The 558,912-nt window shown below is 59.8% G+C and overlaps 7 protein-coding genes, 1 long non-coding RNA gene and 1 other non-coding gene across 9 annotated transcripts; 3 read left to right on the top strand and 6 right to left on the bottom strand.

Moving 5' to 3' along the window:
- Positions 1 to 24,957: 24,957 nt before the first annotated feature.
- Positions 24,958 to 26,109, bottom strand: UTF1 (undifferentiated embryonic cell transcription factor 1). The gene is made up of 2 exons (XM_052660840.1): positions 25,554 to 26,109; positions 24,958 to 25,442 (listed from the first exon to the last, which is right to left on the bottom strand). The coding sequence occupies exons 1-2, from the start codon at positions 26,107 to 26,109 to the stop codon at positions 24,958 to 24,960; spliced, it is 1,041 nt and encodes a 346-aa protein (XP_052516800.1).
- A 5,022-nt stretch (positions 26,110 to 31,131) lies between these two features.
- LOC128067782 (FAU ubiquitin-like and ribosomal protein S30) lies at positions 31,132 to 31,554 on the top strand. Its single transcript, XM_052660839.1, has one exon. The coding sequence runs from the start codon at positions 31,132 to 31,134 to the stop codon at positions 31,552 to 31,554; it is 423 nt and encodes a 140-aa protein (XP_052516799.1).
- Positions 31,555 to 37,794: 6,240 nt separating this feature from the next.
- Positions 37,795 to 89,552, bottom strand: KNDC1 (kinase non-catalytic C-lobe domain containing 1). The gene is made up of 30 exons (XM_052660974.1): positions 89,460 to 89,552; positions 84,445 to 84,643; positions 84,122 to 84,180; positions 74,550 to 74,696; positions 74,136 to 74,253; positions 72,356 to 73,035; positions 69,444 to 69,558; positions 68,749 to 68,820; positions 68,599 to 68,660; positions 59,037 to 59,195; positions 58,493 to 58,570; positions 57,905 to 57,998; positions 57,127 to 57,289; positions 56,394 to 57,058; positions 56,069 to 56,213; positions 55,186 to 55,301; positions 54,288 to 54,631; positions 50,672 to 50,765; positions 50,491 to 50,588; positions 50,134 to 50,354; positions 47,600 to 47,713; positions 46,948 to 47,095; positions 46,700 to 46,879; positions 46,040 to 46,246; positions 45,690 to 45,772; positions 45,329 to 45,479; positions 40,922 to 41,044; positions 40,793 to 40,852; positions 40,057 to 40,214; positions 37,795 to 38,026 (listed from the first exon to the last, which is right to left on the bottom strand). The coding sequence occupies exons 1-30, from the start codon at positions 89,550 to 89,552 to the stop codon at positions 37,795 to 37,797; spliced, it is 5,178 nt and encodes a 1,725-aa protein (XP_052516934.1).
- Positions 89,553 to 105,162: 15,610 nt separating this feature from the next.
- ADGRA1 (adhesion G protein-coupled receptor A1) lies at positions 105,163 to 141,892 on the bottom strand. Its single transcript, XM_052661131.1, has 6 exons — positions 141,758 to 141,892; positions 134,661 to 134,788; positions 133,512 to 133,635; positions 128,968 to 129,113; positions 107,131 to 107,229; positions 105,163 to 106,372 (listed from the first exon to the last, which is right to left on the bottom strand). Exons 1-6 carry the CDS (start codon positions 141,758 to 141,760, stop codon positions 105,163 to 105,165), a joined length of 1,710 nt encoding a protein of 569 aa, XP_052517091.1. The 5' UTR covers positions 141,761 to 141,892.
- Positions 141,893 to 181,409: 39,517 nt separating this feature from the next.
- On the bottom strand, positions 181,410 to 182,981 carry LOC128067851 (uncharacterized). The gene is made up of 2 exons (XR_008201432.1): positions 182,544 to 182,981; positions 181,410 to 182,233 (listed from the first exon to the last, which is right to left on the bottom strand). It is a non-coding gene; the product is annotated as an uncharacterized LOC128067851 (long non-coding RNA).
- A 55,363-nt stretch (positions 182,982 to 238,344) lies between these two features.
- On the top strand, positions 238,345 to 335,127 carry CFAP46 (cilia and flagella associated protein 46). Its single transcript, XM_052661027.1, has 59 exons — positions 238,345 to 238,393; positions 238,965 to 239,089; positions 239,238 to 239,369; positions 239,853 to 239,917; positions 240,754 to 240,918; positions 241,907 to 242,030; positions 242,459 to 242,553; positions 243,421 to 243,531; positions 245,410 to 245,509; positions 252,421 to 252,519; positions 254,260 to 254,450; positions 261,328 to 261,556; positions 261,730 to 261,850; positions 262,459 to 262,582; positions 262,706 to 262,836; positions 263,348 to 263,475; positions 264,322 to 264,455; positions 265,520 to 265,732; positions 266,616 to 266,781; positions 268,285 to 268,434; positions 269,664 to 269,771; positions 272,952 to 273,118; positions 281,109 to 281,240; positions 281,568 to 281,730; positions 285,137 to 285,221; positions 288,562 to 288,700; positions 289,338 to 289,521; positions 292,638 to 292,827; positions 293,614 to 293,813; positions 295,067 to 295,234; positions 295,833 to 295,982; positions 299,094 to 299,242; positions 300,067 to 300,165; positions 300,905 to 301,037; positions 301,694 to 301,840; positions 303,367 to 303,567; positions 303,651 to 303,757; positions 304,845 to 305,021; positions 305,713 to 305,848; positions 312,862 to 313,050; positions 313,726 to 313,914; positions 315,228 to 315,359; positions 315,432 to 315,611; positions 316,032 to 316,202; positions 321,192 to 321,289; positions 321,701 to 321,777; positions 322,408 to 322,538; positions 322,725 to 322,849; positions 323,580 to 323,659; positions 324,217 to 324,378; positions 330,788 to 330,858; positions 330,980 to 331,040; positions 331,110 to 331,145; positions 331,591 to 331,693; positions 332,156 to 332,268; positions 332,968 to 333,049; positions 333,580 to 333,716; positions 333,815 to 333,895; positions 334,717 to 335,127. The coding sequence occupies exons 1-59, from the start codon at positions 238,345 to 238,347 to the stop codon at positions 334,839 to 334,841; spliced, it is 7,830 nt and encodes a 2,609-aa protein (XP_052516987.1). The 3' UTR covers positions 334,842 to 335,127.
- Positions 279,985 to 280,091, bottom strand: LOC128068119 (U6 spliceosomal RNA). Its single transcript, XR_008201465.1, has one exon. It is a non-coding gene; the product is annotated as a U6 spliceosomal RNA (small nuclear RNA).
- A 17,634-nt stretch (positions 335,128 to 352,761) lies between the features above and the next one.
- NKX6-2 (NK6 homeobox 2) lies at positions 352,762 to 353,915 on the top strand. The gene is made up of 3 exons (XM_052661171.1): positions 352,762 to 353,167; positions 353,255 to 353,427; positions 353,658 to 353,915. The coding sequence occupies exons 1-3, from the start codon at positions 352,762 to 352,764 to the stop codon at positions 353,913 to 353,915; spliced, it is 837 nt and encodes a 278-aa protein (XP_052517131.1).
- A 1,788-nt stretch (positions 353,916 to 355,703) lies between these two features.
- INPP5A (inositol polyphosphate-5-phosphatase A) lies at positions 355,704 to 507,125 on the bottom strand. Its single transcript, XM_052660644.1, has 16 exons — positions 507,010 to 507,125; positions 452,245 to 452,286; positions 433,097 to 433,197; positions 430,038 to 430,125; positions 404,699 to 404,762; positions 396,072 to 396,175; positions 391,413 to 391,465; positions 390,099 to 390,218; positions 381,531 to 381,615; positions 371,620 to 371,715; positions 371,312 to 371,386; positions 366,629 to 366,702; positions 360,405 to 360,516; positions 357,948 to 358,016; positions 357,150 to 357,237; positions 355,704 to 357,062 (listed from the first exon to the last, which is right to left on the bottom strand). The coding sequence occupies exons 1-15, from the start codon at positions 507,082 to 507,084 to the stop codon at positions 357,157 to 357,159; spliced, it is 1,239 nt and encodes a 412-aa protein (XP_052516604.1). The 5' UTR covers positions 507,085 to 507,125; the 3' UTR covers positions 355,704 to 357,062; positions 357,150 to 357,156.
- Positions 507,126 to 558,912: the final 51,787 nt, after the last annotated feature.

Raw genomic sequence — 558,912 nt, 5'->3', positions numbered from 1 at the left:
CTGGACGGCAGGCTCGAGGGCCCTGGGGCCCAGGCAGGGAGCAGGCGGCAGCTCCCCGAGACGCAAGCCTGGCTCTGGGGGTGCATGCCTGCCCCCTCTCGCCGAGGGTCTCCAGCACTCCCGGGTTCAGGAGATGCTCGGGTCCCGTCACTGCCATTCAGCAACCCCCACGTGCTCTGTTGGGCGTCCAGGCTGCATGTCTGGACCCGAGACAGTGGGGGTGGGGCGTGCAGGCCGCACAGCCTCGGGTTTGGAGGAGCTGTAGAAATGGTGATGACAAAGGGGTTCCTGCTGGTTCCGCGATTGACGCAGTTTTTTTTGAGGAAGCAGGAAGGTGGCGTCATCCTGTGGTTTGCATCTGCTGGACGGCAGGGAGGAAGCCCTGTCTCAGCAAGGCCCTTTGCTGCCCTCACGCCCGCCGGCTCTGGGCCCTGTGCTGACACGGAGGCACGGCCCCCGTGGGCGGCAGAACAGCACGGTTTGAACCGCATGGTGTTCACTAGATGGGCACGACGCTGTGGTCTGCACTGCAGCCGCGACAGACCGTCTGCCAGTTTTGACTTGGGGGAGGGGTTGGTGCCCCCCCCCCACACCACCAGATTGATCAAGGGCCAACTGCATTTGATTTTTGAAACCCAGAGGGCAAGACAGCTCACCTGCTGTTTGGTGGTGACACAGTTGAGTTCCGGTCCCATGACTGTCACTGACATCAGATAAAACAGATGCGGGCGGGGGCAGGGGGCGCCGAGGGGCAGCATCCTGGGGCTGACAGGGTTGGGGAGGGATGCCGGGGTCCCAGCCTCCAGCGTCAGCTGGAACAAGGCAGCGCCCAGCTTCGGGACGCCCCTGCCCTTCACGCTCACCGCCGAGGGGCAGTGCGGCTAGCCATGGTGTGCTGGCGCTCAGGGCCCTCGGAGGGTCGGTCTGCTGAGACGCCGGCCCCCTGCCTCAGCCAGCGGGAGCCCTCTGTCCTCTGGACACGTGTTCAGGGGCAGACGAACTTTCAGATCTGTTCACTCTTACTGCTGGGGCATGGCAGGCGCTCTCCTTCCAGGAGGGGAGTTTACGCCCTGGCCTTGATTGGGAGAGGCTGGGGGGCAGCAGCTGTGCATGAGGACAGCTGAGCAGGAGCCCCGGGTGGGCGGTCCTCGACCATCTGTCTGCACGGGGACGTGTTCTCAGCCGTTTCCCTTCAGAAGTGACCCCTGCATGTGAGGCTGTCCCCTTGGCAGGCTTGCTCCGAGGACCTGCCCGGCCCGGCTGAGCCGCTGGGCAGGGCTGCAAAGGGAACCGGCCAGGAGGCTCCTTGGGTCTCGGGCAGCCCCTCCCTCTCCTGGCCTGCCCTCTATCACCTGGGGTCTCAGGCTCATTTCAGGGGCCCACGTTTCTGCCCAGAGTGGCCTGCTTGAGGGCCTTTGGTCTGATCGCTGATGGTGTGGCCTTGCAGGGGGGCTGGCTGGACATTCAGCCTGGGGCTGAAGCTGCCCACCATGGGAGTGTGGACAGGCGTCCCTCGGGTGTGTGTTCCTGCAGGTTCTGCAGATGAAGGTGGCCAGGCTGGAGCACCTGGTGAAACTGAAGGGCCAGCAGATCGGAGCACTCACGCAACAGGGGGACCAGCCCCCTGGCAGGGGTACCCCGGGACCAGAAGGGCCCCTTCCCCTGTCCACCAGACTCCAACCTCGAGCCCACTTGGAACTCCCCTAGGCTGGGTGTTTCTGGGTGTGGCCACACACTGTCCATGGAGTGGAGAACCATGGATGGCCTGAGCCAGCTTGTCCACAAGCAGAGGCCTGGCCCATCCCAGCTGCCCAGCCGATGTGGCCCGAGGTTCCCCTGCTGCCCCCCGCCCCCCCCCGCCTCCTCCCCCCAAGAAGACCAGTTTGGACATAAATATGGGTCTGGTTCCCTGGAGCCCCTGAGCTGTCCCGGCATCACTGTGAGCGTGGAGCGTCTGTGGGCAGTTGTGGGGTGGGGGCAGCGTCGCGAGTCAGCCAGCCTGCCGTCCCAGGAGCCCTGGGGAAACAGCTTGCAGGAGGTTGTGCTCCCTGAAGGGCGCCTGTGGGGACCTCACGGTGGCCACCCGACACGGCCAGTCACCCCTCCTTGCTCTGGAAGTTTTGGGGGTCAGAGCGGAGCCAGGACCTGCAAGACGGGCTCCCCCCAGTGTATGTGGGGCCCTGGCCCTGGGTGGGGGCCAGGGAGTCCTGAGATGGCGAGGTTGGGGGGGCAGGGGGCTGTGTCCTGTCCGTCCTGTGTCCTGGCACTTGTGCCTTCCTGCTCCAGCATCCTGGGTACTCACCCACCCCACCCCCTGCCCCCAATAACTGACTCACTGACCCTCCTCCCCGAATACACTCACACGCCCCGGGCCCCTGCAGGGTTTCAGGAAGCAGCGTCAGAGCAGAAACCTCCGTTGGTTTCGGAGCTGCTCTGAGTCAGCCCACGTCCTCCCTGAGTCAGACGTGCAACCCTGACCCCACTGCATGGGTCCAGCCCCCAGGCTTGGAAGGACCCGGGGTTTGAGGCGGAGAGTCTGCTTCCCCCTCCACGGATGGCCCGTGGAGGCTGGTTGCGGGGGGTCGCCCAGGAGGGGCCATCTCAGATTTCTCCTGGGCACACCCTCGCCCCTGGAGAGGAGCCCCAGGATGTGTCTAGGGGCAGGTCCGGGCTGCAAGCAGCTCCTGCCGCTCCAGCGTCAGGAGCCGCAGAGGGAGATGGGCTCCGCAGCCCAGCACGCAGTGTCTCGGGGCTGGGGGCAGGAGTGGGCTCACCAGGGCACAAGGCGGGGGGGGGGGGGCCTCTGGAGGACCATGCCCCCCACCCTACCAGCTGAAGGCTCTGCGCCACCTGCAGGGGCAGGAACACAGAGGAGCAGCCAGGCTGGGGGTCGGGCACAGGGCACACTGATGCAGCCTGGCCAGTGGCCAGGTGGCTGTGTGCTGGGCGGTGGGTTTTGGGCAGAGCTGGCCAGGCCTGGGCCCTGGGGAGACGCAGAGGCAGGCTGTCCCTGGAAGAGCATGAGGTGGGGCTGCTCCGTGGCCGCCCGCTGGCCCGAGCTGCCCGTGCCTCCCGCTCAGTGCTGCTAGCCAGGGGCAGCAGTCTGCTGTTAGAGGCCTGGGCCACTGTGAGTTCACCCCAGCTTTCCCCTCGAACCGTGGGTGCGGAGACAGCCCCTGGGGGCTAGTGACGTTAAAGTCAGGCTGCCCACGCCCTGCAGCCAGGACGCAGACACTAAGGCCTGTTAGGTGTCCGCCTCCACAGGCGCGGGTGGACACCGGGGGGCCTGGCGTGTCATCGGGCAGATCTTTTTGCACGTGTGATTTCACGATTTTAAACACATTTTTAAGGGGAGACCCTTGGAGGTGCAGAGATGTGCGTGGCATCCTTCAGGCCCACAGGGACCCCGCCTGCCCAGGGTGGGCAGAGGCAGCTTGCCCCCGGACCTCCCCAGTGTCCTCCGCGGAATGGCCAAGGTAGAGGTGCTGGGGAGGACACGCCCTCACTACCCCGGAGCCCTCCAGGCTGGTCCAAGGACGGCCCCGTGTGGCCAGGGCAGGAATCACGCCCTCCTGACCCTCCTTAAAAGCGACGAGAGGCTGTGATGAGGGGCCCCTGGTGGCCTTCCTGGCCGCGGAGGAGTGCAGGGCTCTGTGTCAGCCAGAAGCCCTCCAGGCCTTCACCCACCTGAACGCAGGTGAGCGGTGTGCACTGGGCCACGGCGCCCCCAGTGTAGACAGAAGCGCCAGTGGCCTCCAGGCCTGTGGGAGCTCCTGGCCTCCCCCCGCTGCCCACATGACACCCTCCCCAGCTTGGCACGTCTGTTTCCGTGATTTCTGAAGCAACTGATCTGGCTTTTCCTTCCCAGATGGGTTTCGAGTGAGCGCCACCGACGTGGGGGAGATGCTGGCCACGACGAGCTGGACGTGCTGCTGTGGACGCGGCTCGGGGGCGGGGGGCGCCCACGGGGCTGCTACGCAGGAAGGTCCTCCGGACGGGGTGGTTGGTGCTGGGGCCGCGACCTGCCCGGAAACCCCACCCTCCCCACGTGGCACGCCGCAGTCCAGCGGGAAGTGGGGCCTGGGGGGAGGGACGGGCCACGCTCCTAAAACAGAGCTGGGAGCGGGGATGAGAACAGGCGGACGTGTGGGAGGAGGGGACTTGGGCGCCCAGCAGGGCTGACTTCTGAGCAAAGGCGTGAAGAAAGCGAGGGGCTGCAGCTCAGACGCGGGGCAGAGGCCCAGCACGGGCGGCGCATGGGGCGTCGGGGGTGGAGGCTGTGCGAGGCTGAGGCTGCGAAGACCCGGGCTGCAGCGCCTCTGGGGCCGCCCGACCTCATGGGCGTTGCTGATGCCGCACGGCGAGGGCTCCAGAAGGCAGGGGCGCGGGTGCTTGACCACAGGACCACAGCGCCATCCTGGAGGGTGGGGTGGGGTGAACCCCGGGCTTCCCGCTCCCGGGCTTCAAGGCTGAGAGTGGGCCAGGCCGCGTGTCTGCTCCAGAAGGTGCAGCAGCTGGCCTGGTGCTGCGGATGTGTTGAGTGCTCTCTGACACGTGAGAAACACCTTTCCAGGGGAAAAACACCCTAGCTGCACAAAATGTGTGAGAAGTGAACTAGTGACAGCTTCCTTGAAACCATGGCAATATTGTAATTATTCTCCAAATAAAAAGTATATTAAAAAACTGGCCTAGAGGTTCACCCAGAACATAAAGTTTGTTTAGCTCAAAAAGTGGAAGTGTTAGTCGCTGAGTCCTACTCTTTGCAACCTCATGGACTGTAGCCCGCCAGGCTTCTCTGTCCATGGAATTCTCCACGTGAGGATACTGGAGTGGGTTGCCGTTCCTTTCTTCAGGGATATTCCAGATCCAGGGATCAAACCTGAGTCTTCTGCATTGCAGGCAGATTCTTTACTGTCTGAGCCACCAGGGAAGTCCTGTTTAGCTCAAAGCTTTGATTAAATTCAGGTAGTAAATTAGCACAAATTCAATGGCACCCCACTCCAGTACTCTTGCCTGGAAAATCCCACGGACAGAGGAGCCTGGTGGGCTGCAGTCCATGGGGTCGCTAAGAGTTGGACACGACTGGGCAACTTAACTTTCACTTTTCTCTTTCATGCATTGGAGAAAGAAACGGCACCCCACTCTAGTATTCTTGCCTGGAGAATCCTAGGGACGGGGGAGCCTGGTGGGCTGCTGTCTATGGGGTCGCACAGAGTTGGACACGACTGAAGCGACTTAGCAGCAGCAGCAGCAGCAGCAATTGACAGAGATTAGAAATGAAAGCCCAGAGAAAAGGCAGGAAAGAACAGCAACTGGCTGCTGTCCCAAGGCGGGTTGGGCCCTCGGTGCCCCAGGGGGCAGCTCCAGCGCTCCGGGGGCCCACCACTGCCGCCGGGCGGGGCTGCCCTGGAAGGGACATGCTGACTTGCCGAAAGTGGTGGGAAGCTGCCTGGAGAACAGGCTGGCAGAAGCCCATCGGTTCACAGCGATGGCTCTTGGGCAGGAGAACGGTTACTTCCGTGTTGCTGACAGTTCCCATCAGAGCAATGTGTGCTACAATCAGGAAAACGTGAGAATAATGCTTTTGGCAAGCTCACCTGAGAGTCCTTCTGGGTCACACACTGGACATCTGTCCCGTCCCTCCTTGTTCAAAGAGAGACCCTCCTTCAGAGAACCAGCCAACGCGGCAGCTGAAGGCATGATCCACCTCTTGCCTTTCAGCGAGAGCAGAGCCACGGCGTGTCCAGCGGGGTGCTGTGGGGACTTGGAGGGCCCGAGCATCCCTGGCCACACCCCAGGGGAGGTGAGAGGACCCCAGGCGCAGCCCCCTCTGCCCCACCGCATGTTCTGCGGGGTCTCAGTCCCCACAGTGTAACAGGCCACACGGGGTGAAATGCCCCCGACTCCACCCTCAAGTCAGCTGAGTGGCTGTCCAGACAGAGGGCAGACACAGAGGCCGAGGAGGTGGGCAGGGGCAACGCAGGGCTGGGGGTGGGAGGTGGCATGTCTGGACGCCCCCGCAGCGGCAGTCACCTGGACTGACGGCCCCCAGCCCCCCAGCCTGGGGGCACTGTGCTTCCCACCGCTCCCCGCATGCAGCCACACCGGGCAGCTGGCTGGTGGGTGCTGAGCCTTCTCTGGGTGCCCAGAGGAAAGCCCACCCACCAGGCTGGGCCCCAGGAGAGACCAAGCATTTGTTGCTGGCCCCTCGGACCCCCTTCAACACTGCAAGGTCACAGGTCCTCACACATGTGCAGACATGCTCACAGTCAGGCCCCAGGCCTCCCCTTTTTTCCCACCACCTGTGGGCCCTGGCTCTGACCCACCAGGCTGGATGTTTAGGGCTCTAGCGGGCCTTCTTCCCTGTGACCCGAGGCTGCTTGCAGCAGGGTCTCAGGACTCCTGCTGCGTTCCCAGCACAGCCCCTTTCCCAGATCCAAGGTCCTCCCAGCCCCCACCTGGGTCCGGGGCAAGGAGTCAAGGGGTGCTCCACTGAGAGCTCCCAGGGGGATAGCGCCCCCACCCCATGCCCCCACCCGACCAGCTAGGCCGGGGGCTTCTCTGTCCACCAGGGGATGGGGAGGGTTCCCTGGGAAATGCCTGGGGCCAGGAGGAGGTTGGCTGGGGCTTCACAGGCCCTCGTCCTTGGCAAGCTTGGCTCACTGGCTGCTCTTGGCCTGCTTCCTCTGCACGGCGGTGGCGACTGCTGGTGGAGGCAGGCGGGACCCATCTCGGGCTCTGTGCCCACCCCCAGCGTCCCCAGCACCTAACTGACCCCCAAGCCTCTACAAAGGGGCTTTTGGTGTTTGTGGAGACCCCAAGGGGCCTCGGATCAGGGACACTGAACTTCAGGAGGGGCATCTGCCTGTGGCGATCAGTCTGGCGAAGACCGGGGGGAGGCCCAGGGGCTGTAGAGGCCGAGGACCCAGGGAGGCTCATGGCTGTAGAGGCCGAGGACCCAGGGAGGCTCATGGCTGTAGAGGCCGCGGGCCCAGGGGAGGCCCAGGGGCTGTAGAGGCCAAGGACTCGGGGAGGCCCAGGGTCTATAGAGGCCGAGGACCCGGGGGAGGCCCAGGGGCCGTGGAGGAACGGGGCCGTGGAGGCTGTAGCTGCTGAGGGGGAGGCCTGAAGGAGACAGATCCTTCCCCAAACCTGGGGGCCCAGCCCCTCAGTGAGAAAAGAGACCCTGGCTTCTGGGTTACGGACAGTAGTGATTGCTGGGCCAGCCCTGTGTGCACGGGCGTGTGGTGTGTGCACACATGTGTGCAGGCCCAGTGGTCCAGGTGCTCAGAGGGGCTCCCCGTGCCCGGGGTGGGGGCAGCTGGGTCAGCCCTGCGGACAAAAGGGGCCATATTCTCCCTCTGGCTGGGGATCGGGAAGGCCAAGGTGCCCCGGGAGGCCGCCCGCGCTGTGGCCTTGAGCGGAGGCAAGTTCCCATGGCCCGGCTAGCATCCCAATCTGCCCGGGAGGGAGAGGATTATCTCCCAGCAAGGGAGTCACACAGACTCAGCCTTGAAACCCCGCCGCAGAGGCAGGGGGGCTCCGGGCCCAGCCTTAACCCCTTGTCTCCCCACCTGGCCCACATGCAGGTCCTGCCAGGGGACCCAGTGTGCACAGGTGCCGCCCATGGGCACCCCAGGCCATGGGGGCTGCTCACCATGCTCACGCTGCCTACAGCCGGGGTCAGGCTCGCAGCCGGACACCCCAGCCCAGGAGGCCCCGGGAGCCTCCGGGGGCTCGGCCCAGTTTGCCGTCAGCCCTCCAGGCCCCTGTCCTCTGACAGGTGTGGGGACACCCGTTCTGGCAACAAACCTTGGACGGCCAGGCGAAGGCAGGTTCAGAGCAACCGCACAGGGATCGCTGCAGCCGCATGCCCCTGGCTCCCGAGTGCTCCACCCCGTGGGCCTCGGGCCGCAGGCCTCCCTCCCCTGCTCTTCAAGGGCCCTCGGGGGGTCTCCAGTCTGAGGACGCTGCTGTCTGCTCTGTCGGGGGCAGCTCCTCTCGGGTGGACAGACCTCGCGGGCAGACACCCTTCGGCCTGCTGCGCCTGAGGGCTTCGCCAAATTCAGTGTCTCCCTCATGGCAGGAAGCTGAACCGGGGGCGGGAAGCTGAACCACTCAAGGGCAGGCCCCTAACCCGGCCTCGGGGTGGCGAGTGCCTGCAGTTACTAAGCCGGGGAACCACGTGTTGGGGTGCAGGGCCAGCGGGGAGAGGGCGCGGCCTCACTGTCTGGGAACCCGCCAGGAGTTGACGCAGCCGCCTCCGGGGCTGGGAGCTGCCCAAGCTGAGCAGACAGCTGTGGGGACAGCCCCCCGCCGCCGGGAGTGCAGGCAGGGAGGGAGTGAGCGGCCGTGAAGGACGCCCCTTATCGCGGGCCCGCTGTGTGCCAAGCACGTCCTTCAGGGCCAGCAGAGATACTTTCTGTCCTGTGGGCAGAGGGCGAGCCCAGCCCAGCACGTTCTGCATTCCGGGGGCCACTTGTGGGGGCCCCGCCCGCAGCAACAGGGCCCAGGACCCTGCGTGGGCCTGTGTGGACGCCACAGAGTCGGGGAGCATGGAGTGTCCCGGCCTGGGTGCATGCTGGCAGCCGCAAGAGTGCGGGGCAGGACCCTGCCTGAGCTTAGCCCGGTCCCTGGCCGGCCTCCCTGGAAGCCAGCCATTGTGCCTGCCTCTGGGGATCATCCTCACTGCCTGGGGAGGGGGCTGGAGGCGGCGGTGCCTGCTCCACTCGGCTCCTGTTAAAGTCTGATGGTGCAGGGACACTGGGAGCAGGCTGCGCAGCCAGAGTGAGGGGAGGGGCCGGGCTCCCCGCCCTGAGCTTGGGGTCCACTCCAGGCCCCGAGGGGCTGCGCAGCACCTGGCAGCAGAGTGGTGCTTGGGTGCACCCGTCAGGCAGGGAGCCGCCCTAGCATCCCGTGGCTGGCCTTTCTGCCTGCGGCCACTCCAGGTGGAAGCCAGCTCTGCGTCCATCCCTTCATCCCCAGAGTCCACAGAGCAAGGCTTCCAGGGGCTGAGACTCCAGGGGCTAGGGTCTCCCGGGGCCACAGCCAGGTGGGCTGGCTGGGACTAAGCTCCTCGTGGGGGGCCCAGCCTGCAGCCTCCTTCTCCCTCGGACTAGCTCTGCCTGACAGCCCGAGGGAGGCTTCCACACACAGACTCTGCCGGGTCAGCACCTGCCTCCCAGGGGCCTTGGGGGAAAAACAGACAGTGGGCCTGGCCCCCTGCTCCCCACCAGCCACCCACCAGGCTCCCCAGGCTCTAGCTGGTAGGGGGCCAGCCACTCCGGCGTCTGGGCCAGCAGGGTCCACACACCTGAGGCCCGGAGCCGGTGCCCCCTCCCCCCCCGCATCTCCTCTCTGAGCCTCTCTGGTTCCCCACGTGGTTTATAATCAGCAGGCACTGATGTTACAATCAGGTCAGCAGGATGACCAGGAGGGCCTCGGAGGGCTCCGGGGGGTGGGCCTCGCACCCTGGACTCCGTGCCTGCCTCCTGCCGCCTCCCTCCTGCAGGCCTGCTGCTGCCCGCCTGAGGAGCCAGGGTCAGGGTCAGGGGTGTCTCCCAAAAGCCGAAGGAGGCAGCTGTGAAGGGGAGGGCTGGTGGCGGTGGGGGCTCAGGGCAGGAGGCCCCAGGGGTGGGGGGACCCCGAGTGGTTTTGGGGAATGGGGGACCCACGGAGATGGCCCCAGGGCTGCCGCCTGAGTTGGGGCTGCACCCCTCAGCCTGGCACTCAGCAGGTGGCCCCCTCGAGCCTCTGAGCTCCCTGGGAGGGGGGTTTCCTCTTCCACCAAAGGTTCCCCCTCCCCAGCAGAGGCAGGGGTCTGACACCCCCTCTGTGGCCCCCTCTAGCCCAGAGATTGGCCCCTCCCAACGGCCCGGGAGACCCCTGAGCACCTGACCGTCCACTGGCGTCTGCAGGCCCCGGCAATCCCTCGCCAGGCTGCAAGGCTCCCAGGGGCCCGAGTGGGGCTGCGCACAGGCTCCTGGCAGGGGCTCTGGCCCCCTCTATCCAGCCCGGCGTCTGCAGATTCTCAGCTACACCCCCGGCCCCGAGGGGTCCGGGCCCTGGTGGGGGTGTCAGCGAGGTCTGGGCCAGGGTGGTGGAAGCCCTGCCACGTTCACGGTGGGTGCTGGCTCACCTGGCCTCCCTTGTACGGCTGCCTGTACCCTCGGCTTGCCTTTGCATCCAGGAGCCCGGCCCTCAGCCCCCAGGCCCACCAGTCGGGTGAGCGTGAGGGGCTGCTGCACACGGACACACAAACAACACACACACGCCAGGCACATACAGACACAGAGACACACACCAGGCACACAGACACAGACACACATGCCAGGCACATATACACATACCAGGCACACACACACACACCAGGCACACAGACACACACAGACACGATGTACACACAGACACAGACACACATGCCAGGCACACAGACAGTCACACACACCAGGCTCACACACACACACACACACACACACACACCAGGCACACAGACACACATACAGACACGAGGCACACACAGACACAGGCACACAGACAGTCACACACACCAGGCTCACACACACACACACACACATCAGGCTCACACACACACACACACACACACCAGGCTCACACACATACCAGGCACACAGACACGAGGCACACACAGACACAGGCACACACAGACACAGAGACACATGCCAGGCACACACACACACACCAGGCTCACACATACACACACCAGGCACACAAACACATGCACACCAGGCACACACAGACACAGGCACAGAGGCACACACACGGACACACAGGCGCACACACACCAGAGACACCTCAGAGCAAAGGCAGGGCGGGGCGGGGCGGGGCCATCCTGGGTCCAGGGGTCGCAGGCCACCCCAGGGCCGATGGGGCAGAGGGCGCGAGGGCTGCACAGCAGGACCCTGGCACTCAGGACGGGGCGGGGGGGGGGGTGGGGACACCCAGTGGCCAGTCTGTGTCAGGCTCAGATCACCCCTGTCATCCCCCAGGGGGGGAAATGTCTGTGAACAGGGCGGTGGGCATCCGTCCACAGAGACCAGCTGCGCCCCCGCCAGAGGGTACTGACTGGCAGCCCCATCCACGGGCAGGAGCTGAGCCCTCCTGGGCCCTGGGCCTGGAGGCACGGTGTGCGTTGTGAGTGAGTGGCAGGGGGTCTTCGGTCAGCCGTCCCGGGACTCCCTCATTTGTCCCCGCGTGTCCCCCCAAGACTGCAGGGGCCCTGCCCTTCTTCAGACCCCCGGGGCCCTGGGGAAGAGCTGAGCACGAGGTGGCCTGCGGGTCCTCTGGGCTCCCGGGGGTGGGTCCGGGGCTCAGTGCCCGGGCAGGAGGGGAGATGCCGTTCCTGAAGGCTGCCCCCGCGTGCGTGTTCCGGGCCGTGACGCAGGCCGCGCACAGGAAGATAAGGCCCGGAGGAGGCTGCGGGCCAGGCCTGGCCCCGTCCCAGGTCTGCAGGGGCCCGCCCGCTAGGGCTGGGCCCTCTGCTCAGAGCAGGTCTTTGTGCCCCAATCTCCCAGGTGCGGGGGCGGCCGGGGTCCTTGGCACAGCGCGGCCCGTGACCGCACGTGACGGCTGCCCCACCAAGGTCTCCGCCTGGCATAAAAAGGCGCCGGGCGGCCAGAGCCTCAGAGCCGCAGTCCTCACGCAGCTCTCCGCCACGCTGCCCTGCTCGCCTGCCGCCAGGACCCCAGACAGAGCCTGACTGCGACCAGGTAAGGCCCGTGGGCCTCCCGGTCTCCCCCGCAGCCCGCCGGCCGCACAGCTTGCTCGCACCCGGACCCCTGCAGCCACGACCGCAGCTCGTTCAGACCGACCCGAGCCGGCACGGACCCCGGACCTGCAGCCACACCACTCGCTGTTCCTTTTTCCTATGCATATACTTCTTTGAGGGTCTGGCCTAAAGAGGTGTAGGGCATGGGAAAATGGGGCCCCGAGGTTCCCCTGCACCAGAGCCTGCTCCCCGCCGGGCACCCGCCTCGAGACCTCCACGCTCCGCACGCCGGGTCGGGGCTCCTGACCTCTGCTTTGGGTTGAGGCGGGGGCGGCGGGCGTCACGGGTCGTGGGACGGGATGGGGTGGGGGGGTCACAGGTCGTGGGACGGGATGGGGCGATCTTCACTCCCGTGGGTGTGGTCCAGGCACCGTCCCTGGTGGGGACGCGGCCTTGGGGACAGAAGGTGCGGGAACAGGAGATGGAGGGCCCGCCTGGAGCTACGGGGCGCGTCAGAGGTGGGGGGTGTCAGCGGGGGTGGCCACGGGGCTGCTTCTCCACCCTCGTCGCGCCGTGATGACTGCCATTCAAATAAAGATGACTCCGCGTAAAGTTCAGTGTGAAGAGTGTTGATACGGTGTGTTTAAAACAAAGCCCCCTCATCGTGTGGTTTTTTCCTCATCCAAGCTGGTGGCGGGGGGTGGGGGACACATCAGTAAGAGTGGTCTTGGGGGAACTTATTAAAAAAAAAGAAAAACACGAGGGAGTGAGAAGACTCCTAGACATGTCAGCTGAGAGGGCGGTGGGTGGGGAGCTTTCTGAGGACCTTTCTAACAACCAGGGTCATGGGGACAGGGCCCTCTCAAGTGATGGGGCGGGTGGGCCAGGACTCCCAAGGCTGCAGTGGAGACAGTCCACCCCAGCACTGCCCGGGGCACCTGCCGGGTGGTGGGAGCTCCCTGGCAAGGGCGCCTGGAAAAGGGGTCAAGGGGGGTCCAATGAATGGGGGGTGTAAGCAGTGACTGTCGGGCTTACTGGCTGATTGACCCACCAAGCACAGCTTTATCAGTCGTCGTCCCAGGCTCAGCTGTAGGACGGTCCTGCGGGGGGTAGGAGAAGGGGACAGGCCGCAGCTCCTGGAGGCACCCAGGCTCAGGCAGACGCCCACCCCCCGCGTGTGCTCCCTTCTGTCCATCCTCACCAGAGCACTGGGGCTCAGCTCCCCTGGGACCCTTGAGTGTTGAGGAAAGCAGGTGTGACACCCTCAGTGCACGAGGGCCAGCGGCACTGAGCCAGACGCCTGTTTCCTGCGATGGGGAGAGAGGTGGGCCGCGGGCAGGGCTGGATCCAGGCTGTCAGCTGCTCCAGGGAATGGCTCCTGAGCAGAGGGAGGGAAATCCCTCAGACCCACCACGGCCTGCCAGGCATGCCCTCCCCCTGGGTTCTGGACTTGTCCCAGCTGCGGGGGGGCATCCCTCGTGGGCAGCTCCCTGGGCACAAACACAGGCCTGGGAATGTCCACCAGGAGGTGGAGCAGGGCAGGCCAGCGTGTCCTGTATCCGCTGAGTCCAGCAGGAGGGCATGGAGACGCAGCCAGGGCCGGGCCTGGGGCTGGGAGGCCTTCGGGAAAGCCAGGTGATGCCAGACAGGCTGTCAGTCGTGGGGGGCTTTGTCCTGTGAAAGGTGGGGTGGGGGAATGGCCCTCCCCCACAAACCTCAGGGTGGCTTCCCTGGGGAGGTTTCCCTCCACCTGCCGCCTGGCCACTTGCAGTCACCGCCAGGGCTGGGAATGTGGGTCTCACTGGCCTGCGGAGGCGGTGACACGCAGCCCTCCAGCTGCAGAGGCCAGGAGCCCAGAGGTCCTGACCCCTGGAAAACGATGGTTCGGGACGGCAGGTCCTCTGCCACCAGCTGTCGCTGAAACTGGAGGACGGAGAATCTGTCATGGCCTGTCCATCACTGCAGAGCAGGGCTGGCCTGAGGGCACCCCCACACCCCAAGAGGGCTTGGTGGGGCTGCCTCTGCTCCGCAGGCCCATTCTTTCTACTTGACGTGGGGGTGGCCTGGCCGGGCATGCCCGTCCCTGAGCCACAGCTGGAGGCACGGCCTGGGATGAGAATGGGAAGGAGACAGGGAACGGGCTGGCAGGGGGTGGGCAGGGTGATCACTTGCACTTGGTGCCCGTCAGAGTCCTGCACAACGGCCACGCTGGGGGCCTTCCTTTGGGCTGCCTGCTACCTGTCTCCTGTCCTGCAGGCAAGGGAAACCGGGGCGGGTCGCGGGCAGGTATGGATCCTGGCTCCTAAGCTTTTCCCCATGATGGGGGACCAGGGTCGGAAGACACAGCCCCCGGAGGCTCCGCCCCCACCGCAGCAGGGCAGGCACCTCTAGGCCTTTCCGGTGTCCAGCTCTGAGGTCACCGTTAAGGTGGATTCAAACGCAGGGTGACAAACACCTTCACTTCCTCCTAATCCTGTTGGTTCTCACATTCGTGCACGAAGCGCGGAGCACCCAGCACAAGAAGCCACCTTTACTCCGACTGGAAGGCCAGCTTCCAGCACCTTCTGTCAGATAAGCTGTCCCTGACTGTGAGGGCCCAGCACAGCCCCGTCTTCCTTGGCCTTTGGTGGCTCGCTGACCGTCCCCTCCTACACAATCCTGTGGCTGTTTTCAGGGAGGCAGCAGCTCTAAAACTTCAACTGTAAACTGTCCACAGTCCTGAGGCCAAGAGGGCCCAGTCCCAGCAGCAAGGGAGGTCGAGGGTGCAAGCCCTCCAGGCACCGCGGTCTCTGAAGGTGGACACCAGGCGTGGCCCCGCACACCCCGGGTGTCTGGCCGGCCTCAGCTGCGGGCTTCCGGGCGCACACTCTCCCTTACAAGGCGCCCTCGTCTCGGGTGGGGCCCAGAGGCCCCGGGCGCCCCAGGACAAGGCCAGCTCGGTGGGCACCCCGGTCCTGGCATCTGGGAGGCAACACGCTGGGGGCTGCCCGCCGCACGAGGCCCGCGCCGAAGCTGGGGGCTGGCTCCGCTCGGAAGGAGCCCGGAGGCTGAGCCAGAGCAGGGGGCTCAGGCAGCGGCCCGGGGGAGCGGCGGCGGCGGCGGCGGCGCGGGTCGCGCGCTCAGCCGAGAGCCCTGCAGGGGGCGCCGCTGTCTCACACGGCGAATCGGGACGAGGTTTCGGTTTGCGGGGAAGAGGGTGGAGCCGCAGAGGATGTCCCCGCCCACCGGGGTAAGCCCCACCCCTGGCCCCGCCCCCTCCCGCGGGCCCGGGCGGGGGGCGCTCCGGGGCGCCGCGTCCCTGGGCGCTGTTTCCCGGTCCGGCCCCGCGGGAGGGCGGGGGCACCACGCCCGCGCGGCCGAAGCGCCGCCCAGGAGAGGCCAGGGCCTCGGGAAAGCCGCCCGCCCGCCCGCCGGCCTCCCACTGGGTCGAGGCGGCGCTGCCCCGCGCCCTCGACCGGCCTCCGGAGCGCGGACGCCGGGGGGGGGACAGAGTGGACGCGGCGGCTCTCGCACCGCCCCCAGCGCGCAGGCGCCCCTTCCGGGAGCAGTTTCTGTCGCCGGTAGACGAGCTCTGACCCACGGGGCTCCACCCCGGAGCCCACCCAGGCCAAGCCTGCCCCCCGCCCGGTCCTCGGGCGCCCCGGCTCCGTGGCCGCCGCGGCGTATCCGGAGGGTCGGTTCCGAGCTGTAGGGAGGGGACGGGGCAGCGCCGAGCTCCCCCGTGAGGTGAACACACCTCCACGTCCTTCATCTAAGCTTCTTAAAGTGGAAACACACAGTCAGCACCAGCTCCTCTTCCGGCCACGCAGGACCTGACATGGAAGCGCAGCGGTGACGCCACAGAAATGGAGCCGAACTCTGAGTCTCCTCCGCTGCGGACAGAGGCTCCTCGGGCTTCGGGAGCCATGGGATGTTCACGGGGACAGAGTCCAGACGGCACCGCGCCGCGGCCGCCCCTGCCGGTCGCCAGGTGGCCAGCGAGCTAGCCGTCTGGAGGCCGAAAGAAGGCGCCCGGCACCGCGGAGTGGCCCCGGTGACCTCGCCAAACTGAGCGGGCTTCGTGAGGCGCAAGACGGGCTAACTTTTGACCCTCTTGCGGAAGTGGGCACCAAGCGTCTGGTCGCGGCTCATATGGAGGATGGGGGCAGCTCCTGGCGGGAGGGAGGAGTCCCAAGGGCCTGAGCAGGGAAGACTCCTACGGGAGGGGAAGCCCCAGGCCTGGGAGGAACGCCCCACCTGCCAAAGGAGTACACGGATGGATGGCTCTCCTCCCAGACCCGCCCCGACTCCCAACCCAGCCTGGGGAAGGAGGGCCCCCTGCACACGCACCAGGTGTGGGCAGCCCCGGGGCACACACTCCTGGGGACTTCAGCGGCCCCGTGCCCACGGTCTCGGGGGGCTCCCCTGCTCTACACCTGGAGACCTCAGCGGGCCTGGCTGTGCCTGCTCGCCCCGCGCAGCTGCTCCAGGGAAGCCAGTCCACTGGGCCGAAGCTGCCGCAAAGGATGGAGGCGGGAGGCAGCCCCACTCACAACCCGGCCCCGGACAGATGGTAGGGCCGGGGACTGGGCCCAGCTAGCTGGGTGGGACCAGCCGAACACAGGGTTCTGCAGGGCTGGGCTGCACATACAAGCTCAGGAGGTGGGTTTACCTGGATGACCCAAATCCCCCTCCCCAGATAAACAGCACCTGCTGCTGTTGCTGCTGCTGAGTCGCTTCAGTCGTGTCTGACTCTGTGCGACTCCATAGACGGCAGCCCACCAGGCTCCCCGGTCCCCAGGATTCTCCAGGCAAGAACACTGGAGTGGGTTGCCATTTCCCTCCCCAATGTGTGAAAGTGAAAAGTGAAAGGGAAGTCGCTCAGTGGTGTCTGACTCCTAGCGACCCCTTGGACTGCAGCCCACCAGGCTCCTCCATCCATGGGATTCTCCAGGCACCTAATTGCTTTCAATTCAGAGGCACAAAGGAGGCCATTTGCACCTCCTCCAGCTCTGTGAGGTCTGATCGAGGGAAAGGGCTACGGCCAAGAAGGCAGAGGCGGGCAACTGAGGACTTGCTACGTGGTCTCTGCTGCCCCCGCCCCGCCGGCCGGGGCTGCTGGAGGGTGAGGACAGCCCCTCCCCCCAGCACCCGCTGTTGAACCTGCACGGGAGTCTGCCCGCTGGCGGGAGCCCAGCGTCCGCAGTCGCTCCCGGGACAGGTGGCTCAGCCAGCGTCTGCGCTGCAGGCTGTCCCGTTCTGGCAGGGTCGACTGGGCTGGTCCGCGAGGGCCCCTTGGGCCCGCCCACACGCCCTGCAGGGGCTCCCTCTGGTCGCAGGAGCTGCTCCCAGATTTGAGTGGCAGGAAGGAAGGGGTCTGCTGGCACAGGGCAAGGACACGTCTGTGCCCGGCTCCTGGCAAGGGCCGGGAGGAAGGACAGCGTCTCCTGAGCTGCTCTGCTGGGCCGCTGCCCCGCGTCCCCTGCCCCCGCCTCCCAGTCCTCCGGATAGCCAGGCGGGTGCAGGGGCTGCTCTACAAGCCCTCGGTCCTCGTCCCGGTGCCTGCAGCGCTTCACCCCTCCCTGGATGTGGCCGCATCCCTGGTGCGAAGCTGGCCTCAGGGAAGTGGGTGGTGAGATCTGGGGGTCGGTGCTCCGTGGGGAGGCTGCCAGTCAGCCAGCCCTCTGTCTCCCCCAAACCTGGCCGGCCTGAGTCTTCCCCCTCCACGCCACCGGGAGACAGATACGTGGCGCGTCCTAGTTGGCCTGCAGGGCACTGCTGCAGGAACCCATCCAGGGAGCCGCACCCTCAGGCAGACAAGGCCCCCACTGGCGGCTGGATCCAGCCCCCAGCCCTGAAGGCTTTGGAACGGACAGGGTGAGTCTGCGGCCTGGGCTTCTGAGGGTGCTGGCCTGGGCTGGGAACCAAGGCCGCCGCCCCCCCCCCGCCCCCCCCCCCGCCGCCCACGTCAGCCCGCCTGGCTGCCTCGCTTCAAGATTAACACCCCAATCCCACCCTCGAGCACTCTTGGGCTTAGCAGGGAGCAGGGGCCGGCCAGCGTGGTCCTTGACCTGGTGGGGTGAGGGTTGGAATTTAAATCCTTAGCCATGTCAGGTGGGGTGTCTCCTGAGATGACTGCAGGATGTCCTGTGAGTCGTATGTGCCCAGGGTGCCCCCAGGATGCTCGTGGACAGGCTCCTGAGCGCAGCTGTGGACGTGGGTGTCCCGCCACCATGAGAGCAGCCGAGCTGTGGGTGCTCGGAGTCCCTGGGCCGGCCGCGGTGCCTCCCCAGCCTGGTCTAGGGAGTGAGCCGCAGCTCCTGACTGCTCCAGGCGCACAGAACCTGCGGGACAGGCACCCGCTAGGTCATAGAGCCTCAATCCCCAGCCCGTGGGCCAGTACCGGTGCCGCCCGTTAGAACTGGGTGGTACAGCAGGAGATGAGCGGCAGCTGGACGCGGGCAAAGCTCACCTGCCGCTCCCCATCCCTCACGGTACTGCCCGAATCAGCCTCCTCTGTGCAAAATGTGTCTTCCCCAGAACTGGTTCTGCGTCCAAAAAGGGTGGGGATCACTGGCTTAGATGAAGGGAAATGTTTGTTGGGAATCACTGCTGCTGCTGCTGCTCAGTCGATTCAGTCGTGTCCGACTCTGTGCGACCCCACAGACAGCAGCCCACCAGGCTCCCCTGTCCCTGGGATTCTCCAGGCAAGAACACTGGAGTGGGTTCCCATTTCCTTCTCCAATGCGTGAAAGTGAAGAGTGAACGTGAAGTCGCTCAGTGGTGTCTGACTCTTAGCGACCCCATGGACTGCAGCCTACCAGGCTCCTCTGCCCATGGGATTTTCCAGGCAAAAGTGCTGGAGTGGGGAATCACTGCATTGAGTAATGTCGGGCATTAACATGCACCACGCCTTTCAAAACCGCTTCAGCATCTCTTCACTTCTGATCTTTCAGGGGCAGTCCACTGGCCTTTGGCCCCACAGGGGCACCATCTGCCGCAACCCCACCCCAGGTCTGCTGGGTGACCCCTTCTCTTAGGGGACCCATCTCTTACGGACACCCTTCCCGGCCCCTACCCCGACCTCTCCTCTCGGGGCAGCCGGCCCCTCCCTGCAGCGCGTGTGGACTCTCCTCACCTGGCTCTTGTCCCCTGGGGTCTCCCCTCCCCTCCGTCTACCCCGGGCTGCTCCGAGACAGCTGTCGCCCTGTGGGGCCTCGGCTTCCTTACGCCTCCTCGGGGTCCAGGTGACCGGGTGCGGGTGTGGCAGTGGCTCTGGGCCACTGGCCCCCAAGCCCCGGTGGCAGCCGACCTCCCACTGCAGCGGCAGGGGCCGGTGGGGCGAGCGGGGGCTGGTCACCCGCGACCTGCAGCTGTCTACACTCCAGGGCCCTGAGGCTGTGACTCAGCCCTCCCTCGACCAGTCAGCTCCCCACAGCAGCCCAGCTGTCTGAATTCTTGGACCCGCTGGGCCCTCACCATCACCAACAGGCCGTGACTAGTGCCGGCGAGTGAGGCCCCCTCCCCTGCCCACGCCCCCCGAGGCCGGGAGGTCCCGTGTGGCTCCGGCGCGGGCCGGTCCCGGCTCTCCTGTGCCCCGAGGGGCTCAGTCAGGGCTTTGGCCACCACGCCTCTCGCCCCCCTCGTGGGAGCCAAGAGGGCGGATCTGTGCCTCTAGTGGGGAGAACAGAGGTCGTGCCTCGGGGCACAGTGGCCACGTCCCACCCAAGCAGGGCGGTGGTCTGGGGGCGCCGTCAGTTCCCGGGCTGCAGGTGTGGAGCCAGGGAATGGGCTGCCCCTGGGGACTGGCTCACGTCTGTCTGGGCCTCCCTGTCAGCCGGGTGGGCGCCTCCCCCAGGCCCCGTCCTTCCTAGGGGGTCATGTCAGAGAGCTCCCTGCTGCTGTGCCAGGGGCCCCAGTCCCGGGCCGGCCCCTCCATCCCACCCACAGAGGCGGCAGCAGGGCAAGCCAAGGGGACAGGCTGGGGGGGCGGACTCCCCCTCCCCCCTCCTCTCACCGTCCCTGCTCCAGTCAGCAGCTCAGAAGCGAGTCCCGTGCCTGGGGACCCCCACGGCATCTCCTTGGCAGGTGGGGGCCCCGCCACCCTCCAGCCTCGTGAAGACCTCTGGTTGGAAGGGCTGGGCCAGGCGGGGGCGCATGGTGAGGCCCTCAGACGGACAGACAGACTAGAAGGCATCACCCACAGCCAGGCCCTGCGGCCTTGCAGCGGTCCCCCCAAGACAGAACGAGAGTGATGAAGGGGTGGGTCCCCCGTCAGTCTGAGGGACTCCGAAAGGGACCCCGGGTGACCCTGGAGGGAACCTTGATGAAGGTCTAACTCCAGGCTCTGGTCTTCGGTGAAACAGGTTCTGAAGCTAGGAAGCTGGAATCAACGGCACTGAAACAGAGTTTCATGTGAGGCTGAACGTGGAGCTCCGAGCACATTAAGTTGGATAATTCGGTGTCCCAGTCGCACAGGCCACGTGAGGCTGGTGGCGGCCGGGCTGGACATTCTAGAACGTTCCTGTCACCCCAGAGGGCTTTTGCTTGGTGCTGTCCTTAGAAACAATGAGCAAAGTGAAGTCAGATGAGCACCTCCTCACGAACATGAAGGGACAGTGACCCCTGAGGTCTTCACGAAGGGGCCTTCGGCAGGCCAGCAGGGTCCTCGCAGGATTAGGTCAGCGCCCAAAACTCAGAATACAGAGGAAGAGGGAGTGCCCGCAGGTGTCCCGAAGGTGAGGCAAACAGATGAGACCCCCGAGGAGCAGAGAAACCACCCAAGACGCACAGAGGCGCTCACGCAGATAAACGGCCAAAGGCGATGGGCCTCGGACACTTCCGCTGACCCCGGCCGAGGACGGGTGGGGCTGCACCCGCTGTGAGATTCGGGAAGCGGAGCTGGACTGGCCACCCTCAGGGTCCACGCCAGGGACTCAGCAGGTCCTGGGGCTGGGCCAGGTGAGCGGTGTGAGACGCAGGCCCGAGTAGCTGCTCCCAATCCTCAGCGACCAAGCTCTGGGAGAGGCCGGCACCTCGGCACCTGCTGGAGATGCTGCCGGCACCCGCTCAGGGTCCCATCTGTCTTGCTGCGGGGATGCCAGGCCGGGGGCTGCAGGGCGGATGCCGGCTGCTTCCTTGCCAGGGCCTCCTGAGCGGGGAGCCGAGTCAGGGGCGCTAAGCCCAGCTATGAGGCCTCACCCTCACAGCCTGTCGCCTCCCAGGGGCCCTCCTGATGGCACCACCCTGGGCTTGGGGTCTCAACATGGAATCAGGGGGACGCGTTCGCTCCGTAACACTCAGCCCTGTGGTTTCTGGCAGACAAGTTGGTCTAGCGCAGAACAGGGGAGGGAGGAAGGCAGCGCTATTGTGCCTCTTGGCACACCCCCTCCCGCTCTGCGCCCCCACAACGTGGGGAAGAGACTGCAGACGCGGCGGGGGTTGTGAAGAGAGTGGCGAGCCGCACAGACCGGGAGGCCCTGGTGAGGGTGCCGAGGAAACGCTGGCGGCAGCCGTGCTGGCCTGAGCACGGACGCGGCTGCCCACGGGCCCCATCCGCATGGCCTGAAAAGGTGCAGGCTCACAGCCCGCCCGAGTCCAAGCGCCCCTCGAGTCCCCACGGAGGAGACTGTTCACACGTCCAGCTGTGCCCCGGCAGAGCCCGGTACGGACAGTGTGGTCAGAGGAGCAGGTGCAGAAGAGACGGGGTCTGGAAGATGAGCAGTGAGAATCAGGACGGGCACTTCTGAACACTCCTGAAACACGAGGTGTACAGGAAGCTCGCTTCAGCTAAATTCAGGGACCGTCTGGACACCAAGGGCGCGCAGGCAGAGCTAACCAGGTGGACTGGAGCCTATCCCGGGGCGCGGGAGGCCCTGCACTGAGAGGGCCAAGTGCCTCTTTGGGGAAAATGCATCCGGTATGAGGTTGTCCCGTGTTATTGGAATACTGGTCTTCTAGGGCTCAACAGCACTGACCCTTGATGGGTGAATGTGCTGTGATAACCGCTCTCTCTGGCCCCAGGCCCGGAGGGACAGGAACTGGTGTGGCAGGCCGAGAGTGCTGAATGAGGTGGGAGCTGGCTTCCAGCTCCTGGCGGCCCACACGGAAACAAACCGGGCTCAGGGGCGAGCCGGGTGCAGCCCTGCGTTCCGGGGCGGACGAGGCTGAGGGCCCAGGGCAGTCCTCCTCACACACAACAGGAGCACCAGCCGGCTGTGTGGTGAAGGGGAAGGGCAAAGCCAGCCCCAGAGCCCTGCAGCCGCCGGGGTGGGGCGGGGCAAGGCCCGAGGTCATGGCTGTTGATTGTCCAGGCCAGCGAGGCCACAGGCCGCTGTGCTCAGCGCCACAGCAGGCGTGCCGGTGAGCTCACACGTGCGGACAAGCGGCAGCTGGACGGGTCCCCGAGCGCCAGGGTGGGAGGGCACCGGCAGGGCACCGGCCACACTGCTGACCGGTCACTGCAACACCAGTGGTTAAAGGTACGAACCTCACACTCCCTAGGATGGCTGAGGTTAAAAAAAAACAGTAACACAAGTGTGGTTGAGGATGTGGGGAAATTGGAACCCTCATTCAGTGTTGGTGGGAATATAAAATGGGGCAGCGGCTGGAAGACAGTATGGAGGTTCCTCAAAAAATTAAAAATGGAATTACCACATGACCCATTAATTCCACTTACACACCCAAAGGAACTGAACACAGGGTCTTGAAAGATATTCACACCTCCGTGTTCACAGCATCATTGTTCACAGTAGCTGAAAAGTGGAAGCAGCCCAAATGTCCACCAAGTCAATGGACAAGCAAAACGTGGTCCATCCACGCAGTGGGCTATCATCCCGTCTTTAAAAAGAAAGAAAACCCGCAGTGTGCTGTGTGTGTTACTCACAGCTTGGAGGACATTATTCTGGGTGAAATAAACCAGATACAAAAAGACAAATACTGTCTGATCCTAGTTTTGAGGTCCCCAGTGGCTCAGATGGTAAAGAATCTGCCTGCAACGCGGGAGACCTGGGTTAGATCCCTGGGTTGGGAAGAGGGCACGGCAACCCACTCCAGTATCCTCACCTGGAGAATTCCACGGACAGAGGAGCCTGGCAGGCTGCAGTTCATGGGGTGGCAAAGAGTCAGACACGACACACATGAGCATCCCGCTGGGGGCGGGAGGGGGGCTGCAGAGTGAGTGTCCAGTGATTCTGTTTGGGAAGAGCAAGTTCTGGGCTGATGGGGGTGACCGCTGCACAACGTGAACATCCCTGCACACTTGAAACAGGCAAGACGGGAGACTTGGTGCTCGGTGTATTTCACCAGAGTGAAGGAGAAGGGGTGAGCCTGCTGGCTGAGGGGCCCCTGATGACCCGAGGATGGCGCTGGAGGCCGGCTGGGCCGATGCCCACACGGGCACAGGAAAAGGTGTGCTCAGGGCAGGACGCAAAGGGAGGTGCGCTGCACACGTGCTGAGTCAAACCCGGATGGCCGGCATGAGACCCACCTCCCCCCACAGCCCCAGGCGCAGCCCCCCCCACCGCCTCAGCAAGAACACTGCTGAGGCGGGTCTCTGGGGAGGGTGGGGAGACGGGATCTGAGCGTTTCCACGTCAGGAATGGCTTAAGTCACAAATAAAGCCCCTAGCCGAGGCGCTGGAGTGAGACAGGCTCGCGCCTCCGCAGACTGGAAGACCTTTGCGAGGCTGGGGAAAGGGTGTACAGGGTCATCAGGCCTTGAGCAGGAGGGCCTGGACATGGCCCCCAGCCCGCCAGGCAGCATGGGCAGGAAGGCAGACAGGTTCTCCTTCGTGCACCCCAATACCTTGGTCCCCAAAGACTCGGAGGCTTCCATGGATCTCAAGCCCCCAAACAGCCCTTTCCCGGAGCAGGGTCCCGGTGACATCGCGCCCCCTGCCCCCGGGGGCTTCGGGGACTTGCTGGGAAGCGGCCCAAGGCTGTCTCAGACCCCCCACCCTTGGCTCTTACCTTTGGGAGCGTGTAGGGTGTGCGGGTGTTTACAAACGCGAAGGATCCCCCTGCAGGTTTCTGCCCTCCGGTGGGCAGAACGGGGCAGGCACCGTCTCTCACAGCAGAGGCCAGCGTGTCCTCGAGGATTCGGGATCTTTCATACACAGCCCCTAGTCCTGCCGAACGGTGGGTGCACCCTTGTTCTGGCGGGTCCCTGCGGCTGGGGGCCCAACTGGGGCCTCTTAGAAGACATTTCCAGGACAGGGCTGGGGGAGGGGCTGAGTGCTCGGCCGCCTGGAACCTCCGGAGGGCGAGAACTGCAGGGCGGTTGGAGACAGGCTTCCCGCTTACCTCGCCGACCAGAGCAACCACTTAACTCTCTGAAAGATCCCCTAGCTGCTGAAAAGCCGCCGGGCATTCAGCCCGGAGGCGTATTGTTATGCGGGCCCGCGCCTCCGGCTGCTTCCTCCTCCCACCCGGCTGGGAGCACGTCCGGCCACGCCCAGTCCCCGCCGGGTCTGAGCCCCAGCGCAGGGTGGGGCCCTCAGTCAAGACTCGGAAAAGGCTCCTGGGGCGATTTCGATAAAATCCTTTTCAAGCTGCACGAACCCTGGCCTCCGCCTAGGTGGAAAAGCTCAGGGCCGCGCTTCCTGCCCCGGGCCCACCCAGCCCACGCACCTCCGTGAACGGGAGGGGACCCCTCCCCGGGAGCGCGTTATCCTGGGAACCTCCTTCCTGGACGAAGCTCGGCCCAAGGCCGCGGGCTCTTCCCTGGACGGCCCGCGGGGGGCGGCCGGATACCGCTTACACCTCCCCCACCGGTTCCGGCTGAACCCGGCCCCCGCCGGTTCCCCGGGCCCTCCCCGTGGCGCCCGGCCTCCTCCCAGCTCGCAGGGGCTCGCCCACCGCGGCCGGTCTGCGCTGGTGGGAAGTCGGGGCAAGCAGGGTCTCGAGACCTGGACAAGGCTGGTATGCGATGCGGGCCCCGAGCTCGGGTTCCACGTGCCCACAGCCCTCTTCCGACGGGAGATGGGCCTCCTAGGCCTGGTGGGGCCGGGCAGAATCCCAGCTGGGTCCCTCCCAGGGGTCCCGAGGCCATTTTAACCTCCCAGTTATCTCCAGCCCTACGTTCCTACCCAGAGCGCAACCTGCACACAGGATTGAGTCAGAAAAAGCAGTCTTTTTATTGAACACACCTAGGTTTGGTTGGGGGGGGGAGGGGAGGGGAGGGGAGGGCAGCAGGCAGGGTCAGGGCTGAAGGGGCGGCCCTCCGGCGCGGGGACCGCGGAGGGACAGGCCTCACGGGCGCGGGTCGGCTAGGACACCTCGCTCGGCCGCGGCGCTGCCCAGGATGAAGCCCACGGCCAGGGACACGGTCTGGTCGAAGGAGCCGCGCAGCTGCTCCACGTGCTGGTTCAGCGTCAGCAGCTGGTCACGCAGCGGGCCCAGGATGGACACGATGTCGCCGAGGTGCCCCAGGGTCTGCAGGAGGGCGGCGTTCAGCGACGGCGGCGCGGGCTGCTGGGGCGCGTGGTCCTCCGGGCGGCCGGGCGGCGAGTCGGGGTCTTCCCGGGCGGGGCCCGGGGACGGCGGTGGCGGGGAGCCGGGGGCGCGGAAGGACTCGGGCTCTTCGGGGCGGCCAGGCGCAGGCGTGAAGGTGCAGGGGGCCGTCGGGGAGCCGGGGGCGTGCGGCGCGTCCGCAGACTTGGGCGGGGACGGGCTGAACCTGAGCGTCCACGCGGGATCCGAGTCGAGCTCTCGGGACGCGGGCAGCGGCGCGGCGCCTGGAACGCGGAGCCGCCGGTTGCCGGGGGCGCGCCCCCCCTCCCCACAGCCCGCTTCCCCCCCGCACTCCTCCGTCTGGGGCGCGCCCTCCCCCACCCCGGCCCACCTACCCGGCTCGGCGGGCGCGGCGGAGGCAGGCCGGCGGCCGCGCGGGGGTCGTCCGGGCCCAGGGGAGCGGCGGCGTCCGCGCCTGCGCCCGTTGTCGCCGAGGAGGCCCATAAGCTGGCGGATCTGCGCGTCGAAGGGCCCGGGCGGCTGGCCGTGCGCGTCGCGGACCTTGTCCTTGAGGAACTTGTAGCGGCGGCGGCACTGCGCGGGGGTGCGCCGCACCTGCTGGCGGGCCAGCGCGGCCGACACGCGGCGGTAGGTGGGCAGCGCCCGGCGGCGGTCCAGCAGGAGCGCGCGCCACACGGCGGGCTGCAGCAGCGTGCCGAGCAGCAGCTCCGTCTCGCGCGCACTCCAGGGCGTGCGCTGAGCCGAGCCCGGCGACACGGGCGAGCCGGGGGACGCGGGCGAGCCGGGGGGCGCGGGGGGCGCCAGCGCGCCGGGTGAGGCGGCTCTCCGGGGCGGCGTCGCCGGGGCGCCCCCCGCCAGCCGCGGCTCGGGGTCCGGGCTGGCGGGCGATGGCGGCTCGGGCGGGGGCGGCCGCCGCGGCCGCAGTAGCATCCCGGGGCCGGCGGGGTCGAGGCCGAGGCCCGGGGGGAGCCGTCAGGTCGCGCTCGGGAGACCCTGCGCGCGCGCCCTGCTCGCAGCCGGCGCCGAAGCCCCGCCGGGTCTACGCGGCCCTCCCCCCGCCCCGCCCCGCCCCGCCCCGCGCGCCAAGTTCACCCCGACCGCGGCAACGCCTGGTCTCCGGGCCAGGCTTCGGGGTCGCGGGCCTAGGGCTCCTGGAGGAAGGCTCTGCCCCCGCCCGCCTACCGCGAAAGCGCCCGCCCAGCCCCCTTGTCTGTGCTTCCTAAACCGCGCGATCAAGGCCGAACGAACACGGCATCGCGTGTCGGGCGCGCGAGGTTCCGGCCGGGGTTACGCATGTGCGGTGCCCTTTCACCGCTGCGTAGAGGAAGCCATGGAACGTTCTGGCTCCCAAGCCCCGTTTTTCCTCTGGTGCACCCCAGATATCCCTGAATGTAATCGTGTTCTGGTTCCACCAGCCACCCAGACCCCCGGCCCCTCTGCGGTTTTCGTTTGCGGAGGCGGTAGCGCTCACCGCTATCTGCGGGACCTGATGGAGAGCGCTAGGCCCGTGGGCAGACTTAGGGTCGGAATGCACATACACCGCACGCAAGGGGCCTGTCTTATTCTGATGAAGAACGGCCACCGCCAACATTGTGTTTACTAGAGTGTCAAGCCTTACCCCCTGAGATACTAAGGGTAAGAGAAAGGTGCCCAAAGTTACAGTTTCTGCTCAGTTCAGTTCAGTTCAGTCGCCCAGTCGTGTCCGACTCTTTGCGACCCCATGAATCGCAGCACGCCAGGCCTCCCTGTCCATCACCAACTCCGGGAGTTCATTCAGACTCACGTCCATCGAGTCGGTGATGCCATCCAGCCGTCTCATCCTCTGTCGTCCCCTTCTCCTCCTGCCCCCAACCCCTCCCAGCATCAGGGTCTTTTCCAATGAGTCAACTCATCGCATGAGGTGGCCAAAGTACTGGAGCTTCAGCTTTAGCATCATTCCTTCCAAAGAAATCCCAGGGCTGAGCTCCTTCAGAATGGACTGGTTGGATCTCCTTGCAGTCCAAGGGACTCTCAAGAGTCGTCTCCAACACCACAGTTCAAAAGCATCAATTCTTCGGTGCTCAGCTTTCTTCACAGTCCAACTCACATCCATATATGACCACAGGAAAAACCATAGCCCTGACTAGATGGACCTTAGTCGGCAAAGTAATGTCTCTGCTTTTGAATATGCTGTCTAGGTTGGTCATAACTTTTCTTCCAAGGAGTAAGCATCTTTTAATTTCATGGCTGCAGTCACCATCTGCAGTGATTTTGGAGCCCCCCAAAATAAAGTCCTACACTGTTTCCACTGTTTCCCCATCTATTTCCCATGAAGTGATGGGACTGGATGCCATGATCTTGATTTTCTGAATGTTGAGCTTTAAGCCAACTTTTTCACTCTCCTCTTTCACTTTGATCAAGAGGCTTTTTAGTTCCTCTTCACTTTCTGCCATAAGGGTGGTGTCATCTGCATATCTGAGGTTAGTGATATTTCTCCTGGCAATCTTGATTCCAGCTTGCGTTTCTTCCAGTCCAGGGTTTCTCATGATGTACTCTGCATATAAGTTAAATAAGCAGGGTGACAATATACAGCCTTGATGTACTCCTTTTCCTATTTGGAACCAGTCTGTTGTTCCATGTTCAGTTCTAACTGTTGCTTCCTGACCTGCAGACAGATTTCTCAAGAGGCAGGTCAGGTGGTCTGGTATTCCCATCTCTCTCAGAATTTTCCAGTTTATTGTGATCCACACAGTCAAAGGCTTTGGCATAGTCAATAAAGCAGAAATAGATGTTTTTCTGAAACTCTCTTGCTTTCTCCATGATCCAGCGGATGTTGGCAATTTGATCTCTGGTTCCTCTGCCTTTTCTAAAACCAGCTTGAACATCAGGAACTTCACGGTTCACATTTTGTTGAAGCCTGGCTTGGAGAATTTTGAGCATTACTTTACTAGCGTGTGAGATGAGTGCAATTGTGCGGTAGTTTGAGCATTCTTTGGCATTGCCTTTCTTTGGAATTGGAATGAAAACTGACCTTTTCCAGTCCTGTGGCCACTGCTGAGTTTTCCAAATTTGCTGGCATATTGAGTACAGCACTTTCACAGCATCATCTTTCAGGATTTGAAATAGCTCCACTGGAATTCCAACACCTCCACTAGCTTTGTTTGTAGTGATGCTTTCTAAGGCCCACTTGACTTCACATTCCAGGATATCTGGCTCTAGGTGAGTGATCACACCATCGTGATTATCCTGGTCGTGAAGATCCTTTTTGTACAGTTCTTCTGTGTATCCTTGCCACCTCTTCTTAATATCTTCTGTTAGGTCCATACCATTTCTGTCCTTTATCGAGCCCATCTTTGCATGAAATGTTCCCTTGGTATCTCTACTTTTCTTGAAGAGATCGCTAGTCTTTCCCATTCTGTTGTTTTCCTCTATTTCTTTGCGTTAATCGCTGAAGAAGGCTTTCTTATCTCTTCTTGCTATTCTCTGGAACTCTGCATTCAGATGCTTATATCTTTCCATTTCTGCTTTGCTTTTCGCGTCTCTTCTTTTCACAGCTATTTGTAAGGCCTTCCCAGACAGCCGTTTTGCTTTTTTGCATTTCTTATCCATGGGGATGGTCTTGATCCCTGTCTCCTGTACAATGTCACGAACCTCATTCCATAGTTCATCAGGCACTCTATCTATCAGATCTAGGCCCTTAAATCTATTTCTCACTTCCACTGTATAATCATAAGGGATTCGATTTAGGTCATACCTGAATGGTCTAGCGGTTTTCCCTACTTTCTTCAATTTAAGTCTGAATTTGGCAATAAGGAGTTCATGATCTGAGCCACAGTCAGCTCCCGGTCTTGTTTTTGTTGACTGTATAGAGCTTCTCCATCTTTGGCTGCAAAGAATATAATCAATCTGATTTCGGTGTTGACCACCTGGTGATGTCCATGTATAGAGTCTTCTCTTGTGTTGTTGGAAGAGGGTGTTTGCTATGACCAGTGCATTTTCTTGGCAGAACTCTTAGTCTTTGCCCTGCTTCATTCCGCATTCCAAGGCCAAATTTGCCTGTTAGGAAGTCGTATTTCTTGACTTCCTACTTTAGCATTCTAGTCCCCTATAATGAAAAGGATATCTTTTTTGGCTGTTAGTTCTAAAAGGTCTTGTAGGTCTTCATAGAACCGTTCAACTTCAGCTTCTTCAGCGTTACTGATTGGGGCATGGACTTGGATTACGGTAATATTGAATGGTTTGCCTTGGAAACGAACAGAGATCATTCTGTCGTTTTTGAGATTGCATCCAAGTACTGTATTTCGGACTCTTTTGTTGACCATGATGGCTACTCCATTTCTTCTGAGGGATTCCTGCCCGCAGTAGTAGATATAATGGTCATCTGAGTTAAATTCACCCATTCCAGTCCATTTTAGTTCGCTGATTCCTAGAATGTCGACGTTCACTCTTGCCATCTCTTGTTTGACCACTTCCAGTTTGCCTTGATTCACGGACCTGACATTCCAGGTTCCAGTCACATCCACAGCTGGGTGTTGTTTTTGCTTTGGCTCCATCCCTTCATTCTTTCTGGAGTTATTTCCCCACTGATCTCCAGTAGCATATTGGGCACCTACCGACGTGGGGAGTTCCTCTTTCAGTGTCCTATCATTTTGCCTTTTCATACTGTTCATGGGGTTCTCAAGGCAAGAATACTGAAGTGGTTCAGCCTTCTAGAAATCCTAGCCAGAGAATAAACCAACAAAAAGGTGTGGAAAGTATGGAGATAGCCAAGGAAGAAGTGATACAGTGCTCCTTGCACGTAATATGGTGGTGCACGTGGAAAGTGCAAAATCTTCAGCCACAGTCAGAAGCAGTGAGCTTTGCAAGGTCATTGAATACAAAATTGAGCAAAAGTCAATTGTATTTCTGTATACTAACTACAGTAGCTTTATGAAACTCCTTGTTGTTGTTCAGTTGCTAAGTCATGTGCCACTCTTTGAGACTCCATGCACTGCAATACACCAGGCCTCCCTGTTCTTCACTATCTTCCGGAGCTTGCTCAAATTCCTGTCCATTGAGTCCATGATGCCTCCAACATCTCATCCTCTGTCCTCCCCTTCTCCTGCCCTCAGTCTTTCCCAGCATCAGGGTCTTTTCCAGTGAATTGGCTCTTCACATCAGGTGGCCAAAGTATTGCAGCTTCACCTTCAGCATTAGTCCTTCCAATGAATATTCAGGATTGATTTCTTTTCAGATTGACTGGTTTGATCTCTCTGCCATCCACGGGATTCTCAAGACTTTTCCAGTACCACGGTTTGAAAGCATCAGTTGTTAGATGCTCAGCCTTCTTTATGGTCCAACTCTCACATCCTTACCTGACTACTGGGAAATCGATAGCTTTGACTAGGCAAACCTTTGTTGGCAATGCGATGTCTCTGCTTTTTAATATGCTGTCTAGGTTTGTCAAAGCTCTTCTCCCAAGGAACAAGCATTTTTAAATTTCATGGCTGCAGTCACCATCTGCAGTGATTTTGGAGCCCAAGAGATTAAAAGCTGCAACTGTTTCCACTTTTCCTCCATCTATTAACCATGAGGCGATGGGACCGGACGCTGTGAAAGAGGAGAGTGAAAAAGCTGGTCTAAATCTCAGCATTAAAAAAACTAAGATCACATCATCTGCATGTCCAAAGTCGACACTTCTCCCAGCAGTCTTGATTCCAGCTTGTGATCCATCCAGCTGGGCATTTCCCATGATGTGTTCTGCACAAAAGTTCAGTAAGCAGGTGACGTAAGTATGCAGCCTTGATGTGCTTCTTTCCCAATCTGGAACCAGTCCGGTGTCCTATGCCTGGTTCTAACTGTTGCTTCTTGACCTGCACACAGGTTTCTCGGGAGGCAGAGTAGTCTAGGATTCCCATCTCTTTAAGAATTTCGCAGCTCTCTCGACTCCATCTTGGCAGTAACGGCAGTGGTGTCTGTGATCTAGTTGCCAACATGCAGCTCTCTGCACCCAGGAGCTACACACTCCAGGTGACAGACCAGGAGACCGTTGCCCAGATCACGGCTCAGGTAGCCTCATTGGAGGGCATCCCTCCAGAAAATCAAGTTCTGCTCGTGGCAGGCACACCCCCAGAGGATGAGACTACCCCGGGCCAGTTTAGGGTGGAGGCTCTGAGCACTCTGGAAGTAGTTGGCTGCATGCTTGGAGGTAAAGCCCATGGTTCCCGCCAGGCCCATGCTAGGAAAGCCAGAGGTCACACTCCCAAGGTGGCCAAACAGGAGAAGAAGAAGAAGACAGGCCGGATCGAGAGGCACATGCCGTACAACCAGCGCTTTGCCAGTGTGGTGCCCGCCTGTGGCAAGGAGAAGGGCCCCAGTGCCAGCTCTCCATTCCTTTGTAATCTTGACTTTCTCTAATAAAGCCGCTTAGTCCAATCCAAAAAATAAAATTTCCACAGTTTGTTGTGATCCACACAGTCAGAGGCTTTTGGGTAGTCAGTGAGGCAGAAGTAGATATTTTTCAGAGATTCTCTTGCTTTTTCTTTGATCTGGTGGATGTTGGCTTTTTGATCTCTGGTTTCTCTGCCTTTTCTAAATCCAGCTTGTACATCTGGAAGTTCCTAGCTCATGTTCTGTTGAAGCCTACCTTGAAGGATTCTGAGCATTGCCTTGCTAGCCTGTGAAATGACTGCAATTGTACAGTAGTTTGAACATTCTTTGGCATTGCCCTCTTTGGGATTGGAATGAAAAGCGACCCTTTCCAGTCCTGTGGCCATTGCTGAGTTTTCCAAATTTGCTGGCATATTGAGTGCAGCATTTTGACAGCATCATCTTTCAGGATTTGAAACAGCTCAGCTCGAATTCCACCACCTCCACTAGCTTTGTTTGCAGTGACACTTCCTAGGGCCCGCTTGACTTCACACCCACGATGCCTGGCTCTAGATGAGTGATCACACCATCACGGTTTTCCAGGTCATTAAGACCTTTCTTGTACAGATTTTTGGTGTGTTCTTGCCACCTCTTCTTAGTATCCTCTGCTTCTGTTAGGTCCTTGCTGTTTCTGTCCTTTCTTGAGCCCATCTTTGCATGAAGTGTTCCCTTGGTATCCTCAGTTTTCTTGAAGAGATCTCTAGTCATTCCCATTCTATTGTTTTCCTCTATTTCTTTGCATTGATCACTGAGGAAGGCTTTCTTATCTCTCCTTGCTATTCTCTGGAAATCTGCATTCAGTTGGCTATATCTTTCCCTTTTTCTTCTTTGCCTTTCACTTCTCTTTGTAAAGCCTCCTGGACAACCACTTTCCTTCTTGCATTTCTTTCTCTTGGGAGTGGTTTTGGTCACCGCCTTCGGTACAGTGTTACGAACCTCTGTCCATAGTTCCTCAGGCACTCTGCCTACACCAGATCCAATCCCTCGGATCTGTCACCTCCGCTGCATAATCATGAGGGATTTGATTCAGGTCACAGCTAAATGGTCTAGTAGTTTCCCCTGCTTTCTTCAATTTAAAACTGATTTTGGCAATAAACAGCGCCTGATCTGAGCCACAGTCAGCTCCAAATCTTGTTTTTGCTGAGCCTCTCCGTCTTCAGCGGCAAAGAACAGAGTCAGTCTGGTTTCAGTGCTGCCCATCTGGAGACGTCCGTGCGTAGCATCGTCTCTCGTGTTGCTGAAAGAGGGTGTCCGCTGTGCCCGTGTGTTCTGGGCAGAACTCAGCTGCCCTGCTTCACTGTGTGCTCCAAGGCCAACCGTGCCTGTCGCTGCAGATCCTCTTGACTCGCTGCGTTTGCACTCTAATCCCCCGTGGTGGAAAGGACACGTTCGTTTGGTGTTAGTTCGAGGAGGTCCTGTAGGTCTTCATGGAACTGCTCGACTTCAGCTTCAGCATTAGTGGTCGGGGCACAGACCTGGATCACTGGGATACCGAATGGTTTGCTTGGAAACAAACCGAGATCATTCTGTCGTTCTTGAGACTGCACCCGAGCACTGCATTTTGGACTCTTAATTGACTCTGAAGGCTACTCCATTTCTTCTAAGGGATTCTTCTCACAGTAAATATAATGGTCATCTGAATTAAATTCTCCCTTTGGTGTCCATTTTGATTCTTAGACTCCTTCAGTTCAGTTCAGTCGCTCAGTCATGTCCGAGTCTTTGTGACCCCATGGGTCGCAGCACGCCAGGCCTCCCTGTCCATCACCAACTCCCGGAGTTCACTCAGACTCACATCCATCAAGTCGGTGATGCCATCCAGCCATCTCATCCTCTGTTGTCCCCTTCTCCTCCTGCCCCCAGTCCCTCCCAGCATCAGGGTCTTTTCCAGTGAGTCAGCTCTTCGCATGAGGTGGCCAAAGTACTGGAGTTTCAGCTTCAGCATCAGTCCCTCCAGTGAACACCCAGGACTGATCTCCTGTAGGATGGACTGGTTGGATCTCCTCGCAGTCCAAGGGACTCTCAAGAGTCTTCTCCAACACCACAGTTCAAAAGCATCAATTCTTTGGCACTCAGCCTTCACAGTCCAACTCTCACATCCATACATGACCACTGGAAAAACCATAGCCTTGACTAGATGGACCTTTGTTGGCAAAGTAATATCTCTGCTTTTCAATATGTTATCAAGGTTGGTCATAACTTTCCTTCCAAGCAGTAAGCGTCTTTTAATTTCATGGCTGCAGTCACCATCTGCAGTGATTCTGGAGCCCAAAAAAATAAAGTCTGACACTGTTTCTACTGTTTCCCCATCATTCTGCCATGAAGTGATGGGACCAGGTGCCATGATCTTAGTTTTCTGAATGTTGAGCTTTAAGCCAACTTTTTCACTCTCCTCTTTCACTTTCATCAAGAGGCTTTTTAGTTCCTCTTCACTTTCTGCCATAAGGGTGGTGTCATCTGCATATCTGAGGTTACTGATATTTCTCCTGGCAATCTTGATTCCAGCTTGGGCTTCTTCCAGCCCAGCATTTCCCATGATGTACTCTGCATAGAAGTTAAATAAGCAGGGTGACAATATACAGCCTTGACGTACTCTTTTTCCTATTTGGAAACAGTCTGTTGTTCCATGTCCAGTTCTAACTGTTGCTTCCTGACCTGCATATAGGTTTCTCAAGAGGCAGGTCAGGTGGTCTGGTATTCCCATCTCTTTCAGAATTTTCCACAGTTTATTGTGGTCTACACAGTCAAAGACTTTGGCATAGTCAATAAAGCAGCAATAGATGTTTTTCTGGACCTCTCTTGCTTTTTTGATGATCCAGTGGATGTTGGCAATTTGATCTCTGGTTTGTCTGCCTTTTCTAAAACCAGCTTGAACATCTGGAAGTTCACAGTTCACGTACTGCTAAAGCCTGGCTTGCAGAATTTTGAGCATTACTTTACTAATGTGTGAGATGAGTGCAATTGTGCGGTAGTTTGAGCATACTTTGGCACTGCCTTTCTTAGACTCCTTGGTGTGGGATAATTCTAAATCTCCACCCGGGTTATACAGACGGCAAAGAGTGCCTGCTATCTTTCTTGGCCCTGGAACTTGGGCAACGCTGAGAAGTCGGTGGCTGCACAGCCCTGCTGACTAGACTGCGGTGCAGCAGGCCCCCTGCTCGCGGCCCTCGAGTGCTCACAGGAGCCCCTCCGCTCGCGGCCCTCAGCCCTCGTGTGCTCACAGCAGCCCTCAGCCCTCGTGTGCTCACAGCAGCCCTCAGCCCTCGTGTGCTCACAGCAGCCCTCAGCCCTCGTGTGCTCACAGCAGCCCTCAGCCCTCGTGTGCTCACAGCAGCCCTCAGCCCTCGTGTGCTCACAGCAGCCCTCAGCCCTCGTGTGCTCACAGCAGCCCTCAGCCCTCGTGTGCTCACAGCAGCCCTCAGCCCTCGTGTGCTCACAGCAGCCCTCAGCCCTCGTGTGCTCACAGCAGCCCTCAGCCCTCGTGTGCTCACAGCAGCCCTCAGCCCTCGTGTGCTCACAGCAGCCCTCAGCCCTCGTGTGCTCACAGCAGCCCTCAGCCCTCGTGTGCTCACAGCAGCCCTCAGCCCTCGTGGGCTCCAGCTGTGTTTGGTTACCCTGTGCTCTCAGTCTGCCCCCGTGGTCCTCTCTAGACCTTTCTGCCCATGTACTCGACACTCTGGGGAGACTGGCGGGCATTCTGAGGCTTGCCCCCCAGTTTGGGTTTGTCTAGTGTCTTCTCACGATTAGACCGGGGCTCGAGGGCCTGGGACGAGACCCCAGAAGTGACGTGCCATCTGCTTAGTGTGACCCTCCTCTGCAGTTAGGGTGAAGCCTGCATCTCCCCACTGTGAGGGCACCCTCGCGGGGGCCAGTCGCCAGGTGCCCCCAACACCAGCTGCCCCTCCCGGGGCAACACCAGCTGCCCCTCCCGGGAGCCCGTTCGGGTTCCCCCTGGGATTCCTGTTGCTCATTCAGCTGTCTGCTGACGCCGGTAAGGGCTGACTTGGACCCTCCTCCTGGCCCACAGCCCGTCGCTGCCACGCGTGGGGCGCACGTGGTCGGCTCTGGCTGTGGGAGCAGCTCTCCCCTCTTGTCCTGTGTCCCTCGGACGCGATCTGCCTCTGTCCCCTTCCTCCCTGTAGCTCCTGACTCGTGTGCTGTGCTTTCCCCACCCCAGCCCTGGAATCGGCCGTTCAGCTGTTTCCTTGTTCTTTCTGGAGACCTGAATGTTATCTGGAAACCAAGATTTGGGGTGTCAGTGCTTTAGGGGCTGTGGTGTGGGGGCAGCTGTGAGGAGGAGGAGCGATGCTGCTGGCATCTGGAGGGCGGAGCCCAGAGATGCCAAGAAGACCCCCAGGCTCGGGCGGCCCCACAGCAGAGAGACCACCGCCCTGCGGTGCCTGCCAGGCCTGAACCGCAGCAGCACGACCCTTGCTGGTGGTGACAGGCCCGGGCACCCCTCAGTCCCCCCCGAGGACAAGCTGGCCGTCCAACCTGTGGGCTGTGGGCGAGGTCTGGGTGGCCGGGCCCTGGGATGGTAGGGTTTGTGGTGGGCAGGGCGGGGCTGTGGTGTCCGGAGGCCTCCGCGGGCGGCGACTGTGGGAGGCCGGCCGTCTCCTCCGGAGGCAGCTTGCAGGCCCCGGGGTGTGGGGCGAGGTCCTGGGGCCGCCTTGCCCCTGGCTTGTCACCCAAGATCATTGCCGCCCGCCCTCACGAGCAGCCCTGGAGACATCATCGTGGCTGTGGGGAGCCCCCCGTGACCTGCGGGGCGGACAAAGTGCGGGAGCCGTGGGCAGCCGTCTCGGTAGAAACGGCTTTATTAGAAACTGGAGTGCGTGAGCATGACATGCAGACGGGCGCGCGGGGGCCGAGGCGGCCGCTCCCGGGGCAGCCGCTCCCGGGGCAGAGCCGGTCTGGCTGGAGTGCGTGTTCACGCGGCCGCTGAGCTTTTGAGTTCAGTGCTGAAAACCCAGGAGTTCATCTGCAGAACCAAATTCTCACATGAAAGCCACGTCAGGGCCAGGCGTGCTGCACACCTGTCGCATTTCACATATGCAGGAGCTAGGTGTCGGGAATGAATATACATGGGAAAACACCCTGACGTTAGAAGTTCAGCGTTTTATCAGGTAATGGTTTTCCTTGTAATACTACTAGCTGGTTGCGCCAAAGAATCACTAATCCTAAAACTCAGAAGAATCTTGGGTCTCGCGGCGATTTGCAACGTAAGGATGCTGGTGCCTGGGACGGTCCGGGGCGCTGGCCTCCCTGCCGCGGGTGTGTGAGGCCCAGCCCTGGTCCCCAAGCCACTGGCCGAGCACGTCCTGCCTGCGCTGGGCAAGGCGACACCAGCAGGCCGGTGGAAACAGCCCTGGGGAGCGCTCAGTGCCCCCGAGGCAGCAGGCGCCTCTCCTCTCCGGAAGCACAGTGGCAGCCAGCCACGGGAGGCGGGCACGGGTGTGCGTGTCGCATGCACGGGTGCTGAAGGCGTCCGGGACCACCCCCAGGCGCCCCCCACCCAGCGGGGTCGCAGAGGGGCCGCTGAGGCCATCTTGGCTTTGGAGCTACCGTCTGAGTCCTGCGCCCTTGAACGCGGGGCCTCAGCACAGGGGAACCGGCCCCACGGGGCAGTGCTCTCAGTGGCGAGCAGCGGGCACCGGGGCCATGGGGCATGGGGAGCGGCCGGTGGGAGCTGCGAGCCACTGGCGGGCAGCAGGGGGTGGCCGGGTGAAGGCTGCGAGGCTCGGGCACCCCCACCCCCAGGGCAGGGCGAGCAGCCAGCGCTTGGGGCAGAGAGCGGGATGTCTGGCGGGGGAACTGTGAGCCCAGGGCTGGGCTGTGGCCCCTGGAAGCCTCAGGGCTTCACACGGAAGGTTCCAGAACCCTTGGAATCTGTCGTTAGCAGGGGGACCAGGGGTCCGTCTTGGCCCTCCGTCATGGCAGACACCGGCAGACTCACGCAAACACTGCTCGGGGGCACCCGGGTTACAGTCCGAGGGGTGCGGGGCTCTGGGGGCAGGCTGGGCGGAAGCTGTTCGTCTAAGAAACATAATGAGCGTCCGGGGGTCGGCTCCTGGGAGCCTACTCACCCCGGTCTGGTTTACATCTCACATCTTTAAATTGTACAGTCAGCCTCCCGGCGCCATCTCCGGGTCGGTGTCTGAGCCTGCACTCCAGTCCGACGGCCCTCCTGGGCCGCGGGGGGTCCCAGTCCACCCCGGGCTGCCGCCTCCGCTACTGGAACGTGGCTCTCATCCTCCGCAGCTTGTCCTGAATCTTCCGGGAGTGCTTCTCGCTGGCCGCCTGCCGGGGGCCCGCCCCGCTGTCCGCCGCCAGCACAGTGATGTCGGCCCCGCTGAAGCGGGCGATTCTCTGCTTGAGCTGAGACTGCAACTTGGGGTCGGGGGCGAACGTGTAGGGGTTCTCCTGGAACGCGTGGACCTGGCTCGCCACCCTGGCGATGTTTCTGTGTCGGGAAGAAATGGGACGTAAGTTTGCGCACGTCTCGGGGGCGGTGTTGCAGCTGGTGGGCACTGGCCAGTCCCAGCCTGGCCGCATCAGAGTTCAGACCGCGAGGGGCCAGTCTGCTGTTCATTCACAGGCCAGACCTCATTTCAGGGCCCAGGCGTGTTTGTCCACCTGCCCTGCGTCTGTCCATCCCTCCCTCCCTCCGTCTGTCCGTCCACCTTTCATTCCACAAACGCTGACTGGAGATGTGCTGTGTGAGGCCCGGTCAGTGCTGAAATCCCCACGATAAGGAAGCGTGAGGCAGCCCGAGGCGGCAGACGAGTGCACGCCGGTTAGTCCATCCGGGCGGGTTTGGTGCTCTGCGCTTTGGCCCGGCCCCGTTCAATGACGTGGCGCCCAGGGAACCAGGGAACCGTCCACGTGGGGAGCAAGCCTTTGCCTTCCAGAGCTGGGCGGCAGGCGGCAGCTGACACTCCACTGGGCGTCATCCGGAGAACGGGGGCCTCTGGGCTGCAGACGCTCTGCCCGGGGAGGCTGTGGGCCCCAGACACATGTGCCCACCCTGGTTTTGGGTGAAGACGTGGTGTGTTCCACTCGAAGGCCTCCGTTGTTAATGAGACAGGTGTGCAAACACACGCGCCCGTGAGCCGCGTCAGGAGGAGCACACGTGAGCAGAGCCTGGCCAGGCCCTTTCTGGACTGTGGCCTTCCCTCAGTGCCCGCTTCCCCGTTGATCGCCATGGACCTCTTGCAGTTAAGTATGCCTTGTGGATAATAGTGTTATCTCTAAACTACTGTTTTCAGGGACTGAAAGGGTCTCGCAGGCACAGGTGGAAATGTTGAGCTCCGTGCCCCCTGGGCCCTGCTCACAAAGCAAGGCTGCTGTCCTTGACCCCGAGGAGGCTGGACCAGCCTCCACCTGACTGCAGTGTGAACGGGCAGGCAGGGCAGGGCGGGGAGGATGGAGCTGTGGGAGGGGGCGCTCCTTGCAGACCGGCTGGCCCTGAGCTGGGGGCATCGTGGGCCTGGGGCGCTGTGGAGGGGTGATGTGGCCGGGAGCCCCTGGAGAGGTGGCCTGGGCCTGGATGCTGAGGGGACTGGTGCCGCACAGGCTGAAGTGGGCAGTGACCCTCTTCGGGGGTGTCTGAGTCGCTGGTGGGGTCACGGTGAGGGTGGTCGCAAACAGCGCCCAGTCTGTGCCTCCTGGTGGGTCCCCAGGGGTGCCAGCAGCTGAAGGGGCGGGGGCCTGACCAGGGGTCCAACAGGAGAGCAGAAGCGGGACAGAGGGAAGAGGCGGCTTCTGGGGGCTGGGGGGCGGCTGCACAGAGTTGGGGTTCAGGGTGTGCCTGCTCTCCCAACAGGAAGGGAGGTTGCAACGACCTTCGACCTTGGGGCGGTGTTTGGGGCCACGGATGCCAGCAGTATGGGAAATGTTTACCCCGCACTTGTGGAGGAGGAGGCAGCTGGGGGTCACCTGGAGGGAGCGTGTGGCAGCCTGGGCCAGGGTGAGGGCTAGGTGGGGGCATTCTGGTCCAGGCCTCAGAGGAATAGGAGGGAGGGGGAGACCCCTCACCTGGCTGGCTCACCTGTGGGCCCCTCACCTGGCTGGCTCACCTGTGGGCCCCTCACCTGAGCTGGCTCACCTGTGGGCCCCTCACCTGAGCTGGCTCACCTGTGGGCCCCTCACCTGAGCTTGCTCACCTGTGGGCCCCTCACCTGAGCTTGCTCACCTGTGGGCCCCTCACCTGCTGGCTCACCTGTGGGCTTCTCACCTGAGCTTGCTCCACCTGTGGGCCCCTCACCTGAGCTTGCTCACCTGTGGGCCCCTCACCTGCTGGCTCACCTGTGGGCTTCTCACCTGAGCTTGCTCCACCTGTGGGCCCCTCACCTGGCTGGCTCACCTGTGGGCCCCTCACCTGAGCTTGCTCACCTGTGGGCCCCTCACCTGAGCTTGCTCACCTGTGGGCCCCTCACCTGGCTTGCTCACCTGTGGGCCCCTCACCTGCTGGCTCACCTGTGGGCTTCTCACCTGAGCTTGCTCCACCTGTGGGCCCCGTTGGTCATGGTGAAGCCTCCCGTCTCCAGCTGCTGTATGTGCATGGCCAGCAGGTGGGCTGAGGGCAGGGTGGGCTGGGCCCTGAGGCGCCGTCCTTCCATCAGACACAGGCTGTCGCTCTTCAGGAAGACCTGGGACCCAGACGGGCATGGGGTGAGCAGGGGCAAGGGGGCATCCCTGGTGCCCAGCAGGGCTGGCCAGTGCCATTTGGTGCATGGGGCACCACACCCCAATTTGCCATCCAATTCAAAATGCCCCTTGGCTCCCGGGCTGGGGGTCCAGGCTCTGCAGCGTGTGGGCACAGGAGGAACACTGACTCCCCAGAAAGACATGCGCTTCCTGCTGCTGAGGTGCTGGTTCCAGAAGCGCGATGAGGAACCCCCACCCTAACGAGACAGCAGCAGGCCCCCAGCTGCTGTCAGCCGATGACACACGGGAGCCGTCCTACTGGCGGAGCTGGGCCTGGGCTGGACGCAGGCTGCCCCTGGCGCCTCGGCCCGTCAGCCAGAGGCTGTGTCCTCGCCGACCGTCTCTCTCTCGAGGGGCAGTCAGGAGGCGGTGGGCTTGGATACCTGCACCCCCAGTGGGAGTCAGACCCATAAGGCACAGTCGGCAGGCAGGGCTCCTGGAGCGCTCCTGCCTCTGCCCGTCCCGCCACCCACCGCCCCTGGGGGGACGTGAGCTCCCGGGAGCTCACGCACACCGGTACCTCCACAGCTTTCAGCTCCTCCATCACTTCTGCTATCTTCGCGGGCAGAATTCTCCAGGCCTAGAGTAAAAGCGCGGGTGAAACCCCGGCCCCGCGGGGCCTCCCTGCCCGGCCGCGTGGGGGACCCACCGCGCACTGGCGCACGGCCGCGTGCTCCAGGCCGCCCAGAATCTGCATGGCCGTGGCGAAGTTCCTCCGCTCGTAGCAAAACTTCGCGATCAGCAGAAACTTGGAGAGCAGGGTCACCTGCAGCTGAAACCAGAGAACGAGACACTCGTATCCTGAGCTCTGAGGGGTGCAGGGCAGGGTCGGCGTCGGGGTGGGTGGAGCAGGCGGCCCACAGGGATGGGCACAGAGGCAGGCCCGGTGCTCCCTGTCCCCTGGACAAACCTTGGCTCAGGACAGACGGGGGCAGCGGGGCACGCCCGGGAGCGGGAGAGGGGCCCCACAGGGGCCCAGCGTCTCCTCTGCCCGGCTGGCGGGACAGGGTTGTGCTGCCTGCTTCCACAGGGTCGCTGGTCCACAGGGCAGAGCGCTGGGTCGGCTGGGAACCCCCAGCACCACCCCCCACCCCCGAGGGAGTCTCTGCCCACAGCCCAGTGCAAGGCCCCTCAGTCAGTGCTTGGATTTCACACGATTGCGGTGACTTGGAAGATTCTGGAGGATTCAGCTGACCCTCATTTCAGCCGCACCCCGTGGACCGTCGCCACGGCCAGCACCATCCTTCGGGGGGGACACCACCTGCGACCCCACCGCACACCCTTCTGTGCGCTTGGCCAGTGCCTGGGTCCCGGGATGGCCCAGGGGTCACTCAGCACGTGGCCGCCCCCTGCCTGGCGTGAGAACAGTTACACGCCTGCTTCTCCCGTTGACGTCTTTTTCTTCGCAGGTCTGGACAGAGGCAAAGCAGGAGCCCCCAGCCACTGCAGGCAGAGCTGCCCCACACGGGGGCCAGCCTCGGATACTGGGGTCTTGTGGTGGTCTCCTCGGGCGGCCAGCCTCTCTCCCCCCCCACCGGGCTCAGCACCGTGGCCTGTGTCCCCGGCTGTCCCCACGTGGGGCTGAGTGACAGGCCCTGGCATGGGCAGTGGGGTGCATGGTCGGTCCATTGGCTGTTGGTGGACACGGGGTGGCCTCCTCATCGCAGCTGCTGTGTCCCGTGACTTCTGCGCCCACCGCTGAAGCCGGAGGCCTCGTTTCCCTTTGTTCCCACCGTCACTCGTCTAAAACATGGGGCTTGCCTGGTGGCTCTGCTGGTGAAGAATCCGCCTGTGATGCAGGAGACCTGGGCTCAATTCCTGGGTTGGGAAGATCCCCTGGAGAAGGGAAAGGCTGCCCACCCCAGCGTTCTGGCCTGGAGGATTCCATGGGCTGTGCAGCCCCTGGGGTTGCAGAGAGGCGGGCGCGACCGAGCGGCTCCCACTGTCAGACGCGCCACACTGCTTCCCTTTCTCTGTGCCCCTGTGCTCCCGCGTCCCCAGGGATGGGATCCGAATGGGGTGTGCTGCCACCTCTGAGGGCTTCTCTTCAGCTCAGTTCAGTCGCTCAGTCGTGTCCTCTTTGCCACCCCATGGACCACAGCACGGGCCTCCCTGTCCATCACCAACTCCTGCAGCTTGCACAAACTCACGTCCATCCAGTGGGTGATGCCATCCAGCCATCTCATCCTCTGTCGTCCCCCTCTCCTCCTGCCCCCAATCCCTCCCAGCATCAGGGTCTTTTCCAATGAGTCAGCTCTTTGCATCAGGTGGCCAAAGTACTAGAGTTTCAGCTTCAACATCAGTCCTTCCAATGAACACCCAGGACTGATCCCCTGTAGGATGGACTGGTTGAATCCAAGAGTCTTCTGCAACACCACAGTTCAAAAGCATCAATTCTTCAGCGCTCAGCTTTCTTTAGAGTCCAACTCTCACATCCATACATGACTGCTGGAAAAACCGTAGCCTTGACTAGACAGACTTTGTTGACAAAGTAATGCCTCTGCTTTTTAATATGTTGTCTAGGTTGATCATAACTTTCCTTCCGAGGAGTAAATGTCTTAATTTCATGGCTGCAGTCACCATCTGCAGTGATTTGGGAGCCCAAAAAATAAAGTCGGACACTGTTTCCACTGTTTCCCCATCTATTTCCCATGAAGTGATGGGACCGGATGCCATGATCTTTGTTTTCTGAATGTTGAGCTTCAAGCCAACTTTTTCACTCTCCTCTTTCACTTTCATCAAGAGGCTCTTTAGTTCCTCTTCGCTTCCTGCCATAAGGGTGGTGTCATCTGCATACCTGAGGTTATTGATATTTCTCCCGGCAAACTGGATTCTAGCTTGTGCTTCCTCCAGCCCAGGGTTTCTCATGATGTTCTCTGCATATAAGTTAAATAAGCAGGGTGACAATATACAGCCTTGATGTACTCCTTTTCCTATTTGGAACCAGTCTGTTCCATGTCCAGTTCTAACTGTTGCTTCCTGGCCTGCATACAGATTTCTCAAGAGGCAGGTGAGGTGTTCTGGTATTCCCATCTCTTTCACAATTTTCCACAGTTTATTGTGATCCACACAGTCAAAGGCTTTGGCATAGTCAATAAAGCAGCAATAGATGTTTTTCTGGAACTCTCTTGCTTTTTTGATGATCCAGCGGATGTTGGCAATTTGATCTCTGGTTCCTCTGCCTTTACTAAATCCAGCTTGAACATCTGGACGTTCACATTTCACGTACTGTTGAAGGCTGGCTTGGAGAATTTTGAGCACTCCTTTGCTAGTGTGTGATGAATGCAATTATGCGGTAGTTTGAGCATTCTTTGGCATTGCCTTCAAGATTGGAATGAACACTGACCTCTTTCCTGTGGCCACTGCTGAGATTTCCAAATTTGCTGGCATATTGAGTGCAGCACTTTCACAGCATCGTCTTTCAGGATTTGAAACAGCTCAACTGGAATTCCATCACCTCCACTAGCTTTGTTCATAGTGATGCTTCCTAAGGCCCACTTGACTTCACATTCCAGGATGTCTGGCTCTAGGTGAGTGATCTCACCATCGTGATTATCTGTGTCATGAAGATCTTTTTTTTTGTTTTTGTATAGTTCTGTGTATTCTTGCCACCTCTTCTTAATATCTTCTGCTTCTGTTAGGTCCCTACCATTTCTTTCCTTTATTGAGCCCATCTTTGCATGAAATGGTCCCTTGGTATCTCTAATTTTCTTGAAGAGATCTCTAGTCTTTCCCATTCTATTGTTTTCCTCTATTTCTTTGCACTGATTGCTGAGGAAGGCTTTCTTATCTCTCCTGGCTATTCTTTGGAACTCTGCATTCAGATGGATATATCTTTCCTTTATTCCATTGCTTTTCGCTTCTCTTCTTTTCACAGCTATTTGAAGGCCTCCCCAGACAGCCATTTTGCTTTTTTGCATTTCTTTTCCATGGGGATGGTCTTGATTCCTGTCTCCTGTACAATGTCATGAACCTCATTCCATAGTTCATCAGGCACTCTATCTATGAGATCTAGGCCCTTAAATCTGTTTCTCACTTCCACTGTAGAATCATAAGGGATTTGATTCAGGTCATACCTGAGTGGTCTAGTGGTTTTCCCTACTTTCTTCAATTTAAGTCTGAATTTGGCGATAAGGAGTGCATGATCCGAGCCACAGTCAGCTCCCGGTCTTGTTTTTGCTGACTGTATAGAGCTTCTCCATCTTTGGCTGCAAGGAATATAGTCTGATTTCGGTGCTGACCACCTGGTGTCTGTGTGTGGTCTTCCTGTTACGTCCTCTGGCTCAGCTTTTGAGTTCTGACCGTTTTCTGAAAGCAGAGTTTACGTGTCGAAATCCGTCTCCGGTTGTTTTGACGGCATAGCGGGCCACATGCAGCGTGGGGACCGTGTGTGTTTCAGGCTCGGTCAGCACGTCCGCCCAGGGCGCGCTCTCCCTCATCCCTGCCCCGTGCTGTCCCTGCAGACCTCACACCACCCCGCGAACAGCCCTCCCTGCATCCTCTGCTCACAGTGACACTGGCGCGGTCCCCTGGCTGCCGCCCCGGGTGGGGCTGGAGATGGCTCTGGCCTGTGCCCGGGGCACCGGTGCCCCCCCAAGGCACCAATGCCCCCCCACTTCCCCCCAAAGCACTTGGAGGCCCGTGTGATGCCCTTGATGGGGTGAGCGGAAAGTTGCAGGTTGGTGTCGCTCAGGAAGACATCAAGGATTGGAGCAGATGGGGGCGAGGGCAGGGTCCCGGTGCCCACGTCCTGGCACAAATGAGGAGGGGTCAGTCTTTCAGCTAATAAACCTCTGAAGTTGGAAGATTCTCCCTGAAAGGGGAAAGACTGGGGAACTCTGCGTGTGTTGGTGGGCCTTAGGGCTTTGCCAGGGGTTGGGGGTGGAGGCCGGGGAACTGCGGGGGCCCTGCCTTGAGGGCCCCTAGTGCTCGCCTGCCCCAGGGGCTTCAGCTTGGGACGCTTCCGTGCACCCCCAGCAGAGGGGCTCGCCCAGGGAGGTGCCCTCACCGCTGGCACCCCCAACCCTGTGCTGGGGCTGGAGCCTCAGGCACCGACCTTGGAGGTGTGGCTGGTCACGATCTCGGCGGCAACCCAGGTGCTGACGTCATCAGCGCTTCTTAAAAGCTGTAACAGGTATTTGTCCTGGACGTAGTTGGGCAGAAATAAGCTGCAGGTTTTGGCTGACAGAGACTCAGAAGAGCTGGCCCTACAAGAGAGGCAGGCACGGGTCCAGCTTGTCCCAGCCGGGACACAGCAGTGCTTGGGACCCTGAGGAGGGGGGTGGTGCCCAGCCCGGAACCCCGAGGCACTGCCCATTAGCCAGTGTCTGGAAAGGCATTTATACCCGGCGGAAATGGCTGGGTGGAGCCCTCGACCCCCTTGGCCACCGCAGCGCCCCCAGCTCCACGACACTCACTTGGGGACCGCTGCACTTTTGTCCGTGACGCCCAGGGCCCTCGAGTTTAGGAAGTGGACGGGATGGCACTTCTGAAACAGCTCCTGCCAGGATGAGGACACAGGGCAAGCAGCACCCTGTCTCAGGGCCGGGGCTCTGGGGGGCTCCCCACGTCCACCCGGCGGCGGCAGGGGGTGGGCGGCCGCTGCGTCCCTGTTCCTGCCATCGCCTGCCGGGTGGCAGGGCCTGGGTCGGCGGGGGCTCGGGAGGGGCACCTAGGGGCTGACCGCCCGCCCAGTTCTAGCAGGAAGGGCCCTGTGCAGGGCAGGGCAGGGCGCCCCCCACAGGCCGTGTGGGCCTGGCGCCCCCACCTGCTGGAGCAGCGTCAGCTGGCTGAAGAGCTGCTGGGTGCTGTACTCGGTCAGGAAGTAGGGCCCCTTCTCGCCGGCCTTGGTGTAGGGCCCGTAGAAGTCCTCCAGGAAGCAGGGCTTGGGCAGGGCCGACGCGATACTGTACTGGCGCCCCTTGTGGTGGGGCAGCGCCAACCCGTTGCCCCGGGAGAGCCGCCAGGGGAAGCTCTGCAGGGTGGGTCCTTCGGGTCAGGGCGGCTGGCGGCCAGGGGCCCCCAGCTTGGCTCAGATAGAGCCGCGGGGCAGAGCCCTGCCTCCCGTCCCCGGCCGCCCTGACCCCGGGATTTCAGCGGCTCCCCTGTGGACGGAGCCGTGGTGCTGGCCTGCACACATCATGGTGAGGCCCCCCGAGACCCTGCCCCATCCCGGCCACATCCCACCCTGCCCTTGGCCCAGGGTCAGGGCGGTGGGGTGGTCTGAGCCCCTGGCCGGCCCTCTCGTCCTTGTCCGGGGCTGTGACAGGAAGTGCCCGCCTCACCGGGCTGCTGCCCCGGAGCTGCAAGACGGAGTGCACGCGCGCCTCTGCCCGTCTGCTGCGTATACAGGCATGCACGTGTGTCTTTGTGGGTGTCGCCGCGCCATGTGCGGGACTGGTGCCCATCTTCCCGGGAAAGGCCGCACCTTCCGGGAGACGGCGTCCTCCGAGAGCCTCTTACACAGGGCGTTGAGGGGCCTGGTGTCCTCCTCCACCTCCTTGGGGTCCTCCAGGTCCATACCACGCAGGGTGCCCTCGGCCCGCCGCTCACTGCCCACCTCCAGCAGGCCCAGCAGGTGCTCCGCGGAGCCGTCCAGGGGCAGAATCTGGGCAGAAGCACGTGGGGTCACCTACCGCCTCCCGGGGGGTGCGTCCCCCCCGCCCCCCGCCTCACCTGGGAGGAGAGGTAATCCTGGAGCCTCCCCAGGAGCCCGGCATTCCTCACGAAGTCCACGGCGTAGCAGTCCTCCAGCCAGGCCTGCAGCAGGCAGAAGCTCCGCCTGTAGACCTTGGTGAAGGTGGAGGTGGGCTCCTGGTGGGCCCTGGAGGCAGAGGAGGCCTGAGCCGGGCAGGGCCCCCGCGCCGTCCCCAGATGGGACGGGGTGGGGGAGCGTGGCTCTGTCTTTAGAGGACACCTAGGTCTCGCCCCATGCCGCCCGCCCGCCTGGGCACAAGAGGGGCTGCTGCAGCCACCGCCCCCTGCAGCCTGCCCCGAAGTTGGGAAGGTGTCCGGAGCAGTGGGGTGGGCAGGGCCTCTGCGAGTCCCCTCCCGGGGTGCCCAGCCTGAGCTTGTGCGGGCGTCTGGGGGCAAGGACAGGCCAGCTCAGAGAGGGCGAGAACACGTCCAACACCGCCCACCACGCCCTCCTGTGCTGACCCTGCCTGCTGGCTGAGGCCCTTGGGATCCCCCATACATCCTCCAGTCCATGGGGGTCCCACCTTCCTTGCCCCCACCCTGCTTCTCCCCTCTGGGGGCATCAGTGGCCGCTCCTGGCCCGTCTGCACCCCACTCTCCGCCGCTGTCCTTGGCCTGGACCCTGGGGTACCTGGACAGGGTGCTGCTGATGCGGTCCAGCAGGAAGTGCAGGAAGTCGTGGGGGCTGCAGAAGTAGCGGAAGGTGTACAGGAACTGCTGCACGTAGCCCTCCAGGAAGGCGCCGCTGTGGGGGGCGGGCGTCAGAGTGGGCCGGCCGGCACCCGGTCCTGGGGTGTGTGCAGGTGTGCGTATGGGTGTGAGTGTGTGGCTGTGTGCACAGATGAATGCACAGGGGTGTGTGTATGGGTGTGCGTGTGCAGGTGTGTGTGCAGAGGTGTGCGTGTGCTGAGTGGACGTGCGGGTGTGTGCATGGGTGTGAGTGCAGGGGTGTGCATGTGCTGAGTGGACGTGCGGGTGTGTGCATGGGTGTGAGTGCAGGGGTGTGCGTGTGCAGATGAGTGCATGTGTGGGTGTGTGCATGGGTGTGAGTGCAGGGGTGTGCGTGTGCAGATGAGTGCATGTGTGGGTGTGTGTATGGATGTGAGTGTGCAGGGGTGTGCGTGTGCAGATGAGTGCATGTGTGGGTGTGTGTATGGGTGTGAGTGCGGCTGGGTGCAGATGTGAGTGCAGCTGTGTGCACTTGTGCATGAGTGCAGGTGTGGGGCTGTGTGCAGAGGTGAGTGCACAGGGGTGTGGGTGTGAGTGCAGGTGTACACAGGTGTGTGGCTGTGTGTATGTGTGTGTATGGGCGTTGGTGTGAGTGTGCGGGTGTGTTTGAGTGCTTAGATGTGGACACGAGAGTTCTGTGCTGGAAGCACTGGCTGGACCACTACTCAGAACCAATGAGCCGGGGGTGTGGGGTACTGATCACATTAGAAATTCCTCAACATTTTCAGTCTGAAGACTTTTAAATTTCATTTTTTTAAAGGATTTTTTTGCCCGCGTGACGCGGCATGCGAGCCTGCGCCCCCTGCATTGGAAGCTTGGGGTCTCTACCACTGGACACCGGGGAGGCCCCTGAAGACTTTCTTAATCTCCGTTTTTCAGGCTCTCCTGTCTCCTTGTAGAAACCGCTAATTCAGAAAGCTGAGCAGGTGCAGGGGCCCTTCCCCAGCTGCAAATCACTGTCAGGAAAAAAGCAGGGGGGGCTTGTGGGTCCTCGGCCTCAGGCAGGGCCCCCTCGGGGTGCCCCCGGAACCAGGAGAGCAAAAAGGAGGTGGGGGTCCAGGAGTGAGGCCCCGCGGGCCGCTGGTCCCTTGCTGGACCCAGCCAGATGCAGGCAGGACTGGGCAGCTGGGGTCCAGCTCCCCGCAGAGGGGATGCCCTCTTGGGGGTGCTGTGCTCATGCGTAACACGCACACCCCGTGACACACACACGATGTCTCCTGGAACAGTTTGGAGGGTTGTGGTGCTGAGTGACACCCCATCCCGCAGGGGAGGGGGATGAGGAGGCCTGAGTTTGAGGGGCAGCCCGGAGCGCCCCCCAGCAGGAGGCCCCCGGCAGCCCACTTAGGGAGGGCGACTTGGGGGGGACAGAGACAGCTGCTCCTGGAGGGCCCTGTCCCCCACTGGCTATCAACAGCCTCCAGCCCAGAGAAGACCCGAGGGGCTCCGGAGCAGCGTGCTGAGCCCCTAGGAGCCACCCTGGGGTGACGCTCCCACCATCGCGTGGGAGGAGGTCTGTGTCCAACCTGCTTGGGGCTGAGAGGGATGGGCCCTTAAGGAGGCTGCCCAGAGCCTGAGCCCCATGTGGGGCTCGGGGGTGCACCAAGGGATGGGGGGTCAGGGGTGCCTGGGGGCCCCGGGAGTGAGCAGCCTGGCCCCTCCCTGCTGCAGGCGAGCCCTTGCGCCCGTGTTATTAGTTGGGGTCCCATGAGCCTAAGGGGCCTCCCCGGTGGCTCAGCAGTAAAGAACCTGCCGCAGTGCAGGAACCATAGGAGGCCCGGGTTCGATCCCTGGGTCAGGAGGATCCCCGGAGGAGGGCATGGCAACCCACTCCAGTCTTCTTGCCTGGAGAGTCCCGTGGACAGAGGAGCCCAGTGGGCTACAGTCCCTGGGGTCGCGTCGGGTTGTTGTGACTCAAGTGACTTAGCATGCGTGCACAACTCAAGTGACATAGCACGCGTGCACATGAGCCTAACCCTGCTCACGCCCAGTAGCGCTGTGTGGAGAGCTGGCTGGGTGCAAGCTGCCCTCAGCTCTGGAACCCCATGTTAGTTACTGGGCATCCGACCTAGGAAGCTGGGCGCAGTCACGGTGCCTCGGGGGGGGCCCAGCTGTGTGGAGTCAGGAGACCGCCAGGCTGTCAGTCATGGTGGCCGGGTTCCCAGGGGTCTCCTTCAAAGTGCCCCCTGCACACCTGACCCAGACCCCCAGACCCACGCGTGTGGGTCTGGGCCCCTCAGCCAGGAGCCTGGCCAAGGAGGCCAGTGGGCACCGACACAAACTTAGGTTTCTGACGGGAACTCCACACAGGTAGCATGCAGCCCCGCCTCAGGGGCGCAGGGAGACGCCCGCCTCCTCCACCCGACCCTGGGCCTGTGCCCCCCTGGTCTACAGGAGCCTGGGGGGCACAGGGGTCCCAGCGTCCCCCCCGGGCTGCACCTGGAGTACAGGTAGGCCATGAGCCCCAGCGGGGTGCCAGCCTGCAGGACGCGCGCCTTGGGCTGCCGGCCGCCGCGCGGGTGCTTGCTGACATTGTAGAAGATGAGGGAGGAGGACTCGTCCAGGGGGCTGAAGTCCAGCGTGTCGCAGTGGGCGGCCGCGATGTTCACGATCACGGGCAGCGCACAGGGCTCCAGGCCCCACTGCTCCGCGTACACGACCTGGGGCGCGAGTCAGCGCTATCTGCCTGCCCGGCCGCCCGCCCGCTCCGCGCCTGAGCTGGGGCGGCCGCTCAGAGGCGGGCGTGTTCCAGGGGTTTGGCGGGAGGAGCCTCTGGACGGGGGGCGGGGGCCTTGCCTGGAGGTACTTCTTGGCCAGCCCGAGGAACTGCACCTTGGCCCGCATCTCCTCCAGCTGCCCCTTCAGTTTGGACAGCATGGTCTTCACCTCGGAGCCTGGGGGTGCACGCGGTCAGCGCGAGGCGCCCGAGCCTCTCGGGCCGCCTGCCCCCAGCCCGGCCCTGGCCCAGCGAGGCTACCTCTGCTCCTCTTCTCCTTCTGTAGGAGCTTCTGGTAGAACTTCAGGGTCTTTCGGAAGTTCCTCTTCTCCATCGTGAGCTGCTGCTCCAGCTCCTGGGGAGGAAAGAGCTGTGAGCCCCGGGCGCCCGCCCTCAGGTTCAGGGGAGGCAGGCTCGCCCACAGGGCCAAGGGGGCCCTTCGGGACGTCCGCGTCGGCTCAGTGGAACTGGGAGACGTCTCAGTGGCGTGGAAAGAACCAGATTCGACGGACTTGCTCAAAACAAGGCAGCCAAACGTGCGGGGTCGGTGACCACCAGGCCGCCCGGCCTCCCCGCAGCCACCCAGGAGGAAAGGCGGGCAGAGCAGGGTGGGCGCGTCCAGTGCCCTCTGGTCAGAGGGGTTGCCTCCCGGAGAGAACCCCAGGCGCCACGTCCCTGGCTGGGGGGACCTGGGCCCACGCCTCTCGTGGTTTCCTTGGTCTCAGGGATCAGCCGTGAGTGAGGGTCCGCGGGCACCTGTGGTTCCATGAGGCCCCTCTGTGGCCCCAGACCTACCCACTGAGGCCCCCCACCACACATACCACTCCTCAGGACCCCTGTGTGATGTGGGCTGGGCCCCCCATGTGCTCAGCCGCCTTGCTTGGGCACGAAGCTTGGACACAGCCAGCAGTACAGACCCCGAAGCCCACCAAGCCAGCCCTGGAGCCACGCGCAGCCCCCTGGAGCCCAGCCCTGGGCTTCTGTGCAGAGCCCCAAGGCAGCAGGGGCGTCAGCCAGGCCAAGACCTTGAGGATAAACGTGTGAAGGAAGATTCGCAGGGCGGTTGGTGTGAGCGGGCGTCAGCCCCGTGGGCACAGCCTGGCAGGCACACCGGCGGGCTTGCCCCAGGCGGGCTCGGGTGGTGGGTCTGCATGGAATACTGACGGTTACTTCCGCCCGCCCTCACCCGACCAAGGGTTCTCACAGAATTAAAGGAGCATGCGCTCATTAGACCAATAAACGGGGATGGCCTGAGGTACAGTTTAGGCCCACTGGCCACTGGATTTACGTGGACCTGAGGTAGACAATAAATAAAACAGGACTCACAAGCTGGAAAGCCCAGAAAGTGTGGACAAAGAGAAGACGGAGGTGAACGTCGATCGGTGCCTCCCACCTAAACGCTCGGAGCAAAGCCTTGTTAGGACAGCAAGCTGAGCAGAGACACGCGCAACCGCAGGCCGCGGTGCAGCGGGCGGACGGCGCCCCCGCGTGGTCAGCGGCGGGAGGTGACCGCGCTCCCTCCGGCGGCCCCGCCCACCCAGGCCTCACACACGAGCGCCTTCTGGGAGCAGATGTGAAATGTGTCCACGGGATTTTTATGCCTTTTGTGTTTTTTCAAGGCCCCTGTTTGAAACAGACACGGTGGGTCTCCGAGTGTGGAGCTGGGGTCAGGGTCACCCGGGGCAAGAGCAGAAGTCTTGACCCACCTGCCTGCACTCAGGTTCCAGGGCATACGCCTTCCAGGGGCAGGAACAAGGGAGAGACACCAGTCTCCCGCCCGGCGTTCCCCCGCCCACTGTGCCCCTCGGGACCGTCCCCCGAGTGCACCGCCTGCAGAGCCGCTGTGGGACCCGGCGTGGGAGCCTCCTCCTGGCCGTGGGGTTGCGAGCGAGCAAGCCACAGATAGCAGCCCAGCGCGTCTGGGACCCGAGCTGGTCTCCCGTATACCTTTAAGGACCACCCTCGTGGGACGCGGGGCAGCCAGGCTCATCCATGGCCCAGTCTCCCTCCAGGAGCGGCCATGCCAGGAGAGCCCGGGATTGAGGACAAGGGCCCCGACGACCCCACCAGGCACCCGCCCAGGAGGCCACAGGCAGCACCCTCCCCAGCCCCGAGCACAGCGCAGGCTGGAAACGGGCTGCCTGTCCTCAGGGGCCCACACTGACATAATGCCACCAGCAATCGTGACCTGTGACATCCAAGGCTGTGACTTGTGGTGTCAAACGTCATGACACGTAATATACGAGGACATGACCTGTGGTGTCAGAAGTCATGACCTGTGACATCCAAGGACATGACCTGTGGTGTCAGAGGTCATGACCTGTGACACTGGAGCGTGTCACCCATGCCATCAGAGGACCCCCAGGCCAGCCCGCCGGCCTGCCCAGCACTGTTGAGTGGGGGCTGCTGGCAGGTCCGCGAGGAGCTGCCTCTGACCGGGCCATGTCCTCCTGGCCCCACCGCCCAGTGGCCCTCGTCTGGGGTCCCGTCTCTTGGTCCAGCTGAGGTCAGCGTGACAGCAGTGTTGGTGGGATGCTGTGGGTGCCTGGGCTCAGAGTTGAGGGGTGCCGGGGAAGCCCACAGGGTTTGGGGACCCCCACCCCAGGGTCTCTATTAGATTCAGTTACAGTGCGTGTGGGGTTTCCCAGGTGGCACAGCGGCAAAGAGCCCGCCCGTCAGTGCACGAGGCGGGTGTCCCTGGGGGGGGAGACCCCTGGGGGAGGGCGTGGCAGCCCACTCCAGTGTTCCTGCCTGGAGAGTCCCATGGACAGAGGGGCCTGGCAGCCCACAGTCCCTGGGGTCGCAGAGCCGGGCACGACTCAGCACACACACGGTGCGTGGCTGCCGAGAGCACGGAAGGCTGCTGGCTCTCCGGGACTGAGGCCTGCCGTGCTCTTCCTCTCCTGGCACTGCGTAGCCAGGTGCGGACACTCAGGAAGGCGTGGCTGGACGGTGCTGAGGCTCGCGGCGCGGGGCTACAGGGGGTGGGGGGCGGGAGTGGGGTGCCCGGCTGCTGGCCGCTTCCTCCTGTCTGCCCCCCAGGGCCCACCCTGCGTGGCTGTGGCCCAGGTGGGAGCCTGGTCACTCAGGAGGGGTCTGCAGTCCAGGTCAGAGCTCCTGGTCGTGGAGGGGCAGACCCACAGTGACTGGGCAGAGACCTGGGGTTCGGAGCTCTGTGGGGCTGCCCTGCACGTGGGCTGGCCAGGCCTGAACGCTCTTATCCAGGACCTGCCGTCACCCTGCTGACCTGGGAGGAGCCGGGGCTGCGCCTGACCCGGAGGGGCATGCAGAGTGTGCTGCCCACCAGGGAAGCGGCCCTGGGGCCTGGCCGAGCCGACCCGAGCTGACCGCCACGGGCCAGGTGGTTCTCACCTGTCATGCTGACCCTGCAGCCCAAACCCAGCTGTGGTCCCCAGGGCAAGGTGACCTCCTGCCAGCCGGCCCCTGGTGGCCAAGAGCCCAAAAGAGAGAAGCTGCTTCCTGCCCCCGAGATGGGGGATGCACGCACATGAACACAAGCCCCCTTGGAGGACACACAGTGGGGGCCCTGCCCAGCATGGTGGCCGCGGGAGCAGGTGGGAACCGGGAGCCCTGGCTCGGACACCTCCTCCTTGCCCGCAGCGCGCGGGGGCCGAGCCCTGACCCCGCCCCCAAGCCGAGACAGGCGCTGGGCTGAGCCCCGCCCCCCCCCGCCCCCCAACAAGCGGAGACAAGCGCGGGGCCGAGCACCCTCCCCCCGCTCAAGCCGAGACAAGCGCCGGGCCGAGCACCGTCCTCCAAGCCTGGACAAGCGCGGGGCGGAGCCCCGCCACCCCCAAGCCGAGAGAAGCGCGGGGCGGGGCCGAGCACCCTCCCCCCCAGCGGACGCAGGGCTCACCGGACTCTGGGCGTTGGCCGCAGGGTCCCCGGAAGCCTTCTGTCCAGCCAGCTCCTGCACGTAGCTGTGCACGTCGGGGCCGAAGCAGTCGGCCTCATAGAAGGCACTGCACCAGCCGGGGCTGCAGCTCAGCGCGCCCGGTGGGGCGGGGCTCACCGCCAGGCCACGCTCAGGGGGCTGGGGGGGCCGGGACTCGGCCTCGCCACCCCCCGCCAGGCCCCCGCCCTGCAGCTGGGCCTCCGGCTGCCGCTCCCTCCCGGCTTTGACGGACTGTTGAGGCCGGAACCCCACTTCGAAGTTGCCCCGAGAGAGCTCATCTGAGTCCACACCCGGCTTCTCCTTCCCTGGACAGAGGAGAGGGGGTCACAGTGACGACGTGGGTTCCGGGAAACAGTCCAGCCCTGACTGTTGGGAGAAGCGTCAGGTCCCGAGGAGGGGCTGGGAGGGTCCTCGGGGTCCCCTTCCCAGTGGGCCGCTGTGCAGGGCGGAGTCAGGACAGAGATCCCAGGGAACCTGGGCCTGTTCTCAGACGAGGCAGAGGGACCTGGGAACCCGGGGTCCCCGCGAGCAGCGGGCTGTTCTCGGGCACCTCCACTGGCGCACGGTGCCCGAGCGTGCGTGCTGTCCGGGGGCCATCCTGCGCGTGAGCACAGCCGCAACTGCCTGGCCCCTAGGGCTGGGACCCGTCCGATGGGCTTTGGGGCGTCATCAGGAGCCTGGGGCTCCAGCTTCAGGAAGCACCTCGATGTCTTAAATGGCTCGTGTCCAGCAAGGATGCCATTGTCACCCCGTCACCACACTGCTGCCCCAGCCCTCGCCCTTGCCACCCACTGAATGCCTGGGGAGCACTCCCCCCACCCTCCCCCCACAGAACAGACCCCCTGGAGGAAGGTCTCACCCCAGATGCTGGTCTCCCCCGGCCCGAGGCACGAGGCCCTCCTGCTGGACGGCGAGCAGCTGCTCGGAGCACAGGCCCCGCTCCCCTCGAGCTGCGACCCAGTCTCTTCGGAAGCACTGCCATCAGGACGGAGGACCCTGCAGGAGCCCCTGGGATCCCCCCCCCGAGTCTGACCGGAGGTGCCCCTGGGTGGAAGGTGGGGACCTCGGGACGGAGGCCCTGCCCGCACCTCTGGGACAGCCTGGCCGCAAACATGGTGGACACAAGCCCTTGGACAGAGGACCTTCTGGGCACCTGTCTCCCCTCGAGGCCCCTCCCGCAGTGCTGTGAAAACAGGGCTCGGCTGGGGTGGAAGGCAGGTGTGCGTGGCCCTCAGTGTGGGGTGCTGGGGGCCCAGGAGGACTGAGGCTGAGACGGGGCTTGGGCTGGCCTGGGAGTCAGTGCGCCCTGCCCTTCCAGGCAGAAGCCTGCCAGGTCCCCTGCCCACATCGCGCTCTGTGGCCCCCCAGGAGGGGTTGGGCCACAGTCACCGGGCCTGTCCTGTGAAGAGGGGGCCAGGAGCGCTGGGGAGGGGAGCCCACCGGCCCTGACTCCTGCAGCTGCCACCTCCCCTCCGACTCAGGAGGGAGCTGGGCAGCTGGGGGGGATGATGTCCCTGCAGGGGCACTCGCCCACGCCCCAGGGGGCCGGCCCAGGGAGGGGAGGCGCCCCCTTCCCACCAGAGGAGCGGCTGCACAGGCAGCGCTTCGGCCAGAAGGGGGGCCGTGGTGGCTGCTCTGGGGAGGGCGCCCAGCTGGGCTCCGGCAGGAGGCGAGCCCCCGGGGCAGGCGGGGGTAGGGGCCCAGGCGGAGGAGCTGGGGGTCCGCGCCAGGAGGGGTCTTACTTCCCGGAAGGCGGCGTCCGTCCGTTCACCACGTTGAAGAGGCTCTGCAGCAGCCTCTCGCCCCAGTAGAGGTCGCAGAACTTTTCTGATATGGCCCCGCAGAACGTGGCGTAGGTGAGGTCTTTCAGGGCGTAAATGTACTCCCCTGCGTTGGCGGGGGGAAGAGTCAGGATGCGGTGAGCAATTTTCCGGGTCCGGGGGCTGGTGGGTCAGGGACCCTCCTCCTGTTCCACCCGTGCTGGGCCGCATCATGGCGTTGGGCTCCACGGTGATCTCCCCCATCCCTGCGTGCCCGCCCCTGCTCCTGGGCCGTGACCCTTGGTACCCATGATTAGAGCCTCCAGCCCGCGGTCCAGGTAGCCGTCGAAGGCAAACTCCTCCTGGATGAGGCGCGTGGCCTCTTGCAGTGACGCGCAGGCTGCCCCCTCCGGGAGGGGCGGGGCGTCCACGCTGGATGGACAGAGCTTGCGGTCTGCTGGCTGGGGCGCCTCGGGCTGGCCTCCTGGGGTGGCCCCAGGGCTGTCTGGATTCCCTGTGGCCAGGGAAGGGCCCTGTGCGGCTAATGGGGGCCTCTCAGGCTCCTGGCCTGCCTCCTGGGTGGTCCTGCTTCTAGGTGGCTCAGCTGGGGGGCGAGGGCTGGCGGGCGCTGTGGGGGGCCCAAGCCCATCAGAAGATGCTCGAATTGGGATGGGCTCCTTGGCCCCTCGATCCTCAGAGAACTCCTGTTTCTCCAGGGGCGGGGCTGGGGCTGGAGATTGTGGTGTTGGCATTGACGGCCCCTCTGGTGGGCTGGCGGGGGTCCAGGGGCACCCCTGGGCTGAGCCTCTTGGTGCTGACTCCCTGAGGGGCCCTTGGGGGCTGGGCGCCAGCTTCACAGCTGTCTCTGGGCTAGGGGCCGTGACGGCCTGCTTCCCATCGCCCTGTGGGTCCAGCCGGCCTCCTGTGGCTTCTGGGCTCTCCGCTGGCCCTGAGGTCAGGGCGGGCCTGTCCCTGTGAGTGGAGCAGATGACGCTCAGGGGGCGCCTGGGACCCCTCCAGCTCCCAGGAGCGGCACTCACCTGGAGACAGCTGCATCTGCAGTAAGGACGATGGGCCTGCAGTGACTGTCTGGAGAGGTGAGCGCCTCTGGGAGCAGCACGGCCCCTTGGAGGCCAGAGGGCTGACCCGGCACTGGGCCCTGCTCGGCCACAAGCCTGCTGTCGTCAGCGATCCGCATGAGGTCTGGGGACAAACACGGGGTGACCGGGGTGGGCGAGGGCCTTCGTGGGGGCCGGCTATCGGGAGTGCTGGCCATAGCGAGTGTGGGCCATCGGGAGTGCGGGCCTTAGTGGGTGAGGGCCTTTGTGGACACTGCCTTCATGGGGGCCGGCCATAGGGAGTGCGGGCCTTCATGGGCACTGCCTGGACGGGCTCAGCAAGCCCAGGGCCACTGCGAGGGAAAATCCAAGGAGAGAGGCTGAGGGAGGTGCGTCCAGGGCTGCCCCGAGCTGGCAGGGAGGGCGCAGTACTTGGCTGCGTGGCTGGAAGGCTGGAAGAGGTCAGTGGCCCGGCCGCAGATGGGAGGCTCTGTGGGCCGTGTGCTGGCGGGGTGCACTGGGAGACACAGGCCGTGAGGCAGAGGCAAGTCGCCCGCTCTGGCCGCTGGACACAGGGAGGCCTGAATGCAGGGTCAGAGGAGCCGGGGGGTGTGAGGCAGGGTGGCTGGGGGCCAGCTCTGGACACGCCGTCTGGGGTCCTTGGCCACATCCAGCGTCCACGCGGGGCTGGACTCCTGGAGGCAGGGGCGATGACAGGCCCGGGGCAGGGGAGGCAGAGAGGGCCAGTCCCAAGGCCCACCTGAGTTAGGCCTGGGTGCGGCTGCCAGGCTGGGGTCCACCTCAACCACCGAGAAAGCGCGCTGCAGACCAACGGTCTCCTCTTCCTGGTAAACCTGGGGCAGAAGGACGCGGCCAGCTCCGCAGGATGAACGTGAGGCCCCGGAGGCGTGGCCTCTGCAGCCTGAGCCCCCTCAGCGCCCACGGGCCTGGCTTCTGTCTCTCTGGAGCGGGAGCCCCGGGGCACATGGGCTTCTGGGAGCAGCGGGTTCTGCTGGTTCCTGGGGTGGGGGCCGGTCAGGCCTGGGGCAGCCAGGCCTCACGTGGATGAGGGTAGCGAGTGCACGTCGCATCCAAGGGACGGTGTCGCCACCGTCAGCACGCCCGGAAGCTGAGGGTCACTCTGCGACCCCCAGGGCGTGCCAGGGGTTCAGCAGAGACCAGGGCGGGGGCCTGGCCCCCCGACAGCGGCACAGTCAGGCCAGCGGATGGGGAGTGACCTGCTGCCCTGGCCCGGGGTCTTCTCCTCCTTGAGCAGGAAGAGCGGGAGCCTCTCCCGACAGCCCGGTGTAGCGCAGAGGCTCTGCGGGGTCTGCCGTGCCCAGCTTACCTGGCAGGTCCGCGCCCTCAGGTGGGCCAGGATCTTGCGGCTGTCCATGCCCCGCTGCAGGAGGTAACCACTACAGGTCTGAAAGCAAGCACAGCCCAGCATCCAGACACACGGCCGCGCTGTGCACTCTCAGGGTGAAGCCGGTCGGAGTATGGGGTGGCAGCCGGAGGCCTGGGGGCTTCTCGGCAGGAAGACCCCACAGCACCCCTTCGTGGGGAGAGCCTGGGGGCTGGGCTGCGATTCAGAGTCCCCGGCTGTCCTGGCTGTGGTCAGCTGGGACGCCACGGATCGAGGGGCTACACCCAGCCTGGTGGACCCGTGGGGGAGTATGGGGAAGTTGGGCATGTGGGGTCCGTGCTCGGCCCAGGCTACCCCTTTCCACCCGGCCGGTGGATGCACTGGAGACCGGGACAGGCTGGGAAGGTCGTGAGATGAGCAGCAGGGGCCCCTGGCCCCCCAACCACAAATGAACCCACGTGGTCCCCGTCCAACCCTGACCTCCCCCCGAGACGAGAGCCTGTCCGGCCCCCCACAGTGCAGGTACCTCGATGGCCTCCGAGGCAGAAGGCCGCTCCTGGGCGCTGCGTCTGGCCATGTGCAGGAGGAGCGTCTTGAGCCTGCGTGGCAGGGCCAGCTTGCGGTCTTGGGGGACACTGAACTTGGCGGCCGTCCACAGGACCGCGGCCACACAATATACAGAGGCCTGGGTGGGGAGAAGGGTGGGCCGCGGGCTCAGAACTGCCCACGAGCGGGGGCTGTCCTCAGAGCCTGGAGGCCCCACCACAGACCCTGAGCTACACGCCAGGCTCTGGCCTGGGGCTCTGACCAGTACCCACAGGCGTCAGAGCCTCAGCATGAGCAGGAAGACCTGGGCCCCGGCCACACCTTCCAGCTTGCTCTCCACGAAGGGACGGTGGCCCCGCGGGGGCCTGAGGCCCAGAGTCCACCAAAATCCTACCGTGCTGCTAAATGCTGACAACAGGCTCCCTGAACAGAAGCACATCCTCCCGGTGCCCACAGAGGTCTGTTCTAGGATGTGCTGACACGAGGGGCGTGGCACACACACTGGAGTGTGTCACGGAAGGGCCGATGCTCCTCCCTGCAAGCTCGTGCAGTCGGCCGCTTCTCCCCGAGGACCCCCCTGATTTCCATCTGACTCTTGTATCTGCAGCCGACCTGTGACCAACACGAGCTTCCGACCTGCTTGGGGCCAATACCTTTGTTTCTCTCAAAAAGTGAAAGCGAAGCCAGAGACACAGCGCCCTTCTGTGCCGAGTCCGGTGCCCGTGGCCGAACCCCGCGGGGTCGTCCGGGACCCGACGCACTCTGGTTCAACCTTGTCATATTCGTCCAGGACAGCTGTCATTAAGTCCAGCCAGCTGGCAAGACGAGGAATCAAGCCCTGAGTTCAGCGCTGGTGGATGTCCATGGTGTGAAGACTCAGCGTGGCCGGGTCCCAGCCGTTGGTGCAGTGGAGCCCGGGGGTGGGGGACACGGGGGCCCTTCCTACGGGGCTCCCGCCCGGAAGCACAGACACAGCCGACTATACCAACTCATTGTCCAGTCGCTCAGTCGTGTCCGACTCTGCGACCCCATGAATCGCAGCACTCCAGGCCTCCCTGTCCATCACCAACTCCCGGAGTTCACTCAAACTCATGTCCATTGAGTCAGTGATGCCATCCAACCATCCCATCCTCTGTCGTCCCCTTCTCCTCCTGCCCTCAACCTTTCCCAGCATCAGGGTCTTTTCCAATGAGTCAGCTCTTGGCATCAGGTGGCCAAAGTACTGGAGTTTTAGCTTCAACATTAGTCCTTCCTATGAATATTCAGAGTTGACTTCCTTTAGGATGGACTGGTTGGATCTCCTTGCAGTCCAAGGGACTCTCAAGAGTCTTCTCCAGCACCACAGTTCAAAAGCATCAATTCTTCAGTGCTCAGCTTTCTTTATAGTCCAACTCTCACATCCATACATGACCACTGGGAAAACCATAGCCTTGACTAGACGGACCTTTGTTGGCAAAGTAACATCTCTGCTTTTCAATATGCTGTCTAGGTTGGTCATAGCTTTTCTTCCAAGGAGCAAGCGTCTTTTAAATTCATGGCTGCGGTTACCGTCTGCAGTGATTTTGGAGCCTGTAGAGTCTGACACTTGGTCCCCTTCCCCACCTGTCACGTGGCCGGACGCCCTGATGCTAGGGTTTGGGTTGAGTTTTAAGGCAGCTTCCCCACTCCTCATCACCCTCCAGAGGCTCTTTAGCCCCTAATTTAGTTCAGGTCGGTAGGAAGTTGTTAGTTTTGAGTATTTATCAACTTCCTTCTAATTTTGAGGTAACTGTAGATTCACACAGCTGCAGGGGATGACCCAGGGAGGCCCAGGTGCCCTCCCCCAGCCCCGGCGGGGACGCCCTGCAAGGCTGGGCACAGTGCCACAGCCAGGCCCCTGGTGTGGACCCCACGCAATGGGAGCTCTGCTGTCACCAGGATCCAACCTGTCCCCTCCAGCCTTAGTTGCTGGCGACGATTCCTCTGTTCCCCAGTTCTTAATTTTGTCATTTCACATGAATGGACCTCCCGCTACACAGCCCTCGGGGCTGACGCTTCTCTCTCGGCTCCATCACCGCCGCCACTCTGTGGGCTGCCCTGCGCCCGCTGAAGACATCTGAGCCGAAAGACCTCCAGGCTTGGGGCTGTGGCCGGCAAAGCCGTGAACAGTCGTGTGCAGGACTTCATGCGAACACAAGCTTCATGCCTCTAAGAAAGACGTCCGGGTTGTCCGGGTCCCCGTGGCAACGGATGGGCGTCCCCACTGCTCCTCGCCCTTGCGGGCCTTTGCTGTTGTCAGTGTTTGACTTTAGCCTCTCTGCTGAGTGTGTGGTGGGAACTCACTGCTCTACTTGGCATCCCGAGTGCTGGACAGAGTGCGACATCTTTCACGTGCTTGCTTGCCATACGATACCTTCTTTGGTGAGGTGTCTGTTCAAAATTATTGTGACAATATACAGCCTTGATGTACTCCTTTCCCAATTTTGAGCCAGTCTGTTGTTCCATGTCAAGTTCTAACTGTTGCTTCTTGACCCCTATATAGGTTTCTCAAGGAGCAGGTAAGGTGGTCTGGTATACCCATCTCTTTTAAGGATTTTTGTTGTGATCCACAGTCACGTAATCAAAGGCATTAGTGTAGTCAGGGAAGCAGAATAGATGTTTTTCTGGAATTCTCTTGCTTTTTCAGTGATCCAATGGTTGTTGGCAATTTGATCTCTGGTTCCTCTGCCTTTTCTAAATCCAGCTTGTACATCTGGGCGTTCTTGGTTCACATCCTCTCGAAGCCTAGCTTAGAGATTTTGAGCATGTCCTTGCTAGAAATGTGAGATGAGTGCAATTGTGTGGTAGTTTGAGCATTCTTTGGTATTGCCCTTCTTTGGGACTGGAATGAAAACTGATCTTTTCCAGGCCTGTGGTCACTGCTGAGTTTTCCAAATTTGCTGGCATATTGAGTGCAGCACTTTAACAGCATCATCTTTTAGGATTTGAAACAGCTCAACTGGAATTCCATCACCTCCACTAGCTTTGTCTGTAGTGATGCTTCTTAAGGCCCACTTGACGTTGCACTCCTCGATGTCTGAATCTAGGTGAGCGATCACACTATCGTGGTTATCTGGGTCATTAAACCCATTTTTGTACAGTTCTTCTGTGTATTCTTGCCACCTGTTAATATCCTCTGCATGTTAGGCCATACCGTTTCTGTCCTTCATTGAGCCCATCTGTGCATGAAATGTTCCCTTGGTATCTCTAGTTTTCTTGAAGAGATCTCTAGTCTTTCCCATTGTATCGTTTTCCTCTATCTCTTTGCACTGATCGCTGAGGAAGGCTTATCTCTCCTTGCTACTCTCTGGAACTCTGCATTGAAACGGGTGTATCTTTCCTTGTCTCCTTCGTCTTTCGCTTCTCTTCTTTTCTCAGCTATTTGTAAGGCCTCCTCAGACAGCCATTTTGCCTTTTTGCATTTCTTTTTCTTGGGGATGGTCTGGATCACTGCCTTCTGTACAATTTTACGAGCCTCCATCCCTAGGTCTTCAGGCATTCTGTTGTAGACTTTTAAGAGTTCTTGGCGTAGCTGGGATACAAGTCCTTGGTCAGATACGGGTTTTGCTCCCGTCTGTGGCCTGACTCCTCACTCTCCTAACTGCATCTTTTATGGAGCAGAAGCATCTAATTTTACTGGAGTCCAACATCCACTAACTTGGCTTTGTACCTACATTTTTGCCTAGATTCTCTCCTCCATCATCTTCCAGGAGTTCTACAGCTCTGAGGGCTGTGGCCCATTTCGAGTCAGTTTTATGAAAAGCGCCAGGTCTGCGTGAGGATCCCGTTACATGTGGATGTCCTGTTGTCCTAGCACCGCCTGTTGAGAAGACTGTCGCTTCTCCCAGGATGGCCTTCGCTGCTTTGCCGAAGACCCGTTGACTGTGTTTGCGTGGGTGTTTCCGGGCAGTCTTGTTCTTTTTATTTGTTCCGTTATTATTTGCCTTTCCTTTTGCCAAAGCCACACTTGATTACCGTCGCTTACAATCAGTTTTAGAACTGGGTGGAGAAGGAAATGGCACCCCACTCCAGTGTTCTTGCCTGGAGAATCCCAGGGACGGGGGAGCCTGGCGGGCTGCCGTCTATGGGGTTGCACAGAGTCAGACACGACTGAAGCGACTTAGCAGCAGCAACAGCGGCGCCAGGCCTCTGACTTTGTTCTTCAATTCTGTGTCTGCTATTCCGAGTCTCCTGCCTCTTCACATAAACCTTAGAATCGGTTCATCGGTAGCCACAAAATAACTTGCTGGAATTTTCACTGGAATTGCATTGAATCTATAGATCAAGTTGGGAAGAACTGACATGGTACTAACATTGAGCCTTTCAATCTATGAACAAGGACTGCCTTCCCACTTTCTTAGCTTTTCGGTTTCTTTCGTATTAGCTTTGTTAGTTTTCCTTATATGTGTCTTACACACACGTGTGCATGCTAAGTCACCGCAGTCGTGTCTGACTCTTTGCGGCCCCCTGGTCTGAGCCCTCCAGGCTCCTCTGTCCATGGGATTCTCTAGGTAAGAATACTGGAGTGGGCTGCCAGGCCCTCCTCCAGGGGTTTTCCCCACTCAGCGACTGAACCCGTGTCTTTTACGTCTCCTGCACGGGCAGGCAAGGTCTTTACGACTAGTCTCACACACATCTTGTCACATTTACACATGAGTGATTTTTTTGGTGCTACCATAAACGGTATTGTTTTTTAAATTTCAGATCTTAATTGTTTGTTGCTGGTAAACAGGAAAGCGAGTGACATTTGTATCTTCCCTCTTTTACCTGTGATCTTCCTATAACTGCTCTGTTCCAGATTCCTGTGAATTCTTCGGGATTCTGACACGATTTCAATCATCTCAGCTGTAAGCAAAGAGAGTCTTCTTTTTTCTTTCTCAATCGACACACGTTCCCTTTTCTTGTCCTGTTGCTGCGTTACCTGAGCTAATACAGATCTGCACACGTGTAGGTGTACACGTCCGTGCACGTGGAAAGATGCTCTGCTTCACATGGCATTTGGGGGATGCAAATTAAAACAATGAGTTACCACCACACGCTCAGTAGAAAGGCTAAAATCAATGTAGCATATTGAGGAATGATGAGAAGGGACATTCTCGCCTTTTTCCCAGTCTTAGGGGTAAATTATCTAGCTTCTCACTGTTAATTATCTGTTGGCTATTTTTGTAGATATTCTTTACCAAGTTGAGGAAATTTCCTTCTGTTGCTAGTTTGCTGGGAATTTCTATTATGAGTGAGTGCTGAATTCTGTCATAAGCTTAGTATCTCCTGATACAAACAGATGCCTTCTCTTCTTTAGTTCACGTGATGTGTTACGCTGACTTCCAGCGGTTGAGTCAGCCTTCCACACACGGAGTAAATGTCATTTTGCCAATTTTAAATTCTGATGAAAAGTTCAATTTACCCATTCTTCCTTCTATGGAGAAATTTAAGGATAGTGCTTCTAGTGCCAAGTCTAACAACTCCACCTAGCCCTCCATCCCAAAATTTTTCTTTTTTTTATCAGCATTTTGTGGCGTTCAGCATACAAAGTCTGTACATTCTCTGTTTGATTTACATCTAAGTATTTCACTTTTTTGAGTGATTAAAATGTGTGGCGTTTTTAATTTTAGTGTCCACATGCTCACTGCTAGTACACAGAAATAGTACAGTTGATTTTTGAATGTTTATCTTATAGGCTGTGACCTTTCAGAACTTACTTCTAAGTTGTGGGAGGCTTTTCTTTTCTGTGGATTCTTTGGAATGCCTTTGGGTTTTCTATGGACAGTCATGTCATCTGCACACTGCATTATTCCTTCCTTCCTGGACTCGTGCTTTCTTGTGTCACTGCAGTGGCTGGAACTTCCAGTACAACGCTGAGTGGGGTGGAGTCAGCGGGCATCCTCCCCTTGTTCTGGGCCGCACCCTTTCCACTAAGTATGGTGCTAACTGTATGGTTCTTCTGGTCGATGCTCTTTGAGGAAGTTTCTTCTATTCCTATTTTTCGTTGTTTTTTTTTTTTTTTAAATAAATAGATGTTAAATTTTGCCAAATTAGAGTTCCAAAGAATAGCAAGAAGAGATAAGAAAGCCTTCTTCAGCGATCAATGCAAGGAAATAGAGGAAAAGAACAGAATGGGAAAGATTAGAGATCTCTTCAAGAAAATTAGAGATACCAAGGGAACATTTCATGCAAAGATGGGCTCGATAAAGGACAGAAATGGTATGGACCTAACAGAAGCAGAAGATATTAAGAAGAGGTGGCAAGAATACACAGAAGAACTATACAAAAAAGATCTTCACGACCCGGATAATCACGATGGTGTGATCACTCACCTAGAGCCAGACATCCTGGAATGTGAAGTCATGTGGGCCTTAGAAAGCATCACTACGAACAAAGCTAGTGGAGGTGATGGAATTCCAGGTGAGCTGTTTCAAATCCTGAAAGATGATGCTGTGAAAGTGCTGTACTCAATATGCCAGCAAATTTGGAAAACTCAGCAGTGGCCACAGGACTGGAAAAGGTCAGTTTTCATTCCAACTCCAAAGAAAGGCAATGCCAAAGAATGCTCAAACTACTGCACAATTGCACTCATCTCACATGCTAGTAAAGTAATGCTCAAAATCCTCCAAGCCAGGCTTCAGCAGTACGTGAACCGTGAACTTCCTGATGTTCAAGCTGGTTTTAGAAAAGGCAGAGGAACCAGAGATCAAATTGCCAACATCCACTGGATCATTGAAAAAGCAAGAGAGTTCCAGAAAAACATCTATTTCTGCTTTATTGACTATGCCAAAGCCTTTGACTGTGTGGATCACAATAAACTGTGGAAAATTCTGAAAGAGATGGGAATACCAGACCACCTGACCTGCCTCTTGAGAAATCTGTCTGCAGGTCAGGAAGCAACAGTTAGAACTGGACATGGAACAACAGACTGGTTCCAAATAGGAAAAGGAGCACGTCAAGGCTGTATATTGTCACCCTGCTTATTTAACTTCTATGCAGAGAACATCATGAGAAACGCTGGACTGGAAGAAACACAAGCTGGAATCAAGATTGCTGGGAGAAACATCAATAACCTCAGATATGCAGATGATACCACCCTTATGGCAGAAAGTGAAGAGGAGCTAAAGAGCCTCTTGATGAAAGTGAAGGAGGAGAGTGAAAAAGTTGGCTTAAAGCTCAACATTCAGAAAACGAAGATCATGGCATCTGGTCCCATCACTTCATGGGAAATAGATGGGGAAACAGTAGAAATAGTGTCAGACTTTATTTTTTTGGGCTTCAGAATCACTGCAGATGGTGACTGAAGCCATGAAATTAAAAGACGCTTACTCCTTGGAAGAAAAGTTATGACCAACCTAGATAGTATATTCAAAAGCAGAGACATTACTTTGCTGACTAAGGTCCATCTAGTCAAGGCTATGGTTTTTCCTGTGGTCATGTATGGATGTGAGAGTTGGACTGTGAAGAAGGCTGAGCGCTGAAGAATTGATGCTTTTGAACTGTGGTGTTGGAGAAGACTCTTGAGAGTCCCTTGGACTGCAAGGAGATCCAACCAGTCCATTCTGAAGATCAGCCCTGGGATTTCTTTGGAAGGAATGATGCTAAAGCTGAAACTCCAGTACTTTGGCCACCTCATGTGAAGAGTTGACTCATTGGAAAAGACCCTGATGCTGGGAGGGATTGGGGGCAGGGGGAGAAGGGGACGACAGAGGATGAGATGGCTGGATGGCATCACTGACTCGATGGACGTGAGTCTGAGTGAACTCCAGGAGTTGGTGATGGACAGGGAGGCCTGGCGTGCTGCGGTTCATGGGGTCCAAAGAGTCGGACACGACTGAGTGACTGAACTGAACTGGATTGGACTGGATGTGATCATGGGGTTCTTCTTTAGCTGGTTCGTATGTTGGACTGCACTGAGTGGTTTTCAAGTACTGAACCATGCATCCCTGAACTCACATCCCTGGAATACTCCTACTTGGTGTATAACTGTTTCTACACGTCAGTGAATGCTGTTTGCATCTGTTTGTTAAGGGCTTTTGCCTTTATCCTCATGAGGAACTATAGGCATATTTGTTGCAGTATCTTTGGTTTGGGCATCAGGGTAGTAACAGCTTCATAAAATGGTTTGGGCAGTGTTCACTTCTGTGCTTGGAACCGACCGTGTGGACCTGGCATTAGTCCCTCTTTACATGCTGAGCAGAGCTCCCATGCAGCACCGTCGGGGCCTGGGGATTCAGAGAGTAAACTCGCCGGTTCAACCACCTCAACAGTGACGGGGCTAGTCGAGGTCTATTCATCTTGGTGAGCTGAGGCAGCTGATGTCTTTGAAGAACTGGCCCGCTCCGTCTGAGTCATCGCCTGTCAGGGGTCATCTGTGGTGTGCCACCTCCCTTTCGGTGCCTGCAGGGTCTGCGGGCGCGCCCCGTCCTTCCTGACCGTAGCTCGTGCCTCCCTGCGCGTTCTGCTCGTCAGCGAGTTTCTCAGTTTCCCTGGTCTCTCCGAGAGCCGGTCCGTTTCGCGCTGGTTTCCTTCACGCTTTTCCGTTTGCACTTCGTTGACTTCCGCTCTCCACTTCCCTGCTTCTTTCTTTCCGCTTTGGGTCTGTTTCGCCCTCCATCTCCTTGGTGCTTGAGGTGCGAGGTTAGATCACTGCGTTGAGACGTCACTTCGTTTCAAGTTTTCAGCACACAAGTCCTGTACACGCTTTGTTAGACTTACAACTATTTCATTTTTTAGTGATTGTTGGAGGGAAAGTGACAATGGCAAAGTCCCAACTCTTCCTGAGGCCTCCTTGGGCACTGCCCCTGCGGGGGGAGGGGCACTTCTCGATGCCGGGAGCTCGGGGGTCACAGGCTGGCTGCTCAGCCTTCTCCGCCAGCACCTGGAGGGGCAGGCTGCCTACCCCTTGTCCTGCCACTCTAGCTCCAAAGTATGGGCCTCCCCTGGGCCTGAGCAGATGCCCTTCATCCTCCACGTGTGAGGCAAGCGCCCCTGGGCTCTCGGGACCACTGCTCCCGGCCAAGCCTCCCCGCACACCCCCCCCCACCTGCCTGCCACCCACTCCCGCTTTACAAACCGTGTGCTTGGGGGGCCGGTTAGTGGTCCTCACACCGGGCCCGTCCTCTGCCCTTTCCCCACCAGGCTCTCTGGACAAGGTGTGGGCACCATGGGGAGGGGAGTGCGGGAGGTCAGGGGAGGTGTGCGGGAGGTCAGGGGAGAGGGTGCGGGAGGGCACAGGAAGGGGCTGCACGCGCCCCAGGGAGGGGCTGCGGGAGGTCAGGGGAGGGGGTGCAGGAGGCCATGGGAGGGGTGCATGAGGTCAGGGGAGGGGTGCGGGAGGTCAGGGGAGAGGGTGCGGGAGGGCACAGGAAGGGGCTGCGGGCGCCCCAGGGAGGGGCTGCGGGAGGTCAGGGGAGGGGGTGCAGGAGGCTATGGGAGGGGTGCATGAGGTCAGGGGAGAGGGTGCGGGAGGGCACAGGAAGGGGCTGCGGGCACCCTGGGAGGGGTGGGAAGAGGCGAGGAGGGTGGAAGAGCCCTGGTACCTTTTCAGTCATCAGCTTCTGCTCTTCGACCTCGGGAGCCAGGAAGAACGCGTTGTAAGCGCCTGAGAGAGAAGACCCCAAACCCTGCTGAGCCTACTTCAGCGCGGCTGTGGGTGCTGCCGCAGCCCCCAGGCAAGCCCGCTCACGCACCGTTGACAGGAGGCGGCCCGAAAAGCACGGCCCCGTCCTCGGCCACCAGCACGGAGTCCAGACACAGGCAGGCTGCGGAGGAGGCACGGGTCAGGGCCCCCGAGGGCTGGCCGAGCCAGGGGCAGGGCAGGGTGGCTGTCAGGGCGCAGGTGCTGCGGGAGGAGGGGGGCAGAGGAACGGGGCCCGCGCGCTGAGTGCTGCCCGGGAGGGTCCTCGAGCGAGGCCGGCCCTCTCTACCCACAGCCGAGGCTCACGGGGCCTGGGGGTGGCCACACCGCAGCGCCTGCCCCGTCTGTCATGTGCCAGAGCCATGGTGGGGCCAGAGACATCTCTCTGCCTGGCAGGGCGGAGCTTCGGGGGCCACAGAGCATCACAGCACCCAAGACCACCCCCACCCGCCAGAGGGGACAGCGTCACCCCTGCTGAGAGGACGTGGGCTGAGCCCCCCACGCGGCTCCGGCTCCACTGCAGGGTCCCCGCTCTAAGGCCCACACATTTTAAGCTGCACTCTGACCCCCTTGGTCCTGATACCAGAGCCGACACCCCAGGCTGCCCCCGGCTCACAGGGTGGACACGGCTGCCCAACCCCAGGCTGTGCACACAGCACACGGGTGAGGGAGTCCACTCAGCCCCCAGGTCCTGGGCCAGATGTGCTGGGGTGGGTGGGCTGGGGGAGGACCCGCGGGGGGCGTCACCTGGGTGCTGGCCGAGCGTCCGCAGGGTGCTGAGGCACGCGTGGGACAGAGCCCAGAGCTCGTACTCCTTGAAGGGCCGGCCCAGCTTGGTCAGGAGGTCCTGCAGGGAGACGCCCTGGGGGTGGGGGAGTCGCATTCAGGGTGCAGGCAACGGGGAGGGGTTTACAGGGCAGGGACCGCCTCCAACACGGTGTGTGTGCTCCTCCCCCCGCACGACAGGCTGGCGGAGTCCCGGCATCCACACAACAGGCACTGGGGGCGAGTGGACCGTCCAGATCCCTGTGCACGGCCAGCGGAAACGTAAAACGTGCAACAGTGTGGAAACCGCACGGAGGCCCCTCAGAGAGGCAGGTGCGGAATTACCGTCCACTCCAGCAACCCCGCTTAAAAGCGAGGTCTTGAGGATGTAGTTGTACACCCACGCTCAAAACAGCGTGATGCACAAGAGCAGAGAAGTGGAAGAGCCCAGGTGCCTTTGGGCGATGGACGGACAAGCATGATTGGTCCATCCACTCGAGGGACATCGCTGAGCCCTAACGAGAGGGGAATTCGGACACAGCAACAATGCAGATAAAGCCTGGTCAGCGACACGCCGGCCACAGAGGGATGCTGATTCCTCCCACATCACAGACTGAGGGGTCACAGCCAGAGGCAGGAAGCAGATGGGAGGGTGTCAGGGCTGGGGGAGGGGAGGAGGGGTCCATGCTCAAAGCGGGCGAGTTTCAGTTTGGGAAGATGAGAAAGTTCTGGAGGCGGTGGTGGTGATGTTCGCACAGCAGTGTGAGTACCTGCTGCCACCCACCTGCATACATGAAATGGTTAAGACTGATTTCATGTTACGTATCCCCTTTCCTTGTGACCCCTATCCCATAAAAGTCCCAGAATCAGAAGACTGACTTTAGCTGGGAGGGAGTTCTCTGATTTGGGGCCACAGGGGGAGCTAGGCCAAGCCGCCACCCTCGGACACAGACGTGCGTGTTTACAGGAAGGTTCGGAGGTGGTGGCTTCACTGCTCCCAGGCTCCACTCTACTCCAGGGTGCAGCCGCCCTGGTCCTGTGGCTCCCCTCCCCGGTCTCACCCAGGCTGTGCCTGGCCAGTGGCCTGGATTTAGGGGCACAGGGCTCCCCAAGTCTCCTGCTATACGTGGGGTTGGAGCAGCCAACTTTGCAACCAGGACCTGCTCTCCAGAGATCTGGGTCCCTGACCACCTGACGAGCTGTGGCCTGTGTGGGGGCCTAGTCATCAGAGGTCTTTGGGGCAGGAAAGCTGGTGGCTGAGACCATGGCTGGGCTCCCCATCAGCCATGGGCTCTGCCTCCAGACACCACCCACCCTCTGCAGGGTGGTCCCAAGCCTCAGTTCACCCATCTGGGACGTGGGCTGTCGTGAGGCTGTTGGGCATTTGAAGGTGAGTGGGGACCCTGGCTCAGGCCTGAGGTTTCTCACCCCGGAGCCTGGCTCTATGTACACAAGTGCGGCTGTGTGGGTGGACACGGTGGGGCGGGGCGGTGGGCCAGTGTGGGTGGGGTGGACAGCGTGTGGGCCTTGAGCACGTGTCAGTGCGTGCTGGGGTCTCCAGGAGGGATTTCCATTTTAAAGTAACCATATTTTTCATGTAAATTACCCTCAGGTGCTTGTCAGGGTATGAATACAAATGTAACTCAGTCAGCCCTCCCCTTGAACCTCTGGGTCAGCAGTGAAGTTCCTCAGCCGTGTCTGACTCAGGGACCCCATGGACTGTAGCCTGCCAGGCTCCTCTGTCCATGGGATTTTCCAGGCCAGAATACTGGAGTGGGTTGCCATTTCCTTCTCCAGGGGATCCTCCTGACCCAGGGACTGAACCCGGGTCTCCACACTGCAGGCAGACTCTTACCATGTGGCCCACCAGAGAAGCCTGGGTCACAGAGGGGGGTGGGATGAGGCTGGGGAACAGCACTGCCCCACATACACCCGTATTTGGGCCACAGACCCCCAGGCGGCTTTGTCCCGAGATGCTCACGGGGACCCACCTGGGGGGAGTGACTTGCTGGGGCCAAGACTTCCGCCCACAAGAGGGCTGAGGGCTGCTGCAGGCCACTCAGATCACCCGCGGTCACGCTAAAAACACACAAACCTCCTGGACGCTGGCTCTACAGGCGTTCTCTGTCCTTCCCAGCTTGCAAAGAGACAGCGCCAGGACAGAGGAGCCTGGTGGGCTACGTTGGTAGGGTCACAATGACTCGGACACGGCTGAAGGGACGCACGCCGGGTCTGGAAGATCACCGCCCCACCCGCCACCCACCCGCCACCCGCCCTCCACCCGGAAGACCCCACCTCCTTGGGGAGACCCCACCCCCTGGTCACGGTGGCTGCTCAGAACTCTGTAGGAGGAGAACGCTGCTCAGGCCCCATGGTAGAAAATCCGCCTGCAGCGCAGGAAACCAGGGTTTGATCCCTGGGTCAGGAAGATTCCCTGGAGGAGGGCATGGCAACCCACTCCAGTATTCTAGCCTGGAGAATCCCATGGACAGAGGAGCCTGGTGGGCTGCAGTCCATAGGATCGTACAGAGTCGGACAAGACTGAGCGACTATCACCTTTCCAACCAAGCTTGACAGGTAAGCAACCTCAACCCACATTTTTAATTAATTTCTAACTTAAAGACGCCCCTGAGCACCAGGGCTGGCGAAGCAGAGCGGAGACAGCCCTTGGGCCTCCTCCTGGAAAGGCTGTTCCCTGCGCCTCTTTGAGAGAAAAACTAACCCAGCAAAGGCATGCCTGGTTCCCCGTCTTAAAGCTTGGAAACTGAGCCCAAGTGAAGCTGAAGCTGCCCTCCTTCCTTGGGGTAAATGACCAGCACTTGGAGGGCACCCGTGAGCGTGCGCAGGCCCCACACGGCGTGCGGGACCCGGTCACCCGGGACCCGGTCACCCACCTGCTCGGCGGCCGCCCTGTCCGGCTCCCCGGCTCCATCCGCAGTTCCCTTGTCAGGCTCCGAAGTCCCTGGGTCTCCACCTGCGTCTCGAGGGCCCTCGGAACCAGGCGGCGGACTTTCCCGAGCGGGGCTGCCGCTGCCCACCCTCTTGTCCCCTCGGTGACGGAGCTCGAGCTCTCGCTCCAGCCACAGTCTGGATCCAGGCTGTGCCTGGAAGCTGGAAAAGCCATGTTTCCCCTCTGGAAAGGCCTTCTTGGGGTCTGGAGAGAATTCCGATGCGGGCAGAGGGGTTTTCACGCTGGTCAGAGACAGGCAGAGGGCGCCGGACTCGAGGCCATCGGGCTGGAGCCGGGGGAGCGTCCGCACCTTTCTCAGGCGGCTCTTGTCCGAGAAGCCTCTGTCTTGGTCAGCCACAGGCCGCTGGGCGTCCAGGAGGAGGCAGGCCAGCCTCTCGGGGGCCAGCTCCTCCTGACCCGGGCTCTCTCCGTTCTTCACAGGGGAAGACAGCAGAGCCTTGGAGGGCGGGGTCCCGGGGTGCTCCAGGCCTTCTCTGGTGGGGCTCAGGGGCCAGCCCTCCGGGGCAGGCAGGGCCTCGGGGTCAGCAGAACAGTCCCCCAGCTGCCTTTTGGGCCCTGCACCTCTAGGGGCCAGTCGCCCCCTCCAGGTGATGTCGCTGACATCTGGCGGAGAGCAGGGCATGGTCACTGCGGAGGGCAGCAGCCTGGATGGGCCTCTCCCTGCCTCCCCTGCTCACGGCCACCAGTGAATGCACTGCTGCAGGACCCCTGGCCACACACAGCACCCCCCCACCCCCGGACTGGTCCAGAGACGCCCTGGCCTGTCTCCTTAATCGCACCATCCTGGCTAATTAATGAGCCTCCAAGGCTCCGGTGCCCCACCCCCACCTCCACCAGGGATGAGTTTCCCGCAGGGGAAACGTTTCCTAAGGCCTGTCTAATCACCTCATCCAAAAAGCACATCGTTTTGCTATTATAATTACACGAGCGATCCTCCCCAAAGGAATAAATTAAACCTGGCTGCAGTCCCGCCTCATCTTGATGCACAACCTTCCCCGCACACGTCTCTGTGTGAACAGCTCTGTGTGCTCCTACTCCTGCAGCCTCCCGCCCTGGAGCCTCCCCGCTGTTAGGACCGCCAGCAGGCCCGGTGCCCCTGCAGCGCCACGAACGCCGACTTGGCGGGAAAAGCTGCTGCTTGGCTGGGAGAGGGGCCCTGCCGCCCCCAGAGGCTCTGCCTCCCCCAGGTTCCTCTCGGGCTCCGTGCTTCGAGCACAGCTCACAGCAGACGCTGGCACTAGTTCAAAGTGCCACTCGAGAGTACACCCCAGAGCCGTGAAAGTCCCAGATGCTTCAGCAACAGCATGTGTGGCAGGAGCTCGGTGGCCGCCAGAGGATGGTGCTGGGTCCATGGCCCCAAGGCCCACAGAGCAGGACAGAGGTGAGGGGGTGTGAGCACCCACTTCCCAGATGCCCTGCCGCTCACCTCTGACTGGGTGTGCGTGGGTGCGCGTGTGGGAGCTGTGGGCGTGCGCTGTGTGTACCTGCTGAGTGGTCTAAATAGGTGTGTCCGAGTTTGCACATGTATGTTTCTGTGTGTGCTGGGGGGGCACATGTGATCTGTTCGGATACACGTGCATGTAAGTGTGGGCGCTTCCACGGTGTGAGGATGCTGGTGCTGACGTGCACACACTCACACGTGCACGGCTGCATGCGCGGTAGTGCCTGGGCACGTGTGCTGGCCCGCTGGCGGGTGTGCTTACCTTGGAACGCCCCAAAGGACTCGATGGAGAGCACTCTCCTCCCGGCGGCCGACAGGCTCCGGCACAGGCGGCAGGACGACGTGAGCTGCATCTTCTCCTCGCACAGGGCGATGATGCTCTGCGGCGGGCGGTGCTCAGCCCGCGCCCTCGCCCCGGGGCGGCCCCCACCCCCGCCCGCTAAGCCTTCCAGGCTCTGGGGTCACGGGCCGGGGCTGGGGGAGCTTACGGATTCTGTCCCGCCCATGACCATTACAAGGTGCACCCTTAATCGCCGAAGTGGAGTAAAAAAGTCAGGAGCCCGGATGGCCAGGTGGTGGGGGCGCTGCATGCTTACTGGGTGTGCGAGTGCGGGCCGGGGGCGCACAGGGTTCAGGGTATTTCCTGGGGTGAGGCGGGGCAGGCCTGCGAGCTTACCTGGAGGTCGGGCCGGTCCCTGGGGTCCTCCGCCTGCATCTGGCCCAGCAGCGCCTCCAGCTCCTGGCTCAGCCTGGGCTGGGGCTCAGGCTCTGGCACGTAGTCGAGGGCTGCCTTCAGCGTGGCCCCCAGAGAGTAGATGTGAGCCTGCAGCATCAAAGACCCGCTGGGGCCGGGGGCGGGGCCGTGTGGGCCATGGGCGGGGCATGGGGCGTGGGCGGGGCCGTGCGGGCCATGGGCGGGGTCATGGAGGCGGGGCCGTGTGGGCCATGGGTGGGCGTGGGTAGAGTCGTGGGGCGGTGGCCATGGGGCGGACCTGGGGCTGGCCCGTGGGGCGGGCGCGTGGTGGTGCGGGGCCGTGGCGTCATGGGCGGGGCCGTGTGCGCACAGCCACCGGTCGCACGCAGTGTTGCTCTTCCGGGCCAGGAGCCCCCCTGATCTTTCCAGGGCAGCTCCCCGCCTCACCCCCACCCGCAGGACATCTCTGCTCCTGCCCTGACTGCTCCCTTTTAGGCCACTCGCGGACTTCGCTACTTCTCGGCTGAGCTGTTGCCGTTTGGGGTGCATTCCTGGTGGCTCAGATGGTAAAGAATCTGCCTCCCAATGCATGAGACACAAAAGACGTGTGTTTGATCCCTGGGTCAGGACGATCCCCTGGTGAAGGACATGGCAACCCACGCCAGTATCCTTGCCTGGAGAATCCCATGGACAGAGGTGCCCGGCGGGCTGTGGTCCACTGGGTCGCACAGAGCCGGACACCAGTGAGGAACACCTTCCCTCCTCCCGTGAAGGGGCTGGTCTTGGGCTCTGCGCCACATGGATGTCCTGCCACAGCTTTTCACTTTGTTCATGTGTCTCTGACATTAAAAAATTCTGCTGTTTCATTGGTGAGATCTGCTGCTGTGACCATCCTCGCGTGGACGTCTTCATGCAACCACGCACATTCACGAAGGCTCAGGCCTACAAGTGGGGCTGCCGTTCGGGGTCATGGCCAGCTGCTAAGGAGCTTCGCTCATGAGTGAGATCATTCTTTTTTATTGGCTTCCTTGGAGGGCCTTCCCTAGCCCAGGACAATAAAAACTGCTTACTTCTCTGCTTTTCCAGTACTTTTGTAGTTGTGAAGCATCGAGCTCTCGCCCATCTGGGATATGTCTTTTTGCTGGGCACTGCAGGGATGGGGGTTTGTCTCCTGGTGGAGAGCGAAGAGCCCGCCGTCTGCCGGCCTGGACCTCGTCCCGCGCCCCTGCTCCCCAGGGCCTGCGCTCTGGCCTGCCCCCTCTCACTCTGGCTCTCCTTCCGTCCAGACTGTGCTCTTTCAACCACGGTAGCTTCCGAGCACACCTTCACACCTGGAGGACAAGCTGCTCTCCCATCTCCCCCGCCCCCCGGAGAGATTATTCTCACATTGGTCAAGTTTATAAGTAAAGTCCCACCATTCCCATTTTCTAAAAGAGCCAGAATGGTTGGGATTTTGGTGTAACAGCACTGATGCTGCAGAATCTGGGAGGGCCACCGTCACACAAGATAAAGCACGTGGATACCGGCAGGACGGCTGTCTCTAGGTCGCACCGTCAGCAGCACGCTGATCCATCTGTGGACAGAAGCTCCCCTGTGGGAACTGTGGGATCCGGCAACATTTGCCAAGGGACCTGGCAGGGGTCGCGCCCACCTGTTCCTCAGGTGAGAGGCAGACATGCCTCTGGACCCCTTAGCTAGACTGACTAGGGAAACAAGAGAGGACTCAAGTGAAAGCAGAAATGAGAGAGGAGATTTTACAACTGATGCCAGAGAAACAAAGGATCATAAGAGACCCCTATGCATACACCAAATTGGATAACCTAGAAAAAAAGGATACATTCCTAGAAACACAGAGTACTGAGACTGCATTCTGAAGAAATAAACTGAACTGTTACTAATAAGGAGATCAAACCAGAAATCAAAAACCTCACGACAGAGAGAAGCCCAGGATGAGACGACTTCACTGGTGACTTTTTACCAAACATTCATTTAGAGGAGAATTAACGCCAGTCCTTCTCAGATTCTTCCAAAAGTCAAAAGAGAGGGAACACTCCCAAACTCATTTTATGAGGCCAGCATTACCCTGGCATCAAAGTTAGATAAGGCAATACAAGAGAACTACAGACCAACATCCCTGATGAATACAGATGTAAAAATCCTTAACAAAAATTAGCAAACTAAATTCAAAAGCACATTAAAAAATCATATGCCATGGTCAACTGGAATTTGTCCCTGGGATGCAAAGATGGTTCAACATAAGCAAATCAATAAATGTAATTCACCATATTAATAGAATGAAAGTTAAAATAATATGATCATCTCAATGCTACTGCTGCTGCTAAGTCGCTTCAGTCGTGTCTGACTCTGCGTGACCCCATAGATGCCAGCCTACCAGGCTCCGCCGTCCCTGGGATTCTCCAGGCAAGAACACTGGAGTGGGTTGCCGTTTCCTTCTCCAATGCGTGAAAGTGAAGTCGCTCAGTCATGTCCAACTTTATGCGACCCCATAGACTGCAGCCCACCAGGCTCCTCCATCCATGGGATTTTCCAGGCAAGAGTACTGGAGTGGGTTGCCACTGCCTTCTCCAAAAAACCATAGCTTTGACTAGATGGACCTCTGTCTGCAAAGAAATATTTCTGCTTTTTAATATGCTTTCTTCTACCCATCAGCACACTGAATTCTCTCAGTGACTCTGCTAGGCTGGCAGTTATGCTCCCCATTTTACAGGCGGGGAGACTGAGGCTCAGGGGAAAGCACCAAGTCTCTAGTGGTGAGGCGTGAGTTTAGACAAAGCTGGATCTAAGACGCTGCTATGACTGCTGCCCTGTGGACAGACGATGGCCCTGGGGGACGTGGCTGCCCCCCAACATGCTTACTCTGTTTCTCTGCAAGCTAGAGGGCAGGTTGAGAGCTGGATAAAGAAGTGCTACCTTTACCCAAGTATGTGAGTCTTGAGAAAGTCATGGTCCCTGAAATATGGGCATAATATCATCATCTCAATAGAAGCAGAAAAAGCATTTGGAAAAATTCACCATTTTCATGATAAGAACTCGCGATAAGTTGGGTATGGTAGGGATGTGCTTCACCATAACAAAGGTCACATACGACAAGCTCACAACTAACATCATCCCCAATGGTGAAGTGCTGAACTCTAAGTTTAGAACAAGACAAGGATGCCCATTCTCACAATTCCTCTCCAACACACTGGAAGTTGTTGATGGCCAGGGCGACTAGGCAAGAAAACGAAACAAAAGGCCTCCAGGCTAGAAGGGGAGATAATCTTGTCTCTGCGCACGATGTGGTCTCGCATGCGGAAAACCTTAGCTTCCATCAAAAGCTTTTAGAAGTAATCAACAAATGCTGTAAAATTTCAGGATACAAAATCAGCACACACAAATCAGCTACATTTTTATACATTAACAATGAAATATCTAAACAAGAAATAAGGCAATCAGGAGCTTCCCTGACGGTGCAGCGGCTAAAGAATCTGCCTCGTGATGTAAGGGACGTGGGCTTGATCCCCGGCCGTAACACTTAGAAGTGAATGATACTGAAAATGCTATGAGGCAAAATTCATGTTTGGACGGGAAGTCTTAGCTTTAGGCGTTGACCCTAATGTTAGGAAAGAAGGAAAGCTCAGACTAATGGGCTGAGTGTCCAACTCAAGTTAGGAAGACTCGTTAACTTGAAACGAGCACACAGAGGATGAAGCGGAGGCGCAGACTCGATGGAGAAGCCGCCATGCGGGGCAGGACCCGGCCCAGGGCCCAGGTGGGCTCCCTGCAGAGCCGGCGGAGAAGCCGCCACGCGGGGCAGTCGCTCTGGCCCAGATGAGACTTGGCTGACCTGAGAAGCCTGTGTTTTTAAACAACTTATTTGACTGAAGCACAGTTGATCAGCAACCTGTCAGCTTCTGCTGCACAGCAAAGTGACTCATTCATGCACATCCTTTCAGGAGTCCTTCTCATCATGGTCTATCACAGGATGCTGAACGCGGTTCCCTGCGCTATGCAGCAGGACCTTGCTGTTCACCGTCTCACGTGTAACGGATTTGCTCCCACTAACCCCCAGCTGCGATCTTTCCCTCCCTGTGGTAACCATGGTAACCACAATCTGGGCTGCGTGGCTGTGAGTCTGTTTCGTGCCATATTTCATCTTCCACATGTAAGTGCCACCATATGGTATTTCTCTTTCTCTGTCTGACTGACTTCACTCTGATGGTCATCTCTGCGTCCATTCGTGTTCCTGCAAAGGACGTTATTCCATCCTTCTTCATGACTGAGTCGTATTCTATTGTGTATACGCACCACGTCACTTTCTCCTCTTTTTTGGCCACGCCATGAGGCTGGCTGGGTCTCAGTTCCCAAACCAGGGGTGAACCCAGGCCGCAGCAGGGAAAGTGCTGAGCCCTAACCACTGGACCACAGGGACATCCCTACGTCTTTGCTATCCATTCATCTACAGCAGCTTGCTTTATGGCCTGTTGAACACACATTGTATGACTGCTTTAGCCATTAGAGAAGAGGATGGCTTTAAAATCAGAACAGAGTTGCTGCGGCTCAGGCATCCACAGAGGATCCAGGTGGCTGAGGGTTCAGCCACGTTCCTGCATCCCCGAGAACTTGGATTTCGGGATGCTGCTATCAGACTCAGGGACACCACCAGCCGTTCTCAAAACAGTATCTGCCAGCAGCTGCCAACTGCAGCCTTACGTCTCAAGCCTCCCCGTGACTATGCAGGCATTTTAGACCCCAACAAATCCTGCTTAACCAGCACCCTTCCTTCTTGCAGCTCCAACCCTAATTCTTGACAGACAACTTAAGTAACTTTGTGGGTTTTGCCTTTAAAGCCTCCACATTTTGGACCCTGGTGACACAACGCAGTGCTTCCTGACCGTGTCTTTCAGGCCGCAGTCCTCTGTCTGGCTCAAACAGCAGCCTCTGCATTTCTATCGGATTTCTCTGCATTTCTTTGGATTTCTCTTATGGATTGTTATTATTTCTGTTGACAAAACTAACAAAATAAAGGGTATAGAAAGGATGTACTCCTTCCTGCAAGACTAGCAAGAGAAGGCACAAATAAATCGAAGGGGGTACCTACAGTGAAAGCATCGATTAAGAAAGGATGTCCCCTGCAACTCTACAAACACAGGTAGAAATGGGTAAATTTTCAGAAATATGTGGTTTATCAAAAGCTGAGTCAATAAGAAATTCAAAACAGGTAAGTCCTATAATTATTAAAAATAGAGCAGCAATTAACTCTTTGCTCCAAGGAAACAGATGGCTTCCTAAGTAGGTCTGACCAGACTTTCAAGGACCAGAGTATTCCATTCTTTCCTTTACACAGCAAAGGAAGCGGGGGCGTTTGCACACGAGAAAGATACTCCTGATAGCAACACATTCAGAAACATCAACAGAATGGAAAACCACCAGCCACTCATGGAAATACGCAGAGATGCAAAGCAGGCATCGGTTGATCAAATGCAACGGCGTAAAGAAAACACAGGACGCTGCCCGTTTAGGTATTTCTAAGTGGGAAAGGCTGACTTAATGTTAGAAAATAAATTCGGAGATACTGACATCTTAATAATCATTTCAAAAGCTGCAGAAGCATTGCACAATAGAACCTGATGCCTCTGCACAGCAGGGGCCTGAGCCAGAAGTCCTGCTGGGAAGGTGGGAGGAGCTCTCAGGATGGCGGAGAATCACTGACCTGCTCACCCCTGCTCCAGCCCACACGGGACAAGTTGCGCGGCACCAAAGCTTTGGACAGCAACACAGCCTGCCCTCTTCTGCTGGTGACTTGATCAGCTGCAGGCAGATTTTTTACCACTGAGCCACCTGGGAAGCTTCCCTGGTGGCTCAGACTGTGAAGAATCGACCTACAATGCAGGAGACACAGCCTCAATCCCTGGATCAGGAAGATCCCCTGGAGAAGGGAACGGCTACCCACTCCAGTATTCCTGCCTGGAGAGTCCCGTGGAGAGAGGAGCCTGGTGTGCTGTGGTCCATTGGGTTGCAAAGAGTCGGACACGACTGAGCGACTAACACTTTGATCAGTTAAATAGAAAGTTATCAGAAATAATCAAATAATTTACCACAAGGGCTGAGACAAGATTAAGCTGTTACAGTGAACTGCATTTCTGTAGACTTGACACAAAAAGCAGGAAAATGCGATTCCAAAGATGACGATCCGTTCACACAGAGTCAGAAGCATCCCGTGCCTGAGAGTGACCTACTAAAGGGCACTCAGGTAAGACACAGGAGAGGCTTTAAACCGCTGCTGAGACAGTAAATCAGAGCTAAACAAATGAAGAGGAATAATGAGTTTCTAGAGGAGACCACATTTATAATAAGGGTGTGAGTTCTCCCCAGACTGAGGTGCAGATTCAGAGCCATTCTAGTCAAAATGCCAACAGAGCTTTTCATGGAACTTGACACTAAATCCAAGCCTTCTGTGGAAGAAGAAAGACTTCAGAACAGCCGGGGTGCTTCTGAAAGGGACAGGGAGTGAGTCTTTCCCTGTGAGACACTGGGCTCCTTGCGGAGCTGGGGTTGCTAAGAAATGCAGGGTGCAGAGCCCCCTGGACTAGAGCAGAGGTCTGGGAAGTAGACCCACTTTTGTCTGGACTGGGGTGTGTGTGGCTTCGCTGGAGTAAGCCCAAGGCGAGCCGATAAGCAGCTGGAAAGACCCTTTTCTACACAGAAAAGGGTGAACTTGGATCCTTGCCTCACTACATAAAAAAAGTGCACTTCGGGTGGATTAAATGTGAACAACAAAACCTTTAAAACTCTTGGTAGAAAATGCCAAGTATCTGTTGGACCTTGAGATTGGGAAGGTTTCTTAAGGCAAAAAACAAACCACTAACAGTGAGAGAAAACACTGTCACCTACAAACTGGCCCCTGCAGTCCACCTCTACAAGGGTTAAATCAGGCGCTGCTGCAGCTGCTGATCCTCAACACTCCTGAAAGGAGCTCAGGGTGGAGAGCAGGAGTGAGGCCCTCCGCTCCGGGGAAGGTGGCGGGAGAGGTCTTCCGACAGATGCCGTCGGGACCCAATTGTATGAGCCCAGTTTCTGCATCTCATTTCCAGAAAAGCACTGAAACCCTTCATGGTGACGTCTGCTCCCTGTGACTAGCAGACCTTCTGCAAGGATACGTGCGTGGGCTTCCCTGGTGGCTCAGCGGTGAAGAACCTGCCCGCTGATGCAGGAAACACAAATTCAACCCCTGGTTCAAGAGCGCGCAGGCGGTGGAGCAACGAACCCCGTGAGCCACGACTACGGGGCCTGTGCACTGGAGCCTGGGGGCTGCAACTGCTGAGCCCGCCGTCCTAGAGCTCACGCTCCGCAGCGAGAGAAGACCCAGCAGTGAGGAGCCCGCAGAGCGCCACGGGACAGCAGCTCCTGCCACAGCTGGTGAAAGGCCCGCAGACCCGATGAGCGCATGAATAAATAACAACATCTACGAAATGAAAAAAGAAGGAACAGGAGCTTGGCCGCACACAGGTGGCACAGTGGTAAAGGATCCGCCTGCCACTGCGGGAAACGCACGAGACATGGGTTCCATCCCTGGGTCGGGAAGATCCCCTGGAGGAGGAAATGACTGCCCGCTCTGGTACGCCTGCCTGGAGAATCCCACGGACAGAGGAGCCTGGGGGCCCCCGGCCCATGGGGTCACAGAGTTGGACACCACTGAACAATTGAGCGCCCACCCACGCCACTTCCCCTTCACCAAATCGCACATAAGCTGGCCTCCCCGCCCTCTGGAGCAGTTTCTCAGACGTGCCTCAAACGCTGTCTCCTGGGCTGTCGTCTCATTTTGCCCCAAATAAAACTTAACCTGCAGCTCTCACATTGAGCGTTTTTTTAAAGTCAACACCAATAATTTGACTGTTTTATAAATGACAGGGCTCCCTCGGTGGTACAGTGGCTAAGAATCCACCTGCCAACGTAGGGGACATGGGTTTGACCCCTGGGCTGGGGAGACTCCATGTGCCGAAAAGCGACTAAGCCCGTGCACCGCCACTACTGAGCTCGCGCTGAGCCTGCGCTCCCCCGGGCCGCCAGCCACAGCGACTGCACTCCCCCAGGCCTGCAAGCCGCAGCTGCTGAGCCTGCACTGCCCTGGGCCCGCCAGCTGTGGCGACTGAGCCCGCGCCGCCGCCGGGAGCCTGTGAGCAGGATGAGAGAAGGCGCTGCAGTGAGAAGCCTGCGCACCTAGAGGAAGCCCACACAAAGCGACGAAGACTTGCGCAATGAATTAATCAATCTAGGAAAGTTTCTAAACAGGAAGGGCTGATAAACTTTTTTGTCATCAGAGGATGCCTTCAGGCAGCTTTTCTCAAAGCATGGTTCCAGAGGCCACACAGCTTCACAGCGGAAGGCTGCGCGGGCTCCCTGGGCCGTGGGCTGAGCGCGGGCATGGCAGACTGACCGCAGACGCCGCGGTGAGAGCCGGGCCTCCGCCAAGCCTTCGGGAGGTTTACAAACACGGAAAACAGCGCCACTGCCCTCACTGTTTTGGTGGGGGAGAACACTGTCACTTTTCATGAACACACGTCGTGCGTGTTGGCAGGGAATGGGTTTATGATCGTGATTATTAAATGAGTTAGCAGGTGGACTTTTTCTGCATTTCTCCATTTTATCTGTAACACAGTGAGTCCTGGCAGGTGTGACTCACACAAAGCTCTTTGGATACATGATTTCTAGGACTATAAGGGTTCCAAGAACCAGAGTTTGAGAACTGCTGCCTCAAGGAAGTGAGACGCCACATTCCACAGTGAACACGACATCTGCAATCCTGACAAAACGGAGGAAAATACGGGAAGAAAAGCGGAACAACTGGAGAGAGATGGGCCTGTCAGGCCCCACCCCACCCACAGGACCATCGTCCGGGGCCACCCCGGGGAGGCAGGCCTGTGGAGATGCTGGTCTCTCCAAGCGGGGGGAGCGTGCCCCTGGGCCCTCCCGGCTCTGCAGTGACCGGGCTGGGAGCTCGTGCTGGACACCCCGAGGCCGCGCAGAGCAGCACGGACCCCAGCAGTCCTGCCCCCCCCACCCCTGCCCGACGAAGGATGTGATGCCCAGTGCAGGAAAGAAAGTTCCAGGGGCTGAGAGGCAGCGAGAGGCTCTTTTCAGGAAGCTGAACTGGCACAGGTGGGCCCTCCCCTCTCTAGGTCTCTGCCCAGGGGGTCCCTTGCTGGGGCAGGGCCTGGCGGCCTCGGTGACCTTGGCCCGAGTGTCCTTGGCGTGGCCGCGGCTCACACTCGTGGGGGATTCTCTGGGCCACAAGCCTCCCACAAGCGGCCCCGTCAGTCCTTCAGAGGAGCTGTACCCCCGCCAGCCACCACTGGAAATTTTAGGCGCTTTTAACATCTTAAATGTAGTCACTTCACACTCAGACAGCATGCCAGGCGCGCGGTGAGGAGCCAGCAGCCAGACGTGTGCTGTCGCCGGAGCCCAGCAGCAGGGTGAGTGCCCCACGCAGCCCCTCGGGGGGACCCCAGCGCTCGCGGAGGGGGCCAGGTGCTGGCCTCCTTGCTGCCACTTACCTCAAAGGTGTTCCCCGTCACATCAAACTCTGGGGGCACAAAAGCTCCCTCAGGGTCATCTGGGGGGGGAAGAGAAGATGCCGTTCACATGGTGACCCCCCAACACACGTCAGGTGAGACAGGCCGCCAGGCTCTTCCCAGGTGGGGGGCTACGTGCACCTGGGGCCCAGCCAGGACCACCCCCCAGTGGGGCCCAGCCCCCGGCCTCCCCTCACCCAGGCCCAGGCAGGTTGCCGTGGAAACTCAGCTCCAGACCACGGCGCCCGGGGCGGGGCCGCATCCTCGCGGGCCCCTCTGTGCTCACATCACTGTGCGGGCCTCACCGCTGAGCTGTTCCATGAAGCACACGTTCCCGCTGGTGTTGAAGGCCAGCGTGTCGGGTGTGATGCACAGGGTCTGGAAGATGGCTGAGTGGGCGACGCTGCGCATTGCCAGGCTGCACTCCAGGCACACGGCCCAGGCCTCCTGCTCATTCAGGCCGCTGTCCCGCAGGGAAAGGATGTCGGCCAGGGACACGTTCTCCTGCCGAGACAGCCTGGGCTGAGCCCTGGGCGCCTGTGGAGGGGCAGGGGGCCGGGGGACGAGACCCTGCAGCCGCCCTCACATCTGGATCTGACTCAGCTGTGGTCCTGCACCCACTTGTGTGCACACAACACACTAACACAGTCGTGTGTGTGCACGCACACCCACCTGCTGTCCCCATACACGCACACAACTCTCACACATTAGCTATCAGAGGCACAGGCACGCAGAACCCGCGCGTCCACACACGGAGCCCACGCGCCCACACAAGGCACGCCTGCACGAGCACATTCACCACAGGCGCACACGCCGGACACCCTGTGCCTCGCCGCCCTTTCCCAGGCCATGTTTGATGCGCTGGTCAGCCCCGGGTGTCTGTGTGTTCACACACCACCCACCTAAAGAAGGGACGGGACACAGAGGGAGCCAGACCGGGAGCTGAGCGGGAAGCATGCGGGCAGTGGTCAGGAAAGGGCCTGGACGCCCAGCCTCAGAGTGGGAGTGGAGAGTGGGGTGAGCGGGGCTGGAGAGTAGGGGTGAGGGGGGTGAGCAGGGCTGGAGAGTAGGGGTGAGCGGGGTTGGAGAGCAGGGGTGAGCAGGGTTGGAGAGGTGGGGTGAGGGGGGTGAGTGGGGTTGGAGAGTAGGGGTGAGCGGGGTGAGCAGGGCTGGAGAGTAGGGGTGAGCGGGGTGAGCAGGGCTGGAGAGTAGGGGTGAGCAGGGCGGGAGAGTAGGGGTGAGCAGGGTTGGAGAGGTGGGGTGAGGGGGGTGAGTGGGGTTGGAGAGTAGGGGTGAGCGGGGTGAGCAGGGCGGGAGAGTAGGGGTGAGTAGGGTGGTACAGAAGAGAGGGCCCCAGCTTCCTGTCCCTACCAAGCTTCTGCCTGCAGCCTCCACTGCCCCCACCCCCCCCTCCCCGGCAGCGTGCAGGGTGCTCTCAGGTGTAGCCGAGCCCAGGTCCTGAAAGGAGCCTCCGCCTGTAAACTTCTACCCTTCCCTGCTCGGGTCCCCAGAGCCACAGCTGAAGAGGTGGAGAGCTTGCAGGGGCGCAGCAGGCTGGGAGGCGGTGTGTGCACGCGGTGCTGGGGGACGGAGGCGGACGGGGCAGGTCTGCTTGGGTGCCTTGGTTTGCCCCACAGTCCACGGCCTTCTCAGCTCAGGGAGGGCCTCGGTGCCACCCTCCTGGGCCTGCCCTGCTCTCTCTGTTAGGCATGGCGTTAGGATGGGTGGGGATAGGGCAACCCAGGGCTCGTGGCTCCTAGAGCCAGTGGGGGGTGGGCCCGCGCCAAGCTCCGGCAGTGTGCGGACCCTGCGGAGGGTGGATGGGCGTCTTAAAAGGAGAATCCTGAGCAAAGAGCAGAGCGTGCGGTCAGGCTGGGGCAGCAGACAGTGACCCCGCACCCGCCGGCTGCGTCTGGTTCTCTCGTAAGAGGTCGTCCACATTCACCTCGCGCAGGGCCTGTCTGTCCCCCAGGACCCTGAGGACTCAGAGCCTGAGGCGCCTGGGGGCGCCGTGGGGCCTGGTTAGAGAGGTGCCGGGCACCGAGTGTGCACGGACGCATGCCCACACACCAAGAGGCCCATGCACACGCACCCAGACACGCACAGACGAGCCCGAGGACCCCGTGGGCTTGGCGGTAAGGAGGACGTGTCTGAGCCGGTGCCACTGCAGGGGCCTCGCTGACTCTCCCCGGCTGTGGCCACGCGGGAGCCTTGTGCCAAGCAGGCCCCCGTCCACACCCAAGGCGACGGGGCTTGGAGGCTGGCAGGGGCTTCATGGCGGAGGCAGACGTTTGTGGGTGGTGGGGGTGGGGGGCAGTGACATGTTAGGAACAGACACGCTGGTGAGTCTCTGGCCGACGGCTGTGTTCCCTCCGTCTCCAGGCGCTTGGGACCCACCAGGGCTGTGGCAGGCGGGGGCACTTCCGTCCTGCCACTGCCCACATGGCTGGACCCAGACACCGCGGCCAGTAGTCACTGGTTCCAAGTCCTGGGTATAGACCCAGCCTTCTGGGCAGGTCCAGAAGGTTCTCCAGAACCCAGCCGGGGCCCGTGCCCCACCCCTCAGCACTGCCCAGCAGGACGCTGCCTGGTGGGCCATGGGCTACATCTGTGGGTGGGCCTCCCAGGGCAGTTAGAGCGGGCCCCTGGCAGTCGTATGGGCAGAGGCTCAGTGTCTGACCTGGCTGGGAGGAGAGCAGGGGAAGTGGGGGACGCAGCCTTCCCGGGCAGCCCCCTGCTGTCACGCTGGGTCCCAGACGGGGGTCTCCTGCCACCGGCCGGGCACAGTGAGGTGCTGGCCAGCAGGAGCGTCTGTCCCTCTGGGGCGAGCCGTGGGCCAGGCTGCCTGGGCCACGGGACCCCTCCACGGGCCATTCTGCACGTTTCAAACGCTGCCTCTGCCTGCAGACTCCCTGGCCCAGCCCAGCTCCCGGCCCACAGACGCTGGGGAGACAGATGTCCCACTGGTCTTCGGGGGCAGTAAGAACACTCCCTCAGGGGAGCCTCGGGACCGGGAGACCCTGCCCCCCGAAGGCCCCTGAACACCAGGGCCGCCTGCAGCCTGGTGGCGGACGTCTGCCCCTCCCGGACGGCTCTGCCTCTCTGCTCTGGCCTTTGCGGGTGCCGGAGCGAGGATGCTGCTTGCTGGTGGCCCGGGGCCGGGGGGCCAGGACCCTGCTGGGTGGTGCCGGCCTTGAGTTCTCATGCCCATCTGTCGCCCATGTGTCCCCAAGGCAGGTGCCCAGAGTGAAGTTGCTGGAACAGGGGGAGGGGCACCCACACCCCACTACCGGACCCCTAACTGTTTTCCAAGGAGGTCGGTCTGCTCCACGGCCCCCACCTCGCAGGGCGGGCGGCCTGGTTCGCGCCAACCTGGCGCTGGCGGGAGGGTAGTCACGGCCCTCTATCTTGTGTTCCCTGAGTGTAATGAAGTCGAATGTTTTCTCACATGTTCACCAGCAATTTGAATTTTGTCCGCAGTCACAGTGAGGGAGGGACTGTCCAGAGGCTCCGGCTGGAGTCTCTGGCTCGCGGGACTCAGTTATACAGTGAGCTGTGTAAGCTGCGAACACCCGCGTCTCCTGCGCTGGGTACGGTCCCCGCCGGAAGCTGCTCACGTCCCCGCCCGTGGTCCCCCAGGGGCTCCTGCAGCCCAGCCCTCCGTCCTCTCACATGGGACAGCCTTGGGGAATCAACCTGACGGCAAAGTGCTGTCACAGGCAGGCCCACGTCCCTGGCGGGGACTTAAAGCCTTTAATACTGACCACACCCACTGTGTGCAAGCACCAGAATCTGGAGCAGGGGCAGGACCTCGGCTGGAGCCCCAGGACAGGCCTCTGGGTTCAGAACACACCCAGGGCAGTGCCTCGCATCAGGAGAGGCTGCGGCAAGAGGGGCCGGTTGCCCGGATCTCCTTGCTGGACAGACCACCACCGCAGCCTCCCACGACACCTGGAGGTCACGGCCACGGACGGCAGGGGCCCCAGCCCCACGCACTGGGCTCAGCGGGGGCTACTCCATCCCCAGGGCGCTGCGACGGCTACCAGAGAGCATCAGGGCTCCGTAGAGGGACAGACTGCAGGCTCTGGGTGGAGCCTTTGGGTCCAAACCCTGCTCTGCCTGCCCGTTTACTGAGCAGCCATCACAGCTCAGGGTCTCGGGCACAGAGGAGGCCCTGGAGGCGTGGGGCAGTCGGTGCAGAGAGGCCGTCTGGAGAACCACGTTCTGCGACTGCCTCGGAGGGTGGTTTGGGGGACGTGAGGTTTCCAGCAGACGCTTTAGGAACCTGCCCTCCGAGAGCATCTGCAGGCTGTGCGCCGGGAGCGCCCTTCACTCTGCCATAAAGCCGGGGAGACACCCACAGAGTTATTTATTCCCTTGTGTCTGCTGCCCTCTCTGTCACCAAATCCAGGCCACGGCGGGTGGGGATGGGGTGGGGAGGCAGCACCCCCCACCCTCCCCCTCGGGCACTGCCCCCTCCGCAGACTCTGAAGGCCTGTTTCTAGGGCATGAGCCCCTCGGTCCTTAGAACCAGCTCGGCTAAGGATGTGAGCAGGGGCCAGCTGGGGGCAAGGGCCCCAGGGCCTGCAGCGCCGGTTTCTGTGACCCTCCAGTTCAGGAGGGCAGGTGGGTCTGTCTTGTAGACCCCACAGACGGGCGTGTGCTGGGACGGGGGCTCTGCAAAGACCCCAAAGCCCGGGGAGCAGCTGAGCCGTCCAGCGACCACCTCTGCTGTGGCCGGGACTGGCCTGTTCAAGAGCCATGGGGTCTCCATCCAACCCCGACCTACAGAGCTACCTGACGAACCCAGGGGCAGCTTGTCCGACGGGGTTGCAGGCAAACTGGCTCTCGAGGTGCTTGGCCTGGTTAGCGGCCAGAAGCCCCACGGGATAGAGCCTCCCGCCCTGGCAACCCCAGACGGGGGCTCAGGACTTGGCCTCCTGACTGAAGGCCCGGAGTCGGTCGTCAGTCACAGAGACCCCAGCCCCCACACCACCAGCTCCTGGAACAGGCCTGACTGGGCTCTCTGCCGGGAGAGAGCCAACTAGGACCGCGGCCGGCGAGGGGGATCACCGGGCTGGGCCTGGGGCCAAAGCGCCGGCGCTCATCCCCCCAACATCTGTAACCCCGGGCCTCCCCTGCAGGACGCCGACATCCGCACCAACGGCCCACAGCTGCTGTCCTGAGGGGAGGGGACGGTGAGAACAGCTGCAGGGTTCCCTGCGGCCGGGACCTGGCCCGCGGGGACCGGGGCCTGGGGGTCTCTCTGCGAACCCCTCGGTGGGGGCGGTGGGAGTCCCGCCGTGGGGCGGGGGCTCACCTCGTCTTCTGGCAGAGTGGGGAGCGGCTCGAAGTCGTAGAAGTCCAGGTCCTTGCCGTCCTCCTCATAAAAAGCCGCCGCGCCCCGGTCCATGGTCTGCGTCCTTGGGCGCGCCGCCGCCGGAGCCGCCGCGTCCTCGCCGCGCGAGGTCCGCGCGGCCGGCGCCCCTCCCAGCCTGGCCTCGCCGCCCGCGGCCCCGGCTCCCCGGCCGCCGGCTCTGCTCCGGGGCTGGTTGTGCGCTCCGGGCCGGCTCCGCGCGCCGGGCTGGCCCTGCGCTCCGGGCCGGCTCCGCTCGGGGGCTGGTTGTGCGCTCCGGGGCTGGCCCTGCGCGCCGGGCCGGCTCCGCGCGCCGGGCTGGTTCTGCGCTCCGGGCCGGCTCTGCTCGGGGGCTGGTTGTGCGCTCCGGGCCGGCTCCGCTCGGGGGCTGGTTGTGCGCTCCGGGGCTGGCCCTGCGCTCCGGGCCGGCTCCGCGCTCCGGGCCGGCTCCGCGCGCCGGGCTGGTTCTGCGCTCCGGGCCGGCTCTGCTCGGGGGCTGGTTCTGCGCTCCGGGCCGGCTCCGCGCTCCGGGCCGGCTACGCGCGCCGGGCCTCCATGGCAACGCGCCCGCGTCCCCCGCGCCCCCGCCCCGCGCCCCCGGCGCCCCGCCCGCGCGCTGCCGCAGTGTCTCCCGAGCAGGGCGGGGGTGGGGACACCCGGGCGCCGGGCTAGGGCACTCGGAGGGCCGCACTCACTTTGGCGGGCAGCTGGGGGCGCCTGGAGCCTCTAGCGGCCTTCTGGGGATTTTGTCCTTCGGGGATGGTGGCCGTTTCCGGGGGCTGCGCTGGGGGCGCTGGAGGTCTGTGCGCGGCGGGCGCCGTTCGGGGGCGGGGCGGGTGTTCCTGAGCGGTGCGTCGCAGGCTGCTGCGGGGTCTGCGCCCACCTGGGCACACGGAGCGGGGGCCGTGGTCCACCGCAAGGAGGCTGGCAAGCGGGCATCCCACCTTCCGCCCGTACCCCGCTCCCGCCCCCACCGGCCGAGGGCGGGGCTGCCGCAGTCCCCGCGGGGGCTGGGTTGGCGGCTGCAGAGGCTCCCGGGGGTGGGTGGGGGGAGCCCGGGGAGAGGGGCGCCGGGGAGGGGGGACAGCCGGAGCGCGGGTCGGGTGGAGACCAGGAGGGGACCCGTGTAAGCAGCTGCGCTCTGGCCGGCGGCTTCTTCAGGTAGTCTGGTGGGTGACAGGTAGGACCAGCACTTAGAGCTCCATCCCAGCTTTGCCAGCAGGCTGTGGAAAGGAAACCAGACCCTCAACCTGGTGGCTTCAGGGCTGACCCTTCACCGCCCCCTCAGGCTCTGTTAGCCAGTTTCCTCCGCACCAGGGCCAGCCTTTCCCCAAGCTGGGACCTGTGGCTGGGCAAAGAGCAGGACACCCCGACCCCAGCCCGGCAAAGATCCAGGGTGCTCCTCTTCCTGGGTAGTGAAGATCCAGGCCCCCACCACTGCCCACCGCCTGCAGAGATTCAAACTGCACAGCACCTCCCTTTTCCACAGGAGGGGCGTGGTGGTCTCACCAGCCTGTGTGGCATGGCTGGTTCCCTCCCCCCAGGGGGAGCGGTGGACCAGAGCTCCCACAGGAAAGTGGGCACTGCGGCCAGGCTGCCAGCTACACCCTCGCAGCCTGGCCGGGCACACAGCAGTCGCTCTGTAAACACGGCTGCGTGAAGAAGTGGACTTGTGGTAAGCCCTGCGGAGCCCCAGGATGCGGGGGACAGATTCCATCCTGGCTCAGGGCTTGGGGCCTCTGGGCCTGTGATGTGACCCCAGGGGGGCACTCAGGTCAGAGGAGAGACCGGGGATAGTGAGGCCTCAGGCTGGTGGCCGGGGCTCCGGGCAGCCTCACCTTGTGCAGTGTACCCCCGGCACCTGAAGCAGAAAGGGCTCCGGCTGTCTGGGCGCTGAGAGCTGGGCTCTCAGACTCGGTGTGTCTGGGCTGTGGGTGGGCACTGCCTGGTGTCTCAGAAGGACGGGCCCTGCTCCAGGGCTCCAGCTGCGGCCTGGCCCGGACCCTGTGTCTGCAGAGCTGGGCGCCCTGGCTTCAGGGTCCCCGTGCTGCGTGGCTGGGGGCTGCTGCCTCCCTGTCCAGGGCTGGTGTCGAAGCGCTGCTGAAGCCTGTGGCCTTGACACCCTGGCCCACCACCTGGCCTCTGCGCCCTCTGGGGCCTCGGGCTGTGTACCACCTCTGTCACCTGGTTCTTGGGTCTCCGAGCTGCCAGGCCCAGGGTCTGGGGGCAAAGATCACCCCCTAACTGAAGGAGCGGCCTCACTGTGGGTGCTTCTGGGTCTAATGGCATCGTCTGCTTCGGGAAGAGGGGCATCCGATTTGGGTAACATGCCGAGCACGTGGGCGCAGATGCTGGCTGAGTCAGCTCTGGCTGTTGCAGCCTACAGGTGCCCAGTGGACATCACCCATCTCCGTGGTCAGGCGGGGACCAGGGCCCTGGGCCAGTGGGGAGGGGCCGGGGCCCTGGGCCAGGTGCTCCTGGCAGGGCCCACGCTGCCCTTCCCTCGTCTCCTGGAGACTTGTGGCCGCCAGGCCTCGCTGCTCGGGGCAGTGGCCGGACGCCTGTGGGGCGTGTTCTGTGAGTCCCACTGTGTGTTTGCACACTTGCCGTGCTTACAGCAGGCTTTGCTCCCAGGAAGGGTGTGGCCCCTGTGCCCTGCCGTGGTGGGTGCTTGTCAGTGTGCCTAAGTGACCGTGACGTTGCGCTTGAGAGAGAGGGCTTCCAGATTGGGCCTCTCGGCCTCCCCAGAGCCGATGGGATGGCACAGGTGGGACAAGGACCTCCAGGCAGAGCTGGGCCCACGCAGAGTTAATGTCAGCCCCAGACAGGCACGAGCCCTCACCAGCAGACTGCAGGAAGGGCCGCTTTGCCCTGGCCGAGGCGTCTCCGGACTCGTCTGGTGAGCTAGCCCACTTCCTGTGGGCCCTTGGTGCCGCCAGAATTCTGCAGAGGCTTCCAGCTGACCCCGGCTCCAGCTGCAGCCGTCAGCTCCCCGGCTGAGGCCACGGCCTGGAGGGTCTCGCCTCCTCGTCCCTCTGACCCCCAGACTTGCTCTGGTGCACTCTCTTCTCCTCCAAGCCCCTCCGTTGGCCTCCAAGCAGGCCCTGGACTGAGCACCCTCCCCAGATGCCCAGCCTTTGGCCTCACCCGGCTCCCTCCAGCTCAGTGACCAGGAAGACTGTGCTCCACGCAAGGCTTGGCCCTCGTCATGCGTGGATCCCGCCTGTTCTTCAGAGCCTGTCTCTCCTGGCTTCCGAGTGAGGTTCCTCTGAGTGCAGGGTTGGGGTTGGGAGGGGCACTGAGGGTGGGTTTTCAAAGCCTTGGCTCCTGTTTTCCCAGAAAGAATCTTGAAAAGCTGTCACGCCGCTTGTACATTTTGAAATTGACATACATGGCTTTGAAAAAATAAATGTAAATCATTGCAAAGAATGTAATTTCTGTTGTGGTATAAATATTGACATTTGGCAATAAAGCTGTTAGTCATTCTTGTAAATGTGCCCAAGGAGCTAAAAACCAGAGTGGTTTTGATACCCGCTATCAATCAGTTAGAAAAAAAATGTAAAAAACCACATAAACATGTTTTTCTTCAATAATCAGGCATCTCCGCCATAGCATTTTCCTCAGACTCATTACAGGCATCTAACTTCGGCCAGAATTTCATCCTACCGTGGCATATTTTTACGCTTGAAAATTTCTGTAGATTCTCCATAATACGTTGCAACAAAATGCATGTAAGTTTTGTTAAGTTGAATACTTCTTAGATAAAAAATTTTAAAACATTTTTGTTTTCAGTGACTGTAAGACTCCTTTTACAGTATCAAAATTCTGACCACACTTCTCCCGAGAGAGACGTGCACTGAGGACCTGGACGGCCAACCGGCTCTGCTCGGGGGGCCTGAGCTGGGCTGTGGCTCGGTGGCCGTCACTCCATGCCTGTCGCTTTCCCTGTGCTTCTGGCCTCCGTGGGGTGGGTGAGGGCCTGGCCAGCAGGAGGAGGCCCCCTCCACTGCTCTTCCGTGGGGCAGGGCTGGTCCTGATTCCAGCTCCCCCAGGACTCCAGCCCCACGGCGCCCTCCTCAGAGGTCTGCGCCCCCGCCCCCCAGCCCCCCGCGGGGAAGCCCCTCCTGCAGATTCTGTCCACGGGGACCTGTGCCTGGCTCCTTCCAGCCCTGGTTCCCTGCACGTGGACTCTATTGATGTTACCGGGGTGGCGGACCCCGCAGGGACCCAAGCCACTTCCTTTCACTCACGGGTGGCGTATGCCGTTGCAGTCACATAGCGTGCATCACGCTTCCCAGGAGATGGCGTGGCCAGGCTCGAGGGCGCGCACCTCAGAGCGTACGGCCTGCGGCCGAGTGCCTTGCCTTCCCAGAGGCCACGTGCCAGTGCTGGGGGACAGGATGAGGTCTCTGTCCACAAAGTTCCCCATCTAGCTGAGCCAAGCTGGAACATTCCAGATGGGAAGCATTCGAAGACCCCAGATGCGACTTCTCACAGCTAGGGAGCTTGCGGGAGCCTGGGGTCCCCTTATGGATGGAGCCGGCAGGATGCCTGCTAGAGGTGGGCAGACTGGCAGGGAATCCTGGTCAGAAAACTGTGTCTCTAACACACTCTTTCCTCCCCAAAGCTGTGAGCTTCTGACGCTAAATCAGCCATCCCTTTAAATCTGACCATGGATGTCCCCTGACCCTCTCGCTGTGGGTCTTTGCTGCCCCCGTGAACATCCAGGGGAAGTCTTGGCCCCAGAGCTCAGAGCTGGGCTGGAGTGCTGGGGGCCCACCTCAGAGCCCCTTGGTTCTTGCGCGCACACATGCCCAGCACCAGGTGTCGGCAGTGAGCCTGCCTTCTACTGGGACACAGATGAAGGCGCCAGCGTGCTGTGGGGGAGCAGGTCCCGTGCAAGAGGGAGCCACAGCCCGCGGAGGGCACGTCCTGGGGCACTGGAGAAGGGGCTGCAGGAAAGCGCACGGTCACGGGCTGAGGGGTCCCCCGCGGTGAATCAGGAGGAACAGCAGCGACACCCTCATCCCCGCCCACCCCGTCCCGCCTTGCAGAGGGGTTTCCTGCGCTCTTTTCAGAGTTTCACAGTAAGCATATGTTGTTAAACACATAATTTAGTTTTGCTCTTTTTTTTTTCTTTTTTGGTAATTTGTGTGAGTGGAATCACACTGCACATTTTCTTTTTTTGTCTGGATTCTCTCCCTTAGAGTTATTCTGGGAACAGGAATCTCGTTGTTACTGAATTGTGCTAAATACATGAAACCACCGCTGACGGACATCTGAGCCGTCCTAGGTCGGGGGTGTCAGCTGGGACACATGCTGCTTGAACTGTGCAAGCAACGTGCACGCGTTCTGGCCAGGTCAGCCATGACGCTGGTGCTCGAGTCCTTGCGCGTGCCCAGCCTCCTTCTGCGGGAAACACTCTGAGTGTGCACATGTGTGAGTCTGCGTCCAGCGGTCTGCGGTCAGCCTGGCAGAAGCGCCTGTGGGAAGTCCCCACGCTCTGACTCCGCCCCCACCCCTCCTTTTCCTCCTGAGCGTCTCAGCGTCCTGGCCCGTGAGAGTGGCTCCCGGCCGAGCCGTCCTGGTGGGGTCTGGGTGCAGTCTGCACGCCCCCAGGCCTGAGGGGCAGCAGATGTCCCAGCCCCCGACGTGGGCACCTCCCTGTAGAATCAGGCTCCCTTCTCGTCTCTCATTTATATTCTGTAGTTTTCAGGGGAGGACTGGCGTTTCTTCTACTGGATTCATCATGAATATCGGATGTACTCTGGTTCTGCTGTAAATTGTTATCTTTGTAGAAATTCTGTTTCCTGTTTAGCGCTGGCCTATGGGGGTCAGACTGGCTCTTGCCCACGACCTTGTGTCCAGCAGAGTGCTAACCCTACCGAGTAGTTCTGATCGGAACCGACCTGGGCTTCCAGTGGCGATCACACTCCCTGGGAGTCAGCTCAGCTTCTCGGTTTCCCATCCTCACCACGCCTTCCACCTGAGGACCGTGGGACCCAGCACAGCCTCGAGCAGGCTTGGCGAGATGGTCCCCTGCGCTGAGCTCCCAAGGTGAGCCGGGGGCCTTCACTTCATCACGGTCCAGGATACTCTTGCTGTCGATTTTGATAGGTCAGTGACGTTCGCTTTTACTGCTAATTTCGCAAAAGCTCTTTTTTGTTTGTTTGTTTGAAAGGGGCTTCCGAGGTGGCCCTAGTGGTAAAGAGCCCTCCTGCCAATTCAGAAGGTGTAAGAGATGCGGGTACGATTCCTGGGCCTGGGAGGTCCCTGGAGGAGGGCATGGCAACCCACTCCAGCACTCTTGCCTGGAGAATCCCACAGACAGAGGAGCCTGGCGGGCTATAGTCCATGGGGTTGCAAAGAGTCAGGCATGACTGAAGCGACTTAACACACACACTTATTATTATTATTTTTTAAAGGAAACACTTTTTGGCTGAGTCTCCACTGCAGTGGGCGGGCTCCTCACTGCAGCTCGGGGGCTTAGTTGTCTGGCAGCAGGTGGGATCTTAGTTCCCTCACCAGGGACTGAACCCACGTCCCCTGCATTAGAAGCTGGATTCCTAACCACTAGACCACCAGGCAAGTCCCCGCCAAATCTTAACATCACAAGCGGATGTTGAATTTTATCGAGTGTGTTTTCTGCGTCTGTGACGGTGACGGTTCAACCCCCTTTATTCTGTTAGTGCCCATGTCTCAGTCAGACTGGTCCCGTGCTCGGGAAGCAGGCCCACCCGCCTCTGACACCTCCCATCTTGCAGGTGTCCCTCATCTCTTTTGTGGGGATTTTTGCGTCTACTGTCACTGGCCATAGATTTGTTTTTCCCATGATGCCCTTACATCAAGGTTATGCGCACCTCATGAAACAATTGAGATGTGTTTCTTCTTTTTCTATTTTCTGGAAGGTTTTTGTAAAATTCACACGATTCCTTCCTTAAATGTTTAGTGGAATTCTCTGTGAAGCCATCCAACTGTCTGGACCTGAGGCTTTTCTTTAATGGGAAAGTTTTAAATGATAGATTCGATTCTTTAATGGTTCAGTTCAGTTCAGTTCAGTTCAGTCGCTCAGTCATGTCTGACTCTTTGCGACCCCATGGATGGCAGCACGCTAGGCCTCCCTGTCCATCACCAACTCCTGGGGTTCACTCAAACTCATGTCCATTGAGTCGGTGATGCCATCCAACTATCTCATCCTCTGTTGTCCCCTTCTCCTCCTGCCTTCAATCTTTTCCAGCCTCCAGGTCTTTTCAGATGAGTCAGCTCTCCGCATCAGGTGGCCAAAATATTGGAGTTTCAGCTTCAACATCAGTCCTTCCAATGAAACCCAGGACTGATCTCCTTTAGGATGGACTGGTTGGATCTCCTTGCATTCCAAGGGACTCTCAAGAGTCTTCTCCAACACCACAGTTCAAAAGCATCAATTCTTTGGTGATCAGCTTTCTTTATAGTCCAACTCTCACATCCATACATGAACACAGGAAAAACCATGGCTTCAACTAGATGGACCTTTGTTGCCAAAGTGTCTCTGCTTTTTAATATGCTGTCTCGGTTGGTCATAATTTTCTTCCAAGGAGTAAGCGTCTTTTAATTTCATGGCTGCAGTCACCATCTGCAGTGATTTTGGAGCCCCCCAAAATAAAGTCTGACACTGTTTCCACTGTTTCCCCATCTACTTCCCATGAAGTGATGGGATCAGATGCCATGATCTTCGTTTTCTGAATGTTGAACTTTAAGCCACCTTTTTCACTCTCCTCTTTCACTTTCATCAAGAGGCTCTTTAGTTCCTCTTCACTTTCTGCCATAAGGGTGGTGTCATCTGCATATCTGAGGTGATTGATATTTCTCCTGGCAATCTTGATTCCAGCTTGTGTTTCTTCCAGTCCAGCGTTTCTCATGATGTTCTCTGCATATAAGTTAAAAAAGCAGGGTAACAATATACAGCCTTGACGTGCTCCTTTTCCTATTTGGAACCAGTCTGTTGTTCCATGTCCAGTTCTAACTGTTGCTTCCTGACCTGCAGACAGATTTCTCAAGAGGCAGGTCAGGTGGTCTGGTATTCCCATCTCTTTCAGAATTTTCCACAGTTTATTGTGATCCACACAATCAAAGGCTTTGGCATAGTCAGTAAAGCAGAAATAGATGTTTTTCTGGAACTCTCTTGCTTTTTCAATGATCCAGTGGATGTTGGCAATTTGATCTCTGGTTCCTCTGCTTTTTCTAAATCCAGCTTGAACATCTGGAAGTTCATGGTTCACATATTGCTGAAGCCTGGCTTGGAGGATTTTGAGCATTACTTTACTAACGTGTGAGACAAGTCCAATTGTGGGGTAGTCTGAGCATTCTTTGGCATTGCATTTTTGGCGGATTGGATTGAACACTGACCTTTTCCAGTCCTGTAGCCATTGTTGAGGTTTCCAAGTTTGCTGGCATATTGAGTGCAGCACTTTCACAGCATCATCTTTTAGGATTTGAAATAGCTCAACTGGAATTCCATCACCTCCACTAGCTTTGTTCATAGTGATGCTTCCTAAGGCCCACTTGACTTCACATTCCAAGATATCTGGCTCTAGATGAGTGATCACATCATCGTGGTTATCTGGGTCTTTAAGATCTTTTTTGTACAGTTCTTCTGTGTATTTTTGCCACCTCTTCTTAATATCTTCTGCTTCATTAGGTCCATACCATTAGTATCCTTTATCGAGCCCATCTTGGCATGAGGTGTTCCCTTGGTATCTTTAATTTTCTTGAAGAGATCTCTAGTCTTTCCCATTCTGTTTTCTTCTATTTCTTTGCACTGATCACTGGGGATGGCTTTCTTATCTTTACTTTGCAACTATTCTTTGGAACTCTGCATTCAGATGGGTATATCTTTCCTTTTGTCCTTTGCTTTTCCCTTTTCTTCTTTTCACAGCTATTTGTAAGGCCTCCTCAGACAGCCATTTTGCTTTTTTGCATTTCTTTGAGTTTCTTTTTCTTTAATGGTTGCACAAGTCCTAAAGCTGCTCCTGCGTCTTCATGGGCCAGTCTTGGTGAGCGGTGCTTTCCTAGGGCTTTGTCTGTCTCCTCTCGGGTCTCAGGCTCGCTGGCTCTGTGCTGCGTGCAACCCCCCCTTATCTTTCAGGGTCTCTGGGATCTGTCATAACGCCTCCCTTAGTTCTTGGCGTTTGCTGCTTTATTTTGTCTTGATAAGATTTGCCAGGGCAGTGTTGATCACACTAAGTTTATTAAAGAATGTATATTTGATCAACTTTTATTTTCATTATTTCATTTAATTTACTTGGGGGAAAGTTCTAATTACTATTATTTTTCGAAATTCTTGAGATGGATGTGTGACTCACCAGTTTCCAGCCTTTTCCTATGCTGTTTTGAAAATCGTGTTGATTTTGGCTGCTCAGGTCTTTGTTGCCGCCTGGGCTTCCTCTGTTGCCGAGAGCGGGGGTGCTCTCTGGTCGTGCCAAGGGCTCTCCCTGCGGGGGCTTCTCCGGTTTCGGAGCACGGGCGTCAGGAGTTGAGGCTCCAGGCTCTAGAGTGCAGGCTCAGTAGCTGTGGTGCCCGGGCTTAGCTTCCCGGGCCAGGGAGCAAACCTGTCTCCTGCCCTGGCGGGCGGATTCTTCACCACTGAGCCACCAGGAAGTCCAGCCTTTCCCTCTTCTATAGTTTATTTAGAGCTATAACTTTTCTCTAAACACAGTTTCAGCAAGACAAGGTTTAAATTGTTTTAACTGAGGTAGTTACCTATAACGTCATGTGAGTTTCGGGTGTGCAGTATGGTTACTTTATATTTGAATGTTGCAAAATGATCAGCACAGTAAGTCTGTCACCTCACGCAGTTACAGCTTTTGGGGAGGACTTTTAAGGTCTAATGACGAGGCCTTCCCTGACGTGCAGCCTTCTTGATTGCTGATCGGGCCGCGTGTCTGTGTTTCCGTTGGCGCTGCTGCAGAAAGCAGCCTTCCCCCTGTTGTGACCACCTGCTGCAGGGCCCAGCCCCAGGGACATCTGTGCCCCCAGGCTGGGGGCTCGTGAGGGTCCTGATTGTGCCCCTGCTAGACAGAGATGGTGTTCTCACTGGGTGGCCAGGTAGATCTTCCCACTGGTTCACGGGACAGGCCCGGGTGTTGGGGGCCTCCAGCCCGCCTTCCCGCAAGCCCTCCCACGCTGGGCGGCTGCTGCCCTGACTGAGGGTTGAATGACTGGGACCTGCTGTGCCTCCTTTCAGGCTGTGAGTGGCTCCTGCCGAGGACAGCAGAGGCCTGGCACTCACGGTCGGGCTCCACTGCTTTCCTCCTGGCCAGTGGCCAGTGGCCCGGGGCCTCTCACTGGCCGGAACCGGGACCCTTCAAGTGCAGAGTCAGCCTGCCACCCGTGGGTGGGGCATCTTCCCACTCTACCACCTCCATCCCCCCACGCCCACCCCGCACTGCTCTGGATTCTCTGCAGGCTTTCTGCTTCTTTGCCTAAGCCTAACCCCTTTGTGTTAATAACAGGAAGGGGGTCCCTTCATCCCACAGGCTCCACGGGCAGGCCCAGCTGAGATTTTCTTTGCCCCTAGACTAACACTGATCCATCATAAGCAAATTTTGATCATTAAAAACAAAATTACAGAATAAACTCAGTTAAACCCAGTTTAAACAAGACGTTGCCAAGACACAGAGCTTGTTGGCTCTTTTCCCCACATGAGACACAGCACTGACTTTATGCCGTGGGTCCCTGTGAGCAAGACGCTGGAATACCACCGTCTTTCCTGGATGGGTGTTGATGTCTCACGTTTCTTGAAAAATAGCAGAGGCTCCATTTCTTTTACTTCAATGTGGTACATTTCTCAAAAAAAAAAAAAAAAGCCGAGGCTCAGATTCATAGGAATGTTTCTCCTCTTTTGTCTGTTTCTGCACGTACTGAACGCAACAGCCTCAGGGCCGTGGTGTGAAGCAGGACCCAGGAACCGTCTGGGGTCTGTCTCCACTTTGCTCCAAACTCCACCCACGTTCCTGCCTTTGGGGGCCGCCCTGTCTGCTCTCAGCTTCCCCTCCCCCGGGTCTCCACAGGGCACGGCTGTGGAGGCTCCCACGCGGCCAGGGACCTGGGCGGGGCTCCCGGGCCAGCTCAGGGGTCCCCGCCACTGGTCAGTGCTTCCCACCATCCGGCTCTTGCGCTGGCTTTTCCCGTTTTCCCGGGGGTTCAGTTCCATCATTTTCACTCAAACCCTGGTCGGGTCCTCCCCAGGTGGGGCCTGCTCGGCCTGCTGGCCGTGACCCTCCTCTCGTGATGCATCTCTGGTGGGGGGTCGCCCTCCCCTGGAACCTGAGGCCGACGTTTCCTGTGCAGGATGTTTCCTTGCAGCTCGTGGAGAGAATTCCACGTTAGTGAACATTCCAAAAGGTGCACCTTCCGGGCATTTGTACTCACTGCCTCAGTTTCTGGAGCCTTTGTAGGAAACGAGAAGACTGCTTCCTGCCTGTCGGCTTCATCCCAGGAGCTCTGTCTGAGGCCTTGAAGAAGTCCTCACTTGGAAATCCCCACCCATCCATCGATGCCACTTCCCTGGTCCAGGAGGCGCCCTGTGACATCCTCCCGTGAACGTGGCCCCCAGGCCCCTGTCCTGCCCTTCCGGGTTCCCAGGCCACGTGGAGATTACTGGGGTCCCACAGCCCCCCACCCACTTTGAAGCTCCGAGGACATGGACCAAGCAGGAAACAGCCGTGGACCGTGGGCCACAGGCAGTGAGCCGAGCCTGCAGCAGGCTTGCCGTGTGAAGACGGAGGGTCTCTGGTGGGGCCAGGCAAGCATGCTGTCTGAGCTGATGCCCTGGGGCCTCTGGGACAGTGGGTGGCAGATGCTGTGAGATGCTGGAAGTCACTTGACTTCTCTGAGCCTGCTCCCTGGGCTTGATGCGGGCATTTGACAGGTGACGCGTGAAGGGCTCTTGGCCCACGCGTTGGGTTTGGCAGAGTGGGGAGGACAGTTGGGGCGTGGAGTCTGTGGGTGGAGATGGGGTGGGCCCTGGAGGAGGTGGGAAGTGGTCCCCTGTGAACCCTGGGGGCGTGCTTCCTCCGGTGGGTCCTGAGTGGAGGCGGGGGGAGGATGAAGGGAGGAAAGGGAGTCCCTGACCCATCCTGAGGGTGGGGTGGGAGGGCCACTGTCCTCCGTGAAGCCCATGTCTCCTGCACGTGCGGGGCTTGCTGGGACCCCGAGCTGAGGGGTTGGAAGGGGCTGCACACCCGTGTGGGCCCCCTCCTCCCCCAGGGCGCCCCCCTGCCCTTTATAAACTGTGGAGTGCAGTGCACACTTCTGGCCCCTCGCCCAGCCACGGGCTGCCTCTGCTCTGCAGGTTGATTCTGGCATGTCCACCACATTCTGTCCGCTGTGCCTGGCTTGGTTCGTCTCTCTGTCGGCTCCGGGTGGGTCCGTCTCTCTGTTGGTTCCGGGTGGTTCTGTCCCTCTCCCTGTGGCCGCGTCGGTCACTGTCTGGGGAGACCCTGGTGGATGCCGGCGTGGACTGTCCTCTGAGCAGCATGTCAGCAAGGCTTTCCCGACGCCCACACTGGGACCCCCGGGGCCCACCAGCAACACTGATTCTGGCTCCTTTAAGATTTTGATGCTGGTCATCATGAATTTTTGCATCATTTTTTTTTTTCAAACATTGTATCACAACCTTACTCGTCTTGATTACTGAGTGTGGGGGCCTCTGAAATGTTGCCCCGGGCATCTGCTCACCCAGCCCCCCAGGAGCTGGCTGCTTCTGGCCTGTGCTCCTCACTGGCCCCGCCCTCTCGGCCCCCCCGGACCCCCCCGCGCCCCGGTCTTGCCCCCGGGGCTCTGGGCTCCTGGCCCCACTGGCCCCTCAAGCTCTGCCCGCTGCTTTGGTCCCCAGGCCTCCCCACCCTCTGCTGACGTTCCCTCGTGCTCCCCAGGGGAGGTCTCGGCATCTGACCAGCCATGAGAGTTCTCTTGCCTTTGCGGGCCCCCCAGTGCTCGTCCAGGATCCGGTGGTGACTGTGTAGACAGGCCACACGGAGCCCACTGGCTGTGCCGACGCCAGCAGACCCCGAGGTGCTCCAGGGGCTGGAACGTTCAGAGGTGGCTCAGGGGCTTCTGGAGAAGTCGGGGGGTCAGCAGGGATCTCTTACTGAGCGCCAGCGCTCCCTGCAGCTGGGCTAAGGCTTCCCGGGCCCCCGGCAGCTGGCTCCCCAACAGCGGACACTCGGGACAGACCTTGATGCTGGGGGTGGACTGCGATGCTGGGGAGAGGGCAGCTGAGGCACCCTGAGGCCCCACCGGCTGACGCTGTCAGAGCTGCCCTGAGGGGCTGTTAGACAGCGGCCAGGCCAGGGCAAGGGTGCTGCACATGCCCTCTGTGACGGGCATGTACTTGCACACACACTCCCACATACACGTGTACTCTTCTGCGCTCACATGTACAACACAGCGCTCTCCATGTATACACGATTCACACACATGCACACGCATACACTCACAAGTACGCACACATTCACACATGCATATCTGCACACGTTCACTACTGTGCTCTCACGCATACACTACACACTCAGACATGCACACACCCACCCAGCTCTCAACAGCACATTCAGAAGCATGTGTTCTCACAGTGTACACACACGTGACATGCACAGACACACGTGACATGCACAGACACACATGTGCGCACAGCAGTTTGAACAATGCACAGATGCACTCAGCACACAGGCACACTCGTGCGTGCTCTCACACGCATGCAGGAGGCACACTCTGGCTCCAGCCCTGCCTGTATGCCCTCACACAGCACTAAGAAGTGGTGACCCAGGGTTAGACCTCAGACAGCGGTCTGCAGCTTTGACCTCTGACTTCGCATCCTCTGGGGGGATCGTCCATGTGGGGTGCCCCCGGATGTGGTTGTGTCATGGATTTTTATTCCTGGAGAACTTCACTATGGACTGTGTCACCACACTGCCCAGTGGGCTCGGGAGGCTGGCGCAGCCCCGGGACCCACGAGGTTCACTGGCTGCCATCCAGTCTCTTTGGTCTCAGGGATGAGCCGCTCTCTGCTCTGCCGGGGGCGGCAGGGCAGAAGGGGGGGGATGCCTTCTGGAGGGGCTGGGGGCAGCTTCATGGCTCCCTGGCCTGCCCTGAGCCGGGCACTGGGGGGCCTGCCCCTCAAGGGACAGAGAGGCTTGCAGATCTATGAACCAGCCACACAAAGCACCAACGAGGGCGGCACAGAGCTTCGTCCACGGCTCTGCGTCCACAGTGAGTGCTCGGCGCTGCCCCGGGGCGCTGGTCACGGGGGCCACAGGCAGGCACCAGGCTGGGGGTGGAGACGAGAGCCACCCCGCGGCGGTCATCGGTAGCTTGTCTGGTTGTCTTGTGAGGATGCAGGTACTAGACACCAGGGTCTATTACAAGGTCACTGTTAGGTTTACAAGAACCCCGGGAGTCGAGGCCCCCGTGCTGATATACTGGGCAACCTGCCTGGGACCCTGGGCACGCCTGCCCCTCCCCGCCCAGCAGGTGTGGGGAAAGAGCTGGTCCTCCTGGAGCCCCCGTCCCCACGCAGATGCTAACAAGCCTGGTGATGAGGCTGCGCAGGGCAAGGAAAGCCTGGCGCTCGGGGGGCTGGAAAACACGCGTGTGCGCGGCTGTGCAGCAACAAGTGCACGTGGGTGGTGTATGTGATGCACGCTGTGTGAAGGGCGTGTAACGTGCACACCGCATGTGTGCACCCATGGTGTACCGTGCACACGTGTGGCGTGCGTGCATGCGGCAGTGCACACGTGTGCAGTGCACCCACACACGTGGGTGTGGGTGTGGGTGTGGGTGCACACATGCACAGACCCGGCGGGGGGGGGAGTCCAGGCTGCGCACACGCTCTCCCCTCGGGCTGTCCAGGCTTCTGCCTCTGCAGGGACCCGGAGCCCCTCCTGTGGGACACGCGGCTGCCGTCACAGAAGGACTTCGGTCATTGACATGTGTCCTCTGAGTTGGACTTTGCGCCCACATGTTCATGGAAATGCCAGACCCTCTCTCTCTGTGGCAGGGACTTTATTGTTCCCAAACGCCATGGTGGGCAGGCCCCGGTCCCGACAGTGCCCAGCTTCAGAAGTCAAGTGGACATCAGAGGGTGTGTGGTGGGCGTTTCCAGGGCACAGACCCCTCAGAGGCCCTGCCGGCCCCGGGGGAGGCTGAGGGTCCCCGGAGTGAGGCAGCTGCCCGGGGGCCTGTGATGCTCTCCGGCCCGGGGTGAACAGAGAGCCAGCCTGGGCTGAGGAGCGGGCTGAGTCCTCTGACGCTCCAGACCGACAGGCAGGCTGCCTGCCTCTAAGAACAAACCTTAACGGAACGCACACGTCAGGTACTGGGAGGCGGTGGCGGTGCCTCCTGCCGCAGCCAGGGCCATTGAGGCAGCAGGGGTCAGACGGGTGCACGCAGGCACGTAGGGCGGGTCCTCCACCTGGCTGCCGGGACGCGGCGCTGTGGGCTGGAAGCAGGTGACTGTGGGCAGCTGGTGCTCCTGAGTGCGGGCTCCGTGGAGGCAACCGCAGCCCAGAGCACCTTCCCGCTCATGTCCTTCCCGGGCAGGGGTGAGTGGGGGGTCTGCCAAGGCTGGGTCGAGAGGCGACCCCCACCCACCCCAGGGGCAGAGGGCTCTGCTTTGGGGCAGTCCCGGCCGCTACACCGTTGTCTCGTTCCTCCAGGGGCCCGTGCGGATGTTGCCTGTGCTGTCCGAGCCGAAGGGGGCAGCATCCCGCACGTCGCCCTTGAGCAGCCCGTTCTGGCCGGGGCCACCAAAGGGCAGCGACTGTGTCCGGCGGAGCATCTCCAGGGGCGCCGGGCCGCGGGCCGCCTCCCTGCCGGGCCGAGGTGGACAGCTGTACAGCATGGGGCTGGGGGCGCCGCCCTCGGGCTGGCTGACCAGGGGGAAGGGGTCGCCCTGGGCACAGCAGGCCAGCGCGTGAGGGCCCACGGGGCCCTCTAGTGAGCTGGGCGGGCTTTCCGAGCGCGAGCTGTGTGGGCTGCCGTCCAGGCTGGACGGGATGTGGTAGGCGTACTCCTGCTCGGCCGCGGCCGCCCGGTGCCGGCGGAAGCAGTGCGGCTTAGTTCTGCCCTGGACACACGTGTGCAGGTGTGTGTCGTGCTCGAAGGCGTCCCCCGGGTGCACGTGGGCTGCTTCCTCCGTGAGCTGCTCGCAGTGCATCTGGGCACAGCAGGGCGGGGCTGGCGACAGGCAGCTGACGTGGCCTTGGCTGGCCTGCAGGTTGGTCATCTTGCAGTGGCTGGCGGATGGGTGGCTGAAGCCCAACGCCTTGCCAGGACAAGGCGAGTCCTGCAGGCAGGCCACGTGGCCCAGCGCGTCCCCGTTGGCGTCGAGGGCAGGGCGGGCGCTGAGCTTCGCAGGGTGGGGGTCCCGGCGGGTGGGGCAGCAAGACCACCAGCAGTGCCACACGTCATCGCGCTTGGCACAGTGGTGGATGAGCACGAAGAGCCCCAGGGTCACGCAGAAGGCGCCGTACAGGCAGCTGAAGACCATGTCCAGGAAGTGGCCCTGCGACACGGCCAGCGCCCCGAAGGCCCATGTGGCCGCGAACAGGAAGAGCGTGAAGGCGGCGGCCCGCAGCTGGGCCCGGAATGAGTGCTCATTCTGCAGCAGCGAGGCGGCCCGGCCATCGGGGGCGGGCGGCGCACCCCCCGGGGTCCCAGGGCCACCCTCGGGGCCTGCCAGCCGCTGCTGCTCCTCCGTCCGCTCCCTGAGCTCGTACCTGCGCTCCGGGTGGCGCCGGAGCTGGACGTAGGTGCCAAGGAAGTACACGCAGGTGACGAGGGCGATGAAGGCCACCGGCCCATAGAAGGCGCCCAGGCTGGGCTCCCAGGCCATCCAGCAGCTGCGGGGGAGAGGGGGTCAGCAAGGGGGCGCTCCGGGCAGCCTGCTGGGTTGGAGCAGGGCTCACAGCCTCCCCGCGGTCACGTGATAAGGAGACACCAGCATGGCTGGGCCGGGGCGGGGGCGCAGGCGGGACACAGCGGGGCCCCAGGGAGGGCCCAGGAGGCGCTGGGCCCCCTGAGAACAGGACGTGGGGCTTCGCCCCCCAGGGCAGCTGTGGGAGGAGCGCGGGGTCGGGCGGCTTTCTGGCCCCCCCAGGAGGCTCTGCTGAGGAGGGCGGAGGGACCGCTGGGGCAGCCCAGGGGAGCAGCCCCACAGCCCTCGACCCACAGAGGTCACCGCCGGGGTGGAGCTGACAGGCGGCCCCACCCTGCAGGGCCATCGGGGCGAAGGGCCCCACCCCGCCCGCCGGCCAGAAGGGCCTCGGGCAGGCCGGGAGCGCTGGAGGCTTAGGGTTACGGTCAGGGTTAGGGCGGGAGCGGGGAGGGCGCGGGGCTGGGGCGGGAGCGGGGAGGGGCAGACGGCCGCGCGGCCGACGGCGCTGTCGGCCGTCTGGGCCCCGCACGCGGCTGGGGCCGCTCAGCCGTCCTGGGCCGTCCTTCGCACCCCCCACCAGGCCTGCCCTGTGCGGCCAAACCAGCCCGTGGAGCGGGCGGGGTTGTGGCGGCGCCCGAGCCGGGGGAGGCGGCTCTGGGCCCCCGGGAGGCGCGCGGGGGCCTGCGGCCCGTCCTGCGGCCCCGCGGGGCGCCCGGTACTCACTACGCCGCATCCTCGGCCTCCATCCCGTAGTTCCTGATATCCGTGGCGGCCGTGACGCCGCAGATGACCAGAGGGGCCCCGCCGCCGACGAGGTAGAACCTGCGGGGAGGGGGCGCTCACTGCCCTCGCGGCCCCCGCACCCCAGGGCAGCCGCGCTCCCTGCGCCGCCCGCGGGCCAGGCAGGGGGAGGCCCTGCTCTCCGCTGTCCACGCGGCAGCAGCCCGGCTTGACTGAAGAGCGCTGCCGCTGTCCTGCCGGACCTGGCCTCCCCCGCGCCGCAGCCCCCACACCCCCTCCCCACGGCCCTCCCCCACCGCCATGCCCCTCCCCCATGTCCCGCGTGTCCCCTCCCCCACCGCCATGCCCCTCCCCCATGTCCCGCGTGTCCCCTCCCCCACCGCCATGCCCCTCCCCCATGTCCCGCGTGTCCCCTCCCCCATGCCCTCCATGCCCCGCGCCCCTCCCCCACCGCCATGCCCCTCCCTCGTGTCCCCCGTGCCGCCTCTGCTCCCACACACCCCGTCCACGTGTCCTCCCTTCGCCTCTCTGCCCGCACAGAGATGACCCTAGCCGGGCCCAGCGCGTGTGTCTGGGGGCGGGCGGCGCCCTAGTTCAGCAAGAAGAACAGAAGGACGTGAAGGCCCTGGGCGGCGGTGGGCCGCGGTGGATGGGGCGGGGCCGCGCACCCCGGCGGACGGCCTGGCGCTGCGGTGGGTGCTTGCTCAGGTGCCCCCTTGGGCGTAGGTGTCGCTGGGCAGCGCTGGACGCTCTCAGCGCCTGCCCGCCGAGTCGCCCTCCGCCGGGGTCCAGGCCACACCTGTCGGCAGGGTCAGTGACCCACGGGTGCGTGCGCTGGCCGGACGCCTCGGGAGGAAGCGCTCGGAGCCGCAGTTCCTCAAGCCTGGCAGCCGAGTCTTCTGCGGCCTGGGGCAGGTTCTGGCGTGTGACCCTTCCAGAGGTGCAGGGACTCATCCGGGTAGGTCCTACCTTCGGGGCCTTGGCCAACAGCTCCTCCCAAGGATGCTGCCCCACGTGGGATCCTGGGGGTGTGAGCGTGGGTGCTTGGCCATAAGTATGTGGCTGTCACACACGCGCAGAGGGCAGCCTTGGGGAAGCCCGGGGGACAGAGCGGGACGACCCCCACAAGAGATGCCATTCTCAGGATGCCACAAGCACCCACATCACTTCGACGGCACCAGGCCCCCAGTGACAGGAACAACTCCGGGTCCACGGAGGAGAGCCGGGAGACCTGCACGCAGTTACCCGGTGATGGCCGGGCCTCTGCGCCCCCAGAAAGTCTGCTCCAGAAGAAAGGGCAAAGGAAAACACGTCCCAGACAGAGACGAAGCCCGGAAGGGTCCTTGTCAGCTGACCTACACTTCAGGAAATGCCAGATGAAAGCTTCCAGGCTGGAGGCGCACTGCACAAATAGGGGCTTGGAGGAACGGAGACCGCAGGAAGCACTGAGTATTTGGGTGAAGAGAAAACATCCTGTTTCCTCCTAGCTTCTCTAACATATGTATTACTGATGAAAGAAAGACCTTAACACTGCCTGTGGAGTTTGCAGGACTTCCTGATGATGGCTCAGAGGGTGAAGCGTCTGCTTACAATGCTGGAGACCCGGGTTCAATCCCTGGGTGGGGAAGATCCCCTGGAGGAGGAAATGGCAACCCACTCCAGTATTCTTGCCTGGAAAATCCCATGGACAGGAGCCTGGCAGGACATGACTGAGCAACTTCACTTTCACTTTCACTTGTGGAGTTTACAGTGTATGTGGGGCAACACTGATGATGTCTGTAGCGGAAAGAGTGGGGGGCACAGGGTCGCAAAGTTTCTAATTCTCATGGTTTTTACGTGGAATAGTGTGACTTTCAAACTATAGAGATGTGAAAAGGTCGTGGTCACCCCTAAAGCAGCCATGAAAAGTAATAAGCAAAAAACTAATAGATAAAATGAAATATTAAAAATAACTCAAAAGAAAAAATAAAAAAGGAAAGGAGGAACAGAAAAAAAAGAGAAAAAGTAAAAACAGAAAACAGAGAAATGGAGACAAAATCAAAATGCCACTAAATTTTAATGGATTAAACATTTCAGTTCAAAGGCAGCGATCATCAGAATACATCAATACCAGCAAAAAACCAAGACCCTGTTATATGCTGTCTACAATAGGAGAAAACATTTTAAATAAAAAGATATACAGTGGCTGAAAATTAACGGATGGATAAAGCTATCCGCACGAACTGACTCTAAGAGGCCAGAGTGGCTGCGTTAATACAGGACAAAATAAACTTTAAGAAAAGACAGAAAGGACGGCATTTCATAATGACATCCATGTTGATTCATAGGAAGACATTTAAACTGTAAATGTGGGGGGCCAGAGGGAAGATTCAAAATATGCGAAGCAAAAATGGACAGAAATAAAGGGAGAAATAATTCCAAAATCACAGCTGGTGTTTTGAACTCCCCTCTCTTAGCAACTGATGGGACAAGCAGGCAAAAAGTTAATAAATACAAGTAACATTAATCATGTTTCCCTAATGTTCATTCTTTCTAGAAAATCATATCCAAAAATTGCACAGCACGAATTCTTTTCAAGTGCACACCATCTATTAATCATTGCAGATGATATGATGCTTCATAAAGCAAGTGCTGATAAGTTTAAAAGCATTTAAATCATACAGAGTATATTCTCTGAGATCAAAATGAGACTAAATTAAAAATTAATAGCAATAAGGTAACTAGGAAAACCACACATATCTGAAAAATGAGATGTTATACTGCTAAATAATTCATGGATGAAAGAAGAAATTATAAGGAAATCTGGAAAATATTTTACCAAAGTGAGAAAGAAAGCTCAGTATAATATTTCTGGGATGCAGCTAAAGCTGGGCTTAGAGGGTCACTCACAGCTGTGAATGCTCCCGTGAGAAAAAAAGGAAGATTTGAAGTCCAGCGACTAAAGATCCCACCTCAACAGGGCAGAAAAATAAAAGAGCAAAGTGAACTCAGAGTAACCAGGAGGAAGGAGATGATAAAAACAGGGGCAGAAATAAATGAAAAAAGAAAACAAAACCAAAGTCCAACAAGAGCCTACTGCAAAGCACAGGGAAGCCCGCTCAGCGCGACGCGGCAGCCTGGGCGGGAGGAGGGTGGGGGAGGACGGACGCCTGTGTGTGTGGTCAGGGTCAAACGTCAGGGTCAGCTGGACGCGGGCAGGAGAAGGGTGGGGGAGGACGGACACCTGTGTGTGCGGCCAGGGTCAAACATCAGGGTCAGCTGGATGCGGGCAGGAGGAGGGTGGGGGAGGACGGACGCCTGTGTGTGTGGTCAGGGTCAAACATCAGGGTCAGCTGGACGCGGTCGGGAGAGGAGTGTGGGGGAGGGCAGACACCTGTGTGTGCGGCCAGTGTCAAACGTCAGGGTCAGCTGGACACGGGCGGGAGGAGGGTGGGGGAGGACGGACGCCTGTGTGTGTGGTCAGGGTCAGCTGGACGTGGGCAGGAGGAGGGTGGGGGAGGACGGACGCCTGTGTGTGCGGCCAGGGTCAAACGTCAGGGTCAGCTGGACGCGGGTGGGAGGAGGTGCCATGAGTGATGTCGACCTTTTAGGGGTCAGTGAGCTAAGTGGACGAGAGTGGGTGAATCTAACTCAGATGACCGCTCCTGTGGGAATTCCCAGGTGGCACTAGTGGTAAAGACCTGCCTGTCAGTGCAGGGGATGCACGAGATGTGGGTTTCAGCCCTGGGTGGGGAGGATCTGGAGTAGGAAAGGGCAACCCACTCCAGTACTCTTGCCTGGAGAATCTCATGGCCAGAGGAACCTAGGGGCTACAGTCCATAGGGTCACAAAGAGTCAGACACACTGAAGTGACTTAGCATGCTCTGTGGGCAAGAATCCCTTAGATGAAATGGAATAGCCCTCATAGTCAACAAAAGGGTCCAAAATACAATACTTTGGTGCAGTCTCAAAAACAACAGAATGATCTCTGTTCATTTCCAAGGCAAACCATTCAACATCACAGTAATCCAAGTCTATGCCCCACCCACTAATGCCGAAGAAGCTGACGTTGAATGGTTCTATGAAGACCTACAAGACCTAGACCTAACACGAAAAAAAAAAAAAAAAAAAAAAAAGATGTCATTTTCATCATAGTAGGTTGGAATGCAAAAGTAGGAAGTCAAGAAACACCTGGAGTAACAGGCAAATTTGGCCTTGGAATGCGGAATGAAGCAGGGCAAAGACTAATAGAGTTTTGCCAAGAAAATGCACTGGTCATAGAAAACACCCTCTTCCAACAACACAAGAGAAGACTCTACACATGGGCGTCACCAGATGGTCAACACCGAAATCAGACTATATTCTTTGCAGCCAAAGATGGAGAAGCTCTATACAGTCAGTAGAAACAAGACTGGGAGCTGACTGTGGCTCAGATCATGCACTCCTTATTGCCAAATTCAGACTCAAATTGAAGAAAGTAGGGAAAACCACTAGACCATTCAGGTATGACCTAAATCATATCCCTTATGATTATACATGCTTATACAGTGAAGGTGACAAATAGGTTCAAGGGATTAGATCTGGTGTAGACAAAGTGCCTGAAGAACTGTGGACAGAGGTTTGTAATACTGTACAGCAGACAGTGACCAAAACCACCCCAAAGAAAAAGAAATTCAAGAAGGTAAAGTGGTTGTCTGAGGGGACCTTATAAATGCCTGAGAAAAGAAGAGAAGTGAAAGGCAAGGGAGAAAGGGAAAGATATATCCAACTGAGCGCAGAGTTCCAGAGAACAGCAGGGAGAGACAAGAAAGCCTTCTTAAGTGAACAATGCAAAGAAATAGAGGAAAACAACAGAATGGGAAAGACTAGAGATCTCTTCAAGAAAATTAGAGATAGCAAGGGAACATTTCATGCAAAGATGGGCTCGATAAAGGACAGAAATGGTAGGGACCTAACAGAAGCAGCAAATACTAAGAGGTGGCAAGAATACACAGAAGAACTGTACAAGAAAGGTCTTAATGACCCAGATAACCGCGATGGTGTAATCACTCATCTAGAGCCAGACATCTTGGAGTGAGAAGTCATGTGGGCCTTAGGAAGCATCACTATAAACAAAGCTAGTGGAGGTGATGGAATTCCAGCTGAGCTATCTCAAATCCTAAAAGATGCTGCTGTTAAAGTGCTGCACTCAATATGCCAGCAAATTTGGAAAACTCAGCAGTGGCCACAGGACTGGAAAAGGTGTTTTCATCCCAATCCCAAAGAAAGGCAATGCCAAAGAATGCTCAAAGTGAAAGTGAAGTCGCTCAGTCGTGTCTGACTCTTTGCGACCCCATGGACTATAGCCTACGAGGCTCCTCCATCCATGAAATTTTCTAGGCAAGAGTACTGGAGTGAGTTGCCATTCCCTTCTCCAAAAGGATGTTCAAACTACTGTACAATTGCACTCATTCCATATGTTAGCAAGATTACGCTCAAAATCCTTCAAGCTAGGCTTCAACAGTACATGAACTGAGAACTTTCTGATGTACAAGCTGCATTTAGAAAAGGAACCTGTATGCAGGTCAAGAAACAACAGTTAGAACTGGACAGGGAACAAAGCACTGGTTCAAACTTTGGAAACCAGTATGTCAGAGCCATACACTGTCACCCTGCTAATTTAGCTTACATGCAGCGCACGTTATGCGAAACGCTGGGCTGGAGGCAGCGCAAGCTGGAATCAAGACTGCAGGGAGAAATGCCAACAGCCTGAGACGTGCAGATGGCGCCCCTCTAATGGCAGAAAGTGAAGAGGAGCTGAAGAGCCTCTTGATGAGGGTGAAAGAAGAGGGTGAAAAAGTTGGCTTAAAGCTCAACACAAAAAACTACGATCATGGCATCCAGTCCCAACTGCGGTGCTGGAGAAGATTCTTGAGAGTCCCTTGGACTGCAGGGAGGTCCAACCAGTCCATCCCAAAGGAAATCAACCCTGAATATTCATTGGAAGGACTGGTACTAAAGCTGAAGCTCCAATACTTTGGCCACCTGATTCGAAGAACTGACTCATTGGAAAAGACCCTGATGCTGGGAAAGATTGAAGGCGGGAGGAGAAGAGGGCGACAGAAGATGAGATGGTTGGATGGCATCACCGACTCGACGGACACATTGCTGTCAGTCCCCCAGTCCCGTCTGACTCTCCGCAGCCTCTCGGACTGCTGCACCCCAGGCTGACCTGCCCTTCACCGTCCTTGACCGTCCTTCACTGCCCTTCACTGTCCTTCACCACCCTTCACTGTCCTTCACCATCTCCTGGGGTTTGCTCAGACAATGGACACGAGTTTGAGCAAACTCTGGGCTTTCCTGGTGGCTCAGATGGTGAAGAATCTGTGTGCAATGAGGGAGACCCAGGTTCGATCCCTGGGTCAGGAAGATCCCCTGGAGAAGGGCATAACTACCTACTCCCGTATTCTTGCCTGGAGAATCCCATGGACAGAGGAGCCTGGCAGGCGACAGTCCACGGGGTCGAGGAGTCAGACGCGACTCAGTGACTGAACAACAAGAAGCCAGTCTGTCCCTGGACGGTGAAGGGGTGAAGGTCCCCCAGGGTCAGGCAGGGGCAAGGTGACCGTGCCTCTGGGCCTCTGAGCATCTCCTGGATGCCGGCACGTGACGAGGCAGCAGAGGAACAAAGGTGCCAGTGAGAATGCTGTCGATGCCCTTCCGTCCGCAGGCGCCCCGACCGGCTCCCCGAAAACCGCTGCGGCGGCTCCAAGACAACAGCTTGGAATCAGGGGCGAGTCTAGACGGCTGCCAGCCTATCGCACAGAGACCAGTCACCAGCTTATAAAGATCAGCCACCAGCTTATCACAGAAACCAGTCACCAGCTTATCACAGACATCAGTCACCAGCTTAGCAGAGACCAGTCACCAGCTTATAAAGATCAGTCACCAGCTTATCAGAGACCGGTCACCAGCTTATCACAGAGATCGGTCACCAGCTTATCACAGACATCAGTCACCAGCTTATCAGAGACCAGTCACCAGCTTATAAAGATCAGTCACCAGCTTATCAGAGACCGGTCACCAGCTTATCGCAGACATCAGTCACCAGCTTATCGCAGAGACCCGCCACCAGCTTATCGCAGACATCAGTCACCAGCTTATCAGAGACCAGTCACCAGCTTATCACAGAGATCGGTCACCAGCTTATCACAGACATCAGTCACCAGCTTATCAGAGACCAGTCACCAGCTTATAAAGATCAGTCACCAGCTTATCAGAGACCGGTCACCAGCTTATCGCAGACATCAGTCACCAGCTTATCGCAGAGACCCGCCACCAGCTTATCGCAGACATCAGTCACCAGCTTATCGCAGAGACCCGCCACCAGCTTATAAAGATCAGTCACCAGCTTATCAGAGACCGGTCACCAGCTTATCACAGAGATCGGTCACCAGCTTATCACAGACATCAGTCACCAGCTTATCAGAGACCAGTCACCAGCTTATAAAGATCAGTCACCAGCTTATCAGAGACCGGTCACCAGCTTATCACAGAGATCGGTCACCAGCTTATCACAGACATCAGTCACCAGCTTATCAGAGACCAGTCACCAGCTTATAAAGATCAGTCACCAGCTTATCGCAGAGACCCGCCACCAGCTTATAAAGATCAGTCACCAGCTTATCAGAGACCGGTCACCAGCTTATCACAGAGATCGGTCACCAGCTTATCACAGACATCAGTCACCAGCTTATCAGAGACCAGTCACCAGCTTATAAAGATCAGTCACCAGCTTATCGCAGAGACCCGTCACCAGCTTATAAAGATCAGTCACCAGCTTATCGCAGAGACCCGTCACCAGCTTATAAAGATCAGTCACCAGCTTATCGCAGAGACCCGCCACCAGCTTATCGCAGAGATCAGTCACCAGCTTATCAGAGACCAGTCACCAGCTTATCACAGAGATCGGTCACCAGCTTATCACAGACATCAGTCACCAGCTTATCAGAGACCAGTCACCAGCTTATAAAGATCAGTCACCAGCTTATCGCAGAGACCCGTCACCAGCTTATTGCACAGACCAGTCACCAGCTTATCAGAGAGACCGGTCACCAGCTTATAAAGATCAGTCACCAGCTTATCGCAGAGATCAGCCACCAGCTTATCACAGAGATTGGTCACCAGCTTATCACAGAGACCAGTCACCAGCTTATCACAGACATCAGTCACCAGCTTAGCAGAGACCAGTCACCAGCTTATAAAGATCAGTCACCAGCTTATCACAGAGACCCGTCACCAGCTTATCACAGACATCAGTCACCAGCTTATCAGAGACCAGTCACCAGCTTATCACAGAGATCGGTCACCAGCTTATCACAGAGACCAGTCACCAGCTTATCACAGACATCAGTCACCAGCTTATTAGAGACCAGTCACCAGCTTATAAAGATCAGTCACCAGCTTATCACAGACATCAGTCACCAGCTTATCAGAGACCAGTCACCAGCTTATTGCACAGACCAGTCACCAGCTTATCAGAGAGACCAGTCACCAGCTTATCGCACAGACCAGTCACCAGCTTATCGCACAGACCAGTCACCAGCTTATCACAGAGACCCGTCACCAGCTTATCACAGAGATCAGTCACCAGCTTATCAGAGACCAGTCACCAGCTTATCACAGACATCAGTCACCAGCTTATCAGAGACCAGTCACCAGCTTATCACAGACATCAGTCACCAGCTTATCAGAGACCAGTCACCAGCTTATCGCACAGACCAGTCACCAGCTTATCACAGAGATCAGTGACCAGCTTATCACAAAGATCAGTCACAGAGATTGTTCACCAGCTTATCACAGAGACCAGTCACCAGCTTATCAGAGAGATCAGTCTCCAGCTTATCACAGAGATAGGTCACCAGTTTATGGCAGAGACCAGTCACCAGCTTATCAGAGAGACCAGTCACCAGCTTATCACAGAGACCAGTCACCAGCTTATCACAGACATCAGTCACCAGCTTATCAGAGATCAGTCACCAGCTAACTACAGAGACCAGTCACCAGCATATCGCAGAGACCAGGCACCAGCTTATCGCAGTCACAGGGGAGACAAAAGTGCTGTTTGCAGTGACATCAGGTCAAAGCCTTTGACTGTGTGGATCACAATAAACTGGAAAATTCTGAAAGAGATGGGAATACCGGACCACCTAACCTGCCTCTTGAGAAATCTGTATGCAGGTCAGGAAGCAACAGTTAGAACTGGACATGGAACAACAGACTGGTTCCAAATAGGAAAAGGAGTACATCAAGGCTGTATATTGTCACCCTGCTTATTTAACTTATTTGCAGAGTACATCATAAATGCTGGACTGGAAGAAACACAAGCTGGAATCCAGATTGCCAGAAGAAATATCAATCACCTCAGATATGCAGATGACACCACCCTTATGGCAGAAAGTGAAGAGGAGCTAAAAAGCCTCTTGATGAAAGTGAAAGAGGAGAGTGAAAAAGTTGGCTTAAAGCTCAACATTCAGAAAACGAAGATCATGGCATCTGGTCCCATCACTTCATGGGAAATAGATGGGGAAACAGTGGAAACAGTGTCAGACTTTATTTTTTGGGCTCCAAAATCATTGCAGATGGTGACTGCAGCCATGAAATTAAAAGAAGCTTACTCCTTGGAAGGAAAGTTATGACCAACCTAGATAGCATATTCAAAAGCAGAGACATTACTTTGCCAACTAAGGTCCATCTAGTCAAGGCTATGGTTTTTTCTGTGGTCATGTATGGATGTGAGAGTTGGACTGTGAAGAAGGCTGAGTGCCAAAGAATTGATGCTTTTGAACTGTGGTGTTGGAGAAGACTCTTGAGAGTCCCTTGGACTGCAAGGAGATCCAACCAGTCCATTCTGAAGGAGATCAGTCCTGGGTGTTCATTGGAAGGAATGATGCTAAAGCTGAAACTCCAGTACTTGGGCCACTTCATGCGAAGAGTTGACTCATTGGAAAAGACTCTGATGCTGGGAGGGATTGGGGGCAGGAGGAGAAGGGGACGACTGAGGATGAGATGGCTGGATGGCATCACTGACTCGATGGACGTGAGTCTGAGTGAACTCTGGGAGATGGTGATGAACAGGGAGGCCTGGCGTGCTGCGATTCATGGGGTCGCAAGGAGTCGGACACAACTGAGCGACTGAACTGAGCTCAGGTCAAAACCCTGGAGGCTCTTTTTTCTAAATTGAAAATTTATATGGGGGCTTCCCCGGTGGTCTAGTGGGTAAGAGTCTGCCTGTCAATGCAGGGGACACGTGTTCAGTCCCTTATCTGGGATGATCCCGTGTGCTTCGGAGCAAAGAAGCCTCCGCACGGTGGCTGAGCGCACCCGCCTGGAGCCCACGCCCCACAAGAGGCCATTGCACCACACCTAAGGAGCAGCCCCGCCCACCACAGCTAAGGAAAGGCTGTGTGCACAGCGGTGAAGACCCACTGGAGCCAAAAATAGGATAAAATAAAAAATAAATTAATTAAAAAAATAACTTATATGGAAATATTAAGGGCTCGGGCTATCTGAAAAGCAGGCAGCGTGCCACACCCCTGACTGCAGGGACGGACCCTGACGCCCAGCATCGGGACCAGAAGGAAGGCTGACAGCAGGCAGGGCTGCTCAGCTCTGCCCCATCAGGCTGGCGAGGGGTCTCCCGTGGAGACAGCAGCTAAGCACGGCCCCTCTGCTGGGAGCCTCCCTTCCTGGGGCGAGGCTGGGGCTCCTCACAGGAAGACAGACCACCTGGCAGGGGCCTGTGGAGGCGGCACTTTCAGCCTGGTGACAAGCAGTGACGGGAGATAAGCCCCCCAGCCCCGGCCTGGGCCGGGCCCCCCGTCGCTGCCTGTAGCCCCTCCGGGCCTGCTCCCACCTGGACGTCCCGCTGTCCCTCTCCTGAGCATGGTCCCTCCCATTGCTCTGTCGCCTGCAGCTCCAGGTCCAGCCTTACCCCCTCTCGCTGTAGCTCGGTGCCTGCCTCACCATCGTGTGATGCCCCCAAACCGCTGCCCGCCTGGCATGACTGTCTGCACACGGTCTGTGCTGCTGCAGGGCAGCCGCCGTCTGCAGGTGAAGGTGCCATGGTGGGGCAGGGCCCACTCTGGCCCAAGCTCCTCCGGCCATGAGCTCTGAGGGCCTCCTCTTGGGCCCTGGGTGTGAGCACGGGCCACGAGACCAGCCTGGAGGGAAGGAAAAGGGCAGCGACGGGCCCTGAACAGGCCGGATTCGCAGGGTCTGCTGCAGGCCAGCGGGGCCCGGCCGACCGAGGCTGGAGCTGCCCCCACCAGGCAGGGATGCACAAAGCAGGGGCCTCTGCAGACCCCTCGGGTGCAGGGAACAGCCCCCAGGGCTCCAGCTCAGTGCCCACAGGGGCCACGCCAGGCCAGACGGAGCTCCAGGGACAACAGCCGGGCGGCCTCAGGGCGTGGGGAGGCCTCAGGGGAGCCAGTTCTGCTCTGGGCGCACAGCAAAGGGCCTGCCGGACCCCCCCCCCCCCCACGTCCCCCAATGCTGCACTGGGCCCAGCATGCCGACAGGTCCACGGAGGAAGCCCTGGGTTTCGATGAAGAGGCTCCTTCAGCACGTGGTGAGGTGACGTTGCAAGCGTGCAAGGGGCCTCTGCTCAAGTGTGCAACCCACAGCGGGCCCAGGGCTCAGAGCCCCTCAGAGGACTCCAGCCACCCAGGGACAGCTCACCAGGAGACCCCGCTGCCGGCCTCACCTTGGGCCACACTCCTCTCCCTTACCCGGCACTGCCCATGGGTCCAGATGGGTCCCCCAGCTCGCCCAGGAGGAGACCCAACCCAGCAGGGGTCCGGAACGCTGGGCGGGCTTGGCCCGCCTTCCCCCAAGGTGGACAGTACCCCCAGCCCCCTGGGAGGGGCTGCCGCCTGGGCCAGACTGTGCCCTCGCCCTGGGGTCCTGCAGGTGGGCTCTCACAGCCTCTCCACCGCCCCTGGTCGGGCCCCTGCAGCCCGCCGCCACCCCCTCTGCGGGGAGCCTCGCCCTTCTCCGGTGGTTCGGCTCCGCGTCCAGCACCTGCGGGACGGCGGCCGGCAGAGGGCGCTGGAGGCCCGGGGCGCTGTCCTCGCGGCAGCCGCCTGGCGCCCGGGCCGGTGCGAGGCCCTGCCCTGCCCCCGCCGCCCCCGTCCCCAGTGGACCCCCGCCCCCAGTGGACCCCCGCCCGGCCGCTCCAGTGAGGGCGTGACCCCAGGGCCGGGGCGGCCGCTGCAAGAAGCGGGAGCGTGGAAGCTCGGGTCAACCCTGGGGGCTCCGGGAGGGCCCGGCCCACGCGCCTGGGTTAGCCCGCTGGCTGGTTTCGGATTCCAGCGCCTGGACTGCGTGTGATACATTTGCCTGCTGCTAACTGTCCGACCGACCGTCGTGTCGGACTCTTTGCGACCCCACCGACTGCAGCCCGCAAGGCTCCTCTGTCCATGGGATTCTCGAGGCAAGAATGCTGGGGTGGGTTGCCACGCTCTCCTCTGGGGGATCTTCCTGACCAGGGGCAGACCCGGGTTTCTTACTTCTCCTGTGTTGGTAATGGGGTTCTTAACCACCAGTGCCACCTGGGAGGCCCCGATGATAAATTCATGGCGTTTCAACTTGTTCCAATAGGAGCAGGAAACTAACCTGGTCCCCAAGCTCACACTACCCAGAAAGTCATGTCCCAGCAGAAAGCACAGAATTGTAAGTGGAATCACAGGGCAGAACCTGCGAGGCACGTCACCGAGAAGGGTGGGTTTGTAGGGGTGCAGTGTTGGCGCCCAGGCTCCTACTTCCGGCTGGGGGAGTCGGAAGGACACCCGTGACAGGTGATGCGGGGACCTGCCTACCTAGTCCTACAGCAGCGGAAGGACGGACTGATGGACAGACGGCCCTGAGGGGGACGGGAGGAGGCTGGGTGCTCAGCGGGGAGTGCAGATGGGACCCCAGAGCCCCTGCTCCCAGGAAAGATGAGCAAAACCTGGGGGGATGGTGGGGTCACAGACACCCCCCCTCCCACCAGGAGCAGCGTGCCTACAGCACCTGGCCACTTATCCGCACCACGCAGCCAGATGGTGACACAGTTTCAGACACGGGTCTGGAAAGCACGCTGGGCAGTGAAATAAACCTGATAAAAATATAAAATGAGCGAGTCCATGTGTATACGGCCCCAAATCAGTGCAGACAAATTTGGGTAAAACTATAAAAAAAGGCGATAGAAGTCATGAGTCAGGACGGGGGTGGGGCATGGCCGAGTTTCCTGCAGAGGAGGCTTCTGTTTCTTCCTTTGAAGGGCACAGGACTGTTTCATAAACCTGCATTGATGTTTTAGGCTTTTGGGGGGGTATAAATGTTCTATTTCTCAAAAAAAAAGTGTTTTTAAAAAGAGGAAGGACCAGCCCTCCCCACCCCGAGCCTGGGGTGGAGGGTGAAGGTCCGGCAGCTCTGCCCACCCGCCCAGGCCCCTGCCCGCCCCCTGTTCTGTCTTCAGGGCCTGGGGCCTGCTCTGCGTGCTCCCCTGGCTGCTGACCGGAGCCCACGTGCAGTCAGGGTGCTCCCTGGACAGGGAGCCCTGGTCGGTGGGCGCAAGGCCCAGGTGGAGGGTGCTGTCCCTGCTGAGGCCCCTGCGCCCTGTGTGGGCATGCGTGGTGCCCGCCGGGAGTCCCTGTGGGTGTCGGCCAGCTCCACGAGCCCCAGCCGCCCTGGAGGCCTCACAGAGGGGGCTCCAGCGACCTCTGGGTGCTGGGATTTTCTGACTCTGACCCACGGGCCCTGTCTGCTCCGGCTTCAGTGTTCAAGTGGGGCATCTGTTTACTGACCTCGCGTCCTGAGTTTAGGGCCCCTGGGAAACTTGACTTTGAAATCCCAGCAACCGCCCCCGGTGCCTGTCTTGTGTCAGCTGAGCGGGGCAGGCCCTCTTTCCAGGTCACGGAGCCCATGCTTCCCTGACTGTCCGAGGGGCCACAGGAGAGGACAGAGGACTGCAGAGGCCAGATCCTCCCGCCACGGCTCAGCGACCGGAAGGGACCAGCAGGGGAAGATGCCCACAGCAAGAACCCGGGAGGAGAAGCCGCGTCAGGCTGTGAGGAAGGACCCGAGGGCCTGCTGGCCGCTCTGTCCACTGTCCAGGCCAGGCAGGCCCGCCCCCAGGATGGCCTGAGGAGCTGCCATCAGCTGGCCGACGCCGGCTGGTCCATGCCCTTGTGGAGCCTGGGTCTCTGTGGATGAGATCCGCTGACATAAACGGAGGGGTTGCTGCTCCTGGGCCCCCATATCCTCGAGGAAGGGGGGCTTCACTTGGAGGAGGGGTGGGCTGGAGACCTGGAGCAGCCCAGGGCAGCCGGCAGCAGCTGGAGGCCGGATGAGGATGAGCTATGGACCTGCCCGGGCGCAGGCCTTCAGCCCCGGAGTCTGACCCGGAGGGCACTTCCCCTCTGGGCCCAGTTAGTGCTCCTAGTGTCGGTCAGGACTTCGAAACCCGAGAGATCAGGTCAGTGATTTCAGCTCGGGTGAAAGAGCCATCCATGTCCATCACCCGAGTATGCGGCTTCGAGAGCCACCGACGTGCCTCTGAGATGCAGACCCTCACGTCCAGCTCGCACCGGCCGGCAGTGGGCAGAGGAGGGTGAAACCCTCAGGAACTTGACGCCTGGAGAAGAGCTGGTGGACGAAGGCCTGGGCCGTGTGAGGTGCAGAGGACGCCTGCCTGAGCCCCGACCAGCCGTGACGGCGCTCCAGGACAGGCCGTGACGGCGCTCCAGGACAGGCCGTGACAGTGCTCCAGGACAGGCTCCTGTTCAGAACGTGGTGCTGATTCAGTCACTCAGTTGTGTCCGACTGACTCTTGGGAGTGTAGCCCGCAGGCTCCTCTGTCCGTGGGACTTCCCAGGCAAGAACACTGGGGTGTGAATACTGGAGTGGTCTCCTACAGAGACCAGGAGGCGTGGAAACCCAGCAGCATGATGTGTCCTGATTCTCGGGGGTAGGTCCCCACACGCGAGGCCGTCCGCTCGCGTTTAGCTGGCAAAAGCCCCCGTGTTCCTGGGCCGGGCCTGTGAGCTGGGCCGGGGTCCCAGATGCGGCCTCACAGGGTTCTGCTCGGCCCTGAGCCCTGAGCCCTCTGCTCCCAAGGCCACACGTGGGGCCGTGTGGCTCCACCCGGCCCAGCGCTGGGACAAGCACGTCCCAGGCCCCCAGCCAGCTTCAGCTTCTGCCCTGAGAGGGGGCCCCGGGCAGAGGGAGCCCCGGGGACGCCTCCCTCCCCCAGGCAGGGCGGTCCAGAGTCGGGGCCAACTGCCTGTGGACCACAGACGAACCAGGCTGTGGGCACCACCAAGTGGGCTTTTCAGGCCTTGAGACAGGAAACTACTCGGGGCCGCTCTGTCGGGAAGGCAGGGCAGGCTGCAGCATCAGGACCCGGCGGCACGCGGCTGAATCAACCCAGACGCCAGCAGCCGCAGCCAGAGCTGTTTGACGCTGACGTTTCGGTGGAGTCCCTGGGCCTGAGTTCCCCTGTTGAACTCTCCCCCAAGCCGAGATGGCCGTCTCGGGAGGGGGTCTTGTTGTAGGGTGGAGCCATCGGGAAGCACTTTTCCAGAGACAGCAGAGAGCCTCCTCGCCCCTGGCCTGGCACTGTGTGAGGACACAGCGGGAGATGGGCCCCAAGGCCAGGAGGCTGGTCCCAGCTCCGTGTGCTGCTGGTTCCCGCCGCTCGGTTGCTGTCAGATCAAGTTTCCAAAGTCCCTTGCGTGATGCCCTCGAGTGCGCCCCTGCCCCGCCAGGCCCCTGCATGCAGGCCAAGCCCTGGGCCGTGTCCGTGTCCCCACACGGCCCCCTTGTGAGCACGTCTGCATTTCCTCCCGGGCTGTGCCGACCACTCACCCGGCATCTGCACTCCTGGGAGCCCCTCCCCTCCTTGCGAGCCTGCACAGACTGTCCCAGACTCAGCCTGAGGGTCTCCTCCCCCCTGCAGCCCCTGGAGGTCCTCCTGCAGAGCCAGCCACCACCTCCTCGCTGAGCACTGGGATGGGGCGGGGGGGTTATCCTAAGGATCTCGTGATGACAGCTGAGCCTTGGGTCTACAGCCACACAGCCATCATCTCTGTGCTGAGCACTGGGGTGGGGGGGCCTCTGGGGGTCCCGTGATGATGGCTCAGCCTCTGGGCCTCACGTCAGAACACAGAGTTAGTCAGCCTGCTTTCCGCCAACAGCAGCTCAGATCAGCATGGACGTTGCACACACCAGGCCCAATTAAACAGTATTTACTGACTTGGCGTCATCTCTCGATCGTGGTTTCCACGTTTAATGAAAAGGAGCTGTGAGCCCAGGTCTGAGGATACAGGGGCAGGGCAGCCCCCCAGGTCCCGCGGGAGGACGCAGTGAAGCCTCCCTTGGATGAGCTGCGGAGGCTGCTGACAGTGTCCCCCAGGTGGGAGAGCAGGGAACCCCTCCCGCAGGAGCACAGGGAAGGCCCGACCCGCAAGGCTGAGGGGTGGCACCCCTGCATCCCAGGTAGTGATGCCCCAAAGGAAAGCCCTGGGCTGGGACTGACAGGCCAGGAACCCAACTCAGACTCAGGTCACAGCCGTCAGGGACCCACGAAGGCCTCGACTCTGCCTGGTGACCCCTGGGAGGCCCATGGCCCGAATTGAGATGCTTCTTGGAGGCCCCCGGGGCCACGCCCACCTACCCTGCTGCCCGTCCCCCACAGAGAAAGCAGATGCTGACTTGGTCCCGCGCCCACAGCAGAGCCCGCAGGGCCGCCTACCCCAGCCCGGACCCTCGCTGAGCCCCAGCCTTGCCCTCGGAGCTTTCTAAACACGGGAGGGATGAAGTGACTCCTTCCCACCCCTGGGATCAGGGTCCCACCCTCAGCCACGTGGCCCTCCACTCACGCAGAGCTTCCCCGTCTCTAAGGGTCTCAGCATGGCTCTAGAGCAGACATCCCCTCCCTCCACCGCCTCCTGCCGAAAGCCTGATGATCTGGGGGACACAGCACGGTCACAAACAGTAAGCGGGTGGAAGGAAAGACCTCACGATGAGTGAAGTAAGCCCATAGCACGCAAACCTCTGGGTCAGCAACAGCAGTGCCCAGGGGGAAAGTCACGCCATAGGTTCTACAGTCAGAACAGACAGATCTCAAATTGGGAATCTGACTTGATACTGTAAAGAACCGGGAAAGAGGAAGAGTGAACTGAATTCAAACCAGCAGAAGGAAGGGAGTAATAGAGACTCCAAGCAGAGATGAATGCGACAAGGCGATCATTAGTCGGCTGCTGACGTGTGCGCTGGGGCAGCTCTGAGATCTCTTTGTGCCCACGTGTCCTTATTTTGTAAAACAGAAAGTCATCTTCCCTCTGAAATGTGTGAAAGCACTTTGTAAACTATGAGATCTTATTAAACTTACTTTATGTCAGACACATTTTCTGTTCTAAACAAAGTGCCAAATAGCTGTAAAGCCCATACCAGCACTTGGGCAGAGAGCTTGACAGAGTATGTGCTCAATAAGTCCCCGATTTCAAAAAAGAAAAAAAAAAAAAAAAGAAAGAAAGTCAATGAAATCAAAGTTAGTCCTTTAAAAAGCATAACAGAATTGGCCAACTGTTGGCCAGACTAAGAGAAAAAGAGAAAGGGCTAACACAGTCCTGCAAGTCCTCACCAGCGCAACGAGGCAAGAAGAGAAAGGAGGATGTCCAGGCTGAACACGAAGCAATGAAACCCCCGACGTGAAGAGGAAACCATGTGTGTGTGTGTGGTCCCAAAGGGCCCCCTGAGAGTCCCTGGGGCTAGCAAGCAACGTGAGCCGCCTCCAGGACACACACCAGCAAACAAGGTCAGCTGCGTTTCTGCACACAAGCGGGCTTCTCTGGGGGCTCAGATGGTAAAACAATCTGTCTGCAGTGCAGGAGACCCAGGTTCAATCCCTGGCCAGGAAGGTCCCCTGGAGGAGGGCATGGCAGCCCACTCCAGTCTTCTTGCCTGGAGAACCCCATGGACAGAGGAATCTGGTGGGCCACAGTCCACGGGGTCGCACAGAGTCAGACACAACTGAGTCACTAACACACGTACGTAAGCAATGAACAGCCTGAATATGAGATTAAAGAAACAATCCCATTTACAACAGCATGAAAATACGAAGAAAATAATTTAACCACGAAGCACAAGATGTGCGCGGTGAAAACTGTAAACATTCCCAGGAGGAATGAAAGCCCTTCATGAATGAGCGACATCCTGTGCTTATGGACTGAAGACTGTTCGTAACGTTAAAATCCGCTGGATCACAGAAGAAGCTAAAGAACTCCAGAAAAACCTCTACTTCTGCTTTATTGACTATGCCAAAGCCTTTGACTGTGTGGATCACAACAAACTGTGGAAAATTCTTCAAGAGATGGAAATACCGGACCACCTGACCTGCCTCCTGAGAAATCTGTATGCAGGTCAGGAAGCAACAGTAAGAACCGGATATGGAATAACAGACTGGTTTCAAATAGGGAAAGGACTATCTCAAGGCTGTATATTGTCACCTGCTTATTTAACTTATATGCAGAGTACATCATGTGAAATGTTGGGTTGGATGAAGCACAATCTGGAATTAAGATTGCCGGGAAAAATATCAATAACCTCAGATACATAGATGATACCACCCTAAGGGCAGAAAGTGAAGAACTAAACCTCTTGATGAAAGTGAAAGAGGAGAGTGAAAAAATCTGACTTAAAACTCAACATTCAAAAAACTAAGATCATGGCATCTGGTCCCATCACTTCATGGCAAATAGATGGGGAAACAATAGCAACAGTGACAGACTTTATTTTTCTGGGCTCCAAAATCACTGCAGATGGTGACTGCAGATATGAAATTCAAAGATGTTTGCTCCTTGGAAGAAAAGCTATGACCAACCTACACAGCACATTCAAAAGCAGAAACAGTACTTTGCCAACAAAGGTCCATCTAGTCAAGGCTATGTTTTTTTCAGTGGTCATGTATGGATGTGAGAGTTGGACTATAAAGAAAGCTGAGTGCCAAAGAACTGATGCTTTTGAACTGTGGTGTTGGAGAAGATTCTTGAGAGTCACTTGGACTGCAAGGAGATCCAGCCAGTCCATCCTAAAGGAAGTCAATCCTGAATATTCATTGGAAGGACTGATGCTGAAGCTGAAGTTCCTATCCTTTGTCCACCTGATGGGAAGAACTGACTCATTGGAAAAGACCCTTGATGCTGGGAAAGATTGAAGGCGGGAGGAGAAGGGGACGACAGAGGATGAGATGGTTGGATGGCATCACCGACTCAATGGACATAAGTTTGAATAAACTCTGGGAGCTGGTGATGGACAGGGAGGCCTGGCGTGCTGCAGTCCATGGGGTCACAAAGAGCTGGACGTGACTGAGCGACTGAACTGAACTGAATAATGTGAAAACGCTGACACTTCTCAACGTGCTCTCCAGATTCAGTGCAGTCTCTGCCCAGAGTCCAGTGGCCGTTTGTGCAGAAATGCAGAAAACTATTTTAATGTTAGTGTGAACCAGTGAAGTTGCTCAGTCGTGTCTGACTCTTTGCAATCCCATGGACTGTAGCCCCCCCAGGCTCCTCTGTCCATGGAATTTTCCAGGCCAGAATACTGGAGTGGGTAGCCATTTCCTTCTCCAGGGGACCTTCCCAACCTAGGAATCGAACCCAGGTCTCCCACACTGCAGGCAGACGCTTTACCGTCTGAGCCACCAGGGAAGCATAATGTTAGTGTGGGATTTCACAGATGTTTTTAGTTCTCATCAGAAAGCCTCGGAACTGAGTTGGGAGAACTCAGGGCTCTGCCCAGCGCGGGGCCTTCCCCAAGGCCCAGCAGGATGTGGCGTGCTCTGCCCGCAAGGGGCCCCGCAGCACGCTCCTCCCAGGAGGTCCCAGGAGCTAAATCCTTGCTGCAGTTGGTGAAGCACAGTTGACTTTCCCGTCCTGGGGGTTCAGGATGCAGTGAAGCGATGCCCCCGGCGGCCCAGCGGGGAAAGCCCCCTGACAAGGATGCTTCTGGGTGGAGGAGAGCAGGACGGAGGCTCCAGGGCAGAGTTCAAGCCCCAGCGGCCCTGGAGGGAGTGCCTCCAGCCCCTGACAGTTCCTCCTGGTCTTTGGGGTCCCCGTCGTCAGCCTCTGTCCTCTGGAGAAGGTCCAGGCCCATGGCACCTGCTGCCAGCCCCAGGCCAGGCTGGGCCAGAGAGAGCAGCTGGGCAGGGGGCAGGTAAGTCTGAAGCAGATGCCTCCCCCTCTGACAGCCACACCCGTGGGGGTGCATGCCAATGACCGAGGGACCCTCGGGGCCACCGCACTGGGTAGGCGGCCTTCAGCACCAGGCTTCTTGTCCCAGGGGCAGCAGACGTAGGCGGGTGGGCGGCAGTGGTCCCCAGGAGGCACTGGGGGGAGTGAGCTGCGGGTGTGACCGTGCAGCTGGGCTGGGCCCCTGCCCCCATGACACAGAGCCACAGGGCCAGCCGGGTTACGCGCATTCGAAGCCACCGCATAAAACCACAGCTTGCTCCACCCCATTCTTCAAACCACCAGGCAGCTCTGCAATCAGTTTCAGCTCCGGAAACGGAAACACATTTTGAGAGTGATTTTTAAACCCGGGGGCCTCCCTGGCAGGAGATAAGATGAAGAAATCTCGCCTCCCTGGCCCAAGCTGCAGCAGAAGCCACCAGCCCTGGTTGCCACGTGGCAACGTGTCTGCTCCACGTGAAAACCAGACAGTGTTGGGAACGGGGGTGGGGGCTGGGAGTCACGATACTCACTTAAACAACAGCGTTTTTATCTGCCTCACCGGACGCCTCTGCGGGGTGGGCGCTCACGAGGACAGGCCAGTGGCCCCTCAGGTGCGGAGCCCGCTCCGGGGGCGCTGGGCCCCACGTACCCCCCACCCCCGCCCTGCACAGGCCACGACCCCAGGAGCCGCTGCCCCTCACGGGACCACCTGGGTGCGGCCATGCCCAGGATCCCAGGCCAGGGCCCCAGACACCCAGCACCATCCCACTCAGGAGCTCGGGCAGCCCCTGGCGGCCTGAGCGCCTCACGGCGGTCACCAGGGCGTCCAAGGCCCTCTGAGCTCAGGTGATGGCCTGGAGACGGGCCAGGTGATGGCGCTGGGCAGTGGGCACCCAGGATCTGGCCACACAGGCCGATCTGGGCCTGGCTCCTGCCAACGGCCGATTTGGATTCAGTCTTGGTTCAGGAAATTGGAGGGCAGAGGCCAGCAAAACATGGATTGCTGTGAACCGCTGCCTGGGTGGGGCGGGCCCGTCCTTGCCTTAAGGGGCTGAGCTGCGCTGCAGTCTCCCGAGAGGTGCTCCTGTGGCGGCCCAGACAGGACGCTCCCGGGGCGCCCCAGGCCGCGTTCTGGGAGGATGTCTGGGGGTCCCACTGGCCCCAGGCCTGGTCCCACCACGTCCACCCCAAACTCTCCCAGTCTGAGGAGGAAACAGGGATGACCAGCTGGAGCAGGGGCCCCGTTCAAATCCTCGTCCAGCCGCGCGGTCACCTTGAGGTCAGGTTCCCCCCTGCTCACCGAGACCCGTGAATAAACCGAAGCCGAGACCAGGACCTTGGCCCAGCGCAGAGCCGTGTCCACCTGCCCACCCACGGCGGGCGCCGGGGGCCTCCCCGCACTGACTCGGCAGCACCAGAGGGCAGGAACCCCGCACCTGGGCGTCGACCCCATCCCGGCTCCCCCGCCCTGGCCCCCCCAGCCCCGGGCACCTGGGCCTTCCATCACCCCTGGGCCCAGGCTTCCCCATGGCCAGCTTGCTGAGAACCCCCAGGAAGCCCAGGGCTGGGGGTCAGACGCGCTCGGTACCTGAGCAGGGGCTGCTTGGGGATTGGCGGCTGGCCTGCCCCCGGGCACAGCGGGGCCTTCCTGGTCACCTGCTTGTAGATGTTCCTGGCAGTCACCCCGATCCACAGCAAAGTAGACAGTGTGGAGTAGTGCAGCACAATGCCCACCTGGGGGAAGAGCCAGTGAGAGCCCGCCCGCCTGCCAGCGCCGCCGCCCCGAGTCTGAGCCCCGACCTTCACCCTCTCCCCCAGAGCCCCTGCCCTGAGTCTGAGCCCCCCAACCCCTATCCCGTCCCCCAGCGCCCCCGCCCCGAATCTGAGCCCCGACCTTCACCCTTTCCCCCAGTGCCCCTTCCCCGAGTCTGAGCCCCGCACCCTGTCCTGCTACCCCCTCCCGCACCCTCAGGAAACAGCTCAACAGCGACAGGAAGTGGGCCTGGCAGGGGCCCTGGGGTCCTGGGGCAGACACCGGGCTTCACAGGGACTCAGAGCTCAGGGAAGATGCGTGGGTGGCCGGGACCCTGAGCCAGCTTGGCCTCCCGCAGGGAGCTGTGGGCACGCCCCCTCCTCCTGCCCGCCCTGCCCCCCCCACCCCCAACGCCTGGTCCTAGCGGGGAGACTCCTCCTGCACGGGGGGGGGAGGGGGGGAGGGGGGTGGGTGCCATGTGATCAGCGCGGCTCAGCTCCCCCGGACCCCGCAAGAAGGGAGGGGCGGAGGCGCGGGGGGTCTCCCGGTTGCTGTGCCTCGGTGATCAGAAGCTGAAGTTCACTCCTTGCCTGTCGGAGTCGCTCGTTATTATGGAAAGAGCCCCGACGCCCCTGGCGGCTCTGCTTTAGCTAATTGGGCGTTCATTCCACACCCCATCATCGCCATCCAATTCTGTAGAATGAGGCTACCTTTGAAGTAATGACCTGACGCGTTTTGCGATGACAGGTAAAATATGGTTGTGATTGTAAGGATGTCAGTGTTTAAGGAATACAGAGATTCTCTAAACAAAGGTAACATCGCACCGTTGTAAGGATTTATCGCATGCAGAGTTCAGCTTCAACTTATGAGAAAGCCCCGTAAGGACGGGTGGGACTGTTGTGAGAACGCTGGACTGCGTTTCGGTCGCTGCCCGCGCGCGGAAGCGTCCAGGCCTTCTCTCTGCCCGGCCTGGGCCTCCTGCCTGGGCGCCGGAGCCCGCGACCCCCGCCTCTGGCCGAGGGAGGGGGCGGACCTGAGCCGCGTCCTCGGGGTGGGGCCTGGGCCGGCCCCGCCCCGCCCGTCTTCCCCGAGCGCCCGGGACGCGCCAGCCTGTGGGTGACGGGGAGGCCGAAACAGCAGGACCTCCCAGACGCCAGCCTCAGGTGGACACGTGCAGAGGTCGCCGCAGGGCCGTCACGCCGGCGTCCACACGGCCCTTGAGCCGCCCCGGCCGTGCCGGGCTTCCGCGGGGCCATGGAGCCCCCGGCGCGCGTGGTGTCGCAGCCTCCGCGCGGCGCGCGCGGCTCTGGTCCCATAACGACCACCTCTCCTCTCCAGCCCCCAGCTCTGGGCCCGAGCGCCCATCACGGCCCTGGGGCGCGTTTCCCTGAGACGCCCGCCGGGGTGGGGGCGCCGCTGGCTGTGGGGGCCGCTGTTGAGCCCAGGTGGTGGTGAGCTGGGGTTGGGCACGGTGGGCCAGGCTGGCTGCCGGCCGGGGCAAAACCGCCCTGGGGCTGATGAATCGTCCCCCGTGGCGGGGGCAGCGGGGCGCCCGGAGTCTGCAGCCCGCAGGACGGCCAGCTGTGCGGGTTCAGTCTGAGCGGGTCTGGAGGCGGGAGGTCCCAGCCCAGGACACTCACGGCTCTCCCTGCTCAGACGTCTGTCCGTCCGGTGCACGCTCTTGGGGACCGACGAGGCTGACGTTGGGAGGACAGTCCGCTCTCCTTGGGCCGCCGCTTGAACGTTCATTTCACACGGAAGCACCCTCACAGACGCCCTAGAGGGATGTTTGACCGAATGTCTGGGCACCAGGGCCAGTCAGCTTGACACTGGACAGAGCGTCACACCTTCCAGCCGACCCGGCTTTGAGCTGTGCCCCGGGGTCCCTCTCCTCCGGTGAGTGTGGGGCCCACGGTCACGGCCTCCTAGCCCTGCACCTGTCCTCTCTCCTGACTGTCCCTCCCGGTGAGCCTGGCCTGGGGGCCACGGGCCCTCTGCTGGAATCTTGCCCTCTCTGCCCCGCACCAGAGCCGACATTCATCTTCAAGTGAGCGAGTGGAGCCGCAGTTCCTTCTGGAAACGTGGACTCGGAGCTGAGGGGGGGCTGTCACCACGAGGTGACCAGCAGGACTTCTGAGGCCCTCCAGGCATGTCTGCCCCTGCCCGTGACACACTCAGGGGTCCAGCCTGCTGGCCTAGCCTGGCCGAGGCTGCCACAGGGATGCCTGGCCCCCTAACCTCCGTCTGGGCAGAAGGCTTGGGGACAGTTCCTGGGTTGGGGGCCCCCGGCCGGGCTCTTGGGACTGTAGGGGTCGTGGTGCACCTCACACCGGAGGTGCTGAGGGGTGGCGGCCCCAGGTCCCAGGGCTCCCCTCGCAGGGAAGCGTGGACATACGGGGAACAGTCCATTCTGCTGCTTCCAGACGGCTCCACGTCTCAGCAGGTGTCCAGAGGCGGACGGCAAATTCGATTTCCCGGGGCTCCCCCGGGGGTGTTTCTGCAATATCGGGAGACTTCCAGGAGCGTGTCTGCCCTGCGTGCGGTGCAGGGGTGTGCTGGTGAGTTTTCGGCCAGGCACCAGGGACAGGTGCAGAGTCGGCCTCCCGGTCGGACGGTTGGCATCCACACACGTTTGTGTAAAGCTGACCTCTCTTCTGTACTCAGGAGCCTGGGGACGCTGGAAACTGGGCCCTTACATCCTGCCGCATGGGCCTGGCACCTTGTTTGCAGGGGGAGCGTGTAGGGGCAGGAGCTCACAGACAGTTCCCCCCGAGGCAGCCCTGCCCAGTGGGAGCAGACTCTTGCCCTCTGACACCCAGGAGTTGCCAGCAGCTGCCTTTGGCGCAGAAGGACAGGTCAGTTCGTGTGGACAGAGGAGCTGAGGTCAGCAGGCACACACGGGGGCTGAGGTCAGCAGGCACACACGGGAGCCGAGGTCAGCAGGCACACACGGGAGCCGAGGTCAGCAGGCACACACGGGAGCCGAGGTCAGCAGGCACACACGGGAGCCGAGGTCAGCAGGCACACACGGGAGCCAGGGAGTTGAGCTGAAGCAGCCTCCACGGCTGTCGCCATGCTCTTGTTGAATTCACACAACCAAGGCCACAAGGGGGGGCCTGTGAGCTCGTGTGCTGGCCAGGACACTTTCTCCATGTGGTCCTGGCAGATGGACACCCACTAAATGAGTCCTTGATGAGATGCCCTGTGGTCCATGGGGAAGCCCCCACCTGGCCCCTGATGAGTGCTGGAGGTGTCTGCCCGCCGGGAGGGGACTGTACCCCCGGAGGGGACTGTCCTCCTGGAGGTGTCTTCCTGCAGGAGGGGACTGTCCCCCTGGAGGGGACTGTCCACCTGGAGGGGACTGTGCCCCTGGAGGTGTCTTCCTGCAGGAGGGGACTGTCCCCCTGGAGGGGACTGTCCACCTGGAGGGGACTGTGCCCCTGGAGGTGTCTGCCCACCAGGAAGGGACTGTGCCCCTGGAGGGGACTGTCCGCCAGGCTGAGCCGAGGCCAGGTGTAGGTGGGCTGTTGAAAGGCTGGGGGGAGAGAGCAGAGGGGCCTCGATGTCCAGCTGCACGGACCCTGGGCCTTTGTCCTTGACTCGTGGCTGACGGAGGGGCCTCTCTGGCTCTGTCAGGACCAGGGGGTACCTCATACGCGCCCTTTCTTTTTTGGCTTCGCTGCGAGGTTTGTGGGATCATTTCCCAACCAGGGATCAAACCCACAAGCTCTGCAGTGGAAGCTTTAGAGTCCTACCCACTGGACCACCAGGGAAACCCCTTTCCCCTCTTTCTAAGAAAGGCCAGGCGGAGCCACGGGGTGGGAAGAAGACCCCCCCAGGACTTCTCCCAAAGGCCCCTTATCACCCAAGAGGGCCAGACCTTCCAGTCAGTGTGAGAGCACTGGGTGCCTCGTGGGGTGGGCACCCCCAGCCCCTGGTGACCCGGCAGTGAGGGCGGGGTCTCCCTGGTGAGGAGCTGAGACCTCTGGGCCAGGACTCTCACCTGGGCTGAGGGAGCAGGCCCCGCCCCTGAACTCCTGCCCACCCATTTGCAGGAGAGGCAGGTCAAGTCCCTACTTCTGCGATCAGCCAGTTTGTTGGAAACTGACTGTCTCGTTAACATGTCACCAGGGGCTTGGAGAAAACTAGTCCAATTGGAAAATAAACTAACGTGATCAGGCGCTGAGCAGATCGGTCAGACTCACACAGGGGAGGAACTGTGATACAGACGCACTGGGTGCTAGAGTGCCCGGCAGGAGAAGCCCCTGGACAAACGCTCGTATGTCGTTTCACATTCAGGACGATCATCACAAATCTCCCCCTTGGTTGGAAAGTCGATGAACACTTCAGACCTGGCAGCAAATGAAGACAGCACTCACCGCCTGGCACAGGGTCGGGAATCTGGTGCGGTTGATGCCGCCCGCGAAGGCGGAGAAGGTCAGGGCCGCGTGGAGACAGAAGTTCAGGAGGGTGTGCCGGCCCAGGCGGCTGATCCGGATGGCGCTGCGGGGCGAGACCGCGGTTAGCAGCGTCTCCCGGGGCGGGGCGCGGGGCGGGGCGCGGGGCGGGGCGCGGGGCGGGGCGCCCTCTGCTGCACAGGCCGCGCTCTGTCCTGCCGGGACCGGGACCGGGACCGGGCTGGAGGCCTCGGGTGGACGGGGATCGGCTGGGAACAGCACGCTAGGAAGACCAGGCCGGGGGCAGATGGACAGACTTGCTGTCCACTCTAGTTTGTGGCCTCGGGTGCTTGGTGTAAAGTCACCCTGGGATGCTGGGCCTGGACGTCTCCAGTCGTCATATAAACGAGGACCTAGAGGCCCTGGGACCTCACAACTTGTCCGAGGTCCCCGGGGAAGGTGCGGGGTGGGGAGGGGAAGCCGGTCTGGCTTCCTCATTCCCCGGGTGGGGTTCTTTGCATCTGATTGAGTCTGCACCTTGGGAGAAGGCTGTGGCTGACTGACGACCCCACAGCCGTGACTGCCGCAGAGGACACTGCTTGGGGTGGTTCATGCCCAGGGCCAGCCCGGCAGGGCCCACACTAGGCTTCTCAGTCTGTGCCTGCAGCCGTGACTGCAACCACAGCTTCCCTGCAGCCTCGGTCACGCTCAGGCCTCCACCTGTGGCCCCGGCCCGCGACGTGCCCAAGCTTCTCCCCTGACCACAGTTATGCCCGTGGGCCAGGCTCTGCCCACGGCTCTGCCCATGGTCTGGCCCCTGATGGTGGCCAGGACTCCTCCTCGATTTTCCCACATCATCTTTGAGGGACGTAAAGAAACCACTGGACTCCCCTGTGGCCGGCCAGCCCAGAGCAGGGCTGCTCTGAGGGTTGTGCGGCTACTCGGACCTCCTCGGGGCTCGGGCTGTCGGGGCCCTTGGAGGAAGAGCGCGTGTCACCTGACGGGATGAGAACGTGAGGCCTGGGACGTCCGTCCCCCAGCACTCAGCCACCTGCGGCCGCCAGGGCCACCCGGGCCTGTGAGGCACCTGCCCGGGACTCCTTTCTACATGAGGACGGAGAGGGGGCTCACCTTTGGTGGACGACGTAGGTGGCGGCGGAGGCCAGCAGACACAGCAGCATGACGGCCGTGCAGGCATACACCACGGGGTGCAGGAGCTCCCCTGGGGATGGGGGCAGGGAGAGGACCGTCCTCAGATCCTGGAAAGGACATGGAGCGCACCGCGTGACTGGCGTGGCCGGGCTCTCCCAGGACCAGCGTCCGCCCTGCAAGCTCCTGGAGGCCATTCCTGCACCAGCAGACGTGCTGGGAACGTCTAGGGCAGGGGCAGGGCCCCTAACCCGGGGAGCGCTCAGGGCCGAGGTGCCCAGCACTTGGCTCAGCCGCCGGTGTCCCCGTGGGCTCTGACGGCCGCCTCCCCAGGGACAGCACCCTGCTGGGCTGGGGGTCGGCCCGCCAGGCTCCCTCCGTCCCAGGGGCGCGGGTCGCCCGGAGCCCGCTGCCGTCAGAGTCACCTGTGTGACGGCACTGCCCTGGGAGGCTCCTGTCGGGTTGCCCCCAGGTCTTTCTGTGGGCCGCACACCCACTGATGCACTGCTGGGAAGGTCTCCCAGGAGAGTCTGTGCCCAGTCTCAGTGGTCCTGCTGGGTGTGAAGCTGCCCCAGACCCTTGTGGCGCCCTGCCTCCACTGCGCATCACACGAGAGCCCTGCCATGGGCAGCAGCCCCACAGTCCAGGGGCGCTGGGCTTCAGGGACCCGGCTCAGGTCAGACACAGTCCTGGGGTGGCCCTGACCCGAAGGGGCCAGGGCCTTTGTGAGAAGGAGGATCAGCAGGAGAGGCCACAGCGGCATGGAGGGGGGGCGTCTACACGGCAGGGAGCAGCCCCGGGACGCCAGCCTCCTGGGGAGGAGGAGGAGGCGCTGTCTACACGGCAAGTAGCGGCCCCGGGATGCCAGCCTCCTGGGGAGGAGGAGGAGGCGCTGTCTACACGGCAAGTAGTGGCCCCGGGACGCCAGCCTCCTGGGGAGGAGGAGGCGCTGTCTACATGGCAGGGAGCGGCCCTGGGATGCCAGCCTCCTGGGGAGGAGGAGGAGGCGCTGTCTACATGGCAGGGAGCGGCCCCGGGACGCCAGCCTCCTAGGGAGGAGGAGGAGGCGCTGTCTACACGGCAAGTAGTGGCCCCGGGACGCCAGCCTCCTGGGCTGTGGTTTGAGCCTCCTGCTCTTGGGGCTTTGCTACAGCCCTCCGGGGAGAGCCTCTGCCCGTGGAGTGGGCGCTCTGGTGCCCACTGCCCAGGTCAAGGGCGGGGTCCGTGCTCCATGCTCTGAACCTGCTGCTCTGCTGGCACAGCTCCAGGGGATGTGCTGGGCTCTGGAGGGCACACTGGGGGCCAGGCTGAGCCTGTGGAGTACGGTCCGGCGGCCCCGTGAGACAGCCTGAGCTGCCCTGGCTGTGCCCGCAGGGCTGGTGCTCAGGGTTGGGCTCTGCCCTGCTCCCCAGACCGCAGAGTGTCCATGCTGAGGTGCCTGCCCCGGCCGAGTGGGCAGCAGAGGTGGCTGATGGAGCCTCCAGGATGCAGTGGTGGGGGACGGAGGGGCACCCCGAGAAGGCCTGGGCCTGTCCACAGTGGGAGGTAAGAAAACTGCTGTCCTCAGGCTCAGGCTGCTTGTCTCCCAATGGACATTTCTCAGCCCAGAGCACACGAGGCCTGGCCGGCCAGGGGCGAGCTCAGAGATGCCACTCTGCTCCCTGACTTTGCTCTGATGCAGACTTGGGTGAGAAGGTTTCTGTCACCGTGGCAACGGTGGATGGAATTCAGTCCCCTGGGAACAGGCACTGCATGACCTGGATGCCAAGGGGTCCTGGGCGTCTGGCTGCCCAGGGGCCCCGTGGACGAGTCAGGCAGGAACAGCGCCCGTTCCAGAGTGAGTGGGAGGCCAGGAAGGCGCCGTGCTGCTTGCAGACCCCAGGCCGGACACGCGCTGTCCACCAGCCCCAGTCCTGACCATCCACAGGCCCCGAGGGCCCCTGTCTGACGTGCACGGGCTCAGGGGAGAGGCAGGTGGGGGACACGGGCCTCAGGACGACTGGGGAGTTGGCTGTGTGTCCCAGGGACCCTGCTCCAGCACCGGGAAGGTGGTGCCCCGAGGGGCTGCGGTTAGACCCTGGCAGGACTCAGGCCGCATCCCGAGGAGCTCCTTCCGAAGGCATGGAGGCCGTTGGGCCCGTCCTGCGGCCAAGAGTCTGCACCCCGGTGACGGGGCCTCCCAACAAGGGCAGGATGGGCTCCTGGTGGAGAGCGGATGCCTCACGAGGGGTCAGCGGGGCGGATGCCAGCGCTGGGGTCTTGCTTTCGGGGTGTTGGGCTACCGCAGCCCAACCCCAGGGCCCCGCGCATCCCGAACTCTGAGTGTCTCCGCCGGGCAAGGGCGGGAAGGGGTCTGGTGCCCAGGAGTCCCGTGGTGTTTCTGCACCTGCCAGGCTCCATGGGCGCTGGCCTCCTGCCAGACACAGCTCACAGCGAATGTCGAGGAGAGACAGGTCTTCTCAGTCAAGTCCTGATACCAAAGGGTCTTTTCTTCCCGGAGTCCTCGGCTGTGACGGTTTGGCTTCAGGTCTGACGGGGCTCTGGGGGCGTCCCCAGGCCTGTGCATGAGGTTCCTCTCACGGGAGACGACGGTTTGGCTCTCCGGGGACAACCTCACCGGCTGAGGCTGCCTGACTCACCGTGGAGGCACGCTGGGGCCTGTGTTTCTGGTTTACATCCACGTGCAAGGGCCACTGCAGGTCCGGCCTGGCCCGTTCTCCCAGGGACCCAGTTGGGACCCACACCCTCACATCTCACCTGGAGCTGAAGGGCCAAGGGGGGCCAGCCTCCCCGGGGGCTCACAAGTCCCTTCCCCACCTTCTCCGGGCACCGTCACTACCCCTCAAGACTGAGGTCAGACCTCCGACTCTTGTCTAGCGGGGCAGGGACGCGGGAGTGGGGGTGGTTGAGCAAAGCAAGCCCGTGCTTCCGGGTGCAGTGTCCGCCTGACGACTGCGTCTGTGGAACGCTGGCCCAGCAGGGCTGCGATGGGGGAGCCTGTGCAGGGCCTGGACCTGTGGCGGAGAGCTCTCCTCCAGCGCACGCAAGCTGCCAGGTTCTGTCCACACAGGGAGACCCCTTTCCGCTGCGCCGAGGAAGAGCTGGGAGTGCCTCTTCCGCAGCAGGAAACTAGCTGGGAGCGTCGGTTCTGGACACAAAGGCGCTTCCTGGGCCTGACGCCCACGCGACCTTGGAGCGTGCGGGGTCACCCCACCTTCGCACCCCCTCCTTTCCATCCTCGGGCCCACTTTTGAGGCTCCATGTGGTGGTGTGGGGTCTTTGACCGCCAGCAGCAGCACCCACAGTATATGCTTCGGGAGAGACAGAGATCGGATTCCACTCGGCCTCCTGTTTCCGTTTCCTTCTCCAAATCAGACTTGTCAACAGCGCTTTCTACATTTTTAGAGGTGACATTTAAAATTCAAACTAGGTAATGCAAACGGCGATGCATTCCATATTTTAAAGTTCGCACATGTACAAGTGCCTCAGAAGAATCCACTCTGCAAACATTCCACCAGCAAAACCCTTCTGACGGTCCAGGACCTGGTCAGATGGCACCCACTGAATAAGGCCCGTGGAGGCTGTGGGGCCAGCCGTGCGCTGGGACCGGGGACCGCGGATGGAACATGGGCCTCCGGACCGAGAGGCATCCAGAGAGCCCAGGGAGGAAGGGAGGCGAAGCAACCCCGGCCTTCTTGCGAACGAGGCAGCCCACGAACTGCTGAGAGCCGCGGGCCTGCCCCAGCTCCGGGGCTAGGGCTAATGATCCCACTCACGTCTTTGCTCACAGGACAGCCAGTTGAGACCACAGTGGGGTGTGTCGAGGCCGCGGTGGGGGGTGTACAGGCAGCGTCGGGGTGTGTCAAGGCCACGGTGGGGTGTGTACAGGCCACGGCAGGGTGTGTCTTGTCCTGAGGACCTGGGCTTCGCCGCCCCGTGGCGCCCGCAGGCTGTGAGCGGCGGTCCCGGGGCAGCGGTCTGGCTCGAGTTTCCCCTTCATTTGCGTCTTATTGTGATTTTCTTGGATGTGTCCTCTCTGTTATGTTCTGCAACCACGTCAGGATGTGGAGAAAGACAAGAAGATAGGAGGATGCCGTCAGGTCAGGCATCGCCTGTCTGATCACATGAGGCGAAGTGGCCTCTCCGGGCTGTGGGTCAGACTGTCTCTGGGCGTCCATCCTGTGCGCTCAGACATCCAGGCTGGGCCCGTGGGCAGCTGGAGGCAGGCAGGACAGGCCCTTCCGCCCGAGGTCATCCTGACCCAGAGGCTCCCGGGGGCCCCTCATCTGCCAACCTGTCCCTCCTCCCCGAGGGAGTCCGGGAGCGCAGATGCACAGGGCAGGAGTCTGCCCGATCGGGGCACACGCCGTCCTGACAGGGGGATGCTCAGGGGTGTGCGGCGTCAGCTTTTGAGGGTGTGCGAGCTGGCTGCACAACGAGGAACTCTGAAGAAAATACATTGAGAACTACCACGGGCTTCCTTCCAGACCAAGGGTCACGTGTGAGAAATGGTCCCCGTGAAATGGTCCCCACCAAGGGGAACCAGCAGGGGGCGACACGCTCTGAGAGACGCAGGCAGGTGCCTCAGCTGTTGGAAGGTGAAGTACTGGCCCGAAGGGGACGGGACATGGCAGGCGGGAGGGACCCACTGGTGCTCCGGGGAGCTGCAGGCGTGGCGGGCAGCTCAGGTCAGCTGAGCCAGGGCCTGAGCCCCTCAGGTCTGGCCAAGTCTCCCCAGCCTGGATGGAGCCCCTGGATGCCCTGCGGGCCCCCTACCTCCCGCTGCCCCTCGGCTCCGGCTTCCTGGCCCCCGCCCTGCTGGTCTCTCTGGGGTTTTACTTCCATCCTTCTCGGGGGAACGTGGGTGCTCCTGTGTGGACTGGGGCCCCCGCGTGGGGTCTGGCCTTGAGGGGGCCTCTCACCCTGTCCTGGCCCCTGAGGACTGAGCAAAGGTCAACCCCGCTCAGACCCAGCGGGGCTCCACTGAGCTCCCCTTGGGCCGGGCCGGGCCAGGCGCCACCGCTGAGCGGTCCCCGAGGTGCTCGGGCCCCAGGGTCAGTGAGCTCAGCCTCCGGGCCATGCTCAAGGCCACAGGGCTGTGGGAAGCACACGTGCTAGCCCTGCCGCCCAGCCAGTCCCCAGAGACAGGTGTGCCCCGACAGCCATGCCTACAGGACCGCCGGACGCCGCACGCAGGAAGGACAGAGCACCTGGCCAGGACGGTTTTCACTCCCTTCCAGGCCTGTCACTGTGTTCCCTGGGAGACCTCGTTCTCTGCGGTTTTGGTGAGGATCACGGGGCTGCTCGAGGGGAGTGTGGACGGGGCTGTCGCAGCAGCAGCGGTGCAGGTGGCCGCTGTCAGCCTCGGCACGAGGGTCAGGGCCCTGAGGGCTGGCGATGGGGCCCGACTTGGCCCGAGGAGGCCGGGCTGTTAGGTGCAGGCCCCCTGCCCCCAGGGGTGTCCGCCGTCCCGAGGGCGCACAGGAAGCTTGCTCAGAAGGCAGCGCGGGCTCCAGCAGGCCTGCCCGAAGATGCTTAGGGCTCCGCAAGGTTCAGACGTGGCCGCGGCCTCACTCAGGGCCCAGAGTCGGGGCAGCCGACTGCCAGGGCCAGGGCCAAGCAGGTGGCTGGAGGGGGCAGCCTGGGCGCGGGGCCAGAGCCACTGGCGGCCGGCTTTCCTCCCCACAGCCCCCAGGGCCCTCGAGCAGCTGCCCCGCGGGCTCCCAGACACGTGCAGGAACATGCTCTCGCCAGACCCGGAGGCTTGGGCTTGGGTGCAGCCGCTCCTTTCAGAAACGCTCCCCAATGTGAATGTGACTTCTTAGGACTGGAACCAGTGAGCCACTAGGTCCAAGCTCTCTGGACAAGGGCGCCCCAGCTCTTTCCTCCCGTCCTAGACGCCCGCGTGGCATGGGTGGGAGCTGGGGGCAGGATGTGGATGGACTCGCCGCGAGGAAGGCGCTTGACAGGTCGGAGAGGGCCAGAGACGAAGGTGAAGACGGGCCTGATGCTGGGGCACCTGGACCGGCAGCTGTGGGGCCCCAGGGCCCACCCCCAGGCAGCTCCATCCAGCCTTTGCCGACGACGGGACCCAGATTGCAAATGAGGATCTAAACTGGAGGAGGCAGAGCTTCAAACACAGCCAGACTGAAGTCCTGACCGTGTTGGGGTGCACCCACGGGGCAACAGGTGCCTGGCTCAGAGCTGGGGGCCCGGCCGGGGGCCCCGGGACACACACCGCTGGACGCTTAAGAGGCAGGTGCCACCCGCTCCCTGCCTCTGAGCCCTCGAGATGACGCTAACCTTCAGCAAAAGGCATCGCTCTCGTTTGGACATTTCAGATCCAACCGGAAGGGAACCAACAAGAAGCTTGGACGGCCCCTGCTTGTGGAGGCTCGGGTCTGCATCTTCAGCCCAGACTTGGCGTCCGAGCCCTGGCCGTGGGGGTGCCATCCTCGGCCATCGGCATTCTCTGCACGTGCCGGCCGTTGCCCGTCACAAGCGGGCACAGTGTGTCCTTTATTGGAATCCAAACCGGCTGCGAACGCAGGGAAGGGCCCCGGGCCTGCAGGCCGAGCCCCCGCACGTCGGCCGTGCCCCCACACGCCAGGCGCGCCCCCTGTGTTGGAGAGGGGCCTCCATGCCCACTGCGTGTGCCGCTGAAGCCCACCCACGTCCCCTGCCTTGCGTTCGCCAACTTTCCGATGGGAAGGGCTGCAGTGGGAGGGAGGGCCGTGCGCAGGGCCTGGGGCCAGGAGAGGGCGGGACCCCAGCGCCCCCCCGGGGGCCCCCAAGCCTGGGGTCCAAGAGGTTTGCACAGGGGGAGGGCGAGGCCGGGGCAGGCCGCCGCCTCCCCTGACTCAGTGATTCAACATTGCAGCACGCCGCTAATTAGTATGATCTCCGCGAGCCGCCGCTGAAGAGCCGCCGCGGAGCAGCAGCCCGCGGCCCCCTCACGGCCCCGCCCCCCGGGCGCCTCGCCGCAGGACCCGGCGCCCCCCGCCCAGCGGAGCACACGGCAGCTCGCGTGCCTGCGTGTGGGGCGGGCGGGGGCCTGAGCCCCGCCGCCGTGTACTCACCATGGGCACAGCGAAGTTACTGAAGTGTGAGCAGGGGTGGAACGGCCCGGCCGCCTATGTCGCTCCCTGCTCCCCGCCAGCCTCCATGGCCGTCCGGAAGGTCAAGCTATCCCGCAGGGGCCGCGGGGCCGAGCCCTGGGCGACCGCGGCGATGGGGTGGGTGCAGGGGGGAGAGGCCGCCCCCATCTGTGAAGGCAGGGAAGGCCAGGTGGTGGGGGTCCTCCGCGCATCTCGCAACCCCTCTCCCCCCGCACCGTCCCCGGGCAGCCCCGCCTCCCGCGCAGCAGCAGCAGCGCCCCCCACAGTCTGCCCCGCTCTGGGCTTCTCTCGCCCCAGCCAGCCTGTTGGAGTGTCCGGCTCCAGGCGTCTGGGTCAGGCAGAGGCTCGGGGACGACCCGGGGCCTCAGGGGCCTTGGAGGGATGGTGCCCCCGGGAGCGCTTCCTTCTCCATATTTAAAAATCGGCCTCCGCTTGCCATCCAGCGCAGGACTCTCAGCCCAGTCTCAGGCTGCAGGAGTCACGTAGAGCATGTCTGTCAGCTCAGCCAAGAGGCTCCAACGATCCCCCACGAGCAGCCAGACCCGGGCGGGTGAAGCTTCTGCTGCCTGGATGCGGCCAGACCCTACGGGCCGGCCTCTCCCCACACAGCTCGGTTTCCCCGGTGGATGGGTTCCGTCAGCAGAACCCAAAGTTGTTCATAATCTGCGTTTGCAAGAGCAGGCACAGCCGGCCCCTGGCAGGCGCTGATGCCCCGGGGGGCGGCCTGGGGAGCGGACACTGCGGCCGGAGGGCTCCGACCTGCACCCCTCCCCAGCCATGTCCTGCTGCCTCCCGGGGGGGGGGGGGGCACCTGCGTGCAGACCCTGGAGAAACGCAGCCCAACTTCTCACCTATTTTGGCGAAACGAGCTGGAGTGGCCGCAGTCCTGTGCTTCCCGCTGGCGGAAAGGTGGGGCGCGTTCCCGGGTCTGGGGAGCCGTTGTCCATCCAGGGGCAGCGCGCCGGCTGGAGAGTGGAGTTATCAACAGATTGCAAGCCCGCAGCCCGGCCAGCCCGGCCTGCCGGGGGTGAGCCGGAGCCAGGAGCGCACGCTGGTCCCCGTTCTCAGCGGGCGGCTTCCCGAACTCCGTGCGAGGATCGCCGGCGGCCGCTGCGCCTGCCCCCGCGGGCGGGCGACGGCCGGGGACGGGCCGGTCGGAGGCAGAGCCGTAACCATGGGGACGGGGGAGGCGCTGACGCGCACGCGGCGGCTCCCTGCGGCAGCGGCGATGGTTCTTCCCAGCCAGCCCGCCGGCCCAGGCTCCGCAGAGCCGATTTAAAGAGACAACCGGCGGTTTCGTCTTCGTTGCCAACAGAAGCGGACAGCTCCCATCAAAACACCCCCGGGGGGAGGCGGGGAGCGGGGTGGGAGCTCTGTGTGTTATTCTGGCAGGAAGCCCCTGTCCCCCTAGGGCTCTGGGAACACAGATAGGAACAAGGAAATTGATTTCGGAGGAGTTTTCACAGTTCTTGTCTTAAAATATTCTCAGATCCAAAGATGGCCACAGTGAGGTCAGCCCACAGCGCATCCCAGCGTGAGTCAGCAGGTGGTCCTGCCCTGTCGGTGGGCTTCAGCTGTGCAGAAAGAGCCCCCGACCCCGACCCCAGACCCCTACCCAGTCCAGAGTCCTGGACCCTGCCCAGGGCTAGAGCTGGTGACAAGCTCCCAGAAGAAAGCTGAGCAGGTGAGGGGAGGATCACAGGGGTCCTGCCTGCAGGGTGTGGGGTGGGGGTGCCGCTGGCCAGAGGGTCTCTGAATGGGGTATTCCTACCCTCCTGTCCTTGGTCCCACCAACATCCCCAATGCTTCTGTCCCCAGGGGCCCACTGTTCCTGTTGCCCCTCCGTAACGGGTCCTGAGCTTCAGCCGAGGGACAGAGACCCCCGAGGGGTGAGGGGTCATCCGGCCGCCCAGTGGGTGCTGTCAGTGCTGACTGGAGACCCTCCTGCCCATGCCTGCCCACCTAGCATCCTGGGGTGGCTCCCTCAGGTGCTGGCGGGCACAGCGGAGGTCCCCAGGCCAGGATGATGGTCCGGGACAAGGAGGGCAGGGGGTGGCGGGAGGACCATTCTGGACTGGGGGGATGTTCTGCTCAGACTCCCCAGGGCTGAGGTGGACCCCATGGGGCGTGTGTCCACCTGCAGCTCCATCCACAGACTGTGCCGGGAAGGGGCTGATGGACACAGGTCAGCTCACTACCGCCCCTGGGCCCCCAGCCCCGAGATGACAGAAAGGTCTTGGGGCCAGGCGTCCAGGAGGCCGCCGGGGCACCGGGAGGAGGCCCGGGGCTGACCCTCTGTCCCTGGGCCCTGGCCACAGCATGGAGACCCACCCCGGCCTCGGAGCAGGGGGAGCGGAAGCAGAGCTTGCTTCCAGGCGATGCTGAAGGGACACAGAGGGTGGGGGCCGGCCTGGAGGAGCCCCTCCAAGCCCAGGCCTCAGCCCCACCCTGGGGCCCGTGGGCTTCAAGGCAAAGGCTGGTCGAGCCCAGACTCCCCAGGGGTGCAGGTGGGTGCACGGAGTGCTCTGGGGGCTCTTTGGGCAGACGGGCCTGGCTGGCTGCTAACATCCTGACCCTGCACTTGCGGCTGGACGCAGTGCAGCCGGCTCTGAACCCCAGCGTCGGCCTGGGTGAGGGCCCGGGGCTCCTCCGGATGAGGCCACCCTGGGAGCCGCGTCTGTGGGCTTTGGGCTGGGGAGCTGGGCCCCCCACTGCTGCCCCACCGTCCCTCCTCGGGATTGGGCTACCAGTGCCCTGGCACCCAAGCTGCCCACGGAGGGTCACGAGGCAGCGACGCCCCCTACCCAGCGGCCAGGCTCTGTGCTGGCCCAGGTCAGAGCGGAAGGAGAGCCAGTGCCGTGCCCACAGCAGCCACGGGCGCCTCAGGCCCTCTCCCTGACACAGTGGCCTCCGCTCAGAGGACCCAGAGGGCCCCCTGACGATGGGTCATGAGCGCGAGCTTTGTGACGGGACCTCAGGCAGCTGGGCTAGGGCTGCCTCGGGCCCCCTCGGTGCCCTGAGCGTCTCTGCCGTCCGTGAGCAGAGCCGAGGCTTCCTGGAGTTTGCAGCTGACCGTGCGTCAGGCTTGGTGGACTCTTGGGCCCTTCCAGCTTCTAATGCACCAAGACTGTCTTCTGAGCAGACACGCATCTGCTCAGGCCTCCTGCAGGCGCTGGGAGCTCACTCCTGAAACCTGCGTGGCTTCGCAGGAAAGCAAGGGTCTCTGGCAGGGCGGGCTCTGGGCTGCCTCACAGCACTGCGTGTTTGCCTCCCTTCGCGAAGGCGCGTGTCTGGCACATTCTGTGAGCTCAGGACTCCCCAGCAGGAAGATCTTCCAGTTGCCAGCAGAGCGGGCAGCCCCGACCTCCTTCCAGCAGCCCCTCAGCCCTTTATCTGGCCCCCCTGGAGAGAAAGTCACTTTTGATGAAGGGGTGACCACAGCTCTCTGTGGGGGGATAGGATGGGGTGGGAGCAGGCAGGGAGGGGAACCGAGGTGGAGGGCAGGCAGGCGGGAGGGCTGGGGCCCTGGCCCCCACGGCCAGAGGATGTCAGGAACCTGCTTATGTGAAGCCAGGAGGCAGCCTGCTGCTGCTGCTGCTCCAGACAGCCGCAGAATGGACGGGGTCACAGGTCAGCGGGGGTAGGGGTCAGCTTGAGACGGCGCCCCACCCCACCTCCCTGGGCCTGAGTTGGGCCTAGGGCCAAGGAGTCTCAGGCTGGACCTGCCTCCGGGGTGAGCGCTGAAGGGAGCCTCAGGCTGCCGGCTTCCTGGACACGGCGGTGTGGGGGCCACGTGTGGGACGGGGGTGGCGTTGGTGGCTTTTCCGGGCTGGCCCCTGAGGCTGGACGCATGGCCGACTATGTGCTCAAATCCACTGAGCCGAGTGAAAACCATGCTCCAGTTGCCGTGGCAACCAGCAATCTCCCCCAGCAGCGTCAGTTTGAATTTGTGCAGAACATTTCTAACAAAGATTTACGTCAACAAACTCACTCTGCCCTGAGGTCAAGCTGAGTCTGAGAATAAAAGCAAACGCAGTGTTCCTGTGGCTGCCCTTCCTCCCCCAAGGCTCTCAGAGCCCCCGGAGAGCCAGGCCACGCCCGGGGCGACCTCCTGCTGGCCACCAGTGACCCCGGGCAGCCTTGGGGGTTTCACGCTGAGAGCCTTGTGGGGTCCGTGTCCACGCATGCACACCCCTACAGGGCTTCGATGCGTCCAGGGATACAGGACGCCCCCCCTTCAGGGCTTTGGTGCATCAAGGGATAAAGACCCCCCCTACAGGGCTTCGGTGCGTCCAGGGATACAGGACCCCCCTCCCCCAGCAGGGCTTCAGTGCATCCAGGGATACAGGCCCCCCCCACCACGGGGCTTCAGTGCTTCCAGGGATAAAGGGCCCCCCTACAGGGCTTCGGTGAGGCCAGGGATACAGGGACCCCCTACAGGGCTTCGGTGAGGCCAGGGATACAGGGTCCCCACGGCCCGCCTGAGCCGGTCCACCTCAGGCCCCACAGGCTGCGGCCAGCGGCCCGCCTCTCTGAGCACCCCTGCTGGCAGCGAGGCCAGTCCTCCCCACCCTGAGCTCTCAGCCCCTCACCTGCCTGCGTCCTTCAGGCCCATCAGAAGGGCCCCTGAGAAGACGCCTGAAGGAAGCGGAAGGGTGAGTGGCGGTCGCTCAGTGCCGCCGATGCAGCCCGTCTCTGCTTTCCTTTCTGGCAATCCCTAGCTCACCCCATTTTTCATTTCCTTCCGCCTCTCAAATCACATCTGCTTTCCTCCTTCACAGCTTCAGACCCTCCCGGAGCCCAGACCCTCCCTCCTTCAGGAGCAGGTCCTGGAGCCTCCGTGGGGTGCTGGGTGGGGAGTGAGCTCAGCCCCCGCCGTGCTGGGGGCTCCCAAGGCGCCGTTTGCCTGGAGGATGTTCTTGGAGGAAGAACACTTCAGAGGCTGCTGGGGGCCAGGAGGCAGCTAGAGCCTGAGGATCCCCTGCTGGTTCTGCCGCACGCGGGTGGGGGGTGGTCCAGGCTGGTGTCAGGGAAGCAGCGGGCAGATTGGGCTTGCCCTTCGCTTCACAGTGAGGCTGGATGAACTGCTACTGCCCTGGGGCTCCTGGGGTCAGCCTCCCCGTCTCAGTCTGCCTCTCCTGATCCCCACTTCCTCCTGAGGCCACAGCCCCCTCGTCCAGGACGCAGCCGTTTTCCCGGTCTTGGGTTAGCCCTTCAACGGGACAGCCGTGGTGACCAGGCTCTCAGCAACACGGGAGGGGTGTGGGAGCACTGCTTGAGCACGGCCATGTGGGAAGGCCCCTCTGGAAGGTCCACGCCCTGCACTGCACCCCAGAGGCCGTGAGGACCTGCAGTTCCACCCCAGGTTGTTTGAGCTTCCCTTGCAAATTGTGAAAACAGATTTGCTAGAGACAGTCTGGAGGCAAGAACACACACCTGCCCTCTGCCCTCCAGATGCAGTCTGGGACCCACAACTCCGAGCTGTAAACCAGCCTGCGTCCACCGTCCCCTTGGGGGCCTAGGCTGGACACCCACATGATGGCCCCGGAGACACCTGGTCCCTCTACATGGGGTCGGGGTTCAACAGACACAGGGGCTCCCCCGCAATGCCTGGTGGGGAGCAGACACCAGCACGCGTTCGGGCAAGGCGGCATCCTGACCCCCCTTCCGTGGAGGCCGGCAGGGCTGACCACAGGCAGGGCAGCCAAGGGTCCACCGGGGGCACAGCTGAGCCCAGCCCTGAGCCAGCTCTGCAGGCGTGAGGAGCAGGGCAGAGGCTGTGCTCTCAGGAGGAACCTGGGTCTAGGCTCCTCTGCTCACCCCTCCTCCGGAGGGCGTCAGGGCCGCCCACGCTGACCTCAGACCCAGGGTCAGGACAGATGCAGGAGCCGCCGGCGGTCGAACAGCTTCATGCCTGAGGCCGAGTCGGGTTTCCAGACCTCGGTCACCAACCACACTTGGTCACCAACCACACTTACTGTTTCACGGGAACCTTTGGCCTCCTTCTGGGGCCAGTGTCTGGGGCGCCTGAGGGTCTCTGCAGGGCTGAATTTGCCTGTGGGGTCCCTGCAGGGTGGGAGGGTCTTGGGGAAACCCCTTCAGGGAGGTTCTGTCCCTGCTGTGCCCCTGCAGCCTCTGATCCTGGGGCTGTGGACTGGCATGGGGGTGTGGCAGGGCGGCAGCTAGGCCGTCCTGGGTGCCAGTCTGGCCTGGCCTGCCACCCTCACCCGCCCCTGGAATGTGCCTTCCTCCCTGCTGGAGCCCCTGTCCCCTCTGACCCTCCCGTCCCGCACGCCCGGCTCTGACCAGCCTCCCTGGCCTCCACTCTCCTCCCCGGGTACCCACTGCCTTCTGCCCAGTCCCTGCTCCTGCCACTGGGGCCAAAGCAATTTTATCAAATTAGAGGTGGTCAAACTTGACAATTTTGCTAAAATAATGATTTGTTTGAGAGTTAATCTTCCCCAGCCTCCGATTTTCTGCTTTGGTGCCTGGCAAGACAGATCCCAGTTGCCTGTGTCTTGAAACATTTCTCCTCCTTTCAAAACATCCCTAAAAGAACTCCTTACATTTTGATATCTAGTCACTTCCAGCCAGTTAACCTTGCTTTGAGCTTCTGGAACAACAGACATCTGCAACAGTCTGAGAGTCTGATGGGCTGGGCTGGAGTAACTGACACCTGCCGGCTGGTGGCTGGTCGGCGGGCCTTGGAGAGGAGTCCTGCAGATGCTTTCGAAGCCGCTGTTCACAGACGTGTGACCGGACGCCTGTGATGGCATGAGTGCCCGCCTGTGCGCTGGAGCCATCTGGGGGCCCGGGGGTGGTGTTGGTGCCCGCAGCTCGGCAGGATGGTGACCGCTGGTCAGCCTACTCTTCTGTATCCCTCTTTCAGATGTGGCTTCCTTGACCATGCGTGGCTTTTTTTTTTTTGGTAAAGAAAAACCCCAATAAAATCAGTTTAAACAATAAAAATGTGAACCATTACGAGTAGTGACTTTGAAGTCTGTGATTGACTCCTTGGCTGTAGCCGTTTAGTTTGCTCCACGGTTTGCTTACATTACAAAGCAGGCCAAGCGAAATAACTGAAATCAGGTGCAAGTGAAAAAAAATCAAGAAATGAGGGAAAAGCAAGCATTATGACAAAGAGAAACAGAAGTTCAGTATCCTTGAATTTTGAAAAAGTATCACAGTTTGTGAATATGAGAAAACATTTTCAAATTTCCCCTTTACCCAAGCTGGGATCTTGTGGAAATAGCGGGCAGATGTCCTAGGGTGTGCACCTGTTGTGGGGCAGGGACGCTGTGACTATGAGGCCCGCAGGGCCGGGTGTGTGGGGGCAGGCATCTGCAGGGTCGGGTGTGGGGTGGGAGGAGGCTCCCAGGCCCCGGGTCACGTGACAGCCCCCCATCAGATTGGGGCGCCCTGGGCCCCACCACGCCTGCAGGACAGCAGTCCGCTCCACCAGGGGCTGACCTCCTCAGCTCCGGTCCTTTTCTCCAAAGTTTATAAGAGATCCTCGTTATTTCAAAACAGGGCTCATAGACCTAACCGTCCACCTGCATCACAAACTCTGTCTGCAGGAGCGGCAGGGGCTGGGCGGGGCGAGAGGAGGGGCTTGTGGGCAGCGGGCAGAGGGCCGGCGGAGCCCAGCTGGGAGTCTGCCAGGCAGGCCCGCCCTGTCCTGCTGGCCCAGCCTGCCACCTGGAGGCTGGTCCGGGGCCCAGGGGAGCAGACCCTCCTGGCTCCCGCCCGGCCCCCAAGAGGCCAGCACCCCTTCTCCCCTCTCCAGAGCTTGCACTTCCTCTGGGGACTGAGGTCCCACTGGCTGCAGGGTCCTCCCCTCCTCCACCTGTGCCCTGGGGCCCTGCCTGGCACCCTAGGCACCCGAGGGCTCGCACCTCCTCTCCCAGCCCAGACTTCCTGGAGCTGCCTAGAGACCACAGTGGTGGGCAGAGGTTCTCGGCCCCGGGGGCAGCCCCGTGGGCCTTGCTGGCGACCATGTGGGCTGTCAGCTCCTCTCTGCTCACCTCCTTCCAGGCAGGCAGAAGTTGTCCCTGTGGTGGGCTCCAGCCTGAACACCGGCTTCATCCCTGTTCCCCGCACGAGCCCTCTGCAAGCGGGTCCTGGTGGGAAGAAGGGGCGTGTGCTCCTCCCTTGGGACAGCCCCTGGCACCCCCTTGCTGCAGCCTCAGCTGGGCACCCCAGCTCCCGGGGCTTGTGGGGGCAGCTGCGGAGACCAACTAGGGGGCTGGCCTGGGGTCGGGGTGGGCGGCAGCGATCGAACCAGAACCCAGGAGGGCGGGTCAGGGCCGGGGCCCCCGTAGTCGGAGCGGCGTCTCCCTGGGCCTAAGTGAGCCCGCCTGGTGCCTCTAATTAGAGAGACAGGGACAGGGACGGGCTGCTCAGGGATAGACCTGGGCCGAGCTGGGCTTGGAGCACACTGACACTGAGGCCAGACTGGACCTCTGTCTGCTCATCACCCCGCAGGCCCCTAGAGACGCGACCAGCGGGGACAGCGTGCAAGAAGACCCTGTTTCCACAGAGAACCCCTTGGCTCTGCGTCTCAATCCGAGTCCCTCCTAAACCACTGACAAGATTCCAGGTGAAGAGTGCAGTCCGGACACAGCCGGATCCACGCTTCCACGCACTCCTGCGAATGTCTGCTCCCTTCTCCTCCCCGGAGGAGCCAGCGGCTCCGATGCTGCAGTGGGCTCGCCAGTGGCCTGTGTGGCAGGGAGGAAGCCAACTCCGCCTCCACTCAGAACCGTTTCTATGACTTGCTTTTTGTTGCTTTTGTTATTATAATCATACAGAACGGTTGGCCCTGGAGAATCCTGCCCCTCTCTCTGCCTGACTGCTAAACCACAGGCCTTCGTTCAGAACCCTGTCTGCCCCGTGGATGGCAGGAAGGAAGACATGAACACACACCCTGCCTGAGGGTTGCCCTTCTAGATGTTTGCAAGGTTAACGGTCTGTTTACTTGGCCTCCTCACCTCCCCTCATCTCTGATCTGTAAGACGACCTGGCACCGGACGGGGCTGGCCTGCCGTCTCCTCAGTCTGCCGCCTCCCCAGTACGCCTCTTCCTTGCCTCAACACCTCGTCTCTGGGGCTCTTTGGCCTATCGCGTGGCGAGCAGAGCGAGCTCGGACACAGTGACACCTGCCCCCATGGGCCCAGGACTGGGGGTCTAGTGTGTGCCGAGCCAGGAGGATGAGCTGGCCCAGGCCAGTCCCCTGGGTACCCTGCAGGCTGTGTCTCGGGACAGACCCTGAAGAGCTGAGGTCTGGGCCAGGGGGAGGGGCTTGCTCTTGGGGGTCGCCTGGGGGCCCCCTGTTCTCAGCCCTGCCTGTGCCTGCGGTCAGGTCCCAGGACAGCACTGTGCCCCCCGCTCCCCTGCGAGGCCCCTGTGCTGTGTGCACAGGGGGCGTGGGCTCGGGGTGCTGGGGGTGGCAGGCCCAGTGCCTGCACCTCGGCAACCAGGCCCCTGGCTGCGGACCTGCAGTCCCCCTGCCCCCGCTGAGCTTCAGCATACACCCTGGAGGCCCGTAGCCTCCTGAGGGATGGCTCTGGACGGGCCGCAGGGGCCTACCCACAGGTGAACCGCGTTCTCACGGAGCTCAGACGGAGCCGTAGACACAGGTCGCTGGAAGCGTCTGCCCTGGGAGGCCTCGGTGTGACTGGTGGCCACCTGGCAGCCTGGGCCTCGGCAGCCAGGCCGGGCGCTGGTCCCTCCAGAGCGTCTGGGGAGCCGTGGCCAGTGAGCCCTGGTCTCCCCGTTCCGGGGCTGCCCTCTAGCAGGGTCTCGGGGGCATCTGCCTGGTAGTGCCTGCCTTGTGGCCTTCAGCTGCTCTGCACCCCAGAGGAGGCGGGCAGTGCCCCCGCTGTGTGAATGGGCCCGCCTGCTGATCACTGCCCGGACACCCTCGCCCCCCTGATGGCCCCCAGGCCTCAGGGCCTGACGTCCCGTGATGGCCAAGGGCTACATCTCCCTCTGGGCCTCCTCAGGGTGGGGAGGCGGGTGGGGTACAGGTTGGGGACGCCCACAGCCTCTCCCAGTTCAGGGGAGGCTGGGAGGCCCCCGCAGAGGGGCTGAGAGCTTCGGCAGGCTGAGTGGGGCTCCTGCTCAGGTCACAGGTCAGTACAGGACATGTCAGTCATGACTGGAGAATTCCAAGGGACAAACACATGATTTCAAAAATGTGTCCATAAAGGGGGGCTCCCGCCCTGCCTTCCTGTGAGTGTGCACTGGGGAGGCCACGGAGACAGTGGGCTTGAGGACGCCCTTAGGGAGCTTCCAGGCTAAAGGAGGGACAGGGACCGATGTGTCCTGCAGCCCCGGGACCCGGGTGATGTAGGCACGACCTTCACAGGGCGGGCAGCTGTGCACTCCCAGCCGCCTGGCGTCGGGAGTGTCACCTGCAGACACACAAGTGCGCCGGGCTCCACCGCGAGGCCAGACGCAGAAACAAAGGAGCTCGTCTCCACAAAAGCGAGCGAAGAGAGAGAGACGCAGACAGTCACAGGTCGGGGACCTCGGACCCGACCTAAAGAGAAGCTCGAGATTCACGATGGTCTGGAAGATGGGAACACGGGCTCTGATCGCAACCCGGGCTTTTCTCCGTTTTACAGGGGCTGGTGGAGGCCTTCCTGGGGGAGGAGGATGATCTGGGCTTTGCCCCTGGCTGCCCTTGCCTGGTGGGGTCAGAGCTGCAGCAACCTCACTGTCGTCTTGGGGGCTAAGGGACCGCCCTTCACCCTGGCCCACACAGTGGGGTGTGTGCGTGTGTTTACAAAGAGCCGCCATCTATCTGGACCCCAGCTCTGTGAGCGGGCCCCTCTGAGACCTGGGCTTTGACCTCCACATCTCCTCGAATCTGCGTGGCCCTTTGCCACCTGCTGGGATGGCCGGGCGAAGCCTCTGGTGCTGTCTGTCCCACAGTCTGCAGCTGGACCAGCCTCTGGCCACTGACCTCTGCTCAGCAGCCGCAGCCCTGGCCCCAGACACGCCCCTGCGTCCCCGTGGCCTCGGGTCGGCCCCAGGCCTCACTTAGTGATTGGTGTGCCTGTGTGCGGGGTGTGCGGGGTGTGCGGGCAGGGATGCAGCGAGATGGATCCAAGACAGAAGTAAAAATAACGCTGTTCCCAGAATCAGTCTCCGCAAGTGAGTCTGCAGCCCCGGTTATCTGTTGCCGAGGAGATTCAGGGAAACAAAGACGCCTGTGTCTGAACAGCTGCGTTTCCGCATGCAGGGCCGCGCGCTGCCGCACAGCAACAGCCGTGTCCTGGCCGCGTGTGTTCGGGGTGGGCGCCAAGCTGGCCGCGCCTGAGACTGCGCTGGGAGAAGCACGCTGGGTGGATGACGTGAAGCCAGAGTGAAGGTGAAAAGCTTGACACACTGTGCTTGTAAATGGGGTCTTTGTGGTTCTTAATTCTCAGTGAGGTATGAAAATGTACATCAGTTCGATGCTCGCATAGACGCCCGGGCAGCTCCTTGCGGACAGCAGCGGGGAGCCCTGGCGCCCCGAGCTTCTCCCCCGAGGAGGCTCCCTCTGTGTCATGGGTCCCAGCCTGTGGCCGGCGGCCCGTGATCACCATCATCCCTGGGGCCAGGGCCCAGCTTGCCCCGCACCGTACAGGGAGACAGGGACGTAGAGGTCAGCGACCCCACTGTCCCTGGAAGGGCAGTGCGTGGCCCTGGGGGGCCTCCCAGGAGGAAACCCTGGGCTGGGTGGTGGAGGGAGCTGTGGGGAAGGCCCATGAAGCCCGAGTCTGCACTGACCCCCACCCGTCCTGTCAGCCGCTGCCCACGTCCACGCGCAGTTAGACCTCCGAAGGCCTGGGTGCTCAGGCCCCTGCACTTGGCCTCCCAGAAACGTTTGCCCCGGGGGAGCTGAGGTCGCTGCCCCGGGCTGGGAGGGCCTCAGGCTGCGTGGGCTGCGTGTGTGTTCCTGCACTCCCAGCATCCAGGAAACCACTGAGCCATGGGCCCTCAGGGTCATGAACCCCCGTGCGACCTCTGCTTGGCGGTGACAGATGCCGCTGTAAGTGGTTTCCATGGTGACGCATCCATCCTGGCAGGGGCCTCTCTTTTTGAAAGGGCCGGTTCCCCGTGGAGACTGGGGAGGGGGGTGGCCTCCTCTTGGATCTGCAGAGCTGATGCCGGACGCTTTTCTCCTAAGCTGCTCTGGGGGCCGCACTGTCCTCCTGCTGGGCCTGGAGTCCCACCCAGTGCCTGCAACAGGCCCCACTGAGGATGTAGAGCCCTGCCTCTGGGGGAGAGACAGGGTGGACAAGACTGCCGTCTGAGGCGGGATAGGGGTGAGCCTGGGCACAGGGCTGCCCATTCTGATGGGGAGGAGCAAGCCGGGAGGGCTTCCAGGAGGGGGCGACCAGCAGCCTTGGAGCTGAGCCTGAAAGGTGATGGGGAGCTCACTGCGTGGGAGACTGTGGGGTCAGGGCACGGAGCAGGCAGGGCTGGGGTCTCTGCACACGAGCCTGGCCCGCTTGGGCTGTGAGCATGTCATGGCTGAGGGCAGGCCGGCTCCCCGGACGCCTAGGAGGCCAGCGGGAAGGGAATCTCCTAGGGGCAAACGAAGCTGCCTGACACCCCAGGTGCAGGAGCCGCCGTCAGAGCTGGTCAACAGCAGACGGCCCGAGGCCGGGACTGGCGTGAGGGAGACACGGCTGGGTGGCCAGCAGCCCTGCCTGGAGCCCTGTGGGGGTCGTGGGCCTGGAGGGGGCCCTGAGGCTCTGACAGCTCTGGCTCCGACTCGGAGATAAGCCCTCCCCAAGCCTCCTTCCCTCCACACCTCTGCACGCCTTCCCGGGCTGCACCCCCTAACCCCCAATGCACCCCAACCCCCTCAACTCCCCTTAACCCCCCTCAACCCCCAACCCCGCAACCCCTCTCAAGCCCCCCTTAACCCCTCAACGCCCTCTCAATCCCCCTCTATCTCTACCCTCAACCCCCCAACCCCCTAACCCCCCCAACCCCCTAACCCCCCTCAACCCCACTCAACCCCCATCAACTCCCAACCTCAACCCCCACCCTCAACACCCCCTCAAATTCCCCTCAACTCCCCCAGCCCCACCACTCCCACAGCCCAGGCCTGCGTCCCTGACGCTGGGTGACCCCAGCCCAGAGGCGCCCCAACCGGCAGCAAGAGCCGCCAAGAGGTGGGCCCTCCATGGTGGCCAGGACATGGCCAGGCGGCCTGTCTGCACAGGGTCTCCGGGCGCACGGCCAGCCACCCACAGAGCTGGGAGCCTCCTGGCGGCCTTCCTGGAAGGCTCTCCAGCGGGCCCTGGGGGCAGGCTGCCTCCCTCCCTCTCCTGGGTCCCCGGGATGAGGCCCCGGGCCTGGACGGTCCCCGGGGTGGGGGGCGGGCAGGGCCGCAGAGGGTCTGGACGCTCGAGACCACAGTCCTGGCTGCTGGGCCTGGACCCACCAGGCAGGCTTCCCTACGTTGCTTCGGGGAGATTTCAATAGCCCTTGGCAAATGCAATTAAAATAATCAGGTACGTTTCTCACAGTTGTAGGAAAACCTCAGACCTGTTTCCAGCCCTCTCATGCTCAGCAGGTGTCTGTTGACGGTGCTTTTGGTCGATGTGGGACACGTCAGAGTCCGCCCTCAGACCCCCAAGGTTGGCCGACTGGTGAGATGTCTGCCCTGCTCCCCGGCCGCAAGGGCAGCCGCGGGGCCCAGAGTTGTCTCGGGCCTGGTGGAGGTCACCTTCTCCGCTCCAGGCAGCGGCCCTGCCCGGCTCTGGTGCTGAAGGACAGTTGGAGCCTCTCAAGACCCCGGGGCTTCTGGCCGCTTCACTCAGACGTAGACGGACGAGTTTATCGGTTCCTGTCAGAAGCAGGCAAGAAGCACCCTGGGGTTCTGCAGTAATTAAACACCAGTGGTGCTGGCTGCCGGTGTGACGGAGAGGAAACATCTCTTCCACCTCCCGATGGGCCCCAGGCCTCTTTTCAGAAAAGAGCCAGGAGGGTTGCCGTTGGCACGACAATGAAAAGAAGAGTGCCCGGAGTTCGGGGCGTCTGGGAACCCAGGGGACGGGCAGGTCGGGGGTGAGTGCCACGCCACGCCTCAGGAGGACGGCTCCTCTGAGCATCTGAGCCTGCAGGGCTGTGTGTTGGGGGTGACCTGGGGCCAGGAGGTCACCTCGCGGGAGGCCCAGGTGGTCCCAGACCCCACGCAGGGTCCAAGGTCACCTGCATTTCCCCAAGGAGCACACCATGACCTCCAACCTCTGCGGTCAGCTCTCCTTCACGTCCTGAGCTGGAGCTCATAGGGGCCGAGTGTGTAAAGCAGATCTGAAGGCCGTGAGGTGCCCCGGTGGGGCCTTCAAGGTCTGGAGCTGGACACGAGTGGATGGCCAGCTCTCCAGTGACCCTGAGAAAGGCCACACTTATCCCCTCTGGGTCTTGCAGGGGGAAGCTACCCCTGAGCAGTGAGGGGGGCTGGAGGCCCACCCCCAGGGGGACACCGGGCCCATGGCCATGCCCCTGGTCAGAGGCACAGGCTGGAGCTGAGCCCAGCCTGAGCACGAGGACCCCCTGACCGTTTCCTAGCTGACCCTCGCTAAGAGCCCCAGCCCCTCACAGGGGTGGGGAGTGATGTCCTGGAAGGCCTGGCTGCCAGGCGGGCCCCTCCTACTGTGGGGGCCTGTTGGAACGGGGCAGTGTGCACGAGGGGCTCAGGGTTGGGGGTGATGGCGTGCCCACGGTGCCCTCCTTGTGGCCTTTTGGGCCCGCAGGCTCCTGAGCCCTTCAGAGGAACCACTGCCCGGGACCGCCTGACCCACATGGTGCCTGCTCTTGGGGCTCAATGTCTGTCAGGACAGCAGGGTGGGCTCGGGGCTGCCGCAGCCCTCCTCCACACCGCCCTCCCACCCCAGGCATTGCTGCCGCGCCACCAGGGACAGGTGGGGGACATGGTGGGGGGGCCCCATCCCCCGAGTCCGAGGGACCCTCCATCCTAGGAGGCGGGGGCTTGGCCACCCCACGGCAAGGGGCTGGCATGGTGGGCAGAGGAGGAGGGTCTGGGGGGCAGGGGCTTGGGGGGATGAGGGGAGACGGGGGTGGCGGGCCCACGTGGCTGTGAGGGCAGACGCGGGGGCTGGACTCTCACCCAGAGTCAGGGGTCCAGCCCGTCAGCACCAGCTCTCTGGAGCCGCCTCCAACCAGAAGGCCAAGTGCTGGGCACACCTCCTCCCCAAGGAGCTCGAGGCACGTGGTCCGCAGGGCAAGGCCGTGACCAGCTGAGCTCTGCCCTGCCTGCCGCGGTCACTGCAGGCCCAGCCTGGAGGGCAGAAACCCGCGGTGGGAGGGCCCGGGGGTGGGAGGGCTGACGCGCATCCTGAGGGGTGAGGGCTGGGGGGTGAGGGAGTAAGTGGGTGCCCTCCCCGCCGCGCCCCCCGCTGGCCGGCACCTGCTGCTGTGCTGTGACGGCCGTGCGCCCCGGCCCACCGCGAGGACCGTCCCGTGTGTCTGCGGGGACCGCCTCTCACGCACACCGCCTGCGACCAGCCCCGGCCCTGGAGCCCGCCCTCCTCCACCCGTCGGCCCGTCTGCGTCTGCGTCCAGACCGTTTTCAGAACCAGCACGGAGCCTGTAATTTCTCTGTGTAAAGCCGGAGCAGTTTCCATACGGTGGCTGAGGAACCCCAGAACACGCATGCTTCTGTACAGTTAGTTTCTATGTTTGGACACTTGGTGTTGCTCGAGAAAGGCTTCCCGATGCCACGCTGTCTGCTGCACACCGGGCCTCAAGCCACCCTCTCCCAGTGGCTTCCATGGAGGACGTGCTCCTCGTGTTCCCGAGTCTGCGAGGCAGACGCTGCCCCCAACCCGCAGCCCCTTGGAAAACTGCTTCTCCGCAGTCAGATTCAGCGTCTGGCTGAGAGGAGGGTGTAAGCGATACTTTTATGTCCTGAAATTTATCATTGCTCAGGAGCCACTCTTTTTCTGTCGGGGTTTGAAACATGATTTCTCTTCATTATATTTCACCCAATATTTGAATTTTTAAAGGACAGTTTCCCTGTGAAGCGGATCGATAAATGCCCTCCCCTGTGTTGCCAGTGCCCACAAAGCTGTAATAAATCCCAGGAGGTGGCTGGCTCACGCGGAGATGATGGTCTCTGGAGAAGGCCCCTCTGCTGGAAGGTGAAGCCTCCTGGGCTCCTGGCCGCGGCCACGGGGTCCTTGCTCCATCCTCTCTTGTCCAGCCCCGCCTTGCACCCCACCCCGCGCATCCACCTCCTTGTCTGTGTGCCCACGTCCTCCTCACCCACCTATTCGCCCGTTTACGCGTGCTGCAGTGTCCCAGGGCCGCCGAGCTGCAGGTCACGGTTGTGGGCCCGGCTCCTGGTTCCTGACGCCCTGGGTGCCAAGAGGCCCTGGGGCCTGAGGCCGGGTGCCTCCCGCTCTGTCCTGGGGTCTAGCCTCCCACAGGGGCTGAGGCGGGGCCACCAGCTCTCAGGAGCCGCCCTGGAGCCTTGTTGGGGCCCTCTTGACCTGACCAGCTTGCTTGCTCTGCAGGTCATGTGACCAGCTGCTTAACAGCAGGAGATTAAAGCAAACCAGTGTAAATGAGACAGGCCTCCTGAAGATGTGTGAACTGGCGGAGCGGACTCCAAAGGAGAGCTGCTCCTCCTTCGGCGTGAGATCAGCTGTGGAGCTCACCTCAGTCGGCTCCCATTCCAGCCTCAGCCTCCGCGCAGAGCCGGCCCCTCCCAGGACAGGGAGAGCAGGACCTGTTGGGCTGAGTCAGCACAGCCGCCCCCTCCCTGTGCTGAGACAGGCCTTGCAAGGGCCACAGGTGTGCAGGAGGGGAGTGGAAGTCACAGGTGTATGTATCAGGTTCATGGAGGTCACAGGTATGTGTGTGTGAGGGGCTTGGAGGTCACAGGTGTGTGTGTGTGAGGGGCTTGGAGGTCACAGGTGTGTGTGCCCAGGGGTGCAGAGATCAGAGGGGTGTCCCCGGTGGCTGTGCCTATGTCTCTCCTTGTCTGTGACTGAGCAGGTAACACAGTCCCAGCCAGGCTCTGCACACCTCCCCGACCTCCTGTGAGGATCACACCTGTCCTGACCTCCCCCCGTGACCACACCTGTCCTGACCTCCCCTGTGATCACACCTGTCCTGATGACTCACTGTGAGAATCACACCTGTCCTGACCTCCCCCGTGATCACACCTGTCTTGACCTCCCCCGTGAGGACCTGCACTTGGGACCTTGAGGAGGGAGCCAGATGCCTTCTGTCTGGAGTGAAAGCCCCCTCTCCCACCGCCCACGCTGGTGGGATGGCGGGGCCCCATCGTGCCGACCTCCACCCATGAGAAGGGGGCCGCCTGCCATCCTGTCCCAAGACCCGGGCTGTCAGCAGCCCGTCCTTGCGGTGGGCTCCTCATCAAGCCCGGGGTCCGCTCGGGTCCTCACTCCTGCTCCCACCCACACCCGATCGTACCTGTGCCTGGACCGGAAGCCCCGCTCCCTCAGCTCAGCGGGCCTGGGTCTGCACGCCCACCCCTGCAACCAGCTCCATGTGGGGCCGCGGACCCTCAGCGCCACCAGCAGGCCCCAGGTTGACAGGGCCGGGTGGCCGAGCGGGCAGAGGGCTGCTCCCGGCAGGACTGCAGTCTGAGGGGCACCCACCCGTTCCGGGTCTCCCAGGGCCCAGCGACAGGCCCCGGGAGGGAAGGCATTTCAGACAAGGCTTTGGCCGAGGTCGACGTGTTCATTAGATCCGCTCTAAATCGGCTGTCGGCCGGAGGCTCTGGGAGGATGCCCGGGACTCGGCCGGCATGGGCGCGTCGGCATTGCCTGTCCCCCCCCTGCCCCCAGGGCCTCTGCTCCATCGCAGACCAGGTGGCGGGGGGCGGGGGGCGCACCCGACCCCCGTGCGGACAGCATGTCCCCTGACCTTGGCCCCCAGGCCTGTGTCCTCAACCACTGCCCACCCCCAGCTCCTAGACGGCTCTCCAGGTCTGCAGGGCCATCTGATGGACTGGGCTCGGCGTGAGCGGCCTTTGCTCTCAGACTCGGAGGAGGCTGGGCGGGACACAGCTCACTGGTCAGCCCGCGGGTGGGCGCCCAAGGCCAAGGCCAAGGCCAAGGCCAAGACCGGGCCGCCCGGCTCCTGACCTCTCCCAGGGCTCCTCACCCCCATAGGAGTCCGTGTTTGACCCCAGCCTGAGGCCCTGCAGGTCAGGAAGGCCTGGACACAAGCCCCCCTCGCCCCCGGGTAGGGTAGCCCTCCCACACCTTGGGCGGCCAGGTCACCGCCTGCGCTGACCCTGCGGAGAGCAAGCGCCCGCCTGCCCAGTGGCACCAGCCCTGGGCTGACCCGCTGCTCCTGGTGCTGGCTTCCCAGGCCCGCCTTGGCCTCCTGGCAGGCCCAGGCACGGCCGTGGCCAAGGGCACACCACCACTTCTCAGCCATTACAGGCACCCCCGTGGCCACCACCCTGGCCTCATCTGCAGCCACCCCTGCCCTGTCCGGCCCACACCTCTGCAGCGGGAGCGCTGACCTTGGCGGCACTGCCTGGCTCCCTCCTGCCCCCTGCTGGTGGGCACGGGCACTCTGGCCGCTGGTCCTGGGGCGCAGGAGGGCGGGGAGACGGTGCATGTAGACAGACAGGACTGCTGGCTCCATCACAGGCTGGCCGGGCGGCCTGCAGAGTGAGCGCCCGGTCACAGGGCGCAGGCCCTGTCACCCAGAACCAGGCAGAGGGGAGCCTGACCCCTGCTCTCCCCACCTTGAGCCCCCCTAGAAACCCAGCACGTCTGAGACCGTGATCCAGACAGCTCGGCCAGCCACTGCAGGCCCCAGGCCCTCCATTGTCTGAAGGACAGTCCAGCCCATCCATCTCGGAGGCAGGAAGCCCGGCTCCTCCAGGATGTGGAGCCCAGGGCTGTCTGAGGGCTGGTCTGCAGGAGCCCCACGGCCTCTGACGGCAGGAGCTCGTGGAAGCCTCGGCCCCGGGTGGGAGTGGAGGCCCAATCTGCAGCGAGACCACGTGCGGGGGCTGCAGCCCCCGAGCCAGCCTCCGTCCGTGAGCCTGCGGCCGCCGGTGCCTGCCCCAGGCCCGCTCCCAGGGCCCACGGTGGGCAGGGGCAGGGGTGCCCAGCTCAGCCGGGAGCCTCAGCTCAGTGTCTCCAGGACTGGCCGCCTGTCCCGTCCACGCCCCACCTGCGCCTGAACTGCACACCCCGTCGCGGGCCCTCGCGGTGCACTGCTTCAGTGGCGGGGCGGCCGTTTGTCGCAGGAGCAGCAGGCAGACTCGGGGGTCTTGCTGCGCTTCAGCCACGAGTCCAGCGTCCTGCAGCCTGCTGCAGGGCCGGCTGGGGTGCTCCTCCGCTCCCTTCGGAGACCAGGGTGGCTGCAGTGCCTCCCAAGTAACTGGGAATAATTCTGCTATCAATCAGTGTACTCACAGACACTGGCAAAGTCTTAAGAGGAAAATAACTTGGCTCCCCTCCCCAAACCTGCACTTGAATGGAGACACACCTCCCCCTGCCCCAGGGCTGCAGTCAGCACTCAGGCAGAGCTGGGTGAGCCAGGCCGCAGTCTCCACGCTCACCCACCTCCTCGGAGGAGACACGTCTGCCTCTGGCCCTGCCTCTGTGCCCACCAGGGTCGTGTGAAGATAGAAGGCACCGTGTGACCTCCAGTGACACGGGAGGAACTCCTTGTAAAAGGGCTGGGTGCTCCAGGGCGCGGCCCGGGCGCTCCCCACCCCAGCCATGGAGCCGCGGAGCCCAGGCCAGGGTGCCCAGGGACCCAGGGACACACGGAGCCGCGGAGCCCAGGCCAGGGCGCCCAGGGACCCACGGACACAGGATGCTGTGAAACCAACCAGGCCACCGGAGATCTCCTGGCGTCAGGACACCGGCGCTGCCCCACCCCTCAGCAGCAGTGGTCAGGGCTTCCAGACGGGCAGGTGGGGGACCCGGCTGGGTTTGGGGCACCGACCGTGTGACGCTGTCCATGTGGGGCTGGGCTGGGAATGTGGGGGTGATCCTTCCCCCCCACGAGCACTTCCCACGGTGATCCCCAGAGTCTCCTGAACCCTCTCCCTAGAAGGACCCTTGCCTGCGGGCAAGGGCAGGGTTTGCACCAAGCCCTTGCTGATGACCAACCTAGAAAGCAGAGATGTTACCTTGCCAATGAAGGTCCGTCTAGTCAAAGCTATGGTTTTTCCAGTAGTCATGTATGGATGTGAGAGTTGGACTGAAAGAAAGCTGAGTACTGAAGAATTGATGCTTTTGGACTGGGCTGTTGGACAAGACTCTAGAGAGTCCCTTGGACTGCAAGGAGATCCAACCAGTCCATCCCAAAGGAAGTCAGTCCTGAATATTCATTAGAAGGACTGATGTTGAAGCTGAAACTCTAATACTTTGGCCACCTGGTGTGAAGAACTGACTCATTGGAAAAGACTCTGATGCTGGGGAAGATTGAAGGCAGGAGGAGAAGGGGATGCCAGAGGATGAGATGGTTGGATGGCATTACCTACTTGACAGACATGAGTTTGAACAAGCTCTGGGAGCTGGTAATGGACAGGGAGGCCTGGCATGCTGCAGTCCATGGGGTCCCAAAGAGTCGGACACGACTGAGCGACCGAACTGAACTTGCTGGTACCCTCCCACCCACAGCCCTTGTCCCACTCCTTCTGCCTTTCAGTCGGACATGGGGGCTGGGGGTGAGACTGGTAAGCCTCCTAAGCAGGGCTGTGAGTTGGAGGATGGGGTCTCTTCCAGCCCACGGCAGCATGGTCCTCAGGGGTGAGGGGGTGGCCCCGAGCTAAGGGGGCCCTTGTGGGCCTTGTCCTGACTGGGGCTCAGCCTCCTGTGGTGCCAGCCCCTCCCTGTGAGGCCTCAGGTGACCCATGAGTGACCTGGGCAGTGACCTGTCAGCGTCCCCCATGCTTGGCACCCAACAGCCAGACAGAGGCTCCCCCACCCCGCCCCCGGCCCTGAGCCCGACTTCAAGGTGTCTACAGAGGACGAAGGGTGGGCCTGGACTCTCCCTGGGCTCTTCTGAGAGGAGTCACCTGGACAGGGGGGTTGGGGGCTGGTACTCCCGCCCCAGCCCTGAGGTGGGAGGCGGCTGAGTCCCAGCAGCTCGGAGGGGTGGGCGGGACTCGACAGCTCCTCTTGCAAATGGCGAGCTGAGGGAACCACTGGCCCTGGTGCTGGGGCTGCAGACACGGCCACGCTGCTGTCCAGCCCGTGAGGAGCACCGGGAGGTGGCCGCTGATCTGACGGTGTCGCCTGAGGGCATCGCAGGGCTGTGGGTGGTGGACGCCTCCGGGCCCACAGTCCAGCCCCGCAGTGGTGCCGGCTCTGTGCTGTCCCTGGGGCGGGGGGGGTGGGGTGCCAGGCCTTCCGGCCTCTCGCGGGGGGCAGGTGCCCTCAGGAAAACTAGGGCGAGCATGCCCTCCCCGCTCCGGGCTCTGTCCTCACAAACCCTTGTTCTCCGGAGACTCAGACCAGACGTAGAAGGGATGCCGGTCGCTCTCCTCCATCCACAAGTCACGGCCCCGGCTGGCAGGAACTGAGGCAACTGGTCGTGGGTGCGCTTTCTCATTTCTCACGCGGAGTCGCCTGGCCTGGCCCTGGGCAACCTGATGAGGCTGAGCCGAGGGGTGTTCACAGGCACAGCCTCTGAGGGCCTGGAGGAGCCTCGGGCCCCGAGGCCAGAGTTACGCTGCCTGGAGGCTCATCCTGTCGGTCCACGTGAGGGCTGCACCCTGCAAGCCCCATCTCGTCCTCCACCTGCTTCTGCCAGCTGCTCTTTGGCCAAGGACCTGGGAGAAGTGGGAATGTTGTCTTTCTGTTGTGGCGTCCTTGGTGGGGGAGTGCCCATGGGCAGGGTTTCTGGGTGGAACACCTGGAGGAGACGCCTGGAGGGGGCACCTGGAGGGCATGACTGGAGGGCACACCTGGAGGGCATGCCTGGAGGGAGACACCTGGAGGGCGCACCTGAAGGGCACACTTGGAGGATGGACCTGGAGGGCACACCTGGAAGGGGCACCTGGAGGGCGTGCCTGGACGGGGCACCTGGAAGGGGCACCTGGAGGGCACACCTGGAGGACACACCTGGAGGGCACGCCTGGAGGGAGACACCTGGAGAGGGACACCTGGAGGGCGCGCCTGGAGGGCATGCCTGGAGGACACGCCTGGAGGGCACACCTGGTGGGTGCACCTGGAAGGAGACTTCGGGGGGTGACCTGCTACTCCCCAAGCACAGCCCCGCTCTGCCCTGAGGGCCTGGGTCACTCTCTGAAGTGACTTCCTCCTGAGAAAACCAGCCCTGAGTGTCTGGCATAGACCTCTGGCCTCTGCTGAGAGCCTGACCAGGTTCCACTTCGCCTCCCCGAGCCGGCCGACCCCCCTCCCACCAGGAGCACCGATCAGAGTCCTGAGGACACGGCTGCAATCCCATTAGTCTGGGCATCGAACAGGAACACACAGATGACATAAGGAAAATTAATTTCCAGTTTTCTTCCTTGATTTGGATTCAATTTGCTAAGACCATTTTCATTTGAAGAGGCTCTCTTCTCATCAGAAAAGCAAAACCAAGGGAAAAAAAGGCTAAATTTGTCTGTGTGCTGTGAGTACCTCTGTGAAGCAGGCAGTGTGCCCAGCTGGTGAGGTGGTGGTGGGGGGCGTGCGGCACGGTGCCTGCGGCCGGGGCCCCGGGGCCAGAGTGGAGTCTCCACAGTGGGGTCTTTGCAGCCACACAGTTTTGATTCACTTCAGTTTCAGAGCAGACTCACTTCACTGCCCACCGCAGTCCTGTGGCGTCTCCCTGCCTGGCAGGATGACCCATAGCAGTGGGTAAGGGAGCACTTCCTTCTGCCGGGCCCGGGACGGCCGGGCACAGAGCCGTGATCAGGGTCGGGCGTGCCGGCCGACAGGTGGTGGTGCGTGCACGCAGCCTGGTGTGCGCACACCCACGGGCCCAGGACTGCGTACAGCACATGGTGGGCAGACAGCACGGGCGACCCGGCCATGCAGTGCGCCCACACTCCCTACCCTCTCGACACCTCTGGCTCGGCGCGCCAGGCGGCCAAGGAGTGGGTGTGGGGCCAGCCGTGGCCCCGAGGCTGAGTCCGGCAGTCCTGTCGTCTCGACACCTGCAAGGCCCCCAGTTTGGGGAAAACGTGGTGAGGTTTTTCCAGTCATCAGAGAAGAGCGAATCCCTTCTGCTCAGGAATGGTGATCCTGACTCTGGGCCACAAAAGGGGTGATGTTGCCTGGGGACCAGCTGTGGGAGCCGCTGGGCCCGGTGGAGACGCCTCCTCAGCCGCTCGGAGCAGGAAGTTGGAGCCAGTTTCACTCCCTGAGGGATGCAGTAGAGAGGGACCCCACGTAGACCACCTGGATGGGGCTCGGAAGACAGACGACCCCCGTCAACCACAGCACCACAGACAGGACGGCCTCATGTCCAGATGCGCGGGGCCGCCTGCCAGGCACTGGTGGACACGCGGGTGGACGATGTGCCCCCCCCCGCCCCGAGAGTGTGATCGTTTCATCATTTTTGATCCAGCCCTCCATGAGCTTGTGGGGGGTCTGGGGGAAGACACCCTGACCACCAGGGCGCAGAGACCCATCGGACCTGTGCCCTGGATGGCGGTGGGCTGGGGTCACGGCTGGGGCCCCGATCTGGTTACCGTGGAGACCAAGGGCTGAGCCCGTGGGAGGCTTGCGGGGACACCTCTGAGCTCACCTGGCTCCCATCTGGTCAAGGTGACCCTGCCCAGGTCACAGCCTTCTGCTGAGGGACGAGTCTGCCACACCGTACAGCAGTCACTGAGGCTGCAGGCCGGCCTAATGGGGGCCATCATGCAGCAGTGGACGTGTCACAACATGGGGAGGGGGTGGGGGAGGGGAGGGGGAGGGGAGGGGGTGGGGGAGGGGAGGGGAGGGGAGGGGAGGGGGAGGGGAGGGGAGGGGGAGGGGAGGGGAGGGGAGGGGAGGGGAGGGGGAGGGGAGGGGAGGGGGAGGGGAGGGGAGGGGAGGGGAGGGAGAGGGGAGGGGAGGGGAGGGGGTGGGGGAGGGGGGAGGGGAGGGGAGGGGAGGGGAGGGGAGGGGGTGGGGGAGGGGGGAGGGGAGGGGGAGCCTGGGGGAGGGGCCCCTGGGACAGGCGTCCTGGGGTGCTCTACCATCTCCAGGAACCCTCCGTTTCAGGGGCCCCCTGGGCATCTCTATGGCACCCCTGTGGACCCTCTGCTCTCCGCACATACCCCAGCCCTGCCCGCCCCTTAACCAGGGGCTTCATCGTCTCTCTCCCCTCCATCCAGAGACCTTGAGGGCAGGCCCGGACCCTGCCTGCACCCAGCAGAACCTCAGCGAATCTTTGTGAGGGAAGGAAGCCCTCCTCCCACCATGGGTCACCCGCGGAGCCCAATGGCACCAAGGCCTCCCAAGGGCTGCAGGACCCCCACCAGAGCCCCCACACTGCCTGGTGGCCCCCACACACCAGCTGCTCTCTGCAAGCTGGAGCCCTCCCCGAAGCCGCCCGCAGGGTGGGGGCAGCGTCCAGGCCCCTCAGCGCTGACCTGTGCTCTGGGGCTCCTTGGTGGAGGCCGGATGGAAGTGTCACTTCAGTACCCAGGGCTCCTGGTGACCGCGTGGGTGGGGCCTCCCCGAGAGGCACTGGGCCTAAGCAGCAGCTGCAGAAACGAGTCCACTGCCGCGTCCAGCCCCCTGCCGCCGCCCGGGATGAGCAGAGCCAGTGTCCCGAAGCCTCCTGAAGAGTGAGCCGGCGCCAGCCTAGAAGCTTAGCGCCAGTGACGCGCAGGGAGACGAGGCTGCGTCCCAGGAACCCGCAGTGTTCGCGTTGCTCCTTTCCCCTGACTTCTGGCTTCCCTGCTCCTCTGGCCCCTGGCGACTCCCCACCTTCTCTCAGCACCTGCTTCCCATGCCCACCCCCGGAACGCTGCCCCGACGGAGACTGGAGCCTCACCCAGGACCTCTGCTCCGGCCCCGTCTCTGCAGACTGCCTGGGGGGCACCGAGACCCCACAGGGGGGGCACCCTGCACTCACCCAGGTGGGAAGGCCCTGCGGCTCCGCATCTGAAACGCACCCTGGCCCCGGGGGAGCTGACCCGCCAGGCGTCCTGGGCCAGGTGGGGTGACGTTCTGTCCCACCGCCTGGATCCATCCACCCGGACTCCTGCGGCCACCACCGCTGTCTCCACACCCTGAGTCCCTGACCCCAGCCGCCAGGACCCTGCCCAGGGTCCCCATGGAAGTCTGGGGACACTGACTCGAGTTCCCCTGGAGGACACGTCCCAGGACCACAGGCGCGCCCACTGTGGGGAAGTGATGGCAAACCCTCCAGTGGGTGCACTTAACCCCCGACCCCCAAGCTCCATCCCAGGCCTGCAGGGGGCTGCACCTTGGATGAGGGTCTTGAAACCCGGCCCAGGCTCCCCGCACCCACTCTGACGCGCTGTGTCTGTGGTTGGGGCCTTCCTGAGCCGGCTCTCCACGCGGCAGGGCTGGCGCCTCACTCCCCCCGTCCCCATGGGTGGCCTCAGTCCCATGCCAGCAGGGTCAGCAGCGCAGGGTCGGCGCTCAAAGCTGGACATGACCCCAGGCTGCCCCTGCCCAGGAGGGCAGACTGCCAGCTGCCACCTGGCCAGAGTCACCTAGAGCAGGCCTGTGTCTCTGGGTCCCAAGTCCTTCTCCAGAGACGCCTGGTGGTAGCTGGACTGAGTCTGGAGGCTGCGCCAGGCTGGGGGCAGGAAGAGAGTCTGGTCCCAAACCCGGAGCTCTCTGCCCAGTTAAGGTCAGCAGCGGGATCCCCGTGAGCCCCTGCGGTCATCAAGGCGGCTTTCTCCCGAGAGGCGTGGGCGTGCTGGGCTGGAGAGACGGCAGAGGACGGTCAGAGGCTTTGTTTACTGGCGGTGCTCTCTGGACGCCGCCTGAGGCCTGCGAAGGCTCCACCCCTGGACATGGGGCGTCCGGCCGCTCACCACAGACCCAGGGTGGCTTGGCCTGCCCCGACCTATCCTGTCAGCAGGGACGTCCAGGGGCTCGTGGTGCGGTGGGGTTCTGTCTTCCCTGTGCATCCACTGTGTCCCTAAGCCTCAGGCCAGCAGCCTCCCCGGTGGGGTTGATGCATGGGGGTGGGTTTGCCTCCTGAGAGCCCTGGGCTGGGAGGGGGCACAGCCCCAGACCCAGACCCCACCTCCAGCTCCAACCCCAGGGGTGGCTGATTAATCACAATATGCAAATTACCCATTTAAAAAATCAATCACACCAGGACGTTTGATTCATTATTCAGGACCTGAGTTGTGTGCACAGAATTCCTAACGACCCTGGAAATCAAGGATCAGGATGGTTGTTTCGGGTAAATGCCCGGCTTGCTGGCCGCCTGGCCCCTCCTCCTTGGGCTTGCTTTCAGGGACAGGACTTTCTGGGCACCAGGGCAGAAGGGCCAGACGGCCTCCACCCACGAGCCCAACCCAGCACCCCATCCTGGGGGGCCCTCTGCACCCAGCCCGGCCTGGCCCCAGGGGGCGCCCCACAGTGCCTGCCTGCCGAGGGCATCTCTGCCCCGCAGACACTCTACAGACCCAGGACTTACTGTCCCCGCAGATTTCCCCTGGAGGGAGGAACATGACCTTGTCGGGGAACAGGGGCCAGGACAGCAGGTCACCACGGACCAGCCCTGCAGCCCTGCCCTGCCCGGGGTCCCGTCCTGTCACGGCCTGTGGGTGGGTGTCAGCTGCCCTGGGCTCGGAGGGGGCTGGGGGCCTGGGGGGGGGCAACACCCCCTCCCCGGATTCCTCCTCGGCCAGAGCCCCTCCAGGCCGTGCTGCGTCGCCAAGCTTTCCGTGCGCCTAGCGTTCTGGAGACGTCAGGCCTCCTCCTGAGCACTCAGCATCCTCTGCACCCCGCTGAGGACCACGCTGAGGACCACGCTGAGGACCACGCTGAGCCTGGGTGGAGGCCTGGGGCGGACCCCACACTCCTGGGTCGTTGTGACCACGGGGAGCTGGGGAAGGGCCCCCCAACTCAGGAAACAGGCGAATCTGCCCCAAATACCAGCACGGGTCTCCCGTTCCCATGAATGGCTGGGTCAGTGTTTCTGGCATAAAATCATCCATCACATCCTCACTGTTTATTTGGATCTTGTTTTGAATCTGAGGATTTGATGTATTTCTTGGAAAAAGAAAATGCTCCTTTTTAGTTAAAGTTACTCCAAATTTTCCTGCTTACTTTCTCATGCTTGGAACTGGGGTGTGCAGATGAAATTCGACAATGCAACGTCATCGTTTTATACTAAATATAATTTTAAATGTTATACAGCGGCAGAAATGGAACGTTTATCATAAAAGGTTCTCCTAAAATATTTTGAAACTGCATTTACTTGAAACTAAACTGATTAAAGATTCATTAGCTTTATTTGAAACCCTTAAATCTTAAAGCCCTCTTAGACGGGGCAGGAGACTTTCCCTACCTCGACTCCATTAAAAAAGAAAAAATTAATGTGCTTCTTAAAACAGTAAGTTCTCTCTACAAAACAGAAATGTGTTTAGTCTGTTAAAAATGTACATCCTAAATAATTTGTAAAGTCTCCCGGGGTGCTGGTTGGGTGTCCTTCCCCGTGAACTTCAAGGTGTGTTGACTTAATGTGTTCACTTCAGGGAGAATTGACTGGCTGCCGCTGAGCTGCCAGGAATATCTGACAGCTGTTTACGCTCTCTCCATCTCTTTTACAAACATCAGCATCTCATTTGAGTTAAAAAAAAAAAAGAAAGAACCCTGGGCAGGGGAAGGCAGGTGTTAGCAGTTGCCTTCGCTCTGGGGGAGGAAGGGGCTGGGCTGCTCAGGGCCTGGGGTGATGGGGTGAGGACCCCTCAGCTGCACCCACTCCCCCAGGGATGGCACAACCTCATCCCTCTCACCTGACCACAGGGATGGCACAGCCCCAGGCTCCTCACCTGACCACAGGGATGGCACAGCCTCATCCCTCTCACCTGACCACAGGGATGGCACAGCCCAGGCCCCCCTCACCTGACCACAGGGATGGCACAGCCTCATCCCTCTCACCTGACCACAGGGATGGCACAGCCCAGGCCCCCCTCACCTGACCACAGGGATGGCACAGCCTCATCCCTCTCACCTGACCACAGGGATGGCACAGCCCAGGCCCCCCTCACCTGACCACAGGGATGGCACAGCCTCATCCCTCTCACCTGACCGCAGGGATGGCACAGCCCAGGCCCCACCTGACCACAGGGATGGCACAGCCCCAGGCTCCTCACCTGACCACAGGGATGGCACAGCCTCATCCCCTGACCACAGGGATGGCACAGCCTCATCCCTCTCACCTGACCACAGGGATGGCACAGCCCCAGGCTCCTCACCTGACCACAGGGATGGCACAACCCAGGCCCCACCTGACCACAGGGATGGCACAGCCCAGGCCCCCCTCACCTGACCACAGAGTTTTATCCACAGGACATTTGCTCTGCTTTTCTTGATCATCTTGTTCCATAGTATGTTTCATTATAATGATTTAGGTGTTTTTGTAAACTATGATTAATTCCTTATTAAGAAAAAAATCAAGCTACACAGAAAACCCCCAAGAGAGTGAAAACATAGCATTGGTCAGTTGCTCAGCTGTGTCTGACCCTTTCCGACCCTTTGGACTCTAGCCCACCAGGCTCCTCAGTCCATGGCTTTTCCATAGGATTTCCCAGGCAAGAACACTGGAGGAGGCTGCCAGGCCGTCCTCCAGGGGGTCTCCCCAACCCGGGGCTCAAACTCGTCCTCCAGGGGATCTCCCCGACCTGGGGATGAAACTCGCATCTCCTTTGTCTCCTGCGTGGCAGGCAGACTCTTCACCCGCTGAGCCATCAGGGAAGCTCAGGAAGAAAAACCTACCCCCGAATCCAACAGTCAGTGTAGACTCCTCTGCACGCATTTATAGCTGAAAGATAGAGTTGCATTCTGATAATTGGGCTGATACGCATGTGGTATTGTAACAAAACATTCTTGATCACTTTTACTTGAAACTCACCGAAGTCTGCTGAAGTGAACCTGATGGAGCCGCACATGGGATAAAGCGAGCTTCCCCCAGGGTCCCCATCCCACCCTGGGAGCCACGGGGCCCACCGGCGCTCCGGCTGAGCCCCCAGAGTCTTGCTTTCCTGGCCAGGCGGGCGGGGGCTTTAACAGCAACTTTCACAGCCAGCAGTGATTTCAACAAGAAGCCGAGGTGAGACGGTGCCTCCTCAGTGGTTCAGCGGTAAAGAGTCCGCGTGCAGCGCAGGGGGCCCGGGTTAGATCCCTGGATAGGGGAGATCCCCTGGAGAAGAGAGTGAAAACCCGCTCCAGTGACTTGCCTGGAGAATCCCATGGACAGAGGAGCCTGGTGGGCTACCGTCCATGGGGTCACGAAGAGTCAGACACGACAGAGTGAGCGTGCGCACAGAGAGTCACACGCGACTGAGCGAGTGAGCGTGGGCACAGTGTGAGACCAACCGCCCTGAGGAGAAACGCTGAGTGGCCGCCCTTGGGCCACCCCCACCTCCCACTTGTTCTAAGACCCTGCGCGCTGGGCTCCTGGCCCCCCGTCCTTCACCCTCGGCTTCTGAGTTACCATCACTGCTTTACCTGCGAGGTGGGGAGGCGGGGAGGGCCCATGGGCCGCATCCCTGCTGGGGCCACGTCTCAGGCAGTGAAGAGCATAGGCCTGTGGGGCGTCACCGGGGGGGCGGGGTGCTGATGGGGGCCGTGGCCCCACTCTCGTCTCTTGTCTGAGTCCTGGACCCCGAGTTCCTGCTGCTGGAACCGCCCCGGGGAGGGCAGGCTGGGCGAGGCCCTTCATTCCCAGGAGCCGAGTGCGGGAGTGACCTTGTCCCAGGAGGGGGAGGCTGCCAGACGTGGGTGCACAGGAGCCCGTCCAAGCCCCATCCTCAGAGGCCCTGAGTCTCATCACCCGGGAGCTGGGGCTGCTCAGAGGAGGCAGCGGGTGTGGGGGACCCCGGCCGTTAGCCTCCCAGTGTCTAACTCACGCTGCGCTGGGCCGGCGGGGCCTTGCCTCCTGTATCCACACTCTCCACTCGCCCCGTCTGCCCCCACTTGCTGGGGCGGCGGACCTCAGGACCCCTGACCACAGGCTGGCCCGCAGATGTGCCCTCAGGAGCGGCTTCTGGGGGAGGGCCTCGTGGTCTCGTGGTCCAGACGCCGGGCCTTCGGCAGTCAGAGGACGCAGGGAGTGTCCACAGGCGGCGCGGGCTGAAGCGGCCCCGAGGCAAGGTCCACAGCGAGGGCCAGACGCTCCTCTCCTGTTGACGGCCGCACGGTGAGAGCACGTCCTTGGCCTCCGTGAGGGGCTGCAGCATCTGGAACAAACCATTTGGTGCTGAAGCCAAGGCGAGTCCTGGCTGGCCCCTGGGCTCACGTGCAGGCGCCTTGCCCTCGCTACCACTCGGGTGCTGGGCTTCAGAGTTGTATTTTAGCTAGAACATCAGTGCCTGAGCCTGGGGGCTGGGTGAGGGACAGGGACCCCAGGGAGACATGCTGGCGTTGGAACCACGGGCTCCAGAGTCCAGCCTCGGCTGCCTCTGCCTGCGTGGCCTAGCCCGCCCATCGCTGGGGTTGCGTCTGGGGCTGGGGGTGCCATCTCCATGGAAACCAACTACAGACATCCCAGCACTCGGGCCTGGGGGCCTGCTGATCCGGGGGGGCTGCTGATCCGGGGGACGGCCGCACACAGGCCGGACAGCAGCCTTGGAGGAAGCTCGCGGGCTCTGTTATAGGAACTGGGATGTTGGAAGCCTCAGGTGAGAGGTGAGGGACTCTCTGGGTGACCCACTGGGGAGTGGGGACACGGGCCCCCACATCTCCGTGAGAACCCTCAGTGTAGGTGGCTGACACCCCGCGTGTCTCCGAGAAGCGACCCCCAGCCCTGTGCCACCCCTGTGCTCCGCCAGCTCTCTGCCAGCTCAGGGCCGGGTAAGTGCCCAGGGGTCTGGCCAGCCTGCAGCCTTCAGGGCAGAGGCGAGGGGAGGCTGGCGCCAGACCGAGTGCCGCCCCTGCGTTCATTGCCTGACGCAGCAACGGGCCACACTGTGCGCAGCTCCGCATTCTCACTGCAGAGAAGAAGCAAGGCTGGTCTGCGGGTCCATCTCGCATGTTTTATTGAGGAAGCTTAATTATTCACCAGGCCCAGGCGGGCCCCCTGCGGCTGGCCTGCCACCTGCCACCAGGCCTGCGTGCCCCCCTGTGCGGCACCTTGTTCGGAGATGCGCCCTGTGTTGCTCAGACTGCTCTGGGAAGCACAGCGTCTTCAAGAAACTCAGAGGCTCCCCTGCCTCCGCCCCCATGCCCTGGCCCTGCCTGGTCAGGGGCAGAGTGGGGCTGGGGGCCTGGCTGGGGTCAGGCTGCTGGGGCCTGGCTCAGAATCACACGCGTTAACGTGATTTTCTGTGCTGTAAGGCGGCGTTGACCGTCCTGTGGAGCAGTGTTGCTAATACGGCCTGTCCTTAAGCCCTGACGGAAGCGGGGGCGGGGGACACAGCCCTGGTGCCTGGAGAGGTCGGGACTGGCTACCAGGTGCTTTCCCGTTAAGGTCCACACGGTCAGATGCCCTTGAGAGCAGCCCTGATGGGGGCCCGGTGGGCCATGTCTGTCCTGCGGAGGAAGCAGGATTTTGAGACTGAAGTGTCCATGTGACCTGCCTTTGGCCCTCGAGGTGACAGCCTTTGGCAAATTTCTTGCCAAGCAGCCCCGAGCCTCAGCAGATTCCTCCTAAATGTCGTTGTCCCCATGACTCGGGAGAGGGGGCTAGTCTTCTGACAATGCCTGATTATTTGATTAGACGCCAGTGGGAATTGGGAGGAGAGGAACTCCCCAACCCGTACTCAGAGCTGACGGCCTAATGGATTGTTCACAGAAATCATTCTCAAGCTCAGAGTCCAGATATTTTTAGCTGCCAGAAGCCCAAGGTCACCCAAGTGACAATCAAGCGTCTGGATCTGATAGACAATAATTCAAAACCCGCTTCTGCAGCAGTGGTTTGAGCCCATTCCTGCTCTCAGCTCTGCACCCACAGCTGTGGTGTTTAGAACCGGAATTCTGAGAGGAGTTTAAATGTCCATCCACACTCTCCTTGACCGGCATACGTGATTCAGAAGCTTCCAGGCTCACTGACACTACCTTTGAAGGGCTACAGAGAAACATGTTTACCGAGAAATGCTCCTAATTCACAGGATGATGCAGGCCTGGTGTGGGGGCCATAAGTCTCTCTGCAGCCTGATGGGGACAGAGCGAGCCTTCCCTTAGGACACTGTTCCTGGCCTTGGAGCCAGGCGTGAGCCAGGCGTGGGCCAAGATGAGCCAAGTGTGAACGGGGTGTGAGCCAGGCGTGAACCGAGGTCAGCCAGGCGTCAGCCTGTGCATGTCCAAGCGTCAGAACCATCTCCTGGTGCAGAGAGGGATTGGAGCAGGTGGACATTTTCCAGGTGGTGCTCACAGGGTTGGTCTCAAGAGGCAGTGCACCCTGTGGTCCCCCAGCCACCATGTGGAGGGAAGGGTGACGCTCCACCCTCCGTCCAGGCTGCCCCCGCAGAGCCCACACCAGAGCTGGGTCTTGGCTCCCAGGGGGCATCTGGGTCAGTGTTCCCTCTGGAAACGTTTCTGTTCGTGGCTGCGTCGTTGTGTGGACACATCCGAAGAGGATCAGAACCTAAATCCGGGTGGATGATCTGAGGCATGGTCTGGGCGGGAGAGAACCGCTGTGTGGCAACCTGAGCGGGACCGACCGGGACAGGGCCCAGCTCCAGCCCCGCCCCTGACCTGTGGCCTTGGCTGCGGCGGCCTGCTCCCGGGGCCCATCCTTGCACCCGTGCGGCGGGCGCCTCCTCGGTGTCCTCACCTGTGTCTGAGGACCCATCCAGCTTGCTCAGCACCCCTGCATCAAGCCCGCACCCTGTGCCAGCCGTGGGCGGGCCTGCTTCCTCTTGGATCACCGGGAGGCAGTGAGCTCCTGCAGCCTCCCTGGCCCCCACCGCAGCCTGTCCCCGCCCAGCATCGCGTCCCGGCAGAGGGTGCAGTCAATTACTCGGCCAGTGGAGGGTCCTGGCTGGCCACTTGCCTGACGGCATTCAGACCCGAGCTTTGGAGCCTGGACGCTGCAGGGGAGGATTGGGGTTGGGGGATGGCGCACATTTACACAACATGAAAAGAGAAAACGTTTCAGACTCAAACAGCATCACTTTTTATCTCAATCTGTAAAGATGTATCTTTTCATTTGTTCAGAAAGAGCATCTTGCTGGGGCAGCCTCAGCTGACTTTAGACATTAAACTGTCAGAACGAAGCTCCAGCCTCCTGGCTCAATAAAATGCACGGAACAAGGAATCACAGGGCTCCTCTGCCGACTTTACAAAAGCAAAATGATACTTTTTAAGGGTAGAAAATCCTTTCATTGAAAAAATCCCACCCTGGATAAAACCATAGAGTTAAAATCAGATCATCAGTCTGGGCTGCAGCAGGGAAGGGTGTACACCAGGTCAAGAAATCCTTTTCTCCCCACACAGGAGCTGCTGCAGCAGAGTCCTGAGGACACTGCCGGGCACCCCTGCGGGGCCCCCTCCCTGCTCACCTGCCTGTCTGCCCTCTGGCGCCGGCCGCCGGATGAGCAGACTCTGGGATGAGCTGCCCCGAGGTTTCAGCTGAGAAACTCCAGCTAGGAGGGTTGGCGCTGGTAGCAAACGAGTCCAGAGGACTCCCGGGGATGGCGTGCACGTGGGTGAGTGTGAATGTGTGCAGGTGTGCACCAAGGTGTGCATGCGTGTGCGTGGGGGCGTCGGTGCGTGTGCGTGTGGCTGTGCACATGTGTGCGTGTGCAATGCATGCGCCTGTGCCCCGCGCCCTGTGAAGGCCCGCTTGTCTCTGACATTTGGAGCAGACAGCATCTCCCAGGGACTCTGGGCCTCACCCGGTCGAGCCCGTCAGCCGTGTGTGGCTGCAGGGGAGCGGCAGGGCCGTGCGGGCCGCCGGGCACAGAGCTTGGCTCTCCGGAGGGGACCCAGCTGGGAGGTGCTGCTCCAGGTCGGGGGGCGGGGAACACACCGGGTGTCAGGCCATCATGGGGGGTGAGGGGTCCTGCACGGCGACTCCCAAGTGGCATTCAGGCACGGAAGTGGCTGCCCTGGCCTGGGACGGTGCCAGGCACTAGGAGGGGATTGGCCGGAACGGGCAGCCCTGCCTGGGGCCTTGGGGATCACCTCCTCGGCCTGGGGACTGCGCTGTCTGGTCCGGGAGACACACACACAGGGCAGGTAGGGCCCTGGTGAGGACGCAGCGCTTCCCCATCCTGCAGGGCTGAGCACTGGGCCTGGGACCAGCACCCCCAGGGCCGGGCCCCCAAGCCTGCTTCCACCTGGCCCCCCAACCCCCCAGGAGGACCCTCCCCTCTACAGTCCATGGTCCTCAGGGCTTGGCAGTGTCCTTGATTCTGAACTGAAACCTGCCATGAAGACCCCGCAGGTCGGCGCTGGTGCTTCGTCCCCCGGCCGCTCCTCTCGTGGTTCCCCCTCAGCCCTCACTGCACAGGACACCCCCCGGGGCTGATGGGTCTGCTCCCCATCCCCTGGGGCATCGCCTCTCCCCGGGTGGGTCCTGGGAACGATGTCCTGGGACCCGGGTCAGCTCCTCCACCGCCCACTGGGGACCCTCAAGGGAGACCTGACAACTGTGCGGACTTCACAACGCCCGCCGGGGGAGAGCCCGCCCGCCCGCTGGGGGAGAGCCCGCCTGGGAGGCTGTCTCTACAGCGCTCAGACACAGGCCTCCGGGAAAGCTCTGCGCTCGCCGTCTCATGGCCGTCAGCCCAGACCTGAGCCGAGCAGCGCCCTAGTGTGTGCGGAGGTCTTGGGGTCGATGCTCACAGGACCCAACTGTGTGGGAGCCAGGCCTCGGGGGCTCACCCAGCATGGGGCCCCTGCATGGCGACCAGAGTCTCTCCTCGGGACCCAACCCTGGTTCTGGTCTCTCAGGCCAGGTCCTGGGCGGACCCCAAGGCTGCACCAGTGCAGGTGGCCTCCCTCACTGGGGGCTCCTCGAAAGGCAGGGGGGTTGTGCCTCTCAGACCACACAGGTTGCAGAGAGCAGGCTAGGAGGGGCCTCCTCAGGCGGCTGAGAGCCCAGGCCGCCCTCCCCCGGAGCAGCAGGATGGGGTGGGGTAGGGGGTGCCTGGAGAGGCGGGGGTGAAACCCTGAAGTGCAGGATGGACGCACACGCTTCCCAAAGGCGCCGCAAGCAGAAGGCTGCCAGGTGTGCTGGAGTCTGGCCTGTGGAGACGACCTCGGCAGAGCCCCGCTCCCTGCCAGGCAGGACGGCCACTCCCCTCCTGGTCCAGCGAGGACAGAGTGCCCAGGACCACCCTGCCAGCTTGCTCTGACCACCTTTACAGAGGATTGTCACCCGCCCAGGCCCCAACCCAAAGGGCTTCTCACAGTCTCATCGCAAATGTCCCGGGGGGCGGGTGGAGGGGGCACGGGCTATTCCCGGACCTGTCACGGTGCGGGGACGAGGCTGACAGTGCGGGGAAGCGGGGGTGATAGGGCGGGGGTGACGGGGTGGGGGGCGCGGGCGTGACGGGGTGGGGGACGGGGGTGACGGGGCGGGGGATGGGGGTGACGGGGGTGACGGGGCGGGGTGTGGGGTGACGGTGCAGGGGTTGGGGGTGACGGGGGTGATGGGGCGGGGTGTGGGGGTACGGGGTGTGGAGGGCAGGGTGACGGGATGAGGGGCGGGGGTGATGGGGCAGGGGGCGGGTGACACTTTCTCAGAAGCTCTTCTGCAGCCGTGGCCCCCGAGCAGCTCATGCTGTCCCTCCGTCCACTGCAGGAGGGATGACGTTTTCCGCCCAGCTCTGGGCCGGAGCCGACAGAGGGCCCTCTGCTCCTCGACGCCGGGCCCCGGCCTGTGGCCGCCGCCGGTCTGAGCCAGGTCCTGGGCCCTCAGGCTGCACCCCAGTCTCCACTCTCTGGTTTTGCGTCTACAAACACGGGGCAGCTGCCGCCTGCTACCTGGGACTGTGGCCAGCAGCTGCCAGATTCAGCAACCAAGAGGAGGGTGCCCAGGGGAGCTTGAATTTCAGATGAACATTGTCTCGGTGTGAGCACGTCCCGATGCCACAACAGACGAGCTGGAAAGAGTGGCTCTTGTGCCTCTGAAGTTCGGATCCGACGGCCGCTTGGTCTCCCGCCGCTATCTGCGTGCGCGGATGAGCCCAGCCCCTGCCCCGAGGCTCTGTGGGCAGCGCTGAGGTGTGGACACTGGGTTCTAGCCCCTTGGTCACTCTTGGGGGCTCTTTGCTGGAAACACACAGCAAAGAAGCTCCCTCGCTGAGCTAATACACTGTCTGTATGGACACGCACTCCTGGGTCTTTAAGATCCATGTGGCCCGAGGCGCGGTCTCCTGGCGGTGCAGAGGGGCCAAGGCACCTGCCCCTTCCCTCCCCACAAAGGCGGCCAGGGCACCGGAGGACAGGGCGGCCGATCCGGGAGATGGCAGCGGCCTCTGGGTCCCCCCTGGGATGAGAGCCTGCCCCCGAGGGACCCTCACAGAGGCGGTTCTCTGGGACAAAGAGGTGTCCACAAGGCGGCATCAGGTGGTCAGGGCCCCCAAGGCTGAGCTGAAAGTGGGCAACTCAGGACATGGCTGCAGCCTGGAGTCTGCCCACCCCGATTGGCCCACACTCTCCAGGACCTGCAGCAACCAGAGAGGGGGCAGCGCCCAGTTGGGGCCGAGGGCGCCTCCCAGAGTTGCCGTGACCTGTCTCCTCCTAGCGCCCAGCATGCAGACCGCCAGGTCCCTGAGAAAAGACAGGCTGGCCGCACGGCCCGCCCCCACTGACATCCGTGCTGAGTCCGCATGAGGCAGAGGAAGGCCCTCCGGCTTCTCACTGGAGTCGGCGGGGGAGGCTGTTTCACAGTTTAGAGCTTGTTTCAGGATGTTTCCGGGTGGATGTTTCCTCGCACCCTCTGAGCAGGGGTGGAGGGCGGGGGCGGGGGCTGGGGGTGGAGCTGGAGGAGGGCTGGTGGAGGTTTTCATGGTGACTCCTTGTCCTGGTCTGATGTTTTCCTGGCCGCACAAGCCCGGCAGTCCCGACGTGTGCCGTCCTGGTGTCCAGGCCCAGAGGGAGACGCCGGCGAGCTTGAGGCTCCTGGGCCCCGTCGTGGCCCCTTCCCTGCACGGTCGAGGCATCTGTGGGCTTCTAGGCATGATGAGATGCCCCCTCAGGTGGCTCCCGGCTCCATGGGAAGAGACGGTCCCGGGCATGGCAGCCAGCATGCCCCATCCTGACGTGCCAGTGTGCGCTTCCACCAGCCGGGTGTCCAGAAACGCAGTCCTGGGGACCTGACCCCACCGTCACCCAGAACTGACCTCCGCAGTGAGCGCTGCCCGGGTCAGGGGGCCACGGTGGGGCACCCGGGGCGCCTCCAGCCACACTGGTGGGCTCCAGGGCGGCCGAGACTCGACAGTTAAAGGCGGCTGCGGCCGGGTGACCAGAGTCCACCAAGAATAGAAAGTGGTCACGTTTCAGCAGCGGCTGCACCACTGACTGGACGATGCGCTCTTTTCATTAAATATAAAAGCCCAGATTCAAAAAAGTACCCGTGCTCCAGACACAAGGACGTTTCCTACAATCTGGCGGCAGCGGGACCTCTCACAGAAACGCGCCGTCCTGGCCCCAGCGTCTCTGCGGGGGCTGCCTTTCACCCTCCCCGCCCGCTTCTCTCCCCCAGGCTTCACAGTCGTCTGAGTCCGCGCGTTCCTCTGGATGGTTCACAGGGTGGGAGCAGGGGGCTCCCGGCCTCTGCTCTCCCCCCGCTCCTTTGGGTCGCTCTCCCTGAGGGGGGTGAGGAGGGCGGGGGCGGCGGGTGGCGAGGCGCTCGCAGCGGCCGCGTGGGGAGGTCCCCCGGGTGGGGCCCAGGCCGCTCTGAGGCCCCCGGCTGCGTGTGCAGAGGCGCTCCCCGCTTCTTGTAAGCTGTCAGATTCCTTTAAACACAGCAAGCCAGTGTCCGCAACACGACCATGACGTCACAGAGGAACTGAGCGCTGGAGGCTGGTGGGGGCGGCGCGGGGGCGGCACAGGGCCGGCGGGGCCGGGGGCCACCTGGGGTGACCGTGGTCCGTCGCGCCCAAGGGCGGGCCTGGCCCGTGTGCACACGTGTGCGCCGATACACAGACGGAGCCAGGCTCCCGAGTGACCGCTGAGGCAAGGCCCCTCGACTGGCCTGGGCGGGATGTGAGTGAGAAGTAAACTGTGCTGAGAGCCGGATGTTTGTTACAGCGGCTGGGACGGATGAATACGCTCTAGGAAGCTGAGTCGCAAGCCCTCCTGTCCTCACAGTCTCCGCTTTAAATGTCCAGACAAGAAGGCCAGGAGGGCGGGGGACCGTGCGGGTAGGGGCAGCCTCCGCTCCATCCCGGCCCAGCCGGCTCGTTTCCCCATCCAGGCAGAGACCTTGGCTGGTCCGGGGACACCGGGCAGGCCTGGGCCAGGCCGCGGGTGATCTTCTGGCCGCTATCCTGCTGAGGCCTCGGTGGTGTTCACACCAGGGCGGTCGGCACCACCCCTGCAAACACATGGGTGCTTCCTGCGGGCTCAGGGGGTGGGTTTTTCAGGAAACCTCAGGGTTCACCCCTGGGAGGGCCTGAAACTCAACAGAGCATGGGAAAATTCTAGTGTACCAAATAACTCACTTTCTTGAGAGAAAGCCTTGCAGGAAAGGTGAGGGAACTTGGTCGAGGTAACCATGGTGACAACCTTGGCAGAGGTGATGGGGGCCCACAGGGCACCCCTGCCCCCTCTAGGCTGCTGCCCCTGCCTGGGGGCTGCCAGCGCAGGAACCCTGGGGCCAGTCAGAGGCTGGTGACCCCCTTGCTGGTGGGAGCCACCCCGCCCCGACTCTGGGTGTGAAGGCCAAGGGTTGGCGAGAGGCGCCCCTGAACTCCAGACACAGCTGACAGTAGACGCTACCTCTGGGGCCCCTGCGGGCAGGGCCGGCTCTGGGGGTTGTGGCCCCCCGAGGGATTTGGGTCAGGCTATCCAGTGGACGGTGCCTGCCCCCAGGGTGAAGGTGAAGGGCAGGCGCCAGCACCCTAGGGGCTCTCGCAGCACCTGAGGCTCAGGGGAGGGGCGCCCTGTCCATCCACTCATGGACTGGGGCTCAGGGGAGGGGTGGCCTGTCCATCCACCCATGGACTGGGGCTCAGGGGAGGGGCGCCCTGTCCATCCACTCATGGACTGGGGCCCAGGGAAGGGGGCTTGTTTGTCCACCCCAGGACGAGGGCCAGAGCCCTCCCACCGGCTGTCAGGGCCTCAGGACACTGCTGCTGGACTTGGGTACAGGCAGAGCTGGGGTCCTGGCTCCAGGGAGGGCGCATGAGCCTGGGGGAGGGGGAGCGCGTGCACACCAGCCCGGCTGCCTCCCTCACCCGCTGGCTCTGGGAAACGTCCAGGTTGTCATGGCAGCTTTTCACATATAGATAGTTTAGACCTAATTGTCAAAAATGCTTCCTACATCTAGGCTGTTAAAATCCATTAGCCACAGAAAATCCTCAGTGTTCAGCCAGACATCTGTTTTATTGGCACTTTTTAACAGGAGGTTTCTTTGTTTTCTCTCCGAGGCAAAAACGATCCTTTATAAACCTCCCTTAAAAGTGTTTTGAAAGTAAAGTATACAAAATGGGAATTTAGAGAAAACCACAAATAAAGCAGAAATAAAGGCGAGGCGGAATCCATCCAGCACCCTGCTCCCTTCCAGGAGAACCTGTGTTGTTCCTGCCGGTGACGGTCCAGCCCCGGGGAGGAGGTCAGCAGGAACACAGCCACAGCGCAATTCCAGCAGCACCGGTCCTCACACACACTGCAGCTCTGAGCCCCAGCAAGGCCTGGGGTACCCGGGCTGGGCCAGTTATCCCTGCGGTCGCTGGAGGCGAGAGGAGTGACCGAGGGGACCCCTCCCCAGGGACACACTGGAACACCCACCACCCATCTCAGGGCTTGAGACTGGAGGTTCACCCACGAGACACACTGAAGTCTTTAAAACCATGGACAGGTGGGGTAAGGTATCTTCATATGTGTTTAGTATTGTGGGGAAATTCCTTTCCATAAATCAGCCTGGACACGCTCATCAAGCCAGGCTGGAAGCATACCCGTGGCTTCAGTTTGGAGGGTTAGAGGCTGGTGGCAGGCATGCCCTCTCGCAGGCTGCTTTGACGAGGGTGCGTCCATGTGCGTCCCCGAGGGCCCAGGACATCTGGGCCTGAGCTCGGGTCCCTGCCCTGGTCCTGGCTGGTGCTCCGCTCTGCCGTCGCTTGGGTCCTGGCCCAGGGCTCTAGGCAGGGATGACGCTTTGTCTGGGGGGCGAGTCCCAACTGGCCTTGGTCTGGAAGGGGAGGCCAGGGGGCACTAGTGGTAAAGAGCCCACCGGCCAGAGACGCAGGAGAGGCGGGTTCCATCCCTGGGTGGGGAAGATCCCCTGGAGGAGGGCATGGCAACCCACCCCAGGAGGAGTTGGGATGGAGGAGCCTGGTGGGCTATAGTCCATGGGTCAGACAGGACTGAAGTGACTTCACACACACACAGGGGCTTCCATGCGGCATGTGGTTTGAGGTTGTTTACAGAGAAAATTCAAGCCCACCTGTCCTGCCCAGCCCTTCCATGAGACAACCCAGGCGTACCCCTTGGCCAGTTACCTGGGTGGCCCAACTCTCTGGAAGTTCAGCTCCCTGAGTGCCCTCGCTGGGGGACATCAGACGCTGTGACCGAGCCCCGAGCACGCAGCCAGACCCCGGCCTGCTGACCTGCAGAAGCCCCTTTCTCACCACAGGGCCAACACCTTGAGCATCGCAGCCCTGGACCCCCAGGCCCTGATGGGGGCTCAGGTGGGGGATGGCGAGAAGCTCGGGAAGGTTCTGACACTGACAGCTGGAAGCAGCAGCTGCAGAGGCTGAAACCCGGACCCACTGCGTAGACAGCAAAGGCCTCGGAGAGGACAAGTAATCTCGAAGAAGAACAAAGTAAGTTTAGAAATGGACTGCAAGGCCACAGCCATCAAGACTGTCGGCACAAGGACAGAGCTCGGAGCAGTGGGACAGAATCCAGAGTCCAGAAATAAACCATCACACTCACCGTCAGCTGATTTCCCACAAAGGCACAGACGGAACTCTCTGGGGAAAGGTCAGCCTTCTCCACACGTGATGATGCTGGGAAGTCAGCACCCACAGGTGGGAAGGATTTAAAAAAAAAGACGCATTTGATCAAAATGAATCAAAGACCTAAAAGAAAAACTACAATTATAAAACTCTCCACAACAACATAGGAGTAAGACCTCATGACCCTGGGTTAGGCAAAGAGTTTTTGCATACAACACGGAAAGCACAACAATTCAAAAAAAGTGAGACTGGATTTCAAAAGACATGAAAACGAAAAGCCACAGGGTGAAGGAAATCACTGAAACCATGCATCTGGCGAAGAACTTGCATCCAGAATGTATAAAGAGCTCCTATAACTCAGTAATGACCCGAAGAGACAGTAGGCAAAATGCTTGAACACATATCCCACTAGAGAAGGCACAGAGATGGCCAACACATGCCCTAAAGGCGCCCAGCGTCATCGGTCGCTAAATCGGGTCAAAACCACAGTGACTGGGAAATGCGGGAAGATGGGCACCGGCTGGTATTGGCGAGGTTGGCACCCCCACCCCCACTCCATGCCAAGCCTGGGAGACGAGGTGTGGGGCCCCGTACACACCGGGCCTGGCGTGCACACAGGAGTTGTCCAGGGATGTGGGTTTGAGATGCAATTGCTGCCTAGAACCACGTCCCAGGCACCACAAGCAGGGGCCCACTGCCCAGACCAGAGGTCACGGACAAGCACAGTCCAGGATTCGGGTGGATGCTGGCAGAGCTGAGTCTGAGGAAGAGCTCTGCTCAGCGGGGCAGAGTGTCCCCCTCGAAGTCAGAGTGTCCCCTGAAGGCAGGGCCCCCTCAGTGCCCACCAGGCAAGGAGCCCCATCAGGTCCAGGGTGTTGGCCCCACTGGGCTCACGGAGCTGCCTTCTCATGCCCAGCCCATTGAAGGGCTCAGGCTGTGTCTAGACAGGGCCCAGGGCCATCGCTCACCTCTGAGAGGCTGGGCTGGGAGGAGCTGCCTGCTCCCGTCCAGCCCATCGAGGGGCTCAGGCTGCGTGCAGACCAGGGCTTCCGCTCTGGGCCCCAACCTGAGTGCAAAGGCATGACTTCCCTCTGGCTCCTCTGGAGCCTCAGGGAGGCCTGGCCTGATGCTGAGCTGGCTGCTTGAAAGTAGGGGGTCCCCACCACTCACGACACCCTCCCATCACAGCCCCGGGGCACCCCTTCCTCCACATCACCGTGGAGAGTTCTCTCTGCGGAGAAAAGTGTTCCCAGGTGGCAGCCATCCTGGGCTCGGTCCCAACGCCTGGTAGACCATGGCCCTCAGGATGGGGTCTCGGGGACGCGCTGTCCAGGCCACAGTCGTCCGAGCAGGGTTGAGAGGACAGAGCCTCAGCAGCTGCGGGGCTCGACACCTGCGGGTCAGAGCAGAGGCTAGCACAGCCCCGTGCGCGCTGGGAAGTCCGGGTGAGGGTGGCCGGCGAGACCAGAGGGTCCCCAGCGTAGCACAGCTCAAGGGCAGCGTCTAGGCGAGAGGCTCCGCCCCCCCGACCCTGCTGGGTTTTTCCATTCTTCCCAGTTCTCTGGTGCCAAGGGCTAAGTTGCCAGTCTCTCTCCTCAGGGCCTTATTTTGGGAAACTTATCCACAGCTGCATGATTGCGAACAATCCGTCCTGATTACAGTCTGCCCAGCTGGGTCCCCGTCTGCGGGCCGGGCGGGAGGGGCGGGCGGGGAGGCTCTGGGGGTGGGCCGTCCAGTCTGACCCCGTGACAGAGAGTCGCCCGTGTCTGCACAAGGAGAGAGGCAGAAGGGTTTCGGGGGTCCCACGCGTGTCCTCCTGGATCCCGGCCAGCACGTGTGTGTGAAGACCACCGAGGCTGGGGGCGGGCCAGAGAGAAGCTTAGAGCGAGGCTCCCTCTCGCTGGATTAGAGAACCTCGCGACCCCTGGGCCCTGGGTAGATCCTTGGAAGGTTTCCCTGGTGGAAAATAGGGACCTTGGAAAAAACACGACCCTGGTCCCACCTCACAAATCTTAAGAAGCCAGATCCACAAGGATTAAGAAATTTAACAGAATCCTAGAACAAAACCCAGAATATGCACAGGATCACAGAAATATCCAGCACCTGCCAACGTAAAATCCACAGTCTGTGTGGTTCAAAGACCGCAGGCCTGCCCAGCAGCAGGGAAATCAGAGCAAGGCCGCAGCCTGAGCAGGCGGTGGGCTCCAGGGCAGCTGGCGGCCCTCACGGCCTCACCTCAGGGCATCGCTGGAGGTGAATCCCTGGGAGGACGGGTGCCCTTCTCTGCGAGGCGGCGCGTGCTCTGCCATGACCCCACAGGGCCAGGGACGCTCTGGCGAGGGCGGGAGGAGCATGGAGACTCCCAGTCCTTCCTAGTCTGTGAGCACGGCTGCACAGAGCCCCTCTCCCAGGACCCCGCTCCTGGAGCCTGCAAGGCCGGGCCCTGTGGGTGGACCTGGGCCCCTGACGGTGCTGGCCATCTCGCCAGGGGCTCTGCTCCCCACAAGGCGGATCACCCGGCCTTCGTACGCCCGGCGCCTGGCCTGCATCCATCCCCGTCTCCGGGTGTCAGGAACCTGTTCGGGGTCCTAGGTGTGGGGAGAAGGGAGCAGGCCAGGTGAGGGCCACGGCCAGTGGCTCTCTTCCTCTGGGGGCCTGGAAAGTGGGCGGGGGAGGGCGAGAGGGCAGCCCCAGGTCTGGACAGTGACCACAAGGGGTGAGGAGGGCAGGGGAGGGGGGCCTGGAGGAGACAGCCAGGGTCGGAGCTCAGTGCAGGGGCGGGGAGGGGGTGCAGGGCCGGGGAGGGTGTGCGCCCTCATTCGACCACATGGCTGCAGCTGAAGGGCCAGGCCTGGGGGCAGTGGCTGAGCTAAATCGAGACACCGTGGGCAGGTCGGTAGGGCGGGTGGCTGTTGGCGTTCCTGTTCCTCAGAAACCTCTGCTGAGCTTCGCACAAACACTCTGATGCAGAATCAGACGCTCAGGGCCGCTGGCCGGCGGGGTGGTCACAGCCTGAGCCTCGGGGCTGTGCTGACGGCCCCGGGCTCTGTGGGATCAGACCCCACCCCCACCGCGTGGCCCAGTTCACGGTTTTTGAAGCCGATCTTAGTCACGGCTTGTAGTCGGGGAATGAGGTGTTCTCAGGGCTTGTCCTGGGCCTCGGGGGATGGGGAGAGCGAACATGAGGGCGCGCTGGCGCTTCTGGAAGCACCCACCAGAGTGAGCTCAGCAGAGAGAGGCCAGCCGGGCCGCTCCCCCCCCGCCCCGGTCAGCCATTGTCACCGGAACCCCGGCAGAGGGTCCAAGCCCCACTCAGCTCTCCTAGCGACAGCGAAGCGCCTTCTGAGACCAGCCTCCTGGGCCTCAGCACAAAGGTCAAGGTGCGGGGTCGCCAGGTGCCTCCTGAGGGGAGAGGGGCCCTGGGGCTCCAGGCCGACCCGGGGACACAGACCTGGGAGACTCGCACAGACGGCGCTGGCAGGGCCGCTCGCTGCCTCCCCTCGCACACTCCGGGCCCCTAGAGACGCCACCGGCCTGCAGAGACCTGTCCCAGCACAGCAGGGTCCCCTTGACTGCTCATGGCCCCACCTCCTGTCCCAGCACACAGAGCCAGCTCCCCGAAGCGGGACAAGCTGGCGGTCAGCCCGCCTCGAGGCCTGGACCAGACGGCGCCTGCGCCCCAGGCTCCTAGGGGCCCTCGGTGCCCCACACACTCACAGGGTGGGCGCCGGCCTGGGGAGGGGCTTCCTGCCCCCCCTCTCCTGGGGGGTCACCCCACAAGTGAGGGGGCTGCCCCCGGGAGCCAGCATGGAGCCCCCAGAGAGGGGAGGCCCCGCCCCCGCCCGCAGGCCCGCTGCGCCTCTTGTGTGTGTGTGTGAGTCTGTGTATGTGTGAGTCTGTGTGTGTGTGAGTCTGTGTGTATGTGAGTCTGTGTATGTGGGGGTGTGTGTGTGAGTCTGTATGCGTCTGTGTGTGAGTCTGTGTGTGTCTGTGTTTGTGTGTGTGTGAGTCTGTGTGTGTGTGAGTGTGTGTGTGAGTGTGTGTGTGAGTCTGTGTGTGTGAGTCTGTGTGTGTGAGTCTGTGTGTGTGAGTCTGTGTGTGCGCAGCGGGCCAGCTGGGCTCCCCCACGGCTGGACACTGCCCAGCTCAGCCAGGCTTTGCCAGAAACATGAGCTGTGGCGGGGGCGTCTGGAGAGACACTGCCCCCGGACGGGGGTCCACAGCACCCCTCCATCTGTGGGGGGTCAGACAGGGTGGGGCCAGCGCCAGGCCAACCCCCAAACACACACCGGACGGGAGAGGCTCACAGGAGGCGGTGGACAGCGGGGGTCATGGCGGTACCTGGAGTCTGCCCACCACCCTCCCCCAAACTGAGACCCCAGGAATCTCTGCTTGCAGCCTTTTCAGGACGGAAGGATGGGAGACCCGCATACACAGACACACACACACAGACACACATACACACAGACACACACACAGAGACTCACACACACACAGACTCACACACACACAGACTCACACACACGGACTCACACACAGACTCACACACAGACTCACACACACACAAACACAGACACACACAGACTCACACACAGACGCATACAGACTCACACACACACCCCCACATACACAGACTCACACACACACAGACTCACACACACACAGACTCACACACACACAGACTCACACATACACAGACTCACACACACACACAGACTCACACACACAGACTCACACACAGACTCACACACACACAGACTCACACACAGACTCACACACACACACACAGACACACACAGACTCACACACAGACGCACACAGACTCACACACACACACACATACACAGACTCACACACACACAGACTCATACACACATACTCATACACACATACACACACACTCACACACACCCACATACACAGATACACACACAGACTCAGACACACACACACAGACTCACAGACTCACACACACAACAGACACACACACACATACATAGACTCACACACACCCACTCACACACACACTCACACACACACACACACACTCACACACAGACTCACACACACACACATACACACAGACTCACACACACAGACTTATACACACATGCACACATACATACAGATAGACTCACACACACACAGACTCACACACAGACTCACACACACAAACTCACACGCACCCCCATACACAGACAGACACACACAGACTCACACACACACACACACACACACACAGCCTTCGTGTGCCTGGGCTAACCCACGGGTGGATGGACAATTCAGAAACCACAGACGAGCACGGTGGTGGGAGGTGCAGGTGCGGGGCCGGGAGCTGGAGGGGCTGCCCTCCTGCAGGGCCCTGGGGCTGCACGCGGACCCGCTGAAGGCAGCAAGGCTCTATTCTCCACGACCTGCAGCCCCTGCCCTTTCATCCTCCCCTCTCTCAGGCGAGAAGGACCTTAGGTTTGGTGACGGCTTTTTAGATACAGCACCAACAGCACAGTCCGAGAAAGAAATAATTGATAAGCTGGACTTCATTAAAATTAAAGACTTCAGCTCTGCTAACGACCAGGTGAAAAACTGAGAAAAAAGCTGCAGGCTGCGGGAAAAGATTTGCAAAGGACACAGCTGATAAAGGACTGTGCTCCAAGTACACAAAGGAGCCCTTAAACCTCAACAAGAAGAAAACAACCAGTTACAAAATGGGCAAAAGCCCTTAGCAGACGCCTCAGCAAATAGGACACACAGACGGTAAAGGGCTCTGCTCCACATGCCATCCGAAGAAGGTAGATGAACACACGATGCCACTGCACACCTGTCAGGACGGTCAGAGCCCCAGAGCACTGACCCCCGGGGCTAGAGGGGTGGGGAGCGGCGGGAGCTCTCCTCTCTCCGGGGGGGATGCAGACAGTGGGCACTCTGGGGACAATCTGACGGTTTCTGAAAAAAGTCACTGTCTTCTTCCCATGTGATCAGTCCAGCTTGTGTTCCTTGACGTTTACCCAAAGGAGCTGAGAACGTGCATCCACAGAGAAACCTGTGCACAGATGTTTATAGCAGCTTTATCATTACTGCCCAAACTTGGGAGCAACCACGAAGCCCTTCTGCAGGTGAACGGATTAATAAACTGTGATCCATCCAGCCATATTACTCAGGGCACAAAGAGATGAGCCACCGAGCTGCGAAAGACAGGGAAGAACTTCGGGTGCTCATCACAGAGTGAAGGGAGCCACTCTGAACGGGCGGCTTACTGTGCGACCAGCTCTGTGGCACTCTGGGAAAAGAAACCCATGGAGACTGTGGAAGGGGCCGTGGTTGCCAGCGGGGGACAGAGAGCGCTGCAGGGTGGAGCCCAGAGGGCGTTTAAGGCAGTGAAATCACTCTGTGTGACACTGAGGATGGACACGTGTCGCCACACACTTGTCCAAGCCCACAGGGTGCACAGAAGCACCAGCAGTGGACGGTGGTGGTCATGTGCCAGCAGAGGCAGGTCACTTGTAACAAAACCCCTCTGAAAAGTGGGGTTCACCAGGGGAGGCTGCACGTGGGGTGTGAGGTGGACGGGAGACCTCCGGACCCTCCACTCAACTCTGCTGTGAGCCTTAGAATGCTCTAATGAAATAAAACCGATTTAGAAAAATGTGCGATAGCATCGAAGCATGACATGTGTAGGAAAAGGCAACAGAACGTGTGTAAGCCCCATGCGCTGAACATCGCTTATTCCTGAGGGAAAGTGAAGAATATTCATGTGAGACAGAGGTCACATTTATGATTCAGGAGACTCGGTGTTGCTAAGATATCATTTCCTCCAAACTGAAGCATAGATATAATGCAGCCCCATTAATCTGAAGAAATGGACAAAGCCATTCTAACACTGATGTGAAAAGGCAAAACTAGAGGCGGGGAAACCAGTGTCGGGGAAAAAAGCCAGAAGGACGCGTGCTGCCCGGCGCCAGCGTCTCCTGTGAGCTGCGGTCACTGGGCAGGCGGGATGCACATAAGGAGAGCCGGCAGTAAAGGCAGCGGAGTCCAGACGCCCACCCGCAGTCGTACGGGCCACGCACTTTTGAGAAAGGTGCCGAGATCGTTCACTGGGGGAGGGATAATTCTTTCAACAAATGCTGCTGAAACAACCGGATGTCTCTGCGGACGGAAAAAAGAACTCTAACCCCTACCTCACACCAAGCACACACATTAACTCAGATGGGACAGAGGCCTCCCTGAAAATCTGCTCCCTGTGAGCGTTCTAGACAAAAACACAGGAGAAAGATCCCCACGCCTCTGAAATAGGTAACACTTCCTAAACACTTAGAAATCATTTAAAAAAAAAAAGAAAACTTGCGAATTTGGACTTCACCCAAACAGAAAAGTTCTCCCCGTTTGAGAGACAGTGCTGACAACACAGAGAGGCAAGTCACAGTCCGGAGAGAGCCGGCCAGGCTGGGGTAGAGGAGCGGCGCTCACAGGACGCGAGAGCCCGGCCACAGAAAGGCCAGCAGCCCAAGGACGGCACGGGCAGAGTAGCTGACCCGGGACCGTACAAAGCAAGACGCACAGTGGCCGAGGCAGCAGTGTTGGTCACCGGAAATCAAAGCAGCAGCTGCACCCTATTCTTCCTGCTCTTCAGTCACTAGGTCGCGTCCGGCTCTGCGACCCCATCAGCTGCAGCTGTCCTCCACTGTCTCCCAGAGTCTGCTCAAATTCACGTCCATTGAGTCGGAGATGCCGCCCAACATCTCACCCTCTGTCGCAACTTCTCCTCTGCCTTTATTTCCCAGCATCAGGGTCTTTTCCAGTGAGTCGGCTCTTTGCCTCAGGTTGGTGGCCCAAGTATTAGAACTTCAGCTTCAGCATCAGTCCCTCCAGTGAATGTTCAGGGTTGATTTCCTTTAGGATGGACTGGTTTGATCTCCCTGCTGTCCAAGTCACTCTCTAGAGTCTTCTCCAGCATCGCAACTGGAAAGCACCTCTTAGAGCAGCTAAAACTTGGAAGACTGGCCACACTGGCCACGCTGGGTGTTGGTGGTGGGGAGGGGACACTGGGCAGTTTGGGAAGATGCTAAGCAGCCTTTGCACTGACCACCAAGGAAGGCTCTCTCACCTCTCCTCGCTGTTCTCTGGAACTCTGCATTCAGACTTCTTTTCCTCCTTTCCCTTGACCTTCTCTTCTTTTTGCAGCTATTTGTGAGGCCTCCTCAGACAACCATTTTGCCTCTTTGCATTTCTTTTTCTTGGGGATGGTCTTGATCACCACCTCCTGTACGATGTCATGAACCTCCGTCCACAGTTCTTCAGGCACTCCGTCTATCAGATCTAATCCTTTGAATCTATTTGTCACTTCCACTGTATCACCGTAAGGGATTTGATTTAGGTCACACCTGAGTGGTCTAGTGGTTTTCTCTACTTTCTTTAATTTAAGCTGAATTTTGCAATAAGGAGTTCATGATCCGAGCCACAGTCACCTCCTGGTCTTGTTTTTGCTGACTGTATAGAGCTTCTCCCATCTTTGGCTGCAAAGAATATAATCAATCTGATTTTGGTGTTAACCATCTGGTGATGTCCATGTGTAGAGTCTTCTCTTGTGTTGTTGGAAGAAGGTGTTTGCTATGACCAGTGTGTTCTCTTGCAAAACTCTGTTAGCATTTGTTAGATCTGATTCCAAATCAGGAAAGGAGTATGTCAAGGCTGTTTATTAACTTATATGCAGTGTACATCATGTGAAATGCCGAGCTGGATGAAGCAAAAGCTGGAATCAAGATTGCCGGGAGAAATATCAATCACCTCAGATACGCAGATGACACCACCCTTATGGCAGAAAGCGAAGAAGAACTAAAGAGCCTCTTGATGAAAGTGAAAGAGGAGAGTGGGAAAGCTGGCTTAAGGCTCAACATTCAGAAAACGAAGATCATGGCGTCCGGTCCCATCACTTCATGGGAAATAGATGGGAAAACAATGGAAACAGTGAGAGACTTTATTGTTTTGCTCCAAAATCACTGCAGATGGTGACTGCAGCCATGAGATGAAGACCTTGCTCCTTGGAAGAAAAGTTATGACCAACCTAGGCAGCATATTAAAAAACAGAGATGTTTCTTTGCCAACAAAGGTCTAGTCAAAGCTATGGTTTTCCCAGTGGTCATGGATGGATGTGAGAGGACTATAAAGAAAGCTGAGCACTGAAGAATTGATGCTTTTGAGCTGTGGTGTTGGAGAAGACTCTTGAGAGTCCGTTGGACTGCAAGGAGATCCAACCAGTCCATCCTAAAGGAAATCAGTCCTGAATACTCATAGGGAGGACTGATGCTGAAGCTGAAACTCAAGTACTTTGGCCACCTGATGCGAAGAACTGACTCATTGGAAAAGACCCTGATGCTGGGAAAGATTGAAGGCAGGAGAAGAAGGGGATGACAGAGGATGAGATGGTTGGATGGCATCGCTGACTCGATGGACGTGAGTTTGAATAAACTCTGGGAGCTGGTGATGGACAGGGAGGCCTGGCGTGCTGCAGTCCATGGAGTCACAAAGAGTCGGACACGACTGAGTGACTGAACTGAACTGACCTGAAGCAGTCTTACCTTGTGACTGAGAAGTTCTACTCTGAGGGATCTAGTTGCGAGCAATGAACTCACACATCACACACCGACCTCTGGACAAATGCTCCTGGCAGCTTTAGTCATAAAACCTCAAACTAGAAGCAACCCAGATGCCCGTCAGCAGTCAAATGAATGTAAGAAATTACAGCCCACCCAATGGGACACTGGTGCTAAGTCACTTTAGTCATGTCCGACTCTGTGCGACCCCATAGATGGCAGCCCACCAGGCTCCCCCGTCCCTGGGATTCTCCAGGCAAGAACACTGGAGTGGGTTGCCATTTCCTTCTCCAATGCATGAAAGTGAAAAGTGAAAACGAAGTTGCTCAGTTGCGTCCAACTCATAGCGACCACATGGACTGCAGCCTTCCAGGCTCCTCCATCCATGGGATTTCCTAGGCAAGAGTGCTGGAGTCGGGTGCCATTGCCTTCTCCGAATGGGACACTAGTCGGCAATAAAAAAGAATGGCCCCCTGCTGCACACACACTGTGGGTGAATCTCACAGGCCCAGTGGGGACACGCTGTGAGCAGGAGGGCTGGTCGGCATGGTGCCACGCCTGGCCTCTAGCAGTCAGAGTCGCCCGCAGTCTGATGGAATGCCCCCTCCGTGGCTTTGGAGTGCGGAGGCTTGGTCTTTATCCTCAACACGAATCTGTATGCTCAGAGCACAGCTCCTGCTTCCAAAAGATCAAAATCTTGTTTCCCAAACTGTGTCTTCACCCCATTGCCAGGGAGTGAACCTGGAAACTCCAAGGATGCATATGAGTTTCCAGCACACCGGAAGTGCTGGGACAAACCGCATTTAACCCCAACCTGCCTGCAGAGAGCTCACCTGTGGGGAAGAGTGCCAACCAGGCCTTGAAGGCTGAATCTGTACTGACCTCCTTTAAATAACTTTATTTTGTATTGGTGCTGGAGACGACTCCTGAGAGTCCCTTGGACAGCAAGGAGGTCAAGCCAGTCAAGCCTAAAGGAAATCAACTCGGAATATTCACTGGAAGGGCTGATGCTGAAGCTGAAGCTCCAATACTTTGGCCACCTGATGAGAACAGCCGACTCACTGGAAAAGACCCTGATGCTGGGAAAGATTGAAGGCAGGAGGAGAAGGGGGTGACAGAGGATGAGGTGGTTGGCATCACCGACTCAGTAGACATGACTGTGGACAAACTGCAGGAGATGGTGAGGGACAGGGAAGCCTGCTGAGCTGCAGTCCCTGAGTGACGAGCTGTTGGACACGACTTGGTGAGAGGACAACAGCAACAACTCACTGATCAGCAATGTTGCGTTAGTTCCAAGAGAACCTCAGAGTGATTCAGTTATACATACGCATGTGTCTATTTTTTCACATTCTTTTCCCACTTAAGTTGTTACTAGAATGAGCACAGGTTCCTAGGCTATAAGTGCAGATGCTTTTAAGTGAAAAGTCTACAAAGTGGTCAAGAGGCTGGAAGGGCCACTGCTCACAGCCACCAGCTGCTTCCGTCACTTACCAAAGACGCTCGCGGACCAGACCAGACAGACCAGGCCCAGCGCCTGCTTCCCTGACCACAGGACTGAAGGCAGCACAGGCCGGTGACACCCGGTCAGTGGCAGCCCTGACTCCTGGGCCTGCCCCAGAGACAGAGGTGCCCAGGCCACGGCTGGGCGGAATCCAAGGGCCTCAGGCCAGGAGCCCACTCTGGACTTCTGTCCCACCTGGGGTGCTGGAGTCATTACTGAACCAAGCTTGGATCTGCCCACCGTAAAGCCAGCCTACTGCCCGGTTTGTGGGGAAGGAAAGTGCAATGGTTACTGCAGGTGCCAAGCAGGGAGTCCAGGCAGCTAGTGCTCAGAAGACCTGAACTCCCTGAAGGCTTCAGGGGAGAGGCTTTTAAAGACGGTGGGAGGAGGGGTTGCGGGTGTGGTCAGCTCATAGACCCTCTTCTGATTGGCTGGAGGTGAGGTCACCGGGAGTCACCATCATCAACCTTCTGGCTCCAACTGGTCTGGAGTCTACTGCTGGTGGGCAGCATGCAGTCAGCTTCTCCCACGCGGTGGGGGCTTCAGTATCTGCAAAGCCGCTCACAGGACGCGGCTCAGAATGTTGTCTATAGCCCTTGAGGGAGAGGCAAAGGCGCTGGGCTTTATTTCACGGCTGAACGCGTCCTCCGTCCTGCCTGGCCGCTGTCCTTTTTTTCTGCATTTTCTCATTGCTCTGATTGAACTTATTCTTTGGGACTCGGGGAAAACCGAGGAGACTGGATTTTTCGACAGACAAGACGCAGGCAGGGGACAGGGAAGGTCTGTACTGGGAGGCCCCAAACCTGCTCGGTTACACCTTTTCACTCCTGCGCAGTTTCTTGTGGACAAAGAAGTGTCAATCAGGTGTATAAATACCTAGGAGTGTGACTGCTGGAAGACGCAACGAGACTGTGTTTAGACTCAGAGAAACGTTCAGACTGTCTCCCCCAGCAGCTGCAGCGCTTGGATTCCCACCAGGGGCAGGCTTCCCGTTGCTCTGACTCCTCTCCAGACCCTGGTGTTGGCAGGTCTGCGTGTGAGCTACTCTGATCGGTGTGCAGAGGTCTCGTCTTCCCGTTTTCGCTTGTGTTTCCCTAACATCCCATGATGTGGAGCTTCTTTCCCTGTGCTGTCTTGCCCCCATAGCCCATTTCGGTGGCGTCTGTTCAGACCTTCCCCCAGTTTCAGGTTGTGAGGCTTGCTTCCTCGTCGTTGGCCTTTAGAATCGTGTGCATGTTCTTGGGCTGAACCCCTGATTAGCTGTGGTTTTGCAAATATTTTCTCCTAGTTACTGGCTTGTATCTTCACTATAACAGTGTCTTTCATAGAGTGGGAATTTCCAGTTTTAATAAAGTCCAACTCATCCTTTTCTCTGAATGGATCATGAATTTAGACCATGTCGTATCTAAAACTCCATCGGCAAATCCCAGGTCATATAGATTTTCCTTTCTAGGAGTTTTACAATTTTGCATTTTACTTTCGGGTCTGTGACCCATTTTGAGTGAGTCTCGAGCTTACTCTCTGCATGTCGGGTGGGCCCAGCTCCAGCCGTTGGAAAGCTCGCCCCCTCTACTGAATTGCTCATGTGTCTCTGTCAGAATCAGTGACTTCATTCACGCAGGTCTATTTCAGGGCTCAGTTCTGTTCTGTTGACACACGTGTCTGCCCTTTCATGAGCAATCTTGATCACTGCAGTGTTACAGGGACTCGTGAAACCAGGGAGTGAGTCCTCCAAGCCTGAGTCTGCTCCGTGACTGAGGACCAGAAGTGCTGGCCGGTGGCCTCCCCTGGACCTTCTGCCTCTGCTCCCCGAGCGGGGCGGGGCCTCCTTGGGACCCAGGGAGCCACGGCGGCGTCCTGAGTCAGCGGCAAGGGAATCGCGGAGAAGGGATGGGATGACACACCTGCCCCTTCCATCCTGGAGGGGCGACTTCAGACTCAGAGCTCCAGAAACCCCCCCGGACAGGCGGCCAGCACCGAGCTGCCCTCAGGACCCCACGCGCCAGACCCCTGGCCCAGGATGGAGCCCGGCCAAATGGTGGAGTCACAGGCTTGGGACCCAAGCCCCAAGACTGCACAGGCTCTGAGTTATGGCCGCAGGATTCGTGAGGCCCTTCCCTGGGTGTGGGCCTGGAAGATATTTAGATGCAAAAGGTTGAAAAGCATTTGCTCACTCTCATTATAAAAATTCTGGCACTTTCTGGTCTAAGGGATGCTGACTTGTCCTTTCAATTACGGCTTTAATAGCATCGCCAGTAAAACCCCAACAGGGCCCGAGGGACCTGCCAACAGCAGACCCCCTGCCCCCGCCCCCGTCCTTTCCTGGATGACGACCTTAACCCCCACTGAACTGCGGCCCCACCGGCAGCACGGGCCCGTCTCCCAGGATCCTCTGCGACTGTGTCACACGCTAACTCTTCTCAGGCCTTTTCCAAACATGACGCAACTCTCCACGTGGTAATGATGGTGATTTACTGTACTGCTGGGAGGTTCAAGTGATTGATTTAATATTGCTTTAAGTGATTTACTGTGAGGCTGAGGGGAGGCTCCCTGTTTATAACTGAGAGCACAGCTGTAAATCTGTCTCCACAGGTCTGAGCAGCAGGCATGCCCACTCTGGAGGGGGGTGGACAGGGAGAGATGGAGCCAGTTTCCCGGGCCCCCAGGAGGCTAACAAGGAACCACAGGTGCTGGCTAAGCCAGGGAGTGCCTCCCCAGCCCGGCCACCTGTGGCTGGTGAGCCTGGGTCCTGGGGTGGTGCTTGATGAAGCTGGCGCTGTGATCAGCGGGGGCAGGGTGAAGGATCTGGTCCCCTCGCTCTTGGCCGAGGGCCACCCTGGGAGCTCAGCTGCCTCCAGACCAGCAGCATCTCTAAGGAGGGGCTCGGGGGATACTCAGCCCATTGTGCCCTCTGAAGGCACTGATCAGAGCCCACCCTCTTGGGAGGGCCCTTGTCATTCTTCCTCCTAACTCCTCGCCTTGAACCAGCCCATCCTGAAGCTGGAACTCTGCTTTCTCTTCACAGTCCAGCCTGGGGAAGCCACTCCGAGGGCACCTGGGCCCCCCCAGGGCTTCTCTGCCAGGACAGGCCGTGTAGCGGGTGGGTGGTAACAGCCGCACGGGACTCTGTTCTAATGGATGTGGGGGCGTGACTGGCACCCCCCCGGCCCGGCAGCATCCTCGACCTTTCCTCGAGTGCCCTCAGTCGTGTCTCAGAAAGGTGTGCTCCGCTGGACCGCGACTCAGTGCGTCTGCACACGCCCGTCCCGTCGGCAGGCCACCCTGATCAGCCGGGAAGGGCTCTTCCTTGCAGAAGCCGTGGCGTCTTGCCGGCATGTGTGCTCAGATCCTTCCTGAGTTTAGAAGGCGGCCCTGGGACATCAAACGGTGGAGCCCCTCCGGACGCCCGGCCGGTGCCATGGGTCTGCTCACCCTTCCTCTGAGGTATGGAGTTGGCCCGTTATCTGGGTAATTAACCATATCCCCAGTTTTTTTTTTTTTTAAATCATAAACATGGCTTCTTGATCCAGAACCTCAATCCTTCCAAATTCGTCCAAAGCCGATGGCGGGTTACCCAGATATGGGCTGGGAAGCCAGACAGGCAGGGACTCGCGGGCCTGTGCCTGCCCCCTTCCCGGGCCTGGGTGGAGCGTGGGGGCCGCCCCACCAGGTGGCCCTCGTGTCTAAGGGTTGCACTACACCCAGGAACTTTGCGGCATCAGAGAACCTAGGAAGGGGGCCAGCAGGGCAGGCTCCCTGGAAAGGGGGCTGGGACTCCAGTGGGAGGTCAGGGCCGAGGTGGGGGTGGCCACTGAACGGAGGTGTCAGTCTCCAAGGGTCCGCTCTGGGCAGGCCCCACCTCCTGGTTCTGCAGCCCCGGCCGAGCATAGGCACGTTCCGCTCAGACACAGACTCGGGGAGGGGCAGCCTGGGGGTCCCGGAAACGCCCCGGGAGAGCACCCCGGACAGAGCCGAGCCTGCGTCCTGCGTCCGTCCTCCCGGAGGAGGAAGCGGGGAGTGTGGCCTCGTGCTCCCGCCCCTTCCCCGCCGATGGCGGCTTCCGCGATCACGCTCCCCTCCTGTCCGCCTGTGGTCCCGGCGCCTGGGCTCGGGGGGCACACGGAGGGCAGAGCACAGGTGCCCCACTTCAGAGTCACCTGGGAGCGCCCACGGGCCCCACCGCCTGCCAGACCCCAGGGCGCTTCACCGGAGCGTCAGCAAGAGGCAGCGAGGCTCCCGCCACCCCGAGCCTGCGGCCCCCTCGCTCAGACCCACTGTCCGGGGCAGCCCCCGCACGGACTTCCCCCAGCTGCCCACCCTTCCCCGGCGAGGCCAGGCCAGACCCTCCCCCGGGCCAGACAAGAGGCTGCATGTCCCACCTCCTGTCAGCCCACAGATCCCGACCCCAGCTAAAGCCCAGTCAGGTCCCCGAAGCCTGTGTGCTGGGCTGCCGCTCTGTCCTGAGAGCGAGGCCCTGGGGGAGTCCCCAGCTGTGCCCCCTGCAGGGCGAGGGGCACTGAGTCCTGCCTGGGCAGACGACCTCTCCAGGGGTGAAGGTCCCGGGGCCTCGTGGCGAGTCCCTGCCTCTTCCAGTGGGGACCGAGGCCAGCGACAGAACCACTGACCTTCACGGCATCAGGCTGACCTTTGAACATAACCACTGACCTTTAAGGACATAAACAGTGACCCCCAGGATGTCAGCTGACCTTTGAGGACATAACTGCTTACCTTTGAGGATGTAACCGCTGACCTTGGGGCCTGGTGGGAGCCCCATCCCCTTGAGAGGGCCCTGCTGGCCCCTGTGGGAGGGCCCATTCACCCCACCTGCTCCATCTGCTCCCCTGAGGGAAGGAGGTGGGAGGGTGGACAGGCCTGGGCCTACAGCAGGGGCTGGAAGACCCCACGGGGGCCCTCACCCTCCAGACTCCCAGCACGACCCCTCTGACCTCGGACCCTTCCCTGTGGTCGCAGCCACCGCTTGCCCCGCTTGCCCCTCCCAGAGCCGAGGTCGCCACAGACTGAGGGCAGGGCCTGGACCCATCTTCCTGCAGCCTCTCTGGCTTAACCTGCAGGCGTGCAAGAGCCTTTATTTCTCTCTTCCAGGTGAGAGTGGAGCGTGGTCTGCTGCTGGGGGAGCCGTCTTTCTCACAGCCTGTTTCGGGCCTCTGAACGCAGGGCTCTGGGTGCGACCTCAGGCCCCGGCAGGCGCTCACCTGCAGCAGGAGGCCCCAGGAACTGGACTCCCGCCGGGCTCCCCTGCCAGCCCTTCCCCCAGGGGGGCTCAGCCTCCTCGGAGTGTGCACGGGCTTCACCTCCCCTAGACTCCCACAGCGAAAACTTATAAAAGGGAGAACAGAATAAACCTAAAGCAAACAGAAGAAGGGAACACTAAAGAGCAGAAATCAGTAAAACTGGAAACACAGTGAGGCTGGAAGTGCGTGGAGTGAAGGGCTTCCCTGGAGGCTCAGATGGTAGAGGGTCTGCCCGCCATGCAGGAGACCTGGGCTCATCCCTGGGTCTGAGAAGATCCCCTGCAGAAGGAAATAGCAACTCACTCGAGTATTCCTGCCTGGAGAATGCCAAGGACACAGGACCCTGGTGAGCTACAGTCCACAGGGTTGCAGAGTCAGACACGAATGAGTGGCTCACACACACACACACACACACACACACACACACACACGCACACACACTGGAGTAAATCAATGAAAGAGATGGTTCTTGGAAAATAGAAATGAAATTGACATATCTATCAAGACTGATTAAAAAGAAAATTCAAATGACTTGCAGACATAAGGCAGGCTCATGACTTACTAAAAAGATAATAAGGGGAGAAACCTGTGTGCAGATCAAGAAGCAACAGTTAGAACTGATCATAGAACGACAGACTGATTCCAAATAGGAAAAGGAGGGCGTCGAGGCTGTATATTGTCACCTGCTTATTTGACTCATATGCAGAGCACATCATGCAAGGTGCTGGAGTGGGTGAAGCACAAGCTGGAGCCAAGATTGCCGGGAGAAATATCAATGACCTCAGACAAGCAGATGACACCACACTTACGGCAGAAAGCAAGAGCCTTTTGATGAAAGTGAAAGAGGAGAGTGAAAAAGTTGGCTTAAAACTCAACATTCAGAAAACAAAGATCAGGGCATCTGGTCCCATCACTTCATGGCAAATAGATGGGGAAACAGTGGAAACAGTGACAGATTTTATTTCTTGGGCTCCAAAATCACTGCAGATGGTGACTGCAGCCATGAAATTAAAGATGCTTGCTCCTTGAAAGAAAATTATGACCAACCTAGATAGCATATTAAAAAGCAGAGACATTACTTTGCCAACAAAGGTCCGTCTAGTCAAAGCTATGGTTTTCCAGTAGTCGTATATGGATGTGAGAGTTGGTCTATAAACAAAGCTGAGCACCGAAGAATTCATGCTTTTGAACTGTGGTGTTGGAGAAGACTCTTGAGAGTCCCTAGGACAGCAAGGAGATCAAACCAGTCAATCCTAAAGGAAGTCAGTCCTGAATATTCACTGGAAGGACTGACGCTGAAGCTGGAACTCTAATACTTTGGCCAGCTGACGCGAAGAACTAATTCATTTGAAAAGACCCTGATGCTGGGAAAGATTGAGGGCAGGAGGAGAAGGGGATAAGAGAGGATGAGATGGTTGGATGGCATCACTGAATCAATGGTCATGAGTTTGAGTGAACTCCAGCAGTTGGTGATGGACAGGGAGGCCTGGCGTGCTGCAGTCCATGGGGTCACAAAGAGTCGTACATGACTGAGCAACTGAACTGAACTGAACTGAAAGGGAGAGATACTACAAATAACATTAAACACATAAATTTGACAGCTTCGGTGAAATGGACCAGGGTTTTACATAGCATAAACTACCACAAACACACTGAATATGAATAAGTCATTTGAATAGCCCTATAACTATGAATACAGTTGAATTTATAATTAAAAGATTCTCCCCAAATTAATCTCCAGGCCCTGATGGTTTCCTTGGAGACCATTGAAACATTTAAAGATAAATTAACACCAATTCTACACAGACTCTTCCAGAAAATAAGAGGAGGGGAGACTTCCTAATTCCTTCTGTGAAGCTGGTATCACCCTGATACCCAAACGGTGTGAGACGAGAACCACAGACCCCCATCCCTCATAAACACGGACACATTCTTACAGAGCATCAGTAGACAGAGTTCAGCAACACCTAGAAAGAATGAAAGTGCAGTTCCCAGGGATGAAAGGCCAGTTCAACTTTTGAAAATGTATCAGTGTAACCTACCATACGAAGAAGTTAAAGAAGGAAAAAAATCAGGTGTTCATATTGATTGATGCAGAAAAAGTGTTTGAAAAAATCAAAACACATTCATGATAAAAATTCTCAGAAATGTCAGAATAGAGAAAAACCTTCAACTTGATGAAGACTATAAAAAAAGAACCCACTCTAACTTTGTACTTAATGGAGAAAAGCTAAATATTTTCCTCCTCAAAAAAGGCACAAGGTAAGGATGTCCACTCCATAACTTATTCTTACTGTGCTGAGAGTTCCACTCAATGTTAAAAAACAAGAAGAGGAATTAAAAGGCATACAGTCCAGAAAGGAAGAGATGAAACTGCCCAGGTTAACAGATGGCATGACTGTCTATGTAGAAAAATTCCAATGACTGAAAAAAAGCCAAAAAACTACACAAAACAAAAAGAAAAAGAAAAGGAAACAAACAAAAAACCCTCCTAGAACTAATAGCAAGGTTTCAGAATACAAGATCAACAAAAATCAGTTATACTTCTATACAGTGGCAATAAACACATGGAAATAAAAATCAAAGATAAAATGACTTGCAAATCACAAAAGGAAGGAAGAAATGAAGACAAGGAAGGGGAAGGGGAGAAAGACTTGTAATAAATCTACCAAAACATGTGCAGAACTTTTATGTAGAAAGTACAAAATGATGATGAGAGAATCAGCGGAAGGCACTGCTAAGCTGCTGAGTCGCTTCAGTCGTGCCCGACTGTGCGGCCCCGCCAGGCTCCCCCGTCCCTGGGACTCTCCCAGCAGGAACACTGGAGTGGGTTGCCATTTCCTTCTGCAGTCCATGAAAGAGAAAGTGGAGTCGGTCAGTCGTGTCCGACTCTTCAAGACCCCATGGACTGCAGCCCACCAGACTCCTCCGTCCATGGGATTTTCCAGGCAAGAGTGCTGGAGTGGGGTGCCATTGCCCTCCCCAGCGAAAGGCACTAATTCTCTCCAAACTGATATGCAGGCTCAAGACCACTCATCAACATTCAAAGATTATGCTTGTTTTATACACATAGGCAGGGCTATTCTAAAATTTATATGGCAAAGCAAAGGAAAAAAAAGAGAAAAGAAAAGAGAAAATGGAGGGACCTGTCTGTCTCAGCTCAAGACTTTTTAGGAAGACTGGGTGGGGTCTGCAGAGGGATAGACACAAGGATCGGTGGGACAGAAAGGGAGCCCAGACACAAAGGCACACAAATGTGCCCGACCGACTCACAAAGACACAGAAGCAGTTCGGAGAAGGAAACGCACTTTTTCACAAATGGCACTAGAGGAAGGGGACACCCACACAGGAAAATAAGCCTTGATTGAAACTCACACCTTGTATGAAAACTGACTCAAAATGGGCCATGGACGTCGACGTGAAAGATAAGAGAGGAAAGCTTTCAGAAAAAGTGTATGAGAAAATGCTCACTGTCTTTAAATATCTGGGGCTAAGCAGAGTTCTTGGGCTCCCCAGGTGGCACGAATGGTGAAGGACCTGCCCGTCAGTGCAGGTGGACCTAAGAGACAGGGGTCGGTCCTGAGTCAGGACGATTTCCTGGAGGAGGGCACTGCAGTCCACTCCAGGACTCTTGTCTGGAGAATCCCACGGACAGAGGAGCCTGGTGGGCTGCAGTCCATGGGGTCATGAAGAGTCGGGTACAACTGAGTGACATAGCATGCAAGCATGCAGGCAGAGTTCTCAGTCTTGACATCAAAGGTACAGTTCATAAATGGATAAACAGATAGATTGGACTTTATAAAAATAAAAAACTTTTGTTCTATGTAAGACCTAGTTGAGCGCATGAGAAGATAAGCTATAAACTTGGAGAAAAAAAATCTACAAACCCCAGTAGAAAAAAATCTACCAGTCCGGCATCTGATAGGGGACTGGTATCTAAAACATAAAAGAACTCTCAAAACTCAACAGTTACATATTAAAAGCAGAACAAATAATCCAATTATAAAATGAGGGAAAGTCACCATGGGCGTTCCACCAAGAGGATCTACAGACGGCAAATTAGCACATGAAAAGATGTTCAACATCATTAGCATTAGGAAAACGCAAATTAAAACCACAATGAGGTATCACTACCGGTTATTCAGAATGGCTAAAATAAAAAAACCCCAATCCGGCAGGAGGCAGAGAGATTGGATTTGCAGATGTGGCAGCTGGGAAAAGTAAAACAGAGGGCCCTCTGGACCCCACTTGGCAGCCTGAAAAACAACAGCTAAACGCGCAATTACTATATGACCCAGCAACTGCACCCCTGGGCATTTATCCCAGAGAAATGAACAGTTTTCTTCACACACAAACCTGTGCGTGAATGGCATAACAGATTCATTTATAGGAACCAAAGTGCAGGAGCAGCCCCAGATGTTCTTCAGCAACAAGGCAGCTGAGACACGCCCAGACCACGGACCGCTGCTCAGCCCCAGCAGCGAGGGGGCCGCCGGGTGAGCACCCAGGGGCCTGTGCTCAGTGAGAAACCCGGTCCCAGGGTTGCACATGGTGTGAGTCCATTTCTACGACATTCCAGAAGTGCAAGACTTGCAGAAATGGGCAAGAGGTTAGAATTTCCCAGGGTTGGGAGGTGTGGAGTGAGGGCACATGTCTGCATGTGGGTAGGTGTGCAGGTGAGTGTGCCTTGTGTGCACAGGTGTGCACCGTTGTCTGTGGGGGGGCGTCTGAGTGTACGTGTGTGCACACAGGTGTGCCCAGGTGTGAGTGTGCATGCACGGTGTGTATACAGAACGGCACAGATATTCACCCCTGTGCCACCTGTCCACCCCACTCCTGGCACCTGGCCCAAGGTGGGTGACTCCTCTGTTTCCTGGACCCAAGTGCTTTCTGGTAAAAACCATGTTTGAAATGGCTCTGGGAATGGGGTGGTGGACTCAACTTGGAGAGTGTTCAGTTTATACAGCATCTCTGTAGAGACTTTGTCAGTCACTTGTGGAAGCCTGTTCCTGGATTTAAGGAAACATAAAGTGAGCTCACACCTCCTGCATCAGCTCCCGCATCACCTCCTGCCTCTGTTCCTGCATCACCACCTGCCTCAGCTCCCGCATCATTACCTGCATCAAGGGTCAACATGCCTTTTAAACAGAGGACTCTTCTGTGCACTGTATTTAGAATATACCTTGATTAACTGAAAATTGTGTTTTGTACGACTTGTCAGAACAACAGTGATCAGCCGAGCAGAGCCCACGGTCACCAGCTCAAACAGCCGGGCTCCCCGCCCCCCACATCTGCTGGACAAGCTGCCGCTTGTATTCCGGAAATGAGGAGGTAGGAAGGACGGCGTCCCCTGCCACGTCAGAACGGGACTGTCTCGAGTCTCCCCTTCATGCTTCTGAAAACCAGTGGAGACACACCCTTCACAATCAGAGGGCCGACTCATGCCAACCCAGGCAAAGAAGACCCAGGAGGTCTTCTCACAGAGGGTCCCCAGAGCAGCACCCATCGTGCTCTGTTGTCCGCGGTGAGCTCTGAGTGGGGCCGTGCCCAGTGCCAAGTCCACTCGGTGTCCACACGGGCCGGGAGCCACATCCCACACCTACCTCCCCTGCAGGGAGAGCGGGGCTGGGACGGCCCACAGGGGCCCTGCCTGGGGGAGGGCGTCCCCTGGCTGCCGGGGCCCAGCCGGCCCTGGGCTGACGCTGACGAGACAGCTGGCTACAGCACCCGGGGGACCGCAGCTCAGCCAGCCGTGAGCAGAGTGGGAGGGACAGGGCCAGGGTTTTCAAGGAAAGCTGGGGGGTGCTGTTTAAAATCTGAGAGTGAAGCACGCAGCGACAGAGCGAGCTCTGCAAGCTTTGGTCAGAGGCCGGGCCAGCACAGCACTGACGTGTCGGCGCGCAGAGGCCCGCAGCTCACTCCTGACCCTGGCCTGATGCGGGCTGGGCTTCTCCAGGGTGGGGGCCTTCCTGTGGAAGCAGGGGGTGGGCCTGGCCTGGCTCATCAGTGGTACTGAGGGAACCTGCCCTGCAGAGTGGGTCCCGGAGAAGCGTCCACGCTGCTCCCGCACGGTCAGAGGGCAGGGCCAGGCCCTGGGGCTGGGGGCAGGTGGTCACTCCTCGTGAGGACGGAAGCTGGCCCGTGTGAGCTCGTCCCTCCACTGTCCACTGACCCTCACCTCCCGTCCAGCCCAGGTGGGCACTGGGCTGGGCCAGGGCTGAAGAGAACGCGGAGGCGTGCAGTGGGTACCCATCAGCATTTTGACAGACATGATCCTTGGTTTCTCGTCCGCGTGGTGAAGCTGGAGAACTGGTGATCGGCTACTCGGGCTTCATCAGTGCTGACAGACAGGTTACATCACTGCGCTGAGCGCGACTCAGCTAGGAGCTGGGCCGGGGCTCCTCGAGGCGAGACGTGCTCCAAGTAACGAGCTGTCATGGCTGCTCACGTTTGTTTGATTCTTGACGTCACCCTGGACTGATTTCCTGCAGAGACAGGCCTGCAAGGCTGGGACGGTGGGAGACGCCCCACGAGTCAGGGAGTCAGATGCCTCCCTGCAGAGCTGGCTGCAGGCGAGCGAGCGGGGGGCCAGCTCCTCAGGCACGGGCTGGAGCCCGGCCGCTCCCAGGCCTCGGGGGTTTCTTTCCATCCCCGGGAAAGTCAGGAATTCTGACAGCGCTTCTAAAGATGGCTCCTAAAGATGGCTCATCATACAGAAAGTGAACACCTAACGTAGCATAACCCATCATGGCCAGAGCATGTGGACCCGGCCTCAGGTCAAAAGTGCAAAATCACTGCCACCCCCTCCTCCGGCGCCGTCACTGTGTGGTGAGGTGGGGTCCCAAGTAAAGAGGAGCCAGGCCCACCCCACCCCTGTCCGTCCACACAGGCTGGACACCGCGTTCCTCCACTGGCACTCTGCCCTGGCCCGGAGGCCCCCTCCTGACATGAGCTCACATCTGGCCGGTTTAGGGATCAGTCCCCAAAGGCCGCCTGCTGGCTGGGCGAGACCCCCGTGGGGACTGCAGACTCAGCGGCTGCGGGAGCAGCGGGCGGACTCCAGCTGCTGCTGGCCCGGGTGGCTCGGCTGGACGGGCCACAGGCTCCGCCCTGGTCTCCCGGGACTGTCCTCTTCTGCCCCGGGCCCCATGCACCAGGAGACGGACACACTGCCCATAGGGCTAAGGTCCAAGGCCACAGTCAGAGAGCATGTCTCTGTGGGGGTCTGAGTTCCTTCTCCCGAGGAGATATGCACAGGAAAAGCTCAGCCAGCTATGGAAGAAGCACAGTGCATAATTCCATTCTCCAAGCTGTTATTAATTAAGACCCCAGGAGCCGTGTCCAGCTGGACGCAGCAGTGGCCGGACCTGCAGCCTCGGTTCCACACGGCTTCCACTCCAGCAGCCCCTGGGGAATTTCTGCTGCAAAGATGACAATCTTCCCTCAAGTTGTGCTGGTTTATTTTTATACCCAAAAGTGCTCTGAAAGAGGACGTTTTATTGTTTTGAAGATCTCACCTAATTGTGCTCATCTCAGTGATAATGTTTCTTAAGGTTTTTAATTTAAAAAGCCATGCAACTCATTTATTTTATAAATACAAAACCACTCAAGCCCCAGATGTATTTAAATGAAGAAGAATCAGCTTCCCTGATTGGCCTCATAATTCAGCACAGCTTAGAAAGTTTCAAACGCTGTGAATTTTCACATCAGAAGGACAGTGGGTAAACAGGTAACAGGCTGTTTGACGCCGAGCTCTGCGGAAGCTCGTTTTAAACACGAGGCAGCGCGTGACCCGACTTGCGTCGGCCGCGGGCTCATGGGCTCCGTGCCTCGTGCCGACACCTCGGTGCACAGCCACCTTCCATTGCAAGAGAGAGTCCCTCAAAAAGTTAAACCTAGAATTACCATGCGGCCCAGACGGGCCGCTTGATCCACAGGGGCCAAGAGTCAGGAAAAGCACTGATGCTCGTTAACGGAGGAGAAGGAACAGGCAAGAGGCGGCCCACCCACCCCGGGATGCCACTCAGCCGTGAGGCGCAGTGAAGCCCTGAGCCTCATACGACACTGATGGACGCTGGAAACGCTGTGCTCCGTGGAGCAGACCAGCCAGGGCAACGGATTACGTGAGTCCTTGCTACACAGAGCGTCCAGAAGAGGTAAATTCAAAGAGACAGAAAGCAGGTTCCTGTCGTCGGGCTTGGGGAGCAGGGAGGGGAGCTGCCTCGGGCCGGGGCCACCTCCAGGGATCAGAGGCTCCAGGAGGCCGGCCACACACAGTGAACGCGCAGTGCTGACCGGAACTGCCCCCAGAGCCCGCCGGCCAGGGGTAGGGGAGCTGGAACAGAAATCCCGTCAGAGGGGAGGGGAGTGTCTTCAGGGCACTCCACTCCGACCCAGAGGGAGGCTTGCCCCAGGAAGCAGGCTTTGAACAGGCCAGGAAAGCAGATATGCGTGAGCCCTGGGACAGCCCAGCCAACTCACCTCTCCAGGGTGGCCTGTTGAAGGGGTGGGGAAGGTGGAGAGGGGTGGGGGGCAGGGGCAGGGGGAGGGGAAGGTGGAGAGGGGTGGGGGGTCAGTGGGGGGAAGGTGGGGAGGGGCGGGGGGGAGGCCGCTTCCCTCCGACCAAGGTGCTGTCTGGGCCCTTCCGCACCATGAGGGACAACACAGAGAGCTCCCTGTCTCATCTGCACCAAGGAGATGGCAGCCTTTCAAGGGTTGCCCGTAATCAGCCATCACACTGAAGCTGAGCCAGGAGAGCTGGGAACGCTCCGATCCTTTCAGCTGGGAGTACCCCAATCTCTCCTTGAGAAGCCCAGGTATTTTACTGCAGAGGTTACCTTGAGGACTGAAAGTTAACACGGCGCCTGGATTCTGACGGAAAGAGACGAAGATGCGATGGCCGTTGGCAGCAGGCATGCTGCCCGGGGGAGGAAGCAGGCAGCCCCGCCAGGCCGGGCCCACCTCTCGGCCGCGTTCCCCAAGGGACGTGCTGACCTGGTAATGACGCTGCGGCTCTTCCGCTCAAAGCCCCCACGGCTCAGCCCTGACTTGGACAGGCAGGAGCGCCAAGGGCTGGGGCTCAGGCAGCCCCTCGCCCAGAGTCAGGCGAGGCCCCCAGGGGAGACCCTCCCCCTCCTCGGTCCTCAAGAGCGGGTGCTGGGCTGCGGGGGGACCTGGCGGGAGCAGGGGCTGTGGGCCAACAGACCCCAGGGACCCCAGGCAGAGCCCTTCCCGTCACTCGGGCCACGGGCACTGCAGGGGCTGAGCGCCCGGGGGAGGGTCCTGGAGCCCAAGGCGGCCCTGGGCCCTCTGCACCCAGTGACCGCCCAGGGCAAAGGGAGACGCCAGCCACACGGCCTGAGTCCTCTGGTTTTAGGCCTTGACGAGGGTCTCCTTGGGTTGTTCAGGCCGCTGGTTCTGCGAGCTGGGCTACACGATGCCCCTGGTGAGGATGCGTGAGCTTCGTGGGTGAGGACGTGGGGCCTGTGAGCCCAGCGGGGTGGTAGTTAATGGGGCGGAGCCTGGCAGCAGGTGGCCATTGGCAGGGCGCAGGGATCCCAAGGACCTGAGCCCTGTCCGGGACGCGCCCCTACCTGCGGCGTCCGCAACCCCAACCGGCTGTCTCCAGCCCTGTGTGCCCAGCCCCTGGGAGGCCTCGGGCAGCCCCGAACACACCCCTGGCTCTCCCCTCCAAGCTCCCCACCCTGTTCCTCCTGGAGCCCCTGGGGCTGGCGGGACCCTCCCCAGCTCTGTGTCCAGAGATGCAGCCGACGCTGAGCAGAGCCTTGGAGCTCCCTGTGGACCCGTGAGAGCCCGTTTTCTGCCTGTCGGCTCCTCCCAGAGCTGAAGACCCATCCAGTCTCTGCAGGGCCGGCCCAGCTGGCTCCTCAGGACATGAAGCTGGTGTGGGTTCCCCTGCCCAGATGCGTCTCCTGGAACTGAGCCCTTCCAGCTCCGTGTGTGATCTTTGGAGCGTCAGAGGGGCGGGCTGTAAAAGTGCCCCAGCTTCACCTCTGAGGAAGAGAGCAGGGCGGCTGAGACCCCAGGGGACTTGGCCCTTCACACCTGAACACTAGCACCCTGTCCAGATCCTCTGGGGTCACCAGGCCCCACCGCAGGAGCTGTGCTTTCCCCAGAGTCAGGGGAGGGGCAGGCATGGACCCTGGAACTGAGAGTGAGGGACCCAGTGGGCAGGGGCGATCCTGGGATCCAGAGGAGCCGCTGGGCTGCAGAGCCCGCCAGGACCAGGCATCTGCCTGCAGCACCGTCTCCTCCCAGACTGTCCCAGAGGGGCCTGTGCTGTCCACTCTGCTCGGCAAGCACGACCCCCGTCACTGCCCAGCAGACGAAGAAGGTTCCCGAGAGCCTCCAGCGCCAGACTCCAGCAGCCTCGCCTGCAGACCAGCTTCGCTGAGCAGTCCAGCCCATGTCATCACCACTGAAGCAGTGAAGGACCCCCTGGACAGCCTGGGCGCCCACGGGACCCAGGAGGCCATCTGCCCGGGAGTACCAGCCGTGCCTCGGGAGCCTGGGCACTAGCCGGCAGGAGGGCCCACAGCCGCCAGCAGAGCCCCGGCTTCCTGGGGGCCCACCCCCGACCTCCACCCGGAGCTGTGGCCAAACCCAGCCCAGCCGGGCCAGGGACCCTGTGCCCAGAGAGTGGTCCTCCCGCCAACAGGACGGGCTTCCGGCCTCAGACCCATCCCAGGCGTCCCTCACAAGAGCCACGCAGCTCCCCTGCGGACCCTCGAGAGCCACACAGACGGCCAGCCCGTGTCCGTGAGGGCGGATTACGAGCTGGGAAGAAATCCCTTCCTTTGATGAGGACGCGGGGCCGCCCTCCGCCCTCCACAGCAGGGAGGCTCCCGATGAGAGACCCTCCCCCACCGCCGGACCTCCTCTGAATCGCCCTGCGCCGTGGTCTCCGGGGGCCAGGAACCCTTCACAGGCTGCGCGGGACCGAGGGAACGCAGCCCGAGGCGCCTTCCCAGCTAGTTTAACCTGGACGGCGGTGCTTTCTACGGAAGGAGCAGGGGCTGGCTCCTCTCTTGCTCCATGGTTTCCGCCACTGATGGTGAAATCCGTCTTCAAAAATCTAATGAAACCCAGTAATAAAGCTTTGGTAGATTACATATTTATAGCGTTCTGGGTTGGAACTCTTCAGAAGCTGGCTGGCGGGTTGGGTTTGTTACCATCTATCTACACAGTAGCCTTTACGAGGCGCCCGTCACAGGAAGGGGCCAGGTTCTCACACCGCGGGCTGGACGCACCAAGCCCTCCTGACACCCGCTGTCTGTGGGGCTCACTTTAACCCCACGCGTTACTCAGACACACCTGCAGCCCTGAGTGCACTCCAGCGCCTCGGTGCAACCTCGAGGGCCCGGGGGTCTCGCAGGCCCGGGGAGGGGTCTCGCGGGCCCGGGGGAGGGGTCTCGCGGGCCGGGGAGGGGTCTGGCGGGCCGGGGAGGGGTCGCGGGTCGGGGGAGGGGTCTCGCGGCCCGGGGAGGGGTCTCGCGGGCCGGGGAGGGGTCTCGCGGCCCGGGGAGGGGTCTGACGGGCCGGGGAGGGGTCGCGGGACCAGGGTGGGGTCTCGCGGGTCGGGGGAGGGGTCTCGCGGGCCGGGGAGGGGTCTGGCAGGCCCGGGGGAGGAGTCTCGCAGGCCTTGGGGTCTGTGGGCACTTGTGCTGAACGGGGCCGGCCAGCGCTGGAGTGGCTTCCTCAGGAGGCTAGACTGGTCCCTGAGAGTCTCCAGCTGCCTGCCCTCCCTGGGGTCCCCCGGACGACCCCCCTGGCCTGACAGCATCAGCAGGCCAGGCGATGGGAGGCAGGTCCAGAATCAGCTCACGGCCACACTCGCCCCGCCAGGGGACACACGGACGTTTGCGGGAAGGAGGCAGTCAGCCTGGCGCCCTCTGGGGCTGCGGGGCAGCTCAGGACAGGGGCACGCTCACCTACAGGCATGGGGGTCCAGGTGGTGCCGGGGATGGGCAGTCCTGCTTCCCCCGCCTGTTCTCCCAGCAGGGCTCCCCGGCCCAGGGTCCTCGGCGGGGGCTCCCGCAGGCTCACAGGACGCCTGGGCCTGTTCCTCAGCGCTCGCAGCTCAGCGCTCTTCCTGCTGGCTCTCTGAGGCCCCGATGCCCATTCTGTCCCCCCCGGCTTCCTGCCGGGCACTGGGAGCCGGCCGAGCCCACGCACCCTTGGCCAGAGACCAGCAATGGACCGCTATTTCCAGAAATCTTAGATAGTCACACCGTGCAACAGGAGTGAGGGCCTCCCGAAACCCCCTGGAGTTGCTCCTGACGGGGGTGACAGGCACCATCAGAAAGAAAGGCCTACACCCCCAAACCCAGTCCCGCAACAGCTTTTCAGAATCCTGCAAGAAGGACTGGACGATCTGGAGACGATCGCGCTGTTGAAGAGAACCTGGGCCCGGCTGGGCGAGGGCGGGGGACAGTCTGATCCCAAGAGACGACAGTGAGGCTCCTTTGGCGTTTCGCCTGTCAGAGCACCTGGGCCTCTCAGGCAGGGGGAACCGGCTCCCCCGCGGCAGGCAGCCGGGAGGACCTGACCTGGGGCTGCTCCGGGGCTGCTCAGGGAGCCCTCGCCCCCGCGCCCCCAGCTGCCTCGTGTTCATCTCCTCACCGAAGTGCTGAGGCCTTAGATGTCAACAGCAGGACGATAGCGACAAGACTAGGGAAGAGACCTTCCCAGGGGACGGCTGTGGAACCAGCTTCATCTTCTCGTCTCCGCCCCACGGGGAGGACCAGTCGCGTGGAGACCGAGCCTGGCTCCCCGAGGTGTGGGAAGCCTTCAGGGGTTCCCACAGAGGAACCCTGAAGCGGGCAAAGTCTGGTTTAAAGTGACTTTTGATTCATCACGAAGACTTTTCAGATTCTGTTTTGGAAGGCTGGGCCCCAGGGGACCACAGCTGCTAAGACTTGGATTCACATCATCTGATTGACGCTCCAGAGGCACCCCCAACCACAGCAGTGCTTGCCCTCATCCTGCCGCTGCCTCATCCACCCACATCCACCCGGATCCTGGTCTACACTGCCTCATCCACCCACGTCCACCCGGATCCTGGTCTACACTGCCTCATCCACCCACGTCCACCCGGATCCTGGTCTACACTGCCTCATCCACCCACGTCCACCCGGATCCTGGTCTACACTGCCTCATCCACCCACGTCCACCCGGATCCTGGTCTACACTGCCTCATCTACCCACATCCACCCGGATCCTGGTCTACACTGCCTCATCCACCCCAGGTCCACCCGCATCCTGGTCTACACTGCCTCATTCACCCACGTCCACCCGGATCCTGGTCTACACTGCCTCATCCACCCACATCCACCCGGATCCTGGTCTACACTGCCTCGTCCACCCCAGGTCCACCCGGATCCTGGTCTACACTGCCTCATCCACCCACATCCACCCGGATCCTGGTCTGCTCTTCCTGGTCCACCCCAGGTCCACCTGGATCCTGGTCTGCACTGCTCGTGGTCGGGCGGGGAGGAGGTGTCTGGGGAGCCCTGTCTCCAGCCACACGTGGGGCAGGTGTGGGAAGTGGGAGGCTGTTCTGTACAGTTGGGGCTGAATTGATTGAGCCCAGACAGCCTGGGACACGGGGAGAGGCTCTGACCCTGTGAGCCTGTGACACGGGCGCCTCTGGCTGATGCCGACTTCTCGGGGTTCTCTACGTCAGGGCTCTGCCTGAAAGTCGTGAGTCAGCAGCTTCCTCTGCAGGAGGTGTACAGCCCACCCGTCACCGTGGGGGGCACCAGCTGGTGCCTCAGCTCTGGCCATGCGCACACGTGGCTGCAGACCCCACACGGCGCACAGGTCGGGGGTCTGAGCTGCTGTGACGGGCGCCATCCTTGTCTCCTTTGATCGTCGCTGGCGCCGGCCGCCCCAGCCCGCCCTCAGCCTCAGGGAGCTCCTATTGCTCTCAGAGCCCGTGCCCTCTGCCCTGGGCCACACCTGTGCCCCCTCCCATTCCCACCACAACGCTGGGGCTCGAGTCCCTTTGGAGGAATTTAGACAGTGAGGCTCTGTGTGTGTGGTGTGTAAGCTGTGAGTGTGATATGTAAGTGTGATGTGTGGTCTATGAGTGTGTAGGGTGTGAGTGTGGTGTGTGTGACATGTGGTGTATGAGTGTGTAAAGTGTAAGTGTGGTGTGTGAATGTGAACTGTGTGGTGTGTGAGTATGTAGGGCATAGGTGTGATGTGTGAGTGTGTAAGGTATGAGTGTGTATGGAGTGAGTGTGGTGTGAGTGTGCAAGGCACGAGTGTGGTGTGTAGGGCGTGCCTATGTGAGGTGTGAGCATGGTGTGTGAGTGTGAAACATGGTGTGTGAGTGTAAGATTTGGGAGGGAGGTGTGTGTGGTGTGTGTGTGTAAGGTGTGTGTGGTGTGAATGTGAAGTGGTGTGAGTGTGTAAGGTATGGGTGTGTATGGTGTGAGTGTGGTGTGTAAGGTGTATGTGAGGCATGAGTGTGTAAAGTGTAAGGCGTGAGTGTGTGAGGTGTGTGTAATGTGTGAGCATGTTGTGTGAGTGTGAAGCATGGTGTGTGAATGTGTAAGGTGTGAGTGTGGTGCATGAATGTGTGGTGTGTGTGAGGTGTGAGTGTGTGAGGTGTGAGCATGTAAGGTTTAGTGTGTAAGGTTTGGGTGTGTTTGGTGTGACTATGAGGTGTGTAAGGTGTAACTGGTGGGTGTGTGAGGTGTGGGTGTGTGAGGTGTGGGTGTAGTGTGTGTAAGGCGTGTGTGAGGTGTGAGCATCGTATGTGGGTGTGTAATGTATGAGTGTAGTGTGTGTGTGAGCTGTGTGTGTAAGATTGAGTGTGTAAGCTGTGAGCGTGGCATGTGAATGTGGAGTGAGGTGCATGAGTGTGTAAGGTGTGAGTGTGGTGCGTAAGATGTGAGCATGGTGTGTGAAGTATGGTGTATGTGGGGCGTAAGTCATGTGTGTATGGTTGAGTGTGTAAGGTGTGAACGTGGTGTGAGTGTGAACCGTGCTGTGTGAGTGTGTAAGGCGTGAGTGTGTGAGGTGTGGGTGTGACACGAGTGTGTAAGGTGTGAGTGTGTACGGTTGTGTGTAAGCTGTGAGCATGGTGTGTGAGTGTGAAGTGAGGTGTGTGTGTAACGTGTGAGCGTGGGCACACGCAGACAGAAGCTCCCGTCCACGTGGCCCCCAGCCCCGCCGGCCTCCCTGGGCTCGGGCTCCCTGTGGCGCCACCAAGGCGCTGGCCGCTGGATCTCACCGCCTCGGCCCGGCCGCTGCGAGCGGTCGCAGAGGCGTCAGTGAGCCCGACCTCCACGGAAGGGGAGGAAGAGGAGCCCCGGGTCTAGCCCGGAGCTCAGTCCCAGCCCCCCGGTCGACCAAACCGACCCCGTGACCCGGCGCCGGGCCCCCGCTGGTCCCTGTTCCTGCCCGGCTTGGCGGGAACTGTGCCCTTGGAGCCCGAAGTGCCTGTGGACGAGTTACAGCGGCCACGGGCGCTCTGCAGGCCAGCGGGCCATGTGGCGGCTTCTTCAGAACCTTTTACTACAACCTCCTGAGAAGGTGCGTTTGACCAGCCGGCCCTGGCCTGGGTGGAGAGGCGGGGGTCCTGCAGCACTGCCCCCCACGGCGGCCCCGGGGCCTGCCGGGCAGCATGGGGGCTTCCAGCCGGGACCCTCGCTCACGGCCACGTGGTCCCGCATGGCACTGCCCTGTCCACGGGCACGCGGGTGAGGCCGTGTTCAGAGGCCGAGGACTGGCTCTTCCAGCCCTGCCCCCACGGCATCCTGGCCCATGACGCCCACCCTTGCTGCTCAGCCAGTGCCCACTCGTGGCCTCCCTGAGCCAGGGCCCCTCACCCAGCCCTGCTCAGCAGGCTCGGCCCCCGGGGGTCTTTCTGAAGAGAGGGGTCCGGGAAGGCTCCTTCCTGGGGCAGGTGACACCCTGTTCCACGGCTGGGGGAGAGGCTCAGAGAAGAACCTGCGTGACCTCCGACCCTTCCTCCTCCCAGTCGCTGCCCACTCCCAGGCCACCTGGCCCTGCCAAGCTCCCCTGAGTCCGGAAAGGGGGCCTGATCCCGTGCAGCTCCAGGTCCCCCGTGCAGCTGACGTCCGGGTTACAGGGGCTGGTTTTCTGTCCGAGGGGGTGTTCAAAAGCAACGCCCCCTCACAGACTCTGCAGGACTGACACCCACCGGTAATGGACTTTTTCCGAATTTCTCCTTCCTGCAGAAATAAAATGAATTCCATATGCAGAATAAAATATTCATGCACAGCTTTTTATTAGGTTGAGAGCCCGCAAGATGAAGGATGACACTGTGCCCGAAGGCAGTGCTGTGGAGACCGTGTCCCGGGGGCTGTGCCTGGGTCCCGGGGCTGCCTGAGGACGTTGGCAGGCAGCCAGGATGGTGTCCGCCAGAGCTGGGCATCTTCACGGCCCAGCGGCTCAAACACAGCGACCCCTGAAATCCGCAGAAAGTCGGCTCCTGCCCTCGTGAAGTCCCGGCACGTCCAGAGCCGGCTGGAGCCCCCGGTGCACCCAGTGCCTGTGGCGTCGCTGTGGGTCACGCGCTCCCACCACGTGGGACCTGCCAGCGCAGCCCTAAGCCCCCTGCTCTGGGCCTCCGGCTGCCCCCAGCTCACCAGCTACCCTAGGTGCGAGCCTGGCCCCCTGCGGTGTGCTCCCCTGGTGAGGGGAGTGCTCCATCCAGCGGGATCAGGACCCAGGGGTCAGGAACCCCGCCTGGGCCCTCAGACCCCGGGCCCAGCCGTGGCTGTGACAGCCGCTCCTCCCTGAGCCTACACCCCATGAGGAACGTGCCTGGTACCCTTGGAGGCCTGAGGAATGAGGGCACTTGAGGGGCATCCGTCTGAGGTCACGGGTCCTGAGATCTGCAGGCAGGCTGGGTGTTCACATCTCCTCCCCAGGGCAGGGTAGCAGGGCAGCAGGCCTCCATGGGGTGCCAGCGGCCAAAGCAGCCAGTGCAGGCGCCCAGCGGAGGGAAGGGCCCAGGCTCCCCATCAGGCAGAGCCTGCCGCGCCGACCTGCAGCAGGTCCCGTGGGAGAATCGCCCGGCCACGGGACCCTAGGGAGCATCAGGACAGAGTCCTGGCTTGAGTGGAGCTCAGGAACATTCCAGTCATTTACAAAGGCCAATCGTTTCCTTCTGCAGGCGGCCCAGACTTGCTCAGGGCCTGGGGGGCACCTGGGGAGGCCAGGTGACTTCAGGGGACCCTTCCACCTGAGGGCCATCTGCATAGGATCAGCGCAGCCCTGGGGTGTGGGGGCCTTCCCTGCTGCAGGGCCAGGCTGGGCTCCACCCGCAGAGTCTCAGAGCGTCGGGACCACAGACTCCCGCTCACACTGTGGGCGGGGCAGCGGGGGCCGGGACGAGGGCCCCATCTTCCTGCACACACAGGCTCTGCAAGGCCCCCGGCCCCCAAGACCCCCTTTAGAGCATCGGCCTCACCTGCATCTGGGGCCTTGCTGGACCCAGCCGGCTCCCTGACCTTTCCGGCCCGGGTCTTGTGCCCACAACTCCCTGCCCCCGATGCCCCGATTCACTGCATCTTCAGCAGGAGGTTTCACCTGCGGCTGGTGCTCCCACCACCGCCCCTTCCCCAGAGGCTGAGGACAGAGGGAGGCGGGGGAGCCAGCGGCCAGGGATCCTATCCTTCCCAGAGAGGCCCGCTCACAGCCCAGGTGGCTTTAAGGGGCTGAGACTAGGCAACTCATGGAGCGTAACAACACCTGACAAGCCTTATGTCTAAATGTGTCCACTCAGGCTGCAAAAGGGCCTTATGTAACCCAGGCCGGTGTGCTTACTAAATTATGGTGAAGCTTAGAGAGGAGAGGGAGGCGGGCAGGGGAGAGACAGGGAGTGAGGAGGGGAGAGACAGGGAGAGACAGAGAGACAGAGAGACAGAGAGAGACAGGGAGAGACAGGCAGATAGCGAGCGAGGGAGGCGCCTCACAGGCCCTTGGCCACCTGTCAACAGTGTCGCCCGGGGGTGGGGTCACCCTGCTGGCGAGAGTCAGGGTCCCCCAGGGGTGGGGTCACCCTGCTGGCGAGAGTCAGGGTCCCCCAGGGGTGGGGTCCCCTCTGCCTGTGGCGCCCCTGCCTCATGGGGAGGGCTCTGTCCCAGCCAGCTGGGCTCGCCCGCTCCCGGGGCCGGGGGAGCCTGTGAGTGGAGCCGGGCGATTCTGGTGGGGCCGCTTCTCTGCCTGAAGTTGGGGAAAGCCTCCGGCACCAGTGGGCCTCTGGTCATCGGTACCCCAGCTGGTGCGGCCCCTCTGAGGCGACAGCCTGCAAGTGGCTGGGCCTCTGTCCCTGATGGAGGAGCTGGGCGTCCAGACACCTGAAGGTGTCACAGGCAGCAGACCCCCAGGTCTCGGTCAGCGCCCCTTCAGGGCTGGGATGGATGGGCAGGGCTTGCACCCTGGTGCTTCAGCTGGAGTCTTGGCCCCAGATGGCAGCTGAAACCGGCCACGAACGCCCCACAGAATGGGCTTGGTCACCTCCGAGACCTGGTGCCCCTGAGTCCAGCCCAGCCCACAGCCTTGTGTGCCCAGCTCCCCCAAAACACATGTCACTGGAGCAATAGAAATCACTCAACCTAAAAATAAAGAGAAAATGATTTTCATCAATGAGCAGAGCATAACTACATCAAGCGGCTTAACATACAGCTTATTGGAGCCTCATAAGTCGAGCAGAAAGACACTGGGGCAGAAAAAACTTGAAGACACAAAGGCCAAATTTCTTAAACTTGATGAAAAACATAAATTTACAAACCCAAGAAACCTGGCAGGGTAATACCAAGGCCATGCTCCATAGGCCCCAAATTAACCAATTATTGTAATCAATCAACCGAATAATTAACTATGCTAATTGTTTAAATTATGGCAAGATTCAGGTTTGACTTTTCCAAGCCAAGTAACTGGAGTTCTATATTTCCTGAGCTGTTGACACAGACACGTGATGAAGTAACATGTACTCTTTCCCGTTTGGCTACTGAACCGTCCGAGGCTGCCCCCTTGGCTAATACCTCTGGCTGCAGAGTTTATAGATTTTCACTGTAATTGCAGAGTTTGCAGTGGTCAAGTCCCTTCCAACAAAGTTCAAGTACAGTTTTTCTTGATGTTTCCTCCAGTAAAGGAAGTCTCCGGCTTCTGCTCTATGGGGCCCCTGGTCTTCTGCAGGGCGCAGGGGCACAGAGGTTTGGGAGCCTGGGGGGAAGAGGCTTTGAATCCTGCGTCCGTGCCTGACAGCTGGACTGCAGTCGTGATCACTCAGGACAAAGTCCGGCGGGGCGTCCCCCTCGGGAGGCAGGGAGGCGGCTGAGAAGCGGCGCCTCTGTCTGGCATCAGACATCCAGGGCCTGATGAGAGCTTTTCTTTTCTTCTGTGGAAACAGAGGAGCAAAGCTCAGCCCTGGAGCAGATCACAAACCCGGTTTCCGGGTCTGCGAGCGGCTGGCCAACCTCCTGCGTCTGAGCTCGATGCCCCACTCGAAGGCGGGATGGACGCAGCCCTCGGCGGGTCCTCCTGCTGCAGAGCGCCGTCTCCGACAGCGTCACCACCATCACGGGGTCCTGCACCCTGAGAGGCCCGCCCACAGCAGGTGAGAGGCTTACCACGCATCAGCTCCCACGTGTGGAGAGGGGCGGTCAGATTCTCAGCGACTCCAAGCCGGAAACGTGGAAGGGAAGCTGTGAACACTGGTTTGGAGAGCCACGGGCAGACATTTGGGGAAACATTTGGGATTCGGGGTTCGGTCCAGTTTGCAGGGAGATGACGAAACCTCGGAGACGGCCAGTGGACTGGGTCTGATAACGGGCATACAATCGTTTTCTACTGAAACACAGATTTCAGGAAACCCAGAACACATCTTCACCAAGGATAATCACAGTGAGACTGATTTGTTTGCAAAATAGGTCTCGTCTCATCGCACTTGGCCCAGTTATTGGCTCAAGCACAGCAAGAACAGTGGTTCTCTGCAAAACCTCGAGCCGACATGAGCTTCAGCAGCTCCAAGGAGCGCTACTGGGTCTGTGAAGGCAGTGATGAGAAATCTCAGGTCAGACAGTGAAAGGCCTCTCCAGGGACTTCCCTGGCGGTCCAGGGCTTAAGACTCCTTGCTTCCACTGCGGGTGGTACCCATTCCAGCCCTGGGTGGGGAACTGAAGATCCTTCATGTCACGAGGTGCAGCCGGAAAAATAAAAACCTGTCCAGCTTAGGAAGCCAAGGACTCACCCAGGTGTGTCCTCTTATAAGTAGAACAAATTTTTATTTAATTTATATAAATCCCTATATTGCCATGAACATAATATTCAGTAAGAGTTTCTGAATTCTGGAGGGATCAGGCCGGGAGGGGTTCTCCTGGTGGCTCGGTGGTAGAGAAGCTGCCTGCCAACGCAGGATCCATCCCCGGGTTGGGAAGGTCCCCTGGAGGAGGAAATGACAACCCGCTCCAGTATTCTTGCCTGGAGAACCCCATGGACATCGGAGCCTGGCGATCTACAGTCCATGGGGCAGCAAAGACTCAGACACAACCGAGAGACTGCGCATGCAGGCAGGGAGACAGGGAAACGTTTCATTTCTTTTCATACAAAAGCACGCTTTACCAAATTGCTGCAAGTTACAGAAGAAAAAAAAAAGAGAGAGAAAAGAGATTTTGCAGATCTGGAGTACTAAACATCAAAGACCCAACAGCATGTCAGAGAAAAAGTTGTAAGAAGTATAATCGTCCTCATCAGGTCATGCAACTAATTCTTTCTTAAAAACTGTCTACTTATTGGGCCGCACCGGGTCTTCATTGCGGCAGGCGGGTGCTTTATTCGAGGCGCGCGTGCTCCTAGCTGTGGTGTGGGCAATCTAGTTCCCGGACCAGGGATCGAACACGCTGCCCCCGACACCCGCCTCCCACCCCCCGCCCCGTGGGAGCATGAAGTCTCAGCTCCTGCACCACCAGGGAAGTTCCAGGTAATTAATTGTTGTTTTGCTCAATTTGAGGTTGGCAGTTTCATGAATCAATTTCCCCTTAAGAGTTTTAGCAATTCTTTCTAAGTTCAATGGTATGACCTGTAAAGTTACCAGACGCCTGTATTCTACAGTACTTGTTAGAATTCTTTCTGTGAAGAGCCTTGCGGATGAAGCACTGTTTTCTGCTGCTGATTAGAAACGCTTTCAGAAAACAAACAAACAAATGTAAAATAGTAACTGTGAACAACAAAAGCTGTAAAAACAGCCATGGCTAAGAATCTAGTGAGAGTTCACGGTAAAGAAAATGATGTGATTGGCAAGTAAATTTGGTTATTTCTGTGACATACTTAATATTTTAAAATAATAATTGGAAATATGACGGATTATATGGACAATAAGGACATTAACAGGTTTTTAGAAATTCTGTATGTTCTTTCAGAATATTAGCAACAGTGGCTCAGATGGTGAATAACCTGCCTGCACCGCAGGAGACCCAGGTTCGATCACTGGGTCAGCAAGATCCCCTAGAGAAGGAAATAACCACCCACTCCAGTTTTCCTGCCTGGAAAATCCCATGGAGAGAGGAGCCTGGTGGGCTACAGGCCATGGGGCTGCAAAAGAGTCGGACACCCCTGAGGGCTGAGCACACATCCCACTTAAAGTTTTCTTTGGGAATTTCGTCGCTCTTTCATGTGAGGCTTATTCCTGGGCATCCGATCTCTGTTATTGCTGTTACTGTGATTGCTGTAAAGTGGGCCATTTCCCCCTTTTCTCCTAACTGGCCGTTTTCTAATGGGCACTCTGTGGATTGTTACAATCCACTCTGCAGCTGGCCTTCTGGAATTTTCTTATTTGTAACAGTGTCCTGGCGTGTGCAGGTATGGAACGACACCACCCTGAAATAGCAGTGGTTTTTACCTCTTTCCTCATTTTGACACCTCTTATTCCTTCCCTTTGTCAAATGACATCAAGGTGGTGAGGAACACTCCAGTATAGTCCAGTCTCCTAGAGAATCGCATGGACAGAGGAGCCTGGCAGGCTGCAGTCCCTGGGGTTGCACAGAGTCGGACGTGAGTGAGTGACCAGCGCTTTCATTTCACTTTTTCGCTCCACACCAATAGGACCTAAAGACGGTTATTAACCATTGTTTCTACTGGACAGCGGAGAAGGCGATGACACCCCACTCCAGTACTCTTGCCTGGAAAATCCCATGGACCAAGGAGCCTGGCAGGCTGCAGCCCGTGGGGTCGCACAGAGTCGGACGTGAGTGAGTGACCGGCGCTTTCATTTCACTTTTTCGCTCCACGCCGATAGGACCTAAAGACGGTTATTAACCGTTGTTTCTACTGGACAGTGTCCTCCTTGTCATTTAACAGATCAAATCAGCCTGATTAGTCCACCATCCTCTCTATAAGGAGAGAGAACGAGTCTGAGATTCCCCACACTCTGGAAAATCCCAAAGATAATTCGAGGCCAAAGAGACTCCATTTAGAACTTGATTTGGGGAAGTTTGTTGAAAATGTTAGTTGCCTACTCATCCAGCTCTTTGCAACTCATGGACTGTAGCCTGCCCGGCCCCTCTGTCCATGGAATTTTCCAGGCAAGGAGGCTGGAGCGGGTTGCCATTTCCTCCTCCAGGGGTCTTCCCGACCCAGGAATCGAACGGGGGTCTCCTACACTGCAGGCAGACTCTTCGCCATGGGAGCCACCTTGGCGTGGAAACACGGATGGTAAACTGGTGCGGCCTCTGTGGAAACAGTGCGGAAATCCCTCAACAAGCTGGAAGGAGGGTGCGTGTGGCCCAGCGAGCCTGCTTCCAGGAGTTTATGCTGATTTTATGTGGCGAGGTGACTCTGGGAAGGTGCCCGAGGCTGGGGGCCGGATTCCCAGGGAACCCACCGGGAGCGGAGATGGACGTCAGGATACCCACAGTGCCTGGCGGGGATGCGAGCCCCCCACTCCTCACACAGTGAATCCTTGCAGGTTTGTGATCGCTTTTACTAAAATCCTGAAATGAACTTGAACTAGGACTTCAGTGGGTTGAATGTTGTCCCAGGGAAGGAGTGTCTGCGTCCTGGCCTCTGGTCCCCGTGGACGTGACTTTATGGACGTGACAAGTGCAATTCAGGGCCTGAGATAAGATCGTCCTGGGTTTAGGGTGGACCCTAAATCCAGCCACTGGCGTCCTCCTGAGAGGAAGGGGAGGGGTATCTGAGACAGAGACGTGACGGGGCAGGAGTCCTGTGACGACGGGGCAGAGGCAGGAGGGATGTGGTCACCAGCCGGGGACGCTTGGGGCCCTAGGAGCTGGGGGAGGCGGGAAGGAGCCTCCTGGAGCCTCAGTGGGGTCAGGGCCTCGTGCACACTTTGCCCCAGGAGGCTGTCAGCTTGTGCTGGTCTGCGGGGTGGCCTCAGGAGGCCGATGCGTGGACGCCTGTCCCCCCGGCCCACCTCCCTTCTGACCTGAGGCTCTGGGGGTGTTCCTGGAATCACCGCACCTGGGCAGGTGTTGGGGGGCCTTGGGGCTGCGTCCATTCAGAGGCGACTTTGTGCCCAGGAAGTGAAACCCAGCCTCCTCCCTGCTCCCAACCCCGTGAGCACACGGGACACCCCCCACAGGGCAGAGGGAAGGACGGACCACTTGAACAGGCCTCTGCAGAAGCCAGTGGGGCTCAGAGTCACTCGGGAGAGTGGCCTGAACAGAACTGACACACACAGAACGGGCAACAAAAAGCCCTTATATTTTTCACTTTCAGCCGTTGGCACTCACAAGCACTTCATTCCGTCTGCACTTCGGGGGGGAGGTCTTTAAATTTTAATTCCAGTCTCAGGACAGAGGGCCGCTGCTCTACTTTTTTCCTTGGAAAAGATTGGGAGCGTCTCACCAAGAGAAAAGCCATGCTCTTCATCAATAATGGAATGCAGACAAGCCACTGAGGCTGAATTTTTCAAGCTTCCATGAGTATTTCCATGAATAATGAGAGATCCTCAGATGGCCACGTCCGGGCCAGTGGGGCCGGGCTGCCCTCTCCCTGACTCTCCTGATGCCGTTTGTTTAAAACTAATGCCAGTGGTTTCATCCCCCAATTCACTGAAGACAGACATGGGTGAAGGTGACACCAGAGAGCCGTCTGTCATGAGCTCACATCGACCGTCCTCAGAAGACAGGGTGATGAGGCGGGCCTCGGGCTGGTGCAGCTGCGGGGCGTGGGCCACAGCTTCCTTCTCCTGAGTGCTCAGAGGGGCCTGGTGGAAGCTGGCGCCTCCCGCCTCCCCCGGGCAGGCCGCCGTCCTGCACGCAAGTCCGTACACCGTCCCCAGCCCTGCTGTCAAGAGTCAACCGTATGTTTCCACAGTAAAGCTGAGTGGACTAGGCCAGCTCTTACCCACACCCACCGCCCCCCCGCCCCGCCCCGCCTACTGGTATTATTGTTGGAGTTACCAATGACGCACAGCCTAATTTATCAGTTTGCGCTTGTTCAGTCACTCAGTCATGTCCAACTCTTTGCGACCCCATGGTCCGCCAGGCTCCTCTGTCCATAGCATTTCCCAGGCAAGAACACTGGAGTGGGTTGCCATTTCCTACCCCAGGGGATCCTCCCGACCCAGGGATGGCAGGTGGATTCGTTACCGTCTAAGCCACCTGGAAGCCCTTCAGTTACATCAGGGAGGATTGGCATCTTTGTAATACTGGGTCTTTCCATCCAAGAATACGGCAGTCCTTAGTTTCTTCCAGCCTTCTTTCTGGATCTTCAGTGGCATTTAAGGGCTTCCTCAGCGGTCCCAGGGAAGCGTTAGTTGCCCAGTCGTGTCCGACTCTTTGCGACCCCATGGACTGTAGCCCACCAGGCTCCTCCGTCCTTAGACTTCTCCAGGGAAGAACACTGGAGCGGGTGCCCGTTCCCTTCCCCGGGTGGAAGCCCATCCCCTTCCCGACCCAGGTGGTAAAGAATCCGCCTGCCAATGCCAGAGACAGAGAAGGGCTCGACCCCTGGGCCGGGAGATTCCCTCCTGGAGGAAGAAATGACAGTCTTCCTGTCTGGAGGACCCCCACGGACAGAGGAGCCTGGCGGGCCACAGTCCACGGGGCCACAAAGAGTCAGACACGACTGAGGGTCTGAGCACACACAGCATTTAAAGTTTTCTTTGGGGACTTCTTCCCTCTTTCATCTATCTAAAGCAGCATAGATGTAAGTGTATAGAATCTAACACAGAAAACGTTCGATCTATGTCATTGCTGTTATTGTGGTTACCGTAAACCGGCCATTGCCCCCTTTTCTCCTAACTGGCCATTTTCTAACAGGAAGTCTGCGGATTGTTACAACCCACTCTGCAGCTGGCCTTGTGGAGTCCTTCTATCTGTAACCATGTCCCTGGAGTGTGCAGGTATGGAACCACACCACTCGGAAATAGCAGTGATTTTCACCTTTTTTCTCACTTTGGCCTCTTATCCTTTCGCCAAATTATGTCCAGGTGGTGAGAGCTCTGTCGTGTTCCAGCTCAGTGGCTGACATATCCCCCATGCAGGATGCTTCCCTCATAGGTCAGTTGGTAAAGAACCCGCCCACAATGCGGGAGATCCGCGTTCGATCCCCGGGTTGGGAAGATCTGCTGGAGAAGGGAGAGGCCGCCCACTCCAGTGCTCTGGCCTGGAGAGTGGACGGTACAGTCCTTGGGGTCGCAAGGAGTCGGGCACGACGGAGTGACTTTCACTCACCTATCAAGCAGGATCTTGGAAAATGCTCATTTCTACATAATTGATTTAGGGATGCCTTCTACACATCTGGAGAAGGCAATGGCAACCCACTCGGAAATAGTTATGTTTTTTTCTGTTTGAGCTGGTAACGTGCTGGTTGAGAAGAATAGACTCCCCAGTGTTAAACCGTCACTGAGTCCCCAGGATGATCCTGCCAGCTCACGCTCAGCCTTCTTTACGTGGTACTGCCCTTCTACTACTGTTTTATTTGAGGTTTTCACACTGACATTCACAAATAAGACTCGCTTGTAGCTCTTAGGTTCGTTCTCGCTTTGTCGAAATTGGGTGTCAATATTGTTCTGCCTTCATAGTACTGTCTGTAAGCTTTCCTTCTATACTCTGAAACTGTTTAAATAGCATTAATTATTGATTCTGTTTAAGGAGTTAGCATCTTTGTAATAGTGAATCTTTCTATCCAAAAATATGGCAGTTTCTTCTCTTTTTTTCCAGTCTTCTGGAAGCAGTGACAGTTATGTTTTCCTAGAAGATTTTGCGCACTGTCCCTGTGAAATTGGCTAATTTTAGGGGTGGCTAGTTCTTAACTTGTCCATTGAGACATCTTCTCTCTTCTGGGGTAGATTGTACACTTTACATTTTTCTAGAAAAGCATCCATAGAGCAAAGTACTCTCTTAGGATTTTAAATTTTAAGTCTCCATGTGGTTTCGCCATCATCTATTATTTTGTGTATTTGTGCTTTCTCAATTTTTCTTACTAGTGACAGGCTAACCATGTGTTGCCAACAAAGTCCGTCTAGTCAAGGCTATGGTTTTTCCAGCGGTCAAGTATGGATGTGAGAGTTGGACTGTGAAGAAAGCTGAGTGCCGAAGAATTGATGCTTTTGAACTGTGGTGTTGGAGAAGACTCTTGAGAGTTCCTTGGACTGCAAGGAGATCCAACCAGTCCATCCTAAAGGAGATCATTGGAAGTGATCTGGGTGTTCATTGGAAGGAATGATGCTAAAGCTGAAACTCCAGTCCTTTGGCCACCTCATGAGAAGAGTTGACTTATTGGAAAAGACCCTGATGCTGGGAGGGATTGGGGGTAGGAGGAGAAGGGGACGACCGAGGATGAGATGGCTGGATGGCATCACCGACTCAATGGACATGAGTTTGAGTGAACTCTGGGAGCTGGTGATGGACAGGGAGACCTGGCGTGCTGCGATTCATGGGGTCGCAGAGTCGGACACGACTGAGCGACTGGACTGAACTGAACTGAACTGTGTTGATTTATCGCTGCTTTGGTTCTCCTGTTTTCTAATTATTGTCTATTATTTTCTTAATTATTTCCTTGCATTTTTCTTAGGTTAAGTTAATTCTATTCTAAAACTCGGGTTGGAAGGCTAATATTAGGCTTGGTTTATAATCACAAGCATTTATTTTATTTTCAAGCACTGTCTTTGGCAAGAAGGTACACGCCCTCCCCTCTGGTTATTTTGAAATACTCTATTTAATAGATTTAAGTTTTGATTTCTTCTTGAATCTGAGAGTTGTTTAAAATATTCGTGCACGCTAAGTCGCTTCAGTCGTGTCTGACTCTTTGAGACCCCATGGACTCCCAGGTTCCTCTGTCCATGGGATTCCCAGGCAAGAACACTGGAGTGGGTGGCCATTTCCTTCTCCAGGGGGTCTTCCCGACCCGGGGGGTGGAGCCTGCGTCTCTCGTCTCCTGCTTTGGCAGGCGGGCTCTTTGCCACCAGCACCGCCTGGGAAGGCCCTAGAGTGGCCACCGGCACCGCCTGGGCCCCCTAGAGTGGCCACCGGCACCGCCTGGGCCCCCTAGAGTGGTCACCGGCGCCGCCTGGGCTGCCCTAGGATGGCTGGGTTCTAGATGCGCTTTGTCTTATGATCAGACAGGTATCTCTGCTGCTTCTACTTTGGGAGACTATACTGAGGGATTGTTGGGAACCCAATTCATGATCAAATAATTGAATGTTCCCTGGGTACTTGAAAAAAAGTTTGTTCTCTATTTTCAGCAGGATATATATATTATAGCTGGATATCTGAGTCTGAGGACTCATTAATATATAAAATCTTACATTTGTCTGCTGGATCCGTCCTTAACTGAGGCAGAATTAAAGTTTCCCATATGAATGTCTCTCTTCTGTCTCGACTGGGCTTTTCAGGTTTGATGCTGACCTTGCCCGACCCCGGATGCTGCCTCAGCTTCCTCCTCCCTTCCCCTTCTGCGGCCCCTGTCTCCTGTTTTCTGTTCGAGCTTCCAGGTCCCTTAATCGTGAGCTTCTTTCAACAGCGAGCAACCATGTTTTTTCTGTGCTCCGATTTTGGGGGAGGGGAGACATGGGGGACAGAGAGGGGAGAGGGCAGAGGGGAAGGGGAGACAAAGGGGGAGGGGGAAGAGAGGGGAGGGAGGAGGGAGGGGGAAGAGAGGGGAGGGAGGAGGGAGGGGGAAGAGAGGGGAGGGAGGAGGGAGGGGGAGGGGCAGAGGGGAGGGGCAGAGGGGGAGGGGCAGAGGGGGAGGGCTGGGCTCTGGAAAGGAGGGGTCAGGCCTCACGGGCAGCAGAGGTCCCCCTGGGCAGCGGGGCTCCATGTCCGGCCTGGCCACATGGTTCGTTCTCGGGAGAAGATGCTGCCAAGGGCTCTGGCCCAAGACTGCAAGCAGCTGGCTGGCCAGGGGGCAGGTCAGGGGTGAGGACTGCCCTGCGGGACCACTGAGGGCCGGGCTCAGCCAGAAGCAAAGGGCATGTGATTTCCTGGAGGTGCTGCTGGATCAGGGTGCCAAGCATGTGAACAGGAGCCCCAGGCCCCTCCGATCTGAGGGCAGGAATCTCCGGCGGGGGGGGCCAGGAACTGTGGGGCCAGATTTATAACAAACCTCGGTCAGATCACACCTGAAGCTCAGCTCTGACCCACAACCTCAGCGTCCAGACCAAACCCGCCAGGACTGCCACCTTCCCCCACGCAGCTCTAACCCACCAGGAAGGCCTCGGGCTCCTCAGCTCATCTCGAGGACGCAGCCTCCCGGGGCCCCGAGCCCCTCCCACTGGGAGGCCTTTCACCCCTGGGCTTGTCTTTGGGACTCCACCAAACCCCGGAGACCTGAACCCCGCTCCAGCGCACCCTGGGGATCTGCCTTCTGCGCCCGCCTGGGGTCTCTGGGGATGTCCATGTCTAGGGGCGCAGAGAAAGGAGCCGCCTGTGCCCCCCTGGTTCCTGGGCTGAGGCTGCCTGGGCCCCACTGGCTGGCAATGGGTGCCCAGACCGGAGTGACCACTCTCGGGGGCACAAGTGGGCACGGGTGTGAGCGGTGTAAGCACAGCTGGCCGGAGCAGCACGTAGAGGGCCTGGCCCTGTCCCCCACCCGGACACCAGCCTCTTCCCTCTGATGAAGCTCCTGGTGGGCTGGGGTCTGCGCAGGGCCCACGGGACCTGCTGGGCCAGTGCTGTCCCACCCTTCTTGTTTTTTTTTTTTAAAGCAAAATAATAACAACAATGAAATCTCTAAACCAACTGATAATTGAATCAAGGAAAGAATCAAAGGAAAAGTCAACTTACAAAATTAGCTCTGGGAGCGGAGGTTAACCTGGGAGGCGAGGCTGGCCTGGGAGGCGAGGCTGGCCTGGGAGGGGAGGCTGACCTGGGAGGGGAGGCTGGCCTGGGAGGCGAGGCTGACCTAGGAGGGGAGGCTGACCTAGGAAGGGAGGCTGACCTGGGAGGCGAGGCTGACTGCAGCTGCAGGAAATCACGGCTCGACTGTGTCAGCAGTTCTGTGCTAATGACCCGAAAGCCAGGATGCAAGCAGCAGTTCTCGAGGAAGCCAAGGTGACCGGACACTTCACACAGGAAGACATACAAAGGCCCAGAAGCACAGGAAGCGTGGTCCACGTCATTCATCACTAAGGAAACGCAAGCTCAAACCACGATGCAATGCCATTTCACACCTGCGAGAACAGGTAAAACCACAGACAGTGACACCGACGGTCACCCGATATGCAGGGAGTTCAGGGCCAGGCATCCTCCAGCCTTGGTGGATGTGAAAAGTGGTGCAGTCTTTTGGGAAAGAGTTTGCGGTTTTTGTGAAGCATGTGTATGGCTGCTCTGGACCTCGGCCTTCTGCTGCTCAGCTTTTGCCCCAGAGAGAAGAAAACACTCGTCCAAGGACACCAGCAGCGAGCTCGTGGTGACCTTGTTTATAACACCCGGGGCCTATACCACAACGTCCTGCAGCGGTGGTGCAACCACGCGTGCTCAAGTGAGCACCTCGGGGCCGCGTCAAGGAGGCTGCACTCCACGAAAAGATGGAGCCAGACGAGAGGTGATGACCCACGGTGCAGAGAGCAGGCCAGTAACACCCACACGCACGAGGTGCAGGACCAGTGGCAGCGAAGGCAGAGAAGCCCCCGGGGCGGGGGGGGGTCCGTGTTCTCAAAGGGGAGGCTGCAGCGACGCTACTAGGCTAGCTGACACGTGTTCAGGCTGACGTGTCTGGCGCCGCATGGCTGTCTCAAGGACGGGTGTGCACCTGTGCCGGAAGGAGCCTGGGGAAATGCAGGGCAGGTGCCGCCCGCCCAGTGCTCTCTGCCCACAGAGGAGCTAAAGCTGCTGCTGCTGCTGCTGAGCTGCGTCAGTCGTGTCCGGCTCTGTGCGACCCCATAGGCGGCAGCCCACCAGGCTCCGCCGTCCCTGGGATTCTCCAGGCAAGAACGCTGGAGTGGGTTGCCATGTCCTTCTCCGATGCATGAAAGTGAAAAGTGAAAGTGAAGTCGCTCAGTTGTGTCCGACTCTTCGCGACCCCTTGGGCTGCAGCCCACCAGGCTCCTCCGTCCACGGGATTCTCCAGGCAAGAATGCTGGAGTGGGTTGCCATGTCCTTCTCCGATGCATGAAAGTGAAAAGTGACAGTGAAGTCGCTCAGTCGTGTCCGACTCTTAGCGACCCCTTGGGCTGCAGCCCACCAGGCTCCTCCGTCCACGGGGTTTTCCAGGCGAGAGCACTGGAGTGGGCGCCACGGCCTCCTCCGGGAGCTAAAGCAGCAGCAGGCAAACAGCTTCTAACTCTCACAATAAACTACTGAGCTGAAGAAGACTCCTTCAGGACAGATGGTCCAGGAGGCAATCCCGGGAGACCTCACCGCTTGAGAAAATGCACCCAACTTGCGAGAGGAGGCGGCTGAGGGCTCCGACTCAACACCCGGCTCTGCCCTCACCTGCGGAGCGGGAGGGGCAGCTCCGGGGGCTCAGAGCTGGGAGGTCAGGGCTCACCCTGTGGAAAGGCGACGGCGGGCGGGCAGAGAAGTGACCTCAGGCGCTGCTGTCACCCATGTGACGCGCACCAGCTGCAGATCTGAGCTCTCAGCGGGATCCCAGGTCCTCCAGCCTCAGACCTCATGGGCATCCACCAGTCTCCTCAGCAACAGGCCAACGGGCACCCTACCCCCCACCAGCTATTAGAGAACCAAGCTTCTACATGACACGTCAGCAATCATGCGTTAGAGCTAATAGAGTGCCCAGATGAAAATTCACCCTTTTTAACTTACATTAATAAGAAAAGGTGAAAATAATCAATCTTGCACTGAATTCAACAACTAAAAATACAGCTAAGTTAAGCAGACAGAAGGCTAAGAACTAAAGAAGAAGTGACTTAAAAAATAGAAAATGATCGGACCAATTAATAAATCCAAAAGCTGGTTCTTTAAAGAAGGAAAAGAATAAAGTAAAAAATAAGTTAGCTAACAATCAAGAAAAAGAGAGACACGCAACATTAGGAAATCAGAAGCAGTCAGGAGGAGCCAGGTGCCACAAATGAGAGTGTTGTCAAAACCCTACCACACCCTCATGTGAGCGCCCATATACATACACACACACATCCATAGACGCCTGAACATATATGCAGACGTATGCACCCACACAAACCACACACACACAGGCACATATACGCACATCACTCAGCAGCTCCAAACAAGAAAGAAAATGTTCTGTTTCACAAGCTCTAGAGAACCTTTAAGAAACACATAATTACAATGTGATGAAACCAGTTCAAGAGTACGGGGTGGGGGGCGGGGAGGGAAGGAAAAAGGGAAGTTTCTAAATTATTTGTTTGGGAAGAAAGCACAGAACAACCTTACGCTCCAGGGTGAGGCACAGAGGGCAGGTCAGATGTTCCCAGGAGCAGGGCCTTTCCTCCCTCAGCAGCTGGAGCTCTGGCTGCGACCAGATCCTCCCCTCCCCACCCTCCTCCACTCCTCACCTCTCTCCCTCCTCCCCCATCCCCTCCCCTCCCCCTCCTCCACCCTTCCCCCTCCCCTCCCCTTCCCCCGGGCCCTGTGTTACCCTCGCCCACCCTTGCCATCAATGCAGTGGACCTCTGTGCCACCCACAGTGACCTGATGCCGCTCTGATGTACCGGCTGGTGCCCAGGGGCGTGCTGCTCCTGGTGGGCGCAGGCGCACAGGGGAGTCTGAGGCGAGGAGAGGCCCGCGGGACCCCCCTGGGCAGACGCCGGGCCCTTCTGTCCAGGCTCTTCTGTCCAGGCTCCTCCAGGCCCCCCGCGTTTGGAGGGAGGGGAGGAGAATTACAGGGGTGAATGCCTGGTGACCCACAATTTCCAACTAGATTTTTGGGCAAATAAAGCAAAGAGCAAGGCTGACCTGAAATGCCTTTGCTAAATGACACACCGTCCTGCAAAAATAACTTTGCTTTCCAGTCTTCTTAATGTTTAAGGCAGCTGCAAACCTGGAAACACAAGTTTTAATATTTAATACTCTAGGACTCTGGAAATCTCTTACTACACAATGTCTGTGAGACACTTCCTTGGTGGCAATAAATATTTTATAACTACTGCGCACACGGTGCCTGATGTCTTTATGAATAAACAAAGCCTCAGTTGAGAACCATCTGTGAGGACTAATCGCTGGCTAATTCGGCAGGGACTTGAGCCTTCTCCCTTCAAGGTGGTGCACCGCTCTGCACCCAGGGAAGAATGGTATTTAGGTTTCAAAGTGAAATCCAGAGGGAGCATTTGTCACCCGTGGACCTGAGTATCCATATTTTATCAAGCACTGGGCTCTACACTTTACCTAATAAAACTGTGTCAGAAAGCATGCCAGATGTCTGCCCCTTCCTCCCACTGCCCTTTAGTTCAGTTCAGTTCAGTTGCTCAGTGGTGTCTGACTCTTTGTGACCCCATGGACTGCAGCACGCCAGGCCTCCCTGTCCATCACCAACTCCCAGAGCTTACTGAAATTCATGTCCATGGAGTTGGTGATGCCATCCAACCATCTCATCCTCTGTCATCCCCTTCTCCTCCCGCCTTCAATCTTTCCCAGCATCAGGGTCTTTTCAAATGAGTCAGTTCTTCTCATCAGGTGGCCAAAGTATTGGAGCTTGAGCTTGAGCTTCAGCATCAATCCTTCCAATCTCCAGGACTGATCTCCTTTAGGATGGACTGGTTGGATCTCCTTGCTGTCCAGGGGACTCTCAAGAGTCTTCTCCAATACCACTTTTCAGAAGCATCAGTTCTTCGGTGCTCAGCTTTCTTCATGGTCCAACTCTCATATCCATACAAGACCATTGGAAAAACCAAAACTTTGACTAGACAGATCTTTTTTGGCAAAGTAATGTCTCTGTTTTTTAATATGGCATCTAGGTTGGTCATAAATTTTCTTCCAAGGAGCAAGCATCTTTTAATTTTGTGGCTGCAGTCACCATCTGTGGAGATTTTGGAGCCCCCCAAAATAAAGTCTGTCACTGTTTCCACTGTTTCCCCATCTATTTGCCATGAAGTGATGGGACCAGATGCCCTGATCTTAGTTTTCTGAATGTTGAGTTTTAAGCCGGCTTTTTCACTCTCCTCTTTCATTTTCATCAAGAGGCTCTTTAGTTCTTCTTCACTTTCTGCCATAAGGGTGGTGTCATCTGAATATCTGAGGTTATTGATATTTCTCCCGGCAATCTTGATTCCAGCTTGTGTTTCTTCCAGCTCAGTGTTTCTCATGATGTACTCTGTATAGAAGTTAAACAAGCAGGGTGACAATATACATCCTTGATGTACTCCTTTTCCTATTTGGGACCAGTCTGTTGTTCCACGTCCAGTTCTATCTGTTGCTTCTTAACCTGCATACAGATTTCTCAAGAGGGAGGTCAGGTGGTCTGGTATTCCCATCTCTTAAGAATTTTCCACAGTTTATTGTGATCCACACAGTCAAACATAGTCAATAAAGCAGAAATAGATGTTTTTCTGGAACTTTCTTGCTTTTCCCATGATCCAACAGCTGTTAGCAATTTGATCTCTGGTTCCTCTGCCTTTTCTAAAATCAGCTTGAACATCTGGAATTTCATGGTTCATGTACTGTTGAAGCCTGGCTTGGAGAATTTAAGCATTACTTTACTAGTGTGTGAGATGAGTGCAACTGTGCGGTAGTTTGAGCATTCTTTGGCATTGCCTTTCTTTGGGATTGGACTGAACACTGAGTTTTTCCAGTCCTGTGGCCACTGCTGAGTTTTCCAAATTTGCTGGCATATTGACTGCAGCACTTTCACAGCATCATCTTTTAGGATTTGAAACAGCTCAACTGGAATTCCATCACCTCCACTAGCTTTGTTTGTAGTGATGTTTCCTAAGGCCCACTTGACTTCGCATTCCAGGATGTCTGGTTCTAGGTGATTGATCACACCATTGTGGTTATCTGAATCACGAAGATCTTTTTTTGTATAGTTCTTCTGTGTATTCTTGCCACCTCTTCTTAATATCTTCTGCTTCTGTTAGGTCCATACCATTTCTGTCCTTTATCGAGCCCATCTTTGCATGAATTGTTCCCATGGTATCTCTAATTTTCTTGAAGAGATCTCTAGTCTTTCCCATTCTGTTGTTTCCCTCTATTTCTTTGCATTGATCAATGAGGAAGGCTTTCTTACTCTCCTTGCTATTCTTTGGAACTCTGCATACAAATAAGTATCTTTCCTTTTCTCCTTTGCTTTTAGCTTCTCTTCTTTTCCCAGCTATTTGTAAGGCCACGTCAGACAACCATTTCACTTTTTGCATTTCTTTTTCTTGGGGAGGGTCTCGATCCCTGCCTCCTGTACGATGTCATGAACCTCTGTCCATAGTTCATCAGGCGCTCTGTCTGTCAGATCTAGTCCCTTGAATCTATTTCTCACGTTCACTGTATTAAGGGATTTGATTTAGGTCATTCCTGAATGGTCTAGTGGTTTTCCCTACTTTCTTCAACTTAACTCTGAATTTGTCAGTAAGGAGTTCATGATCTGAGCCACAGTCAGCTCCTGGTCTTGTTTTTGTTGACTGTATAGAGCTTCTCCATCTTTGGCTGCAAAGAATATAATCAGTCTGATTTCAGTGTTGACCATCTGATGATGTCCATGTGTAGAGTCTTCTCTTTTTGTTTGAAGAGGGTGTTTGCTATGACCAGAGCGTTCTTTTGGCAAAACTCTATTAGTCTTTGCCCTGCTTCATTCCATATTCCAAGGCCAAACTTGCCTGTTACTCCAGGTGTTTCTTGACTTCCTACTTTTGCATTCGTCCCCTAGAATGAAAAGGACATCTTTTGGGTGTTAGTTCTAAAAGGTCTTGTAGGTCTTCATAGAACTGTTCAACTTCAGCTTCTTCAGCATTACTGGTTGGGGCATAGACTTGGATTCCTGTGATACTGAATGCTTTGCCTTGGGAACGAACAGAGATCATTCTGTCGTTTTTGAGACTGCATCCAGGTACTGCATTTCGGACTCTTTTGTTGACCATGATGGCTACTCCATTTCTGAGGGATTCCTGCCTGCAGTAGTAGATATAATGGTCATCTGAGTTAAATTCACCCATTCCAGTCCATCTTAGTTCACTGATTCCTAATATGTTGATGTTCACTCTTGCCATCTGGTTTGACCACTTCCAATTTGCCTTGATTCATGGACCTAACATTCCAGGCCCCTGTGCAATATTGCTCTTTACAGCATCGGACTTTACTTCCATCTCCCGTCACATCTACAACTGGGTGTTGTTTTTGCTTTGGCTCCGTCTCTTCATTCTTTCTGGAGTTATTTCTCCACTGATCTCCAGTAGCGTGTTGGGCACCTACCGCCCTGGGGAGTTCCTCTTTCAGTGTCCTGTCGTTTTTGCCTTTTCACACTGTTCATGGGGCTCTCAAGGCAAGAACACTGAAGTGGTTTGCCATTCCCTTCTCCAGTGGCCCACTGGCCCACTGCCCTGGGGCCTACATCTGGGCCCTACCCTTCACCCACAGGCACAGCTACAGCCCTGGTGATGGTGTCAGCTGGGCGTCTCAGGAAACGCAGGGGCCGTAGGGTCAGCGAGGGGGAAGTCTGCTCCCCGCTGCTGTGAGGGCCCCTGACTGAGCAGCCACCTGCATGGGTCACTGGGCTCCTTCCCCCAGCACAAGGCCTCCTTCTCACGGCACAAAACGGCTGCTCAAGCCCTGGTCTTCACAGCCAGCCCCCAGCAGCAGTCTAAAGGAAGGGCCAAAGAAAGGCACTCTCCCTGTGAGGACACTCCCCTGAGGCCACGGCACAGTGACCAGAACACTGCTCACGACGGAGGTGGGTAGCAGGACCATCCCGTGCCTGCCCAAACCAGGGCTGACTCCTGAGTTCGAGAGGAGGAGAGAGAAGACCTCCCCGAAGGCAGGAGGATGAGTGAGGGAGAGCCGCTCCGCTGCCCCTCAGCCACCGTCAAAGGGCCCACGACACTCTCCTCCTCCCAGGCGGGCCTGCCGGGCTCCTCTGGCCACGTCTCCAGGGCCCAGCCCTGCCTCTGCCTGCCGGCCCTCCCTCCTGCTCTCCTCGGTCCAGCATTCACAGCCCCTCACCTGCCCCTTCAGCCTCCCACCTCCTGGGCCCCAGGGGACCTTCTCTAGCCCTGGATGTGATTAGCTGGGTCCTGCGGGAGACTCAAGGGGAGAGTACCACCTGGGGTTCACAGCCCCCAACCCAGGTCCCACAGGGGCCTCTTTTCAGCCAGCCCCCACCCTCCTCCACACCCAGCACCCCTCCCCAGACCACGTGGTCTCCCTCAGCTTCCCAGGCAAGGTGCCCACTGGCTGACCGCTGGTCCTCTCCCCTCTCCCCTCTCCTGGCGAAGTATTTTGTTTTACTCAAGGAGCTGTACCCACTTACATTTTTCTTTCAAAGTCTATCTGTGGCCCAGCTCAAATTAGCTCTGTCCACGGTATGATGTGGGTCCCTGGCCACTCCCTGCCCAGCTGTCCTGGCATCCTTGTTGCCAAGACTTGCCTTTCCCTCTTGAAATAGCACGTCTGGCAAGTGCATGCGGCTCAGTTCCAAACTGTTCGTCCTGCCGTCTATTCACCAACATAATACTGTTCGAAACACCCCGGCTTTAGAGTAAGTCTCCGAATCCAGGAGTGCGCGTCCCCCACCTTTGTTCTTCTTCCTCAAGGTGATCTTGGCCATTCCAGGCCCTTTGTGTTTCCATGTAAACTTCAGAATCACTGTCGATTTCCAAGAGGCGCTGCTGGGACTCTGAGATTGTGCCAAGAGGAAAGATCAGGCCGGAAAGAAGGATGGGTCACAGGTCAGGCTTGGTTCACGAGCTCGGGGTCCACGGGGAGCTTCTAGTTTTCCCTGGATCAGTACTGACACATCTGGTCAACTTTATTCCGCAGGAGTTGGTCTGACGCTGCCCTCCTCTGGGCTGTCAGGACACACAGCTGCCATCCACCGTGGCGCTGGTCCCGACGCCACAGGATGTTTAACTTCCATCACTTTGTTTATGGATAAAAGCCCATCAACTTGAAAGGTGCTCAGTTGTCATAAACCTTTAAAAGACCGCTCTCCAGACCCCAAAGGCCCCACGCCACCTTCCCAGTCTCTTTCTTCCCCATTAGGAGCCGGACTTCTGGACAGACTTCTGGACAGAATTACGGATCCGAGTCTTTACCTCCCGCTCCGCCCCATGCTCACTCTCCCCCCCCCCGCCCTCCCCCGCCCCTCCCCCACAGTCCTATTAGACACGCCATTCCTGAGCCTCCCCCTGGGTGCTGTTAAACCCACAGGACTTCTCAGAGCTGACCTCACCGCTGTCTGGGCCTCATGTGACTGGCTGACCCTTCCCTGCCGCTTCCTCTGGCTCCCGGACCCAGCCCTGCCCGGCATCCGGACCAGCTCTCCAGTCTCCCTTCTGTATCCCTGATGCTCTACCTGCTGCCTGAGGCCCAGGGGTCTCCAGGGCTACCTCGGGACCCTGCTCCCTCTCTGGGATCTCACCCGCACCCCATCCCCTCTGCGCACCCCCTACAGGCCTGCACCTCCAGCCCTGACCTCCCCTCCCACAAACGTCGGCCCTGCTCCACCTGTCCCAGACAGAAGGCCTGCCACCCTCCAACATCCGCCCTTTCCCAGAGCGTGCCAGGGCAACCCCATGCCCCGTCCACCTCCTGGGTGTGCAGTCTCCGTGCTGTGGGCCCCCGGCCCTTCCCAGCCCCACAGCCATCACCAACCACTCTCTGTTCCTGCATTCACCCTGTGCGCCTGCCGGTGGAGGACACTCCTCGCCTGCGCCCTCTCGTCAGTCTTTCCCTGGCGCCAGCACCCCGCTTCAGGCTGTAGGAAAGGGAGCCCTCCCTCCAGACCTCGGCAGAGGCTACTCCCTTGGCGTCCTCACCGCTCCTTTGTCCAGCACTGTCCACTCTTTCAGACCTCAGCTCAACTGCCCTGAGCTTGGGGCGTTCCCCCAGCGCCCTTCCAGGGCCGTGCCTTCTCTACCAAGGGCCAGGCTCCCCGCTTCCCCTGCAGGGCGGGGCACACAGAGACTCGGTGAGGGGTCGTGTCCTTCCCGCCCGCAGGCCCGGATCAGCCCCTGCGAGCGGCGGGGGCACAGAACTATTTGCAGGGTAAGAGAGTGAACACGCTGAGGAACAGGGCCGCTTTCTGGGGGGCTGGGAGGGGCTCAGGCGAGGGCCAGGGCCGGAAGCTGAGGCATCTTGGACCAGCAACACCCAACCGGGACCCCCAGAATCCAGCGCGGACCGGGTGCAGCTGCGGTCTGCAGCCCGGCCAGGGGCGCGGGCAGAGGCAGGGCTGCGGACCTGCCGGCGAGGGTGCGGCCCCAGCCCCGGCCCCGGCCCGGGCTCCTCCCCAGGCCCCTCCCCAGGCCCTCTCCGCGGGGCTGGTGGGCGCCGGCGCGGTTCGCCTCGGGACAAGTTTGGTCCCGCCGCCGACCCGTAGTCTCGCGTCCATCCCCGTCGCTAGGCAACCTCGAGGCCCCAGCAGAGAGAAAACCAACAGATCTCGGGGCAGTGGGCACCTCGGACGCCGGCGCCATGGACCTGGTCATAACGCAGGAGCTGGCCCGCGCCGAGAGCCAGCAGGGTGGGCGGGGGAGGTCGAGACCCCCTGACCCCCACCCCCGGGAGGACTCGGGGACCTGCTGGATCCCAGCCCCTGGGGACACCCCGGGACCCAGGGATCCCTGCCCCCGGGAGACCCCAGAACCCGCCCACCACCTGCCCCCAGGGAGGCCCGGGGCCTCGCTGAATCCCAGCCCCTGGGGAGACCCCGGGGCCTACCAGGACGCCCTCCCCACCTTGATGACCCCCGCCCTACCTGATCCAGTGACCCCTTGAAGCCAGCACTTCGAGGATGTGTCTGACCTGGGCAAACTGAGGTGCCTTTTTAAAGGAAAGCTTTCGTTTTTCCTAACTGTTCCTCAGAATCACTCACGTCGCAGGCTCCCGAAGCCTGAGCCGCAGGGCTGCCGCGGGGTTCTCGGGGCTGGGCTCGGGGCACCTTGCCCCTGGGCTCCTCCCTGGAGAGGAGCGCACCAGTGGGGCCCAGCCTGCCCGAGTCCAGCCCGGTCCTCGGCCTCCCGACCGCCCCCACTGCTGCTCTGCGGGGCGGTGGCTGCTTGATGACCGCCTCTTCCTCACTCCTGTCCTGGTAGACGCTGACTCTCTGAAGAGGGCTTACCAGTTGATTAAGTCCGCCAACCTGGGCAAGTCCGAGTTCGACCCCACAGAAAGCTTCAGCCCCGACCTGTTTGTTTTATGTGCAGAGCAGGCCCTGAAGGTGATCAGTCCCAGGGCTCCTAGGGAGGCAGCTTCAGGGGACCCCGATCTCCTGGTTTACACCGGAATCGGGAAGCGGGGGGCCCCTGGTGGGTGGTCCAAGGGCTGCTCAATCTCCCAGCCTCCCCCGGGGCTCTGTGCTCACGCAGATGGGGCAGCGGGAGGTGAGTGAAGACTGTATCCAGATGTACTTCAAGGTGAAGGGGCCGGTCACCCAGTTTCTGGGCCGGGCGCACCTGTGCAGGGCCCAGCTGTGTGCCCCCAAGTCCACGGAAAACATGGTGAGAGGGGGCCCTGAGCCCGGCGGGCTGATTCCTCCTGATTCCCGTCCTTCTGAGTGAGGGAGCCCTGGGGTACACCACCTCGAGTCTGCTGGCACGGCGAAGTGTGCCCGCAGCTCGCTTGCCATTGTGCTGAATTCTGCAGCTCGCTTGCCATCCTGCCCTGAATTCCTTATTGCTGGCGCTGCTGTGTCTCCCCTGCATTCCTCTGATTCTCGGAATCCCACATCTCGCCCCGCAGCAGCTCCCCCACCTCCAGCGTGGTTTTGCTGGGAGTTGGGTGACCGGGTTCATCTTCAGTGACTGCGATGCTGCGTTTCCATCTGTGCTTTTCCCTAAGCCCCGGGGTCTGGCTTGTGTCCTTTTGACCTCTGACCTTTGCGCCCTAGTGCGTGGGCATGCCTGCTCACAGAGGGGTGTAGGGGGAGCAGGGGGTGGGCTTTCAGGGAGGGGGCTCACTGTGCAGTCTTTATTTTGTTTTAGGAGGAATTTGAAAATTGTGTGACTCAGTATATGAAGGCGATCAGCTTTGCAAAAGGAGAACCGAGGTGGGCACGACGGGGCGGCCGTTCCTAGTTGGAGGGTCTGGAGCCGGAGTTTGCCAGGTGGCTCTGCGCAGGCGACAGGCTTTGTCTTCTTTTGCTCGTGCTTTCCTGCAGCTCTGGCGTGCGCGCCCATCTCCTGACGCTGGAGCCACGCGCACGCCCGCCTGCCCTGGCTGCACCCTCTCCTGTGCAAAGCCTGTGACCTGCAGACGGCCTTTGTCTGCTGTCCCTGTGGGAGCCTCACCCTTGGCCAGTCCCTAGGAGTCTCCTTTTCGGTCCTTTCTGGGGGACTGGCACTGGGCCCCCTCCCTGCCCTCCCCCACAGTCCTGTACACCCCCTGGCCTAAGGCCTTGTGTCTGGAGGGGTGAATCTCCTGAAACTCCTGCAGTTTTCCGCTTAGTTAATATTCATCAAAAAGAAGTATTACTGAAATTGTTAAATCTGCGTACAAACTGGTGTTGACACAGCGAATCTGAGATGGACACACTCAGCCCTAGGAGCTGCGTGTCAGGCCTGGGATTATTTGTCCCCCCTCCCTGCGTCTGCTGTGGACGGCCTCCTCTGCGCAGGACCTCGGCAGGGATGTCTGGGGGCGAGGCCTGACCCTGAGCCGAAGCTCTGAGGACAGTGGGTGTTTCTGGAGCCTCGGAGCCCGAGGGGTGGGCGCCCTCGGGAAGGGGCCTGGTCAGTGCCGTGCCCCTCCGTCGCGGCGGGGTCTGAGCTGGAGCGGGGAGCATGGCTGCTCCGGGTGGGGCTGCCGCACTGCTGAACACGAGCCGGTTCCCTCGGGCAGGCCCGGGCGGCTCCGGGGCCTCACTGTCCCCTCTTGGTGCCGCAGGTATTACTTCCTGGTATACAACGCGTCGGTGCTTTACTGGCAGATGGTGAGGCCATTTCTCAAGCCTGGCTACCGCCACTACCTGGTCCCCAGCCTGGCCCAGATGGTGAGCGCGCTCAGCCAGACGGAGGAGGAGGACAAGGAGTGGCAGGCAGAGCTGATGTTGTGAGTCCCCCGCCCCCGCCGGCCCCTCCGCTCTCTGGTCTGAACTGGGAACCAGGTTTGGGGTGCCCTGTCCGCAGAAGTTTCTCAACTCTGCCCAAGGCGCCACGGTGTCCCGAGCAGACGGGCGTTATTGCAGGAAGCGTGCTTCTACTCAAAACCCAGGAACTGAAGAAACCGGGAAAGTAGACATTCTAGCAACAGGCAGCCCAGCCGGAACGCGCGCCCCACCCAGGGAAGCTCGCCCCCCGCGCGCCAGGCTGGCCGGATGGCCCTGTGGGGCCACAGCGAGTGGCTCAGCAGCTGGTCCCAGCGAGCAGGCGGCCGGGTGGGCAGGCTGAAAGGCACTTGGTGACGCTCTCCTGTATCTGGGGGACGCTGTGTGTGGCCAGCAACTGCGCGGGTGCCAGAAAGGCCCAGAGGGCCGGCCGTGAAGTTGGAACCCAGAGTCTGCAGGTGTTTCTCACCTTTTATGCAGTTTGGGGAAGCTTTAACAGAAAATCAGTAAAGCCATGCCTTTTCTCTGAAGGCTGTTGTTTGAGGTACACAGAATCACTGCTGGACAGGCCCTGGCCCCTTTGCGAGTTGGGGCCCAGCCCTCTAGGTCTGGGCCAGTCAGGTGAGCCCCAGACCATGCATGGGGTGAGGAGCGGTCCAATTTCTGCATCTTTCTGAAGTTTGTAAAACATAAAATTAATAAAACATGATAACCCAGGCTGTGCTAGTCGTAAAGAACCTGCTGCAGGAGACCTAAGAGACGCGGGTCGATTCCTGGGTCAGGAAGCTTCCCTGGAGGAGGGCATGGCAACCCACTCCAGTATTCTTGCCTGGAGAGTCCCATGGACCGAGGAGGCTGGTGGGGTACAGTCCACACAGTCTCAAAGAGTTGGACACGACTGAAGTGACTTAACACGCATGTTGCAATCTGGTCATTAGGCCTTAGTGGCAGCAGATGCGACTGTCCAGGCCTGACTGCTCCTGTGTCATCCAGGGAGCTCCTGGAGTGCTATCTGCAGGCTGGGGAAAGCGGCGAGGCCGCGAAGTTTTGTGCCACCGCAGCGCCGTTCATCAAGGCTCATGTGCCGCAGAAATACCGGCAAATATTTGCCCTGATGGTGAGTCGGAATATTCACATCTGCAGAAAGAAGTCATTTTGTCTGAAAACAGCCGAGACCATCCGTTGGGATATAGACACACACACAGGCGTGCAAGCCTAAACAGGACAAAACACCATCTTTCCCTCCTCGTGGCTGAACGTTCCCTTTTTAACCACACTGAGTTTTTTTAAAAAATTAGCAGAAACTTCATAAAATAGTTACTGCGACAGTGTGTGTAAAGAGCGCTCATCACCTATTCATTTTATGTATAAAATTCAACTGGATTATCTGTGCAGCACTAAGCATAAAGCATATGAAACGAGAAAGTACTTGTCAGTTACAAACGCCGTTTTAAAGGAACAATATCTGCAAAATAATAGCTAAACACAGTGCCTGGCCGCTCCCTGACTGTTTAAATCGCGATATTCTGTTCCATCTTATGACAGGTCCAGCACGAGCTCATGGACGAGCCTCAGTTGAAGGAAGAGAGGAGAAGCTCTATCAGCCTGTCTGTCACTTTCCACATTAATATGCTGAAAGCGTAGGTGTTGTGGGGCGGGGACAGACGCCCAGGAGGCTCTGTGCCCCGGGCGGGGGCGTGTGTGCAGTGGCGGCCAGGTTGGAGGGCAGGCCCGACCTTGCCTCCATCTGCTGAGAGGCTCCGGAGAGGCGGCCAGAGTGAGTGCGCTCCTCAGGCAGCACGGTGGGTGGCGTTTAGGGAGCGGGGACAGCGGCCATGTCAGATGCCTCTGACGGCCCTGCCGGAGGAGGCCTGAGACTTGACCGTGAGCCTGACAGAATGATGGTGGTCTGTGCGCGAGAGCCTGACGGGACGGGTGAGGGTGCAGGGGAGAGACTGTACCAGGCAGAGGCCTGCTGCTGGGGCGAGTGGGGAACAGGGTGGTGGAGACGTCGGTGTGTGCGGTGAGGAGATCCGAGTGTGTGAGTGGGGAGGTCCCGGTGTGCGAGTGAGTGGGGAGGTCCCACCGTGTGAGTGGGGAGATCCCGGTGCGTGTGAGTGAGTGGGGAGGTCCCGGTGTGCGAGTGAGTGGGGGGGACAGCTGTCCAGAGGGAGGCAGCGGCTGTCTGGGCTGGACGCAGCCGGTGGGAAGGACCCCGCCTCCCTCCCGGGTGGGCTGCAGGCGTGGGGCTGGATCTGGGTGTGCGGCTTGTGCACGCTTCCTCAGGGCTCGTTCTTAGTGGCAGAGCAAGACAGAGGCTGGACTGGGGGTGGGCAGAAGAGCTGTGAGGTCACCAGGAGCCCGGCGGAGAGAAAGCAGCAGCTGTTACCTAGGCCTTCTGTTCGTGGAGGACACAAGTTCATAGATAAATTAGTTTTAGAATAATTACTTAAAGAAATATGATCTTTTGGTTATTTAATATTTGATTAAATTAATCTACATTCTAGAAAACTGGATCAAAATGATTTGCCTGAAGACGTCAACAAAATTCTGAAGGACACCTACAAACTCTTAAGTCAGTACAATCACCAGCGCTTGCCTTCAGTCAGAGAGGAAAAGTAAGTGTGTGTCTTTCCAGCTTCCCGTCTGTGTACAGCATTTGGTAACTACAGGAAAACATGAAAGAAAAGCGAAAACAACACCGTAACCATAATTCCGCAAGCAAGCGTCAGCCGTGTGGAGGCTCTGGGGCCTCTCTCTCTAGTCTTTTTTGTCCTGAAGTTGCACTGTTTGGCAGCGCTTGGGATATGAAACTTCATATTGGACTTTCAGAAGTCCAGTTGCCTCCCATCACAAGTGCTTTTCCAGTCATCGCACCATCTCACACCTTCTGAAGAGTCATCCCAGCGGCCGAAGAACAACCCCCCCACCCCAGGTTTCCATCATCAGTTCTCTGCTCGAGTGCTGGGGGGCTGCTCAGAGCTCCGTCCCGGGCGGAGTTCCCAGAGCTGCTGGCTGAGCGGGAGGCTGAAAGAGAGGTCTGGGTGCGCCCAGCGCAGCTCTTTGACCAGGCTCGCGCTCTAACTCAGAGCAGGTCCAGCTGGTCCCTGGGCACGGCCTCCCCGAGGTTTCGGGGGGTGGGGGCTCTGGGGACAGAGTGGACCCAGCAACCAGGACGCCCGCCCGCCTCCTGGGGCCGCGCCCCTCCAGGCAGGCCTGCTGCTGCTGACCGAGTGGAACGGCCATTCATGTATCTGCGAACCCTTTTCCTTCTGTTAATTTTCCAGTCCTTTCCTCTCCCCAGCTTTTATAGAGTAGGTTGTGAATCATCTTACTGGAGACTTGCAGCCTCTGCTGTCTCGGGATTTGAGCGCTCCTGCTCCAGCGCACTTACCAGCTGTTCCACTCTGTTTACTCTTTCGGGCTTTTCAGATAATTTTTGATGTCCAGATGGGTTTTATTTAAGATAAGAATTGTTTGAGCTGATGTTCACCCCCCACCAGTGCTGGGCCAGACACGTTTAAGGCCGTCAGGGAGTCCCCGAGGTCCCAGCCCAGCAGCCAACTCAGTGGGCGGTGACCTGGGTCCCCGGCCCCGGTCCTGACCCTCTGCACCTGCCCCCACTCTGTGCCCACCCCCCGCCCTCCCGTGCGTCTGTGGTGCCCCTGCGGCCAGTCTCTGGGTTGTGGCCAGGAGGACACGGCGTCTTCTGCTGTGGTTCCAGTGTGTTCGGCTCCGTCACTGCTGCCGCACCTGGAAGGCACGTGTTCCCTGCTGGCCCGGGTCCCGGGCTTAGCCGCTCGCAGTGGCTGTCTGTGAGGTCAGGCCCTCCCCCAGCCCCAGTCAGGCATCGATGCTGCCTCAGGAAGAGCAGGGATGCCAGCTTGTTCCCAGGGGATGCTGGCATGTCTGGGAACACTGCTCACCAACCACCCCGTGCAGGCCAGGTCCCCACCCAGCAGAGAACCACCACGTCCAGACGTGAGGGGGTCAGGCTGGGAAGCCTGGCCCGTCTCCCCCACCCAGAACACTGCCCTGATTCCGCTAGTTCTTTGTTAAGCCTTAAATTCAGGGGGCTCCTCCTCCCGCTTTGTTCTTTTCGGAGTTGCTCACGCTCCTCCAGGGTCTTTGCATCTCTGCACACGTTAGCCCCAGCCTGTTGGTTTCTGCAGAGACCTGATCGGCCACTACGACCGCTCTGGTCACCTGGTCAAGGCGTAGGAGGAGTCCGCCTCGAGGACATGTCCTCCCTCGCTGCTCCCCGCCCCGGGGCTGCGGTGCGGACGCGCGGGGCTCACAGCTGCGCCTGCACCTGCCCTGAGACAGCGGCGCTCCCTCCAAATCCCCTGTCAGGGCCGCGGCAGCTGGGCTGTGGGACTCCTTTTCTCTCCCGTTTTGTCCGTGCGCCAGAGTGAAGGCTGAAGGCTTATCCCACCGCCGGCAGACGTGTCTTGTTGCCTCCTGTTGACCTAAGGATGTTTCATTTCTGTTTCCAGAATGATTTTGCTTTTTGAATTAGCCCATCTTTCTCTGACCTTGAAATGCTGGGAGATGGCCTCTGATTGCCTCGCAGACCTGAAGAAGATGGACAGCAAAGTAAGTAGTCACGGCCGGAAGCCCTGCTCCCGCCCACTGTGATCCAGACGCCAAGGGCCAAAAGCAGGCACGGGATTCAGAAGCCCCTCGCCAGGGGGCCTGAAGTGTTGCGTTGTTGCTAAATTCCCTTCTAGCCTTTTTAAAGTGCGTTTCGCATGGTTGAAATGGTGTGGTTTTTGCACCAGTAGGAGATTAGTGGAAACTGGATCAGTGCATTGACGAGAACACAGCCGCCGTCCACGCGTGCGCTCCCAGCGCTGGAGCGCCTGCCTACACCACGCAGACGCCAGCAATCCTGAGAGCAGAGACAGGCAGCGTCACAGCAGCAGCGGGGTCTGTCATGGCCCACTGTCAGCGTGGATGGGTCGCCCAGACAGAAGAGCAATATGGATGTTTTGGGATTGAGCAGAGCGAGCCTGATGGGCACCTCGGAAGGAGGAGAGCGCTCACTCTTCAGGGCAGATCATGTTAGATCACAAAACAAGTCTTAACCAATTTAAGATGACAGGAACCATGCTAAGTGTCTTTTTGGGCTGAAATGGGGTGAAACTAGAAATCGGCAACAGGAGGTAAAAGCTAGGATTTCACAAAAGTGTGGAAGTCAGATAGCATACTCCCGAACAACCAACGGGTCAGAAAAGAAGCGAGAAGGAAAAGAAGATTTAGAAACATAGGACAACAGAAACACGCCTCACCAAAACCTATGGGCCGCAGCACAGCCGTCCTCAGAGGGGCGTTCGGTAGACATGCCTGCAACAAGGAAAAAGGACACCTGAAAGTGAACCGCCACATGCACGCCTCACCAAAACCTATGGGCCACAGCACAGCCATCCTCAGGGACGTTTAGCAGACACGCCTGCCGCGAGAAAAGAGAATGCCTGAAAGCACACCACCATATGTATGCCTCAGCTAAGCTCAGCTCAGTCGCTCAGTTGGGTCAGACCCTTTGTGACCCCACGGACTGCAGCACGCCAGGCCTCCCTGTCCATCACCAACTCCTGGAGCTTGCTCAAACTCATGTCCATCGGGTGGGTGACGCCATCCAACTATCCCATCCCCGGTCGTCCCCTTCTCCTCCCGCCTTCAGTCTTTCCAACCATCCCATCCTCTGTCATCCCCTTCTCCTCCCACCTTCAATTTATGCCTCAATAAACTAGGGAAAAAACAACAACAACAACAAAAAGAACAGAACAAAGCCTGCAGTTGGTGGAAGGAAGGAAATGGTGAAGATCAGAGCGAAAGCAAAGGAAACAGAGATGAGAAAACCAGTAGAGAAGGTCAGTGGAGCCAACAGCGGGTTTTTTGAAGAAACAACACTGCAAACATTAGCTAGACCAGGAAAAATAGAAGATCAAAATCGGAGACGAAAGAGGAGCTTCACGACTGATAACACAGAAACAAAAAGGATCTTAAGAGACCAGTATGACATGTGCCAGGAGGATGGGCAACCTATACGAAACTGGTAAATTCCTGGAAACATACAACCCTCCAAAACCGACTCGTGGGGAAACAGAAAGCCTGAATAGACCAGTGAGTAAGCAGGTTGTATTAGTGATCAAAAAATCTCCAAGTAAAGAAACACCCAGTGACCCAACAATCCCACTTCTGGGCATGTACGCAGAGAAAATGTGATTTTAAAAGACGCACGTATCCCAGTGCCCACTGCAGCCATGAAGGCAGCCTAAAGGTCAGCAGAGAAGTGGATAGAGAAGGTGTGGGGTACACGTACACAGTGCAACGTTCAGGTCAGTTCAGTCGCTCAGTGTGTCCGACTCTTTGCGACCCCATGAACCTCAGCACGCCAGGCCTCCCTGTCCATCACCAACTCCCAGAGTCCAGCAAATCCATGTCCATTGAGTCAGTGATGCCATCCAACCATCTATCGTCCCCTTCTCCTCCTGCCCTCAATCTTTCCCAGCATCAGGGTCTTTTCCAATGAGTCAGCTCTTCGAATCAGGTGGCCAAAGGACTGGAGTTTCAGCTTCAGCATCAGTCCTTCCAATGAACACTGCGGACTGATCTCCTTTAGAATGGACTGGTTGGACCTCCTTGCAGTCCAAAGGACTCTCAAGAGTCTTCTCTAACACCACAGTTCAAAAGCATCAATTCTTCGGTGCTCAGCTTTCTTTATAGTCCAACTCTCACAATGGAATATTACTTGGCCATAAAAAGGAATGAAATTGGGTCATTTTTAGAGATATGGATGGACCCGGAGACACTCATACAGAGTGAAGTAAGTCAGAAAGAGAAAAATGAATATATTAGTGCATATATGTGGAATCTAGAAAAATGATATATTAAACTTATCTCCTGTGTATTTTGAGGACTCCCTGGTGGCTCAGATGGTAAAGCATCTGCCTGTGATGTGGGAGACCCGGGTTCGATCCCTGGGTCAGGAAGATCCCCTGGAGGAGGAAATGGCAACCCATTCCAGTACTCTTGCCTAGAAAATTCCATGGATGGAGGAGCGTGGTGGGCTATAGTCCATGGGGTCGAAAAGAGTTGGACACGACTGAGCGACTTCACTCACTGACTCACCCAAACTTATCTGCGAAAGAGAAACAGAGGCGCAGACGCAGAGAGCAAGCATGTGGATCCCAAGGGGGAAGGCGGGGTGGGGTGAGCTGGGAGACGGATTGACGGACACACACCCTGGATGTCACTATAAGAGGCAACTAGTGAGAACCTGTGGTGCCACACAGGGAACTCTACTCGGTGCTCTGCGAGGAAACCCAGAAAGGGAGGGATGTGCACACACAGCCGAGTCACTTTGCTCTGCAGTACAACTAACCCAACAGTGTAAAGCAACTGTGGCCCAAAATAATCAAGAAAAAAATAGAAACACACACTCAGGATGAGATGACTTCACTGGTGAATTCTACCAAACATTTAGAGAAGAGTTAATGGTGATCCTTCAAAATTCTTCCAAAAAGTTGAAGACAAAGGAATACTCCAACTTGGTTTACAAAGCGAGCATCACCCTGGTACCAAACCCGACAAAGTAACTACGAGAAAATAGGACGCAGGAAGGAAATCCAGAAAGAAAATAACCCAGGAAAACAGGGGTGCAAAAATCCTCAGCGGAATACCAGCAAACTGAATTCAGCAGCATATCGTAAAGATCAAACACCATGACCAGTGGGATTTATTCTGAAGTCGCAAGGGTGATTTAACGTAGTCAAATCAATAAATGTGATACGTAACATTAAAAGAATGAAGGATAAAGGTACAATCATCTCAATAGATGCAAGAAAAGCATTTAACAAAATTCAACATCCTGTCATGTTAAAAACTCTCAACAAAAAGTGTGTGGAAGGAAAATACCTCCACATGATAAAGACCACATGTGACGAGCCCACAGCTAACATTATACTCAGTGGTGAAAGGCTGAAAGCTTATCTTCTAATGTCAAGAACAAGAAGACGCTGCCTCCTCCTGCCACTTCTGTTTAACACAGTGCTAGAAGTTCTAGCCACAATAATCAGACAAGAAACAGAAATAAAAGGCATCCAAATCATAAAGGAAGAAATAAGTCTGTCCCTGTTTACATGTGACATGACCTGTTTATACAGAGAAAACTCTAAAGACGCCATCAAAAACTATTAGAACTAATGAGCAAATTCAGTAAAGCTGAAGGATTCAAAATCATCATCAAAAAAGCAGTTGTGTTTCTGTACACTAAAAAGGAAATACCTGAAAGAGAAAATAAAACAGTTTACAATAGCATCAAAAACAATACAATACCTAAGAATAAATTTAACCAAAGAATGGAAAAACTTGTACACTGAAGGCTAGAAGACATCAATGAGATAAATGAACGAAGACGCAGAATGGGAACATAGCCCGCATTCTTGGACTGGAAGAATGAAAACTATTAAAATGTCGACACTACCCCAAACTACCTACAGATTCAATGAAAGCCGTATCAGTTCCAGCGGCGAGTCTCACGGGAACAGAAAACAAGGGCGATTTGTATGGAATCACAGAAGAGCCAAAGCTCTCGAGAAAGGAGAAAACTGGCGGCGGCGTGAGCCGCAGTCACAGCCGCAGTGGCCGAAGCAGCGCGGTCCTGGCGTGAAAGCAGATGCGGAGAGCGACGGGGCGGAATCGAGAGCCCGGAAACGAGGCTGCACCGCCGCCAGCTCAGGCTGACAAGGCACCAAAACACCACGGGGGAAGTGTAGCCTCTTCAGTAAGCGACGCCGGGAAAGCTGAATGGCCCCGTGGGGACGGACGGAACCGGGCTCCTGCGTCACGCCTCCCACAAACGTTGGCTTGAAATGGGTTACAGATTTTAAGGCCTGCGGCTGTAAAACTCCTTTAAGAACTCACAGGGGAAAAATCCTACCGACTTTGGTCCGGGCCATGATTGTGTGAATACGACGACAAGAGCGAAGTAAACGAGGGTTACATCTCTCGAAGAACCGTCTGCACAGCAAAGGGAACAGCGACACGGCGGAAAGGCGGCCTGTGCCCCCCGAGAAAAGTAGCTGCAAACCACACATCTGATAAGGCTTCAGTAGCTGTAGAGGAGCTCATGCCTCAGCAGGAAATCACCGTTATTAGCATCACCTCCATTCTCCAATGGGAAGCAATGGGCCAAGGGCCTAATAGACACTTCTCTAAAGAAAGTATTCAAGCGGTGCACGAAGAGGCGTTCAGCACCGCTAATCATCAGGAGATAAAGTCAGAACCTCAGTGAGCCTCACCCCACACCTGCTGGGAGGGCCGCTGTCCAGAGACGAGAGACAGCAAATGTTGGTGAAGATGTGAAGGAAAGGAAGCCCTGGTGCTCCGTTGGTGGAAATGTAAACTGGCAACAGCCTCTGTGGAAATCAGTAAAGCTCCTTAAAATTTCTTTTAAAAAGCTGCTATGCGATCCAGCAACCCCACTGCTGTGAGCCCAAAGGGACTGAAGTCAGATCTTGAAGAGGTGTCTGACCCGTGTTCACTGCAGCGTTATTCTCAAAGGCCAGGTGTGCGGACGGCCTAAGTGTCTGTCCCTGGGTGAAGGGATAAAGAAAATGCGTGTGTGTGTGATGCAGTGTTATTTGGCCGTGAGCGTTCAAGCAAACCGATGTGCATGTAATCGGGGTCCCTGAAGGAGCGGAGGTTAAGTGGGGAGCAGAAAAAATGTTAGGGAATAAAGGCACAGAATTCTAAATTTGATGGTCTGTGAAGAGGGAGAGATTATGTACTGAGGAACAGAGAATGTCAGCAGAGGTCTGCCCTGGTGGCCCGGGGGCTGAGACTTCCCACTCCCGAAGCAGGGGCAGCTCTGATCCCTGACTGGGCGCCAGAGCTCACGTGCCACTGCCAAGAATTCACATGGGGCAGCTAAGAGTGAAGTCAAACAAATGAAAATAAAATTTGTCAAAAGAATGGCAGCAGACTTTTTGCTGGAAACAGTATGAGCTAAAAGATCAACATCCAAATAGTAAAGTGGAAAAAGCGGAACTGGTGGGACTTCCCTGCCGGTTCAGACTGAGACTGCACTTTCAGTGCAGAGGGCACAGGTTCAGCCCTCGGCTGGGGAACTAAGATCCCACAGGCCTCATGGTGCAGCCAAAAAAAAAAAAAAAAAAATTGTCAACCTAAAAAATTCGCATTCGGAGAAAATATCTTTGAAAATCAGAAGCAAAGTAAATATTTATTAAAATATACAAAATCTGAAAGAGCCTGACTTTCACTGCAGGAAAGTTTCAAGAGCTTTTTCAAGAAGGAGGATGATGGCAGCAGCAATCTGGATCTGCACAGACAGTGAGGAGGACCAGTAAGGGGGCCACGCGAGTCAGAGAGAGCCTGGGCACGTAAAGCGCTGGGAAAGGTACTTGCTGTCTAAAGCAGAGATAATAATATGGGTCAGAAGCCTCAGCATTAGTGCGATGTCAGTTCTCCCCAGACAGAGCAGTGGATTCAGTGTGATTCAATCAAAGTCTTGACGGGAGTGTTTCAGAAACTGATGGAGTGAGCGTGAACTGGTGGGGAGATGCGGAGGCCCTACAGTAGCCCAGAGCAGCTCTGGGAACCGCGGCAGCGCCAGCAGGCGGGCACGGCCTCAGGCGCAGGCCTGGCGTAGGGCCACCGCGGTTCAGCACGGGCGGCCTGGACGTGGAGACGCCCACGGACGGACAGCCAGGACGGGGTCCAGAGAGAGACCTGCACACTCGGGGCCTCAGCCTGGACCAGGTGCAGAGGCTTCTGCTGGAGACAAAGCATCTCGTCCAGAAAACAGCGCCGGACAGGGGAGGGAGGGTGAGCACCGGCCGCCTTTCATCCCATGGACAGGAATCAACTCAACATGCACCCTAAACCAAAAATGTGAGAGCTCAAATGATAAACCTTCTGGGGGAAAAAAAACAGAGGAAAAAACAAGAGGAATCCCTGTGACCTGTTACCTCACAACCACTCACCCGGTTGGTGGCTCACCTGGAGGCTGACCAGCCCACATGGGCCGGGGAGGGGTGGGAAATGGACCCCTTTGGAAACAGGTTAGCAGCTTTGTGTACCTGTCTGCCCAGCCACCCAGGAAACCCCAGGCCCATGCTGCCCTGCCTCCTGCAGCATGACCCCTGTCCTGACCCCAGCGGGGGTTAAGTGAAAGGAATTGTCCAGATTTCATAACAGAGCATTTGTCTGAAGTTGGTGTAGTTATTTAAAAGTTCTATGTCCAGTGAAATTAACTGTGAAAAGTAAAAACAAAAAATTTTTTTCTAGCTTTCTCATTTAAATCTTTGCATCTTTTGGAAACATTTTAAGTTTTTCATATATATATATGTATTTATATTACCTATTTTTTTTTGTTGAATTTCTACCAAGTCTGTGAATTGTATTTTGAAATGTTTTCTGACATTAGTGAATGTGATTGCTTTCATTAAAACTCTCCATCTACACAACTACTGTGCCCACAGGACCCTGCGAGGCTGATTGAAGTTGAGTGCCTGGAGTATGAACTGGAGGCTGTAAGACTGGAAAATAAAATTAAAACCTACACTCGAGAGGCTGTGGAGGTAAGTTGTGGACCAGGATCCGGAGCAGACGCTGAGCCCTTGTGCAGGTCCCTGGGCCTTGTGCGTGGACTTGGCACCAGGTTTGAGGAGGGGCCCTGATGGGCACGGGCCAGCCTCCTGTGCCCGTCTCCCCTGTGAGCGTGGCCTCTCTGGGAGGAAGTCTGGGGGGCCGGGCGGCCCCTTCCTTGCGGAGGCCGGCTGACATCCTCCCGCCTGGCCCCAGCCCCGCAGCTGCCGGGCCTCCCATGTCTGGCGGGCCTGTGGGTTCCTCCCTGCCGAGGCCGGCTGGCACCCTCTCACCTGGCCCCGGCCCCGCAGCTGCTGGGCCCACCCTGTCTGGCGGGCCTGTGGGCTCACACAGCCTGTTCTCGGGGCTGGGGCTGGGGGCTGGGATGGGATGGGCCTCCAGCAGGCCCTCGTGTGGCCTGTGTGGAGCAGCCCGCCCCCAGCGCGCTGAGAACACGTGCCCTTGGCGAACACCGAGTCCCCCGAGGGCTTCTGCGAGCCTGACTCAGGTCCAGGCAAACGGGCATGCCCCTGCCCTAGCGCAGGGCCTGAGGGGCTCCGGGGAAGTGGTGAGGTCATCTCAGGCACGGGGAGGTGGGGCCCCCTGCGGTGGGTAAGGGGAGACCCCTGGGAGGCTGGCGGGAGGGTGGGAAGGGAGGAGAAGAGGGGGCCCCGAGGCCTGGCAGCAGCAGGTTCAGAGGACCCTGGTGAGCGTTGCCCCCTTGGTGCCCACCTTGGAGACCGTGGGCTTGTCTAGAATGTTCCGCTGGGGGTTGTGAGGCGGGGGGCTGGTGAGCGCGATGGCAACGTCACAGCGTGAGCTCCGCAACCTGCCTGCCCAGTGCAGTGGGGTGTGGTCCGGCCGCCGCCGAGAAGGAGCCCAGCGATCGCTGTGTCTGATAGAATCCTGCCGTCGAGAAAGGGACCAAAATGCATTGCAACAGGATGAGGCGGCTGCTGTTGCTCTGGGGCCCTGGGGCCCACTCCCTGGACCGGCTCCCGTGAGCCCTGCCCCGGCCCCGCCCGGCCCGGCCCTGGAGGAGCTCTGCCAGCGGACGAGCAGCCCAGCGGGGGCTCCGGGCCTGTTCACGTGCTCTCTCGGGACCTGGGCTGTCCCCGCCGGCACTGCCCTTCTCGAGGGAGGTCGTGGCTGGCTGCTGGCTGCCTGCAGGTGCCGGCAGGCGGTGCCGTGGGACTGCAGGGCTGTGTCTTCTGCCTCTGCCGGCCGAGGGCTCTTCAGGGGCACCAACCGGTTCACGAGGCTTTGATGGACGCGTCTTTGCAGCCAGGAAGCCCGCGGTCTGAACCCAATGCCTGCTCTAAACCCCAAGACCTGGGAGCAGCACAGGGCAGGCCCCCTGGAGCCAGAAGCCAGGCCCCCAGACACGGCTGAGTGCAGGAGCCCGCAGCCCCGGAGGGCACTGAGGGAGGCCTGCTGAGGCCGTTGCACAGGCTGAGGCCAGCCGGCCCCTGTCTGCTGGGCAGGGCCATGGGCTCTGTGAATACGTGGAACTGGGAGGCAAGCAGCCTCGCCCAGAGGGGCTCACAGAGCAGACGCTGCCACAGCACGCAGTGCCTGTGCGGGGACAGGGCCTTCTCCAGGAGATCACGTAGGCAACTTCCACCCCGCAGACTCAGACCGGGGGCCCGGCCCGCCTGCGCCATCCGGGGCTCGGGGGTGGGCTGAGGCTGCCCGGGCCAGCCGGCCTCACCGGGCCGCTGTGCTGCGTGCAGGCCCAGCTGGACGTAGTGCGGAGACTGGACGTCACGCTGCAGCGGGCCGCGCGCCTGGGCGAGCCCCGGCTCGTGCACACGGTGTGCGCCACCCAGTGGAACGCGTGCCTCCCGCTGCTGCAGCACAACCTGCGCCACCACCTGCGGAAGCCGCTGACCAGCATCGCAGACGTCCTGGAGAAGGCGGACAGGTGGGGGACGGGGAGCAGAGGCTCGGGGCAGGGATGAAACCCAACTCATCTGCCCAGAGAGAGGGCAGGAGCCCACGGCGTCCCCCAAAGGGGGCGGCTCCAGAGGCCGCAGGCCGTGGGGGAGGTGCCCTGGGCTCAGGGGCAGGGCCCCGCGGGGCAGACAGGGACACCCAGGTGGCGCCCACCTGAGCTCCAGAGGGGCCGAGGGGAAAGGGCTGGGCTGCCGGGCGGGCGTCGGCGGTGGGCACAGGGGCTGTGGGCGCAGGCGCGGGAGGGGAGGGGTGGGAGGGGCGAGCAGGGAGGGCCTTGGCGTTTCTCCTCCCCTGCCCCGGGCGGGGGCTCCCGGGGGCAACTGTGCTGCAGGACGGTCCCTGGCGGACACGGGCCGCGAGATGGGGGCTCGGCAGGGGAGAGGTGTGGAGGGCCCCCTGGGAGGGCGTCCAGCCGCAGGGAGGGGCCGTGGGGGGCTGCCCCGCCCCCGTCTGCTTCGGAGATTAACTGTGCTGTGTGCGGAGTTGCCCAGTCGTGTCCGACTCTGTGCGACCCCGTGGACTGCAGCCCGCCAGGCTCCACTGTCCGTGGGGATTCTCCAGGCAAGAACACTGGAGTGGGTTGCTATCCCCTCCTCCAGGGGATCTTCCCGCCAGGGATCGAACTCAGGTCTCCCGCACCAGGGAAGCCCTGAGATTAATCAGGGGTGAATTTTGTCGCCATCGTGAGCCCTCCCTTGGAGCAGGGTTCCCAGCAGGGGGGCCAGGGACCTGATCATCAATCAGCCTGTGGTCTGGCGAGGTTGGGGCCGGTGGCCCTCAGTACCAGCACCATTCATTTCCTGCAGGCATGTGGGGATCTCGTCTGTGACTAGTTACATCTCTTCAAATCTGGGATTTTTCCTCATTTAAAAATAGTTTCTCCTTACGGAATCCCACGGGGCTGTATGACAGCTCCTAGCCCAGGCTCCCGGTCTCCCTGCGAAACTTCTGCGTTCGCAGCCCCACCCCCTCAAGGGACTCCCACCGAACTCTGAAGATTTCATGCAGCCGTTAGTTCTCTTTTATTCTGCAAATTCTCTGATTTTTCTTCCTCTTTAGCGAGTATTTTTAAATTTTAGTGACGTCTTCTTCCAAAAATATCTTTTTATTTTCTATTTGTTTGTTTGCTTTAAATAAGGTCTAGTGGCCCTCCTTTTTTCCCTCGGACAGTTCTTTTTCTGATTAACTTTACTGCGATATGATTGCCTACGGCCGAAGGAACGCATCGTGAATGACCACTTGCCGTGCTGTCTCTTAGCCACGGACGGGTGTGCAGTGCTGCTGAACGCCTCTTTCCCTATTGAAAGGAGCTCTGACTTTTCTCTTTTGTTTACTGTGGTGAATTATGGTGACTGGGTCTTGAGTAGTGAACCAACCTTGCCTTCTCCTCCTGGTCTCGACAAACGTGCTTTTTTCTATATAGCCAGGTTTGATGTTCCTTTAGTGTGCTTAAGGGTTTTTGCGTGTATATTCATGAGGATGTTGGCCTGTGATTTTCTTGTTTTGTAACGCCTTTGCCATGCCGACTTCATTAAATGATTTGGGAAGGGGGGAAGGATTCTTTCTGCTTTGCTTTCTGAGGGGGTTTGTACAATATTGGTGTTTTCTTCCTTAAATGGTGGGCAGAATCCAGTGAGACTATCTGGGCCCATCTGAGGTGTTTCTCTTTCCATCCTTTGGACTCTCATGCTGTGGACCTTTCGACTTAAAGTGTGGAACACAGCTCTTAACACTCCTGTCAATAGCGTGTAGCTCGGGCTTCTTCTGAAGTCGAGTTCGGTGGTCTCTGCCTTGTAGCTGGGTTGTTGAGTCGCTTTGGGCTCAGTGTAGCTTCCAACTTGTCTCCAGCCCCATCGTTTGTGTCCGCCTGCCCCCGTGCTCTGCTGCTGTCTCCCGCCTCCTCTGAGGCTCCCTGAGTTTCTGCCGCTGTGTTTGTTTCTTTGGTTGGCTCGTTTGTCCCCAGACCCCTGGGCGGGAGGGCGGCGCTGGAGGGCTAGCGGCGCGCGTCCCCCTTAGCCGGGTCAGTGGGGGGTCAGTGCTTCCCGCGCAGCAGGGGAAGCCCCTCGGCCTGCCCTCGTCCGCCCCGCTGTGTGCTTGCTGCCTTGTCTTTTGTGGTGCTGTATTGCTCTTAGCAGCTGGTGGTGTTGTTTTTAAAGAAAATTACAGAAAAAACAATCTCGTATACTTGCCGCTTCCTCTGCGATCCCGCAGGCTCTCCCTTCCTGCTCACGCTCAGATCCAGGTTTCTGCCTGCGGGCATTTCAGCCCGAGCAACTTCCTTTATTTCTGCTTGTAGCGCGTAGCTGGTGAGGAATTCTCTTGGCTTTTGTTGGCCTGAAACTGGCTTTCCCTGAGCATCACCTCTGAAGGTTATTTTCACCAGTTGCTGGGTTCTGGGTTTGCAGACTTTTTCTCTTTAAATGCTTGGAAGAGGTCGTTTTATTTTCTTCTGGGCTTCATGGTTTCTGATAAGAACCCAGGAGTTATTTTAAGCCCGGTTCTCCTGTATGTTAGGTGTCTCCCCCCTTCTGTTCTCAGATTTGTATCTCTTAGTTTTTGCTTCCTGCATTCTGCATATTACTTTGCTGACAAAGGTCTGTCTAGTCAAAGCTACGGGTTTTCCAGTGGTCATGTACGGATGCGGAGAAGGCAATGGCAACCCACTCCAGTACTCCTGCCTGGAAAATCCCATGGGTGGAGGAGCCTGGTGGGCTGCCATCTATGGGGTCGCACAGAGAGCTGGACACGACTGAAGTGACTCGGCAGCAGCAGCAGCAGCAGCACGTGTGGATGTGAGAGCTGGACTGTGAAGAAGACTGATCGCTGAAGAACTGATGCTTTTGAATTGTGGTGCTGGAGAAGACTCTTGAGAGTCCCTTGGACTAGACTGCAAGGAGATCCAACCAGTCCATTTTGAAGGAAATCAGTCCTGAATATTCATTGGAAGGACTGATGCTAAAGCTGAAACTCCAATACTTTGGCCACCTGATGCGAAAAACTGATTCATTTGAAAAGACCCTGATGCTGGGAAAGATTGAAGGCGGGAGGAGAAGGGGACAACAGAGGATGAGATGGTGGGATGTCATCACTGACTCAATGGACATGAATCTGAGTGAACTCCGGGAGTTGGTGATGGACAGGGAGGCCTGGCGTGCTGCAGTCCATGAGTCAGTCACAAAGAGTCAGACACGACTGAGTGACTGAACGGAACTGATTCCTTAGAGACTTAAAAAAAAAGTCTTTCTTGGGGTTTGATGATATACTCAAATATGTAAGATGATATTTTCATCAAATTTGGGAAATTACTGGCTATTATTTTTTAAGTATATTTCTGCCTCATTCTTGCTCTTTTGGGGGAGTATGAGTTACAACATTGAATACTGTCTTAACTGGTTTCTAAGGCTCTGTTCATTTTCTTCTGAGAGTTTTTTTGTGTGGACCATTTTTAGAAACCTTTTGAATTCGTTACAGTGTTGTTTCTGTTTTATGTTGTGGCTTTTCCACTCTCAGGCTTCTTGGATTCTTAGCTCCTCAACCAGGGATCAAAACCACATCTCCCACTTTGGAAGGTGAAGTCTTAGCCACTGGACTGCCTGGGAAGTCTTGGTTCTGTTCATTTCTCAGAACATCTGTTTCAATGCATTCTTCTGGTGGGATAATCTCTATTGATCTGACTTCAGGTTCGCTGACACTTTTTCTGCTCTCCAATCTGCTGTTGGGCTCAAGCAAGAATTTTCCATGTCAGTGATCGCAGATTCTTTGCTGTACTATTTCCTTTTATTCTCTACAGAAATTCCCTTTCTGTTTTCCTTCAACTTTTTGTGCATTTTTATTTTTGTATTATAATGTCTGCATTAAGGATTTACTGCTAAACCCAGCATCTGGCCCATCTTGCATCCTGACTGTGGGTCACCGTTTCCTGTTTCCTGGCATATCCTGTGGTGTTTTATTGTGTTCTGAACGTTGTGGTTGCTGCACTGTGGAGTCTGTGGACTCTGTGATCTTTTTAGGAAAGTGATGATTTCTGCTTGCTTTCGTGGGCACTCCAGTTACTGGCTGAGAGGTGGCTGAGAGGTGTTTCCTCGGCTGTGTCTCTGGAAGGTCATGGTGTCTTCCAGCCTGCACCGTGTTCTCTGCGGGCTCTGACGGTACGTTCTCTTTGGGTGGGTCAAGAGCGCTCTCCCTGGGCCTGCGCTCCTGGGGAGAAGCCCCGTGCAGTCTCGGCTGACGTCAGGTCAGAGAGCAACACCCAGCTCTCTCCTTTCTGGTGGGCAGGCCGGCAGCGGCTGGTCCGGTTCCAGGTCCAGTTCCACTTCTCCAGCCCCGAGCAGAGGCCCCCCTCTGGACTCCTCTGCCCCAGCTCCATGGGTCCACTCTGCCCTGGCTCTGGGCCGCACCCTGCCCGTCGTGCCTCAGGACACTGTCTCCAGAGGCCGCAAGCATGGGCTCCTTCCTGAATTTCCTGGTCCAGGGCCCCAGGCTTGCGCTGCCCAGACCTGGGGCTGTTGGGTCCAGCTTCATGCGTGGCAGAGACCCAATCACCGCTGGAAGCAGCGTGACTCTGAAAACTACTCCTTCCGAGTCCTTTTCGTCTGACCCCGTCCATCCCGTCTTGGCAGGCCCGGGTTCTCGCGTCTGAGTCTGCTGTCTGCTCGCCCTCATCCCCGCGGCCTCCTTGAGCCAGTGGTCGGCTAGTGTGTTCCTGGAAGGACTGTCCTGCTGTGTCGGTGTTGAGGCACTGTCTTGTCAGATTCCTTGTGGCCCCGTGGACCGCAGCACGCCAGGCCTCCCTGTCCTTCAGCATCTCCCGCAGCTTGCCCAAACTCATGTCCATTGAGTCGATGATGCCATCCAACCATCTCATCCTGTGTCGTCCCCTTCTCCTGTTCTCAGTCTTCCCCAGCATCAGGGTTTTTTCCAATAAGTTGGCTCTTCACATCAGCTGGTCAAAGTGCTGGAGCTTCAGCTTCGGCATCAGTCCTTCCAGTGAACGTCAGAGTTGATTTCCTTCAGGACTGACTGGCTTGACCTCCTTGCCGTCCAGGGGCCTCTCAGTCGGCTTGCCTCGGCTGGCTCTTCGGGTGGTTCAGCCAGGGACGAGTCTCACATTGTGGATTCAGGGTCAGGCGCCCTGAGCACACCCCGTGGCCCTGGGCCAGCTCCCTTCTGCAGGCCTCCTCTCTCCCTGCCCCAGAGGGAAGGGACCCGTCACTGGCCACCATCCAGGCTTCCAGGCAGAGACTGTGGACCCAGTTCCCTGACGGGGGCTCAGAGCTCACCCTTGGCCTCAACCGGATGCCCTATCCTGCCCACGACTCCCAGGTGCCCTGACCTCTGCCTCCTCGTCCCCAAGGCTACAGGCCTAGCCTGTGATGCTCTCACCTCGTTTTGGAGGAGGGTCGGCACGTGAGTCCCATCGAACTTTAACTAGATCCAAGTTATCGGCCTTGTTGACGCTCCTGCGCAGGACACAGACTGTGCCGGGGGCTGCAGGTGCTGTTGATGCAAAGGCTTCGGGGAGACTGTGGTTATTGTTTTAGACACAGGCGGCTCCAGCAGGGACACAGCAGGAACAAAGGCCAGGCAGGGCCCACAGCCCGCAGACCCATGGCTGTTCTGAGCCGGGATGTGTGTGCCACAGCAGATGAGATGGAGAGACAGAGCAGAGCAGAGAGGGCTCGCCCTCCAAGGCAAAGCCTGGGTCTCAGTTCAGTTCAGTCGCTCAGTCGAGTCTGACTCTTTGCGACCCCATGGACTGCAGCACGCCAGGCTTCCCTGTCCATCACCAACTCCCAGAGCTTGCTCAAACTCGTGTCCATTGAGTCGGTGATGCTATCTAACCATCTCATCCTCTGTTGGCCCCTTCTCCTCCTGCCTTCAATCTTTCCCAGCATCAGGGTCTTTTCCAATGAGTCAGTTTTTCTCATCAGGTGGCCGAAGTATTAGAGTTTCAGCTTCAGCATCAACCCTTCCAATGAACACCCAGGGCTGATCTCCTTTAGGATAGACTGGTTGGATCTCCTTGCAGTCCAAGGGACTCTTAAGAGTCTTCTCCAACACCACAGTTCAAAAGCATCAATTCTTCAGCACTCAGCTTTCTTTACAGTCCAACTCTCACATCCGTAGATGACTACTAGAAAAACCATAGTTTTGTCTAGATGGACATTCGTAGGCAAAGTAATGTCTCTGCTTTTTAACATGCTGTCTAGGTTGGTCATAACTTTCCTTCCAAGGAGTAAGTGTCTTTTAATTTCATGGCTGCAATCACCATCTGCAGTGATTTTGGAGCTCCCAAAATAAAATCTGACACTGTTTCTACTGTTTTCCCATCTATTTGCCATGAAGTGATGGGACCAGATGCCATGATCTTTGTTTTCTGAATGTTGAGCTTTAAGCCAACTTTTTCACTCTCTTTCACTTCCATCAAGAGGCTCTTTAGTTCCTCTTCACTTTCTGCCATGAGGGTGGTGTCATCTGCATATCTGAGGTTATTGATAATTCTCCCGGCAATCTTGATTCCAGCGTGTGCTTCCTCCAGCCCAGCGTTTCTCATGGTGTGCTCTGCACAGAAGTTAAACAAGCAGGTGACATATACGGCCTTGGCCTCGGGCTGCACTAGCTCACTTGCTGGTGCCGCTGCCAGCGCCCGCGGTGCCGCCCGCCATGACACCGTCCGCCCGCAGCCTCGAGGCGCACCAGTGGTCTCTGAGACCTCCCGGGGTCCGCAGGGCCCTCCTCCTCGTCCCTTGTGTGGGTCCTGGCAGCAAGGCAGGCGGCAAGCAGGGCCAGCAAGCGGGCGCCGGGAGGCCCGCAGCGCCGCCTGCCATGATGCCGTCCACCCGCAGCCTCGCGGTGCAGCTCCGCTGCCAGGTGCACGTGGAGCTGGCGCACATTGAGGAGGACGCGGACCGGCTGGAGCCCGCCATGGAGCACCTGAGGAAGGCCGCACTGCTGGACGGCCTGGGCGTCTACCAGGACAGGATCAGGAGGGCCCTCAACCGCCTGCAGCTGTGCACCACGCTGTACCAGGCGCCCACGCGCAACGAGGACAGGGCCACCATGGCCATCGAGCAGGTGCCGCGGGCGCAGCTCCAGGGGCGGGCAGCCGGCAGTTCCCGGGGGGCGGGCGCTGCTCCTGGCACGGGGCCCGGCAGTTCCCGGGGGGCGGGTGCTGCTCCCGGGGCGGGCGGCCGGCAGGCCCCGAGGGGCAGGCGGGAGCCGCTCACCACGCCGGCGCCCCTCTGCAGGCGAAGAAAGCGATGCCCAAGGACAGCGTGCGCAAGAAGCGGGCGCTGCTGGTGAACGCGGGGCTGGCCCTGGCCCCCGACACCTTCCAGATCGTGCTCGACAGTGAGAACGAGGCCAAAGGTGCGCGGGTGCTCTCAGTGGGAGCGCCTGGGGCAGCCCCCGGCCCACGGGAATCTGCGCCCGCCCACCTGGACCTCTGCCTACGCGGGCCTCCGTGCCCGTGTGCAGCCGCCTGCCCCTACTTGTGGAGGGGCGTGGGGGAGCCTCTCTCCTGGGCCTGCATGCCCCGCCCAGCGGGAGGCAGTGCCACCTGTTTCCTTCATGTCCTGCCAGGTGTGAGGGCCTCGGGCCCTGAAGGGTAGGCGCCCCAGACACACGGGGCTTGGTGCAATGCACCCAGCGAGGGCTCTGGCAGGAGAAGCGGGCTGACGGGCAAGGGGCTTCAGCAGGGTCTGCGCCAGCCAGCTCCTGAAGACCTGGGCATGGGTGGCGGGCGTTGGGGGCCAGCCTGGTGGCTACAGATGGCAGTCATTCTGCCCACCAGCTGCTCTTGGTGCCTGGAATCCCTTCCCGGACAAGGCACATTTAGGGAGACCTAACTTTCATGAAAAGATCAAAAATCGCCCATGGGAGGCTCCGCCCCAGCCTGTCCCTATTCCCGTGCGGGCTGGTTTTGGGAGTGTTCCCCGGCCTGCCGTGTCAGCAGCCCGTCCTGCCGGCCCCTGCAGTTTCCATCGGGAAAACCCGGGGCCGCTTCACTTACCTGTTTGCCAAGGCACGGCACCACACACTCAGCGTGGACAAGGCCGTGGGCCACCTGCGGCGCCTGGGGGGCCAGAACGACAAGGAGCGGTGAGCAGCCTGGGGGGTGCAGGGCCTCGGGTCTGGGGGGTGAAGCGCCGGCCCACCCTCCTGCCCCGCCCGGGTGGCCCCTGGCCGGCTCCCCGAGCGAGGTGTGGCCGCACACCTGTGCAGGATACACATCTGGGCGGAGCTGGCCAAGGTGGCCCGGAAGCAGAACGTGTGGGACGTGTGCCGGACCGCCAGCCGCTTCTGCCTCCTGTACGACAGCGTCAAGGTGAAGAAGCTGGCCAAGTTCAAGCGAGGTGGGTCCCTCCAGCCACATATGGGCACCTGTGCTGGCGGGCTCTTCCCAGGCACTGGGGGGTCACTGTGGGGTCCACCAGAGCTCAGGAAGGGGTCATGGGGCTGGAGCCTGCAGGCAGAGGCTGGGTGGGGGTGGCCCTCCACCGTGAGCCCTGGGTCCGGCGGAGTCCAGCCTGCTGGTCTCTGGAAGCGGTGGTCTTGGGGATGGTGAGGACATGGGGGCATGCCAGGGGTCCCAGGGGGCAGAGACGTGGGTGTTGTGGGAGCGATGGGGGCTTCTTGAGGGGCAGAACAGCACACACAAAACCAAGAGCTGAGCTATCTGTCGGGGAACCAGCTGGAGGTTCGCTGCGGCCAGGCTGGCTGGGGAGCCCTCGCCGCCCCCAGGGCCCTGCACCTGGGAGGTCAGCCTCCCAGAGAAGCCACTCCTCACCCTGCCCCCCTTCCTGGGGACCGTGCCATCCCTGAGAAGCACTTCAGGCTCTGACGGGCAGCGCTCTGGTGTTGCAGGCAAGAAGAAGAAGGGCTGGGATGGCCTGGGGCAGGACTCCTGGGGCCACTCCGAAGCCACCCTGCAGAAGCAGGCATCCCCCACCCTGCTGCGCAAGTTCGCAGAGGTGGGCTTCATCAGCGCTGAGGTGCGTCCCCCGTATGTGCACAGACACGACCCTCAGCATCCAGCCCTGCTCCCCAAGTGGCCTGTTGCTTACGAAAGTTTTCCTGCATTCTTGGGAGGTTTTCTGGAAGAAAAATATGTCAAAATGTATTGTGAGGAGTGTTGATGTTAATTGTACTTTGAAGGAGTGTCTGAACTGTGAGTCCCCAGTGATGTGGGTCCCAGGGGCTGGTTTGTACTGGACCTGGTTCTGTCCTGGCCCGCGAGTAGCTTCAGTAGCACTTTGAGCCAGGTGTGAAAGAGAAACCTGGCTTCTGATGTCGTCTCGGAGGCTGCTGAAGCTGCTGGGGCCCAGCCCCCACAGCGAGCCCGGCCCCCTCCGTGAGCATGGAGAGACCCCAGGCCAGCTGGGTGGTGGAGCGGGGACCTGCAGGTCACACAGCGGTGAGGCCGCTTGGGGTGGTTTGTTTTGGGGGTCGAGGGAGCAACCCGGCATAACCCAGACACAACGCTCCCGGGGCTTGTTCAGTGAGGGTCTGCTGGGCACCTCCTGAGGGCCGGGCCAGTGCTGCGAGTGGGGGCAGGTGAGCGGGCCCGGGGCGCCAGGCAAGGCACCCACCCCCATCCTCAGTCCAATCACCCTGCCCCGTGGCCTCGGCCACCTCTGGGGCGTTGGTGCGTGGCCGCAGAGGACAGAGGCTGGGACTCGGTGGCCCCTGCAGCGTGGGGGGCACGTTTGTCCTGGGGCTGCATCTCTGAGATGCAGGTGTGGGGGGAGGAGACATCACCTGGGGCAGGGAGGGCCCGGGGTTGGGAAGGCCTGCGGGCACCGTGCCGGCCCCTGCTCAGGGACCACCGGCCTCCGCAGGCCACCGTCCACCTGCTGCAGTCTGAAGGCGTGCAGCTGAACGACCAGCCCATGCCCCCCGAGGACGTGAGCCAGCACCCGATGGGCTACATACCCGAGTGCCCGGAGGACAACGCCGAGTGGATCGTGTACCGGTGGGGGCTGGGGGCGCGAGGCGGGGGCTGGGCTGAGCTCAGTGCTGTGAGGCAGGGGCCGCTGCCCGGCGCGTCGCCTGGCTCACACCGGCGCCCATGTGGCCAGTCTTTCCTGTTACTAGTGGGAACAGGATGTGAGGGGGGTGGTGGCCACGGGGGAAGCTGTCCCGGGAAGTCTGTGATCGGGATGAGGGTCCTCAGGAGACCCGCAGAAGCCTCGTCCACGTGAGAGGCAAGTGCCGTTCAATCAGGAGAGCGAGGTGCTGTCGTAGTAATGGCGTGTTGCTGTTTTCATCTGGCGTGAAGTGTAAAGGGAACGTGGCAGAGAGTGGCCGTCCCTGGGGCCGTCACAGGAGCCGAGGTCCTAGCTGCCCGCTGGCTGCCCCGGTGGCTGGGCCCTCATATGTGCCCACTGTGGGGCCCTGCATGCCCACTGCCCAGGAGGGGCTCAGGGAAGGACCCCGACTTTGTGCAGACAGCGTTTGTCTGGAGGTTTCAGAGCACAGCCTGGGGCTAGGGCTGGGCTCTCCACGCCTGCAAGAGGGCCAGGCCGCATCTGACCCACAGTTTTTGTACAGCCCACAGTGGTTTTGACATTTTTTAGTTTGTGAATCTCAATAGCAAAAAAGACACAACAGAGAAGGGACTGTGTAGCTGTCAAACCCCAGGGTACCTGCTGTCCAGCCCTTTACAGTAAAGGTCCGCCAAGCCTTGGTCTGAGGCGAGCAGGTCCCGTGTCCACGTGGACCGAGGAGGGCGGCCTGTGTGTGGCCAGGGCCGCAGGCCCTGGGAGGCCGGGGAGGCCAGGGAGACCGGCAGGCAGGTGCAGAGGTGGGCGGGCAGCTTGCAGGCCTTGGCCGGGGGTTCAGCCTCAGACAGGGATGGGCAGGGAGATGGGAGGCCCAGGGCAGCCAGGCAGGTCCTGTCCTTCAGCGAGAACAACGGGCAGCCTCTGACAGGGCAGCCTTCTGAGCCCCGGCTCCAGGGACGGCTTCTGGCTGGCATCTAAGTGCCAGCTCGGGCAGAGTCTGGCTCCCGGAGAGCCTGACGCACGCCTCTCACAGGAGCTGGGTAGAGGGCCTCTCGCAGTACGCCATGAACTGCTGGCTGCGCTCCGCCGACATCGGGCAGGAGATCCAGGAGCCGTGGATCGTGCAGAACGCCGTGGTCTATGTGCTGAACCACAACCACCACCTCATCAAGGCCGGGCGGCAGCGGGAGCTCCTGGACGCCTTGTACCACCTGCTGGGCATCATGAAGGCCGTGGGCCACAGTGGGTGCGTGAGGCTGCCCAGGCTCTGTCCTGCCACTGCCAGAGACCCTGGGCTTCAGGCTGCGAGCCGGGGGGCAGGCATGTGTCCCCTCAGGGGAGGGGCGTGCGGGGCCACCGGCACCCAGCAGGGATGGGGCTTCTGTCTTACTGGCTGTGTGCCCCAGGCAGGACACGCACCCTCTCTGAGCCACAGGGCAGCATCGGGGGATCGCTCGGGCACCCTCGTGCCCACACGCGGATTCCCAGCCTGTCCCAGTCTGTTCCAAGCAGACAGATTGTGGGAAAGGTTGGCAGAGGCCAGGGTCTCACAGAGACAGGAGACTGACCTGGGTGCCTGTGTTTCTTTATCCAGGGGAGAAACGTGAAAAGCATCAAGTCAGGTCAAAGGTCAAAGCTTTCCCTCACAAAGAGCTTTTGAAGCCTTCCTTGTGTTTTTCTGGTGGTTTGGCTTTTAGCCTAAACGCTCAGATTTAAAGAGTTTTGACCGATGGTGAAATAGGAAGGCTGGAGTGAACCCGGACCCAGAGACGTCTGTACAGGAGCACACAGCCGGAGTGGGCCATGGGGCAGGGGCCGGCCTGGTGCCCTCAGCTCTCCTCTGGGCCCCAGACCCAGCAGGGTCCCCGGGACCGTGGGTGCTGGGGGGGGCGGCGTGTCTCTCCTTCTCAGGCGGTCGTCCACGTCTGTGCTCATGTGGATCAGACATGTTTGCCAGTTCTGACGGTTCTGGCACTGAGACGTTTCAAAGAGAAGCAGGGAGGTTCTGGGCCCGCGGACTCCCTGGGGGTCCCGCCCACGCAGCACGGAGGTCACCCTGTGGCCGGCCCGTCACAGCGCCACCGCAGCTCCCCCTGGGGCGGCCTGGCCTGGACGTGCTTGTCTTGCAGGGACTCGCTGCTGCTGGTGACGCTGTGCAGTGCGCTGGCGCGAGGCCTGATTATCCGCTGGATCCCAGCCCTGGTGCCGGAGAAGGCCAGGAAGCAGGCGCGCTCCAACCCGCTCCACACGCCGCTGGACCCCGAGGCTGCCTCCGAAGTCAGGGCCGCCGTGGAGGTACCGCCCGGCAGGTGGGGCGGTGTGGGGAGGGCAGCTGAGGAAGTGAGGCTGGGGGCTTCTCAACTGCCCGGATATGGGGCTGGGGGCAGGGGGCTGGGCGGGCCGTGCTTTCTCTAAAAATGAGGACTCTGTAGGATCAGAGACATCCCTGCATGGCCCAGCCCGTAGAAAAATATGACGTGAGGCTGGAAAGCAGGGCCAGTGCTGGTCAGAGCAGGACACTGCAGAACCGAACACAAAATGCGGACCCCGGACACCGTCGGTCCCACAGAGACCGGGGCGGGGGGCGCTTATCCCCTGACTTTAGCTCCCGGTGGCGGGAGGGAGCAAGGAGGATGGGTATCGATGGCACTGATCAACACCCGGTGACCACCAGCTCACCCGAGTCCCCGTGAGGGAGAGCAAGTCCCCGCCCGAGTCAGCATGGGGGAGAATGAGTTCCCTTGGCTGCCCTAAGTCTGGGCCCAGAGCAGCACCTCCTGTGGGGGTACAAAGACCACCTCTGCCCCCTGCTGCAAGCCCGGCCATGACACAGGACGGGGAGAAAGGACAAAGGAGCTGCCGTGTCAGGCTGCGGGGGCTCCTGGGGCCTGGGCAAGCCGGGCTGGCTGCGCTGTCTGGGAGGGATGGCGGAGCTGGGCGGAGAGGGTGAGGGCTCAGGCAGAGGGCAGAAGGGAGCGACTTGTGAGGCTCCAGGGATCCCACCAAACGGAAGGGTGAGCCTGGACTGCCCTTGCTGGTGTCTGATGGCTTCCAGACTGTCCAGGAGCGTAGGGCACGAGACATGACTGTCCTGTGGCTGGGTCTCCAGCAGAAAGAGCCAGGCCAGCGTGCCCAGGGAGGGCAGGTGACTGGATCTGGGATCAACCATGCCCTCCGCTGTGGGGTCTGATGGGAAGGGGTCTTCCCAGGCTAGTCCAGGAAGTGGGTGTCCTTAGCCAGGCTGCTCAGAGGAACAGCAGGGGTGGGCCCGTCAGCCCCCTGGGTTTCTGAGCTGCAAGGTCCTGAGCAGTTCACGAAAGACAGGTGTTCATGTTACACTTCAGGGGAAAAATGAAACCTCAGAAAACGTGGAGCACAGTGGGGCCCATGGTGAGTGCGCGGCCTAGTGGCTGCAGGGGCAAAGCCTGTGGCAGGTGATGGGGTTCCACCCCCAGTGACAGATAGGGAACCGCGGCCTCGGTCACGGCAGGCGGGGCAGGGGGCGCAGTCCTCGCTGTGCGGCCCCCAGAGCCAACATCAGCCACTGGGTCGCAGTCCGTGGGGACCAGTGGTGCTGTGGGGACCTAATGGCAACACCAGGGGCCGGGCTCGCCACGGGGTGAGGGCACGAGAGGGCGTGGCCGCAGCCGCCGCGCCTCATCGCCTCAGGACTGGGCCTGTGTGGACCACTTTGCTGGCTGGACCGAGAGCCAGGTCCGCTTGTTTTTGCAGATGGGGTCTTGGCCCAGGTTCCCTGTTCGGATTCAGGTGTCCTGAACAGCAGCCCCTCCATTTCAGATCTGCGAGTTTGCCCTGAACCTGACCAATGGGATGGAGCCCGAGGAGGTGGTGCCCGTGAGTGCCCGGCAGCAGCTCATTGCAACGTGGGTGAAGGGCAAGCAGCTCCTGCAGCAGCAGATCGGTCCCCGGCTGGGCACGGAGGAGCAGGTGATGCGAGCGGCCTGGGGGCGGGGCCGTGCTGGGGGCGGGGCCGTGCTGGGGCGGGGCCGTACTGGGGCGGGGCCGTGCTGGGAGGCTTCCCAGCCGGAGGCTCCGTCCTGGCTGTGGCTGCCACCCCTAGGAATGGGGCAGAAGGCTTTCTCGAGCTGCCTGGCCGCAGCCTCCCCTCCTTCCTCCAGCCGATAGCCATGGTTCTAACTGTCCACCAAGAGTACGGGGCTTCTGGGGCACTGTCCACCCGCTGTGACACCTCACTTCGGCTTATCTCGAGGCGCCTCCAGGCCAGAGGGGGTGCCCCCTTGGCAGGACCCTGCAGCCCCTGAACTGTAAGCCGAAGACCACGGGAGTGAGGGGTGGGGAGCCGCTGGGGACCCAGCAGACGGGGCCGGGACACGGATGGAGCCCACGGGAGGCTCCATCAGCCCAGCTGGACCAGGACACACTGGTTCAGGTGGGAAGTGAGGCTGGCGAGAGTGTGGCCCTCAGGGAGGGGCGTCTAAGCTCGGCAGGAGCGAGCATGGACTGGAGCCGGTTCAAAGGGGTGGCCACCCACTGTGCCTGGCCAGTTGCCCCCCACACCTGGCTGGGTCAGCTAGCTGCCCGACCACCTTAGGGGCTGCAGTGCCTGTTCCCGTTTCTCATGAAAAGATAACTTGGAGACAGGAAGGAAGGAAGGGAAAGCAAAGTCGCTCAGTCATATCCGACTCTTTGCGACCCCAGGGACTACACAGTAGATGGAATTCTCCAGCCCAGAATACTGGAGTAGGTAGCCTTTCCCTTCTCCAGGGGAGCTTCCCAACCTGGAGACCGAACCCAGGTTTCCCACAGTGCAGGCGGGTTCTTTACCAGCTGAGCCACAAGTCCTTGTGGCTTCCCTCATTGCCAAGTCTTGCTTCCCTCATAGCTCAGTCGGTAAGGAATCCGCCTGCAGTGCAGGAGACCTGGTTTGGTTCCTGGGTTGGGAAGATCCCCTGGAGGAGGAAATGGCAACCCACTCCAGTATTCTGGCCTGGAGAATCCCATGGACAGAGGAGCCTGGTGGGCTCGGGGTCACAAGAGCCTGGCGCAACTTAGCGACTAAAGCATCTTGGAGACAGACTTTCCCAGCGATCGCTCCTACTGTCGCTGAAGAGCCGCTGTGTCACAGGGCTCACATCCTGAGTATTCCAGGTTCTCCAGCCCCGGGCCTCACGGCCTCTGTGACTTCCTCCCATCAGAGCACCAACGAGGACATCAACTGCATGACCAGAGTTCTTGTCGCTCTGGAGATGTACTCCTGCAACGGGCTGGGCCTCATGGACTTCACTGTGCCCCCCTTGGCCCAGGTAGGCGTCTCCCCACCCTAGAGGTGTCACCTCCTCCCACAGATGTCACCTCCCGCCACAGGCGTCCCCTCCCCCACAGGCGTCCCCTCCCCCACAGATGTCACCTCTCCCACAGGTGTCACCTCATACCCCACAGGTGTCCCCTCTCCCACAGGTGTCACTTCCCCTAACAGCTGTCACCTCATATCCCACAGGTGTCCCCTCCCCCACAGGCGTCCCCTCCCCCACAGGTGTCACCTCTCCCACAGGTGTCCCCTCCCCCACAGGTGTCACTTCCCCTAACAGCTGTCACCTCATATCCCACAGGTGTCCCCTCCCCCACAGCTGTCACCTCTCCCACAGATGTCACTTCCCCTCACAGGTGTCCCCTCCCCCACAGGTGTCCCCTCCCCCACAGATGTCACCTCATATCCCACAGGTGTCCCCTCCCCCACAGGCATCCCCTCCCCCACAGGCGTCCCCTCCCCCACAGGCATCCCCTCCCCCACAGGCATCCCCTCCCCCACAGATGTCACCTCCCCCACAGGTGTCCCTTCCCCCACAGATGTCACCTCTCCCACAGGTGTCCCTTCCCCCACAGGTGTCACCTCATATCCCACAGGTGTCCCCTCCCCCACAGGTGTCCCTTCCCCCACAGGTGTCACCTCATACACCACAGGTGTCCCCTCTCCCACAGGTGTCACTTCCCCTAACAGGTGTCCCCTCCCCCACAGGTGTCACCTCATATCCCACAGGTGTCCCCTCCCCCACAGGTGTCCCCTCATACCCCACAGGTGTCACCTCATATCCCTCAGGCGTCCCCTCCCCCACAGGTGTCCCCTCCCCCACAGGTGTCACTTCCCCTCACAGGTGTCCCCTCCCTCCAGGTGTCACTTTCCTCCCCCTAGCCCAGGTCGGTGTCACTAGGTGTCTGGTGGGCATATCCAGGGATTGTGCCCTGACAAACCTACCCGACTCCGGGTGCTTATTTGAATCCTGTTGTTGAGACAAGGAACACGGTAGAGGGCCGAGCCCTGTGGCCGGAGCCCCACCCATGTCCTCAGCACAGCTCTCATCCGCCTCCGGCAGCGCTGAGCTTCCCTCAGGGCCCCCGAGTCTGGTTTCCTGAGGGCTCAGTTCAGTTCAGTTCAGTTCAGTTCAGTCGCTCAGTCGTGTCCGACTCTTTGCGACCCCATGAATCGCAGCACACCAGGCCTCCCTGTCCATCACCAACTCCTGGAGTTCACTCAGACTCACCATCGAGTCGGTGATGCCATCCAGCCATCTCATCCTCGGTCGTCCCCTTCTCCTCCTGCCCCCAATCCCTCCCAGCATCAGAGTCTTTTCCAATGAGTCAACTTTTCGCATGAGGTGGCCAAAGTACTGGAGTTTCAGCTTCAGCATCATTCCTTCCAAAGAAATCCCAGGGTTGATCTCCTTCAGAATGGACTGGTTGGATCTCCTTGCAGTCCAAGGGACTCTCAAGAGTCTTCTCCAACACCACAGTTCAAAAGCATCAATTCTTCGGCGCTCAGCCTTCTTCACAGTCCAATTCTCACATCCATACATGACCACAGGAAAAACCATAGCCTTGACTAGACGGACCTTAGTCGGTAAAGTAATGTCTCTGCTTTTGAATATGCTATCAGGTTGGTCATAACTTTTCTTCCAAGGAGTAAGTGTCTTTTAATTTCATGGCTGCAGTCACCATCTGCAGTGATTGTGGAGCCCAAAAAAATAAAGTCTGACACTTTTTCCACTGTTTCCCCATCTATTTCCCATGAAGTGATGGGACCAGATGCCATGATCTTCGTTTTCTGAATGTTGAGCTTTAAGCCAACTTTTTCACTCTCCTCCTTCACTTTCATCAAGAGGCTTTTTAGCTCCTCTTCACTTTCTGCCATAAGGGTGGTGTCATCTGCATATGTGAGGTTATTGATGTTTCTCCCGGCAATCTGGATTCCAACTTGTGTTTCTTCCAGTCCAGCGTTTCTCATGATGTACTCTGCATATAAGTTAAATAAGCAGGGTGACAATATACAGCCTTGACGTACTTCTTTTCCTATTTGGAACCAGTCTGTTGTTCCATGTCCAGTTCTAACTGTTGCTTCCTGACCTGCATACAGATTCCTCAAGAGGCAGGTCAGGTGGTCTGGTATTCCCATCTCTTTCAGAATTTTCCACAGTTTATTGTGATCCACACAGTCAAAGGCTTTGGCATAGTCAGTAAAGCAGAAATAGATGTTTTTCTGGAACTCTCTTGCTTTTTCCATGATCCAGCGGATGTTGGCAATTTGATCTCTGGTTCCTCTGCCTTTTCTAAAACCAGCTTGAACATCAGGGAGTTCATGGTTCACGTATTGCTGAAGTCTGGCTTGGAGAATTTTGAGCATTACTTTATTAGCGTGTGAGATGAGTGCAGTTGTGCGGTAGTTTGAGCATTCTTTGGCATTGCCTTTCTTTGGGATTGGAATGAACACTGACCTTTTCCAGTCCTGTGGCCATTGCTGGGTTTTCCAAACTTGCTGGCATATTGAGTGCAGCACTTTCACAGCATCATCTTTCAGGATTTGAAATAGCTCAACTGGCATTCCATCACCTCCACTAGCTTTGTTCGTAGTGATGCTTTCTAAGGCCCACTTGACTTCACATTCCAAGATGTCTGGCTCTAGATTAGTGATCACATCATCATGATTATCTGGGTCGTGAAGATCTTTTTTGTACAGTTCTTCTGTGTATTCTTGCCACCTCTTCTTAATATCTTCTGCTTCTGTTAGGTCCAGACCATTTCTGTCCTTTATCGAGCCCATCTTTGCATGAAATGTTCCCTTGGTATCTCTAATTTTCTTGAAGAGATCTCTAGTCTTTCCCATTCTGTTGTTTTCCTCTATTTCTTTGACTTGATCGCTGAAGAAGGCTTTCTCATCTCCTCTTGCTGTTCTCTGGAACTCTCTGTCTGTGCTTCTCCACACTCCGCCCAGGGAAGGGCCGCCCATGTAGCAGGAAGGCAGTGTGGACCCTGGGACACTTGGCCCCGAGCTACCAGCCCACCCGGGCTTGGCTGAGGTTGGCAGCTAGTGCTTCACCCTCCTGGGTGGCTCAGCCAAGACCAAGTGACCAGTGGACCCGGGGGAGGTCAGCCTGCATGCTAGCAGCAGAGACATCCCCCACTCACAGACACCCCCTCCTCCATGCGGGCAGCTGGTGAAGATGGCCTCAGAGTGCACCTGGTCCGACCTCCTGGTGGAGTTGCAGACCCTGATGCGGCTGACCCACTTCACCTACATGGCCCGGGACCATGAGGCCACCATGGCCTGCTCACAGAAGGCCATCCAGATGGGCATCAAGTACCTTCGGACCTTCAATCCGTGAGTCACCCCGGGCCTGACCCGTGCCCCCGGGATGAGGCACCTCCACCAGGGCTCAGCCCCCACCAGACAGGCCCCACAGCCGCCCCACCCCTCCCAGCCCCATGTCTGCCAGGGCGACACCTCATCCGGGGGCCCTGGGAAGCCATGCTCAGCAGCATCCTGGGGGCAGAGATGTGGAAAGGGTCTCACAGCTCAACCCACGGCTCCAGAGAGAAGCTTTGTTTAAAGTGGTTTTGAGCCAGTGACTTAGGAGGCCAAGTAAATTCAGAAGTAACTAAATGGTGATTACAGTGAAAGGAAAATGTCCCCCATCCCCAACCTGGCTCCTCTCTACCTGAGTGCTGCCCGCAGCCGGCTCTCCAGGCCCCGTGCCGTCCGGACGCTCCCTCGAAGCCTCGTCTGTGGCCCTGTGCCCCAGGCTCCCTTCAGCTCATAGGTAGTCAGGGCACTCAAGTCTTCCTTCTCTGCTGTCATGAGTATTTCTGCTGTGAAGACTGTTTCCCTTGAGGCTCTTCTCTTCAACTTATTCCCTGAGTTTATTTCCTAAAAGAGGAGGTCCTGGATCCCTAGTCAGGAAGTCACCCATTGTGGCAGCGCGGCTAGGCTGGTAGTGCAGGGCCGGATCCAAGTCTTTGCTTGTGAAAGATTTCTAGACGCCACACCCTGGCCTTACTGCAGGGTGAGGTGCATCAGATGGGGCCACGGGTTCAGGGAAGATGAGGGGGCGGCCAGCCCAGGTGCCCAGGTGCCCAGTGCGGGGAGATAGGGAAGGCGCAGGGGTAATACACAGAGTACCCGGTTGCCCGGCAGGACACCTGACACCAGGCAGGGACTTGGGGTTCTTCTCAGAAGTCTTCCTGGGGTTCCACGCCAGACACTAGTGTCCACTGACCATTGTAAAGCTGTGCCCGTCAGCAAATAAGCCACATTCATCACGCATGAACTGAGGTTTCTCAGAGTTTTGAAAAGGTTTCAGCTTTAAAGAGAACACCAACAGGAAGAAATAAGGAAAATTGCTTGGATGAGAGTGCCATAATAAAATAACAGCCAGCTATCTCCCAGGAAAGGCGGGTTCTTTCAGGGAACAGCAGAAGAATTGTGCTTAGGTAAATGCAAACTTTGGTGGATGACAGAGAATCCAGAAAACAAGGAGGGGAGCTTGCTTTTATATGAAAAGGGGTGTCAGGAGGGCCTGCAGTGACCGGAGTCATTGGAGGAGCTGGGGCTCTGAAGTGCAGAAGGCTTCCTTTTGGCTGGCTGTGACGGTCTCTACTGGCTGGGCTGTCAGAGAGTGGGAGGGGCGGAGGCACTTTTTCTGCCTCCATCTGGACAGTAAGTAGAGACACCTGTCTGGGACGTGTGGGCGGGGCGCCCTGCTGTCTGGGGCGTGTGGGCGGGGCACCCTGCTGTCTGGGGTAACTGAGGTGCATGGGGGGCATGGGACCTCCCCAACAGGCCTCAGACAGCTGAGGCCTCTGTGATTCATTTCACAGATCACATGATCTGAGTGAACATTATAAAAGTAGATAACTTCCAGTATCTTGAGGAAATGTCACATTTAAAAATTAAAATGTAGTCAAAGGACGTCCCTTGTAGCTCAGTCGGTAAAGATTCTGCCTGCAGTGCAGGAGACCCGGGTTCAATTCCTGGGTTGGGAAGATCCCCTGGAGAAGGAAATGGCAACTCACTCCAGTATCCTTGCCTGGAAAGTCTCACAAACAGAAGAGCCTGGTGGGCTGCAGTCCATGGGGTCTCAAAGAGTCAGGCACGACTGAGCAGCTAACACTTACTTACTTATTATGGAAAAGGGATAAGAAGCAAAAGGGAAAGGATTAAAGAGCTCTTGAAAATCAGAAAGGTAATTTCTGAAAGTGAAAATAAAGTCAATGAAGAGCTAGCAGGTGAAGTGTGAGGAAATCTCTCAGAAAATGTGTAAAGAAGGACAGACAGAAAGTGTGACAGAAAAGCCAGAGGCTGTATGGGGACTGTACTGGAGATCCAACACCCAACTGTTGGAATTCCAGGAAGAGGGAGGAAAGAGCTCTGAAGAGAGGAAGCAGGAAAAGAGCGGCGCAGGAGAGCGCCCTGCCCAGGGGACTGAGTCTCACGACTGACTCTCCAGCACCTCGGCCAGTGAGAAGAATGAAGAGATGCTCACAGCCAAGTGCGTCACAGGATAGTCAGGCCGTAAGCATATCCTGTAGCTGCTAGAAGGAAGCTGTCTGTCTGCAAAGGAGCAGGAAACAGGAACGCAGCAGCCTTCTCAGGAGCCATCACTTGCAGCTAAAAGAAAGTAGAGTGGCCTAAGTGGAAGTGGATTTCTACATGTAATTCTAACTCCCCCAGACTTTCAGGCATCCGCGTAAAGAAAGTTACTTTTAAACAGAAAACGTATTTGCCATACATCTGTTTCTAGAAAGTTACTTGAGGATACACTCTGGAAAAATGAAGGAGTAAACCAAAAAAGGAAAAGATGTCGGATGCTGCAGCTAAGAGATTCAATCTGGAAAAGTTGCCGAGCTGTGCTGCTGGCTGCGGGCGCCGCTGCCAGGATGTAGGGGCGGGACCAGAGGAGGAAGAAGGGAGAAGAGGCAACTGGAAACGCCAGGAGACACGGAAGCAATATGCTGCCTGAGCTGACGGTATCGTGGTGTTTATTGATATTTCTGTGTTAGGACTAGCATTTTGTCAAAGAAGATTTATCCATGGTTACTCAATAAAACTTAAGGGCTACCAATTTTGACAGCACGAAAATACAGTGAAAGCACAGCTAACATATTGTAGCAGCGGGAAGAGGGAGAGGACAGGTGTGTAAGACCCGCAGCTGGGAGGCTGGGTGCTGGAACGCCACGGGGGGGTCTACAGGATACTCCGAGGTACAGAGATAAGGAATGGAAATAAAAGCAACGCCAGGGCCAGCTGTGTTGATAAGTCGGGCAAAGGGCAGAAGGACGGCCATGCTGCGTGTTCACCATGGTGAGACTTCTGTCGGTTATGTGTAAAATTCATAAACTGGGAAACCAAGAAGGAAGCCCCTTTTAGGAGAGAAAAATGTACCCACTAGGACACAGAGCCGAAGACTGGGGTCAGTTCTTCCTGGGGAGCAGACTGGGAGCTGGGTGGAGCGTTCTTAACCACGTAGTAGGTGCCACCTTGATAAAAACTCAGAAGCTAATTTTGAAAGAAAGAAACAGCTGCGAGAAGTCAGCGCTGCGATGTCTTCGGAGATTGATGAGGCTGACGTCACTGCTTGCGGCAGGCACAGCAGAGCTTCCCAAGGCCCAGAGTGGGGGGCGCCCGTCCACCTTTGTTTCACCAGTGATCCTTAAATCGAGTTTTATTTTAAAACAGCAACTCCTGGCCCGATAAACTAGGCTCTAAATATAGATGTTTACATATGGCAATAAAGGGCAGGTCCAATGAGACTGGAAGCTTGGTTTTCACGTGACCTTTGAGAACTCATTTGTAGACTACTGCTGCCCTCTCGTGGCGGTCGGTGTCACTGCACCCAGTGGGGCCGCCCCTCCCGGGGCTTGACCATGGGCTAGCCCCTCTCTCACCCACACTGCGCACAGGCTGTGTGCAGGCCTGGAGCTGGGCGCTGAGAGGCTGGAGAGGCAGAGGCCAGCGATCTCTAAAGGGCGTGCCACACTTCATATGGCCCTGCTGGCCGCTCAAAGCCCTGCCCCTGGCCCTAGTCAGCAAGATCCCCAGTCAGCTTCAGCCCTGTGGCATGTCCTGCAAATGAGTCACCTTAATATATATATATATATATATATATATATATACACACACACACACACACACACACACACATGCATATACACATTTCAAATTTTTATGCTATTTTTTTTCTATTTTGCAAGTTATATAAACAATGTGGAATTGGTCACAGAGTAATGTTTATGATAGCATTTCACAACAATAGTGCAAATGGGTTTCAGATCTTGGTGGAAAATAGTGCTGTTGCTAGTCACCTAGCATTCTTGCGTGGACGCGTGACACACGGTGGAGCTCATGTGGCTGTGCTCTTTGCGACCCCGTGGACGGCAGCCCGCCAGGCTCCTTTGTCCATGGGATTCTCCAGGCAAGAGTACTGGAGTGCGTTGCCATGCCCTCCCCCAGGGCAAGTCTGCAATTACCAGAATCCGTTTCATGTTTATACTATTAATGTAAAATATAAGCTTCACACCGATCCCTAAAGTAAACCAACAGAGGTCACCTTCCTACTTGGTTTGGCATTTTTAGTTAACATGCTCATCATCACTGCTGGGTCTTTATATATGGATATGAGTCACTTTTTCTGCAGTTCTAGCCATGACACTCATATGATTGTGCTGCTGCTGCCGAGTCGCTCAGTCGTGTCCGACTCTGTGCGACCCCACAGACGGCAGCCCACCAGGCTCCCCTGTCCCTGGGACTCTCCAGGCGAGAACACTGGAGTGGATTGCCGTTTCCTTCTCCAATGCACGAAAGTGAAAAGTGAAAGGGAAGTCGCTCAGTCGTGTCCGACTCTTCGCTACCCCATGGACCGCAGCCCACCAGGCTCCTCTGTCCATGGGATTTTCCAGGCGAGAGTACTGGAGTGGGGTGCCATCGCCTTCTCCGAAGCTTGTGCTATTAAAATTGTAAAACTTGATAAAATACAGGAAGCGTCTGTTTCCAGACACTGGCCAGCAGATGGCCCAAGGCAGCGCTTCCTGCAGGAAGAGACCCTCAGACGTGAACCGCACATGCAGCCTCTGCCTGGGGCAGGGAGGCGGAGGAGCCCCGAGAGGAGAAACAGTCGAGGGGGCCGGAGATCAAAGCCGGGGGCTGCCGGGGCAGCTGGACGCCACAGGACGCGAGGCGGGAGGAGGCTCCTGGGGCGAGAAGGCGCGATGCATGCCTGGCAGAAGCAAGTGGCAGAGATGAGGGCGTTCCTGTGCCGACCCAGGAGTCAGGGAGCGTCCACTGAACCTCTCGTATCAGGAAGAGCAGGCCTGAGGGGCAGGGGTCTAAGGGCTCTGAAGACGTGCCCTAAAGCCCGACCCAGATCTCAGTCGGATAAGGATGAGTCACAAGGAAATTCACTGGCTGCCGGCTGCCAGAGTGGAACCCAGTCTCCCTTTAAAGGAGGCTATCTCAGCCATGCTCTGAGCAAAACAGCCCCCACCCCCACTGCCCAGCATAGCAGCAAAGGTCGCTAGACATGTGGAAAAATGAAAAACGTGTGGCCCAGGAGAAAAAGCAGAGCAGGCTCAGACGTGACACGGGTGTTGGAGTCAGCAGACAATGGGCTTAAAACCATGATTATAAATACAAGAAAGAAAGGATTTTCATAGACAAATTAGTGTATAGGCGGGGAATTTCAACAAAGAAATGGGAACTATAATAAAGAACTGGGGAAAATTCTAGAAGTGACGAGTATGATCTCTGACGTGGACCCATCAGTGGGAGGGCCCGGACACTGGCCAGCAGACGATGGAAACTGAAGCGCAGGAGGGAAGGCGTGAAGAACAGGAGCAGCGCCTTTGGGGGAGGCGGCTGCAGCCGCACAAGTGCAGGTGGGGTCTTGGAAGGTCAGAGGCCAGAGAGCAAGGTGGAAATTGTCTCAAACTGAATTAAAGACATCAACATAGAGATCCAGGATTTTCAGTGAACCCCAGGCAGGATCAACATATAAAGGAAACCGCACCTGTATTTATTGTCGTCAAATCGCTGGACTACACACTCAGAGGCGACAGGAAAACCCTGAAGGGAAGCAGACACATCCCCCACACGGATGAGGTCCAAGTTCTCATCGGGAGCCATGCGGCCCATCGTGAGTGGTAAGAAAGAAAAAGCCTGGTTGATCTAGAACTCTATGTCCACCTAAAATAGTCTTCAGTAAATGAAGGCAAAATCAAGACCTTTTAGATTAATTAAAACTGAGGGACTCCATCCCCAGAAGAGCCGACGCGCAGCACATGTGCTCGGGAGGCTGTCCTGCCTGACGCGGGGTGGTCCCTGACGGAGAGTCCGCTCGGGAAGCAGCGGCAATCGCCTGAGTGGCGGGCGTGCTGCTGAGTGTGCACAGCTCTTGCCCCTTCAGTTCCTTAAAAGACGCTGCACTGTGTGCTGTGCTCAGCCGCTCCGTCGTGTCTGACTCTCTGTGACCCCGTGGACTGTAGCCCACCAGGCTCCTCTGCCCATGGGGACTCTCCAGGCAAGAAGACTGGGGTGGGTTGCCATGCCCTCCTCCAGGGGATCCTCCCGACCCAGGGACCAACCCCGCATCTCTTACACCTCCTGCACTGGCAGGCAGGCTCTTTACCACTAGCACCACCTGGGAAGCCCTTAAAAGGCGCACGCTGTTTGAAAACAAACGTACATTGTGCTATGAGATTACTGAGAGATGTGGAAGTAAAGTGTGTGACGGTGGCTACACAGAGGGTGAGCTGGAGAGACACACGCGTGTGGTGGCCTCCTGTCATCCGTGCAGTGACGTGACGTCAGTTAACCAGACTGTGATCCGTGAAGGTGATCACTAGGCAAGTACTACAAACAGAAGAAAACCAAGGCTTATAATGGAAAACCCAATGGCGAGAGAAAGTTGGATACTAAAAAATATTCAATTAATCCAAAAGGGGGAGGAAAGAAACAGGACACACGAGACAAAAGGAAGACAGCAAGGCGGAAGCCTGCGCCTGATGGCGTCAGCAAAGGGGTTAAGAGAGCAGACCAGCACTCCAGGGAGAATGCAGAGGCTGTCCCACTGGACACAAAAAGCAAGACCCAACTGGAAGCCATTTTCTTTTTTCTTTTTTCTTTTCTTTTATTTATTTTTTTTTTTAGTTTTTTATTTTTTTAATTTTAAAATCGTTAATTCTTACATGCGTTCCAAAAATATGGAACGCTTCACGAATTTGCGTGTCATCCTTGCGCAGGAGCCATGCTAATCTTCTCTGTATCGTTCCAATTTTAGTATATGTGCTGCTGAAGCAAGCACTGGAAGCCATTTTCAAGAGAGACCCTCCAAATACAAAGACATGGAGGAATAGTTTAAGGGGGCAGAAGATGGACTCTGCTGGCCTCGTGTATAAGAGCACTGGTGGGGCTGTAGGAAGTGTGATCAGGGAAAAGGTTCAATCAGCAAGAAAATGTAAAATCCTAAGTGTGTATATACTCAACGGCAGAGCTTCAAAAGTCAAAGAATTAGACACAGTCACAGTTACAGCTATAGATTTCAACATTCTCCTCCAGTGGCAGGTCACCCAACTGTCCTTGACAGACTCTCCCCAAGGACCCTGTCCTGGTCTTCAGGTCTCCAGGACGCCAAGGCCCACTCGGGCGGGCTTTCCCCCACCTCCCGGGGGACGGAGCCAGCTCGCCATTCATCCCTAGAGTGGACTTGACCGGGCCCTGCAGACCCTGATCCTTGCAGGCCGAGGAACAGCCTCTTTCTCCCCTGGACTCCTGATGGACAGGGTGGCCGGCTGGCGGCTCCTGCATTCAGGTCCCTGGCTTCGGGGTGTCCCGGCCATGGGGAGGTGGGTCTCCCCAGGAACCAGTGCTTTTCTCCTGGAGTGAGTCTGGTGCCCCCAGGCCAAGCTGCAGGAATGCACGTCTTGTGAGTGCACGAGCCGCTGAGAGGAGAGCGCTCCTGGCACCTGACGTTGCAGAGTCTGAACTGTAGGCTCTCAGTTCTCAGCGCAGAGCGAAGGCCGCTGAGCAAGTCGTGCTCTGCGGCACTGGGGACAGGGACCTCGCCTGGCGCGGGGCCTCCTTCCTTTCACATTGTCTTGCAAGACATCCGACAAAGTAGTCATTCAGACATTGTGATTCTGTCTCATGGCTCTGCGGGTTGGCTGGAGTCAGAGGTTAGTTCTGGTTCTGGGAGGTTCACGGCTAACTCTGGACGCCCCCAGCATCCTCCCCCACCAGGCGGCTCCTGGGGCCCTCCCCTTCTGCAGCACCTTCCTCCCCGTGGAGCCTCCTGCGAGCCGAGGCGCTGGTCTGTCTCCAGGGTGGAGGTTCAGCTGCTGGCGGAGATGCTGAGCTCGGTGGCCTGCATCCAGGGCAGGAGCATCATCGAAAACCTCAAGGGGCGGAAGCAGCTGCGCCTGGCGGCCGCCAAGGCCTTCATCGAGAGCGCCAGGTGCGCCTCGGCTCTCGAGGGCCAGTCGCCGCGGGTGGAGATGCTGGGTACCACGGCCGAATGGTGCTCCGCGGGCACTGTCCCCAGGGTCCGCCCCTCCCCGAGGGCCCTGTGGCCAGGGTCATCTCCTGCCCCGTGCAGCGATCCCCAGTCCACCCCCAGGGTCCCGGGCAGCGTGAGCGGCTGAACTGGCATGGGCCCAAGAAACTGGGGGCGGAGGGTGGTGCGTGGTCACGGCACGACTGCCGGGAGGAGCCCGTCCAGGCCCTGCGGAGCTGACCTGGGCCCCCACGCCCAGCGCCAGTCGAGGCCAGGCCTTCCCCGCAGGTTTGCAGGCGTCGCAGGGAGCAGCGCCCTGGTGATGCTGGCCGCCCGGCACTGCTGGAACACCTGGCTCCCGCTGCTGGCCTCCGCCGGCGGCCGGAGGGAGTGCAAGAGCGCCACCCAGAGGCTCATCGGCATCGTCAACAAGACGGAGGCCCGGAAGCAGGTGCCGGCGCCGCGGGGAGGCGGGGCGGGGCGGGGCGGGGCGGGGCGGGGCGGGGCAGGCGGGGCGGGCGGGGCGGCGGGGCGGGGCGGGGCGGGCGGGGCGGGGCGGGGCGGGCGGGGCGGCGGGGCGGGGCGGCGGGGCGGGGCGGCGGGGCGGGGCGGGGCAGGCGGGCGGGGCGGGCGGGGCAGGCGGAGAGGCGGGCGCGGCGGGGCGGGGCGGGGCGGGCGGGGCGGGCGGAGAGGCGGGCGCGGCGGGGCGGGCGGGGCGGGCGGAGAGGCGGGCGCGGCGGGGCGGGCGGGGCGGGCGCGGCGGGGCGGGCGGGGCGGGCGCGGCGGGGCGGGCGGGGCGGGCGCGGCGGGCGGAGAGGCGGGCGCGGCGGGGCGGGGCGGGGCGGGCGCGGCGGGGCGGGCGGGGCAGGCGGAGAGGCGGGCGCGGCGGGGCGGGCGGGGCAGGCGGAGAGGCGGGCGCGGCGGGGCGGGCGGGGCGGGCGGGGCGGGCGCGGCGGGGCGGGGCGGGGCGGGGCGGGCGGGGCGGGCGGAGAGGCGGGCGCGGCGGGGCGGGGCGGGGCGGGCGCGGCGGCGGGGCGGGCGGAGAGGCGGGCGCGGCGGGGCGGGCGGGGCGGGCGGGCGGGGCGGGCGGAGAGGCGGGCGCGGCGGGGCGGGCGGGGCGGGCGGGGCAGGCGGAGAGGCGGGGCAGGCGGGGCAGGCGGAGAGGCGGGCGCGGCGGGGCGGGCGCGGCGGGGCGGGCGGAGAGGCGGGCGCGGCGGGGCGGGGCGGGGCGGGCGCGGCGGGGCGGGGCGGGGCGGGGCGGGGCGGGCGCGGCGGCGGGGCGGGCGGGGCGGGGCGGGGCGGGCGCGGCGGGGCGGGGCGGGCGCGGCGGGGCGGGGCGGGCGCGGCGGGGCGGGGCGGGGCGGGGCGGGGCGGGGCGGGGCGGGCGCGGCGGGCGGAGAGGCGGGCGCGGCGGGGCGGGGCGGGGCGGGCGCGGCGGGGCGGGGCGGGGCGGGCGCGGCGGGGCGGGGCGGGGCGGGCGCGGCGGCGGGGCGGGCGGAGAGGCGGGCGCGGCGGGGCGGGCGGGGCGGGCGGGCGCGGCGGGGCGGGCGCGGCGGGCGGGGCGGGCGGAGAGGCGGGCGCGGCGGGGCGGGCGGGGCGGGCGGGGCAGGCGGAGAGGCGGGGCAGGCGGGGCAGGCGGAGAGGCGGGCGCGGCGGGGCGGGCGCGGCGGGGCGGGCGGGGCGGGCGGGGCGGGCGGAGAGGCGGGCGCGGCGGGGCGGGGCGGGGCGGGCGCGGCGGGGCGGGGCGGGCGCGGCGGGGCGGGGCGGGGCGGGGCGGGGCGGGGCGGGCGGGGCGGGCGGAGAGGCGGGCGCGGCGGGGCGGGGCGCGGCGGGGCGGGGCGGGCGCGGCGGGGCGGGGCGGGCGCGGCGGGGCGGGGCGGGGCGGGGCGGGGCGGGCGGAGAGGCGGGCGCGGCGGGGCGGGGCGCGGCGGGGCGGGGCAGGCGGGCGGGGCGGGCGGGGCGCGGCGGGGCAGGCGGGGCGCGGCGGGGCAGGCGGGCGGGCGGGCGCGGCGGGGCGGGGCAGGCGGGCGGGGCGGGCGGGGCGCGGCGGGGCAGGCGGGGCGCGGCGGGGCAGGCGGGCGGGCGGGCGCGGCGGGGCGGGGCAGGCGGGCGGGGCGGGCGGGGCGCGGCGGGGCAGGCGGGGCGCGGCGGGGCAGGCGGGGCGCGGCGGGGCGGGGCGCGGCGGGGCGGGGCGGGGCGCGGCGGGGCAGGCGGGGCGGGGCGGGGCGGGGCAGGCGGGGCGGGGCGGGGCAGGCGGGGCGGGCGGGGCGGGGCGGGGCAGGCGGGGCGGGGCGGGGCGGGGCAGGCGGGGCGGGGCGGGGCGGGCGGGGCGGGGCGGGGCGGGCGCGGCGGGCGCGGCAGGCGGGCGCGGCGGGCGCGGCAGGCGGGCGCGGCGGGCGCGGCAGGCGGGCGCGGCGGGCGCGGCAGGCGGGCGCGGCGGAGCGAGGGCGCGGAGGCGGCGGGCCGGGGGCGCGGGCCGCGCAGGGAGGCCCCGCGGCGCAGCCTCCCCGCTGCCCAGGCGACGGCTTCGGGGCCGCCCTGCGCGCCTCGCTGGCGGTGACTTCCTCGGAGCTTCATCGCGCTGAGGGCTTTCCCCTACTCCTGGTTTTCCGGGAGACGGGATGGGCTGGTTTTGGGTGTTGTCAGACAAGCGCCTTTGCGCCACCAGCTGAGAGGACTGTGTGGCTTTCTCCTTTATCCCTGGTGTTAATACGACGCCTTCTTTATGTGGGACTACCCCGTGTTCCTGGGATGCGGCTCACGTGGTCATGGTGGACAGTGTTTTACCGTATTGTTGGATTCAATTTGCGATTCGGCAGCATGTTTTGTTGAGAATTTCTGCCTCTATATTCATAAAGGATATTCATCTATCATTTTCTTTTCTTGTGATGTCTTTATCTGGACCCCCTGTCAAAGTAATGCTGGTCTCATAGAGTGAGTTAAGAGCTGTTCCCTCCTCTTCAGTTTCTTGAAGAATTGAGAAGGGTCAGTGGGGTTCTTTTTCAAAACGTTTGGTAGAATTCACCCATGAAGCCATCTTGTCGAAGAATTTTCTTTATTGGGAGGTTTCTGATTACTGATTCAGACTTTACTGTTAGAAGTTTGTTGAAATTTTTTGTTTCTTCCTGAGTCAGCTTGGGCGATTTGAGCGTTTGGAGGGATTTCCCTGTTTCTTTTACGTTGTCTAGGTTGTTGGAATAGAGTTGCTAACCGATTGGTGGGCTGTTGATACGGCGGTTCTTTCTGTCACTGTAGGGCTGAGACTGTTGCTTCCCCCTCCGTTTCTGGTTTTAGTTCCTCGGGCCTTCTTTCTTTCTCTGTCGGTCTGGCTAGAGGTCTGTCCGTTTTGATGACCTTGCGTTGTTTTTCCTGTTATTTTCTGGGCTCTGTATTTAATAACCACCTCCACCTTTGGATTTAGCTTTTCCCCCCCACATTCCTTAAGGTGTAAAGTTAGATGGTTGGCTTGAGGTCTGTCTTCTTTCTCAATACTGGCATTTACAGCAGTGATCTTCCCCTGAGCCCTGCTTTTATCGTGTCCCGTTAAGTTTTCCTGATGTGCTGTTGATCCCGTTGATTCAAAGCTGTAAGGCTGCCTCGGATGCTTTGTGCCGTTAAAAGCCATAAGCTATGTTGAGGGGCTAGTCTGTGCATGTGTGTGTGCGCCTGTGTGTGCTTTGGTTCTAAGTCAGTGAACCTTGAACTGGAGCAAAATGGGATTCCACTTCTTGGGACTTAGTATTTCAGAGGTTTAGCTGTGATTTCCATAATTCGATATGGAGCCAAATGAAAAGCAAACTGATGAAATAATAAATTGAAGCTTTGACGTCTGTGTCGTTAATCTGTTTTTACTTCAGGAGAAAGGGGGAACGCTGCTTCTGCACCAGTGGCCCACGGCCGACTTCCAAAGCGGAGGGATGACGGAAGGGAGCTTCCTCCCAGGTGTGCGGGCCGGGAAGTGCGCGTGCAGGCTGGGAAGTGCGCGTGCGGGCCGGGAAGTGCGCGTGCGGGCCAGGAAGTGCGCGTGCAGGCCGGGAAGTGCGCGTGCCTTCAGACGCTTCCGCAGCCTCTGTAGAGCTGGCACAGCCGCAGCTGCGAGCACAGGTGGTGCCAGTCCAGCGCTGAACACAGGGTGGGCACGGAGCGGGCCCTGCAAACAACCAGGAACCCCCACTGTGCTCACAAGGAAACCAAGCCCTGAGGGCTGCTCTCTGGCTTATTGTGGCAGGTACCTCACACGTCTATAGCCATAGAAACGTGGAGATACATTTCTGCGGGAAAAAGTGGTCTTAAGACAGTAAATACGCTATGATTTATTTCTAAGATAAGATGACTATCTGCTAAAACATAGAGTAGCCCGTCCTTGTCAGCGCAGGGGCCGAGGTGCACACTGGGAAGGCCGAACACGTGGATTCGAGCAGCAGCCGCTCCCTCAGGCACTGCAGAGTCTGTGAGAGAGAAACTCTGATTTAAAATAGTGAACGAGAGTGTGCCTGTATATAATCATTAAGCTGAGCTCTAGACCCAGCAGTTCGGACCGTTTGCTGGTGCGGCCGGGGGAGACGCAGACGGCAGCCCAGACGCTCGGGACCTGCGAGGAGCCGGGCTGTGGGGAGCCTGTACCCCCTGGCGCACCCGGCGCCCCGGCTACACTGTACTCCATTGCTGAGATATGCGTCCGATGGCTACAGTGTTAGCAGCTGTAAAAATTCAAACTATAGGGAAAACGAGAAACTGGAATTGAGCAAAGCAGTGTCTTGAGGAAAGATTACTTCCTAAAGTTTAGAGTGGTCAAAAAGGCACACTTTCAGCTACGTGAGAATTTAAATGACGAGAGAAGAATGAGAAATGCAGGAAGTTAAAGAGTGAACACTGGGAAGGAATTTGCATCCGGCTTGGCAGCTGAATGGTACATTTCTGTCTGTGATGCCTGGGTAGTTGCACTGGTCAGGTTAGGAGATGCTGAGCTGCAGTAACAAATAGCCTGACTGTGAGGAGCCCTATGGCTCAAGCGTGTGGCTCCACGTTGCGCTGGCTGAGGTGTGAGGAGAACCCACATGGTTCTTGCGTGTCAGCTGTCGACCAGCTTATCTGATCGTGAGCCTAAATCCAGCTGCTCCTGTGAATTCCGTCCCAGCACTGACGGGAGGGGCAGAGGGGAGGGGAGCTCAGGGCCTGGGGGGTGGGAGTTGCTGCTGTCCTCTTAGCCGGTAGCTGGATGACGTGCCGGCAGGATCCTGGGCATGTTCACCCCTTTGCTATAGTGATTCAAACACAGGAAAGAGAGCTACATGGTCACTGATGTAAAACAGGACAGCCTGAGCATCTGGGACCGGCTGTGGGGCCTCTGCTTTGATGGACAGTGGGGCTGAGGCCACTTTATTGCTTTATTGACTACACCAAAGCCTTTGACTGTGTGGATCACAACAAATTGTGGATGATTCTTAAAAAGATGGGAATACCAGACCACCTGACCTGCCTCCTGAGAAATCTGTGTGCAGGTCAAGAAGCATTAATTAGAACTGGACATGGAGTAACAGACTGGTACAAACTTGGGAAAGGAGTACATCAAGGCTCTATATTGTCACCCTGCTTATTTAACTTATATGCAGAGTACATCATGAGAAACGCTGGACTGGAGGAAGCACAAGCTGGAATCAAGGTTGCCGGGAGAAATATCAATAACCTCACATATGCAGGTGACACCACCCTTATGACAGAAAGTGAAGAACTAAAGAGCCTTTTGATGAAAGTGAAAGAGGAGAGTGAAAAAGTTGGCTGAAAACTCAACATTCAGAAAACTAAGATCGTGGCATCCGGTCCTATCAGTTCAGGGGAAATAGATGGGGAAACAATGGAAACAGTGGCAGACTTAATTTTGGGGGGCTCCAAAATCACTGCAGATGGTGACTGCAGTCATGAAATTAAAAGACGCTTGCTCTTTGGAAGAAAAGCTATGACCAGCCTAGCTGCTGCTGCTGCTGCTAAGTCGCTTGAGTTGTGTCCGACTCTGTGAGACCCCATAGATGGCAGCCCACCAGGCTCCCCCGTCCCTGGGATTCTCCAGGCAAGAACACTGGAGTGGGGTGCCATTTCCTTCTCCAATGCATTAGAGTGAAAAGTGAAAGTAAAGTCGCTTAGTCGTGCCCGACTCTGCGACCCCATGGACTGCAGTCCACCAGGCTCCTTCGTCCATGGGATTTTCCAGGCGAGAGTACTGGAGTGGGGTGCCATTGCCTTCTCCGTGACCAACCTAGACAGCATATTAAAAAGCAGAGACATTACTTTGCCGACAAAGGTCCGTCTAGTAAGGCTATGGTTCTTCCAGTTGTCATGTATGGATATGAGTTTTGGACTATAAAAATAGCTGAGTGCCAAAGAATTGATGCTTTTGAACTGTGGTGTTGGAGAAGACTCTTGAGAGTCCCTTGGACTGCAAGGAGATCCAACCAGTCCATCCTAAAGGAGATCAGTCCTGGGTGTTCATTGGAAGGACTGATGAAGCTGAAACTCCAATACTTTGGCCACCTGATGTGAAGGGCTGACTCATTTGAAAAGATCCTGATGCTGGGAAAGATTGAAGGCAGGAGGAGAAGGGGGCGACAGAGGATGAGATGGTTGGATGGCATCACCTGCTTGATGGACATGAGTTTGAAGAAGCTCTGGGAGTTGGTGATGGACAGGGAGGCCTGGCGTGCTGCAGTCCATGGGGTCGCAAAGAGTTGGACACGACTGAGTGACTGAACTGGCTGGCTGACTGAACTGACTGACTGACCGGACTGGCCGGCTGGCTGGCTGGCTGACTGGGGCTGAGGCCCAGGCAGTGCCGTGCTGTTTGGAGTGAGTGGTGCACGAGATCTGGGTTCCAGCCTCCACCCTGGGCCTGCAGGGCTGGGGAAGCCTGGAGAGGCAGGGTGCAGTGGGGCGCCTGGCGGAGATGAGGCTGTGTGGGGAGGGGGACAGCAGGGCAGGGGTCGCCATGAGGACTGAAGCATTTGCCCCGAGGCTGGCCCTGCAGGGCAGCCCTGCGCGTGTCTGAGGCTCACAGACTGCAAGCGCGTCAGACTGCAAGCGCGTGGTGGCCAGACGCACACGCGGTCCTGCCGGGCGCCCGGCTCTGAGGCAGGTGGCCTTGGCGGCTGTGTCCCCAGTGCTTCCTGGGGCTCCTGGTCCTGCGGACGCCTGGGTGGGGTCTCCTCAAGCGGCTCGTGCCCCGCTCCCAGGACTGTCACCCGGCACCCTGGTGTTCCCAGGGCCCCCTGAGCACCCCCTCCCACCGCAGGGACCGAGGACGACCTACCGCTGCGGGCCGCGCTCTACGGGCTGCTCTTCCACAGCCACGCTGACCAGGGCGACTGGGAGGGCGGCCTCAAGGTGCTGGACGAGGCCATGCAGGTGCTGCCGCGGACGGCGCACCGCCTGTGAGTGCCCAGCCCCAGGGAGCCCCCCACAGCCCACCAGGGTGCCCTCCACAGCCCTCCCCAGGGTGCCCACCCCACAGTCCCCCAGGGTGCCTCCCCCACCGAAGCCCCCCAGGGTGCCTCCCCCCCACAGCCCTCCCCAGGGTGCCTCCTCCCCAGCCCCCAGGGTGCCTCCCCCGCAGCCCCCCAGGGTGCCTCCTCCCCAGCCCCCAGGGTGCCTCCCCCACAGCCCCCCAGGGTGCCCACCCCACAGTCCTCCAGAGTGCCTCCCCCACCGAAGCCCCCCAGGGTGCCTCCTCCCCAGCCCCCAGGGTGCCTCCCCCGCAGCCCCCCAGGGTGCCTCCCCTGCAGCCCCCAGGGTACCTCCCCCCACAGCCCTCACTCTCCTCTTTCCTCTGGTGGTTTTATTTCCCTCCTAAGAACTCAGCACAAGAAGAGAAAGGATTTAACACCCAACATACACAAATGATAAATTAATAAGACAGTGCAACACACGATTTCCAAGATACTCAGCTTTTGTTTTGTTTTGTCTTTGTAAGTGGGAACATGGACAAACACGTCCATTCCGGTGCATTCTATATGTTTGCGGCTTTTACCGCTCAGTTCAGGCATTAATGTCTCCCTGACGTTTCTTCAGCCTGATCTTCAAACACATGGTCATCGTGAAGGCCAAGCTCGGCCAGAGCTTCCTGATGGAGATCCAGAAGTTCAGGGACCAGAGCGAGGAGTACCTGGCCCACATGTGGCAGCGCCTGGCCCTCAACTCCAAGAGCATGCACGGCGAGCTGACCTGCTACCACAACGCCATCCAGGCCCTGCAGGTCAGCGGCGCGTGGCTGGGGGCCGGCGCTTGGGCTGGGGAGGCGCCTGGTACCTCGGGACGAGAGTGGGGCAGGGGGCAGGGGGCAGAGCCAGGCCTGAGACGCCGTCCTCCTGCCCGAGGGACGTGGTCCTAGGGAGGCTGCGGGTGTGAGGGGGAGGTGGGGGGGTGGCCAGCGGGTCAGGGAGGACACAGGGCTCTGCAGAGTTTGGGGTCCTTGGGGGCAGCCCACACCCCCAGAAGCTAAGACACAGGCTCCTCTCGACGCACTTGGAGATCTGGGGAAGGGCAGGCGCCCCGATTTGAGCACTCTCAGGTTGGGGTGTCCCCCAGGAAAGGGTCTAAGCACAGGCTCCTGTGGTCAAGCAGAGGCCTGGCTCCCCAACAAGGGCCCATGGGCGCCCCTGCACCTCCTGAAAGCCAGGCCAGGGCTCCTGAGGCCAGGTGGGCGCCACTGGCCAGGCTTCTCATAAATTCGCAGAGCTGTGCAGCCCCCGTCTCAGTCCTTTTCAGAACACTTTGGCATCCCCAACCCCCAGGTCGGTTGGCACCCTGTCCTCCCCACCTCCCCGCCAGCCCCAGGGAGCCAGGGTCACAAGGATGGGAGCAGGCCGGCAGGTACTCTGGATCTGGCCGCCCTCCCTGGGCCTCGTCTGGGGAGGCACACATCAGGGCTTCGCTCCCAGCGGCTGGACAGCCTTCTGTCCTGTGGACGGACGTTGTGGCCCTGGGCCTGTGTGTTGCCCCCACTTACTAGCTCTGTGACATGTGTGTGCAGGAGTTTGTACAGACGCATGTACAGTTATTCTCTTGGGCACATACCTGGGAGCGGACTGCCAGGTCACGTGATGACTCTCTAACTACTTGAATCCTGGTATGACTTGTATTTCCCTAGCAACTAATAGCAAGCATCCTTTCATGCCCTTGCTGGCCACCTGCATGTCTTTGGAGAAATGTCAGATGCTTTGCACACTTTTAAATTTGGTCATCTGTCCACTTATTATTCAGTTCAGTTCAGTCCCTCAGTCGTGTCCGACTCTTTGCGACCCCATGAACCACAGCACACCAGGCCTCCTTGTCCATCACCAACTCCTGGAGTTTACTCAAACTCATGTCCATTGAGTCAGTGATGCCATCCAACCATCTCATCCTCTGCCGTCCCCTTCTACTCCTGCCTTCAATCTTTCCCAGCATCAGGGTCTTTTCAAATGAGTCAGCCCTTCTCATGACAAAGATATTGGAGTTTCAGCTTTACCATCAGTCCTTCCAATGAACACGTAGGAGTGATTTCTTATAGGATGGACTGGTTGGATCTCCTTGCAGTCCAAGGGACTCTCAGGAGTCTTCTCCAGCACCACAGTTCAAATACATCAATTGTTTGGTGCTCAGCTTTCTTCACAGTCCAACTCTCACATCCATACATGACTACTGGAAAAACCATAGCCTTGACTAGACCGACGTTTGTTGACAAAGTAATGTCTCTGCTTTTTAATACGCTGTTTAGGTTGGTCATAACTTTCCTTCCAAGGAGTAAGTGTCTTTTAATTTCATGGCTGCAGTCACCATCTGCAGTGATTTTGGAGCCCGCCAAAATAAAGTCAGGCACTGTTTCCACTGTTTCCCCATCTATTTGCCATGAAGTGATGGGACCAGATGCCATGATCTTCGTCTTCTGAATGTTGAGCTTTAAGCCAACTTTTTCACTCTCCTCTTTCACTTTCATCAAGAGGCTCTTTAGTTCTTCTTCACTTTCTGCCATAAGGGTGGTGTCACCTGCATATGTGAGGTTATTGATGTTTCTCCCGGCAACCTTGATTCCAGCTTGTGCTTCCTCCAGCCCAGCGTTTACTTATTGTTGGGTTGTGGATATTCTTTGTGTGTTTTGGACGCAAGCCCCTCATCAGATACATGACTTGTAAGTATTTTCTGTCGTTCCGTAGGCTGTCTTTTCAGCTACTTGCTCATTTTCTCGATGATGTCATCTGTAGCACGAAAGTCTATCATCGTGACGAAGTCCAGTTAACGCATCTTTCCTGCTGCTGGCGCTTGTGCCTTTAGCTTTGTATCCGACAAACGGAACTGCCACCCTCGGCCTGAAGCTTTCCGCCTTTGCCGCAAGGCTGCCGTGGCTGCAGCTCTCATGGCTAAGCCCTGGCTCCATCTGGAGTCCAGTCTTGCGTCCGGTGGGACGTGAGGTCCTGCTCTGTCTGTTGGTCTGTGGCTCCCAGTCTTCCCAGCTCCACTGTTGAAACGATGACCATTCTCCCTTCCACGCCGCTTTCCCCCATCACCTGCCTTGCACAGCTCCTGTCAAAGCCACCAGTGGCCACCACGGCCATTCTGAGGCCCCATCTGAGCCCTTCTCTGCGCTGATGGTCAGGTGTCACCTGGCTTCCAGGCCGCCCTCTCCCGCTGTCTGCCCATGTGCTAGTGAGGGGGAGGACCTGCTCAGGGCTTGCATACTCCATTCAGCAACACCGCCCCCCCCCAACCCAACCGCCCGCCCGCCTGCCCGCCAGGTGGCAGTGTCAGGCAGTGTCCTAAGCTGGTCCATCCCGCCCTTGTGTTCCGCCGACCCGGGTGCCTGCCCCTGCCCTCAGACTCCTGCCCCTCCAGCCACACGTCCTCCTAGGTGCCGGGTGTGGGGCCCAGTCTGAGGCCCAGCAGGTGGAGGATGGGCGGGCTCCTCGGGGCGGGGGTGGGGGGGGGGGGGCGGCAGCGCCTGCCATCCTGCCGCGGGGTCGGGTCTGAGCCGGCAGGCCTCGGGTGCAGCACCTCCCCTGCCCTCCGCGCCCCGTGGGCCACGTGCTAGAGGAGCCCCGGCGCAGAGGTCAGAGCGCCGGCGGGGAGCCCCTGAGGCCTCCATTGCCCCGGGGGCGGGCAGGAGGGGCACGTGGAGCCTGCCGGGGGCCTGGCGGGTGGGCCGTGGGGCGTCCACGGGGCGCGGAGGCCGGGGACACTCGCCAGCCTTCCGCCCTGCTGCTCGTCGCCCGTGGCGGTCTGGCCGAGCCTGGTGGGCGCCCTCTGCTCTCGCGGGGGAGGAACCCGACGCCCGCGGTGCCCTCCGGTTCCCGCGCGGCTGCCGCGCGTTCCAGCCTTTTCTGTTGGATCCCGAAGAAGCCGGAGAGCCAGTGGCAGAAGGTGGACTACATCATGGAGTTCAGCGAGTGGCTGTACTACAGGCAGTTCCCTCTGGAAGACGTGGTCTTCCACCTCAAGTGGGCGATCGACATCCTGCTGAGGATGCACCCCGTGGGGCGCGTCCCCGAGCCGGCCGGCGTGGGGGCCACGGGCGCGGAGGATGCAGGTGAGCGGCGCCTCCGGCTGGGGGCGGGCCACCCGCCGCTGGGGGCTCCTGGGCACCGCCGTCCCCATATCCCCCTTCCGGGCACGCTTCCTGCGGGCTTGCCCAGGTTAGGGCCCCGCTGCGCTCGCTGGGTGCCCATCCTTGCGTCCACTAGAGCCCGTGCGCCGGAGGCCCAGCCCAGCACCGTGAGGGAGGGCGGCGGCTGACGGACTGAGCCCAGCTCGCTTCGGGGAGCCAGTCAGGCGGTGGTGGCCGCTCAGCAGCTGCTCTGGGTGCCCACTCGGGGGCAAGCGCGAGCGCCGTCACTAGAGGGCGGGCCCCGCCCCCGGCCCCCGCCCCCCCAGGGGGATGGTGCCCCGAGCAGCAGAGGGCCCCAGGGCCGCTGACCAGCATTCCCAGCCCCAAGGCGGCCGCTTCCTAGACCTGCAGAGTTCAGGATGGGAGAGGGCCGCCTCCTGTCTGCATCAGCTAGAGGCTCAAGGGCTCGGCCGCTTGGTGTCGAGCCCCTTCTGGGTGTGTCCGCACGCCCAGCTCAGCCAGCTAGAGGGAAGCATGGTGGGTAGGGGGCTCCAAGTAGACCCCAGAGCCCAGACCTCTACCCCAGCCTGGGATGTGGCCAGTGTCCCTGCAGGCAGGCTGGGGGAGCCCCGGGAGGCCTGTCCCTGAGGCTGACCTTGAGTCCTGGGAGGAGGGCACTGCCCTCTCTGGAAGAGAACCAGCCCCAGGCTGGGGGCCAGCGGGCCCTGGGCCAGTCAGTGGGGATGCCAGCAGTGCCCTGTCTTCCAGACGAGCAGGTGTCCACTCTGGGGGCCATGGAGGGCCCGGGGGACCCGGGGGCCCCCTCCCTGCAGGAGCTTCAGAGCGTGCGGCAGCTGGAGACGCTGGCCCGCGCCTACACGCTGCTGGCCCTGGTGGTGTCCCCAGGCGGCGCCGGCCACCAGGACTACTGCCTCGAGGCCTACGCCTTCCTGCACCGCATCTGGCAGGTGAGGCCCCTGCCGTGCTCCCAGGGGTCTAGGTCTCTCCTGGGACCACGTCCCTCCCCTCCTGCACAGTGCCCCCTGCCCCCTGCTCTGGAGACTCAAGGGGGCTTACTCCTCTGCAAGACTCAGGCCAGCACCTTTGCCCAACCACCTCCAACCCCTGCTTTCCCACTGCATTGCCCCTGGGCTTCCAGAGCCTTCTCTGCACCCCTTCACATAGCCGCCTTCCTACCACCTGTCTACAGGGCCCCCAGGGCAGCTTCTGGTGGCCTCGTCTCCTCAGGAACCTCCCTGGGCTGTGACCCCCAGCAGGACAGTGTTGGCAGGACAGGCCTCTCTTCTTGGGGCAAGTTCGCCCCCCGCCCCCAGCCATGTGATGGGGACAACAGGGCATTTGGCATCGGGAAGGACGAGGAAGGCCGTCCTTGTCTGCAAAATGCCCCAGGCCCCCTACCCCCCCATGCAGTTGCAGTTCTTTTAGGAGAACCATTAAAAGTCACTGGAGTGTGTTCTTCATTAAAGACATTAACTCATTTTATGGGACTGACAAACCCTTCTTAAGGGTCAGCCGCGCATATCTGCAGGCCCAGAGTCCTGGAGGAAGTCCGCTGAGTGCCCGTGGCCTGGCCGCGCCCAGCCCTGGGGTCCTCAGCCTGCTCTCAGACCTGCATGGCGGGAGGGAAGCCCGCGTCTGTCACTGCTGTTCAGTCACGTCAGACTCTGTGCTGCCCGGTAGACCGTCCTCCACCACCCCGGAGCTTGCTCAAGCTCAGTCCATTGAGTCGGTGATGCCATCCAACCATCGCATTCTGTGTCGTCCCCTTCTCCTGCCTTCAATCTTTCCCGGCTTCAGAGTCTTTTCCAAGGAGTCAGTTCTTTGCATCAGGTGGCCAACGTGTTGAAGCTTCAGCTTTAGCATCAGTCCTTCCAATGAATATTCAGGACTGACTTCCTTTAGGATGGACTGATTGGATCTCCTTGTCCAAGGGACTCTCAAGAGTCTTCTTGAACACCACAGTTCAAAAGCATCAATTCTTCGGTGCTCAGCTTTCTTTATGGTCCAACTCTCACATCCATACATGACTACTGGAAAAACCATAGTTTTGACTAGATGGACCTTTGTCAGCAAAGTAATGTCTCTGCTTTTTAATATGCTGTCTAAGTTGGTCATAGCTTTTCTTCCAAGGAGAAAGCATCTTTTGATTTCACTGCTGCAGTCAGACATTAACGTGGCAAATTTGGATTTCTTTTCACAGGTTTCTTTCTCAACAGCAGGAAAATCCTCTTCAGAAAGTAGAATTTCAGCAGTAGCAAGCTCGCACTTGTTGTTGCCTAAAAAAGAGAAGGAGAAAAGCAGAGACAGAGATAAGGACAAGATCAGAGACAAGGAGAGGGACAAGGACAAGGGGAGGGATCCGAAGCAGGTGACTGCACCCTCCTAGCCGGCAGGCTGCATCCCAGCCGCCCCTGCAGGTCCTTAGGCCAGAGGCTGGGCCTCGAAGGGCGAGGAGCACCCTGGCTCGTCTGTCCGCTTTCCTGCCCTGGGAGGTGGGGCGGCCTCAGTGCCCCTGCCCCAAGTGTCAGGAGGCTGACACGGGAGGGTCTGGCTTTGCCCTGGTGATCAGCTGCTTTTCCGGAGCGCTGGCCTTGTGGGGCAGGGCAGCCCTTTCTCTGCGTCCCGTGGGGCCCTGTGCGTGTCACTTCATCAGCTGGAGGGACTGCCTCCACCCTGGCCATCCTGCTGGACTGGACCCTCGGGAGACACCCTGCCTCCTTCCCGCAGCCCTGCTGAGCTGGGATGTGTGGCGGGGGGGCCGTGTCCAGGGCACAAGGCTCCGAGTGGCTGTGGGAAGTGGTGTCAGCTGTCGTCTGTGGCTTGGGTGTCTCCAGGGAGCCCCACCACACACCCATCCCCAGAGGGGCTGCCTGCCCGGGGCCCACGACCTCCATTGCCATGGGGCCCCCTGGGTGTCTGCCTCCAGCTCCACCTCCCAAAGCAGAGCCTGGCTTCTTGCTTTGCAGTTCCAGAGCCCTGCTCCTGGCAAATGCCTCGAAGACTTGCCCTCAAGCCTCGAAGAGTGGGCTTCCTATGCCTGCCCCGAAGAAGTCATATCTGTATTCAGACAGGATCAGAGCGACTTTACCATCAACTCGTCAACTATCCAGAAGCCGGTGAGTGGACCCAGCGCCTCTCCCCCAGGCCCGCGTCCCCGCATCCTGCCTGCTGGACTTTCTGTGGGCCCAGAGAGTGTGTCGGGCCCCAGGCCCTCCCCAGGCCCCTCCGCGGGCACCTGTGCCGCACGCATGCTCCCCGGGCAGACCACACCCCTGTGCCTGTGGTCCAGCTGCGCCCCAGGGCGTCTGATGCTGCTGAGTGCTCCAAGCAGCAGGAGGGTCTTCCCCACAGCTCCGCAGGTATGGCTTCAAAGCTTGGGCTGCTGTCGAGGGGTCTGCAGGCCACACTCCCCCCTGGTGCCAGGGAGGGTCCTCCCTGCCTCCACCAGCAGCTGGGCTCCCAGGCGTGTGCCTCTGTGCACACACGGCTTCTCCTCTGTGTCTGTCTCGTCTCCCAGATAATTTTGGTAATTTATCCGTGGCCTCTTTGGATTTTACGTGTGCACGCACAATCTGCACTTCCTCTGCAGACGTCTTCCCTAACTTGGGCTCGTTACACTGCTCCCTTGCCTCACCTTGCTTGCCTGGTTGCCTCCAGCTCAACACCACAGGTGGCGAGGCCTCCCGGTCTTAGCAAGACTCATGTGACCGATGCTGTTGGGTGTTCTTAGGCACTCTTCACTGGTTAAGCGAGTTCTTTTATTTCTATTTGCTTAAACAACTATGAAAGTGAAAGTCGCTCAGCCGTGTCTGACTCTTTGCAAACCCACGGTCTACACAGTCCATGGCCTTCTCCAGGCCAGAGCACTGGAGTGGGCAGCCTTTCCCTTCTCCAGGGGGTCTTCCCAAGCCAGGGATTGAAGCCAGGTCTCCCGCGTTGCAGGCGGATTCTTCACCAGCTGAGCCACAAGGGAAGCCCCACAAACAGCTACAGATTCTTATTAAATATTTTTCTCTATCTATTCAAATGATAATTTTTTTTTCTCTTTCATTCCTTCAACTTGGTTGAGATGTATTATTCATTTCATTTATCATCAGGTTCGACAGGCTAATGTTTTGTTTGGGGTGTTTGCCTCTATGTTGATGAGAAAATTGGTATTCAGTTTTCCTTTCTCACTACATGCTTGTCAGGATGGGGTGAGAACTTACACTGACCCCAAGCTGTTTTCTGCTCCCAGTGCTTCTGACCCCGGGCGCCTGGGTCTCCACACAGCAGCCAGCGCCCCCGCCACTGCGCTCCCCGGGCGCCTGGGTTTCCACACAGCAGCCAGTGCCCAGCGCCCCCGTGGACACCAGCTAGGGGACCACCCCACTGAACTCGGCTCTGACACTTAACCGCCAGGGCAGTGTGGCCCAGGGATCAGGCCTCCCTCGAGGCCTGCCCCGGCAGACGCCCGCCATGGGCATCGGGTCCCCAGGCCACTGCATGTCTGTCAGTGTGGCCCCCAGTCAGGGTCCTGGGGCCCTCCCCAGGTTTGATACTTGCTGTGACGACCCCCAGACTTGGGGAAGCTTCACTTAGCAGATACGCTGGCCTGCTATAAAGGATGTTGTAATGGATACAGACAAACAGCCCGAGGAGGTCTGCAGGGCAGGTCTGGAGGGTCCCAAACTCGGGAGTGTGTCTGTCCCCGAGGAGCTGGGGGCCACCAGGCCCCCCCCTCCTGGCAGGTGGACGTGCTCATCAGCCCAGAAGCTCTCCAAGCCTGTCCCGTAGCGGGATCACGTTGGTTCCAGGACAGGGCATGACCGGTCCTCTCGTGGGCTGTTGGTCCCTAACTTGACCACCAGCCCCTCTCCTCCCCAGGTATCAGGGGAAGGGCCGAGGGTCTCGCTGTCCTGCCATGTGGTTGGTCCCTCTGGCCGCCGGCCTGCCTCCTGAAGGTCTGCAGGGATGGCCAGGAGTCCCCTCGAGGGTGTGAACTCAGGTGGGGTGAGAGGGTTCTAGGTGCTCAGTGATGGAACCAGGAGCAAGGCCAGACGCACGTGCCATATTTTCTTACAGCATCAGACTGACCTTTCAGTCAATTCCAAAGTGTTCCTTGTTAAGCTCTTCTTGAGAAGAATTTGTATAAAATTAGCTGTTATTTTTCCCTTAAATGTTTGGAAGAATTCCCTGGTGAAGACTTCCGGGCCTAGATCTATTTGGAAAGATATTAAATTATGGATCCACTTTATTTAATAGTTACAGAACCCTTTAGATTTTTAAATTTCTGTTTTTGTAGTAATTTTGGTGGGTTGTATTTTTCTAGGATGTTTCCTGTTAATATGAAATATAAGATTCACTGGTATAATGTTGTTCCTAATATCCTGTTATTGTCTTCTTAGTGTCTGTTAAATCTATAAGTATTTCTGTCTCCCTCCACCCCCTACCTTGAGCGGCCTCATCAGGAATTGTCAGTTATTGGTCCCTCAAAAAGCCACGTGCTTTCCAGGCCAACCAAACACCACTGGGCTTGAATGTGACTGGGCTTGTACTTCATTGCCCTTAAGGCTCAGACGCAGACTTTGGGGACCTGATCGGAGCATTAGCCTTCAGTGGGCCCTCGACTCCACCCGACAGAGGAAAGTCAGAGGTGCCGAGCAGGCTCTCCACTGCCTCTTTGTCAGCCGACGCCCCAGGTCACACGGCCCTGACACGCTGGGTTCACGCATCTGAACACCCTCCTTCTTGCGCGCCGTGGCCCAGTCATTTTTTCCGAGTTGTTCACTCCTCAGTGCTTTAAGCGGACTTTTTAAATTGCTCATCCATATTTTTAAATTTTCCACTGAAGAATAATTGCTTTTTCAAACCTAGTCCAACATTATAAGAAGTATTAGTGCATCTCTGCCTATACTTAATTTTAAAGCAGTTGGTGGCTACATAAAGAAACAAAACAAAGACTCTAATTTGAGTGAAAGCAGGTAGATTTTTCTCGTGAGGATCTTGTGCTTGTGCTGAAAAGTCTAGGAAATTGCGCATGACGGGGTGCAGCTAACGGCGGAGCGGAGGCGGCAGAGAGCACGTCCGTGACGCCCTCAACACTCGGGAGCCCAGCACCCTGCGTGTGGCCCCGCGAAGGACAGAGGTCCTGGGGAGGCCCTGTGAGCCGGGCCTAGTCCTCCTGTGACCTCGCGTGTTTGCTGGGTTTTGGCGCAGACGTACAGCCTGTACTATTTTTGGCGCAGACGTACAGCCTGTACTATCTGGACCGCTTGGCGGAGGCCCTGCAGAAGATGTTCCTTCACGAGCTGGCAGTCCCGGCCCTGCAGCTGGGGGCGCTCATCGCAGCCTCCGTGGTTGAAAGCAAGAGCCTCAAGGACCTCTACCACCTCCGGTGGGTGCCCCTGCTGTATTTCAGGGAAGCTGGGAGACGTATACATGGCTAAAGTGGAAATTTGCCCAAAGCAATATAGAGATAAATCAGATCTTAAAACATTAATTCTGTGGTTGACTATTTATATAAACAATAAAGTCTCTAAGATGTGTAAAGCCAAATACATCAAAATACTTAAACATAAAAATATTTTTAATTTTTAAATTTCTACCTGGTTTTTAAGAGAGTATCATTATTTCAAGGAAATACACGCTGAAGTAGGATAAGCAGGATAAAGGAGTATTGCGTCCTCAACCTACTCCCAAATAGGTCAGGAAAAGAATTACACACGTATAAAAATTTTATGTAATTACACACACATAATTTTATATATTTACACACACTCCTAAGCTATATATAAAATTTATATATATTAGTATAATTTTTATATTATTGGATATGTAGATAGAGAACCTGGACAATGAAAGATGTTCAGTAACTCTTTGTAGAGTTCGTGTAACTTTTCTGGAAGCCTCAAATTATTTCAAAATAAGAGTGTTTCACACGGAAGGCAGAGCACAGCTCGTTGGCTTGAGGTTGTGATGGGGTCAGAGCCCCGCCAGCCTTGTCTCCACCTCTGGAGGAGACCCCGAGACCCCGAGACTGTGAATGTGTTGAGAAATCTGGTGACGGCATCTCTTATTTTCCCCTAGGAACTAGGCTTAGCTTTAAAGATTATTGAAAACATCCTCAAATTACCTGTTCTTTTTCCATTTGCCAATCTGTGTCGAGCCTCCTGAGCCCAGGGCAGCCTGTCTCAGGCCTGACGCTCCTCTCATCCCCAGACTTGCCCTGGCTTGTTCCGAGTTGAGGTTGAGGGAGGCAGCCACGTACCACGAGGAGGTGGTGGGGCAGGCCTACATCTGCGACGTGGAGCAGGCCAGGTGAGAGGCTGTGGCTGGTGCAGACCCCCCTCCCCCACTGCGGCAGGGCCCCCTGCTGTGGTGCCCCCCTCCTGGACCCCCCATGTGGCACAGACCCCCCTGCTGCAGCACTGGCCCCCCCCCGCCCTCTGCCTGGGCTCCATGCCAGCCCTGCTCTCAGCTGCATCTCCTCGGGCCCCGGGACCCATCTCCCACCACAGGATGTTGGGGGCATCCTGGGCCCAGGAGCAGGTCATTACTCACTGGCCCTCCTGCGTCCCATGTCCACGTACAGGGCTGTGGTAGATGAGGGGCGGGTGCCGGGGTCTGGGGGGGCAGAGCTGAGGGAGGTGGTGTTCCGGGCACAGGGGGAAGGTAGGGCACCCAGGAGGCAGGAGCTGGCGGGACTCCGCGGTTGGTGCCCAGCAGGGAAGGAGGGCCTGCCTTGTGGATGGGCTGGAGTTCTGGCTGGAGAAAGCCTGAGATTCATGTTAAACACCCAGGTTGGGATGTCAGATTAGTAGCTGGTTCATGAGCCTACAGTGTGGGAGAGAGAACAGGCCACATGGGGAAAACTAGAAGTCATCTGTGCTGCTAAACGAGGGGAATTTAAAACAAACTGTGTAAACATGTGAGTGGATAGTTGCCTGTTGTGGCTTTCTATTTTGTATTTCTTCGATTACTACCGAAGTTGAACATTTTCAAGTGCTCTGGCTGTTGTATTTCTTCTTTGGCATAATGCTTGTTTTACTTATATTAGCTGCAGAAAAGAAATTGCCTTGAAAAAGGAGAAAAATAAGGAGCCTCTATTAGAAGAAAGTCTGCCAACACTGACTGAGCCCCCCGCTTCGGCCCCACAGGCAGAGATGAAGCCCCTTGTAGCGCAGGATAAGGTAGCGTCACTCTGCAGAAGCTGCTTGGCCCCTGGCCCAGTGGGGGCGGCGACAGGCCCAGCTCCAGCCACTGTGCTTGGACCTATCCTAGTGGCCGAGGCCTCCTGATCCTTGTGTCGGCTCCTGGGAAATCCAGGGACTGGTGGGGCGTGTCCCTGTCCCTCCAGCCCTCAGGGAAGACGAGACCGCAGGGTCTGAGCTGTGGTTCAGAGAGGACAGGCTGGGGGTGGCTGGTGGGGGGTGGGAGCTCCCACACCAATGGGAAGGGAAGGGCGATCCCTCGCAGTGGGCGCAGAGCAGCTGGGAGGCGTGAGTGCCCCCGCCCTCGCCGCACGCAGTGGGCTTGTCCCGAGGGGCTTGCCTATGAAGGAAATGACCGCCCCACGTGTGCTCCAAGGTCACTTGTCACGGTGGCAGTGCCGTCCCTGGGGCTTGCTTTGTGGTGGGCGGTGCTGGGACCCCGGGGTGTGCAGAGTCCCCTGCACCCGGCGCTGCTCAGTGGCCTGGTGGGAGCAGGGACGGGTGTCCCGAGAGGACAGCCTGGCCACGGGCCCTGGAGCAGGGACTGGGCTCGGGCATGCATGGCCAGTGGGCAGCCGCGCCAACGGTGCCCGCCCTGCACCAACGCGGCCCCCATGGGCCTGCGCGTCTTACAGATCCTGAAGGTAAACGAAGAGACGGGCAAGGGCCTGGACGGAACGTCCTTCCCGCTGCTGTGGACCCTCAAGGCCGAAGTCCTGCTGGAGATGGAGCTGTACCAGCCTGCGCGGCTGCTGCTGTCAGAGGCATATCTGGCCTTCCAGGTGAGGCTGCACCTGCCGGGCCCACTGCACCTGTGGGGCCCCCTCCCCCAGAAGCAGCCCCCCAGGCCCCTGCTCGGCTGGAGGCAGGGCTCTTCTGTGCTGGAGACTGTTCGGCAGCCTCCGTCTGACTGTGGTGGTCTGTCCACGTGCGCTGTCTGTCTGTTCCTCTGGCTTCATTACGGCCCGTTTTCTGTAACTGCTGCGGGGCTGTGCTGCGGCCTGTCTTCCTCCTGGGCTGCGGGGCCGCGTGTGTTTCTGAGCGGGCCCCTCACGGTGCGTGTGGACGATGGGGCCCTCAAGAGGCCGAGGGCTTCGGTTTGTTCTTAGAGGCAGATGGCGTCCCAGGACCCCAGCCTGCTCCGGAGCTCTGTTCTGCTCCTGCGTGTGGGCCCTGCGGGTGTCTGGCCGCTTGGAGGTCTCCTGGAAGCCTGGGTTTCGCCAGGGCCTCTCGGAAAGGCTCACTGCATGCGGAGGCTCAGCCTCTCAGGTCCCTGCTGTCCGCTGGCTTTCGTGAGGCAGCTTGGCCGCTCCCCCGGGAGGGAGCTCCTGTGTCTGCTCCTGCCTCCTCTCCCCAGCCCGACTGAGACCCTCTCCCTGGGCTCCGTGCCCACGAGGACAGTGCCTTGGGAAGGCCCAGTGCGGAGCGGAGCCACCCCGTGCGTCCCTCCCTCCCCGAGGGGGCGGCTGGGCTGCAGCGTCGGTGGCTCCCGGGGCCCCCGGTGGGCAGCTCCGTCTCCGTGCGGCGTTCAGGATTATTCCCTGGGAGGGGAGGCAGGGCTGCAGAACTGCTCGAGTTGGCCCTTGCTTTGTAACAGAGCCCTCGGGAGAGGAGCACCTGTAGCTCTGTGTCTCAAGCCAGGGGGACCGCGTGGCCAGGGGAGGGACTGAGACGGCCGTGCGGCTGGTGGAGGGGATCAGCCAGGATGGGCGCGGGGGTACCTGGAGGGGGTGCAGGAGGTCGAGGAGGCGGGGCTGCGAGCCGGCTCCCACGGCCCCGGGCACCACGACCCCGTCCCCCGGCCTGCGCCTGAGCATCCGGGGCTTTCCCAGTCAGCCTCCCTCAGACCCACGAAAGAGTGCTCCACGCACTGTCCGCACCTCCCCGTGGCGGCTCCCCAGCCCTCCTGCTGCCAGAGGGGCTGCTTAGACTCTGCAGAGCGGGTCTTAGCACGCACAGGCGTTGAGCTCGGCGCTGGGGCCCCGTCCTGGAGGCTCATCCCCGGGCAGGCACCCGCACGGCGCCTTCGCTCGCCTCTGCCTCTCTCCGGCTCCGTCTCTCTCCCACCTCCATGTTCTGCCTGTCTCTGTCTCTCTCTCTCTCTGTCTCTCTCTCTGTCTCTCTCTGTCTCTCTCTCTCTGTCTCTGTCTCTCTCTCTGTCTCTCTCTGTCTCTCTCTCTGTCTCTCTCTCTGTCTCTGTCTCTCTCTCTGTCTCTCTCTGTCTCTCTCTGTCTCTCTCTGTCTCTCTCTCTCTGTCTCTCTCGCCCTCTCCCCCACTCCATCCCCCGTCCACGCACCTCCTTTGCAGGAGCTGGGCGACCCTCTCGCACAGGCCAGATGCCTGCATTTGCTGGCACAGCTCGCCAACAAGGAGAAGAAGCACGGGCAGGCTCAGCGGATGGTGGAGCAGGCCCAGCGCCTGGGAGGCAGCGAGGAGTTCTGGTACCAGTCCACCCTGACCCTGGCGGACACGCTGCTGTCCGCAGAGGGTGAGAGGAGAGAGACCCTGGTGAGGGGCTGCTGCGTGCGGGGCGGGGGACCTGCAGGTGGGGGGGTGGCAGGGCCACGGTGACTCCGCCGGGCCTGCCCCAGGTCTGCAAGCTATTCCAGAAACTCATAGACACCTTCAACGTACTCAAGAAGGAGAGACCAAACCGAATGCCCATATTGGAATTCCTGACCACAGACCTGGAAGCCAGGTAACCTTCTGTGAGGAAGAATGTTAATCACCATGAAAGTTGTGGTATACTTCTTTCCACTATTAACTCTAAGTCATGTTTCGAGCCTGTGAAGTTCAGAGACTCTTAGGACAAGGCCCTGTGTCCGCAGCCGCCTCCCGTATCCCTTCCTTGGCAGCCAGCCTCTCTCTTAGGACCGGGCAGGCTGGTGGCTTGTTTGTCCCTGGTCTCTCAGCTCCTCAGAGGTGGCTCAACGTCCAGGAAGCCTCTAAGGCTGGGGAAGGTCCAGCCGCTCCTCTCCCCACAGTCGGTTGGGGCTCCCCAGGTGGTCAGCTTCCTCCTGGGGTCTGTCAGTCTGCCTGCCACTCTCCCCTCCAGTTTTTGGCCCGAGCGTCCGGTCCACGGACATAGCATCAAGCTCTCTGCAGACGCCCGAGGGGCGGGAGGCCACAGGACAGCCTCCAGGCAGGAACGTGCGCACCCAGACGAGCAGTCCGTCCCTCGGCTGTCGTCCTGGCCGGCCACTGGTCTTCTGGAAAGCAGCCTCCCGTGGTCCCAGCTCCACCTGCCCTGGCCTCTCTCTAGGAGCGCACAGAGCCGGCCCGAGGCCTGCCTGTCGAGGCAGACCTGCCGCTCCCGCCTTCACAGAGCAGCTGCTGCTTCCCAACCAGAGCACCGCCACTTTTGCCTGACTGGGGTTTTCTTTTCTCCCCTACTCTCTGCTGAGTGCTTCCTGTGCTGGGAGAGGGTTCCTCACGGCTGTTCTGTCCCCACCTCTGGTGGGGCCCTGGTCCCCCCAGCAAATGCACCTGGAGCCCCAGATGCAGGTTTGACATATGAACAGGCTTCATTTCCACCTGGTTTTCTTTTCTTCCCCAGAGTTCTTTAAGAGAGGGATTTGAATTTTCAGGGGGATGTAGAGTGCCTGGGGTGGGGAGAGGTTAGTTTCTAACTTTACGGCATTGTCACCAAACGGCGTGGCTTGTGGTGTGGAGAGAAGTGTGCTGTCCCGAAGGTGCCCCTCCGGTTTCCCAGAGCAGAGCTGGTGGTGGGTGGCTGGCGGTCCTGCCCATCAGTCGCAGCGATGCCCCCGCCCCCACCCCCGCAGGTGTGTGAGCCTCCAGATCAAAGCGGTCCAGGAGCAGCTGGACAGAGACCCCCTGCAGAACTTGTTTCTGATGCTGGAAATAGACGGCCGCTTGCTGGAGGTGGAGGAGAAGTTTGTCAGCATTGGCCGCAAGGAGAAGTGCATGGACATTCAGCTGGAGCGGGCCCGCCTGAAGAGGTGGGGGCCTGCTGTGCTCCTTGCCCCAGGGAAGCGCGCAGATGCAGCCTCCCGCCCAGCCCGGGGCACGCGAGCGCCGCTCCACATCTTGCTCAGGCGTGGACATGCACGCCTTTTCACACTCAACCACACAGGTGTCACCTCAGAGGCCAGGAGCTGCCCGCCCCCAGCAGTGCCGTCACCTCCCCTGACCGCTCCCATCATCTGCCCTCCCCCCCTCCCCCCCGCCTACCCAGGGCCACCCCACCTTGGGGTCCATGCAGGGGTTCAAAACACAGCAAGCAAACCAAAGGCCAGGCATTACAAGTAGCCTTTATGAGGGAAAAGGCACACGCTGCCTGGGAGCCCCCAGCTAGCAGCTGTGGTCGCCGAAGCCGGTGGGGTCCTTGTAGGGCTTGGGGACACTCAGACACGGGCAGGGAAGTGAGGGGCCCGCCCGGCCCCCGGCACTGCAGCGCAGCCGCGGCGCCTCCACACCAGCTTCAGACTGCGCGCGCGGTCCTCCAGGCCTCCATCTCTCTTCCAGATAGACCGAGATGATCTTTCCGGGTAAAACACCTCATTATAAGATTGGAAGTGCTAATGAAATATACACTGTAATTACATGAAACTTGCATGCTGCACATTCTTAGTGCTGACAGTGTGTCGCTTTGACGGTTTTGTTCTAAATGCCACTCTTCTTCTGATTAAGGTTGTGTGCCCTAAGTGAGAAATACGAAGAGCAGAGAACTGCATGGTACTTGGAAGCGTACGACCTGGCCCAGAGAGCCGTGGCTGGAGCGGTGGACCTGTTTCTCAGCGTCCAGAGCTTACTGTCCCTTCATGACGTAAGGACATTATGTGAATTTTACCTCAATTTTAAAAAATCCCAGAAAGCTATGGGAGAGATGACCAAATATTTGGAAAGTAAATAGCATACACCAGAATAACTGTGGGCCAGAGAAAAAATCAGAAGGGAAACTATTTTGAACTATAGTGTATGTGTGGTCAGGGCAGGGGCCACGTATCAAACTGTGTAAGAAATCTCTAATGCAACACTTAGGGGAGCTTTTGTAGCACCAAATACTTGTGTGAGAAGAGAAAAAAAAAACCTAAATCACTTATCTCAACATGAAAGTAGAAAGAGCAAACCAAACTCAAAGTAAGTAGAAGAAGAGAAATTGAAGACCACAATGGAAGCCAATGGAACAGAGAACTGAGAACTGGAAAAGCCAATAGGCCACATGCTGTTTCTTTAAGGAGATCAATAAATTGGTAAACTTCTGGTCAGACTGATTAGAAAGAGAGAAAGGATATAAATTACCAAGCTCAGAAATAAGCCATGTAACATCACCATGGACTCCACATGTTGAAACGATAATAAGGGAATATCATGAAAGACTTTATGCCATATGCTTGACACGGGAGATGAAGTAGAAAATTCCTTGGAAGACACAAACGACCACAGCTCAGTCAAAAAGAAACAGATAATGTGAGTAGCCCTCAATTTATCAAATAAATTGAATTTGTAGTTAAAAGTTTTTCCATGAAGAAAATGTCAGACCCATATGAATTTACTAGAGAATACCAGCAAGCACTGAAGGCAAAAATCATACCAGTTCTGTGTAGATTCTTTGGGAAAATTGAAAAGGAGGGAAGACATGCCAGCTCTCCTGTCGGGCTGGTGTCAGTGTGATACCAAAGCAAGATAAAGATACTAAGAAAGACCCTATTGACAGTTCTTCATGATCATAGATAGAAAAATTCTACACAAAATTTGGGAAATTAAGTCCAACAATGTGTAAAAAGGATAATATACCAGGTTGATCCCAGGACTTGTGTAACGTTCAAAAGTCAATCAATTTGGTTCACCAGATATTTTTAAAAATTAAACATTATTGGACTTCCCTGGTGGTATAGTAGATGAGAATCCACCCATCCACGCAGGGGATAGGGGGTTGATCCCTGGTCTAGGAAGATTCCACCTGCCGTGGAGCGACTAAATCCGTGTGCCACGACTGCTGGCCTGAGTGCTGTGACGCTTGCGCGCCTGGAGCCTCTGCAACAAGAGAAGCGACCACAACTGAGAGTAACCCCAGCTCGCCACAGCTAGAGGAAGCCTGTGCACAGCAGCAGAAGACCCAGAGCAACCAAAAGAAAACAAGGATAAGAAGAAAGCATTTAACAAGATCCAACATCCATTCCTGATTTAAAAAAAAAAAAAGCAAAACCTCTTAGCAAACTGTTAATAGACGTGGCCTTCCTCCGTCTGACTAAGGGCACCACATGTTGAAAGACTGAGTGCTGTTTCCTTAAGATGAGGAATAAGACAGCGATGTGTCCTCCACCACTTCGATCCAGAATGCTCTTAGAGTTCCAGCCAATTCAATCAGGCAAGACAAAGAAACGAAAGCATTCAGATTAGAAACGAACATGTGAAACTGTCTTTGTTCACAGATAATGTGGCTGTCTGTGTAGAAAACCCTGTGCAATCTACAGAATAATACGGCTGCTGGTACTAAGGAGTGAGCTTAACAAGGCTGCACGATGCAAGACCAGTGCGCAAACAGCAATTGTATATCTCCAGACACTAATGATGGTCAACTGTACATTAAATATGACAGCATACAGATGAAATCCGGCCCAGAAAGCGAAAACTCATACCCTGAGAACCACAAAACATTGCTAGAAAAATTAAACGATACCTAAAGAAATGGAAAGGTATATTAAGTTCATGGCTCAGGAGACTTGATGTTATTAAGATGTCACTTTCCCCCATAAATTATCTACAATCCTAATCAAGATTCTGCAGGGTTTTTTAAAATAGAAATTGACAAAGTGACTTTTAAATCTATGTGGAATTTAAAAGGCCTAACATAGCCAACACAACTTTGAAAAAGAATAAAGTTGGAGGCCTAACATTACCTGATTTTAAGACTTACTGTAAAGCTATGGGTGAATAATTTAACTCAAATGACCATAATATCTACAACTGTGGGCAAGAATCCCTTAGAAGAAATGGAGTAGCCCTCATAGTCAACAAAAGTGTCCGAAATGCAGTACTTGGATGCAGTCTCAAAGATGACAGAATGATCTCTGTTCATTTCCAAGGCAAACCATTCAATATCACAGTAATCCAAGTCTATGCCCCGACCAGTAATGCTGAAGAAGCTGAAGTTGAACAGTTCTATGAATACCTACAAGACCTTCTAGAACTAACACCCAAAAAAGATGTCTTTTTCATTATAGGGGACTGGAATGCAAAACTAGGAAGTCAAGAAATACCTGGAGTAACAGGCAAATTTGGTCTTGGAGTACAGAATGAAGCCGGGCAAAGGCTAATAATAGACTTTTGCCAAGAGAACGCACTGGTCATAGCAAACACCCTCTTCCAGCAACACAAGAGAAGACTCTACACACGGACATCACCAGATGGTCAACACCGACATCAGATTGATTATATTCTTTGCAGCCAAAGATGGAGAAGCTCTATACAGTCAGCCAAAACAAGACCGGGAGCTGACTGTGGCTCAGATCATGAGCTCCTTATTGCCAAATTCAGAGTTAACTTGAAGAAAGTAGGGGAAACCACTAGACCATTCAGGTATGAGCTCAACCAAACCCCTTACGATTATACAGTGCAAGTAACAAATAGACTCAAGGGATTAGACTCGATAGACAGAGCGCCTGAAGAACTATGGATGGAGGAGGCCCGTGGCATCGCACAGGGGGCAGGGATCGAGACCATCCGCGAGAAAAAGAGATGCAAAAAGCGAAACGGCTGTCTGGGGAGGCCTACAAATAGCTGTGAAAAAAAGAGAAGCGAAAGGCAAAGAAGAAAAGGAAAGATATACCCATCTGAATGCAGAGTTCCAAAGAATAGTAGGGAGAGATTAGAAAGCCTTCCTCAGGGATCAATGCAAAGAAATAGAGAAAAACAGTAGAATGGGAAAGACTAGAGATCTTTTCAAGAAAATTAGAGATACCAAGGGAGCATTTCATGCCAAGATGGGCACAATAAAGGACAGAAATGGTATGGACCTAACAGAAGCAGAAGATATTAAGAAGAGGTGGCAAGAATACACAGAAAAACTATACAAAAGAGATCTTCATGACCCAGATAATCATGATGGTGTGATCACTCACCTAGAGCCAGACATGCTGAAATGCGAAGTCAAGTGGGCCTTAGAAAGCATCACTACGAACAAAGCTAGTGGAGGTGATGGAATTCCAACTGAGCTATTTCAAATCCTAAAAGATGATGCTGTGAAAGGGCTGCACTCAATATGCCAGCAAATTTGGAAAACTCAACAGTGGTCACAGGACTGGCAGAGGTCAGTTTTCATTCCAATCCCAAAGAAATGCAATGCCAAAGAATGCTCAAACTACTGCACAATTGCCCTCATCTCACATGCTAGTAAAGTAATGCTCAAAATTCTCCAAGCCAGACTTCAACAATACATGAACCGTGAACTTCCAGATGTTCAAGCTGGATTTAGAAAAGGCAGAGGAACCAGAGACCAAATTGCCAACATCCGCTGGATCATGGAAAAAGCAAGAGAGTTACAGAAAAACATCCATTTCCGCTTTATTGACTATGCCAAAGCCTTTGACTGTGTGGATCACAATAAACTGTGGAAAATTCTGAAAGAGATGGGAATACCAGACCACCTGACCTGCTTCTTGAGAAACCTATATGCAGGTCAGGAAGCAACAGTTAGAACTGGACATGGAACAACAGACTGGTTCCAAATAGGAAAAGGAGGAAGTCAAGGCTGCATATTGTCACCCTGCTTATTTAACTTCTATGCAGAGTACATCATGAGGAACGCTGGGCTGGAAGCACAAGCTGGAATCAAGATTGTCAGGAGAAATATCAATAACCTCACATATGCAGATGACACCACCCTATGGCACAAAGCAAAGAAGAACTAAAGAGTCTCTTGATGAAAGTGAAAGAGGAGAGTGAAAAATTTGGCCTAAAACTCAACATTCAGAAAACTAAGATCATGGCATCATTTCATAGCAAATAGATGGGGAAACAGTGGAACAGTGACATACTTTATTTTTTTGGTCTCCAAAATCACTGCAGATGTTGACTGCAGCCATGAAATTAAAAGACACTTGTTCCTTGGAAGAAAGGTTTTGACCAACCTAGACAGCATATTAAAAAGCAGAGACATTATTTTGCCAACAAAGGTCCGTCTAGTCAAAGCTGTGGTTTTTCCAGTAGTCATGTATGGATGTGAGAGTTGGAGTATAAAGAAAGCTGAGCACCAAAGAATTGATGCTTTTGAACTGTGGTGTTGGAGAAGACTCTTTAGAGTCCCTTGGACTGCAAGGAGATCCAACCAGTCCATCCTAAAGGAAACCAACTCTGAATATTCACTGGAAGGACTGATGCTGAAGCTGGAACTCCGCTATTTTGGCCACCTGATATGAAGAACTGACTCATTGGAAAAGACCCTGTTGCTGGGAAAGTTTGAAGGCAGGAGACGGGGATGACAGAGGATGAGATGGTTGGATGGCATCAACCGACTCAATGGACATGAATTTGAGTAAACTCCGGGAGTTGGTGATGGACAGGGAAGCCTGGCATGCTGCAGTCCATGGGGTCACAAAGAGTCAGACACAACTGAGTGACTGAACAGAACTGTAAAGCTATGGGAATCAAGATAGTGTGGTTTTAACGTAAAATTACACATCAGTGGAACTTAACAGAGAATCTAAAAACACACATGCATACAGAAAGAAAACTGACTTTCTGCAAAGGGGCAAAGCGAGTTCAGTGAAGAAGGACTCACCTTTAAAACAAAGCTGCTGGAGCAACTGGGCGTTCATCCCCCAGAATTACCCTTCCATTCATCCCTCACACTACGTGTAAAAACCCGCTCAAGATTCGTCACAGGGCTCCATGTAAGAGCTGAAACCGTGACACTTTCAGAAGAAGACATAGGAAAACGCCTCTGCAGCCTTAAAGTGTAGCAAATGAGACCAAAATCTTTCTTACCCATGAGACCAAAATCATCCATCAAAAAAAAATTTATAAATTGGATTCAGCTCTTCAAAAGACATCATTAAGAAAACGCAAAGACAAGTTGCCAACTGGGAGAAAATATTTACAAATCATTTATCTGACAAAGGTCTTGTATCTAGAATATATTAATGTAAAGAACTTTCAAAATAGACATCAGTTCAGTTCAGTCGCTCAGTCGTGTCCGAATCTTTGTGACCCCATGAATCGCAGCACACCAGGCCTCCCTGTCCATCACCATCTCCCGGAGTTCACTCAAACTCATGTCCATCGAGTCGGTGATGCCATCCAGCCACCTCATTCTCAGTCGTCCCCTTCTCCTCCTGCCCCCAATCCCTCCCAGCATCAGAGTCTTTTCCAGTGAGTCAACTCTTCACATGAGGTGGCCAAAGTACTGGAGTTTCAGCTTCAGCATCATTCCTTCCAAAGAAATCCCAGGGCTGATCTCCTTTAGAATGGACTGGTTGGATCTCCTTGCAGTCCAAGGCACTCTCAAGAGTCTTCTCCAACACCACAGTTCAAAAGCATCAATTCTTCGGCGCTCAGCTTTCTTCACAGTCCAACTCTCACATCCATACATGTCCACTGGGAAAACCATAGCCTTGACTGGATGGACCTTTGTTGGCAAAGCAATGTCTCTGCTTCTCAATATGCTATCTAGGTTGGTCATAACTTTCCTTCCAAGGAGTAAGCGTCTTTGAATTTCATGGCTGCAGTCACCATCTGCAGTGATTTTGGAGCCCCAAAAAATAAAGTCTGTCACTATTTCCACTGTTTCCCCATCTATTTCCCATGAAGTGATGGGACCAGATGTCATGATCTTAGTTTTCTGAATATTGAGCTTTAAGCCAACTTTTTCACTCTCCTCTTTCACTTTCATCAAGAGGCTTTTTAGTTCCTCTTCACTTTCTGCCATAAGGGTGGTGTCATCTGCATATCTGAGGTTATTGATATTTCTGCCCGCAGTCTTGATTCCAGCTTGTGTTTCTTCCAGCCCAGCGTTTCTCATGATGTACTCTGCATATAAGTTAAATAAGCAACCCAATAATAACTGGCCAAACATCTGAATAGACCTTTCTTCAAAGAAAGTAAGTGGATGGTAAATAATCACAAGAGAAGACGGCAAGTTTATTAGTGAGTCAGGGAAAAACCACCACACAATTGTTAACACGGCTACAACTTGAAGGACCAACTACATCAAGTGTTATCAGGACCTGAGAAACTGGGACAGCCCCCCTAGGCTGCCGGTGCGGACAGCATAGCGACCACGTCGGGAACGGTTTGGCGGTTTCGTGAAGAGTGAAGGCATGCCTCCGTGTGGCCCAGCCACCCCGCTCCCGGGCGTGTGTCCCACACAGACGTGTGTGCGAACGCTCACTTCAGCGCTGTTTGCCACAGCCCCACACTGGGGGTGTGGGAGCAGGCGGGCAGGCGGCCTCGGCAGAGTGCAGCTCCTCCGTGTGAAGGGACTCACGGACACGCGCCCCGCGCTGCAGTCCGTGGGGTGGCAGAGAGTCTGACATGGCTGAGCGACGGAACAACGCCCAGGATGGACACAGCCTGCAGACAGCACGTGCTCTGCGGTTCCATCACGTAAAACCTGAGGAAGAGCAACTGACTGACGAGCCGGAAGAGAGGCTCGTCTAGGAAGCGGAAGCGGAAGCGGAGGGAGAGGCGGGCGGGGCCTGGCGGTGGGCGGGGCGGAGCGGGGTGGGTGGGGCCTGGCTAGCTAGGAGGGAGAAAAGGAGGGAGAGGCGGGCAGGCCGGGGCCCCGCGGGCAGGCCGGGGCCTGGAAGTGGCTCCCGCCTTGATGGTCGCACCCGTCAGTTACAGAATGTCAGCAGCCCTTTGATGCGAAGACTCCGGCACCTCAGGCTTAGCCTCGTGGAGGGCTGCCTGGACACGCTGCAGCTCATCTGGGAGGACGCCCGGAAGCGGCAGCTGGAGCAGAGCTCCACGGACAAGCTGCTGTCCGACTTCCTGCAGAGCCCCAGTGACTACACCGCTGTCGGCCTGGTAACGTCCCCGGACACGCGCTGGGGGCCCCCCCACCGTGTGCCTGACCAGCCATTGGGAACCCAGAAGGTCGGGGTTCACAAACGTCCCCCGAGATCTCTGAGCAGAGGGATTCTCTGCTCCAGTAGCTCCCAGCAGCCCCAAAAGGCCCACCTGACTGGCTAATGAGATCGGGGTCTTCCTGGGGGATGTGCCCCTTCCCAAGGGGGGGTGCTCTGACGGCTGTGTCACCACTGGAAGGCATCCATAAAGGTGAGCTGCCATCTGTTAAAAAGATGAGTTACGTCTGCAGAACGATTCTGAGGAAAATGTGTTCTGTTCTTAGACTTTCAGGTTTCGTCAAGTGTGGACCCAATTAATTTGACGTAACTAAACGAACCAAACGAGTCCTAAATGGAACTCAGTACACGTCCTTGTCAGTTCAGTTCAGTTCAGTAGCTCAGTCATGTTCAGCTCTTTGCGACCCTATGGACTGCAGCACACCAGGCCTCCCTGTCCATCACCCACTCCCATCCTTGTCAACCTGCCCCAAACTGAGGCTCCTCAGCAGACTCTAGAACCTCCCAGCGCCTGAGCTTTGGGGACCCTCGCCACACTGCAGGGCTGCTGGAGGGTGGGGCCTGGGTGGGCAGCAGCCGTGGCCCTTATTGACTGAGGTGGTTTGTGTCCCTGAAGAAGTGGTTCAACCTGAAGCACAGTCTGGCGCACATGGTGCTGGCGCAGCTGGGGAGCCTGCAGTCGCTGAGTGCAGACTGCGAGGAGCCACACCCACGGCTCCTGGGCCTGGCCGGGAAGGCGCTGCACCTGCTGGCCGAGAACTGGGACCTCCTGCTCCCCGCCTGCTACTGGGAGGAGAGCCTCTGGGTGCGTTCTGGCTGGCTCCCAGACTGACCACTTAGGCCTAAAAACAAAAATATATTTAGAGCTCATGGGCTCTTAGTAAGAACTGGGGTAGAAAACAGGCCTTGAATTGTCTGGGGTCAAGAAGTGTGGTGTGGGCTGTGGAGGGAGGAAAGGCAGGCCAAATGCCTGACCCCCGGAGGAAGAATGGGAGGGGGAGAAGGGGCAAGCAGGACAGGCCGTCCTCAGCGGGGCAGCCCACTCCTGCCCCAAATGGGGGTGTCCCCGGGCAGTGGCTCCTGGCGCCTCCTCCACCCCAGTAGCTCTGTGCCTGAGGACCGGGCCCCTGCCCTACCCAGGGATCGGTCCTGCCCACTCTCGCTGCTATCCCCCACTCCCCGCCCCCACCCACCCGCATAGTCCAGGGAAGCCCTCCTCCTGACAGCCGCGCCAGTGCACCCAGGACCACCCTCTTCTCTCTAGTACCTACCCCTGCCAGGTTGCCCTGCAGGCCTGGTGCCCCTGAGGAAGCCTCTTCCCCTCGGAAGGGATTCTGGTGATAGCCGCCACCACGGGAGCTCTTGGTCGTCGTCCTAAACGCCTCCGTAGATGTTAGAAGGCACCTGCCCAGGTGCAGCCAGGCAGGCCCCGGGGACCTGGCCGGGTGTACAGCCCTGGGGTCAGCTCAGTGGCAGCTGTCTGGGTCTCCAGGCCCTAAGACGTGACTCACATTTGGGTGAATTGGTGGCATTTTGGCCCTGCATTCAACCAGTATTCACTGAGCACCTGAAAAGGTGGTTCTGAGTCAGGTAGATATGGACCAGACATGTGGCCCCTCTTTGAGCGGGCGTCCGTCAAGGAAGCTGCACTCGCCACACGCCCACTCGGAGGGGCCACCTGCCTCTGTCCTATCCCCGCAGACCCAGGGCTCCCCCAACCTGAGTCTCCTGGGCCCGCTGTCCCCCAAGCAGGTCCCCCTGGCCTCTCGAGGACCCCTTCAGGGTGCCTTGTCCTGCAGAGGAGACAAGAGGAGCCTTGTGATACCTTGGCCCTTGGGCCCCTGGGCAGATGGGCACCCGGGTCCCCCAGGCCTGGTGCTCAAGGGAGGGGATTTGCAGGGCCTGAAGGGGCGCGGTGCAGAAGGCCACCCCATGGGCATGCCAAGGCTCCTCCCTGAGGCACCTGCTAGGTGCCGGCTTCTCTGCCAGGCCCCCACTGGTCACCTAAATCAGCGAAGGATGGGCTGCAGCTAGCCTGCTGCACCCCTCACCCAGGGGTCCTGCAGAGATGTGCATCCACACTACCCCAGGCACTGACTGGAGGGGTGTCCTCTGCAGGGGGCCCCTGAGCTGAGCAGCCTCAGGGGTCTGGAGGTCAACCAGGAGGACCTGGAACATGAAGGGCCCTACAGTGAACTGCCATCGTTCAGGGCCGCCCCCGAGGAGCAGAGGAAGGGCTGGGATCAGAGGGTACGCCAGCCCCCACCCAGCCCCAGGCCACCCGGCCCACGGAGCCCGCCTGAGTCTGAGCTCCCCCTGCAGAGGAGGGTGGTGCTGGCCCAGCAGTACCTGGCCCAGGCGTCCGAGGTGCTGCTGCAGTGCCTACATGGGGCCCTGGGCAGCAACCTCCTGGACGTCGCCGCGGCCGCCAGCCTGGAAATGGTGGAGTGCATAGGCATCCTGGAGCCGGTGACCGCCTGCCAGTTCCTCGCGCTGTCTCAGGTGTGCTCTGCTCCGGGCCCGTTCTGCAAGGCCCCCTTGGCCACTGGGGTGAGGGAGGCCCCCCAAGACCCTGGTGTTCCCTCTGCCGGAGGCCCCACCCACCATGCTGCGACTGGGCTCCGCTTTAAGGACGGTGCTCATTGGAGGAGGCACCCCGGGTACCTGGAGGAGGGGGTCCATCCCCCCATCACAGTTCCTGTGGGCACATGAGCAGCAGAATCCCCCAAGCTTGTGTTCCTGGGGCTCGGGAGAGCAGAGCGCTCTCCTCCCTGCATCCTGAGCCGGCAGGCCCGCAGGCTCAGCAGTGAAGGCCGCCTTGCCCGGCCCCTCGGCTGTGCCAGCCACCTGGAGGAGCGCCTGGGTGCCCACCTGCCACAGACAGTGCCTGGGCCCCCCGGCAACCTCCGCGATCTGTTTCAGAGCTGCTCGGCCTCCGAGAGGATGCGTGATGTCCTGGTCGCAGCCACGGCCAACACCAGCAGCTCACAGCTGGCTGCGCTGCTGCAGCTCCAAGACAGGCTGAGGCACCAGGAGAGGACGTCCACCAACCTGTGTGCCAGCGTGGAGCAGAGACTGGCCACCATATCCAAGGTAAACGAGCCGAGGCGGCCCTTGAGCCTGCCCCACCCCGCAGCTCGGCAGATGCCCTCGGACCAGGCCCTGCTTCCCGCTTGCTGTGCGGTTCTGGGAGAGCCGCTCGCCTCTCTGAGCTGCAGCTTCTCATGGGCCCAGCAGGGAGAGCAGCCCACCGTGAGCTCTGGCGAGACTCCGCAAACTCACAGTACAGACACCCAGGCCTGTGACGGTCGCGAAGAAGAGAGGGGAGGACGGGGCTCTAGGGATCCATTTCAGTTCATTCTGTGTTTCAGGAAATGTTTTATATTCAGCCGAGTCTTAGAATTCAATTTTGGAAGAAATTTGCAGGGCATGGTAGCTAATAGAACCTCCTCTTTTATTTGGACTAGCAAATGTGAATTGGAGACTTAAAGAAATTAAACTTGATGAAACTGAATACAGAAAACAGGCCAGAACACTCTGGTCAAGCCCACCCTCCTCCCCCGCGGGGCTGCCACGGCCACTGGTGCGGGCAGACCTCGCACCCCTCCATCCAGGCTGCCTTCCTCCTCTGACCAGTAGGGACGGGGTGACTCTCTGTGCGGGCCCGTCCTGTGTGTGCCGGGCGTGTTAGCGGTAGCCCTGGCCTCCGGCGCCTTCCCACGTGACACCCCAGAAATGGCTCCAGGCCAAGAGCCCTGCCGTGACCCAGGGACAGGAATCCCCCTCTTGCAGGGCAGGGCCAGCCTGGAGGAGGTGAGAGGCAGTCTGTAAACCCTGGGAAGACTCATCAGTTGAAAGCCCGGCAGTCTTCCGCTGAGACATGGTGCTGGAGGGGACACCCCAGCGGCCAGGTCCCCAGCCCGTGAGCGCCAGTGACAAAGCTTCAAATGTGTGAACAGAACCGACTCAGATAGGAGCCAGATCCTCGGCTCCGTGGGGAGGCTGGACCCATCCTCGCAGTTGCTGGTAGAAAGGGAAGATGAACCAGCAGCAACCTGCAGAAGTGTGCGGGAAGGTCCCTGAGTGCAGGAGGCCTGCACAGACTTGGCCTGACGTTCACGGAAGGAGGAGCCGAAGGAGCAGGTGCACCTGCCCTCAGGTGTGTGCGGACCGTCACCGGCCGCAGGACGCCTCAGCAGACGCCAACGCGCCGAAATCACGGAGTTTGTTTTCAAACCACAAGGAAATTAAAACATAAATCAATAACTGAAAGATACATGCAAAAAAACACGCAGTTTCCTTGGAATTAAACGGTACGTCTGTCATCATCAATTGGTCAAAGAAGAAATGACAGTGGAATTTACAAAATATTTTAGATTGACTTAAAGAATGAAAATGCTATATATGAAAGCCTAGGAGACTTGTCTACAACAGGGTTTAGGAGAAAATATACATCCTTGAGTACAAAAAGAAAGCCTTGAAAAACAGTGATTTCAAGAAGTTAGAATAAAAACATCTAAGAAAAAAGGAAAACAAATGAGAGACAGAACAACAGAAACCATAAAATTAAATCATGCCTATGGCAGAGGAAATCCATAATAGCAAGAATGGGTTCCGAGGGGAAGACTACTAATAGTAAAATTGGTAAACACTTAGGAAGACCTGACAGAGAAAAGAGGGAAGACAGAAATTTCAAGATAGGTAATATGACATCACGAGATCCTTCAGACATCAAAAAACTAATAAGGGGTCGTGAAGAGTCAGACACGACTGAAAACTGAACTGAACTGACCTGAACTCTAATCAATTTAACAATTTGAATGAAATGGACAAAAGTCTCAAAAAATATAACCTACCAAAGCTGACAACAGAAAACCTGAATAACTTAATCTCTCTTCAAGAAGTAAAGCCTTAACACAGTTACAAAGAGAGTCCCAGACCCAATTGGCTTCGCCAACAAATTCCCCCAAACGCTGAAGGAAGAGATGATCCTTCAGGGACCAGCAGCAAGAGGAGCACTCCCTGGCGCTCTTCAGAAGGTCCAACGAGGGCCCCATGCAGGGAAGCCTGTTATCACCGTGGACACGAAGTGCCAGCAGGAAGGCCCAGCGACTGTGAGAGGGACCACGCAGGGGGGTCAGACGCGGTGCAGGAGACCCAGCGACTGTGAGAGGGACCACGCAGGGGGGTCAGACGCTGTGCAGGAGACCCAGCAACCCTGGAAGGGATAACGCAGGGGGGTCAGACGCTGTGCAGGAGACCCAGCAACTGTGAGAGGGACCACGCAGGAGGGTCAGACGCTGTGCAGGAGACCCAGCAACCCTGGAAGGGATCACGCATGGGGGTCAGACGCTGTGCAAGAAGATCCAGTGTCTGTGACAGGGATAACGCAGATGGGTCAGGTGCTGTGCAGGAAGACCCAGCGACTGTGGAAGGGATCACGCAGGAGGGTCAGACACTGTGCAGGAGACCCAGCGACTGTGACAGGGATCACGCAGGAGGGTCAGACGCTGTGCAGGAAGACCCAGTGACTGTGGAAGGGATAACGCAGGGGGGTCAGACGCTGTGCGAAAAGACCCAGCAACCCTGGAAGGGATAACGCAGGGGGGTCAGACGCTCTGCAAGAAGGCCCAGCGACTGTGGAAGGGTTAACGCAGGAGGGTCAGACGCTGTGTGAAAAGACCCAGCGACTGTGACAGGGATAACGCAGATGGGTCAGGCGCTGTGCAGGAAGACCCAGCGACTGTGGAAGGGATAACGCAGGGGGGTCAGATGCTGTGCAAGAAGGCCCAGCAACTGTGGAAGGGTTAACGCAGGAGGGTCAGATGCTGTTCACCATGCAATCTAGTATTTTAACTCATTCAGTACAGTCCACCTTATCAACAGGAGGGAAAGGAGAAAATCGTAAGGCCATCTTGATAGATGGAGAAAAACTGTTCATCAAAATTCAACACCAGCCAGTGATTTAAAAAAATCAAGTTAGGAGATAATGACCCGGCCCATCTCCCTCCCCCGCCCCCCCCCCCCCCCCCGTCCCCCCTCCACGTCCCCCCAAGCCACCTCCCCCCTCGCCCCCTGCCCCCCGCCCACCCCCCTCCCCCGCCCACCCCCCCTCCCCCGCCCACCCCTCCAGGTTGTTAGCCAGCCCCAGTTTGAGTTCCCTGAGTCACACAGCAGTTTCCATTGGCTCTCTGGCTTACATATGGTAATGTATGTTTCCATGTTACTAAGAAGATAATTTCCTTAATTTGATAAAAAATATCTTTAAAACTCTATAGCAAAGATCATACTATACATTAATTTTCAGAAAAATTCTGAAAACTTTTTTCCTAGAGTTGAAATGACACAAGAAAGCTATCACACTTCTATTCAATAGAACAGTTACGACTAGAGAAAGGAAGAAGGGCAGAAGCATTGAAAAGGGAGAAGTGACAGAGATTATTCAGCCAGCCTGATTGTGGGCCTTAAAAGTCAGCATCTCTGAGAGGCAACATGCAGACAGTGGGAGGCCACGTCTGACAGCTGTTCCGATGATTGCGTCTCTACACGCCATCATCAAGCATCGACAGTGTCTGAATAACACCGTTTTCAGTGACATCAAAACCAATCAAACATCTACGGAAAATCTAACAAAAGACATATGATCTCTACCCCCAAAACCACAAACCTCTCTAAGGAAAACTCAAAAAGAACTGACCTAGCAGAGAGGCAGCCACATCTGGGGGAGGGAGACTCCGTGTGAATACGTCTGTAAGGAAGCGCCAGCTTCCGAAACAAGATAGCAGGACCTGCTTGAAGCGGCAGAAGAGACGACACAGAAAGGCCAGGAACAGGCCCCCCCACACACGCCTGACGCACGTCGAGGGCGACACTCGGGCTGGGAGGGGACGGTGCAGCCCCGCTCAGGTGACGGCTCCCCCTGAGATGACACAACGGAGCTCGCAGAGGACGCTTTTGGAGACGAGCCTGCTTATCACCAGGAAGGAGGTACAAACTCACTGCACGCTGCACTGCACGGACGTGAAGAACCTCCGCTCATCAGAACCACAGCCCCGGAGTCAAAGACAAACCTCAGAGGAGGCCCAGCACTCCCCCGGAGTGACTGGAGCTGGAGTCCTGTGTGGAGAAAGGAGGGGGCCTGCTCTCAGGCAGAAAAAGACTGACCCTCCAGTAGAGGAAATTCACAAGGCTGGGCTGTCACGGAAGCTACCCAAACGGCCAGTAAACTTTTAAAACGATGCCCAGGTTCACTGGTCCTCAGGGAAACGCAAAACTGAAAACCTCACCCAAGTACTATTGGGTGTCCACCAGCGGGGCGGAAAGCACCCAGGGCTGAAGAGGAGGGGGCCTCGGGGTGGGGGCGGGGCGGGGGGTAGGGTCCATCCACACGAAGCCCCTTGGGAAGTGAGTTCAACCCAGCAACTCTCCCTGCGGGCTGTGGTCCCCAAGAACAGACGTCACAGCGGTATTTGTGTCCGCTGGCCACAGACGGATGAGAGGCTGTGCCTCCCCCATGGGACACTGCAGGCAAGAAGGGCAACAGCTGCCACGGGTGCCAGCCTGGAGGGACCCGGGACGCTGGGCGTGGCCGCTGGAGCTGAGGAGGTCTGGCCCCTGTGACCCATCCCCCAGACTGGGGAGCGCGGTCTCCCCCTGCTTCCAGCCGTCTGCTCCGCGGGAACAGGCGTTCCCCGCGCCCTCCGCAGTGGACCTGAGTGGGCACACTGGTCAGCCGCTGCAAACCTGAAGCTCATTTCATCAGAAAGTGGGGAGAGGGTGTGAGCGGCTCCTCTCTGGGGGTGGTCTGCGGGCTGCCTGTGGCTCCTGCTGCAGACCCGCAGGAAAGGGGCGGGGGGCGGGCGGGCTGAACCGCACCACCTACGGGCTGGGAGACGCGGGCCTCCGGGCCTGTGTCTGCCGGGGGTGGGGGAGGCGCCGCGGGGAGCGGAGGGGCGGAGCCGCCGGGCCCTCCGCGGCGCTGGGTCCCTGCCTTCCCCGCGGTGCCCACGGCGAGGTCCGCGTGCCTCTGCTGTCCCGTGGCGGCGGCCGCCGGCCCGGACTGACCCCGAGTGTCACCCGCAGGCTTGGCAAAACCTCTGGGTCACGGAACAGCACTTTAACCTCTTGAATGACATTCCTCCCACGGCGCGGATCGTCTTTCTGCACCACTCCAGGGACAGGTGAGGCCTTCTCGCCTGTTCCCCAGCTGCTCCCCAGGACCCCGCCTCCTGCTCCGGCGGTCGCTGTGGACTCAGCTCGGGCCGGGGTGGGCTGCCCGTTGGGATGGGGTGGGTGGACCGTCCCTCTGCCAGGGTGACCAGGCTGACGGGTATGACGGCGGGGGGCCGGGCACAGTGCCGCGTCCTGCCAGCACACAGCCCTGGTCTAAAGGGCCCGGTTGAAGTGCAGCAGAACCCCTGGTGTGCCAGCCTCGGCCGCACTCTTGCCGTGGGGGGGGGGGGGGGGGGGGAGGATGCTGTGTGACCGTGTGTCCTGACTTGTCTGAGGTTCAAAGGAGGGGCTTATGAAGGGGGTGGCACAGAGTCTGCCTCTTCTGGGCTCCTCTGGGACCCCACCTGTCCTGCCAACAGGACCCATCTGTACGGCGCCTCCTATGACAAACCCAAGTCCATCCCTGCGGCCAAAGGCAGAATACTCCAGACCGGGGGTGAGTCGTGCCACTGCACCGCCCTCTGCGGGGTGGGGGCGTCCCTCCGGGGGCGGGACAGATAGAGACACATCCAGGCATCTTTCCCAGGTAGGGAGGGGGCGTCAGGCGGAAGCAGCAGAGCCTGGCCCACGTGCCTCCCACTGGGGAGACCCCCCCCAACATTCCCTCTCCAGCTCCTTCCTCAGCCTCAGCACTTCATTCCACCTGCCCGTTCATTTACAACCACAGATAGAGAGCCGTTTGCTCTGTCCCAGGACCCCCTGGCTACTTCCTGGTGCCCCAAGGGCCTGTCCCTGCTCCTGAACGTCAGCAAGAGTGACACCATCCGCCTGTCCGCTGCCGGGGGGCCGACCCCCGTTCCCCGCTGGCCCCTCACTGTGTCTGCAGAGCAGCCTCGGCACGCTGCAGATGCCCAGTTTCTGTCCGCCTTCCTTCCCAATCTCTCTGGCCATCCCCCCTCCAGCAGGGTTCTGGTGCTGACATCTGGGGAAGGTGCCAAAGCTTTGCCCATAGCTTGCCACCCCCACCCCATCAAGGCCGGTGGTGCACAGCACTCCGTCCGCAGCGCTCTTGGCCTGAAGGGCGGCCTGTGAGGCCTGGTGTGGGGACGTGCCTCTGTCTCCACAGGCTCCTGCAGGGTGGCTCGGGTGGCCGTGAGCCCCGCCGACTTCTCCCGCCTGCTGGCCAGGGTCCAGCAGTTCCGGGAGCAGGCCCAGGCTGAGGCCTACAGTAGGGACATAGCCCTGAGCACTGGCCTGGTGAGACCTGAGCCCACGGGTAGGGCGGGGACCAGAGCAGTGCTGCGGGCTGGGGTGCCCTGGCTCTGAGCAGGGCCTTTCCTGGGGATTGCCTGCAGGGTCTGGCCCCTTCCCTCTGGCTGCCTGGGGGCTCCAGGGGGTCCCCTCTGACACCTTCTGACCTCTGTGGTTGCTTGGGTTGAGGAGGAGTCAGAAGGCGTGCCCCCGATGGGGGAGGACCGTGCGCTGCCGAGGTTTGAGGCGGTTTTGAAGTCTATGGAGCAGTACCTGCAGCCGCTGTTCCCGCTGCTCAGCTGCCCCCCAGAGCCCAGGTACTGCCCAGGGCTGCCTCCTGAGGGGCTCAGGCACAGAGTTCCAGGTGGACTACTGGAACCCTGGGGGCGGAGGGGCATGGTGTCCCTCCGTCCCCACAGGTGTGCACAGGTCCCAAGCATTGTGACACCCAGGGCGAGGGTAGGCGGGGGCCTCCATGTGAAAGCCAGCTCAGCCTCCGCCCCCGAGCTCCACGGTGAGCTGAGCGGCTGGCTATGGGCGTAGGGGGGGCGCGGTCAGAGCTGTGTCCTCTTGGGGACTCTGAAGCCCACAGCCCCAGGCTTCCTTCTGTGTGGAATCGGGTGGCAGATGACCTGGAGAGAGCACAGGCCTTCGGAGACAGAAGCTGGGCTCTGCCCGCCTGCCGTCAAGGGGGAAGTCTGGCCCCACCCCATGCCTTCTCTGGGGGACGTCCCTGCCATGTGGAGCCCTGCTGCCCTCTGGTCTGGGTGTGGTGGGAGGGGAGAGCCTGGCAAAGGGCCCCGCCCTGTGGATCTGGGTTTGGGGGGAAAGAAGCTGGAGGGGTCAGCGCATGAACTCCCTGATTGGCCAGCAGGTCAGAGCGTCCCAATTCCAACGTGTTCACATCCATGCCCCAGTCTCGGGAGACGGCCCCCCAGCAGGGAGCGTGGGGAGCCTCGTGCCCTGGTGCTGCCCTGGAGACACGCTGCCCCTTCTCAGTGGTGTTCACGGGGTTTTTCCAACCTGAATCTGTGCCTTTGCTTTCAGAGCACCGATCCCCATGGTTGTTGCAGATTCTGGAAAAACCAAGGGCAAAGACAAGGAGAGGAAAGCGTCCCTGTCCCAGGGTGAGCGGGGCCGGGGCCCTGGCCTGTGGGATGGAGGCCGGCAGAAACCGCTCCGGACGGCGCTGATCGGTGCCCTGGTGGGCCACGTGCAACCCCCCGCTGCCCACGCCGCCCTCAGGTGCCCTGCCGGTGCCTGGGCAGGCCGAGGGGCAGCGACTATGGCGACGTCACCGTCACCCTCGGGTGACGATGCCAGCTGGAGTGGCCGCGGGGTCCCAGGAGCAGCACTACCCCTCCTCCAGCGGAGCTGCCCCAGCGGCCACGGCCCCCTCTGGACAGTCCTCAGGGAGGGGGCTAGCGCAACTGCCCGTCCCTAAAGGGGCTCCCTGGTGGGAGGAGCCAAGGCTCCAGCACCTGCCTCAGGAGTGCCCACGGAGCGTGGGCGGCCCTTGGCATCACAGAGGACACGCTGTCCCCCCACTTGGGCTGTGTCCAGGTCCTGGCTGTGTCCAGTTCAGCCTCCTCCCCAAGTCCCTCGAGGGGTGGGGGTGGGGGGTGTGAGGGGCAGGGGTCTGTGCCTCCAGGGGGCAGTAGCGGCTGTGTCCCCCTCTCCGCAGTGCAACCCGAGGTCGCAGATGACGTCATCCTGATCGCGGACAGGCACCTGCTGGAGCTGCCACTGGAAGGGCTCTCCGTGTTCGACGACGGGCTGGTCTCCTCACTGTCACGGGAGTTTTCTCTCCAGATGCTGTGCAATCGCCTCCGCAGAGAGGAGCCAGGTGAGAGCCCAGTGGACACCTGAAATGCGTAGATGGCTTTCATGATAAGAGAGTGTAACTCTTGTGAAAAGGCAGTTATCTAAGTCGCCACGCTTTTCGAGGCCTTGGTGCATTTGGAGGTGTTTAGGGAGCACCTTCCAGCGCTCGGACAGCTGCCAGCACACCTCAGGCAGGACCCCAACTTCCCTCCCGGCCTCACAAACTTCTGTCTCTAAGAAGGGGACTGGTGGTCACCAGCCAACGATATAGTCGGTCATCGGTTAGATGGTGAGAGGCAGCAAGGGAGACGACCTGGAGGCCTGGCTTGGCCTGGGTGCTGGGGGAGCCGGGCGTGGTCACATCCTGTTCCATGAGCACCCAGGCTGTACATTTGTGCCCTGTGGTTTCCGGCAGGTATGTTTCACTGTGATAAATATCAAATTACATTAAAAACAAAGAGATTGGACTTTTATTTTCACCCAAGGTGAGATGAAAGAGACCAGATAAGCCCTTCCAGCTGAAACAACGAAAACCCAGACAAAAATACATGAGGCACCAGTTTGCAGATATTGGCAACCAGGCAGTGGGCCCAGCGATCCTCAAACCGGAGAAAAAACAGAACAGAAACCCTGGGGAGGGCTGAGCAGCAGTGAGCTGCTGGGCGAGGTGATGCGGGCAGCGCACCTGGCTGCCCCGAGGGGCATGTGAGTGCATAGTGAGCTTTCCCCCAGATTTCATGGAGACTGCAGTCTTGCTGACCCAAGAAGCTCAGTGAATCCCAAACACAACAAACAAAGAAAGCTACAACGGGACCACTGTAGTCAGAGTGATTAAAACCAGTGGTAGAGTATTTTGCAAGCAGCCAAGGGGAAAAGAGCCAAGTAGAGGGGGCAAGAATACACGGAAGACCTGTACAAAGAAGACCTCCACGACCCAGATAGTCACGACGGTGTGATCACTCACCTAGAGCCAGATCTTCGCATCCTGGAATGCGAAGTCAAGTGAGCCTCAGAAAGCATCACTACAAACAAAGCTAGTGGAGATGATGGAATTCCAGTGGAGCTATTTCAAATCCTAAAAGATGATGCTGTGAAAGGGCTGCACTCAATATGCCAGCAAATTTGGAAAACTCAGCAGTGGCCACAGGACTGGAAGTTTTCATTCCAATCTCTAAGAAAGGGAATGCCAAAGAATGCTCAAACTACCGCACAATTGCCCTCATCTCACATGTTAGCAAAGTAATGCTCTAAATTCTCCAAGCCAGCCTTCAACAGTATGTGAACCGTGAACTTCCAGATGTTCAAGCTGGATTTAGAAAAGGCAGAGGAACCAGAGATCAAATTGCCAACATCCGTTGGATCATTGAAAAACCAAAAGAGTTCCTTTATTGACTATGCCAAAGCCTTTGACTGTGTGGACAACAACAAACTCTGGAAAATTCTTAAAAGAGATGGGAATACCAGACCACCTGACCTGCCTCTTAGGAAACCTGTATGCAGGTCAGGAAGCAACAGATAGAACTGGACATGGGACACCAGACCTGTTCCAAATCGGGAAAGGAGGATGTCAAGGCTGTATATTGTCACCCTGCTTATTTAACTTATATGCAGAGTACATCATGCGAAGTGCTGGACTGGAGGAAGCACAAGCTGGAATCAAGACTGCCGGGAGAAATAGCAATAACCTCAGATATGCAGATGACACCACCCTTAAGGCAGAAAGCGAAGAGGAACTAAAAAGCCTCTTGATGAAAGTGAAAGTGGAGAGTGAAAAAGTTGGCTTAAAGTTCAACATTCAAAAAACTAAGATCATGGCATCCGGTCCCATCACTTCATGGCAAATAGATGGGGAAACAGTGACAGACTTTATTTTTGGGGGGCTCCAAAATCACTGCAGGTGGTGACTTCAGCCATGAAATTAAAAGACACTTGCTCCTTAGAAGAAAAGTTATGACCAACCGAGACAGCATATTAAAAAGCAGAGACATTACTTGCCAACAAAGGTCCATCTAGTCAAAGCTATGATTTTTCCAGTGGTCATGTATGGATGTGAGAGTTGGACTATAAAGAAAGCTGAGCGCAGAAGAATTGATGCTTTTGAACTGTGGTGTTAGAGAAGACTCTTGAGAGTCCCTTGGACTGCAAGGAGATCCAACCAGTCCATTCTGAAGGAAATCAGTCCTGAATATTCATTGGAAGGACTGAAGCTGAAGCTGAAACTCCAATACTTTGGCCACCTGATGCGAAGAGCTGACTCATTGGAAAAGACCTTGATGCTGGGAAAGATTGAAGGTGGGAGAAAAGGGGACAACAGAGAATGAGATGGCTGGATGGCATCACCAAGTCAATGGACATGAGTTCGAGTAAACTCCAGGAGCTGGTGATGGACAGGGAGGCCTGGCGTGCTGCAGTCCATGGGGTTGCAAAGAGTCAGACACGACGGAGCGACTGAACTGAACTGAAAGGGAAAAGATACCTTGTGTATCAAGGAGCAAATACAAGAGGCGCAGCAGCTTCTCAACCAAAACGGCACAAGCAGTGAAGGATGTCTTTAAATTATTACAGAAATATCTATCAGTGTAGATATTTTCAAAAATAACTCTCAAGAACAGTGGCGAAATTCTTTTTCAGAAACAGATGAGCTGAATTCTTCCCAGCAGGCCTGTTCACCCCACAAGAAAGGCTGAGCATCTTCTCCAGGCAGGGAAAAAAGGGTGGGAGTCCACGTCCACGCAAAGGAATAAACACCAGAAGCTGGAAAAGGGTGGGTGGGCATTAAAACTTTTTTCTTAATTTAAAATCTCTTTAAGAGATGTTGACATTAAAAGTTAATAGCAATGTGTGGTGGGGTTTACAGCATTATATAAACGGAACGTGTGGGGCAACAAAGGCTGGGGGTGAGGGTCACGTGCTGACTGACCAGTGACCAGCGCCCAGTGCAGCGACTGGACACAGAGGCAGGAATGCACAGCTAGTACCGGATGAAGAAGATGAAACAGAGTCATAAAGCAGCAGGCCTGACCAGAAGAGGCCAGGAAGAGGGGACGTGGAGCAAAGCAGAGACAGGACAAGGAGAAATAGAGCGGCAAGGTGGTGTGCTTGCGCCCGGACACACCAGTAACCAGCCTCCGTGCAAGGTCAAAAGGTGAGGACCCCCCCCCGAATGGAAATGCAAGGCCTGGCCCCAAACGTGCTTCTTTAAGGAAACGTGCTTAAATCAAAGGACACTAACGGGCCAGAAATTAAGGATGGAAGAGATCGCGGGTGCCTGGCCCACTTGGGGCAAGAGCAGGAGTGGGGTGGGTGGGCAGAGCCTGGCACAAGCCCCGCCCACGCACACGCCTGCTGCTGGGAGTCCCGCCCCTTTCACATTTTCTGGCTCTTTGGGGTCTTTGTGAGAACCTGTTCTAGTCTTTCACCAGGGCTTGCCTTGGGTTTTCCAGGTTTTGCTCGTTAGGTCTGCATACGTCTTCCGATCACTTGTCTGAACTGCTGATCTGACTCTGAAGAGGCCCCTCAAGCTGGTCTCTTCATTCCTGTGCCTGGTACCTCCCTGTGAGCAAAGGATTTGAATATAGCCCAGTGCATCCATCTTCTCTTAACACCTTGTGCTTATGAGGCCTTTTAAAATGAAGTGTATATTTCTTACCTGAAGACCATGGAGATTTTCTGTGATGGCCTCTGCCTCTCTCACCTTTCATGGTTTTGCCTTCCTTCCATCGGATGCTGGTTTTTGTGTACAGTGTGAGGTAAGGTTTAGTTTCCTCCTTCCCGCGTGAGGCCCCAGCGGTCTGCACACCATGCCTGGAGGGCCTTCCTGTCTGCGCTGCTCTGCATTGCCAGCGTTGTCTGGAAGAGCAGCTTATCCTGCGGGCGTCTGGCGATGGTGCAGGACAACGCCCCAGAGATGTCCCTCTCCTGATCCCCAGGCCCCAAGAGGATGCGGCCTGACACGACAAAAGGGCCTTTGCAGGTGTGATTGGTGACAGGTCCTGAGATGGGGACATTGTCCTGATTGTCTGGGTGGCCCCGTGCCATCACCAGGGTCCTGAAAACAGGCAGGGGGCGGGCACGGAGGGACTGTGTTGCCGATTGTGCTTAGAGCCTTGAGGAGGACCCGACCCTGCCCTCACCTTGGTTTTAACCCAGTGGGACCCCCTTTTGATTTCTGGCCTCTGGAACCACCCTGCATTGCGGTGATTTGTTACAGCAGCAGCAACACTCATGCGAACTCTCACCGTAGAGCAGCGAGCACACCGCGTGAATGTGAGACGTCTTTCCGAAGCAGTGCCGAGCGGGGGTAAAAAGGAGGATTCTGCACACCCCAGATGAGGAGTCCTCAGAGCCTGGCACCCTCAGGCTGGAGGAGTGCTCTTTGAACGTTAATTATTCACGGCAAACCTTTAAGGATACCCAGAAAAGAACACGACTGGGGCATAAATTCCAAACCAATAAAGGGGGAAATGAGGAAGAGAGACAAGTGAGCCGAGCCCTCAGTCGAGTTACAAGCAGCCATGATGGAGACCCACAGAACAGCGGGGCGAGGCGCCAAGACTTAGATCACGAGCCAGAAAGGTGAGTGGGCCCCGCCCGGAGCGTGCCAGTCAGGTGCTGTCTGAGCGAGAGACTCCTGCCCAGAGAGGGGCCAAGGCAGCAGCAAGGCAGAGGAGCAGACGAGAGACGCGCCGGGCGCCACTGGAGGGGCCACCTCCCAGCCTCAGGCCCCCGCAGGGCAGGGCCACCCCTCAGTGACCAAAGAGCCCAAACGTGGGAGGCACAAGCAGCAAGAACCTGGGGCAAGACTGTGGGGCCCACGCTCGAGACGGGAGAGTCCAGCCCGCATCCACCACTGCACGTCGGATGAGCAGAAGGAGCACAGCTTCGCGGCCACAGGGACCTTGTGTCTAGAAATTAGAGAAACAGGCTGAGGCCGTGCGTGATTGGCTCAGATATCAATTCCCAAAAGATGGATTTTTTCTAAATCCCCATACTTTTGGAAATTGTATAACTGACTTCTAAATAGCTCATGGGACTCAGAAGAAGTGACCATAGAAATGTCAAAAAGACTGGATTATGGCAGAATCGAGAAGGATCTTTTACCTTTATGTTAGGAAAAGGGCTGGAGGCTTTACGCTGAGCATCTAATTCGGGAAGTTAGAGCAAGAACAGCAAAAACAAAAAAGAAAAAAATGAAGAAAGCAAAGGAAAGCCTACAAAACAATACAGGAACAGACACCAACAAAAGTGGAAGCAAAGATAAACATTGGTTGTTTGAGAAAATAAAAAACCTCATAAAGTAGACACATACTTGTGAGAATGACCCAGAAAAAATAAAGGCACAACTATACAACATTAGAAATAAAAGAGACACAAAGTCTAAACAGTATCAGAGATTTAAGATAATAGAACATTGTGAACAACTTTGTGCAATACATTCAAAAATTTAGGCAAATTTTTGACAACATCCTAGGGAAAAAGAACTCGAGATTCAAGAAGGAAAGAAAACCCCAACAGCCTTATAGCCAAGAAAGAACGATCAACAGATTTACATCCCCACAAAAATACAAGTTTTACCACTTTTTTTCTGTTGAATTCTACCAAAATTCCAAGAAACCGTTCCTGTCAGTCTGTGCATATCTCCCAGGTAGAAGGAAAAAGGCTATCTTCTGCTGGTCACTGGCGACTCTGACACCCCAACTGCTCGGGAATGGGAAAGAAAAATACAACATTTCATCACCCTGTCTGACCTTAAAACCTACAGATGTCACAGGTGAAGAGAGTAAAGGGAAAATGGACCTGTAAGCACCTCAGATGATGCAGGTGCTCAGAGCAGAAGCTCTCAGCGAGCCAGGAGCGCAGTGAGCGCCATCTGTGGGGGAACTGATCTGAACCCAGAGCAGGCTGCCTCCCACGTGCCCGTAACATCAGGACTCGGCAGAGAGCCCCCACGCCAGCCCCCAGCCCCGACATCTGTGCTCAGCTGGAGGCCTCCGCAGAGGCCAGCTCCCTCCACCAGGAGAGGGACGGGCAGGGAGCGGACGGTGTAAATTCTCAGGAGGCAGAGCAGCCAGCAAGCAGTGCCCCGCCCGCGGTGAGTGGGCCAGGGGCACGCACACTGGCAGGTGCCCAGCGTGGTGGGGGAATGGTCAGGCGTGTGGGCCTGGGCGCCTCTGGCAACTGTTCCTTTCTTGAGACCTCCTGGCCCAGGCCTTTCCCAACCCTGGGAGCCTTTACATTTGAGAAATTACTGCCATTTTAGATTTACCAAAATTAAAATCAGCTGTTCCCACTGCTTGTTTTTACACTGAGGTGAGACTCACATAACATAAAGTTGGCCATCTTCTAGTGAGCGGTCCAGCGGCGTCTGGTGCAGCCAGCCCTTGCACCTCTGTCCAGCTCCATGGCCCCACTTCCTGGCACTGTCTCAACAGAAGGGAACATGAAGAAGGAGAGCAGAGGCAGAGATCACAAGAAGAGAGGCGCAGCACGGAAGCCCGGGAAGGTCGGTGGTCCAGGCCCCGCTGGGCCCCAGGGCCTGGCGAGCCCAGCGCCCGGCCCCTGGCTGGAGCAGGCCAGCTCTGCCCGCAGGCCACACCCCCAGGGGCTCCTGCCTGTCACCACAGGGCAGCGCACCGCGGATCGTCCCCTCCCACTGCGTCCTCGTCGACTCGGACAGCTTCAAGTGTATCCTTTGGTGCTTCACCCGCCCCGGACACGGATCCTGGGGCCTAGTCCTCCTTAACCAAGACCCAGTCGTCGTGGATCCCTACGAGGAGGCCCAAGGCCCAGGTGAGCGCTCCCCGCTGGGCACTGCCCACCGCACTGGGAGCATCAGGCCTGCGGGCTGGCCTCTGAGCCTCTGCCCTGCCTCCATGTGGCCCTGGGTCAGCTCTTGCTACACTGCCCGGGGGAAGGGGGGCGGTGGCCGTGTGCTCCAAGACCCGCCCTCACTCTCGTCTGCAGCCATGTGACAGGGACCCCTGAACTGGCAAGGTGCCGCCCCCGGGTGTGGACCTGTGGCAGAGGGCCGCCCCCGCGGCTCTGGGACAATTACTTGGCTCTTTGGCTGAGATGGTTTTCAGTATCTTCACAGAGGAGAGAAGGAGCGCCACCCCTCCACTCCCTGGGCCCCCTTGCCCGTGAGGAGCCAGGCCCTGGGCGCCCACCACACCAAAGGCCACCCTGTGTCCGCACCCTCGACGCCCGTTTTGTCACCATCCCATTCTGGTTGCAGAAATGCTGACTCCTGTCTCCGTGACCCGGGAAATTTTGGAAAGATTCCGAGACACGTTCACTGCGAAATGGACGGGGCACCTGGGCAATAAGCAGTTTCCCAGGTTGGCCTCTGGGTTGCGCCCACGGGAGACCCCTTCCCCTCACGCCCTGACCCCCTTGTGTCCTCAGTCCCTCCGTCCCTGCCCGGAAGCGCCTAGAGCCCGGATGCGACCTGGGCCCAGAGGGTGCGCGCCCACCCGCTCGGCTTCAAGGGCCTCCAGGCCGCTCCTCGCCGAGGGGCGTGTCGGGGGCGGGGCCCTGGAGGGAGAAGCCTGGGAGCGGGGGCGGGGCGGGGCCAGCTGCGGGGCGGGGCCAGCTGCGGGGCGGGGCCAGCTGCGGGCCGGGCTCGCCCAGGCAGACGCCCTCGGGGACCTGGGCTCCGGGGCTGCAGGCAGGTCCCTCTGCTGCTTCCCAGAGTAACCGCCCGGGGGAGGGCTGGAGCGGACCGCGGCACAGGCTGCTCACGGTGGCGCCCGAGCCCCGTCGCCTCCCCGCCCCCGCTCTCCCTCTTCTTGCCTTGGCAGCCAGGCCGAGTGGGAGCAGCTTCTGGGCAGCTGCACAGGCTTCTTCTTCTACGGCATGGAGAACTTCCTATCGCACATATTAGTGGAAAGGCTGGCCGCCATGAACTTGGAAGGTGAGACTTCGGAGGCCCCCGTCTCTGCTAAACCCACCGGCACGAGACACAGGTCGAATTCGCACAAGAACAGAGCGCGCCCCTTGTGTCTTATCAGGTGTCTCCTGTCCTCTGACGAAGGGCTAGGGGCTTTAGGACCGCGCAGCAGGGCCTGGGGGTGGGGCTAAGGCCCCTCCTGCCCTCCGTCCCCCTCCTCCATTTCTCTGAGAGCCCAGGCTCTGGAGTTGGGGCAGTTCACCCTTTAGGACTGGGCATGCAGAGTCCAGGAGGGCTGGCCCACAGTCAGGTTGCTGTGGGGGTCGGCCTCTGTCCGTGGGGCTTTCTCACGGCCACACCCAAGTGCTCCGTTTCCACCGCGGGCCCTGTTTCGATGGGCACAGGAGGCCTCCGCCTTGTGAGGGCAGCTGGGGGCTGAGACCCCTCCTGCAGGTCTGGAGATGCAGTAGGCCCCCCGGGTGGACTTCCCGCCCCTCACTCCTTGCCCGGCCTGGCCGCCTAAGGAGCCTATGAAGGTGTGGATCCCCTAAGGCAAATGACCAGCTTGCCCGTGTGGCCCAGAAAATGGACCAAAGTCCGAGCCTCGGGCAGAGGGGGCTGTGTTTCCACAGCCGCCCGTGCCCTGGGTGACACCCTGCCCACAGGGCCCCCCCCCCCCACCGCCCTGGGCACCCGGCCGATGAGCCCTGCCTGTGACCACAGAGTGCCAGCTGGTGGTGCTGCTGGACCTGGCCCAGTCCTACGAGAGTGTACGGCGCCACGCGGAGTCCTCGGAGAGCAGGAGGTGCCCGGGGTCCCCGGGGAGCTGGTGGGAGACCTGGGGGGCATGTGAGCGGTGGGTTCCATCTGGGGCATTGGCCCTGCCCCATCACGGCAGCCAGGCAGCTGTGACCTGCCCCCAGACCACAGGCCTGGCTGGAGCCTTGGGTCGCTGGGCTTGGGACCGGCACAGAGGGGGCAGTGGGGAGGACACCTGGCTCCCGCTCCCCGCATCACCTGTCACACACACCCCAGGGCTTCGGGGGCTGCGGGCCGTGGGGCTGCAGACCACCCTCTGCGGGGGGTGCTTCCCCTCGCAGCTCCCCCCACGCAGGGAGCCCTCCAGAGTGTGCCGGTACCCTGAAATGACTTTTCTTGCTAAATGGCATTTAATTGTGCACGTGGTATGAGTGGGCGGGTGGAATCTTGACTTTTCAAGAAGCTTAAGGACGGTGAGTCCATCTACTGGGTCCCACACTTGGTGCTCTTCGGGCTGTGGACGGGGAGGCTCTGGCCGGGCCCCTTGTGCCGGCCCACGATCTCTGTCCCCTGCAGTGAACTCCAGCTGTCCTTGGAGGAGCCAGTCGAGACCGCCATCCTCCTGAGCCTGGTGGGGGTCGGGAGCATCGTGGCGAGCCAGTGGCCTACGGTCCTGCAGGACAATGCGATGCGGGCCCGGGTCCTGTGGGAAAGTGAGTGGTTCCGGCACTGCCACCCAGTCCTGCGGCCACGCGGCCTCCTGGGGCCTGAGGGTGGTGGATGGCCCATCTCAGGGCTGGTTCTTCTCTAGATCTGTTGGCAGTTGGCAGGCCGATCGGGAGGACAATTCGCCTGCTTCAGGAGGTGGGAGCCAGTGAAGCCGCCCACCACGGTAACTAGCAGTGGCCTCCCTTCCTCCAGCCCTCGGGCACGGGGTTGGGGGACTCTAGCTCCTCCTGTTTCCGGGGACCCTCAGCCTCTGACAGCCCAGCATGTGAAATCTGGCATCCAGAGTCTTTAGGGAGAAATACGCAAATGACTAGAACATCTTTATCTTCAAAAGGCTCAAGTCCTCAAACCCTGAAAAGCCCCCCAGGGTGCTCTTGGGAAGGAAACCCACCCACTCCTCCAGCACAAATGAAGCCCTAGTGTCCACATGTAGCTTCAGCGCTCCACGCGGATTCTGGTGTGAAAAACCCAAGTGCAGCCCAGGTAGTGAGTTGAGTAGCGCGATGACGCGAGAGTCCGCCATAACTAAGAAAGAGTTAGCCTAGCTCATGAGGCCTTCAAATACAGAGCGCAGAAGGCGCCTAAAGGGTAAGATCCCACGGCCCACAGTGCTAGGGAGGTGGTACCAGCCACTAAATGCTGAATGAGCAAGGGAGTGCGTGAGTGAGCCAGATGTGCGCATGCATAAGTGAGTGTGTGCGTGAGTAAGCAAGTATGGGAGTGTGTGTGTGAGCGGGTGTGTGAGTGAGCGTGTGTGAGCAAGTGTGAGTGGGTGTGTGAGCGAGTGTGTGTGAGCAAGTGTGAGCGGGTGTGTGAATGAGGGAGCAATCGCACTGGTGAGCAGGTGAGGGGGGCCCGCGGCTCCGCGGCGTCCACACCTGGGCGGTGCTGGAAGGCAGGGCGCTGGCACCGTCCCGTCCGTTGGGCTGGCCCCGGGCGTCCGTCCCCGTGAGCCTGCATCGCGTGCCCATCCGCTCTCCCCAGACGAGTCCCTGCACGCTTGGAAGGACCGGCCAGCGGCGCTCCGGCCACAGCTGCAAGGCTCCGAGTGGCTCCCCATCACCCTCAACACGGTCCTCTATGGGCTGCCGCACCAGGCCATCGTGTGAGGGGCACCCGGCACGCTCCCGGGGGCCTTCAGCCTCCTCCCGAGACCCCTGCCAGGCTGCGTAGCAGAGCCCCCACCCCGTTCTGCACAGGGCAGCACCTGCCCATCTCCACCGTGAAGCCAGGGCCCCATGGGGGGAGGAGAGTCTCTGGGGCTGGGTGGGGGTACCTGGGCCCACCCTACAGCTGCCTGGACCCTGGGCCCCTTGCTTCTCCAGGCTCTCCTTGGGGCCCCAGGCCTCCATGCCTTTGCTCCTAATGAGGACACGGGTCTGTCCAAGTGCTTCAATAAACAGCTTCATCACCTCTGAGCTGTGTTTCTGTGCCCCCAAAGCAGGGAACAGCCTGGTTCTTCCCCCAGCCTGGCGCAGACGCCAGCACCTCCAAACTCACAGGGAGGGCGTGGCCGTGCGACCTGAGCCCCCAGCTTTCCACCCTGGGTTGGGACTCACATCCCGAGTAGAGGTGACCGTGTGTTCAGGACTCCCAGGGGCCCAGCCCGGGACCTCACCCACTGGCCCCGTGGGGCTTTGCCAAGGGGATGGGAAGGGCTGGGGTGTCCGCTGCAAACGCCTCGGTGGTGTGGCTGGCGTGGGACTTGGCAGCCCTGATGTCCCGGCCCCGTGGCAGGGTGGCCTGGTCTGCGCTCCGACGGCTCCAGGGCAGGCCCGGCTCCGCAGGGCTGTGGGGACCAGGAGGGGACAGGCTGGCGGCAGGGGCAGGCAGAAGAACCAGCAGGGAGACTGGGGCCAAGAGCTCGTTTCCCCCGCATCGAGAGACCAGAAGTGGCAAAGCAAGCACACCGGGAATCCTTGGTCTCCCGTGCGTCTCTGGAAGGAATCTAAAGGGGTGCAGCTCTCCTGGAAAAGAGCTTGGCAGATTTTCATAAACTGCGTGTGCAGTTAGCACCTGAGCCAGCCTCTGCATGGATCCCAGAGGAATGGAAACTCAGGTTCACACAAAAACAGTTGCCTGAACATGTCTGGCAGCTTCGTCCCGTTAGAGCAAAAACTAGAACCAAACCTCCACCTCGAGCGGTTAGGCAGGCAGTGCACGCGCATGCCGGAATGCCCACGGTGGGAAGGGGGCCACCTGAGGCTGGACGGGACTCAAGGGCGTCGTGTTGAGCGGAGAAGCCAGCAGCAAGAAGGTCACTCGCCGCGGTGTCGTTCACACAACATCCTCAAAGCTCAGAACAGCAGAGAGGAGCCCTGGGGCCAAGCCGGATTCCCCACCTTGGCTGTGACGGTGCCACAAGTCTACATGTGGGAGAACACTGCGCCGTGCCCTGCCTGCATACAGACACGCACACACACAGACACACCACACACACCAGACACACACGGACACACAACAGACACACCAGACACAGACACACACCAGACACGGACACACAACAGACATGGACACACAACAACAGACACAGAACAGACATGGACACATAACAGACACACCAGACACGGACACACAACAGACACGGACACACAACAGACACACACAGACACACCAGACAGACACAACAGACACGGACACACCAGACACACAGACACACAACAGACACGGACACACAACAGATACACCAGACAGACACACCAGACACACAGACACACAACAGACATGGACACACCAGACACGGACACACAACAGATACACCAGACAGACACACCAGACACACAGACACACAACAGACATGGACACACCAGACACACAACAGACACATAACAGACATGGACACACAACAGACACACACAGACACACCAGACAGACACACAACAGACACACAACAGACACGGACACACAACAGACACGGACACACAACAGACACACACAGACACACCAGACAGACACACAACAGACACACAACAGACACGGACACACAACAGACATGGACACACAACAGACACACACAGACATACCAGACAGACACACAACAGACACACAACAGACACGGACACACAACAGACACGGACACACAACAGACACACCAGACACACACCAGACACACAACAGACACGGACACACAACAGACACACCAGACAGACACACCAGACACACAACAGACACACAACAGACACGGACACACAACAGACACGGACACACAACAGACACGGACACACAACAGACACACCAGTCAGACACACCAGACACACAGACACACAACAGACATGGACACACCAGACACACAACAGACACACAACAGACACGGACACACAACAGACACACCAGACAGACACACCAGACACACAGACACACAACAGACATGGACACACCAGACACACAACAGACACACAACAGACACGGACACACAACAGACACACACAGACACACCAGACAGACACACGACAGACACACAACAGACACAGACACACAACAGACACACAGACACACAACAGACACACCAGACACAGACACACAACAGACACACACACAGACACACAACAGACACAGGCAGACACGCACACACACAGACACACCAGACACACAGACACACAACAGACACGGACACACACCAGACACACCAGACACAGACACATAATATACACGGACACAACAGACACACACAGACACGCACACACAGACACACCAGACACAGACACACAACAGACACACGCAGACACGCACACACACAGACACACCAGACACAGACACACAACAGACACAGACACACAACAGACACACACACAGACACAACAGACACACAGACACAACAGACACAACACACACACACAGACACAACAGACACACGCAGGCATGCACACACACAGACACACCAGACAGACACACACAGACATGCACACACAGACACACCAGACACAGACACACAACAGACATGGACACACAATAGACACACACAGAACAGACACACAACAGACACAACAGACACACAGACACACAACAGACACGGACACACAACAGATACACACCAGACACGGACACACATCAGACATGGACACACAACAGACAGAGCAGAGAAGCCAGCAGCAAGAAGGTCACTTGACGCACAACAGACACAGACACACAGACATGAACACACACAAGCACATGGGCACACACAAACAGAAACACAACACAGACACACACAGACACACAACAGACATAGACACACAGACACGAACACACATAAGCACATGGGCACACACAAACACAGACACACAGACACAGAAGCCTACACACAGACACGCATCACACAGACACACGGCCCGCGGGGGGGCGGCAGCACGCAGGTCCTCGCCGTCGCGGCTCCAGCCCGGGCTCTAGGGTTGCCTGCGCTGTTTCCTCAACATCCTGTGAATCTCTAATTAATTCACCGTAAGAAGCTTTTTAAGAGCTCGTGTTTGATTATATCGAGGTGATGATTCGCCTCTTTTGTGTTTGGTCTTTTCTTCTCTTCAAACATATATGCATATTTGTTCCGGTTTTCTTTTTTCTTTTTTTTAAAAAAAACAGCTAACTAATGACCAGGTTATAAATTCAAATGGAGCAGCGCTGGAAACACGAGCTTCCCTCTAGAAAGATGCTGGCACCTACCCAGACAACAAGGATAAAAGCTTCTGGAAATACTTCATCCGCGCAGCGTCACATTTTTCACCTGCTGCCGTGCCTCTCCTGTGAGAAATGTGAGTGCTGTTCCGTGTAGCCATGGCTTCGGTCGCCCTCTGAGTTATGTCCCGGCAACATGACAAATCACAGTATCAATTAGCTGCTGTAACACAAGTGGCAGTCTGTAATATATTTAAGCACGAAAAACTGCGGAGGTGAAATTTATGTAACCCTAAAAACTATAAGGAGAGAAGAGATCACTTGGAATTTATTGGTAATAATAAGAGACAGTGTAATTCCAACGGTGCACAGCCCTTTGAGAAAGGGCGGCCAGACCTGCAAGTTGTGTGTTCCAGAAAGGACACAGGTGGGTGACGGGGACGCCCTGGCACGGGGACGGGGGCAGCGTCCCCTGGAGATCCCAGCCCTGCCCCCGCCCGGCCTCCCCCTTCCTGAGCAGCAGTTGGCTCGGGGCCAGGCTGAGCCCCAGAGTCCAGACAGTCTCCCCGCCCTTGAGCTGGCCATCCTGGAGTCCCAGCCTCCCCGGGACAGCGCGGCACCCAGGATGGGGCGGGGGGGGGGGGCTCCCAGCAGCCGGGGATGGGACCAGTTGGTTTCTGTTAGTCAATCCCCTGCTTCAAAGTTCAACTTGCTTTCTGAATTTACATCTTGGAAATAGTGGTTTCCATATTTTTAAAATACGGAGCTGCTTTTTGCAGTGTGCTTTGCTGTAGGAGATTGACGGGGAAAGTAGAGGGACAAAGGCGCTGATTTTCTGTTTCCAACAGCGAGCTCCTGGTGTTTTCACACTTGGTAAAGGCCTTGTCATTTCGAGATGTTAGTCAGAATATTGCTCAAAGCCTTCCTACCCTCAGACAGGCTGCCTGCAAACACGACAGTTCCAGTGCCCCGGGATGAGGGCCATTGGGTTGGGGGGACCTCTAAATGGGTGAGGAGCCCAGGGTCCCCCTCATGGCTGGGGGTCTGGGGGCTGTGGGCTGTGGAGCCCGGCCAGGGGGCTCCCATTCCTATGACCTGCCCCAGGGGTGGTCCCAGATCCCCCCATCCCACCCCCCCCAGGCAGCGCCCTTTTGCTCATGGAATCCCACAGAACAGCATCGCCAGGCACAGGCCAAGGTCCGTCTCCAAGGACGTGGCCTCTGCTTTCACCTCGAGGGAGACCCAGGCCTCCGTCTGTCCTGGCCCCGAGCTCGCCCCTCTGCGTGAGGGCACCCGCCTTGGTCCTCTCCAGAGGGCAGGCCTATGGTTCCAGCCGGGTCCCCTGTCCCCCGGGGCCTCCGGCGCCTGGGCCCATCTTCCTCTCCCAGCAGTTAATTCCCTCTCACAGCCCAAACAGCCCTTCTGGGTTGATCGGGATTAAGAAATTAGGTGGGTTAATAAAGCTAAAATGTTCACAGACGCTTGTATATAAATTTCTATTAAGTTCCCTCATTTAACACTGGTCTCTAATAGTTTAATTTCTGTATTAAAGAATTAAAACTCTATTTTCAATTGCTGTGAACAATTGTTTTCCTTAATGATCTTCCTGGAGGAGCCAGTAATTTTACATCTTGTAAAAATGATTAACCGGCATCATTATCCCATATGTCTGAAATATAACTCAGCAACTTCAAGAAAGGCCATTTGTATTCAATTAATGCTCCCTTGCATTAAGACACACAATATTACTTCACGTCCTCTCATTTTATTATGACGATGATGGAGATAGAAACAACCAGTCTCATTATCCCATTTCCAACAGAGAAATCAATTTTCAGGGTGTCTCTGCCCTTACAAAGAAGAAGGTGGCGTGGTTCCTGGGGAGCAGCCGCTGCAAACTCCATCCAGGCGACGGCCCAACTGCGGGGTCCTGCCCTGGACCGGGGGCTTCTCTGCGGGCAGCCCTTCTGGGGCTCTGGGAGGGGCCTGTGACCACCTCCCGGGGGTTGTCCTGGAGGGGACAATCTGCCCTGCTCCTCCCCCCAGCATCATCCCCCCCCCACCGTGGACACCCCCCGGGCCCCCACGCCCAGAAGGGGGTCTCCTGAAAGACAGCCCTGATCCCGGGACCCATGTTGGCCTTGGATGGACCGGGCCCCCACATGGAATCGGAGGGGCTGGGGGAGCCCTGCAGTGAGTAGCCCCTTTGTAGGGTGATTCAAGGGACGCGCCCTGCCTCGCCACTCAATCAAGGGCGCTGGCGGCCAGGATAATCTAATTGTTTGACGTTTTTATCACAATTCATTGAGACCAGAGGCAGATGACTAGATTAACACCCGGTGCTGTTGGCTAATGGCCGGGACAGAGCTGATGGGGAGCTCTTAAATTCTCTTATTACAGGTTTTAATTCTCTGTGACACACAGAGAGAGGTGGCATCAGGACAATAAGGTGGAGCCTCCTCAGCCCAGTGCCCTGGGATCAGGGTGTCCCCACTCCCTCCCTGTTCTTCTGGCCACCTGCTCTGAGCCAGGCTCTGGGATAGGGGTTCTGGAGGCAAACAGTCCGGGGGGACAGGGGCCTCCCTGCCTGAGCCCCAGGACCCCCGCGTCCAGGAAACATGCTCTGACAGATTGCTCAGCTCTTGGGCTCAGAACCGCCCCCGGAAGAGGCTGCGGCTGGAGCCCCCAGACTCAGGGCTGCCGGGGGCCAGCGTCTCGGGGGCAGTTTGGGTGGAATTTCCTTGACCAGTGAGTTGACCATCTTTTCATGTATCTTGTGGCAACTTGGGCCTCCTGTTCTCTGCCTCGGAGGCCAGGAATAGAGCCGGCAGGCAGGGACCACCCCCCCACCAGGGACTCTGCTGGAACCCCTAGTGAGGTGGACTTGGGAGGCCCAGGCGTCTGTCCTCCACAGGGTCAAGCGGATATTCTACAGAGGACTTTTGGTTTACTGTTACATGTAAGTGAAAGTGAAAGTCACTCGGTCGTGTCCAACTCTTTGAGGCCCCATGGACCACACAGTCCAAGGAATTCTCCAGGCCAGAATACTAGAGTGGGTTGCCATGTGCTTCTCCAGGGGATCTTCCCAACCCAGGGATCGAACCCAGGTCTCCCATGTTGCAGGTGGATTCTTTACCAGCTGAGCCATGTAAGTCACGTATAATATCCGGTGGAGGACACTGGAGGCGGGCGGGGGGGCTGCCGTCCAGCGGATCCTGGGGGGCCGCCTCCAGGGGTCTGCAGAGCCAGCAAGAGCCCCTACCTGGGGTGGTGCAGGCCTCTCGGGGGGGCAGCTGTACTGGACAGGCCCGGCTCTGGACGGGGGCTGGGACAGTGGGGACAGAGTCCCCAGGCAGGCAGTGGAGGTGGGGCATGGAGGGGGACAAGCCTGGGGAGGGGGGCGTGTCTGACCTCCGCCACTGCAGCCAGGGACCATGTCAGGATGACGTCTGTGTGGACGTTGGTAGTGGTGGAAGCCATCACACCTGACCCCTGACCCCAGGAGTGATGGGGCAGTGACAGGTGATGGGGACAAGTTTTAGGAGCCGGGACGAGTGAGGACAGAGAGCTAGGCGTGGCCACAGGTGCGGCCGTCTGCTGAAGGGTGGCATCCTGGAGCAGGCTGCCCTCCGAAGGCTCCCACCCTGACTGCCTATGGGCCTTCCAGCCGCTCAAAACAGGCTAGTTTGGATTTTCCCGAAAACTGAGCGCAAACATCATCCTTAGGACCGAAATCTCACCATTTCAGTAAAAGGGGGAAGATTTGTCTGCAGCCTGAACCACCTTCTGCTGGCCTGGCCGTGGCCTCCAAGCCCCAGGGCTCTCGGGCCTCAGCATCTGAGTCCTCTGACCACCCAGGTGTCCCGGCTGCAGGGCCAGTATTATAAAGCTACAAATCACCCCCTGACTTGCTGGCTCCGGAGTCAGTTTGGCTATGCAGTGAGACATTAACAAATAATCTTGCCCAGACGCAGGGCTCCGATCAGCTGGAGGACAGCAGCCTGGTCCTGACTGGAGCTGCCCCAGGCAGGGCATGGAGGGGCCAGATCCGGGGGGCTGTCTTCCTCCCACGCGCGCCCCCCCCCCCCCCCCCCCCCGCCCGGTCATGCCCCCTTGCAGCCTTCTTGCCCTGCAGCCCACAACCAGGGTGCTTCCATGCCTGCCCCTCGTGGCCTTCAGCCTGCATCTCTAGCCGACTCTGCAGTCCCCTGGAGGAGGCTCGTAGCCGCTTACATGGCGCCCCCCCCCAGCCCCCACTCCCCCCACTCCCCCGCCACCACGGGCCAGAGCTCCGCCGCTGGCCCACAGGTCCTCCCCAGCCTCTCCAGGCACGAGCAGTAACTGAGGAGGCTGTCCTGCTGCAGGGACCAGCCCCGAGTCCTGGCACGCCCCGCGGACCCCAGGCAGGCCTCGGGTGAACGTCTCGCAAGGCGGTAGCGGGGTGGAGTCTGCGGTGGAGACTCAGGAGGGCCCCAGCCGAGAGCAGAGAGGCTCCTGCATGAGCCCGGGGCTGCGGCCCAGCAGGTCTGGGGCCCTCGGGTCCAGTCAGGGGGGCTTGCTCAGAGGACCCACACGTCACGAGCACCCCACGGCCAGAACCACCTCGCCTGCTGACCGCACCGCGCGGCCGCCCCTGGGGCTCCAGCCTCCTCTTCCCCTGTCGCTAGTTTTGCTCACAGACCCGCAGTCAACAGGGCGGGAGAAGACGGTTCTCGAGCTCAAACAGACACAGCCCGGCCTCATCCGTCCTGACCAACGGCCAGTCAGCTCCCAGGATGTGGACCTTTGATGTTTCACTTAATAAAAGGAATCATGTACACAGGAAACCCAGGGAAACCCAGTGGACACCACAAGAAGCAAAGAAGGCACCATACGCCCTCTCCCTCCTCCGCAGGCCCCGCCCCTTCTCCAAGTCCCTCCCCTTTCTCCGCAGGCCCCACCCCTCCGCCAAGTCCCTCCCCCTCCTCCACAGGCCCCGCCCCTCCTCCAAGTCCCTCCCTGTCCTCTGCAGGCCCCGCCCCCTCCAAGTCCCTCCCTGTCCTCTGCAGGCCCCGCCCCCTCCAAGTCCCTCCCTCTTTTCCCTAGGCTCCTCCCCCTCCTCCACAAGCTCTTCCCGTCCCCCCAACCTCTTCCTCCTCCCCAGGCCACACCCGGGCTCCTCCTCCTCTCAGAGGCTGTTCCTCCTCCCCCGCAGGCTCCTCCCCAGGGCAGGGTTTGGTGCCATGGATGCTCATGAGGTTTTTCTCTGGATAAGTGTCCATATATTTAACGATGAAATGACAATCTATTTAATGAAATGATGGCACATTTTCCCCAAGTGCTATTATATTAGAAATGCTGTCAGAGCAGGCGGCCCCCATCGTGCACGTTTTCGTGGATGTCTCACACTTCACACACAGCCCCGGCCCGGGTTGCTGTTCTCCCAGGAGACAAGCAGTCTGTTTACTTGGGTGAAACTGTTGATGCCTGCTTTGTGAATAATGTGCGGTCTCTCCCGTAACTTGGTCGCGTCTCTGTTTTCAGAACAGAGAATTCAGCATATTTACAAGATCCCAGCGTTGACCGTTTAGCCCTCCAGTCCCCGCGTGCGACTCCGGCCATCATGGTGAGGAGGGTGAGTTATGGTTCACGACCACAGTTGGGTTTCTTTTGCTTCTTTGGGCATTTCTGTCTCTTTTTAACTCTTAAGGACTTTGGAGCCAGGTCTGTCTTCAGAACAGCATGTAGCTTCCACTGTTACCAACTGTGGCTTTGAGTTGGACCTCAGAGGCCTCACAGTCTGGCCACACACGTCTAGGTCACCTGCAGACTGCCTGGCTGGCAGGGACGCCCCCCCCCACCGCCTCCTCACTCGGACCTCGCAGGCCTCCTGGAGGAGCCCCTGGGTCTCCATGTTGTGTCCTGGCCAGAGGAAGACTGGACAAGCAGCAAAGCAGTCCGGACGACAGAGGGGGAGAACGGGGGGAGCCGCAGGGGAGAGGGAGGCAGGACACAGCGTGCCAGAGGCCAGGAGGCCCGTGGCACTGCTGGAGCCACACCTGTCGGCCGCATGAGCACGAGAACCGCAAGTTCTGCTCAGGGGCTCAGAGGGGCTTATCCCTACACGGCCATCAGGTTTGCACGTGTACCCCGCGTTCCTCCCGGTACAACTGCTAAAGGTGGAGAACTGGGAAGACCTAAGGCGCTGGCATATAGACTGTGGGACACCCACAAAACTGCTTGGGATCCTGGGTCCTGCCCGGCGGTGCCATGCGGGCGCCGGGACACGGGTGGGATGGGCAGACGGGCCTGGACTGGAGAGTGTGTGTGTTAGTTCTGGGTGGGGGTCTTATAGAGAGACCGCCCACGTGTGGCACCTTTCGTACGCTCGGTGCTTAGGGGTCGTGTCCCCGGGGACCGGGACAGTGCTGGCCCCGCAGGTGCTCAGGCCGCAGTCATGTGGGAGAGTGAAGGGGTGAGCAGAAAGGAGGCCGGTCCCGCCGCGGCGTGGGCGCTGAGCCGTGGCAGACGGCTCCTTTCTTCATCGGGTTCAGTGTTTCGCAACTGGTGTCTGACACCCTCGCGACCAGAAGGAAAGCCCTGTTTGAGAGCTTTTCCACCCAGGTCTTTGTCAACTGTCATTTCTCCAAAGATGCCAGGAACGCCGCCCTGGGCTGAGGCCAGCAAGGACGCCTTGTCAGCAGAGCCAGGATCCACTCTGCCGTCAGTCCGTCCCCACCGCGGCAGGAGCCCCAGGACCCAGGGAGCACCCAGCCTGCACCCCGCACCCTCCTTTGTGCCCGGGAGCCCCCTGTGTGCCCGGGACACCTGCCATGTGTCTGGGACACCCCCATGTGCCCAGGACTCCCCCTGTGTGCCTCAGACCGTCTCCTCCATGAGCCCAGGACACCCCCGTGTGCCCGGGACACCCCCGTGTGCCCGGGACCCCCACGGGCCAGGCAGGAGGAACTCTGGCCAGGAAGGAGGATTAACTTTCTGAGGTGAATTAAATTAGGCACAACTGCTTGGGACCCTTTGTAGGAAGAGGCAACCAGGCTGTGGAATGCAAGCTCACGGGTCCCGCAGACCAAATTCCATACTGATGTCACAGGCCACCAGCCCCTGGGGGTGCCCGCACCTCTACCCTGTGGTATAGGGGTTTGGTGGCCTGGCAGCTGCACAGCTTTGAAGCCCTTGGGAGGCTTGGGGCAGATAAGCCTCTGGGCCCAGCTCACTGCCTCCCCAGCCCTGTGAGACCCATCTCCCAGACGGGGGTGTCCAGGCAGTGGGCAGCCTGGGCTGGGGGTCGGAAGCCCCCCAGGCATTGCAGGAGGCATGGGGTGCTCTTTGCCTCACATGGCAGACACGTTCCTCAAAGTCAGGGGGACTGCTGTCCCCGTTTAGGAGCCTAGAGGAGAGGTGCCAGCCCGCAGCAGATATCAGCCCTGACCTGTGCGCCTGTGGGAGAGGCTTTCCTTCCACCAAGGACCCCTGCCTGCTGCCCCCTCACCCCAGAACGGGGCGGGGACCTCAACGTGCTTCCCTGAAACCCTTCCTGGTCCAGCCAGCCGCCCAGTGACCCTTTAAAAGTGCGAATAGTTTCCCATCAGCGGCAGCTCCTCCCCTGGAGATGAACCCCCTTCTGGGATGGTCCTTGGGGTGGCCCTGCCCCAGCTCCCGCCCCCGCCCCCTCACGGGTCTCCAGGAAGCAGGCCCTCCCCCAAGTAGCTGTTGGGCGCCCTCAGTGACGGTGCAGGGGTCACCCTGTCCATAATGCCAACCTGCATCTGTCGGGCTCAGTCGTTACTGGCCTCCTGTCTGCCGCCTCCACCCCGAGAGGCGTTTTAATGAAGACCTGGGCCTGAGCGCCAGACCCCGCCCGTGGCGGGAGCTGGGTCGGGGGGAGCGTCAGTGCAGCCCCCCACCTCGGCCAACGACAGCGGCGGGGCCCAGGGGTGGGGGCGACGCTGGCCACAGCACAGCTGGACCCTCACCCGCCAGCAAGCCCCCACGGCATCCAGAGCAGCCTGGAGCGCAGCCAGAAGCCCTTCCGGAAGCGTCCACTCGGCCAGCGCTGTCCGAGCCATTCTGGGAGCGCAGCGAACAGGCTGCAGCCGCTGCCCTGACACAAATCTTGCGCTCGGCGCCCAATCAGCGCGCTTGGCACGCGGTCAGACCCCCGGGAGAGCAGCCCCGGGGAGAGATCATTACGCGACTGCACGTCTGGTGCGGGGGTCCGGGGCGGGGGGCCTGGGATGGGCTTGGGGCTGATTTACGGCCGCCCTGTCTTTGTCCTTCCCTGAAGGAGACGCGAGTCTTGGGACCCCGAGGAGCGCTTCTGAGGCGCCATGCGGCTGCACCGCCTCCTTGGGGCTCCTTTGCCTGGCTCTCGTTTTCACAGGCATGCGGTGGGGAGTGATTTCCAGCTCATGTCAGAACATTCGGGGTGCCGTGCCCCAGCTGGACCCGTCCAGGGAGGGAGAGGGAGTCGCACTCCTGAGGTCTGGAGCTCCCCCCCGCCCCCGGCCCAGCCTGGATGTGGCTGCGAGGGACTGGGGGCCACGGGTCTCCAACAAGAGCCGAGCACCACCCAGAAGCAGAAAGCAGAGCAAAATGGCAACCCCAGAAAGGTGCCGGAGCTGGGGCGCCCACGGGCCTGGAGGTGGAAGGGGGAGAGGTTGAGGGGCCGGTGTGTCCATGCCTTTGGCCTGGACCAGACCCGCAGGGGCCGTTCCCTCCTGAGCCCCCGATGCTCTTGGCCATTCCTTTACTCGAGCTCTTAGCAGCTTGGGCCCCTGGTGGGTCAGAGCCTGTCCTGGACCAAGAACCTTGCAGGACCTTGGAAATGAGGAGGTGACCCAGCCTTGGTGCCCGTTGGACGTTCACGCGGAAAGTGTGAGGGGGTGGGTAGCGGACCTGGGGGCGGGGCCCCGGGGAGGGAGGAAGCCCGGGGGGCGGGGCCGCGGGGGTGTGGCCAGCGCCGCCCCGTACAGGGGCCGAGAGGCTGAGGCCGCCCTGCAGAGCCCAGGTGCCCAAGTCAAGGAAACTGCAAAGTGCCACCCTCTTAAGAAGGTGCCTGAGAAGAACCTGGAAACAACTGGGCCTACGTCAGCGGAGGGTGGACGTCTCTTCGTACGTGGGAACCTCCCAGTAGGCACGAGAGGCCTGCGGCCATGTGCCCCCTGGAGGGAGTGACCCAGAGTCGTGAGGTCAGGTGACCGTGCGGCCCTGCACAGCCGCAGGTCCCGGGAGGCCACGTGGTCACAGCCGCCCCGTTTCTGTTGGACGGGCGAACAGTCTCAACCTGGCGACTGGGTGCTTCTTTCAGAAGGAAGGTGAGGCCCGCACACAGCATGGTGAGAGAGGCGGGGGTCTGCAGACAAGAAGGAATAGTGTGGTTCTGTGCACTGCTCTGGGGATGTTCCTACGTGTATCAAGACGCATAACTTTGAAAGAAGTACAGGAGCTGGAGAAGGGGAGCTGGGGCGCGGGGAGGGGCTCTGCAGGGGGTAGACGCCCAGCTGTCCCTGGCTGGGGGCGGGGCTTCAAACCCAGAGAAGCCGAGCCTCGCAGCGCAAAGGGGAGGGGTGGGAGCTTCTCGCAGGTCCGGGAGCCCTGGCCATTGTCCAGGCCGCCTCCTGCCGGGAAGGGGCGGGCAGCCCCGGCCCCTCGGCCTCTGCTCCCGGGTCTCTGCCGCTTCCTTTACAGACCTACTGGGCCCCTCCCACCTGCCAAGGGCCTTCCCAGGGAAGGTGCTTGGCTCAAAGCCCCGTTCAGGGACTTCCACACGCACATGGTGTCTGACACCTGAGTACAGGGATCTCCCTGGGGGAGCCCAGGCTTTGGGAAAACCCTCTGAAGCCTGGAACTGGGTTCATGTTCGTTTCTTGACCCTGTAGCACTTAGCCCCCTGGGTGCCCCAGCCATGAGGGGCCCTTGCAGCTAGGTGCCGACCTGACGGCAGGTGCATCAGTGCGGAGGGGCTCAGAGGGTACCAAGCAGAGAGTGAGCCTCAGGACGACAAGAGCCAGCAGACGGTGGTCCAGGGGGTGGTGGAGGGCAGGGCGGCAGCAGAAGGACCGGTGGGGGTCCGAGGGGAGGGGGCCGCTGGGGCCTGGGTCTGAGGCTCACTGGTCATCTCATGGGGATTAGACCCAAGCGGAGTGTGGGGGGCAGGACTGAGCTACAAGCAGCGGGGAGAGGGTGAGGTCGGGCCAGCGCCCCGCTGGGCCTCCTCTCGTGGCCCCCCGCCCCTCGCCCCCCGCCCCTCGCCCCTCGCCCCCCGCCCCTCGCCCCTCGCCCCCCGCCCCTCGCCCCTCGCCCCCCGCCCCTCGCCCCCCGCCCCTCGCCCCCCGCCCCTCGCCCCCCGCCCCTCGCCCCCCGCCCCTCGCCCCCCGCCCCTCGCCGCCCAGGCCCAGGCCCAGGCCCAGGTGCACCCTCAGCCCGCAGTGACCCTTCAGGCAGTCACCCTGCGGGTGGCGCTGGGGGTCAGCGGAGCGGAGCGGGCAGGGGTTCTTCCAGCTGCCTTTCCAGGGTCGGCCAGGCGAGGGCACGAGCGGGACAGGCAGGGGTCCGGTCTTTCCCGGCCTGGATGTTTGCGGGGAGGAGTGGGGTTCGCGCCCACCCAGCTCCCTTCAGCATCTGCAGAACCTGGGAGCGCCTGCAGCAGCACAGGCGCCCAGCAGGCGGCCCCTCCGGCTCCAGGGCCCCCACGCCTCCACCCCTGCGCCCCCAGCTGGCAGGCACTTGGTTCTCTTGACCCACCAACCCCTGGTGAGCAGCCCCCGACTCTGCCCCCAGGTGCAGTCCCCTCCTCTTGCTCCCGGAGGTCGAGGACTGGTCCCACGTGGGAGGACAAAGCCAGGGCCCTTTGCCCTTCGCAGGAAGCCATCGAGAGGGTGTGCTTGGGGCAGGGGGCAGCTCCACGACTTACCAGCCTCTCAAAAGGGCAAATCTTCATCTGTTTGCCAACTCCAGAGCTACCTGCGTGGAGATGGGATCCAAGCTCCTTCCAGAGACAAGCCCCCTTCGTCCCCTCCATCCCCCGGCCCCACGCCTGCCAGGCTCTGACCCAGTCCGGGCTAGGACCCTGGCTGGTCCCGGCTGGCCCTCCTGAGGGACCACCTTCCCTGACCTCCCTCTTCCCAGCGGTCACTCAGCCCGTTCCTATGCTGCACGGACTTGCGGGGTTTTGTTTAATGTTGAAGAGGGCGGCAGAGGATGAGATGGTTGGATGGCATCACCCACTCAATGGACATGAATCTGAAGAGCTGGCAGACGGGAGCCGAGCCTGCTGCAGCCCATGGGGCCGCAGAGTCCGACGACTTGGCGACTGAACAACACCCAGTCGCGCCGCCGGGGTGCAGGGTGGCGCTCGCTGTTCACGTGGCTCTCCCCGAGCGCGCCTGGCAGGGAGCATGACCCGATAAATAAACGTGACTAAGTCAAGATTTCTGCCAAACCGCGAGCTCCGCGCTTGCCCGCAACGTCAACGCGAGAGTGCGGCGAGGCGCACGGCCGCCTTCCTTGGCGGGGCTTCTCCTTCGGCACCAGGAGGGGGCATTGGCAGACCCGTCCGTTCCGGCGTAATCGGCTCGGGCGGCGCGACCCGAGGCGCTCCTTACCCGCAGGACTCTCCCTCCCCTGGCCGACCCCGGGGCGGGGAGGCGTTTCCTTCGGTCTTATCCGGGGGGCGGCTCCCGGGAGCGCCGGAGGAGAAGGTGGGGCGGTGGCCAGGCGCCAAGCGGAGGCACGGAGCCCCGGAGTGCCCAGAGATGGCGGGCCGACAGGTGGAACAGGTGGAGCCTACACACCCGGAACTGGGGCGCTGGGGTCGGGGGTGGCGGTGGGGGTTGTCCCGTGCCACCGCGTGCGGAAGGGTAGGCGGGCGGGGCGTCCGGGGCTTGGGAACCCCCGCGCGGGGCGGGGCAGGGCGCGTGGACAGGGCTCCGAGACACCCTCCGCCAGACAGCATGGAGAAGCAGCTGCCCTCACCCCGCTCTTGGCGCCCCCAACCCACTCTGGCCCCTCCAAATGGCACTCCATCCCCCCATCCCGCACCCACGGCACCCAGCTCCCTGGAGAGTTAAGCACAGCCCCACTCGCGACCCCAAGCGTTCCGGCCGCAGCCCAGGGAGGGCCCCGGGGCGCAAACTCCCCCGGGGTGCAGGGGAGTGGGTCGGCACTGTTTCCTCGGAGGGAAGGAGGATGCAGAGGCCTGAGCTGGGGGCTCGAGGAGCCGAGCGCGGCGCCCGGAGCGGCAGTGCTCCTCCTGCCACCGAACCGAGGTCTCAGGGAGGATAAGGCGCCCTGTAGACCGTCCGGGCGCGCCACGCCTGGCCCGCCAAGAGGACTTCAGCCTCAGCAATCCAGAACCTGCTCCCCCCGGCAGAATCGGGAGGGGGGGCCGGCCCGCCCCTCACGTGGCCCCGCCCCAGTCCCCCTGGTCCCTCCCCAAGTCCTGACCTCCCGCCCAGATTAGGGGCTTGGGAGGCCGGGCCGCCGCCTTCCAGGAGCCCAGAGGGGCCCAAACCCGGCAGAAAAGGACATACGCTGTGCCCGAGGTGAGGGGCGCAAGCCAGGCCTGGGGCGGATCTCAGGGCTCAGCCGCCATAGTGAGCGCGGAGAAGCTCGATTTCCGGGGTCTGGCTCGGCTGGTGCGGATTTGCCTGCGGGGCAGCCGCATCCGGATCCCGCGAGTGCGGCCCGGCCAAGCTAGCGGGGAGAGAGAAACTCCCTCCCGCACGGGCTGCACCACACACGAAGCCGGCCGGTATCACGCGCGGTGGCACGCCGCCCGGGACAGCACGGGGCGCGCGCACGCAGGCAGTGGGAGCCGCCTAACGCCTGCCCGGGCCCGGCGGCCAGTGGCTTTCTTAGAGGCGATCTGGTGTAGGGACTCGCAGCACCACACCCGTAGAACTGCCCAAAACGAAAATGGACCCCTGGAGATCTCGGTATCAGGGGACGCTGGGTTCCTGCCCAGAGCCGAGAGGGCCGCTGTCGTTTGTGCCACCGAAATCCTGGCGGCCCGGGTGAAACGGGAAAGTCGTTGTTAACCTGCCGCACCAGGCCCGAGAGAGGCCGGCTGGCAGACACAGCCACCTGTCCCCTCTCCCACGAATCGGCGGCCGTCGGTTGGTACGCGTTCCCGTCACGTTCCCAACGGGCAGCGAATAATAGTAATAACCATCACTTAATAATATGTGACACCACCCAAGAGAACCAGGGAGGCAACGTCCACGATTGTACTCGGCGCCTGTTTGGCGCCTGCTCTCCGTGGTTTACTGAGATCTTATTTGAACCCCGCACAACCATCTACGAGGTGGGAGGAGTGCTCACCCCGAGGACGACACCACGCGCTCGGCGTGCCGGTCAAAAGGCCGCGCTTCTGCCTGCGGCCCCACGCGCCCCGTGACCCGGAGTCAGTCTGCCAGGGTTCCCGACCCCAGGCTCCGGCCGCGCTTCGCGAGGGAGCGGCTGCGCGAAAGGTCCCGCGCGGCGTCCAGAGTGGAGCTCCGGGTTCAGGTTGCCTCCCAGGAATGAGGTGCCACCGCGCGACCGGGAAATGACCCAGCCCGGCCGAGTACAGCCCCGCGGGGCCGGGAGTGGACGGGGACCCGATCCCATACCCACCACACGCGACCCGGCGGCCCCGGGACAGGCCTCGCCGAGGCGCCAGCCACTGGGTGGGGAAACAGCGGATTCTCGCGGGCCAAGTCTAACCTTCGGCCCGTGGACGCAGACATCCCGCTTCTCGCGCCCTCTGCATCCCGGAGCAGGAGGTTCTCGGAAATGTTCTCGGTCCTCTCTCAAATCTGGGGCCGCGACCCCGAGAGTGCCTGCCGGCTCCCCGCGCCCTCCCGCCGGCGCCTCTGCACCGAACAGGGCGCACCGCGTGTGCCGAGTGGATCCTCAAATCTGCATTCTCTCGGTGATAAAATATGCTCTCGTATTTTTTCCTGATTTCCCATTAAAACCTTTGCCTAACTAAACTCCCATCCAACGGGATTTATTTCGTCCCCGGGGAGATAAATCAGGGGGCAAATTTACGGCCCGGGAGGGACCCGCCGCGCTAATGGGCGCTTCATGGAGTGCGCGGCGGGGGCGCGCGGACGGCGGGCGCTGGCCAATGGCCGGGCCGCGGGCGCCCACAGCCAATCAGCGCGCGCGCCGCGCCGGGGCCCCGCGGTTATCAGCGCGTCCGGCCCGCGCGGCGCCGCTCCGACCGGCCCCGGGGCTGCTGCTGCTGCCGCCGCCGCCGCCGCCGCCTCCTCCTCCCGGAGTGCCCCCGGCGGCGCCCGCCCTGCGCCGGAGCCGCCACCCGCCCTCGCGCCCGCCCTCCGCGCCGTCGGCGCCCTCGCCCGGCGCCCGCCCGGGCCGCGCGCAAACTTCCCGGGCCGGCGGGCGGCGGCGGCGGCGGCGGGGCCCGGATGGGCGCCCGGGCCGGCGGCGGCGGCGCCCATGGACGCTAACCGCCCGGGCGCGTTCGTGCTGAGCAGCGCCCCGCTGGCCGCGCTGCACAACATGGCCGAGATGAAGACGTCGCTGTTCCCATATGCGTTGCAGGGCCCGGCCGGCTTCAAGGCGCCCGCGCTGGGCGGCCTGGGCGCACAGCTGCCCCTTGGCACCCCGCACGGCATCAGCGACATCCTGGGGCGGCCGGTGGGCGCGGCGGGCGGCGGTCTCCTGGGCGGTCTGCCGCGGCTCAACGGGCTGGCCTCGTCGGCTGGCGTCTACTTCGGGCCCGCGGCCGCCGTGGCGCGCGGCTATCCCAAGCCCTTGGCGGAGCTTCCCGGGCGCCCGCCCATCTTCTGGCCCGGAGTGGTGCAGGGCTCGCCCTGGAGGGACCCACGCCTGGCCGGCCCGGGTAAGTGGCCCGAGCGCGGGTTCGGCGTGGGGCTGCGGGCGGGCGAGGGCGGGACCGCCGGCCACACTCACCGAGCTCCCCCTGCAGCCCAGGCCGGCGGGGTCCTGGACAAGGACGGCAAGAAGAAGCACTCGCGGCCGACCTTCTCGGGCCAGCAGATCTTCGCGCTGGAGAAGACTTTCGAGCAGACGAAGTACCTGGCGGGGCCCGAGCGCGCGCGCCTCGCCTACTCCCTGGGCATGACCGAGAGCCAGGTCAAGGTGAGGCGGCGCCGCGCGGCGCTCGCTGGGCCGCAGCCCGCTCGCTCCCCCGCGTCCTGCGAAAGGCGCCCGAGCGGCCACCCCGCGGCCGGGGCCGGGGCGGAGGGGCAGTCTGGGGCGGCCCTCGGCGTCCGCGCGGGCGGCAGCGTCTGGCCCGGGCCGCCGAGGGGCCGAGCTGCCGCCGGCGGGTGCTCCGGGGGGCCCCGCGTGATGGGCGCCCTCCACCCCAGGTGTGGTTCCAGAACCGCCGGACCAAGTGGCGCAAGCGGCACGCGGCGGAGATGGCGTCGGCCAAGAAGAAGCAGGACTCGGACGCCGAGAAGCTGAAGGTGGGCGGCTCGGACGCGGAGGACGACGACGACGAGTACAACCGGCCCCTGGACCCCAACTCGGACGACGAGAAGATCACGCGGCTGCTCAAGAAGCACAGAGCCCCGAACTTGGCGCTGGTCAGCCCGTGCGGCGGCGGCGCGGGGGACGCCTCCTGAGGGCGCGGGGCCGGGCCGGACAACCAGGGTACGGACGCGGGCCGGCGCCCTCGCCAGCCGCCCGCGCCGCAGTGTGTATATATATTTTTACAGAGTAAGTTATACGGCGGCCCGGCTCGGGCTCGGCGTCGGGGCCGCCGCCGCCCCGCGTCCCGGTGGAATCACTTTGTATAATCAATAAATTATTTAACGCGTCCCCGTCGGAGCCACAGCTCCCTGGGCCCTCCGCCTGTTTCTTCCCATTCGGAAAGCCGCGGGCGAGGCGGCGGCGCGGCCTCCGCTCCTGCCGGGGACGCCGTGCCGGGCCGCTGTCCAGTGTCCGGGCCCGCGGGGCCCGCGCCTTCGGCTGGAAGGGCGCCTGGGGCTGGAAGGGCCGCGCTCGGCAGCGGGCCCGACGGAGGCCGGGTGCCCCGCGTCCCGGGCGCCCGGGCGGCAGCAGCTCGCAGGAGCGAGGGCGCCGAGAGGACTGGCGCGGGGAAGGCGTCCCGGCCCCGCGGACCCTCGGGCCGTCCGCTGAGGGAAGGGGCCGCCCGGCCGGGAGCCGCGAGGAGCCGGACTCGGGGACTCGGCGGGCTGGAGCGGAGCCGACGGCGCGGGGCGGAGCAGGGAGCAGGTAGGGCCTCTTGTTCTCCAGCCGCCCCGAGGCTAGGGCCCTCCTTTCGCGGCTACGGTGGATGAGGTTTGGGCAGGTTTAAACACATTCCCGGTGCCTGCCCCACCCTGCGCGGTAGCTGTGGGTGGGTGGGTGGGGGGGGGGTCGGTGAAGGGCGCCGCTGGGCCCGGCTCCTGCCCACCTGCTCTGGTCTGATTATGTAGATTCAACTCGCCCAGCCTTAGTAGCTGCAGACTTGGGAAGTCGCGCTAAACTTAACATTGGGTGAAATAAATCAGGTTTTAAACTCATCAGCACTATAGCTGATCCGCTGCTATTAGATTTTTTATGGGTAGAAAGTGCGACTTAATTCAAAGGACTACAAAGAGAAGCCCACAGTGATTCTGCCAGCAGCTCGGAGTTCTCTGGGGGCCCCGGGGCTGGCAGGGGAAGCACGTCTGGCGGCCCCTTAAACTCCGTCCCCTTCCTGGGCAGCTCAGCCTGCACCCCAGGGTGCCCCCACCAGCCAGACCCCGCCCCCTGCCCCCGCCAGGCCCCGCCGTGGAGAGGCAGGGAAGCCCTCCTCTCTGGCCTGTTCTTCACCCCCACCTCACAGGTGAGGATTCTGGTGAACAGCTGGATCTCCCTGGTTCACAGAAGCCCCAGACTGGATGCTCCCCGCGGTCGCAGCTTCATGGGCATGACTGTGGTGTTAATTTTAAGAGTTAAATATGAAGGGTTATATTACTGTAAGATTTATCTTGGAAGTCATTATTGGAAATGTTAAAAGAGTAAAAGGCTGGGTTTTTTTTTTCCACGCAACTGCACCAATTTTAAAAACAGATGCTTTCCACTGACTGGTTTTCTTTTTAAGAGAGAACTTAAAAATTTATGTGTGTAAAAACTATTCTCTCAGCTCTAAGTTAGGAGCAAAGGAATTTCCAGTTTTAAAGTTTTGAGGAAAGCAATGCATTTATGTAATTTCATTTAAAAAATGCTGAGGGGTAAATCCCAGTAGGTACCTCTGCAGTAAACAGTTCAAAAGACGTTCTTTCTGCTTCCCACCGTGGCTCAGCTTTATGACAGAATCCAACAGGACACAGGGCCTGGGTTGTGGACAAGGTGGCCTGGACTGCAGCCTGGGAAGGGCCCGGAGCGCCGGAGAAGGGAGCACAATCAAACGGTGTTTTCACCAAGATCAATTTTATTGCTTAGGGACCGGAGCGGCCATTTCCAAAGGCCTCCAGAGTGACCAACAGCTGAAACCCTGCTACACAGAAATCACCGTGGGCCGGAATGGCCGTGCGGCACATGGACGGAGTGACCACAGCTTGACACACACCCAGATCGTTCTGTCGAGGCTGCAGACTCGGCCGGTGGATGCCAAACCGTTTGCAATGGTAGTGATTCACCTAAACCAAGCTTTCCCCTGGCGCCTGCACCCAGCCCGGGAGTTCTGTAGTGTTTAAAGCAGATCAATAAACGTCATTTGTGTTTCATCCTCGGGCCGGGCGCCACCTCTGACCGCGCGCCAGGTGTCGGGGACAGGGACGTGCGGCAGGGTCACGACGGGCCGTGGGAGGCACGGCAACCGGGGACTCGGACAGTTTGTTTCTCTTAATAGTTTATGTACAGCCCATGTTAAAAGCAGTTTCTATCAGAAGCAGACTAGGCTATTTTTATTTCTCCCGTGATATTATTGTTTTACGTAGAATACTTGGCACCATAGTACAGTAACAAAAGACGGACAAAACGGTTTACAAAATCCTTGAAAGGTACACCCAAGCTAGCTATAAACTTCACATTCAGTTCTTAATATTACACAGCAGGAAGCCTAGGAGTCTGACTGCTGGCGTGAGAGCCGCAGGCTGTCCGAGCCCCACGGCACCACTGGGCACAATCCCGGTTTGACAGCTCTGTGTGTGGACGTGCGGGTGACCAGCTCCTAGACTCGGTTCTACTGGTGACATGACACTCAGGCATTCATACTAGGAAGTATATTCAGCGTAGTTTTGGTAAGGTTTATAAATTATTTTTAAAAAGTATATATTTATATATATTTATATATATAAAAATGGAAAGCAGCTGCAGTGTGATCCGAAACCATGTAACATGGCAGTAGAGTGAGTGACAGGGAGGGGCCTCCAGAAGTGACAGCGGCGGCCGCGCGCCCGCTCAGCCCCTGCCTCAGGGCGACTCCGAGCCCCACGGGGTTTCTGCTCCCGAGAAGCTCCTCCACGCGGACAATGATTAAAAATCGAAAACCGTGACGTCTAAAATACAGATCTTTTTGCTGTCTATTAGAGTTTTGGCAACAGGACTGTGACTCATTTAAAAAAAAAACCCAATGCTTCTACTTGATGCCACATGGACAGACAGGACGGTGAGGTATGTGAGGCTTGTCCGGAGCGCCGTCCGGGGCTGAAGCAGAGTGTGGGGCCGGCCGTCTAGCGGTGGCGCTCGGGCGGGTCTGGACGCAGCTGTCGGAGGACGTGGGCCCTCGTGCTACGGGGGGGTCTCGCCGGGGGTCCCCTCGAGGCGCTGGCATCGCCTCCCTGCCGTGGAATCAGGCGTTGGTTACGGGGACACACACACCAGGCAAAGCTCAGAAAGGTGAACTCGAGGGAAGGAGGCATATTTACCACCACGTCACTGCACCACACAACACTTGGGCACGCGTGCGTGAGGTTTACCTGCCCCGGGCGCGATGCGGAAGGCCAGGAACACGGGCTGTGGGCAGAGGAGAGGCCGTCAGGGCTGAGCGTCCACGGCCCGTGGGCCCAGCGCCGGACCCTGCCCTGGGGAGCGGACCGTGCGAGACCCGCGGTGGAAGGCCGAAGGCTGTCATGCTCCATTAAGACAGCATTATTTCCACAGAGAAACTGGTATAAAAGCTCATTTCAGAGCCGTGATTCAGGCCCTGAGAACATGGGGAAGGACAGAGCCTGGCCTGGGATCCAGCCGCTGGGTCGGGTGGGCGGCCAGCCTGACAAGGGGAAGTGGTGACCGTCTCTCCCGGGCCGCCAGGGACACAGGACCCGTGGCCCCACTCCCCTCGGAGGGGCGGCAGGCTGGGCGCCAGGCAGAGTCACACGTCCAAGGCTGGTCCCGGAACACTGGGCGGTTCCCTGAAGCTGGGCAGGGACACGGACATCCCTCCCCACCCGGGCGGCGGGGCAGAGGCCAGCAGGACGCTTGGGTGCAGGCTCGGAAGCACCTCCGGAGGGACCATGGGGAATTCCGTCTCGCTGAGCCAGTCTCTTCTGCCTTCCTCTCTACCTGCCTCACCACCCCACTGCCTACCTGCTGGCGCTTTATTGAAATTAAATACTGACTGACTCGGCCACGTCTATGAAGCCGGACCAGGAGGCGGAGAAGGGGGTTAGGAGAAGCACCCCGACGGCCCACCGCCCGCCACCGCCCCAGCACCGGTCAGTCACCTTGTGGTCTCCCATGCAGACGTTGGGCCCGATGTGGTCGTAGGTGACCACCTTCTCCTCGCTCTCCGACTGGGAAAAGCAAACAGAGGAAGAGATGTGGGAGGCGGAAGCGGGGGGCTTCCTGGGGAGCAGCGGAGACGGCCCCTGTGGCTGTGGGACCCTCCGCCACCCTGCCCACTCCTCCGTGGGGCTGCAGCCGGCTCAGAACCGCCAGTGGGCAGCTGCCCCCCAGGAGGGAGCAGCTGGAGGTGGCGGGCAGCACTCAGCCCCGGCTTGCAGGGTGGGAGGGGTCCGGCCTCGAGAGGGCGGCAACCTTCCTTGGTGGCTGGAGGCAACGTTCCCTGGGTGCTGGCCTGGCCTCTGCTCACGGCCATCAGGGCAGATAGGAGCTCTCCTTCCCGTTGTGCCCCTGGCACCAAAGAAGTCCACCTGGTCTCCGTTTCCCCCTTGGCATTTGGTTTTGACCCAGAACTCCCTGTTCAGAGGAGAACAGATGCCCCTGAACGCCACGGGGCCATGCCCAGCGGCTACTAGGGCGGGGCCGCGTGCACAAGCCTCCCACCCGCCAGCCTGCGGGCGCTGCCCAGGGTGTGCCACTGGCGGTCGGTTCTGGCTCCAGCTGGGCAAGGCTTTCACTGCCGGGGCTGAAGCCTCTGAGACTATAAACTGAATTATCCTTAACGCAGTAGGAAGCGTAAGGTCAGCTTTACTTTCCAGCGTGGTTGCCTGCCAGGAACTGCGACAACAGACGCCTTGCACACCCGTGGCGGGCACAGCGCCTCCCTGGAGTGGGAAGCATTCATCAAACGCTGCGTGGCAATTTACAAAGGCAGCATAACATTGTGGATTTCCAAGTGCATAATCGCGAGACAGACAAACAGCGGGCTCTGCACACCTCCCTGCGCATCCATCACGGCAACCGCCCCCCGTGTTCGGGGCGGGAAGCAGAACCGACATGATGCCAAGCTGACCGAGCGTGGCATGATGGATGATGCCGCGGAAACGCGGCCAGGTGGCTGCTGGGCCGGTGACGCCCACCACCGCGGGAGCCCCAGGGGAGGGCCCGCTGGGGCAGCCCCAGCCAGGAAGGCTCCGGGCCCTCCCCACGACGGGCCACCCAGCCAGGCTCCGTCCCCACAAGTCTGCAGCATCAAACCTCCAGCCCTGGAGCGGAGACGAGGCCATGCACGGGTGGCGGTCTTCCGTCCGCCTTCCTGGACTCTGCAGCCCCAGGCGCCTCCCGACGCCAGGCACTCCGGCTGTCCCGGTGGCTTCACTGCAAGATGCCTTTTCCCTGGAAGACGACCCTCACCTCCTTTCTGCCCCGAGGAGCCTGCTCTGGCTGTAGCTCTGGACTCCGCCGGCCCAGGGTGCTCAAAGCCAGCAGGTGTGGACACCACTGTGTCCACTGTCCACTCTGCTTCCTCACGCCCCACTGCGGAGCCCCCGGGGAAGGCCCAGCAGAGCGTGGGGCTGAGTCTGAGGCCACACGTGTGTACAGGGTCTGTGTAGTCAGGGCCCGTCTGTCCCGTGCGGCTTACGTCGTAAAGCCTGCTCGTGGGAGAGCCCACGGCCTGTCCTCCGTGCTGGGCTCTGGGGCCTGCCCGCCAGTTGTCCGGCTGGCCCCCAGGCCCTGTCAGGGCGCGCTCACTGCAGATCCCATCCACCCAGCCTGGTCCAGGAGGTCTCTCCCAGGAGCTGGCTCACAGCAGGGCGTCCAGGGCCACATGCCTCGGAAAGGCCAGCAGGATCTTCCGTAGGGAGGCCACCGGGGCGCTGGCGGGAGTCGGCATGCACCCAGCTTATCCCAGAAGCTCCGCCCTCCCAGCTGCACCTCTGGATAAGGGTCTGGGCCCCGGGGGGCAGATGGGACCCTTCATAACAAGTGCAGGGGCCATGCAGGGTGTTGACAGAGCCCTGGACGTCCTGGGTTGAGGGCGGGGGAACACCCGCCCCCTCCTGACTGCCTGCCCATGTCACTCAGAGGCCGAACTGCTGCCCTCATGCATCAATGCACTTCATTATTGTATTTTTCCACTGATGGTGTTGACAAAACCAGTGCAGATATTGATTCTTGAGAGCAGTCCTTCTGTGTTAAATGTGGGCATTGAAAACCCCACGAATCAAGAGGCTATAGGACCTGGAGACCCCGCCCCCCCCGCCCCCCGCCCCAGCACTGCACGCAGCCTCCAGCCCCTGGTGTTTGTGTGACTCAGCTCAGATTTACAACTCAAGGGAATAGGACGACTCCACAGCTCAGGAGCTCTTTCGAGGACAAGAGCCCATCGACTTCTCCGAGCACGCAATAAACTGAAACGACTCCTGACGCCCTGGCGACCGACCATTTACGCTGTTTCGACTCCAGAACCTGGGCTATGTGTCAGCCCGAGGACGGGCGGCAGGATGGTGCCCCCAGCCCGGGGCCGGCCCCCAGCCAGCCCCCCAGGCCTCACTCACCCTCAGGACCAGCTCCTTGGCCGACGGAGACATGAGGACGCGGTCACACCAGGCGGGGCAGCGGGTGTTCATGTACTGCCGGCCCTGGCTGCAGTCCTCGCTGTACGGGTAGCTGGGGAGATAGGACAGAGGAGCAGTCGGCAGCCGCTCGCCAGCCCCCCAGCCCCTCCTCCACGCGGGCCCCGCACGCCAGAAAGGCCCAGCTTGTCCGGGGGACGGAGAGGAGACAGAAGCTTCCAGAACCGAGTCCCACACCGTCCCTCCCAGCACTTCAGATAAACCCCGCCAAGGGCTCATCTTGGCTCATCTTCTCAACGTGGTTTTGCTTCTGGACGCAGCCTAAAGCACAGATCTGCACCGATGCCCGTGGCTGGCTGGCAGACCCGTTCCTTCCCCCTCAGCACATGTCCTGTGCCCCCGTGTGTGGGAGCTCTGGACCAGCTGGACAGACAAATGTCCTGGCCGGTCACACAGCCTTCTTGGTCGAATGTCACCATTTTATATTTACCATTATAGACAAGAACCTACACATGGTCCAACTCTGATCAGGGACCACGGAGAAGTCCAAGAAGCGCTTCCTGACCTTTAATATAAAGGTGGGCCTGTCCACTGCAGGGAGTTGGCCTCCGCGGCCCCATCTTTGCAATGCATGCTGTCTCTGTGTTATACGCACTTTTGTTTTTCACAAAAGTGAACCCTGGAGCTTTTCCCATAATAATTTGTCCTGTAAAAGCATCTATCCCCACGTAGAGCACCCGTCCATACTTGGGAAGGGATGAGTCCCTCTGGGGAGTTAGACACTCTGCCTGGGCAGAGCCAGGAGGTGTGCGTGTGCCGTGTGTTGGTCACGGTCACCCCGAGGCACATACTCGGGCAGAGCCCTGCGCAAGGGGCTCAGCAGCCCAGTCCCAGCGTGGGTGCCCAACCACAGCCAGCCGTCCGGGACCCTGCTTCCTGTTTGCTCCCATACCCGTTTCAGCAGCAAGACTCTATCCACTGTTGGAGGCGTTTTGGTTACTTCTAGGTTTGGGGAGTTCTTGGCTGTGATGAGTGGACCCCCAGGGCCCCAAGACCCCGTTGGGGGCTGGAAGGTAAACTCTGCGTCCATGGCCACACAGACATACTACCTGTTGTTGCCATGGTGCTGGCATGGCCCTGCCCCACACCGCACAGGCAGAGGCCACAGGAACGATTCCTGGACTGGATATCGACCCAGTTTAGGAGGAGTGGGGAGCACATGAAGGTGGGACCCTCAGACCTCAGGGAAGGGAGGTTTGGAAGGGGCTGTCCTGAGGGCAGGGGTCTGGACAGGGCTGCGTGCGGGGTGAGGAGAACCTTCCACGTCATGGGAAGCCGCTGCCGCACTTCAGTGGAAGAGCCTGCTAAGCTGTCTCGCTCACACCCTTGGATCTTTGTTTTCAAGCCAATGACAGTGTGGCTTGGAGTGTGTTCACAGCTGGGATGATGAGGGCGGAAGTGCAGAGAGGCTCTGAAAACCAGGTGTGCCAGCCAGAGAATGCCACTTAGTATCCCCTGCTGCCACACAATCACCTGTCTGCTGGCACCAGTGATGCCCATGGCGTGCAATTCCCTGGTTGACAAGCTGGATGCCCTGGGGTGGCCACTGTCCCTCAAACAGACACTGTCCACCACCCCCTGCGCCCAGGAGAGGCCAAAGCCGGACAGCTGTGCAGCACAGGCCGCCTCACCCAACGCCGAGAGCCCGCAGCCCCGGAGCCCACGAGCCTCCGTCCTGACCACCCGGCCCGAGCGGGAGGAGGAGCCGTTCTCACAGAGCAGTCAGGATGGCGCAGGCCTGGTGAGTGTGGAGAGGAGCCAGCGGCCCTTCTCTGTGACAGGCCACGTGGACAAACCTGGACACGGTGGTCTCCCTCCCTGGCCAGCGCTGCTTCTGGACAGATCCCCACAGGGTTCAGCCATGACAGAAGCAACAGGGCCAGGAGGTTCCGCCTTTCAACCAGAAAGAGGGCAGCGTGGTAGAGCCCAGGGACAGGATGCCCTGAGCGGGCAGATGTGCCCGAGGACATCCCTGAATACCTGGCAGCACACCCATCCGGGTACACACCCACTCGGGTACACACCCACCCAGGTACACACCCACCCGGGTACACACCCATACAAGTACACATTCACCCAGGTACACAGCCTCCAGGTACACCCCCACCCGGGTACACACCCACTCGGGTACACCCCCACCCGGGTACACACCCATACGAGTACACATTCACCCAGGTACACAGCCTCCAGGTACACACCCACCCAGGTACACACCCACTCGGGTACACACCCACCCAGGTACACAACCTCCAGGTACACACCCACCAAGGTATATACCCACTCGGGTACACACCCACCCAGGTACACAGCCTCCAGGTACACACCCACCAAGGTACACACACACTCGGGTACACACCCACCAAGGTACACACCCATCTGGGTACACAGCCACCTGGATACACACCCATATGGGTACATACTCACCCACGTACACACCCAGCCGGGTACACATTCACCCAGGTACACAGCCTCCAGGTACACACCCACTCAGTTACACACCTACCCAGGTACATAGCCTCCAGGTACACACCCACCCAGGTACACAGCCTCCAGGTACATACCTATCAGGTACACACCCAGGCACACATTTACCAGATACAGTCCCAGACAACACACTCACCCAGGTAATACACACACCCAGGTACACACCCTAGCCATACATCCAGGTAACACTCCCAGGGAATGCATACACCTAGGAAACACACATGTATACACGTACACACATGAGTTTTGTACCACACCCGCACGTAAAAATCTATGCACACCAACGCCTGTCTGCTTATATGTGAAATACCACGCACATGTGCACACGGAGCTCATGAACACACACCCCCACACCTATGCAACACACACCTGTACACACATGTATTCACACGCACACACCACATACAGCCCCAGGTATACATGTACCCAAGCACATGTGCATACACAACCCACAACCCACACCCACAAGACATGCTGCATACACCCATGCACACATACCTCCCTATCCACACCTGTGCCTGTATAACCATGTCTGCATACACACATGTGCGTCCACACCATGTACATACACTCACACCTGTGCACACCCACACCCGTGCCCCATGGATACCACATGCACACATGCACACGTATGCACTACACAAACACATGCAATCAGTCTGTCACCAACCACACGCATCCTGCACACACACCCACACAAGTACATGCCCGCACACACGTGCACTCACACCCATGCGGGGGCCACATCAGGCACACGTGCTGACACCATGCACACAGTGAACACACCCATGCACAACCCTCTGTGCACACACCCCACACACGTGTGCACAGGAGCTCATGCCTGCACACACACAGGCAGCACTCCTGGGGTCACTTATTTTCTGGCAGTCAGAGAACACATCTGGGTACCAAATGGTCACCGTTTCTAACCACGTCCCTTCAGCTGCTTCTGCTGATACGTTCCCAGTGTTGGGACAGCTCTCCAGACACGGGGCTGTGAGTGCCACCCAATGGTCAGGAACATGGTTTTAAACATGAGGGAACAAAATGGAGGGGATGGGTGTGACCCAGGCACTGGAGGAGTGGAAGGTGGGTAGTAGGGGAGGGGATGATAAGGTAGTGGGGAAGGGGGAATGAGCCGGGCTGTTGGGAAGGGGGAATGACCCGGGAAGTGGGGAAGGGGTGGGTGATCCGGGCTGTGGGGGAGGGGTGAGTGACCTGGGCAGTGGTGGAGGGGGGTTGACTTGGGCACTGGGGGAGGGATTGATGACCCGTGCTGTGGTGGTGGGGGTGGGTGACCCGGGCAGTGGCCTGGATGGCCTTGCCTTGGAGACTTGGGCCTTGCATGCAGGCTAGGAGGTCAGGGGCTCTGAGTGGGGACCCTCAGCTCAGGAAGCCCACAGCTTAGTCTGTAAACCATGACCTTTCCCACCTCAGTTCAGTTCAGTTCAGTTCAGTCGCTCAGTCATGTCCGACTCTTTGCAACCCCATGAATCGCAGCACACCAGGCCTCCCTGTCCATCACCAACTCCCGGAGCTCACTGGGCATCTACTGACCTGGGGAGTTCCTCTTTCAGTATCCTACCATTTTGCCTTTTTATACTGTTCATGGGGTTCTCAAGGCAAGAATACTGAAGTGGTTTGCCATTCCCTTCTCCAGTGGACCACATTCTGTCAGACCTCTCCACCATGACCCGCCCGTCTTGGGTTGCCCCAAGGGCATGGCTTAGTTTCATTGAGTTAGACAAGGCTGTGGTCCTAGTGTGATTAGAATGACTAGTTTTAAAAACATGGAACGCTTCACGAATGCTAGATCCCAGTTAAATGGAGAAAATCTGACCCCTAGACCAACGGGCCTCCCAGTGGCCCCCACCCCCTGTCCCTTCCAGACCACCTCCCCTCAAGGGGCAGCCCCACCTCCAGCCAGAGAAAGGTCTCTGGCTGAGACATGCTTGCAAGGACAGGACGCCATTCCTGGAGAGCTGGCACGGCCCTAACACACTGACCAGGTCACAGGACGTCCATGATTCCAGGATGAGGGCAGGATGTCTCAGGCCGCACGAGCCTGTCAGGCCAGAGGCAGCTGAGCCCCAGAGGGCAGGTGACCTCCGGGTGCCCACAGCGCGGGCACCGCCCTGGAGTTCCTCCCACTTGGCACCAAGTATCCCCACCCCCAGCCTACTGGCAGAATCTCACAGGCCAGGCCACGCTCCTCCTGGGGGCCACGCCCTCCTGGGGGCCACGCCCTCCTGGGGGCCACGCCCTCCTGGGGCCTTCCCAGAGCCCACCCCTGGGGCCTGGCTGAAGAATGTGCAGGCCGACGGGTCCCTCCCAGCCCTGAAATCCCTGTCTCTCTGCTGCCTGGGGAATGGGGGCTCGTCCCTCGGCCACCCGAGCGGACCACAAGGTCCTGGGGCTCCTGGCGGGCCCATTCCCCCGCGCTCTGTGCCTGGCTGAACGTCCAGGCTGCGGGGTTTGGAGCAGCTCAGGGATGGCCACCTGCTTGGGCTGCTCGGGAGGTGTATGCCCACAGCTCCTCCTCCTGGCCAGGGTGCAGCCCTGAGGGAGGCGTGTGGATCCTGATCAAGCGGGATCGATGCCCGGGACCCCCGCACCACCCCCCAGAGGGCAGGGGGAACCCGGTCCCTCATGACAGCCTCAGCTTCCAGCGGTCCCTGGCGGCATGTTACTGCACACTTCATGTCGTTCCGGTAGCGTCAGAACCCAAAGACGACGCGGTGGGGCAGCTCCTGGACGTGCTGCTGAGGCCACCCACTCAGGCCCAGCTGCCAAGTCACGGGCTCCCGGGCATCGGAGCTGCTGCTGGGTGCCTGCCAGGTCCCCGGGGGCCACATCCCTGCCTCTCTGGCCTCTGCACCTCGAGTCACTGGTCTGGGCGCTGACGGTGAGCGGCAGGCGCCCAGACACCTCAGCCAGTCTGGACTCACACGGAGTCCCAGGTCCAGCGGATATCTGACCTCCGGAAGGAGGCTCAGGAAGCAGGGTGAGCTTCACGGGGAGCCAGGGAGGATCTCTGACGTGGATCTGACGTGTTTACCTCTTGTGAGGCCTGGCACAGATGGGGGTGGGGGGGCAGACAGCACTCTCAGCCCCACCTGCAGCAGCCCCGCTCCCTGAGGATGATTCCCCGAACCTGCCCAAGGCCCATTTTCTCCCAAGTGGTAAGAATTCCCACTTGGCATCTGTAAAAGGGCAGACGGGGGGAGCAGCCATAGGGGGTGTCCGTGTCCTCCAGATGGGCCTGGGGTGGCTGAAAGGGCTGAGTGTCCTGGGCCATTTCGTAATCAGCTTTCTTTCCCCACACCCCCACCCAGCCCCTCTGCAGCCCCGGGCAGGCCAGGGAGGAGCATGCTGCTACTGCTGCGGATTTCAAGATTCTGTAAACACCAGAGCAAAACACCACAAAAGCTCATCTACCCGAGAAAGACAGAACCAACACCCGCGTCCCGACGGCCCCAGAAAGGTCCAGAGCTTGGAGCTGCCTCAGTGGCCGCTCGTAGGCGCCTCTGGGAGGCCGTGTCGGCACCGAGGGGAGCAGCCCCTGCCACACTCTCCAGGCTGGGGAGGGGGCGGGAGGAGGCACGGGGGCACAGAAGCAGGACGGGAGGTTCCCTCTGGGCCAGCAAGTGGGCGGTCCTTACCTGGGAGGGAACGAGATGTCCAGTTCATACAGTCTGTCCTTAAACACAGACAGCTCTTTGTCGAATTCTAAGAGCTGAGAAAAAGAAAGAAGATAAGGGTCACTTGGGCTTGCACTCCTGGGGGCAGCGGCCAGCCTGGGCAGGGACACCGTGACTTCGGACCCCAGCACCTGCCCTGCACACCACCTGGGCCGTGAGCGAGGGCTGCCCAGGCGTGTGGCCGGACGGTCCTGCAGGCCCCAGGGTGAGGCCCGGTGCTGACCAGCCGGGGCCACCTCGCCCCACTGAGTGCGCAGGGTGCGGCCACGGCCACTCTGGAGTCACTCTGAGGTGCCCTCGCTCGAAGGCAGGGTCCAGCCGCAGGGACGCTGTTCCGCCCCAGTGGAGCTGCACTCTCGGGCGCAGGCCTCGCCTGGAGGACGACAAATGGCACTGGCCTGGTGGGCTCCTCAGAGCCATGTCCACGGGCACTGCGCCTCCAGGAGGCAGGCCCTGCGGCCACGCACGCCCTGGGCACGTGGTCACCGCTTATGCCCTCGGCAGCGTGGGGGAGCGTGGCATTGCACAGGCCCGAGGCCACACGGCCCCCTCACCTCCCGCCATCTCAGCCCTGCGATCCGCACGCCGTGTGTGCACAGCAACCCTGGGCACCAGGCTCCACCTGAGCCCCCACAGGGGGCCACCCGCAGAGCCTGCGGGCAGCAGGCCAGCCCTCAGCCGGGCCGCTCTCCTCGGGTGAGTCAGAGGGAAGCAGGCCGAACACCTCCCGGCAGGAGCTCCTGGGGGTTTTACTGGGGTGGGGGGACCGAGGCTCCTTTTGCACAAACAGGACGCTTCAGACACAGCCGCCCGATCCCAGTGGCCACCAAGCACCGACCCTGCCTGGTGAGGCTGGAGGCTGGGTCCCACGGCTGCCACCGTGAGGCCACGTCTGCTCAGAGGCACCAGTGGCAAAGCTCGCCCCACTCAGCACCCATGATGGCCCTGCTGGGGGCCCAGAGGTGCAGGGCCAGAAGTGGGGTGCAGAGAGGGTTTGGGGGGAGGGGAGGTTCAGGGTGGGGGCTGTGTGGGGCGGGGGCATGGGGCCAGAGCCCCTCAGCTCCCAGGCACAAGCAGCCTCCTGCCCCCACCTCCAGGGAGCAGCCTGGGCCAAACGACTTCTGGAAGGTTCCGGAGTTGGTGTTTCAGGGTGTCTGGGGTGGGGAACAAGTCTCCAGGGAGGGCGAAGCATGAGCGTGGGGCCTGGACCAGCTCTGAGTTCACACAGGTGCACACGCGTGTGCCTGGAGACACCCTCACAGCACGCTTGAAGGACGCACCCCCACAGGGAGACGGCAAGCGTGTCATCCACAGCCTCCCGAGCGTGAGTGCTCAGCCCTCACAGCTCAGGAGGACAGCCCTGACCCCCGCGGAGTCCGCCAGCATCGTGGCTCATCGCCCCCGGAGGCCCGCCGCCAGCATCCTCTCGTGGGGGGCCTGGCGCTGGGGTTGCTCTCAGTCGTGGCGTTTGGGGTCCTGCTCCGGACGCCCCCAGCTCTTGAGGACCGCGCCTTCCACCCCCGCCAGCTCCAAGCGTCCGTCCCGTGTCCCGCCCACAGCCCACCACACGAGCACCATGCCTGGCCTGCTCTGTCCGTCCGGACACTCTGCTCCCTGTGGGGGACTCTCTGCTCCCTGGCTGCTGCGAGAGCAGCTTGTGTGTCTCCATCTGCCTGGATTCTTGAGCGTATGGTGTTTGTGTTTCTGATTCTTTCTCTGATTCCTTAAACAGTCTCAGAATTTTTATCAAGCATTCCGTGATCTGACCTCTTGGACTCTCGCTACCGTGGAGGGCTCCCTGCCCCGCGTCCACGGGAGGCCGGCACACCGTGTTTCAGGAATGGTATTGCATTTCTGTTGAAATGGTAATCTGTATCTCTTTGAGATTTTTCACAGCCTGATAACCAATTTCACATGTATCTTAAACATTCTTCTTGATTACAAAGTGAGGAACAGCGTAGGGTGTGTGTGGACAATGATGAAGCAGCCGGCCGGCCGTATCCGTCAGGCACGGTCTGGGCCGCGCACCTTTCTCTGCTGCTGCAGAGGCGCGGCGCTGATGAAGGGGAGAGGCTGGAAAATCGATGCGGTGGAGCCGGAGCAGGTGCTACACACAGAGAAAACATCTCCATCCGACGGGCCGAGCGCCGGGAACACTCCCGCGCCTGCCCTGGGACAGCCGCGGAGAATTTAATCTCTCCAAATCCTCACCAGGGCACTCCATCCTGCCGCCCTGACAGCCACACTTATAATTAATTATACAATTTCGATGGGAATATCGACTAAACAAAGCTATAAATCATAGAAAAAGTCAATAGGCATGGACACAGTCAATCATGTCCCGGCCGATGATTACTACTCTTAAAATACAATAATTATTTTCAGAGCCAACTTGAATTAAATTTCTGTCAGGCGGGAACAAGACCAGTGGTTGATCAAGGATGCGATGGACCCGGGGCCGCGGCTGAGCTGCACATCCATCCTGGTGGGCGTCTCACCCTGAAGGTGAGCGCTTGTCCGGAGGCCCCTGGGGGTCTGCATGCCGCCTCCTGCTGCTGCTGCTGAGCCACGTCAGTCGTGTCCGACTCTGTGTGACCCCACAGATGGCAGCCCGCCAGGCTCCCCCGTCCCTGGGATTCTCCAGGCAAGAACACTGGAGGGGGCCGCAGTTACTGTGGAGCCGGCCCTGCACCGGGAGGCATGACCCGACCAGGGGGCCCAGGGCCCCCCCAGAAGCCCTCATGGAGGCCCCATCTCTGCTTCGCCTCCATCACATCCTTTCATCCTAGGGGCAGACTCAAACTTCTCCCAGATATTCAAATTAATTTTCCTCCACGTTGAAAGAGCACAGTTTCACAGGGTAAATTAATACGGAAGCAAAAATTACGTCTAAGGTGACATCTGTTGTTTCCAGGTGGTGACATGCTTCCCAGGCAGTAAGGGAGGCCAGCGGGGCTCTGGGCCCAGGGGCACCTTGCCTCTGCCCACCCCCCACGCTGTGAGACGCAGGAGGAGCCCACCTCCCTGGGCCCCGAGGGTCCCCGGGGAGCCAGCTGTGCACAGGCTGTGGGCCGAGTGTCTAAAGACACCAGGTGGGTGGAAGCCACAGAGGAGGCTCGGGAGCGCCTGGGGCTGGGGTGCACCTGTGCGGCGGGGGAGGCGGCCTCGCAGAAGAGGGCTGGGCCCCCCACGGTGGGCTCAAAGCTGGGCCTGAGCAGATGGCCGTGTGACTGGGCCTGGCTGAGCTCTAGGCCAGGAGGGAACGGAGGGGCTGGGGTGCAGGAAGGAGGCAGGGGCAGGGGCTAGGCAGGCAGACTAGGTGGTGGAGAGTCCAGGCCCCAAAGTGAACGGACATGAGAGGTAAGGGGTCCTGGCGGGTGATGGGGGCTTCCCAGGGGCGGGCAGGCAGGGCGGGGGGGCTCTGTGCAGGGACTTGGGACTGGCAGGGTCTGCCGGATAGCTGGACAGTCCCCCATCCAGACAGATGTGCCCCCCTCTGGGTGTAGACGGTGGACCCTGCTCAGGGAGGCACAGAGCCCCCGTGGGGCCTGAGGAGATGTGATGCAGAGGTGCTGCCCAGAGTCCGCGGGTGACTGGGCTGCCCAGGGTGCCCAGAGCAGAGAGGGCTGAGTGGGGGTGGAGGGACAGACAGGACCCGAATCCGCACAAGGTTCTGGCCTTTGGGATGGAGGCGGCCCTGAGAGGCCACAGGGGTCTTGGTGGGGTGGCTGGGAGCTGAAAGTGGGGACCGTGGTACAGACAGTGCCTCACCAGGGTCGGGGGGGCAGCCAGGGTCTCAGCAAATGGGGGGCACAGGGCATACCTGGGTGGCGGAGGCTGCCTGCAGGCGTGGCTAACCTGCTGATAACACACAGGCGCCAAAGGAACGGGTCAAAGCAGGTCCAGCTGACGTTCACACCGTGGGGCAGCCCCTAGCCCAGCCCTCCCGTGGCCCGTGTGCAGGCAATCTGTGCAGGGACCTGCTCATGGCGGGGGGAGGGTGTGTGAGCTGCAGGGGTCTGTTCACACGCACTTCACTTTACACATGCACACACACACGTGTACTTCACTTTGCACACACGTGTGTACTTCTCTGCACACACGTGTGCACTTCTCTGCACACACGTGTGCACATCACTGCACACATGTGCTTCACTTTGCACACATGTACTTCTCTCTGCACACACGTGTGCATGTCACTGCATACACGTGTACTTCACTTTGCACATGTGTACTTCTCTCTGCACACACGTGCACGTCACTGCACACACGTATACTTCACTCTGCACACACACACATGTGGTTCACTACACACACACACACTCACGGGGTTGGTGGTACAGGATGTCCCTCAAGTTCTCAAGACAGTCTCTCCTCTTTCCAAAGGAAGCCCAGGCCTCAGTGGGTGGGCCCTGAACAGAGGGTCTGCACCCAAAGCTGTCAGCCCTCTGCCTCTCACCTGGGGGGTCCCCAGGACTATGGGCCACGCTGCCCGTCAAAGACAGTGAGGCAGGTGGCTGCAGCCTGGCCAGAGGCAGGAGGCACACCAGGCCAGGCCCAGTCGGCAGGGATGGGAGGGCCAGGGGCCAGCACTGCCCGGAGCAGCGGCGGGGGCCCAGCCACACATCCCACGGCGGGACTCACCGCAGTGCCGTTGTCGTCCCGAAAAACCTCCTGGTTGAAGTAGTCAAAGAGCTTCTTCTCCAGCTGGAGCATCACCTGTTGGGGGTGGGGTGTCAGAGCAGGGGGCCCCTCCCCAGGGCGGGGCCACGGAGGGGGGCGTCAGAGCAGGGGGCCCTTCCCAGGGTGGGCCCCCCTCCCCAGGCCAGGTCACTGGGTGCAGAGGGGCGTGAGAGCAGGTGTGGCCCCTTTCCAGGGCAGGGCCACGGGAGGGGGTGCAGGTCAGAGCAGGGGCCCCTCCCCAGGGTGCATGCCGCACCCTCCGTGCTCACCTTCCGGTCGTTGTCTGACTCGCGGAATATCAGCTTCACGACTTCGTTGGTGTCCGCAGCCCGGACTGTCTGCATCGTGGCCTTTGTGCAGAGAGTCTGGGAAAGACACGGAGGAACTAGGTCCAAGACCTGCCGCCTGGCCGTCTGACCCGGTCCCTCCGTCCTCGCTGTCCAGCTGGGCTGGGGGCTCACTCCTCCCGAGCTCCCAGCCGGCCCCTCTGCCCTCTGTCCAGGCTGTTCTGTGGACCCAGGGGCCCAGGAGGCCCCCACGGCCACGACGGTGAAAGGCAGCCAGGCAGGACCTGGAGGGTGGCTGGGAGGCAGAGGCCGTGGGGGGCGCAGAGGGAGGGGGCCAGGCCTCCCAGCAGGTACACCTGGTCCTGCCCCACCCTGGGCATGGGGCAAGGACAGGTCACAGCAGGAAGGTAAACAGGGCCCCTCCCCAAAGTCAGGACAAACCCGGAGCCTGGCCCGGGGGCAGCAGTGCAGCCCTGGCCAGACCCACGTACAGCGGAGAGAAAGAACCGCTCAGGAGGGGCTGAGACATGGCCAGGCTCGGAGACGTGCTGGCGAGGGCTCGGGCCAGGCACCTCCCTTTGGAAAAGTCCGTCCGCAGGGTCCAGAGAGGCTGCGGGGGCCAGGGGCCACAGCCAGATTTTGCTTTGTGTGTAAGTTATACCTCGATAGAACTACTTCTTTTTTGTCCACGCAGTTTTTATGAAAAAGATGAAGGAGAAAGACTGCCGTGAAAGAACAGCTAATGTTGACTTGAAGAAACTCGTTCACCCGAGGAGCCCGTGGGAAGTCACCTTGCGGAGGAGCTCGGGGCTCAGGCCCAGGTGGCCAGCGCTGTTGGGGGGGGGCATTGACATTCAGGGCACACAGTTAATCAGGTCAAGCCCCCAAAGTGGCTTTTGGACTCATGTGTCACAAATCAGTCTGGCCGCCTTCAAATGGCCGGATTAGAACAAGGGCCCCAGCAACCCTGCCTGGGCGCGCCCACCGGCCCTCGAAGAGGCCGAGCCATCCAGATGCTAATGTGCTAAGGGGCTTAACAGCAGTGAATGGGGCGGCCTGGCGGGCAGACGGCTTACTTGGAGGAAACGCATAGTCTTCGCCCAAAGGCGGCTGCTGCAAACTTCTTAAAAAACAGCTTTCTCTCTCCCCCTCGCACGGGCTCCCAGCGGATACACATCTGCCTGGCCGGCCCCTCACGCTCGGCCGCTCCCACACCCGCCGGAGCCCCTCATTCAGGGCGACCAGGCTGCCTCTTTCAGCTGCAGCCGTGACCACTCGAGCAGAAAGCCCGGGGCAGTGCCTTTCCGGCTTGCCTTACAGAGCATTTTCTTCTTTTCAAAGGAGAAAAAAATTCTCCAAATGCTGATTTTAAAGAACCATCTGAGGTTTGTTTCGCTATCAGCGGCCGTGTGGAGGCACCGGAGGGTGACGCGGGAAGTCTCACTGGCACTCACTGGCACTCGCGGCCCCAGGCGTTTTGCTTGGTGCTTGGCGATGCAGCTACTGCCAAGGACAGGCACCGTGACGGCCCCCAAGACAGCGGGGCCGCAAAGGCCGCTTGCGGTGTTCTCGCTGCGGGGCTGGCCCGCTCCCCCTGCAGAGGGGCCTGGCCTACCCCCCTCCCCAGCACAAACGCGCCCCCCAACCCCACCCCAGGCCCGAATTTCAGTGCAAGCGGAGCTCCTTGGGCCCCAAGAGGTGAGCCCATGAGTGTGGCCTTACAGAACCCTCTCTGATCTCTGCCAGACGGAGGGGGTGAGGGGTGGACAGCCAGCCCCGCACCCGAGGGTGGGGGTCCACCGCCTGGGGGTCAGCCAGGAGCTGGTCAGGGGCGTCCTGGTCAGAGTAAAGCCTGACCTGGGGGGGTCTCTGTTCTGGGGGGATCTCTATTACAGGTAGAGAAGCGCTTTTGGAAGTAAGCTTTGGTGTGCGGAGGTCAGAGGCACACCAGCCGTTTCCTCACTGCAGTCGCTGAGTTCTTAGGTGATAAGGAAAAGCGGTGAGGCTCTCCTGTGTGTGCACTCCAAGAGACAGCAGGGATTACAAGAGCGTCTCAGTCTGTGTTTACAACGTCCTGCTAGGCTTTAGACCAGTTATGGCTGTGATTCTGCAGACCCTGCTTCGGTCTGCACCCAGCACGCTGGACCGCAGGAGGCGGTCCTCTGCACCCCAAGTTTCCAAAGGACCCACAGAGGTCAGGCAGGCGGGTACCTGCGGTCGGCGTCTGGAATGTGCAGCGTGTACAGGGGGGCACGCCTGGGGCTGGGGTGTCGGGGAGACCGTGACGGAGCTAACGGAGCAGGGAGCCTGGTCGTGGCCCCGCGCAGGCTGAGACCAGGGCTCTCACCCTGCCCCTGGGCCCAGCAGGACCGCATGCGAGGGGGCTGGGCTCAGAGGACACTTTTGTCCCCAACTTATCCTGACCACATCAGGTGTTAGAGCCAGAGGGAGGCTGTTTCAGGTTCGGGGGGTGGGGGGTGTGACTGCCCCCCCCCTGCACCTGCTCAGGGTCCTCCCTGCGGCTCCCGCACACCCGGAGGGGGGCAAGGGCTTAAATGAACCAGACCGGCCGCCAAGCAGCCTGGCCCCAGAAGTGGCCCCGGCTCCAGTCCTTCCTCGCGCCTTCTCTTTTTGCTCGTGTGTGACCCTGAGGACACGGCGGGTGGGGACGCTCTCACCACGGACAGGGGCCAGCGTGCCCACGGGGCCCAGCACCCTTGTGGCGGGGCCCGCCTGCTGGTGCCGGAGGCCTCTCCCTGTCAGGGGTGTGGGAGGCGGCCCACAGGGTCCTCGTCTCTGCCCAGATCACTCGGCTTCTAAGACCTTCGGGGATTAAACTATGTCCCATCAAATGGAAAGTAAACTGGCCTTCAAACGGAAAGTTACTGGACAGCGGCTTCCTGAAGTTGTGAAGCCCAGCCCGGCAGGGCCTCAGGTGCCCCCCCACCCTGGATGTGGACCCGCAGGAAGGACCGCCGGCAGCCCCCCCGGGAGGCCAGCCACATGCTGTGGCCCGCGGACTGGACACAGCTCCGCAGAGCTGGGGTCCCTCCACTGCCCGAAATGGAGCCGTGTGTCTGGAGAATGCGGGGCCACCATGCCCTGCCCTGCCCCAGCTCCAGCTCCGTGCAGAGCGGGCAAGCCCCTCCAGCCGGTTCAGCCACTGAGGGACGGGCCTCCTGCTCGCCCAGGGAAGAAGAAGGCACTGGTCTGAAGAAAGTGCAGGTCCCTGCTGCAGGCCGGCCCTTCCGGACACTTACAGGCGGGGTCCAGGGTGGGGGGAGGCTGGCTGCGGAGGCCAGGCTGGTGGGTGGGCTCCGTGTGCCCTGCTCTGGGGCTTTCATCCCCTGACAACCTCACACAGGAAACATGCAGACCCTCTGATAGCGTGAAATCGGAAACAAAGCCGGGGCACAAAGAGGCCGACTGGCCGTGGTTGCTGTCCCCTCTCCAGCAGCCAGCACGCTCCAGGGCCTGCCCGAGGGGCTGCAGGAGAGAGCTTGGACAGGAGGCCCGTCCCGGAGGCTGGAGGCCCGTCCCGGGGGCGCTGGAGGTGCCCACAGCGTAAGGACCCTCGGCTGGCCGCCCACTGCATGGCCGCTGGCATCTGGGAGCCCTTCCACAGGGAGGCCCATCCTTGCCCCACCTGGGGAATGACAGCAACCTCGCTCTGGGGGCCCCGCTCTCGGGAGTGAGCGGCTGCCCTGGGCAGCGTTTCAGGCGCAGGGAATGAAGCTGGAGAGGCCCAGACCTCGGAAGACGTTCCGTGTTCCTCTTGGGACCGAGCAGCCCAGCCCCCACCCGCCTTGAGCCCTGGGACACAGGTGTGCACACGCGGCCTTCTCGGAGGCCCTGGGCTCCGGCTGCTCATGTGGGACTGGGCTCTGGAGGACCGGTCTCCATGCCCCCACGAGCCCACTGCCCAGACCTGCCTCTCAGGGTGGAGGGCGAAGGCCAGCCTGTGGGGGCTCTGGGCCCGATGCTGGGCACTGACGCGTCACGGAGCACAAAGTGCCCGAGGCCGACGGCCAGCGGCCCCGGGGGTCAGGGACGGTGGCACAGCCTCGCCCGCCAGGGGGGGCCCGGGTCCTGGCCACCAGTGTCCGAGGACGCCCTTTCAGCCTCCCTCCCCGCCACACGCACGCACACGTGTGCAGGTGGACGCACAAGCTTCTAGGAGGCGGAGGCCCCGGTGTGCCTGGCCTGCTCGGGCGCAGGGCCCCCTGGGTGGCTGGGCCGGCCTGAGGCCCAGGAGGCCACGTGCTGGTGGAGGCCGGGGCAGGGGGTCTGTGGCCAGGGGCCTGGGCCACAGTTGCGGGCCCCGGGGGGGGACTCACGTTGTGAAGACTGACATCACTGGGCAGCTTCCACTGCTCAGCTGCACAAAGTGGGGCCCAGAGCAGGCACCCCGAGAACAAGGAAGCGACACACCCCCTTTCTCCTCCACGGTGTGGGCTGGGGTGTGAGGCCGCAGGAAGGGCCTGGCAGGGACGCCACCTGCAGGGGTCGCCTCTGGTGACAAATCCCCGGCTATCAGGGTCCAGCGGCCTGCCCGACAGCCAGAGGGCACTGTCCCAGAACGGCCGAGGATCGGAGGCTGAGCAGCGCCCGTGCGGGCTTCTCACCGGAGAGCACTGGGGCGGGGTCGCCCTGCGTCTGGAGGGAGCCACCCCCCTCACAACCCACTCCGTTCACTCTGACCCTCACGGTGGACACCATCTTTTCAGAGGTTTTCCTGGCAGAGCCCTGAGTCCTGGGACGACAGACGTCTCTTGATTGCTGAGAGCCTCGGACTCTGAGGGCCCAAAGCCATGGACCCTGCGGGTGGGAGCCGCTGGCCAGTCCGCGGAGGCCCCGCTGTGCAGCCATGCCCACGTCAGAGGCGCCTGCACCCTCTTTGTTCTGTGCTGCCAGCTGTTCAGGAGAACAATAACCCCCATAAAGACCCTTTCATCTCTGCCCCACGATGCTCGCCGACTCCCTACCCGCCCACGGCGAGGGGACAGTGCCCGCATGCGGCCGGTGGGGCAAACCAGGGGAGCGCAGCTGACCTTTCTGGAAGGAAGCAGCTCGGGCTCGTGTCCAGCAGGACTGGGCGGCCATGGGTCTGGCTGGGGGGCCTGCCACATGCCTGGTGCGGCCTTCCCCAGACAGCAGGGCTCAGGCCTGCGGGGCAGTGGGGGCAGGACAGGGCAGGACAGGGCAGGAGGGAGAGCGAGACCCTTACCACCTCCTCCTACAACCGAGCTGGACGCCCCAGGGCCTCCTGGGACAGACCCCAGCCCCGTCCTCCACCTGCCTCTAGTTTGCAGAAAAACGTCCGCCTCCTAGGCCCTCCCCAAGTTCCAGAGAATATATTTAAGCAGAGGAGTAAGGAGATGCGCAGGCAGGCTTGGTGGGCTCACAGGGCCTTGCAAAGGGCCAGCCCGGCTGACGACCAGGGGCGACGCCCCTCCCGGTCACGTGGGAACCCGCCCTGGCTTCTGGGGTGAGGCCTGGAGCCCCGGGACCGTGAGCGCTGGGAAGGCTGCAGTCTCTGAGGAGCTGGGTTCCCGGGGGTCACCTGAGCTTGTACCTGTCAGCAGCCAGCAGCCGGGTGTTAAAAACTGCCGCCAGCCTCCAAAAACGCAGCCGTCACTGGGGCTGTTGGTGGTGACGGGCGGCAGGTGGGTGCGGCCGGGCTGGCGGGGACGGGAGTGCCTGGTGCTGCTGTCTCTCTCTGTCACTGGCCGGCTGGGCGCCCAGCTGCCAGCTGCCACCACGCGAGGCACGGAACATGCCTCTGAGCAACCTCGCTGGCAGGGCTGAGCGTCGCTGACCAGTTCAGGACGCGCAGCCCACGAGACGGAGCATGATCACCGCGCTTACTCCTGTGTGTGTTTCGATTACAGCTTCGGCCGTGCCAGGCTTGATTGCCGGACCATCTTCTCAGTTCTGCTCTGCGAGCTTGTTCGTATTAATTTGCATCTGAGATGTGACGCTCTAGTTCCAGGGGGGACAGCCTTTCACGTTGCATGTCTTTCTGAGGCTGGTGCCCAGCAAGGTGCCTGAGACCTTGCGGTGCAGAGGGCCAGAGAGGCTCCACCTCGCCCTGGAGCCCCCGGCCGGCCAGTCTTCCTAGAGGCCCTGCCCGCTGCAGCCCAGTGCAGCCAGCTGCTGCCCCACCTCACTGCTGCCTGGGACCCTCGCTGCTCTGGGAAGGATCTGACTCACCTCGGGGCTCCCCTAGGAGTTGATGGGGTGAGCACCCATAGGCAGGACACCCCGGGTACCCCAGGATGCACCTGCCGCTCCGGGGCCGGGGATTAGCAACAGAAACCAGAGCCCGGCCCAGCGGGGTTCTCGTCGGGCTGGCAGAGGGCGACCAGGGCTTCCCTCCTGGGGGGGCCACCTGTCACCTCCAGGCGAGAAGATGCACCCACATCCTCTGCCCTCGTCCCCTCTGACCTTCTTAGTGGCAGGGCTGCAGTGTGGTCTGGGCTGCTCGGGGTCACCTCGGGCCCTATGCTGACCTTGGGCAATCTGGAAACCGTCTGTGGGGTGGCCCGCCAGCTGTGGGCACCAGCCTCTCCAGGAACACGGGTTGAGGCCAGTGTGGTCTCTGCTGCCCCACGACCTGGTCTGCAGACCAGACCCGGGCGTCTCTTGGGGCTCGCCGCTGGGGCTGCCCGCACCCAGGGGAGGCCCTGAGTCAAGCCCTGTGCCTGCTGTCTGGAAGCAAAGGGCAGGGGCCCACCTCCTGGGTTCAGTCCTCGGTGGGGCACCCCAGCCCTGCCCCCTCCTCCTGGAGCCCCCGTTCACCAGGGCTGTGCAAGCCCCAAGGAGAGGCCCCCTCACCCGCACACGGCTCCCCGGGGACAGCCACGGAGGCGGCGAAGTCCTGGCGGTCTCGCCTGGTGCCTGGTTCTCAAGCTACCGCTCACGTCAGGAAGCCCTCCCCTCTGCCCAACGGCCTTTCGGGAAAACCTGGGGAAGCTGTCTCTGGTTTCTCCAAGTTTCTCCAAGCGGCATCTACAGCTAGAAATCCTTTCAAAACGGCCCGCTGGCCAGCAGATGCCATCAGTCCACGAGACGCTAAGACGGCAGGTGAAAGTTGGAGATCTTAGTAGGAACGCTGCTGAATGAAGTTAACCCAACAGAGAGAGCTTGGTCGTCTTCAGCTTACGGTTTAGACCTCGACGTGCCCACAAGCATGTTTTCTGAGTTATCAACGGCATCAGCTCGGGCGGGAAGGGCAAGCCTGCTCTGGCAGGAGGGCGGCAGCTCCACCAGCCTCAGCGGCGGCCGTGCCCTCTCTGGGCGACCTTGGTCCCCGCCTCCCTGTGCTGGGTGGCACCACGTGGGTCCCTCGGGCCCCCCAGCACCACAGACACGGGCCTGCAGCACAGTCAGTGAGGCTCCTGATGAAGACACAGAACGCCCAGCCTGGAGCTCACGGCGGAGTCACTGCCTGTTAGTGGGCCCGAGGAAGCAACGCGAGCAGGCGGGGCGTCTACGGCTTTGTTAGCGGCCGGACTACTGCCCTGCACCCGCTCTCACGCGGTCGCCGCGGGAAAGAGGCAGGCAGGGTGGGGTGCCCGGCCGGCACTGGGTCTGTCTCACGGGGCAGGTCCCGGGGCAGCCAGGCCAAGGAAGCTGAGGGTGGGGAGGCCAGGGCGGGACCCGCGGGGCAGGGAGGGAAGGCCTGTGCAGGAGCTTCTGCTCCGCCGAAAACTCGGCCGTTGGTGAGAGTTGTGTAGAGAGTAGTGTTTTGGACCATTCCTCATCCAAGTCAGCTGGGAAGGCACTCGAGATGAACAACCCCGGGCCTTCCGGGAGGGAGAGGAGGAGGGGGCCAGGGGCCTCCTGAAACCCAGGGCCTGTGGCCTCAGAGACCCCGGGGGCTTCAGGGGCCTTCAGAACAGTGTGCTGGTGCTCAGGGTCTTGCTGCAGATGCCCAGAGCAGGCAGCCCTCTGCACACAGAGGGGCCCACTTCCTTCCCGCAGCACGGCTATCACGACCGCTCTCCAGCTGAGCCACCTGGTCCTTGCCCCCCCTCCCTCGTGTTCAGGAACGTGGGGCCCTGATGTCCCGAGGGTGCTGGGCTGGGCAGGCCAGGCTGCCTACTCAGGGCGAACACACAGGACAGGGCAGCCCTGCTGTGGGCAGCGCCTGCCTGCCCCCGGCCAGAGTCCCCGGGACCCCATCCAGAGCCCCCGGGACCCCATCCAGAGCCCCCGGGACCCCATCCAGAGCCCCCTGCGACCCCATCCAGAGCCCCTGCGACCCCGGCCAGAGCCCCCGGGACCCCATCCAGAGCCCCCTGTGACACCGGCCAGAGGCCCCTGCGACCCCAGCCAGAGCCCCCGGGACCCCAGCCAAAGCCCCTGGGACACCATCCAGAGCCCCCTGGACCCCATCCAGAGCCCTTGCGACCCTGGCCAGCACCAGCCATCTGCGCGGTCACTGTGTGGCGGGAGCCCCTCCTCTAGGGTGACAGGCAGATCCCTGAGGTCAAGCCAAGGTCTGAAGGCGAAAAGTTAGGAAAAGCGGCACTGGGCAGACAGGCCTGGGGAGGGGAGAGGGCTCGCACATTTTATGGGGGTGTGTGGTCGGCCCAGCTCCACACACACCTGCTCACGCCTGCACAGGCCCAGGGCCGTGTCCTCCACTTCCCACTTGGTAAGCAGTCCCTGACTGAGCTGCCCACGCGCCCCCCACCCCGGGCCTGGCACTGTGCCCCCCTGCCCCCCACAGACACCAGAGCCCCCAGGCACCCGTGTCCCTGGACAGTCCTGCCCAGTCCTGGAGCTGCTGCCCTTTCTGTGGGGTCTGCCCTTCTGGGGAAGAGAAGGCCACTCTGGAAACCTCCTGACCCTTCCCAGCACCCAGCTCAGCAGCCCCCAGGCACCAGCCCTGGTCTGGCCACGGCCTCACACGGGGCCTCGGGCCAGCAGAGGGGCTGTTCCGGGCACAGCAGGCTCATCAGGCCCAAGTACCAGAAAGACATGCCCTGGTCCGGGGGCCCAAGTTGGGACAATGTAGCTTTTCAACCCATGAAGAGGCTCTGCGGGTGAGGGCGCAGCTGCAGGCACCGGGGCCCGAGCGCCTCCCAGGGCTGTGTGCACATGGGCATCGCCGGGGGCTCAAAGGGGCACGCCTGGGGGATTGTGGATCCTGCCACTGACTAAGCCAACACGGGCTTTCATCATTCATCTGAAAACGCCGGAGGAGTGGATGGCCGCTCGCCACTCACCCGCCTGCTCCCCCCGGCCTGGTCCCCCCACCAGGGCTCAGATTTAAGAGGAAGCCTTCTGCAAGCGGGGGCGTCATTTGTACCTGAGAGGCCAGAGGGAGACGACGGGGGACACAGTCACCCACACGCTCGCTCGGTGGGCCCACGCTGGGCGGGCTGTGTGCTGTCCTCACCAGGCCTGGGCCTGGGGGAACCCGCCACCCTCGGGCGGCAGGCAGAGTCCCCACTTCAAGGCCCCGTGGGCACCGCCATCAGCCTGCAGCCCCACGAGTCGGGGAACATGGCGACTGAGGACCAGCTCCCCCAGCCGGGACCTGACGGACCAGGCGCCTCCCTGGTAGTCTGACCTGGCTGCATCAATGCCTGCTGCTAACCCGGCCCTCACCCAGGCCCCCAGGGCTCAGGAGGTGCTCAGGGAAGCGGGGGTGCCAGGTGTGTGAGCCGCCGGGCGTGAGCCGCCGGCCAGCCGTGTCCTCACCGCAGCCTCCTGCCCCCGCTTCATGATGGCCCCCCCGTGACACTGCGGCCTTCTTCACGGGGCATTCCTGCCGTAAGCAAACCAGCGAGCGGGAGGGCGGGAATGTGCCCATCGAGGACCACCGGCTCTGCTGTTTACACAACACGACCGAACGCGCGTGAGCCTCTCAAAGGGCCTACCTCCACCACGGACTTGGAATCCAGCCGGAAGTTGAAATCACCGAAGACAAAGTAGGACGCCTTCTCGAACCGCTGGTCAACGATCCTGGGAAGAGAAGAGGGAAAGCATCACTGAGGTGCAGCCCGCCCGCCACGCCTGACCTCAGCCCTGCGCCCCAGAGGCCATGATCCCACCGGCGGGGCTAGTACGGGAGGCGTCCCGGCCACACTGGCCTTGCGGGTGAAGAAAGCCCGCACCGGTCACCTCCGGCTCAAAGCAGGATGAGAACCGTCTCTAACAGGACTGCCTGCAGGACGGATGTCCGCCCCTGCAAAAGGGAAGGGAGGCTCGGTGACCGGGCCCACAGGCTCGATGCCCAGCTGCGGCCGCATGGACGCCCCCACTGAGACGGGGCCCCTGGGCCTGGGGTGGGGGGCGCCCTCTCGGCCCGCAGTGGGCTCTGAGAAAGCATGTGTCACGGGCAGGCAGGGCCAGGGAGCACCGCTCACCCCTCACCAACTCAGAAACGTCCGCCTGGTTACCCCGAACCAGGCCCCAGTGTGCAGGGTGAGGGCAGCCCCCCGGAACGGCCCTTGCCAGGGACTTGTTAGCTGAGAAGGAAGAGCTGACCAGCAGCAGCGTCACCACTGTTTCATGGTGCTGGGCGGGAGGCCATCGCCTGGTAGGTGGCTCCGCCTGTCCATCCGCCCATCCGTCCTCCTAAGCCGGGAAGGTCGGCAGCGGCAGCTCCTCTCACACACGGGCCCATGCTCTCCCCACCAGCTCCTGCCTGGCTCCTTGCCTCCTGTGCTGAGTCTCAGGAGTTTCCCTGGAAAGTGCACTGTGAGCTCTGCACTGCCTGGGGGCCTTGAGTTCCTCGCAGGAAACACGGCCCCGGCCCCACGCTGGGCCTTGGGCATTCTCCCCCAGGCTGGCTCCTCTCCAGGCGGAGTCGGCGGCCTCTAATCCATCTGGAATTGCTCTGGAGGACTGGATCTGAGTCCATGGGTCTCTCCAGCGGTGATTGATCCTAACCCTTCAGGAAACACTCAGTCCTCCCCTCCGCAGTCCGTGCAGAGACTCTCCTTTCCTGCACGTCTTTGTCCCGTTCCTGTCATTTTAAGTAACAGCACTTCTTGACAGATGCGCTTCTCACTGAAATTCTTCTAAAAATCTTCTCAGCTGTTTCCATGTTTTTCTTGCACATTAACTGCTATATCATGTTGCTGAATTCCATGAAAAGTCTTGTTTTCCGGTTTAACTGGATTGATTCTCACACATACGAGTTTGAAGAGAAAGGACACATTTTAACAGATTATTACTAACAGTGCAGATGAGCAGTAATGTCGCTTCTGGCGTTAAAGTTAAACCTTCTGTGGAGCAGACACCCCTCAGGGATGAAAACTTGGGGAGGCCAGAGGGTTGGCCCCGGGGAGCCCTGCGCCCGGGACCAGCCTCGCCCCTTACCCCACTCACCCACCGGCACCCAAAGACTGTTGGCAGGAGGGGGCCTGAGCCATCTTCGAAAGGTTCATCTTCTTTTGCTGTTAAATGCCTTCAGAAGAACACACCTCAGAGAACCTGCGTGGTATCCCCATCAGGACATGGGGTGTGGCCCCCAGGTCGCCCACCTCCGGGGGGGGCCCCGAGCTCAGCCCGCCCTCCCCAGGAGAGGAGAGGAGACGACGCCACCCCCGCCCTGCCTCCAGAGTCCAGTGGGTGGTGGGAGCAACGCCCACGGGAAACACCACCTTGCTCGTTAAAAAGCCCCAACCTGCCCCCCACTAGCGGCAGCCCCCTGGGTCCCCACTGTGACCACCGGCTGCACGAGACGGGGGACAGGGGCTTCCCGTGCCCTCCAGCCTCGAGCTGGGCAGCCCCACCACCCCACGGAGAGGCCCCGAGGCCCCCAGGGCCAGCTTCTGGCCTCTGACCCCCGCCCCGCACAGGGGGGCTGCCTCCAAGGGGAGACCTGGGGGCGACCCTCAGTGCCCCGGGTCAGGGGACTGGCAGCGAGCGGTGACCCCCGCAGGGACCTGGGACCACCTCCCGCCAACACATGACCTCATGCCACTCAAACGCCTCGCTTTTCTTTCCCTCTTTGTATTTACTAACTTTTCAAGGAAAACTGGACCGAGGCAAAGCTTCCGCTTGATCTGCGGGGGGAGGAAGCAGACATACGTGACACGTCACACACCTACTCTCTCTGTCCTGACGGCCTGCCAGCCTGCTTACTAAGAAGCCCAGGAGCAGGGTCCCCGAGAAAAGCCCTGAACTCAGGCAAGCCCTCTGCCCTCGGGCGTCGCCCCGCCGCGGTGTCGGTTTGCACGTCACACGTGAGCACAGCCACGGACACGGCTCAGACGCAGGGACACGGGCAGGGGCCCCCAGATCCTACACGTTCTCCAGCCGGTGTTTCTGCTCACTCTTGTTTTTAAAGAACCTGCCCTGTTCCTGTGGTGGGAAAGGCCAGGGTGCCACACTTTCTGGGATCCCCGTGCTCCGGAAGAGGCTGGACGGCACTGGGGCGCCACAGCCCGCTCCTGCTCCTGGGGCAGGAGGTGGCCACAGCTGGGGGCGGAGAGACGTGCAGGGTCAGCCCAGGTGTGGGCTCTGGTCCCCACCGGGGCTTCCCCGGAGGCCCAAGGTGCCGGCAGGCGATGGAAGGGCTGGTGAAGTGGGAACCCGGCCGATGGCCCTCGTCACCAGGGCACGGACGGGCCCGGGGGTCGCCGCCTGGGGACAGACGGGCCCAGGACCAGGAAGCGGGGTAAACGGCTGACACAGAACTAGGCAAGTGAACAACTGGCCCGTTTAGGGCCCGTATGGGGGTAATTTCCTTTTACACAAGATAACAGATTTCAGATTTACTATCGGACTGAATCAACTTTGAGAAGCTCGGGGGTTTGCAGGGAGAGAGGCTGCGTTGGGCAGCCTTCCTGGAACCCGGCCCCATGGCTTCTCTCGTGACAGCCGTGGTGACTGGTGACTGATTTCATCAGCCTGTCTCGTCGTGTAATTCCATCATTAAAACCCTAAACTTTATCATATTTCTGTGCCCCGCTCTTTTCGCCGTAATGGCCCGCGCCCATCAATAACCGCAGGGTGGGCGCGAGATGGAGCTGCTGTCTGCCGAGGCAATTGCCGGAGAGCGGGCGAGGCCTATGCTTTTAATCTCAATATAGCGCCGTTCGGACCAGCAGGAAAAAGAGTTGTTTTAAAATTAATTACCTTGTCAGTAGCTATTATGATTAAAAAGTGTGCCCACATCAATACCGCATGCCTAATTCAGAAGCAGAGTCACAAGAGAGGCCATGAAAATCAATGGGTTAGGCCTTGAAGACAGAGGCTCTCTCCACTGACGGGGGAGCTCACTGCATGATGCTCAGGCCAAGGGCAGGGTGCCAGGCGGGGCAGGGGCGTCGGGCCCGCCAGCCCGGCTGGACACTGGGCAAGGCAGGGGGCGTCCGGCCCGCCAGCCCGGCTGGACGCTGGGCGGGGCAGGGGCCATTGGGCCCACCAGCCCGGCTGGACGCTGGGTGGGGCAGGGGGCGTTGGGCCCACCAGCCCAGGGGACGCTGGGGCCCTCTTTTGTTAGCTTTAGCCGCTGAACGTGGTAGAAACCAATCCTGGGCTCATCTCGGATCTGGGGGAGGCCACATGCTCGGATAGAACAACCTGAACAGCAAAGCACCATGGTGGGGGCTTCTGACAACCAGGCCTCTGAGCCGCCTCCAACAGACCGACCTTCCTGGGAGCCACGCTCGGGGCTGCACGCGTACTCTGCCCTGTGTGGCGTGCTGGCTGCGGGGGCCGCAGCCCCGGGATGGTCCCTGGCGTGGGCTGGGGGGGCCTCAGCCCCGGGCATGGTCCCTGGTGTGGGCTGGGGGGGGCCGCAGCCCCAGGGACGGTCCCTGGCGTGGGCTGGGGGGGGGGCTGCAGCCCCAGGGACAGTCCCTGGCGTGGGCTGGGGGGGCCTCAGCCCAGGGCATGGTCCCTGGTGTGGGCTGGGGGGGCCACAGCCCCAGGGACGGTCCCTGGCGTGGGCTGCAGGGGCCTCAGCCCCGGGCATGGTCCCTGGCGTGGGCTGGGGGGCCTCTGCCCCGGGGACGGTCCCTGGTGTGGGCTGGGGTGGCCGCAGCCCTGGGGATGGTCCCTGGAGTGCCAGCTGCGGCACACGGAGCCTGAGGTAGGGGCAGGGAAGGGGGCGCCCAGGTAACTGGGGAAGGACCCTCCTGCTGACAGAGCAGAGCCAGGCAGGTGAGCACCCCCCACACACCCACCCCTGGGCATCTGCCAGGTCCCTGCGGTTCACAGGCCCGAGCAGCCCGCCGGCTGCACCCGCTCCCCCAGCCGGCCTCTCTCGGGCTGGGCGCCCTGGGGACCCGTGAGGGGTGCATGCCTTGCTCAGCGGGCGGCCAGGCCGAGCCGTCGCCGCAGCCCCGGGGCTGCGCTCAGGGTCCCGGTGCTGCACTCATGTGGGGCGGATCTGGGGAGGCCACGGCCCAGAGCAGCAGGACAGAGGGCGCTGCCAGCCGCTGAGCGTCCAGGGGCTGCGCCCCATCCTGAAATGCCCCCTCTGGTCTCAGTCGGCTGGTGGCCAGAGCTCTGCTGTTGGAACGAGGCCTGAGGCCCTGCTCGGCACTGGACTGTCACCCCAGTCGTATGTTGGAGCCCCAGTCCCCTCAAGATGATACTGGAGAGAATTAAAGTCAAATGGGGTCATGAAGGGGGTCCCGGATTAAACAGGACAGGTGTCCGTGAGAGAAGAGGCCCGTGGCTGCTTCTGTCCTCCGAGGACGCGGCAAGAAGGTGGCTAGCATTGTCCAGCCAGGATGTGGGCCTCCAAGAGCCGAAGGGATGTGCATGCTGCTCCAGCTCCTGGCCTGAACTCCGTCTGTGCACAGACTGGCCCAGCCACGGGGCTGCCTTGGGGGCTGCAGGCCCTTCTCGGACCCCCGTGGGGTGTCTGCGTCTCCAGGCCCGGCTGCTGCAGGCCTCCGCAGGCTTCCCGGGTGCTGCCCCCTCGCACTCACTCTCACTCGCCCTTTTAACAGCAGGGTGACATCACACCCGCCTTTCTGCTCGGATGGCACCACGGGCAAGGAGCAGAGACATGCCCCTGCCTCCAGGGCCGCTGGGCTCCACACGTGCAGCCCAGCAGAGAAGCACCGGGGGCTCAGGAAGCCGATCCTTCAGACCTGAGACGTCCACAAACGCGGGCAGCAAGGCTGCACCTCATGGGCCCTGGGGAGACGCAGACCGCCGTGCGGCCCAGCCTGGCTGAGCGTGCGTGCTGGCGGGGCCCCAGTCCGGCAGCAAAGGAGGGCTTGAGCATCCTAAATGTCGGCGAAGTAAGCAAGGCCAGCAGGTGGATGAGCACGGAGGGCACCGCCTCGAGGGGCGCTGAGCTGCGGCGTGGACATGCTGGTGCCAGGACACGCCACAGAGGGAGGGGTCGTGCACCGTCCAGGTGACAGTCCAGGACGTTACCTAGGATGCACGTGGAAGCCCGCACCCCACAAACACAGACGATGCAAGCACCCCACGGGAACATACAACGCTGCTCAGCTGTGAATGCACACGGCCGTGCCAGAGCATGCATGGAGTCCCTGGACGGGGGGTTTGGGGGAGAGACGACCCTGCACCAGGACAGGAGGGCGGGACGAGGACTCAGAGCGCAAGCACAGGCCCCGGCGGCACCCTCAACTCTGTCTGAGCAGGACACGGAAACAGCGACCCGGGTGCGCTGAGCTGGAGCCCTGACTTCGCCTCCGCTGGCACTGCGCTCAGCTCTTGTGACGCATGGGCTCGCAGCCCCGCACTGTCAGGACAGCGGCTCATTCCTGGACGGCCGGGGTCCTTGCATGCCCTCCCGCCCGACACCAGGAACACGCGGGGGACCCGTCCTCTGGCCAACGAGGAGGTTGCCCGGCGGGCCTGGATGCCCACGTCTACACTGGGCTCCGACACGGGGACAGCGGCCGCCCAGGGGCCCATGGCGCAGGGCGTCCTGGCGACCTGCATCCTTAGCAGAGGGGCTTGCCTCTGCCTGGAGACCAGAGGCTTTCTTTTCTGCCGGCTGGCTGGCGGGGCAAGCTCTGGGAACGGCCCGGAGAGGAGCCCCGGGACGCGGGCCTTTGAGCGGCTGACAGCTGACGGATGGCCGCCCGCAGGGCCACAAAGACGGCTGTGTGGCTGCCGCGTCACGCCGCCGCTCCCTGGGAACTAATTGCTCGGCGTCGCCCCGGGCAGCTTTATTTTTCTGGCAATCATTTCTCTGAATGCCCCAAAATGAGCGTGAAACAACTCTTTTGACCGGACATAAAAGTTAAATGTCCCAATGTTGACCAAATTAACTTCAGCGCTGTGACAATGGCTGTATCTGTGAGAAGACGCTTGGGACAAAGGGGCGCTTTCTGCCCGGATTTCACAGTTGTGATGTAAGATTGTTCCTGCGGACCTGGCCCGGCCGCACCGCAAAGGCAGACACAAGAGCCCTGTCACTTGCGGAAAAAAAAACCTCATTTCACGGCCGAGAGCTTGGGGGAGGCCAGGAAGGGCTATGTGAGCTGGTCTCTGAGGCTGGGCTGACGTCCCAAACGCCACCCCCCAGGGTGTAGCTGTGTGCCTGACAGGCACCCTCCACGGGTACAAAGATGCACGCAGCCCCCCAGAGACCCAGGAAGGGTCTGAGCCACCCCCCAGGCGGATGGGACCCCAACCCCATACAGAGGTCCCGACACCGCCATCCCCGCATCTCTGAGCCTGGTACGCTTCCCTAACTAGAGGTCTGTCTCCTTCTAACCTTTCAGAACAAGAGATTTCAAGCAAGAAATTATTGCGCAAAACATCAGTTGTTATTTGCCATAAAACCTGCCCTCTAGTAACACTGGAAAGCCTATTTTCTGACGTCTGCAAGTTCACACACTTCGGACCAGAGTCTTCCTCTTGGGTGTTTTTCTTCATAAGTTAGCTTTTCACTTTAAAATCATCTTCAAGTCACAGGAAAGCTGCAAGGACGGCCGAGGGGCTCCGGGTCTTAACCCAGGTCCCCCGGCCCGGCCTGCGGGGGCAGGGCATGGGCTCCCGCCCGGGTGGAGACGGGCCTTCAAGGCCCTCCGGGGAGACTGAGCCGGGACCCCCGCACTGCCTCTCTGCGCCCACGTTGGCCGCAGACAATGCTCCCAGAGGTTCCCAACGCCCTGAATGGGGCCCCCTTGGTGGCAGCGTCCATTCAGGGGCCAGCGTGGCATTGTGCTCCCATCGGCACAGCAGAATGCAGTCTGCTGGTGGCTGCCAAAAGGTTAGCAGCCCCGATGAAAGGGCGTCCGTCACTCACCGCCACAGAGCAGCCCTTTGTGCGGGCGCCGGCCGCACCGGGAGGTCCGGACGCGGCTGGCTGGGCGCCCCACAGACGTCCATGGGAACGCCGAGGCCGCTTCCCGGGGGCTGCAGAGCAGCAGCAGTTCAGGTGCTGACAGGCCCTGAGGCCACTTGCCTCTGCCGACTGACCGCAGCCTCCAAGAGCGGCCCAGTTCCCGGCCGGCTCGGCCCTGCCCTGAAGGTGGTCTGGGAGGCCTGTCCGGCCGCCGTGTCTGCCGTGACGACACGTGACCGTCCCCCTTCCCCTGGACCAAGAAGCCTGTTCCAGCTGGGCTGCAGGCCGATGCCCCTGCAGGCTGACCACCTGGAGCCTCAGCACCGACCCGGCCGTGCTGGCGCCTGGCTACCCTGGGCCCGAGCGGCGAAGGCTCGGGTCCAGCCTGCTGTCCCTGTCTTCGGCGATTGACACCCAGCTCGGTCCACAGCTGGACACCCAGCCCCAAGGAGTGCCCACTGTGGATGCGGCAAGGGCAGGCAGACCCCCGTGTCCTCCGCGTGTGGGGTCTCAGACAGGGTGACGGACGGACCTCGGGAACCACTGCCTCATCCCAGGCACAGCCCCTGGCCTCCCGCTCCATCCAGGGCGTGTCCCAGCCGAGCACAACTTGGGGTCCGGGCGGGCCGGCTGGGCCCTGGGGAAATTGGAGACGCTCCCCAAGGCCAGGCGGGCCGGGCCCCCTGAGAGCAGGGGTGCTGTAGGGGAGGCCTCGCAGGTGCTGGGCTCTGGGAAACTGGGCCCAAACAGCCGATTAACCGGGGTGAGACCGCCTCTCCCACCCAGACAACAGTGCGTCAGTGCCGATGCACCGTGGACAGACGAGGACCAGAGGGCCCAGGTAGGGGCCCTGTGCACTGGCTCTGATGGGGCCGGGTGGCCGTGGGGGCTGAGAGCAGGGACAGGAGGAGCCCCCCATCCTGAAGACCACCGAGGCAGCCGCCCCTCCCGTCAGGGGCCCGAAGCTCTGACCGGGAAGCAGGGGCAGAGCTCGGAGGGAGGCGGCACTCAGTGGGCAGGGGGCAGGGGGCAGGGGGCAGGGGGCAGCGGGCAGGGGGCAGCGGGAAGGGTTCAGGGGTCAAGGGGGAGGGCTTGTGTCAGCTTTCTACTTTTGGTAAACAAGGGAAAGCAAGCCAGGACAAGGTGAAAAGCCAGCCAGCCTCGATTCTCTGCAGAGGTGGGCGGGCGGGGGCCCCTCTGCACCCACCTGTCGAGCACGTAGCCCAGAGCCTTGTGCCGGATCCCCGAGTACACAGAGGGGCTGGTCTCCCAGGCAACCAGGTTGGAAGCATCGTGGAAAAGGTGGATGTTCACCAAGTCGAAGGCACTGCGGGGTGAGAGACAGGAAGCTCAGGATGCAGGCTGGAGCTGCTGGGTCCCCCGGGGCGGCCCCCTGCCACCCCACCCAGCTCCCCGGGCAGGTGCGGCCAGGCTGCCCGGGGCAAGTCCTCCTCTGAGGTGGACTCAGAGGAGACACACGGGGCTCATCGCGTGAGCCCTCACACAGGAAGGACCCACGTACAAAGGTCGCCACCAGCAGCAGAGGGACCCACAGAGGATACCTGGAACTCGAGTCAAAACAGAGGAGCGGGAGGTGGGTGAGGAGCGAGGAGGAGCTGGGTGCTCGCCCAGGCCTCAGCTCCCCACGCAGCTGGCTGTGCAACCTGAAGCCCCCGTAGGGTCCCCGGGGGCACTGGGGGGTTCAGTTCACGCTGCAGAAGCAGCCCCGAGCTCACAGCCCCTGGAGAGCCTTGGGGAAACTCCTCGGCCATGCCTCCTGTGGGCCTGCAGGGGCATGGGGAGTCTGGGGGGCCGGTTACCCTCAGGAGCCCTGGAGCGTTGCTGGGGCCTGTCTGGTTCACAGCAGAGCAGGTGGGTGGGCTCCACACCCCCTGCAGAGTTGGGGCCACCAGGCCCTGAGACCCAGCCTGACAGCACACCACGCGCGCCACCCCCAGCCCGAGCACACGGAGGAAGCTCCAGCTTTCCGCTCCGGTCGCACAGTGACCACTGAGCCCGGGCGGCCCCCGAGCCCTTCCCTGGGCCGCGGGTGGCAGTCGGGGGCCGGGTCAGGAGGCTGTGGCGGTCTCGGCTCCTCCCGCCCCAGAGCTCTGGGACCCCCACCCAGGGGACGCCCCGACCGCGTGCGGCCCCAGCGAGGGGGTCGTGTGGACGTGGGGGTCGTGTGGACGTGGGGGCGGTCCCGAGGAGGGGCCGCAGCAGTCAGCCAGCGGAGCAGTCGCAGTGCAGAGCCAGGTGGGCGCGCATGCCGGGAGGTGGGGCACGGACTCCTCGAGGTGCCCCGTCCCAGCAGAGGGGTGGGGGTGCCCGACTTCCCGAGGGTCCCCCCACCCATGCTGCGAGTGCTGCTGGCCATGGCTGCGGGGGCCACCAGCAAGGGCCGGGATGCAGCCTGGGCCTCTTGGCCACGCTCAGGGTCCTGGGCATTGTGGGGCCCATCAGCCCTGTCCAGCCGGCGGCGGGGCGTTGGGGCTGGCCGCAGGGGCTGTGGGGAACGTACCAGTCCGCAAGGCACCACCGCGTCCGGAGAAAGCCTTTCCTCGACCACTTGCACTGAAAGGCAAACAGGCCACATGGGTCAGCAGGGGCGGTGGGGGGCGGCGGCCGGGACAGCTCTGGACGACACTGTGCTGGGACCACGAGCCATTGCGTCATCGCCAACTCTGACCCCCAGGCCACAGCCTCACGCTGGCACGGCCTCCTGGGACATCTGCCCTCCCATGGAAGCCTGCGGCTGGTGCCCAGGAGGGGTGTGTGGGGAGGGCCCATGGGGAAGGTGGGCGTAGGGTCAGGGGCTGTGTGGTCCCAAAGCTGCGTCCGGGGCGGCAGGGGCTCTGGCCCAGCAAGGGCCTCCCCTCACCACCCCGCATCCCTGCCCACTCCCTAACACCCAGACTTCACGAGGGGTTCCTCCCACTTCTGCGGGCGGCCCCCCCCCACTTCCGCGGGCGGCCCCGCCCCCTGCACAGCCTGGGCTGGCCAGGTCACAGCGGCCTCGAGTCCAGACAGGCACTTGTCGGGCCCCTGCCTCACTGGCCTCCTCTCTGATCACAGCTGGCTGGAACCACCTCGCCGGTCGGAGTGGCTGCTGTGGGACCCGGGAGCCCTTGAGGCTGAGAATGGCACCCAGGGTCTCGTGGGAGTGGTCACCCGCAGGGGCCGGGGCCGGTCCTCGGGGGCCCTCGGCCTCTCCTAGTGCCAGGGCAGGGGGCGGAGGGGGGTCTCTAGGTGCGCCGGAGGTTGGTGCCTGCCCCGCCCCTGGGGCAACCTCTCCGGAGACCCAGTGACTGATCCTACGTCCCCCTGCAGAGAATGGGAGGTGGTCACCGCCACTCCGCTGCCCTCAGGCACGTCGGGAAACCGGAAGCCGCAGTGCAGAGCAGCCCTGCCTCAGAGGCCTGGCTTTTGGGCTCGGGGCGGGCCTGCGGAGGCGGGACCAGGGTCCAGGTCCGCACCCACGTGGAGGGGGGCCGGGGTACCTGCGCACGAGCTTCTGGACACAGATGCTTGCTGCACATGGAGGCAGAGTTCTCGGGGGGACTGGGGTCTCCCTGGCCTCCCACTGTCCCGTCCACCCTGCTGGGTGCCCTGGCCATCGCCGCCTGCTCCAGGCCCGCGGCGTCCGGGGGTGGCCGGCTGCCCTCCGGCGCCCACCCCGACTCTCGGAGAGGCCCTCGCCCCTGGAGAGGAGACCACGGCGGCCGGGGGTGGGGGCATGTCGTTCAGCAGACAATATCAAGTGCCCGCTCAGGTGCCCTGTTAATAGGATTCCTTTACGAGCAGATGGATTGCGAGCACAGGCGGCTTCATCTACTAAAAGACGACATAAATCTCGGTGAGAAAAGGGAGGCTGCGGGAGGTTATCAGCACACAGCCCCCGTGAAAGGCCCGCCTCGGAGCATTAGCGGGATTAATTCATCTTTCATAAGAGCTCGGAGTGAGCCCCATGATCTATGGCAACAACCAATTTCTCACTACGGGCTCAAGGAAAAAAAACCGCCCCGGCCCCAATCGACTACACAAATCTGCTTTTTAAAAATGGTCTCGCATTATCTGAAGTGCTGCTCCCAGAGGTAGTGTTTGAAACGCGTGTTGAGCCAAAAGAACCCGTAAATCAGCGGGGAGAGTTCTGTTAGTTTTAGACGCGGTGGGCTGTAATTATCTGGAATGGCATTATGCCTCCATCACGGTAATTACCGTTAGATTATCCTTAAGCGGTGGTAATAAAGAGAAATCAGCCTCACACTAATTCCCTCCCCCAAAATGTGTGTGAACGGAGCGGCGGGGCGGGCCTGCCCGCAGAGCAGGAGCGCCTGCCGGGGGCGGCCAACCCACAGGACCCCACGGCGGGTGGGCCTCCACTAGACACGTGGCCCTGGGGCTTCTCACACCTGAGAAATCCCAGACTACCGACAGAACGGTAGAAGCACATGTGCTTTTCTCAGTAAGATTTTCCTCCTGTTAATCATCAAGACGAAAGGAAAATGAGCAAGTCCTGGAAACTCAGACGACGTCAGACCCAGCGGAACACAGACGCAGGCGATTCCGCGGGGCAGAGCGGGGGCCCCAGCCTGGGTTCACCTCGTCCCAGCGACGCAGTGCCACGGTGCAGAAATCTGGGTCCCCACAGAGGCACCCCGCCTCCTTCCCCCAGAGACGCTCTGCCCTCTGCCTGTGGCGGGCAGGGGGCCCCCTCGGAGCCCGCAGCCCCTGCCAGCCCCTCCCTCAGAGGGTGTGCATGTCGAGGGGGGGACCACGGCTGAGCCCCTGAGGTGCCCACCCATCCACCCACCCGCCTTAGCCCCCATCACGCCCTCGGGGCTCAGCAGGAGAGAGACCGGGGGGACCCCAGGCACTCTGGGCCTGGAGAGGGTGCCCTGCAGAACAGAGCCCGAGGGTGAGGGGTGCGGGCGCCCTCGGAAGAGGCCACAGTCCTGGGAGGAGTGCGGGCCAGGAGGTGAGCTGGGCTCGTAGAGGCTCTGGGTCAGGTGCCGGGCCTCCCTGCAGCGAGTGGCCTCGTCCATGGGGCTCCTCCGCCCGCCCAGGAGGACGTGGTGACCGTCACGGATGACCTCCTCTGAGGACTGCCACAGTCCCCGGCCCCAAGGCCACAGGGCAGTGAGAGGACCCCAACCTCCGAGTCAGCTGCAAGTGACGGGGACGAGGGGCGCTGGGGGGGTCAGCTGAGTCTCCGGGGTAACAGTGACGTACCATGCACGTCCACTTCGGGCTGGGTCACCAGGTGCGTCCCCCCTGGTGGGTGTGGAGTGGGACAATGTCCTGGACACCGGGCAGCCCCTGGGGGGCAGCGGCTGGGGCAGCGGCACTGAGAGGGAACCGGCGGGCTGGGCACCAGCAGAGGCTGCCTGCCAGCCCAGGTGCCCACCAATCCGGGGCCGCACTTGCCTCGGCCCGTCACCATTCAGGGCTCGAGTGGCCGATTAAAGGAGAAAGTCGCAAACAAAGATACTGAGCTGCTTGGGTGGGAGAAAGGGGGGCTACCTCAAAGGCTCCCCACCCAGCCCTCAAGTCCTCGCTCCATGAGGCCCTGGGCCCAGCGCTGCCCACGGGCCGTCCAGCCCCTGCCCTGACCAGGCGAGGTGCCCTGCCTTCCCTGCTGAGTGCACGGATCCCGGACATTGCCAGGGGTGTCAGGGTCCCCCCTGCAGAAAAGCTGATGAAATACCAGAGTCTCCTACTTGGCCAGTTCAGGGATGTCCCTTAAATGCCCCCCGGACCCCTGCAAGCTGGCCCTCCTGCTGTCAGAGGCCGGGACCTTGCCTGTGGTCCTGCAGACCCCTCTCAGCCTCCCCCGAGCTGGCACCATGTCCACTGTGGTCCCCGGTTACTCTCAGGCCGGGGCCAGTGCTGGCTGTGGGGGAGCCAGGGGGAGTCTGGATGGGGGTGAGGCCAGGAGATGACCCGACCTCTCAAGATGACTTCTCAGCCCCTGCTCTGTTCCCGGGAAGCTCAACCACCCTCCTGCTGAATGCGGCTCTGGCCAACAGCCTGGAGGGATGGCAGGGCCCATGGCGGGGGGGCGGTCAGGGGAGGGGGCGCCGTCAGGGGAGGGGGCGCCGAGGAAGGAAGCTTCCGGAGCTCCCCCACCATGCCCTCCCCAACCCGCAGGGCAAGAGGGGACCATCTCTGGGGCAGGGACTGTGGCGGGTGGGGCGGCGGGCTGGGAGGCGGCCCCTGACATCAAGTCCTTGGCGGGGACAATGGATGGGGAAGCTGTGCCTGGCGGGACGAGGGGCTCATCCTTCATGGAAGCGGCCACAATTCCTTCACCGCAGGAGCGGGTCATAAAGCAAGTTAATAAAGCCATGGCCTCGCTGAAATCAAGTGCGGGGTGCGGGGCGGGGCAGTAGCAGGGGCGGGGTGGGGGGTGGTGATGCTCTTCCAGAGTTGGGGGAGGGGGTGGGGCGGTGCCCAGCTCTCCTCAGTCCCCCAGGCTTCACGGGTCATGTCCCACTCTGTGTCCACAGGCCCCCCAGGGAAGGTGATCCGTCTGGGTCAACCTGTGGATTTCACCGTAAGGAGGCTCCAGAGACACTGGTTATTACAACATTCTCTAAAAGGACTGGGATCCAAAATTGCGTGTGCAGCGTAATGGAGGCATAAAACCAACAAAACTGTGCAAAAGTGCCCGCGACGCCCAGGAGCCGCACCCAGGCTTTCCGACTGTGTCCCAGCAGTGGCGAGAACCAGCCGCACCTCCCTGTGCTTCCGGAGCTCTGTGGGGCAGGCACCCCAGGGCCTTCCCTGTGGAAGCGCGGGGGCTGCTCAGCACATGAGGACGGGGAGAGCCCCCAAGGGCCTGCGCCCCCACGCCCCAGCGCTCCCGTCCGGAGCGTGACCGACACGCGGAGCGAGGTTTGCTGGGAGCCCCGAGAGACAGTCCTCCTGCACCCTCGGGGGAAGGGTCTTCTCTGCCTGGGAGTGACGATGGCTGGAAGGTTCACCTGCTTGTGTCAACCATGGGTCCTCCAGCCCTCACCCGAGGCCACCCTGCCAAACCCACCGGGTCGGGACCTCCAGCAGAGCAGGACGCCGGGGCACGGCAGCGCAGGATTGGGGTGAGGACATCCTGTCGCGGCGTGTGACGCATTCTCGGCCCCGGCCCCGCGCTGTGCTGGCCGCCCCGGCAGTGACCTACCTCGGGGAAGTAGTCCTGTGGGAACTTCTCCTTCTCCAGCATGGGCGTGCTCTCCAGCGTGTCCGAGTAGATCTCCTTGCCGGTCACCTTCTTGTACTTCTTGGCTGGAAGAAGGCCCAGGATGACTTCAGTTCTGCACCCCACCCCCAGCTCAGGGCCACAGGGTCCCGCGTCCCACCCGGGCAGCCCTGTGCAGGCCAAGGGCCGAGACCCCGGGCAGGCAGCTGCTCCTGGGAACCCGGGGCCCATAAATTGCCATCCCTGAAGCTGGACCCTGAGCCTGGATTTCATCACCCTCAGAGCGCCTGGCCTCACGTTTACGGGGCTAGTTGGCCCCCTGAGCAAACGGCCGCATTTAAAAGGGCTGTGGCGCTACCGTCCACTCGCGCTCCAGGTGAATTTAATCACATTGATCTCCTCCTGCCATCACTCACAGCCAGGGAAGGGGAGTCCTCATGTGAGACTGGGTGGGGGGCGCAGGCAAGGTGGCGGGGAGCTCTGGGCCTGCTCCCCGCCCGCCCTGTATCTGGCCGACCCCTGCACACCCAGGCCAGGATCACTCCCTTCACAGACCACGGTCCCTGAGTCCACCGAGGGGCTAAACGCATGCTCTCACTGGGCTGGGGGGCAGAAGGCTTCGAGCCCTCCCCACACGGCGGCAGGGAGCCCGGCAGCAAGAGAGCCTGCTGAGACCGCCCCGGGAGCCCCCACCAGCTGCAGGGGCATCACACTTTCCCTGCTCCCAGGGCACGGGGGAAGGGCCCTGGGGTGCTTGGGAGAAAGGACGCAACGGGCCGTCCTGCCAGAGTGCCCCTGAGGCCCGGCCCCATGTCCAGCGAGCGGCCCCGCTGCGCTTTGTGGAGCAGGGCCCGCCCCACAAGCCCCGCGAGCCCAGGGAGCCCAGGGATGACGAGAGCTCCCCCACCCCCCGGGGCAGGGCTGGGGCCGCCGCGCCTCCAACCTTGTCCCCAAACCAGCGGTCCGGGCCCCTGCCTACGGGTGCCTCTGCACCTCAACTGACCCCCCAGCTCCCCACACCGCCGCCTCTGGCTCCCCACCAGCCGGCGCCTGGGGGAGGCTAAACGGACAAGGGCCCCGGATGGAGGAGGCATCTGCTCCAGAAAGGGAGCACGGAGGCCAGTGCGCAGGACAGGTGGGGTCAGAGTAGGGGGGTCACAGAGCCCTTAGAGCAGGGCGGGGCTGAGCCGGCGGGGGAGCCAGGGGCGGCCTGGGCCCCCACGCCATCTGCGGAGGGCATGGGCCACATGGAGGTCCGGCCCCAAGGCTCGCCGGAAGGAGGGCGGGGCTGGGGGCTGAGGCAGGAGGCCGTTCTGCTGAGATGAAACCTGGGTCCCTTGAGGAAAGAGGAGACTGGGGAGGGGTGGGTAGGAGAAGGCCTTGGTCTTTCTTAAATAAGATTTTATTTTTAGAGCAGCTTGGGGGTTACAAAAATTGAGCTGAAAGTGGAGTGTTCCCATCCTCCTGGTGGCTCAGACGGTGAAGAATCCGCGTGCACTTCAGGAGACCCAGGTTCAGTCCTTGGGTCGGGAAGATCCCCCGGAGAAGGGCACGGCTACCTACTCCAGTCTCCTTGCTCGGAGAATTCCAAGGACAGAGGAGCCTGGCAGGCTACAGTTCCCGGGTCACAAAGAGTTGGACATGGCTGAGTGACTAACTCACTTTCATACCTTCCCAACAGCCTGCGCTGGTGGGCTCGCCCGTGCTGGGGGTCCCGACAAACGCAGACATCACAAATGCACATATCCACCACTACAGCCTCTCAGAGCACTTCCACGGCCCTGAAACCATGCCCCACCCAACCCGGTTCAGCCAGCCTCACTTCTGCTGCCTCCACTGTGGGTGGCCTTCCCCAACAGGCCACGATCCCTCAGGAACACACGTTTGAGCTTCCTCCGCGAGTGTCTGTGTCTTGATAGTCATCTCATTTTGCTGCTGGAAAATATTCCAGGTCCGGATGGCCCACAGTCTGTGTATTCTTTCATCTATGAAGGACACACTCTGGTTACTTCCAGTTTTTGCTAATTATGAAAAGAGATGCTTTAAACATCTTTGTACAGGTTTGCGTGTTGCCATTAAGTTCTCTATTTGGGTGAATGCCAAGAGATGTAAGCGTGTCTGTGGCTTTTCAAGAACTTGCCGAGCTGCGAACCACAGAGGCAGGACTGCTGTGCTTCCCCACCAGCAACGACGGGGACTTCCTGCTGCCCAGAGCCTGCCAGCATGCCGGCAGACTTCAGGCGTTCTCACCGGGGTGTGGGGGCTTTACCCTGCATTTCCCTGGTGGCATGCGATGCTGGATAGCTCCTCATCACATCTGTGTATCTTCTTGGCTGAGATTCTGTTCACATCTTTTACTGTCCAGTCACTCAGTCGTGTCCGACTCTTCGCGACCCCATGGACTGCAGCACGCCAGGCTTCCCTGTCCCTCACCTACTCCCGGAGCTTGCTATAACTCATGTCCATCGACTTGGTGATGCCATCCAACCATCTCATCTTCTGTCGCCCTCTTCTCCTCCTGCCTTTAACCTCTCCCAGCATCAGGGTCTTTTCCAATGAGTCAGTTCTTCACATCAGGTGAATAAACTATTAGAGCTTCAGCTTCAGCATCAGTCCTTCCAATGAATATTCAGGATTGACTTTCTTCAAGACTGACTGGTTGGATCTCCGTGCAGTCCAGGGGACTCTCAAGAATCTTCCCCAACACCACAGTTCAAAAGCAGCATTTCTTCGACGCTCAGCCTTCTTTATAGTCGAATTTGCACATCCATATATGACTACTGGAAAAACCATAACTTTGACTATACAAACCTTTGTCGGCAAAGTAATGTCTCAGCTTTTTAAATAATGCTGTCTAGATAGCCTATTAAAAAGCTGAGACATTACTTTGCCAACAAAGGTCCATCTAGTCAAGGCTATGGTTTTTCCAATGGTCATGTATGGATGTGAGAGTTGGACTGTGAAGAAAGCTGAGTGTTGAAGAATTGATGCTTTTGAACTGCAGGGTTGGAGAAGACTCTTGAGAGTCCCTTGGACTGCAAGGAGATCCAACCAGTCCATCCTAAAGGAAATCAGTCCTGGGTGTTCATTGGAAGGACTGATGCTGAAGCTGAAACTCCAGTACTTTGGCCACCTCATGCGAAGAGCTGACTCATCGGAAAAGACCCTGATGCTGGGAGGGATTGGGGGCAGGAGGAGAAGGGGACGACAGAGGATGAGATGGCTGGATGGCATCACCGACTCGCTGGACATGAGTTTGGGTAGACTCCGGGAGTTGGTGATGGACAGGGAGGCTTGGTGTGCTGCAATTCATGGTGTCGCAGAGTCAGACATGACTGAGCAACTGAACTGAACTGAACTGAGATTGGTCATAGCTTTTCTTCCAAGGAGCAAGCATCTTTTAATTTCATGGCTGCAGTCACCATCTGCAGTAATTTGGGAGCCCAAGAAAATAATGTCTGTTACTATTTCCATTGTTTCCCCATCTATTTGCCATAAAATGATGGGGCTGGATGCCATGATCTTTATTTTTTGAATGTTGAATTTGAAGCCAACTTTTTCACTCTCCTCTTTCACTTTCATCAAAAGGCTTTTTAGTTTCTCTTCACTTTCTGCCATGAGGGTGGTGTCATCTGCATATCTGAGGTTATTGATATTTCTCCCGGCAATCTGGATTCCAGCTTGTGCTTCATCCAGCCCAGCATTTCTCATAATGTACTCTGCATAGAAGTTAAATAAGCAGTGTGACAATATACAGCCTTGACGTACTCCTTTCCCAATTTGGAACCAGTCTGTTGTTCCACGTTTGATTCTAACTGTTGCTTCTTGACGTGCATACAGGTTTCTCAGGAGGAAGGTGAGGTGGTCTGGTATTCCCATCTCGTTAAGAATTTTCCACAGTTTGTTGTGATCCACACAGTCAAAGGCTTTAGCATAGTCAGTGAAGCAAAAGTAGATGTTTTTCTGGAACTCTCTTGCTTGTTCGATGATCCAACAAATGTTGGTAATTTGATTTCTGGTTCCTCTGCCTTTTCTAAATCCAGCTTGAACATCTGGAAGTTCTTGGTTCACATACCGTTGAAGCCTGGCTTGGAGAATTTTGAGCATTGCTTTGCTAGCGTGTGAGAAGAGTGCAGTTGTGCGGTAGTTTGAACATTCTTTGGCACTGCCTTTCTTTGGCTCACTTAAATTGTGTTGTTTTCTTACTACTGAGTCTTAAGGAGTTCTCTTCATTGGAGAGCAGCCCTTTTGTGCCTTTTCAAATACTTTCTCCCAGTCTGTGGCTGGTTTTCTCATCCTCTTAACGGAGAGAGAACATGTTTTTCACTCCAGTGAAGTCCAGCTGACGATTACTCCTTTGATGGCTCACGCTCTTAGCGTTGTATCTAAAGAGTCATCACCATACCCAAGGTCGCCTACGTTTTCTCCTACGTTGCCATCCAGGAGTTTTGTAGTTTCACACTTCACAGGTGGGTCTCTGATTCATCGAGTTAATATTTGTGCAGGTATGAGGTCTGTGACTAGGTTCACTTTCCTTGCATGTGGACAGATCCCAGCACCGCTTGTTGAGAAGACTGTCTTTGCTCTATTTTATTACTCTTGCTCCTTTGTCAAAAATCAGTTGGCTTCGTGTGTGAGGATCCATTTCTGCTCTCCGTTCGATCTATTTGTCTGTTCTTCCACCAACATCACGCTGTTTTGATCGCTGTAACTTTATAGAGAGTCTTGAAGTTGAGTAGTGTCAGCCCTCCAATCTTGTTCTCCTCCTTCAATACTGGGTTGGCTATTCTGGGTTTTTTGCTTCCTCTCCAAATAAACTTTAGGATAAATTGATCAGTACCCACAAAATTACTTTCTGGGACTTAGAACAAGCTTGTGTTGAATCTAAGGATCAGGTTGGGAAGAACTTGACAACACTGGATCTTCCTATAAAGGAACATGGACTCTCTCTCCACTTACTTGGGTCTTCTTTGATTCCGTTAATCAGATTTTATAGTTTTTCTCATGGAGATGTCACCCATATCCTTTAAAAATGACCTAACTTGTCTACTTATGGCCGTGCTGGGTCTCCGTGGCTTTTCTCTAGCTGCAGTGGGTGGGGGCTGCTCTGGTTGCGGGCACGGGCTTCGCACAGGGGTGGCGTCTCTGGCTGTGGAGCGTGGGCTCTAGGGCCGTGGGTCCCAGCAGCTGCAGCATGAGGCTCAGCAGTTGCGTCTCCCGGGCTCCAGAGCACGGGCTCAGCAGGTGCGGCACTTAGGCCTTGCTGCTCCGCGGCGTGTGGGGTCGTCTCAGCCCGGGGACTGAGCTTGTGTCTCCTGCGCTGGCAGGAGGACTCTTCACTACTGAGCCACCAGGAAGCCCCAGTGTCGCACGCATTTTGCTGGATTTTTCCCCAAGTACTTCTTTTTGGTATGTGAGCTATGTTCTTAACTTCAAATCCTCCTTGTTAAATGCTATCAGTGAAAGCCCTTGACTCGTGCTTATTAACCTTGTATCCTGCAACCTTGCTCACTGGCACTAGCTTCTGCTGCTACCGCTGTTGATGTCAGTTCCTTAGGATTCCCTATATAAACTAGTCACCTAAGGCGTAAGACATCTTCCTATCCTAAGACTTTCCTGTCCTTCTCTTGTCATGTCACAGTAGCCAAGATCTCTGGCGTGGCGTGGAAGGGAAACGGTGAGAGTGGACGCCCCAGCTCGACACTGGCCTTGGGGGAAGCATCTAGACGCAGCTTTTCGTTGGCGAGCGTGACTCAGTGAAGAGTCTCTGCGCTGCTCTTTATCCAGTTGAGGAAGCTCTCCTCTATTCATAGATTCCTGAGTTTTTATTACAAATGGGCATTGTATTTTCTGAAATATTTTCTTCTACATCTATTGACACAATCATGTGATTTTGTTCTTCAGCCTATTGATGTGATGGACTACATTGATTGGCTTTTGAATGGTAAATCAGGCTTACATACCTGGAATAAATCTGAATTGGTCACAGTGCATCCTTTTTCTTATGTGTTCCTAGGTTTGAGTTGCTAACATTATCAATATGTTGAGAATTTTGCTTTGTATGTTCATGAGAGATACCGGCCTGCAGCTTTCCTTTTTTGTAATATCTTTATCTAGTTTTGGAACCAGGGTAATGCTAGCCGTGTGGAATGAATCAGAAAGTTTTCTCTCTGCTTTTACTTTCTGTAAGAGATTCTAAAGAACCGGTATAATTTCTTCCTTAAACGTTTAGTAGAATTCACCAGTGACAGCATTTGGGTCTGATGCTTTCTTGTTTAGAAGGTTATTAAGTACTGACTGAATTTCCTTTAACAGATAATTCGTATTCTCTACTCCTCCTTGAATGAGTTTTGATAGACTGTATCTTTCAAGGAAGCGGGCCATCTGAGTCATCGAATCTACAGGCGCAGACTTGCTCACAATATTCCTATATTATCCTTTAGCGTCCACTGGATCGGCATGATGGCCCCGCTCTCACTTCTGATATGAATGTGTGTCTTTGTCAGCCTGGCTAAAGGTTTGCCAGTTTTGCTCATCTTTTCAGAGCCGGCTCCCGGACGCACTGGCTCTCTGCGCCGAGCGTCTGCTCTTGGCCTCGCTGCTTCTTCTCTTCTACCTACTCTGGGTCTCACTTGCTCCTCTTGCTCAGGTGTGACAGGAGGCTGAGGGGAGGCTGGGGCTGTCTGTCTCCCTCCCCATTGGCTGGGCCTCGATCAGACCCCAGCGGGCTGGACTCTAGTCAAGGGCTTTCCTTGTGGTCAGGCCTCTGGGAGACCTGACAGAAAGCTCTGGGCGTTTCACAACTGCTCCTCTCCCCTCCCCTGCCAGAGGCACGCAGGGATTTCCCTTGATCTTCGTCCTGGGAACCTGGTGGGGCTCCTGGAGGCCAACCCACGAAGGGGAGCCAAGGATGGCCGCGCGGGGCCGCCCTGCCGCGACCTGGCTGCTGTGTCTCTGCCTCTCTGGCCCGCCAGCCTCCCCCCAAGCCTGAGGGGCAGCAGTCTGTCCCGCGGCCTCGCTCCTCTGAGGGGTCCATGGAGAGTCACCTACTTTCAGCTGGTTTGGATCGTCTCTTCTGCGAGGCTGAAGTGACTACTTCCTTGCTCGTCTCGTGTCGGACCAGAAACTGGAGCCCCTTTCATCTGTCTCATCTCAACTTTCTAAGCATCTGTTAAAACCCAGGCTGTTTGTTCTTTAAAGTGTGTTCAAACTGCACAAACCTGGATTGCTTTTGCTGAAGCTCAATTTCAGGCAGAAATGCAAGCCTTGAAGAGCAGGGAGTGGGGGCCGGCGGCCACACCTGCCTGAGACTCCGGCCGCGCCCACTGCTGTGGGTTGGCAGGAACGCCCGCCGCGCCACGCCAGGCTTGTCTGTTCAGGGCATGACCACCGCCCGTGCTGCCACAGTTCTTGTCGCTGATACTGTGGAGGTCTTGCTGGAGTCGAACGTACATTTAAGGTACAGCTGTAAGCAGACTGTGGGCTAGCCAGGCACTTCATGATGCCTTTGAGGTAGTAAGACCGCATTTCTGCAAAGGCTTACTTGAAAAGAGCAGACGCTCACCAGAGGTGGCACCTGTAGGGCCGGAGACGCAGGTTCGTTAGAAGCAAAGCCTTTCTGCTGCAGCTGTGCCGGGAGCCACCGTGTCTGCACCCTCCTGCCACCCTGCTCACGGCCCCGCAGACATGACACCACGTCCAGAGCCTGCAAGAGCGTGGGCAGAGCAGCCCGCTCCCACCAGGTCTGCTGGGCCGCTCTCAGCCCCTGGGCGGGGCAGAGAGTCCGCAGGCGATGGCCTGGTGAACGCCTGCTGCGAGGACCCTGCTCTCAGGCTGATGGAAACACTGCTTCTCGGCCCGTGGGCATGCTCTGTCTCCAGAGTGAGCAGCCAGGACAACTCTGAATAGACTGCGAGGCAGGCCGCTCCCACCGTCCTCACACCTGGTAAGCATCGCAGAGGCATGATCCGGCTCCACGGCCCTGGTGCAGCTCAGAGAGCTCGACGCTCAACATGCAGAGTTGAGCCTGCCTGAGCGGTCAACACACACTCACCCTGCGGGCGGCCGGCCCTCAGACCGGGGCAGACCCACGGCCTCCACGCGTCAGCACTCGGGGGCCCTTGGGAGATGCACAGGGTTTGCCCAGTGAACACGGGCGGCGTTGTCCGCTCCGCCACAAACACGCTCTCGCGCACTTTCCTGAAGCACGCCGTCTGGCTGTGCTTTTCACTTCTTTCCCACTTTCTCACATTTGACAGGCACACAGATACAAACCGTTCCCTTCTCCTCTTAGCTCTGTTATAGGAAAAGCAGAGCCCCCGGCCTGAGCCGTGAGGGGTGGCAGGGGTGTGGCCCGGGGGTGGGCTGGCCGGGGCCAGAGGGGAAGCCGTCCGGGGTGGGCTGACATTGAGGCTTCAAAGACACAAAGCAGGTGTCCTCCCAAGTCCCTGCTGCGTGACCGCAGCAAAGCCTCAACCAAAACACACCTGCAGTCCTCTCGCAGGGACACTGGGCGGAAGGGGCCGGGAGAAGCCAGACCACAGGGCAGCGGGCAGGGTCCAGCAGGGCAGAAAATCCCAGAGTAGATGAAGGACAGCGTGGCATCTTACCTTTAAAGTCAAATTGGTAGATGTTTTTTAAGGATTCGTGAAGAAAGTAAAAGCTTCCTAGCGCCTGCAGAGCAAAAAGAGAAACCAAGTGAGCGGCCTCAGAAGATTCTAAAGCGGTCTTGCGCGAGAAGGCGAGTCCAACTCATGGCGGCCAGTCACAGCCCCTGAGCCTCGGCGGCCAGCGTCAACACCTCCCGACCTGGACACCTTGTGCTCTGGCCTCGAGCCAGGCCCCCGCGCCCACCCCGCTGCCCACGTCTGCTGCGGCCACCCTGCCCCCGGGCCGCCAGCCACAAGCAGCACCACCAGCCGCCCGCCAGCGCCAGGAGCAGCTCTGGGCGACCAGATCGGCCCAGCGCCCCCCTCAGGAGGCCAAGTGCAGGCCTGGGCGGGGCAGGATGGGGAACCCAAAGCCGAAAGTCACTCTTTTACCTGGAATTCAAACTTCACTTGGGGTGTGTGAGTGCACGCATGCGTGTGTGTCCGTGTGTGTGATGAGGCTCTGCAGGCACAGAATAAACAGCCCACGTGCTGCTCACCCAACCCCAGCTGTCACCAGCTGCCCTGAACCCTCCCCAAGGGGAGCTACGGCCCCTCCATGCCCACGCCCGAGGCCCGGCCTCTGCTTTCTGCTCTGACCTCGGACAGCCGAGGCCCCTCCAAGAAGCAGACTTGGGCAGCATGGGGACCCCAGGGAGCGAATCCTAACAGCCGCTCCGCTGACGTGGGCCTGTAAATGGGCATCCTTTCATCTCTGTGAGGAAAGTAAGCATTCAGAAAAAGGCTAAGTAAATAAACATGATTGCAAACATTTGAACTGTTGCCTCATTGAATGCAATAAAGCTAATATAACATTAAGAAGTTTATGATGAATGGAAATGAATTGCCAGTGTAGGGACAGAAACTCTAACTCATATGGAGTCAGAAAATCCATAATTAGTTCTAACGAGTATTTCAAGTCAAAGTGCCACCCAACTTTTCCGACTCCTGACCGACCCCATCGATGTGGTTCAGAGCCCGTTTGTCAGCAGCTTCGAGGACATCTGGAGGGAAGCAAGCAGGGCCAGGCGCCGGCCCGTGGGTCCTCTGACCCCACAACTGTCAGCAGAGTGTTCGTCATGTCGGAAAGTACTGACTCCTTGCCTGCTTTGCTAGAAACAATTAAAATGGTTTTTACATATTTATAACCCTGACTGTCAGGAGAGCCTGTTTCCTCCATTAGTGAAATGCAGCACCTGCTGCTGTGTCCACCGGGGCTCAGGCACCGGGGCAGACGTGCCCGGAGGCTGCGGGGATCCAGCGGCCGGGCTGTGATGGGAGGCAGCGTGAGCCTGGCTCTGGGGCCGTGTGACTCCCATGCGAGCACCAGGGGGAAGGCGGCAGGAGACATGGTCCAGGGGCCCTGGTTCCACCTGCCTGGCAGCGCGAGGCCCCTCAAGGGTCTGCAAACGCTGCAAACACTGTGCAGACAGTCTCCCACAGCGACTGAGTCAGCTGACGGCTGACGGGACCCAGGGCCGCACCTGGGCGCTCCTCTGCCTTTGGGGGGCTGAGGGCTGAGGACCACGAGCCGCTCTCCAGACACGCCGACCCAGAGTAGGGGGCAGGGCGCGGGGAGACCGCTCCCCACACTGGACAAGAAGCCATGCGTCCACAGACGTCCAGCAGACATGAAGCGCAGGTTTGCCAAGAGTCCCACAGATGAGCCACTGCCCACCCGCGGTGGGAGGTGACGTGGCCGCAGAGGCCAGCCCTCGGATATGCGTCCACCGGCTCTTATTGGCAAACAAATCGGATGCTCCAGGACGCACCGTCTCGGCGTGACGCCCTCACCTCCACGTCGGATCTCTGGCTTTCCTGGGGATGAGACGGCCCCTAACGCTTGAGTCAAATCGACTGAGGAAGGGCTGCAGGGGCAAGTGTGCCCTCCAGACGCACGGAAGAGGGAAATGCACACGTCTTCTCACACACACATGTGTCCCAGGCAGTCACTACGGGTGCTGATGCTGCAGGGAGCACGGCATGGCGTCCTTGAGCACACGTGAGAGACACACACATCCCTGCACACGTGTACTGTGTGCACGTGTACTAAGTGTGTGTGCATGTACTAAGTGTGCACACGTGTACTAAGTGTGTGTGCGTGTGTGGCACGCGGCTGGAGTTTCTGGGTCGCGGTGGGTAGGCACAGAATTCCACGTGGGATTCTACACAGCATGAGGGTGCCATGCTGACCCCGCTCCCCGCCCAGCGGTGCCTCGTGCCTGCTGCCCGCCGCCTTGCCCGGTCCTGGTGCCGGCAGGCCAGCCGGTAGCCCTCCGCGGCTGCAGGCCCACGGGCTACCAGCAGGCGCCTCCGCTGTGCTGCCCTCCCTCTGGAGCAGCCAAGCGCCTCCTTCCGGCACAGCGGGTGCGTGGGCCTCTGCTGACCGCCCTGCTCTCACCCGAGTCCGCCGTCCGTTCCCCGGGCACGACAAGGAACGTCTCCCGCGCCTCGGCTCGCCTCGTCGGTCCTCTGCGGCATCTTCACTGAGTGGAAGCTTTTAAGGGAGCCGAACGAGCCCACACCCCCTTCACGGTTTAGGCTCCCATGTCTGGTTTGGCAAGAGTTCTCTCGGACTCCATGACGAGTCTCACTGCCTCTGATACCCGGGCTGCTCAGAGGAGGCAGCATTTCCATGGAAACCGGCAGCATCTAGGTTCTTGTGAGGAGAGGCTGGCGAAGCAGGTAACGCCCACGATGGCAGAGCATGGCCGTCCTCGGGCTGGAGGCCAGCGTGGCCAGAGAGTCTGTGGTGAGGGGGGCGACCAGAGAGCGGGAGGCAGGGCCGGGCTGAGAGGGAAGGGGCGTAAGGCTGCTTTTTCCCACGCCAGGGACGTATCTGTGGGCAGGGCACAGGCACCCGGTGCCACTTCATCCACGCGGATTCCATCACTCCCTCCATGTGGTTCCCCGTCGTTCACGTGAAGGCCACGCTCCCATCTCTCCAGGGGTCTGTTCTGTGGGCTCTCGACTCCTCTCATCAGTCTATTTCTAACAGCACTTTTTCCTAGCTTAGCTTTATAATAAGTCTTCATATTCAGTAGTAGAGATAAATGCCCCGTTTTGCTTTTCTTCACAACTGCTTTTGTTATTTTTGGCCCTCTGTACTTCCAAGTGAAACTCCCCACCAGTTGCCAAATTACACCCAGACATCCTGCGGGGGTGCAGATCACACACAGCCTGCCCTGGGGACAGCGGACGTCTTCACGGCACTTGGTCTTCCTTCCCGTGAACGCGACACGCCTTGAGCCACACTCAGGTCTGGTTCACAGGGGGTTAAAGCAGAGCACCGCTCTAAGAGGGTCTATAACGTCAGGCCAGCCTTGCACTCCTGGCCCCAGGCTGGCTTGATCACGACACACGTGCTCACACTCGTTGAGTTCTGGCGGCTGGACTGCGTCCAGGGCCTTCACCTGTTCCCGGCCTGGTCCTCATCCTCGCCACCTGGTGACTTCGCTGAGCCGAGTCTGTGACGGCCCACCTGTGAGTCAGAGCAAGATTTCCCTGGACGCTCGGCATCCCCGCAGCGTGGTCACCTGACCCCGCAGGATGCCACTCTCAGCCCCCCCGGGGGCCCCGCTCCGACTCCACGGGCAGCCGCACAGGCTCCAGGCTCCGTCTCCCAGCTGCAGGCTCCAGTGTGGTGCCCCTGGGGGTCAGCCTCGGGCGTGGGACACACAGTTCCCATGCGCACGTCCCATGGCGGCCAGCCTCCTGGACTCGGGGCCCTGTGGCATCGCCCCCCTCTCCTGCTGGAACGCTGTCCTCCCTGGATGGGGCGTGCCCACCACCACGCCCTCCCCAAACGGCCCCTCCCCGAGTGACCACCGCTCACGGCACTGCAGACCCTCAGTCCCCGGCCCCGGGGGGCCCACCTCCTGCGCTGCTGCAGTCCCTGCACTCTAGCCCCTGTCCCCCCAGCTGCTGCGGGGCCGCCAGAAGCCTGGCCTTGTCCCCCACTCTCCGGTCACCCCCATACCACAGCCCCCCGACTCACAGAGCTCTGGCCACACTGGCCTCCGGCCCGAGGATGGCCAAGCTCTGCCACCACGGGCATTCCTGTTCTGCCACCTTCCTCTCACATGAGCCCTGATGCTGCACGTTCCCATGGAAACGCTGCCTCCTCTGAGCAGCCCTCCCGGACTTCAGCCCCTGCACAGCCTCGCCCTTCTGCGGTGCTGCCCACTCTGGCTGTGTGCGTATTTCCTTCTCTATCAGGAGGGGAGGCAGCTCCCTGAGGGGCCTGGTCACCTGAGTCCCCAGCACAAGGCCTGGCATTCGGCAGGAACCACTGGACAGTGAGACAGAGACATGCCCCCACCTCGCCAGGAGACGGGTCCACGGCTTGGAGCCAACGCGCCACAGGCCTCAGAGGACAAGCCAGCCCCGGCCTCACAGCAGTGCCTAGAAGCCAAGCTCGACGCACGGGTCACATGCCTTTACCAACAAGGGGAACGACCCTGTCTCTCACAAGGGGAAGCCCCCAGACTCCTGGTTTTAAAACAATTTAACAGATTGAGTAATAAATCAAAGCAAAGTTACTGCAACATTCATTAGATTATAAACAATAATAAATGAAACCAGGCTTCTGCTGCAATCAATGCGGAGCTTCACTGATCTTCTCCAGCATAATGAACTCGCGGATGGCCAGCCTAATTGGATGGGGCGGCTTGACTGCCCACGCTGGCCTGCATCACCGGAGGGCGGCCTGCAGGAGAGACTGCACACAGGTGTCACCGTCTCAGGCGCCCAGCCCCGCAGAGGTGGTCTGTGACCCTCGCAAACGAGAACTGACTTGTTCACAAAGTACCGACTCTCCAGGTCAGCCCCTGGGCTGCACTTGGAGTGACGGTCAGGCTCCCGCTGACCTCTGTGCCCCGCTCCCCGCGGCCCGCCCACGCCAGGGACGCGTGTAATTTCATTTTGTCTCCTGCCCAACGGCCAGCATCGGAAGTTAATCAAATTGGCTGTCCATTGTATTCATCTACGTACAAAGCTAATGATATTCCACTGCTGAATTAAAAAGCATTTTATAAAGCATGCACCGTGCGCTGAACCCTTTCACAGCCCGCCCCGCTGTCCCCTCAGCATCCATGCCCCCGGCAGGCCCTGCGAGGTTAATGCGCCGTTGACATGTCTGATCACCAAGGCAAGGAGGCCGCCACGTCAGCAGGCCCTGCAGACACGGGCCACGGAGAGGGCGCGTCACCGGGTCCCGAGCCGCCTGGGCAAGGCCCCCTCAGGCCAGGATGGCCCTGTCAGGGCACCCGCCCTGCAAACCACCAGGGCGACCTCGGGCAGCGAGGAGTCCGGCCTGAGAGCCTGCGGACGGGGTGAGGCCTGGGACGGTGACCAGGACTCTGGATGGAAGGCCAGCTTCTGAGCTGGGGCACTGACCCCGGGACATCCTGAGAGCAGACGGGGCCTGGGCGATGAGCCCAGCGTTCCTGCCAGCAGCTGGAAGTGGACATCGCTGTGGCCTGAGGTGGGGACAGCTCAGAGGGCAGGCGTCCAGCTTCAGACGAGCTGAGGCTGAAATGGCCCCAAGACGCCTCACAGGGGCGGCAGGCCCGGAGTCCAGGACAGAGGTCTGGCCCCGATGTGAACACAGTGGTCGCCGTGTGCAAAGTCCTCAACAAAGGTGCTGCGCTCCCGGGAGAACCAGAGCCAGGGTGAAGGGCAGGGGTAGGTGAGGGCCCAGGGTGCAGGGGTGACAGGCAGCCCTTAGGGACACGCACAGGTCAGCGGGGGTCAGGCACGGTGGGGAAGAGGCAGGGCGGGGCAGGAGGTGTCCTCGAGCCGAGTCTCCAGGGCGCAGGGACACTGAGGGCTTGGGAAGGGGTGCTGACACTGAGCCTAGCTGGGGGCAGGGGCGACGTACAGGAAGTTCCAGCTCGAGGGGCTCCTCGCAGCCTGTGGCCCAGGCCAGGGCCTCGGGACTCCCCAGACTCACGCGGCACCCGGGGAACACTTCAGCCGTCCCGTCCACGGCCCAGCCCGCTCCCCGCAGAATCACTCATTCTGCTCAGCACAGTATCTTGGACCTTCCCTTTCAGAAGGGAAAGGTTCCTGCCTCCGCCTGACTTAGCAGGTTCCAGCCCGCCTGGCCGCGGATGGGAAAGAAAATCTGTCCACGAGACAGAATTCCCTCCCAGCGACGGAGCACTGCAGACCCGGAGCCCCTCCGCGAGCACCCCCAGACCCCCTTCAACTCTCCACCACCATCTCATCCTCTTGAGATGAGAGTCCTTTGCCAGTATGAATGCTCTTCTCAGTATTGCAAACAGAAAGCTTCGATAATAAGCAAAGGAAAACATCAGACTCCACATGACTAGTCTTTTTTATGAGATCTGCTGTTGTCTTCCCCATGTCTAAATGATCAGCAAAGCAAATCGATAAACTTTTATGCCAATTAAATGACGAAGAGTGTTTGCATCGTAATTAAGGCAGCTCTGACTTCATCTTTCGTCTTCTGAAAATCATTAGCTCTTCAATTACAATTTCATTCTTAATGAGTGTTCTGGAGAAAGCGCATCCCAGACAGAGGACAGTTAAGTGAAAACGCACCTCAAGGGCCACCCAAACTGGGAGACGCTGTTTACAAGATGCCTGCGCTGTGGAGACACCTGCCGCAGTAAACGCGAGGAGGATTTAACCGATTCTCAAACGCCACCTCCACTGGGAAACTGCCATCTACTTCTGCTTCAAATAACTTAACGCCGCCCCCATTCCACGGAGATGCTAACACGGCAGCACCTGCAGAGGGCCCGGCTCACGGCCCCGGCCCCTCAGCCCTCCTCGCCCGGGCCGTCGGGGGGGCACCGCCATCCCCTACTGCTGGAGGGTCTCGCGCCTCCGTGGACACCGCAGGCCGTCTCCCCGCTGCTGGGCCCCGCCACGCCTGCCCTCCCCCGGCCTGCGCTCCCTGCCCCATGCTTCCCGCCGGCAGTGTCCGCTTCCTTCTGGCGGTCGCTCCCTCCCGCCAGGAGAACGTCCTCCAGGATGCGTCCCCTTGGACCGGCCCGCTGCAGCCGACTCCTTTCCGGCTGGTTTCGCCCTCCATCCTGGACGCGGGACTCTCCCTCGAGGCGTGGCCGCGGCCGGGGGGATGGCCCTCAGCATCGCGGTCACCACTGTCCCTCTCGGGACCTGTCTTCCCCACGGCCGCTTTCAAAGGGGCCCCCTGGTCCAGGGTTCTGTTCAGTTTTGCTGTGACCTCTCTGGGCGCTGATTTTATCTCCTGAATTTGTGTATTTGTCCCTCGTCTGTTGGTAAACTGTCACTGTTTTCTCTTCAGAGTGGCGTCCCCTCGGCCACGTCGGCGGGACCACAAGGCGAGCGCTCGCCTCTGCCCCACGCCCGCGTCCTTCCAGACGCTCTCACGCTGTCTGCGGGCCGCCCGCAGCCCGCGGGCCGCCCGCAGCCCGCGCTCCGCCTGCAGCCGTGTCTTCCGCTCTGGGGGCTCCAGCCTCGAGACTGCGGGCGCGTGCAGCGGCTCTCCCTGGTTGGGGTGCTTGATCCAACCGGCCCTCGGAGGTCTGTGAGGGGCCGCGCCCGCGTCAGGAGAGCTCACGAGGCCCTCGGCGCGCCTCCGGGGCTCAGGGCGCCTCCAGCTCCCAACGCCTGCTCCGCCTTCCGCAGCCGGGGCCGACCTGACCCGACTGTACCCTGGCACACCGGGCTCAGGCCCGGCTTCCTCCCCGGCCGTCTTCTGGGCCGAGCAGCACAGGGGGCTCCGACCGGTTCCGGAGCAGAAGCCCGAGCTCACCTCCTGCGCCAGCTCTTCCTGTTTGGGGAGGTGGTCGCGGGGGCTGCCTCCCCCGGCCCGGGCGGAGCTAGATCAGTGGACCTCCAGCCAGATGAGAGGTTAGAGGCACCCCACGACCCGTCACCGCCCGGGGCCCCGCCAGGGTGGGGGACAGGCCTCACACGTTACAACGTGGTGCAGCGGGCGGAGGCGCTCGGCCAGGACAGGAGCCCGCCGCTCGCAGGGAAGCCTGGCCGCCCACCTGTGTGCACGGTGCTCACAGGAGCTCCGCCCCCCGCCGGCCCCACCCAGACAGAGGCGGAGGCGGGGGCGCCCACGCACGCCACGCCCACATCATGGGGCGGGGCCACATGACAGACACGCCCCTCCTCCCTGCCCCCTTCTCGGGCCAGACCACAAGGGCCCCCGACCGACACGGGTGGGACCGAGGCCCAGGGAGGCGGTGCTGCCCACCCCCGGGCGCCGGGGCCCTGGCCATACTCAGCTCCGTGTCCTTTGGGAGGGCAGTAACAGAAGCCGTGTTTTCCTAGCACCCGGGGGAGACGAGGTCAGGAGCGTCTTTCCAGGAAAGAGGAAACAGCGGCCTGTGTTTGCCGATGGGGAAGGCCAGTGGCGCTGGTGGGGGGCTCTGATGGTCCCTGCTGGGAGGCCGGGGGGACGCCAAGTCCCAGCCACGAGCCTGATGCCCGGGGCAGTCTGGGACAGGCAGACGCGGCCCAGGAATGCCCTTTCCTCAGAGACCAGGACCTACGTGTCCTGCTGCCACTGGTCAGAGCTGCCCCCCAGTGGCAGAACCACGTGGGGAAGGGTCCAGGTGTGGTGGGGGGCGATGCCGGTGGGAGGGGACACGGGGCCCAGGGGCCGAAGGCAGGTCGGGGAGGGGCAGCTCCAGGCCTCGGTGGCGAGAGAAGGCGTCCTGGGGTGGGGGGTGAGGGGTGCTGTGAGCCTGGGTTTGCTGGGTGGTCTGGAGGGTCAGGGGGCTTAGGTGCTGGAGAGACTGCAGGGAGGGTGGGAGGGGCTGCTGGGGGCTGTGAGGGCCGCCTGTGCGCAGGCAACACTGAACACTCCAGGAGTCACGAGGGCGGGGTGCAGCCTGCAGACCCCACCCCCCGCCGTGGGAAGACACGTGGAATGTGAACAGGCACCCGGGACTCACAGCTAAGACCCCAGCACTGCGAGCCTGCCACCCCCAAGCCAAGGCGCCACCGAGTGCAGCACGCGGCCCCGCCTCAGCCGGGGAGCCCCGCCCCCTCGCCCCGCCCCACCAGAGGCCGGCGACCCCGAAGCCAGTGGGCGGGCCGCCCCCCACTCCTGAAGCCAGCGGGCGGGCTGCCCCCTACTCTTGAAGCCAGCGGGCGGCCGGAGCATGGCCACCCGTCCCAGGAGTGTCCTTGGGCGGCGTCCTGTCGAGAATGCGCCTGGGTCGCTAGCCTGTCCTACCCTGGAAGGATGCACTGGCAGGTCTGAACGCGTGGGGCTCAGGACGCGTGTGACTCTCCTGGTGGGCGAGTGGCTAAGACGCTGTGCTCCCTGCGCAGGGGCCTGGCTCCATCTCCGGTCAGGGGTCTGGACCCCCACACCGCAGCACAGACCAAAGGTCCTACCTGGTGCAACCAGGACCCAGCGCAGCCAAAAGAACTAAACACCCAGGAAGAACAACATGCGTGTGTCCCCTCTCTTATCATCTGCCTGTGTGGCCACGGAGGGCCTCAGGTTGGGCCTCCAGACTGCCCACCAGGTCTGGTCACTAGTGTCTCTGGGCCTTTCTGTCCCCAGGCCCCCAGGCTTGAAGAGTGGGATTGTGGGAGGACTTTCCAAACAACCCTGGCAAACAGCAGGTGCTCAATGGAGGCAGCAGAGCTGGTGACGCCTCAGCACAGCCGTTTCTGCCAAAAGCACACAGCTCAGCCCAGTGAGTGCTGCCATCCACGGGTAAGGACACTCGAGCCTAGCAGGAACAAGTGAGCCGGAAAGCGAGCCTTGAGGTCACCCTGAGGAGGGACGCCCCGTGGAATCAGAGCCCACCCGCTGTGGGAGCCGCGTCTGTCCCCCTGCCCCCATCACGCTCTGATTAACCCTGCTGTATAACAGCGCCGGGAATTCCATTTTTCCCTGTTGAGCCATACAATCAATCATGCTGAGTTTTTATTACGTAACCTCCTCAGAGGGAAACGGTCGGAGGTGAAGCTGTTTGAAGTGCTCTGACGTGAGCGGGAGGAGTCTGTCCACGTGCTCCCCCTGGAAGGGGCGGTCTCAGCTCCATTTACACATCGTCTCCCCAGGCAGTGCCTGGACGGGCGGTGGGGGCCGCTCTGACTGCAGGAGAGCTTGGGAGATGAACCCGAAGGAGGCAATGGGCTGTGACTTCCCACGAAACATGCGAGACCCCCAGGTCCTCTCATCTAAAAGGCGCCAGTGACACCCACCCGGCCCAACCTCCCGCTGTCGGTCACCGCACGGCCTGGACACGAGAGCGCCCCCAAAACCTGGGGCTTCTGCGGGCTGGCACTGGACACACGCGAGCATAACAGACACAAAAGTTACACCTGAAAGATCTCCGCTCCAACTTCTGGTCGATGCGCTCAGCCAGAAGGTCAGAGCGCGGAATTTGCTGGATAAATAAATGTTGGTGGGGCGGATGAATCACCGGAGAATTGGTGCATGGCAGTGAATGAATAACCTGCAAATGCCGCCCAAACCCCATTATTTCCGCTTCTCCCGCAGCCTGAGATTCATGTCCCCGCATGCCGCCAGTTCATTACCAACCAGCATCATCCCTCTTCTGCACTCGCTGGGCAGTGCGCGGCCCCTGGAGGGCCCTTTACTGCTTAATTCCCCATCATCCGCTCCACTGAACAGCTTAATCTCTGCTTGTATGATCAATACTATATCAGTGTAAATTAAAATGACAATTTTAAAGTAATTAAGCCTGTTAATGCTCGATTCAAATGCCATTATTTGCACAAGGGATCGAGGAGAAATCACACGGTGTCCGGGGTGACAGGGAGATGTCTGGGCCGGGGCCGGCCGCTGTGCGGGGCCACCGGGGCTTCAGCAAAGCGGATTAACTCTGCCGCGCCCTGCCAGGCTACCTAGCCGATTTCTGAAGAGGATAACGCAATTTGATAAATCTAATTCCAGCGACAAACTCAATTATTGTGATAACAGATGAAACCTGGGAGGAGGCTCTGTACCCAGCCCACAGTTTAGAAAATACACTTAACTCCGGAACGAGGTACAACAGTTTTGATTTGATTGGATTTGTTCTCTCTTCGGAAAACCCTTTAGGTAATTTCAGTGGTTGGAAGAAGGGCCTGCGTTTATTGAATAGCGGGGCTCTGAGCCCAGTGGGGCCGCAGCCCTGTGCTCGGAACACCGCACTTATACAGCACAATCAGATCACGCATTCCCAGGTCCTGGGGGCTAACACAGAAGCCTTGGCCTTGCCCGATCCCGGCTGGTCTGGGCCCAGCTCGGACAGCTGTGTCCAGCCTTTGTTTTCCTGACTGGTGCAGGGAGTGAGGGGGTTTATATAAAGAAAATTAGACAAACAGAAAGCAGCTCAGCTTTACCCGCCCGCGACCCAGGGCGCTGGGCACACAGCACAGCCGGCCCGGCTGACTGAGTCTCCTGTGCAGGCACTTCTGCACTTGGGCCACTTATGGGGGGTGGTGCACATGGGGGGCACTGGCCCGAGTCCCGGGGGGCGCCGCTCCAAGGGGACACCGGCCGGCCCTGGGCCCCGTTCATCAGATCAGCACTAAGAATTGACAACCAAGCATTAATATCAAGATGAAGAGCGAACTGTAGCCGTTTCTGCCTGAAAGCCTGGTAAACCGTGCAGCCGGCCTTCCAAGGCTCTGTCCAGAATGTGGCCCCGGGGAGCAGGAGGGGCCTGGCCACCCGGGGCCAGGACCACCAGCTCTGACCCTGGTTTGCGGGTCGTCGGAGCCTCACGCCCGCTGCAGAGGAGGGCCCGTTAGGACCCCTGTACCTGGCGAGCCCACACCGTTCCCCTCTGGCCGACGGCGCTGGCACACACAGGACGTGGCATAATGTGGACGGGTGAGCCCCACAGACACAAATCCAGAATGGATGTGAAGGCCACGTCCCCCGCCCGCTGAGTTAAAACCCACGGGCACCACAGAGCCCGGCCTTCATGGCACCCCGCACCTGCCTTCCTATGGGAGCGGGCTCTGAAGCCCAAGGGCCCCACAGCTCCCAGCGTCTCCCGGGAGCTCCCAGCATCTCCCGGGAGCTCCCCAGCGGCCAGCGTTGGAGGAGGTGTCCGCTCGGGCTGGGGGCTCCTAGAGGTCCCCGGGAGCGTTTGGAGGAGCGGGGGAGCGGGGGAGCTGGGGGCTGGGGGGCGGGGGCGGGGGGAACACGCCACTCAGGCCGGTTGAGAGGGCAGTGAGGTACACACCGGTGGACAAGCCCACTCTGCTCCGCTTCACTGATTTCCTGTCAGAAAATGCTAACAAGCACGGGAGTCCTTAAGAGCTTTACAATCTTTCAGTTGTTCACCGGGACGTTCCGGGGCTGCATTTGTTTCCAGGCGCTGGTGACACGCACTCAATCACACCCGTCTGCGGCTCTGACCGATCACCGCTCGGCCCGCGCTGCCCCGCAACCCGGCCAGGCCCGGCTCCCACCCGCAGAGCGCGCCAAGGGCGCCGGAGGGGCCTGCAGGGTGGGGGAGGCAGAGACAGGCCACCGCCACCGCCAGCGATCAGGATCGGGGTGAAGGCAGGGGCCCCTCACCGAGCCCCTTGCACACTGGCCCCTCACCAGGTGCCACGGTGGGGGGCCGCCTGGGGATGCACCGCGGGGGTGGGGGTGGACGCGTGGCGGGCGGGCGGGGGTGGGGCGAGATCCGGCGGTGGGGATGGCGGCAGCTGCCCGTTGCCATGGGGACCCCTCCTGGCACCACGGGGCTGCCAGGTCCCCCACTGCAGACCACGGCTCCACTGCAGATGATGATCAAATGGGCTGACTCCACGCCGGACGACCGCGTCCACCCGCGCGAGGTCGGGAGAAGACGCGCAGCGAAGTGAACACTATTTGGCCGGGTTGGAGCAGTGCTACACCCAAGACCCAGACAGCCCTACTTCACCTAGAGAACGACCTCTTTCCTCAGAGGGCTGCGCAGCGCGCAGAGTTACGCGCACTCTGCTGTTACTTCCTGAGGCGCGCTGTTTCCTTGACCGTGAGACGCACACAGCACTTTGCGTGGCTTTTACGTGGAGTCAGCTGGTGATGGAAATATTCTTGTTCAGTTAAGTTAAAGTTTGACTGCCTCTCAGCCATCAGCCACGTGACTGCTCACAGCGCTATGGACAGACAACTGATGTTCACCAAACTGTGGACGCAGCGTGTACAGAGTGACGTGCGGAGGCCACCAGCGGCGGCCTCACGCTGACACCGCCGCGCTCCCCCGTCTCAGCAGCTCTTCCCCTGCCACTGCCGGCGGTGCTTAGCTGGCCCCATAGCTGGTCCAGACTTGCTGGCAGACGCTTGCGTGGCCCGAAGCCTGGGGGTGAAGCTGCCACAAACACGTGTGTCCAGCCCCGTGTGGACATGCGCCTGCATTTTTCCCCGGTGGGCGCCTGGTGGTGGGCCGGTGAGGTCTCACGGTTGCTGAGCTTTTAACTGTTCAGGCGCCTCCCCGCGCGCCCTCCCCGCAGCGCACACCCTCCCCTCCCCGCCGCCCTCCCCAGCGACATCTGACTGGTCTGGCTCCTCCCCCTGCCGCCAGCGCTGGACATGGTTGGTCTTTTCACTGTGAAGGGACTGGACACTTGTGATCCTTCGTGAACAGCGTGCTCATCACTCCCTTCGCCCCACTGAGGAGCGGTGCTGAGTGTATGCTCACGTGCCATTCTTGTACTTGTCTGGTGAAGAGTCTGTTCAGACCTTTCAGAAAGTCAGTTGTCTGGTTAGTACTGGTTTGTAATAGATGTTTACATGTAGCACTCGAGATAAATTCCTTAATCACAGATTTCTGCAAATATTTTCTCTTGGCTATAAACTATATTTTTGTATCTTTTGAAAAACAAATGCTTTTCATTTTGATGAAGCGTAATAGCTAAATTTTTCTTTAGTAATACTTTTTGCTTTTTGTGTCATATTTAAGGAATCTTTGCCAAAGCCAAAGGCCTGGAGAATTCCATGGGGTCACGAAGAGTTGGACATGACTGAGCAACTCTCACTTACCAAAGGCAAAGTCACTAAGATTTCCTCCTGTGTGTCCCTACAGACGTTTTACAGTTTCAGAGTTAAATTCTCACAAGTTTCGAAGCGAGGGTCGAGGCTCCCTTGTACATAGCCATTTCTTACAGCACCATTTAGGGAAAGGTCTTCCCCACTGAGCTACCCCAATACCTTCATCAAAAACCAGTGGGGGCTCTGCTTCCAGATTCTCACTCTGGTCCTCGATCTATCCCTCTGGTTTCACAGCAAGACTGCACTGTCCTGAGCTCTGCAGATCTACGACAAACCTCGACCAGGCAGTGTGATTGCTCAGTCTCGGCTCATTTTCAAAGTTGTTTTGGCTATTCTAGGTTCTGAACATTTCCATATAAATTCTGGAACCAGTTTGTTAACTTTTTATAAGAAAAAGAGGCTGCCCTGATCTTAACTGGTGCTGCACTGAATCTTTACACAGATCTAGGGAGAAATGAAATCTCAACAGCACTGAGCCTTTCCATCCATGAACAGGGTATATTTGTTTGTCCCATCTTCTTTAGCTTCTGAGCAGTATGTTGTAGTGACTCTCTCTTTGGCCAAAGGTAAATGTTTCATGTTTTGATGCTACTATAAACGGCAAGATCATTTAAATTTCATTTTCCACCTAAGTCATTTACAAATTGACAGCTTACAAGCTGTAACTACCTGACCAGATTTTAAATACTTTAGCAAATCAGAAGTAGTGGCCCACTTTGATTTTACTTTCTTAGCAAATCGAAAGTGACTATTCACGAAAGCACTTCATTTTGTATTGTTTTTCCCTGAAGAAGACATTGTTCCCATTACATACATTCAATGCAGTCAGTTCAGTAAAGTTGATCTCAAACCTCAGACAATTTGCCCTTGGCTCTGGACTGTGTTCCAGAGCTACAGCACAGAGGGGCCGACACACGCGTGGAGGAGCCGCGCGGCAGCTGGGGCACAGTGCGTGCGGCGGGGCAGGTGGCAGTGGTCGTGAGCTGTGGACTGGCCCACACCCTGGCCGCCTCATCCCGGAGGCTTGGCCTGCACCGCCTTCACCTCCTGGGTTCAGCCCATTTCTCCATCGTGTTTGCCAGGGGACATCCCTGGGTGGCACGGGCTGAGAGAGAAGACGGCACAGAGGGAGAAAATAAAGTCAAAGTGGGCCACTGCTTCCGGCCCACGCTGTGCACTGACCTCAACCAGAACTTCAAAGCCTGGTCTGATATGCCTTTCACATTCCACACAACCCATCTGTCCCTCTCTGCCCTTCTGGCGACCTCACCTCTTTCCCAAAACTGTTCAAATTCACATTCACATGCAAATCCCTTTCCTGATGCTGAGGAATCTCCCTGACCCCAGCCTCCTCCCTGCTGCAGTCTCTTACAATCAGCCTGTGCTCAGAGAGCCGGACGACCTCCCTGCCGCCGCCGCCGCCGCCGCCGCCTGTGCCGCCGCCTCAGGCCTTCTCCGTGCACCAAGGCACAGAGACCCACGTGCTGCCTCCACTGCTCACCGCTGCCTTCCCGAGCCAACACGCAGCCCCACCGGCCACCACATCCCACCGCTGCCTCCACGCCCAGCCCCGTGCGCCAGGGCCCTGCCACCACTGCGTGTCTTCTCTGAAGTCACCGTCAAGGGAGGGAGTCTCTTCCCGCTTTTTTATCTTGTCTGAAAAGTTACAGTTCTGCACGGCTTATTATGGAAAAACAGCAGTGCCCTGATAATTCAGAAAACGAAGATCATGGCATCCGGTCCCATCACTTCGTGGCAAATAGATGGGGAAACAGTGGCCGACTTCATTTTTCTGGGCTCCAAAATTACTGCAGATGGTGATTGCAGCCGTAAAATTAAAAGACGCTTATTCCTTGGAAGGAAAGTTATGACCAACCTAGACAACATATTAGAAAGCAGAGACATTACTTTGCCAACAAACGTCCGTCTAGTCAAGGCTATGGTTTTTCCAGTGATCATGTATGGATGTGAGAGTTGGACTGTGAAGAAAGCTGAGCGCCGAAGAATTGATGCTTTTGAACTGTGGTGTTAGAGAAGACTCTTGAGAGTCCCTTGGACTGCAAGGAGATCCAACCAGTCCATCCTAAAGGATATCAGTCCTGGGCGTTCATTGGAAGGACTGATGCTGAAGCTGAAGCTCCAGTACTTTGGCCACCTCATGCAAAGAGTTGACTCATTGGAAAAGACCCTGATGCTGGGAAAGATTGAGGGCAGGAGGAGAAGGGGACGACAGAGGATGAGATGGTTGGATGGCATCACCGACTCGATGGACAGGCGTTTGGGTGGACTCTGGGAGTTGGTGATGGACAGGGAGGCCTGGCGTGCTGCGGTTCATGGGGTCGCAGAGAGTCGGACACGACGGAGCGACTGAGCTGAGCTGAAAATTTCACTGTTCTACTCCCCAGAGGCCATTACTTTCTTTTAACTGTTTTCCTTTGGTATTTACCTCCATACTGCTAAAGCTTACAAGGCTGCTTCTTGATTTCCTGGTCTTCAATATTAACTATTGTTTTCTCTGTTGTGGAAAATGAGAGTTTAATCCCTTTCTACCACCTTCCTTCACTCACATGCCTGACACACAGACACACACACACACAATCCCTAGCCCCATCCTCGGGATAAAAACACATTTTTATTTAAGCTGATAATCAGTCTTCACATCAGTACAGCTTTAGAATGCTCTTCACAACAGAACCACGTACGACCCTGCAACCGCTTTCCCCTCTTGATGAGCTCTTTGTTTTCCTGGAGTTCATTGCTGCCTCCGTCTTTGTTAATTGAGATCTTTAAGGCGCATTTATCGCGCTTCATTCACACACAGTCTAAACCTCATCTCAGTGTTTCTGCACATCACTCTCACCTTCCTGGAGACTCTCAGAAACTCAGCCAGCTGACTACTCCTGCGGGGTACCTGGTTCTCCCCCGGGAGCTCCTTCACCACTGACCTGGGGGCTCCTTTGAGAGCAGAGAGGCAGGCCTGGCACAGGGGGGCACACATCAGTGTCTGCAGAGCTGAAGGCAAGGGCACTCACTCTTCATGCCTAGGTAGCCAGGTATAGCCTCTGCTAAGGGCATGGCAGACACCTGGTCCAGCTGGAGGCACCCACTCCATATCTGGGCCCTGCCCCCACCTCCAGGGAGCTGGCTGCCCAAAACCCTGTGTCCCGGGCTTTCTGGACCTTGGGTGGAGCACCACAGCTTCCTGACCAACACACGAGGGACACACCGTGGAAGCCTGACGCTCCTGAAACACAATTCTCCTTTTTTCCTACCTGCATGATCACAGGCTGCTGGGTGGGATTCTGGATGGGAATTCTGGCATGCCAGAGCTTGAGGTCTGTCTTCTGCCTCTCGGTATGGCCTTGGGAAGTGGGCACTGCCAGGGCCCTGCCCCTGGCCCATTCCTCTCCTCGCTCAAGGTCACCCCCCGTGAGGCCTCCGTGCTGGGTCTTCATACCCTCAGCCCTCCTCAGTCACTGGGGTGGGTTCCCTGGGCAGGACACGGCCTCAGGGCTGGCAGGTTGTCCAGGACCACACGCGCACAGCCAGCAACATACCATCCCCAGTGGAGCCCGTGGCCCATCTCCACGTCTGCCGTGGCCTCGTGCAAACACGACCACCTTCCCCCTTCCCTACCCACTGCCTCACGCCCTCCTGGCCCCACTAAACGTGGCCTCCTCAGAGCAGTCTGGTCTCCACTCCCAACTCCAAGAGGCCTGCGGGTGGCACTGGGCAGTGGACACGTTCACACCCGCTCTTTCAACCTTGTAACCACACAGAGTGCGCTTGCTCCTGGACTCTGCAGGTTCCACCAGGGCACACAGAGAGGCTGTCAGGTCACCTGTAGGCAGGGGTCACGTGCAGCGTGCCTGTACCACGTGCAGGGGTCACGTGCAGCGCGTCTGCACCACGTGCAGGGGTAAAGTGCAGTGTGCAGGGGTCACGTGTGGTGTGCAGGGGTCACGTGCAGTGTGCAGGAGTCACATGCGGTGTGCAGGGGTCACGTGCAGCGTGTCACATGCAGCGTGCAGGGGTCATGTGCAGTGTGCAGGGGTCACGTGCAGCGTGTCACGTGCAGTGTGCAGGGGTCACGTGCAGCGTGTCATGTGCAGTGTGCAGGGGTCACGTGCAGCGTGTCACGTGCAGTGTGCAGGGGTCACGTGCAGCGTGTCTGCACCACGTGCAGGGGTCACGTGCAGCATGTCTGCACCACGTGCAGGGGTCACGTGCAGCGTGTCTGCATCACGTGCAGGGGTCACGTGCAGCGTGCAGGGGTCACGTGCAGCGTGTCACGTGCAGCGTGCAGGGGTCACGTGCGGTGTGCAGGGGTCACGTGCAGCGTGCAGGGGTCACGTGCGGCGTGCAGGGGTCACGTGCAGTGTGCAGGGGTCACGTGCGGCGTGCAGGGGTCACGTGCGGCGTGTCACGTGCAGGGGTCACGTGCAGCGTGTCTGTGTCACGTGCAGGCTGAGTGTCATGTGCGTGCGCCTGTGGTCACTAGAGTGTGCAAGCTCCAGAGGGCCGAGTGTGAGCGTCACGGGTGGCCTGCGGCCTGTGTCTCTGCATCCGTGGCACCCACAGCAGGCCCAGCACACAGAGCACAACATGCATGTCCTGTGGCCACACGGATGGCTTCACGGCACCTTGGTGCCTGGGACGCTGGACCACACCCCTGCTGGTAACAGCTGGCCCTGCTCTCGGGAGGCGGTACCTGTGGCCTAGGCTCCATACCTGCCAGGTGTGAGTGGGGCCTGGGCTGCAGCAGCCAGTGTGGGCCCTTCTGCAGCTGCCCAGGGAAGTCCTCTGATCTTTGGTGGGAAATGGAGGACAGCAACCCAGAGCTTCTCCTTGCAGCCTGCAAGCCTCCCGGGCACACCTTATGGGCACACCAGCCTCTGAGACACGCATTCTCTTCTGAAACCTGGCTTCTCAGGGGAGGTGGTGCCCAAGGCGAGGGGTGGGTACTGGTGATCCAGGAAAGGGCATCAGCTAAAATACATGACCCAGGACTGGACACTCAGGGGTGGGTGGAACTCAAGACGAGCACCCTGCTGAGGAGGGGTCGTCGCAGCCCCCCGGGAGCCGGCCTCATGTCCGGGGTGGCCGGGCTCTGTCTGCCTCCCACCCAAACCCCAGCAGGCCACCGTCGCACCAGGGCCCTGCCCCTCCCATGTGGGTACAGCGGCCGCTGCTGCGTCCCCCTCACTCCACAGCCTCCAAACCAGGAAGGACAAAAGCAGCTCCTCTCTCCCAGTAAGTCTGTGAGGGCCCCACGGGCTCCAGCCTCTGTCACGGGGCCGCTGACAGCCTGGTGCCCCAGCCAGTGGCCCTCCTGCCCCCTGGCCAGCATGCCCTTCTGGGAATGTCCGCCCGTCCTCCCAACTTGCCCTGGCCCAGGCAGGGCAGGACCCTGAGCACTCAGGCCAGGCTCTGAAGTGGCCTGTCGGTCGGGGTTCAAGTCCAGGTGAGGCAGAGACGTCCCCGCTGGCCTCCTCCATCCACTCGGCACCCGTGGGCCAGTGAGGGAGCCGGGAGGCGCCTTCCTGGAGGACCTGAGCGACAGACACAGCCCCGCACACGTGGTTCCCATGTCTCAGCAGCATCACCAACACCGCGGCACAGCCCAAGGACCTCTGGTCACTGCTCCTCACGGCATGGGGAGGCGCGAGGGGCACTCTGGGCACTGAGGGCCACGTGGTGGCCTCAAGAACAGAGCGCGGGGTGGGCCTGCACCAGCCCCCCAGAGCCGCCCCCCTCTCCCTGCCCCCGCCCCAGTCCAGCCCAGGGAGCTCCCCTGCTTGGCGGCGTCCCGTCCCGGGCTCCAAACGGAAACGGCTGCTGGCTCTCAGGGCAGCCACACACGCCGCCGGCCAGGTGCCCTGTTGTAAGTCCCAGGTCTTCTCAGGCGCGGTCTCACCCCACAACGGCCACGCAGAAGGCGCCACACAACACCTCCTGTCCGTCCCGGGTGGCCCCCATCCTCCCACCTTCTGGCCAAGCCTGGGGTCCGGGCCACGACGCGCCCAAGCTTTGGGGCCTCCGCAGGGGAGCTCCACCGGGGAGCACGGCATCGCAGACGTGCGCGCAGTCGCAGGAGGCTCTCTGACCCCTGCGTCACCCCCGTGCACAAGGGGATCCTCAGAGGCCGGGGAGGGCTCAGCCCCACCACGAGCCCATGGCCAGGACACACGCAGCTCTGCGGGACACCAGCTGGAGGCAAACCAACCCGGAGGCAACTGTCCTCGCTGGCTAGCCCAACGCAGCTTGTCCGCTAGAGGGAAATAAAAAAGTCGAGCCTAAATGCATAAAAAATTATGACGGAAGCACTAAATAAGGCCGGGCCCGCATGCTTATTGAGTCAAAAATCAATCAATCAATGAGGAGTGGATTAGGCGCAGCTTATAAGCCCCAAAGAAATGATTTGCCCAAACACTGGGATTTAACAGTGGAGGACCAGATTCCAACACTTTTAGGAAGTAAATAATGAAAAATCAATTTAAAGAAAAAACAGATCAAGAACCCTGGACTCTGACACACGGACACATTTACTGCCGAGTGCCGTCTCTCGGCTGACCCGAAAACTTCGGAAGGTGTTTATTTACTTCCAGCACCTTCCAGAGATCAATATTTTTAATTTGGACCCAAGTTATTATTTTTCGCATCACAGCAGCGGGGAGCAGAGCAAAGTGCCTCATATTTTAGTGCTAAAAAGATCGATATGACAGTTTCACCTTCCCTCAGCCCTGCCGCCGCTGGGCCGCACATCACCATGTCCCGCGGGGCCGCCCGGCTGCAGGGGGAGCGGCCGCCCCCGCCCCCGAGGCCGGCAGCCGTGATTTAGCTGAGCGCCGAGGGCCCCGCGCCCTCGGAAAACCAATCTTGCTTCCCTCACTTCATCAGGCCTGTCTGGACCCGCGGGCAGGGCAGGAGGCGGGGCCGCAGGGGCTAACACAGACCGTCCTGCATCCGAGAGGCTGGTGCCTTCCTGCCCTTCCTCCGACCAAAGAGCTGCAGCCAGTGCCATCAGTTCTCTGTGAATGTCCCCCAAAGTCTCATCCAGGAGAGCAGACAGGAAGAGGCCACGGAGCAGGGTGACCCGTTGGAAGGAGCTGGCATCAGGCCAGGGGGCGGGGGGCAGGGCAGAAAAGAGGCGGTGCCACCCCACCCCCTCCAGCAGGCGCCCTCCAGGTGCCCTGGGCTGGAGGACGGGCCCAGACCCTACTGGAGGAGACTACGGGCCCAGTGCAGACCCTTGAGGCCTGTGAGCCCCCAGTGAGGAGCAGAAGGAGCCCCCAGACACGGCGCCGAGGGAGGAAGGAGCCAGTTTGTTGGTGACCTGCTGCCCAGGCGTCCTGGGCCCAGGAGCCACCAGAGTGGACACCAGCCACCAGTGGGAGCATGGCAGGATCCCCAGGGCAGGAAGGGACCCCTCGGTGTGAACAGACCCCCCACCCCGGATGTCAGGGCCTGACCCGGGTCTCCTGGTCTGACCACAAGGGAGAAACAGTCAGGCCATACGGGGCTGCTTGCCTGGTGAACAGGGTCGGCAGGTTGCAGACCTCAGCGTCAGCGGGGAGGGAGTGGGCTTCCTGTGGGGACCTGAGACAGCCCTTCTCCCGACGTCCACAGCCTCCCCCTGCCGACAGGGCCCAGTCCTGGGAGACCCCCAGAACCGCAAGTCCATGTCTGTGGGACTGGACCTGGCCACACTCTTGCCCACCCACGAAGCCCAGAAGAGTGCCTCTTTCCAGGGTCCAGGCCGGTGGGCATGATGGAAGCTGGTGGGGGGAGCGGGGGCCGGCCAGGCTGCGGGCAGTGCCTCCTCCATCTTCCAGGCGCAGCCGCGCAGCCCGGGCACTCAGGAGGCAGGTGCCAGCAGGCTGACCTGTCTGTCCAGATGGAACCCACTTCTAGAGCTTTGAGGGGAAGTCAGAACCTCCGTGCTCTAGGGCAACGCTGCGTTCGCCAAAGCCAGGCGCAGAGCCCTCAGGAGCCTGGCCTTGGCGCCTGCGCTGGGCGGGACTACCACAAAGCGTCTCCACGGGCCAGGAGGGTCAGCCCCGCCCACCCTGTCTCCCGCATCTGCCAACACCCTGCAGGCGCAGGTGAGGACCAGCCAGGCATGTGGCCACAGGCTTCACCTCACGCCTCGCGGCCCCCACCAGGCTTGTCCCTAGCAGGCGGTGCCAGGGCCCGGCAGCCACCCCAGGAGGGGCTCTGGGAGCAGGGAGCGGGTGGGCAGGGCCTCAGGCCCCCCCAGTCACACTGCAAGGGGCTCCCAGGGTCCCCTGACGGCGTACTTGGTGTGGTGGGGACAGAGCCAGCATCTGAGCCTCATGAGGGATAAAAACTGGGCCATCCTGGCTCTTCCGGACAAACACAAAACCACCAGGGTGTCAGGTGTGGAAGTCGGCCAGGAAACCCAGGGCGCTTTCCACTGCACCACAGAAAACACCGGGGCGAAGCTGTCCAGGGTGGGGTCAGTGGCACAGCCCCCTCCCCACCCAGAGCAGCGCCCTGTCCAGACCCTTGGGCACAGAGATGCCCACGTCCGCTCAGGGAGACCCGGGCGGGGATCAGGGCCAGGGAGGGCAGGCACCTGGGGGGCAGCCCCCTCCTCATGGGATCTTGCCCCACTGCCCATGGCTTCCAGCTCATCCCAGCCCCCACCTCCCCAACTGTGCATGAGCCTTCCATCTCCCCGACTCCAAAGTGGAGGCCCCAGGCTCAGATCCCCTGCACCAGGGAAACCCACCCCACCAGCGGTGCTCGAGGTGCGCAAAGCCCGACCTCTGAGATCGGGCCCTCTGCCCCGGGCCCCGCCCACCTGCTCAGACAGTCCGCCGAGCAGCTGGTAGGTGCTGAAGCAGGCCCAGGCCCGGGCGGCTCAGGGACAGACCTGGTGTTCCCAGACTCTGGATCCAAGGGGCAGACGCAGAGAGCAGAAGGCCGACACAGCCCAGCAAGGTGGCCGCGGCCCGAGGGGTCTAGGGGTCTAGGGGCCTGCAGGCTCCAGCCCCTCCAGCTCACAGCGTGGTCACCCAGGGGCCGGGCCGTCAGCCCGTGAGGGCAGTCAGCGACTTCTCAGGAGCAGGGTGGGGGATGGGAGGCTGGGGCACCTCGGAAGGAGGAGACCTCCCAGGAAACAGGCAGGCAGGGGACTGGCCAGTGGGCAGGGTCAGAGGGAGCGGAGCCGCCCAGGACGGCCAGTGGGGGACAGTCTGTCTCCTCAGGCCCGAGTGGACCACATGAGCCACCTGCTTCAGTGAGCGGCCACTCAGGACGGTCTTCCGGAGCAGACAGAATTTAGCGTTATCAGTTCAAGTCTAAAATCTGCGCTTCCAGCAGCTCCGGCTGGAATGGGAAGTGCTGCTCTGGCGCCACCTCCTGGTGAAGACCAGGACCTGCAGGCCCCTGCTGAGCGGCTGCACCGCACAACCAGAGCCCTGCCCCCCCAGAGCCCAGCGACAGGGCGCAGCTCCCCCAGGGTGCACCACCCCAGAGCTCCCCGCCCCCCAACAAGAGCCCCGCCCCACAGCGCCCCTGCCCCCCAGCCAGAGCCCCGGCCCCCCGAGCGCCCCTGCCCCCCAACCAGAGCCCCCACAGGGCCCAGCTCCCCCAGGCTGCAGACCCCCTCTTAACTGTTGCTGCGGGCTCTGGGGCCCCCACCTCGTGCTCATCATCAGGGGCAGCTGCAGGTTCACCCCCTTTCTGGGAACAGGCTACTATTTTCTGATCCCTATTAATACCTGTGACAGCATTTATGTACAAGATAAATTCATTTCAATTTCCTTTTTCAATTAATGGCCTATTATTTGAACCACACTCAGCTAAAAATATTACTCCAACGCCATTAATCTTGTAAAAATTAAATTTCCCTCCCTCTGACAGGTAGAGGCCAGCAGGCTGGGGCGAGGGGGTGGCCACATGGCTGCTCAGCCCTGCCCAGAACCGCAGGGGTGCAGAGGCCCCTCCGCCAGGACGGCAGAGGGCCCGGCAAAGGTGGCTCCACACACGACCGTGAGGGGGCGGTGGACGGGCACACAGAGCCAGGGCCAGGTAGGCCTTCACCTCAGACCGTTCCTGCCAAACGCACGCCTCCCCTGAGGCAGCATGTCCAGAGCGAGGTCCAGACCGGGGTGTGGAGTCCTGCGGGCACTCCCGCCTGGGAGACACGGCCACGCAGGACCGCGGCTGCAGGCGGCGCCACTGGGAGGGAGCAGGCCACGGCCCGCGGGGTGAGGCAGGCAGGGAGAGAGGCCCCGACACGCCCTGGGCAGGTCCGGCCTCCGGCCTCGTCTCCAGACCCTGTCCGGTCCCGCGGACCCCGGGACACAGCCTCGGAGACCTCAGACCCGAGCTGTCCCATGTCCGGGCTGGCGTCCGGTGTGAGGTCAGTCTTGCCCAAGGAGGCGCCGCCTCGAGTGCTTTCCCGGGCTGAAACCAAGCAGCATGGCCCCGCCACGATCGCGCCATCAGCGTACTGGACGAGAGAGGGAAAGGCGGGCGTGGGAGGCCGAGCCTCCCAAGGTCCCGGAAGAACAGGAGGGGCGTGGCCTCGACAGCTCAACGCCCAACCGGACCGCGCGTCGGCTGTAGCGGCTGCAGATTATTCCGCCAGGTGGCTCGTCCAGCGTGAAAACGTCTAATTCTGGGTACTTAAAATTACTTCCAGTTTTCACTGGCAAATAATTTTTGATAACCTGCCTTACACACAACCGTCTGCACGACGGTCGTTCCTCCAGGGAAGCTGCTGAGTGATGGGAATGCTCTGATGCAGGTTTCTGCTTTCCGTTGCAAATTGAGAAACCCCTTTTTAAGATAAACCTCCAGGGGCGAGGCAAGAGCACAGCGGAGCCCTCTCAGCCCCCAGGCGCCTCCAGCGTGAACGATTCCTCACCCCACTAACCATCTGGCTGCAGAAGTGCAGTCCCTGCATCAGGACGCCACGACAGGTGGCTCCGAGCAGACCGCAGAGAGCGAGAGAACCGAGCATCTCAAGAAACTGCCAAAGGGCTGTGTGAGAGAGACGGAGGGACAGACAGCGGGCACGCCCGGCCTTGCTGAGGCCACGGCGTCTGTGCCCGAAGGCCAAGGCCCCATCCTCTGACGAGCTGACGACGCCACCCTCCACCAGACCGGGCCGCCCAGCTCCGCTGCGCCGAGACGCCCGCCTGTCCCCCACCCAGCACAGCCCTGGCCGTCAGGCCAGCGGGGGCTGGTGTCTGTGGTCCCCCCGCCGTCACGTGGGGCTCGCGCCCGGCCCGTGCCCGGGATGGGCCGCCCCGCGCCGAGGCGGAGCACGCTCACCGTGAACTGCTCCTGCGACTTGTAGTTCTCGTCCAGGTAGACCCGCGCCCGGCTGTACTCCTTCATGGCGTCGCTGGAGAGCAGCTCCCTGGAAGGAAGAGGGGCGTCTTCACACACATCACGCAGGCAGCTCCCTGTCCCACAGCAGCGCTCACGGGGGGCAGGAACGGCAGCCTCGAAACCACGGGAGCGCGGGAGCAGGGGAAGGAAGCGGGAGAGGGAGGACCATCTCTAAGACGCGCCTGGAGTGCAGCCGCCACGCACCCCCGGGGTCTGCGATGGCTCTGGACGGATGGGGGGTGCCTGACCCCCCGAGGGCTGCACCCCAACACCGCCTGGCAAGGAGGGGGGACACGGCTGCGGTGTGACCCACTGGCCCTCCACCCGGGGTGGGGAGAAGAGGGCTCCAGCTCTGAGAACTGAAGAGGAGGCAAGAAGGAGCGGGGAGGAGGGCCAGAAGGACCAGCCTTGAGGGGGTCAGACGAGTGCCCGAGCCCCGGCCACCTGCCGGACAAGCCCCAGCATGCCCGCGGGCAAGGTGGGGTGTGGGCACGACAGACTGCAAGATCAGCGTGCCGAGAAGCGGCAAACAGGACCCGTGCTCCACAAGAAAGTCAACAGAAACAGACCCTGAAAGGACAAGAGCAATGCAGTTCACTGAAAGGAAACTTGAAAGAGCGAAGATATAACCGAAGATTCACAGGACAGCGTGCACAGAGTGGCGAGGAAAACACGTATACAAATGGCACCGCTAGGACTCCAGTTACGGAAGTGACTCCACCGAACGGGCCTGGGAGCAGGTGAGAGTGTGAGCAGAAGAGGGTAGGTCAGTGACCAGAAGACAGGACTATCCAAACTGAAGCAAAGAAGGAAATATGAACTGGGAAATCCGGAAGAGCTGTAGAGACCTGCGTGACCGTCTAAGATCAGAAGTGGAAGGGAGGAACAGTCCACAAGCTTTCCTGAAATTTCAGTGAGATTATGAACCCACAGGTTGGAAAAGCTCAAAGAACTCCAAGCAAAAGAAACACAAAGAAAATCAAACTAAAGCAAAACAATCAAGTTGCTACACAGCAGCTAGAAAGACAAACTCAGTGTCGGGGGAAGAAGACACACTATATTCAGAAGATGAAGACCAGAACAACGGGCAATTCTGCTCAGGAACAAGGCCGCACAGAGGACAATGGGACAGTATCCTTAAAGTACTGAAGGGGAAAATGGACAAGCTAGAATTCTGTTTTCAACAGAAACATCTTTCAAAAACGAAGACAAAGACTTTCTTCACACAAACAAAAGCTGAGATAATTGATCAGCAGCAACTTGTGTTGAGATAAATGTTAACGTTCTCAGGTCAAAGGAAGATGGTGTGGAGAGAAAGCTGACTGCAGACACGGCCGTGCCCCGGGAGCGGCAGGTGGCCACGCAGGGGATGCGTTCCTGCACTTTTTAACCTTTGAAAAACGTAGCTGACTGGGTCAGAGCAAAAACAGCAACACGCGTGTCACGCGCGACTTGGGCAGGAATGAAGCGCCTCTAAGGGCAGCAGGAGGATGGCAGGTGCCCGGGAGCGTGTGATGGCGTGGGCACGGAGGTGAGACCCTGCAGCTGCGTCTGCTTGTCTCTGAAATGCCCGGCTTCCCCAAAGTATTCTCTTCTTGTGGACCTCTTAGGGCTCTTTAGATATTTGAACACTGACAATTTTTGACAGTCAAGTACATTGCAGATACTTTTCCCAAGTGTGGCTAAGCTTTGACTTCGTTTACAGTGTCTTTTGATGAAGACTTTAATATCACCACGGCCCAGTGTGTCTGTCTTTCCTTTGCTGGACCTTGCGCACCTTCTGAAGAAGCCTCTGCCCGGATGCTCTCCTGCACTTCACCCTTGGACCATCAGACCACCCTCAGGCCTCTCGCCCTCACTCTAGGTCAACTGGAACTCAGCCCAGGCGGCGCGGGGGGACCAGGGCGGGGCAGGGACGCAGCCTCACAGCTTCCTGGCCCAGGACCCCGCGGTGCCCTCCCGACCCAGCTGCCCCTGGCCACACCCGGGGGGGACGTGGGGGCTCCTGCACAGCCCACTGGGTGTCGCCCCGCCCCCACACATGGGGGGCTCCAGGCCGGGGCAGTGCGGACGCCCGCCTCACTGTGCTGCAGAATCCCTGTGGCGAGCCCTGACCCTCTGCCCCCCTGTGGTGACTCCAGCATTAGTTTCAGCGCTAAGGAAACGTTCCGATTGAAATTGCTCTAAGTTATAGGTTATTTGGGGAAAATATGGTAGTTTTAAAAAAATCTGTCTTTTAACAAATGACCCCATAATGTGACAGCTGAAAACATGGATGACTTATGACCATCCACAGGGGAACTGAGGCCAGCGACAGCTGCGGGACTCGGCCTCAGGCTGGGCCCCAGGCTGGACACCCCCCAGCTCGGTGCCTAACCCCCACAGCTGCCTCAGAAGTGCCATCTCCCCCTCCACCAGTGGGAGCTGTCACAGCGCCTGGAGTCTGGGTCAGGGCTGGCGCCCGCCCCGGGGGACACAGAGCAGAGAGGCGCCTGCTATCCAGCCGGCTGCTGCCCACTCCCACGTCCAGCTCCCAGGTCCGCGTCCCTGCCCCCAGGTGGCGCTGGGCGGTTCTGCATAGGACTGACCCCCATGGAGCCACAGGGTGCGCCTCCCACGGACGATGGCGCTCTGTGCCCATCGCACTGCGATCAACAAGCTGTGAGCTTCTGAGTGGACACCCGGTCCATCTGTCCATCAGTCCGTCCATCTGTTTGTTCTCAGCAGCAGCAGGCAGCTCACAGCCATCAGGCCACATGACAGAATCTCGGCCTGGACCTGGGGCTGACGTTTCTGAGCCCACAGGTGCCACTGCCTTGAACCCTGGGGCACAGCCACCCCGTCACTCCCCCCGGCCCCACCCCCGGGCCACGCCCCCTCTTTGGCAAGGTGCCCTGGCCCCGGGCCTGGCCCTCAGGTGGGGCTGTGCCCCTTGCCCCCAGCCATACCCACCTCGCCCCAGGAGGAGGCGGAGGCCAGGCAGCTGCCCCCAGACTTACTTGACAAACTTGTCCACGTGCGACATGGACGCTTCATAGTTCTTCCCTCCGAACTCCTGGCAGTGCAGGGCCAGGAAGTGTGGCCTGTGAGTGTGGACGACCTGCGGAGGAAGGCAGGCGTCAGGGCGGCCCCGACCCGGGGCGTGGGCCCAGGGAGCCCCCGGTCTCTCCAGAATGCTGGTGCTCCCCCCATGACAGGAGGGCCCACGTCGGCCACAGAGCTGCAGGCAGGGCCCGGAGGACAGCCATCCTGACGCCACCGTGGCCCCGCGGGGCTGCGAGCGCACGCGTGTCGTATGCGTGTGTCGGCGCTGTGCACACGTGTGTGCATGTTTCCCACCATCTGGGAGGGAGCGGGGCTTCCCTGGCAGCTCAGACAGTGGAGAAGCCGCCTGCAACGCGGGAGACCTGGGTTCAGTCCCTGGGTCGGGCGGATCCCCTGGGGAAGCGAATGGCGACCCACCGCCGTCTTCTTGCCTGGGGGTCCCACGCACACAGGAGCCCAGCGCGCCCCAGTCCAGGGGGCCACAGTCAGACACGGCTGAGCGACGGACACAGCACAGGAGGGGCAGAGCCGGCCGCGAGGGCGGGCGCTGTCTCACGCCCGACGCGCACCTGAGCCCCAGCCGAGCCCCTGGGGAGGTGGACACGCTGCAGCGGCCAGCGGGCCCGGGTGCAGCCACGCAGCGGCAGGCGGCAGAGCTGGCGGGCCCACTGCCCCGGGCTCGGCTCGGCCCAGCCCCCGGGCGAGGCCCGCAGCGTCTCCCTGGTCACCAGGGTCCCCCCCGCGCCAACCAGGCTGGCCCCGAGGCGGCGCCCAGCCAGGCCTCCCTCCTGTCACTCGACCTCAACCACGGAGTCGTCCCCGGAGCTGCGGCCCTGCTGCCTGGAGACTCTGCCGGGAGCACAAGAGGGCCGTCCTGAGAGGGCCGTCCTGAGCGGGGAAGCCATCCTGAGAGAGGGCCGTCCTGGGGGAGAGCCATCCTGAGGGGGAGAGCCGTCCTGGGGGAGAGCCGTCCTGAGGGGAGAGCCGTCCTGAGAGGGAGAGCCGTCCTGAGGGGGAGAGAGCTGTCCTGAGGGGAAGAGTCGTCCTGAGGGAGAGCCATCCTGAGGGGAGAGCCGTCCTGAGGGGAGAGCCGTCCTGAGAGGGAGAGCCGTCCTGGGGGAGAGCCGTCCTGAGGGGGAGAGAGCTGTCCTGAGAGGGAGAGCCGTCCTGGGGGAGAGCCGTCCTGGGGGAGAGCCGTCCTGAGGGGGAGAGAGCTGTCCTGAGGGGAAGAGTCGTCCTGAGGGAGAGCCATCCTGAGGGGAGAGCCGTCCTGAGCGGGGGAGAGTCGTCCTGAGGGGGAGAGCCATCCTGAGGGGAGAGCCGTCCTGAGCGGGGGAGAGCCGTCCTGAGGGGGAGAGCCATCCTGAGGGGAGAGCCGTCCTGAGCGGGGGAGAGCCGTCCTGAGCGGGGGAGAGCCGTCCTGAGGGGGAGAGAGCCATCCTGAGGGGGAGCGGTCCAGCGGCCCGGCAGCCCTGCAGCCCTCCCTGCACAGGGTCCTGACTCGGGCAACGGCCCGGACCCGCATCTCCCCTGGGCCCTGAAACAGGCTGGGCATCGGGAGCGACCCTTGGGTCACCGGGGCAGGTGTGGACCCACACAGGCTCAAGGGGGACCCGGAGGTCCCGGCCCCACCCCCTGGGGCGCCCACAGCTGGGGGAGCAGGCAGCGGTGCCAGGACGTCCACGGGCGGGGGCAGCGGCCAGGGCAGGGTGGCCGGGACAGGCAGTGAGGCCGGCGCTGGGGAAGCAGCAGGGCCCCGGCCGTCCACACCCCCATCCCGCCCGTCCTCTGCTCTGCGCTTCCCTTGGCGCGGCGACACGGCCGGCCCTGCAGCGCTCACCGAGACCCCGGAGCCACCCTGGCCTCCCCCGCCCACCATCCCAGAGGCAGGCATCCCGCAGCAGGCGGCCCACGCCCAGGCCGCAGAGCTGCTTCCCACACCGCCTGCACCAGCCTCGGCTACTGTGTCCTGCCCAGAGGTCAGCGAGCCGTGGACGGATGGGCGCGGTCAACGGGCTCAGACACGGCTCCTCTGGGCACAAGGGCAGTGAGGTCCCCGACGGGAAGGGGCCGCATATGGGGCTCAGCCAGCTGACCAGGGAGCGAGCCAGGGGGACGGGACGTGGGGCCAGGCCCTGGAGCGGAGCGCAGAGTGCCAGGCGGGGGCCAAAGGAAGCCTCGCTCGGCAGCAGCTGCCCCCGACCCGAAATGGCAAGCAGCAGGTGCAGCTTCAGGGCACGCGGCTGCACCCGGCTCGCACCTGCGTTCCGTTTGAGCGGGGTACAGGATGTTCACCAGGCCGCTTTCGCTGCCCCCTCAACACAGGCCCGGACCCCCCATTCCTGGACTCCGGCCTCAGGGCTCGGGAAGCCAGGCGGCACGCCTCCCAGCGGGCAGACTGCAGGCTGGCTTCTGGGCCCGGGGCCGGGGCCGCAAAGGGCATGAGGGACCTCAGTCAGAAGCAGCTCTGGGCAGCCTGGGTCAGGTGCCCAGATGGGCTGGCCTCAGGCCCAGGAACAAGTGACAGGACAGCATAGTCGCGTGAAAGCCACCAAAAGCTGCGTGATGTATGCGGCTGTCACCCGCTGCACCTGGCACCTGGGACAACACACAAAGCCAGACCTTTGCGAGGGGCCCAGGGTTCCACCCGAGCGGCGCCCCCCAGACACCCGGAGCTGCACAGACGGGGAGGGGCGTGGACAGCGCAGGTCATCCCGAGGAAGCTGGTGGCTCACGACCCCCCTCAGGGCTGCGTCCTCTGAGCCCAGTCCCCCTTGTCCTGCAGCTCAGGCCCAGAGCCAGTCCGGAGGCGGGAAGGGCAGAAGGCGCCCCAGACGTGGGCAGGGCTCTCGCGTGGGGTCCTGCAGGTCATGCGCCACGCCGTGCACAGAGGCTGTGGGTCACCAGAGTGTGGCAGGGACGGCGCCCGAGTCCCCGGGGAGGGCTGAGCGGCGCTTTCCAGGGACGCCCCACAGCCACGCAGGGAGGCCAGGACGTGACGCCCCAAGCAGCCGCCGGGTCAGGCGGGTCCCTCTGGGCAGGGACTTGCTGCCGCCTTCATGCCTGCACGCGTCTCCCTCAGCGGCCGCTCACTCTGTCATGGTCTGAACTGAAGTGGCCTTTTAAGGCACAGAATTCACTATTCACATCACGCCAAACTCCTCATACACTTGACTCTGACCCCACAAATCTCGAAAAAATCAAAAAATAGCCCACCCGCGCCCCCCCCACACGTCAGGGAGCCCCCTGCGGCCCGCAGGCCCAGCACACCTGCCACAGGGTCCGGTGGGGAGGCCCCTCCACACAGAGGAAGGGAGAGGGTGCTTCAAAAGCCACGATGAGGCGCCGGGATGAGCTCACACAGGAGTGGACAGGAGGAGACAAAGGCAGGTCTCACGTGAGAACAAAGGTGCTGACATGACGGGTCCTCATCACAAAGCGTTTGGGGAGGAAAGTGACAAAGACCTGTGGGAAGGGCCCGCACGTCGGGAGAGCAGCCGCCACACCCGTCTCCGCAGACCACAGACCACAGACCACGTACCCTCCATGCCAGAGGCCACACGGGGTCCACAGAGGCTCGCCCTGGGCTGGTCGGGGACGAACACACAGCTGGGAACGGGGCTCGGGGGAGAGAGAGGGTTCAGAGAAGCCTGGCCCCCGCAAGGAGCATCGGGGTGGGGGGTGTGAGGGGGGTTTGGGGGCCCCTGCAGGAAGCGGGAGAGGAGCCTGACGCCACATCAGAGTTTAGCCAGCACTCCCGCTCCACCCAGGACAGGCCCCCCCCCCGCCCACACACACAGACACACAGACACACACACACTCTTAGATCCATCACACACACACACACACACTTAGATCCATCACACACACACACACCCACACACACACACACACACTTAGATCCATGAGTTCATGACAACGCTAACCAACACCCCCATGCCAGTCAGAGTGGGGTCAGGACATCCCTCTGAAAACCGGTGGATGAAGAGAATGAAGCCCCCCCTCCCTCCTGCATCTCTGGGGAAACGGGAGGGCAAGCCCCACTCAGGGAAACGTCAAGCCGAGAAATGGAGGCGAGGCGCCAGGGCTAGACTCTGCAGGGCCACACGGGAGCCCAGAGCTTCCGGCTCAGATGGGAGGCGGGTACAGAGAGGCCCCCGTGCGAAAACCCAAGCCAACTTCCAACCCAGACGGAATCGAAGCAGCCCGAACGCGCCAAGAACAGAGTAGAAAGGCAGTGGGGGGGGGGGCAGGGGGCGGGGGGCAGGGGGCGGGTCACTGGGCTCACAGCTTCTGGATCTAACGGGCAGCCTGGTGACCAGTCCACACGGCCCTGGGCAGGCGAGGCCGAGGCGGCTGCGGACGGCAGAAACACTCAGCCCAGCGGGGTCCATGGATCCGGCTGCAGGGCGCCAGGAGGCCCCGCTTCTGCAGAGCAGGGCCGAGGGGAGGACGGGCCGGCTGCAGCGGGAATGTGAGCAGGGGAGCAGGGGGCAGGCGGGCGCTCTGAGATGCAGGGGAGGCACCTCCTTGCCCACAGCAGGCAGCACAGCTTTGCCCGACGGACAGAAGAGGGTGCTGTGAGGCCAGGAACTCAACCCGCGCCGAGGCTGCTGGGGGCGGGCAGAGGAAGGGGACGTCCCTGCAGGGCTGCGGCCCACGAGGAAAGAGCACCTCCAGGAAGAGGCCTGCCCTCGACAGAGGCACAGAGCAGCCCAGAGCTGCGAGCCCCCCGCAGACAGAGCTGAACATCCAAACAGGCGCCGAGGGGAGGAGAAACGAGAAAGAGAGACAGGATCGACCTCAGGACAGAAATGGGGAAAAGGACAAAATCGTCCCAGAAAAGAAAAGCAGGTTACAGGGCACCCGAGGGAGAACCAACTTCGAGCAAAGTTCAGCAAGGGCCACACAGGCCAGAGAAACCCAAGAAAGTGAAAAGAGCGCCAGTGAGAGGGCAGGGGCAGGGGCAGGCGTGGGCGAGGGCAGAGGGGGGAGCCTCCGCACCCCGGCACCAAGGGGAGAGAGCGAGGCAGGGCCCGGAACTCACATCTAGACCCAGGGCCCAGGGAAACCCTCCAAGGCAGGGGAGCTGAACCACACTGAGGGGCGCCTGAGCACCAGAGAGAATCACCCCAGAGCAACGGACCCCCAGGCACACCCCAGCGAAAGACACAGTCCTCCAGGCCCCCAGGAAGCAGAGCCACCGAGACCCACACCAGAACCAGAGACCCACCCCAGAACCACTGACACCCACTAAAACTGCTGACACCCACACCAGAACCAGAGACCCACACCAGAACTGTCAGCACTCACCAGAACCGCCGACACCCACATCAGAACCACTGACACCCACTAAAGCCGCCGACACCCACACCAGAACCAGAGACCCACGCCAGAACCAGAGACCCACGCCAGAACCACTGACACCCACTAATATCGCCGACACCCACACCAGAACCAGAGACCCACACCAGAACCGTCAGCACTCACCAGAACCACCGACACCCACACCAGAACCGCCAAGGCCCACACCAGAACCAGAGACCCACACCAGAACCGTTAGCACTCACCAGAACCGCCGACACCCACACCAGAACCGCCAAGGCCCACACCAGAACCACTGACACCTACTAAAACCGACACCCACACCAGAACCGACACCCACTAGAACCGCCAACACCCACACCAGAACCAGAGACCCACACCAGAACCGTCAGCACTCACCAGAACCACCGACAGCCACACCAGAACCACTGACACCCACTAAAGCCACCAACACCCACACCAGAACCGACACGCACCAGAACCATCAGCACTCACCAGAACCACCGACACCCACACCAGAACCGACACCCACTAGAACCGCCAATACCCACACCAGAACCATCAGCACTCACCAGAACCACCAACACCCACACCAGAACCGCCAAGGCCCACACCAGAACCAGAGACCCACACCAGAACCGTCAGCACTCACCAGAACCACCGACACCCACACCAGAACCATCAACACACACCAGAACCACCAACACCCACACCAGAACTGCCAAGGCCCACACCAGAACCACCGACACCCACACCAGAACCACTGACACCCACTAGAACCACCTACACCCACACCAGAACCAGAGACCCACACCAGAACCGTCAGCACTCACCAGAACCGCCGACACCCACACCAGAACCACTGACACCCACACCAGAACCACTGACACCCACTAGAACCGCCGACACCCACACCAGAACCGCCAAGGCCCACACCAGAACCACCGACACCCACACCAGAACCACTAACACCCAGTAGAACCACCGACACCCACACCGGAACCACCAACACCCAGTAGAACCGCCGACACCCACACCAGAACCAGAGACCCACACCAGAACTGTCAGCACTCACCAGAACCGCCGACACCCACACCAGAACCACTGACACCCACTAAAACCGCCGACACCCACACCAGAACCAGAGACCCACACCAGAACCGTCAGCACTCACCAGAACCACCGACACCCACACCAGAACCGCCAAGGCCCACACCAGAACCACCGACACCCACACCAGAACCGTCAGCACTCACCAGAACCACCGACACCCACACCAGAACCATCAACACTCACCAGAACCATCAACACCCACACCAGAACCGCCAAGGCCCACACCAGAAACACCGACACCCACACCAGAACCACTGACACCCACTAGAACCGCCGACACCCACACCAGAACCAGAGACCCACACCAGAACCGTCAGCACTCACCAGAACCGCCGACACCCACACCAGAACCACTGACACCCACTAAAACCACCAACACCCACACCAGAACCAACACCCACCAGAACCATCAGCACTCACCAGAACCACCGACACCCACACCAGAACCGACACCCACTAGAACCGCCAACACCCACACCAGAACCAGAGACCCACACCAGAACCGTCAGCACTCACCAGAGCCACCAACACCCACACCAGAACCACCAAGGCCCAAATCAGAACCACTGACACCCACACCAGAACCACCAACATCCACTAGAACCGCCGACACCCACCCCAGAACCGACACCCACCAGAACCGCCGGCAGCCACAACAGAACGAATGTCTAAGTGGAGCAGTGGCAGAACCCCCTTTTATAAAAACCCTCAGTGCGAGCAAGTGTAAGCCAAGAATCACACAGCTCAGCCAGCCGTCCTTCAAACATTTCCACGAGGAAACTCGGATGGGCTCTGTCCCCGTGAGCCCGTGTGGAGCTCCACTAGGGCAGGCTGGGCAGACGCTGACCGGGGGACCAGCACAGACTCAGGCCCCACAGCCGGCAGCCTCGAGGGAATGCCGCTGGGCAGGTGTGGAGGCCACGCGAGGGGGTGAGGCCGCCCCTGGGAACCTGACCCCAAGCCGGGCAGCAGGTCAGACCGGCTAGGCTGGGGGGCAGGGACGGGGTGCTGACCCTTGATTTAAAGTAGCAATTATAAATCATAGTTTACAGCAACTATAACCCGCTGGCTGGAGTCCCCAGTGCAGGCAGACAGACAGCACACGTTGCTCGGAGACCCACACGGTCCCAGCGCGTCCACGTGGCACGTGAAGGAGCAGGATGCTGACCAGAGGCAGGGGGACTCGAAACCCACAGCTGCCAGGAAGACCCTTCATGAGACGCAAGACGCCAGTCAACAGTTTCAAATGGAACGCGAGAGAAACGGAGAACTAATCCAAAAGAAAGCAGAAATGGGGAAATAAAGGGACAGACCAGAAGGTGTAAGCATAACACAGATAATAAGACGGCAGCCCCAAGCCCACCGTGCCGATGGCCACATTGAGTGCTGACGGTCTGGACCCACGCTGAGAGGCAGGGCTGCCTGGCCACCGTGGACGGTGGCGGCCGTGCCAGGCAGCACAGAGCAGAGCGCCCACCACGGAAGGCTCTGCGAGACGAGGCCCTGCTGGCGCCTGAGCCCCAGGGGCGGGGAGGCGCCTCAGCGAGCGGCGCGGGCTCCAGAGGACGACGGGCACAGGACGACCACAGAGGGCTGGGGAGGCAGACGCACACGTGCACACGGCCAGTGACGGGGACGCACACACGCGCGCCCGCACACACACGCGCGGGCAGTGCCCTGACAGACAGCCCAGGACACGGCCGCGGGTCGCACCCTCTCCTGTGGCCCACTCGGCAGGAAAGGCCATCGCCAGGCCACAGAGCAAACCACAGGCTGCTGCCCGGCTTTTCAGGGACCACAGTCAAAGATGGAGAAGCTCCATACGGTCAGGAAAGACAAGACCGGGAGCTCACTAGGGCTCAGATCATCAGCTCCTGACTGCAAAATTCAGGCTTCAACTGAACAAAGTAGGGAAAACCACTAGGCCATCCAGGTATGATCTAAATCAAATCCCATGTTTATACACCGGAGGTGAAAAATAGATCCAAGGGATCAGAAACGGTAGACACAGTGCCCGGAGAACTATGCATGGTGGACACAGTGCCCGGAGAACTATGCATGGTGGACACAGTGCCCGGAGAACTATGCATGGTGGACACAGTGCCCGGAGAACTATGCATGGTGGACACAGTGCCCGGAGAACTATGCATGGTGGACACAGTGCCCGGAGAACTATGCATGGTGTTCGTAATACTGTACAGGAGGCGGCGACCAAAACTATCCCCAAGAAAAAGAAATAAAAACAAAATGGTTGTCTGAAGACGCTTTACAAATAGCTGAGGAAAGAAGAGAAACGAAAGGCAAAGGAGATACCTTCATCCCCATCTGGATGCAGAGTTCCAAAGAATAGCAAGCGGAGATAAGAAAGCCTTCCTCAGTGATCGAAGCAAAGAAACAGAGGAAAACAACAGAATGGGAAACACCAGAGATCTCTTCAAGAGAATTGGAGATGCCAAACAAACATCTCATGTAAGAATAGGCGCAATAAAGAACAGAAACAGGAAGGGCCTAATAGAAGAAGAAGATGCTAAGAAGAGGTGGCAAGAATACACAGAAGAACCATACAAGAAACATCTTAAAGACCTGGATAACCATGATATTATGGTGACCCACCTAGAGCCAGACATCCTGGAGTGTGAAGTGAAGTGGGCCTTAGGAAGCATCACTACGAACAAAGCTAGTGGAGGTGATGGAATTCCAGCCGAGCTCTTTAAAATCCTAGGAGATGATGCTGCGGTAGTGCTGCACTCAATATGCCAGCAAATTTGGAAAACTCGGCTGTGACCACAGGCCTAGAAAAGGTCAGTTTTCATTTTTGCCAAAGAAAGGCAATGCCAAAGAATGTTCAAACCACTGTATAATTGCACTCATTTCACATGCTAGTAAGGTTACACTCAAAATCCGTCAAGCTCGGCTTTAACAGTATGTGAACTGAGAACTTCCATGTGTTCAAGCCGGGTTTCGAAGAGGCAGAGGAACAAGAGATCACACTGCCAACATTTACTGGATCATGGAGAAAGCAAGGGAGTTCCAGAGAAACATCTACTTCTGCTTCACTGACTATGCTAACGCCTTTGACTATGTGGATCACAACAAACTGTGGAAAATTCTTAAAGAGATGGAGTTCCAGACCACCTTACCTGTTTCCTGAGAAACATGTATGCAGGTCAAGAAGCAATGATTAGAACCAGACATAGAACAACTGCGTAGTTCAAAACTGGGAAGGGAGTAAGACAAGGCTGCATACTGACACCCTGCTTGTTTAACTTGCGCAGAGTGAGTACATCATGAGAAACGCCGGGCTGGACGAAGCACAAGCTGGAATCAAGATTGCCAGGAGAAATAGCAGCAACTTCAGATATGCAGATGATGCCACTTTAACAGCAGAAAGTGAAGAGGAACTAAAGAATGTCTTGATGAAGGTGAAGGAGGAGGTTTTAAAAAGCTGGCTTGAAACTCAGCACTCAAAAATCTAAGATCGTGGCACCTGGTCCCATCACTTCATGGCAAATAGAAGGTGGAAAGTGGGGCAGCGGCAGACTGTTTTCATGGCTCCAAGTCACTGTGGGCACTGACTGCAGCCGTGACATTAGAAGGCACTTGCTCCTTGGAGGAAAAGCCATGAGGAACCCAGACACTGCAATAAAAAGCAGAGGAATCGTTTTGCCAACAAACCATCTGGTCAAAGCTATGTTTTTCCCAGTGGTCATGTATGGATGTGAGAGCTGGACCATAAAGAAGGCTGAGTGCTGCAGAATTGATGCTTTTGAGTTGTAGTATTGGAGAAGACTCCTGAGACTCCCTTGGACAGCCAAGAGATCAAACCAGTCCATCCTAAAAGAAATGAGTCCTGAATATTCATTGGAAGGGCTGATGCTGAAGCTGAAACTCCAACAATCTGGCCACCTGATGAGAAGAACCGACTCACTGGAAAAGACCCTGATGCTGGGAAAGATTGAAGGCAGGAGGAGAAGAGGGTGACTGAGGATGAGATAGTTGGATGGCATCACCGACTCGACGGACATGAGTTTGAGTAAACTCCGGGAGATGGTGGAGGATAGGGAGGCCTGGCGTGCTGCAGTCCATGGGGTCGCAAAGAGTCGGACACGCCTGAGCGACTGAACTGCAGCAAGCGCTGCTGCCCCGGCTCTCTGAGCGCCCCTCCCGCACGTGCCTGCCTTGTGCGCTCACTGCGCTCAGGACAGACGCAGAGCAAGCACTGGATGGTGGGTCAGATCAACGCCATCACAAATGCCGCCGGAGCAGGACCAGCTGTCACCTGGGGGACCCCAGGACTAGGAGTGAAAGTGCCAGGCTGGGCCGCTAAGGTCAGAGCTGCAGGCCTCCCCCTGCCTCCAGGAAGGAGCCTAGACGGAGAGCCCTTCGGGGAGGATGGCATGGCTGTCTTGAGGATGGACAGGAAAGTCCCTCCAAGATGTGGGCAGCGAGCTCAGGCCACGACTGGTGGGAAGGAGCTCAGGGAAGCAGGAGCTGGACGGGCAGGGGACTCCTGGCCCCGGGGGTCAGGGCCGGGGCTTCCGCTGCGTGGCTCTAACTGGGCTCCCATCCTGCCCACCTGGCACAGGGTGGCTGACCACATCTGCATATGCGCTGGGCCAACATTCTTTACCAAAAAAAGGAGCTTCTGCGAACTCTAGGGGGGATGCGCAGGCAACTGATAGAAATACGTGGGTTCTTTCATAGGAAGGCTCAAAAATATTTTGGAAAAGAGTGAATTAGAGATTTTGGCAAGGAAGAGCTGAGGGAATTAAAAATAAAAACAAAAACACGCCACGCAGCCAAACAAAGCCAGGCCCTGTCCTGACGCTGTGCAGGTGGCGAGGAGAGGGCGGCCCTGGTCTCCAGGACACGCAGAGCTGCCCGGCCCAGCTAAAAATAGCAGCAGCCAGGCCTTGTTAGGCCTGCTCCAAAGAGAAGTATCTGAGTTACCTAAAAAGGAATTACATCCTACAAACAACCCAGTGCAGGCCGGAGAGCCGAGATAAGGAGCCGAAAAGGGACAAAGGAATTTCTCCGGAGGCAAGATTGCTATTTACCAGCTACGCCTGAGAACACCCTGCGGAGATGTCTGTGACCCTCAGCCTGGGAGGCGGGGGTCCTCTGGATGCCCAGCCGCCCGCCCTCTGGCCCAGGGCTGCTCCAGGACGGTGCAGGGGAGGTGCGGGCCTGCCCCCGAGAAGGCCCAGACTCAGCTCCTGGCAGCCCTGACCGGACGCGCTCCCAGAGCCCAGGCCCCACAGCCGCTGCCGGCTGGCACCCAGGGCAGCACGAGGCTCCACGAGCTCGCCAGCAGGCAGGGGGCCTGGCCATCCGAGCAGCGAGGGTGGCTCCCGGGCCCCGTGTGGGCAGGAGGGCCACTCCGAGTCCTTGAGGCTGGAGGGTTTCTAGTATGGACATTGATCCTGGGCACCCACAGGCGTACCTGACCGCCGACCGCAAAGCTGAAGCAGCGTCCAGCAAGCGAACTGTGGCTCTGCCCCAGATCTGGACAGACGGACGAAAGACTGCTCCTTCCAGAGGGGCAGAAACACGGAGCCTGGTCCGCACTTAACACAGCCTGGTGCTTGGGACATCAGAGGCCTCTTAGAATGACTCGATTTTCATTTAAGAAGCACCTTCCCCGCCGAGGGGCGAGCAGGATGGAAGCAGGTCCTGGGCTGCCGCCTGGCTCTCCCCACGGACCCCAGGGCCAGCTGGCGGCCACAGTTTCCCAATCTCAGCCCTGGAACCTCCTCCCCGAAGCCACCCGCTTCCTCAGGGTGGTTTCCAGTGCGAGGGGACACACACGCTGACCACGGGCTGAAAGGCTGCCTAGAGCACCCCCCACAGCCTCTGACCACAGCAGCCTCGTGGGCGTGAGCGAGCCCCCCAGGATCCACCTCGGTGGGGGGGTCCATGGGCATGAGTGAACCCCCCCAGGATCCCCCTCGGTGGGGGGGCCCATGGGCGTGAGCGAGCCCCCCAGGACCCACCTCGGGGGGCCCATGGGCGTAAGCGAGCCCCCCCAGGACCCCCCTCGGGGGGCCCATGGGCATGAGTGAACCCCCCCCAAGACCCCCCTCGGGGGGCCCACCTCTCTATCAGAGGGAAGCCTGGACATACCAGTGCCACTGCGTCAGGGGGCTCCCAGGGAGCACCCACCTCTCTCCGTATCAGAGGCAGACAGGGAGCTGCGGCTCTGGCTGGAATGGGGGTCAGGGTCCAAGGACCCGGATGTGATGCTCGTGTGCGCCAGGCACTTACAGGGGCAACTCGGGGCGTGTGGGGCAGACGGCACACCTGATCCCCGCCCGGCTGCACTGCTAGATGGGACCACGCTGACCCGGCAAGCAAGCAGCTCCTCAAGGCCAGTGACGGTTGTCATTGGGCCCCCGTGGGCCCCCAGGGAAGTGTGCCCTCTTCACGCACCGTGAGGGCGGGCTGCCATCCGCGGGCACAGCACAGACCAGCGGCGTCAGCAGCCCGTTGCGGGCTCGGTGGGTATGCAGGGAGGACCTGGCACCCTGGCACGAAGGAGGCTGGGCACTGGGGCAGCTGCAGACTCAGGCCGGGCCCAGAGCGGTGGGCGGCGGGCGCAGGGGGCCCAGGCGGAGGGAACGGGGCACTGCCTGCACCCCTGCCTCCCGGCCCAGCCCCCACCCTGCAGGAGCACCTCCCTCCTGGCCCCACACACCACACCAGCAGACCAGAGCACGAGCCCGGCTTCTCAGAGGCTGACGAAGAGAGCAGCAGGGACCCCGCCACTCGTCTCCCTCGAGAGGGACACCTCCCTGCTTCCTCGGGCCTTTCCTGATTGCTCTCGTCGCTGCATAGACATTTAGTTCAGTTCAGTCGCTCAGTCGTCCGACTCTTTCGACTCCATGGGCCGCAGCACGCCAGGCCTCCCTGTCCATCACCAACTCCCAGAGTTTACTCAAACTCATGTCCATTGAGTCGGTGATGCCATCCAACCATCTCATCCTCTGTCGTCCCCTTCTCCTCCTGCCTTCAATCCTTCCCAGCATCAGGGTCTTTTCCAATGACTCAGCTCTTCGCATCAGGTGGCCAAAGGACTGGAGTTTCAGCTTTAGCATCAGGCCTGTCAATGAACACCTAGGACTGATCTCCTTTAGGATGGACTGGTTGGATCTCCTTGCAGTCCAAGGGACTCTCAAGAGTTTTCTCCAACACCACAGTTTAAAAGCACCAATTCTTCGGCACTCAGCTTTCTTCACAGTCCAACTCTCACAACCATACATGACCACTGGAAAAACCATAGCCTTGACTAGATAGACCTTTGTCGGCAAAGTAATGTCTCTGCTTTTTAATATGCTGTCTAGGTTGGTCACAGCTTTTCTGCTAAGGAGCAAGTGTCTTTTAATCTCATGGCTGCAGTCACCATCTGCAGTGATTTTGGAGCCCAGAAAAGAAAGTCTCTCACTGTTCCCACTGTTTCCCCATCTATTTGCCATGAAGTGATGGGACCGGATGCCAGGATCTTCGTTTTCTGAATGTTGAGCTTTAAGCCAACTTTTTCACTCTCCTCTTTCACTTTCATTAAGAGGCTCTTTAGTTCCTCTTCGCTCTCTGCCATAAGGGTGTTACCATCTGCATTTCTGAGGTTACTGATATTTCCTCCCGGCAATCTTGATTCCAGCCTGTGCTTCGTCCAGCCCAGCGTTTCTCATGATGTACTCTGCACAGAAGTTAAATAAGCAGGGTGACAATATACATCCTTTACGTACTCCTTTTCCTATTTGGAACCAGTCTGTTGTTCCATGTCCGTTTCTAACTGTTGCTTCCTGACCTGCATACAGATTTCTCAGGAGGCAGGTCAGGTGGTCCGGTATTTCCATCTCTTGAAGAATTTTCCACAGTTTATTGTGATCCACACAGTCAAAGGCTTTAGCATAGTCAATAAAGCAGAAGTAGATGTTTTTCTGGAACTCTCTTGCTTTTTCAATGATCCAGTGGACGCTGGCAATTTGATCTCTGGTTCATGTGCCTTTTCTAAAACCAGCTTGAGCACAGACATTAGCACGTCTCATCAGGTGTATAGCCACTGCTTCATTCCGGTGCTGCTGTGCACATTCACGTTTGATGTAAAGATGCCTTCAAGGTGCCGTGTGTGTGGCACACTCACTCCACTCATCTACATCAGTTCACAGCCACATTTCTGCGTGCTCCTCAAGGCCTCCGGAACAGCACATCACGCCTTCTGCCCAGACACAGGTCAGCTCCCTCCCTCCACCCTGTAGGACTCTACTCCCTCTCTGGCCCTGCGACGAGGACCAGGACCTTCACCGCCAGGCAGGACGCAGGCAGGCCCTGTGCACCGCCCCACTCCAGGGTCCCGGCAGGAAAGCATCTCATCTCCCGGGAGCTGCGCCATCAGGCTCGGGGCACGAGTGCTCTACAGAAGCTCCTTCCACGCAGCTTGCCAGAAGCTTTCATCAGAAATGGTTATAGAATTTCAGCAAACGCTTTTCCTGCATCTGCTGAGACGATCGTGTGTTTTTTCTTCACGGTCGGTTGACTTGGGTGATCTTATCTTTAATTTTTGAGCATTGCGCCGGGCTTGCACCCCTTGGTGCTCACGCATAACTTTTTGATGTGCCGCTGTTTCTATGGGCGTGTGTGTGTGCATGCACGTGTGTGCATGTGCGGGTGTGCGTGCCTGTGCACGCGTGTGTGCATGTGTGCGCGCATGTGCACATGTGTGTGCACGTGTGTGCATGCGTGTGGGGGTGTGTGTGTACGGCCTGCATTGTTACACGCATAAACAGTTCTAGACGTTTGCTTTGCTGAAGTTCCTTGAACCTGGGCGCTCATCCCCGCAGGAGGCAGGCCTGTGTTTCCACCGAGACGCCTCTGCCGCCTCTGCTCTCAGGGCACTGCTCACGTCACAGCATCACGTGTTCCAACCTTCTTGAAAAGCTCGACAGAAACGTCACGTCTGACAGAACTTGTCAGTGTCGAGCAAAACTGTAACAAAGCGCCCGTTCATTTCTTCTTGACTCAGCTCCCTTTGCTTTTCCAAAAACATCTTCCTTTCACGCAAGTGTCCAGATTTATTGGCAAAAAGTTGTTCATGATCATTCCCTTACTATCTTTTTATTGTCTGCAGGATTTTCAGTGACCATTCCCCAATGTCGAATTTCTGAAATTGATCATTCTCATCTTCTACTTTCAGAACTTAGATATAGAAGAGCAAGTTAAATGGAAAGTAATCAAGAAAAAGGAAACAGAAAACAATGGACAGAATCAATAGACTCACACACAGGCCCCAAGGCCGCACAGCTGGGGACCCCTGACCGTCCCACGGACAGAATAGAATCACATACAGGCCCCGAGGCCGCACAGCTGGGGACCCGCAACCGGCCGGTGGACAGAATCAATAGAATCACACGCAGGCCCCGAGGCCGCACAGTTGGGGACCCCTGACCGTCCCGTGGACAGAATCAATAGAATCACACGCAGGCCCCGAGGCCGCACAGCTGGGGACCCCTGACCGCCCGTGGACAGCAGGGTCTGGCGTCCCTGCATCTTTGCCTGCCTGCTCTTTTTTTATTGGTTGTAAACATAGGATCGAGCATCCCAGCTCACTGGACACTAGCCTGGGCGTCCTCTCGGGCTCTACCTGTGGCCAGTACAGCCTGGCCTCCAGTCCCCTGAGCCACACTGTACTGTCCCTGCCCACTGCTTGAGGTCTGAAAACCAGTGTCTCTTATGCATTTTCTGGTTCTAATTTGTTTAAGACAGGACGGGAAAGTTTGTACCTGTTTCTGTGTGTACCCAGGTTCGATCCCTAGGTTGGGAAGATGCCGTGGAGAAGGGAGTGGCTACCCACTCCAGTGTTCTTGCCTGGAGAAGCCCATGGACAGAGCAGCCTGGCAGGCTACAGTCCATGGGGTCACAAAGAGTCGCAAAGAGTCAGACACGAATGAGCGACTTTCACTTTTCACCTTCTCCGTGTTACCTGGAAGCAGATAATACTCATCACGTTATTTTTTAAATTATTGTCAGGGAAAATTGCGAAAGGCTTTCAAATGGGCATAACAGATTAGGGGCGCCCTGTCCCTGTCTGGGCTCTCTCAACCTTAGTGACCCCCAAGCTGTTGTACAGTCCCGTGAACTCTGAACTCCCGCAGCAACGCAAGGGCTCAGGACCGCAGGACGCCAGTGTCCAGAGGAGCACAGCTCGCGCCTGGCCGGCCCTGCACCCGTGGACGTGAGCTCCCCTTGGCGTCGCTGAAGTGAGAGGCCGCTGTTCCCCCTTTGGACTCTTCTTTGAACCAGTTCTAACACCTTACTGGCTCTCTCGTCGGTAAATGACAAATATCTATTATCTCAATAAAGAGTCATTACCACTTGCACGTTTTCGTGTCTGTGTGTGAGCCAGCGCCCCACATGCCGTCAACACACCCGCGGTGCTGCGACCAGCCCAGGGCGGCACCTTCTCCCTGGGACGCACAGACATCGGGCGGGAGGCTCTGACGTCAAACTCGAGGCAGAATTCGGCGGGGGGGGCATTTATTTACCCTCATCTCTGCGCAGTTCCTCACTCATTCAGCCAGAGAGCTGAGCACACCCTGCGCATACACACTCCTGGTCCCCAGGCTGAGGCGTGTGTTCCGGGGAGGAGGAGGCAGGCGCCCGGACACTGACTTGGAGGGAAACGCTTGCCCACCCCCTAGGCTCCGCTTCGGGGTACAGCTGCCAGGCTGCATGTGCGACCGAGAGGCTGGGAAGGGGCGCCTCCCGCCTGATCCTGGGGGGCCGTCACCGCCAGGACCCCTCTGAGCCTGGACCCAGGCCCGCCACCCGCCACCACGCTGACGTGCTCCCACCACGTCTCACACCTGCCAGGGCCAGCTGTGCAGAGCAAACAAAAGTGATGGAGAGAGGAGAGCCGACGGCGGAGACGGGGCTCCTCACTCCAGGGCCTCTCACTCCACAGTCAGGCCGGGCAGCCGCTGGGGCCTGAGCACGCCTCCAAGGTGACCCTCTCCAGGAAAGGGGCTTCGCCCGGCCCACTGGGCCAGCTGCCTGCCGAGAGCTGACCCCACAGCTCAGCTGGGGCAGGCTTCGGCCGGGGACCCTGAGGCCACTGCCCACCTGGGCAGGTGAGAAGTGCGGAAGGACGGGCTGGGAATACCCCACGACAAGAACAAGGCCCACACCCCACTAGATGCTCCCCTGGCACCTTGCGCCGCCCCCCACCCTCCTGGGCCTTGGGTGGGAACCCATCCCCCTTGGCCGAGACCACCTCCCCCTCCAATGGCCCAGGCCCTTCCTGCTGGACACCGGGCCTCTCGGTTCTGGAAAGGACTTGCTGCCCGCCCTGGCCTTCACTGTGGCTGGAGCATCTTGGGGTGTGGACCACCCACACCAGCAGACTGGACAAGCAACTACCCCTAGCACCAGCGTGGATGGCAGGAGTCGGGGGACAGCCTGGACACAGGGGCCCCCGAGCGGACCCGCTGCAGCTCAGCGGCCTAGGGCTGCCCGACTCCCACACCTCCTCCTGCTGGCAAAGCACCCGTGCCCTCCCCGCAGACCCGCCACAGAAGTGCCCTGCGCCGTCGGCCACGCTGTCCCCGCCCGGCTCCCTGGTCTGCGGCCCCGCCAGCCTCCAGGGCCCACAGTCCCCCAGCAGCCCTGGCCGAGCAGGACGCTGCTCACCCACCAGTTCCCAGTGGCCTCTCACATGCCCCACAGGGGGTCCCACGTGCGTCACCCACCCGGGGAACATGGGCTCCAGGAGCAGAGCTCTCTGTCGACCCTGCAGAGCGGACCCCGACATCCTGGAGAGAGCTGAGCACAGACGTGGGGCCCCCTGGGGAGCCGGGAAGGAGTGGCTCGCCCGACAGGCCTCGCCTGGAGCCTCCGGCCAGGGTCCAGCCTGGCGTCAGCAGGCATCCTACCCAGACCCCGGGGCCCCACACGGGCTCCGCCACCCCACCCTGCGCTGCAGGGCCTCCTGAAGGTCCCTGCTGGTGAAGAGCAGAGCCCCAGCCGGGGGCATCTAAGCAGGCAGGGGCCTCTGAGGAGGAACCAGGAAGTGGGAGGCACCCCTCCCCTCCCCTCCCCTCCCCTGCCGTGGGACACCCCTCCCAGGGGGACCCCCACCCCAATCCCCCCATGCCACCCCACCCCACACCCCCCCAGGACAGCGAGGCCACAGCCCCACCCCCTCCCCTGAACCCCCCTCTCAGGGGGCCCCCCTGTGGGAACTCTCCCCCACCATGCCCCCCGCCCCCCCAGGACACGGAGGCCGCAGCCCCTCCCCTCCCCATCCGTGGAACCCCCCTCCCAGGGGGATCCCCAGTGGGAACACTCCCCCACTGCGCCCCCCCGAACCCCCCAGGACAGCGAGGCCATAGCCCCTCCCCCTCCCCCAAACCCCCCTCCCAGGGGCCCTCCCCGTGGGAATTCTCCCCCTCCCATGCCCCCCACCCCCCCAGGACACAGAGGCCACAGCCCCTTCCCCTCTGTGGAACCTCCCTCCCAGGGGGACCCCTCGGTGGGAACTACCCCCGCCCGCCACGCGCCCCCCGGGTGGGAACTCCCCCCACCCCAGGACACCGAGGCCGCAGGGGAACCGAGCCTGCAGCAGCCTGAGCTGCTCCCTCACGTGGGCCGGCTGCCGCCCAGCTCTTACCTGATAAAACTCCCGGAGCCAGTTCCTCTGGAGGTTTTCTGGCTGTAAATTAAAGAGAAGAAAGAGGACGGTCAGGCCCGTGACACAGGCCGGCAGCCACGAGCAGAGGCTAACGCGATGGCCTGTCTGCGTGCTCACTGCAGGGCCGGGGCACAACGAGGTGGGGGCCCCTTCCACACCAGGGCCCGGTCCGCCACTCAGCGGGGATGAGGGGCAGGCACTGGAGCTGGACCCACAGCTGACCCCAGTCCTGCTCGTCCTCAGCAGTGGGGGGTCCCTGGAAGGGCTTCCTGGAGCCAGGCCAGGGCGTCAGGCAGGACCCAGCAGCGTGGGGTCCCAGGACTGGCCTGAGAACGGGCAAAGAGCTGTGTGGCCCCAAGTGTCGCCTTTGGGCCTGCAGGCCCCAGGGAAGAGCTGGCACAGGGTCCCGAGAAAATGGGGGTGTGCCTCTTCCCACATGTCCCACCAGGCTCCTGGACCCCGAGACCAGCCAGCCGAGCAGGGCACGCAGCCCCAGCCAACCCAGCATGGTCAAGGCGCTGAGACGGGGATGGGAGACACACGGGGACCCTCAAAAGGCGGTGCAGAGCTTCAGAAGTGGGAGGTGAGAAGCCCTGAGACCAGTGGCAACCGCACCAACGTCCAACGCCACTGGGCCACACGCAGAAACGGGGAGGACGCCCAGTCTGATGCCGCCTGCTATCCGCCACAACTCCGAACAAACAGACAACCCAGCACCCATCGAGACTCACGCCCTAGATCCAAGCAGGGCTCTGGGCACCGAGGCTGCGAGTGAAGCCAGGGGCCAGGCTGACCACAGCCGGTCCCAACACAGCAGCAGCAGCGCCACAGGCGGGGGCTGCCACCAGCGGAGGTTTCCACGTGTCCCGAAAAGCAGGAAGACTGGACTGCGGACACATCAGCGAACAAAGAGAAACAACTGCTGCGGACCCAGAGTCTCACAGGCCACAGAGCAGGGGGTGGACAGCGTCCCAGGCGCCTGCCAGACAGAGACGGCGGCCGGAGTCCAGCCGGGTGTGGGGTCTTCCAGTCCCCAAGGCCAGGCTCGGGAGCCAGGCCCCCGGCCCCACCTCTGAACAGCAAGGAGGGCACGCCTTGCCCCTCACCACCCTCACGGGCGAGCGAAGAGATGACAGCAGGAGGCGGCAGCCCGGAGAAGCCCCGGCCGAGGCTGAGAGCCGACACTGGGCTTCAGGGAGACGCACGCCCGAGCCAGAGTCCACCCTACGTCCTCAGGAGGCTGACAGCAGACAGCAGCGAGCGTGGGGGTCTGCAGAAGCGGACCCTCAGACACGCTGGGGGTGCAGGCGCCATGGGAAACAGCGTGGACTTGCCATGTGGCCGGGCGATGTGCCCGCGAGACCCGGAAATGCTCATCCGCAGGGACAGAGCCACGAAAGGCAGGAACCACCTGAGACCCATCAGCTCAGGGACAGAGAGATAAGGCATGTGGCCACACTGCACGGGAGCCACGGACACGGCCACACGGGCCACACGGGCCATCGGTAGGCCACAGGCAGAGCGTTAAAATACGTGGCACGCAGCACAGCACAGCAGCCATGGACACAGCCCCACGTGGGCAGGCCTCAGAAACACCATGCTCAGTGCGAGACGCCGGACTCCAGCTCACACAGCACCCAGAACTGGCAGGCCCACAGATGGGGCGGGCCGCTGCTGGCCCCAGCGTCCAAGAGCGGAGCTAGTCTGTGCTGACCATGCAGAGGGCAGCTCCGCTTTGAGAGCAGGGACAGGACTGAAGTGTGAGCCCCTCTCCCACAGACCCCGCGGACCCCTACCTGAGCCACAGACCCAGCATACCCCACGCCAGGGCCGGCACAGGGGCAGGGACCACAGTCAGTCGGCCTCGGGCCCCGAGGCAATCAAAGGAAAAGAACTTTCAGGGCAAGGCCCCCAATTCCACCCCCAGCCCTGACTGAGGACAAAGGGGCTGGTATGGGGGTGCAGAGGGCCCCACCAGCATTTCAGCAACCTTTCCACACCAGCACTGTGAGCTCGGCCTGGAGACAGAGGAAGGAGAGATTCGGTCCACAGTCCTGTTGTCCAGGGGCATGGCTGGACGTGACGCCCCTAGCCTTGCACTCGACCCCACAGCCCTGCCCAACACACACGTGTCCACGACGTCCTCGCCAAAACCCTGTAGGAAGCAGCCCTCAGCAGAATTGATGCTTCTGAACTGTGGTGTTGGAGAAGACTCTTGAGAGTCCCTTGGACTGCCAGGAGATCCAACCAGTCCATTCTGAAGGAGATCAGCCCTGGGATTTCTTTGGAAGGAATGATGCTAAAGCTGAAACTCCAGTACTTTGGCCACCTCATGCGAAGAGTTGACTCATTGGAAAAGACTCTGATGCTGGGAGGGATTGGGGGCAGGAGGAGAAGGGGACAACCGAGGATGAGATGGCTGGATGGCATCACGGACTCGATGGACGTGAGTCTGAGTGAAGTCCAGGAGTTGGTGATGGACAGGGAGGCCTGGCGTGCTGCAATTCTTGGGGTTGCAAAGAGTCGGACATGACTGAGCGACTGAACTTAACTGAACTGAAAACCAGCTGAACTGCTGCTGTTTAAGACCCCTCACCACATTCCCAAACAACCCACAGGACAGGCGTGACCGGGACCCTCAATCCTGTCCCCGGCCCAGGACCCAAACGGCGTGACTGCTCAGGTGAGCCCGCGAAGTGTCCAAGGGCGAGGACCACCCAACCTTCCTAAACCTGAGCTTCTCACCTTGGTGCCCGGGACTCACTCCCTGCAGGAGGCGTCCAGGAGTCGTCCCAGAGCCGCTGCACAGGGAGCTTGAGCCTGGAGCCGGAGGAAGGGCCTGGGGCGGGCACAGAGCAGGGGGAGTCAGGCCCCAGACAGCAAGCGGGCTCACGCACACTGGGGGCGTGATGCCCCATGCTTGAACCAAGGGTCCTGCACAAGGAAGGGCTGAGTGAAGCTCTGGGGCCGGAGGGCCTCCCTCTCCCAAGACAGGCTGGACACCGGCCGCAGGCGAGGCACCTGCGGGTAGGTCCCCGGGAGAACACGGGCATGTGGCGGAAGCAGGCTGCCTTGCGTGACTCTGGACGGCACCGACGGGAATCACCGCGGGGACAGAGGCCTGCAGGGTCCCCTGTAATGGAAACCGCACGCACAGGCCCCGGGGCCGTGACAACAGATCTCTCCGCACGGCCTGGGCTCGGTCCCCAGCGCCGCCACCGGTTCTCAGGCCTCCGCTCCTACCATCCCTACCGGGCATTCAGAACCTGGCCAGGTACTCCAGGGCCATGCACACACACGTGTGCACATACCACACATGAACACTGAGAGCACACACAGTCCCACATGTGCACACACCCGCACACCCACACACCCACATATACACACGTGAGTACACGCACACACGTGCACATGCATGCCCACAAGTGCACACCCACACGTGCACACATGTGCACACACCCACACATGCAGACACACGAGTGCATGCACACACATGCACACTGAGAGCACGTACACTCCCACACATGCACACACACACACCCCACACACATATGCACACATGAGTACACATGCGTGTGGATGCATGCTCACAAGTGCACACCCACATGTGCGTACACACACACATGCAGACACATGAGTGCACGCACACACCTGGACATAACTACCACCTGGACTTGGCCCTGTGGGGGAGGAAGAGCGCGGTTCATGGCCCGCCCTCCCCAGTCACAGACCCGCACAGCCTCCTATAAGTGGTGCGCAGCCTCCTGTAAGTGGCGCACAGCCTCCTGTAAAGTAGGCGCACGGCCTCCTGTAGTGGTACACAGCCTCCTGTAAGTGGGCGCGCGGCCTCCTGTAAGTGGGCGCGCGGCCTCCTGTAAGTGGGCGCGCGGCCTCCTGTAAGTGCAGGCCCGCTCTACCACCGCCCAGGATGTCCTGGCCACACTGACCAGAGCGTGCTCCACAATGACTCACACAGAAGCCCACCTGCTCTGGGGGCCCTTAGCCCCAAGCAGCTTGTAGGTCATCTGGGCGCCCTGCTGCAGCCTGTGAAACGGATCAGAGCCCTCTGTGCATGGTTGGGCCCATGGCCTGGGAGCGGTCCTGCCGGGTCAACAGCCTAAGAGCAGCGCAGGGATGCCCTGCAGGACGGCCACATCGGGAAGGGGCAGCAGGACCTGAGGCTCCTCTACTTGGACTCTGGGTCACCAGCTCGCTTAGATCACCAGTATGACTCTCAGCCCAGGCGGCTGTGGGTTCCCCGAAACCATTAACCCAACAGTCCTAATAAAAGTGCTTTAAACAAAGATATCCCGTGTTTATGTTTAGAGAGGCCTCCAGAGGCTGTGGGATAATCAAAGGGCAGCTCTAAACAGACAACAGGGGATGAGAGCGGCTGGAGAACCCAGCCCACCTGCACATCAGGGCCGTGCTGACCCACTCACTGACCTGAGCCGGGAACTTCCTGGCCAGCATCTCACCCGCCCAGCTGACTGCTGGCTCCTCAGCCCCTCCGGGTCCCTGCAGGTTGTCTGCTCACCCCTGACCTCCACACGGGGACATCCCTCTCCCTTCACAAGCGCTCCTCATGGCCTCGCCCAACTCCGGAGCCCCCAGCTTGGACCCCGGATGCTGAGGGGCAGCACCATGACCCCAGGCCACCAGACCTCAGGCTCCTCTGCCCTCCCCACTCTCAGACTCACACATGCTCACACACTCACACTCACGCAGACACACTCACACACAGCCACTCACACATACACACACATGCTCTCACACACACTCATGCAGACACACTCAGACACACACACACATGCTCACACACATACACACTCATGCAGACACACTCAGACACACATGCTCACACACACGCAGACACACACAGCCACTCACACATATACACACATACTCTCACACACATACTCATGCAGACACTCAGACACACATGCTCACACACTCAGACACACACACACATGCTCACACACATACACACATGCAGACACACTCACACAAACACACATGCACATGCAGACACAGATACACACATGCTCACACACGTTCACATGAGGACACACGGCTCACAAACTCACATGTGCACATGTGGGGACGCACACATGCAGACACAGATACACACATGCTTACACTCATACACACGTGCACATGCGGGCACACACATGTTCACATACACACCTACTCTCACACACATGCACACACAGAGACACACTCACATGGTCACACGTGTGCACATGCACACACGCAGACACACATAGGGACATACACATGCTCACACATAGGGACATACACATGCTCACACACTTGCACGCGGGCAGACATACACACAAAGATACACACTCACAAGCTCACGAACGTGCACATGCAGACACACATGCTCACACCCACAGACATTCACACACGCTGACACATGCATGCTCTCCCTCACACATGCCTGCGCCCCCCTGCCCCTCCCCAGCTCCTCCATCCGTCTGTCCTTCGCTTCTGCCCCAGGAGCCGCTCTTGGCCAGGCCTGGGGGCCTCCTCATGGTTGCAGTCCGTATTTGGCTAATGCAGAGTTATTTTTAAAACCACTAAAGTAGGAATAAAAGATAAACACACATACTAGTTCTTAAAGAAATACTCTCATTTCAGCCCAAAGCGTGGGCCAGGCCGGCTCTGTGCGCTCACAGGAAGCACACGCCACCCTGAGCTCTCAAGCACCCTGTCTGCAGAGCAGAGACTGTCAAAGCACGCTGGGAGTGTTAGATACTCATTCTTCCCAAATGTGAAATTCTATTTCTGGAAGTCGATCCTAGAAAAAAGTAATCCTAAACAACAAAAATGCTCTGCACACAAAGAAGTTCACGATGGAATTATTTATAAGAGTTCCAGTTAAGAAGACCACAGAGTTCACCGATAAAGAAAGTCACGTGGGCCGTCTGTGGAAAGGAAGGAGGCGGCAGCAGGAAGAAATCCTGAAACGGTAAGTAAGTCCCGAGTATAAACGTGCTGAGAAAGACTAAAGGCAGGAGGAGGAGGGGACGACAGAGGATGAGATGGTCGGATGGCATTACCGACAAGATGGACATGAGTTTCAGTAAGCTCCAGGAGTTGGTGATGGACAGGAAAGCCGGGTGTGATGCAGTCCATGGGGTCGCAGAGTCGGACACGACTGAGTGACTGAACTGATAAACGTGGTGCTGCTCACATAACACCGCAAACGGGACGTAACACCACTCACAAAAGACTAAAAGGATAAGGTGTATGTCACCAAAAAAGACACACAGCATCTGATGAGCACACGTTAGCACAGAAGCAGTCTCTACCTTAACGGAGATGGCAGGGGCACGCAGTGACCCACGGCCTTGCACAAGCCGCACAGCGAGGGCCAGGCCAGCCCCGCACCCCCACCTGCTGAGAAGCCCCCGCCACCTCCTCCCCCCGGGCCCGCACAGAAGCTGGGCGGCCCACGTGGCTCACGAGGAGCGAGGGGCTGCCTGGAAGGTGCACGAGGGGCGCTCTGGCCAGTTGCCGCGTTAAACGCTCCAGCAGGGCTGAGAAAAGACTGAGAAAAGAGCACCAAAATTCGGAGTAGCTGTATCTGAAGAAATTTCTTCTTCTTTTGTTGTCTTCTTTTTAATATGTTTATAATTACATTTCTTTCATATCTTTAACTCTTAATTTCAAAAGCTTGGGGAAGAGAAAAACAGTGAAAGCTCTCAGAATACTTTGGCAACATTTGAAACAACTGCTATTCCCTATAAACAAAAACAAAAAAAGGCAAATGACAAAGAGGGAAAAGTATTTGCAGCTTATATGAAAGGTATTGGGCTAATCTGCTCATTACCGCACAAAAGTAAGTCAGAAAACCAACAGGTCACACACCACACCACAAACATATACACACTGCACACACCACACACACACACACCACACACATATACACACACTGCACATACCACATCACAAACACACACCACACACACACACACCACACATACACATACCACACACACACCACACATACACATACCACACACACACCACACATACACATACCACACACACACACACCACACACACACACCACACACATATACACACCACACATACACACACCACACACCCACCACACATACAAACACCACACACACACACCACACACATATACACACCACACATACACCACACATACACACACACCACACACATACACACACCACACATACACACACACCACACACACACCACACATACACACACACACCACACACATACACCACACGCGCACACACATACACACACCACACACATACACACACCACACACACACCACACATACACACACACCACACACCACACACACCACACACACACACCACACACACACACACCACACATACACCACACACACACACATACACACACCACACATACACACACACCACACACACACACACCACACACACACCACACACACACACCACACATACACACACACACCACACACATACACACATCACACGCGCACACACACAAACCACACACATACACACACCACACACACACACCACACACATACACACACCACACACACACCACACATACACACACACACCACACACATACACACATCACACGTGCACACACACACACCACACACATACACACACCACACACACATCACACATACACACCACACACACCACACACACACACACACCACACATACACACATACACACACATACACACACCACACATACACACACACCATACACACACACCACACACATACACATACCACACGCGCACACACACCATACCACAAAGACGCCACACCGACACCACACCAGAAACACACACAGATACCACACAACACAACACGTACAACACCACACACACACACCACACACCACACACTACACCGCAAACACACACACACACCATACCACAAACACTCGCACTACATGGATACTCCACCACAAACACACCCCACACCACAAACATACCACACGGACACCACGTACAAAAGCACACACACACACACCCCACAAACACAAAGCTGCTCAAAGCCACCTGTGGCCAGTGACCACTGGCCTGGATGAAGCAAATTTCAGAGCGTTTCCGTCAACATCGGAAACTTCTCTGACTCAAGACCAGCGTTGTCCAATCGCTGTATGTGATGATAAGAACATTCTCTATTTGCACCAGCTGAATTTCCACTTGAAATGGCCTACTGTGACTAAATAACTGAATTTTACTTAATTTTGATTAAATCAATGTAAGTCACATGTAATTAGCCATTACTAGACAGTAACAGAAAAGGAAGAAAAACTTTGAGGTCTACCATGAAAAAAACATGCAGTATTGACTGACATAGGAGAGAAAGACAGCGTACAAAAGAGGGGGAACTTCAAGTCAGTCTCACAGAGCAGCGCCAACGCGCACGTTACAGAACGCAGCAGCAGATAGAGAATTCACAATCAGAACCAAGCGCAATAAACCATGAAGGAATGGACGGTTCAACCTGAGGAAGCCTCCAATGCAACTGACCAACAAAATGAAGAAAAGGGAATGATTATCTCTGCAGTGACCGAGAAGTTAGCTAGAAACGTGGCAGAGGAAGGACTTGGCTGGAGCCCCAGCACCTGTGGATGGGCGCGTCCCCCGTGAGCCTTCCCACCTTGCTCCAGGGGTGGGAGCGGGGGAGATGAGACACGGCAGGGTCTCAGCCCAGTGGCAGAGACCCCCTGGCAGAGAGACGTCACCACAGACTGCAGGTCACCTCACCTCCTCCTTACCCTACATGAGGAGGCTCCAGGGCAACAGTCGTGGACTCCAGACGGGAGAGGCGAGACCCAGGGGTCCTCAAACCAGGACACGGGGGAGACATAGGGGCCGCAAAACCAGGACACAGGGGGTGGGGGGCAAACCCGAGACACAGGGGCCCCCAAACCAGGGCATGGGGAGACAAAGGGGCCCAAAAACCAGGACACGGGGGGCAAACCCGAGACACAGGGGCCCCCAAACCAGTACACGGGGCAGATATAGGGGCCCCCAAAACCAGGACACTGGGGGGCGGGGGGCAAACCTCTGCTATCACAGCCATGGCTGACAGGAAACACACCTCACCCCTGGCCCACACCGTAGGCCTCAGTCCCTATGACCCAACTCACGTGCAGATTTCAACAAAAATTACAAGGCAAGAGAAAATCAGCCTAAACGCGACTGATTGATTGACTGACATTTATCGATCGGCTGCACCACACAGCTTTTGGATCTTGGCTCCCTGACCGGGGGTAGAGCCTGGGCCACCGGCAGTTGGAAGCTCGAAGTCCTAGTCACCAGCACGCGTGCGTGTTCAGTCGCTCAGTCGTGTCCGACTCTATGCGACCCCATGGACTGTAGCCCTCGAGGCTCCTCTCTCCATGGGGTTCTCCAGGCAAGGATACTGGAGTGGGTTGTCATGCCCTCCTCCAGGGGATCTTCCTGACCCAGAGATCGAACCAGGGACTCCTGGTTCACAGGCAGATTCTTTACTGCTGAGCCATCAGGGAAGCCCCCTAATCACCAGACCTACAGGGAATGCCCTAAAGACATTTTAAAAAATGCATCAGAATCAGACTCAATTATGACACAGATTTTGGAATTATCAGAAGGGAATTTAAAATAACTGTGGCAGAAAAAGCGGACAATTTTCAGGAACAGATGGGTAACAGAAGCAGCGTGATGGAAACTCCGAGAACTGAAAGGAAACACTAACAAAAATGAAGCCTGCCTTCAGGGGCTTGTGAACAGATTAGACACAGCCAAGGAAATAGTGAGCTGAAGATACGGCAATAGAAGCTTCTAAGACTGAGATGCAGAGATTATAAAAATGAAAACAACTAGAGAACGTCCAAGAGTCGTAGGGCAACTTCAGAAGGCAACACGCACATGAAGCGGCAGCATCGGGAGGAAGGGAGGAGGCAGCAGGGAAAGGGCAGAGCGGCGATGGCCAGGAGCAGAACTGTGCCCAGATCGCAGACCCCCCGGGCCTAGCGGACACGGCGCAGGGAAAACACTGAACCGTCTAGACCTCACCTTGGACGTCTAGGCACGGCTGCCAAAAGCAAAAGGCGAGGAGAAACCTTGAGATAAGGAAGGAAACAAGCACACCCAATCTATGGAGGAACAAGGACAAGAACCCCAGCGAACCTGGCAAAAACCACGCGAGCAAGGAGACAGTGAATCGAAATGTTCCGTGTGGGCGGAAAAAACCAAAACGCCAACCCAGGATTACGTATCCAGCAAAATTATCTTCCAAAGGAATGGGGAGACAGGCTTAAACTTGGACAAACAAAACTGAGGAGATTCATAACCAGTGTATGTGAACATGGAAAGTAATGGCTTCAAAAGTTTTTCAGGGAGAAAGAAAATTATATATATAGGGGATATAAAATAAGGGGACAAAATAAATGAAGGTTAAAAATATTACTGAAAAGTTCTTCAATAGAAGCAACATTTATGATAAAATCATAATCAACCAGGATTTGGTAAGCGGGCAGAGTTCCAACAAGCCTCCAGGGACCCCACCTGGGCGTTCACTCCCACACGGGGTGGGGGTGACTGTAAGAGGCCACGCCCCCAGCTGGCCAGCACAGGGCCAAGATGAAAGGGATTCTGCAGAGGTAATGAAATTCCAAAATTAGTGTATCTTAAGTTAATCAAAAGGGGGATTATCTCAGGTAGGTCCAACCTTATCTGGTATCAGGTGAGTCATTTAAAAGGGTCTAAAGGTCAGAATCTGGAAGCAAAGGATCTCTCCTTTGCCGCCCCGAAGAAGCAAGACGCCGTGAGCCGTACAGCCTGGGGAGCTGACCTGCAGCCTGTCCCTCCTAGGGGCTCCAGATGAGCAGGCAGCTCCTGAGAAGGGGGCCCAGCTCAGTGTGCCACCCCCTACCCCGCAGGGAGGGAAGCACTCAGCTAACCCAAAGGCCGTGCTGGCCTGTTACACAGCATGGAAAACCCAGCACACGCTTGATGCTACAAACGCAAGTGTGTGTGTGCAGTAAAGTGAAAGGCATGTTACTTTAAACATTTCTCCCCACTCTGATTTTACTGCAGTGTAAGGTCAATGGCACCCCACTCCAGTACTCTCGCCTGGAAAATCCCCTGGACGGAGAAGCCTGGTGGGCTGCGGTCCATGGGGTCGCTAAGAGTCGGACACGACTGAGCGACTTCACTTTCACTTTTCACTTTCATGCATTGGAGGGACACGGCAACCCACTCCAGTGTTCTTGCCTGGAGAATCCCAGGGACGGGGGAGCCTGGTGGGCTGCCGCCTATGGGGTCGCACAGGGTCAGACACGCCTGAAGCGACTCAGCAGCAGCAGCAGCAGCAGCAAGGCCTATGGTGAGGATCTAATTCACACGTTACCCAGAGGGTTAACTGTTGTGCCAGCCGCCACGGCATGGCCAGCCTGTCTGTGCCCCCCTGCCTCGCTCCCTCCAGCAATCAGCCTTACCGAATATTTATTTCACTTACACATTCAAACAAACAACGCAACGCTTCCTTAGTTTACTGTTTTCCTGGGCTTTTCCTGTTATTCAGTAACGTTTGGATTTACGTTTATCCTTCCCACGTTCCTTCAGTTTACGGCACAGTTCTGCATTTCATTTTGACTAAAGCGCTTTCTTTATGTTTAACACTGTCACAACTTCGACTGCCACAGAGTATGTTTATTAGAAAAACGCCGCCGCAGGCACACCCCTGCACCTCATCCTAAGGCCAGTCCCTGCTTCCTGTGGGCAGGCCAGCCACGCCAGGCGCTCCTGGAAAGGTCAGGAGCCTGGCAAGGGTGCCCACCACTGCCACATCCACGCCACCTGACACCCAGGGCACAGGGGATGGCATCACGTGCGGAGCGGCCAGAGGCGCTGCGGCAGAACGGGAGGCAGGCCGCCCAGCCCACAGAGCGCGGCCCGCGGAGCAGGGGGCAACCACGAAAGAGACAGAAGCACTCGGGGAGAACGGCAGGATAAAGGGTCAGCACACAAAGCCCGACAGCGGCCACAACACCGAGCGCAGCACGTGGGGAAGGAGGGCCCCGGCTACAACAGCAACTTAAGAACATGCACCAGCGAGGAGCAAACTTCAGAATGTGACAAGTTTACAGGAGAAAAGTGTTAAGACATTCCTGGCAGAGACGAGAGTCAGACATGAGTCACCGGAGCGCCCTGTGGTCCTCAGAGCCTGACTCCGGCGGAGCGTCAGGGCTGATCCCCAGTGAGCCACCCACCCCACCCAGCTCCACCAGATAAGCGGTTCTAAAGTTCACATGGAGAAAGGAGCCGTGACTCAAAGTTCGAATACCATTTTTAAAGAGAATCATGTGTTCAACTAAAAATTTTTTTTAATTGCATGGCAAAAATACTAGTAAAATCAAAAACTGTTAAACTGATTGAAAATATTTGGAATATATATCAGGAGCGAAGAGCTTACCTTCCTAATATTTGAAGAAATCTTTAAAGTCCAGGAGAAAAAGGCAAAATATGAAAAAACCCAAACAGCATCACAGAAAAGACATCTGACTAAACTTCCCATGGGAGAGAGGTCGCCTGCTTCCTAGACAGGAGGGGCTGGGCTCCCAAGGTGGGGCGGGGGGCACCTGGACCCCAAAGTCCAACCTGAAAGAAAGGGGGCATGCAGGGATCCACACCGCAGCCACCCTGCAGGACAGCAGCCTCCAGGACGGTCAGCAGCAGAAGGGCCAGGGATGGGGGCAGGACCGGAAGAGAGACCGTGAGCCCAGGCCCACAGAGACCCCACGCCACAGGGACCCGGGGGAAGCAACACGCGGAAGGGACCAGGCCACGGACTCAGGCCGCCTGGCAGCTTTGTGGCAGCTGGGCCCACGGTGGTCGACAGGCACTGTCCCTGGGGGCAGGCTGTCTGCCACTGCCTCCTCTCTAGGCCCACAGCCCTCTGCGCCCAGGAGGGGCTTTGCTGTGGACGGCGGTCAGTGTCCAGCTGCCGGACCAGGAAGGCACAGGCGGGCAGGAGCAGGGCGCGTGGGCCCAGATGGCAGAGCTGTCAGCGGGCCTCCAGAGCCCGCCTCCCCCCGACTCTCAGCGCTCACCGAGGGCTCCCCGCCTGGCCAGCCTGGGGGACGCACTTGTCTCCAAGACTCATCCTGCCCACAGCACTCAAGGTCCAAGCAGCTTCCCCTCACCACCTGAGCAGGGACCTCTGCTCTAGCTTGTTGTTCAGACCCTCGGTCACGTCCAAATCTTTGTGACCCGGTGAGTTGCAGCACGCCAGGCTTCCCTGTCCTTCACCACTACTTCGATACTAGAGTTTAATCAAACTCATGGCCATCGAGTCGGTGATGCCATCCAGCCATCTCATCCTCTGTCATCCCCTTCTCCTCCTGCCTTCAGTCTTTCCCAGCATCAGGGTCTTTTCAAATGAATCAGATGGCCAAAGTGTTGGGGCTTCAGCTTCAGCATCTGGCCTTCCAATGAATATTCAGGGTTGGTTCCTTTAGGATGGACTGGTTTGATCTCTTTGCAGTCCAGGGGACTCTCAAGAGTCTTCTCCAGCGCCACAGTTCGGAAGTATTAAGTCCTTGGCGCTCAGCTTTCTTCACAGGCCAGCTCTCTCATCTGTACATGACCACTGGGAGAACCACAGCTTTGACTGGACTGACTTCTGCCGGTGAAGCGAGGTCTCTGCTTTCTAGCTTGCTGTCCTCACCTCTCATATCTTTTCCCCCAAGGAGTAAAGCAGTGTCTTTTAATTTCACGGCTGCAGTCACTGTCCACAGTGATTCTGAAGCCCCAGAAAATAAAGCCTGTCTCCGGTCCACTTTTCCCCATCCATTTGCTATGAAGTGATGGGACTGGATGTCATGATCTTCATTTTTTGAATGCTGAGTTTCAAGTCAGCTTTTTCACTCTCCTCTTTCACTTTCTTCAAGAGGCTCTTTAGTTCTTTGCTTTCTGCCATTAAAGTGGTATCATCTGCATATCTGAGGCTGTTGATGTTTCTCCCAGCAATCTTGATTCTAGTTTGTGGTTCATGCAGCCCGGCATCTTGCATCATGTCCTCTGCACAGAAGCTAAAGAAGCAGGGCGACAACATAGAGACTCAGCACACTTCTTTTCCAACTTGGAACCAGTCAGTCGTTCCATGTACAGTTCTAACTGTTGCTTCTTGTCCTGTACGCAGGTTTCTCAGGAAACAGGTAAGGTGGTCTGATATACCTACCTCTTGAAGAATTTTCCAGTTTGTTGTGATCCACACAGTCAAAGGCTTTAGTGTAGTCAGTGAAGCAAAAGTAGACGTTTTTCTGGAATTCCCTTGCTTTCTCCATGATCCAATGAACGTTGGCAATTTGATCTCTAGTTCCTCTGCCTTTTCTAAATTCAGTTTGTACATCTGGAAGTTCTCAGTCCACAACCTGCTAAAGAGAGCTTGAAGGATTTTCAGCGTAATCTTGCTAGCATATGAAATGAGTGCAACTGTATGGTAGTTTAAACATTCTTTGGCATTGCCTTTCTTTGGTTGGAGTGAAAACTGACCTTTTCCAGTCCCATGGCCACTGCTGAGTTTTCCAAATGTGCTGGCATATTGAGTGCAGCACTTTAACAGCATCATCTTTTAGGATTTTAAATAGCTCAGCTGGAATTCGATCACCTTCACTAGCTTCTGTTCATAATAATGTTTCCTAAAGCCCACGTGACTTCACACTCAAGGATGTCTGGCTCTAGGAGGGTGACCACACTACTGTGGCTGTCCAGGTCACTAAGACCTTTTCTTGTACAGTTCTTCTGGGCATACTTGCCACCTCTTCTTAATCTCTTCTGCTTGCTGTTTCTGTCCTTTATTGTGCCCATTTTTGCATAAGATGTTCCCTTGGTGTCTCCAGTTTTCTCAAGAGATCTCTAGTCTTTCCCATTCCATTGCTTTCCTCTATTTCTTTGCATTGCTCACTTAAGGCTTTCTTATCTCTTCGTGATATTCTCTGGAACTCTGCATTCAGTTGAGAATATCTTTCCCTTTCTCCTTTAACTTTTGCTTCTCTTCTCAGCTATTTGTAAGGCCTCCTCAGACAAGCACTTTGCCTTCTTGCATTTCCTTTTCTTGGGGATGGTTTTCGTCAACACCTCCTGTACAGTGTTTTGAACCTCCATCCTTAGTTCTTCAGGCACTCTGTCTACCAGATCTAATCCCTTGAATCTATTCATCACCTCCACAGTATAATCATAAGAGATTTGGGAAGTGGCAACGCACTCCAGTGTTCCTGCCTGTAGAATTCCATAGACGAAGGAGCCTGGCAGGTTACACCGTCCATGGGGTCGCAAAGAGTCGGACACAGCTGAGCAACTGTCGCTCACTCACCCTGAATGGCCTAGTGATTCGCCTACTTTCTTCAAGTTAAAGCCTGAATTTTGCAATGAGGGGCGGATGATCTGAGCCACAGTCAGCTCCAGGTCTTGTTCTAGCTGACTGTATAGAACTTCTCCATCTTTGGCTGCAAAGAATACAAGCAATATGGTTTTGGTCCCGACGATCTGGTGATGTCCATGTGTAGGCACCCCTTGCGTTTTTGCAAGAGGGTGTCTGCTATAACCAGTGTGTTCTCTTGGCAGCTCAGCTGGTAAAGAGTCTGCCTGTGATGCTGGAGACCCCAGTTTGATTCCTGGGTTGGGAAGATCCCCTGGAGAAGGGATAGGCTACCCACTACAGTATTCTTAGGCTTCCCTTGTGGATCAGCTGGTAAAGAATCCACCTACTATGTGGGAGACCTGGGTTTGATCCCTGGGTTGGGAAGATCCCCTGGAGAAGAGAAAGGCTGCCCACTCCAGTATTCTGGCCTGCAGAATTCCTTGGACAAAGTCCATGGGGTCAAAAAGAATTGGACACGACTGAGTGACTTTCACTTTCACTTCACTTTCTCTTGGCAAAACTGTTAGCCTTTGCTCTCCTTCACTTTGTGCTCCAAGGTTGAGCGTGCCTGCTTCCCACTGGCCCAGCCAAGCTTCTGTTCTCCGTGGGCCAGGGCTCCGTTTCTCGGAGGGAACCAGACTGTCAGCGGCAGAGGGTACCTGAGACAAGGCACCTGGGGAGCCAGGGGCCGACGGCAGCTCTCCCTACAGGGCCCCAGGAAGGCACGGCCTCCTAGCCAGGGTCCCCACCAGGAAAAGAGTGCGCATCTCTTCCTGACGGTCAGACTCAGGCCCCACAAGACAGCCACCAGCGCTGGGCGGCCCCCTCAGCACGTCACACTCCCACCAGTGATGACCATCCCTTTCACACATCCAAGAGGCCACTGTTTCAGCCACCCCATAAGGTTTCAAACTTTGACGCCTAGTCTGAATTCAGAGGCTAAAAATATGGAAAATGTGCTTTTAGCATCTGTGGGAGGCAGCGCTGGGACTGAGGGAGCTGCCCTGGGACGCACAGCCGGGGGCCCAGCGGCCTCGTGGCCTGGAGCCTGGGCTTGGGGCGACACGGAGTCAGGGTCTTCACAGCCCCAGGGTCCTGGAGGCAGAAACCCAGCCCCCAGGAAGGTGACCGCACCCACCTTCCAGGCCAACAGGAACAACGCAGGACCGTAAACACCAGGACGTACACTCGTCTTTCTCAAATACGCCCAAAAGACTTCCAAGGGCAAGTCACTAGTAAGGAACGGCGCCCAGGCTCCCCGCTCTGTGCCTGCGGCGAGGCCTCCGGGCACTGAGCTGCCCCAGCTTCTCAGGAAATCCTGCCCCGCGCTGCACGCTTATCCCTGCGGAAACCCATTTCCCGAGAAAGGAAATCTTGTCTCTGGAGGCACAAACGCGGAGGCTAAGAATAGCTCTGCAGAGGAAGTGCCGGTGGGCCGGCCACCAGTCGGGGGGACATGCCATGCGGCGGGCGGGGAGCGTGCCCTGAAGTCCACCTGTCCACTCTGCGTGTTAGGCCTTTAGATAAACCCTGCAGAACTTAAAAATGAAAGAATGAAAGGAAAAAAATGAAAGTAAGGATAAAGATGAAAATACGAAGAGCGAGGGAGGCCTTCCCACGACAGATAACCCAGCAGCATCCTCCTCTTTAGCTCACGTCTGCAAATGCTGCCAAAGCCCCTCACAGAGGCCTGGGACTTGAGAACCTGACTCACCAGGATGGAGGGCCTGGCAAAGCTATGACAAAATAGACATTTGCCCCTGAAGAGTGCCCTAGACATCGTGTATTTAAACAACAATCTATCCCAGGTGGTGCGGTTGGTAAAGAATCCGTCTGTCAATGCAGGAGACATGGGTGGCACAGGCCCGACCTCTGGGTCGGGAAGAGCCCCTGGCGGAGGGCGTGGCAACCCACTGCAATCTTCTAGCCTGGAGGATCCCATGGACAGAGGAGCCTGGTGGGCTACAGTCGCTGGGGTCGCAGAGAGTCGGACACGACTGAGCGCACACAGGGACAGACGCTTCATCTAACTGGGTCCAATTCTAGGAAACAAAGCAAGCTTAGCTTAGAAATGGCAGCCTATGAAAACGGAAATGGTCCATCTTTGGGGCAGCCACCAGGGCTAAGACCGGGTGCGAGCCCGTTTCTCAGCAGAGGCCTGTCCAGCTGGACCGTTGGCACCAGGTGCAAAAGGAAACAGGTGTGACAGGCGGCCACCTTCGGAGGCAGGTGCACAGTCGGCGTGGAAACCTGCGGGGTCTCCCGACCCTGGCGTGTCAGCACCGGGACTGAAACATGGGCACTCCTCCCAGGACCCACGTTTCCCTCTGGCACCCCAGGTCCTGCCATGACCTCGCTTCGGGATGGCACAGCAAACGGGGTGCGCCAGGACCCCCACCTGGCCCCGAGGTGGCAGCGGAGGGCTCCACCTTGGGCCCCAGACCACCCCGGCCCCACAGGCCTGCCTCCATCCTGCCCCATCACAGGCATCTGCGGGGGGGGGCCCATGCGAGCCACCGCCCAGCGTCTGCGCCCCGTCCTCCAGACCCCAACATGGCGTACGCACTCTCTTCCTCACACCGATCCTGCTCCTTTTCTAAGAAAAACACAGAGGAACGAGAGCAGGGCATCCGTCTGGGCCGAAGACACCGTGCGTGTGGAGCCTAGGTCCCCAGGACTGCAGTTCACGCGTGCGTGTGGGGCCTAGGTCCCCGGACTGCAGTTCACGGGAGCCCCGGGCCCCAGAAACGCGGGAAGGCAACGGGGAAAGCCCTGAGGGGCGCCTGGGAGAAGCGTGGGCTGCACCGATGCCTTTCTGTCCAACTTACAAAGACGCTTCTTGAGCAACGGCTCACGGGCGGTGAACTACCGCTGGGCAGTGTGGCCAGCGGGTAAAGTCGGGACGTCCCGGCCGGGGCACTGGTTGGCAACGTGACTGCAACGTGGGCCTTCGGATTTGAGCCAAAGGAGGAAGAAATTACAAACATGGAAGCTGAGACTGACGGGGAAGGAAGCGGCACCATCAGTTCTGAAGACCGTTTTGCACAGTGGTGGTTTAGTCGCTACGACGTGTTTGACTCTTGCAACCCCATGGATTGTAGCCCGCCAGGCTCCTCTATCCACGGGCTTCTCCAGGCAAGAATACTGGAGTGGGTTGCTATGCCATCCTTCAAGGGATAATGAGTGTAAAAATGAGTGAAAAGCGTGAAAAAGAACTATGGAAGGCTTCCACATTATTTGATGATGATGATACAGGAAGTATCTCACTGAACAACATCAAGCGGGTTGCTAAGGGACTCGGGGAAGGTTTAACAAGGAAGAATTTCAGGAACTGCTTGATGGGGCTGATCACGATGCAGATGGAGAAACAGGAGGGAGAGTTTTTGAAAATGATGCCAGAGACCACTCTGTTAATACTGTGTTTTTCCTTCTGGAAAGTTAACAAGTTTGTATTTGTTACAAGTTCCATAATAGCTGAATGTGTGCATTTTCAGTGTTTAAGTTTATATACACAAACTGGTTTCGATATCTAACCCATGTGAGAAGTTACATGTCTCTACCCATATGCTGGTAAATCTATAGCATCAAGAAATAAAATGTAGTGACTTCCTTAAACCATGAATCTGAGAACAGTATTAATTCCAAGTGCTATTTTTAGAGCCCCGGGTTCTAAAACTCAGATTTTTTTTTTTTAATTTAAGGAAATTGGCCTCACATCACACAAGTCTGGCCAGCCAGCCATTACTTTCCCTATTTGTGCAACTCTAAAAACGATGAACATTTCCTTTTTAACCAATTATTCAGGTATGTAAAGTCTTAAATAAAACTGGCAACTTCAAAGAAAAATTAAAAAGAGGTTTCTTTTCAAAAGAGAATCATACTCATTTCAAAAATTGGGGGAAATTTAGCAAGAGGGGGCCCAGAAATACAATCAAGCTGCCACCCTCTGGGGCCCCCACCCTCCCAGCTGGCCATCCCCCAAAGCTGCTCTGCCATGCAGCCTCCCAACACCAGGGGACAGGTGACCGGTGGGCACCCCGCCAGGCAGGGCTAGGAGGAGCCCCGCCGCGGGGCTCGGTGGGGAGCGGAGGGCCACGAGCAAGTGGGGGCAGGGCGGACAGGTGCCTCTCCCAGAGGTGACCGTCCAGGCGATGAGCACGAGAGCGGGACTCCGCAGCAGCCTTCAGTGGCCGGAGCGCCCCGCACCCCTGCGGGTGGGCCCAGGGCAGCGAGAGGCGGAGACGGTCTGGGAGGGCAGGGGACGCACAGGAAGGAAGAGCCCTGCACCCCACGGGGCCCCACCTTCAGGGCCCCGTGCGGCAGCCCACCTCTGCAGGAGAGCCCGAGGGCCAGCTCCACTGCCCGGGACAGGCCTGGCCGCCCGCAACACCACCCCGCATCCACACACTACCGTCTGTGGGGCAGGGCCAGACCCCAGTGGGCCTGCGGGTGCAGATGGGCACAGCAGGAGAAGCATGGTCCCAGGAGAACTGCAGAGACGCCGAGCTCCAGGGAGGGCAGCTCGGGACCACGGGGAAGCACAGAGGACCAGGGCCAGAGCCAGGGTCAGGGGGGGCCAGAGGGGCAGGAGGAGACGGGCACAGAGGGTCAGAGGGTCAGCGCCAGGGTCAGGGGGCAGAGGGGCAGGAGGAGACGGGCACAGAGGACCAGGGCCAGAGCCAGGAGGGGCTGTCAGCACAGACGCGCGTGGAACGACAGGGGCGCCTGAACACTGCACCAACAAATGCCTGAAAAATAGGCAACTTGGGAGGAAACAATAGCTTCTATCTATTAAAGAGACTGGATGTGCACCCAAAACACAGATGGTTGCACTAGTGAGCTCCACTGATCACTTAAGGAGGAAGCACTCCCCGCTCACTCAGCTCTCTGAAAACACAGAGAACACGTTCCAATTTCTTCTAAGAAGCGAACACGATGCCAGCACCCAAAGCCGTTCACGGAAGCGGAAGCGGAAGCAGGAGAGGCAGAGGGAGAGGGAGAGGAGGAGGAGGAGGAGGAAGGGGAGGAGGGAGGGGAGGAGGAGGAAGGGGAGGAGGGAGAGGAGGAGGAAGGGGAGGAGGCAAAGGAGGAGGAGGGACAGGAGGAGGGAGAGGAAGAGGAGGAGGAAGAGGAAGGGGAGGAGGGAGGGGAGGAGGGAGGGAGAGGAGGAGGGAGGGGAGGAGGGAGGGGGGAGGGAGGGGAGGAGGGAGGGGAGGAGGGAGGGGAGGAGGGAGGGGAGGAGGGAGGGGAGGAGGGAGGGGAGGAGGAGGAAGGGGAGGAGGGAGAGGAGGAGGAAGGGGAGGAGGCAAAGGAGGAGGAGGGACAGGAGGAGGGAGAGGAAGAGGAGGAGGAAGAGGAAGGGGAGGAGGGAGGGGAGGAGGGAGGGAGGGGAGGAGGGAGGGGAGGAGGGAGGGGAGGAGGGAGAGGAGGAGGGAGGGGAGGAGGCAAAGGAGGAGGAGGGACAGGAGGGAGGGAGAGGAGGAGGGAGGGGAGGAGGGAGGGGGGAGGGAGGGGAGGAGGGAGGGAGGGGAGGAGGGAGGGGAGGAGGGAGGGGGGAGGGAGGGAGAGGAAGGGGAGGAGGAAGGGAGGGGGGAGGAGGAGGGAGGGGAGGGGAGGAGGGAGGGGAGGAGGGAGAGGAGGAGGAAGGGGAGGAGGGAGAGGAGGAGGAGGAAGGGGAGGAGGGAGAGGAGGAGGAAGAGGAGGAGGGAGGGGAGGAGGCAAAGGAGGAGGAGGGACAGGAGGAGGGAGAGGAAGAGGAGGAGGAAGAGGAAGGGGAGGAGGGAGGGGAGGAGGGAGGGAGAGGAGGAGGGAGGGGAGGAGGGAGGGGGGAGGGAGGGGAGGAGGGAGGGAGGGGAGGAGGGAGGGGAGGAGGGAGGGGAGGAGGGAGGGGAGGAGGGAGGGGAGGAGGGAGGGGAGGAGGGAGGGAGAGGAAGGGGAGGAGGGAGGGAGAGGAAGGGGAGGAGGGAGGGGAGGAGGGAGGGAGAGGAAGAGGAGGAGGGAGGGGAGGAGGGAGGGGAGGAGGGAGGGGAGGAGGGAGGGGAGGAGGGAGGGGAGGAGGAGGGAGAGGAAGAGGCCGGCAGAGGAAGAGAGTGGCAGACCAGCGGCAGAGGAGGACAGTCACAAGCCAGCGCCTCTCATGAATGCACACAGAGACCAAATGCAGAAACACGTAGAAAAGAGCACGACCTGACCAAGTAGCCCAGGAACGCAATAGTTTGGTTTAACATTTGAAACCTGACGTCATCCACCAAATTTACAGACAAAAAAGAAAGACTACAGGATCATTTCAGTACATGCAGGAAAAGTATTTAGCAGCATCCAACATTCTTTCATGGCTAAACAAACAAACAAAACAACCTCTTGGCAAAGTGAGAAATAGAAACCTCTTCAGTTTGATAAAAGACAACTGAAAAAAGAGGAGACAGCCTCCAGCTGCCACCATTGTTACTGACGAGCTAGTCAACGCTTTGCCTAAAAGAGAGGCGCAGCGGCCCACACTCACCACCTGATTGCCGTGGCGCAGCCGGTCCTGAGGGGCAGGGAGGCAGGGAGCGGGACGGACAGCCTGCAGACGCTGACAGAGTCCTGACCTCCCAGAACAGCTACAGTTTAGCAAAGTCATGGGACATCAGATTAATACACAAGCCTCATTTGCATTTCTATTTAACAACAGCAAACTGGAAAATGAAACGTTTAAAAAGACCATTTACTGCAGCGTCCAAAAAATGCAAAGTACACAGGAATACATTTAACAAAAGCCACGCCACGCCTCTACACTGGAAACCACAAAATGCTGTGGGAAAAACTAAAGACCTAAATAAAGGAAGTGATGCCTCGTCCGAAAGCAAAGCCGTGAAATCGCTGAAACGTCAGCTCTCCCCACACTGGCCCCTGGACCCAGCGCAACATTGGCCGTTATCTCAGCAGACGATCTGCAGAAGCTGACAAACTGACTCCAAGACGTGCCTGGAGGTGCAGCGGGCCTGGAACGCCACAGTGAGAGCAACGCCGGGAGGCCCTCCCCAGGCACCACGGCGACAGGCCACAGTCGCCAAGACAGGTGGCCCTGGGGCAAACCTCACTGGACAGACCAATGGGGCAGGACAGGGTCCAGAAAGAGCCACAGGGACAGTGATTTTCAACAAAGGTGCCAAAGCGATGCCCGGGGAAACAAAATCGCAACAGGAGGTGGTGGACCGTACCCCGCGACCCCAGCTCACCTCGCACACAAACTCACCTGCGAAGGACGGAGCCCTGAGACGCAGATGGGAAAACCGAGGAGCTCCTAAAAGAAGCGACAAGTCTGTCTTCACGACTAGGTGGTGGGCAAAGACTTCTCAGGGCACAGAGGCTGAGGATGGTGCAGGGGCCCCGGGTGGGGACTCCTGGGGCTCGAGCAGCACTTGGCTGGTGGTCCAGTGGTTCAGACTCTGTCTGCCGGTGCAGGGGACGAGGGCTCGATGGCCGTTCCCACACGGTCCGACCTGCCAAGGCCACTGCGGCACTCGGGGCACTGGGCAGGGCGCCTGCCTGCCGAGACGGGGAAGGACCTTCAGCCAACATCAAGACCCCCCCCGACGGGCTGAGGCCGACAGAGCAGGGACACAGGTCGGACCCCCGACAGGACGTCCTGGGACAGGCAGAACTCTCTGCAAGCGGTCAATCGGAGCCCGGGGCCTGGCGGGGGCCAGCCAGGGAAACGGAAGGGGAGCCTTCCGGGGTGATGGTCGGGTTCTATATTACAATAACAGTTTGGGTTAACATAAGCATTCGTGAAAACTCTGCAAATGTATGCCTAAACGTGTACATCTCACTGCACATAAATTTTGTCTCGGAGAAAGAACTAAACCGATAATGAACTCTAGCCAAAGACACTCCTACTGAAGCACTGAGAGGGCGGCTTCCCTCCTGGCTCAGTTGGTAAAGAATCTACGTGCAATGCAGGAGACCCGGGCTTGATCCCTGGGTGGGGAAGGTCCCCTGGAGGAGGAACTGGCTACCCACTCCAGTATTCTTGCCTGGAGAATCCCATGGACGGAGGAGCCTGGCAGGCTGCAGTCCACGGGGCCACAAAGAGTCGGACACGACTGATCAACTAAACCGCCCCCACCCCTTGACAGCTGCAACTGGCTGTGAAACGCGCGGAAGACGAGAACAACCAACAGGTGAGCAGGCAGACGAACGCGGCAGAAGCCTGGTCCTCGGTCGTGACAGCGTCTAGACGGGTGGCAAGCAAGCGCTAATGATGAAATTCTCTCGACTCGACGCTGTTCTCGGAACTTTTATCATAAAAAGCTGGGAAATAGTTTAAAAGGAAAAACAAAGGGTTGAAGCTGACAGTCTCTGAGGTCCTTTCTATGACTTCCGCCGTGAAGCAGAGTTTGCTTTCCTTCTTTGCAAGCAGAATTCCTCTCTGCTCGAAGCAGGCAGGCATATCTGCTGTCCCCAGAACCTCTGGGCCGGCCACGGCATTGAGCTGACCCAGCCCAAGCCCCGGAGCCGCGGAATCCCTGCGGGAGGAGGACACCGTGGTGCGGGGAGGCCTCTCCAGCCGGGGGGCCCCTCAGTCCAGGCTGGGGGACAGAGCATGCGGCCCTCGAGCCTCAGCAGCGGGGGCTGAGCGGGAGACGGGAGGCAGGAGGAAAGACAGCCGGGTCACGGGGCAGCGAAGCAGCGCACCCTGCCTCCATCAGACACACTAATTCTGCGTCTCGGGAGACTTCTGAAAAATGTAAAACTTAAGTCCAGAATAACTGAAGTCTAAAAATAGGGCCCCTGCAACATAAACACACTCGGAATCTTCCCAGCTTCTCCTCTCCTTCTCACTGGCAAACATAAGGGAGCCAGCCCGAGTGGTGCCAGGCGTCACAGCGCCCCCCAAGCTCCGTGGGACCCTGGCCCTGGCGAGGGTCCCCCAAGGCCCCCAGCACGGGCAGGGCTGGCTCTCTCTCTCACACACACACAGAGGCAGAGGCAGGGTTGGCTCACAAATACACACACACAGAGGCAGGGCTGGCTCTCACACACACACACACACATGCACTCACACACACACACACACAGAGGCAGGGCTGGCTCACAAACACACACAGAGGCAGGGCTGGCTCTCACACACACACACACGCACACGCACACACACACAGAGGCAGAGGCAGGGCTGGCTCACACACACACACACACACACAGAGGCAGGGCTGGCTCACACACACACACATGCACTCACACACACACACACAGGCAGAGGCAGGGCTGGCTCTCTCACACACACACACACACACACACACACAGAGGCAGGGCTGGCTCACACACACACACACACACACAGAGGCAGGGCTGGCTCACACACACACACACACACAGGCAGAGGCAGGGCTGGCTCTCACACACACACATGCGCGGGCGTGGCAGGCAGGGATCAGGGTGAGGAGGGGAAGCTGGGCTGGGGGGCGTCTCCACGCCCCTCACCACCACCGCCAGCACCAGCCCCCCAGCCCTGCTGGCAGGGTGGGTACCAGCAGTGTGCCCAGGGAAGACGGAGCCTGGAAAGCGGCCGACCTCGGAGGCCAAGGGCCCCACCCTCCCCTTGTCCCCGGCCCCCCTGCGAGGGAGCCTGAGCTCCAAGTGCCTCGTGGGCCCCGTCCCCTGCCCTGCCCACAGCCGGAGCCACAGTGCCCGGGGTCACTCGGCACTCGGCAGACAGACCTCCGGGCCCACACGAGGCTGCCCACGGCTGAGACAGAATCCCACTGCCCCCCACACGCGTGCCCACTGCTGACTGGTGGGGGGCCCAGCCAGGAGCCTGAGGCCTGGCGAGGACGAGGCTGTGTCCCCAGCGTGCGGGCCGGGCTTCCCCATCTCCAGCGGCCTGGCCTGCAGGGCTCCCGAGCACAGGAGGCCATCTCTCCCTGCATCATCCTCACGGGGGACGGCGGCCCGGCCTCCAGTGTGCAGGGAAACAGCGGCAGTGAGCAGCCCTGAGCACCAGGCTTCCACCTGTCCAGGTCCAAACGCAGGCCTGGAAAACAATCTGTGCTTTCCCCAAATCACAGTGTTGTTCCCAAAGAAATCAGTCAGAACCCGACAGGGCCCCTCACCAGCCCCAACAATCAAGCACTGCCCTCTGCTTCCTGCCACCAGACCCCCCGGACAACTCTGCTCGCAGACAGCGGCCTCTCCCACTGTTTTCCATGAGCCCGCAGAGGGCCCTGCCCCTCCAGGACTGCTGCCCAACCCCCATCCAGGAGAAGGCGTGGCCTCCAGTGACCTGGCCCCAGCCCCGCAGGGCCCCTCACCTTAGCAAGCCTCTGTCCTCCCCGAGGTCACCTGGAGGCCACCTGACCCCCGGGTGCCCTCCCCAGAGACTGTCTTCCCACCAGCTCGCTCCAGAGTGACCCTTCCACACCCCACCGTCACACTCTCACCAGAGACTCCCACAGGCCCCGTGGCTCTCCGGCTCCTCCACGGCCTTGGGAGACCCTCCCTGCAGCCGCACCCCCGTGCTGGGCCAGTCCCCCACCGCCTGCCCCCCCAGCCCCCTGACCCCTGCTGCCACCCACCCTCACAGGGCCTGCCGTCCAGACCTCTGCACACCTCCCCGGGCGGCGGGCGACAGGCTGCACCCTGCCCCAGCAGGGCCCCTCCGCCGGGTCTCACTCCCTGTGGCGTCCAGAGGCCAGCAGGGGACCAGTGCCCCCCGTGCTCCCTGCGGACCCCTTGCACACCCCCCAGGGAAGCCCACCTACCAACGTGCAGTGGCAGAGTCTGGGGCTGGAGGGGTCCCGTGCCACGGAGCCAGGACGGGCACAAGGTCGGAGGCCTTGCCTGGCACCGCAGCCAAGTGTGAGCACGGGCCTGCTCTGCAGCGGGCACGACCAGCCCCTGAGGGATACGAAGCTCTCCCCTCCTATTTAGTTTGAGGTTCTAGTTTCTGCTTTTGATGCAAGTTCAATATTGAGTCTAATCTCAAAACAGATGCTGAGGCCAGACTGCTGACTTTCAGCGAACGTCCGCACAACTAAAATAACCCAGAAACCTCGACATCTCAGCCGCTCGCTGCCCGCCCTGCGGAGCTCGCCCGGGGAACAGCCCCAGAGCCCCTGAAGGCCTGAAAGCCCACCCTTGTCTCCCAGTCAGGAGCTTGACGGCTACCCAGGAACCAGAGAGAGGAGAGCTGGGGGGGACGGAGAAGGACAGAGCGGGGTGGAGAGCTGCCCGGCATCCGGGACACATGCCAGGAACGCCGCCCTGCCCGCAGAGACAGGACCTCTGAGATCGACTGGGGAGTGTGGTCCACCTTCTGGCCGGGCCTCTCCCAGGCCCTGGGCTGAGAGAGCTGATAGCGCGCACTCCAGGCAGCAAGAGCGGGACTTGGACCCGTCGAGGGGGCCCCGTGATCTCAACAGCTGACACAGCTCTTAGAAGCAATGCGGAAGGTCCAAGCTAAAGCCCCAACACGCACGATGCTGGCCAGCAGAGTGGGAGGCAGATGTCCACGTCGAGCAGTGCAGGCTTGGGGCTAGGTGGAATGGAGGGGCAGGAGGAGGAGGCCGTCCTGGGGGGCCCCCGATCCCCCCGGGACGAGGTGCTAGAAACATCCATCCCCCAACCCTGAGCCCACCCTTCACCCTGCAAACAGAACGCAAACCCTACAAACCCAGAGCTCCGTCCACCGTGACCAGCACAGCAGGGCAGGTCCTCAGAGGGAGGGACTACGGCCCGGGCCCCCGCCCCAGCTGGCACCCTGCTGCTGCGGTGGGGCTGTGCACACGGCCAAGGGCAAGCAGGGGGGCAGAGATCGGCCAGTGCGGGGCCTCGCGGGGGAGGCGGTGGCCGCGGGGCAGGGAGAGCTGTTTTCCTGAAGTCCCCCATCCAGGAGCGGGCAGGAGCCACGGTGTCCACTCCCTTGGACGGCTGCCTGGAGGTCAGCACAGGAACAAAAAGCAGAGGCCCCCCAACAGGACCTGCGTGCAGGCACGGGCAGAGCTGCGGGGAGGGCCGCTCTGGCGGCCGATGGTGGAGGCCCCCGCAAGCCACGGGCTCGAGTTCACTCTAGATTGCTCCTCGCCAGTGTAAACACAACTTTCAGAATTTCAAATAAACGGATTTCTGCAGGAAAAAGCTTAGAGGTAAATACATGCCCGCTGTGGTCTGCTGAGGAAGTGGACGGCGCGGTCTTTCCCTTTCGCGCTGGTTGCACACGACTGGATGCGGTTACTCGCCTGAGCGTCCGGCCCCCGGACGCGCCGACGGTGGGTCTGCAGAGGGCGCCGGCTCACTCCTGCCTGTGCGGCCCGCCTGCTCTGAGCCCGGGGAGCTCACAGGGACGGCGTCTGCAGAGGGACCAGGGGTCAGGGACAAGCACCACCACTCAGGCGGAGAGCAGGCGCCGTCCACGGGCCGCAGCCAGGCAGGCAGGCAGGCGTCGGGCAGTCCTGAAGAGACGTGCAGGCCTCGAGCGGCAGGGGGACCAGCGGCCTTCTCACGGAAGAGCCCGGAAGGCCACAGTGAGCCCGAGACCCCCTCGCGAGTTACCGCGGAAACCGCCCACAGGAGCACATGGCTTCTGCGGCGGACATGCTGGAGAGAAAAGGCCCGGGTCACATGGAGACGGCGTCGGCGCGGGTCCACGGACCCGAGCCCCCGAGTCACGCTCTGCACTCGTCATCGTCGCTTGGCTGCGAGGCTTCTAGACAGGAAAGCAGGCAGCCTGCCTGCCCTGCCCCCGAGCCTGCAGCTTCAGGTGCACTGGACGGAAGCCACCTTCACAGCCCCCTTTGATTCAGAGGGGAGCACAGCCCCCCTCAGTCCACACCCACCAGGACCCGGCCAGCCCCAGGGGCAACCTAAGCGGGAACCAGCCTGTCCTCATGGGCCCATGTGCGCCACGCCCACCACGAGCTCAATGCCCACCAGTGCCGTCTGCGGAGAGCAGCGCTCAGACAGACTCAGCTGCGCTGACACACGCCTCCACTGACCCAGGAAATGACCCAGGTCCCCACGCGGCCACCCTCAGCAGAGCAGCGAGCCCCTCGACCCCGCCTGGCTGAGAGGGAGAGGGGACGCCTGTGTGCCCCCAAGTTCGCGGGCACCGGCGTGCAAGCTCCCCTCGATGTCCTGAGACCTGAGTCAGCCAGCCTCCCTCAGTCCCGCGTCCACACCCCGCTCCTCTGTTACTGCCCTTCCGGGTGGTCCGGTTGGAGCCTCCGGTTCACTGTTAGTGCTCTGGAGTGGGGGAAACCAAGGATGTCGGCACTCAGAAAGACAAGGACGTGTAAGAGCGTGAAATGCAAACACCCAAGATGCATGGGGCGGGGTCTGAGGAGCCCCAGGGGGCCTCCCTCTCCCCCAGTCTCCCCCTGCAGCCAATGACACTGCCCGGAAGCGCGGGGCACCAGTCAGAGTCTATGAACAGAATCTGGAGGGACTCCCCCCAGTGACACCACTCCCCAACCTCGTGCCCGTGGCCAGTGGCTCAGGGGGCATCCTGCTGCCCTGGGTCCCGGGGGGCCAGGCTGCCACGGCTCACCACAAGGGTGCAAAAGGGGCTCACCAAGGAGCAGCCTTTACAAGACTATCCTAAGTCAGCCTCTTAAAATAAGATATTTAAGTAAAACTCAGCTGAGCTATTTCAAACCCTAAAAGATGATGCTGTGAAAGTGCTGCACTCAATATGCCAGCAAATTTGGAAAACTCAGCAGGGGCCACAGGACTGGAAAAGCTCAGTTTTCATTCCAGTCCCAAAGAAAGGCAACACCAAAGAATGCTCAAACTACCACACAATTGCACTCATCCCACACGCTAGCAAAGTAATGCTCAAATCCTCCAAGCCAGGCTTCAACATTACGTCAGCTGAGAACTTCCAGATGTTCAAGCTGGTTTTAGAAAAGGCAGAGGAATCAGAGATCAAATTGACAACATCCACTGCATCATCGAAAAAGCAAGAGAATTCCAGAAAAACATCTACTTCTGCTTCATTGACTCTGCCAAAGCCTTTGACTATGTGGATCACAACAAACTGTGGAAAATTCTGAGAGAGATGGGAATACCAGACCACCTGAACTGCCTCCTGAGAAATTGTATACAGGTCAAGAAGCAACAGTCAGAACCGAACACAGAACAATGGACTGGTTCCAAATTTCTCAATTTGGAGTACATCAAGGCTGTATATTGTCATCCTGTTTATTTAACTTATATTCAGAGTACATCATGAGAAACGCTGGGCTGGAAGAAGCACAAGCTGGAATCAAGATTGCCAGGAGAAATATCAATAACCTCAGATATGCAGATGACACCACCTTTATGGCAGAAAGTGAAGAGGAGCTAAAAAGCCTCTTGATGAAAGTGAAAGAGGAGAGTGAAAAAGTTGGCTTAAAGCTCAACATTCAGAAAACGAAGATCATGGCATCCGGTCCCATCACTTCATGGCAAATAGATGAGGAAACAATGGAAATGGTGTCAGACTTTATTTTTTGGGCTCCAAAATCACTGCACCCATGAGATTAAAAGACACTTGCTCCTTGGAAGAAAAGCTAATGACTAACCTAGACAGCATATTAAAAAGCAGAGACATTACTTTGCCAACAAAGGTCCATCTAGTCAAAACTATGGTTTTTCCAGTGGTCATGTGTGGATGTGAGAGTTGGACCGTAAAGAAAGCTGAGCGCCAAAGAATTGATGCTTTTGAACTGTGGTCTTGGAGAAGACTCTTGAGAGTCCCCTGGACTGCAAGGTGATCCAACCAGTCCATCCTACAGGAGATCAGTCCTGGATGTTCATTGGAAGGACTGATGCTGAGACTGAAACTCCAGTCCTTTGTCCACCTGATGCGAAGAACTGACTCATTGGAAAAGACCCTGATGCTGGGAAAGATTGAGGGTGGGAGGAGAAGGGGACGACAGAGGATGAGATGGTTGGATGGCGTCACCGACTCAATGGACGGGAGTTTGAGTAAACTCTGGGAGTTGGTGATGGACAGGGAAGCCTGGCGTGCTGCAGTCCACGGGGTTGCAAAGAGTCAGACACAACTCAGCAACTGAACTAAACTGAACTAAGTAAAACTCAAATTGTTTTTAACCTCAGAGAGTCAATAACAAGCTGAAACAAAAAGATGCGGTGTCCGAATCTAACTGTTTATTGCGTGACCAGAGTTCATCAGACATTTCTGGATGTCCAGTGTTGAAAAGAATCTTCAAAACATACACATATCACGTGTGATCTACATTTATTTTTGCAAATATATGTCATGAATTCACATTTACTGTTTTAGGCAATAAAATTTCAATCTTTATTAACTAAGCTTCCCTTGTTTCACAAAATTCATAAAGATCTGCTTGAAATGGAAAGCTCGAGGGTCAATTAAAATTGTTTGAAAAGCCTGTTGCTCTCATGGGGCTGCCAGACACACTTCTGAACTTCCAGGACAGACCTCCCTATCAGCACTGACGAAAGTGGTCTTCACAAGGGTCTGCATGCAAAGCCTCATCTGCACCTCACGCGAGGAGAGCAAACGCGAGGAGGAGTGGCTGGGCTCTCACCAGACGTTACAGAAGCGTTTTCCAGATGCTGTCACTGAGCACTAGGCTATTGCGTGAGGACAAACAAGTTGGGAGTATAATTCACATCACAATAAGCTTTGCATTTAGAGAAAATTAACAACGTGTCATCAATAATCAGGCACTGAAATAACGACGGGGGACGGTCAGCGGGCCTTGGGGCAGGCAGCAAGGCCTGGGGAGCGGGCGCGGCTGTGAGAAGCACAGCAAGCCGAGCAGTCACCTCGCGAGGCCGCCTTAAGTGGAAGCAAACACTCTGAACGTGAACGTCAGTCAGATGCCGGCTGGAAGGCAAGCAGCTCGGACACGCGGGCTGTCTGCTCTGTCCTGTTCACCAGCTTCTCCCCAGAGCCTAGAGCGAGGCTGGAGCAGGACGGACAGGGCAACACGGGCAGGACCGACGGACTGACCTTTGCGAAGATGGCTGTGGATGCTGTGCGTGTGTGTGCATGAGTGTGTGTGTACACAGGTGTGCGCACACGTGGGTGCGTGTGTGCACGAGTGTGTGTACACGAGTGTGTGTGTGTGCGCCAGTGCGTGTGCGCCAGCATGTACGCATGTGCGCGTGCTACTCAGAAAGGTCTTCTCTATGCCTGGATTTTTTAAAGACTCACTTTGGCACTTTCCCCGATGGCTCAGTTGGTTAAGAATCCTCCTGCAATGCAGGAGACCCTGGTTCAATCCCCGAGTCGGGAAGATCCCCTGGAGAAGGGAAAGGCTACCCACTCTAGCGTTCTGGCCTGGAGAATTCCATGGACTGTCAAATCCCCGGGGTCGCAGAGGCAGACACGACTGAGCGACTTCCGCTTCCTTTCACTTCCTTGGTACTTTCCTGGGTCTCATCTGCTCAGCGTGTGCATTCAGCGCCCTGCCCAGCGAGCGCACGGTGGGGACCCTCCACAGTGGTTTCCTGGGCCCTTCCTGAGAACTCGGTGCAGAAGGTGAAGCTGCCCCGCCCCAGCGACGCTCTCGGGTGTGGGGACAGCAGCAGATCTGACTCAGCTCTGCTCTTCACGGGCCGCCGGGCCGCCGCGGACACCGCAGAGCCCCCCGGCTCGGAGGGCAGGTTCGCGTGCACTTCTGGGTCTTTCTGGGTCTTTGCGCCCCCCTGACCACATCCCCAGCTTCTCGGAGACGTAACTGACACTGCACGTCGCGCACGTTTCCAGCTGTACAGAGTCAGCACTGGACCCCTGTTTGTGGGGCAGAACAGCCACAGCAGCAGGGGCGCTGGCAGCTCACCTCACAGGGCCACGGCTCTCCCCGTGAGATGAGGGAGTCTAACCTCTGCCCCTTGACTCTCCCGGCAGCGTGCGAGTCCACAAGACGGCCGTGCGAGCTGTGGCCACCTGACGCCTCCCGACAGCGGCTCCACGTGCCTGCGTCCCCAGTGGGCGCCCCCTGCACCAGCGGCCGAGTGCCCTGCCACCCCTCTCAGAGCGGCCCCGGATGCCACTGCAAGTGCCCTACCTGGAGGCCTGCCAGCAGTGCTGCTGGTCTAGGGGCAAACGTGCAGGGCAGGGTGGGACAGTGCGGAGATGCCGGCACCAGCTTACCCGGGACAGGGGTCAGCATCACGGCATCAGGTCCTGCCGGGGTCAGCCCCCTACGTGACAGTTCATTCCTGGGTGTTTCCTGGCTGGATGTATAAGAACGCATTGAGCACACTACTGAGCGCTTTCGCCGCGCGCTGTGGGCTTTCAGGAGACGCTCCAGCGTTTCCAGCCGCGGGTCACCGTGGCCACTAACAGCGCAGCAGCTACGCTCCTCTCGGCCACCTGCTGACGAGACGAGCCAGCGCTTCTCGAACATGTTAAACGATCGCGGGTGGGGGTGTGGGGGTGGGTGTGGGTGTTCACTCATGCTCATCTCTTCAGACCCCATGGACTGTAGCCCACCAGGCTCCTCTGTCCATGGACTCTCCAGGCAAGAATCCCGAAGTGGGCTGCCCTTCACTCCTCCAGGGGATCTTCCCGACCCGGGCGTCAAGCCCACAGCCCTTGTGCCCGCTGCACTGCAGGGAAACTCTACCACCAGTGCCGCCTGGGAAGCCCCAGACAGTCATGTTCGCATCAGATGTCTTTGCCTTACCCCCTGGATCTAATGGAGATGTCTGATTTCCAAGTTTTAAAATCATATTAAGGATAGAGCTACTGGTTTCAATTTTGTCAAGAGATGCTGAACTTTATCAAATATACTTTAGCATCTATGGAGATGACCCAGTAAGGGATTTCCTACTGATAAATTATTAACTCTATGTGGAGAAAAGGGAACCCTCTTACACTGTTGGTGGGAATGCAAACTAGTACAGCCACTATGGAGAACAGTGTGGAAATTCCTTAAAAAACTGGAAATAGAACTGTCATATGACCCAGCAATCCCACTGCTGGGCATACACACCGAGGAAACCAGAACTGAAAGAGACACGTGTACCCCAGTGTTCATCGCAGCACTGTTTACAATAGCCAGGAGATGGAAGCCACCTAGATGTCCATCAGCAGACGAATGGATAAGAAAGCTGGGGTACATATACACAATGGAGTATTACTCAGCCATTAAAAAGAATATATTTGAATCAGTTCTAATGAGGTGGATGAAACTGGAGCCTATTATACAGAGTGAAGAAAGCCAGAAAGAAAAACACCAATACAGTGTACTAACACATATATATGGAATTTAGAAAGATGGTAATGATAACCCTGTATGCGAGACAGCAAGAGAGACACAGATGTAAACAGACCTTTGGACTCTGTGGGAGAGGGCGAGGGTGGGGTGGTTTGAGAGAATGGCATTGAAACGTGTATCTCCGTGCATGAAATACACAGTCAGTGCAAGTTTGACTGAAGCTGGGCACACAAGGCGGGTGCTCTGGGACGACCCGAGGGATGGGATGGGAGGGAGGTGGGAGGGGGGTTCAGGATGGGGGACACATGTGCCCCTGTGGCCAATCATGCTGATGTATCGCAAAAACCACCACAATACTGCAATTATCCTCCAACTAAAACAAATACAGTAAATTCATAAAACTATTAACTCCGATCAGCTCGATTGCCTAGCCCTACCTTTCTGGGTCTGACCTCCCTGATCCGCTGCTGGCCAGCGTTCCCCCCAGGGCCATCCCGCGGCCGGGCAGAGAGGCCCACCTGCAGCGTTCTGGTGCTGCCTCCTCGGCCCCGGGGCCTTGTGGCGGCTCAGGCGGAACCGCAGGCAGGGCCCCCGGAGCGTCTAGTGGGGCCCACTCCAGGACACCTGTGCCCCGAGCCTCCTGGGGCCAGGCCCTCACAAGCCCGCTGATCTCTCAGCTCAAACGACTGGCCGGTTTCGCTTTTCTCTCTTCTCTAGGGTCAGCGTGCTCACATACATTTTGCTAGAAAACTATCCCTTTTATTAATTTTTTCAAAGTTATTTGAATAAATTAACACCTTAAAGATGTTTCCCTTTTCACAGGGCCCTTGGGGAACCCAGGGGGTCCCTGCAGGTGGGCAGACGACAGGCACGCCAAGACTGCTCCCAGTGGCCGGCCGGGGCGACGGGGCCTCGCTGCCTACGAGGCCAGTGACCACCTCGTCCCTTTCCCAAGATCCTGCTGAAGTCAGCTCCATGACACAGCCCAGACTCAGAGCCTCGCAGCCAGGAGGCAGAGCTGCACACAGGTATGTGGAGAGTCTGGACCACACCCCCGTCCAGCTCTCAAGTCCAGCCGTCTGCGGGGGGCGCTCAGATCACGGCAGACCCCAAACACCGTGCGTGCCGTCCACACCAGCAGGCTGGGTGCCGAGGACGGAGAGGTGAAAGGTGCCTAAAGGAAAGTCTAGCTCACTTCTTAAATGCTTAGATTTGGAATGAAGATAAGTCTTCAAACAGGCACGTGACACAAACGTGTGGGGACGTGTCACACTCGGCCGAGGCTGCAGGGCACGCCGCGGGGTCGGGGTGCCCATGCCCTACCACAGAGCAGGGCCAGCTGGGCCTCCAAGCATGGCTCGTCCTCTGGCACCGTCCCCCGGGCCATGCAGGGCCGGGCACACAGTGGGCACGCAGCAACACACGCCACAGGGGTCAGCCCCAAGGGAGCCTTGAGGGTCGCAAGGGGAGCCACCGCCCCGCCCGCTGTGCAGGGCCCCCAGGAGCCCGCTGTGCCCTCCGCACGCTGCCCGTCCACTAAAGAAGCTGCCCCCCGCCCGCTGTGCGGGCCCCCAGGAGCCCGCTGTGCCCTCCGCACGCTGCCCGTCCACTGCGGAAGCCGCCCCCCGCCCGCTGCGCGGGGCCCCCAGGAGCCCGCTGTGCCCTCCGCACGCTGCCCGTCCGCTGCGGACTTCGTTAGCTGCCCCATGTTTATCTTACTTATTCATTCATTCCTTGCTTTGGCCGCGCTGGGTCTCTGTTGCTGCGGGGGCTTCCCTGGCTGCAGCTCACCGGCTTCAGGGCGCTGGCTGAAGGGGCGTGGTGCACGGCAGAGGAGCCCGCAGGGGTAGCGGGGGCCCTGTGCCTGTGCCCGGCCGGCCCACCGGCTCTCGAGATGGGCTCTGCGAGCCTGTGCTGGGGGCCCTGGCTGGCGAGCTCCGAGAGGACGGACATCCTTGCCTCCCGAAACACGGAGTGACGAGGACTGGGCACTTGGACCCCGAGGGTCAGGCCCGAGCAGCAGTCACGGCGACGCCACACGCCAGCCCGCGTGCCGGGGGTCTGGGCTCATCGCCCTCTTTCTGCTCCTTTCTCTGTGGCCTCTTTCGAGGGACACCCCCTCACACTTTGCTTTTCAGGCACAGCGCTGAGAAAAGAAGGCCTTTGATCTCAAGGTCACTCGCCACGCAGTGTGCGGTGACGACCCTCTCAGCCGGGGCGTCTTTGCCGCTTCCCCTGCCTGTGCACGCTTTACACGCACTCACACACGACACCCGAGCCTTCCTGCAAAGCTCGCCAGCACGAACACACGCCTGTTTAATTTCTGTCGTAAATGCAAAGCCAGCATCCGCACCAGAGAGCCCTCATCCGCCAGGAAAGACGGAGCCGTCCCCACAGGGACAGCCTGACTTCAGGCCTCACAGGGGGTCCCGGGCCACTCCCCAGTGGGAGCCCCAGAACCAGAAGCCTGGTCCAGGGCCGGGGGTCAGGGGCTGCCCGGGAGGCAGTGAGGAGACCCTGGTACCAGGTCCAAGCCCAAGACCAGCCCTGGGCCCGGGGCATCACAGCCTGGACTCTGACCAAGCTCCTGCCTGGTCCTGCCCGGCGGGCTCCCAATTCAGACCACAGTCACCCCTGCTCTGACGGCCCCCGTTACCCCTGCTCTGATGGCGCGTGTCACCCCTGAACCTACAGCCCCATCACCCCTGTTCCGACGGCCCCCATCACCCCTGAACCTACGGCCCCGTCACCCCTGTTCCGAAGGCCCCCGTCACCCCTGAACCTACGGCCCCGTCACCCCTGTTCCGACGGCCCCATCACCCTTGAACCTACAGCCCCCGTCACCCCTGTTCCAACGGCCCCCGTCACCCCTGAACCTACGGCCCCATCACCCCTGTTCCGACGGCCCCCATCACCCCTGAACCTACGGCCCCGTCACCCCTGAACCTACAGCCCCATCACCCCTGCTCCGACGGCCAAAGAAGGCCCAGAGAGAAAGCATGCAAAGGCCGCAAGGACACAGGCCCCCATCATCGTGGCCGGGGGTCCAAGACGCCCCCGCGTCCCCAGCCCTGCTTCAGTCCCACCCATGCAGGGCCAGGGAGCCTCCGCCCCACAGCTCTGTCTCCGTGGGTTCCAGGGGCGAGGGGACACCGACCGCCTCGGACGGCCTTGGTGGCTTGGGCCCCCCGGCCAACAACGGCACTGCCAGGTGTGAAGAGCTTGGAAACCTCCCGGTGAGCCTCTGAGGGCCTCCCCAGCACTCACATGGGCAGCACGGTGCCAGCCCCACAGGCCAGCCCGCAGGTGGGTGCCCTCGTGGCAGAGACAGGCCCAGGGCAGCCGGCAGCGGGTCAGCCTCGGCGGGCCTCAGAGGAACCATGCACTGCGGCCAGGACGGCCCCGCGGGGCACCCCCTTTCCTAGGGGACCCCACCCCTCATCCCCTTCTGACCAGGGTGTCTCTGCCCTCTGCCTCAGGGGTGGGAGGCAGACCACCCAGGCTGGCCAGCACACGCGGTGAGATGAACCCAAGTCCCTCCCATGGCGTCTAAGCCAGCAACGGCTGCCCGATGCCTGGACACGCAGGGAGGCGTCTCGAGCTCAAGAACCGGAGGGCCCAGAGGCGTGGGGCGTGGGGCTGGGGGCCGCATCTGTGGCGGTCCCGAGAGGGCCCGGGCACAAGGCCAGTCCTGCGAGGCCTCGCTGCGCCTAGAGACCCTGACCCGCACGGGCGCCTCCCTCTTCCTTCTGGGTCAGCGGCCTGAGCGAACGTCCAAGACCCCACTGCTTAGCGACGGTCCCCGGGCCGCATCTGAACCCCGGACAGTGTCCACGAGGCCCTGGCCAGCAGCTCAGACTCAGGAAGGGGGGCCCTGCGTGCCCAGCGCCCTCCTTAAAGTCAGCAGAGACCACAGCACTCACTGCTCCTGTGTTTCTAAAAGCCAGTGTTTGCGGAGCAGCAATAAACGGAAGGCAGTTTATGTTATGACAACGCCTGTCCACGTACAGACGTGTCAAACCTACACACACGCTCACGTGGTCTCCATCTCAGAGCCATAAACATCCAGCAAGGCCCATGTTTAAACATCTCCAGCAAAGCAGTCACAAACACGCCGTGTCCTGACGCAGACCGGTGTCAGGCGGCTCGGGGGGCAGAGGAGACAGGCGGGCAGCTCCGCGCTCGGGCCCTGCAGGCCCTGACGGCCCCGGCCCCGAGCACCCAGCCCTGCACTCGCCCAGGGTCACCGGCTCGGGTGCGGCCGCGGGCAAGGAGCCACAAACAGCCTTCCCTCGGTCGACGCTCTTGTCCCGTCACTAAGCCGCATCTGACTCCGCGACCCCACGGGCTGCAGCACGCCAGGCTTTCCTGCCCTTCACTCTATTAATAGCTTTTCCTTTTCTGCTTGAGACTAAAACGCCTGTTTTTAGGCTGCTAATGACAAGCTGCTGGAAAAGAATATTTTAGGCCAAAGTATTGCTGTTCATAGTGACCAGAATTTCACACGGGGCGTGTGAAGACCTACCGGCCGGCATGCCCAGCGGGGGTCACGCAGCCTCAGGGTGACAACACCCCGGCCAGCCAGGGCCCCCGCGGCTCCCGGGCCCCACCCCAGCGCTGAGCGGAGGAGGCCTGCCCACGCCCACCTCGGCAAGGCTGCAGGACCCGCTGCCCCAGGACCCGCTGCCCCAGGCCCCCGGGCAGGCCCGCCGCCCCGCCTTCTGCCCCACAGCAGCGCGAGGGTGGACTCAGCCCAGGGGAGCCGCCTGCTTGTTAAACTTCCCTTTCCGCTCAGACAAGCAAGACCAGCTCTGCCTCCGGCGCCTGTGCCCGGGGCTGAGGGCGGGTAACCGGCCGCGGTCCCCTGCCACTGACAGCGGGGCTCAGACCCAGGTCAGCGCGGCCACGCCACTTCTAGAGCGGCCTCTGCCCCAGGAGGGCCTGGTGCTCGCCTCAGACGGAGCCCAGGACACGGCTCAGGCTCTGCGGGGATGGAAGCGTTTCCGTGGAGCCCTAAGGGGCCCGAGTGCTAGGCGTGGACGCCAGGCCGACCACTCAGGCCAAGGCGGGCCTCTTCCCACCCAGGCAGGGTCCGGAGTGTGGTCGGCGAGAGCCAGCCCAGCACTCCAGCCAGCCCCAGAGCTGAGACTCTCTCGGGTGCCCCCAAAGCAACTCCGTGCTGGGAGCCATGACCTTGACCTTTAGCCGTGAGGTGTCTGAGTGGCAGCAGGGGGCCGGCCACCAGCAGCCTCAGGGAGAGAGGGCAGGGCAGGCGGGTGGGGCACGCGGGGTCGGTGCGTCCCACAGGAAGCCGTTTCCCAAGGACTCGCGTCAAGCCCCTGCTCACACTGATGGCGCCAGACCCGCCTGGCTGCGAGAAGCCGCTTCTCTCCTGGGATGCGGGGCAACAGCAGTGGGGCTCGAGGCCGCCTCTGGTCCTCACAGGCTCCAGGAAACCCCCCGAGGCGGAGAGTGTCCACACTCGGGGACCAGGGCCGGACGCAGGGGCAGCCCCCAGAGGCGGCCGCGCGGCCTCTCCGGGTCGGAGGGCTCCTCAGGCCACCAGGAGTCTGGACAGACTCCCCAGGGGTCGACTCGGATGACCCTAGACACACTGTGCCTGCCTGTGCCAGAGAGGGAGCCCACCAAGAAGGGAGCCCGTGACGGCCCTCAGGGGCTCGGAGCTGCCAGTGTGGGGCCCGGGAAACCAGAGTGTGCAGGGGACCCTGCTCACATTCATTCAAGCAGCAGGCGTAGCCAGCAAACTGCAGGGAGGGCCACCTGCCCAGGGCTGGGTGCAGAGGAAAACCGCCCAAAGCTCTTCATGCAGGAAGGGGACCCGAAGTCAAAGCCAGCAGCCACCGTCAGAATGCCAGCTGGGGGTGACGGGCAAAGCCCAGAGTTCACGTGGAAACGCAGAGACCCAGGGCAGACGTGAGAAACTTGAAAAAGAAGAAGCTGGAGGACACACACCTCCTATTTCAAAACTCCCCACTAACTGCAGTCTCCAAGACCCTCTGGTCCTAGCATGTGGACAGATGAGAGATGAAGAAACGGAAATGAGAGGCCAGGAGAAAGCCTACACGTCTACGGTCCGCTAAGGTGGGTAACTACACTGAACCAGCAAGGCGGTTCAATGGGGAGAACAGTCTTTCCAACAAACAGTGCAGGGCAGCGAGACATGCACACACCCAAGAACGAGGGCGCCACCCCAGCTCACACCAGGCACAACATCGAAGTCAGGAGGATTCTGGGAACTGCGCGCTGCGTGCGCACAGTCACGTCCCACTCTTTGCAGCCCCGCCAGGCTCCTCTGTCCATGGGATTCTCTAGGCGAGAAGACTGGAGTGGGTTGCCATGCCCTCCTGCAGGGGGTCTTCCCGACCCAGGGATCCAACCCAGGTCTCCTGCGTTGCAGGCGGATTCTTCACTGTCTGAGCCACCTACAGCAAGGTGAATCTATAATCTGCATGGAAGAGCTAAAACTATTCAGAAGAAAGACAGGAATAAACCTTCATGGCCTTGGACTGGCAATGGGCTCTGTTCTCTCTGCTCTCTCTCCCTCTGTCTTCCCTGTATTTTTCAAACTCAAGTATAGCTGACTGACAATGTCTCAGGTGCACAGCAAAACGGCCCAGTCACATGTGAGTGTGCGTGTGTGTATGTTAATCGCTCAGTCATGTCCAACTCTTTGCAACCCCATGGACTGTATCCTACCAGGCTCCTCTGTCTATGGAACTCTCCAGGCAAAAATGCTGAAGTGGGTAGTCATTCCCTTCGAAAGGGGATCCTCCGGACCCAAGGGCTGAACCTGGAGGCCTCCTGCATTTCAGGCAGACTCTCCACCGTCTAGGCTTCCCTTGTGGCTCAGATGGTAAAGAATCCGCCTGCAGTGCGGAAGACCCAGGTTTGATCCCTGGGTTGGGAAGATCCCCTGCAGAAGGGAAAGGCTGCCCACTCCAGGATTCTGGCCTGGAGAATTCCATGGGCTGTATAGACCGTGGGATCACAAAGAGTCAGACAAGACCCAGCGATTTGAGCCACCAGGGAAGCCCGTGTGTGCCTGTGCGCGTGTGTGCGTGCGTGTGTGTGCACGTGTGTGCGTATATGTGTCAGCGCATGTGCGTGAGCGCACGTGTGTGAGCGTGTGTGTGTGAGCACGTGTGTGCACGTGTGAGCGTGTGTGTGAGCACGTGTGTGCGTGTGTGAGCGCGTGCGTGTGTGTGTGAGCACGTGTGTGCGCGTGTGTGAGCGCGTGTGTGCGTGTATGCGTGCGTGCGTGTATGCGTGCGTGCGTGTGCGCGTGTGTGAGCACGTGCGTGCGTGTGTGTGAGCACTTGTGTGCGCGTGTGTGAGCGCGTGTATGCATGCGCGCGTGCGCGTGTGTGTGTGTGTATGTCTGTGTGCATACATTCTTTTTCAGGCTCTTTTCCACTACAGGTTATAAGAAGCTACTGAAGAGAGCCCACTGAGCTGCACAGCAGGGCCTTGTCTTCTCTCGTTTTATATTCAGTAGTGCATACGCAAGTCCCTCAGTCGTGTCTGACTCTGTGCAACCCCAGGGGCTGCAGCCCGCCAGGCTGCTCTGTCCATGGGACTCTCCAGGCGAGAACACTGGGGTGGGTTGCGTGCCCTCCTCCAGGGTGTCTTCCCGACCCAGGGATGGAACCCGCATCTCCTGCGTCTCGGGCACTGCAGGCGGGCTCTTCGCCGCTGAGCCCCTGGGAAGCCTTGTATTCGGCAGTGCGTGCCTGCCAATCCCGAATTCCCATGTTACCACCCCCCGACCCCTTTGTAACCTAGAGCTTTGTTTTCTTCAGTCTGTTTCTGTGAGTCTGTTTCTGTGTCATAGACAGAGCCATCCATTCCATACTGTAGGGTCCACATGTGAGTGACACGCGTGCTCCTCTGACTTATCTCACTATGCTGCTCTCTAGGCCCATCCGTGCTGCTGCCAATGGGACTCGTCCGCTCCTTCTCACAGCTGAGCGGTATTCCATGCACGTGCGCACCACGGCTTCCTTCTCTACCCGTCTGCCTGTGGACATGCAGGCTGCCTCCGTGTCGGGACTGTTGTGAACACTACCGCTGTGAGTGACACCGGGGCACAGGCCTCCGCTTGGATCAGCTCTTGTCTTTTCCAGGTACGTGCCCAGGAGTGGGCCTGCCAGACCCGAGGTGGGTCTGCGTCTAATGCATAAGGAATCTCCATACCGTTCCCCACAGTGGCTGGACCAGTTCACATTCCCCCCGGCAGTGGAGAAGGGTTGGCAACGGCTTCTCAGATGTGACATCTGAAGCACAACCGAAGAAAAAACAAGCAAACTGGACTTTATCAATGTTTGGAACGCGAGGGCTTCAAAAAGACACTGCCAAGGGTGTGAAAGCGCAAAGAATGAGAGAAAACACTCACCATCATCTGTAGGACAGGAATCTACACCCAGAATGTACACAGAAAAGTTCAGCAATTAAAGAGAAAAGCTTTAATGGGCCGAAGATTTAAATAAATGCTTTTCCAAAGTAGGTAAACAAATAAACAAATACCCAAGAAGCACATGGCAGCGGGAGGAGGGACATTCAGGATCGTCAGTTGTCAGGGAAACGCAGATCAATGCGCTGCAGGCCCAGCAGGGCGGCTAGACTCAAACAGACGAATAATAACAAGTGTTGTTTCTGGATGTGGAAAAACCGGAACCCTTGTGCGATGCTGGTGGGAATTCAAAATGGTGCAGACACTCCGGGAAACAGTCTGGCAGTTCCTCGAGAAGTTATACACAGCTATCCTATGACTCAGCAACTCCACGCCTGGATACACACCCAAGGGAGTCTAAAACATGTTCACACAAAACCTTACACACAAACGTTCACAGGCACATGGTTCACAAAAGCCAAACGTCCATCAGCTGCTGGATGGACGCAGTGTGGTCTGCGCTTCTAGGAGGCGGCGCTCGGTCGTGGACAGGGCAGGCTCTGCTACACACACAACGTGGATGAGCCCTGACCACAGGGTAACAAAGAGGAGTCAGATCCGGAGTCTGAAGCCACGTGCAGGACGCGTCCAGAACAGGCCGATCCACAGACACGGGGTGGACCAGCAGAGGCCAGGGTCTGGGGTGCGGGGGCGGGGAGTGACCGCCGACGGTGCCCCGAGGGCAGGGCAGTGTGGCGGCTGTTCAGCCTGGAGAACACGTGAAAACGCTGAGCGGCAGAAGCAGGAAGAGCAGAACTCGCAGTGTCTGAAGTCTGTCTCAGCGTTTAGATGATAATGTGGGAGTTCGTCAGTCGAGTCTGACTCTTTGCAACCCCCATGGGCTGTAGCCCGTCCAGCCCTTTGTCTATGGGATTCTCCAGGTAGGAATGCTGGAGTGTGGGGCCATGTCCTTCTCCACAGATGATGGTAACAGCAAATGAACGCCATCAGTGCAGACCTCCCAGCGGAACGACGGACCCTCCACTGTGGGAAACCTTCACAACAGGTGGGCCGCAGCCGGGGCGAGACCGGATGGGGGTCCAGGCCTAAGGGGCCACGCAGGAGGGAGCCACCACGTCGCCTGCCCGACAGCAAGCACAAAGGCCAGAGCACAGCACCCCAGGCGTGCTGAGCGGGTTTCCTGCGGAGCCAGGAGGGACCTCACCACCCGCTCTGGCTCAGCAGCACCTCACCAGGTCCTTACCAGGGACCCCGAGAGGAGGAGAGGCCACTCAGGGGCCCGAGGGTGCCAGGCTGGGGCTGAAGGGGCAGCAAGGAGAGGCCCAGCATTGGGGATGCTGAGTGCCTGCTCCCTGTGAGGTCACGCAGCCTTGGGCCCTGGCATCTCCCGGGAGTGGGGACCCCACGAGGACAGGAAGAGCCTCGGCCGGGGCCCTGCGGGCTGGATCTTGCAGGGAGCCCAGAACTCGGCCGACAGAGGGCGCTGGGCTGCGGGGACGTGCCACCCGGGACCAGCCCTGCCTCAAACAGTCCAGAAGCTCGAGGCCAGGCCCAGGGACTCAGCAGCCCGTCTGCAACAGGCAGGACTGCCCTGGAGGTGCCTCCACCCAAGCTCCACTCGCCAGGACACACGGACGGACACGCAGCCAGGCTCTGGACGGGGCACTGCGCCCGCCCAGCCCGTTCCAGAGAAGCAGACCCAGCACAGGGGCGCAGTTCCACAGCCCGACCGGGCGGGCTCCGCCCAGCAGTTAGGTCTGCATTCTCTTACTAATCGTCAGAACCTCGTTTTGTGTCCACAGCACAGGTCTGTGGCGCAGCAGCTGCCCAAAACACTGAGGTCTCCCCGGGGTCCGTCTAGGCCAGCGGCTCGAAGGCAGCGCCCTGCAGAAAGCAGAGGAGGCGCTTCGGGGAACTCCGGGGCTTGCCACGGGACATCCTTATGAAAAACAAACTCTCAGGATCATCACGGCACACAGACGTCAACTTCCCCCTGGAAGCTAGGACCAATTCTCAACTTTCTGAGTGGAGAGGTCACACGCTGGTTACTCCTTCTCCGAGAGAAATGGTGATGGGGGAGAGCCCCCCGTAAAGTCAGAGGTGTAGGTGAGAGCATAAAACAGACTGGTTTTGGGGTTAGATGCTCGGGAACAGGGGGTTTCCTGAGGCTTGATCACGCCTTTGCGTATGCCAAGCATCCTTCCTCATGACCTTTGCCATGGGTGGAGTTCCTCACGCTGGCCCCCGGCAACCCTGGGCTCCTCGGGCAGCCCTCGGACAGACCCCTGCACCTGGCGCACCTCCACGGGCCGGCAGTCTCCAGCGGCACCCCCGAGCGGTCAGAGCGCGCACCCTCCTGGGCCTGAGTCCCCGGGTCCTCCCCTTCCGCACCGACTCTTATCAGTTGTTAAACAGGCAGACGGGTCACAGGCAGCTCCCTAGAGGAGGGAGCCGACTGTCCACACCGAGGTCTGGCCCCCGCGCATCCCCTGCAGGGCCCGGGGCCCAGCGTGATCAGGTGCACAGACCGTTACCGTCCTGCAGCGCCGGCTTCCAGCTCACCGCCCATGCAGGCCAGGCCAGCCCACGCGGGCCACGCAGCCTCCCCAACAGGCCTGGCTCCCCGCTTCCTGTACTGCTGCCGCCTGCGACAGCCCCAGCGGCCACCCTGCCTGAGCTCGCCGGCTGACTCGCGTGTCCCAGAGCCTTCAGCAGCCGGCCCTGCGTCCCGGCCCAGGAGACGCTCCGTGGTCTCTGTGTCAGGGCATCGCCCGAGCGAGTCACTGCCGAGGTCCCTGATGGTCTCCAGCTTGCACTCAGCAGCCGGGGCGGCCTGGGACCGCACACAAGCCGTGAGCCAGGGGGTCTGGGTCAGCGCACCCTCTGCCCTGTAAGCCAAGGGGGTCGGGAGCCCGGCCCCAGAGGGCGACGCCCAGGGGACACACCGGCCCCAGAGACCGTGTGCAGGTGGACCTGCGGGCTTCTAGAGTCTCCTGGACCCCGGGCCTCGGGACCCCCAGCACCTCCTCCAAACACTCTGCCCACTCCCAGAACACCCCTCCCAGACCCTGCCCCCCCAGGCCCCACCTGCCCCGCCTCTCCCGGCCACAGACCCCTGCTCCATCAGCCAAGGACGGGAGGGGCAGGCATGGGGTGTGTCGGGCCAGGGGCAGCTCGAAGGAGGCTGCCAGTTCAGAGAGGCCCGGAGGAGCTTTGGGGCTGGGCTGGTGGGAGTGAGGTGTGGGGAGGGGCCCGGGGCACCGCCTCCAGGCTCAGGCCCTGGGGGCGGGGCCCACCTGCAGGGTGCCCAGTGAGCTCCCCTGGGTGGGCAGCTGCGCTCACCACCCTCAAACACACGCCTCTGCAGTGCGGGTGCCAGCGCATACCTGCGCTCGGTGGAAGCTGGCCCCGAGGCCCGGGAGCCCCGGGCCACCCGCACCCCCTGCCCTGTGTCCCCAGCAGCCCCAGTGTCCCCAGGGCCACGCGCGCAAGGCCGAGGTCCTGGGGGCCGGTGCTCAGCCACCGAGGCAAGCCGCCACCTGCTCTGCTGAGACAGCCCTGCGTCCGCCCCGCTGGCCAGCTCCCGCCACACGCCCACACCCTGCCAGCTGCGCTGATAACCACGACCCCGTCCCCGTCGGCCTGCTGCCCCCCTGCCTCGGCCGCTCACCCTGCAGGCGGCCGGGAGGGAAGCAACCGCGCCTCAGCAAAAACAGGAAGTTACAACAGGTCTGCAACTGTGGCAGGGATGGAGGAGAAAGCAAAAGCGAGGGGCTGAGCAGCCGTCCCCAGACTTGCCGGCTCCCTGGGCAGACGCCGCTCTCAGCAGAGTGAGCCCAGCTGAAGGGAGAGCCCACATCACCGCAAATGCCAGCACAGCCACCACACGCCACATTCCACCCCGTGGCGTGGGGCAGACAGCCCTGCCCTGGACCGGGCGTGTGCCCCCAAGACGCCCCAGCTAAGCCCTGGGCAGAAGAGACGCAGCAGGGGAGAGTGCCCGGGGCGCCAGCAGGCAAACCGGGACGGTGGGCCTCCCGGCCCTTCCTGGCGGTTTCCCGGGGCAGCGGCCCCGGCGACACTGTGGGAGGAGCCCACGAGGGTGCTGGCAGCACTGACAGCTGGAGCCAGGCTGCCCCCCACGACAGGGCTCGCCGCGGGGCCAGAGCACCCCTGCCCAGCTCTCCACCACCCATGCGGACGCTGCCCCGAAGCCCCTGAAGGCGGGACAGGGGCTCGGAGCGGGGGTCTCAGGCCTCTGGCCCAGCCCAGGTGGACCCCAGAGCAGCCCCTCCAGGAGGGCCGCAGGGTCCTGAGCCCCCTCCCCAGGGACGCAGTCCCGAGCAGGGACCGCCATACCCCACAGGCCTCCGCAGAGGCCCAACGTGCAGAAATGACCACCGGGCCGGACACAGACGGCAAGAGGCCGGGCTAGGCTGGGGGCAGGTCTCTCGGAGCCTGAACACCTGCCCCCACACGGGGACCAGAGGCAGACGCTGTCCCTAAAGGGGGTGGCACAGGCCACAGGGCCGCCTCTTGCTCTTCCAGCACCAAGTGGCTGGAAATACAGGCACCTGCCCGCACCCTGCTGCCCTGCACAGCATCGCCCTCCCGGCCCTCGAGCCCAGACGGGCACGGACAAGCCCGCGGGGCTGCCCCTGGGGCAGCTTCCCAGGGACCCTGAGCCCTGGGGGCAGCCGAGGCACCCGCAGGCCGGTCGGAGCTGACCCGAGGCCGCGCTGGGCTCACAGCCCCTCTGCCAGGGAGAAGGCAGCGGGGCGGGCGTGGGAGCCAGCCCCTAACCTGGGGAGGCGCACCCCGTGTCGGGGTCAGCAGGAGGGGGCGCTCCTGAGCCCTACCCTCGCACAGACTGAGCAGACCCCCCCGGGGCAGGGCGCAGGACTCGGCTGGCACGCCAGCCCCGCAGGGAGGGGCGCTGTCCGTCACCCCCGGCCACAGCAGAGCCCCGGACGGCGGCCCCGCGCCCCCACAAGACACTGCTCAGAGGGGCGCCCAAGTCATGACCTACTGCTGTCCGGACAAAGCAGGCCTCTCCTAGCTCCCTCTGCACCCCATACCCAGCGAGTGAGAAGTGTGACCCCCAAGGAGCCACTGCCGTCCACACAGGCAACAGTTTGCCAAAAACCATCCGTGAAACATGGCAAACTGTCCACCTGTGTGGGACGCTGGCTGGTCTGTCCAGCCAGCAGAGCAGCGCTTGGCAGAAGGGCCCCAGACAGCCCGAGCTGTGGGACCCACAGTTACGACAGCTGGGGGTGAGCAGCTGGGGGCTCCGCCCCGCAGACGGCCAGGAGGGCTGGGCTTCAGGCTGGACGGTGGGGCACGGTGGCAAACGTTCATGCTCAGACCGGGGGCTCCATTCTCGCGAGGCGAGCTGCCAGAAATGCGAGTCCGGTCTGCCCCGACAGCCACACCTGCGCACCGAAGCGAGAACAGCTCTGACACTGGGCCCTGGTGCCCACAAGGTGCCAGGCTGGGGGGCACTCACCTTCCCCAACTCAGCGCCCGCCCAGCTCTGATGGGGTCCTGCCAGCCAGTGGGCGGGCGGCAAGTCCGGTTCCACGGCCATCGGGGCGGGACCCCAAATCCCAGCCCCGCACCGCTGGTCAGAGACCAACAGGCCTGATCATCCCAAAGTATGACGAAAGCCCAGAGCTTGTAATTAACGGGGGGGCAGAGAAGGCAGCAGAGAGCCGGGCAGTGGCCTGTGCCGGGAGGGTGTGTGCTGCCACCCCAGGGGCCGGGGCTCCTGGCCTGGTGCCAAAGCACGGAGACGGGAGGGCGCGCCCGCCGGAGGATGGGGGCGCGGCTGCAGGCACTCACAGGGCGCGGGCTGGGGTCACGCGTCGGGGCCCCTGGGAAGGAGCACGTGAGTGTGCTGGGCCATCCTGCTGGCCACACCCATGCTGAGGGACCCGCCAGGAAGCCTGAGCACACCCAGCCCAGGACACGGGCGAGGACGAGGCTGCGGCCCACCGAGGCCTTGTGGGGACGGCCGGGACAGGCTGGCCAGTGCCAGGGGCCCATACCCGCCGGGGCACCCCATCCCCCTACGACCCCCGGCGGCCACCGTGCCACTGTCCCTCCTCCCTGCCTGAGGCACAAACGGCCCAGGGTCACAAGGACCCATGCTGACCCACGGCCGTGCTCCCAAGACGGCTGGGCTTCTTACTCGAGGGAAAAGCAAAGCTCCGTGAGCCTGGGCAGTGCAGTGTGCGTCCCTGACGTCAGGACCCCTCGCCCCGCGCGGGGATGGTCAGGATCCCTCGCCGTGTGCATCCCTGATGGTCAGGACCCCTCGCCGTGTACATGGCCGCCCACCCCGACCCGCTCCAGGAGCTCGGGGTCTGGTGCTGAGCAGGCGGCGTGCGGGGTCAAGTGCAGGGCGCCCCCACACCCTGCGGCCCTCGATGCTCAGCCCGCTCGCCTCCTCCCGCGGTGCAGCCTGAGCCCCATGCCGCCCCCATCCCCGCACACGCAGTGACCCGAGGCGACCCCTGCCCCAGAGCCACGTCCATCTCCCAAAGAAAGAAGCCGGCAGTTCCTCGAGCTGCACTCACGGTTTGCTTTAGAAAACAGGTCTCATCACCAGAACTAAGTGGATGCAGGGACCACAACTGAAGAAGGGTCGGGAAGACCCTGGGAAGCCCGGGATGCTCCCCAGACAGAGGCCCACGTGTGCCCAGCCTCACCCAGATGGGCAAAGAAAGGGTGTCCCCACAGGCTCAGGAACACACGGGCCACCCCTACGCTCCAAACCCAGAGTTACAGAAACCGTCACAGCAACAGCGCCGGTGACGCCTCTCGTCACCTTGACAGCCAGCAGCCCCCCGCGCCTCAGCCGCACCAGGGAGCGGCCCGTCACCTCAACAGCCGGCAGCCCCGCGCCAGCCCTGCGCCTCAGCCGCACCAGGGAGCAGCCCTTCACCCGCACGCATCACCGAGGGCGAGACCCCCAGCATCCCCTGGGGGGTGCCGTCCCGAAGCTCAGAGCCCGTGTCCCCCAGGGTGGGCCGTCCTGCAGCTCAGAGCCTTTCTCGGGGTGACTGCCCACCCCGGCCGGCACAAGACCTCACGCCCAGTCACCCCTCGGGCTCATCAGCAGAGCACCCTGGGCCCCGGTTAACTGAGGCAGCTGCCTCCGTGTCCACTAGGGAATGCGCCACAGCCTCCCCCCTCCCCCTCCCTCCCCGGGCCCCTGACCAACCCCCTGAAACCCACTCAGGTGGGAAGGGGCCCCCGCCCCGCAGACACGGAGCGAGCAGGGCCGTGGTCCGGGAGACAAAGGGCGGGGGGCTGAGACGCCCCTCAGACCCACCGCTACCTTTTGGACGAGCCTCCCAGCCCGGTGCTGACCTCTCCGCACCAGAGCCTATTCCTGGATGGGGCCCACCTCCCCGCAGAAGCTGCCGCCCCGCTTCCCGCCCCTGCCCACCAGGGCAGGCACTGGGGGGTCCACACTGAAGGAGCTGTCCTGCCCCGGCTCCTCAGCAAGGCTCGTCCCCTCCCCTAGGCAGCCTCCCTGCTTCCTCACCCCTACTCCTGGGTCAGACGGCGGGCTCCGTTAAACCAAGGACGTCTCCTGGGAGGCAGGCCTGGTCCAAGTTCTGTAACTTCCGAATCAGACCTGGCACATCGTGGAACTGCTCCCAGCAGGGGCTCCCTTCCCAGAGGCAAACGGCCACCTGAGACGACCCCAGTCAGCAGCGGCAGCCCCTCCTCCCTGGAAGGCTCGGTCTATGTGCCGACGGAGCTCACAACACAGGCCCAGAGCCTGACCACGCGGAAAGACGCGGCCTGAGAGGCAGCGGGTGTGAACACGCCCCAGGACCCCATCCTTCAGGGCTGTCCCCCCGGCTGCCCCGCAGGGCTCACGCCACTGGGTTCAAAACACGCAAAACATCCACGACGTTAAAGCTGAGCAGCATCTCCGCCACAGCAGCCTCCGCCCTCCCCCAGAGTCTGCAGCGCTGATAAAGCAGGAAAGGCCGCAGGTGACCGTGCGCAGCAGCGGCCAGCAGGGATGGTGGCAGACAGAGGGGGCAGGGACACCTGCGGACAGGCGACGGGCTGCAGACCCCAGGCGCACCGCGGTGGTGGGACCGCAGCTCGCTGCGGCCACAAGGAGGTGTGTAGTGCAGGCACGGCCTCCTGACCTGGGGGAGCAACCCCGAAACCCTGCCAGGCTGAACCCCACCACCCTGGAGCCCGGCGGGACCCCATCTACAGAGAGACCCAAACTCAGGCACACAGACCAAATTCCCACAGGGGAAGTACGCAGAGGTCCCAGGTCAGAGGTGGTGAAGCCAGAAGGACACGGAGACACCTCCCCGCTGTCCGTCTCTCCCCCACGGCCGTCCCCACGCTGCCAGGGGGCTGGGGGAGGTCTGCAGAGAGGCCCAGGGCTCAGCCTCACCCTGGCCGGCTCCACAGCCCTCGGGGGCCTCAGGGCTTAAGGGACAGCGCAGGAAGCACCGCCTCTGAAACTGAGACGCGCCACCGTCCTCAAGGAGATCTGGCCACCGGTCCTCAGCTCCAGCCAGATGCTCTGGCCCTTCCCTGGGGTTGGGGTCTCCTCCTGCCTCCTGGGCGTCTGTGTAGAGAGCTTGTTAAAGACCAGAGTCCAGAGAGACGGGCTCCCGTGAGGCAGGAGTGAGGAGACGTGCTCCTGGGAGGCGGGGGAGAGGCCCAGCACAAGACTCTGAGAAAAGACAGGGGCCGCTGGGTGCTGGAGGATGTGGAGAAATCGGCGCCCTCGAGCTGGGCTGGTGCGGACGCAGAGCGCGCGACGCTGCAGAACGGCTGGCAGTTCCTCAAAAGGCTCAACGCGAGTCAGCACAGGCCCGGCCGACCCCCGTCCCAGGAGCGGGCTCAGGAGTAGCAGACTGTGCGCGGCAGGGCGCCCGGACACCCAGCGCCAGCGGGGACAAACACGGCCGGACGGCAGAACGGGCCCCGGCCACCAGAGTGACTGACACGCTGCCATCCAGCTGCTGAGCTCTGAAAACGCCGAGCCGGCTGTTTCACACACTCACGTGAGACCCCCAGGACAGGCAGAGGCACAGAGACAGGAAGCAGACAGGCGGTGACCAGGCGCCGGGGGCTTCTGGGGAGACGGCGAGAATTAGGGGGAGGGGGCAGCTCAGGCGTATGGGGTGTCCTTCCCAGAAAACACGTTTACACCGACTGTGGGGACAGTCACACAGCTGTGTGACACCAGAAACCGCTGGGCTGCACACCTCACAGGAGTGAGGTCCGTGTACGTGAATGACACCTTGGTGAAGCCATCGCCAAATGCAACTCCTCGAAGAAGTGGGAGGACTCCCCCCGTCAGAGCAAGCGAGCGGGCCAGGACCAAGGCCGCCCCGCACGAGGCCCCCGCGGGGCCCCCGCACCCTGGGTTGGAGGGGGCAGCCCTGCACACAGGGCTGGCCCGGCAGAGACAGAGCTGGAGGGGGACCCAGGGCAGGGGGCTTTCAGGACGGAATGGGAACGGGGCTACAGAGCAAACGGACGGTGCTGGAGGGAGACGCACAAGTGAGTGAGGCGCCCAGCCCGGTGCAGGGGCTCCCAGACCCCGACGCACAGCCGGCGGCAGCCCCAGGTCCGGGCACAGAGAGGGCTGCTCCTGAGCAGACCAGGGGAGATGGGAAGCAGCTCAGGAAGGGAAGCGGCCGGGAAGGCACGGCAGGACCGGTGCTCCAGGCAGACACCCAAGAGCGAGCCGCACTCTCAGAACCCCGCTGTTGGCTTCATCTCCCTCCCAAGAAGCAGCCTTACCATGTAAGGGTGGGACCGAGCTCTGAAGCCACAGCTACAAGAATCCACCTTCCCAGCTAACTTCTGGCAAAAAACAAGCCCACCACGTAAAGAACCAAAAGCTAGCAACCTCACTTGTCTAAAAGCCAGCCATCTCAAGCAAAGCAGTCAGGTGAGGAGCGCTTGCCAGCAAGCAGCTGGGGACAGCAGGAGTCCAACTGGCGACTGCGGAGAGCCCTGGGCTCCCTGGGGACACGCAGAACAAGCGGGCAGCGCAGCCAATGCCAGGCCCCAGCCGGGGGGCAGCCCCCCGCTGCAGGCTCGCCCCCAGCCAGGATGGAGCCCCTGGGTCCAGCAGCTTTGTCCACAGCAGGACAACACGAGGGCTCACGCTCGTCTCACCATCTCCTGCGTGGCCGGCAGGGCCTGCCAGGGCTGTGACTGGCGAGGACACCTTCCTTCTAAGAGCACCTTCAGCGGGCTCAGTTTCCGCCATCCTGTCTCTCTGGACTGACCGGTAGGGGCTGACCGAGGACTCTTCGGGTGCTCCTTAATTGAGCGGGAAAAGTGCGAACCACTGTACTGTGGACTCTGCCCACCCCCTGGTGTATAGCAGCGCACAGTGGGGAGCAACCCGGGGGCCTGTCGAGGACAAGGTGCTGAGCCATCCCAGACCCGAGGGAACCCGGAGGGCAGGCGAGGACACAGCCGACCACAGACAGGACACTCTGCGGGTCGCAGGGGGTTAGGGCCAAGCCATGTGGAAGTTTACACCCAGCGCTCCACGGGGTCATGGCTGGATGAGGAGGGGCAGCCAGGGGAGCTCACGGGGCTGCACAAGCAAACACAGTCACCTGTCGCTTGAGCACGAAAGGAGAATTCGCCCACCCCAGAAGGGCCATCCCCCACCCGCCCACATCCCCCAGGAGGGGGCCGACGCCGCCCACCGCGCGGCCCGGCCACGCGGCGGAGCGTGGTTTCCAGATGATGAAACTGGGCCGTCTGAACAGCTCAGTGTGCAGGGAGCACGCCACAAGACAGAGTCACGGAGCAGCCCTCCTGAGGCCTCCTACGAACCGAAGAGTCAACGCGTCCTTCACTCAGGCATCGGCTCCTTTCCCCCGCCAGGCTCCGGGGACGGGTCCATACCCACCCCTGCTTCTCCAGGCCGCTGAGGAGGGACAGTCCCCAGCCAAGCTGCACACATTAAGAAAAGACGTGGGTGAGGACAGATACGTCTCTCCTGGCCCTTGAGTCGAAAGCCACCGAGCAGAATTAACCTGTGCACTGCTTACCAAGACAAAGGCTCCTTCATGATACAAACAAGACGCAGCACTCCACACAGCCTTTCAGAAGAATGGAAAGCCGGAGAGAGTCTGGTGCTAACCAAAAGCAAACCAAGTGAGCCACTTTAACGTCCATGGAGGGAAGCGTGTGTATACAGCTGAAACACAACAGAAATGCTAGAACTCGGAATCAAAAGATTATTGGGAAGAATGTCTGCACAGCAAAATTCTCTTCCCTTTGAGACTGAAATACCCCACCGTGCTTAATTTTCCTGACATTTCTGAGGCTCTGAAGCCACAGCTAACGGATCTGGATCATCTGAGTAAAACCATGTTAGAGTGGATGTTACTGGAAAGCCAAGAATAGAATGCTAAATATACAGACACACGCCCAGACCAGGCACTTTTGTAGAAAATGATCAAACGTGAAACTAGACAGTATCCTGTCCACGCCAGAGAGCAGGCAAGCTCACCTCCAGCAGGGAGTGCAAAACATCGCGCCTGGGCGCTAAAGCAAGAAAGACGCAAAAACAGCGCCCACCTGTGATTAATAAAATCGCTCCTCGCCTGTGCACGAACTTAGCCTGAGAAACACCTCACCGATGCTCACTGCCAGCCAGCAAAAGAAGGCAGGGCTGGAAGGCATGTTTGCCCATGGTCTGCTTGGTCAAGCGGCTGCCCCACCGCTCACCTCCGCGGGGGTGGGGGGAGGGTGTAGTGCGGGGCTGCCTGGAGCTCCATCCGGGCCATCACCCTCTTTTCCTAAACAAGCATGCCACTTGGAGCCGCATTCTGCTTTATTTGGGTTGGCAGTGTAAGTACCAACAGCAGGGTGGCACCGCGGCTGCAACGTGAACTAGGTCAGCCAGGCCTGCCTCCGGAGCCGGGGGAGCACCAGGCCTTGGCTGACTCTTCTCCCAGTGGCCTCGGGTGCCGGGTGGGAGGCCCCAGAAGGTAAAGGCCTTGGACAGTCAGCATCCTTTTTCTGGCCTTGAAAAGCTTCTCTCATCTTTCTCTTTAACAGGCAAGAAACTAAAGTCCTCCAGGCTTTCAACAGAAGCCCCTTGTTTGAGAACTAGGAGATACTAAGTTACAAGGTAAAATGAGGGCACCCACACTTGGGGGCAGCCACAGGCGGCTAGGCAGGGAAACAGGTAGACCCGCAGAGGCCAGGGCCATGGACTGGAGAGTTGGGAGTCAGCGGCCAGAAGTCAGGGACTGGGCCCAGGAGACGCGGGCTGGGGTCTAGGAACCAGCGTTCAGGGTCAAGCTTCCTGGGTCAACATTGGGTACCAGGGTGTGGGGCCCTGGAACTGGGGTTTGGGGGTCAGGATTTGGGGACCCTGGACAGGGATCAGGACTAGAACTTAGGGACCTGGGTTCAGGGGCTGGTCTCCGGGTTCAACCCATGGAGTCTGAAGGCTGGACCTGGAGACCAGGATTCCAGGGACGGGGCTAGGCTCCCGGGTCCAGCGCTCAAGTCTGTGCCTGGGTGCCAGGGATCCGGCCCGAGTCCCGAGGTCCTGGGGCTCAGGACTCGGGGTCTGGGTCCTGGGACTTCGGGCTTCGGGACCGAGATCCTGGTCCCGGGGCTCAGGGTCCGCGGTCCGGGGGTCCGGGATCCCGCGTCCGGGGCCACACTTACGTCGTCGAAGAGCGAGCCCACGTTGGCCGTGACCAGCAGCACCGCGGTGCCCGGGGCAGCCGCCTTGCCCGCCATCGCGGCCTGGGCCGGGGCAGCCGCTCTCCGGAGCCGGCCGGCCGGGGTCTCCGCGCGCCGCGGCGTCAGCTGCGCCGAGGGCCGGCCCCGGGGCGCATCGCGGGCTCGGCCGGTCGGGCCGGGCCGGGCCGGGGTCCAGCCGCGCTCGCTCTCGATCTCCGCGGCCCCACGCCCGTCGCTCTCCGCCGGCGTTCACCGCGGCCCGGGCGCAGCCATTAGATTCGCGGCCGCCGGAGCTCCCGCAGCGCCACCGCCGCCGAGAGCAGAGGCGAGGCCCGCCCGGGCCGGGGGCGGGGCGAGGGCGGGGCGGGGCGGGGCGGGGCCTGCGGGAGGTGGAACGGGGTGCGAGGGGCGGGGCCTGAGGGGCGGGGCGGGCGCTGGGGAGGGGAGGGGCATGAGGGCGGGGCGGGGCTGGGAAGGGGAGGGGCGTGCGAGGAGGGCGGGGAGGCCATGGGAGGGGCGGGCCTTGGAGGACGGGGCGGGCCCCGAAGGGCGGGGTCGGCTCGGGGCGCTCGGGCGTTAGCCTCCGCCGCGCTCCTGTCAGTCAGCGACCGCCCCTCCTTCCCCCGCGCCGCGGCTGCGCACAGACTCCTCCCGCGGCCCATGACGTCACGGCCCTGCTCTCACAGGGCACGTCTTAAAGGGGCCGCGCGCTGTTCGTGGCTGCTGCCCGGCGCGACCCCCTGGCCCTCCGGCGAGGCTTGCGGCGGGAGCGCGTGGCCCCGTGCGAACTGCGCCGGACCCGCACAGAGGAGGGCGGCGAGGCCAGGCCGCCGGGCCGCGGGCTGAGGGCCCCCGGTGTGCCGGGCCGATGGTGTCCCCCAGCGCACGTCGCGCGCCTGGCGGTCGGCGGAGGAGACTGGACGCGGGAATAGGCGACAGGGAGCCGCGCTGAAGCTGGCGCCGTCCGCGCGGCCGATGCGGGTCGCACATGGTTCCCGGGGTTCTGAAGGCGCCTGCCCCACGGCCTCCTCCCCGCGGCGCTGGGGTCCGGGGGCGTGTCCAGAGGGACAGTGTCCAGGGGGAGTGTCCAGGGGGACAGTGTCCAGGGAGCGTGTCCAGGGGACACGGGGCAGGGCACAACCCTGCGGGGAAGGCGTCCCCTCCTGCCCGCATAAAGCCTGTCCAGTCCCCGCGGCGGCTGGCTGTGGACTGAACATGTCCCCAGAGTCCCCAGGTGAGGCCCACTCCCAGTGTGGCCACCTGTGTGACCTGCCTCTGGAGGTTAATTAAGGTTACAGGCGGTGATGAGGGTGGGACTGTTTCTCAACAGCCTTGCTTCTATAAGAAGAGACCCAGGGCACTCGCTTCCCCCTACCAGCTCCCACTTTGGACAGAAAACAAGAAGAGGTCATGGGGACACAGCCCGTCCACAAACCAGAAACAGAACTGGAAGGAAAAACTCGCTGTCGCTTAGGCACAGGGCGTGGTGTCCGGGCTCGGCAGTGTAAGCTGACTGACACTGCGTCTCTTGCTCTTTGACAGGAGCAGCCCGCGCCGAGGGCACCCTCACAGAGGCTGGTCCGGAGGCCTGGCTGCCGTGCAGAACCTGTTTCCTGGGCAGTGGCATCACCCCCTACCTCGGCTGTTTTCTCCCTCCTGCCCCAGTTCACTGTGGTCAGGAGCAAACCCCACTGCACACGTGCACACCTGCACACACACGTTCACTCTGAGACTGTGCCTAGGTTAGGGAAAACTAGAGAGACTCTAACCCCGCGCCCCCAGCCAACATCACGCCGACCTCAGGGATGTCCACGCTGAATACCAGGACTTCTGGCTGCTCGTGCCCCCATCACTGCAAGATGGCACCCCTTCCCCTCCTGCCCCAAGCCGTCAACAGGTCCTCCTGCCCAGGGACACCCTGACCCCTCAGCAGGGGAGGATTTGTAGTCAGAGCTGTTCCTGCTGGTCGGCAGGCCTCCGGCACCTGCTCCTCCTCCCTCTGGCCACCCTATCCGCGTGGTTCCGCCAGCTCTGCAGCCACCGTTTCCTTCCCTCTGTCCACCCCCTTTGCTGCAGACCCGGTCCTAAGAGTCGGGCCGTCTCTCCCCAGGGCCAGTGGGCTACTCCCTCCCAGGCCCTCGGAGCACATTGGGGACCCTCACTGATCATGGTCTCCCGATTCAGCCGTGCGCCCGGTGCCTCACTGGACAGGGCCATCTCAGACCCAGCGCGTGGTCACAGATTCCTGATTCCCGCTGTCTCGGACCTGCGACCACGGCAGGGTCCAGGCCACGTGCCCCGGGAGTGACTCAACCAGCTTCTTCCGGCTTGTCGGGCTTCTCAGTGCCCCTGGGTGCATCAGACCCCTCTGACCCCTGCCACCGCACCCCTCTGACCCCTGCCACTGTATCCCACACATCCACATCACATCACCCACCTCACCATGGAAACCAGACTCTCCGGTCCCCTCGGCCTGCCGACTGCCTCCCCTGCCGTACCACGCGACGCAGCCTGCCACAGAGAAACACTCCAGAAATGTATCGTGTGAGTCAATGACACGAAGGAGTCGTCTCTGTGCCCAGGGCCAGGGCTGCCCAACCTTCAGAGTGAAACTGAACGTTGACCACCTGTGTTAGAAGCCGCATCCATGAAATCGTTTTGCTCGATGTCCTTCTTTGCCTTTTGAACATTGTTCCGTGTTTGTTACCTTTGCAATAATAATAAGGAGAAGGAGGAGGAGAAAAGGCTCTGCAAAGTTTCAGGAGAGAACTGGCCCGCCTGCCTTTGCTTTCTGCCTTTGATCATCTACATAGAAAATCCTCAACAATCTACAAAACATGCCACTGAAAAAGTGAATTTAACAAGTTCATGGAATTCAAGTCAGTATTCAGAAATCAGTTGTATAGCTATATATCAGAATGAACATTGGAAGAATAAAATTCTAAATCATTTCCATTTATAATAGTGAGAAAGAAAATGTGTAGGAATAAGTGTAACAAAAGGTGTGCAAGAAACCTACAGAACATGGAGAATTAAAGGTAAAGAAGATCTGAGGACTGCCCTGGAGGTCAGTGGTTACAACTCTGCTTTCCAATAAACGCAGGGGGTGGGCGTGGATCCCTAGTTGGGGAGTTAAGATCCCACAAGCCTCACAGCCAAAAACCAAACCACAAAACAGAAGCAACACTGTAACAAATTCAACAAAGGCTCTAAAGATGATCCACATCAAAAAATTTAATTAAAGAACATCTAAGTAAATGGGGAAAGACACCGTGTTGGTGGGTTGAAAAATTCTGAGATGTGAAAATGTTGGTTTTCTTTAACTGATGCACAGATTTCAGGCAATCCCACTCTAACCTCAGAAAGCTTTTTTTGTTTGATTTTCTTTAGAAATTAACAGGTCAATTCTAAAATATATATGGAGAGATGAAATGCGTAGACTAGATAGGAGCATTGTGAAAAGAGCAGAGCTGGGGTCCTCACATTGCCTGGGTCAAGCCTGACCATGAAGCTGCAGAAACAAGGACAGTCCCGTCAGCAGGACAGACACGTAGGTCAGAGGGCAGGACAGGGGACCTGTGTCTGAGAGGTCATCAGTTTAGACAAAGGAGCGAAATCCATGGGAAAGGATTGTCTTTTCAACTGACCGTTCTGGGACCCGTTGGACATCCACGTGAAGTACAATAAAGCTTGATGCACATGATATCAAAGGGACCTGGAAATGGATCATAGACCCAGCACAACAGCCAACGTTTCCAGACACTTGAGGGTATTTCTGGGACTTGGAGCTGCGCAGGCTTTCTTAGGACACCAAACTCGCTGCTTATAAAAGAAAGAGAAAAAGAAAAAAATGCATTTTATCGAAATTTTGAAACTGTGTTCTTGGAGAAACAATGTTAATAAAATGGAAAGAGGCACCCTTTTAATGCTCCAGCGTCCATCAGGAGAATGGGCGGAGTGAGAATCCTCGTGCCCGCATAAAACAGAATAACGTTCAGTAACAGAAACGACACAGGCCGGGCTCAGGTGCACCGGACACAAACGCGTCACTCTCTGTGACTTCTGGAAAGGGCACGTCTGTCCCCCGTGGCAGAGGGGACCAGTGGCTGCGGGGCCCAGGGTGGGAGAGCGCTGCGTGCCAGGAGCAGACGAGGGAGCTTGTTGGGAAAAGCAAGCATCCCTGATGTTGATTGCAGCGGTGGTGATAGGCGCTGTATACGTTTGTTGAAATTCACAGAACTGTCCACTGAACACGTGTGCATTTCACTGTAAGAAAACCTCAGTAGGGTGGATCTGAACCATTTGGAGAGGAAAATAGACTAACCATTATTGTTGTGCACATCTACAATTTATTTTTTAAAGATTTTCACTACTTTATTTTTTATTTTAATAATTTACTGGGTTTTGGCCTCCCTGAGTCTTTGCTGCCGCAGGCAGTCTTCCTCTAGCTGTGGCGAGCAGGGACTCCTCTTACTGCAGAGCGTGGGCTCTAGGGCAAACAGGCTCAGCTGCCCCTCGGCATGTGGAATCTTCCCAGACCAGGCAGGGGTCAAACCCTTGTCCCCTGCATCGGCAGGCGGATTCCTAACCTCCAGGCAAGTCCCCTCTGCAATTTCTTACACACGATAACATAAACTTAAATCCTCTAAAACTGGGACGTTCTTCTTTAATTTGTTTATTGGCATAACCTGGAAAGTACAGCAAGCTGGAGACTTCCCAGCCCGAGAATCCCTCTGTGTGCCTCCCGTGCGGACGTGGGTCCCCCGACCCCTGCTCTTCAAGTTGCGCGGTATCTGCGGTATGCAGAAATATAAATCTTTCTAAAATCTGCACCTAAATTCCATCTGGGCCCAAGGGTTTCGGGTAAGAGATATGGAGCTTGAGTTCTGACAGCACCTGAGAAGACCGACCGGTTCAGACCTGCGCTTTCATCCTTAGAAAATGCACTCCAGCCTCTGGAGAAGGAACCGCAAGAGGCTGCTCTCCGTCCACCCGCCCCGCCCCCCAGCCTCCCGGGGGTCTGATCAGACCAGAGCCCAAGGAGCTGCAGGCACCTGGTGAGGGGCAGAGGGGCGCCTGGCTGTGAGACTGGCCTGGACCCAGAACGGTGTCAACAGCCCCGCTCCGCTGGAGAAACAGCCTCCGAGTGAGGGGGTCACTAACCTGGGCTCCAGCATCGCGGGATGCACCCCTACAGGGCTGGGAGGAGGCTCCGGGACGCCTCTCCTGACTTCAGAGGCCCTTGACGGCGCCTCCTTTCGGTTTGTTCTTGCCCGCTCCATGAAATTAATAGTGCCATCACCGTTGCCAGACTTCTAAGGTTGGGGCAACTTGCTGGTCTGGGCCTCGCAGTCTGGACCCTTTGGCCACTCACCCCCAGATGCTGACCCATCCTGACCTTCCCCTTGCAGCCTGACCTAGGGGTGAGCCTGGCACTTGACTTTAGGGAGCGTCAGAGTGAACTCTGGTTCCTCAAGGCAGAGTCTCAGCGAGGCCTGCTGTCTGGGGAGGGTGGTTAAACCCCGCCCCCTTGGCAGAAACAATGCTGACAGGGCCAAGGAATTTACATAAAATGATGCAGACGAATGCTGGCCTCTCTGTGGTTCTGGCAGGGAAGTGCTCACACATCCATCAGGTGGGCTCCTGGGTATCGCTGCCCAAGCCAAGGGACCACCAGCCAGGGTTAATTCACCCTCTGTAGTCAAAGGACAAGTAGGTTCCAGAATCGTCGAATCCTGACTGATAACTGAGACAAAGTGCGGAGCACTGCACGGGAAAACCTGTGTCGGCGGCGGCAGCGCTCTTCTAAAGCTGTCAGAGCGCCTGGCGCGCGGCTCCTTTTGAGGGTAAAGAGAGAGGCTGTTCTTTCTCCCGCTGACCAGGCGTTGAAGCCTCGCAGACTCCTCCTCCGATAATCAGCACCGCTCCAAAGGGCCATTCACAGCCGAGGCTTTTTAAGGATTCTCAGCCCAACTGTAATTTCTGTTTCGCAACTCTGTATTTATGAAATCAGCTTTATGAAGATTCATCTCCATTTTCCCTTCAAAAACACCCTAACTTTATTTTATAAGAAAAAACCCTCCCCAAGTAGCTAAGCCCTAAATCAGCAGCAGCCTGGGAGCACACACCTCTTCTTTTCTTCTTTTTCTGCTCCCCTTTTTCTGAGTTTTGCATAAAGAGGGCCCTGTTGGTCTTATTTGTCAACATGGGAACGGGGCCCTGTGCGGAAGTGAAAGCTTCCTTCAGTCGCTCAGCCATGTCTGACTCTTTGCAAGCGTGTAGCCCACACCCCGCCAGGCTCCCTGTCCATGGACTCTCCCCGGCAGGAATACTGGAGTGGGGGGCCGTTTCCTCCTCCAGGGCATCTTCCCAACCAAGGGATCGAATTCACGTCTCCTGCGTTGGCAGGTGGCTTCTCTACCAGCCGAACCCCCAGGGACGCCTGTGGAAGTGAATAGATGGCGAACAAGCAGGCAAACGCGGGAATAAAGGACCCACGGGATGGGATGGGTTAACGAGAAGGTACCATCCTGTTAAATGTCGCCGTCCCCAGCGGCCTGGTCATCTCCAACCTCACGGCTTACGTAGGTCACACATTTCTATTAAAATGAGCTTCTCGGTGATTGGTTTCCGCCGACCCGCGCCGTCTTTCTTGGCGGACCCTCCTTAGTCACTTCCTGTGCCATTGCCCGTGGTTTTAAGGAAAATGGCGGGACGCGCAGGGCAGCCCCTGCACCAGCCCTCCGGTCAGCGGAGAGAGTTCTACGGGCCAGCATCGCAGGGCTGCACTCTAGAGCTAGTTTTTCTGAGTTAAAAAAAAGGAAGGGAGGAAAGAAGGAAGAGAAAGAAGAGCTGGTCATCGCGACCCCTGAAAGAGTTTCCCACCCGCCCAGGACAGTTCAGTCGCCTCAGACTCTGCCTCCTCAAGGCCGAAGGTCACTCCAGGGTCCTCCCAGTACAAGTGGTCTTTCTAGGGCGACCCCCGGCCCTGGCCTCACCTCTGTTACAAAGGCCGGGTGTCTTCAAGTGTTCTTTCATTTAAAGTATTCACTTAGTTATAGCTGGTAATATTGAAACAGCTTCACGCCTAATAACAGGGTTGTCTGGATATTAATATAATTAAGGCAGGCACACCTCCTACATCCCTGCATGACCGTTTGTTCATATCTTAGGGAAACTCAAGTCTAAGAAGAAAAATTAGTAAAGATCAAATATTTCATTTTCCTGTTATATGTATTTATGCTTTCTTGGTTCCTCTATTAAATAAATATATCATTAATAATATTAACAGTATTCTGATATTATACAATGTATTGCTTTATTTGGTAAGACGTTTTTATTATCGTCTTAATTGTAAAGTTAAAATATGTCAATAGAAAAGCGTTTCTGTTAATGCAAGGATTCGTATATACCCTTTGTATAGCTTCCTTCTTTAAATCTTGACGTCATGCACACTTCTTAGACGTATTCCTAGGTATTCTAATCTTCTGCATGTCATTAGCAACGTGACAGCCTCAATCACATAGACTGGTGTGGTCTGTGAACAGAAACGCTGACTAGTCTAAATATCTACTCAAATTTTAAAGGTATTGCTTCTGGTTTTCTCTCTTTAGTTATTCATTAGACGTTCTCTTGGATTTTTCAGGCAGGCAGTCACATGGACAGATTGGGCATTAATGCTATTTAAAGCTAAATTACGATATCCCCCAAGGATGGAAAAGACAGGACAGATAGCTTTTCAAACCATAAATAGATTCAATTAAACTGTTTATTTTTTGAAATGAGCCCAGTGAAATATTTACAACATGTCCTACCATAACGTGTTAAATGTCCTTCCTTGAGTAATAAACCATTCCGAGCAACTCTTTCAAAAGAAAGACCTTGCTGGTGCGTCCTGCTGGCCCAGCAAACCTGGAGGGGAGGGGGCGCGGGGTGGGGTGGGGTCTGGCCTGAGGCATGGCTCGCCTGTGCTCAGCCCAGTAGCCACCTTCCATGGGTGACCTCTGAGCCGGCAGGGAAACTGCCGCAAACCTGGACGAGTGCAGAGGGTACGATTACCCCAGGCACCCTCACCCTCCAGCCTTGACAGTGAGTCCAGGGCCCGCTCTGCCTCACCTCCAGTGGAACAGTCATGCTAGTTACCAGATTCATTCAAAACTGAAAGCCTGCTTAAATGCGGCTTATTCTGCCTTTTCCAACCAAGGTCCAGGAAAACGCAGGTGCCCCTGAGACCCTGTGGCTCTGGGGCAGCGGTCCCCCACCCTGTGCAGGGGGGGCCCCAGCAGCCCCTGCTCCCCGCCTCTGGGCACTGGGGCCAGGGGTGCTGTAGGGAGGCCTAGGACAGCGGGTCACACCCAGGGCTGGCAGGATGGCGGGCTGCCCCAGAGGACCCAGACTGCGGGGAGGTGGGCTTCCGATCATTCGGGCTGCTTCGCTGGGGGTGGCAGGGGGTCTTCCCAGGGCTGAGTCTGAGCCTGTGGCAAGTGAGGCCCGCTCTGCTAACACGGTTTAGAGAACCCAGTCCTGGTACCGGGCACCACTGTGTGCCTCTGGCAGGACTTTCAGACCTGGTTCCTCCTTTGAGGCGCAGAGTGTGGCCGATTCCCAGCCTCTGAGGACGCTGAGAGAGAGGTCACCCTGGCCTTGTGGGCGCCCACCGGGCCCGGCCTGGGGAGGGAGGGACAGGGAATCAGCCTCTGGAACCCTCTGTCCGTTGCCCTTCAGAGTCCACTGGCTCCTCCCAGCTCCTCCCAGCGGGCCTGGGAAGCCCCCCTACACTTCCTGGCTGATTTCTGAACAGCCTGGCTTCCAAGGGGGACGAATTGGGGCGGGATACCCTCCATGGTCACCCGGGCACCCTGCCTGCTCTTGGTCTGCAGAACAGAGTCCCGCTCCCTTCACGCGTCCCCTCGGGGCTGGCAGGACGCAGGCTCTGCCGGCTCCCTCCCCTAGGGGACCCCTCTCCTGTTCTGTTGGTGCCAATGACTGGGTTTGTCCTCTCATGGGGGTGCAGGGTCCAGGGGCTCCACATCCCCAGACGGGAGGACGAGATGGACCGGAGCCACTTCTGCAAACTTCCCCATGACAGGGAGGAAGGCAGGAGCCCACAGACAGACAGGCCGACGGAGCCTCGGATGCAGAGACAGACTGACCGGCGGCAGGCGTCACCGGGCGGGGCTGGAGGCCCAGCCACCCGCCAGCAGCTCCAGACGTCAGCACCCAGACCAGGAGGCTCCGTCCAGCGAGGTGCCCACCATGGTCAGCCTCGTCCCAACCCCCTCGGAGAATACCAACCCCCTTGGAGAACCCCAACCCCCTTGCAGAACCCTACCCCGGGCAGGGTCTCAGGGGTGACCCTCAACACACTGGGGCCCTTCATGCATGTCCGGGGAGCAGGGACGAGGCCCCCAACCACTGGCCTGAGTGACAGTGTGATTATGAGGCTCCTCCTGGTGACCAAAAGAAGAGGCATCGAGGAGCCTCTCGATCTGTTCTGTCCAGAGACAAAGGGCGATGTTAACTAAGCTCGGAATGAAATATTCATGTGAGCAGAGATGAAACCTTCATGAGAATGGAATCGGAGTCATGGGAGACCTGCTCACAGGATGAGCCACATTTGTGCCAAAGCACAGGACGTGTAGCTGGAGTCTCAGCTCAGGTCCCCCAGGAAGTCCTCAGGCCTGGGCACAGACGGTGACCTGCAGGGAGAGAGGAGGGGGCGGCCCCGCAGCCCGGGGCGAGAAGGGTGGGCAGAGAGAAGGGCCCTGTTGTCATCTCCTGTGGCGGCCCGCGCGCTGGACCCAGGCAGGGCTCTGCAGGCAGGCCTCAGTTCAGCCTCTCAGCCTCTGAGCCAAGGCAGAGAGGGAAGAGGGGGACTGAGCGTCCCTCCAACCCCGAGGCCCTTCATAAGGTCTCTCTAGCAACCAAGTTTGAGCGGGGAGGGACACCCACAGCCCAGGTTTGCACCCTGCATCATCTGGCTCAGCAGCCAGGCCTCACTCCTGGGGGCCCTCCAGCCCCCAGGGGGTCCCCACTGAGTGGTTCTAGGGGGATGGGCTCTCCCGCTGGGCCGGCTTCCTCCCTGGGGCAGCTCACGCTCCCTTGCCTGTCAACAGGTCAAGCTCCCAGAACCACTTTCCATGCTTCACTTCCCTACAGACCCCTCCACAGGAGGCCAACCGCACCTGCCGTGGGGCACACCCAGGTCCAGACCCTGGGACCTGCCCTCAAGGTCCTGGCTCACCCCACAGCAAAGTGCCTGAGGCCAGGCCCCTTCTGCAGGGACCCTCGAGGTCCTCCGTCACTGTGAACCGGGTTCCGGGGATGCTGCGCCCTCTGTGGGCTCCCAGTGATCCTCTGACATCGCGGCTCTTGGGGCTCTGCTCAGTGGCGCTTGACCCCCCGAGACGGCCAGGAAGGACGCCCCCGGGCCCCAGTCCACACCGTGTCTCTTCCTTCCCGGCAGGCCAGGCTTTCTGCCCGCCGGAGGGGACCCTAGGCAGCAGGGTTAGCCAGTGCAGGGGGCTGGCCTGGGGGGCAGAGCGAGAGGAAACAGCAGCCGGGCCCTGCGGGGTCTGCAGCTGCCAGCGCCACCAGCTGAGCTGCAGGGCTCGGGAGGTGAGGCCTGGAGATGGCCTGGAAAGACCTGGGTGCGGTCAGCCCAGGGCCACGGGGAGGGCAGGAAGGAAAGGGAAGTGGACGGGTGGGGAGGGGCCACGGAGCTGCCTGCCTTCAGCCAGGGTTGGCGGGGGCAGGGGGACCCTCTGTGGACACTCAGGCACCCTGTAGGGATTCTCAGCCTGTGTGGTTGGTGGCACAGAGCCACTGGCTGGGCCTGATCCCACCCTCACAGGCGCCCCGTGGTGCCCAGCAGGGGGCAGGGGGTACACCTGCTTAATTTAAACTGGGCCTCAGGCGTCCCTCAGCTCCAGGCCTGGGGAGTCTCCTCGGCACCCAGCAGAGCTGGGGCTGGTCTCACATTCTCCCAAGGAGGCCAGCTCACCAGCCACTGTCCTGCAGAGCCTCCTGGGCTGCCCAGGTTGGGTGTAGCCTGAGGGGCACCAGGGTGCAGGAAGGTGAGCCCCGGGATGGGGGGAGCCCGGCGGCGCCCTGTGGGCAGCCTGCTTCCCCAGGGTCGACGGGAAGACTTGCGCCCTCCCCAAAAGAGGAGGCATAGCGTGGTGGCCGCCTGGGACATCCCCACAGAGACATGGTCCTGGTCGGGCCAGGAGGTACGGGCCTCCGGGTGGCTTCCTCATCCCCCGATGGACCTTGGCAGAGAGCGGAGAAGCCCCAACCGCAGCAAGGACGCGATGGCAGGTGAGGGCCCCACCAGCCCCCGGCCTGGGCACCAGGCTGAGTGTGGATCCATCCCCAGTCTGAGCTGGAAGAGTGTGTGGGAGGAGCAGCCTCCGCCTCGCCCGGCCCCATACGGCCCCCTGTCCACGTCAGAAAAAGCGACCGGCCAACCAGACCCACTTTCGGAAGCGTTAAGGCCGCGAGCCACAGGAGGAGAAGGCCTCCCCGTGGGCTGCCCTCTGCCTGCACAGCAGACGGCTTCTCACCACGAAGAGGGGCCCGACCCAGGCTATTTTAAGCACAGGCCTAGAAGTAAAGGCAGCTGCAGTGTGAGCGGTTTTAGGAACACGTCCACGTCCTGGGGCGGCAGAGCCGAGGGCCATCCAGCGGCCGAGCGGCCCAGCATCCAGGCTCTGCGGCAGCCCCGCTCCGTGGGTGGCACAGCCCGACGCCGGCAGGCAGCCTGGCTTGGCAGGCCCGTCAGTGCCGAGGGGCAGCAGCTCATCGGCGTGGGTGCTGGACAGAGGCCAGGCCGGGCATGGCCAGCGGAGCCCCCCACCTCCCGGGACTCAGGAAAGAGAGCACAGCCCTGCCCCGACCCTCTGCAGGCCTGCCGGGCCGTGCCCCTGTGGCTCCATCTCACCCTGGGCCACGCCTCGGGCTGCAGCCAGCGTCCCAGTGGGGTCTGTGAGCCCTTTCTGCCTTCTCCCCCGCCAGGTGCCTGCATCCTCAGCTGTCTGCTCCCTCTGTGTATTCCCCCCACCCCTTAAAGGTCCCCACTGGCCACACCTCGTCCAGCGCGTTTGGGGCTGGACACCTCGATGCAGACTGCGGAGCTTAGGAGACAAGTGCTTAGGAACTGCAGGTCCCAAGACCACCCTTCTCCCGCCTCCAGGGCTAGGTCGGTGCCGAGGGTCCCATCTCTGGGTCTGACTCAGCTGTGCTTACCGGGGGGCTCAGGGCCGGTGGGACCCCCATCCTAGGTTGTCACTCTCTCCCAGGCCAGGGGTCTCCAGCCCCAGGCACTGGACTACCCCCCGCCCCCATGGGGCCTGACTGCCGGCCTCTCGCCTCCCCAGGGGCAGCAGCTCTTTGCTGAGTGGCCCCCTGCCCCACCCAGCTCGAGCCCCGAGGCCCGGCCACCGCCTGATCCGAGAACCAGGCCCCCTCCTGGGGGGGACGCAGGGCACACCGCTCAGTGGGCGGCCTCCTGTCCTGCTCCGTGTCCTCCCGGGCTTTCCCACGGCCCCCCATGGCCCCGGGGTCTCCTGGGTCTCAGCCTCTCGTGCCCGCCCCCCAACCCCCAGGCCTCTGGGCTCTGTCTGGCCTCCTCGAGGCCTAGAGGTGGGGGGAGTTCCCACACTCTGGAATGGGGAGGAGAGGGGAGGGAGGTGGTGAAAGGGAGGAGGAGGAGGAGGAGGGCCCAGATGGAAGTGGAGAGAAAGCGGCCCTCCCGGAGTCCGTCTGCAAGCAGAATCCAGCGCTGGGAGGGGGAACGCCCATGTTCACTGTTCACGGGGCCCCTGCTTTCCAGATCAGCAGATCAGCGGGACGAAGACCCTCCCCCGCGGCTTGAGGAGAAGCCCACCCCCAGCCTCCACCCGCCCTCTGCTTCCTCTGGGAGGAGGCCCAGCCCTTGCGCTGAGCTCTCCTTGTCTCCATGACTGGCCGGCGAGGCAGGGCCGGCGGACCCCAGGGCTGGACGTGTGGCAGCAGATGGTGGCCAAGCAGCAGGCCGCGTGCATGGATGACACTGCTGCTGGCCTGTGGTGGGTGTCAGGGCCGCCTGAGAGGCCCTCAGCCCCCCAGGGCTCCCAGCTCCCATGGGCAGGGGGCCCCGCCCTGGCCCTGTTCTCTTTCCTCTCCGTGGCCTCCCTTTGCTGGGCCAAGACCTTGACCTTGGCGGGGGGTGTCCCACCTGCCCCCTTATCAGGCCTCTCTTCCCCTGAAGTCTCCCGTCCAAGGGCAGAGCTCACTCTGAGCAAAAATGTGGGTGTGGGTATTCAATCCTTCTTCAAGGCTTGTAGGCAGGTGGGCAAGATTCTCACTTAGCCAGCCGCCCACCCTCCTCCACCCCGGGCTCAGAACCCACCCGGCTCCTTCTGGGGAGCTGCCCATGATCCCGGAAGGGCAGGCGTGGGCAGGCCCGCGTCCTGACGCCAGCTCCCGCCCCGCGGGCCCTGCAGCCTGGGGTGCCGGCTCTGTGGGTCCTGACGCTGCGCCGCTCACGCAGGGCGGTGTCCGCGGCAGGGTCCCCCTCCGGTAGGGTCTCTGTTGCTGCAGGTGCCTGTCCAGGCTGCGAGCCTGGGGGACCCGGGGTGCTGGGTGGAGCCAGACACGTGGGAAGGGGGCCCCATGTGGGCACCGGCTGGAAGCCAAGGGCAGGGCGCCTGGGTCCCCTCCGCCTCTGGGAAGACGCACCGTGGTTGGAGATGCACTGAGATGGCTGGAGGGGGTGACGTCAGCCATTCGCAGGTGGGTGCCCCATGCCCCGGGCGGCCCTGGGCTCCTGGACGGACTTGTTCTCATCCCAGCCGCTCTGATCGGCCACCTCACGAGCCCAGGCGGGATGAGAACAGTGACCTTTGTTGGCAGAGCAGCAGCTGCAACCCCGGGGGGCCCTGCCCAGGATGGGGGGCTAGCTGAGGTGGGGGCCAGACAGCCACCCTGTGTAGGCGCTGCTCATGGCCCGGTGTGGGGACGGCAGGGGCGGCTTGCACCCCCTCTCAGGCCATGAATTGTTTTTCAGGAGGAAAAGCCTCGCGCTTGCCAGAAGATCTGTGAGGCAAGCATGGAAACACTCACTTCTTCCCAAAGGTCAAGTGACCCACAGGCTCGACTGGAGGCACTGCTGTGGGTCAGGGGTGAGCACGGGATTGCGGAGAGGACAGTCCCGGGACGGGGACCCACCTCGTCCTCGGCCTCCCGCATCTCACCCCAGGGTGGCCGTGGGCACTCGGGGATGACTCCGCAGGCGGGACAGGTGCTGTCCCTGGCTCCCTGGAGGCTGCCTCCCTGTGGGTGGCTGAGCCCCTCTCCAGCAGCCTGACTGAGGGGCTCCCCTTGTCAGCATCTGTAAGTCACAGCAGGCCCCACCCGGACCCAAGATTCCTGGGTCACCCACCAGCCCCATGGACCTCATTCCTTTTCCCTCTGGAAACGGAGCACGGGGCTGTGCCCCCGGCTGTCTGCTTTGCCCTGCCGCGTCCAGGGGTCTGCTCTGCGGATGAGCACTTTTCTACACCGCTGCTTGGAGGCAGCATGAGCCCCACGATGATCGTGTAGGCAGGACAGGGCAGGCCCTCTGGGGGCCAGGCCAGGGTCCAGCCCTGGGGGTGGGTGCCCCTCCCGGGGTCCCAGAGTCCAGCCCTGGGGGTGGGCGCCCCTCTCGGGGTCCCGCGGTCGGTGGTATGGTAGCTGAGTGTGCACTGGGGTTTTCTCCGTTGCCAAAGCCTCTGGTTACAAAAGTGCCGGGTCAGATGGCGGGTGACTGAGGGGGAAGGAGAGGCGGCCAGAGCCGGGGTGGGGGGGGGGTGGTCCTCTGGCCCAGCAGTGCCTGCCCTGGGGTCAGCCCCCTGTCTGGAGGCTCCGTCCACGAGCTTCAGGGAGGGGCTTGGAGCATAGCCTTCTACTCTGGGGTCTGCCCGCAGACTGTGTCGGGGGATCCCTTCTCCTGCACTGGAGATCACGGCCACTCCGAGGTCCACGGGTTCACAGGAACAGGTGGGAGCCCAAGAGGTGCTGCCAGGCAGCTGCTTTTCCTGCAGAAACAAACACAGCCTGGCCATTAGGGAGCCGCCCCCCCCCCCGCCCGACCCCTGGTGTGGTAACGAGCTGGGGCCTGGGGCTTCTGGACCCCTCCCATTCCTGAGTGGCCGCAGCTGGGGCAGCTCCTTGGTTCTGGGCTCTCTCCGAGATCCCTGATCGTCTGAACGAGGGGCTGCCCCGTCTGCAGGCTCTTGGGGGCACTCTGAGCTTTGAGAGCACCCTCAGGGTGCACTGTTGGGTTGGGGGAGAACAGGGTGTCGGGGGGGTGGTGTTCAGATGAAGGAGGAGCAAGTCCTGGCCCCGGAGGGGCGGACGGGCTAGAGTGTGCAGGGCGGGACCGGCCAGCCGCTCGGCCTCCCTGGCCAAGGCCGCAGCTCTTCCGGCCCTTAGAAGGGAGGCCCCCCGGGAGGAGGGGCTCTGTCCCAACCTATTAATAACTCCTGCACTGGCCCGGCCATCAGGCTATTTTTAGAGTCCCTAACGCAGCCCCATGTGACTCAGCAAGGCCCCTGCTGGGATGAGAAAGTCGCACGCTGGCCGATGGCTGGGATGCGCCAGGCAGGAGCGTGGGCAGCCCTGGCCCAGGCACAGTCAGGCTGGGGCCAGTGGAGCCCTCGGGCCTTGAGCTGTGGGTGCCTGGCAGCCTCCAGGCCACTGCCCGCCCCGCCTGCTACTCCCGCCCTGCACTGCCAGCTCCTCCCCCAAGCAGAGCATGGAAAATCTGATGTCAGAATTCCAGCCTCAGCAAAGAACGTGACCTGACCTTCACCTCCTGGGGGCTGCGTGGAGCCCCACCGGGGCCAGGCCTGAGTCCCCCCTCCCTGCAGGCCTCCAGGAGTCCTGGGGGCCACCTACGCCTATCCCTCCCCTGCCCCCAGGGCAGCCCTGGCCCCACGGCCTCTGGTAATCTCTCCCTGGCACCGAGCACCCGAGGCGCCTCCTGAGTGTCCCAGGCTGGTCCTGCCCCCAGCAGCCCAGTGCGACTGGCAGGCTGGGCAGTTTATTACTGGAAGTGTTTCTGGAGCAGGTCACCTGGCCGGAGGGGAGCAGGGAAGCCGCTCTCCTGTCCCTGCCCTGTGTCACTGGACCGCCTGGCTGGTGTGGAAGTGCATCCCCCTCCCCTCCTGAGGGACACATGTGTGGAATGGGGGGAGGGCGCTGGGCACACATGTGTGTGTAGGCACATGTGCTCCTGTGCGCACATGTGTGTGCTCATGTGTACATGCATAGTTGTGTGTGTATACACTGTGAGCTCACTTGTGTGTATATGCTGTGCACACGTGTGCATGCTCACTCGTGTGTATGTGCACTGTGCACATGTGTCTGTGCTCCTGTGCACACGTGTACATGCTCACTCGTGTGTGCACACACTGTGCACATGTGTACATGCTCACTCTCATGGGTATACACTGTGCACACACGTGTACATGCTCACTCATGTGTATATGCACTGTGCACATGTGTATATGTTCACTCATGTGTATATGCACTGTGCACACGTGTATGTGCTCCTGTGCATATGTGTACCTGCTCACTCTCATGGGTAAACACTGTGCACACACGTGTACATGCTCACTCACGTGTATATGCACTGTGCACACGTGTATGTGCTCCTGTGCACATGTGTACGTGCTCACTCACATGGGTACACACTGCACACTCGTGTACATGCTCACTCGTGTGCATAGGCACTGTGCACATGTGTCTGTGCTCCTGTGCACACGTGTACGTGCTCGCTCGCGTGTGTGGGTGCTCTGGTCCTTTGGCGTGAACAGCCGTTTCTTCAGCATCTTCTGGTCCAGGGGAAAGAGCCTGAGGGACATCCATCCGCTCACTGGCACTTCCTCCCGGCAGGTTTGCACGGCCGGTATTCTGGCGGCCAGGCCTCCCAGTGGCCCTGGGCTGAGAGGAGAGGAGGAGGACCACTTGAAGCCAGGCCCTGTGTGGGGCGGGAGCAGCAGTTCCGTGGGAGCACAGGGCTCGGCAGCGGAGGGGGGCGGTGCTGCGAGGCGACTCTGCGGTGGGCGGGGCCTGCGGTGGGCGGGGCCTGGGCCGGGTGGGGGGGGGGGGGCTTGGAGCTGGGGGTGAGCGTGGACGTGGAGAGCCGGACCGAGACCCCTGAGCCCTCTGGCCGGAAAGAGCAGTTCTCGCAAGCCCTGACTCTGAAACTTCCCAGCAGTTCCTTGTGGTTTTGGCCGCCTTTGCCTCAGCAAACCCGAGCAGCAGACGCCAGGAGGCGGAGGCCCCGCCCCCGCCTGGTCGGCCTGCTGGTCTCCCCCGCCCAGGGCTGTCCAGCTGCCGGCGTGCGGTCCTGTGTTTCCCAGAATGAGGTCAGCAAGAGACGGTCCTGCTGTTTCCAGCCTTGGACTCACAGCCCTCGCCTGGTCTGTGGGTTCTTTTCTCTGCTTCAAGTGTCAGGATGCTGCTATATTTAGGGAAGAAATTGCTTCCTAAAGATGGATAATGACGGGAAATTATACCTTGTTGATTCTGCATCTTTTTTTTTTAATTCTTAAGTGCGTCTTTCATGAAGCAACGGAAAATAAAAAGACTTATGAAAGCCATTTTCTAGAATGAAAGCATTGTGTTGTTTTTCATTAACTTCAAAATCACTTGGAAAAAAGTTTCCTATTAAAAATATCTGGCTGACACTCGCTACCCCAGGTGTCCTCTTAAACTTCCCAGTAAGAGACCCCCAAAGACAGGGAGGAGCACAAAACCCCATGGCACCTGGTGGATCCCCCACCCCACAACACCACACACACACACACCGTCACACACAACTGAAAGCACACACGGGCACACGTCACCGAGCTCACATCACAGCCCTGCATGAGGAGACACAGCGCCATCATTCTGAGGCCTCAGAAGAACAGATCTTTGGAGTCTAAAGGCCTGCAGGTGGTCGGCGAGGCCGTGAGCTCCAGGGGGCCTGGCTTCCAGGAAGGAGGAGCGGCCGGCAAGGTGAGTGCTGGAGACAGGGTGTAACAGAAGGTGATGGAGCATGACGGCGCGGAGCCTTGGGTTTGAACAACACAGCAAGTGAGCCAGTAGACACTCGGGATGCCGAGGTCCACTTACAGGGTCCACTTGTTCTGGAGATAACGACACCGAGGGAGATTAAGATTTCAGTAATGGAGTAGAACCACTTGTCCCACCAAACGCCACGTGTCATATAAAGAACAGGTTTGTTTGCAAGCATGTTTAGAGCTTTCTAACATGTGTTTCTATACTGTGTGGGTGCGCTCAGTCACTCATTCATGTCCAACTCTGTGCGACCCCCACGGACAGTAGCCCATCGGGCTCCTCAGTCCATGGGACTCTTCAGGCAGGAATACTGGAGTGGGTTGCCACACCCTCCTCTGGGGCTTCTTTTCGACACAGGGATCGAACTTGCATCTCACATCTCCTGCATCGGCAAATGGGCTCTTGACCACTAGCGCCTCCTGCTAGACCTCAGTAATTCCAAAAAGAATTTTTTTACAGAAATCATGTATTTTCACTGCAATGAAATGAACTAGACGTGGATGACAACTTGATGACAGCTGTGAAGTAGTTTAAGCTCATGCACGGGGGCCAGGCTGCAGGTATGTTGACCCGTCACTTCTGAGAGGGGACCCCCGGTGCCCCCCACCCCCAGGAGAAGGGACGAAGGGGCCCGGCTCCAGACCAGAGCGGCCCAAGGATAAGGGGGAGCAGGGCTTGGAGCTCTCCTCCCTGTTGGACTGGGCCACCCTAACAGCTCACATGGAGACCCCCAGCAGCTCGAAAGTAAAGAGAATCCCCCACAATAGTTCTTGGGCCAAAGAGACCAGCAAAACCACAACCCCAGGGTGTGGAAAGCACAGCGAAGTGGAAGACACTGCTCGTCACAGTTCTGGGAGGTGCCAGCAGCTATCCGCAGGCGTAAGCGGATGGACCTAAATGGTGCCGTTCTAAATAAGATGGAAGATCTGGAATCAGTAAAATGAACTTAAAAATAAATTCAGGGGGAGAACCGATCACTCCAGAAGAAAAGACTGTGAAATTAGAAAAAAAAATCAACCATGCCTGGCTCCCTGGGGCCCCGCGAGCAGGGCAAGGACTCCGTGTCTGGGAGTGGCCAGTCCCAGCAGGATGGATCTGCCCCGTGTGCACCCCCGGTGCCTGCCCCCCACGGGTGAGGCGTGGGGACCAGGACTGTCCCAGGGGCTCCAGAAGGGACATCAGTTCCACGTGGAGGAGAGCTGTCGACTGGATCCCTGTTTGCTGACAAGAGTCTGGAGCCCCGAAGGGCCCAGGGGTCTGCAGGCTGACCACCTTCAGGGTCAGGTGGGGCTGCAAACGTGGCTCAGGGGAGGGGTGTGCCCCCAGACCCCGGTCGCTGGGTGGGGAATGCCCCTTCCCTGTTTGACCCACCAGCCTCCACGGCCAGGGCAGCAGGTCCGGGCTCTGCTGGGCCCTCTGAGGGTTTGGCCGGGGACTCGGCTCGCTTCCCATGGAGAGGGCTGGGGCTGTCCGCTCACATCCCCAAGGACACCCCAAGAGAAAGCCCTGTCTCAGCCCTTAGGCTCGAGGAAGTGAACGTGGAAAGCGCTTTGGTTTCTGCCCCCTGCTGACCGGGGTGTGGTCGGTCACTGTTTAGAGCTTGACCGCTTCCAGTCCACCAGGAGGCCCGTCTGTCCAGGTGGCCATGGTCCCCTCGCATGCCAACTTGGGATGCTGCTGACTGTTCTGAGTGCTTCCGAGGGTTTCTTCCTGGTTTGCACAGTAAACTATAAACTCATATCGGCCAGGACTGGCAGGTGGCTAGCCGGGCCAGCCGGTTGTGACCTCTGGGCCTGGGGCAGGCCTCCCCAGGACCACCTGGGGCTGCTGGGTGGAGGCGGGACTGGGCTCTGTGGTGTCGGCTCCAGGCAGGTACATGAGATGGGTTCTCGGGGCGCTGGGCCTAGAACTGGCCACTGAGAATCCAGTGGCTGACGAGGCCTGAGCCATGGGGCCCTGCCAGACGGCCTGCATGACGCCTGGAGCCTCGAGCTCACGTCCGCCCTGCCAGACTCGGCCTGGGCACCCGAGAGGCTGCCAGCCGCTCACAGGGCCCAGGGCTCTGGCGTGGTCGGGGCCTGGGCACCTGTGTCGATCTGCGAGGTGTCCGGCTTCTCAAGGACGAGGGCTGCTTCATAGAGGTGCTAATGCCGGGGTCCCCCCGGAGCGGCAAGGCCTAGGCGTGGGACTTCTCGATCTCCTGGGAGTGACCCCATCTCTGACAAAGCCCGGGACCCATGAGGACGGTTGAGAGGAGGTTCACACGCGCCCGTGGTGGGCCCTCATGCCTTCCCGTCCAGCCCCGGACATGGGGCTCCAGGAGCCCAACCACTGGCTTGATGTCAGGGCCCCCCTTACCACAGCCCCCCTCACTGTGGCCCCTTCCCGGGGAGAGTGTGTGCAGGGCCAGCCAAGGCCCCCAGACCATTCCCCCTAACCTTCCTGGAGTCACTTCACACCCCAGTTCAGTCAACTCAGATGGCACAGGGTCATCAGGAGAGGACAGGAGGTCCGCCGGCTACCCCCCAGGGCAGCCCCAGTGCCTCCATTTCGAGGTGCTGGGCGGCCTGGAGCAAGGTGCCGGCTGGAAGGTCGAGGTCCAGGTGGGTCTCCAGGGACATGGGGCTGCACCGTCCGGGAGGCGAGGGCCCCAAGCCACTCTGGGGAGGGGCGTGGGGAGGCCGCTCTCACACCTACCCTCGGCGGGGGAGAACCCAGCCGGGCTGCAGGTTTCAGGCCCCTCTTGCTGCCTTGCTGTAGCCTGCGGGGGCCCTGAACGGCCTTCCTGGGTGTGCAGAGCATGGCCCTACACCCCTGGAGCCGCCTGCCTGGCCAGAGGAGAGCCCACGGCCCCCTTTCCCAGGGTTTCCTTGGAGCCTCAGCTCCCCTGCCCAACCTCCGGCGGCCTCCTCTGGGACGTCTTGTAATATTCTCGCCAAATTGAAATGTGAGCCACCTACTTACAATTAGGACAGTCTTGCCTGGGACACGCCACCTGCTCAGTGGAAGGACTGCTCCCTGGACGGCACAGCCACCTCCACCTCAGGAAGGGCTCGGTGGTCATGCCAGGGGTGCTGGCCTCAGGTGGCAGTTCATGCTGGGGCCAGGCCCACTCTCTGCTGTGACTGGTGCACTCTGGGTGTGACCCACGGGGACCCAGGGCACCGAGCCCCAGGTTATCGTGGTGGTAGGGGCAAGGGTCCAGTCCTGGCCTGGCCTGGCCTGGCATGAGGGGAGCCTGGGCCTGGGGGGGAGTGGGAGAGCCAAGGGCCGAGGGCTTTGGCAAGACACCCTGGGGCTCAGCTCAGTGCAAGGACCCCGTCCCGGCCTGAGCCTTCACGGCCCCAACCCCCTCCTCATGTACACAAGCCCCTCCGGGGTCGGGTGTGTGTGTGAGCTCACAGGTGAGGACGGCCCCTCCGGCCCAGAGATGACCAGCACAGGGGCCAGGCTCACCTGGGCAAAGAGGTGGCCCTTTCCAGGGCGCTCACTGCACGGCCGCACGGGCCCAGCCCGGTTCGGGAGGAGGCAGCAGGGCTGCTGGGGGTGGGCAGCCGGGAGCCTGAGACGCCCTCCAGGCCCCGGCTCCACCTGCCAGGGCGGGCACAGCTCCTGAACCCACTCACCGTCCTTTGTAAAAAGGGGCCCACCCACCGTGAGCCATGCAGCTCGCGTCCAGCCCACAGGGCGGCTCCCGGGACCCCCGCTCTGGGAGACGGGCGGCCTGGGCAGAGGATTCCGCAGGCTACCAGCCTCGGTCCTCTCTGGGGAAGCCTGGGGCCACCAGGGCCTGTGGGTGTCGCCGCGTCTCGGGCAGGCCCGAGCCTCTGAGCTTGCACTGACGGGGCCCTGGATGGGGGCAACATGCTTCCCCAGAAACGTCCACTTGGCAGTGGCTGTTCTCAGGCTGGGGCTGCAATCAGAACCAGGGGATGGGGGTTTGGGGGGAGAGGGAGGCCAGCTGGGTGTCTTCCGAACCCAGGGCAGTAGCACCCTTTGACCTGAGCAGCTCCTGGAGCTGGTTTGGCCAGCACGTGGGATGCACCCTCTGTCCGCAGAGCTGGACCGGGCCCTTCCTGGGGGGAGTGTGTGCAGGGCCAGCCAAGGCCCCCAGACCATGAGGTGACCCCGGGAAGGGAGGCTGAGAAATGAAGGGCTGGTCTCCAAGGTCACAAAGGGGACCCCCAGGGGGTGCTGGCAGGCTCCTGCTGGAGCCCACTTGGAGGGCCTGCGGTCTTGGAGCCCCTGTCCCCGGAGGTCCAGCCAGGAGCTGCCCCCTCCCACGGAGGTGCACACAGACAGGCAGCCCCCACCCTCTGCATCCGAAGTGCTGCTGTGGGAGAGGCTGCTTTCTGGAAACTTCCAGGCCTTCCTGGCAGGAAAATCAAAACCCTGAGAATTATTACTGAAGACTCTTTTTAACAATGAAAGATAAGTGCCACCCCTAACACACACACACACTCCCCCTAGTCCTCACGTGGAGGCTGAGAACAAGCTCACTCTGAGTGAGAGTCATAAAAAAAACGTTATCTGTGCATATCCTTAACAATGGCCCTTTCAAGTCATCCTTAGGAGGGATGAAGCTAAAAAAAGGTTTCCTTTGCCTTTGAGTCATCTTGGCCTAAATATCGTGGGAAATTTCCATGACCGCTCGTGCCGTCCACACCCAGAGTCCACAGACGCCCGCACGCGCGGAGCAGGGACTGGCCTGCTCCAGGCGGGCCCAGCGCCCTGCGGCCACCAGTCCGCGGCGGGCTCCTCAGTGGAGGGCCAGGCCGGTGAGGCCGCGGGGGGAGCAGGCCAGCCTCCCCGCACCCGGGCGCCAAGGCTGGGTCTTGGCCTGGGATCCTGTCCTCACAGTGCCAGCCCTTAGAAACATCTGCTGAGAAAATTCTGTTGGAACGCTGCCTTCAAAATAAAGAAATGAATAAAACAGCTTTGCTGGGCTGTAACCCACAGTGCACACACTTCACCTATCTGAAGCCTACAGCCCGACGCTTTAGCTGTGCTCACAGGTGTGCACAGCCATCACCACGCCCCTTTTCAGAACATTTCGTTACCCAGAAAAGGAACGCCTACCCTTTGGGGACCACCTGTCCTAAACAGCCCCTGACTGACTGTCTCTGCAGCCCCGGCTCCGGACGTTGCTGGGATGGCAGACTTCCTCTGACTTCATCTCTGAACAGCCCCCCGACCCTGCACCCAGGACGTGCATGCACTTGGTACATCCTTGTTCGAGTTCCAAGAACTCAAGCTCCAGGAGCTCCCTGGAGCCAGGCCTGCTAGGGGCATCCAGGCAGGTTCCCCACCCACACGGAGGGACCAAGGCTCCCTGAGTGGCAGGCTGTGGCTGCTCCAGCCATCTGCTCACCAGGCCTGCCCGGCTCCTAAGGGTGACTGTGGGAAAGCAGAGCTGACCCAGGGCCTGGACCCACCGCAGAGCTCACTCTGAGGGTGCCTGCTCCAGCCCAGGTTGTCTGTCCTGGAGGAGACGGGCCCCAGATGGCGTGTGGCCTTGGGTAGGGCAGGAGGACTGAGCACCTTCCTCCCAGCCAGACCCTCTCAGCTTCTCTGGGCAAAGGTGCTCCCAGACACCCTAAGAAACCAGACCAACCAGATGGGATCAGCTCTAGACCTGTCCCCACGTGGCAGGGTGTGTCCCCGCAGGGTGTGTTCCACTGCAGGAAACATCCCCACTATAAGGAATATCCCCAGTGCAGGGCGTGTCCCCACAGGGCGTGTCCCAATGCAGGGCGTGTCCCCACAGGGCCTGTCCCCACTGTAGGGCGTGTCCCCATAGGGCATGTCCATAATGCAGGGGACTCTCCAAGGGGTGAGGGGAGGTGACCTGGCTGGGGGTCTGCATGGCCTTCCTGAAGAAGCAACAATTGAGGGGTGACATGAAAGGCGTCCCCTCCCTGGGTCTCCAGGTCCACGAGTCCCCAGGAGTGGGTCTCCTTAGCGCCTCCCTTGAATCAAACCACCACCCTGTTCCCAAAGTCCTGGAAACACCACAAGCCCGTCACGAGGTTCCAAGGTTGGTGCTTGGAATGCCTCACTCTGTGTGTCCTGGAGGATGGGGGTCCTGGGGGCAGGGGTCCTGGGGGTGCGGGGCATTTCCTGGGCCTGGGGGGTAGCCGACTGAGTCCTACCTTGACTGGGGTGATTGTTCTAAGGATGCCCAGTTGGCGCTCACTCACCCGCGTGTCTTCCTGGTGTGGTTTTCTGTATCTGAGTTTTATTTTAACATAAAGAGGTGGGCAGAGTAGATGTCGAGCAGTGGGCATCCCTGCTCTGTGCCCAGCCTTCTCCTGGCACAGGCCCGGCCCCCCGACCAAGGCAGGTTCCTGAGGTGGATGAGCCTCGGTCTCCGCAGAGGTGCCTAGCACCCACCTGCTCTGAGGCTGACACAGCCGTGTGGGAGGCTCTTGATGGCTGGCAGGAAGAGATCAGGGCTCAGTGCCGTCAAGAGCCTCAGGTCACCCTGCAGAGGCAGCGCCAAGCCCGCCGGGGCCCCGGGGAAGGCTCAGCTGACGGGCCTGGATCTGACGGAGCCACAGGCCGGGCAGGAGCTGGGGACCAGGGTTGGGGTGACAGGGGAAGTGACGGTCACAGCCCAGCGCCATGCGGTGGGAAGGAGGTGGAGCGGGGGGCCCATACCAAGGAGGAGGAGGCTCTGTGGCCCCCTCACCTCGGGGTGGGCCATCGGCGGTCTGGCCAGCCCCTAGCAGGGTGAGGGTCTCAGGGGACCTCAGGGAAAGAGTGTGAAACAGGAGACGAGCGTCATTCTGCAGATGAGAGGAGAAGAAAACTGAGAGTCACAGCAGGATGTGGGAGGCCCAGCCCCACCCGGGGTGGGAGACGCCTTCCAGAGAGCCGTGCTCAGAGAGAGGCAGCAGAAGCGAGTCAGGAGGCTTCAGCGGAAAACCTCGGTGTGGAGGGCGGGCCAGCGGGGCGGGGGACAAGCACACTCAGCCAGGAAGACCCTGCATGTGAAGAGCAGACCCAGGGACCTTTCCAGGGCCGGTGGTCAGTCCAGGGGCAGGACCGGGACAAAGCGTTCGGCATCTGAGGCGCCAAACCCACTGTCCGCAGCAACGTGGGAGGCGGTGTCCAGGCGCTCTGCTGGTGGAGGATACCTGCCATGTCCCCTGGAGAGGACGCTGTGCCGCGCAGCAGTAACACAACTCCCAGCCCACTTTGCCTCAACACGCTGCAGATACCAAGCCGCTGCCCATCAAACAGGTGGCGCTAGTGGTAAAGAACCCGCCTGCCGGTGCAGAAGACGTAGGAGACGCGGTTTGATCCCTGGGTCGGGAAGATCCCTGGAGGAGGGCATGGCAACCCACTCCAGTGTTCTTGCCTGGAGAGTCCCGTGGACAGAGGAGCCTGGCGGGCTGCAGTCTGCGGGCTCACAGAGACTCAGACATGACTGAAGTGACCTCGCATGCAAGCACACCCATCAAACACGCAAGCACAGCTATTACACTATCCCTAAGGTAGAAAACAATGCCTCCATTATTGATAGAACCACACGTATTTCATTTATCAGTATAGGAAGGGCAGTGATAAGGGTTGTGATAAGGTTCATAACGCTGTCCAAGCAGCCCTGAAGGCAGGCTTCAGCCAAATGAGAAATGAAACAGCATGTTCTCTGCGCCCCCAGACTCTGCAGCCAGAGCCGGGCTACTCAGCGCCCTCTCCCGCCCCTGGCCTGGCCCAGTTCTATGGGTGTGTTTCTGCACCTCACCCCCCACCCTCACCCCCACCCTCTGCCTTTGGATCCCAGGGCTCAGGGCCAGCCTGTCTGTCTCAGCTCCGGCAGGACTCTTCCCGTGGTTGAGACCCTGGCAGCAGAAGCACCGCAGAAGCCCATGGCCCCCTCCAAGGTAAGGCTGTGCCCAGGGCCCAGCTCCTGCAGAGGCTGTGAGCTGGGAAGGACCAGCCTTGCCCCACGGAGCCTCTCGCTGAAGCGTGCGTTTATTTCCACTTACAGAGAATGGAAGGCCATGACTGGGGGCTCCTGACTCCCAGCTCCTCCTCGTCTTCCCCCTTCCTGGACGGTGGATACGTTCACACTCATCTGGCCGAGGGGCTGACCTGGAGCAGAGCCCCCGAGACGACCCCAGAGAGGCGCATCTGCTCACAGGGCTAAGCCGGTGCTCCAGGGCAGCACCGGGCTCCCGCTTGGCTCGTTCCTGTGGCATCCGGCCTTCTGGAACGTGCGTGCGTCCCCTTCACGACCAAAGGAGGTGCTTGCAGCTGGTGCGTTCAGCGCCACCTGCGCACTCTGTCCCCCTCGGGTGACAGCACGTATTACTGCCCGTGGGCTGTGGGCGCGCGTGTTCTTCCTTCTGGTTTACGTATTTGAAGAAGGAATTCACGGGGCCTGGACTGCATCCTAGGCCTGTTCATGCTGACCGTGCTCGGCCACGTCTCCAGTGGACTCTGACCTCCGTGTTTAGTGCCTATGGAAACAGCAGCAGAAGGATAAGAACCCCTCCAGACCGGGGAGCCTTGAAGAAGGTATGTAGGTTACTCATCGCCTGAGAGAAACATACGCTAATCCCCCTTCCCCCAGACAGGCCATAAAGTCTTCTGTATCAATCGGAGTGTAACCTTGGGCTTATTGATTAATGGCTAATTGTTTGACTGTTTGAGCGCATGAGCACATAGCGCGTGAATGATGGGGTTATTGGGACTGTATTTTCCTTGGTTTATGGAAGTCTCAAGGAATTCGGAGTGGTGGGTTCAGACACGTACACATGGGGTATAAAAGATTTTCACAAATGCTGGTCGGGGTCCTTGGCTAAGAGGAGACTCTGCCCTGGGCCCGCCGGTGTAATAAACTGCACTCCACTATCCGCATTGTCCCTCTAAGGGAGTTTGTTTCCCGGAACGTGTGGCTACAACATATTGACCAGATTTTTATCATAAAGTGGTATTCCTTTGAAAGCCAGTCATTTCAATTAAAAAACTAAAAACAGATAAAGGCAACTGAGAGATGACCCCATTTAAGGAAGCAGTGGCCTGATGACCAGCAGGGGAAGGGGTTTCAGCCGTTCAAAGACAGGACACAGTGCAGCCCCGAGTTGAGCATGAAAACATGGCCCGTTGGCCAGAGGAGGGCTCTCTGCAGCAGAGGGTGGGAGGGCCATGAGCTGCTGGAGCTGCTCCCTAAGCAGCAGGCCCCAGCCCCCCAGCCCCGCCTCTGGCTCTGGGGGAGGCTGGGGGCCTGGAGGCCACAAGCCACCAGGTTCTAACAGGACAGGAGAGCCGGCTTCTGCCTCTGTTCCCAGTGAGACTTGGCCAGTGGGACCTGCTAGGTCACGTGCGGGAACCTGGGGATGCCCCATGGGCTTAACGCCACCAGGACCCAGCCCTGGGGTAGAGGTGGGGGTATCCTGCTTAGTTGGGGGTGGGCATTGCTGGGTGGGCTCGAGAAACTTCAGCAGACCCTGGGGACCAACAGGAGCTGACCACGGAGCCCAGGGACCCTCAGGGATCAGCTGTCCTGTTCCCACTGTGCCCACCTCTGCCGGGCCCTGCGCAGGGGTCCACGGAAGGGACAAGACGGACCAGCAGCCACTGTTGCTGTCATGAAGTGGCAGGGGACACCCACTGGAGGTGGAGGGCACTGAATTGGGGCGGGAGCAGACACACGGCCAGGGACACACGCAAGGCCTGGACCCTGGGGCGAACCCAGGACTGTGGCTTCTGCCCACCCTGGGTGCCCTGGGGGTGGAGGCAGGCCCACAGCCCCACAGAGGGACCCCAGCCCAGCTCCCCCAGCCCCTGCTGCTCCCAGAGCCGGCACGGGGGTGGCGAGGGGGCAGAGAAGAGTCTGCTCCCCACTGAGGGGGCAGAGGCTACTGACTGAAAGTGCACAATGCGAGAGCTGGGAGTTATGCTTTATCTGGGGCAAAATGGAGACTGCAGTCCAGGAGATAGCGCCTCAGACTGAGAGCCTGCACCGGAAAGGCGGGGGAAAGGTCAGTGCAAACGTGACTCTGGTGAAGGGGGGTACGTAAAGCCAAGCTCACATTTTTGCAGGTTTCAGCCGGTCTCGTGATGCTTCTGTGAGTCACAAGGAGCAGTTGTCACCATGAAGGATTTTAGTGCTTTTCTAGATCTGAGGAGATAGAAGAATCGGGCTCATAAAGTCGGCTCCTGAACACACCTCACCGTCCGAAGGCCTGTTCTGCCAGTTCCACACCGCCTCCACCCGCGCCCAGGCCCTCATTCCTGCTGGCCGCCTGAGCGCCTTCAGGCACTGTTGAAGGTCAGAGGCCACAGCGGCTCACAGTTTAATCCGTGTGAGGTGGACCGCAAGCGCCAATGTGTAAACGTGTAGGTGACGAGGCCACGCGGGCCTGGGCTCCTGCTGCTCTCAGCTGTCCAGCCCCCGCCCCCAGAAGGCCCGGGGGTGACCCTCACTCGAAGGCACGAGGAGACTATCTGGGCTGTGCCCCCCCTCCAGCTGGGCTGCACTGCCCCCTCCAGGCAGGCTGCGCCCCTCCCTCCAGGCGGGCTGTGCTCCCCCCTCCAGCTGGGCTGTGCTCCCCCTCCAGGCGGGCTGCGCACCCCCTCCAGGCGGGCTGTGGTCCCTCCTCCAGGCGGGCTGTGCCCCCCCTCCAGCTGGGCTGCACTGCCCCCTCCAGGCAGGCTGTGCTCCCCCCTCCAGCTGGGCTGTGCTCCCCCTCCAGGCGGGCTGCGCCCCCCCCTCCAGGCGGGCTGTGGTCCCTCCTCCAGGCGGGCTGTGCCCCCCCCCCTCCAGCTGGGCTGTGCCCCCCCCCTCCAGCTGGGCTGCACTGCCCCCTCCAGGCAGGCTGTGCTCCCCCTCCAGGCGGGCTGTGCTCCCCCCTCCAGCTGGGCTGTGCTCCCCCTCCAGGCGGGCTGCGCCCCCCCCTCCAGGCGGGCTGTGGTCCCTCCTCCAGGCGGGCTGTGCCCCCCCCCCTCCAGCTGGGCTGTGCCCCCCCCCTCCAGCTGGGCTGCACTGCCCCCTCCAGGCAGGCTGTGCTCCCCCTCCAGGCGGGCTGTGGTCCCTCCTCCAGCTGGGCTGTGCCCCCTCCTCCAGGCTGGCAGCCAGGGGGGCCCGAGGAGCCTGGGGAGGATGGTGTGAGGAGGACCAGCAGGACCTGGCATCACTGGACCAGGCTCCGTGTCTCCCATTTAGGAAGCAGCACGTTCCCACCAGCAGGAGCTCGTGCCCTCTGGACGGGCGGGGGAGCCCAGGCGCCCTCATCAGCCGGTTCAGTCCACCCTGAGCGGTAATCTCGTTGGCTCCGGGCTCCAGGCGTCTGATGCGATTCTCTCTGCTGCAAAACCGGCCCTGCCGCGCTAAATGGGCTCCTTGATTTGATTCTGGATCCTCTGCTGGCCTGTCCAGACCCTGGGGCCCCTCCCAGGCCTCGCTAACACGTTTAGCCGTTTGTTGACCAAGTGCAGCTTTTCGGAGGCTGGCAGCTCCGCCTCCAGGGGCTGTCACTTCTCCTTAGAGACAGAACATGAGGCCCCTCATGCACAGTCCCCCATCCCACCTGCCTCCAGCCCTGCGCCCGTGGTCTCTGACCTCCAAGGAGGGCCAGCGTCACCTGGGAGCTTGTTAGAATGCAGAGCCTCAGGCCCTCAGGGCTCCACGTAAGGCGCGCCTGCCAATAAGAGTCCACAGGACCCAGTGTCCCTCGCGGGCCCAAGGCGCCCTTTTGGAAGGACCACTCTGCCCTCCTCAGACTTTGCCCCGGCCCACGGAGGAGCCGTCCACGCACAGCCACGGCCCTCCTCTGGAACACAGGCAGGGAGCCCAGGACCCCAAACGCCACCCCACGGCCTGAGCCCACCTCCAGGGCCTGCAGGAGCCCCTGCCCGAGGCCTGTCTGCAGGAGACGGGGAAGCCCCCTCACTGAGGATGAAGCACGGAGCCGAAGGCTTAGACTTAGTGACAGGGGCCTCAGTCACCCCTTTGCCCAGGCCCTGAAGGGCTAGCCAGGTGGCACTAGGGGTAAAGAACCCGTCTGTTCCAAGGCGGGAGACGTAAGAGACACAGGTTCGATCCCTGCATGGGAAGATCCCCTGGAGGAGGGCACGGCAACCCACTCCAGTATCCTTGCCTGGAAAATCCCACAGACAGAGGAGCCTGGAGGGCTCAGCCCGTGGGCTCACAAGGAGTCGGACGTGATCCAGGTGACTCAGCACACACAGCACCAGGCCCTGAAATGCAGCGGGTGTGCCTGCCACAGGCGGTTCACCCCTCTACCCGCACCTTCACTCCTTTATTCTCCCAATACTTACCAGTGTCTAGAATGTGCCAGGCACTGCCCTGGGCACAGAGCACTGCAGAGCGTGGCAGAACACCCAGCCCCACACAGCCGCCGTCCTGGAGGAGGCGGCAGACGGAGGAAACACACGGGAGGCCCGGGAGCGCTGGCTGGGGGAAAGCATGAAGACAGCTGGCACAGGAGGTGCCAGGGAGCCCTGCTGAGAAAGGGCCTGAGGGAGGCGGCCCTCGCGCCCGAGGAGCTGGGTCTGTCTGGGGGTCAGTTTGCAGAGTCGAAGCTGCGTGAATATTAAACCCTTCGGAAGACCAGCATGCGTCCTGAGCAGGCCACGCTGGCATACACACCCAGCCCTGCCCTGGGGGAGCTCTTTTTGGAACAGGGCCTTTCAACTCCGTCTGGTCAGACTTCCCGATTTTCGCCAGTTCGCATTTCCCGCAGGACAGTGATAAAGGCCCTTCCTCCTCGTGGTCTGGGATCGCTGTTTCCCTCTCTGCTCCTTCTCAGCTACTCAGGCCTTTCGCCCATTTTTATATTGGGCCGTTTGCTTTTCCTTACACATGTTGATACGTAAGTCTGTATACATACATTGTAATGTACCTTGAAAAGTGCTGAATAATCATCATTTGCAATGTACGCTTGTACACTGCAAGTGTCTTTATGGGGCTTTCCCAGTGGCTCAGCAGGTGAAGAATCCGCCTGCAGTGCAGGAGACTCAGGAGATACAGATCTGATCCCTGGGTCAGGAAGATCCCCTGGAGGAGGAAAGGGCAACCAGCTCCAGTGTTCTCGCCTGGAGAATCCCACGGACAGAGGAGCCTGGCGGGCTGCAGTCCATGGGGTCACAAAGAGTCAGACAGGACTAAAGCGACTTAGCACGCAGGCACGCACTGCACATTTGAAAGTTGCTAAGAGGGTAGATAAGTCTCAAAAGTTCTCATCACAAAGAAAAAATATTCGCAACTATGTGAGGTGAAAATACACAAATTGCTTCAGTCACTTAATTGGAAATATTTTCTCCATCTCCCCACTAGGCCTTTGTGATAGTGAACTGCCACTTGTATGCGTTCTGATATTTTGGCATTCAGTTACTTTAGTATTGAACCCTTTTATTTTACCCTAGCTGGTTTCCCTGGTGGCTCAGAAAGTAAAGTATCTGCCTGCAATGCAGGAGACGTAGGTTCGATCCCTGCATCGAGAAGATCCCCTGGAGAAGGGAATGGCAACCCACTCCAATATTCTTGCCTGGAGAATCCCATGGACAGAGGAGCCAAGCAGGCTGCAGTCCATGGGGCCGCAAAGAGTCAGACACGACTGAGTGATTCACACGCACAGGTGAGGTGATGGAATTGAACTTGTGGCCATGACTTCACAATATGTCCACATATTAAACCGCTATGTTATACAGCTTACATTTGAACAATGTCATATGTCAATTATATTTCAATAAAACTGGAAACAGCAAACACCTTCCTCTGGTGAGTGGCTTGCGTTTCCACATGGTGCTTTCTAGTGAATGGAAGTTTTGAATTCTGATACAGTCACTTTAGGAAATATTTTCTACTATGGTTAATCTTTTTATGTCTGGCCTAAATCTGACCTTTTTATGTCAGAATGTCCGCCTTATGACAACGTCAGAAAAATTATCAGGTATTTTCATCTAAGATAATATTTCATATTATCTCACAACCTCACATTCCTGGGATAAACCCAACTTGATCATGAGTGTCATCCCTTTTTAAAAATTACAGTTTACAGGGTGAAGTTTGCTAATAATTTGTTTGGGATTTTTATGTCCTTTCTTAAGAGACTGGACTAAAATGTGCTTCTTGTACTGTTCTTGTCTGGTTTTGTTTTAAAAGTTGTGCTGGCTCCAAAATAATTTGGGGAGGTTTCCCGCTTCATAGAAAACTGAAAAAAATCATTCCTTGGAAATTTGGTAGAATATATCTGAATAATCCCAGAAGTGAGTTATCTTGCAGGACAATTTTCAGCTAGTGGTCAAATGTCCTTAAATGTCATAGAAACGTTTGGTCTTCTCTTTCCTCTTGAATCAATTTTTTAAAGTCATATTTTCCTGGGAATTTGTTCAATTGGAATAAGATTTCAAACTGAGCGGCTCATGATATTTTTATCTTTTAAAGCCTCTGTGTGAGCCGGTTTCCCCTTTACATTCGAATGTTAATTCGTCCTTATCGCTCATTCCGAACCCTTACGAGCGCGCGCGCGCACACACACATACTTACACACACCCCGCACCCCCCAACCCCGGTCCCGGTTTCCTCTTCCCGGTCACCAACCAGCTTTGGTCTTCGACCCTCCGGCTCCCATTTCCTATCGCAGTCATTTCTGTGCCTATCATTTGATTGTATTAATCTCTGCGTTTTCCTCCTCCTTTTATTAATTTAGCCCTTATTGTTTTTCTGATTTAACTTGGACACTTGCTTATTTTCTTCTTTCTTTTCTTCTTCTAAGGCGACAGAGCGTCCCCTGAGCCCCACTTGGCACTGTCCCGCACGGCGTGTAGCACGCAGGAGCGCCACACGCAGGGTCTCCGTCACAGTCCCCTCGTTTCCTCTCCCGACGCTTCATGCCGGCTCAGGCCTCGTTCGGAAGTGCTTTATTTTTCGAATGAACGGAGATTCTAAAAGATTATTTTCACAATGTGAAATCATTAAGAGTATCTTCTAAGTACTGTTTTCACTTCTGGTTAATTGTGTTATGATCCGAAAGCGTGGCTCGTAAGGCATCATTTCATGGAAATCGGTGGGCTCCGTGTTGTGGCGAGCCCGGTCCGTGTGCCCTGGGGCCGGGAGGGTCGCTCTGAGGTCCGGGTGCCCGACGGCGGGGGTAGGGGGGCGTCCACTCTCACTGGGCCGCGAAGCCTGCAGGCGGGGCCACGCGGGACGGACCCCGCCTCCCCACCGGCGCCGGGGCCAGGCCCAGCTCCTCCCCCGCTGCCCGGCTCCGGCCCCCTGAGCGACCCCAGGGCCGGCGTCCCCGTGGGGAGGGCCTCCTGTTCTCCGCCCCCGCCCCCACTTGCTCAGGGTCGGGCCTCTTCCTCCCGGGGGTGCGAGGGGGGCGACTGCCCGAGACTCGGGCCCCACCCTCAACCCCGGGCTCCGCAACCGCCTCCACCGCCCGGGAGGCCCCAGCCCACCGCCCGGCCCGGCTCGCCCGGGGGCGGGGCAGGGATGCCCGGGTGGGTCGGAGTCTTTCCGGCACCGTCAGCGGGTGCTGGGCTTTCAGTTGGAGGGGTCACTGCTGCTTTGTCCCGAGGGGCCTCCTGCCCGCCCCCGGCCCCGTGTTCCTCCTACCCCGCCCCTCGCGCCTCCCCGGAGCGTGTTCCGGAGTGAGGGTGAGCTCGGGGCTCCAGGCCGCTCTGCTTTCTGACGCTGCTTCGCTCTGCCCGGTCCCTGGAGGGCCGGCGCTGTGCTGTCTGTGCTGATCTAGGGCGGGGACCCAGCCCGGACTTGGGCGGGTTGGGGGTGGGTAGCAGGAGACCACAGCCAACAAATGGGGGCCTGGGGGCCTGGGGTAGGGCGCCTGGAGGCGCCCGTGGGCCGGTGGGGTCGGGCGGGTGGGAGCCTCCTGTGGCTCCTACGGTCGGGGGTTGGGTGCTCTGCAGCAGCCCTGTCCAGTGCCCCTAACGTCCCAGGCCAGCCAGCCTCTGGCCCCACCTGCGAGGAGACCCGGCATCCGGAAGGTGGGTTTCCAGAGCCTTTGAGCTTGCTGCCGGCCTCCAGACCCCTGCCACCACCGGGCACGCCCTGCCTCTGCGCCCCCGTAGAGATGGAGAAGACTGAGAAATCGCCCAGTCACCTGGGACAGGAGGCCTCCCCAGGCTCAGAGCCACTCAGTGGCCTTGCTTGGCAGGAGGAGGCTCCGAGCTGACCTGTCCCATGCTTCCTTAGCCCCCTGCCCAGGGCTGGACAGGCACCGTGGGCCAGGAGGCCTCTCCACACAGAGGCAGGTTATGGGGCTCAGCTTCCCCCGTCCTCCCTGTGGGCAGAAGCCCAGGCCCCCAGTACCCCTGTCCATCTGCACCCCGAGCCAGCCTGGCAGAGCCTCCCAGGAGCCTCTCCTGCTGGCCTTGGGGACATGGGGACGTGGGCACATCACGGGGTACCTGCTTTCCATGAAGACTCCCTGGCTGGGCCCCTCCCCATCTGGCCGCAGCTGGTCCCCAGCTCTGCGGCTGCAGTCCTGAGACCCACTCTCCAGACCGTGGAGGCCGCGGGAAGCCCGACAGGTGCCTCTCCACCTGCTTCGGAAGCAGGGACGGTCCCAGGCCCTGGCGGCCGCTAGAGCGGGAGGCGTCTTCCCGCCCTGGCATGCACTCCAGGCCTAAAAATAGACCTGTCCATCTGGAAAGCGTGTGGTGGCTGGGGAGCGGGCCGCTGGTGGCTTTGCAGGAATTACCAGGCTGGCCATCAGGGCCCTCAGCCCCAGGCCGCCTCTGAGCAAGAAGCTGGTGGATTAGGGCCACCGGGCCCGCTCGTTAGTGAATCATCGCGTCTTGGACTTGGCCCTGCCACACGGCCTCCCAGCATCCTCGGTGCCCACTGGGGGGGATCCCCCAGAAGTCTTCCAGGAAACAGGGGGCTCCTACTCTTTTCAGATCCCCTGGGCTTGATCCCTCAAAGGCCTTGGGCTCTGGACGGGGCCGGGGTCTCCCAGGTCATCTCGGGTGGAGCAGGTCACCCCACATGCAGGACGGTGAGGGACACAGGAGCCAGGCAGGCGGCGGTCTGGTTACCGCAGCTCCATGGACAGGCCCTGCTGTGTGTCAGGCTGAGGGGAGGAGGCCGGAGACCCTCGGGCCAGGAGGAGGGGTCTCCAGGTGGGGGTGGGGAGGGGGCAGGAAATGGAGCCCCACGGCCGGGGGATCCGAGTGGCCTGGTTTTCCCGAAGGCTGTGGGGGGGCCTGGTGTCGTCAGGAGGGACGTCAGGGGTGAGGGCAGGTAGGGTGCCTGTTGGAGAAAGGGGTGGGTCCCGGGGCCTGCTCAGGGGCGGAGGGGAAGGAGGGTCGGCCACCAGAGTAAGGGTGGGCGTCCAGGAGGCCCACCGGTCCCCAGGGCCCTGGGGGAGGAGAGCCGGCTCCACAGCCCCCCCTGGGGGCGGCCCCCCTGCTGTGGCCGCGGGGCCTGGGGAAACGTGGGCGGGGCCTGGGAGCTCGTGGGCGGGGCCTGGGAACACGTGGGCGGCCGGTGGGCGGCCGGCGGGCGGGGACAGAAGCAAAGGGCCATGCTGATGGATGTTGCGAGGAGGGGTGGCGGACTCTCACACACCCCGGAGACCACGGGGGGGCGCTGGACGCGTGCTCCCTCTGGATGGCAGGCAGCGGCTGGGGTCGTGGGCCACCTGCCTGTGCCCTTTCTGGGCCTGGGGCTTCCCAGACGCGGCCCTGCTGGAGGCAGGCCCCGGGGTGCTGTGCCGTGGATCTGCGGTCTGTGATGGACGCCACTAATCCCAGGGCCACGGTGCTCAAGCCCTAGCTGTCGGGGCCCTCAGGATCCAGTTCTCAAGGGGGACGACGGCCAGCAACCTCCGCATGAGGTGCAGGGCGGGCAGACGGCAGGTGGCCGGGGCACCACGCACCGCAGCTTCCGCCCACTGGCGTCTCCCTTCATCAGGTGGCCTCTGGCCACTCCAGCGTGACAGACATGAAGCACGCTCGCGTAGTACACACGCACACACACATATACAAATATAAACACACTGCACACGAACATACACGCCCACACACCCATACACACTCACATATGCAAGCACACACAAACATACCAAGCACACGGACACACGGTCATGCACACACACACACCTGCACGAGCGCCTTCACATACACACACGTGGGTTCACGCTTTCGCACACATGCGTGCACAGGGACAGCCCACACGTGTGTGCACGTGTGTATCCACATGCACCCGTGTGCCCACACCCAAAAAACCCACTTGGGCCTGTAAAAAAAGCCCTCCATCCTGACAGACGGAGAACGTTGCAACCAAGGTGAAAATGGAAAACACAGTTTGCAAAATATTTTCTAGCAGAGAAGAATATCTATCTGACTGTCTGCTTCGTGCTTTCGTCAAAGATCAAGAATAAACGTACTGAGGATACCAGAGAGGAACGAGGTGTGATTTAAAAGGAGAGCAGCTGCTGTAAGTTCAGGGAGAACCACAGGGTCGCCGGCCAGCACGTGAGCAGAGGCCTGAGAGCCACCTGGAGGGGAGGGAATCAGACAGGCAGATGGCGGCGCCCCCTTCCTGCCCCAAGATGGGATGCTGGACCAAGGGTACAGAGAGGAGGACATCCTGAAATTGTGAAAATGTGTAGTGAGCTTTTAAATCAATTACACACGGAATTAGTCTAAGTATTTGTATTCGGTTACAAAGCAAAATTAAATGTCAAAAACAATTCTTAAAAAATAACACAGTAGCATACAAATAATAAGTGAAGTCATGCAGAGTACTATTTCAGTGTTTGCACATCTCAGAGAAGGGGCCGATTTTCTAGGAAAATGTGCTTTTCCAAAATTGTCTCATGAGGAAACTTGAACACTGTAATAGATGAGTAAGTAACCATGGCCTAAACTGAAAGGACTGCCAAAGAATTATTCACAGAGGTGCCAGGCCAATACAATTTTATGGGTGAGTTATCCAGTCCCATCACTTCAAGGCAAATAGATGGGGAAACAATGGAAACAGTGACAGACTATTTTCTTGGGCTCCAAAGTGACTGTGGATAGTGGCTAAAGCCACGAACTGAAGAATACTTGCTCCTTGGAAGAAAGCAGAGACGAGCCCAGACAGTATTTTAAAAACCAGAGACGTTATTTTGCTGACAAAGGTCCATGTAGTCAAAGCGATGGTTTTTCCAGAAGTCATGTACAGATGTGAGAGCTGGACAGTAAAAAAGGCTGAGCACTGAAGAATTGATGCCTCAGAACTGTGGCGTTGGAGAAGACTCTTGAGAGTCCCTTGAATAGCAAGGAGGTCAAGCCAGTCTATCCTAAAGGAAATCAACCCTGAATATTCATTGGAAGGACTGATGCTGAAGCTGAAGCTCCAATACTTTGGCCACCAGATGCGAAGAGCTGGCTCATTGGAGAAGCCCCTGATGCTGGGAAAGACTGAGGACAAGAGGAGAAGGGGATGACAGGATGAGATGGTTGGATGGCATCACCGCCTCAATGGATGTGAGTGTGAGCAAACTCCAGGAGATGGTGAGGGACAGGGAAGCCTGGCTGCTGCAGTCCATGGGCTCGCAAAGAGTCAGACACGCCTGAGTGACGGAACAACAACCTTTCAGAATTTAAGGAACAGAGGTTTCCATGCCGTACGGTGGTTCAGTGGCTCCATCGTGTCCGACTCTTGTGACACCATGGGCTGCAGCCCACCAGGCTCCTCTGTCCATGAGATTTTCCCGGTAAGAATACTGAAGTGGGTTGCCATTTCCTTCTCCAGGGCCATATGTGTGTGTGTGTGTGTGTGTGTGTGTCTGTGTGTATCAACTGATTAATGAGAAATCTAGAAAACTTCCCAATTAATTTTATCCCACTAGATCAAACGAGTCAGTCTTAAAGGAAATCAACCCTGAATACTCATTGGAAGGACTGATGCTGAAGCTGAAGCTCCAATACTTTGGCCACCTGATGCAAAGAACTGACTCATTTGAAAAGACCCAGATGCTGGGAAAGATTGAGGGCAAGAGGAGAAAGGGACAACAGAGGATGAGATGGTTGGATGGCATCACCGATTCAGTGGACGTGAACTTGGGGCAAACTCCAGGAGATGGTGAGGGACAGGGAAGCCTGGCATGCTGCAGCCCGTGGAGTCTCAAAGAGTTGGACATGACTTGGCAACTGAACAACAGCAATGATTCAACCCTAAATGTTAACTTAGCATAGCTAGCATTATAAGAAAACCCTTTTGATACAATCTCAATTATGAATGCAAACATAAGCATTCCAAATAAATTCTTAGCAAATTAAGTTGTCACCATCTTAAATCAACCATACATTGAGTGCATTAATTTTATCCTTTTTAGGCAAGAATGAGTTGAAATTATACAATCTAAATTGTATCAATAATTTAATCATTAGAAACATGATAACTTGATTATCAATAGACACTACAAAAAACACTGATAATACTTAATATTCATTAACCTAAATTTTTTAAAAATTATTTTATTAAAGTATAATCGACTTATGATGTGTTGATTTCTGCTTACCTATTTATACATTTTTTTCCATTACGGTTTATCAAAAAACACCGAATGTAGTTCCCTGTGTTACGCACCAGGATCTTGCTGTCTACCCGCTCTCTAAAACAGTCTGCATCTGCTCACCCTAAAACCACAACGCTCCCCTCCCCAAGCCCCTCCCCCCTGTAACCCCAGGTCTGATCTGTGTTCGTGAGGCCCTTTCTGTTTCACAGATGAGCTCACGTGTGTCATAGCTTAGATGCCACACGTCAGTGATGGCAGGTGGTGTTTGCCTTTCTCTGTCTGACTTCATCAGCACGATAATCTCCAGGTCAATCCACGCTGCTACAGATGGCACTCTCGTTCTTTCTATGGCTGGGTAGCGTTCCATTGTATTTCTGTACCACAGCTTTATCCACTGACCTGCCAGTGAACATTCATCATTAACCTTAATTTTAATCAAAGTAATACACATCTTGACTTTAAAACTCACAGCTGTCTGGGGTTTACAGCATAATGCCAACTGCTCTTACTTTACTTCCTGCTCTTGCGAGGTCACCGCTTTCAGCTTTCTTTAGGAAGTCCTCCTGGTGCTTGCTAACCCGTTTCTAAACAGCGCACTTGTCCCTCCGTGGCTCGATGTCTGTTTTAGGCGTTTTAAGATCCCCCAGCGGTTCAGGTGGTAAAGGATCTGCCTGCAGCGCGGGAGGCCTGGGATTGATCCGTGGGTCAGGTTGGGGAGATCCCCTGGAGAAGGGCATGGCAACCCACTCCAGTATTCTTGCCTGGAGAGTTCCATGGACAGAAGAACCTGGCGGGCTATGGTTCATGGGGTCAGAAATAGTCAGACATGACTGAGCGACTCACACACACACAGACACACACACACACGGTCTTCCTGGTTTGGACGATGAAGGTAAACTTTTGTCCATGGCCTCCACCCCACTACACAGACCCATCAACTTCTTTCTCTTCCCCTATTTTTATGAGACATATCATAATTGTTTATTAAATCAAAACTGATGGCTGTGTTATTAGATGAGGTCAATGGCATTTAGACTCAAGCTGGAAATGTGATTTGCTTCTGTTCCCTTTGTTATACAACTTTTTATTTTCCCGGAGTTGGTAATCTCCTTATTTTTCATTGCTTTGATTTCTCTGCTTGAGGGTTGCAGAGCCTCATGGGTTGCTGTGTCTCATGAGCTCTGAACATTCTGGGTCTTTTCTGTCTGCCCTCTGCTCCTGCCCCAGCCACGCTCTTCCCTTTGCGTCTGCGCTCAGTCACTTCAGTCCTGTCTGACTGTGACTCTGTGACTCTAGCCCGACAGGTTCCGCAGTCCATGGGATCCTCAGGGCACGGGAGCGGTTGCCATGCCCTCCTCCAGGGCATCTTCCCCACCCAGCGATAGAGCACAGGTCTCCAGCGCTGCAGGCGGATTCTCTACCATCTGAGCACCAGAGAAGCCTGCCAGACGGAGGGGCCAGGGCTGGGCTGGTGTGGCCAGTGGGGACGGGGCTGGGCGAGGCTGACGGCGGCTGGAGTTAGGCCAGGGCTGTGCCCTGCCTGCCTGCCCCAGGCCTCCGCCAGGGCTGCAAGAGGAGAGGCGGGCTCTGGGGACTGCCTGGGGGAGGGGCTGAGGGGCTTCCCTTTCTGCGCCCCCAGCCCTCACCCAGCGATGGGACTGCAAGAATTTCCCTCCTCCTTGGAGAACTTTGCTGCCCAGCACTGGGGGAGTGGGAGAGGGCAGGGAGGCCAGGGAATTCTTTCCTGACCAGCTAGGCCAGCTTGCTTAGGAAGCTGCGTCTCTCCCTGACCGGCGGGGCCCCCTCCGTGCAGCTTCGGGCCCAGGATGCCGGGCTCCAGGCTCCTGGACAAGCCTCGGTCCTCTCTGTTCCCTTAAGCCCTCCCGCGCCTCTGAGCGGGCACCTTGATTAAGCCTTAGTCAGAGTACCAGACCAACCACAAGCGCTCTGACTGTTGCTTAGTGAATGCTCAACAAACGTTGTCAGGTCCTTGGTTAAATCTCCAGAGACAAAAGTCAGGTTGTATCTCTATCCAAGTATCCACGTAAATTAAATTCCGGAAGGATTACAGAAGCAATTAAAAAATAAAATCATGCTATAAATTAAAAAGGCATGTGGGGATGCTGCACTAATTTCAAACTCGATCAGAACTTCCCAAGTACTGACCCCAAGAAGAGTCGTGAGAGGGGAATACAGACGAATTTGATCGTAGAGAATTTTAACATTTTTCTATGTACACACATCTTTAATAAATTAAAAATCGAGTGACAAATAAGAAAATTATATTTGCAACAGATGAATCCCCAAAGTAATAAAAAAGACAAATATCTCAATGGAAAATGGGGAAAGACTAGGATAAAACAATTTACATAAAATAATTCAAGTGTCTGAAGCGAAAGTACTTAAGCTCCCAGGCCATCGGAGAAATTAAATGGAAACTAGTCCTTCCGTCCTTACCTCCAGCCGTTCCCTCTCGCCGCCCCTCCCTGGCCCCCTCCCCCCTCCGCAGACGGGGAGGTCACCTAACAGCTTCACTCCAGAGCACCTCCCTCCTTCTTGGAGGGGGGTGCAATTTGACTCTGTTTTGATTCTGGGTCCAGACTGAGCCCTGGAATTTTCCTTTCAGAAATGAAAGGTCCATTAACATATTTTCCTAAACAAATAAGCAGTTTCCCCTGGAGACAACCTTGGCAATCCCACCAGCACAGGAAGGGCGCTGAAAGTCAACTCCCAGAAGCCAGGTTTGCCTCCTGTCCCCCACCTGCCTGTTCCAAACACCTGCCCAGCTGGGCCTGCTTGGGGGGGCGCCTGCAGGAACCCCCACCTCGCCCACCTGCCCTCTCCAGAGGCCTCGCTCACGGGCCTTGCTCACTCCCGCTCCCACCACGAGCCTGCCCCAGGGCCTTTGCTCTGCCCCATCCTCTCCCCTGACGGTCCCGCTGCCCCTCCTGTGCCGGGTCTGGTCTTTTTCTGCATGTCTCCCCCTCAGCTGGGCCCCCCCTGCAGCCAGCCCTGCCGCTCCGTGGCTCCTGCCCTCCTGGCCACACCGGTCACATCCCTGTTGGGGCCTGACCACGCCTGTTTCACACATCAGTGTCCCTGGCAGGGCAAGCGCCGGGTGGAGACAGGGACCCTGCCCACCGCTCGGGCAGGCCCCGACGTGGTGGGGAGGAGTTCTGGGGATAGGCTTGGAGGGCACAGCTCACGCGGTCGCCACAGGCCACCCAGCTCCTGGCGTGCAGGTGACACCGGCATTTCACGGTAGACGAATCAGCTCCACCCCTGGAAGAGGCCGCCCACGTGGTTTTGCCGGAGAGCAGATGCCAGAACCCCTGAGTTCTCACCTTGTGGCTCCTCAGCAAAGGAGGGGCTGGAGGGGGCAGGTGGGGCCACGGGGCAGGGTCCGGCTGGGTTCCCCTGGACTGCGGCCCGCTCAGAAGCCTCCAGGTGCCTGCAGTGGGCGCCTGCTCAGCCTGGGCCTCCTGGCTGTGACAGGGCCTGGGAGCCTCTGCCCTGGCTACTCCCACCTGCTGCCGGGAGAGGGGAGGAGGCACCAAGAGCCCGCCCCAGACAGATCAGAGCTGCTGCTGTGGCCCCGTCCCCGGGAGCCCATGGCCAGGGAGTCCCCAGGCAGCCCTCCTGGCCCCCGCGCACCCTGCCCGCATTCCCCCACTCTCATGTGGGCCCTGCACGGTGTGGATCGCTTCACTGCTGACCACAGAGAGCCTTACAGCCTCCGCTTGTCTGCGTGGGGTGGGGTGCCGTTCGAGTGCCCTACAGGCTGACCAGCTTGTGGCCTCATCGGGAGAGGGCTCAGACCCCTGGGGCTGCCCCACTGGCCCCCGTCTGTGCCTCCGCCAGCCTCCAGGGCTCCACTCCTGGGGAGCTGCAGGGGGGGCTGTGACCCTGCTCCCCGATCCTGGGGCTCCAGGAGCCCCCTCCCCCCACAGTCAGCACTCCTCTGCTCAGCACCACGGCTCCCTAGGGGCTCAGCCTGGAAACCGCACCTGCCTGTCAGGCCAACTTGTGCCGAGCATGGCCCGGGTAGGGGGCTCCCCTCAGGAAGCCAAGCTTCCCAGCAGAGTCACGCCGCCCGCCTTCCAGCCGGGAGGGGACCCGGGACGGGCCCCCACATCCGGGAGCCCCTCCTCGCCACCCCCCAGGATGATGCTCCATGGAAGCGGCGCGCGTGTCTTAGAGATGAGGCTGTGTAACCGGCTCGGCTCTCCAGGTGGCTCTCAGGCCTTCCGATTTAATTGAATGTATTTCCAGCAGCAGAATCTGGGGCACTGGGATGGAGGGTCCTGGGGGAGGGCGCTGGGCTGCGGGGAGGGGCTGAGGCAACAGGCTTCTTAGGCCCCAGCTCCGCAGGCGAGCAAGAGCCACCCTGAAGCAGGGGCCAGCCTGGGCCAGGCACTCATGGGGCTGGAGGGCGGCACAAATATGCGGCCTGACGGGTGACACCCCTGTCATCAAACCCCACCCCCCAGAGCGTTCCCTGAGCCCAAACCCAGGAGGCCTGAGCCGCAGACCCCCTGCCAGGCCATCCCATCATCAGGCGAACGTCTCTCCAGGCATCGCCACTGAGTTGTCCCGAGTGTCCCCCGGGTGGCCCCTGCCCTGGGCATGGCCTCGTCCTGGCCTCAGCGAGCCTCCAGCTCGGCGGTTGATGCCACATCACCTCGGCCCACAGTGGCTGGATGGGGAGGGTCTTTCTTTCCACCCACACCCCGGCCATCACAGCAGCCCTGTGACCCCAAGCCAGGCGGACCCTCCTGGCCTAGTGTGAATGCCCCTGAAGGGTCTGATCAGACAAGACCAGAGGCTGCCCAGGGCCCTGTCCCTGCCTGTCCAGTGCTCAGAGGACGGGGAGCTGGCCGGCCGCCTGGGCCCACGGCAGAGCCTGCAGTCCGTCTGCAGGACCCTCTGGCATGGGGGACACGGGGCCTTGACCCCAGGGTGACCCCTCAACTGGGGATCAAGCATCACGCCTGCGTGCCGGGGCGCTTCCCTCAGTACGGCCAGAGTGGCCCTCTCCTTCTCTGCCCGGGGGACCACTCCACGTGGCCCTGACCCCCTCGGCTTCCTTCGTAATGGAGTGGCCAGGCCCGGCTGGGGCGGGAGGAGCTTGGACAGCTGCGTCCTTCTGGGCCTTGAGACGGCAGGGGGCAGACCCCGCCCTGGAGTGGCGCTGAGTCCCGGGAAGCCCGGGGGCCTGGAAGAAGAGCGGCTTCTGGGAGAGGAGTCCCCACCCTGGCCTCTCCCCTGGGCCCCTGCCCTCTCCCCTGGGCCCCTGCCCCAGCCTTCACCCCCGGGCTAAGGCGGCCACTTGGGGTTGTCTCCAAGGCAGGAGACAGACAGCCTTGGGCACCAACGCGGCAGGCCATGAGTGACCGTTTCTGGAAGCACTTGGTATGTATCTCCAGGAGGCGCCCACGCAGTCTGTGGGAGTGAGCAGGGCTCTCTGCGTGGCCCGTGCCTCAGTGCTGCGTCCATGCAGGCCTCCAGTGGGGCCCCCTGGCCCTGGGGCGCTGTGTCCTGAAGGTCTCAGCTGGATTCTGAGTGACGCCAGGAGGGGCTTGAAGAGGAGGCCCCAGCGGGGCCAGCGTGAGCTCCAGTCCAGCTCAGCAGTGAAGAGCGTGGCTGCTCCGAGCCGGGTGGGGGCCCAGCTCGGCCCTGGCTGTGTGGTCCTCAGGCCACTGCCAGCCCCCTCGGCACTGTGACTGCTCCGGAGGTGCCAGGCTGTGGTCTCCATCTCACAGCGGAAGGACAGGCACTCTGCAAGGTCAGCACAGAGCCCACGCCCTGCAGCAAGCAGCTGGGTCCCCGCATGGGTCTCAGCTCCCTCCTCCTGCCTTGCCGCTCGGCCTGCAGGGCGATCTGGAGGCTTCCCTCCAAGTCGTGGTGGGTACAGGCCCTCCGTGGACTCCAGCCAGAGAAGAAAACCAGCTGGCCTGCTGGGAACCAGGCCTGGCTCTGCCCTCCCCAGCCCAGGGCCAGCAGAGTGCCGCTCGTGGAGGAGAGCCAGCTGCCCTGGGAGCTCTGGTGCCCTGCGGGGAGGCCTCCTTGCCACCCAAGCCACCCCCACCCCGTCCCATCCCAGTCCTCCTGCCATCCAGGGGAAGTGGCCCCACGAAACCCAGGCCCCTGGACACCGCGTGGGTCTGTCTGAAGCTGTGAGCCCACAGACCCGAGGGCTCGGGGCCGGCCTGACTGCCAGGGGAAGTGACGACCCTGGGGCTTCAATTTCCCTTCACCCAGCCCAGACCCGCAGTGGCCTGGGGACCAGCTGGCACTCAGAGGTCCCCCACCCCACCCCCGCAGGCCGGGCAGGCGGGCAGCACAGAGACTCTGGAATGCTGGAGCGGTCGGGCGGTCCCAGAGCCAAGCTTGAGACGCTGGCTGGCTCGACCTTTCCGGAAGCTGGGGCCGGGTCCAGGCTTGGACAGAACAAGCTGGTTTTCATCGAGGCCAGAAAACATGAGGCGCTGGCCCAGCACGCGGGCAGCTCGTCCAGGGCCTGTGGGCGGGGCGGGGCGGCCTCCACTGCTGGGGCAGCCAGGCCTGTCCAGTCCGGTGCTGGCCTGGGGGGCCATGCGGGCCATCAGCTAGGGTGTCTGCTGGCCTGGTCTCCACCTCCAGCTTGTGGGGCCTGCGTCGGGGGCAGGAGGGGGGATCCGGCTCCGGGCCTTGGGCGGGGGTGGGGGCGGCATTCAGGCAAGCTCAATTTGAATCCAGAGCTGCTGTCTGGGGCTGGGGGGCCTGGGAGGGAGAACCCGCCCTCAGCCCCACGGGCCGGCGGTCATCCAGGCTCAGATGCACAAGGAAGGTGAGCTGGCTGGAAGCTCGGCGGAGGGGACCCTGCCCCTCACCAGGGCCGGCCGGGCTGTGGTCCTCCACTGGGAGAGCGTCCTCTCCTCCTGATCAGGGGTCTCCAGGTGGGGAGAGGCCCCACTTCCGGTCCTGTCCGTGCTGGGGCCTGGGAGCTGGGCAGGGGGAGGCGGGGGGAGGGGGGCTCAGGGAAGGGAGTCCCTGAGCACAAGTCAGCTCATGCACTGCTCTCGCGGCGAGCTCAGGCTGACGAGGGGACAGAGGCCAGCAGGGCCAGTTCTTCCCAGGCCTGGAGCCCAGCCGACAGGGATCCTGGCTCCGTCTCCAGCAGGCCTGCGGAGGTTCCCAGACGCTGGCTGGCTGGGGGTGGAGGGAGCGGCCACCGTCAGCGCCAGCCCTCAGGAGAGGGGTCAGACGGCCCGCCCCCTGCCCTGCCCCCACCCCACCCCAAACTCCGGTTCCCCCTGCTGTGCTGGGCTCCTGAGCCCCTCGGTCAGCTCTGGGGTGCCCGGCCAGGTCCCAACTGGCCCCTTGCCCCCCTGGCCTATGCCCTGCAACGGAGCCTGCCCATCCACCCTGCCCTCAGAGAGGAGGCTTCACTGTTCCCAGCAGGCCCAGCCCTGGACCAGCTTGATGCCCCTGCCCCTGCCTTTCACAGAACCCTCTGCAGCGCGCTCTTCTCCCCCAGATGTTTTTGGAAGTGGCCAGGTCTGTGGGGAGCAGGCAGTGGGGGAGGGGGGAAGCCGAGGCCAGGAGGCGGGCCGTCTCGGGCTGCAATGCGAGGCCTCGGTTCTCAGGAGGGGCTCCCTTGAAGTCCCACCACCCTTCTGTCCAATTTAGGAGCAATTAATGAGCCAGCTCCCCCTGGAGACAGGCTGCTGTGTGTCCTGGTTTCAGAGGCTGCCTCTTCAGCCCACGAGGAAAAGCTGCGGCAGTCTGATTTAGCCTGGAAGGAGGAGGAGGCTTCGGCGGGGCCTGGAGCTAGTGGAGCCCGCAGAAGCCAGGTGGGGAGCTCCGGGGTGCCCGCCAAGGCCCCCGCGGCAGACCCTCACCCCGGGGAATGGAGGGACAGTGTGGGCTTACGCCCCAGGTCTGTGAGGTGCAGACTCACGTCATGAAGGCAGCCGCTCCTGGGTGGACCCCGAAGCTCTGCTCCTAGGGCCCCCACAGGCTGCCTTCCGCCACAGGAGACAGCGAGCCTGAGGTCTGAGCTGAGAGAGCCGCCCCTCGCCTGGAGGCCTAGCAGCTGCAGCCCCGCTCCTGACCCAGCCCCCTAGAGCGACACCCTCCCCAGGCCCCAGGTCCTCCCCAGGCAGGCAGTGCCCAGGCCCGACTTGCCTGACCTCCTCAGCATCTAGGCTAGAGCTGGGGGCCTGGAGCCCCAGAAGGGGAGGGGCTCTCGAGTGGGGCCCCCGAGGGAAGGGAGGACTCCGGTGAGGAGTTGAGGCCTGAGCTGGGTGCACTGTGGGTGGGAAGGGGCTGTAAGGAGACCCACGGTCTCAGAGCAGGAAAGGAAAGGGCGGGGCTTGGTGCTGGCAACTGAGGCCCAGAGTCCAGTCCTGGGGGCCCCGAGCTTCCAAGGACACGGAGTGGCCCAGCTCTCTAGGACCAACCCGACCTGCATGCAGGCTGGAGAGGGGGCAGGAAGAGCCTGTCCAGAGTTACCCAGTTACAGTCGTCTGGTGCTCATCCGGCCTGTAGCTGCCCCTGGATCCGGGGGCTCAGGGCACCCTGGGCACCTCTGTGCTCACTCTGTTCACGCTCACCCACTGGTGTGTCTGGGTCGGGCTGTAGGCCTCCCCAGCCTGCCGTCACCCCGCCCCCACCCCCAGCCACCTCTGAGGCCCCGGGGTAGCTGTGGGCAGCGTCCTGGAGCAGCCCCACGCTTGGACAAACCTGCAAGGTGATGGCTTTCAGACCACAGAGCAAACAGGAGTCCTTCTCCGTCCTTTAGGAGGCATCTGCTGATGCCTGCACCCAGGTGCCAGACCCATCCTGGGGCCCAACCTCTGAGACTACGCGCCGTGCCCCTCTGTCCTGGGCAGCCCTCCCTCCCCAGAGAGGGCCTGCCCTGTGTGGGGAGGGTCAGGGCCCCTGGGAGGAGGGGGGCCCAAGGATGCCTGAACCCCTGGGCCGGCAGCCCCCGTGCTCACCCTGTGGGAGGGAGAAGCCACAGAGGCAGCTGAGTGGGTCCCAGTGAGTCTGCAGCCCCGGGAAGACAAGCAGGGTTAGCCTGAAGCCCGTGCACCCAGACTTAAAAAGAGACAGCACGTTGCTCCCAAAGGTCCGTCTAGTCAAAGCTATGGTTTTCCCAGTGGTCATGTACGGATGTGAGAGCTGGACCATAAAGAAGGCTGAGTGCCGAAGAAGTGATGCTTTCAAACGGTGGTGTTGGAGAAGACTCTTGAGAGTCCCTTGGACTGCAAGGAGATCCAACCAGTCCATCCTAAAGGAAATCAGTCCTGAATATTCATTGGAAGAACTGATACGAAAGCTGAAGCTCCAATACTTTGGCCGCCTGATGCGAAGAGCTGACTCATTGGAAAAGACTGATGCTGGGCAAGATTGAAGGTGGGAGGAGAAGGGGTGACTGAGGATGAGATGGCTGGATGGCATCACCAATGCGATGGACATGAGTTTGAGAAAGCTCTGGGAGATAGTGTGTGCAAGGAAGCCTGGTGTGCTACAGACCGTGGGGTCACAAAGCGTCGGACACGACTGAGCAACTGAACACCACCAGCAGCTGTGCTCCCAGCTCCTGCCCCCCAGCCGGGTTCCCTGGGGAGCTGATCACCCCAGTGATGGCCTGAGTGCCACACAAGTGTCCACTCCAAGCCGCGACTCCGGGTCCAGGGCCTGGCACCCTGAGAAGACCCCACGTGGTGAGAAAGTCAGGGGCCTGCAGCTGGGGCTTGTGTTGCCACGTGGCAGAAGTGGGTGGAAGGAAGGCTGCCGGTTTGGGGCGAGGAGACAGTCCTGTGCTGCCAGGTGGGCCCAGCGCAGCCTCAAGGGGCCTCACGGCAGGGATGCAGGGGGGTCAGAGAGGCAGCTGTTGGCCCTGCCGCCTGAAGAAGGAGGAAGGGCCGCGAGCTGGGGTGCAGGCACCTCTAGAAGCTGGAAGAGGGGGGAAATGATTCTCCCCTGAGCCTCTGGACAGGAGTCGCCTTGCCCACCTGGACGGAGCGCAGGGAGCCTCACTTCAGGCTCTGCTTCCAAGACCCTCAGACGGTGAGTCTGCAATTTGTGGTCATTTGTTACAGCGGCCACCGAAAGTCACACACCCTCCTGGAATTGAGAGAGCTGGCCAAGAACAGATTGAGGCTTGTACGCGCGCACACACACAGACACACACACACGGAGACACGGACACACACAGACACACACACAGAGACACACACACACAGACACACAGACACAGACACACACACACAGAGACACACACACACACACGGAGACACACACACACGGAGACACAGACACACACACACAGAGACACGGAGACACACACACAGAGACTCAGAGACACACACACACACAGACACACAGACACAGACACACACACACAGAGACACACACACAGACACACACACACACAGAGACACACACACACAGAGACACACACACACAGACACACACACACACGGAGACACAGACACACACACACAGAGACACACAGACACACACATACACACACACGGAGACACAGACACACACACACACAGACACACAGACACAGACACACACACACAGAGACACACACACAGACACACACACACAGAGACACACACACACAGACACACACACACGGAGACACAGACACACACACACAGAGACACACACACACGGAGACATACACACACACAGAGACACACACACACAGAGACACACACACACAGACACACACACACACGGAGACACAGACACACACACACAGAGACACACAGACACACACATACACACACACGGAGACACAGACACACACACACACAGACACACAGACACAGACACACACACACAGAGACACACATACAGACACACACACACACAGAGACACACACACAGACACACACCACACGGAGACACAGACACACACACACAGAGACACACAGACACACACATACACACGGAGACAGACACACACACACAGACACAGACACAGACACACACACACAGAGACACACACACAGACACACACACACACAGAGACACACACACACAGACACACACACACGGAGACACAGACACACACACACAGAGACACACAGACACACACATACACACACACGGAGACAGACACACACACACACAGACACACAGACACAGACACACACACACAGAGACACACACACAGACACACACACACACAGAGACACACACACACAGAGACACACAGACACACACACACGGAGACACAGACACACACACACAGAGACACACAGACACACACGGAGACACACACACACAGACACACACACACACGGAGACACAGACACAGACACACACACAGATACACACACACGGAGACATACACACACACAGACACACAGACACACACACCAGTCCCAGCACTGCCCACAGTCACCACAGGCCTCTGCTCAGCCCCTGGTTGTGGTTCCAGCTCCACCGAGCGAGGACCAAGGTCTGGGAGGTCTGGCCCGCAGATGCCGCTAACCGCCCTCGCTGCCCCTGGGGCTCCAGCCCCTGCTCCCTGCTTCCCTGGCCTTCGTGCTGGTCATGAGCAGCAGATGGTCAGCCTGGGAGACCCTCAGAGACCATGTGGCCTCACAGGAGGGGCCTGTCTGGGGTTACAGAGGCATGGGGACCCTGCTGGGGACAGAGAAGCCGGGTGACCCTCTCCTCAGCCCCTCCTGTGCCGCCCGCCCTGATGTCGGACCCCCGGGGGCCAGACAGAGCTGGGAATCTAGTCACCTGAAGTCAGAGAGGACCGGCCCTGGCGCTGACTCCAACAGCAGCGCTCGGACCACAGCCGAGGGTCCAGCCTCCACATGGGGGCAGGCGCTGGGGGCGGGCGCTGGGGGCGTGACGATGGCGGAGGGGACGACTTGCGCAGGTGGAGACGCAGCTGCAGCAGCATCCTTGCCGTCATGGAGAGGGCTGGCGGGGCGAGCGAAACGGGAAGAACGGCCTCTGAGGAGCGCGCCCCAAGGGCAGCACACCACCTTTCTGCTCCAAGCCGCGGGGTCCCCCGCAGCAGCCCCCGTGGAACTGTAGCTGGAGGGTCTTTGGAGAGAGCCATGAGCATCACCTCGAGAGGACGGCAGGATCACGAAAGGGTCAGTGGGGCTTAGGGGTCATGATGGAGTTCAGGGGTCATGATGGGGTTTGGGGGTCATGATGGGGCTCAGGGGTCATGATAGAGTTCAGGGTCATGATGGCGTCCAGGGGTCATGATGGGTTCTGGGGTCATGATGGGGTTCGAGGTCATGATGGTGTTCAGGGGTCATGATGGGGTTTGGTGTCAAGATGTGGTTCAAGGTCATGATGGTGTTGGAGGGTCATGATGGAGTTCGGGGGTCGTGATGGGGTTCAGGGGTCATGATGGAGCTTGGAGGTCATGATGGGGTTGGAGGTCATGACGGGTTTGGGGGGTCATGATGGGGTTCGGGGGTCATGGTGAGGTTCGGGGCGGGGCACAGCAGGGCTGGGGCGCAGTGTTTGGCGCCCTCTGCTGGCAGCGATGGGTTTCTGGCCTGATTCCCCTCCTGGTGGGCCGACCCTTTGACCCAAGGTAGCAGCCTGTGGACAGGATCTCGCTGCCCCTCCTCGGCTTCTTCTCCAGCTGTCAGAGTGCCCCCAGCCCTGGGAGAGAGGGACTTGCTCTCGAGTCACGGGAGGGTGGGGCCGCCTGGGCCTTCCCCTCCAGGGCGTCTCTGACGTGACACCTGCATCTGCTCTCCTGGGAACACGCTTGGGCGGCTCCTTCTACCCTGGCCGCGCCCCAGCCCACATCGGCCGTTCCCAGGAAACGGGCAGGATTGGGCCTGCCACGCCAGCTCTGTGCAGTGGGCAGCGGGCTGAGGTCAAGGTGGCCAGGCCAGTCTCTGTGCTGTGTGGGTGGAGGAGGTTTTAGCTTTTCTAATAACACGAGGGGCACCAGGGGCCCGCCTGGGGCTGGAGGGCCTCTCTCCCCGCGCTTGGGAGCCCTAATTGCAGGCAGCGTATTTTTGGTTCACGCTTGACGTCTGAGTATGACTCACCCCGAGGACCCTGTCATCAGCGGCTCACTGGGCTCCAGGCCAGGGTTGAAAATGACCACCGTCAGCCCGTCGGGCATTTGTTTCCACATCTAGGCCTCCAGCTGGACCCCGCGGAGGAGGAGGGAGGCGGGGGTGGGCGCTCTGCTCCTTCTAAGCTGGTCTGTGGGGGCGGGGCTCATCCAGGACCATGGTTTCCTTGTCCACACCCAGCGGGCCTGGACACCCTTCCCTGGGGA

This window comes from Budorcas taxicolor, chromosome 23, assembly GCF_023091745.1.
Source record: "Budorcas taxicolor isolate Tak-1 chromosome 23, Takin1.1, whole genome shotgun sequence".
NCBI classification, from domain to species: Eukaryota; Metazoa; Chordata; class Mammalia; order Artiodactyla; family Bovidae; genus Budorcas; species Budorcas taxicolor.
The sequence above is the reverse complement of the archived record's forward strand: the minus strand, read 5'-3'. Positions and strand labels throughout refer to the sequence as shown.

What these genes read in the sequence shown, in the direction of transcription:
- LOC128067782 (XM_052660839.1), top strand. Translation starts at nt 31,132, where the DNA reads ATGCAGCTCTCTGCACCCAGGAGCTACACACTCCAGGTGACAGACCAG.
- CFAP46 (XM_052661027.1), top strand. Translation starts at nt 238,345, where the DNA reads ATGGACCTGGTCATAACGCAGGAGCTGGCCCGCGCCGAGAGCCAGCAG. An exon ending in AAGGCCGTGGGCCACAGTGG is followed by an intron (nt 265,733 to 266,615) that starts GTGCGTGAGGCT and finishes CTTGTCTTGCAG; the next exon opens with GGACTCGCTGCTGCTGGTGA. An exon ending in ACGCCATCCAGGCCCTGCAG is followed by an intron (nt 289,522 to 292,637) that starts GTCAGCGGCGCG and finishes TGGATCCCGAAG; the next exon opens with AAGCCGGAGAGCCAGTGGCA.
- KNDC1 (XM_052660974.1), bottom strand. Translation starts at nt 89,552, where the DNA reads ATGGACCGGGGCGCGGCGGCTTTTTATGAGGAGGACGGCAAGGACCTG. An exon ending in TGAGGGCGCGGACCTGCCAG is followed by an intron (nt 57,999 to 58,492) that starts GTAAGCTGGGCA and finishes CTTCTGCCCCAG; the next exon opens with GTTTACCAGGAAGAGGAGAC. An exon ending in GCTGGAGGCTCTAATCATGG is followed by an intron (nt 56,214 to 56,393) that starts GTACCAAGGGTC and finishes CCGCCAACGCAG; the next exon opens with GGGAGTACATTTACGCCCTG.
- NKX6-2 (XM_052661171.1), top strand. Translation starts at nt 352,762, where the DNA reads ATGGACGCTAACCGCCCGGGCGCGTTCGTGCTGAGCAGCGCCCCGCTG. An exon ending in CCCACGCCTGGCCGGCCCGG is followed by an intron (nt 353,168 to 353,254) that starts GTAAGTGGCCCG and finishes CTCCCCCTGCAG; the next exon opens with CCCAGGCCGGCGGGGTCCTG. An exon ending in TGACCGAGAGCCAGGTCAAG is followed by an intron (nt 353,428 to 353,657) that starts GTGAGGCGGCGC and finishes CCTCCACCCCAG; the next exon opens with GTGTGGTTCCAGAACCGCCG.
- UTF1 (XM_052660840.1), bottom strand. Translation starts at nt 26,109, where the DNA reads ATGCTACTGCGGCCGCGGCGGCCGCCCCCGCCCGAGCCGCCATCGCCC. An exon ending in CGCCGCGCCCGCCGAGCCGG is followed by an intron (nt 25,443 to 25,553) that starts GTAGGTGGGCCG and finishes TCCGCGTTCCAG; the next exon opens with GCGCCGCGCCGCTGCCCGCG.
- INPP5A (XM_052660644.1), bottom strand. Translation starts at nt 507,084, where the DNA reads ATGGCGGGCAAGGCGGCTGCCCCGGGCACCGCGGTGCTGCTGGTCACG. An exon ending in GGCTCCGGGAGTTTTATCAG is followed by an intron (nt 433,198 to 452,244) that starts GTAAGAGCTGGG and finishes CTTCCTCCGCAG; the next exon opens with GTCGTCCACACTCACAGGCC. An exon ending in TCTGCATGGGAGACCACAAG is followed by an intron (nt 357,238 to 357,947) that starts GTGACTGACCGG and finishes CTCTGCCCACAG; the next exon opens with CCCGTGTTCCTGGCCTTCCG.
- ADGRA1 (XM_052661131.1), bottom strand. An exon ending in TCCCGACCCTGTGCCAGGCG is followed by an intron (nt 129,114 to 133,511) that starts GTGAGTGCTGTC and finishes CTCTTCCCCCAG; the next exon opens with GTGGGCATTGTGCTGCACTA. An exon ending in CCCAAGCAGCCCCTGCTCAG is followed by an intron (nt 107,230 to 128,967) that starts GTACCGAGCGCG and finishes CCCTCCCCGCAG; the next exon opens with GTTCTACCTCGTCGGCGGCG.